This window comes from Podarcis bocagei, assembly GCF_964188305.1.
Source record: "Podarcis bocagei genome assembly, chromosome: 14".
In the NCBI taxonomy this organism is placed as follows: Eukaryota; Metazoa; Chordata; class Lepidosauria; order Squamata; family Lacertidae; genus Podarcis; species Podarcis bocagei.
This window is the reverse complement of record NC_138139.1, coordinates 12,875,003-13,389,867: the sequence shown is the minus strand read 5'-3', so window position 1 is coordinate 13,389,867 and position 514,865 is coordinate 12,875,003. Positions and strand designations below refer to the sequence as shown.

Here is a 514,865-nt window from a genome sequence, read left to right as displayed (position 1 = left end):
TATAAACAACATGTTAAAGGGTGGGTGGGTGAGAAATACAACACCAAATAATAAATAAAAATAATTCTATGAGGCTGGGAATGTTTGCATTGAAAAACTCTGAAGATGTTTTGGATTCTCAGTGCCTATTCAGTGATGACAGGGATGTGCTAATCCTAAAGTAGGAATTTATTCGCGGGTTTTCTAGTTTAAAGGCAGCACAGTTTGCTGTTCTTACCCACCTGTGCTTCACCTACGATGTGTTTTGTTGCATTATTCCAGTTTGGTGCTCCTTCCCCTAATATTTATTTCTCCTGCCACAACTGCTGAGGGCAGCGTTGTGAAGTCATCAGTTTTCAACTATTGTCAGGCTTGTGTGTGCCTGATAATCTTTTTTTCTTATGATTGTGTGTGGCTACTTGGCTCTGAAAATAACCCTCCAGAATTGCAAGGGTTATTTATCTTGGAACAAATAAGGAAAAGTTGACTGCCCTTTGGGACAGCCTCTTCTCCTCTTCCCCTCCTGAAAAGAAAACCCCCTCTAGTATTTTCAAAACCAGCCCTGCAGCCTGATGAGTGAGACCAAAAAATTGGCCTGGTTCCCGCTGCAGCTGCTCTTTAAAGATGAACAAGAGGCCAGGAAAAAAAGGATCTTAAAAGAACTGTTTTCTCCCCCTCTTAACAGCTGCTTTTCTCACAGACTTAACTATAACAATGCTATAGTTACGGCTGAAATGACACCGCTTTGCTCAGCTCCATATATCAAAATAACCATATTTTTAAATATACATTTATAGACACTCAACTTCCCACCTCAAGGGCCTAAACAGACTTGACACAGGGGATCTGTGATTGGATATCTTAACCTTTCTTTTTCCTTTTGGTTAAACTGTAAAGCAGCCATTTAAAGAAGAAATGTTTCCATTTTTTTATTGGAGCGGCAGTATTTGGGAAAGGGGTGTTTATTATTCATTCAGAGCTTTTAAATAATTTGTGATCTTAAAAATCAGGGCTCTTAATGTTTGACATGTAATTGGTTTTTCTTCTTCTTTTCTCTGTGGGTTAAACATATTCCCCTGTTGCTATTTATTTGTTTTGCTCTTGTATTTTAATATTGGATTGGATTCTTGTTATTTTTTTTGTACAAACGACCTAGTGCACATTTGTTTCAGGGCTAGAGTTGCTTACTCTGACTGACAGCTATCCTGCCAGGGCCACAGCTCAGAAGGAGTGCAGAAGGTCCCTGGGAAAGATGGACCCACAAATTTCAGTTCTCTCTGTTTATCATTTATCTTAAATTCAGTTTTCCACATTTTGTAGCAATTTCTGATTTTAAAAAAACCACCAATCAGCATTTTGGTGAAACTTTCTCCCAATAAACACATTTAATATGCTGTCTTTGATGAACATGTGCATTTTTTCAAAATGTATTTTCCATAATAGTTGCATTTCCCCCTAATTCAATGCATTTGTGTATGTAATCTTTGCCGATGTCGTTCAATCCACAATTTCCCGCAATATGTGCATTTCTGTAAACATTGGTTGGAGAACTGCATTGCAAAATTCAGATAAGCGCGGATTTCAAAGGGCAGCTGTGTTTCTGTTTTGTAAAATGTGAATTTGATAGATTCGGATTTAAATGTGTACTGAGTCAAATTTGTACCCCATCCCTTCATGTTGGGCTGTGGGAGGTTGTGGTCTGAAATCGGGGGGGGGGGGGGTGTCACTGCCAGTCAACATAGACAATATTTTAATTATATGCAGATGTGTGGGTTTTTTTGGCATTCTCTTTGCTTATACATTTTTATTAATTTTCATTGATTATACATAAATACAATCTAGATTACATAAGTTGCATATAACATAGCTGTTACAAGAGTCATATATATGTGTCAGGGAACTGCCATCGGAGCATCAGGTGGTGGAGGGGCTCAGGGAGGAAGAAAGAGACTCAACAGCTGAAGCAGGCACCAGCAGGGGGAGGAGTGATTCTCTGAGGGAATGTGAGCAGGAGGGAGGGCTCAGGGACGCTTCCAGCGAAAACAGTGGGGAGGTATCTGAGTCTCACATAGGGAGACCTACACCTCGCCGGAAACTGTCACGCCGTGAGTCCAGGAGACGCGTTTCCGTTAAGGAGCTCCTTTGCTGGAAACGCTTCCGCAGACAGCCACTGTCGGACTCTACTAGTGACTAGAGCAGACATGTCTGAGGAGCTCCGTCACACACTGAGGTTTGTGGGGTCGCACAAACTCTGAGGGAGCACGATTTTACGCACAAGCAGCTAATCAATCCCTAACAATATGGTACACAGTTATTTTAGGCTCCACCGAGCCTCAGACTTCCCTTCACTTTATTGGTAAGTATCAGATAATTTCTAAAGTTACGTGTTTTATCTCCTTTACATATTTGCCGAACACTGTTAGAGTTAGTCTATCCCTGCCAGAGTCATCAAAGTTCTATACTTATCTCTTATATACGTCAGATATTTATTCCAATTTTCATGAAACTTCCGGTCATCCTGGTCTCTTAGTCTTACTGTTATTCTAGCTAGTTCAGCATAATTTATCATCTTGTTCTGCCAGTCGTCCATAGTAGGTACTAATTCTGATTTCCAGCTTTGGGCCAACATAGTTCTAGCTGCCGTTGTGGCATATAGAAACAGTTTTTTGTCCTCTTTTTTAATTTCCTTGCCAACTATTCCTAGCAGGAAAGCTTCAGGCTTTTTGGGGAAAGTATATTTAAAAATCCTTTTAAGCTCATTGTAGATCAGTTCCCAAAAGCCTTTTACTTTCCTGCATGTCCACCACATATGATAGATGTGTTTTTTTACATCAGAGCAGTGTAGACAACATTGAGCTTGGATGAAGGACCAGTGGTTTCCTCTAATCTTACATACCTGCAAAATACAAAGCAGCTCCTCTGCCACGAAGCTTTGAGACAGGGTTGCGCACGCACATCCCTCTGATATTTATCATTACTGTATCATTATTTATCAAATTTGTATACTGCTCTTCCTCCGAAGATCCTGGACCAGTTCACAACAGAAAAATACCAAATGGGAATACAAAATACAAAACCAAACCAAACTAATAACACCCCCATCCCACAAGCACCTTTAAAAAGCCATAGAATGTTAATCTGTCTAAAGATATGTAAGGAAGGTGCCAGGAAGGCCTCCCTGGAGAGAGCATTTCACAAATGGGGAGACACCACAGAAAAGGCCCGTTCTCGTGTTGCCGCCCTCCAGACCTCTTGTGGAGGAGTCTCAGGAAGAAGGGCTTAAGACTACTTCTGCCAAGTGAGCAGATGAGAGAGAGGCTCTCAGATGATTATCTCAGGGTCTGGGTCGGTTCATATTTAACCTCTAGAGGTACAGGAGAAAGCGTCAAAGTTTTACAATTTGCCATACCTGTGTGTCCACACTAGGGATCCTCTGGGCAGTATTGCTGTGAATCATATTAGTGTGAAACTCCTACCCCCAAGATTCAAACCGGAGGCTAGCTGATGACCCTGAGATTTAAATCTGCTGCCCCAAACCCTTTGTCTCAGGGTCAGATCTGGAGACTGGGGAAACACCATAATCCTTGTTGTTGTTTAGTCGTGTCCGACTCTTCGTGACCCCATGGACCAGAGCACGCCAGGCACTCCTGTCTTCCACTGCCTCCTGCAGGTTGGTCAAACTCATGCTGGTAGCTTCGAGAACACTGTCCAACCATCTCGTCCTCTGTCGTCCCCTTCTCCTTGTGCCCTCCATCTTTCCCAACATCAGGGTCTTTTCCAGGGAGTCTTCTCTTCTCATGAGGTGGCCAAAGTATTGGACCCTCAGCTTCAGGATCTGTCCTTCCAGTGAGCACTCAGGGCTGATTTCCTTAAGAATGGATAGGTTTGATCTTCTTGCAATCCATGAGACTCTCAAGAGTCTCCTCCAGCACCATCATTCAAAAGCATCAATTCTTTGGCGATCAGCCTTCTTTATGGTCCAGCTCTCACTTCCATTCATACCCTTCATGGATCACTGCCTTGCCATGGCAAAGGGGCTTGAATAACTCAGAGAAGCTATGAACAATGCCATGCAGGGCACCCAAGATGGACAGGTCATAGTGGAGAGTTTTGACCAAATGTGATCCACCTGGAGCAGGAACCGGCAAGCCACTCCAGTATCCCTGCCAAGAAAACTCCATGGACAAAAACACCATAATCCTTAGTGAGAGGGAAAAAATGCACAGAATTGTATCTTCTATTATTATTATTATTATTATTATTATTATTATTATTATTATTATTATTATTATTAATTTTAAATGGGTCTTAACAAGCAAGCCACAGTATCCATAAAGTGTGGCAGTTAACATTTCTTACTAGGCTATATGATTTTTGATGGATGAATCTATGATGGTGTAGAAATGAAAATGTGCATCTATCTTCCAAATGAAAATGAATTAAAGCCTAGACTGTAAAACCTGTAGATTTCTAAGAGTTTCTGTTCCCTAAGCTTATCCTACATTAGTTAGGAATGAACATAATTTCATGCAAATCAGACTTCATGTCTTGGTGTTTTTATTTCCCCAGTTAAAAAAGAAGAAGTGAAATAACAGATGATGAATAAGAACAAAGATTTTTTCCCCCCTGTCACTCCATGTGTGGTGCATTCATTTTTAGAAGTGGGAAGAAGAGAGTGAACATGATTCTGGGCAATAGCATCACCAATGAACCAAAAATATTTCTTGAGGTGACCAGAACTATTTCCTTGAATATAAATGAGCCTCAAAAAGAAATTTTCTATTAAGAGCAAATGCACTCACGACGAAAAAGAATGATACTGCCAAAATGGAAAATGTTCATGGGGATTAAAGCTTCGTGAATGGTACATAGGGTTAAGTGAACAGAGAAAAATATAATCTTGCATTCACGTAGGCGAAGAGTCTTTCTTCCGTCTCCATTCTAGGGGAAAAGAACTCATTTATAAGGATTTCTAAGTGAATTTCTGTATCTCAGATAATGTTACCATTTCAAAGAAGAATAACTTGTTTGCAAACTACGCACGGATTGTTGTTCATTAATTTGGAGAGCTAGCGCCATGTGGCAGCTAGGGATTGAGCTGGGGAATGTGAGTGGTTCAGATCCAACCTCAAGTAGTCCTTCCATGTGCTCAAGGACGTAAATATAATAATAATAATAATAATAATAATAATAATAATAATAATAATAATAATAATAATAATAATAATAATAATTTATTATTTATACCCCGCCCATCTGGCTGAGTTTCCCCAGCCACTCTGGGTGTCTTCCAATCAAGTGTTAAAAACAGTACAACATTAAATATTAAAAACTTCCCCAAACAGGGCTGCCTTCAGATGTCTTTTAAAGAAAAGGATAGCTGCTTATTTCCTTCACATCTGAAGGGAGGGTGTTCCACAGGGTGGGCACCACTACTGAGAAGGCCCTCTGTCTGGTTCCCTGTAACCTCACTTCTCGCAATGAGGGAACCGCCAGAAGGCCCTCGGCGCTGGATCTCAGTTTCCGGGCTGAGCGATTGGGGTGGAGACGCTCCTTCAGGTATACTGGACCGAGGCCATTTAGGGCTTTAAAGGTCAGCACCAACACTTTGATCTCTCAGGAGTGGTGTTATGTGGTCCCAGAGGCCACTCCCAGTCACCAGTCTAGCTACCGCATTCTGGATTAATTGCAGTTTCCGAGTCACCTTCAAAGGTAACCCCACGTAGAGCGCATTGCAGTAGTCCAAGCGGGAGATAACTAGAGCATGCACCACTCTGGCGAGACAGTCTGCAGGCAGGTAGGGTCTTAGCCTGCGTAACAGGTGGAGCTGGTAGACAGCTGCCCTGGACACAGAATTAACCTGCACCTCCATGGACAGCTGTGAGTCCAAAATGACTCCCAGGCTGCACACCTGGTCCTTCAGGGGCACAGTTACCCCATTCAGGACCAGGGGGCCACACCCACCTGCCCCCTGTCACCCAAAAACAGTACTTCTCAGTTAGCCACCATCCATCCTCCAACCGCCTCCAGGCACTCACACAGGACCTTCACCGCCTTCACTGGTTCTGATTTAAAGGAGAGGTAGATCTAGGTGTCATCTGCATACTGATGAACACCCAGCCCAAACCCCCTGGTGATCTCTCCCGGCGGCTTCATATAGATATTAAAAAGCATGGGGGAGAGGACAGGCACCCCAGGATATAATGCAGGAATGGGCAACCTCTTTATTTGGCCCTCAAAACTCTCTACATGCTACATGCCATCCCTAGACCAAATCTCTCACCAGTTCTACTTTGATTGTTTTTGCCTGGCTGGAATGTGGTCTTGAATTTTGATAATCCCCATTCCTCAAATTCCCCCCTTTGTGGCCCAGCCGGGTGGTTGTGTGTGTGGAGAACAGCCAGTATTTCTGAGGGTGGCAGCCCCCATGCTTTGTGAGGAGGTGAGGAATACTCTCAAATTCTCAGGAGCCAGTTGGCAATAGAGAAGGGCTCTTGAGAGGAGTGGATCTGGGGTAGTAGTAGTAATAATAATAATAATAATAATAATAATAATAATAATAATAATAATAATAATAATATATTATTTATGCCCCACCCATCTGGCTGAGCTTCCCCAGCCACTCTGGGTGGCTTCCAACAAAATATTAAAAATACAGTAAAACATCAAATATTAATAACTTCCCTAAACAGGGCTGCCTTCAGCTATCTTCTAAAAGTCAGATAGTTGTTTATTTCCTTGACATCTGATGGGAGGGCGTTCCACAGGGCGGGCGCCACCACCGAGAAGGCCCTCTGTCTGGTTCCCTGTAACCTCACTTCTTGTAGTGAGGGAACTGCCAGAAGGCCCTCAGAGGAGGACCTCAGTGTCCAGGCTGAATGATGAGGGTGGAGATGCTTCTTCAGGTATACTGGGCCAAGGCCGTTTAGAGCTTTAACAACTTTGAATTGTGCTCAGAAACATACTGGGAGCCAATGTAGGTCTTTCAGGACTGGTGTGATATGGTCTGGGTGGCCACTCCCAGACACCAGCCAAGCTGCCACATTCTGGATTAGTTGAAGTTTTCAGGTCACCTTCAAAGGTAGCCCCACGTAGTGCACATGGCAGTAGTCCAAGTGGGAGATAACCAGAGCATGCACCACTGTGGTAAGACAGTCTGTGGGTAGGTAGGGTCTCAGACTGCGTACCAGATGGAGCTGGTAGACAGCTGCCCTGGACACAGAATTGACCTGCACCTCCATGGACAGCTGTGAGTGCAGAATGACTCCCAGGTTGTGCACCTGGTCATTCAGGGGCACAGTTACCCCATTCAGGACCAGGGACTCCCCCATATAAATGAAACCTGGCATGCAGAAGGTACAGTGCAATCCCTGGTATGCCCAATTCAAAGGATCTCTGGTTGCATACCTGCAGAACTACGTCTAGCCCAGAGTGGACAGTACTGAGCCCAGTATAAGGGAGTTCCATTATGTTCAAAGCGTTCATGCACATACAGTGGTAGCTCGGGTTCCAAACTTATTTCGTACTGAAGGTCTTAACCATTCTTAACCTGAGCTACCACTTTAGCTAATGGGGCTTCCTGCTGCCCCTGTGCTGTCGGCGCATTATTTTTGTTCTCATCCTGAGGTAAAGTTCCTAACCCGAGGTACCACTTCTGGGTTAGCGGAGTCTGTAACCTGAAATGTTTCTAAGCCGAGGTACCACTGTTCTTAACCTGAGATAGCACTTTAGCTAATGGGGCCTACCGCTGCTGCCGAGCAGCCGCCGCACGATTTTTGTTCTCATCCTGAAGCAAAGTTCTTAACCTGAGGTACTATTTCTGGTCTGTAACCTGAAGCGTCTGTTACCCAAGGTAAAGGGAAAGGGACCCCTGACCATTAGGCCCAGTCGTGGCCAACTCTGGGGTTGCGGTGCTCATCTCGCTTTATTGGCCGAGGGAGCCGGCATACAGCTTCCAGGTCATGTGGCCAGCATGACTAAGCTGCTTCTGGCGAACCAGAGCAGCACACGGAAACACCGTTTACTTTCCCGCCGGAGCGGTACCTATTTATCTACTTGCACTTTGACGTGCTTTCGAACTGCTAGGTTGGCAGGAGCAGGGACCAAGCAATGAGAGCTCACCCCATCATGGGGATCCGACCTTCTGATCGGCAAGTCCTAGGCTCTGTGGTTTAACCCACAGCGCCACCCACGTCCCGGTTACCCGAGGTACTTATTAGATGAGATCCTATCGCTTAATGCTAGAACATATGTTTTGCATGCAATCATCCCAGACATCTCCAGCCCAAAAGGGAAAGGTGGCAGGATGAGAGGAACTGCTGCCTGTGTCCTCCAGCCCGGCTGCCAAAAAAAGCTTCTGTCTGTCACAGCAGACAACACTTGGGCAAGATGAACCAGCTGCTTATGTTCACGATTTATCTGCTCGTGGCAGATGGCTGATGGTAACTGCTTCTGGATTGGGGCTCTTACCGAGAGACGTGCTTTGCATTTAGTCTCTGCCACCTGATCCTGTGAGCTCATATGCCTGCATGGTATCTCATAGGATTTCGCCATCCAGTTTTAAGGTTTTGTAGCTGTTGTTTGGTACAGCAAGTAGCCACACATCATCATTATAATCATCATCAGTGCTATTTTTCTAGAAAAAGAGGTGCCGAAATCCACTATGAATGCCTCCCTTATCATGGCAATGGCGCCCACTTGAGAGAAGAAGAGTTTGGATTTGATATCCCGCTTTATCACTACCCGAAGGAGTCTCAAAGTGGCTAACATTCTCCTTTCCCTTCCTCCCCCACAACAAACACTCTGTGAGGTGAGCGGGGCTGAGAGACTTCGAAGAAGTATGACTAGCCCAAGGTCACCCAGCAGCTGCATGTGGAGGAGCGGGGAAGCGAACCCGGTTCCCCAGATTACGAGACTACCGCTCTTAACCACTACACTACACCGGCTCTCCAGAGGTACCAGAATTGAGTTTCAGTGATTTCTGCCTGAAAAAAAAATATATCATCATAATCTAATATGTTACCCATTGCATTAATGTCAATGCATAAGGAAATAATGTTCAATGCTGGGTCTAAGCACAAAGGGACGCGGGTGGCGCTGTGGTCTAAACCACTGAGCCTCTTGGGCTTGCCGATCGGAAGGTTGGCGGTTCAAATCCCTGCAACAGGGTGAGCTCCTGTTGTTCGGTCCCAGCTCCTGCCCACGTAGCAGTTCAAAAGAACATCAAGTGCAAGTAGACAAATAGGTACCGCTCCGGCAGAAAGGTAAACAGCGTTTCCGTGCACTGCTCTGGCTCGCCAGAAGTGGCTTTGTCATGCTGGCCACATGACCCAGAAAAACTGTCTCCCTCGGCCTATAGAGCGAGATGAGCGTGAAACCCCAGAGTCGTCTGTGACGGGACCTAACGGTCAGGTGAACCTTTACCTTTAAGCACAAAGACTTAGAAGAAACCTTTTTTATGAGTAGCTGCTCAGCTTTGCCCTGACCTTAACATTTTTTATATAGAGCATCCCCAATAAGTTGGTATCACTAAAACATTCCTTCAGATGAAGATCCGGTTGCCAGTAAATTTGACCTTGGGCTGCTTTTTCTCCATTCTGGGAGTATCTCTGTGTTTTTGGACAGTTACACGTAGGAGGAGAGAAAGAGAAAGGGGGAAGTAATGCGTCACTCTTCCAACTTTGATACGCTCAGCTGTAATATGGTAGAAAGTGGCCAAGAAAACCTACCTCTCTGATTTGCCTCCTACCAGCAAATAAAGACTTCTGATCCTCTGCAGGTGCCTGGCTCCAACCAATCATGGACCCTTGTTCCCCTCCTATTGCTTGTTACAAAAAAAGGAAAGCAATAAAAATTGCGTAGCTGGATCTGACCGAAGTGCATGTAACCCCACGTTCTGTTTCTGACAGCAGCCAGCCAAATGCCTCTTTTTTTTAATTAGCAATCAACAATAACAATCAACAATAACTAACCCAACCATTCACTACAGTCAACCGTCCTTAGCAATACATAACGTTACAAAACGTCGCAACAACTAAATCAGCATTCCATAGTCCTTTATCCGTATCTGCTTTACACCACAAAAAGGGGGGGGGGAGGAAAAGAGAAAGAAAAGAAAAGAAAAAAGGGAAAGAAAAGAAAATGAAAAAGAAAAGAAACAAAAAAGAGAAGAAAAAATCGAGAGAGAAATAAATTTGACTTCCGATTAGACTCATTGTACTGTTGTTCCTATTATTGTTTTACACAATTAGCATTTTGTTCTTATCAAAGAAAGAGAGTGAGAGAGTTGATATCTATACTCTTTATTTTACAAGAATCATTCAAGTTCTGCCAGGAGATTTTTGTTGTTACAATAATTTTTCAAATACTCTTTAAAAAATTTCCATTCTTTCTGTACCTTCTGTACTGGATACCCTCTAACTCTCCCTGTCATCATAGCCAGCTGCAGATATTCTATCATTTGGACCTGCCACTCGTTTACCTGCCTCTGAAAGCACACAATTGTAAAAAATAAAAATAAAATGTAATGTAATGTCCTTGGGGCAGGACTACAATTTGCTTATGCTACAATACACACCTAAGGTGCAAATGAACTGTGCATGCATGTCATCATATATGTAACATACTTGCCTTGCTGGAGCTCGGTAAATTTGGGTCTGGCCGCTTCCTGGAGAGCAGACCCCATGATGGTGGGGGGAAAGACATATTTTAAATGTACCAAAGTGAGGGGAAACAAAATTCTCTAGACTCAAAGCAGAGCTTGATGTGAGTAGATTTAATTGCACTCATAATTCCCAATTTGCAACCACTCTGAATAGGTTTGTCCCACTCAACACCTTTATCCTAATTCTGTCCACTCGGTCTTCAATCCTATTGAATTCAGTGGGGTTTGCTCCCAGGGAACTGTGGTCAGGAATGCAGCCTTTGCCGCTAAACTGTGTGCAGCAAGGTTAAAAGAAAATACAATGAGATAAAACTAAGCATGAAATCAGAAAACTTCAAATACCTGCTGAAATCTAAAGGTCTTAAGGTATGTTCCCACGCACGGTAGTTTAACTAATACACTGTCGTGTTGGAAAGATAAGCTCTGGTTGAATTTAACTACAGTGAAACATGAACTGTGCTCCCTGCCGCCTGCCTCCCAACGTTCTCCCTTTGCTCTTTTAATCCATGTCAGAAAATAAGAAGGTACTGCCTTTGCCCAGTGAGAAAGTGATTCCCCACTATTTCCTGCAGATATTTCTGCTGAGGTGGGCTGGCAAGAAAGACATCCTAATTCCTTTATGTTGTATAACCATGCTATTTTCTTTGGAACGTTTAGCTCATGCGGCCTAGAAAATAGCTTCTTTCTTCCCAGTATGTGCTCTCCTATTGGAGAAGTAAGCTAAACCTGTCTCTTGAGTCTCAGATGCTGCAAAGCTGAGGAATAAGCCTCCTTGAACTCAGCAGGACTTACTTCTGAGTAGAAGCAGAGTAGTAGAGGGCCTGGTATGCAGGGACCGGCAAATCTGTCCATTTCAGTTTCTCATTTTTCCTGTTTTCATTTCTCTGCCTCTTTCTACATCAGCTGGCAGTCCTCATAAAAATCCATCGTCATCTGAGTGTGAACCTCTCCTAATATACACACGTTTGTATGCAATTTTGCCCAATACAGTGGTACCTCGGGTTACATACGCTTCAGGTTACATATGCTTCAGGTTACAGACTCCGCTAACCCAGAAATAGTACCTCGGGTTAAGAACTTTGCTTCAGGATGAGAACAGAAATTGTGTTCCGGCGGCGCGGCGGCAGCAGGAGGCCCCATTAGCTAAAGCGGTGCTTCAGGTTAAGAACAGTTTCAGGTTAAGAATGGACCTCCGGAACGCATTAAGTACTTAACCCGAGGTACCACTGTATACTTTTTTTTGCAAAGCAATTTCCCACGATATATTGCATTTTTAATGTTATTTTGCATAATATATGCATTTTTTTGTTAACATTGCTTGGGCGGAGAACTGCATTGAGGGATGCATGGATTTTGAAGAATAAGTGTCTTCTGGTTTTCATATTGTTTTGGGAAGTGCAAATTACATAGATTTGCATTTAAGCGCAAACTGAATTAAGATTCTCCCTCATCCTTCTGTGTATGCCATCTAGCCCAATCCAGAGATAGAGCATTCCTATAAGATGACTGACAGGTGCACTTCCTATTGGGACCAGGGCGTAGCGTGGGTAGGGCCAGGGGGGTGCCAATAGCCCCAGGTGCATGTTTTTGAGGGGGCTCCTGGCTCATGCCCCCCACAGAGATCCCCACCCTGCCTGCTGGCAGGGGTCTCTGGGCCCCAGAAGATGGCCTTGCCTTGCCGCTGTGCCCCCAGTCCCCTTGCTAAATGGCTGCCCAGCCAGGGTTGGGAGCATGTGCCCAACAAGAGCCATGTCAGCTGGCCAGGTTCCCCCCTGCATGGGCAGGTGGTATGTCATAGAACAACATGGCTGCATGAATTATCTGTGCCCTGTGCCCACCTGTCAGTGGCGAGGGTTAGGCTGGCACTGTGAGTTCTGTTCACCCTCTGTGCCCAGCCCCTGGTCCTGTGTGGTGCCCTGGTGCCAGGGAAGGACACGGTGCTGCTAACTGGGACCAAACTGTTACTGAGCTGAATTGTGGTTGCACATTTGCATTCGTGGTGAAGGTGATCCCTGCAGGTGCTTCTGGCATGGAAGAGAAGGAAAAGTTGGGTCATGATTAAAGTAGACCTGAATGTCTGTCCTGAGAGCAGAAATATTCCCCCCACCCCACCCCAGCCTGGAGCGTGAGAAGCAGAAATGCTGTCAAAGCCTTAGTCGAGCTAAGACAATAACCAATCTGAAGAAGATATAAGAACTGTTACTCTGTGTTGCTAGTAGGGCTGGGAGACCTTCATGCATCTGTATCCTGATAAGACTTGAGATGATGCCAACTCCCCAAACAATGAAAAGTTATTTCTTGCAAGTGTTTTGTCCTGTGCTTTGTCATTTACCAATACAGAACTGAATTTGGTGGGAAACGGGGTGGTGGGGTGAGATAGATCAGATCAAAAAAGTGGGGTGAGACAAATCAGAATGGTGATGATTTGGGATCAAAAAGAGTCTGCACTCTTCCTTGTTTGGCTTTATTTTTGCATAGTTCCAAGTGTTCCTAATAGATTGTTGCTTCTTCAAAGGCGCTTGGGACCCAGTTTGCCTTCATGCCTTCATGCTCCTTCTTCAGTTTTTGAAGCCGCACTTGACTACTTTCTCTGAGTCAGCCCTTTTGGGGCCTGGATATTTGGCTCATGAACAGTTTTGAATAAATGCAGTTTGTACAGATATTTTTAATTTTACTTTACTCCCTTGTGAGGCTCAGACTTCACCATTCTAGTTTTAAATATTTCACTCATGTTTTTACCTGAACTTATTTCCCATTGGAGCAATTCTAGACCTTATACAATATACCGTATCCCATGTTCAAGTTTCTCAATTTCCCCCCTAAGTCCACAGAAGCCTGTCCCTTGGGTCGCTGCTTGGATTGGCAGCTGTAACTTCCTGCCTATGAATCTTTAGGTGAAACTGCTATAATTCCGCAAGCCTTTAACTAGTTGATCTCATGAAATACTTTCTCTCAAGTCTTCATCCCATTATGCTCCAAAAGGTTTCAGTGGATCAGAGTAAAGAGCAGAGGTCTGAGTAAAGCAGGGATGGAGGGAATCTTGAGAAGGGAAAAGTGATAATTTTAAACCATAGCAGAAGTTTTAAAAGAGTGAGCAGGAGTGACACTGAGGGAACAAAAGTGGCAGTTTAAAACAATGTTTTGAGTACAGTGAGAAGGAACTTAGGTTAGGATCTGTTGAGTTAGCATCTTAGTTTTAGCTTCTGTGTTGTATGCATCTCTGTTATTTATCCTTGATAGAATTGGTTCAAAAAACAACAACCCAACAAACTCTCAACGTCCCTCCATCCCTTCTTTACTTCAACCTCTGTCATTGTACACAACTACAATTTCTGTCTCAGTTTTCTTCCACCACAATGTACTCAAATGTCTGCCATTGTTTGAATACAGCAAGAATGGAGGAAGACGGAAAGGAAAACAGGGGTTGCTTTAAGGAGGTATGGGAATACAGTGGTACCTAGGGTTACAGAGGCTTCAGGTTAGAGATGCTTCAGGTTACAGACTCCGATTACCCAGAAATAGTACCTCGGGTTAAGAACTTTCCTTAAGGATGACAACAGAAATTGGATGGTGGCGGCGCAACGGCAGCAGGAGGCCCCATTAGCTAAAGTGGTGCTTCAAGAACAGTTTCAGGTTAAGAACGGAACAAATTAAGTTCTTAACCCGAGGTACCACTGTAGAGAACAAAGTAAGGGCATGCAAGGGAGGGGATGGTGGCTTCATAATTGGGTGAGAAGGGTGTTTAGCAGCTGCAATGTGTGGCAGGGGAAGGATGCAGCAGGTTACCATGGGGGTGGCCTGCAAAAAAGGGTGGTTGTAAAAAATGAGGAAGGAGGAGGCATAGCTGGGTGTGTGTGTGAAAGTGAAAACAGGGAGGCCAAAGTAGGGCTGTAGAAACAGGTTTGGGAAGGTGAAAAGGGAGCTTAGAAATTGCATGAGGTGGGAAGGGTAGGCATTTGGGGTTAATGTAGGGGGAATTGCAGGGGGGTTGTGAGCAGAGGAAACCGGGGTGCATCCACCAGTTTGCATACTGTTATCAGCTGGGGAGGGGTAAGCTGTCTGCTGAGACCCTTCTCATGCCTGGGCTCCCTTCTAATTCCTGGAATAGGCAGCCTAGCTTCCTGGGGAGGTGATAGTCTATTCCATTAAAGGAAAAAAGGAGGTGAAGTTTTATCTTGAGACCCTGTGTGCAGCTACAGAGACTGTTTTGGGACTGGAGTGTGACTTTGGAGCCTCTGATCTGCAACCAGAGGGGAGGCCAAAGAGAAATCAATGGGCCCCACAAAGACTGAACCTGCCACTTGTCCTGAATTAGCTGTTGATCTACTAGAATTAAGAACTTTGGGAAACCACAGGACAAAGAGCCATGCTGGCAACTGAGTAAGGACAGAAGCACTCTCCTAGGAGATGAGGTCCCTTTGGCCCCACAATGAAATATTTGAGGGGACCAAGGCCCCCAAAGTTGATGGGCATTGCCATTCAAATGGTGTGCACATGCCGTGTCTTGTGATTGATTATGTGAGGGTGAGGCTTACCTGGGCCCCCCAATATTTTATTCAGATTGGCACCCTTGAACCCCTGGAACCTTGCACCACTTGGTGATTGGAGTGTTGCGCAACAATACTTCTTGTTTTCATTGAGCTGCACCACAGAAGTGTGAATTTCAAAGGAGAGCTGTGTTGCTGTTTGTGTGTCATTTTGGGAAGTGAGAATTAGGCAGGTTCATATCTAAATGCATACCAAGCTACATTTCTCCCCCACCCCTGTGTTGGGGGCATTAAAACAACAAAATGCCCACCTGTCTATGATGAAGGCATGCAAATGTTTTCAATTAATAAAACAACAGAACCAAAATGGCGGTCTTGTTGTTGTTATTACTTGAAGAACTATTTTTTCCTTGGAGAGGCAATTCCTCACCTCAGGCCCATTCCTGTCATACTTTAATTCTCTCATTCTCTGCACAATTGTGGCTGTTTGGGCTGCCACTCATTGCACTGGGAGCCTTTTTCGAGCTGAAGGCTTATTCAGAAAGGCTTCCAATTTATCCACACGTATAAAAGGCTAATCGACCATTTAACTACCTTCACGATGCTCTTGCAACAGGAACCACACATGTATATATATATTCATCCTGTTTGGTCATTAAGAGCTGTGAAGTTTTCTGACAGTATTTTTAAATTTTCGGTCCTTCAACTTCTAAGTAGCACAGGGGACAGCAGTGCAGGGAAATGAATGGAATGTTTGGTATGGGAGCTCTTGAGAGAGGCGGAGAGATGTTTATTATCAGCATGGTGCTATTTTTTTAAAAAAAGGAAAGAAAACTCCAGGATACTTCTGAATTTCCAACTCCTTTCTGAAGATCACTTGCTTAAACTGAGCACCTTTGAACTCCGCATGATCCAGATTCTTCTTGGTGTATAACTAGCCGCCTTGGGTTCCTTTCTGATGAGCCTCCCTTATGGATCCAGCGGAATAAAGAGCAAGCACATCTTCAAAGTGTTTCCAGAGAAACGCAGCCATTCGCTGCCCCCTTGGCTTTAATGCAAGCCCTGAGGTTAATTCTCCATGTGGCAAATGTAACCTTCAATATCCGATGGAGGGATTTAGAGACTGGACTAAGGCCATGTTGAATGTGTCGTTTGATGTTGCATTTCTCACTGTTTAGAAACACAAACAACAGTCCTGTAGACAGCAGCTTCTGGGGAGCTTGATTAGAATCAGGACACAGGGAGAGGGGAAGAGATTTAGCTCAGTGATATATTAGAGGTTACCATCCACACACCTTCACTGCGCAGATACTGGTAAAACCTCTTTTAAACTGTTTTAGCAAAGCTTAGCTTCTTTCTCTCTCGTGTGCGGAAGTGGTGAACAATGACAAAGTTGTTTTAAAGATGACTCACCAAACTGTAAAGTCTCGGTCAAGAGATTTTATTCCCAGACCGGGTACAAGCATTACAGTTGCAAAAGAAATCTTTAAATTGTTAACATAAACAGCAGTTAACGGTACAGTATCAAACAAAAGTCTCATCTCCAGCATGTTGCAAATCACAGCAACAGTCCTTCAACAGAATTCACAGGCAACACTCTTCGGACAGACTTTTGCTATCAGGCATCTGCAAAAACGAAGCCAAGTGGTCTTCCTCTTATTGGCCCTTCCAGCTGGTGCCAATTAAGCTCAGAGTGCCACTCCCAAATTTAAAGGGAAAACTCTGGAACCTTCTAGAAACTTTCTACTTGTTTCTTTGCAGAATGGTTCCCTAACATGATACAGCATCTGCTCAGCATGCAGAAGGTGGCAGGTTCAATCCTGGACATCTCCAGGTAAGGACAGTTGCTGCCAGTAAGTGTGGACAATACAGTGGTACCTCGGGTTAAGAACTTAATTCATTCCGGAGGTCTGTACTTAACCTGAAACTGTTCTTAACCTGAAGCACCACTTTAGCTAATGGGGCCTCCTGCTGCTGCCGCGCCGCCGGAGCACGATTCCCGTTCTCATCCTGAAGCAAAGTTATTAACCTGAAGCACTATTTCTGGGTTAGCGGAGTCTGTAACCTGAAGTGTATGTAACCCAAGTTACCACTGTACTGAGCTAGATGACACCAGTAGTCCTGTTGTGCTCCCCTGTGCTGCTGCTGTTCCACCACACCACTGTGCAGGACTTATTACTCCATCCTGGTTGGTAGCTCTTCTCTGCAACATCCCACAACGATGCCTTTCACAGACCTGCCAGCTTTAACTGGAAAGGCCCAGGGCTGAGCATTTCCATATGCGAAGAACGTGTTGCTGGACTCCCAACTCCCGTCAGCCCCAGCCAGCACAGCCAGTGGTTAGGAATGAAAGGATCCGTAGTCCAACAACATCTGGAGGGCACCAGGTTTGGCAAGCCTAGTCTAGAGCATCTTCCACGGAGGTCCTGCTTGGCAGGATCAGAGGATGAGCTTGTTAGATCAATGCTCCACCTGCACCATGCCACTCTGTCTCCCTGTGGCAGAGGATTGTATCCAACTAGGTTTCACTCACAGTAGACCTAATGAAATTAATGGGCATAAGTTAGACATGTCCACTGATATCAGTGGGTCTGCTTTGACTAACACTGGAACTGTGGAGACTGGACTGGATCCAATCTGTTTCTGAAACAAGGGCTGTCCAGCTCTTCCTCTCATTTTTGAGCCCTTCCCACCTCCCATTAATAATACAGTCGAACCTCAGAAGTCAAACAGGATCCATTCCAGAAGTCTGTTTGACTTTGAAAGCGCAGCTTCTGATTGGCTGCAGGAAGCTCCTGCAACCAGTTGCAAGTCACGGGAGCCCCGTAGGATATTGGCTTCCAAAATAACGTTTGAAAACCAGAACACTCACTTCTGGTTTTCGATCGTTTGGGAGCCGAAACATTCGACTCCCAAGGCATTCGGGAGCTGAGGGACGACTGTACAGTGGTACCTCGGGTTACATACGCTTCAGGTTACAGACTCCGCTAACCCAGAAATAGTACCTCGGGTTAAGAACTTTGCTTCAGGATGAGAACAGAAATCGTGCTCCGGAGGCACGGCGGCAGCAGGAGGCCCCATTAGCTAAAGTGGTGCTTCAGGTTAAGAACAGTTTCAGGTTAAGAACGGACCCTCGGAACGAATTAAGTACTTAACCCGAGGTACCACTGTACTTGAAACCATTGAGAGATACTCCAAGTGAATATCAGATCCTCATTTCCCTTATCTCCCTTTTCTAAATGGTAAGAATTAGAAAGATGTGGGTTTAGTTTCCACAGGGTGCATGAGTTCCCTGTGGGGAGAGACTGTGGCTTTGTGGTAAGCACCTAAAGGTTCAGTTCTGTGTATCTAAGATACCTGGGCTAGGACTACAGAGCTTCTGCCAGTCAGAGTAGACTGCATTGGAATAGACAGCCTAATAGTCTGACTCGGTCAGAAACACCTTCATGGGTTCATTTGGATGAGACTGTGACTTCTGAATACAGCAAAACTTTGCGGCACTCTCCAGATATTTGAGAGAGAATATTTCAAACACATATTTTTTCCCCCTGTCGTGCAAAAGTCTCTCTTGTTTTCACCTGAGACACCATAGCAACTAGTTTACAGGCATCGTAATGTCTTGCTATATTAGGAATGCATAGCCCACAAGTTGTCTCTTTGAAAAGTAGATTGATGGGGGGGGGGGCATTGTTTTCTCCAAAGAGAACTTCTGTCAGTTTCTGCTAACAAAATCTGAAACATAAAAGCATTCAGGGGAGGTGTAGAACTGGTAGCAGATAACAGTTGTGAATGTACAGTTGGTTTTCTGGACTGGCTGCTGCTATAGTGGTAGTTCTGCCTCCATTGCTGGAGACCGTATGTTTCTGAATACCAGTTGATGCAAACTACAGATGTGGAGTCTTGCTTGTGGGCTTCCCATAGACATCTGGCTACTCACTATGAGACTATATGCACCACTGGCTAGGCTTTTCTTAGGGAAAATACTTAAGGATAGAACCGAAAAAGAATGAAGTTCTCAAGAGTCATGGGCCAGGAGTCAGCTTTGCCTGCTGAACAGCAGCCTGAAGGGGGAGAAAGCCGCTTCCGACCTCGGGAGGAGGTGGTGGTGTGGGCTTCACGCCCCCAACACGTGTGCGGAGGCTAGCTCCAAGTCTCCGTGCGATCTGGGGAATCCGCGGGCCACGCCATCCCCTGGCCAGCCAATCGGCAGGCTCAGGGGGTGTGGTTTGCCCCATTTAAGGCAAGGGCGGCCAGGGATCTCCCTCTTTGGTCGCTCGCTGCTTCGGTTTCCCAACCGCCTGCCCTTCAAGGTTCCCCTTCTGACCTTGCTATGGACCTCGGTTGGTCGCCATTAAGGGGCCTGGTAGGATTTTTTTCCACTTGGCAAATTGGCACCGGCCATTTGGTTTTTCGCAACTGTCACAACTTTCTCGGTTTTGGGAGTTAGTCATTGGTATGGGTATAGTTATGTAGATGTGTGTGTGTGTGGGGGGGGGGAGGAGCGCCATCACCTCCCCCAAATATTGAAGGGTAGTCTGATAAAGGATTCCGGGGAGTGTGGCCTCGTCCCAAGCCTATGGAGGTCAGGGCCTAAAGTCCACCCCCGAGCGGTGACCCCAGGGGAGTTCCTAGTTGATGTGCATCAGCAGGGCTCCCCCTGCTGGTGTTAACCCTTCCCGGTCTTCAAGCAAACAGGCTGAAGCCAGATAGTTGGATAGGACCAATGCCTAAGCCAATACTGCTCATCACCTGTAACCAATAAAGTTGTGGCCAATTTTAGCCCATTAACCTAAAATAACGGTGTCATGTGTCTTTATTCCTACTGGTAAGAGCTGTTCGACAGTGGAATTTGCTGCCAAGGAGTGTGGTGGAGATCAGACGAGATCGGGCGTGTTCAGGGTAGTATGGCCGTAGTATTGGAAGTATTGGAAGACACAAGATTTACCCACTCTGGAAGAATGGCAGATGAAAGTGATGGACTATATGACATTGGCCGAGATGACAGGCAGAATCCATGACCAAGGAAAAGAGACGGTGGAAGAAGAATGGAGAAAATTCAAAAGTTATCTTAAGGACTATTATAAACTTAATGAATGTTAAAGTGTTGTGGTTCTCAGAAACAAAGGGATACAGTGATATAAGGTCAGAATATAGAGATGACTAAGATGACAGAGGTTGGAAAGTAACAATTGGGAGTTGCTATAAAATTATGGACATTGGGATGCAGAAAGGGGGGGTATGGGGAAGTCCTAGAAAAGAGGTTTATGAAAATATGCTATGAAATTATACATGTATGTTTGTCTTTTTAAGTGTTTGTTTGTTTTCTAAAATTTTGTAAAACCAATAAAAATTTTATTAAAAAAAAAGGAGTGTGGTGGAGTCTCCTCCTTTGGAGGTCTTTAAGCAGAGGCTTGACAGCCATATGTCAGGAGTGCTCTGATGGTGTTTCCTGCTTGGCAGGGGGTTGGACTCGATGGCCCTTGTGGTCTCTTCCAACTCTATGATTCTATGATTCTATGGTGGGAGGTGGGAACTCACCACGCAAGTGATTCCACCTGCAGCTGATCAGCCTTCAAGGGCACAGAGGAGAAGGTGATGATGAGAACCAGCTGGCTTCAGCCTTCTTAAGCAGAGCTTCCAGCAGCAGTCAGATGCTGCTAACAACACTTGCTGCTTCCTGCTTGTCTTGATTGTTGCCCTCATGATCACCAGATTCCCTGATCCCTGGACTGTCTGACCATGTAGATTGCTGTTCACCTGACCCTGGGACTGGACCTGACTTTGGATGCTGACTCTGTACCCAGGCAAGTACACCTCAGAGACGCTTCTAGTTGTCTGGTCTCCCGCTCTACGGAGCTCTGCACGTTGTTGCTCAGCAATGGGACCATGACATCAGGTGTGCTTTAAATGCTTGGAAGGGTACACAAAAGCAAGGCCAAAGCCGCTGGTTAGGCAACTCATTTCAAGCAAAATAAAAAAATTCCTTCCAGTAGCACCTTAAAGACCAACTAAGTTAGTTCTTGGTATGAGCTTTCGTGTGCATGCACACTTCTTCAGATACACTGAAACAGAAGTTGCCAGATCCTTCTATATAGTGAGAAGGTGGGGAGGGGTATTACTCAGAAGGGTGGTGGGAATGGGAGATTGGCAGATAGCTGAGATGAGCCTGTTGACGACTCTTAACGACTGTAATAGGTCTTACAGGAAAAGGCAAGGGGTGAAAAGGTGAGAAATGGCTTAGTCATGTATAATGGGATAAGAATCCAATGTCTTTGTTCAAACCAGGTCTCTCCATGGTTTTAAGTTTGGTAATGAGTTGCAATTCAGCAGCTTCTCTTTCCAGTCTATTTCTGAAATTCCTTTGTAGTAAAACAGCTACTTTGAGATGTTGTATAGAATGTCCTGGGAGACTGAAGTGTTCTCCTACTGGTTTCTCTGTTTTGTGATTCTTGTGTCAGATTTATGTCCATTTATTCTTTGGCGTAAGGTTTGGCCTGTTTGTCCAATATAGAGAGCTGAAGGACACTGTTGGCATTTGATGGCATACACAATGTTAGACGATGAGCAATTGAATAGTTCATTTCAAGCAAGTCTGCGTCGTGCCTGGTGGGCTTCCTGTAAGCATCTGGTCGCCCACTTTGAGAAGACAATGCCATACTGGATGGCCCATAGGCCTGATCCAGAAGGTGCTTCTTATACTTTTAATGTTCATGGAAGAGGAGAGACAACAGTCCCTTCCTTCCACCATGCACATTAGTTGGGGGTCTCCCTCTGCTCCCCCCTCTCAGTCCGCCCCCCACACCCAGGGGGTCCCCTCAGCCCTCCTTCTTGGGGGTCTCCCTCCGCTCCCCTCTCAGTCCACCCCCCACACATACTTTTAATGTTCATGGAAGAGGAGAGACAACACTCCCTTCCTTCCACCATGCACATTAGGTTATATGTGAAGTGATATGTTTATCACACAACCCTGTCTGTGATGACCTACCGTAGTTGCATGACTCTAGTTTTTAAAAAAGAGGGGGGGGGTTGTTATTTCCCCCGGTTTGCATACCACTTCCACCACAATAACTGGAGCTGTGGCCCAATGGGTATGTAAACCAGGTGGTCTAAGGCCTACAGCAGGCATAGGCAAACTTGGCCCTCCAGATGTTTTGGGATTATAACTCCCATGATCCCTAGCTAACAGGACCAGTGGTCAGGGAAGGCCTACAGCATCCCAGGGCCTCTCCAGGAGAATATAGTGCTTAATGATAATGCATTTCAGTAGTCTAACCAATTGGTTACCAGGCCATAGGAACACATGCAATATAACAAGTGGTAGAATGGACACTGAAGCTGCCATTTTGAACACACTCCTATTTTTCTTTAACCCTCCCCCTATTTCAAGTTTAAAAACAAAACTCAATCACATCAGAGTGTGACACCCTAGTTTTCTACTTATAGGCAAGCCACATACCCAGAGCAGCATTCAAAAATAGCATCCCTCAGCCGATACAGTCTGTTCTACCACACCACAAAATTCTGCCCAGTGGCGTAGCGTGGGGGGTGCAGGGGGGGCCGGCCGCACCGGCCGCAACATCTGGGGGGTAGGGTTAGGGGGTGCAAATCCACAGGTTAGGGGGGGCAAATTACTTGCCTTGCCCCGGGTGCTGACAACCCACGCTACGCCACTGATTCTGCCACCTCATTGCTACATGTGTAGATCAATCTCTGGAGGAAGGGGGTCTCACAGCTTTGGAACAACTTCTGAGAATGTGTCTAACTGTGCCATTTGAAGCGGTGACAGTGCAGTTGCTTCTCTTAGCTGTATTGTATTTGCTGGGTAAAAGTGCACCATTCCCACTCTACAAATGAGGACTTGAGCATGAATGAATGGCAGCACCTGTGCAAGACTGTTTAGCTAGGTCAGTGATGGCCAAACTTGGCCCTCTAGCTGTTTTGGGACTACAATTCTCATCATCCCTAGGTTAGCTAGGGATGGTGGGTGTTGTAGTCCCAAAACAGCTGAAGGGCCAAGTTTGGCCATCACTGGGCTAGGCCATGGCTTGCATTTTCCTTCAGAACTAGACTGCTCCATGTTTGGCTGCCCCCCTTGATTTGAGTGACCAGAGCAGTTGTCCCACTCCTGGTGCTGTTTAAGCACTTAATGATCATCTATCCAGATTACCAGAAGCCCATGGGTCTAAATCACTTGTTAAGGGTTTAAGCTGTCATTTAGTAAGTATGTTAATTGATATTGCAAGGGATATCTCCAGGTATCTTCCTAAATGCCAATTATCTGGTTCAACATTCTGGCAATTTGAGTTTGTTAGTAAGAATCTAATTACACTAGTTTACTGCTGATGGAATTACACAAGAAGATTTCTCTCTTACATACTTATTAGGGCACCATAAGTGATCCTTAGCAGTCTGTTGCTATTCAATTAACAAGTAATAACTTTCTTAATGAACCTAATTGAAATGCTTATATGAGTCAGGCACCTTACAAATAAATAAATAAATAAATAAATAAATCCCCCCCCCCCCTTGGAGTGCTTTTCAGATACACTATTCCTGTTTACTTGAGCAAGAACCAGTAAGAGCTATGGTTAGTTGGGTGCTTCCTGCTTGATCTGTCACCATTTAAATTAGGTTGCTGTGTTGTGTTTCAGCACAATCAATGTCCATAGGTCCCACATGTCCTAAATCAAGTCTATGCTAATCTCCTCCCTCCCTGCAAACTTGTCTATAAGGGCTGAGCCACACCACCACTATTCCCTCACCAATTATTCCCAACTGAAAAAGGAGCGTTGAAGCCAGCCTTAGGTTGTGATACCTATAAACTTATTCATTTATTTATTCACGATCTGTTTACCTACTTACTTCAACAATGCATATGCTGTTTCCAAGCAGTGCCCACAACAGGTTTGCAACAGGATGAAAATCAGTTGAAATTAGCCATAAAACCAGAAACAATTACTTAAAATGTTCCCTGAAATTTTAAAAAGGTCTTCGCCAAGCACTTTATATAATAAAAATCCCCAAGTGCTTTGCACAAGAACAACAAACTAGAAACAGTAATATTAAATAAAATCTCCTTAAAACAGAAGAAAACAATTTATCATAGCTTTGAGCAGTGTATAGAGAATAAAACTATGGCTGCCATACGTTCGGACTTTCCTGGACACAACAGAGATGCAGGCGGATTTTTGCTGAATTAGCAAAATGCGCAGGAAAACCCAGACGTGTGGCAAGGGGGGTAATTTTTTAAAAACCAAATCCATAAAAATTACAAAAAAGCCCCAGAACTATTTTTCTTTTGGGAAAAAAGTTCAACAACTTGGGGAGGGGGGAGGTTCACTTTTGGGAATATGGCAAACCTAATAAAACGAGTTAAGAGTTCAGGAAAGCTTGGGTTTTTAAGAGGCGTTTAGAGGTGGTTGTTGTTGTTGTCTCCCAAGTTACCTGGAGTAGGGTATTCTGAAAAGCAGCTGTGATCACTGAGAAGGCCCACTTCTGAATTGTCAACAAATTATAATCCACTGCTTTTGGAGAACCCTTAAGGGTTTCCTTACAATATATTTAAGCTCAGTTTGGTTTGTACTCAAGGAGGTGGTCTGCTAGGTACCCGTTTTTTCTCTCCACTCTATAAGATGCACCCGACCATAAGACGCACCTAGTTTTTGGAGGAGGAAAACAAGAAAAAAAATATTATATTCTGAATCTGAGAAGCCAGAACAACAAGAGGGATCACTGCGCAGCGAAAGCAGTGATCCCTCTTGCTGTTCTGGCTTCTGGGATAGCTGCGCAGCCTGCATTCGCCCCATAACACACACACACATTTCCCCTTACTTTTTAGGAGGGAAAAGGTGAGTCTTATAGAGCAAAAAATACGGTATGTTGGCCCTAAGTAGTTTAGGGCTTTAAATCTCAGCAACAAAACCTTGAACTCGGCTTAGTAGCTAATAAGCGCCCAACACAGATCTTTCGGCATTGAAATACAAAATTTGGAGAGAAATTATCTCTTTGCTACCTGTGGACTTTATCTGTTCTCCTCAGTTAAAGTTGAACCCTCTTCATCAAAGTGGGGAGGAGGAACCATCTGGATTTGATTGCTCTTTTTAAAAAATTATCCATCCATTCCCTAAATCAGATGTGGGGAATCTTTGTCCCTCCAGATGTTGCTAAACTACAGTTTGCATCATCCCTGGCCACTGGCCTTGCCTGCTAGAGCTGATGGGAATTCTAGTTAACATATGAAGGGCTAAAGGTTTCCCACTCCTTCTATAAATCTTTAGTGGTCTTGCTCCAACCAATCCAGACCAATCCAAATTGCTTTCCTCCCCCTCTTTTTTGTTGACTTGTTGTTGTTTAGTCACTTAGTCGTGTTGTTGTTTAGTCATTTAGTCATGTCCGACTCTTCGTGACCCCATGGACCAGAGCACGCCACGCACTCCTGTCTTCCACTGCCTCCCGCAGCTTGGTCAAACTCATGCTGGTAGCTTCGAGAACACTATCCAACCATCTCGTCTGTCTCCTTGTGCCCTCCATCTTTTCCAACATCAGGGTCTTTTCCAGGGAGTCTTCTCTTCTCATGAGGTGGCCAAAGTATTGGAGCCTCAGCTTCAGGATCTGTCCTTCCGGTGAGCACTCAGGACTGATTTCCTTCAGAATGGATGGGTTTGATCTTATTGTAGTCCATGGGACTCTCAAAAGTCTCCTCCAGCACCATAATTGAAAAGCATCAATTCTTCGGCGATCAGCCTTCTTGATGGTCCAGCTCTCACTTCCATACATCACTACTGGGGAAAACCATGGCTTTTACTATATGGACCTTTGTTGGCAAGGTGATGTCTCTGCTTTTTAAGATGCTGTCTAAGATGCTCCACTTCCAGACCAATCCAAATTGCTTTCCTCCCCCTCTTTTTTGTTGACTTAGTATGCCATTTAACTTGCCTCCCCTTTCTTTTTTGCTGGAGACAGCCTATACACACTTAATCGCCTTTGTACTGTGACTTTAAAAACCAATAGAACACTTAATTCATTGTTGTTCTTTGTCACATGTCAAGAATATATTGGTGCAAAAAGGGATTTCAAACTATCAAACACAAAGCCATTGGACAGCATTATGTCTGACATTGTCTGATGACTATTTTAAGTTCCAGTATTGGCTTTATTCTGTGGGTGGTAGTGGATCATACATGCATTTGGCAACGGATGCCGCAGTTCTGCATCAAGACTTCACGAAGCTCGGGTGAACCGGTGCAAAATTTCAATGTCACCTGGGAGTCGCTTCTCAAACAGTAGTTTTCGGACCAGACAGTTGGTTGAAATATTGCAAAGCACATACATATCTGTTGGATTAGCCCAGGGGTCAGCAAACTTTTTCAGCAGGGGGCCAGTCCACTGTCCCTCTGACCTTGTGGGGGGGGGGAATGAGACTATATTGGGGGGGAATGAACGAATTCCTATGCCCCACAAATAACCCAGAGGTGCATTTTAAATAAAAGCACACATTCTACTCATGTAAAAACACCAGGCAGGCCCCACAAATAACCCAGAGGTGCATTTTAAATAAAAGGACACATTCTTCTCATGTAAAAAGCGCTGATTCCTGGACCGTCCGCGGACTGGATTTAGAAGGCTTTTGGGCCGAATCCGGCCCCCGGGCCTTAGTTTGCCTGCCCATAGATTAGCCCTCTGATACTTTTGTGTTGTACAAAATACAAACTAAATATAGTGAATGGTTCAGGAGGTAAGGAGGCAGTGGTGGTTGTGAGATATATATGGAACAGTTTGTTTTTAAACTGGCATTAAACAGGCAGTTGATCGTGGTGGACTGATGCCAGCTGCCATTGGTGCCAAACACCCATTTTATTCCTTTTGGAAGAGTTACTGTGTGGGCTGCAACCTTTGCTTAAATTTTCCAGTTACCTGGATTTAGTGTCACAATAACAGGATAGAGAGTAATAGCTTTTGCCGTCTATCATGTCGTTTGCCTGTATATTAATGAGTCCCTTAGTACTCATTGAGTTGAAAGGCCTTAATGGCCCCTTCACAGCCAGCCAGCAGTAGTTATAGGGTCAAATATACATATGTATACTCTGGCTGAAACAGAGTGAGTAATTGTGCATTAAAATATATTTCACCTCTTACAAATGTCTGTGAACAATTTAACCGAAGCAGTGCGAAATTGCTACTAATGGCCTAGCGGAAACATTACAAATAAGAGAAATGGCGGAGGTCAGGCTGTCAGTTCTCATGCTGGTTACAAAAACAATGCTAGCATGGGACGAGAACACTATATAATCAGTAAGCAAGACCTGTCCTCCTTTTAGCTAAATAAAGCAAAACTAAATGAAACTAAGCCCATTACAATTATAGGGTCAAGGACACGTAGTGGTTTTAGGCAACAATTGCTTGATTTGCATGCGGGTTCCGTCCGGTCCCCCCCCCCCACTTTTCCTTTATAAGAATAGTAAATAAATAAACTACAAGCATTATTTTGTTATTATCTTCAGTTAGAACAATAAAAGTGCAGTAAAGAGGGCTAAATGTTCTAAACAATGAAAACCATTAGCAGCTGGAAAAATGAGAAAATGTCTTCGCTTGGCACAAAGAATGATTTAAAAAGTAGTGCCAGGTAAACTTGCATGGGGACAAAAGTGCATGGATGGGGTGCCACAACTGAGAGCGCCTTCTTGCCAGCTGCCATCCACCTCACTGCAGAAGCTGGCACACATATAGAAGAGCCTCTGCTAATGATCCTTCTCCACAGGAGTTTTTGGAGGCATCAAAACATTATTTTATTGATTCTGACACTGTTCACACTGTTATTCCCCCTCCACCCATCTCTGTGCTTCAGTCGTCAGCCTTGCCTTGCCTGCTTTTAAATACTTGCAGCTAAGACTTGCATCCTAGAATCATAGAACTGTAGAGCTGGAAGGAACCGCTGGGATCGTCCAATCCAACCCCCTACACAAGGCAGGAATCTTTCGCCCAATGTGGGGCTTGAACCCACAGGCCTGAGATTAAGAGTCTCATGCTCTAGTAGCTGAGATGTTCCCATGGCCTGCCCCAGATTTAGAAATAATTACAGTGGTACCTCAGGTTACATACACTTCAGGTTACATAGGCTTCAGGTTACAGACTCCGTAACCCAGAAATAGTACCTCAGGTTAAGAACTTTGCTTTAGGATGAGAACAGAAATCGTGCTCTGGCGGCGCGGCAGCAGCGGGAGGCCCCGTTAGCTAAAGTGGTGCTTCGGGTGAAGAACAGTTTCAGGTTAAGAACGGACCTCCGGAACGAATTAAGAACGTAACCAGAGGTACCACTGTACTCCTTTAGCGGAGAAGATTGGGACCAGCCAATGTGTGTCCCTTCTCAGTCCACTGTGCAACTGCTAACTGCTGGTGCCTGCGCCCCCTTCTTACAATTATTTCTTACTGAATGGCCCTTCATCATCATAATTTATTTATACCCCGTCCATCTGGCTGGGTTTCCCTAGCCACTCCAGATGGCTTCCAACAGAATATTAAAAACAATATGGCATCAGACATAAAAAGCTTCCCTAAACAGGGCCGCCTTCAGTTGTCTTTTAAAAGTAAAATAGTTGTTTATTGCCTTGACATCTGCCAGGAGGGCATTCCACAGGGCGGGTGCCACTACCGATAAGGCCCTCTGCCTGGTCCCTGTAACTTCACTTCTCACAGAGAGGGAACTGCCAGAAGGCCCTCGGCGCTGGACCTCAGTGTCCAGGATGGATGATGGGGGTGGAGACGCTCCTTCAGGTATACAGGACCTTCAAACACAGGACTCCTTCAAATGGAGGACTGTCAGCCCTTCAAAAAGAGAACTGTCTATACTAGTGCTTGTGGTCACCCTGCACCCATTACCATGACAATAGGTGTTTCAGATTCCAATTCTAGATGTAATTACATACTCACTGCTGCTGAATTCAGGCCTCATGTGCACTGTGCATCTGAAGTAGTAGCATACCACTTTGAACCGCCATGGCTTCCCTCAAAGAATCCTGGAATCTGTAGTTTGTTAAGGGTGCTGAGAGTTGTTAGGGGACCCCCTGCCGTTCCCTGGGAAGAAGGATTGACTGTTAAACTACTCCTAGAACCGTAGCTCTGTGAGGGGAATTCTAGGAGGAAAGAACAGAGTATGCATGCAATCAATAAATTTCCTGAAATGTCCCCTCTAATATTTGTCTTGCTTGGAGTACGTTATGCCTCTATCAGACAAGATGATGAAGGCCTTCACATATCAGGGACGGGAGGCTCTCAAAATTGCCAGACGAGCTGAAGCAAGCGCTGAAAAGAAGCAAAACTCAAGGCTCTGTTTCCCGTCTCTGACATTGGGCAAGGTCGGAATCTGACAAAAAGCATCGCTAGGGCCCTATTATCACCCTGACCTTAAGCTGCAGGATCTTTATGTAATCATCTCAGTGGAGAGCAAGACTGCGAGTATCGGGCTTAGTGGGGTATTCTGTGATCCAATGTTTCCAATCAGGATGCATATTGCACACTTGGTTAGATCCCAGAAGGAATTTGAGCCTCTTTCTCCCCTTCAGATATTTACTCTCCCAGGGTTGTTGTGAGAGGAGAAGTGGAATAAGCCCATGCCCCTTGGTTTTTTTGAGGGAGAGGACCAAATGTGATGGATAAGGACCCCCTCGCCACACATGAACGAACCCAGACACTGTGCTCTAAACTACACCAAATCTGGAACTTATTCCTTACCATTAACCCAAATGGGGCTGGTGGTGGAAGGAAGTACCATAAATAAGCTGGCAGGGCTTTGATTCTGGTGGTTGCTCTGCCATTGAATTTCCCCCTCTGTCTGCTGCTCTGTTAGTCTTTGGGTTGAGACCCTAAAGGTCAAATAACTTACCTTTTTTAAAAGTGTGTTTCTGTGCAGATTTTCTCTGGTCCGAAATTAATTTTGCAAGAGTAGCAGAGTTTGGTTTCTGGAACAGGGACTAAAATCACAAGGACAGGACTAAGCGCCAAATCAGATGATGCATGTAGTGAAATCCCATGTTGCTGCTGCTTGAGATTAAATTTGCTAGTGGCAGTGGAGAATCAGAATGAGTTTTGAGTGGAATAATTAAGTTTGACCCTGATGTTGGTGAGAAACTGGCAATGCTTATGTGCTCCCTTCTGCATCTTCGTATCATGCTTCTTTGATACAGACGTGGGTGGCACTATGTTCTAAACCACTGAGTCTCTTGGGCTTGCCGGTTGGAAGGTCGGCAGTTCGAATCCCCGTGACGGGGTGAGCTCCCATTGCTCTGTCCCAGCTCCTGCCAACCTAGTTGGAGAGCCAGTGTGGTGTAGTGGTTAAGAGCGGTAGTCTCCTAATCTGGGGAACCGGGTTCGCGTCTCCGCTCCTCCACATGCAGCTGCTGGGTGATCTTGGGCCAGTCACACTTCTTTGAAGTCTCTCAGCCCCACTCACCTCACAGAGTGTTTGTTGTGGGGGAGGAAGGGAAAGGAGAATGTTAGCCGCTTTGAGACTCCTTAAAGGGAGTGAAAGGCGGGATATCAAATCCAAACTCCTCCTCCTCCTCTTCTTCTTCTTCTTCTTCTTCTTCTTCTTCTTCTTCTTCTTCTTCTTCTTGCAGTTCGAAAGCACGTCAGTGCAAGTAGATAAATAGGTACCACTGTGGCGGGAAGGTGAACGGCATTTCCATGCGCTCTGGCTTCCATCATGGTGTTCCGTTGTGCCAGAAGCTGTTTAGTCATGCTGGCCACATGATCTAGAAAGCTGTCTGTGGACAAACGTTGGCTCCCTCAGCCTGAAAGTGAGATGAGCACTGCAAACCCATAGACACCTTTGACTGGACTTAACTGTCAGGGTTGTTGTTTTTACTTCTTTGAGATCAACCATCTGTAAATACACTACATGCTACCAACTTTTGGGGGTCGGGGCACATATGTAAATTTGAGAAAGTGTGTGGGCACAAAAATGGGGGTGTGGCATAACACAAAATGGCTGCCACATCTAAACAAGGCAGAACTACAAAATGGTGTAGACATTGTTCACCATACTCACAGAAAGCAGCTCTTTGTACAACTCTGTCTCAGATGGGTGGGTGGGCAGGTACCCAATCTGTACATTTACTGAAATATGGACATGTTTGATAAGCCATGCTTAATGTAGAAGAGCAAACAAGGTCTCATGCTTTGTGGATTTTTTTCAAGCATATTTGCTTTGGGGGTACGATGTTGGTGACTTCTGAAATAAACAGATCAGTGGAAAGACACCGTAAATACTCAGCTGTCTATTCTGTAAAGGAAACTGACGTTTTAACAGCAGTTCTTAGTACCCTGCTGCTCAGATGGTGTATGTATGAACAGAACAGTATTATGAACTTAATTTTAAGCACGTGCACATCTCTTGGCCCGTAAAAAGTTGTAGGTTAAGCTTCCATGTATTTACATTTCATACTCAGCCCACCTCCTCAGGTTAGCATCTCTTCTTCTTTCTTCTCCCCCCATGAAAGTATGCAGTGCTTGTTGTCAAAGGAGCCAGGAAATTTGATCCCTTTGGTAGATTTACCTTTGCTTCTTTCTCTAGAAGAATACAGTAAAATTCAGCACCACTGAAGAAACTGGATGAAATGGGTGGCACAGCAGTTGTCAAAAGCTGGCCAAGAGAGCCCTAGGAGGTGGTAGTGGGAATTTGTGTTCACTGCTTGTACAAATTATGTGCCTCCCACAACAAATGTGGGTGCCCGTGGGATCAAATGCATGCTTGATCTACAAGTCATTGAGATTGTGGCAGCTCAGCGTACATTAATAAAATCAGGACTCTCCACAAATTTTATTTAAGGCTCAGTATAGACATTCCACTCACACAGTCAGGATTTGTTAGCATTTCAGATTCAGGGAACACTGTGCAACTGGTGCTACAAAACCCCTTTTTAAGCCTTAAGCAGCAGAACGAGGCCAGGAGAATTCAGAGGTGGGAGAATAGACTGTGCCACTTCACACCGCATGCAGATGGCAGAACACATTTATGAATGCTCCCTTATGTGAGCAACTCAATGCAAACAGAAAGTTAGCACAGCAGGGGACAGACTGGGCTGCAGAACCTTGTTCCCCAATGGGCTAATTCTTTCATTTATTTATTTTTTAAAAAAAACTTTCATAAAGGTTTTTGTGTATGTGTGTGGGTGAGTGTTCAAAAAGAATTATTTTCCATACATAGATAGATAATCTGGAGTGGGGGAATGGATCCACAGACAAATGGATTGGATGATGCAGGAAAAGGTAAAGGTAAAGGGACCCCTGACCATTAAGTCCAGTCGCAGATGACTCTGGGTTGCGGCGCTCATCTCACTTTACTGGCCAAGGGAGCTGGTATTTGTCTGCAGACAGCTTCTGGGTCATGTGGCCAGCATGACTAAGCCGCTGCTGGTGAATCAGAGCAGCACATGGAAACGCCGTTTACCTTCCCGTCAGAGTGGTACCTATTTATCTACTTGCACTTTGACGTGTTTTCGAACTGCTAGGTTGGCAGAAGCTGGGATTCAGCAACAGGAGCTCATCTCATCGCGGGGATTCAAACTGCTGACCTTCTGATCGGCAAGCCCAAGGCTCAGTGGTTTAGACCACAGCGCCACAGATAGAGGGTGGCTAATCTCTGAATGACTCCAACTGATTACTGTGGACAGGACTGGTTCCATGTTTGAAGGAGACTTCGATGGGTGCTCTCCTGTGTAGATGGATTACCTGTAGCATAGCAGAGTGGTAGGCTGTTTTCTTTAACTGTAAGAAGATGCCAGCTGTCATTCATCATTCCCATGACGATCCAGACAGCATGTTTATTTTGGGGCATCAAGGGGAAAACAAAATGGCAGCTGGGACTCGATATTGGTGGTGACAATGAGGACTGGCACACACACTGTCAGGGTGATGTGGCTCCAGCAGCTGGCCAAGGATGCCATGGGCCAAATATGGATCAACGCCTGTAATCTGGAGGACCATTGGGTCGGGGTGTCATAATATGCCCAGTATCCCTGCCTATTCTATGCATCAGGTATGAACAGTGAAAAGACACAGAGGTAAATGCAGTTGCCCATCTTGAAACTTCAGAAACAGGGTTAAAAGACTAGCATGTGTAGGTTGTATGTGCAAGTCCTAGGAAAATAACAGCAAGCTGCATTAAAAGACGTAATGCCACCAATTCAGTGGGTTCTTGGAGATGGCAGGTGCTATGTTGCATGAAATGAACTCCTCCTCCCAGCATGGATGGCTTTACTTGCTTCAATAGATGGGTCCTGACCAGAGGGCATTGGCAATGGGCTGCAGCTACCTATGTGCAGTTTCCCATTCATTCCCAAAAGCTTAGCATAGGGATTGGGTTATGCTCACTGCTTTTAAACGTATAATCAAGTGAGATGCTTGCTACTTTTGAATAGTTTATTTTGACTTTACATGCGGTGTTAAAAACCCAAAAGGACGTATTATTTACACATCCACAATACAAGTTTACAAGATATCTATACATGTTAAAGTACTCTATAGACCATATAGAGCAGCTTTCATTTTTTTTAGGGTTACTTTTATAAGCTGTACCATTAAAAAAGATACAATCTGCATTTACCTTTGCACAAATGGATAAAGCATGTTTTTTATTTATTTTTTAATTAAAAAAAAAACAAACCCCAACCCAAAGCCCAACAAAAATTATAAATTAACAGAATAAAGACTATGTTGAATGTTAAAAAGATTTCAACATAAATACTGAGCGAACTCACATTACCATCTAACAAGGCAGCACAATGTTACAGAAAGTTATTTGGGTTCACATAACATTTATGTTTCCGTTTCACACAAGTATGTATTATTCATTACTATTTGTAAAGTGAAGTCAATTCTTTTTTTTGTCATTTGATTCTCATTTTAAAATTATTAGTTGCAAGAGTGAAAATATTTTTAGGTGGGGGGAAAACGATCCTAAGTATTTTTGGAGGGGGAAGTAAAGGTCTTCAATGGTCAACATACAAAATGGAAAAGGGAGAATAATTCTATATATTAAGGAACAAGGATCCCTTTTATTTGAGACAGAGAGAGACAGAGATATTTTCTTTCCCCCCTTAACATGAAATAGAAGCCAGTGTTTTGGATGGAAGGTACTTGTCCTATCAGCTCACGACTATCCCCCTGTGTGGGCTATACGCTGATGGCAACGTTCAGCAAACAAGTACTAGGGCATCATTTGCAAGCTAAGATCACCATCTGTGATGAACATCAGCTGCAAACACGTACCATAGCAGCCCAGTAAGAAGCGTGCTCAGCTTTAGCAGGTGTTCCATTACCCCAGAAACCTCATATGATTTCACATTATAACTGTTTGGTCCTTAAGCTAGTTAGGGGTGGGATGTTTAGCGCAAAAAAGGTTGATTTAATGCTGCTGTCTCCTCAGCTTAGAGGCTGCCTTTTCATTGTTAATTAATTGTTCTTGTGGGGATATTCCCCCCCCCCTTTCTTTCATCTTTTCGGATACTGTTGAGAGAACTTAGAGCTGGCATGTGGGGAATTGTGATGTGCTGTTACCGAGAACACTTGACAGGGGTTTAGTAGGGTTTTCTTTTAAAAAAAGGAAAGAAAATCATTTTCATGAATAAGGCACAAAATGCACAGATCCAGGTAAACACACAGAATATTTACAGAATATTGTCATTACCGGCATGACTATGGAGAAACCACAAGCTAAACAAATTGATTGCACTACTGTCAAATTTTTCTTGGGCGGATCCTGCCAAGCCTTACTGATGTATCTTCATTTCTGTTGGAAAGGGCTAGAAAATAATATTAATAATGTGAACATCTTATTCCACATTTCTCTTCTGTCTTTTCTTTTGTAGAAAAGGGACATGGCTCATATATGCCTCACACGTAAACATCTCAGAGTGAGGAGGGCCACGCTATGATGGTGTAAACCAGCCTTCCTCCACCTGCTGCTCTCCAGATGTTCTGGTCTGCAAGTCCCATCAGCCCCAGCCAGCACGGCTGTGTTGTCCTCCAAAACATCCAGAGGACACCAGCGTAGGAGAGGCTGGTGTAAGCACTTGCCATGGATGCAGGGAGCAGTAGTTCCTCTTATCCCACATTGGGCTAAGCAAATATACAAGCCATAGGTTTGCTCCTCAATTCCTTGTTCGCTAAATACAGGTGGGTACATGAACAGCCCTGGCTTGTTGGGAGCCAATGAAGCAATTCTTTGCATCTGGAAAATGTTTCCTTTTTTCTCTTAGGGTCTTTTCTACTTGGGAATGTCGCGTTTCCCCCTTTCGTTGCCCTTCTCATTCCCCCTGCCTTTCTTTATTTTGTCTCGGTTTGGGGGAAGGCGGTGTGTAAAAACAAACAAATGAACTGCTTTTTGAACCAGGGAGTCTGACCCTAATGGAAACTTTGTTCTGGATGAAGAACAGTTAGAAGTTCTAAAGTTTGCATTCAGGTTGGGAAGTCAGGTGGACTGAAAGACCAGCTGAACACTGGAGATGGGGGAGAAATCAATTTGGTTCACATTTTCATGTTAACCTACCTTAATTTGTGCTTCCCAAAGCACCATGCAAGCCCTTTGGAATTTGCATTTCTCTGAAGTAAAAATTTCCAAACTGCTGCAGAAATTGGGCAAACTGAATATCAGGAAAACGAGAAACCAAAATGGACTGATCTAACCATCCCTACTGCTGTGGACCTCTATTAATGCTACACTTGGAATTTAGACATCTGACTCTATAGCAGCATAATTTAGAATGAGCACATTTGCACCATTTCACATAGTAACCAGTTCTGCCCAGGGCAGAAATCTGACAGCACAAAGCTTCCCACATGAGATCCGCTGTACACCTCATGCAATCCAAAATAATCTGAACCAGAGCCATCTGTCTGTTTAGTCAAACTCAAATGTAAACGTTTCTGTAACTTAAAAGATGCAATGAGATTGAATACCTCCTAGCTTTGTGCGCACACTCACACCCTCACACACAAACACCTTTATTCTCATCATAAACAAAAATGCCATCCTTTGGAGGAAAAGAAAAATGCTACAGTTGGACGAGAGACCAAAGTTCAGCAAGTTGCTTATTAACCAACATACTTGTTGAGACATTATCATTTGCTGACATTTGTGCAAGAGGCAAGGCAAATGCATACATATTAAAATGTTCACATTTCATGGGAAGACTACACATTATGGCAGTCTAAAAATGAACCCCATTTTATTGTTATTGTTATTATTATTATTATCTTCAAGTATTTTTGCTCGCAGATCTTTTCCCCCTCCCCCTTTCCTCCCCAAGTACTTTCGCTCAGGTAGTTCCCCCTCCCATTGTGCTACATTTCTCCTCTGCTCCAAACAAAAGAAATGTGAAGGGCCAGCACCTTCCTTTGTTATAATCTGTTGAGCAAGATGAGCCTTGCTTTAAGCCAGGTGTGTGGCAAAAGCCCAGATGTTGCTGGAGTAAGAACAGGTTCTTTGGCGGCTTGTTCATTCTCTCTCTCTCCGTGTGTGTGTGTGTTTCTCATGACAAGCGAGTCAATGTCTTATTGTCTGTCCTGCAACATCATCCCACACCTCTTGACAGAATACGCAAGTCTCAGTAGCTGTATTTGTTCAGTGGTCTGACTGAAGGCGTCTGGGGAGCGAACGAGGGTTTGGGCGGCACGTCTGGTTTGAGGGAGGGCGTCCTCTTTATCCCTGTCCGAGGGAGCGTTCCATTGCTCGTGTAACTGCTTTGCCTAGACAAGGAAGGCTGTAGATGGACACTCACTGGTGCCCCTTGCATGTAGTCCATCTTTGAGCCTCCGGGAGGTATGTATCCCCCGCGGTTAATACTAGGCTGCCGCGACAGCAGCACGCCATTGGGCGAGTTTAAGTTTTTAGGGAGGGCTGATATAGAATGCCGCTGCGATGAATTTTTGTGGTAGCCCCTCTGTCTTTCCAAAGAGGTCATGGGTACCGCCGGCGTGGTAGGGACGTCCACCCGTTTCGTCGGACTGTTTCGCGGAAGGGTGGATGGAGGAGAATACAAAGAGGCTTCCCTGTTGGGAACTTTAGGCGGGATCTCAGTCATGTTTCCCATGGGATCCAGCATTAAAGTTTGGTGAGCCACCTGGAGGTCTCCCATAATGGCTTTGGGGTTGCTAGGCATTTCGTTCAAATGTTTCAGGAAATCGTTCAAGGTGTTCCTGGAATCCACAGACCTCCTGTGGTCTCTCTTGCCCGATGACTTTGTGTGCGGGTGGTCAATGTTCTGCATCTTCTTGTCTGCTTTGTGTGCGTTGGAATTTGAGAAGGACATGTTGTAGTCGTGGGTGGCATTTGGAAGAACAATAGCGCTGGGGATGTGTCCGTGACTTAGAGGAGAATGAGGTGGAGGACTGGACGGGAAAAACTGAGGGCTCTTCAGAGGAGTTTCTTTTCTAGAAGCACTGAGGTTGTTCTGCGCTTTGTCCATCTGACTTTTCATAGACTGCAAAGTCTTTTGCTGCAGCACTGGCGTGGATTCTGGTGTTGGAAGAGCTGCCAGTTCTGGCGGTTGGCCTCTGTGGTCCACCATCATCATGGACTTTGTGTCGGCCGTTGGCGGCATCTCTTTTCTGCTTGTTAACAAGTTTGAATACAGCTTGGGAGAATCGATATTCTGTTGATACTCCTTGACTGGGCTATCGAAGAGGCCGTTCAGCTTGGCGAAACTCCCGCTCGAGTCCGTACAGGACTGGGCTGACTCTGCGTCTTTGTGAATCTTCCTGGACTTTCTCACAAACATATCCCGGTAACAGTAAACAGCCACGCCTGCAATAAAGGCTCCCAGCAGAAAGGCGGCAAAGACGCATGTAATCAGGACATTCATGTGCACCATTTGGTTAGAATCTCCTGACTGGACTTCCCACCTGACACCTACAACAAACACATGTGGTATGGAGAGATTAGAGCGTGTTTTATTCTGCATGACCGTAAAACAAAGCTTGCTTATCTTAAGCTGCAGTACTAACCAGACATAACAGAAACCTAGCACCACTGCACTTGAGAGAGATTTGCACAGTAGGGGTAGGAATCACAAGTCTTCTGACATGGATATCCTCCTCAGGGAGTCATTAGTGGTGTATATATACATATACCAACAGATGTTTTTAAGTGCTAAGTGGTTTCTGATGTATCTAATTCAGGTGACTAAAAACATAGTGGACACAATCCAGCACAATTTCTATTTATTTTAATGGGAGAAAGTTGAAGCACATTCATAACTCTCACATTAACATTAACCCTAACCTTAACCCCTAATCCTAACCTGAAACTGCTTGAAGTTGGCAATGATTGCACCCCATGTACGAAACAGTCCTCACTGAAATCTGAACATGTTTAGAGTTGGTCTCCACCATAATTTATCCTACATTTGATGTGTTATATTTTCCCCAATTTACACCACCAGCATCATGAATATACATTAATATGCAACATCTCTGTGATAATATGGATGTCTAATCCATTTGTCCATCATTTCAATCCAATGAAAGCGCTCCAGTTGTCCAGTTTGGTGGAGTTAGTTTGGTGGAGCAACCTCACAACACTGATACAGCCCCCCCCTCCAATTTTGGAGATTTCCCCCTTCATTCTTAATGCAGGTTTTGCCCCGTGTGCCAAGATAAATATTTCTGCTGGCTCAGGAGGCTGCCGTGCCATTATGCTGGGCTGTCAGGTCAGAAGGATGTGAAATGATGGCATGGGCTTGCTGTAGCACTGTGCTGCAGTTTGGTCTTTCCACTCATCCTTTCTGGGCCCCTTGCTCTTAGCTAACTTATCAAAGCTGACCACAGGCATCAAGCAGGGCATGGCTGTTGGAGGAACCCTGCTGACCAGTTCACGTTGCCCTCTTAATAGGGGTATTGTTCTACAGTTGCACTCCTCCCTGACGCCCGCTTGGCTCTTGGGATCAGGGGCCCTCTAGATGTTGTTGGACTCCCAACTATCATCAGCCCCAGCCAGCATGGCCAACAAACTGGAATGATGGGAGTTGTAGTCCAACATCTGGAGGGCTACATGGTCTCCACCTCTGCTCTGGATCTTACAGCTATTACAGGCACCTGCAGAGACCTGGTCAAGCTCTTACTTAGGTCTATCTATACTTCTAATAGGAGAGAGTGCATTGATGTTGCCTACTCGTCCTTATAGCAGTGCCATGCTTTTCCTTGCTCAAGAAACCAAGGAAACTACAATATCAGCAGATGTTTGCCTTCCTTGTTCTGTCTGGCAGCTGGTTTTTATTTTATTTATGAAAGCATTCACGATCTGCCCTCTATCAAATTGATCTCAGGGCATAGTATAAGAAGATATTTTAAACCACCGTTCAGTTAATAAGACAAAACAATGAACAATAAGCTTTAAAAAAAAACCTCACAGGATGGCTTATTGCTACACAGCAGAGTTAACAATTTCTAAATGACTGAGAAAATAGCCAACCTCTCTGCTACGCTGCCTTCCCAACTGCAGGCAAGAAGAGCCACCACAAGAGAGAAAAAGGAATGTTACCAGTTTGGAGAGGTCATTTTCTTTTGCAAATGGAAGCAAATCATAGTTATGGGGGTGAGCAGACAGCAGAACTACCTCTCTGCAGGCCAGGAAGGCTTTTTCCATGGCTGCCTTTAATGGCTGTCCGTTCTAGATGCCATCACAAGCATAAGGAGGCTTCCCTTGACAGGCTGGCAATCTCTGACCTGCACCTCTGTGTCTATTAATCTGGAGAACTGGACTATATGAGTAGCATTACTACACTCTGCCAATCCAAATGCACACACTCTGTCCTGAAATATCCTTTTAAGACTCACAAATAGTAGCTGGTGTGGTATTAACATTAACGATTTCTGCTAGAAAATTGAGGTTAGAAGGTGCTACACTGCCAAGCTGCAATTAATAACTCGTGGAAGGATTTCTCTTTCAATTTCCTGCCCGACTCATGAATCAGAATCAAAAGTGAGATAGGATTATGCAAATATTGTGCAAAACTCTATAATGTGCAGATTTGCATTGTTAGAACTATGCTAATATTTTTACCCCCCTCCAAAAGGAATGCTTTCTCACTTTGCTATTTTGCAAGTGGTATTCTCTGCAGCTTAAAAAAAGAAGTCAAGATTACCCACGCATTTTAAGGCCTAGACTTCAGTGAGTAATGAACTTTTGGAACAGAGCATCATTTAAAAACCATCCGGCTAATGAGAGGTATTAGTAGTTTTCATAATATAGAATGCATTAAATTTTGTACTAGAAGATCAAACAATAGTATTAAAAAAGGAAAAGAAAATCAAATTTGCACGTTAATATCAGAGCTTGCAGGTTTTTGTTTTTATTTAAAGCAACCACAGACATTGCACCATTAAGAAGATGTTAGTTTGGCAGAATGCACCTAATTGTGTTATTCGGCACAGTAGGAAAGTTAAAACAAAGAAGAGTGTTATGTGTGGTTTGTGTGTGTGTTAAGAGGCAAGGCCTTTGAAGAGAGTTGAAAGGTTCAGGGTTATTGGTTTTAATGGCATTGTGCAGAAGAGGGAAAAGGAGGGGAAAGGCTGAGAAAGGCTTACTACAGAAAACGCCACCGAGCGTGACTGAGAGAGCGCGTGAGCAAATCCTGGCAAAAGCAGACTCGTTTTAAAGGACAACCAAGCGATAAGAAACACCTGAAGCAAATTACGAATGCGCTGCCACAATGGCCAAAAGGAAACCTGATACGTTTCGCTGAATACTTGAATGTGAAAGGTTTGCTTGAGAACTTATGACTTATTTTTTCTTTTTTTGAGAAAAGAAAGGATCATGCAGATATGTGCCATTTACTATGAGGTGTCCAGTTTGGGTATCCAGATAACAGAGGACGAGCCAGTTTGGATGAGAAGATGAGGGGCCTGTTCAGATGTGAAGCTCACTGGTGACCCAGGGCCCCACACACTCTCTTTTATTTTTCAGTTGTGAGGATGAAATGGGCTATTCCATTTTTATCTTCACAGCAATCCTATGTGCTGGATTAGGCAGAGAGAGAGCGAGTGCGAACATCACTCAAAGGATTCAATAGTACAGCGTCCTTTTAATGGAGGCCTCTCCAATCTGTGTCCAACTGACACCTCATAATGCAGAAGCTGCTATTTGCAGGGATTTTCCCCTCCCCAACTTCCTCATGGATACACAGATCAAACAGTCACAGTATATGAACCGCTGCCTGATCTATGTACCTACGGTCAACCATGCAGTACCACACTGCCCTTTATGGAGTACATGATTCTTCTTACATGGCGATTAACCCACTGTTTGTGATGATGTTAACATGTGGAGTTGTTCTTAGCAGGAGAGATTTAGGAAACTCAAACTCCCACAGTTTTGAGGTGTATCTCACAGAAAGACACCTTAGCGCTGATAAAGGATGCAGCAATTGGGAGGAAGCTGGTGCTGCAAGAGTTTTTGAGAGTCTTTTGTTAAAAGCCAGAATGATCTCGTTTCTGCTGTGGTGGATTAATGCGGTTACTCCGTGCAAAGGCTTTTTGCAAAGCTATGCTGTGGCGAGCCTTATGCGAGAGAGTAAAACTTCGACATTGTGGGCCAGCCAGAAGGAATATCGCAGACCCATAACAAAGTACGCCAAAGGCAGTGTGGTGCAGGAGGACGCTTTTCCGGGAGTAAGCCCCATTGAACTCAATGGGATTTGATGCTCGGCTGACATGCGCTGTTGAGCATGCAATAAATGCGTATGCAAAACAAAATGCGTATGCCAACAAAATTTGGCTGGGGGTGAGAATAACAGGATGAGCAGGAGTTTTCAAGAAAGTGTTCAACACAGTGATGCAAACTCTGTTTTGCTACTCATCTTGTCTCCCAAATCCCCCCCCTCCTCCCTGCTCTGTTGGCCAAAATTACACCTTTTTATTACATACAAAGGATGATATTGCATGCACATTTTGATAAGAACAAGTGTTTGAATTTGAAACTGCTGAAGCTATCAGGTTTCCTTTCAACCGTAATAAAACCCCTGATTAGGCCTTACCCTTCGGGACCCCTGATAATGAATCAGAGTAATCAGAGGTGTTTGGGTCATCTTGGGCTACAAATTTCCGGGAGCCAGTCACTTTAGGTTTCCAGGAACCAATCACTTTGGGTGAGAAAACTGGGATACTTTCCACTGTGGTAACAGAAGTTGAGGGTAACGCCATGTCTGTGGTGGCAAACAGATTTTGTTTTTATTAATGTGCATTGCAGTCAGGTTCCTGCCTCCCACTCTATGGTGTGTGTGTCTTTTTTTATATGAAACCTTCAACAGTTAGTGACTTTGCACGATGACTGCTAAATTGTATTTGGAGAATAGGCTTAATAGGAGTTGCGTGAGGAACAACGGCATTATACTGTGACTTGCTCTTTAAAATCAGATTTAAAGTCAGGGACAGGAAATGTATTGCGAATTATTGCCATTATTCAATGACTGTGGTGCTTAAATAAAATCAATAAGGAAGATGGAAAATGGAGGGGGGGGAGCAGAATTTAGGAATGGAGGAAGCTGCCTTATTCTGTGTCAGGCTGGGTTTCTGATTTCCCCCCCTGTCAATTTATTATTATTACATTTATATACTGCCTTTCATCCGAAGATCACAGGGCAGGTTACAGTATAAAAACACGTAACATAATAAAAAATAAAATCATAACCTCCCACTGCCCCCCCCAAGTTTAAAAGGTCATTGATTGTTTCATTAGCCAAATGCCTGGGCAAAAAGGAATTTTTTTTTATCTTCATTACATATCTTTAGGCACCAGACAAGCCTCCCTGGGGAGAGCATTCCACATTTGGGGAGCCACCACAGAAAAGGCATTTGAAGAGCTAATCCCCATTACCTAACACATTTATGATGGGGGGGGGATTCATTCTAAACTGAGTGTCTTGCTTTGCATCCAGCTACTGGAATCAATTTGGCAAAACAAAGCTCTGCATAGATTTATATACTATGCACACAATCCTCTGGGTGCAGAATTGAGACGAGACAGTACGGAATGCTTGTAATACATTTATTGCGACTTTATTTCCCATACTTCTCTCTGTGTGTGTTTAAGACATTTTGACTAGAAGCAATATATGTATAGAGACGTAAGGAGCTCACAGACTTAAGAGTCCTGCGGACTGAGCAAAGGTCTCACTGAGATCTCCTCCCAGACCTTCTAGCGTGTGTAACATTTAGTGCTATGGCATCAATGAGGTCCAGCCTCTTGCAGTGCCAACAGGGCCTCTTCTAATGGGCCTTGGGAAGAATATGGCAGGTGTGGATGTTCTGGATATCTCACTTTCACTTGCAAAAAGGAAAAGGGAAAAAGGATTGTGCCTTGAGCTACAGCAATACCAGCTACTGTATAGCTACGGTGGATTCATAGGATTGGGTATGAGCCTTTATCAGAAATAGCAAAGAAGCTTTTAGGCAATTGGTCTATAATCATGAGGGCCAGGAGCTTGATATAACTGGACAAAAGCAAAACTTGGTATTCGTAGCATTCTATAGCTCATATGCCACAATTCATGTTGACATCAGGGGTGGTGTCAATTTCTAAACCTCCTGTGCATATCTGCAGTGGAAAGCTTTGGGTGAACATGACTACAAATCCCTATTAATCGACAGTGTGGGAATCAAGTGCATCATGTCAACATTTAAAAGTAAACCTGATTTGTTTCTTCATCCATTCATGCACAGGCAGAAAGGGCACATTTTTCACACAGGGAACTGCGACTTTCCTTCCTCCCCACCAGAATTAGTTTTTGGACAAACAAAATCCATCAAACACCATTCTTGTTTCATTACAGAAGTGCAAATAGCATCAAAGAATTGTCTGCTGTCAAACTTCCAGAAGCATTAAAAAGCATGTGGGAAAAAATTGTAATTGGCAGATAGAATTAAGGAAACATCAGAGGAGCGTACTCTGTACTGGATTGTGCTCTCATTGAAGTCCAACATGGAATTTTGCCTTTTGAAATAAAGAAAAAAGCAGCAGTCTAACCATTTAGGAGGAATTTGGGATGGAAATGCTAAAAAAAACCCCGCCACCAGAAGGGAACTGATGCCCCTGTTACAAACAGGGCTTCAAAGCTTCTATTGGGAGATTCGACACAGATAAAAGAAAGTACAGTGGTACCTCGGGTTACATACGCTTCAGTTTACAGACTCCGCTAACCCAGAAATAGTACCTCGGGTTAAGAACTTTGCTTCAGGATGAGAACAGAAATCATGTTCCGGCACTACGGCAGCAGCGGGAGGCCCCATTAGCTAAAGTGGTGCCTAAGGTTAAGAACAGTTTCAGCTTAAGAACGGACCTCCAGAACGAATTAAGTACTTAACCCGAGGTACCACTGTACTGCTTCACACAGCACAAAGTTGAACTGTGGAACTCCCTCCCACAGGAGGTAGAGATTGCCTCCATCTTGGATGGCTTTAAAAGAGGATTAAACGAGTTCACGATTAGGTTATCAATGGCTATGCTTGACTTCACAGCTGGATGCAGTAATACTTCCGATTATCAGTTGCTGGAAACTTCAGGAGGGGAAAGTCTGCTTGGGCTCTGCTTGCAGGTTTGCCACAAAGACCTTGTTGGCCACTGGTCTGATGCAGCAGACCCTTCTTAGGTTCATGTTCTGACACCTGCCTCCTTGATCATTTCCCTCCTGTGCTGCTCAGGAATTCTGGGAAACCAAAGCACTGGGAGGCTCTGAAAGGTTCAGTCTGCCATCTTGATTCAAAATGGTGTCCCATTGTATCCAAACATGGACAAGACCCCTGCTCCCAGGAACCTTTCGAATCACAGAATTGTAGAGTTGGAAGGGGACTCTGGTGATCATCTGGTTCCAACCCCCTACAAGGCTTGCCCTGCAGACCAACCCCTTGAAATAGCCTGCCTTATTTTAAATTATCAAATTATCCAAAGCAAGTTGCATAAATTGGTTACAAGGTCTTAAGTCCAAATGCATAGTGAACAGACATGCCAACAACCCTTCAAACCTATATAGCCCACCAATTGTAAGGGCCGGTCTTGCTTGAGAATTCTCAGAAACAAATTATTATTATTATTATTATTATTATTATTATTATTATTATTATTATTACAGTGGTATCTCAGGTTAAGTACTTAATTCGTTCCGGAGGTCCGTTCTTAACCTGATACTGTTCTTAACCTGAAGCACCACTTTAGCTAATGGGGCCTCCTGCTGCCACCTCGCCGCCAGAGCCCGATTTCTGTTCTTATCCTGAAGCAAAGTTCTTAACCTGAAGCACTATTTCTGGGTTAGCGGAGTGTGTAACCTGAAGCGTATGTAACCCGAGGTACCACTGTATTATGAATAATACTGAGATTATAAATGGGTAATGCACTCTGTCAGTTTCTAGGGCTGTGTGTGCCATTCCCTGCCCCAACCCAGGCAACGATAAACCAGAATCTGGCCTTGGGAGTTGTGCTAATTAGGGCTTTTAAAGTCCAACATAGTTGGGAGCAGCAAGGCAAGGCTTCTCCTTCTGGGAAGAAGAAGACACAGTCCAAACACAGGGCAGGGCTGTTTGAAAGCTCTTTTACAAACAGTCCTGAAACTGCTCTTTGCATCTCAGGCACCATCATGCAAAATCTGGTGACCTTATCTTAAGAGGCGTCCAAAATGTTGCAGTCCAGGATCTTGATGTAAAGCGGTGTCACAACCGTAGCCAAACATAGATGGGAAACCAGCTCCTCTCTCTTGGGAATCATTGTGTTAAGTTTGGCAGCGATATCTCAAGAGGTGTCTGAATGCATAGCGAGTGGACAGACAGACAGGTGGACAGACAAACCACAACTCAGCTATGTCAGGTATAAGAGCTAATGGTGATGATAATAATACATAATACCTCCACATACAGAGACAGTGGGCAGCTAGCTAACCTTGGTGGGAAACTGAATGCTGGACTAAAAAGTAAGAGTCCCTCCTGGATCAGACCAAACACTGTTCCCATAGTGGCCAGCCAGATGTCTATGAGAAGCCAAAGTAGGGAAAGTGCTGTTCCTCTACCACTTCTGTCTTCCAACAACTTCTATTCAGAGATGTATTGCCTCTAAGCCATACGATATAGCCATTATGATTAGTAGCCATTAATCCTTTCAGCTTTCATGGATTTGTTTAATTTGCTTTTAGAGCCGCCCAAGATGGCAACTACAGTGGTCGCTCGCAAGGCGAAAAGAATCCGTTCTGTGATTCTCTTCGTCTAGCGGTTTTTTCGTCTTGCGAAGCAAGCCCATTGACGGATTAGCGAATTAGCGCTATTAGCGGCTTATCTGCTGATCGGATCAGCTGATAAGCGGATTAGCGGCTTAGAAAAAGGTGGGGGAAAGGAAAAAAACCAGCAGGAACTCGCAAGACATTGTCGTCTTGTGAAGCAAGCCCATAGGAAATTCGTTTTGCGAAGCACCTCCAAAACGGAAAACTCTTTCGTCTAGCGAGTTTTCCGTCTTGCGAGGCATTCGTCTTGCGGGGCACCACTGTATGCAGAGTGAAGAAATGTTCTGAGTATTCTACCACACCATTGGATGGTATTGAGTTCTAGTATTTATTTGTCATAGTTCTACATATATCGCTCTATGTATACCTCAAAGTGGTCTCCATTAAAATATTGACTTTATTATTAATGTATAACACATATATTATAATATTTTGAGAGCGGAAGAAAAACTTCCCCTTCTACATCTTCTCCATAGTCTGGTCATATTACCCCTCTCACTCAGTGTAAGCTGCAACCTTTCTTTCCACCCCCAAATGATAATCTGGACTGCACCTTTCCCAGCTTTACAATATCCTTCCTGAGGTGTGGCAACTAGAACTGAACCAAAACATTTAAAGCCCTAAACGGCCTCGGTCCAATATACCTGAAGGAGCGTCTCCACCTCCATCGTTCTGCCTGGATACTGAGGTCCAGTGCTGAGGGCCTTCTGGCAGTTCCCTCGCTACGAAAAGCCAAGTTACAAGGAACCAGGCAGAGGGCCTTCTCGATAGTGGCACCCGCCCGGTGGAACGCCCTCCCACCAAATGTCAAAGAGAAAAATAACTACCAAACATCTGAAGGCAGCCCTGTTTAGGGAAGCTTTCAATGTTTAATAGGTTAATGTATTTTAGTGTTCTGTTGGAAGCCACCCAGAGTAGCTGGGGAAATGCAGCCAGATGGGTGGGGTATTTATTATTATTATTATTATTATTATTATTATTATTATTATTATTATTATTATTATTATTTATTATTAAATTGTGGCCACACCATAGTAAATTACAATGTGTAAAAGGCATTGTAATATTAGCAGTTTTATCTTTGATCCCTTTCCTAATGATCCAGGCAAGGAAATTATTTTTGTATTCAGTTTTTAATTCTAAGTTTACATATCTAACTGTGCGGTATATTACAACCACTTTCCTTACTGTTGTTACTTTCCCTACTCAGGTAAGATGCTGAGATTTCAGTAACAACACACAAAATCCCAGACCACCGATTTTTGGAACTGAACTCTATGTTTCAGTACCTAAACCAAGACACCTCTTGGAAAGCTATTGTGTAATTTCTCTTGCCGCATGAGAGCTGAGGGATCAGAGTTTAGGAGGGGGAAAATCCATATGTAGGCAATTGAAATGGTATTGCAGACATGAAAAGCCTATTGTAAGTTTGCCTGTTGTTTGGAGAATGGTTGGGTTTCCTCCGTAAAGGAAGCACAAAGACAAGTCCTGTGATGCAAGCGAGTGGGAGGGGGAAAAAAACCCCCATCCTTCTCACTCTTACCAACAGCTTATTAAAGGCAAAGCCGTCCCCTCATTTGCTCTGTAATTTTTCTGGAAGAAGCACATAAAACGTGAAGCGATCTGATGCTAAATGCCACCTATTAGTGGATATGATGCTATTAACACAAATGCATTTCTGAAAACCTTTGAAGATATCAACACATTTCCAACATTTCAGAAATACACATTTCAGGGGGGAAATGTGCAGTTGCTTTTTATAAATAGCCGGGACGACACAGGAGGAGGAGGAAAGGGAGGAGATGAAGTGGACTAGGCATCCTAGGGTAGCATTCATGAAGACATGGTTGAGTGGAGGGGGAAAGAGTAGAAGCTTAGTGGAAATTTCGTGCAGTGAGAATGTCATCTATGTTAATCAGGTTCTTTCACTTAATAAAAGATGTGTCTCAATTAACAATGAGCTCTTAAGCATGCAGATACACAAGGTGGAAAGTGCTAAGTGAGAGAAAGACTTGGCTGTTCCTTGACCATCAGAAGAGAGATGAGTAAAAGCAGAAAAGCAAAAAATATGGAGGTCTTGCCAACTGCACCAAAGGAAAGAAAAAGGGAGGAGGAAAAGAAAAGTAAAAAAGAAAAGGGGGACGAGGCTGTCTGAAAATGCTGAACTGAAGGAAAGAAAAGTTCCATTAACTGGGGGGAGGAGAAAAAAATGATTGAAAAAAACTAACCAGATGTTGGATCGCCAAATATTTTGTAATCTGGTGTAGTTGTAGTAGGCAAAATTTCTAAAAGAATTAAAGGAACACGTAATCAGTGAAAAGTAACCGAAAGGAAAAGCAAAATAGATTTCCAAAGCTGAAAATCAGAAAACAAAACACAATAGGTTCACCCAAAAGGAAGGAAAAAAAAGGAAAAGGGGAGGGGAATACCTGTTTTAATAAGTTGACATCTAGACCTTCATGAACAATACATGAAGGCTGGGAGAAAAATGGCCAAGGGAGGGGGGGGGGGTTCCACCACCCAAGATCAAGTGGCTTAGGTTTGTGCTAAATGGTTTACAAGGGGGCGGGGTGCTCCGTGCCATTTTTTTGTGACATCCACACCGACAAGAGTGTGGCCCGCAAACCAAACCATGCCACATTTTCAAGCTGGCCCTGGGACTTGTGCTTACCGTGGCAATCCCCGAGTTGTGCGGTGTTGCCATATTCCACATCTTGCTCATATCCTCCAACGCTGTGGTTGTATGAAACAAACAAAGATAACCTGCAATTAACAGCATTAGTTGGGGAAGAAACCAATGGCAACCGTCATTCTCAAAAGAAACACAAAAGCCGCAAAACATGTTCATTCAGCATTTGCTAAGCAGCAGTTCTCAACCTGTGGGTCCCCAGATGTTGTTGGACTACAACTCCCATCATCCCTGAGCTCTGGCCTTGCTAGCTAGCGGTGATGGGAGTTGTAGTCCAACAACATCTGGGAACCCACAGGTTGAGAAAGGCTGCTGCTAAGGGGAGCTGGGCGCTGGATATACAATGAAGGGAAGAGATTTCATCTTCAGCGACCTCTACTTGGAATCTCAACCATTTAATGGCTATGCCTTCTTCACAATAATCCTTGCAACTTCAAGCGGGTTAAATAGCCACGGCCAAATAATACCCAACCCACAGGGAAGATTTCCTACACAGGCCCCAGTGAAATGAACGGGAAGCAGAGATTACTACGACCACGTGGTGCTGTATCTGCTTACAACAGGCATAGGCAAACTCGGCCCTCCAGATGTATGGGACTACAATTCCCATCATCCCTGACCACTGGTCCTGTTAGCTAGGGGTGATGGGAGTTGTAGTCCCAAAACATCCGGAGGGCCGAGTTTGCCTACTTCTATTCATCCAAAAGGGTCTTGCTCAGGAGAACTTAACACTATGCCTCCCAAATTACCGTATTTTTCGCTCCATAGGATGCACTTTTCCCCCTTCAAAAATGAAGGGGAAATGTGTGTGCATCCTATGGAGCGAAAACGCCATAGCCCTGCGACCCTCTCCCGGCTGGAGAGGTGACGCGCGGCTATGGCAGGAGCCTCTACAGCCCCGCGTCACCTCTCCAGCCGGGAGAGCGCGTGCGGGGCTAAAGAAGCCATAGCCTCGCGACCCTCTCCCGGCTCGAGAGGTGACGCGCGGCTATGGCAGGAGCCTCTCCGCTGCTCCCTGACCTGCTCGTTGGGGCTGGTGGTGGGCTTCCCCCCGCCAGCCCCAAAGAGCAGGTCGAAAGGAACCTGAAGCCTGGAGAGCGAGAGGGGTCAGTGCACACCGACCCCTCTTGCTCTCCAGGCTTCCAAGGTAGCCGCCTGAACACACCTTGAACGGCACCTTGTTTTAGAGCGGGAAAACAAGAGGGGGAAAGTTCTCCCCCTCTCTGTGCAGTGCCTCCTGCCACTTCACTGAAGGGGCGCTGGGCGGAGAGGGGGAGAATTTTTTTTTTCTTGTTCTACCCCCTCTAAAACAAAGTGCGTCCTATTGTCCGGTGCGTCCTATGGTGCGAAAAATATGATATCTAACGACAGAGCTGTCCAACACAATCTGACCCATAGTTCCCTGCCCTGTTTTCCCTGGCAACAAGGCACCATAAAACCTTTTATACTTTTACTAGCTCCTCTGATCACTGTATTGGGGAGTGGAAATGTAGGCCACGTTGGACAAATATCATGTCCAGATTCAGAGGCAGTATGGCTATGAATTATCAGTTGCTGGGTTATTGCAATGTGAGGTCTATTGCCACCACCCTTCCACTCATGTCCTGCTTCCGGAGACATTAGGTTGGCTTCTATGTCAAATGGGATGCTGGTAACCCTTTGGTCTCATCTAGCAGGGCTCTCCTAATGTTCCTACGCTCACACAACCCTGATCCCATGCTGGGACTTCCCCAGGGAGAAATGTCCACAACTGTGCTGTCATCACTGAGATGGTCTTGTATCTCGTACCAACCGATCAGATATTAGTTAATGATGGGCCACAGAGCAAAGTTAAATTTTATTTGTCCAGCTGGTTCATATGGGTGAAAATGGCCCTTCAGACAACCTGGTTCCAGATGGTTTAAAGCTTCACAAGATTATTAACCCCTCTATAAATTGAGCCCTGAAACGACCATATTTTTCGCTCTATAAGACGCACCAGACCACAAGATGCACCTAGTTTTTGATGGAGGAAAACAAGAAAAAAAATATTCTGAATCTCAGAAGCCAGAACAGCAAGAGGGATCACTGCGCAGTGAAAGCAGCAATCCCTCTTGCTGTTCTGGCTCCTGGGATAGCTGCTCAGCCTGCATTCGCTCCATAAGATGCACACACATTTCCCCTTACTTTTTAGGAGGGAAAAAGTGAGTCTCATAGAGCAAAAAAAAAGTAGTTGGTAGTTAAGATGATTTTATGAGGTCCATTCTGCACATCTCAACCAATGACTTTCTGTTTCAAGAACACCTGACCCATGCTGCATATTAAAACCTATTTAAAGGTGCTGGCGTTGACTAACACAATGCCGTTTATTTATTAAAAATCCTGCTACTTACAACATGCTTGATTTCACTTTTCCGCAGGTCCCATGGTTCAGCCAGCCACAGTAAGGATCTCGAGACGCAATGCAAGACCTGCGGCGAGAGGAAATTAACCTTTTTTACTGCCTCCTAACCTTGGTGCACTCCATTGTATAGACATGTTTGGACAGAGAAGGCTTACTTTTTGCATGACCCGTGACGCTCACAACGGCTGAGTGGAATTCTAATGACACAGCTGGAGAATGCAACAAATAAGGCATGGTGCTCTTTGTCCAGTTGCAGGGAGATGACCTTCTTGTCCTCTTCACCATCCCCATTACACCTGTTCAATTACACAATTACACGCTGTTATTTCTTTTGACCCCCTTTATATTATTATTATTATTATTATTATTATTATTATTATTATTATTATTATTATTATTATTATTTATTTATTTATACCCCGCCCATCTGGCTGGGTTTCCCCAGCCACTTTGGGCGGCTTCCAACAAAACACTAAAATACAATAACTTATTAAACATTAAAAGCTTCCCTAAACAGGACTGCCTTTAGATGTCTTCTAAAAGTTTGGTAGTTATTTTTCTCTTTGACATCTGGTGGGAGGGCGTTCTACAGGGCGGGTGCCACTACTGAGAAGGCCCTCTGCCTGGTTCCCTGTAACTTGGCTAAACTTTAATCCAGTTTATCACTTCTGAATTTACTATGAGGTGGGTTGCATCCATCTATGAAAAAGCTGCATGCCAGGAATAAGAAAAGCCCAATTTCCTCAGAGCTTTTACGAAGACATATGGGTTGATCTCGATAGAATTAAGGGTGGGAGAGAAAATATGGCAAACTGCTGATTTATGAAGCTAGAACAGATTCCTAAATTAATAGAGGGTGGAGGGAGCCCGTGGCAAGGTGGTGCCTGGTGGGTCCTTTGCCACTATAAAGGCAAAGGGTAAAGGGACCCCTGACCATTAGGTCCAGTCGCGGACGACTCTGGGGTTGCAGCGCTCATTTCGCTTTACTGGCTGAGGGAGCCAGTACAGAAGTACAGCTTCGGGGTCATGTGGCCAGAATGACTAAGCCACTTCTGGCGAACCAGAGCAGCACACGGAAACGCCGTTTACCTTCCCGCCGGAGCGGTACCTATTTATCTACTTGCACTTTGATGTGCTTTCAAACTGCTAGGTGGGCAGGAGCAGGGGCCGAACAATGGGAGCTCACCCCGTCGCGGGGATTCAAACCGCCAACCTTCTGATCGGCAAGCCCTAGGCTCTGTGGTTTAACCCACAGCACCACCTGCGTCCCTTTGCCACTATATAGATTACTTATTTTGTATTGCATACATACATTATTATCATCAGTACCATGTTTATATCCCACCCCTCCTCCATAAGAAGCCCAGTAAAAAAGGCTTTAATCCGCATAAAAATCTTTGCTCTGATATTCCTTGTTATCCCTTGGAATGATTACCAACTGCAATTTGGACAAACGCTACAATTTCCACAGGGAAACTGTCCCTCAATTGTTTTCTGATTGAATGTTCTGATGGGTCCCGTACTCTTTCTTTCATTCTAGTACGTATCAACCAATGTGTTTTGGGTGTGTTCGTCAGCAAACAAGGGACTGCTCCTACACCGGGGAATAGGGCAGTTTTTTCTGTCTTCAGAGTGGCATGCACAGGGAATTAGAATTCAAGGCGAGCTCACAAATATTTTCAGATGTTGCTCAAATAAACATTCCCCTAAGCGCTGGGAAAGCATCAGACAAGGAGGTGAGGTGGGAAACACATTTAAATCAGGTGGCAAAGCAGCAAGTGACTCAAACAAGACAGACGCTGTACAATGTCACCGAGCAGTTCTTGTAAAAGTATACCTACTTTGCATGATTGTATGCATCAATCTCTTCCAGTAACACGCTGTCATTCAAAGAAGAAGGTTTGGTCTTTGCCAAGATTTTAAGTACCATTCCAGCTTCAGAGCCAACAAAGATGACTGTGTAGTTTTGATACGGGCCGGCAGAGTGGTCCACTGCGATCGCTGTCAACCGATACCTGTCAAGACCAAGATCTCCTGTATAATAATTCCTCTACATTAGAGACCCCAAAAACTTGTTCCTCCTAGGTGCTGAATATGGAAGTATCACTGCTTTTGCCTGGTTTCGGGAGGCAGCAGCTAACAACACCAAATTATACACTCATCTCTATGCTGTTTTCAATCAACACTTTGGGGGATGCTTTTAGCTCCCAGTGGCTGGGAATGTAGGGAGTTGCAGTCCTGAGACATCTGGAGGGGCAAAAGCCCCTTGCACTAAGGAATGAGAGGGAAGGAATGCTATGTTTAACAAGCCAAGCGTTGTGAACAGTTGAGTAACAACCGGAATAGTCACTGTCTGGAAACACAGCTGAGTGACAGTCAAAGACTCGGACTCATCCTCCCAAGTGGTTTTGGAGAACCATTTATGGTTTTGGCAACTGTAATCAAATCCCACTCATGCTAGCTCATGCTTCCATAGACATCCCCCACAGCTTGGTGGCCAATTTGCTAGTGTGTCAATGACAAGAAACCTGATACCCGTTCAAGGGGGACTAGAATAAGTGCTCTGCTGATGTGGCAATCCTTGAACTCAGTGGAACTTGCCTCTGAGTAGGCATATCGAGGGTTGCGCTGTGTTTTCTTTCTCCACCAAAGCCAGTGGGTTGTGGTTGGAATGATTCACTCAGAAACTCTGCAGGACAATTTGAGCCAGTGTGGTGCTAGTGGTTCAAGGGTTCAAGCCCCTACTCAGCCACGAAGCTCACTAGGAGACCTTGGTCCAGTCCCTGTCAATCAACCTAACTTCCATCATAGGGTTGTGAGGATGATATGAAGAGGGGGAGAACCTCATAGCTATGTTGCTGTTTATAGCATGTTGTACCATCCTAGAGGGAGGTGGGTGAAGAGCCGAGTGTAAATCACGCTTAATGCTGCCAGGCATTTTTTTCTAGACCAGATGTTTGCTTTGCAACAAATATTTGGCTGGGGATTGGCTGTGTTATCTGCATGGTTCCTGGGAATGCTTAAGAGTGAGGTTTGCATGTGGAACATTTTCAAGAATGTACTTGAGAGAGGTTACTGGAGTGGAGGGGCAGAGCTGCCTCTTATTTTGTTCAGTTGCTAACGATGCTCTCTGATGGAATCTTATGGCATTTTTGTATAGAAAATCTAACAAAGCCAATTCTGTAACAATGCTTATTTTGTTTTCCTGTTAATCATGCCATCTTAAATGTCTATTCTCCATTATTTGACCTTCATTTGTAAGGGTGGGTTTTTTTTGTTTTTTGTTTTGGTATTTTGCAATGTTATGTCAGATGCTTGGAGCTGGGTTGCAAAACACATTGAGATTTTTATTTGTTTGGAAATACAAAGCCGTATAGAAGAAACGGTAAATAAGATAAAGATCCCACGTCTGACAACACTGCATTTTGCATCTCCCTGCCCTCCCACCGCAACCCTGGGCTTCACATCATTGGCCACAGGGGCAGGAAAGCAGAGCGCAACATTATGCCAGACATGTACACTCTGCCCTGCGCATGGCCAGCCATGGGTTGCTATCACACATAGTCCTGCTCTTTGTGACACCTGCGAGAACCAGCTCTCCCATACTGCACAACCTCTGGTTAGATCCAAAGAAGTGTGTAGTTATTTGCTTGTTTAAATCAGAGGAGAAGAGGCAGGCGGCACATACCAGTGGTGGGGACAGAGGCAAAAATGGCTGGAACATGATGTAGGGTTGCCATATTTTGAAGAGCAAAAAAGAGGACACATTTGAAGACTTCTACTTTTAACTGTAAGGGCCGCAGGTGGTGCTGTGGGTTAAACCACGGAGCCTAGGACTTGCCGATCAGAAGGTTGGCGGTTCGAATCCCCGTGATGGGGTGAGCTTCCATTGCTCGGTCCCAGCTCCTGCCAACCTAGCAGTTCGAAAGCACGTCAAAGTGCAAGTAGATAAATAGGTACCGCTCCGTCGGGAAGGTAAACGGTGTTTCCGTGTGCTGCTCTGGTTGGCCAAAAGCAGCTTAGTCATGCTGGCCACATGACCCGGAAGCTGTACACCGGCTCCCTTGGCCAATAAAGCGAGATGAGCGCCGCAACCCCAGAGTCGGTCACAACTGGACCTAATGGTCAGGGGTCCCTTTACCTTACTTTTAACTATGGATCACTGTGACGATTCTACCCATGAAAAAGAGGACATGTACTGGAGAAGAAAGAGGGCACATGGAAACCCTCAACAACAGATCTACGAATTGCAGAGTTCCCTGGGAAGGGGGACTGACTGTTAAACCACTGTGAAAACAGCAGCTCTGTAGGGGGACAGGGGGTATCCTAACAACTGTCAGCAGCCTTAACAAACTACAGTTCCCAGTATTCTTTGAGGAAGCCGTGACTGTGGCATAGCACTGCTTTAAATGTATAGCGCAGATGAGGCCTTAATCAGTCCCGTGTAGGAAAACCTGATCTCCCCAAAGTCCTGCCCGGTGTGGCTGGCATAGTATTACGTTTCAGATGTGCAGCGGCTGAGCCTCGTGTCGCAACAAGGCCTCCTTCCTTACCTGACCCTTGTCTTTGTAAACCAAGGCTCCTCAATGACGGAGGGAACGGCGGAATCCATCAAAGGGTGGGATTTGATGAAAGAGAGGGTTTCATCTGGGAAATCAATGGAGGTTTTGTAAGCCTCTGCTAGGCCGTGTTTTGCACAGCACCCAGGTCTGAAAGGAAAGCAACATTTTTTTCCCATTTTTTTTTTTTTAAGTGAAGGGAAGGGGCAGAATTCTGAAGGAGCAGTGCGAACAGCCAAGGCAAAATGAATTTGGAGTCCAAACGAAAACTGCTACTTTGGGACCATTTGAGACAATCGCTCAGCGCAAGGCTGGCCAATTGCTTTGTTATTTCAGGTTCATGATGAGGGAGTCATCTGAATTTCTGTCTAGATTTTGGGGTTTTGCACATTTTTAGGAAGGTTTACTTGCAGCATGCTGAGGTGCCAAGCCTTTGATTCCCCACTCCTGGCTCATTCTCAACATCTGGACAGGTGGGGTAAATGTTCTTCCATTAAAAATCAGACAGGTGCAATCTCTATTATCTTCTCATTGCCTACTGAAGAACTTCCTACTCCAACAATTCTTTCAAAAATCTCTGTATTTGTACTTTACTTAGTGCATGTATCACTTTCCACATGCGTCTCACTGCTTGCCTTTTATATATATTGAGCCATTTTCTGCTTTCTAAGCATGGGTTTGAGCTGTTTTGCCTTTGCCCCCAGAAAACCTGCTCTTTTGCACTAAATCAGAATAAATGGCAATCTGCTATCAGAAAACCTGGTAGCTGTTTGCTCTGATTCAGCAATAAACTGCAGGTTTTCCAGGGAAAAAATGGCGGGCAAACAAATTATTTAGTTGAGCCATTTGTCATTGGAACATAAGAACACAAGAAGCTGTCTTACCCCAAGTCAGACCATTGGGTCATCTATCTCAGCACTGTCCACCCTAACTGGCTGCTGTTTCCCAAGGTTTCCAGCCCTAACTGGAGATTTCAGTGATTGAACCTAGGTACTTCTGCATGCAAGACAGAGGCCTTGCTCCCTTGCCATGTGCAAGGTGCAGTTTGAAATTAAACATAAACACTGATTTGATCTGTTATTTGTATGCTGCTTTTCCATCAACCAATTTGAGCTCAAAGCAGCTCACAATTCCCATCCAGAGGCTCATGGATGGACCAACGTGTTCTTCACTGATTCCAAAGCAGCTGTACAGATGGGGCCATGACAACAACATCCTGATAACAGATTATCATCCATTTATTTCCTTTACCTCGGCCTTGGTACTTTGTCTTCAGGTACAGCTGTCCAAACAGAATCTGGAGTCTTTTGTTCCTTAAATCTTCCTTTGAAGACTTTCTCAATGTCCTCCATGCTAAAGGCACACACTGCGGAACCGGGGATGCTGTAAAAAGACACACGGGAGAAGACGTTGCAGGGAAGCCAGGCAACAAAGCGGTGACGGATTAAGCGTCGGCAGTGAACCGGAGAACTTCCCTCTCTCTTTTTGACGCCAGGTCGCTCATCTCTTACCTGTTAAGCTGCGTAGTGAATACGCCAACAACAGTAGGGGCTCCGTTGATTTCTATTATGTCTGTGATCGACTGGAGCACATCAAAGTAGAAAAACGAATCCCCAGGGACGGAACAGTTGAGACGCGCTTTCAGGAATGACGTCCAGTGCTTCTCCAGCACCCTCTGAGAGCCACCCATGTCGTTTTTGCATATGCGAGCTACACGGGAGTACACAGCCTTGCGTGGGGGACAATAGGAAGGGAGAAAAGTCAGGCTGGCAACTAATCCATCTGGAAAACCACCACTGTTATAACAGCAACTTTGGTAAAAGGAAAGCAACTTCTTGTAGGTTCCCTATGCCATCTCCATTGGCAGGGGTGGGGAACCTTTCTCAATGTATTTATTATTTATCCATTATTTTTGTTAGTCGCTTTTCTCGCCAAGTGACCCAAAGCAACTTATATTAAAATGAATCAAGATTAAAATGTTGACAATAGGACCCATAGAGGGGATTGGGAGGGGGGAGTCCCGGGATTCAGAGTGATCTCTTTACATGGATGTCTATTTGGTATAGTTATAAATTCATATTTGTAAATAAAAATAACAGGGTGGGGGGAATCAAGAACATCCATGTAAGGACACACAATTATACAAATAAAAGGCAGGACTTAGGCAATGGACCACAATGCCACCCATCAAATTAAGGTCCAAAAGCCCAGCTAAAGAGAAAAGTATTTGCTTGGCATCTAAAAATGGATAAAGATGGCACTAGAAGTTTATCCCTGAGGGGGCATTACAGAAGGGGGGGGGGGAGGAAGAGGCAACCACTGAAAAAGCTTGATCTCATGTCCCCCCCCCTCCCGAACCTCCTATGGAAGGGACACATGAAGAAGGGCCTCAGATGATGATTGCAAAGCCCAGGTCAGTTCATGTGGGGAGAGGTGGACATTGAAGTACTGGAGTCTTGAACTGGACAAGGCTTTGTTGGTCAAAACCTGGGAAAAAATTGATAGGCGGTTGTGCCAGAGCTGGCATTGTATGTTCAGACTGCCCTGCTCTGGTCAGCAATTTGGCTGTTGAATTCTGCACCAGCTGCGGTTTCCAAATGGTCTCTAAAGGCAGCCCAATTCATAATGCATGCCTGCTGTCCAACCTGGAGGTTTACTTTCAATATTTATATAATACTTGTCATGCAAGCTTCTCCAGACTTTCCAGCTTTTCTTAACCATTGTACAATGGGCTAGTTTCTACACACATTTTCTATCCTCCATCCTGGCAAACAAGAGGAATTATCAGAGTTCAAGGTTACATTCCAGCGAGGTGAAAACACTCATGGAAGGGGTGAAGCAGTCTCGCTAAAGGGTGCCGTGTGGGTTAGGAGTGGGCTTCGGAGTCTTGAGGGCCAGAGACAGATGCCACCGGAGCTAAGATTTCTCATTCCCGCCACAGAAAAAGGAAGTCATGTTTTGATTAGGGCTCAGCAACTATGAAAACCTTGGGTCAAACCTAGCCCCATACTACCTATCTCTCCAATTGCCCAGCTCAGAAATGGGGTGTAGATGAGCCCCAGGTCTTTTTGAGGGAAGGGAGTCAAATTAGTCCTCCAGCAAATCTAGTTGCCGACCAGTTTATAGAGACAACCAATTATAAATCCTGGTCTTGTCTACATCTGTGTTGCAGCACTAAAATAAGAGCAGGGGGTTCATTTGATTCACAGGTGAATTTTCCAAGCGATTGTGTTCCAAGTGTTTGGGTAGGGAGGAGGCCAATTTGGATTTTCACTGACAGGGTGAACCTCTTTACAGATGAAGTCCAGCTCTAGAGAACAAAGCTGTGAGACTGGGTGTTGGGTTGGGTTGGGTTGGGTTGGGGGGACACAAATTCCACCACCTCCTTCAGCAATTAGAAGTATGAGAAGTGCCAGCTTATTATTTTCAAAACCAGTCATTGAACAGAAACGACTGCGTGCCACTCCATAGCAAGCATATTTTCAGCCCGCTACAAATCACCCAGAGACTTTGTAGCTTATCATAACAAACAGCTGTATTTACTCTTACCTTGCCTAAGTTATTATGCTCCACGGCAATCTCTCGAAAGAAGAAATACACAAAGTTCCCGTATTCAATGGCATGAAGGAAATGGGGCTCTGCAAGATTCAAGGAAGAGGAGATCTATGTTGGGAGGATTTTGCTTGGTTAAAAAAGGAGGCACCTTGCTACATCTGGGTTAACAGCCCAATATGGCATGAGAAAGAGGCAGGGGGTTGCAGCCAACCAAGTATTACTCAGAGTAGACCCAATGGCATGACTATCTTAGGTCCATTCATTTCAATGAGTCCACTCTGAGTGAAAGTTGGTTGGAAACTTTGTAATGGCCACTATGCTAGCACAGGGGTGAGCAACCTAAGGCCCATGGGCCAGAAGTGGCCCGTGGAGGTTGTTTGACTGGCCCATGAGCCGCCCCTGGACCGAGCTGCCTGTTCGAGCGCTGCGCTAAACCGCGGCGCCGAAAATTGTGTTTGCACACACACAGACACTGGAAATCGCGGGCATGCACATGCGATCCAGCCCACAGAGGGATCTCCGTGGGACCGATCTGGCCCAGGCAAGATAAACCTTGCCGACCCCTGTCTAGCACAACATCACAACAGTGAATTTTAGGCAAACGATGAAGCATTACTGACACTGTGCAGGTGCGGCTCGGGAAAGCATTAGAAAACCCCAGGTAAGAATAAGAGACCATCATTTTTTTAAAAGGAAGCTCTTCCAAGAGCTGCTGGCACATCACAGAAGTTCAGAGTTATTCTGTCAGAAACACCACCATAGGATCTCAATGGAAGAGGAATGCATAAAGTTGTCTCATACCATGTTTAAGGGGAAGGACTGGAGCTCAGCAGTACTGGAACACATACTTTGCATGTAAAAGGTCACAGGGTCAATCCCAGGCACCTCCACGGAGGACTGGAAATGAGCCTTCTCTGTGCACCAGGAAAGTTGCTGGCAATGCAGTTCAGGAGTAGCAAACATTGTGCCTTCCAGATGTTGTTGGACTCCAAATCCCATCAGCCCCAGCCAACATGGGATGATATTAGCTGTAGTCCAAAAATATTTGTAAGGCACCACACTAGCTATGCCTGGTGTAGACAACTCTGAATTAGATGGACCAATGGTCTGAATTGGAGTAGTTTTCTATGTTGGAGTTAGACCATTGGTTCATCTAGCCCAGTGATGGCCAGCTGTAACTGGCACCAACTCTCCAGAATTCCCAGGCAGGGACTTCTTCCAAAACTTGGTACCCAAAGTCCTTTTTAATTGGAGGTGCCTAAGAATGAAAGGCAGTATTACAGAGATGAGGAACCCATGACTTCTCTATATGATTTCAATCACCCAATTCCCATCAGCTCCAGCCAACATGGCCCAGTGGTCAGGGATGATGGGAACTGCGGTCCAGGAACATCAGGAATACCAATGTCCCCCATCCCTGCAGTATTGGCTCTGCCAACATTTATGCTACTGCAGAGGAAGGAAAACAGCATTCAAATAAACTTGGCACATACTAGATCAGCTACTACTTCCTTTTTGCAATGAAGGGGGATGGGGGTGCATTTCCTTCAGAGTAAAGAATGTCTGCATACACCCAAAAGAGGGACAAACCTATCAGATTGAGTGTATGATACTGTGGTTAGAGTCTTGGACCAAGAATTGGGCAGCCCATAGTCAAGTCCCAGCTCAGCCATGAAGCACACACAGTGGTATGATTTCAGTTAATTTATCAATTGCCTTCTCAACCACTATCTCAAGGGGATTTGCACATCAAACACATTTAAAAGATGTTCAAAACAGTTAAAATCTGTGATCCTGGGCCAGTCACTACCTTTTGGCTTAATTGCCTGGGGAACCCTAGAGTTCCTTGGAGGAAAGGTAGGGTATATACCATATTTTTCACTCTATAGGACGCATCCAAGCATAGGACGCACCTAGTTTTTATAGGAGGAAAACAAGTAAAAAATAGTCTGAATCAAATCATTGCAGCTGCCTTGCCTCATGGAACCAGCGCAAAAGGAGGAAATACCGGGAATTACCGGCACAATAAGCTGGGGGAGGGGCGGAAGGGGCAGTCCCCATCCTTCTGGCACATTGTAAATCTAGCAGAATAAGAGCTGCTTACACGCGGCTGAGCTTGTCAGGGCTTTATGGGGTTCCCCCAGCCAGCCTGGCCAGTGTCAGGGCTGAAGGAGGAAGACGGGCGTTTATCTAGCCACCCCGGCCCGTGTCGGGGCTGAAGGGGGAAGCCCGGGGTTTCCCCATAAAGCCCCGGCATCACCAAGCTGTGCAGCACTCCGTCTCGCTGTTCTGGCTTCGGGGATAGCCGTTCAAGGGGTCAGTGCGCACCGACCCCTCTCACTCTCCAGGCTTCAGCGAAAGCAATGTGTAGCCTCTGGAGCGCGGAAGGAGTGCTCCCTCTGTGCTTTGGAGGCTTCGCGTTGCTTTCGCTGAAGCCAAGGAGCCTGCATTCACTCCATAGGATGCACAAACATTTCCCCTTCATTTTTGGAGAGGAAAAAGTGCGTCCTATAGAGCGAAATATACGGTAATGGGAGGAATCAATGGGTCCAGCCTGTTCCATGTGCCTCTCACGGGATGCTCTCTTGCAGCAGCTTACTAGAAAGCTCTCTTAAGGTTACAGGCATTACAGTCTTCATTAGTGTTACAAACAGGCTGCTGTTGCAGCTGCTATGCAGATCTGGTGTGTACGGATGCCAAAGTGTATCCTGTAGTTACAAAGTGAAATCCACTATTCAAGGCACTTTAGGACATCCAAGTACAGATGGAGTTGAGCTTCAATGAATGTGCAGACTTTAATGTCGGCTAATGGACTGTAAAAAGGCCTCCGAGGAATTGTATTGCAGCTCCGGCCTTTTGTTACTACAGCTTCATTCATTAACTTATTGCGGATTGGGGGGTGGGTGGTGGGTGGGAAAGGGTTTCATTCCTGGGCCAGATCTTTTGCTGGATGAAGACAAAAAGAAGAAGTGGGCTTTGGGTTGTGCTCCACTGAAAGGAGAATATATGCTCACAGCCATGGAGTTTGCCCCGATTCTTTTTCACACACCCACAAACTGCAGCTGGTTACATATAATATCAGAATCTTCATGCCACGTATCGGGACGTGGGTGGTTGTAGCTCTTTCATTTAAAAGAACTTACAGAGGAAAAAGATGCAATTTTAATTTTATGGGCAACTGTATATAGAACTATATCAAATTTTGATATAACTAATGCAGAGCAATCTTATACATGGCTACTCAGAAGTAAGGCCCACTGAAATCAATGGTACTTTCCCCTAGGATTGGAGTCTTAAGGGGCTAAATAAGTCATTCCCAGACTGCGTACTGGGACATAGATTAGAGAATTTACCACTATGCCTATTTTAGATTCACTTCAGTTAAACGCTATGTTTGAACCTGCACAAACTGTGTTTAGTTTTAGCTATGGTTTGTTTGAAGCAAGACAACTTCAAACCATAGTTTACAAAGCAAAGTCTGTGCTTCAACCCATTGAAGTTTTCATTAACCATGGTATAGGTGGTTCGGATGCAGTGCGGAACTGTGGGTGATTGAAATCTGCAGTGAAAGCTGTGTCAGAAGAGGGAGGGAACGAGGAGCAAGCTCCCAAGGCTTGTGCACGTAACCATAAACAATGGTTAGGTTCGAACAAATCAGTGAAAAAAATCAAACAAGTATACTCTTACAAGTGTACCTCCAATTTTTATTTTTAAATGTGCCTCAGTCCTCAAAGAGTGAGCTAAAGATTTGAACACTGAGAAAGTCTAGTCATCAGCAAAAAGAGTGATTGCTTTGTAATTATTGGGTTAAACAAAATGGAGAATATCAGCACTCCACAATGCACACAATCTCCAGCTAGGGGCCTACAAAGACATTACAAGCTGCAATTATTAGTATTTCACTATAAGTACCTTTAATCCACTTGGAGTCGTATTTTATTGTTCTCAATGCTGACCCGTCCCCCATGCTTCGGTAAATTACCGCATCACTTGCCAGAAAATCTGCAACCGTTGCAGAATAGAGTTTGCCATCTGAAACAATAGAACAAATGAGGCATTTAGTATCCGTTTTAATTCTGAGTAACCTCTTATCATTTTTGTATTCTTTGGGCCACGGGGGTTATGCAGACACCAGAGGCTGGAACAATCCAGCTCCCTCTTGGGTGGTCAGGCTCTGAAAGTTGGCATCCCTTCGTTGCAACGGTTTCACAGACATGGAACCCATCTGTTAGGACTGCATGATGCAGCCTCCCCCAAACTGGTGCCCACCATATGTTTTGGCTTATGTAAGAGTGCACAAACGAGTCCCAAAATATGAAAACAGTACTGTATTGAACTCTAATGTATATATTTTTTTAAAATGCTACACTGAAACAACAGGGGATGAAAAATATATTAGAAGACAAAGCACTGGTTGAAAGTCTGTTTCAACTAATTAGTCCTTTTCCATCCTGTCCGTTTAAATCTGGTATCCTCGGGATCACAGTTCGCTCTATAGGACGCATCAGAGCATAAGACACACCTAGTTTTTGGAGGAGGAAAAGAAGAAGAAAATAATTTTGAATCACAGAAGCCAGAACAGCAAGAGGGATCTGGCTTCTGGGATAGCCTCTTGCTGTTCTGGCTTCTGGGACAGCTGAGCGAAGCCTCTTCAGGGCAGTGGGATGAAGGCTCCCCTTGCTCTCAAGATGCTTCCTGCAGCGAAGCCAGGACAGCAAGAGGGATCGCTGCACAGTGATCCCTTTTGCTGTCCTGGCTTATGGGATAGCTGCGTGCAGCCTCTCCCGGGCAGCGGGATGAAGGCTCCCCCTTCTGAAGGCAGCCCTTTTCCCTTCTCAGGGAAAAGCCCCCAAGAGCCGCACACACGCTCCATGTGGCTCTTTAAAGGGAGCGCTGAGCAGAGCCTCCCGCCTGCATTCGCTCCATACGACGCACACACATTTCCTCTTACTTTTTAGGAGGGGAAAAGTGTGTCTTATAGAGTGAAAAATACGGTAGCCGTCGTTTTGGTCCATTATCATACAGGCTCCCTCATTGTTTGAACATTATCCTTGGTTTACAGAAGAAGAGCCCTTCTGGATCAGGCCAATGGCTCATGAGTCCAGCATCCTGGTAAACTAGGTAATTGTGGGAAGCAGTGCTGTGCGGTCAGTGGTCTAGGGGGACAAGGCTAGGGGAACGTCCCCTACACGTTCCTGGAAAATCAGAGTATTAAAGTATTAAAGCCTGATGCTCCCAGCTTAGGGAGAGAGGCTCAATGCTCACACATGTGACATTGCCCTCACAAACAGGTGCCTCTGGCCCTAACCGTTCCCCTGCAAAAAATTTCAGCACATGCCACTGATTCGGAGGCATACTAACTCCAACACTGTGGGTAGAATGAAGCCATTGCAGCTAGTATCGATCAGTTCCAGCCAGCCTAGCTGATGGTCCGGGGTAATGGGAGCTGTAGTCCAATGGTATCTGGAGGGCACAAGGTTCAGGCCATTGGTCAGAGGGCAACATCTGGTGGGACTTCTCTGGGTCAAATTAGTCAAATGAAACCTTACGTTCAATCTTATGATAATTTTATTGAGAAACAGTGCATTTAAAATGTACTGGTGTCATAAAGTACAGGGAAATGTAAATTCACACATTTTATTAGGTATGTTATAATGGATCCTTGTATAATTATACAGAGACTTTATGCAGATCAAGAAAGTAATACATATTAGAAGCTTCCATTAACATACTTTTCATTACTTCACTTTTGTTCTCTTGGATTAATATTGCCTATTGTATATATGTGACATAATACACAACATCTCATGACCAATGAAGAAAGGTGCCTTCGATTAAAATAGGTTTCTCTCTCTCTTTCTCCATGGACAGACAGACAAACAGACAGAATGCAGCAACACAGAAAAAAGATACAGAGGGCAACCACCATCTTAGAAGAAGCATTCTCTCCTGTACTAAAAAGGTATGCATCTTTTAAGATAATGCCTACTGTCTCATTTAGCCAAACCTAGGGACACAGGTGGTGCTGTGGGCTAAACCACAGAGCCTAGGACTTGCCTAGGACAGGAGGTCGGTGGTTCGAATCTCCACGGCGGGGTGAGGTCCCATTGCTCGGTCCCTGCTCCTGCCAACCTAGCAGTTCGAAAGCACGTCAAAGTGCAAGTAGATAAATAGGTACCGCTCTGGCGGGAAGGTAAACATCATTTCCGTGCGCTGCTCTGGTTTTGCCAGAAGCGGTTTAGTCCTGCTGGCCACATGACCCGGAAAAACTGTCTGCAGACAAATGCCGGCTCCCTCGACCAGTAAAGCAAGATGAGCGCCGCAACCCCAGAGTCATCCACGACTGGACCTAACGGTCAGGGATCCCTTTACCTTTAAGCATACAAAGCTGTAGCATCCTCACAACGTAACAATGACTGATAGATAGATAGATAGATGATAGATAGATAGATAGATAGATAGATAGATAGATAGATGATAGATAGATAGATAGATAGATAGATGATAGATAGATGATAGATAGATGATAGATAGATGTATATGTGCCTCATCTAAAAACAAAGGGTTGTCTCCAATTTAGCACCAAGTCAAGGTCACTTAGTGGCATACTTGTGCTGGCGAAATGTTTGTTATTGTGCAATAAAACATCTAAGCAGATTTGCTGGCAACTTTGTTGCACAATAGACCGCACAGTGAGTTTTTGCTAGTGCAATTTTCCCAAAACGAAAACTCGCCTGTCTGCCCGCTCAAGATCCCTTGCGCTAGTGGATGGAGAATGTTGGATGCAACCCAAGGAATCAGAGCCACCCAGTCCACCAGCCCTTGGGAATTCCAGAGCTATAACATACAGTGGTACCTCGGGTTAAGAACTTAATTTATTCCGGAGGTCCGTTCTTAGCCTGAAACTGTTCTTAACCTGAAGCACCACTTTTGCTAATGGGGCCTTCTGCTGCCGCCTCACCGCTGCCGCATGATTTCTGTTCTCATCCTGAAGCAAAGTTCTTAACCCGAGGTACTATTTCTGGGTTAGCGGAGTCTGTAACCTGAAGTGTCTGTAACCTGAGGTACCACTGTGCTCAACAGATGACTGCCCAGCCTCTGCTTGAAGACACACACTAAGGAGAACCTCTACCACTCCTTTTCTAATTAGAAATGATACCCCCCCCCCCCGCAAGTGTGCAAATCTGTGCAGAGTCAATTGATTCATGAATCAATTAACAGTGCAGTACTACTCAGACGTATGCCCCATTTAAGCTATAGGATTGCAGTGTAAGATTTCTTCAGTCTGTTGAAAGACCTACTTACAAATGGAAGTGCGAACAGGATTCTCTCCTCCGCCCCAGTCATAACTTAATTAAAAGTTGATGGAACCACCAGGGCTACAGAAAAAGAAACTACTTTGGGGCCCAGAATGTTCCAGGACAGGGGTGTGTGTCATTTAGTCATCTCAACCTAAACCAGTTGACAATGTGATTACTAATTTCCCAAAAAGATGCATTAGACTTTAAAGAAAAAAACCCTCTGCAGAGGCACATTGATGTGATACAATTTCTTTAAGCTTTCCCTGTATCATTTTTCACCAGGATTCATGAGAGAAAATGTTCCTACCAGCAAAGAGGGCGACGTTGGTTTGCCTGGCGTCGAACGGGCACCTGGCTAAGCCGCTGAATTCTTCTCCATCGTACTCCAAGGTATTCAGCTGTGGAAGAAAAATAAATTGTTTGGCGGTGTCACATCAAGCTCTGCAGGAAGCGTGATTTTTTTGGGGGGGGGGACAATGCTGCTTTGCATACACCATCATTCACTCTGTCAGACTTGATCTAATCTTCCACTTAATGCTTAAGAACTGGTTCTCAAGGAGCTGTGCAAAGGACGATAGCTTTTACATCCACAAGGCTATGCGTCATGGTGTCTATATGTGACCTCCAGGTTCAGGGAGGCAGAATGCCACTAAATTATCAGTGCTGGGGAACAGCAGCGGGAGAAAATTTCATTCAGTCCACATTTTTAAGCAAACTAACCTAATTCACATTTCCCCCTCCAAATATCTGGGACTGGAACGTAATAATCCTTGGGATTTTGCATCCCTCCAAATTTTGCGGTACAGGGTTGTTTCCGATGCTACTCAGAGCGGACCCATTGAAATTAATGAACCTAAATTAGTATGACCATTAACTTCAATGGGTCTACTCTGAGGAGGACTAGCAGTGGATCAACCCCCAGTTCTCAGCTCGACACCAAATGAAGACCACGTTTTTATTGCTACAGTCAATGACCAGCACTAAGGAAACAAAAGACGAAGCACGTAACACACATTAACTGAATGTATAACAGAGTAAAAGAGAATAACATTAGCTAAGGCAGACAAAAAACAACACAGAGTAAAATAAAATGGGCATCATAATCCTCTAATCAACTGCAAGTGTCTGGGATCAGTTCCTGGCTGTCTGCCGCAACACAGCCCTTGGTCAAACTGGGATGCAAGTTGATTCGAAAGGACATAAAATGCATATGATCATCCTGGAAAATTTGATGAAGATTTTTACACTAGTCACTGTAAAAGGAGCAGTACAGGAGATCGGAGGGTTTAGATTCCATCTTTCAAGCAAATGATTCTCAAATGCAGACCACAACTGGCTGCAATAACACAAAATGTAAATCCTCACCTCAGGAGCCTTCAGTCCTCAGACCTGGTGCCAGAGGTCAGAACAGCTTTCTCGTCATTGGTTCTGCAACCAGCTTGGAACAGAGCTTTCTGCAGTGATGAGCCACTAGGTAAAGGGACCCCTGACCATTAGGTACAGTCGTGGCCGACTCTGGGGTTGTGGCGCTCATCTCGCTTTATTGGCCGAGGGAGCCGGCATACAGCTTCTGGGTCATGTGGCCAGTATGACTAAGCTGCTTCTGGCGAACCAGAGCAGCTCACGGAAACGCTGTTTACCTTCCCACCGGAGCGGTACCTATTTATCTACTAGCACTTTGATGTGCTTTCAAACTGCTAGGTTGGCAGGAGCAGGGACCGAGCAACGGGAGCTCACCCCATTACGGGGATTCGAACCGCCGACCTTCTAATCGGCAAGTCCTAGGCTCTGTGGTTTACCCCACAGTGCCACCCGCGCCCCTTGATGAGCCACTAGTCATGGCTAAAAAACAACTGCCAGCCCTGCTTGCTGATGTGCTCCCTGGTTCACATCACGTCCAGCCAGATCAGCAGGGCTTTGGCTGAGGATTGCTCATAAAAGTGAACCAGTGTGGCTAGAATGCAACCTTGGGACACCAAGGTTGAATTCCCCACTTAGGCTATCTCTGTTCACTGGGTGAACAGAGATAGCCTAACAGATGCTGATGGACTCCAACTCTCATCAACCCCAGCTGGTTTCGGACTACCACTCCCATCATCCCTGGTTATGGACCATGCTAGCTGGGGTTGATGAGGTACACTGGCTAAATCTGGGCTGGTTCCTATCAAGTCAGCCTCATATATCTCACAAGAGGGAAGAGAACAATGAACACCACCCTCATCTCCTTGGAGGCGATGATGAGGAAGATACCCACAAGAGCAACATGTAGAGAAGCTTCTGTCTTAGTGCACTGAGGTCCTTACCCTAAGGTAGCGGCACATGGGGTTAAAAGCATTGGTTCCACAGACGAACACCATCTCATCATTCCTGGGGACAAAGACTTTAATAAAATTATGGCATTCGTCCTGGAAAAGAAGAAGAGAGACTGGTTTATGTTACCATTTACTCACAAATATGGTTTGTTTATTAGAGAAGTGGAATGTCGAGATGACAAATTTTGAATGACACAAGAACAAAACTAAAAGAGATAAAAACTCAAAAGATCCTGGCATTTATATTGCAACATCCCTGTTTCTGTGTGTGATTTATTATGAATACACACACACACACACATTTTATATACCACTTAATCAGAAGAACCTGTAAGCCGCTTACATAAAAATATAAAGCGGTTGTCGCTTTGACAACAAGTACAACATAATAAAAGTGAGTGAATATTGATAAAATCAACAGTTTTAAAACAAATATGCACAATAAAATTACATGTCTAGGTAGGTTTGCATAAGCAAAAGAGATTTTAGGAGATGTCATAAACAGTACAGTGAAGGAGCCTACCTGATATCAATCGGCAGGGAGTTCCAAAGTGAAAGCACTGCCATACTAAAAGATTTGATTTCTTGCATGTTGGCTGACACTTGTAAAAATGCCAGTTCTATATATGAAGGGGTTGAGTGAGCACATAGGGGATAAGGCCTTCAAGAAAACTGAGCCAAAACTGTTAAGGGGTTCATATACTAACAGTAACACCTTGAATTGTAACCTGTTAGAACTTGGACTTCTAACAGATTCAGCAGGATGTGTGCAGATCTTTGAGCACAGCACTGGAAAATCTCACTCCTGCCAGGAATCGTGCTGCAATAACTGCAGTTTCTATACTGAGCGTAAGAGAAGGTGCACATGGTGTGTATTGCAGTAACCTAGTCTTGGGAGTTGGTTATGCCTAGAGTAATGAGGAAAAAGCTACCAAGGGCCAGGAGCAGACACAGTTATCATATCAGCTGAAGCAGACAACAGATGCTCCTATATACTGAGGCCACCTGAGCATTTAGGGGCAGTTGCATAAAATGCAAATTCTTGTGTCTGTAAGTAGAATCCAAGTCCCATCTCCACGATACATTTAAAGCAGTATCATATCACTTGAAACGGGCAAAAAATCCTAGGAACTGTATGTATGTATTTTTTTATTCACTAATACGGCTTGATTGTAAGGGAAAAAACCCCAGTGCAGTTGTTTGTTATGGGTGCAAAGAGTTGTTAGGAAACCTCTATTCTCCTCACAGAGCAGAGGTTCCCAGAGTGGTTTAACACATTCAATCCCTCTTTCCGGGGGTCTCTAGGAATTGTAGTTCTGTGAGGGGAATAAGCACCGTTCATAAACTACAGTTCCCAGGATTCTTTGGGGGCAGCAATGACAGTTTAAAAATGACATGATACTGCTTTAAACGTACTGTTCAGATGGGGCCTCATTCATTATCAGTTGTACATTGGCTTCAAGCCCAACTTTTAAAAACATAAACAAGGATTTAAATATTTTTCTGCTTAAAAAAAAGGTGTATGGGGGAGGGGGACGACAAAACGTACTTTGTGTTTTCCCTTCATGGCGCAGTTCTCTCTGTCCTGTTGCCTTGACCGCCATGTTAATTTCTGTTCCAATAAAATGAAGAAATGAAAATAAGAACATTCTAATGTTTAATGTAGAATTATTATTATTGTTTCTTTTTTAAAACAACAACCACCACCCCCAAATTAAGCTGTTATTCCAATACCTTGCTTGGAGCAACTTCTCCCTTTGGAATGTCGTTCAAGTTCACAGTGTAAACTTGATCCCTGTAAGAGCAGAGGAAAAATAGGAATAAGACACTATCAAATCCCCTCAACTCACTGAGAATGAACATTCAAATAGGAAACGAACATTAACTCTCAACACACCAGGTCTGAGAGCGTTTATGAAGGACTACACACATGAAATGGACTTTATATTGATGTAAATTACAGAGGTCAGCTGTGAGAATGGACTAACATCAAGAGAAGGATGAAGAGGAGATTAAAAAAGAATGAAGTAATTCTTCATCAGGAAGTAGAGAACATATGTTTGCAACAGGAGTGGGAAACCTATTTTTTTAAAAGAAATTGTATTAAATTTAAATAATTTGGACCGATTTGTATTAATTTGGAAAACCAATAAATAATAATATTTATATAAAAGAGAATGAATATCCAAATAGCACCCGCCTAGTTCTGTTAAATGGGGATACTGTGCCACTGGGATTATGAAGGAGGACTTCGTAATAGCACCAAAGCTCACTTACTGGGGTGACTATCTTGCAGAAGGACCCTCTCTGCTATGCCACAGAGAAGGCCCATAGTGAAGAATAAGTGCAGAACAACAGTCACACATTTATTTTAAAGCCAAATAGTTTTCTCAAAGTTACAAAGAATCAAGTTATATACTAGTTAAATTTTAAAAAATCCAGTTATCCCAGGGCACCAACTGGGCAGAATAGCAGAAGGCAAGTCTGCATTTACTACTGATGAAGCAATTGCGTAAACTACTGTCAACTGGGTAAAATAATGTCTGTATGAGCTTGCTTACTTTTCCATAAGTTAATGGGACAGAGAACAAAAATGGGGGAAAACGAAAACAAACAATTCAGATAGCGGCCAGGAATACCCCTCAAAGGAGTTTGACCACACAACTCCCTCTCCCTGCAGCTACAGTTCTGGAACGGATCCATAAAACCTCCACACCATATAGCTGGATCCATAAAACCTCCACACCATATAGCTGGATCATACTACACTGGGAGGAGAAGCATTTGGGTATCAACTAGGGATGGAAGAATATGTCAATCTGGCTTCTGTCAGTTTCTCATTTCATTACAGTTCTCCACATTTGTGCCGTGATTCATGCAGCGATTTGCCACTTTTCAAAAAATACATTTTTTGAAAAATTGTCAGCATTTTAGTGCTAATTTCCCCGAATAAACACAATTTCTGACCATTTTTCACATTTTCTCAAGCCATTAAATAATGCAGTTTAGCATGTTATTTTCAGCCAATACATACGTTTTGATGCATGCTTTACCATAATCTAAGGGGTTTGGGGGCACATTACTTGCATCTTTATAAATTTGAAAAAGTGCACATTTTGGAGGCATTCCGGTTCGTTTATTGTTTCAGAAAGTGAGAATTAGGCAAGTTCCCCTTTAATTGCCAACTTAATTGCATTTCTCCTTCTTCCCTAGTACCAAGGACACCTACTCAAGGGAGGCAGTTGGCAGTGCTGCCAGAAACCAGGGACTGATAGACTCGCACATACCTGGTTTCCAGTCTAGAAATGTGTGTCTCATACATGCATTACCATTTAACCCTACCAGGCTTCTTGGGGGTATCTGTATAAGCCCTGTTCGAAAGAGGTGGCTGGATTAGATGGTCTGATCTAGCAGGGCTTCTCTTCTGTAATATATTGTGTCCCTCTCCCTCTGTGCATTCATTTTTCCCCTTCCAATTCTATTTCCCGATCCCATTCTCTACAGATTACTTTTAAACAAGGTGCACAGATTAAATGCAAAACCAACCAGGGCAGGGGTGGGTAGGAGGGAGGGAGAGAGAATTTTAATTTAATCAACTGACTGCGGGAAAATTACCTGCCAGCAATATAAAGTGTGTCTCGAATTTTCAACATCAGTTGAAAGTCCAGCCTATGTTGGGATTCATTGCCTGAAGGGCGTCCTTTAAATACTGGATATTGCCTTGAATCTGCAAGTAAAAATGGGTTACGCCATCACTCAGGATTATAGAGCTAAAGAATCAATAGACAACATTGATTAGCTGTATATACTGGGAGCAGAAGGCTTAAACTAAATTCCTTGCATAATGCACTGAATATAAATGAATAAATGGCAGGAACTCTGCAAACACGCTTTAAAACAAACAAACTTGAACTTACTGCACACTTTTGAATGCTATTATTATTATTATTATTATTATTAATGATAGAATTGCCTAATAAGTGAAAAGCCAAGTCAATCTCAGAAGGAACAACTGCTTTCCCTCAACAACAACAAAAAATAAATGGCAAGTTTGTTCCCGCCGGTTACTCACAGTGGTAGTCGACAACATTAATAGGGTCGTCGTCTTCTGGGAAGCTGACGGCAGCACTTCGGGAGGCGGTCAATAGCATCACGCAAGCAGAAAGCAGCAAGAGCCTCATGACTGGTGTGTACGGAGGGTGTAGAATGAGCCACTTGGTAATACTATTTACCTGCAGGGTTTAAAAAAACAAAAAAACCCTCTCAAAATAACAATAAAACACACAGAGGGAGGTTGATTCTACTTCAATGCCCCAAGCCAATGAGCGACTCCTTAATTCACACTTTATGCTAGTGAAGATTGTGTAAATTATGTTGCATGAAAGGTCTCTTTGTGTTTGTCGACAGAAAAACTGCTATGTGACAGCCCTGATTAAAACTTTTCTGCGACATATTGACATTTGCTAATTTTTGAGCTAAATTTACAAGTGGGTTTCTTTTCTGGAGGGAGCTGACGAATGTCACCCCGGCTGAATCACAAGGATTGCAAACAGAACATGCAGCCTTGCTGACTTGGCAGGAAGATTGTTAACGTTGGGATTAGAATATTAATTAAACTGCAATCTCTTTCCCTTCTCCAACTAATTGCCACATGGTACCCAATAAAGCCTTTGCCTGTAAGTTAACCAAAGCTCCTTTACAAAATTCAAGGCACATCCAATCCATGTAAACTCCAAGCCAAGTTTTTATTTTTACCTGGGGGGTGGTGGTGATTCTCTGTAAGAGTATTTTCTTGTTCCAAATTATCATTTGAATACTTAATATCCCAGGTTGGCTTACAAAACTGAGATAGATGACCAAACTTGTGCGTTTCACAAATCAACCACCTCAGTTTATGCTAAAGCTGCAACAATTGTTGTTTTGCCCCACAAAACATAAGGACTATAGGAAGTCGCCATAAAACAGGTCAGATTATGCAACTTGCTAGACCAATACTGTCTACTCTGACCAGCAGAGGCTGTCCAGGCTCTGAGGCTGAAATCTTTCCCATTATCTGCTTCCAGATCCTTTTATGGTGCATCATTTTCAGAAGACATTTGGAGGAGAAGAGGCCTGTTGCTATTAGTAACTGGCAGCAATTGATGCTACTGTGCATTTTTAATGATTGCATTTTTATGGATTTTATGGATTCTTATCTACCTGTTGTGACTTTGGCCTGTGCACAGGGCAGTATATAAATCATCTAGATAAATAACTAGAAAGGGCATGGATTGAACCTGGAACATTATGAACACAGAAAGCTGCCCTGTACAGAGCTGGACAATTGGTCCATGTAATAATAATGAAGATGATAAATTATTATATGCCGCCGAACTGACTGGGCTGCTCCAGCCACTCTGGGTTGCTTCCAACAAACTAAAACATCAAACCCAGTAAAAGATTTAAAATTTCCCTACAGGGGGCCTTCAGATGTCTTCTAAAATAGTTATTTATTTCCTTGATATCTGATGGGAGGGCGTTCCACAAGGCGGGTGCCACTACCAAGAAGGCTCTCTGCTTGGTCCCTATAGCTTTACTTCTCACAGTGAGAAAACCTCCAGAAAGCCCTTGCAGATGGATCTCAGTGTCAGGTCTGAACGATGGGGAAGGAAATGGCTTTGGCCCAGGTATCCTGAGCCAAAGCTGCTTAGGTCTTTAAAGGTCAGCACCAACATTTTGAATTGTGCTCGGAAATGTACTGGGAACCAACGCAGATCAATGTTACATGGTCCCGGCAGCTGTTCCCAGTCACCAGTCTTGCAGCCACATTCTGGATTAGTTGTACTTTCTGGGTCACCTTCAAAGGTAAGGTAAAGGTAAAGGTACCCCTGCCCGAACGGGTCAGTCTTGACAGACTCTGGGGTTTGTGTGCCCATCTCACATCTATTGGCCGGGGGCCAGCGCTGTCCGGAGACACTTCCGGGTCACGTGGCCAGCGTGACAAAGCTGCATCTGGCGAGCCAGCGCAGCACACGGAACGCCGTTTACCTTCCCGCTGGTAAGCGGTACCTATTTATCTACTTGCACCCGGGGGTGCTTTCGAACTGCTAGGTTGGCAGGCGCTGGGACCGAGCAGCGGGAGCGCACCCCGCCACGGGGATTCGAACCGCCGACCTTTCGCTCGGCAAGCCCTAGGCGCTGAGGCTTTAGCCCATAGCCCCACACAAAACAGGGCTAGTTCAGTATTGACTGGCAGTGGCTTTCCAGGGTATGATCCACAAGGCCTCCTTGAAAGGTCTGAGAATTTTACCAAGGGTATAATGGGGAAAATGTTCTGCTAGGCAACCTGGTCTCAAGCTGTTTAGAGCTTTTATGTGATAAAACCTTGATTGCAGCTCAGTACCTAACAGGCAGGCAAGTGCAGATCTTTCACCATGGGTGTAATACGTGTACAGCCTTGAGCATGCTAGCTGCTGCATTCTGCACTGGCTACAGATTATTAAACAAGTGCAGCCCTATACACAGTATATTACAGTAGCGTTACCATGGGGCTACCAATGCATGAACCAAAGTAGCCTGATTATTCCTATCCAGGAATGGGCATCAAAACCCCAAACTGGTAGTGGGTGCTCCATGCCACCAAGGCCACTTGGGCATCCAGTGACAGAGCTGACTCCAGGCACTGTGTACCTGCTCCATCACAGGGTGTGCAACCCCATCCAAAACAGGCAATACCTGGATCCAGAGATCCTCCACCCTCAGGGTCTCTGTCTTGTTAGGATTATCTCAGTTTATTACCCCTCATTCAGCCAGTCGTCAGAGATGATGCGATTGGAGTTGAGCAACACCTGGAAAGGTGCTGATTCCCTACTCCTGTGTTGGTCATTTGTGCCTTCAAACCCAGTGTCTAAGCTACTGTGGGGTTAGGCAAGGTACACAGCCTTTAATGAAATTCTTAAGCCCGACTCCTAGATCCCCTGCCCAGTTTTAGCTGAATCACAAACCTCTTATAGTCTTCTAAAAATGGTAGCTAAGGAGAGATGGTCTGTGATCTGAGCAGCGTGTAAAAATGCAGAGGGGAAAAGGGGTCAGCATTTGCAAAGCGTACAATTGGAAAACTTTCGTAATCCCCCCTTTTTTTTTTGCCCCAGATGAGCACTGGTTTACAAGAGTATTCACGGGAATGCAGGATGTGATTCTAGACCTGGCTACCATTGCAAGCTTGAGCTCATCCCAGTCCTTAATTGATTTCTGGGCCGGCTTGCTTGAATGAGGTCATTTTGGAATCAGCCCGGATGGGGGTACTACTTGGCAAAGCAAATTGCGAGGGAGTTCTTAGCCATTAAGAGCTGACCCGAAAAAGATGCATTTCTAACTGTTAATGATGTTTCTGCATCACAGGTCCACCAGTCCAGAACTGATGGGCTGCCCTCTTTGCCAAGATTGATGAGCAGCGGTGGCTAACAGACACTAATGATTCCTGGCATTTTCCCTCTGCTCTTCCCCGTCCCGACAGCCTCCCATGATGAAGCATCTAACATTAAATTGCTAATGAATAAACGTAAACAAACCAGAAGGACTAAGCTGGAAGGAGAAAGAAACAGCACAACCCAAATGCAACCAAACACAAGGTATTTTGTAACACAACCGTTTCAGAGTGGGAGGCAATAAAGCATGTAAGAAGGACTCTGCTGTCCTTCTCTGGGGTGGAGAGACATTTTTGGTCCAAGGGTCACATTTTCTTCCAGGGGCCACAAGCCAGTGATGGATGCGGCCAGAGTCAAAAGTGGGCAGAGCAATTGATGTGGTCTTAGCTTTGCACATGCAAAATTACAGTAATGCAAAAACCACACACACACACACACTTTTCTATCCTCCATGAGGAATGAGGAATAATCACAGTTCAAAGACACATGTTAGACATGTCAGCAAAACACTCAAGAAGGGTGTGGAGGGGACCAAGTGTGGTATGTAGCTAGCCTGGGGAGAAAGAATGGTCCACTAAGAGTGCTGGGGGTTGGACAGATAGGCCTGGAGAGCTTTTCTGTGCATCAGCTGAGCAGCCTCAACAAGCCTCTGGCTTGCGAGGAGACCCTCCTCAGAGCCTGAAGAGGATGTCCTCTTTGGACTCCGAGGAGGGTCTCTGCATGAGCTGGAGGGGTGACAGGACTTCGTCAGCTGACATGCAGGGCAGTGGCTGTTGCTACTGCTGCGCCACCCCACATGCCAGCTGTTGGGCGGGGAGGCTGAGCACCCTCAGCAAAGCCCCACTGGCCCACCAGCTCATGAGGAGACCCTCTGCAGAGCCCTAAGAGGTCCTTTTTGGGCTCCAGGGTGGGTCTCCGCAGGAGCCAGGAGGGTTCTCTTGGGTCCACCCCATTTTACGGAACTTTGCGCATGGGCACAGGGGTTTGGAACATGACCCCCGGAATAAATAGAGACTAATCTGTACAGGAAATCTAAAAAGGCAACTGCCTACCTGATGAAACTTTGAAGAGCTTTGCTCTGTGGCTAAAACAACAACAACAACAACAACAACCACAACAACCACAATAACAACACTATAAAATTTATATACCACTTGATTTTAAAAAAAACAAATCTTGGTGATTGAAAACCCTCTCAAATAACAACCACCACCTGCCCTTCAGCAGAAGGTCCTAGGATGGGTTGCAGCCTTATAGAATACAGTATTAAAAAGTTAAAATAAAAAAATTCCTTCCAGTAGCACCTTAAAGACCAACTAAGTTAGTTCTTGGTATGAGCTTTCAGATACCAGTGTATCTGAAGAAGTGTGCATGCACACGAAAGCTCATACCAAGAACTAACTTAGTTGGTCTTTAAGGTGCTACTGGAAGGAATTTTTTTATTTTTTTATTTTTTTTATTTTATTTTGACTATGGCAGACCAACACGGCTACCTATCTGTAACTAGTATTAAAAAGTTGAAAGCAAATCACAATCTCAACTAGAGTCGGTTCTAATATTGTGTCTGTGTATTGATAATAATCAGCTAAATAGTTTGAGGATCTATACAATTTTGTAACATGCAGAAAACAGCATTCGCAGAGAAATCAAAGACTGGAACTGAGGGAAGCCGGGGGGGGGGTGGGGTTTTGTGTAGGAGGGTGGGGGGAGGGAGGAAAAAATGGGGAAAAAATAAGGATGATATGTTTTTGGATAACATGTTTTGTTTTAATTTTGAATTTAAAAAGTTTTTAAAAATAATAATAATATTGTGTGTGTGTGTGTGTGTGTGTGTATGTGTGTGTGTGCGTGCGTGCATTTAGTGCCAACGGGGAAATTACTTCCCCCATTTTGCGGGAAACGGACGAAATATTCCACACTCCATTTCACAGCCGCAGCCCTGGATAGTAATATTGATAGACCTCAAAGAGTTGTTCTGAGATTTACTGAGAATAATGTATCACTTGGAAGGACAGCATAAATATCATCCTGGTTGCCTGAAGAGAACAACAAGGCCTTGTGAAATTCTCATCGAGGCAGTTACCTGCATCAGGACAAAACCCGCAGGTCAGTTTCTCTTTGCAAGTGCGCTCAGGGGACAACCGAAGTGCAATCCATACTGAAGGCAGGGGTGTAGGCTGTGCAATGAATCAGGGAGTGGTATTTGTGCAGGCCTGGGCTGTCACCCACCAAACTGCTCTTGATTCACGAGGCACACTATGTACTCTAACACCAGCTATGACGAATGGACTGTCTAGACATGAATTTGCAACCAAATCTAGGAGGTCGCTTAGTATAAGGAGTTAAAAAAATACAACAACCACAACCCCACCTCAATCACCACAGCCCAGGCACCTGAAGTATGGGAGTAATAATAGGACTGCCCTACCTGGCAAGGCTATTGTAAAGGTTACTTGCACAGTTTGCACAAAGCGCCTACATGAAACTTTATATTACCATTGTCGAACCTTTTATTTTGACTTCCCAGTACTGGGGGGGGGGGCACGCTATGGTCTTGACACTGTTCTGCTTATTAAATGTACTGATGCATTTGAATTTGCATTTATCACTTTTATTGGCTTTAAATTTTGTTCTTCTACATGTATTTTAACAAATCTGTTTTTATATTGTTTTAATTCTACTTTAATTAAAAAGGTAAAGGGACCCCTGACCATTAGGTCCAGTCGTGGCCAACTCTGGGGTTGCAGTGCTCATCTCGCTTTATTGGCCGAGGGAGCTGGCGTACAGCTTCCGGGTCATGTGGCCAGCATGACTAAGCCGCTTCTGGCAAACCAGAGCAGCGCACGGAAACACCGTTTACCTTCCCACCTATTTATCTACTTGCACTTTGACGTGTTTTTGAACTGCTAGGTGGGCAGGAGCTACTTTAATTACTTTACAGCTATTATCTTTGATATATTTTTTTAGCATTTTGTGTTTCATTTACATTTGTTTTAATATTTGTGAGGCGTCTTCTCGGAGAAAGGCGGAATGTAAATGAGTAACACCACCACCAACAAGAACAATTTAAATTATGTTTGTTGACTTGTCTTCTAAGGGTTGTAAATTGCCTCAGGATTGATATGGAATGTGGTCTATACATTTTTTTAAGAATAAAAATAATAAATTAACAATAAAAGAGGGTACATAAAGGCAGCATGATTTAGGAAAAAAGAAGGAGCCACACATGGGACATGAATGAAACCCCATTCCTATTGACTCAGAGTTTTTCCCATACCATCTGCCTAGCTATTTACACTTATGCTTTCAAGGGGTCCGGATAGTTTCCACTACATTATGTGCCTTCAGAATACTCTTTGTGCTAGATACAGAACTTAAGGCATAACTACCTTGTCTCATTGATTTCAATGCATCCTAAGTTCAACTGGCCTAGCCTGGATTCAACCCAATGTGTCCTTGCTACTGTCTTTGTCTGAAGCCAATTAGCCACTTAGGAAAGCTGTAGTAGTTAGAGTAGTTAGAGTAGAGCTTTCCAAACTATTCATGTTGGTGACACACTTTTTAGACATGCATCATTTCGCGACACAGTCATTCAGTTTTGCATCATTTCGCGACACAGCAATTGAGTTTTGTGTCATTTCGCGACACAGTCATTCAGATTTACTAGCAAACCAAAGGTTAAACGAACCCTTTTCCAGCCCTGGGAGGAGCACGGAGAGCATTTGCGCAACACACCTACACATTGCAGCCAATGCACAGTTTGGAAAGCTCTGAGTTAGAGAGTTTGACTAGGGCCTGGTTTCAAATACCCACTTGGCCATGAAGCTCACTGGGTGATTGATGGTTGATTATTTAATTTCTATACCGCTTACTGGTAATATTTTTAAAAATCTCTAAGCAGTGTATAGAAAACTGAAACAACAACAGACCACTTAAACAAAATATTGCAAAAATACACACTTAAAAATGCTACATTAATACAAAGATTAATATAAAGGCAATGACTGATTTACGTGCATCCAACAGACATGTGACCCGGAAGTGCATCATGGCGACCTGGAAGTGGTTGGAAAAGGGGGCGGGGGCATAATGGGACATGGCAGGCTTATGCCACTCCACCATCATGTGTGATGACTTGGAACACAACCCCCATGCAAATTGGGGGTTGCCGGTATATATAAATTGATGTCAATTCTTTTTCCTACTGACACACCTTCCCTCTCAGCCTCCAGGTTCAAACCCAAACAATCCCTCAGCTCACCCACAAAAAAATCTAACACTGAGAAAAGTTCCTGGAAAAAGCGGGCATTGCCTTAGTCTTTCTCACTAGACTTGCTTTTTATGGGGAGGCCCAAGATGGGTGGTACTTCTTCTGGCTGCCCAATGCTGTTTCCCATTCAACTGCACTCTCCACACTCAGTTCCGGGTACAGCAAGTTTGTTGAGTTTGTTGGTCCTACAGATTCCCATCCCTCCACTCACAGCTCTTTCTTTTTTAAATAATAATTTTTATTGGTTTTTACAAATATTTTCAAACATAATAACATTTTCACATAACAATATAATAAAATTTTGGCTATATAAGCCTGAGACTTCCCTCCTCCCCGGCTGATGGTTTTCAAACTTATTCTCTATTATTGCATTTTCTTATATTTTTATTACTATTAAATCATGATCTTATATAAATGATTTCTAAGTTGTACTTAATAATAAATGGCAATTTTAACCTCACAAAGCTTCTTGTAGCCCTACTAGCGATGCCAGTTTACAGTTGTCTTTCAAATATAACATAAATTTATTCCAGTCTTTCAGGAATGTCTGGTCCTGTTGGTTCCAAATTTTCCCTGTCAATTTCGCCAATTCGGCATAGTCCAGTAATTTCATCTGCCACTCTTCTTTCATTAGTAATCACAGCTCTTTCTTCATCCTCTCCTCCTCCTCCAGCTGCTGTCCAAGGTTTATCTTGTTCCTCTAGTAGCCTCATTTGAGGAGTTAATTTTTCAGCCACAGCTATCTTCCATGGTGTTATTATGACCTTGAGAAGGCCACTGCCTCTCTGCCTAACCAACCACACAGAGCTGTTGTGTGGATAAAATGCAGATGTAAAGAACCAGGTATTCCACTTTGGGGTTTCTTGGGGGAAAGACAGGATATCAACAACAACTACAACAACAACTGATGGGTTGTGATTTTCCCAGGAATATCTGGGTAATAGGCAGCGTGCTAGACTAAATGGACTTCTCATTTGATCCCTCCTGGAAGATCTTTTTGAGGTTCAAATCCTTGAACAACCATCGAGGTCATTAGATGGTTATGATCAAACTGCTGTACCACTGACAAACCTACCAATAAGGTAATTTGGATAAGAATTCCAAACCGCCATCCAAAAGAGTAACCTTTCAAGTTAAGTCCTGGAGTCATTTGTTTCGAATAAACAGAAAATCAGCAGACATCAGAGAAGACCCAATTGATCTTCTCTGAGTTAACCACACTTATGGATTGCGAGTTGCTCTTCTTGCCCTTGGAGAGCTGTATAAATTGGTTGACTGACATTGGAACAGTTGGTGGGCCGCACTTCTGTACACTGCGGCCAGAGAGTCAGATGGTAAAGTTACACGGAATGATTTCATGCCTGCATGTGCCAGGTTCTTACAGGAAGGTTTACAGGAAAATAAAAACTGGGATTTGAGGGGAAATATGGTGTACTGTATATTACATGAATGTCCCCTTTCCTATGAGTAGAGGTAAAGGTAAAGGGACCCCTGACCATTAGGTCCAGTCGTGACCGACTCTGGGGTTGCGGTGCTCATTTCACTTTATTGGCTGAGGGAGCCGGCGTACAGCTTCTGGGTCATGTGGCCAGCATGACTAAGCCGCTTCTGGTGAACCAGAGCAGCACCCGGAAACACCGTTTACCTTCCCGCTGGAGTGGTACCTATTTATCTACTTGCACTTTGACGTGCTTTCAAACTGCTAGGTTGGCAGGAGCAGGGACCGAGCAACGGGAGCTCACCCCGTCGCGGGGATTTGAACCGCCAACCTTCTGATTGGCAAGCCCTAGGCTCTGTGGTTTAACCCACAGCGCCACCAGAGCAGTGGTAGATGTATGCAATACCAGGAGCACAGTCAAGTTGCCATTGCATGAACTGACCATTGATCCCAATGAAATCTTCAAGACATGTATAGGATTGCATCCTAAGTGCATACAAGTTGTAGGTAGGAAAAGCACTGATGCCCTTGGGCTCTGCTTGTGGGCTTCACCTAGGCATCTGATTAGCTGCTGTAAGAACAAGGTGTGGAACATGATGGGATTATGGCCTGATTCTGTGGGGCGTTTCTTATGTTCTGTCAGCTTGAATGAAAAGAGATGCAGAGGCTCAGACTTTGGCAAGTCTCTGGGAAAGAAAACTAAGAATGCAGCCCACTGAGAATCTCTCTCTCTCTCTCTCTCTCTCTCTCTCTCTCTCTCTCTCTCTGCTGTTGCAATTCTGACTTGGTGAATAGATGGAATACTTCACAATTCTGCTGAGCAAAACATTGAGTTGCCCAGAGTCCCTTCTTGAGGACCAGCAGCTCCTTGAACCCCTTTTAGATAAAATAAAAAAATTCCTTCCAGTAGCACCTTAAAGACCAACTAAGTTAGTTCTTGGTATGAGCTTTCGTGTGCATGCACACTTCTTCAGATACACAGTGTATCTGAAGAAGTGTGCATGCACACGAAAGCTCATACCAAGAACTAACTTAGTTGGTCTTTAAGGTGCTACTGGAAGGAATTTTTTTATTTTGACTATGGCAGACCAACACGGCTACCTATCTGTAACTGGAACCCTTTTAGATACTATTTTCATTGCAAGAATACTTTCAATTTCCCAGAATCATGTGGCCCTCTTTGAAAAGCGATGCAGCCTTAAGTTGTTAAATCCCTAAGAGAATTGCTCGGAGAACATGTTTGTCTCTGAGCTCACTACTGGCGAGGACCTGACCTCGGAGAACACATCCTGGCACACTCTCATTAAAGACCTCCTGAGTGGAAGAAAAACCTGCAACAAAGGCAAAAAATTTCATGGGAACATGAAGGTGAGATCTTTTTATTCCTGGTAATCCCTTTTAAATAACTCTCACCTTTTGCTCTCTCATTCTGTCAAGGAAAGTGCCTATAACTGCAGAGAAGAAAGATCTTGCCCAGTGCAGGAGATGAAAAAGTCTGATCTGAGCCAGATTAAGTCTGCAAACCCTGTCCTGTAATTTATGTTAGCTTTTTTTGGTTGGGGGGCGGCGGGATAAGGCACGAAAATGAACAGGAATAAATCTGCTCAGAGTCTATCCAGATTAGCCTAGTTGATCTGTTAAGTAACAAGCTTGTCCACCCTCGAATTGGAGCAAATTGTTGCTGAGGCACTAGAGAAGAGGGCCACCATGCTTTTTGGGTCTGTGTGCACATTTACAAAGGGGAGAAACTGTTGTAGACACCCCACTTTCTACATTGGTTGCAGAAGAATGCTTCTTTCAAGCCTAATTTCAGTAGGGGGGGAGGAGTGGGGCAGATACCCTGCAGGCATGAAAGAACATCTCTGCAGGCCCAAGTGTGCCCACAGGCATGGCACTGCCAACCCCTGCACTAGAGAGTGTAGGTTACATTTTTTGGAAGTGCAACAGCACGGATCATTCCGTTTGTAGCTTAAGGGTTAATTATGTAATTTTTGAAGTAAACTAGCCAGGAATGGGATGGGGGAGGTGTGGCTTAGCAATAAGAAACTGCCAATAAAACAAAACTTTAAAATTAATTAGACATTAAAACATGTATCAAATATAGACAGACAGAATAAAATTGACAAATGTACATCATAAAGTTTGTCTGGGTATGGTTGCCTAAACAAAATAAGTTTTAGCATGCATTGAAAACAGTACAGCAAAGGTGCCTGATTAATAATAGTAATAACCACGATTATAATATAATATTTCTGCCCTGGATATCTGATGGAAACCTTCGCTAGTATGTTTCCACTGGCAATTGAAGACTTTTAAAAAATTATACAAGCATTTCCAGACTATTGATCACCAACTTGCTCATCTGTATCTTTCTTTAGCTTATTTGCAATATGGTTGAGCAGTCTGTTTCAATCGTTTCATAGAAGTAATGCTTAAGACAAGGATGAAGAACTTCAGACCTGGGGGTGGGTCACATGCAACAGCTACCTGTCCCTTTAAGATCCCCTGAGGCCACACCTCCTTTGCTAGGCCACACCCCTCAATGGACCTGCTTCTTACCCTGAGCATTTTTGCCTGGAGGGAATGAGTCCTTGAACTCCAATTATGCCTCTTGCTTGCCTGGATGAAGGATATAGAGACATGTTTATGTGCACAGTGGTGTACTGTGCTAATGTAAAATTTACATTCTGTGCTCTCCTCTAAGTCATGACTTCAAAGAACTAGGAAAACTTGCTAAAGCAACCGAGGCATTGGAGTCTCTTCCCTCCCTTCTCAAATGTCAAGGTTGACAGGGTCTATTTTGTTCTACCTAGTCTTTTATCAAGCCCATCATTTTTGTCCGTCTGTCTCTGAAGTAGGTCGTCTGGGCTGTAACTTACTATTCCTGTGTAGTTCTGTGTGGCTTCAGAGCACCTCTACCAATGTGAACCTACGAGGACCCTTCAATTTTCATCTGAGGCTCTTTCCAGGGTGCCCCCTCTGAGGTTCAGAGGGTGGTGGAAATGAAGAGAGCTTTTCAGTGGTGAATCCTCGCTTGTGGCAGGCTCTCTCCAGTGAGGTCCACCTGGTGCCATCATTAATATCCTTTCAGTTCTAGCTAAAAACTTATCTCTTCTCTCAGACATCTGATGGATTATGAAGATTTTGCTGTCTACTGATGATTAGTTTTGCTGTTTAAGTTTCAACTGCTTTTATTGTAATACATTTTTCTTTTTCTGATTTCAGGGCATGCTTCAAATTATTTTGCAAATAATATGTGCAAATAATATTTATGTGAAACAGTAGTACAGTGGTACCTTGGTTTACAAACTTAATCCATTCCGGAAGTCCGTTCTTAAACCAAAGTGTTCATAAACTAAGGCGTGCTTTCCCATAGCAGCGGGGGACTCAATTTACAAATGGAACACACTCAACAGGAAGCGGAACATGTTCTTAATCCAAGGCAAAGTTCACAAACCAAGAGACCTACTTCTGGGTTTGCAGCTTTCTTAATCCAAGTTGCTTATAAACTAAGCTGTTCTTAAACCAAGGTACCACTGTAGTAGTATTAATAATGAATTGCAACTCCATCATTTTCAAGACTGATTCCAATATACTTGTGGCCATTCCAATATTATCGTATTTCAATTAATTTGTTTATGTAACACTTATATGAATCAACATTAGATATTGCCACAATTCTGCCTTTTCCTATTTTGCAATTATTGCACATCTGCAAAAGTATTTTTCTTTTCTTTTCTTTCTTTTGCACAAATCCACCAAAGTTTTTGTGGAATATTGGTCACATTGAAAACCAGCTTCTTTACACAAAAAGCTATGAAGAATACTGGGTCAACCAACCTGGAAACTTATATCATAGTCTTAAACAGAAATTGTACTGTGACACCAACGATGGTTCTCATCTATGGGTGAAACACCCATGAGGCCAGGGGAACTCATGCTATTGAAGGAACAGCAACAACTTTTGCCTAAGACTGCAAAACCAATGTTGCAATGCAACACTGAACGAAATACACATATGATCAGGACCTTTCACTGAAGCAAACAACTCACATTATTGAAGGAACTGCAACAAGTCCTATTTAATGCTACAAAACCACCAATGATGCAACCCAACTATGAGTAAAACAGATGTACAACAGGGACTTTCAGCTGAAGCAAGCAGCTAGTGATTTTGAAGGAATGACAATCTCACGGATCTGGCCAAAATTTGAACAAGCAGATGTTTGGGGCTAGGACAATGGAACAGGATTTCACACATACAGTACTGAGCTCCATGAATCATATCACTGGAGTTGAGTGAACCCTAACTAATGGTAGGTTGTAAGACATAATCTACTTATATCAGATCATTCCCATTAATTTTAGTAGGACTATTCTGAAGAACATGTTTTTAATCACTGCCACTAGGTCTGTTACATCCAAATTAACTAAACACTTTTATATCCCACCTTTTGTCCAAGAAGATCATGGTGGTGCAACATGACTCCCCCCCCCCCCTTTCCCCATTTTATCCTCACAACAAAGCAGGTTGGGCTGAGAGACTGTGACTGCCCCAAATGTCACCCAGCTTTGTGGCCAAGTGAGGATTCAAACCTTGGTCTCCTACTCTAACCACAACACCACTCTGTAAATGGTCTGGACATCAACAAAAATGCATAACTTACAACAGTGAGGAAGGTCCATACTTGTCATACAGAAACGAAGTGGACTCTTCATTCAAACTAGCTATTATTCACAACAGGGTACAGATCCCCTGGGTCAACTGGTTGGGGAAATCTATAAACAAGACAATGACTCACACCATTAGCTGCAGGGCTATTGCGATTACCGTCGATCAATCTTGGATTACAGCACAACATTAGTTGGGCAGAGGCTACAGAATACCATCCTTCATTCTTCATTAGGCAGCCTATGGACCAAATCTAACCTGCCAGACTTCTCAGATTGACCCTTAGAGATGATATCTTTTCTTCCCCTCAGCTCCCTGCTACTAGAGCTGGGAGTCCAAAAACATTTGGAAGGCCACAGATTCCTCATTCCTAACCTGGTAAATGCTAAATCCTCAAGGGCCCTCAGGAAGAGGAACTGATCCACAAATATCGCCTAGCTCTTAAGTTTTTGTTTGTTAATAGATCCTGGCACGGTCGGAGTGAAACAGGAATAGCGACGTTCCCAAAAAGGGGAGTCAGGAGTGAGGGGAAAGAGAGGGAGGAAAATAAAGCACATGGGCCTTTGTTTAATTTGCAGTGCCTTTCAAATTAGTTATGAAGTATGAAATAGCTGAGTAGTGGTTTGAGGAGTAGCAGCAACACTCACAAGTTTAGTGAATAAATTCAACTTCTAGACAGCTATGGAAAATGATCCTGTGTATGTAGCAAGAAGTTATATGCACAAAAGAAATATCCTGTATGTTCCGGTTTGGGGGGGGGAGGCAATATAAAAAGCCCAGAACACCCCCCTCCACATTTGGCTCCCCCCAAAATTGCTAGGAATTCTTCACAGGGATAAAGGTAAAGGGACCCCTGACCATTAGGTCCAGTCATGACCGACTCTGGGGTTGCAGCACTCATCTTGCTTTATTGGCCGAGGGAGCCGGGTTACAGCTTCCGGGTCATGCGGCCAGCATGACTAAGCCGCTTCTGGGGAACCAGAGCAGCGCACGGAAATGCCGTTTACCTTCCCGCTGGAGCGGTACCTATTTATCTACTTGCACTTTGACGTGCTTTCGAACTGCTAGGTTGGCAGGAGCTGGGACCGAGCAATGGGAGCTCATCCTGTCACGGGGATTCAAACCGCCGACCTTCTGATCGGCAAGTCCTAGGCTCTGTGGTTTAACCCACAGCACCGCCTGCGTCCCTAATCTTCACAGGGATACCACCTATGTATTTGGAGCTGGCTCAAATGTGGGTGGAAGTGGCTATTGTTGCTTAGGAATCACAGTCTTCTTCCCTCTCCTATTGCAAAAGGTTGTAGTCAAAAGCAGTGGTTTCCACAGAGCATCTTGGAGAACGCTGAGATCATGTGAACATGTTGTGATCGTGTTCAAGCCTCCCTGAAAGATCACTTGCCCACCACTACCGAGAATTCCCAACGACGTGCAGAATGGAATTGAGCACTGGGTGTTTTCCAAGGCTCACAGTCTGTGCACGACTACTGTGAGGACCAATGGCAAGAGGGGTGCTTCCTGCCTTGGCAGATATAGACCTGGCCCGAGTGGCCATCCATGCCCTTTGCACGTTAAGAAGAAGAAGAAGAAGAGTTTGGATTTGATATCCCGCCTTTCACTCCCCTTCAGGAGTCTCAAAGCGGCCAACAATCTTCTTTCCCTTCCTCCCCCACAACAAACACCCTGTGAGGTGAGTGGGGCTGAGAGACTTCAGAGAAGTGAGACTGGCCCAAGGACACCCAGCAGCTGCATGTGGAGGAGCGGAGACGCGAACCCGGTTCACCAGATTACGTGACTACCGCTCTTAACCACTACACCACACAATGGCAAAAGCTTCACAACAAATATTCGGGAGCTCCTTTTCCTGCAAGTGGAAATGGAAAGTTCCCCCTGGAGGCTTGCAACTCACCACACCTTCCGATTTCTTTCTTTCTTTTTTTGCCAAGGCAGAGGTGGCAACTCTGTAAGGTCCGATAAATTATTGTACCGCCTTAAGTTGGCCTCCCTACTAACAAATGTACATTTTGCATGTAAATGAAAGCTTTTAATCCACTAGCTCCTAAATTACTCAGAACATGGTTTGTTGTTGTTTTTTAACACCGACAATTCCGTGGGGAGGAAGGGGGAACTCTGCGCATGATAAGGAGCAAATAAGCAATCTGTTGCTTTAAGATACTGCAAAAGCTTTAAAGAATAACAAAAAAGAGCTATGTATTAACACCTCTTGATCTGTTTCAAAGTTGTTGTGGTTTCATTTATTTTATTTTATTTTTTAAAAGGTTTATAATGAAACTACTACTGAATATCACAGCTTTGATCTTAATTGGCTTCAGTTATTTGCAAGCTTTTAACTTTTCTGGGAGAGCACCACATCGCTCTCTCTCCCCCCCCCCAATCCCTCCTACAAGCTGACAGAACGCTTGGAAGCGGATAGGGTGACTTTTAATGATGCAAATACTCACTGCTTGATTAGACACACTTTGAGGACAAGAAGTCTCTTGTGGTAAAATAAATAAATAAAAATACTCCGCTCCAGCTGGAAAGGAAACCAAGGCACCATCCTAAACCATAAGTGATGGCTTCAATTAAATTGATTTAAAATTCATTTTTTGACAGGTCCATTTTGCTCCGTTTTCCCATCCCGTCCCTACCACCGCCACCCCCCTCCTTCTTTCGCCGGGGCGAAGTGAAAAATCTTCCAGCCGAAAGCAGCCTTTTGTTTCCACGGATAAATCTACTGTCAAAAGTCCTCTCTGTTTTATATCACTCCTGCGGGACAAAGCTGCACTTGACAGTTTGCCAGGGTCTCCGCTCTCGCTGGGTTTCTAGGACAAAGTGCAAGGTACCGTTGTTTATGCAGGCTTCTGATTAACTATCCTGACAGGTCTATATACTGTTAATTTAAACTGACTGCCTCACACTGCGCCCCTCAGATCATTATGCCATTTTATTTTATTTTTTGCATCAGAGGCACCCCATGAGCTCCAGATGAACACAATGGAAGTTCAAGCCTATGTATGCTGCGTTTTCACAAGCCTCGCCCCTCACTCCACTCCAGAAGACATAATGACAACTCCTGGGGGGTCTGGGGGGCCTTGCATTTAATCACACAACGGGTGCTGCCCAGATAACAGTGGGTGACATGTCTACATGAGCCCTGAAACTGAACTGGATCAGAGCAACAATGGAAGGTAGCAAGGCTCAAGGGGCAGCGCCCATGGGTTTGCATGCAGAAGTTCCTGTGTTCAGTCCCTGGCTCCTCCTGTTAGAAGAAGAAGAGGAAGAGGAAGAGGAAGAGGAAGAGGAAGAAGAAGAAGAAGAAGAAGAAGAAGAAGAAGAAGAAGAAGAAGAAGAAGAAGCAGTAGCAGCAGCGTTTGGATTTGATATCCCGCTTTATCACTACCCGAAGGAGTCTCAAAGCGGCTAACATTCTCCTTTCCCTTCCTCCCCCACAACAAACACTCTGTGAGGTGAGTGGGGCTGAGAGACTTCAGAGAAGTGTGACTGGCCCAAGGTCACCCAGCAGCTGCATGTGAAGGAGCGGAGACGTGAACCCGGTTCACCAGATTACGAGTCTACCACTCTTAACCACTACACCACACTGGCTCTTAGAAGGCTCAGGAAACAGATGGTAAGAAGGACCGACTTGTAAGACCCTGGAGAGCTTCTGCTCAGGAGACAATGCTTGGAACAGGAATAAGACCATGCTGTGGGTTAAACCACAGAGCCTAGGGCTTGCCGATCAGAAGGTCGACGGTTCAAATCCCTGTGACGGGGTAAGCTCCCATTTCTCGGTCCCTGCTCCTGCCAACCTAGCAGTTCGAAAGCACGTCAAGTGCAAGTAGATAAATAGGTACCGCTCTGGTGGGAAGCTAAACGGCGCTTCCGTGCGCTGCTCTGGTTCACCAGAAGCGGCTTAGTCATGCTGGCCACATGACGCGGAAGCTGTACGCCGGCTCCCTCAGCCAGTAAAGGGAGATGAGCGCCACAACCCCAGGGTCGTCCACAACTGGACCTAACGGTCAGGGGTCCCTTTACCTTTAGCCGCAGTAAACAACTAGGGGGAGGACCCTCGGCACCAGTTGTCCCATTACTTCCAGGGATTAGAACAGGAATGGGGAGCCTGTAGCCCTCCAGATCCTGCTGGACTCCAACTCCCATCAGTCCCAGCCAGTATGGCCAATGGTCAAGGGGCGATGGGAGTAGCAGTCTAGGAAGCATCTGAAGCGCCAGTGGTTCTGAGGCCTAGATTAGAAGGAACTTTGATCTCAACCAAACTTTTCCAGGAGATGTGTTTATTCAGGTGTGGGGAACCTAAAGCATGGGGTGGAGTGCCGATGAATGTGGTTTTCAGGCTTCTCTGTCTAACTGTTGTGAATCTCTTGAGGCTATAAAATGGATCGGACAAATGTACGGAGAATAGCAGTGCAATCCTGTATGTGCAGACATTAGAGAGAACTTCCTGGTGGTACAAGTTGTTTGAGAGGCTGCCTCAGAAGGTATTCATGATTAAGCAAAGGGTGGGTGCACATCTATCAAGTAGGGCTGGGTGGTATCTGGTTTTCAACATCATGATATATCACCAGCTAAATATTGAAATATACTAATATATCACAATGTCTGAAATGTTTCTTGGCTGCTTTTTCCTCTCCACCTTATTTCCTTCTCCCTCCTTAAGGATAAAATAAGGTAGGGAACCAGACAGAGGGTCTTCTCGGAAGTGGCGCCCGCGCCATGGAACGCCCTCCCATCAGATGTCAAAGAAATAAACAACCGTCTGACTTCTAGAAGACACCTGAGGGGAACCATGTATTGGGAAATTTTTAATGTTTAATGTTTTACAATTTTTTATGTGCTGTAAGCTGCCCAGAGTGGCTGGGGGAACCCAGCCAGATGGGTGGGGCATAAATAACAAAATTATTATTATTATTATTATTATTATTATTATTATTATTATTATTATTATTATTGAAGAAACAGCCGATATATGTTACCCATCCCCACAGCTGAGCAAGCCCACTTGCCACACTGGCTTGCAGAACACTCCTGGCGCTGGAGGGAGTTTCAGACGCAATATATTACCTGCTCAGAAATTCTGAAACTGTTATCACGCTCTGAACTTCAAACCAGTTTCAGGCGATACATTGACATACCGCCCAGCCCTGCTATCAAGGATACCACAGTAGTGGGCTTCTTGCATCATCAATCTAAGGGCCACATTCCTTTTGGGGCAATCTTCCAGGGGGCACATGTTAGTGTCGGGAGAGAGCGACATAAGTGGGCGGAGCAACAAATGCAAAAATTATCTGTGTGCCAGTTTTTAAACACATCCCTCCCCATCCAGGCCAGGAAGCAGAAATATCAGGCTGCAATGATACATGCTAGCCAGGCAGTGCCAATGAGGCCTGGGGAGAGGAATGTGGTCTAAGGAGAGTCCAGTGGACCAGATGAGGTCTTGAGGTCCTGTGGTTCTCCACCCTTGGAACTTTGGGGCTTTCTTCAGCTTTAGGATCCCAATATTTTCAGTGTTGGTGCTCAACTTTAAAGCCCTAAGCAGCCTTGTTCCAGTATACCTGAAGGAGCCTCTCCACCCCCATTGTTCTTCCCGGACACTGAGGTCCAGCACCGAGGGCCTTCTGGCGGTTCCCTCCCTGCGAGAAGCCAAGTTACAGGGAACCAGAAAGAGGGCCTTCTCGGTAGTGGCACCCGCCCTGTGGAACGCCCTCCCACCAGATGTCAAAGAGAAAAACAACTACAGTGGTACCTCTGGTTATGTACTTAATTTGTTCCGGAGGTCCATTTAACCTGAAACTGTTCTTAACCTGAAGCACCACTTTAGCTAATGGGGCCTCCTGCTGCCGCCGCGCCGCTGCCGCGTGATTTCTCTTCTCATCCTGAAGCAAAGTTCTTAACCTGAAGCACTATTTCTGGCTTAGCGGTGTCTGTAACCTGAAGCGTATGTTATCTGAAGCATATGTAACCCGAGGTACCACTGTACCAGACTTTTAGAAGACATCTCAAGGCAGCCCTGTTTAGAGAAGCTTTTAATGTTTAATAGACTATTGTATTTTAATATTCTGTTGGAAGCCGCCCAGAGTGGCTGGGGAAACCCAGCCAGATGAGCGGGGTATAAAAAATTATTATTATTATTATTATTGTTATTATTATTATTATTATTCAGCTTACTGCCAGGTAAGAGCAAATATGGCAAGACCCTATCAGTAGCTATTAAATGTGACAATGAAAAAGTGGAATGCCAGTATACCTCTGTAAATCAGACGATGGGGATGAGGAATATTTTCACCATTGCGCTCTGACTTCCAGTAAAATCTGGCTGGTTGCTAAATGGGAACCAGCCACCTTCTCAAATTTAATTGACAATAGCTGTGACGAGTTATTTTGGTTCTCTGGTTGAGAAAGCACCCTCTCCCACAATATATTGATTGGTGTAGAATACACATGCTCTCAGCCGCTACAACATTAACTCCATTTAATCCCGAGAGCCAGTACAGAAACCAAAACCTGGAAGGACTCTGAGCCATAAATCTCATGGGGTAATGCTGGGCAAGTCTGTTTTATCTCTTAGCCCAGGAATGTATAACCTGTGGCCCTCGGGACGTTGTCAGACTCTGACCATTAGTCATGCTGGCTGGAGCTGATAGGAGTTGAGAAGCTACCTCGCAGCGTTGTTGTGGGGATAAAATATTCTGGGAGCAAGAAAGAAGCACTTCCATCCTGGCCAAGGACCATTCTTCTATTACATGATTTTGCTAACAATTCCATCTAGTTTCCATATTAAAGGTAAAGGGACCCCTGACCATTAGGTCCAGTCGTGGACAACTCTGGGGTTGCGGCGCTCATCTCGCTTTATTGGCCAAGGAAGCCGGCGTACAGCTTCCGGGTCATGTGGCCAGCATGACTAAGCCGCTTCTGGCGAACCAGAGCAGCACACAGAAATGCCATTTACCTTCCCGCTGGAGTGGTACCTATTTATCTACTTGCACTTTGTGCTTTCGAACTGCTAAGTTGGCAGGAGCTGGGACCGAGCAACGGGAGCTCACCCTGTCGAGGGAATTTGAGCCACCGACCTTCTGATTGGCAAGCCCTAGGCTCTGTGGTTTAACCCACAGCACCACCCGTGTCCCATATAGTTTCCATATTAATCTCTATCAATATGTAGATATGTGTTTTGAAATGTTTAAACTACTGAGAACAGAATCACAACATTCGAATCAGCGTGAAATCCAATGGAGAGACTTTCCTGAGAAGAAGGACTGGTTGTTAAAACTACTCTGGGAACTGAAGCTCTCTGAGGAGAATAGGGGTCTCCTAAGAACTCTCAGCACCTTTAAAGGTAAAGGTAAAGATAAAGGGACCCCTGACCATTAGGTCCAGTCATGTCCGACTCTGGGGTTGTGGCGCTCATCTCGCTTTATTGGCCAAGGGAGCCAGTGTACAGCTTCCGGGTCATGTGGCCAGCATGACCAAGCCGCTTATGGCGTACCAGAGCAGCACACGGAAACACCGTTTACCTTCCCACTGGAGTGGTACCTATTTATCTATTTGCACTTTTGACGTGCTTTTGAACTCCTAGGTTGGCAGGAGCTGGGACCGAGCAACGGGAGCTGACCCCGTCGCGGGGATCCGAACCGCCCACCTTCTGATCAGCAAGTCCTAGGCTTTGTGGTTTAACCCACAGCGCCACCCGCGTCCCCTTCAGCACCTTTAGCAAACTTCAGTTTCCAGGTTTCTTTGAGTGAAGCCATGTCCATTTAAAGTGGTTCAATACTGTTTTAATTGTATGGTAGGGATGTGACCAGAATTATATCTGAATCAACAACATTGTGGCATAAGCTGGTCTCATGGGGTCAGGGTACCAGATTCAAATTTAACACACTGTATTGCTTTTAATTGTGAAACAATTAGCTAATGTGCTGCAATAACGGATCTGTAAATGCTTCTTTCGTGTTGGAAAACAGCTTCTGCTGCGAGCGTTTCATGGTCTCTCCTTGCTCAAAGAAGATTAAAACTTTAGAAGCATTTGTTTGCACCGTCACTCTTATTTACTGTTTTACATCAAAAGGCATTAATCTGCCATGTGGACATCTCATATTTCTCATCTGAGACAAAGTGCAATAAAAACATGGAAGTCAGGGAAAGGCAAAACCAATTTTACAACACAGACTGAGCAATTGTTTTGCAGCATAGCCCTCAAATGTAAAGACTCTTACATTTTCTTTTTTTAAAAAATTGCCTAATCAAATGCAGACGCTGTTCCAGTCACGCTAAATTTTCACATAATGGCAGGAGAACATTTCTTTCTAGCCGAGCGCCGGGCATTTGGATCACATTATTACATTTGCTACTGTGTGGTTTTTGTTTTTTCTTTAACTTTGGAAATGTGCATTTGCAAACGCATTTTGTACTGGTGTGAATGCCTTGCTCACACAATTGCTACAGCGGGAAATGTTTGCTCTGCTCTGTTATTAATAATAATAATAATAATAATAATAATAATAATAATAAGTCTGCAAAGGTGGGTTTGCTACAATGCATCCACACCATACATTTAAAGCATTATTATACCATTTTAACCAGTCATGGCTTTTCCTGAAAGAATCCTGGGAACTTTAGTTCAAGAGTGCGGAGACTTGTTAGCTGAGAGCTACAATTCCCTGAGTTCCCTGGAAAGAGTGATTGACTGTTAAACCTCTCGTGGTTTGACAAAACAGAACGTTGCTGGCCTGCTTTCTTTCCATCCCGGATGAATTCACAAGCCCTGTTGTCTGAGGTTATAAGGTCATTATGATATCTGCATCCTATTAACTTTTCCATTATTTTGCTTTGGATTTAATCCCAAGGTCTTCCCCTCCGCAAGTCATTTCCCCCTGGTCTCTGGTTCCCCGTTTCTGTCTCTCCAGTTACATCATAAAAGCACTCCAGCATCATAGGAACATGTCCCATGATGCAACAGTCTTATTATTTTAACGAGGGGAAATGCTAGGAATAAACCCTTCCTCCTTGTTTGCAACCTTCAAGGTCATTTTGCGCCACCAGTAGGATCAAATGGTAAAGGTTTTTCCTGGATTGCTTCTGGGTTGTTGTAGAAAACGGTGTGTTAATTAGGCTGAAACCAACTCGCTAACATGCCAGTTTTCTATGTACAGAGGGGTGGCGATGTGCCCTACTTTACAGAGGAGGGTAGTCTTCTATTTTAGGGGTGGGGAGCCTTGAGCCCGTTGACCAAATGCGGCCCTCTGAGCCAGAAGCTCCATGCAGACAAAACCCTCCCTTCAGAGTTTTTGCCTGGCTGCAATGTGTGAAGAACTGTGAGTGGAGAGACTTTGTGCTGGCCACCAGGCAATGGCTTTCCCTACCTGCTTTGCCCCACCCTCCAGACTGAGGAGTCTTTTCCCTGACCATGCCTTTAAGAATAGCAAAAGCAGTTGGGAAGAGAGAAGAGGTGTTCATAAAACAGTTGTTGTGAGTCTTTGTTTCTCAATTTTGATCCTTTTACATGGTCTTGTATGTAATTATGCTTTGAGACTTGCTGTTTTTTTAACTGTTCATAGTTTGTTTGTTTATTTATTATATTATTATTTATTGCCATTGTTAAGTATAAACTGCTTCCTTATTATTTGATGACATTTAATTTTACTGTTTACCATTATATTCTAATGGCTTATTGAATATTGCTTTATCTGATATGTTTGTTTCAAAGTTTTGTTTATATTACAACTTTTTGTACTGGGTCAGATTGTTATGAATTGTGTGATATCTGCTGTTTTTTATTATTATTTTGGGGGGTTTCTTCAGCTTGTAAACCGCCTTGCGTATTGTAATATGGAAAGGCAGTATGAATACAAATTAAAAGTGAACTGAACTGAACTGAACTCTTGCCTAGCTGGAAGCTGATGGGGTTTATTTAGATACTAGCCTACTGTACATAGGCTAACAACTAAAATGTATAGTTGTTGCCTCACTCACTTTTGTCTGTGGCCCCATCCTCAATGGCATGTGGCCCCCCAGCAGCTTGCAAAGAAGGGAATGCGTCCCTCTGGCTGAAAAAGGTTCCCTACACTTGCTCTGTTGAAGACATCTGTTTGTAGAGCACCCAGTGTAAATCTGCTTTAAAGCTGAATAATTGTAACAAGGGAGGTGAGAGGCCTCAAGGTGTCTATCAGTAGTTAGCACCTGAACAGCAGCAATGTATAGGTAGCAGCCTTGTATAGGACAGGTAGGGCCCAAGAAAGGTTTCTTCTTATTCTCTGATCTGGTCTTTATTCTGGGTAAGTTCTCATTCACTCTGATGCAATGCAAAAAAACAAGACAAAGAACTTTCTAAAAAGCAGCACAGGCTTTAAAAGGTCTAGACTTGACAATGGAAGCAGACGAAGCAGGCTTAGAATGGTTTGCTCAACCCCTGTAAAAGCAGCTCATAAAAGACGCATTAGAAACAAGCTCTGCTCCGTCTGTTACTAAAAATATATATATATATATATATATCCATAAACTAAGAGGTGATGCAATCGGGTCGTTCAGGGCCACGACTGCAAGATTTTGTGCTTCTGGATGGGGAAAATGAAACACTTTTCAGCGACACATCTTTGAAATCTCCCATCTTTAAAAAAGAAGGGAAAAAAGCAAGCATCAAAACCTTTCAGCTCGACCCCTGCTGGAAATATAATTAAGCTGCAAAATGTGTCATTTGATCAGCGTTGTCCAAGATTACCCAAAGTCATGTGGTTAAAATATCTGCAAGTCACCTCCTATTATTAAGCCACGTTCTACACATGTGGAGCCTGGATAGCTCAGTTGGTTAGAGCGTGGTGCTGATGATGCCAAGGTTGCCGGTTTGATCCCCTTATGGGACAGCTGAATATTCCTGCGTTGCAGGGGGTTAGACTAGATGCTCCATGGGGTCCCTTGCAACTCTACAATTCCATGATTCTGTGTAGCAAAATGAGGTGGTGTAATGGACTGTACCACTTCTGGCTTCAGTTGGACACTTCTAATTGCTACATTATTCTTGTTTACCCTCCCCACCAAACACCCTTAAAGAAATAATAATCTAGTACGTACATCAAGGAGAAAGGTCTGCCTAGTCTGTGACCTGCGTGCTCATTTTCCACTTGCAAGGAGCTGATTTTTTAAACAAACAAACACAAAAGCAATTTTTTAAAAACCCCATGAAACGGGAACAGCTCGTTCTGCCGCATGTGTGCACCAGCCCGCCATTAACAAAGAATTAAGAAATGTCTCATTTTTCATTTCTGATATGCACACATATCGGAGCCAAGAAATTACCGCCCAGCAGCTGATCTCTCTGCAACCTGAAGAAAACCATTAGAGTCTGAGAGGCAGAAGATTTTTTATTGTTCCTTTTATGGACCACCTGAAACTGGGCTCTTTTTTTCCCTTGACAGATTTTTCCACTGTTTTCACACACTCCCACCTCCTCCTCCCACAGATCTCTTTCTTCAGGTGGAAAAATAACAGAGACCAGCTACCTCTGCGTCCCGTGCCAAAGCTGGCAGTCAACCAGCAGTGGAAAGCGAGCCTCTGCTGGCTTGCTGATTATCCAGTCCTAGGGAGTGAATGTGCCACTTAAGAACAATGCCAAGCCTGTTCTCTCTTGGGTCTCTGTGTGTCCAAGCTGTTATTATTTCAGTGCTGTTATAAATGTGAAGGCAGGTACAGTAAATTATATTCTTGCCTTAATTTTTAACCCAGCTTTAACTCTTAATGAACAGAGGGGAAACAAGGTATTTTATTGGGTCCCTAACACTATTAACTGTCTTCATTATAGGATTCTCTTTTAAGATGTGCAATTTTTCAGAGTCTAGCATTTTCCCTCGCCTCCTAATGATCCACTGCTCTTAAACCTCCTCTTGTTCCCCAACTGAATCTCTGGTTTCACTGCAATCTCTAAACCCTTCCCTTGCCTTAGGGTCATAAAGCATGGGTTGGACTCCAAATCCCATCAGTCCCCAGCCAGTATAATCAATGGTCTGGGACAGGCATCCCCAACCTGCGGCCTTCCAGATGTTTTGGCCTACAACTCCCATGGTCCCTAGCTAACAGGACCAGTGGTCAGGGATGATGGGAATCCAAAACATCTGGAGGGCTGAAGGTTGGGGATGCCTGGTCTGGGATGTTGTGAGCAGTAATGTGAAACATCTGGAGGCCCCCAGGTTGGGAACAGCTGACCTACATACTTTTGCTAAAGTCCAGATGAGCGATGAGCAGGTGGACCTCTCACCTCCTTCAAACATTGACACTGTTTAACCCATAGTTATGGTCATTTCAGCACCAATCATATGCCCCCTTGAATGCAGTAGGGTTTTACTTCTGAGTAAAAATGCAGATGATTGCACTAATACAATTGTACTAAGATGATTGCACTAATGCTAATGTATACACACACACACACACACACACACACACATTTGTAACGAGCATTTGTTGTTGCTCTAATAATTTTACTCAACATTTTTGAAACCACACTGTGTGCTTCTTGCAACAGAAAAACTGCTTATAAAATAATAAATGGCTATTCTTGCTAGGGAACCATGAAGAACTTGACTTCCACAAGCCTTAACGTTAAGAGTTTAGCGGGTGCAGAAGGGAAGGTGATCGTACAACAAGCTCACAACCCTTAGTTGTCGAGGGAGGAACTCGGAAGCACCGCAACAGCCCATTCAAGGCAGAAGGCCTCCTCGCGATATTCAGAACCCACCCGTTCTAAAACTTGGCTTCATCCCAATGAATTCAGGGAATAATCTTGAGGTTTAAAACTCTTGGGAACCTCACTGCCAACCCAAGCTCTACATGAGACAGTTTGGCTCAAAATGGGTGAGCGGTCACTTATGCATGACCCCACCGCACAAAAGAGGAAATACATTACAAAAGAAGACAACAAAGTGGCAAGACATAAAATTTGCACGTGCTAACTTCTATGCATGAATGCAAACTTGAGAATTAATTACTAGAATTCAAACAGAAATGCAAGACATCTCACCATAGTGGGAAGTCTGTTGGCCAGCTGACTGGTGTGCCTGCCTAGTCCTGTGTTCAGGAGTTAAACTGTTGATGGGCAACTTCCAAGGCACCTCTTGCTTCCCTTCTTAGGGCATCTTTCAACTAGACCAGGGGTCTGCAACCCGCGGCTCCAGAGCCGCATGTGGCTCTTTTACATCTTTGCTGCAGCTCCGGGGCGGATACTAGCGAGGGGAGGAGGCGCATTGTGCGCCCCGACACTCCTCACTGTGGTGGGCACTGTACTGGCTGTGACGTCGCATGGGGGCGGTGCGTGCGTTAGTCACGCACCGTCCCGACGTCACCTTCCCGCTCGCTGTCAGATCGTGGCTCCGGAGATATATTTGTTTTAAATGTCGCAATGGTTTTGCGGCTCCCAGTTGTTGTTTTTTCTTCAGAAACGGGTCCAAGTGGCTGTTTTTGTCTTAAAGGTTGCAGACCCCTGAACTAGACTGTCATCCAGCAGAGGGCCGGCATCTCTGAAGTAGGTTGTTTGGCCACATAAGGGTCTGCTGGATCAGGTTGATGGCTCATCCATTCCAGTATCCTCACAGTGGCCAATCACGTGCCTGCGGTAAAGCTACAAGCAGGGCCTAAGAACAAGAGCCCTTGTCCCTCCTGCAGCTTTCAGCAGCTGGTATGCAGAAACATTAATGCCTCTGACTGCTCCATCTGTATCCCCAAGCGTAACTGTCAGAGCTGCTTCCAGATCCTAGCTCACAGAGGATCACGCTAGCCAGCGGTCATTAAGTAAAAGTCTTTATTGAGTTACAGTTTCCATTCCCAAGCTGCTGCGTGCAACTCTACGTCTAATGGCTAGATCGGCGAAGCTCCGTCTGAGTCTCCGCCCCTTGTGCACCAACTTAATATCCTAGCCCTGCTCCACCTTTTCCGCCTGACTGCTCTCCTCTGGGTCCCTCTGCCCCCGGGGTCTCTTCCTTCCGGGATTCTTCTGACGCCGACCCCCCGGAACTCCCTGTCTCCTTGCGCCGGGCTTTAGGACCTGGCTCCCTTTCCTGGCTGCCTACTGCGTCACTTTCCTGTGCATTTGAACTTGGCGCACGCGCCCAACCTTCCACTTTCCGTCTGACCGTTTCTTCGCTCCCCGATGGAGGTGTGGCCACTCCTGACTCGTGCCCTCCCCCCTGTTGCGAGCTGCCAGCGCTTGATCTCTGGCGCTCTTCCTCTTCCCTGCTCTCTGGCTGTGACGCTGGTCCCGATTTCCAACTGCTCTCCTCTGAGTCCCCTCTGGCTCTATCTTCCTGGGGTGTCCCCCTAGGCTCCCCCCTTGCCCTGACCACTGGTGCTCCTTTCTGTGAATCTTCTGATTCACTGGAAAGACTCGGAGATCTCGGGTCGTCGTCATCACTCATCTTTTCTTCTGCCTCCTCCAACTCGCTCTCTGTTTCCTCCCTTGCCCTTGCCTCTGCTCCTGAACCCCTGACAGTAACTATTTATCCAGGCCAGGTCATGGCATAAATGATGCTGATGTGTTCTCTGCCCTGTGGTAATACAGTAGTATTTCTGGTTGCGAACGGGATCCATTCTGGAGCTCCGTTCACAACCTGAAAGGAATGCAACCCGCATCTGCACACGCGTGGGTCGCGATTCGCTGCTTCTGTGCATGCGCATGACATTTTGCGCGTCTGTGAGTGTGTGAAACCCGGAAGTAACCCTTTCCAGTAGTTCCGGGTCGCCGCGGGACACAACCTGAAAAGACGTAACCTGAACCGAACGTAACAAGAGGTATGACTGTACAATGGTAGCTCGGGCTACATACACTTCAGGTTACAGACTCCACTAACCCAGAAATAGTACCTCGGGTTAAGAACTTTGCTTCAGGATGAGAACAGAAATTGTGCTCCGGCGGTGTGGCGGCAGCAGGAGGCCCCATTAGCTAAAGTGGTGCTTCAGGTTAAGAACAGTTTCAGGTTAAGAACAGACTTCCAGAATGAATTAAGTACTTAACCCGAGCTACCACTGTACTGAAGTTCATACATTCCCTAAAGGTTGGGAATTTGTGGACATGGCCTAACGGCCACACTGGGTTGTTGGAATAGAGCACTGTTTCCCAAACTTGGGTCTCCATCTGTTTTTGGACTACAACTCCCATCAGCCCTAGCTAGCAGGAGCAGTGGTCAGGGACAATGGGAGTTGTAGTCCAAAAAAAACACCAGCTGGAGACCCAAATTTGGGAAACACTGACCTGCATATTGTGAGCAATATTGCAGCTGTTAAGTCTGCATTCTTCACGTTGTTCATTGGTTCCACTTTACTGAAAAGAGAGGAGAGGTGGATTTTGCTAGTTTCCCCTCAGGGATAGGGTGGAAAGGGTCTGCTGCGGATCTTTCAAGTGCCAAGGTGACAGAAAGGAGTGCCTGATATCGCCCATGTGCAGAGGTCCTTTTGGCAAATGTGTTAAGGATCATTTGCTTCACAGGCTTACCAGACAGAGGACCTGGAATCTGTTCCAGGACATTATTGCTTGGGGAAACGCAGCAGGACTGGCTGACAAAATTATTCCTTTCGAAGAAAAGAAATGAGTGGCATGACTTCGACATTTTTTTAAAAAAGAAAAACAAATGGAGAGAGAAAAGGCAGCCTACTGCAGTGTGGTCTATTATTTGCATTAAAGCTGATTTAGTTCCACGGCTTTTGAGCCGGCTTCATTCTAAGTACCTACTGCTTAACTGGACTGTGGATCTGATTGATAATAATAAAAATAATGCAAACAGCGGGAGAGAGGGAAGAGCTCATCCTTCAGCCACTAGCCACTGACCAAGGGGGGTTTTATGCAGGCAAATATGATGCATTAATATTGTCAAGGTCAAAAAGTCCGAGGGTAATTGTGCTGTGTTAAATGTATTAATCAAAGCTTCCGAGGGGCCAATTTAATCTGTAAACATTTGGGCACAATCCAAATGTCACCTGCCTGTTTGGGTCGTTTCCAGTGTCATTAATTTGGATTTTTGCATTGTTCTTATGGATAATAATCCTTCGCTCCCATGGCAACATGACAAGAACAATATAATGAATTGTTTTGATTGTTAAAAAAGAAATACATATTTATTTTTTGTTTTATTTTTAAGTTGCCCAGCCTCTCAACAAGTTGACTGCAGGAATGGAGGGAACTATTCACACACTACAGCCATAACTCAGTGGTTGAGTCTATACTTTGCATCCAAAAGGTCCCAGGTTCAATCTCAGGTGTTTCTGGGTGGAGCTGGAAAAGACCTCTGCTTAGAGAGACACTACTGGTCAAGGATACGTAATACTGAGCTAGATGGACTAATGCTCTGACTTGATATAAGGCAGCTTCTAGGGCTGGGCGATATCTAGGCTGGATCTACATTGACCGGTTAAACGTTATTAAACATACAATTATATAACGTTCAATGCATTTTCTCATTGATGCTGGCTAGCTGCTCTGCAGCGCCTTCTGGTGTCTCATGTTAATAACACCTATTTAACGTTAAAAACCACGATTGCAACAACAACAATAATAATAATATTATAATAATTTATTATTTATACCCCACCCATCTGGCTGGGCTTCCCCAGCCACTCTGGGTGGCTTCCAACAAAATATTACATCTTCCTTCAGATGTCTTCTAAAAGTCTGGTAGTTGTTGTTCTATTTGACATCTGGTGGGAGGGCGTTCCACAGGGCGGGCGCCACTACCGAGAAGGCCCTCTGCCTGGTTCCCTGTAACTTGGCTTCTCGCAGTGAGGGAACTGCCAGAAGGCCCTGGGAGCTGGACCTCAGTGTCAACCCCTTGTTTTCAGCATTTTGATAAATCACCAGCTAAACATCACGATATGCTAATATATAACAATGTCTGAAATAAGGATGGAGCAATGTAGAGGCATTGGCTGGCTGGAGGTCCCAGGCCTCAAGGAGGTTAAACTGGCCTCAACCACGGCCAAGGCCTTTTCGGCTTTGGCCCCAGCCTGGTGGAATGCTCTATTGCAGGAGACCAGGGCCCTGCGGGACTTGACATCCTTCTGCAGGGCCTGCAAGACTATGGTTGTAATTCGTGGGCAGTCATTTAATTTTATCCTGATTCTAATTTTTAAGCTATATTTTAATCAATTGTTTGATTGTGTTTTAATGTATTTGATATTTGATGTTAGCCGCCCTGAGCCCGGTCTTGGCCGGGGAGGGCGGGGTATAAATAAAAATTTACTTACTTACTTACTTACTTACTTATCCCACATTGTGTTTTTTGTGTAGCGCACACACATACACACACACACACATCATGATTCACAATAAATTGCCAGGTCAAAAATGATGAAAACGATTATTACAATAATCTTGGCTTATAAAAGCTAGCCGGGAAGGACTGGGCAATGGGCTTCGTGGGGTGGTGAATGCTTCCCTCCGTGAGGGAGCCTTCCCAGACCCGCTGAAAGAGGCGGTTATTAAACCGCTTCTTAAAAAACCATCTTTAGATGCGGCCACGATGGCCAACTATCGCCCAGTCTCAAATCTTCCATTCCTGGGCAAGGTGATTGAGCGAGTGGTTGCCGAACAACTCCAGGCACGCCTGGAAGAAGCGGACCATTTGGATCCCTTCCAGTCGGGATTCAGGCCTCATCATGGGACTGACACTGCCTTGGTCGCACTGGTTGATGATCTCCGGCGGGCTAGGGACAAAGGTGAGAGCTGTTTCCTAGTTCTGCTGGATCTCTCAGCGGCATCCTTCTGGACCGTCTTGAGGGGCTGGGAGCTGGGGGCACTGTTATACAGTGGTTCCGCTCCTTCCTCCTGGGCCGTGTTCAGAAAGTGGTGGTGGGGGATGAGTGTTCAGACCCCTGGGCTCTCACTTGTGGGGTGCCTCAGGGTTCTGTCCTCTCCCCCATGCTTTTCAACATTTACATGCGGCCGCTGGGAGAGATCATCAGGAGGTTTGGGCTGGGTGTTCATCAGTATGCGGATGATACCCAGCTCTACCTCTCTTTTAAATCAGAACCAGTGAAGGCGGTGAAGGTCCTGTGTGAGTGTCTGGAGGCGGTTGGAGGATGGATGGCGGCTAACAGATTGAGGTTGAATCCTGACAAGACAGAAGTACTGTTTTTGGGGGACAGGAGGCGGGCTGGTGTGGAGGATTCCCTGGTCCTGAATGGGGTAACTGTGCCCCTGAAGGACCAGGTGCGCAGCCTGGGAGTCATTTTGGACTCACAGCTGTCCATGGAGGCACAGGTCAAATCTGTGTCCAGGGCAGCTGTTTACCAGCTCCATCTGGTACGTAGGCTGAGACCCTATCTGCCTGCGGACTGTCTCGCCAGAGTGGTGCATGCTCTGGTTATCTCCCGCTTGGACTACTGCAATGCACTCTACGTGGGGCTACCTTTGAAGGTGACTCGGAAACTACAACTAATCCAGAATGCGGCAGCTAGATTGGTGACTGGGAGCGGCCGCCGAGACCATATAACACCGGTCTTGAAAGACCTGCATTGGCTCCCAGTACGTTTCCGAGCACAATTCAAAGTGTTGGTGCTGACCTTTAAAGCCCTAAACGGCCTCGGTCCAGTATACCTGAAGGAGCGTCTCCACCCCCATCATTCTGCCCGGACGCTGAGGTCCAGCGCCGAGGGCCTTCTGGCGGTTCCCTCATTGCGAGAAGCAAAGCTACAGGGAACCAGGCAGAGGGCTTTCTTGGTAGTGGCGCCCGCCCTGTGGAACGCCCTTCCAGCAGATGTCAAAGCGATAAACAACTACCTGACATTCAGGAGACATCTTAAGGCAGCCCTGTTCAGGGAAGTTTTTAACGTGTGATATTTTATTGTATTTTTGGTTTTTATGGAAGCCGTCCAGAGTGGCTGGGGAGGCCCAGCCAGATGGGCGGGGTATAAATAATAAATTATTATTAATATAAGGACTTCAGACCGGTTCTGGACAATACAGTCAGACCTCGAGTTGAATGTGCTTCTGGTTGAGCGCGTTTGAGTCGTGCTCCGTGGCAACCCGGAAGTAACGGAGCGCGTTACTTCCAGGTTTCGCCACTTGCGCATGCGCAGATGCTCAAAATGATGTCACGTGCATGTGCGGAAGCGGCGAAATGCGACACGCAGACACGCTGTCGCGTCTTGCATTCCGTTTGGGATGCGAACGAGGCTCCGGAATGGATCCCGTTCGGATCCTGAGGTACCACTGTATATTGATATATCGCCCAGCCCTAGAAACTTCCCTTGTTCTTAACTCAAGGAACTAGATTAGGACCAGAGGTAAGGAACCTGCGGCATTTCAGATATTGTCAGATATATAGCTCCCATCACTTCCAGCCAGCATGACCAGTGGTCAGGGGTAATGGAAGTTGTAGTCTAACATCATCTGGAGAATCAAAGGTTTTCTCATCCCTAACTGCCTTAGAGCCAAAGCAAGCGCCTCTTAGGAGGTCTGTAAATCTCTCTAGTTCAGTACTGGCAGTAGCTCTGCAGGGTCTGAGGCAGGGTCCTCACCTGCCAACAAGACCCTTTAGAGCAGAGATGGGGCACTTGTGGTCCTCCAGACGTTCCTGGATTTCAGCTCAGCATCCTTGACCCATAGCCAGGTTGGCAAGAGGAGTTGGAGTCTAGCAACATCTGGAGGGTGAAACAACAACACTTGGAGTGCCAGAGACTGGAACTGGGACTTTTCTGCTCTGCAACCCAACTACCTTCCTTCCAAAAATAAATGCATATGCAATACAGTGAATTGGCCACATAGGAACTGCAACACATCACAGCTTCTCAGAGCTTACACAGGTGGTGTTTGTTGGGGGAATGCAATCATCTGAGGTTCTGTAGGACCTACATTAAATCTTGACCTGGAAACTCATGAAGCAGCTCTTAGAATTGCGATCCAGTGGCAGCAGTTTGTTCATTTCCAATTCAGTTAAATAAACCAGTTAAGGCCTCACGTCTTGGTTGTAAACGGATCGATTCATTTTAAAGATTTATTTCCTGACCTGTTTACTTTCATTTCCCCAAACTTCTTTCCTTGTTCCCTTTGTCTAACAAAGGTTTCAAGCCCCTCTGAACAGGGAAGTTTCCAGAATTTGTAGAGCACTTGGGATACTGTCGGTGCAAAATAAATGTTGGGTAACATGAAGGAGCCACTTCATGGCTGAGTAGGGTTTTTTTGAATTTGGGGCTTCTACCTCTAAGCACAAACACCAGATCCATTGCAGCATACCAGTTATTTGTTTGGTTAAGTTTATGGCTTAATTCAATGGGCCTACACTAGTTTAGACCCAATTTTACAATGGATCGGGCTTATGAATGGTATATGGAAAAACTAAATGCAGTAATTAACTTTTTTACTTTTTTCATATAGGACACTCAACGTCCTAAATCCAGAAACAGTAAAACCAATGTTCTCAGGTTTAATTTGGTTTCTTCCAACATACACCTTAATTCCAAGTACTAATTTTCCTAAAGTGCTTTACAACTTGTGTTGTTAAAAGGGGAAGCCAAAGCAGACTGTGGGGAACCCAAAGCAGACTGATTCAGATCAGTTCACTTCCAACTAACTCAGAGAAATTAATTCACTGGTTCAAATATCTCTGGATTACACCTGAAAGTATAATTTTCTATAATTTCTGAATGAACTGAACATGAATTAAGTTCCTTTTCAGTGGAACTTTGGCTGATTTCTAATTCAATTCAATAATTTATAAATTGAGAGTCTTCATCATGCTTAACTCTGTGTCTGATTATGACCATTGCATTTACAATTTTTACCAACCTGACAAGTAATGCTGATGATTAAGCTTAAATATTGTAATATGGGGGGGGGGATATAAAACGGTTGCTCACATTACACCATGGGTGTGTGTTTTGGTGCCTCCTTAATCTTCTGAAGTGTAGCAGAGCAGCTTGAAAAATTCAAAGAGCTGAAAAAATTGCTGAGGACCACATTAATGAGTTGGGAATCAAATTGAACTGGAATAAAATTAGTTCCCTTTTGGAGGGCAGGACAGGGACTTGAACTGGAACAAATATCTTTTTGAAGAGGATAAACTGGAACTGAAGCTAATTCTTTTTTTACATGAACTCCCCAAGGACTGAATCAGACAGAAAGCTAAACTGAAGTTCAGTAATACATGAAGAAGCCTTTGGGAACATCCTCAAGGAGACTGAAAGCATCTGCTTCTGGTTTCAACTAACCACAGTTTGTGGTTGTGTCTGAAGCAGAATGAAACAACTTATCCAAACAGGCCAACTTTAAAATGCTGGTTATGATCTCGGCTTGTTTGGATAAACCGGAATTAAAACTATTGGTCTGGGTTTAGACAAAACAACCAACTGTGGTTAGTTTAAAATGGATGCTGATGCTTATCAGCTCTTCATGGCCTTACCAAAGGAGAGGGGAGCAGGGATCGGACTCATGCACTGCTAAACTATGGCTTGGTAATACATACATCCCCAGAGTGCCTCACTGGAATGGGGCAGGGATGCTATGCTAGCTTCCTAGCAGGTGGATCACTGCTGGTTACTGTAAGGGTTAGGAGTAAATTGGCAGGGAGATTAATGTGGTGCAAATGCAACAGATTGGCTTTGCTGGCGAGTTTGCACTGAGCCAATCTCCACACCCTACTGGTAAGTAAAAGCGAGCCGCCTACTGGAAGTCATAGGTGCCAACTCCTTGGGGCCCTGGGTGACTGAGCACCCACAAAATTCCCCACGAAGGGGCCGGGCACCCACAAATTTTGGTGCCAGGGCCATGCACGCTGCATGGCACCAATGTGCCAGGAACCCACAGTTGCAGGGCTAAGCTGGCTCTCCTGCTGGAAGTTCAGCATATTGACTCTGTTACACCCAAATCAGAAAAAGAATATCTGACTTGCAGCAGGGAGAGATGATATCAGGGACTCCTAGATTTGTGTGCAGCTGCCCTATGTGTTGAAATACTGAACTGCAGCTGAACACCCAATGCTATACCAGCTGCACTGGCTCCCGGTGGAGTACAGGATCAGGTTTAAGGTGCTGGTTTTAACCTTTAAATCCCTATACGGCCTAGGACCCTCGTACCTACGGGACCGCCTCTCCTGGTATGCCCCACAGAGGACCTTACGGTCTTCAAACAAAAACATTTTGGAGGTCCCGGGCCACAGGGAGGTTAGGCTAGCCTCAACCAGAGCCAGGGCTTTTTCGGCCATGGCTCCAATCTGGTGGAACGCTCTGTCACAAGAGACTAGGGCCCTGCGGGACTTGACATCTTTCCGCAGGGCCTGCAAGACAGAGCTGTTCCACCAGGCCTTTGGCCAAGGCACAGCCTGACCCCCTCCTTTGGGTCACAGAACTCTAGCCCAATGGTTGACATTAATTTGATTTGAACTGATTTTATAATGAATTGATTTTAGAATGCTGTATTATTTTACTGTTGTTAGCCGCTCTGAGCCCGGCTTCAGCTGGGGAGGGCAGGATATAAATAAACTTTTATTATTATTATTTATTATTGCAGCTTTCCCGGTGAAGAACTTTCCTGACTCCACCCACCCACTGGATTTTCCTGGGCAGGAAGAAGCAAATAAGCCTTCCTGTTGTGCCTGATCCTGCCTCCTCAATTAGCCTTCAGTTCTGCTTCCTGCTGCATCTTGGCTTGCACCTCAGGCCTGCCCCCAATTTGCCCTCGACTTTTTCTTTGGTCCCAACCAATAACATGCCCTGCTGCTTCAGTAGCTCAGTTGGTTAGAGCATGTTGCTGATAATGCCAAGATTGCAGGTTCAATCCCCGTATGGGACAGCTACATATTCCTGTATCGCAGGATGTTGGACTACATCTTCTTCAGGGTCCCTTCCAACTCTATAATTCTATGATTCTGCTTCTTGGCTTGCCTTAGGCTTGCCTTCACCAAGGGGAACACCCTGAGAAATCCCTGCTTGGCCATAAACCTGAATTCGAGTCAGTGACCTCACTCACAAGGCTGTACTGAGGAGAAAATGAGGGCTACATCACCCCCAGGCTCATTTGAGAGAGTAGGGATCCAAATACATCAAAAGAAAGCATGTAATGTTTCATAAATCATCATAAATGATTCTGAATCCAATACAGTGGTACCTCAGGTTACATACGCTTCAGGTTACAGACTCCGCTAACCCAGAAATAGTGCTTCAGGTTAAGAACTTTGCTTCAGGATGAGAACACAAATCGTGCTCTGGTGGTGCGGCGGCAGCAGGAGGCCCCATTAGCTAAAGTGGAACTTCAGGTTAAGAACAGTTTCAGGTTAAGTACGGACCTCCGGAACGAATTAAGTACTTAACCTGAGGTTAAGTACTTAATACCTGAGGTATTCCCAGAACTGGGAGCAAGACACTAAGAAATGTTGCCTCTTGTTGGGTGTTCTACTCTGGTCTAAAATGGTGGACCTAACAATGTAACCCTATACATGGCTACTCAGAGGTGAGCCCAAATGAATTTAATGGGACTTACCGTATTCCCAGATTAAGCATGCACCCAACTGCAGTCTAAGGAGAAAGGGGTTACCTGGGAGTACGTCCCATTAAATTCAATGGGATTTATCCAACTGGCTAGGCCCATTGGAATGAACGATCTTAGGCTAGTTGTGTTCATTAATTTGCATGGGTCTACTTGAAGTAAGACTAACGTTGACTACAACCCAACAGCATTTACCTTTGAGAGGACATCGTTTGGGCTAGGGTTAGCAGCCTAAATCAAGTTGTGCCTCTTTTATACATTCCAAAATAAGGCCCTCGACTTCCAAATTTAATCCTAAATAGGTATGGGGAACTGACTTCAAATAGTTTGATTTAGAAAATACCACATCACCAACAGAATTGATGCTTACTCCCTGAGAGTTTCATCGTGCCTTATATTTTCTAGTAATCATTTTGTAACTGTGGTCGCATCTACGCCATCCATTGAAAGCGCTCTCATGCCACTTTCACCAGTCATGGATAATCATGGGAACGGTAGTTTTTTAAAGGGTGCTGAGAACTGTAGCTTTGTGAGACCAGCACCCTTGACCAACTACAGTTCCCCAGACGCTTTGGGGAAAGCCACAACTGTTGAAGTGGTTACAAGGGTGCTTTAAATGGATGGTGTGGGTGTGGTCTTCCTCTTTCCCCCTTCCGCTTGGCAGGTGTGCCTGCTAAGCTGCGTTGAGGCAGGCCTAGAAGTACCCAGCACAAAAGAAACTGCCCGTTATGGATGTTAACTTTAGTTACCATAGCCAGACAATGCTGCCAGTGGTGTGGAAGAAAAAATGGCTGTTGCCAGCTGTGTTGTTCACAGTCGGATGGTTTCTTCAAATGCTTATAGAGCCAGTAGCCTGGTGTGGCCAAAGACAGGATGATGGATGAGCAACACAGAGTGTCCAAGTCAAAAGAATGGCAGAAGTTCACTTCAGGGTTGTTAAAATGCAAATCTAGTTTAGTTAACCAAAGCGTGACGGGCATAGAAAAAAATTAAGGAAAGAAGCACACCTCAATATCTTATTATGCACACGCAAATATTTATATATGCAAGTTTAAGTGGAGTTAATATTAGCCCCAGTGAATGTGAATAGCTGGAGAATGTGCAGAATAACCAATATGCGTGCATATTAACATGATATGCTAGAGAGTATGCCTACACTGGGTGACAATCCTACATGCACCTACTTCTGAGTAGGCATGAATAGAATTGAATAGAATTGTGCTGTTAATAGCACAAATAGCAATTTCCTCCATTGTGGGAGAAATGAAACACATTTTTTGGATAATGCACACGTTCACTGATGCATAGAACTCCACACAACAACTATATTCCTGATAGAATTTGTTTTAATTTTATCTTTGTCTTAAACTGCAGTTAACTGCAATTAATTATGTGTCTAAATTTATGCACATTTCCCAAATCCTCCTGGTTAATGTGCAACAATTACCAGATACTGTGTGTGTTCTCTGGCTTTCCCAATTAATGTTCTTAAATTTACTGTAACAAATCCACACTGAACCCTCAGATTTAATCTTTGTTGTTATATAAACACTGACATTTGGAACAGAAGCATCGTCTCCTCTCTTTTAATATTTTTTTCACAATAAATGAGCCAACAGCTGCTTTAAGGCATGACCAGGAAAAGAAAACAGACATCTCTCTCTCTCTCTCTCTCTCTCTCTCTCACACACACACACACACACACACACACACACCCCTATTGAAAAACAGTTTGATAAAGCTAGTAATGTGATTTTTCACTGAACTGTTCTTCCATGTGACATGGGAACAAATCTGAACATACTTTCTTTTCAGCCTGAAGTTGGCAGCTATTCACTGAGCAGAGTAACAACTTAATAAAACAGCTTAGATGGATTTTAATGGCAACTGCTGCAGCTTATCGAAGGCATAAAGAGAGATCATCTGTCCTCCCAGTAGTTTTGATGAAAGCAACATTTGGGCTGTTTTAATTAGATTCAGGATTTTTCAGACTGAAATTAACACCACACTCCACCACAGTAAACATTCTCCTGTCCTCTTTCTCCTTAGCTGCTCTTGGGGTAAATTATTAATTTCTGTAGCCATGAGATGTGTGTTGACTTTCTGGACTAGAATTATAGGTATGTTTAATAAGTAAATATGCAGCCGCCTTCTCGTTTTCTCTTTACCTTGCCAAAAAGAAAAGTACTTTACAACCCAACAAAGCTGAAAATGTCAGTTAAGAAAGAATGCAAGAAATAGACAGACTACAATGTAAATGTTTCCCATATTTTATGGGACAAGTGCTAGGCTGGAAGCCTTCTCTTGCTGAGTACGGGAAGGAATGGAATGAGAATTCCCAAAGCTCTTGTCTTAAATCTAAGAATCCTAAGGGAGAAGGGAAGTGACTGAACTGGGGTGTTTTTTCATCTTAATGTTGGCTTTTCTGTAAAATCTACAACAGAACAGAAACATTGTTTTCTCCCTTCCAGGATAATTGGGCTTACCCAGCAAAGTTTATGATTGGTGACAGAGACAGGAGTACAAACAAAAAGAAGCAACGTGTCACAACCAGCTTATGGAACTCACAGCCACAAGGTTGTGGTTGCGGCCAGTACCACAGATAGCTTATATAGTGGTTCTCAACCTGTGGGTCCCCAGATGTTGTTGGACTACAACTCCCATCATCCCTAAGTTCTGGCCTTGCTAGGGGTGATGGGAGTTGTAGTCCAACAACATCTGGGAACCCACAGGTTGAGAAAGACCGGCTTAGAACATGGGTAGGCAAACTAAGGCCTGGGGGCTGGATCTGGCCCAATCGCCTTCTAAATCCGGTCTGCGGATGGTCTGGGAATCAGTGTGTTTTTACATGAGTAGAATGTGTCCTTTTATTTAAAATACATCTATGGGTTATTTGTGGGGCATAGGGATTGGTTCATTAGATAGATAGATGATAGATAGATAGATAGATAGATAGATAGATAGATAGATAGATAGATGATAGATAGATAGATAGATAAATAGAGTCTGGCCCCCCACAAGTTCTGAGGGACAGTGGACTGGCCCCCTGCTGAAAAGTTTGCTGACCCCTGGCTTAGAATCAGGGAATCATAGAGTTGGAAGGGACCCTGAGTATTATCTGGTCCAGCCCCTTGCAATTGCAGGAATACGCAGCTGTCCCATACAGGGATTGAACCTGCAACCTTAGCATTATCAGCACTGTGCTCTAATCAACAGAGCTATCCAGACTCTTTTTTAAAAAAGATAGGATTGGGCAGGTTCATGCAGGAGAGGTCAATTAATGGCTATCATTGACAGCATCAGCTAAATTGTGGAATAGCAGATGTTGGAGACCATCGATGCAGGTGAGCAGTGGCCTTCCCATCCAAATTGTGAGCTTTCCACAAGCATCTGGCTGGCTGGCTGCCTACTTATGGAAGCAATTTTTAAAAGCATCCCACCTTGGAAACCAAGGCATTAAATTGTGATTCATTACAGAATAAATCCAGATGTTCTAAGCCATGGGTTGGGTTGACTGTAACCAACACAGGTATGGCGACATTGATTTTTTTTAAAAAAAAAAATTAAAAAGCTAGACGAGGTGTTGTCCGCCCCACCCCACCACTACTCTTTTGCTGCATTGTATTCCTTTTAACCAAATACAGTAACTCAGTTTTGCACAAATGGATGGGACGTGTTCAGACTGGCTGTTTTCAGGAAAATGCAAGAATGCAGCACACGGGACCCGCTGCTGTAACAAACTGCTGAGATCAAGCTGCCAAACAAACAAGCAAAGGCTGGTTACATGCTGTACCTTTAAGGACCCCCCCCCAAAAAAGGAATATTGGAAACTGTAGTTTAAGGGTGCCAAAATTGCAGCCCTATGGAGGGTAAACTACAATTCCCAGGATTATTGGGAGGGGGTGCGTAGGTTGAATGTACTTTAAATATTTGGTGTTTGAGCAGCCTAAACTGAACTAAAAATGTTCAGATGGACCACTATAAAGCGCTCTGGTGTTTTGGAAAAACCCCGATGCATTCAGATAGCTGGCTAGCACAACAGAGGCTGTCGCTGGATTCCTGGCAGAGATGGCTGCATCACACAAAGCAGGTTTTGAAGATGATGTTGTCCTGGCCTGAAGAGCACAGGTAGTGACAGACTGCAGAGTTAAGAGGAGAAGTGTTTGATGTAACTAAGGATGCCAGTGAAATCAAGCAGATGCTTAAACAACCTCTGGCTTATACTTTTGGCTCTCCTTTTGAACATAAATTTAAAATTTCTACATGTTAATGGATTTCAAATGGAACAGCTTTTTTTTTTTTAAGCAGCTGAGTTTTCGATTAGATACTACAAAACGCATTTAAGGTTTACGACAGAAAATGGGGGGGGGGGGGATTACAGAACTCATCTGGAAATTTCTGCTTTTTTGAGCCAGAGTAAATGTTTATGAGATATCTGCCAACCAAACAGAATATGCCTGTCATTCACCCCCATTATACATGGTTATGCACAGCTTCATTTACTGAGTCAGATATGCAATGCTACAGGGTGCTGAGGTTTTCAAAACTCCCCCTAGCAGAACTTAAAAACAGCTAACCCTCTTTCACAACAAAAGTAATATTGCAGCAGTTTGGTGAAGAGACCTTTCTTCCATATAGCAAATGTTCTCTGAAAGAGCTTTGCCGAAGAAAAGTGTTTTCAGAAGATTATTTTTTTAATCATTTCATTGGTATGGGAGCAATCCCACACAACAGCAATGTAATTTTTAAAATAAAAACATGAACATCATCAACAACAACCTTCTTTTCTAGCACCAAAGCTTCAGTCCTATGCACCTTTATCTGGGAGTAAGCCCAATTGGGCTTGCATCTGAGTAGACATGCGTAGGGTTGCTTGGTAAGAACTTTCAGTGCGGATCTCAAGTCAGCAAAGCATCTCAAAATCTGTTAAAGACAATGTTTATAGCCGTTCACAGTGTGAGTCATTTCAGTAAGTGAGCATTTGCTGTGGCTGCTCTTAGTATAAAGGATGCATCTATTTAAACCAGCAGTCCTAATTGCACAGTACACAGAAACTACAGTCTTAATTGCATACTATATCTATATCTATATATCACATTCAGCCAGTGACCAGTCAGTCACATTACTGCTGATGTATGCAAAAATGAATAAAAACGCCTATCCCAGTCTATTCCTGCTACAGCTCTCGCCCCTATATCTCCTAACAGAGATGGGTTTTTGTGTGTGTTTGTGTGCATAAGAAGAGGAACACTATTAATATATGTTCAACAGAAATCATAGTATGGCAAATGCAGCTTTATCAACCGTATCAGGCAATTCGGAGACCAGGAAACTTGTGCTATTCTGGAACTGCACTGTTAATGGGACTAAGCAGGAGAGCAGCTACAAACTGCAGCATAGTGATTCAGTAGCATCCTCTGCCTGCAAGCTACCCCCAACCAAAGCCTGCTCACTTGCAAGCGAGTACCTCCAGTTTCAGGGTAGCATTTCCAGGGGGCAACCCATTCAGCTGCTTTGTTCCAAACATATTCATCTTTGTTCTGAATTATCTGCAGTTTTCTTGCAACCACCCAAATCAAATAGACTGAGAAAGGAGCTCCCTTTAAGGACGATGAAACATTTTCCACTTCAGAGGAGCTGGTGGAGTCAGAATTTCTATGCAAGATTTACAAATTACGAAATGGGGGGTGGACTGTGAAGGAGTAGGGGGAAAGCTTTTTGAACCCTTTTTCTAATTACTCTGTTAAGGCAGCTAGATCAGAGGTGGCTGTTCTAGAAATATATAAAGCAAATAGGTGTTGGGGGGTGGAAATGAAAGGAGAAGTTTCACTTCTTTCCATTTCAACAGGAGACTGAGATGGAAGGGAGGAGGAAAGGCAGTCCTTGCCACTACGCGGGGCTAATTCAGAACTGACTCCCTTATTTGTTTCTATCCATAATTGATGGGTAGCTTGTAATAGAGCTCCCTCTATCTCCCAGAGCTTGGCTACTAAGGAGCACGGGAAGCAGCAGACTGCTTCCACCAAGGCTAGCCACTAAATCATTCAGAGTTTGGTTTGCACTTAGCAGGTGGGCTGGAGAGAGTAGGGGAGGCACACATACATACAGAGAAACAGGGGTCCAAGCCTGTGTTTTCCTGCATGCAAACTAATCCAAGCAACTTATGCACAGCTCCAAAACAGAGGAGAGGAGAGCTGTACCAGCAGCATCCCTGGCAATGTCATTTACAATGATGCTCATGGAGGCGGTGTATGTGATGCTCTCAGACAAATACAGCTGTTCCCAAGTGACCCAGGTAGTTGCTAGTGTCATGGGGACAGACCTTTTCATTTTATTTATTCGTGTGTGTGTGTGTCTGCCTCTCCAGTCGACAAAGTTCCCAGATACAAAGATCTACAGAAGAGGAGAGCCACAGAGGACGGTGATCCAGTGACCTCCAGGATCCCTGCAACCAATTTGCAAAGCGATGCCTACATGGGAGTTTTACAAACCACCCCCTTTCCCCTATGTCCCAAATACTCACACTCACACAACCATCTCACGGCAGTGTGGGTCAGCACCTTTTTCCGCCCAGATTGCCAGCCCCTCCAGGAGGATAAGAAGACCCTGGGCTGAGCAGAAACTGACAGGTGGGCACATCACCCCTCTGAAGGTTTGCCAGGTCTGCACCACCGGAACCTATTTGCAATGCCAACGCTAAAGCCTTGGAGTGCTAAGCAGTTTCTGAGCGTTTGCAAAGCCTCAATGCTCCCGTGCCCCTAAAAACCCCCAGCAGCCAGATGCATCACAGCCTTGTGACTCACCCATCCTGGGGTGGAGAGGACCTGCTTCCTAGAGGAAGGGTTGCAGCTCAGTGGTGAAGAAGGTACCTGGTTCAATCCCCAAGTAGGGCTGGAGAGACCCCTTTCTGAATGGAACTCTGGAGAGCTGCTACCAGCCAGTGTGGACAGTACTGAGCGTGATGGGCCAAAGGTCTGAGTTCCTGTGCTCCTAGCAATCGCAAGCCTGAGTTTTCAGGAATCCCGAACCAACCTGGCCAGCCAATGCTCTGCGGACCTCCGATGTTTTACCTGCTGCTGCTGCTGCTGCTCAGATCTGACACACCAGCACAAAACCAGGTGCCAGTTGCTGCTCTCCGTTCCCTACCGGTCCATGAACGATTCCCAGCCCTTCTCCTCCTCTAATCCTCTGTACCGCCAGAGGGGTAAAAGCAAGCACTCCCAACCCTACCCCTGGTGCAAAACCGTCTTGCGACCAAAGCCCCCCAGCTGTCCGCAGGGCTCTTGGCTCCTTCATCCTCCTCCTGTTCCTTCTCTCCTGCTCGGCTGGCCCTTCAAGAGAGCAGCATCTCTCTCCGTCTCCTTGTCGCCCAGCACCCCTCCCTCCGCAGCCGCCGCTTTCTTCCCAAAGCTCAGCCAGCCCTTGCGAAGGGAACCGCTCCGAATCCAAACTTGGCTGGTTCGCTCTCCCAGCCCTAAACCCCGCACGTTTGCTTTCTCGCCCGCAGCCGAGAACGCGATCTTCTCGGTCCGATTCCTCCAAACCGAATAACTCACAACGAAATAAGCGTAAAGAAAGAAAGAAAAAAACACCTACGCACAGAAAAACGGGGAAGGCAAGAAAAGAAAAGAAAAGCGCAAGAGCGCATCCGACACTGGCAGACCTTGCAACTTTTCAAACGACCATCTAACACGCAGGTCGTCGCCTCCGAAACGCTTTTCGGCAGCCCTCACCTCCCCACAAGCTGCAGCGCCTGCAAGCAACGAGTCAAAAAGAAAATAACCCAGGGACGGGGGGGGGGCGCGGATATCCACACGTCTCTGCTCATAAGCCCCATTGACTCCAATGCGAATGACTCCCGGGAAAGTATTGTTGCAGGATTGCGCCTTAACCAACACCCGGTTTCGTCTCAGGACTCTTCCCGTCCTGCCTCCCCGTGCACGCACAGACCTAGATATAAACACCCAACACCATTTTCCTCCCCCAGCGAAGCTCCGCCGCGACACGCGTTGCAAACCGATCAGCTGTCCTGCGTGTGCACGCCATTCAGACAATAACTAGCCAGCCGTGAGATGCTGAGACGCGCTGTCGTAGCTCGGCTTCTGCCAAGCAAACCGGGGGAGGAGGAAGCGGGGGGGGGGAATGGCTTTTGCAATCGGCTTGTGTGTGTTTGTGGAAACGTAGCTCTCCTTACCTCATCCACGGGCTTGGTGGAGGGGAGATGGAGAAGGAAGCCGCCGCGGGAATACCAAGAGCGAAGGGTGGAGAAAGAATGGTAGTAGTAATAATAATAATAATAATAATATCTGCGATCAAAATATCAGAATCGAATCAAGAGTCGAGCTCCAGCTCGGCGCTTCCCCGCGAGCGTCGCGTCTGGCCGTCTTCATCCTCGCAAACCTCCTCCTGCAAAAACTCGCGGCGGCAGCAGCAGCAGCGCCGGGACGCGCCGGCAGCAAAACAAACCCGAGCGAGGCAAATGGTGTAATACGATCCATCTCCAGTCACTCCGGCAAAAGGAGCCCAGAGGGGGGAGGCAGCTGCCGCCGCTGCCGCCGCCGCCGCTTCCCTCCCAACCATCAGGCGGCTGGAGAGCTCAGGGTCCCACCCCCAACAGGCTGGGATAAGGCGAGCAGATTTGGGCAGCTCGCCCTCACTGGCTGCGGCGAGGCCCCCATCTCTCCCTCCGCCCCTCCATCGCTCCCTCCTTCGCTGTCTCTTTCCCTCTGACCCTTCAGTGGCCTCCCCACCACCACCCCCGCTTCCAAGGAGCTGCTACAACTCCAAACACCTCCGTTACACTGGCAAAGCTCGCGCAGTGGTCATGAAGGAGCCGTCTTTCTCTCTCTCGTTTTCCCCTCCCTCTCCTCTCCTCTCCTCTTTTATTATTCAAGCCTTATTTCAGACATCCTGAGGACAAACAATAGCTGCCAACAGGCTCTGAATGAACACAGCCCTCCAGGAAAGTTAAGAAAGTTAAGACCCAATTCTTTTTTCCCCTTCTCAAATCATTCGCTTTGTCTTTGTCCCCAATCTTCCCTGCAATCCCTTCCTTCCTTCTCTTTTTCTCTGCGCAACACCTCTTCAATGGTACTTACAATGCTGTTGCTAATAATACGTTGGTTACCTGCCCTCCTCCTGAGGTTCCAGGACAGGTTACAACAATTTAAACACAATGTTAAAAACACAACGTGAAATCACAGAAACAAGGTAGGCTCTAAAAACTAACTAACTTTCTTTCTTTCTTTCTTTTTCTTTCTTTCTTTCTTTCTTTGCTTCCTTCCTCCCTCTCTTTCTGTCTCCAAGCTTCTCCCCTCAACACGGTTTTTTTCTCGTCCTTCACCAGCGAGCCCACAACTATTCTCCAATCACACAACTTTATAAACATGTATAAGTTATCAGAAGTCAGACAGGTGGGGGAAAGAACTCCCATCAAATCACACACACACACAGGAACACGTTTCCTTTTTCTCAAAGATTGCTTGCTCAAAATTTCTCATTCCTACTTTAAATGACAGTCCTTCAGTACACTGTAATTTGGCAGGATAATGAGAGTCCATTTTCACAGACAAGGTAAAAAAAAAGGGAAAGGAGGGGTGTGGGAGATCTGAAATGTCTTCAATAAAATAGGGGAGTAATATATAGGGGTTTTTTTTGTTTTTTTAAGTACCATGGGTTCAATCTTGGAAATAAATGCCAAGAATTGACGATGATTTATTAATTTTTCTGCTGAAACATGAATCATTGAAGGCATAGAACGGTAGGGAAAAAATGCACCACTTGGAAAATTGGGGAGGGGGATGTTTCTCTGAGCTTTATTATTTGAGCTTGGAGGGAAAGCAGAATTTCATTTCAAAAAACATATTGCAGCAAAAACTGATTTTCTCTATCAAGTCCAAGGCTGAAAACCTGCTAAGTAAAATCACCGGGAGTTTGGCCACAGGAGCAGCAAGGCACCCCAAGGCTTCAATATATTACTCCCCGTGGTTATTCACTAACTCTGCAAAGTTGTTAAATTGCACTTGTAACTTTGCCTTAAAAGGCGCTTGGTTCCTCCTTTCACAGACCTGGTCAAGATCTCATATTTACTTGCAAGAAATATTTGTGGCACAATTCTCCCCATGCAAAAAGCAGAAGCTGACAAAAACTCCTTTTATTTCGATGGGAGTTTTGCTTAGAGAGTTAACAACTGATGTGATTGTGGGGTAGAGGAAGAGAGAGAGGTTTAAAGGTTTGGCCCACAGTACATTCTCTTCAGTGACTGCCAACAAAGTTTCCCAGCCATGGGAATGGGCCATTTTTGGCAGGCAAACCTTTGGATATTTCACTCTGATGTTTTCGGGTGGTGACAGACTGAAGACTACATCACTGCGGCCTTCTGTACAGCTGACATTCAACAGACCCATTTTCTGACACCAGAAGCTTTTGCCTCTTTAGAAGCAGAAGGGTATTCTTCACGTCTCTCTTTCCAAGGGAGTAACCCAAATGATGCGGGTGTCAAAATCTGCACGCTCAGTGTAGAAACTAGGGTGGTAACCGCATATGTCATCTAAGAATCAAACTGCAAACCAGAAGGATATATATATATATATATATATATATATATATATATATATATATATATATATATATATGGAGATGCAATGTGTGGGTATCAAGGGGAAAGTCTGTGAGAGGCTTGAAATGTTTTGAGGCAGATCCAAGATGGCATGAGCATTGCAAAACCCTGACAGCCACAAAGCCATGCCCACAAATACACCCCACTGGTTTTCCTAAAGCAGTGTCGCCTAGAAAGTAATGAGGAGGAGATAATTTAGCGGCAGTACGATAGCCACCATGAAATATTGGAAGGGCTGTCCCATAAATGATGGAACAAATCTGTTTCTTGTTGCTGCAGAGGGCAGGATCCAAACCAATATGTTCAAATGACAAGAAAAGTGGATTTGGACAAAACATTAGGAAGAGCTGACAGTATAAATGGTTTGACAGTGTGACAGAGCGTCTCAGACGGTGGGGTCCTCTACGTTTAAACTGGCATCGTGCCACTTTCAACAATCTCCCAAAGAACCCTGGGAAGTGTAGTTTATTAAGAGTGCTGAGTGTTGCTAGGAGACCCCTTGATCCCTTGCGGAGCTACATTTCCCAGTTTCCTGGGAAGATGGGTTCATTGTTAAAGCACTCAGAGAATTGTGGCTTTGAAGCTTCAAAGCAGCCGATGCAAGGGGACAGCAGCCCTTGCAGAGAGCTCTCAGCACTAAGCAGGATTGCTCTCCCCCATTGGCAGAGGGCAAGATCCTTCTTAGTGCTGGGCTTACAAGAGTGATCAGGGACGTGGATGGCACTGTGGGTTAAACCACAGAGCCTAGGACTTGCCGATCAGAAGGTCGGCGGTTCGAATCCTCACGACGGGGTGAGCTCCCGTTGCTCAGTCCCAGCTCCTGCCAACCTAGCAGTTAGAAAGCACGTCAAAGTGCAAGTAGATAAATAGGTACCAATCCGGCGGGAAGGTAAACAGCGTTTCCGTGCGCTGCTCTGGTTTGCCAGAAGCGGCTTAGTCATGCTGGCCACATGACCTGGAAGCTGTACGCTGGCTCCCTTGGCCAATAAAGCGAGATGAGCGCTGCAACCCCAGAGTCGGCCATGACTGGACCTAATGGTCGGGGGTCCCTTTACCTTTACAAGAGTGATCAGGCATCCCAACTCTTGGGTGTGCCCAAACTCAGTACTCGAAAGGAAGTATGGAGAAGTCTCTTCCCTTCTCTTTTAAGCCTGATCTAGCTGTAATCTTAAAGATGGCGATGGAAACTCCCAATCGCTTCTCCCCCCCTTCCCTGAAGCTACCAAATCCTCTTTTAAATCTAAATCTAGGAAGCTGCCTTATACTCAGACCATTCGTCCCCCTTGCTCCCTATTGTCCAAATGGACTGAAAAAGCAGGGGGGTGGGTTGAACTTGGTACCTTCTGCAGGCAAAGCAGATGCTCGACCACTGAACGATAACTGAACTGAACAATAATTCCACTGAACGATAATTCCTTATGAGGAACGGCTAAGGGAGCTGGGCATGTTTAGCCTGGAGAAGAGGAGGTTAAGGGGTGATATGATAGCCATGTTCAAATATATAAAAGGATGTCACATAGAGGAGGGAGAAAGGTTGTTTTCTGCTGCTCCAGAGAAACAGACACGGAGCAATGGATCCAAACTACAAGAAAGAAGATTCCACCTAAACATTAGCAAGAACTTCCTGAGCTGTTCGACAGTGGAATTTGCTGCCAAGGAGTGTGGTGGAGTCTCCTTCTTTGGAGGTCTTTAAGCAGAGGCTTGACAACCATATGTCAGGAGTGCTCTGATGGTGTTTCCTGCTTGGCAGGGGGTTGGACTCGATAGCCCTTGTGGTCTCTTCCAACTCTATGATTCTATGATTCTATGAACTAACCATCAACACTTCTTCCTATACACATAAGAATGTACCATGTCACGCTCTGCAGTTTGCCTGGCTGCCAGAGACATCATGAGGAATGGCAGGCCAACTGTTTAATGTGGGGGACAAAGCTTTGTGCGGGGCCACTATTATTATTTTTACATTTAGGTTTTAAAGTACTTATCACAGTTGTATTTCATAGAATTGTAGAGTTGGAAGGGACCCTATAGTCCAGCCCTCTGCAGTGCAGGAATATGCAGCTGTCCCATTCAGGGATCGAATCAACACCATTATCAACACCATGTTCCACCCTTCTGAACTATCAACTTCATTTCCCTCTGATCTCACTACTAACATTTTCCCCCTCTCTCTACACACACCTGACACATTTTAATATTTATATTTTTCATTTTTTTTGTTTTTATTTACAGTGGTACCTTGGTTTACGAACTTAATCCGTTCCTGAAGTCCGTTCTTAAACCCAAACCATTCTTAAACCGAGGTGCGCTTTCCCTAATGAGGCCTCCTGCCGCCGGTGCCCTTCCACCGTTCGGATTCCATTCTTAGACCAAGGTAAAGTTCTCAAACCAAGACACTATTTCTGGTTTTGCAGAGTTTTTAAACCAAATCATTCTTAAACTGGACTGTTCTTAAACCGAGGTACCACTGTATATGCATATATACCATTTAGCTGTCCCACAATCTGATAATAATTGGCTCGTGGTGACATGGACTTTTTACTGGTGGCACCCATGTTATGGAACGTGCTCCCTGGTGAGACAGGAGAGGCCCTCATCTGAATTGAATTCTGCTGACTTCTGAAGCTGTACCTGCTTACACAGACACCCCTGTGACTTCTCAGCCCGAGTCTCCTGTTTTAATTACTGTGTTATTCTAATGGGATTGTTTTATTGGATCTTTTAATTATGAATGTTTATATTTAAATGTTTTAATGGGATTGTTTTACCATGTATTTTAACTGTGTACTTTAATTATGGATGCTTATACTTTAATGCTCCTGTAATTGGTTTTTCTACTTGTAAACCACTTAAAAGCCCCCCTCCCCTTTTTGGATAAATAAACAAACAACGCCATGTGTCTGATGAAGTTGACTCTGGACCACTAAAGCTCATGCCATAATCGATGCGGCAGTCTTTAAGACTCTGCAAAGACTCTTTGCTATTTTGGCTGCAATGGTAGGTGTCTCCAGAAGAAAGTCTCACTGGGTTTTAGTCCTACAGAAGTGTGACTAAGATTACAGCCTAAATTGGCTGCCCCTTTGGAAAGGAAGACAATCTAGTTTGCATTTGGAGACTTGAGCAAAATTTTGTATTGTTTGAGTTGAGATGCCGTCAACATACCCTTTGAGGGTGGAGCAGAGGGGAGGAACAGGAGAGCAGACCTTTTCAGTGGTGGCTCCCCTCATATGGGAGGCAATCCTTAGGGAGGCACACATGACACATCACTTTCTAGTTTAAGACACCAGGGGGAAATGTTTCTTTGTAACCAGGATTTCGGCCCTGGAGGGTTGTAGATGTTTGTGGCCTCTCTTAGTGGGATAGGCCTTTTCTCTCTCTCTATATATATATATTATTAATTGTATTTATTAGTCACTTCTTCACCAAAGCAACCCAAAGCGACTTATAAAAATGGTACAAACATTAAAACCAATAATAAAAAATGAAGCAGAATGTGAGCTTCATAATCTTGAAAACATTGAAAAAGGCCTCTCCCCCCCCCCTCTCTCTGTGTGTAGGCACAAATTCTGCACAACAATTGCTTGTAAATTCAGGCCTCTATTGACATGATAAACCATCAGCTACATGGGGAGGAAAGCTCCTTAAATCCTGCAGACATAATATGCCAGCATTGTGTCAATAGCAAGCAGATTAAAGAGCACATTGTGAAGCTATTTAGCCTTATCTTTGAATTATCCTGGAAGTTGTTCCTCACTGCAACTCTTAACCCGACCCCCATTCTGACAACTTTTGGGAAGGAATGTTTTAAGAAAATTAGAAGCAGAGGGCTATTGAATGCTTGTTTATCTTGGAATAGCTTCTTTTAAAAAAGGCACACAATTCAACACATTTGTGATGCAGGTGGGGGGGTGGGCCTGTCTCTTTTAATTTGACAGCTTGGACCGAGTAAGAGTGGAAGTGGATGCTAGCTAAGTAAATAAACACACCTTGCAAACCAGGATGTGGACAGGAGAAGAGCCCTGCTGGATTAAGCTGCAGGGTCATCCAGTCCAGCACTCACTATGACCAAGCAGATACATATGGGAAGCCAACAAGAGCGCTCTCCCAACTTGTGATTCCCAGCCACTGGTATACAGAGACTCACATCCTTCAAATATATAAAAGGATGTCATATAGAGGAGGGAGAAAGGTTGTTTTCTGCTGCTCCAGAGAAGCGGACACGGAGCAATGGATCCAAACTACAAGAAAGAAGATTCCACCTAAACATTAGGAAGAACTTGCTGACAGTAAGAGCTGTTGGACAGTGGAATTTGCTGCCAAGGAGTGTGGTGGAGTCTCCTTCTTTGGAGGTCTTTAAGCAGAGGCTTGACAACCATATGTCAGGAGTGCTCTGATGGTGTTTCCTGCTTGGCAGGGGGTTGGACTCGATGGCCCTTGTGGTCTCTTCCAACTCTATGATTCTGTGACAGTGGTGGGAGAACATGGCCATTGTGCTTGGGAGCTGCTTATAGTGTCATCCTCCATGACTTTGTCTATACCTCTTTTACAGCCACCCAGGTTGGTGCCCATCACTACCTTTTATAGTAGCAAATTCCATCATTTTAAGTACAGTGGTACCTCGGGTTACAGACGCTTCAGGTTACAAATGCTTCAGGTTACAGACTCTGCTAACCCAGAAATAGTACCTCAGGTTAAGTACTTTGCATCAGGATGAGAACAGAAATCGTGCTCCAGTGGCATGGTGGCAGCAGGAGGCCCCATTAGCTAAAGTGGTACCTCAGGTTAAGAACAGTTTCAGGTTAAGAATAGACCTCCAGAACAAATTAAGTTCTTAACCCAAGGTACCACTGTACCTGCAGTGTGAAAAAGAACTTTTCCTGCCTGCCCTGAATCTTCTCATATTCACTTTCATTGGATGGCATTATGCGATTGATAGTTGTACTTTCAGTCCCTCCCTAATGATCCCTGATACAGAATTTGCCTTTCTTACAGCTACCACACACTGGATTCACATCTTCACCAAGCTGCCCATTACAACCTCAAGGCCTTGTTGCTGGTCATTTGCGGCCAGTTCACATGCCATTAGGCAGAAACGTTCCTTTCTAACCAGGCCTTTGGTTGGTTTGATTGACATCCTATGCCCTTTTAAAATGTGGTTCTTTTTTGTAGTGGGGGTGTTATTGGGTTGTTGTTTTTGTTTCGATTGTATATGCCAAGCGTCAGCAACCTTTTTCAGCCATGGGCCAGTCCACTGTCCCTCAGACCATGTGGTGGGGCAGACTATATTTTTTGGGGGGGGAAATGAACAAATTCTTTTGCCCCACAAATAACCCAGAGATGCATTTCAAATAAAAGCATACATTCTACTAGTGTAAAAACACCAAGCAGGCCCCACAAATAACCCAGAGATGCATTTTAAATAAAAGGACACATTCTACTAATGTAAAAACACGCTGATTCCCAGACCGTCTGCGGGACGGATTGAGAAGGCGATTGGGCCGGATCCGGCCCCTGGGCCTTACGTTGCCTACCCCTGATATATGCTGTGGTTTTGTATTCTGATTTTGTTCTGTGAACTGCCCTGAGACCTCTGGGTGTAGGGCGGTGTATAAATTCAATAAATAAATAAATGAAGTCCCAGTGTCTCGCCAGCATTATGATGGTGAGATGGTGACAAAATCTCCGCAATACGATGATGTGGTTGGAAATCCTGGGTCTGCTGATTCACTGAGCAGCAGCATGTCCCTGTCTGTCAGCACTGACTCAGCATCTCAGAAATGCTGACAGACATCTCCTAAGCCTTGGCGGTGAGTCATGTCCTGATCACTGGTGAGGCAAAGTAGGCTGAGGCTGAGGAGAGCAGCAGCTGCTGGAAAGGGTGCTTAGTGCAACCACCCAACAGGTGCTGGTGGCTCTAGCTGTAGAATCAGAGAATCACAGATTTGTGGAGTTGGAAGGGACCCCAAGGGGGGTGTAGTAGTTAAGAGCAGTAGACCCGTAATCTGGAGAACTGGCTTCTTGTCTCCGCTCCTCCACATGCAGCTGCTGGGTGACCTTGGGCTAGTCACACTTCTGTGAAGTCTCTCAGCCCCACTCACCTCACAGAGTGTTTGTTGTGGGGGAGGAAGGGAAAGGAGAATGTTAGCCGCTTTGAGACTCCTTCGGGTAGGGATAAAGCGGGATATCAAATCCAAACTACTCTTCTTCCTCCTCTTCTTCTTCTTATTCCCAACTGAAGTTATCCTTGGTAATGGAGAGCTGCTCTACCTCCATGTATCTCTATGTGGCCCTCTGCTTATTGGCAGCCCGCACACCTGGTGGCATCCAGTTGGTGACCAGCCAAGAGCAATGGGGTCCCATTGATAGATAGCCCTAGTCCCCCTTCCTCCCATTTTAAGATCTTAGTAGTCTAAATTATCAGAATGAGCAGTTGGGAATAATGTGGTCTGTATAATATTCCGTGCTGATAAAATTACATTGACCCATTTAGAGTGGTCTTCAATGGTAGCCCTACTCAGATTTGACCCACTGAAGTCAACGAGCATTGCTAGTTTTGCTTCATTAATTTCAGCAGGTATACTCTGAGTAGGACTTAATTGGCTACAAACCTTAGATGAGGAATGGGCAACATGATTGGCAACAACTGTCCAGTTTTTTGGACCGGGTTCTATCCTAGCCCTTCCTGGAGATGCTGGTTGGACCTGGAACTCACGGAGTTATGGCCAATTCCCACCAACTTCATCTAGCCCAGCCAACGGTCTGGGATATTATGAATTGTAATTCAACAATATCTAGAGGGCCACAGGTTCCCCAACCCTGATCTGGATATAATCAAGGATGGATACAAAGCACCACACACAGTATGGATCTTCCGAGCAATTGAGGTGATAGCAGACCTTGGCTCATCATCATTCACCGAGATACGAGAGCAGCCTTAACATCACAGAGCTGTATATTTCATTGCACACTTGTAATCCTTCAGCACAAGGATAAAATAACTTAACCGCATCTACATACTGCAAAGAAACAGGGCAGGTTTTACGGATCCACTGATACCATTTGATACCTGATGTCCATTTGGTATAAGAACAATACTGTCCATCTTGGTTACTCTGCAAAAGTACTCAGCATTTTCACATGTCAGTTTCATTCTGCTCAGCGCTGTTCATACGTACAAGGTTTGTGTGGCATCGGATCATAAAAATCAAATAAAATCCAGGCCATATTGCTTTCCCATTTAATCCAGATTTATCGTTTCTGCAGAGAATCCAATAAACAAATAAATAAAAGCCCTGCATAAATGTTAAGTCCGGATTAAACAGGAGGCAAACGATGAATTGGCATTTTGATGAGGATACAGTGGTACCTTGGGCTACAAACACCTCCGGTTACAAACACTTCGGGTTACAGACTCTGCTAACCCGGAAGTAGTACCTCAGGTTGAGAACTTTACCTTAGGATGAGAACAGAAATCGCGTGGCAGTAGCGGGAGGCCCCATCAGCTAAAGGGGTACCTCAGGTTAAGAACGGTTTCAGGTTAAGAACAGACCTCCGGAACGAATTAAGTTTGTAACCAGAGGTACCACTGTACTGTAGTGTGGATGCTGCCAAACTTCTATTCGTGAGCAGCCCTGAGTTCAGAATAAACTGCCACGTGGAACTGCCCTTTTATATAGCTGCCAATTGGTTGCCTTTATGGAAAGAAAGTGGCCCTGTTTCTCCCTTATTTTTGTTCCCATAAAGCACTGCTTCTGCCCCAGTGCATTTTGGTGCTGTTGGAAATCTTTTCACGCTATTTTCTCCCCAAGTATACACAATTCAAATGTAAATTGGTATGTAACTAATTACTGTGTAGCTTTAATACTTGTTTATCACAGTAATGGCTTTGGAGTCACACTTGCAAAACGGCGCACGAAGAGTCTTGCCATGAACTATGGTAATTATAACAATGAAATAGGATGTAATTATTAAGGCTGCATATAATTAGGGCTAAAAATTAGCATTCAAACTGGTATTTAGAGACTAATTTGCAATCCACAAGCGGAGTTACTGGTAAATATCAACCCTTAACTGATAATATTAGTTTAGTGTGGACTGCTAACCTTCAATCAGGATAATCATAGAGAGCTTGGTTTCCTTGGCCCCTGGTGGGTCTGATGTGGTGAAGAAATGCTGAGAGGTGGAACAGAGAGTTAGTGAGTATGGAGCGGGGGAATATTTATTGGGAGATGTCCCTTTATCTTCGTTGATTTATTAAACAAACAAACAAACCGGTTCTACTCTCTTCTACTTAAGAAAGTGGAATCCTAACAAAGAGAAGCTCAGACAAGACCAGGGGTCCTCAAACTTTTTCAGCAGGGGGCTGGTCCACTGTCCCTCAGACCTTGTGGAGGGCCAGACTATATTTTGTGGGGGGAAATGGATGATGAGCGGCACACGAAAGAGCTCCAGAGAGCGGCTGGCACCAACAAAGCCCAGCCCCTTTCCTCCTCTAGGCAGGGCAGGGAGAAGCCAGGAGGAGGGAGGGAGGCGCCGCCGCCGCCGCTGCCGTGTGAGGGAGGGGGAGGGAGAGGGAAAAAACGTATGCACTGGTGATCCACATGGCAATTCCTGGACTGTCCACGGGCCGGATTTAGAAGGCTATTGGGCCTGATCTGGCCCACGGACCTTAGATTGCCGACCCATGGACAAGACCCCATGAAGGGATCTTGTGTTAAACAGGTAATCTAGACCAGGGTTTCCCAAATTTGGGTCTCCAGCTATTTTTGGACTACAGTTCCCATCACCCCTGACCACTGGTCCTGCTAGCTAGGGATGATGGGAGTTGTAGTCCAAAAACAGCTGGAGACCTAAGTTTGATAAACTCTGATCTGGACTATTGTGTGAAAAACACAACACATTGTCAACTGTCCCAATTTTCCCAGGACATGCCGGAATTACAGAAGCTTCTGATTGGATCCTGGAATGTCCCACTTCCCTGCTCCAGCACTGCTGCTACTGAACTTGGGAAGGAGGATAAGCCGGCGCTTGCAGCTGGCGCTTGCAGTGGTGCTGCGCTCTCTGGCACCAGAAGATGTGTCCCTTTTGGTGCCGCACTCTCACACGAGTCAGCTGGCTTGCACAGGCGCGCGACACCGAAATACCTGCATCCTAATTTTTGCCATTTAGCAATGACAAACATAGACAGCATCTTAAAAAGCAGAGACATCACCTTGCCAACAAAGGTCCATATAGTTAAAGCTATGGTTTTCCCAGTAGTGATGTATGGAAGTGAGAGCTGGACCATAAAGAAGGCTGATTGCCGAAGAATGGATGCTTTTGAATTATGGTGCTGGAGGAGACTCTTGAGAGTCCCATGGGCTGCAAGAAGATCCAACCTATCCATTCTGAAGGAAATCAGCCCTGAGTCCTCACTGGAAGGACAGATCGTGAAGCTGAGGCTCCAATACTTTGGCCACCTCATGAGAAGAGAAGACTCCCTGGAAAAGACCCTGATGTTGGGAAAGATTAAGGGCACAAGGAGAAGGGGATGACAGAGGACAAGATGGTTGGACAGTGTCCTCAAAGCTACCAGCATGAGTTTGACCAAATTGCGGGAGGCAGTGGAAGACAGGAGTGCCTGGCGTGCTCTGGTCCATGGGGTCATGAAGAGTCGGACACGACTAAACAACAAAAACTTTTGCCAGGGGAATGTTGGAGAGCATGGGATGGGTCCAGGGGTATGACCTGATGAGGCTGGTGGATGAAGTTCAGCAGGTCTAAGTTTGGTCAGTGCCTAGATGGAGGGGCTACCTGGGAAATACATGCAATGCTGCCTTGGACTCCATGATAGAAGAAAGATGGGATAGCGATGTAAGAACATAATAATAATAAACCTATACTGTGGAACTTGTTTCCTCCAGGATCACATCCACACCTGGCATTTTAGGCACTGTTATGCCACCTTAACAAGTCACGGAGGATCCTGGAAACTGTAGTTTGTTAAAGGTGCTGACCTTGCAGAGCTGCAATTAGCAGCACCCATAACAGACTACAGTTCCCAGGATTCTCCATGACTTGTTAAGGTGGCATCAAAGTGCTTTGGTGCTATGGCGTGGATGTGACCCAGTTGTCATTCTAAAACCTTTCCCCTCTGCTTTTCACCACGCTTCCTTTGCCTACTTTTTGAGCTTGCAATCCTGAGACCAGGGCTTCATGGTCTCATTAACTGATGTGAGCTGTTTTGCGCGACAACACTTATCTGAAAAGCTTTTTAAAAAATATTTTAATCTGCTGTTAGATTGGTTAATGCTGCTGACTGCCACTGTGAGATGTGGAGGGTCGGTGTCCTTTTTTTTTTTTTTTTTTAGTTACTGCATTGTAATTTGTCGTCTTCTGATTGCTTTACTTATAATTGTGAGCCACCCTGGCGTCGTAATTGAACTGAAGGGCGGGATACGATATTGTAATAAACAAACCAACCAACCAACCATCAGACCCATGCAATTATTTGTTTGGCTTTCTCTTCAGGGAAGCAGGAGCTTTGATACTCCTGTGGAAAAGGACTTTGGGTGTGGTGGGATGTCATGGTGGGAAAGATTCTTGGGCTGTGTACGCACTGCACATTTTAAACACATGGCTTCCCCATATAGAAAGGTTTATTGTTTTGTGTACATTCAAATGTAAGATAAAATATATGCAAAGGGACTTGACAGGAAGTCAAAGTTGAAGAAAAGATTTTGGAAGATAACAGGGGGGAAAATATTTACTTTCATTATTACCATTTTGTGTGCAGGTGTGGGTGTCTGCACATATGTGTGTTGTTGTATGCAATGTTTTGGAGGAAATAAGACGGTAAATAACAAATAACAAACTAAATATCGATGTATGTAATTTTTATTTCTTAATTATATTTAGTGGTAGTATGGCTGTATTGTTTTTTGTAACACAAAATCATTCAATAAAAATTATTTTTTTAAAAAATTAAACACATGGCTTCCCCCAATGAATCCTGGGAACTGCTGTCGACCCTGCACAGAACTGCAATTCCCAGCACCCTTAACAAGGGACAACTGCTAATACAGTGGTACCTCGGGTTAAGAACTTAATTCGTCCTGGAGGTCCGTTCTTAACCTGAAACTGTTCTTACCCTGAGGTACCACTTTAGCTAATGGGGCCTCCCACTGCCGCCACGTGATTTCTATTCTCATTCTGAAGCAAAGTTCTTAACCTGAGGTACTACTTCTGGGTTAGCGCAGTCTGTAACTTGAAGCGTCTGTAACCTGAGGTACCACTGTATATACCTTGGGGGGAATTATGTGCTCTTTAGATGGCAAGACCAAAGTCCTTTTCGGGGGCCTAATCTGGCCCCTGTGGCATTTTATTTCCTGGGGTAAAATCTTGAAAAAACCTTTTTTTAAGGATTGAAGTTGTTGAGGTTAACAACTTTGGTCGGCCCTCACGGCCCTTCACTTGATAAAATCTGGCCCTCCTTGGAAAAAAGTTTGGACACCACTGAATGGTGTATATGCAGACTAAAATACCGTATTGGCCTGAATATAAGCCTCACCTTCCCCCAAATTCCTACCTTGAAAAGTTAAAGTGCGGCTTATATTCGCGACTTTACAGTATGCAGCCAGGAGCGCAGGGCAAACAGCGCCAGGAGCGTGGCAAAGCGGCGCCTGTCCCAAGCGTAGTCCCCCGTCCTCTCCCCCAAGGCCAGGAAGGGGAAAGGCCGCCGGTAATACAATGTGGCTCCCCCCCCCGCCAGTATGCAGCCAGGAGCAGCGAGGAATGGAGCGGCTTATATTCGGGCATTCCCCCTCCCCCATTTTAAAGGTGTAGCTTATATTTGGGTGCAGCTTATATTCGGGCCAATACAGTAAGATCAAATGCAGGAGTTGAAACCCATGTCCCAATGGTGCAGCTGCCCACTTTCTCTACTGACGTCACAGCCTGTTTATTGGCAATTATGTCAAATTCCCCTTGGAAGCAATAAGCCTGATCTTTAATCTGCCATAAGGGACTTGATCCAAGCTTCCTGTTCATTGTTCCTAATCCCTGCCACCTGGGAGAATGGGAAAGTGAGGCAGGGGGGCTGTGTCTGTTGCTGAATTATGGGCAGGCCATTGCAACCAAGGTAGCCACCCGAGCCCCGTATTCACAAAAGCATGTAATCCCCACACCAGACATCCCACTTTGTACTTGAAGACATCCCTGAAAGCAGGCACAGGACTAAGGATCATCAGGGTAAATAGCCAGTATCTCATGTAAACACTCTGCTAAATCCAGTAGAACAATCTCTTTAGTGTTGTTGTTTTTTCAGTGGAGAAAAATGCTTGAAAGAATGCTTAGGGGACGGAAACTCATGGGCCCTTTTCTGGCATCTGGCTGTGCATCTCATCCATGACCTCTTGGGTTTCTCTCCATATTGGCCCATCTACATTCAGACTTTATGCTACTCCAGCCTTCCCTGACCTGGTATGCTCCAGATGTTGCTAGCTGGACTCCCAACTTCTACCAACTCTACCTAGCATAGCCAATGGCCACGGTTTATGGGAAGGGTGGTCCATCTGGAGTGTACAGTGGATGCTCAGGTTGCGAACGTGATCCGTGCGGGATGCATATTCGCAACCCGCAGCATTCGCAATCCACGTCTGTGCACACGTGGGTTACGATTCAGTGCTTCTGCGCATGCGCAAAGCACAATTTAGCACTTCTGCACATGCACAACCACCAAAACCTGGAAGTAACCCGTTCCGGTACTTCTGGGTTTTGGCTGTCCATAACTCGAAAAAACGCAACCTGAAGCGGCTGTAACCCGAGGTATGAGTGTACCAGGTTGAAGGAGGCTTCTCTACTCTATCTGTCCCAAGGGTCCAGCTACTCAAGCGAGCTCTACAGGGATCAATCTGAATGGTTTGCTGCAAGGTGGAGGTCCAAACTTAGGGAGAGTGGAAAACTGAATCCAGTAGTAATTCTGACTATTAACTGGTATATAAAATATACGGAATTCAACTCCTGGGGCTAGAACTTCTGCTAGACTGATATAAATAGGATTAGCAGAGGAAGGAATGTAAAGGGCACATTTGTTAGCACTTGGTACCCACTTACCATGCATGCAATGACTCAGAACGGGGCAATGAAGCTTATGGGTTCTCTAAAAGCATCCTGGTATCCTCTTCTGCTAAAGCTGTTGTGGTCAAAGTGGCGCGGTGGGTTAAACCACAGAGCCTAGGGCTTGCCGATCGGAAGGTCGGCGGTTCGAATCCCCGTGACGGGGTGAGCGCCCGTTGCTCGGTCCCTGCTCCTGCCAACCTAGCAGTTCGAAAGCATGTCAAGTGCAAGTAGATAAATAGGTACCACTCCGGTGGGAAGGTAAATGGTGTTTCCGTGCGCTGCTCTGGTTTGCCAGAAGCGACTTAGTCATGCTGGCCACATGACCCGGAAGCTGTACGGCGGTTCCTTCGGCCAGTAAAGTGAAACGAGCGCCACAACCCCAGAGACATCTGCGACTGGACCTAATGGTAAGGGACCATTACCTTTATCCTCTTCTGGACCTTTACCTTTATCCTCTTCTGCTAAAGCTGTTGTGGTCAAAGTGCCCTGTGGTATCTGCCCACAACAGTTCCCCAAACAGTTCCCCCCCTTTTACTGTGTAGCCCCTGTACTGTTATAATTTTGGTGTGCATTGTGTTCTGTAGCTTGACCTGTATTTTGGAAAAACTATTCTATTTTAAAATGTATTTATTAATTAAAAATGGGTCGTTTGGAGACCAGACTAATCTGAAAGAAGGGCATTAATGCCATATTTGAAAACAATTAAAACATCTACTCTCACAGCCAATAAAATCAGGGACAGGTATTTCAGCCATTAGAGGTAGCCAAGATGAATCCTACTCAGAGTATGCCCCAGTGAATGCAGGAGGGCTCATTTCAAAGTAGACATATATAAGATTCTACTGATTAAACACTTTGGGTATTACCTGGGTTTATTTACCAAGGCATATGGCATGCATAGGTGGAGGGGTGCAAGCTTGATGTTCCTGCCAGCAGAAAATCCACTGGCTCACATTAGATGGCCAGAGATGCAGCCCAGGCAGCCCGCCAGCTACCTGCCAGAGCTCAATGCTCCCTCCCTTCACTCTGTCTCAGTTTCAAAATGATTTCACACATTGCATCATCCTTAGCTGAGCAGGGAGCAGGGAGGTGTCTCCAGCTATTTCAATTTCTGGGGGCATTTCCTTGCAATTTCTTTGACAACAGAAGTGGTAGGCATGCCTGGTCACTGACTATCAAGGAGCTTTCTAGTGCAATCCTGTACAGGTGTGCTCAGAGGTCAGGCTGAAATCTAAACAACCTTCCTGCTTTGATGGAGCTGGGATTGGATTGAGCAGAGGTGTATCTCCACCCAGCCTCAGCCCACAGAGCAAGGCAAGCATCACTTCACCAGCGGACAACTCCCTGTTCCACCTGCTGAATGGGTGAGCGCAGGTGGAATACTAGTGGCAGGATCCCTGCTGCTGGCAACCCGCCGAAAGCTTCAAAGCTGGGCACTGCAGGAGTGGGAAGGGGCTGAAGAAGCCTGGAATCTATTGGCCCCACTGCTGGCAGAACCGCTCTTACTTACAGGAATGGACAAATCTGTCAACTTCAATTCTCCAGGTTTCTTGTTCTTCCAATCGCATATTCAGTTCTCCCCATTTCTGTAAGAAGCTGTGATTTTTATTATAATTTTTATAAAGCCCTCATGAAAATTCATCAGCATTTTAGCGCAACCTTCTACTAAACATATTTTTTGGATTGTCTATGGTGTGCATCTTTGCCAAACAATTTATTCTACTATAATGCATTGCTGTTCAATATTGCCACCAACATATGCATTTTGATGCATCACTTTCCCCTAGTAAAAGCATTTTGTACACCTTACTTGGCTAGAGAACTTCATTGCAAAATTCAGAGAACTGTGAATTTTCGAAGGCTGTCCGTGTTTCACTTCACATACTGTTGTGAAATGTGCAAAGCTGGTAGGTTTGCTTTTAAATGTGAACTGAATTGAATGGCTCTCCCATCCTTCATTACATCAGGCCTGGTCTGGACATAACCACCAGCTTCAAGGTAGATGGAAGGGTGATTTGCTTGACCCTGCCTTCTGCCCTAAATGGCCTGAGCAATGGGTTTGTGGTTGTGGTGGTGACTCCCCCAACCATTCACACCCTGCCTCTGTGTGCCTGAGGTCTGGAGCTCATTCTGTCCCCTGCTAGCCATCTCTTATCTGTACCCAGACTCTCTCACAGCAATCAGACCACAATCCTATAACTATACACATTGGGTGTTCTTCAGCATTTGAGTTTGATTTGTTGTTCCTTGGCTAAGTACAGCAATGGACTGAATGCCATGCTATCAAAACATACATATCAACAGCAAAGATTTTCCAGAGTACACTCGATGCCAGTTTACTGCTGCCAAACCAGAGTGACAGCACAAGTGTCACAGGTGTCGGCAGAAACCTACTGCCGTATCACTGAGACGGCAGACGCGTCACTTGCACTTTCTGCAAATCTAAAGATGGGAGAATGGCTGGGAAAACAAGAAACAGGGAGAGGTGTTGTTTTCCAAATGATGGCTTGACAGTTTGAAGCACTAAAAAAGCCAACAACACAACAACACCTAAGAATTGACAGCGCAGCAGAAGAAAACGATGAAGAAATTTTTAACAATGTTGCAGGACTACTCATCAGAGGAAGGTGCTTTATACTGAGTCAGACTGTTGATTGATCTAGCTCAGAATTGTCTGTATCAGGGTAGGGAACTTGTGGCCCCCTTAAGGTTGCTGGACGGCAGCTCCCATCAGCATGGCCAATGATCAGGAGCTATGGGAGTTGTCGTTTAGCAGCAACTGAAAAGCCATCAAAGTTTCCCCATCCTTGATCCACATTGGCCGGCACTGGCACTCCAGAGGTTTGCCCCAGAGACGATCCTAGCCCTACTTGGAGATGTGGGACTTTCTGCACACAAAGAATGGAACTTTCTAGTGATGGCTGGAGACTGATAGAGCAGAAGATAGTGAGCCAAACAGTATATAGAGGCAGAGCTAATGACAGGCATAAGGTAAAGGGACCCCTGACCATTAGGTCCAGTCGTGACCGACTCTGGGGTTGCGGTGCTCATCTTGCTTTATCGGCCGAGGAAGCCGGCGTACAGCTTCCAGTTCATGTGGCCAGCATGACTAAGCTCATGGAAACGCCATTTACCTTTCCACCAGAGCGGTACCTATTGATCTACTTGCACTTTGATGTGCTTTTGAACTGCTAGGTTGGCAGGAGCAGGGACCGAGCAATGGGAGCTCACCCCGTCGCAGGGATTTGAACTGCGACCTTCTGATCAGTAAGTCCTAGGCCCTGTGGTTTAACCCACAGCGCCACCTGCGTCCCTTACATGACAGGCAGAACCATCTAATTTTGTCTTTATTGTCCTCCCTGATGACTTCTAAAGGGCCACACTGAGATGAAGAAGGAGGAAGCAGATAGCCAGGCCACCCTCTGGACTGGTTAGGTGTAAGAAACAAGGTGGGCCTGGAGGAATCACAACTGAGGTTGGTGGGGCTGCTCGAATGGGCCAGCCTCCAGCAGCTCTAACACTGAGCAATGACCCTTCCTCTACTTTTGTGGTTCTCCGAGCAGTGAAAATAATGCTTTAGACAAGTTTCCCCAGGTATTTATAAAGACACACACACAAAACAAAGACTCTGGGGGAATGCATCTTATCACCCTTTGGAGCACCGTGCCCGTTTGTGTTTTCCCTGTTTTAGAACGCAAACCTTTTTGGCTCAGCATGAACACCCCAGCCACAGGGCCATGAAGAATGTGATGGCGATAAACATTATGTAACCCACCCCCAACATCAGTAAACAGAGCTGCTGTATAAAGGGACGAGTGTGAGGGGATGTATAGTGTCTGGCAGAGAAAGGGCCCCCTCGTTCTGAGAGGGAAGGGCGCCAGCTGCATGGTTTCAGTAGGAGGACTGTCCACGACACACTGGAACAAACAGAGGCCGCAGCCCAGCTGTGGTGAATTAACTCATTCTCTCGGGACTTGATCCTGAAATGGTTTAAATCAGCAGGAAAAGCCTCCGTTAATTTCAGAACTCATTGTATCCAATAAACAAGGGTGGTCAACCTCTACAGCCAAGGCAGGAATCCTTAAATCCATCAAGATGAGAGAGAGAGAGAGAACTCACACTTGTTTTATAATAAGTGAACAAAGGGTTTACAGTAAGGAGAAAGCTATTTCCTTGAGTTCTCCTGGTGATGTGCCTGGTTAATTTTTTAAAATTATTATTTTTATACACTGCCATAAAAAACCCCCACACATACACAAAACTTTCAGACCAACAGTTTATATAGAGGAAACTGTACACTGGTTGATTCTTATTCCCTTGTTTTACGAAATTTGCCAAATGAATCCCCAAATCTGATAGCACTCTGGCAGAATTCAATTCCCAGGCACTGCTTTGTCAAGATCTTTATGGGAGTCTCACCAAGAAAATTCCTTTCCTGCTCTTGGAATTTGGTGTGCACCAAGAAGGCGTTCTGCTATGGCCTTGAAAGGCTGTAACAGGGAGCATATCCTCAGATCAGATTACCTTTGCACAGTAGGCCATTTCCTTTACACTTGCACAATCCTCTCTACCTTCACTGGCGATGGCTGTGGCTTGGGAGAGGGTGTGGCCAGGGTCAGATCGAGAGGCCTGGAGGACCACATTTGGCCCTTGGGACTGCGGTTCTGCATTCCTGATATGTAACTAACAAGCTGCTGTTTTGAAAATTTGCAGCACGGCCCCAGCTTCCTGTTGTGAGAGAGGGCAGAAATTATCCTTCTCATGTAGTTCATGGAACATGATTTATAAGAGTATGTGCTCTGTCCAAACTGTCCATCATTATAACAAGCAGAGGTGGTTGAAGGGGTCCTTTTTCATTCTACAGCATAATGCCGTCTCGTACCCAGCACACATGAACACACAAATATTCTCCATTCAGAATATCAGCTTAAACTTGGATAATGTTTCTCTCTTGCCTGGATGGAGGATCTGGAGGGGTGCGTGACAAAGTGAGTAGAAACTGATGGCTATGTTCTCCTTCCACGGTCAGAGGCAATATGCTTCTGAATACCAGTAGCTGCAAGCTGCAAGAGGGTAGAGGGTTGCTGTTGTGTTCAGGTACTGCTTGGGGTTTTCCCATGGGTTTCTGGTTGGCCACGGTGGGAACACAATGCTGGAATAGATGGGCCATCCAGCAGGTGCTTCCCATGTAATAATAATTATTATTATTTTATTTTTTATACCTCACCCATCTGGCTGGGTTTCCCCAGCCACTCTGGGCAGCTCTTATGTTGTTGTCACATTCTAATATTGTTTATTATGTTGTTGTTATGTTCCATTACTATTTGTTAAAATGTATACTGTGCTCTCCATAGGTTGTAGAGTTGGAATGGGCCGTGGGATCATCTGATCCAACCATCTGCAATGCAGGAAAGATGCAGCTGCCCCATAAGTAAAGGTCCAATCGCGGATTACTCTGGGGTTGCATGCTCATCTCACTCGATAGGCCAAAGGAGCCGGCGTTTGTCTGCAGACAGCTTCTGGGTCATGTGGCCAGCATGACTAAGCCACTTCTGGCGAACCAGAGCAGTGCATGGAAACGCCGTTTACCTTCCCGACAGAGTGGTACCTATTTATCTACTTGCACTTTGACGTGCTTTCGAACTGCTAGGTGGGCAGGAGCTGGGACTGAACAACGGGAGCTCACCCCGTCGAGGGGATTCGAACCACTGACCTTCTGATCGGCAAGCCCTACGCTCAGTCGTTTAGACCACAGTGCCACCCACGTCCCTCAGCTATCCCATACAGGGATCCAATTATCAGCACCATGCTCTAACCATCTGAGCTATCCACGTCCTCCAGAAAGAACTCAGGGTTTGAAACTACAAACAATAAAATGGATAAAACAATAACAACAACTTAAAAACAATTCCAATATAGGTGCAGACTGGGAAAGCTCCCCTCTTAAAATACTTGTTGAAAGAGGAAGGTGTTCAGTTGGTGCTGGAAAGACAACAGAGACAATGTCTGTCCAATATTCAAGGGGAGGGAATTCGCCAGGACACTTAAGGCCTGATTCCTACCTTGTGCAGAATGGAGCTCCTGATATGATGGTACCTGCAGGAGTCCTCAGAACATGGTGATCAACTGGGTATATAAGGAGTATGGAGCGTAGCAGGCAGGCTAGGTGCTTCCTCACACACATAGTACGCCATCCCTGACTCTACAACCTTGCCTGTACATGCAGGAATGGATATGTGCAAGTAAATTGCCTATGCATGTTGAATTGTAGACACACAGGAAACATTAAGAAACAATAGGGTTTTCCCCTTGAAGAAGTCAGTGGCACAGCTGTCAGAAACAGCAGGAAACAGCTCCAACAATGAGTAGGAAACCCAGCATTTTTCTGCAACCATCTCACACTCAAACCTGTGGTTTGTAGGACAGGCGATTACTCACTGCATATAAATACCACAAGATACATTTATCTGTAGATTAGCATCACATTACTCTGCTTACATTACACAATTCAACATGAATAATCTTGGTTGGAAAGCTCGGATTTCAAGCGTTGCACAAAAGCCACAAAAGGGATAACAAGCGATGTCTCAGGTCTCCCTCCATTCTTTTCTATCTTTCAGCAAACTTTTAAAAAGAATACACTCCACTCCCCCACCCAACAGATTAGGCACTTAGGCTGTGGTTTCATTTTTCAAACTGAACCATAGTCTAAAACATTTACAATAGGGAGGAGCACCATTTTGGCTGCCCCCTCCAAGGAAAGGTAATACAGAGTCAAGGTATTTAAAACTAGTTTAAAAAGAATGAAAAGACATCGTATCTAGAACCAACAATTAAAATACATTTTGCCCTGACACCTGCCCAGTGATCAGCATCATCTGCACCTTGGTTTCCAAAAGCCTCTCTCAACAGGAAGGTCTTATCCTGCCAGCAGAAAGACAACAAAGACAGAACCAATCTAATCTCTTTGGGGAGGAAATTCTATAATATGGGAGCAGTCACAGAAAAGGCTCTGTCTTGCGTCACTACCAACTGCGCTTCTGATATTGATGGGACCATGAGGAGGTGCTCACCTGAGGATCTTAGCACCTGGGCATCTATGGGGAGATATAATGTTTCAGGTAGCCTGGGCCCAATACAGAAAGCAAAATATATCTACCACCAATTCACTCTGTGTCAATAGCATACCCACAATAAAACATTAGTCTGGATGGGCCCAAGTATTGTGTGCATGTTTGTGAGGAAGGGGGAAATGTAGATGTTCGGAAAAGTGAAGATAGAGTGTTTCTCTCACCCTTCTATATTATTATTATTATTATTATTAGCCTTTTAGCTGTCTCAAAGACTTATAAACATACAATAAAAACAGCCTAAGACAGTTTTCAAAACAGTAGAAACAACAGCTGAAGATAGGTTTAAAAAACAATTCAAAATGAACACCTAAGGCAGATAGACCTTTTCAATCATCTGGAAATGTTTGCCATAATGAAAATGTCTTCGATTGTTTCCAGAAGGTACACACAGTGAGCACCTGCCATTTCTCAACAGACAGGAACAGCTACACTGAAATTCCTGTTCCGACTCTTACTGTGGGGTGGGCTTCTGGGATTTTAGGAACTTCAAGGAGAAACATGAATGCAGGGACCTACCAGTTATATAAGGGGGGGGAAAGGGTCTCTAAAGAAACCTGGCCCTGAGCTGTATGCTGAGAACTTGGAATCACCCAGTGGGATAAACACAGAAGTTATGAAAGAATAATTCTGTCACACCAAGCCCAGTTAACGCCTAGCACAAAGGATGGTGCCGTCTGGTGGTGCCAAACGCTGGCAGGCAATTGGAAGGAAGTGCAGAATGAGCAGGCAGACCCACCAAATGAAGAGGAGAGGGGGTTACTGCATTCGTTAGTTGCTTCCATATAAAGAGTCCCACAAAGAACATCATTAGAACCAAGGGAGGTCTTCATAAACCTCTGGACAAGGTTACCTAAAAGAGAGTCTTCTCCACTGCCCGGTAAGGGCATTAAGATCAGCAGATGGAATCCAGCTTGTTTTGGCATGGGCTGATGGTGATCAGCTTGTAGTAACATACAGATGAGCTTTTTCAGTGGTAGCACCTGTGATGTGGAATGCTCTCCCAAACCTACTGTATTTTTTGCTCTATAAGACTCACTTTTTCCCTCCTAAAAAGTAAGGAGAAATGTGTGTGCATCTTATAGAGCGAATGCAGGCCGTGCAGCTATCCCAGAAGCCAGAACAGCAATCCCTCTTGCTGTTCTGGCTTCTGAGATTCAGAATATTTTTTTTCTTGTTTTCCTCCTCTAAAAACGAGGTGCGTCTTGTGGTCTGGTGCATCTTATAGAGCGAAAAATACAGTATTTGACTGAACTGAGCTTTGTCCAGACCACAGCATCTTCATAACGGATTGAGTATCATTGGAACTGGAGGGGGAGAGTAAAGGAGGTATCTCAAAGAAGATGGACAAACTGGAGTTTGTGTGTCATGTGTAATGTGACCACATCCATGCCATATCTGCAAAGCACCTTTATACCACATAAATCCGTCATGAAATCCCAAGAATTCTGAGAACTGTAGCTTCCAAGTGGTCTCCCAACAGCTCTCAGCACCCTTAATAAGCTACAATCCCCACGATTCTTCCAGGGGATGCTATGATTGGGAAAGTGGTGTAAGATTGCTTTAAAAGTATGGTGAGGCGGATTGGGGTGGATTGAACCTTAATGAGTCCATTCATCCCTCTCTCATGCATGAATGGTGCTGTTTTGGCTACCATAGGTAAAGGTAAAGGGACCCCTGACCATTAGGTTCAGTTGTGGCTGACTCTGGGGTTGCGGCGCTCATCTCGGTTTATTGGCCAAGGGAGCCAGCGTACAGCTTCTGGGTCATGTGGCCAGCTTGACTAAGCCGCTTCTGGCAAACCAGAGCAGCGCACGGAAATGCCGTTTACCTTCCCACTGGAGCGGTCCCTATTTATCTACTTGCACTTTGACGTGCTTTCAAACTGCTAGGTTGGCAGGAGCAGGGACCGAGCAACGGGAGCTCACCCCGTCGCGGGGATTCAAACTGCCGACCTTCTGATTGGCAAGTCCTAGGCTCTGTGGTTTAACCCACAGCACCACCCGCATCCCACCATAAGGATCCAAGAATTAGTTTACTACTGGTATGTAGTAGGAATGGAGAACTGGCCATCTGGATGTTGTTGGGCTACACCTCCCATCATCTTGGACTGATGGCCTTGCCAGATGTGGTTGATAGGAGCTGGAATCCAACAACATCTGGAACGCCCTGAGATCCCCACTTGGTATGCGTGACATACAAAGATATGCTAAGATACATACAGTGACTTCTGCAACCTCCCTGGCAAATAAACATTGAGCCCTGGGAACATAGAAAGCTGACTTATACCCAGGCATATTTTGGGCTCATCTAGTTCAGTCTTGTCTGCCCAGACAAGAGGTTCTCCAGGACTTCAAATAGGGTTCTCTCCCAGCCATACCTGAAGATGGTAGAGACTGGACCTTTTGCATACAGAGTAGACGCTCCATTACTGAGCTATGGCCCTTCCCCTTTCAGGGTTCAAGAGGAGAAGTGTGCATTTGAGTTTCACATGCCTAGAAAGTTTGGTATTTTGAAGGAAACCATTGAGGGACTTTTCCCGAGGCAAATGGTTGGCAGGCAGATGAGACGGGCGAGGCATTTGGATAAGACCCTGAACGTTCTGGGACAGCGTTTTTGGGAAATCATTCCACAGCTGAACTGAAAGAAGGGCTTTGAAGGTTTCTATTTGGGAGATATAGTATGTTTTGTGTTCTGTCTGTCACATTTTTCATGATTTTGTGATTGGGTTTTAGTTCTTTCTGTTACTAACTCCCCCCAGCCCCAGACTGGATTTCTTCACAACGATGAAAGGACCCTTCTTCTCTCACTGAAAGAATTTATTATAGAATGAAGCTGAGAGAAAGACTGGACTATAAAGGAGGAGATGATTGCCTCCAGCATATATGCACTAATTTAATTATTTTGCATTTGCTTTACAGTCAAATGCATTATTGACTTGCCAATAAATGGTGTCCAGCTTTTATAATGAACATATCTCTATGCTATGTGGAGCATCCTCTATTCTAATACCAAAGTCCTTCTCCAAGTGTGGCCCCTTACACAGCAAATAGCACAATCCATTCACAAAGGGATTCACAGCCACAAGGAAAGCCCATATTTTGCAAAAGATAACAACAACAACAACAACAACAACAATTACAGATAGGTAGCCGTGTTGGTCTGCCATAGTCAAAATAAAAAAAAAATCCTTCCAGTAGCACCTTAAAGACCAACTAAGTTAGTTCTTGGTATGAGCTTTCGTGTGCATGCACACTTCTTCAGATACTTCTTCTTCAGATACTTCTTCAGTGTGTATCTGAAGAAGTGTGCATGCACACGAAAGCTCATACCAAGAACTAACTTAGTTGGTCTTTATTTTTTTATTTTAACAACAACAACAACATCTTTAGAGAGAGAAAAAATTCCCTTCAAAATGGCCCAGTGAGAATTGAGCATACTTAGAAGATGCAGAATGATGACCGAGGGCCTTTCTGCACTTACCATTTAGATTTGGCACACTGGATTTTCGATAAGGCATTTTTAAGAGTGAAATTGCAGCTGACTGTCTACAGCTTTGGCCACGTGTCACTGTTATGATCGAGTGAGTGTGGCAGATTTTCCTTCCCCCCACGCTAATGACGGGCTATGCCTGAACTGAAAAAAGTTCTGTGGCTTTACACCCCTTCCTGTTCCTCCTGCCAATAAATGTCAGGCTTATATGCATGCACATGGGGGCAGCTGTTTCATGGCTTTTGTTTGTTTATCTTATGCCTAGGATTTCAGAATTCTTTTTTTTAAAAAAATATTTTTTATTGATTTTTCCATGTACAGTGGACGCTCGGGTTGCGAACGTGATCCGTGTGGGATGCATGTTCACAACCCGCACCAGCGCGTCTGCGCACGCGTGGGTTGTGCTTTGGCCTTCTGCGCATGCACAAAGCGCAATTTAGCACTTCTGTGCACGTGCGACCGCCGAAACCCGGAAGTAACCCAATCCGGTACTTCCGGGTTTCGGCGGGTCCGTAACCCGAAAAAACACAACCTGAAGTGTCTGCAGCCTGAGCTATGACTGTATACTTCTTCTAACAACATATCTTTAACAATTTTTCATATTTCCACCCTCCTCCCCTGGACTTCCCTCATACTCCCATTTTTTTTATTTCCATATTGTTCACCCTGTGTATTGTTTCCCCAACATTTCCCCAATACGTATAATCCTATTTTTTGTTGTATACAGGTGTGATTGTTTACTCAAACCCCGCCAATGAGTCCATTTCTTTATGTTGCCTCTTCATATATGTTGTAAATGGTTCCCATTCTCTTTTAAAGTCTTTGTTGTCCTTTTCATGTATTTTTTTCCTGTTAGTTTTGCCAGTTCTGCATATTCCATAAGTTTTCCTTGCCATTGTTCTTTCGTTGGTATTTCTTCTGCCTTCCAAGTTTGTGCTAATATGATTCTTGCAGCTGTTGTTGCATACATAAATAATTTCCAATCTTCTTTTTTTTACACCTTGGTCTAAAATTCCTAGGAGGAATGCTTCCGGTTTCTTAACAGAAGTTTCAGAATTCTAATCTTGTGGGGGCATGAGTGATGAGAAGAGGAGTTACATGTCTGCCTGAGTTACGGCGAACCTGGTTATTGTGGCGAGACTTTGTCAACAGCTGAAGACTGCTGGGCAGCCCTTTGACTCAGTACCATTGCCTCTTATCTACCACCTATCTCTTCTGAACTGAGCTCAGAAACTGACAGCTCACACTGGTTAGAGGGCAGTGGCACAAAACAGGTGCCTCCTGAAACATGGCCAAGCACACAAAAACTGGGGCAATGCTTGGACACATGCCGCACAAATGAAAATATTGAGGATTCATTTCGCACAAAGTGGGATCTGTGCACTAAGGTGGAATGCCTGGGGATGAACAAAGCTGGCGAAAGTTCCTCTTTGGGAATGTGCACATTTGAACAGTCCCAGTAAGTAATAATTTGGCTTGCCATGACATAGGGCAAATCTGTCAGTTTCAGTTTCCCCGTTTTTCATTTCCACAATCTTCAATTCTCTACATTTCCATATTATTGTTAACAAGTATTAAAAGCATGATTTAGGGGAGCTAGTCTCAAACGTTTGTTGGGGGAGACCTAGGGTTTTTTTGTGGGGGAAGTTATTTGTCCTGTCTTCAAGCTTTTTATGATGGAGGACCTCTGTAGCCACCCCCAACAACACGATCTCAAGATGGAAGGGGAGGGAACAGCTGCAGTCGCCTGCGATTCCTGCGCAATGTTTGCCATCTTGCCAAAGGTTGCAGGCAGCTTTACCTGCAGCAATTGCATGTTGATTGCCCTTTTAAAAGACAAAGTCCAGCAACTGGAGGAACGTGTAGCTACGCTCCAAAGAATTAGAGAGCTGGAGCTCTTCTTGGAAGCAACAGAGCACACCGTCCCCACCAAGGAGGAGACAGGGGACTCCCCTGAGAAGGAGGATAGTTCACCAACACAGGAGCCAGATATATGGAGAAACGTGACTCAAAGAAGTAGGAGGCCAGGGTTCACTCTGATTGTTTAGAAATACACAATCGCTTTGAGGTCCTCTCCCCTAGCATGGAGGACGAAGAGCAGACTCCATTTGAGGATCTCTCCCTCATTACAGTCGATCAGGTATATGAAGACGAGCAGCAAAGTCAGTCCTCAGGGAATGTGCAGGCGACCTTGGAACGGACAGCTCATGGAAGAACCCCGACCAAACCCAAGAGGAGGCGTGTAGTGGTGATAGGGGATTCCCTACTGAGGGGAACAGAAGCAGTGATCTGTGGGCCTGACAAGATGTCTCGGGAAGTGTGCTGTCTCCCCGGGGCTAAGATCCAAGATGTAACTGAACGACTGCAAGGAATCATAAAACCCACTGACAAATACCCCTTCCTCTTGGTTCATGTGGGAACCAATGACACTGCAAGCAATAGCCTCCAGAAGATCAAAAGAGACTACGAGGCTCTCAGCAGGAAATTGAAGCAACTAAATGCACAAATTGTCATCTCGTCTGTCCTCCCAGTTGAACGACGTGGCCCAGGGAGAGAGGGGAAAATAGTGGAAGTGAACAGCTGGCTTCGCAAATGGTGTAAACAGGAACGGTTTGGATTCTTAGATCACGGACTGCAGTTTCTTGAAGATGGACTTCTGGCAAGTGATGGGCTGCACCTCACAACGGTTGGGAGAAATGTTTTTGCCAAAAATCTCAGAAACCTCATCAGGAGGGCTTTAAACTGACTAATGTGGGGGAGGGAGACAGTGCTCCTGAAGGTAGGAGTCTATCAATTAATGAAGATAATCATCCAAATGTCATAGACCAAATGGAGCAAACAGCACACGGACCTAGTGGTGGGAGGAAAAAATCCTTAAATAAGAGACACGGGGGAATGATTAATGGACTTCAATGTCTGTACACTAATGCGCAAAGCATGGGAAATAAACAAGATGAGCTTGAGCTCTTGGTACAGCAAAAATATGACATAATAGGGATCACTGAAACCTGGTGGGATAAGTCCCACGATTGGAATGTAATAATGGGGGGATACAATCTATTTCAGAGAAACAGACCAGACAAGAAAGGAGGAGGAGTGGCGTTATATGTCAGGGATGTGTATACCTGTGAAGAGATCCAAGATTTAGAACCTCAAAGCCAAAGTGAGAGCATTTGGGTCAAAATTAAGGGAGAGAAGAATAACAGAGACCTCATTGTGGGAGTTTACTATAGATCCCCAAGCCAAACGGAGGACATAGATGATGCCTTCCTGGAACAGATGGCCAAGCATGCAAAAGGAAGGGAGATAGTAGTAATGGGGGACTTCAATTACCCGGATATTTGTTGGACGTCAAACTCAGCCAAGAGCATAAGGTCAAACAGATTCCTCACTGGCCTTGCAGACAACTTCATTGTCCAGAAAGTGGGAGAAGCAACAAGAGGAACAGCCATTTTAGATCTGGTCCTAACCAATGTTGATGACCTGGTTAGTGGGGTAGATGTGGAAGGATCATTAGGCGCGAGTGATCATGCTCTTCTGAAGTTTACTATACAGCGGAAAGGAGCAGCCAAGCATACTAGGACTCAATTTCTTGACTTTAAGAAAGCCGACTTCATAAAACTTAGGGAAGTGCTGGGTGAGATCCCATGGACAGCAATACTAAAAGGAAAGGGAGTTCATGATGGCTGGGAGTTTGTTAAGAGGGAGATAGTAAAAGCACAACGTCAGGCAATACCAATGAGACGGAAACATGGAAGGTGCCTAAAGAAGCCAGGGTGGCTATCTAAAGAACTTTTAACTGAATTAAGATTAAAAAAGGATGTGTACAAAAAATGGAAAAGGGGGGAAACCACCAAAGAGGAATTCAAACAAATAGCCAGCACGTGTAGACACAAAGTCAGAAAAGCTAAAGCACAGAATGAACTCAGGCTTGCTAGAGAGGTTAAAAGCAACAAAAAAGGCTTTTATGGGTATGTTCGTAGCAAAAGGAAGAACAAAGAAACAGTGGGGTCACTCAGAGGAGAAGATGGTGAAATGCAAACAGGGGACACAGAAAGGGCTGAACTCCTCAATGCCTTCTTTGCCCCAGTCTTCTCCGATAAAGAAAACAATGCCCGACCTGAAGAATTTGGAGCAAATGATTCAGCAAAGGAAACACAGCCCAGAATAACTAAGGAGATAGTACAAGAATATTTGGCTAGTTTAGATGTATTCAAGTCTCCAGGGCCAGATGAACTGCATCCAAGAGTATTAAAAGAACTGGCAGATGTGATCTCAGAACCACTGGCAGTCATCTTTGAGAATTCCTGGAGAACAGGCGAAGTCCCAGCAGACTGGAGGAGGGCAAATGTTGTCCCTATTTTCAAAACGGGGAAAAGAGAGGACCCAAATAATTACCGCCCAGTCAGTCTGACATCAATAGCAGGGAAGATTCTGGAGCAGATCATTAAGCAAACAGTCTGTGAGCACCTAGAAAGGAATGCTGTGATCACCAATAGTCAGCATGGATTTCTGAAAAATAAGTCATGTCAGACTAACCTGATCTCGTTTTTTGACAGAATTACAAGCCTGGTAGATGAAGGGAACGCAGTGGATGTCGCCTACCTTGATTTCAGCAAGGCATTTGACAAGGTGCCCCATGATATTCTTGTAAAGAAGCTGGTAAAATGCGGTCTTGACTATGCTACCACTCAGTGGATTTGTAACTGGCTGACTGACCGAACCCAAAGGGTGCTCATCAATGGTTCCTCTTCATCCTGGAGAAGAGTGACTAGTGGGGTGCCACAGGGTTCTGTCTTGGGCCCGGTCTTATTCAACATCTTTATCAACGACTTGGATGATGGACTCAAGGGCATCCTGATCAAATTTGCAGATGACACCAAACTGGGAGGGGTGGCTAACACCCCAGAGGACAGGATCACACTTCAAAACGACCTTGACAGATTAGAGAACTGGGCCAAAACAAACAAGATGAATTTTAACAGGGAGAAATGTAAAGTATTGCACTTGGGCAAAAAAAATGAGAGGCACAAATACAAGATGGGTGACACCTGGCTTGAGAGCAGTACATGTGAAAAGGATCTAGGAGTCTTGGTTGACCACAAACTTGACATGAGCCAACAGTGTGACGCGGCAGCTAAAAAAGCCAATGCAATTCTGGGCTGCATCAATAGGAGTATAGCATCTAGATCAAGGGAAGTAATAGTGCCACTGTATTCTGCTCTGGTCAGACCACACCTGGAGTACTGTGTCCAGTTCTGGGCACCACAATTCAAGAAGGACACTGACAAACTGGAACGTGTCCAGAGGAGGGCAACCAAAATGGTCAAAGGCCTGGAAACGATGCCTTATGAGGAACGGCTAAGGGAGCTGGGCATGTTTAGCCTGAAGAAGAGGAGGTTAAGGGGTGATATGATAGCCATGTTCAAATATATAAAAGGATGCCACATAGAGGAGGGAGAAAGGTTGTTTTCTGCTGCTCCAGAGAAGCGGACACGGAGCAATGGATCCAAACTACAAGAAAGAAGATTCCACCTAAACATTAGGAAGAACTTCCTGACAGTAAGAGCTGTTCGACAGTGGAATTTGCTGCCAAGGAGTGTGGTGGAGTCTCCTACTTTGGAGGTCTTTAAGCAGAGGCTTGACAACCATATGTCAGGAGTGCTCTGATGGTGTTTCCTGCTTGGCAGGGGGTTGGATTCGATGGCCCTTGTGGTCTCTTCCAACTCTATGATTCTATGATTCTATGATTCTATGATATGGTTGTCTTCCTTTTAAAAAGTTCCTTGTTAAAATCCAACAGGATTTTAGGGCAGATTTCTCCCAATACATGCATTTTGGGTAGAGTTTTGGAATTTAATTTTGAGGGAAAGGATAAATATTACTAAAGAAACTACTGGTTGTTGTCCGAAATTAATGCTACTGAATAGTTTTGATGATACAAATGTAAATGTAATGTTCAAAAGAATTGGTATTCTATATGATCTTGGGAGCAGGAACAGTATTTTTTGAAATAAATTTTATTTGATTTTAAAAGTATAAAATTATAACAATACAACCATACACACCCGCAATTCAACTCAATGGAAAACAGCCCCAAATCTTACACTTGCCACTTGGTACTGCTCACTCTGGAATATCGCTATAATGGAGAATATCATACAAAAATTGGGATTTTGACAAGGACTTGAACCTCTGGACACTTTTTATATGATTTGGCTTTCCTTTATAACATATACAACGGAACCATCAATTTCAAGACAATCCTTGTCACAAGCCTGGTAAATTTGAAACTATGCTCAATGAACTGATAAAGCTGATAGTTTTTACTTGGACTTTGTTCAGGGGAGCGGGTGGAGCTGTGGTCTAAACCACTGAGCCTCTTGGGCTTGCCAATGAGAAGGTTGGCGGTTCGAATCCCCACGACGGGGTGAGCTCCCGTTGCTCTGTCCCAGCTCCTGCCAACCCAGCAGTTCAAAAGCATACCAGTGCAAGTAGATAAATAGGTACCACTGTGGCGGGAAGGTAAACGGTGTTTCCATGCGCTCTGGTTTCTGTCATGGTGTTCTGTTGCACCAGAAGTGGTTTAGTCCTGCTGACCACATGACCCGGAAAGCTGTCTGTGGACAAACACCAGCTCCCTTGGCTTCAAAGTTAGATGAGGCCCACAATCCCATAGTCTCCTTTGACTGGACTTAACCGTCCAAGGGTCCTTTTCCTTTGTTTTATGTTTACTTGGACTTATTTTTACTCATGTGCATCTCTCATTCTTTGTGTCTATACTTTTGGTTTTTTATCTTTTAATCTTTGTCTGTTGTTATAATTGTTCTCTCTGTTTTATACACATTATAAAATGGGATAATGATGCATTTTGAAATGTTACTTTCCCTGATACATGCGTCAACATGCAGATTTTACTCAAGCATGTGTACTTTTGTACACGTTACTTGGCTGGAGAATTGCGTTGCAGAATTTGGAAGTGCAAATTTCAAAGGACTGCTGGGTTTCAGTTTGTGTGCTGTTTCATTAAGTGCCCATAAGGTAAGTTCGACTCTAAATAGGAATTCAATCCAATTTCACCCCCAATTTCTGCCATGACGTGTGAAGGAGGGCCAATGACTGCATGGTTGAAGAGGGTGGCTGAACAAGCTGCAAGAGGAAAGACAGGGTCAGCAGCGAAGCCTCTGCTTTAGCATGAACACTGGCACATTCCCAACAATGCTGACTCCTGGCGCCTGCCTTGGAAGGAAGGATGGCTCCCCAGGATATATTTGCCAAGGCCACAGGGGCTGTGTGCAAAAGTACCCTAAATCCCTATTAAGCAGACTTCGGTTGCAGAGAGAATCTCAGTGTGGCTGAAATTCAGAGACGCCTGCATCCTCCCGAGCCTCATTTATTGCCATTTGATTTTCATAAGCAAAGACAGGGCAAGCTGTTTGGGCTTTTTGTTTAAGTTACCAAAACATATTTCAGAGACAAGAAGTTGTTGTTTTTAACTGCTCCTGACCTCAGTTACAGCAAAGTATGATGTTGATGAATAGGAAGGTGGGATTTTAATTTCAATTTTAATGCCGTTGAGCTGCAGAGGATTTCAAAGATAAAACATAATGAAACACATCCCATGTGGAAGTCAACGTACATGTTATGTTTTGGGAGAAATGGTTGCTTAAGATCAAGGACAAGAGAAAAATGAAACACCTGGTAGCTTCTATATTAAGAAAGAGAATTTTGCCTGGGCTTTCTCATGGCAGTCTTAACCAAGCAAATGCGAACATTTGTCTAAACTCCTTCAATCAAATGCAGATAAATGAGATGAAATGGATTTCCTTAAACTCCTGCAATGCATAATACAGCCCACAGTACGTGCGTAATCTGTGATGACATATAGGTTTTCGCCCTTGGCGATGCGCAGTGGATTGTCCACATAGAACGATGCCTACTTTGGTGTCAATAGGAAAGTTTTACCCTCCAGAGTCTGATTCTGTGGGACACTGGTAGCTCCCTCTAATTAGCTGTCAACAGTGCTAACCTTATCAGAAATGACAGTTTGTTTGGAAAATTATTCTTGGTTGTTTTGGGTTTTCGTTTTTTGGTAGGGAAATAATATTTTGCTTCCCGTTCTATATTTTACCACTGCCCCAAAGAAACAATTCCATAGTATAGTCACATAAAAAAAATCTATAGGTAGCATGATTATTTTTCAGTTGCCAAGAGCTAATGTGCAGAGCCATTCTATGAGCAAACATGCATTCAGCCTTCATTCCATCCTAACGAAAGGATAGGCTGTAGGGTTGTCACCATGAAAAATTGAGATTCAGCCAACCATCACTCAACCTGTCTTAGGAATGTCACCACCTGTATAAGTGGGATCCAGGTTGGGGGCAGGAGAAAGGCAGGCACGGCGTCTCGTTGTGAGCATGACAATACCTCTTCCAATGTACAATTTTCAAGAGCATAGGCACTACTTAAGTTACTGCAGAGAGCCGGAGATATAATAATAATAATAATAATAATAATAATAATAATAATAATAATAATAATAATAATAATAATTTATTATTTATACCCTGACCATCTGGCTGAGTTTCCCCAACCACTCTGGGTGGCTTCCAATCAAGTGTTTAAAACAATGCAGCATTAAATATTAAAAACTTCCCCGAACAGGGCTGCCTTCAGATGTCTTTTAAAGAGAAGATAGCTGCTTATTTCCTTCACATCTGAAGGGAGGGCGTTCCACAGGGTGGGCACCACTACCAGGAAGGCCCTCTGCCTGGTTCCCTGTAACCTCACTTCTCGCAATGAGGGAACCGCCAGAAGGCCCTCAGTGCTGGATCTCAATGTCCAGGCTGAACGATGGGGGTGGAGACGCTCCTTCAGGTATACAGGACCGAGGCCGTTTAGGGCTTTAAAGGTCAGCACCAACACTTTGAATTGTACTCAGAAACGTACTGGAAGCCAATGTTATGAGGTCCCAGCGGCCACTCCCAGTCACCAGTCTAGCTGCTGCATTCTGGATTAATTGCAGTTTCCGGGTCACCTTCAAAGGTAACCCCACGTAGAGCGCATTGCAGTAGTCCAAGTGGGAGATAACTAGAGCATGCACCACTCTGGCAAGACAGTCCGCAGGCAGGTAGAGTCTCAGCCTGTGTACCAGGTGGAGCTGGTAGACAGCCACCCTGGACACAGAATTAACCTGCGCCTCCATGGACAACTGTGAGTCCAAAATGACTCCCAGGCTGCGCACCTGGTCCTTCAGGGGCACAGTTACCCCATTCAGGACCAGGGAGTCCCCCACACCCACCCGCCCCGTCCCCCCAAAACAGTACTTCTGTCTTGTCAGGATTCAACCTCAATCTGTTAGCCGCCATCCATCACAAGTGCATCTTATCTTCCAGGTTATGCCACTTTGCCCATACAACAACCAGTGGAGCACTTAGGCTGCATCCACCCCATACATATGAAGCACATTTAGAACACTTCCCAAAGTATGTTGTAGCCTACCCCTCACAAAGTTTCAACTCTGAGAACCTTTAACAAACAACTGGGTAATTTAAAGCCTTTGACTTAATGTTCTGGTGTGTACTCCTTTACATAGCTCAAAATGGAATATAGAAAGCTTCCTTCTACTGAGTCAGATTTTAAACCCTTGAGGCAGAGGTTATGGGATATTGCATACAGCCATCTTCACTCTTGATCATATGTAACCTGAGGACTGTTCGTGTCCGGAATTCAGTTTGGGCATGATTTTCAATTACCTTCGTATCTTACGAATTTGTCAGTGCCCAATTATCGCCGACTGTTTACCAAAGCCAGATTAAATGTATTTCCATCTGAAGTTCTAAACTATAGACTGACTGGTATGCCTTATCAGAACAGACACTGCTTATGTTCTCAGGCTGTCGATTGTATGAAGCATAGAAACATAGACTCCATTACAGTATTAGGAGAAATTGCTTGAAAAAAAAATGTGTGCATCAGGCAAAATTGCATTAAAAATATGAATATTAAGAGTAGTCTGCATATAAGCAATTTTCATGTGGACTTCTTCAAATTGCCCAGCTCATGCAGAAGTGCAGAGAACTGAACATAAGACTTGGAAAAGGAGAAACAGGGAGAAACTAAAACTGAATGGTTCAAACCAAACTTTGAAATGCATCACCAGACTTGTTTCAATGGCTGTGGCTGATCTCTCACCATTTTGGACCAACCACTATGCAACACAGCTTGCCTCTAGATAAATTACCAGACTGCTCTGGTTTATCCCCAGTCCTTACAAAAGCACTAGCATCAGGGCACTCCAAACAGTTTTGTGGTTCTGTTGCTCACATTTGCTTACTGATCTTTTCTTTTTTTCTTTCCAAAAAGCGAAGCCCCTAGGGATGTCAGGGTGTGCTATGAGAAGAACATGACAGCACTTCAAGAAAGTGGGAATGCACACATGCTGCTGGGTGTGATCTGGTTTTGGGAAAAGCCAAAGGAAATCAAGAGGTTGGCAGTTCATGTTGGCAGCACATCGCCAAGGGCATCCGGCCTTAACTTAGAAAATCTGCTCACATTCGCAGAATGCGCTGGGATTATTAGCATAGCAAATTGTACAATAAGCAACTGAACCATGCTGAAGTTATTACAAAGTCTGCCAAACAGTGTTTAGTTGGGGGAGAAAGGTCAAGGTAATAGACCTAATATCTAATGTGATGGAGAGAGAAAGAGAGAGAGAAATAGGGAGGGAGGGAAGGAGGGAGGGAGAAAGAAAGAAAGAAAGAAAGAAAGAAAGAGAGAGAGAGAGAGAGAGAGAGAGAGAGAGAGAGAGAAAGAAAGGGGGGGGGAGAGAGAGGCAAAATCAGGCCGAACAGCTCTGTATTTGGCAAAGGATACAGAACTCTCTCTCTTTGTATTTCCCCCCTCATGGGAAGTGCAATCTCAAGGCTACATCACACTTCAAACATGCATCCAAGATATTGACCAACATATCCACAGGGTAAACAGTTTAAGAGCCAGGGGTACCAACTCTAAGATGCCTAGATCCCTTGGGGGGGGAGGTGCCCCCACAAACTGATGGACAATAAATAATAATAAATAAATAAAGACATGCAGAACACACCCAATGGCTCCACAGCTGTATAAATGCAATATATAAAATAAATAAGATAAATGTCCCTAGGATGCACTGCACTGTACTGTTTCTGAGCACAATTCAAAGTGTTGGTGCTGACCTTTAAAGTCCTAAACGGCCTCAGTCCTGTATACCTGAAGGAGCATCTCCACCCCCATCGTTCTACCTGGACACTGAGGTCCAGCGCCGAGGGCCTTCTGGCGGTTCCCTCATTGTGAGAAGTGAGGTTACATGGAACCAGGCAGAGGGCCTTCTCAGTAGTGGCACCCACCCTGTGGAATGCCCTCCCACCAGATGTCAAAGAAAACAACAATTACCAGACTTTTAGAAGACATCTGAAGGCAGCCCTGTTTAGGGAAGCTTTTAATATTTGATGCATTACTATATTTTAATATTTTGTTAGAAGCCGCCCAGAGTGGATGGGCGGGGTATAAATATATTATTATTATTATTATTATTATTATTATTATTATTATTATTATTATTATTATTATCCTTCTGGTGGTTCCCTTGCTGCGAGAAACCAAGTTATAGGGAACCAGGCAGAGGGCCTTCTCAGTAGTGGTGCCCGCCCTGTGGAACGCCCTCCCATCAGATGTCAAAGAGATAAACAATTACCTGACATTCAGAAGACATCTTAAGGCAGCCCTGTTCAGGGAAGTTTTTAATGTGTGACAGTGTATTTTTGGTCTTTGTGGAAGCCGCCCAGAGTGGCTGGGGAAGCCCAGCCAGATGGGCGGGGTATAAATTATTATTATTATTATTATTATTGCGTGGACTGGCGGAGTCCCCAGATCCTGCACGGTCCCCCCGTCATGTGGAATAATGACTCAAGACAACGTGCTATGGGATTAAATTGGCCACAACTTTATTAAATTTCAAATGTGGGTAGACCTTGGCTCAGGCATTGGGCGTTCTCCCTCCCGGGTCCCCAGCCGGGGACCTAGGGAGCATCAGGCTTATCCAGTGTGTGTGGGGGGGATGGGCCGGCTCTGGAGAACATATGTTCAAGCAGAGATGGCCGCCCCCGTAACGCCGCCGCCGCAGGAGAGAGCAATGACGACCTTTCGGTGTACGGCGAAAGCCTCCCTTCAGAAAACCCCTTTAACGGGGAACCCTGGTATCGCCGCCGCAAGAGGAAGATGGACAAAAGGATTCCGCCCAAGGCCTGATACCGCCAAAGTTGTGATGTTTTGTTACGGGAAAGGCGAAACCTGCCAATGCAGGAAAATTCCTTTCCGGCCCTTTAACAGCGACCTTAACGTAGCAGCGCCCGCATACCTGTGAAGAAAAGTTAACCTGCAAAACCTGTGAAGAAAAGTTAACCTGCAAAATAAGACATTAACTGAGGGTGGGTAGGGTGGGAGAAGCTCTGGAGCCAAGTGAGGATTCCTAGGTAAGATCCTCCCTCTATTGTGTGGGCAGGTAATCCCTCCCCTACCTGGCCTGGTCTCCTTGGCAACGCTTCCCCCAGGTGGGATTGGACAACTGACTGAGGTAGGCGGAGACCTCCAGGTATCCCACCTGAGGGAAGGCAAACCAAGCCTATGCTGTTGGGGCCGCTCCAGGTCTAGGGGCTGCACGCGTCCACGCAAAGGGCGCCCCCCGTTTTAAGCAGGGAGCGGTCATTATTATTATTATTATTATTACAATTACAAAGGTGAAATTTGTATTCATTGCTCTGCAGTGGCGGCTAGTGCCCACTGACACTGTAGGGCAGAAGGCAAGGAGGCCAACAGAAAGGATAGCCAGAGTCAACAACAGGTAGAATCAACTAATTCTAGCGCTCTTCTCACTCTCCTCCTCCCTCTTGAGTTCTACAAAGAGAGCACTAAGACTAAGGAAGAGGAAACTGCCACAGGCAACGCTACTCTTGGGCTGCTTGTAAGTCAGATGGCAACCAGGTGGGATTTTGCTGAGGGCAGATTGATGACTGGTAGGGCAGTGCCCAATTCTCCTGAACAGGGCAGCCTCCACTGTTGCTTTGCCCAATTTGCCTCTGGCTCTGCCCACCATGGACATGTGGCCCTCAGAAGGTTGTGCAGAAGAGAATGTGGCCCTCGGGATAAAAAAAGAGGTTGCACTGTCCCTAAGAAGCTCAATGAACAAGCAACAAAAGAAAGAGGAAACCAAAACAACGTTGCCAATCCAGACAGAGAGTGCAAAACAAGTGCGGATGCTGATTTGTGTTCATTTGCATTTGTTACTTCATTTAAATACATGCACATTGAAAACGTCCCCATGTCTAGATATCCCAACAGATGGGTTGCTTGAGAATGGCTCACGCAGCAACCTTACAAACAAAGGGATGAATGATACTAATTGTGGGGCTTATTTGGGTACCGTTCTGCTTGCCAGGGACTATCAGGTTTCCAGCTATTAGGTGCCAACCCTAAAGTCACCCAGCTTGCCTAAGGAAATGCCCCCTGCCCAACAAGTATGACTGATATATCCAAATACAGGCATAGTTGGCTCTGTTTGACTCAGCCAATAATTCTCCCCCCATCAGAACAGAGATCCCCCTGTCCTGGGACTTTCGCAGTCAACTTTCTCACTGTGCTACTGGCGTTGTGCACTGGCAAGCGTGACGGCCGCTATCCAAAAGGCAACCTACTAAAGGAAGACGAGACGAGCTTCCTGAATTCATTGCTAAGGAGCATCCCTTTCCAAATCAAAACAGGCATGTCACCACAGTGGGCAAAACGCCACTCTGACAGATGGACAGGCAGAGAGAGCCATGCCAAAGACCCAGTCGGTACATCAACCCTGAGTAATAGGGAGCTGGAGCCCGGGCCAAGAATGTCAAAATGTCTGGTGGCAAAATTGCTGCCATGGCCAACGGCTTAGCAGGTGAGGCAGTGCTGTTGCCGCTCCAAGCGGCTCTCGGAGCTGGGGAAAGCGAAGCCTCTCATCCCTGCTCTGCGAGAGGAGGGGCAGAATATCATGCAGACCCCTCTACCTTCTCCACATCTAGTAGGAATGGCCCCAGATCATTTGATGAAAGGCTGCCTTTGCAAGGCAATATTTGTGACACAGAAAAGGCGGAAGAATAGGCCAGTTTCGCTTTCTCTCTGTTTTCTGTTTCTCCAATTCTTAAGCATGGTTCTCCACATTTCCACAGCAGTTTGCATTCATTGTTATTTTTCAAAACCCTCATGAAAATTTGCCAGCATTTTACTGTGAATCTCTCCTAATAAGCACAGACTTTTATATGCAGTTTTGACTAATGCACACGTTTCTCCATGCAATGTACTTTATTTTCACTAATATGTGGAATGTCGTCCTTAGTGAAGTGTACCTGTCTCCATCATTACTAACCTTCAGGAGGAATCTGAAAGCATTCCTGTTTACCCAGGCCTTTGGTGGCTGGAGAATACTGTTCCTGGCAACCTTGAGATCACTGGATAGAAGCATGTTTGTAATTGCAATTGCTTTTCGACTGTTTTAAATTGTAACAGCTTTTAGATGTTTTTCATTGTATTTGTTGTTAGAATGTTTTAATCTCTTTTAGAATGCCTTTGCTTTGTTTTCCTTTGTAAACTGTATATCTGTTTGCTACCCAGGGCCCCTTTATAAATTATAAATTCAGCAAACAAACAAACAAACAAACAAACCTCCCCCAATATGCAAACATAGGTCACACCTACAACATACATTTAAAGCACATTTAACACACATAGATTCCTCCAGTGAACACTGGGAGCTGTAGTTTACCTCTCACAGGGCCACAGCGCCCAGCACCCTTAACAAACTACAGTTCCCATGATTCTTTTGGGGAAAGCCATATTCTTTAAACATGTGTTAAATGTACGGTGTGACCACAATTTAGAAGGAGAATTGCAATATGTAGCACGTGGTTCGGTTAACATCTCAGCAATCTATCATTCCCTCTATTTCTGATGTTCAGGACTTGTGTGCTGCTGCTTATGTACCCCAAAAGACACCACCCATTGCACGAGAAGGAGGTATCAGCAGGTCTGTGGGAACCCCAAGGTTTACAGAACCCCCAATGAACCATGAAATGAGAACTGAGCATCCTCAATGGCCACCTAATACTGGCCGGCTGTTGGAGGGGAAAGGAAGGCTATGGCGAGGGGAAATACAACAGAGCATGGTCCATGTGGGCAAATGGGGCACCAATCTCAGCCAGTCTGCACCTGCCTGACTTCTGACTTATAACCAGTCCAGAGGGAGGCCCTGGCTGTCTGAATCCTCCTCCTTAGTCTCAGTGGTGCTCTTGTAGAACTCAGGGGGAGTGAGAGCAAGGGGACAAAAGTAGAGTGAGTTGCCTCTGCCTGTTGTCGGCTCTGGCGCCACCTACTGAGGGCCTCCCCATCTTCCGCCCCACCAGCCCCATTGGACACTAGCCACCACTGGGGAAATGGAAGAGTGTGCCATGGAAGGCAGCATGGCTGGCTAGCTGGCAGAGTGAATAGGGGCACTCCATGCCACGGCATTTTGTAGATGTTGTGGAAGTCCCATTGGTTTTAATAAATTGGCTAACGGGTTCTCAGAGTAATGCCCCCCCCCCCACAGGCCTGTCACCTTCTGTATCGTTCTATAGCACCTGGTTCCACCACCACCGCCAGGAATTAACATTTAAAAAGGGCCCCTAAATGCATAGTGCTAGGAGGAAACAACATTAGTTACACATTACCAGAACAAAAACTAAATTAAGCAGCAGCTCATTTCCTTTGTGCCATCAATATTTTACTCAACCGTAGCTGGGATGCTTACAGTCACCAACAAGAATTAATCATTCATGTGCTAATGTACATCCATTTTTATTTTTTTTTAAATCATCACTTAAGTAATCATTTTCTGCCTATGCTGAGATGTGTGATGCTGGCTTATAAAAGTGCAGGGAAAAAAAATATCAATACAAATTAAATAAAATTTAAAGGTTGATATCTGTGAAACAGATGCAAGGGGAAAAGTCATCTGTGCAATAAAATGGCAATTATCTTCAAACACAATCTCCTCCTCGCCCCACCAGTCTTAGTGAAAAATAATCTGCAACAGCCTCTGAGGTTTAATTTTGCTGCTGCGGTTCATACCCCAAATAATTCCATGTATCGCACTGTGGCCCATCAAGATCCTTCAAAGCGGCCGTCTACTGCCCTTCTCTGAAGAAAGCACACAGACACAACTGTTTTAACTGCTACTTATATTGTTTGGCTTCCCCACAGAGATTATTTACAGAGAGATGCACTGCTCTTATAATGGTATCATCCCACATTTATACAACCCCTTTCATTTCCCAAACTAAACATTAAATGCCTTACTGTAATGCTACAGCATCTAGAGATAAATCCACACTGGCTGGGCCCGATGCGCAGCACAAGAGAGTTGGGGTGAGGGAGGGAGAACATTTTTTGTTCCTACACCAGCCTTTCTCAACCTGGTGCCCACGGGATGTTTCCGACCACAGCTGGCAGCATGACAGCAGTGGCTGATGGGAACTGTGGTCCAAAACAGCTGGAGGTCACAAAATTGGGGAAGGCTGATCTATGGAGCAGGAGCAAGAGAGCCAAAATAGATAAAGGTAAAGGGACCCCTGACCATTAGGTCCAGTCGTGACCGACTCTGGGGTTGCGGTGCTCATCTCGCTTTATTGGCCGAGGGAGCCGGTGTACAGCTTCCGGGTCATGTACCAGCATGACTAAGCCGCTTCTGGCGAACCAGAGCAGTGCATGGAAAGGCTGTTTACCTTCCCGCTGGAGCAGTACCTATTTATCTACTTGCACTCTGACATTCTTTCGAAATGCTAGGTTGGCAGGAGCAGGGACCGAGCAACGGGAGCTCACCCCGTCGTGGGGATTCAAACCGCGACCTTCTGATCGGCAAGACCTAGGCTCTGTGGTTTAACCCACAGCACCACCCGCCAAAATATAAGGACATGATTTGCCCCTGTGCGCCTGGTTTTTGTTTATTTCTGCATTTCGTATCATCTGCAGCGAGACCGTTGTGAAAGCAATTAATTGTAGACTCTGGATTTCATGCTCTTATAGGGCCCCCGCCTCCAGCAGCCTGCTTTCCACCTGAGCCAAAGAACTGCAGTGACTCTTCCTCCTCCATCCACACTCCGATCACGACTTGTGCAAAGGGTGGTATATAAAACATTTAAATCAGGGTGGGAAACTCTGGGAGGTAAAGATAACCCTGTGGTCCTCTCTGATCAACCCTCAGGGCTGTCCTCAGGCCAGATCCAGCTCCTCAGGCCATATCTCTCCCACAAGAACTACTTCCCTGAGACTTTTTCAAGTGCATTTGTCCAGCTAGACTGTTTTCTTGAAGTTTGAGAAGGCCCTTTACTTGTCTGGATGGAGGATGGAGAGAGAAGCATGTATAACTGTGGGTGTAGAAAATCCTGGTTTGTTTTCTTGGTGGTTGGAAAAATGACCTATTGTGCAAAGATAAAAGTTGTGGCTATTGTTCCTCCCGCTGTTTGACCTATGGCTGTGCCCAGTCTTGCTTCTGGCCTTCCTCACGACCAGGATGTGGTCACTGAAAGATTCCCTAGGATGGAATGTGACCCCTGGACTGAAAAAGATTCCCCATCCCTGATTCAAATGAATATAGAAATCTGCAGACTTTTGGGCTTCACCACCATAAAAAACTCCCCTCCCTTCCCCGGAAAACCCGACAGCTTGCCCACTAAAGGTAAATGTAAAGGGACCCCTGACCATTAGGTCCAGTCATGGCCGACTCTGGGGTTGCGGCGCTCATCTTGCTTTACTGGCCGAGGGAGCCGGCATACAGCTTCCGGGTCATGTGGCCAGCATGACTAAGCCGCTTCTGGTGAATCAGAGCAGCACACGGAAACATTGTTTACCTTCCCGCCGGAGCGGTACCTATTTATCTAGTTGCACTGCGTGCTTTCGAACTGCTAGGTTGGCAGGAGCAGGGACTGAGCAACAGGAGCTCACCCCGTCACGGGGATTCGAACTGTCAACCTTCTGATCGGCAAGCCCTAGGCTCTGTGGTTTAACCCACAGCGCGCCCGTGTTTTGGGATATTTTAATCCGTCCCACTAAAGCCACTGCACTTCTGTGATTTTCTCTTCCTCTTTTTTGCACCTGATGGTCTAGCATGGCTACCCAAGATCTTTGAATCCTGTTGAGCCTTTCCTCTCATGCAAATAAATTGAAACAATCTAAGCAAGCACATCTTTGGGAGAAGCCACAACCTCATCTGGTAGTCTGGACACAACCATCAGAATGTAACTTTATGTAGGACAACTTCTGCCAAATAGCTACTAAAATCCAGCATGCCACTGCCGATTCTGAAACTCTTGTCACATCCCAGCACTCGCTCAGAGAACTCTACTTTATTTCAGCATCATTAAATGATAATGTAAGGTCACCAGTAGCATGTGAAGCAATAAATGGCTGCTAGATGACGTGTCCACCAGACCTGAAAACCATTAATGATGAAAACTGCACTTATGATCATACATTAGGCAGAAAAATAATTACACATGAGCACAGACTTTTAAAAAGGGCATCTTAACTACCCTCTTGATGTATTGTTAGTAACAGAGAATCAGCCAGACATAATGGCAGGAGAACCTGTTGATCAGGTTGGCTGCTGCACAAAGGTAAGACTTCTACCTACCTGCCAACTCTACATAGATGTACAGATGTGTGTGTGTATCTGTTTCTTGGGAGCAGAGCATGTCTCCTCTTCAGGGTGCGACATCTGCCATTGCATATCACGAAAGGGCAACAAATTACTAGATATTTAATTTATTGTTATTGAAGTTTTACTGCCAGGGAGGGGGAAGAAGAGCTGGTGCAATTTTCTGCTTCAGGTTCTGTCAGGGAACTGACATCGGAGCCAGAGGCGGAGGGAAGGCTCTCAAGTGATGCTGGAGAGGGACCCAGCAGGGAGAGAGGCAGCTCAGCTGGGGAAGGAAATCAGCGCAACACCAGGGATAGAGGGGGGCAGATGGGGGAATCGGCGAGAGGGCTCCAGGACTCTTCGCTGGACACCAGCGGGGAGAGCACGGGTCCTCCGCTACCCACATCCTCCCTGCGCAGAAGACTTCCGTGCAGGGAGAGTAGGAGGAGACTTGGCGTCAAACAACTTTTATGCTGGAAAAGGTTTAAGAAACGCCCACTGACGGATTCTGCTAGCGACTGAGGCAGCCACGAAGTGAAAGGCTGTCCAGGCAGGAAAGGTTTAACAAGCCAACTTAGCCAGGAGTGGCGGTAACTTACGCACGAGCAACCCATATTCATTACAGGTTCCCTATGATCCTATCGTGGAGGGCGCTGTTCCACACACATCTCACTGTCATCTCTGGTGCAGAGCTTTTCCAGGGGTTCTGCAGTGCTTCAAAAATCTACAAAAAACTTGTTTGACACACAACAAGGCCCCAATAGATATGGCAGCTTCAGGCTCTCAAGGCCGGAATGCTCTGCACCGTACTTCATCATTAGCCGTAATGTTTACTACACCGAAGGATGCATTACTTTTTATAGAGCACCTAAGAAAAGATTTGATGGATTTAATATCGCATGACAGTCCATTGTCTTGCTGAGAGTTTATAACCTGCTACTGCAGCTTTAACCCCAGCAACAAACACCCAGCTTTTACTCATCGCAAAAACAAGCGGTGATCTCCCTGCCCCCCACTGCCAGTGGTCTATGCCTAATGTAAAAAGAAAAAAGAAAAAGACAGGGAAAGAGATGATGTGCTGGATGATGGGACATCTGAAGGACATCAGGTTGGCTAATGCTATCAAACAGGTTCATGACCAGAACTAGTTGTAGAGGTCAGAGTCAGGAAGATTTCCAAAGCTGGAGACTAATGAACAAAACAGGGAACTGTGAACCCATCAAAGAGCAGTTGGAGACACTTATGGTGTCTTCACATTACCACCTTAGAGTGCAGTGAAGTTTTGTATTTTTCTGGTGTTTCACAGGTCTTTCCCTGCTAGCTGTTCGCATCAGGTTTGTTTCTGTGTGTCTACACACAAGAGGGTGTTGACGTGTAGGAATGTCTTTACCCTATGCAATGATGTTCACACCACAGTTAGAGGCAATCTAGGAATGGCTTAGCGACTCCAGCTGGTGCGATGCTGATTTGAGAAGCAATGCATCAAACGGTGGCAACAAATTAGAGGATACGTGTGCATTTTGGGAAATGTCATGTCAACACAGATTGAAGACCCAGCACTGGAAACACTGTAGTAAATGGGAGTGTGAACACAGCCTTCTAGAGTCAGATCCTCCTCTACCTGGTCATCTGCCGAAACACTGCTTGCAGTTGGATCTTCTTCCTTCGAAGTAGATCCCTCCTTCCAACCAGAGTAGACCCCTGGTGTGAGTGACTCTGGGCTTCCTGTTGCCATCTTCCACCTTAAGGACCAGAGGATGATGAGGGAGAATCATGCTGTGATGGCCTGGGAATCGGATTCTGATGCTGAACCTGAGAATCCCAGCCTGCACAGGATCCCCCGCCTCCAGAACCAGCTGAGCTGGGGCTGGGGCCTGAGCCTGAAGGGTCCTCACCTGTGCTGGATCCTCAGGTGCAGGCAAGAGCTGAGTCTGCTCTGGCTCCTGAGGGAATGGAGGACCCATTGCCTGCAGGTGCTCCACTCTCAGCCCCATCAGGGGAAGCTGAGGTTGCATCTGGGTCGGGTAACCCTCTAGCCTCTCCTGAGCTGCAGAGGCTCAGGGCAGAGAGGCGGAGGGAACTAAGTTCCCGCAGGAGGAGTGCTTGCCTCCAGGCCAGGAGAGGCGAATCACCTGAGGATCGGGGCCGCCCTATGCGTCAGGGGAGATAAAAGCCAGCCAGCCCCAGTCCCAAGTTGCGGGAGCAACATTGTTGGTTGTCAATTCCAGCCTGATCCCTGTCCTGCTTCCCTGCCAGAGCTCCTGACCTCACCTGATGCCCTGCCTTGCACCCAGCTTCAACTTCTGTGGACTGCCTTCATTTTGCACCATCGACCTTGGACTGGACTCGGACCTTGCCTCTCGGTTAGCCCCCGGGACCAGCACACATGCTATGTAACCCCACATAATTATACGACAGACTTTCTTGCTGTACAGGTGGTCATTGCATTGGAAGGGAGGGAGATATTTGCTCTGACTTGGCAGAAAACAACCTTTGCTTTGTCGTATTCAGCAGGGTCATCTCCTAGCCCAATGTAAAGAATGGGAAAAGGTTGTGGCTCAGCAGCAGAGCATCTGCTTTGCATGCAGAAGGTCCCAGGTTCAATCCCCAGGTAGGGCTGGGAGTGATGGCTGTCTGCAATTCTGAGGAGCTTCTATCAGCCAGTGCAAACTATATTAAGCAAGGTGGGTCTGCGTCAGCACAAGGAAGTTTCCTATGTTCCTAATGCTAATCAGACACATTTGGACCATATCAGCAAACACTAACTCTTCAAGCCAATGGCATCAATCCATGCATTTGACACATTTGTAAGAAAGCTATCAGTTAATATCCCTGCCCTGGCACAAGGACATGGGAGTCATGAAATCTTTAAGTAGCTGTTAGGAGTTGAACTGCAGGCTGAGGCAGAGTTTGTGCATCCCTTAATAAAAGCAGGACAACTTATCTTGGGTCTGCCACCACCTCCCTTTAACGCCAACGAAAACTTCTCAGCGAGTGTGGGACCATCTCTGCTATTCTTCTGCTTACTTCCAGGAAATCATTTGACCTTGTAAAATTGCAAGTATGTTTTTCGTTTTTTAAAAAGGCGTTATCGGTAATGTTGTCAGCTACCGTGGAAGGAAAAGCACATTTTGTTATTGCAAGATGAAGGCCATTTTCAAGTGTAAGGAAACAAAAGAGATTCTGCTGTAATGAAGTTGCTGGAACAAGAGCACACGGTTGGAAGCTGGTGACTTGATGAAATAATGATTTATGGATTCTTTGTTTCTGATGAGCAGTTGTAATATTTTAATACATTTCCCCACCAAAGTGTTTTTCCTGCCCCTCTCTTGTATTTGTATATGGAGATCCTCTGCTGAGATAGCTCCACCGGAGACAGCTTGAAAGAAGATTCTCCGAGGAGAAAAAGCACATCTGGCCGAGTTCTCGCCAACTTCTGTTTCTGGGGTTGCAACCCTGAGCAAACACCTCCTTGGATTGCAGCTTTGGCTCTGCAGTCATTTCTCGGCTCCAGATGTACACTTCTGCTATCAAAGTTTGGCTGACTTGCTGCAACAGTGCCTTTGTTGTGTTGTGGAGCAAAGGAAGTTATTGGGAAAAGAGAATGTAATTGAAACAAGCAACTCTATGCTCAAAAAGGGCAATCCTAGCCATACACATTCCACCTGCTGTAACTTTTATCCCTTGCCAATGTATTGCACTGATTTGACCACTGAAGCTTTGGCAAAAACCAAAACCCAAGATTGAACTCTTCATCCAGCAAGAGCCAGGACATGGGCCAAGGTCTACAATTAAATCCAGACCCTCCAAGTGTCCCTGTTTTCCAGGGACAGTCTTGGATTCACAGAAGCCATCCCAGTTTCTGAGTTGATACCAGAATGTCCAGCTTTTTCTTTGGATATATCTATTTTCATCAGAGAAATGTTAGAAATGTTGGAAGGTATGGTAGGATGTCCCTATTTTCATTGGAGGATAAAGAGTCATGTGACTCCTGAGTCAAGGGGATAAGTTAACTATACAACCTTTGGAAGACATCTGAAGGCAGCGCTGCATAGGAATTTTTAAAAAATATTTAATGTTTCTATATATGTTGGAAGCTGCCCAGAACAGCTGGGGCAGCCCAGTCAGATGGGCAGGGTACAAATAATAAAATTATTATTGTTACGGAATAGGACATCCCTGTTTTCATTGAAGAAATGTTGGTGAGTATGAAAAGGGCTTGCAACCATGTCATTTTCTTGGCCTACTCAGAGTAGACTCATTGAATCTAATGAGCACAACTTAGGCCCATTAATTTCAGTGGGCCCACTCTGAGTGAGACTTAGCCAGATGCAGTCCTTCTACATTTTCTGCTATTTGTGAGATTCGGCAGGGTCACCTCCTGATCCAGGATAAAGAATTGGCCATAGCTCAATTCCCTGCATCTCCAGGGAGGGACCCCTGTCTGAAATCCTGGAGACTTGCTATCAGCCGGTACAGAAAATACTGAGCTAGATGGACTTCAAGCAAATGTTGTATGTGCACAATGGGGCTACTCACATCTTCTGCCAGGCTGGTGGATGAACAAGGCTCAGTCGGTGTGGCCAAAGCACAATCCTTCTCCCACTCTACCTGTTCAGCACATGGCCCATTTAAAGGTAAAGGTAAAGAACCCCTGACAATTAAGTCCAGTCATGGACGACTCTGGGGTTATGGTGCTCATCTCGCTTTACTGGCCGAGGGAGCCAGCATACAGCTTCCGGGTCATGTGGCCAGCATGACCAAGCCGCTTATGGCGTACCAGAGCAGCGCACAGAAACACCATTTACCTTCCCGCCAGAGCGGTACCTATTGATCTATTCGCACTTTGATGTGCTTTTGAACTGCTAGGTTGGCAGGAGCAGGGACCAAGCAGGGACCGAGCAGGGACCGAGCAATGGGAGCTCACCCCATCACGGGGATTCCCCATCACGGGGATTCGAACCGCCGACCTTCTGATCAGCAAGCCCGGAGGCTCAGTGGTTTACACCACAACGCCGCCTGTGTTAGAAGGTGCAAAAAAAGACAAAGCTAACATAAAACTCCAGGGCCATTAGATCTTCAACACAGACAGGCACATGAGCAAACTTTTTGGGAGATGATACATAATGAAATGAAAAAAATGTTTAAAAGAACCTTTGTTAAGAAGCCAAAAGCATTTTTATTAGGAATTACAGATACTGACATTCCAAAGGAGCAGAAAAGACTTTTCATGTATGGAACAACAGCTGCCGAGATGTTACTAGCCCAGAGATGGAAAGAAGACAGGGTCTCTACCAGAGAGGAATGGCAAACCAAGCTGATGGATTATGCCGAAATGGCAAAACTGACGGGAAAACTCAGAAACCAAGAGGATAAAAACTTTATAAAGAATGGGGGGGGGAATTTAAGTTGTTTAGGAGACCACTGTAAGCAGATGGAAACATGGGCAGGATTTTTATCTCACTTGTACTGTAACAATTGGCATGGATAATATGGATTGATATAAAAGTTAGGAGTATGGAAGAATGCAGTTTTAATGTTCAAAATAAGACCCCCATAGAAGACCGTTAGAGATTGGGAGGAATCTCTGTATATGGATATATATTTGTAAAACCAAATAAAAATGATTTAAAAAAGGGGGGGGAATAAAGACTCATCACAAGGAAAAAAAGAGAGACCCTGGCCTCTAGATCGCTTTCTTCCAGATGCCAAATCCAGCCAAGTGGAACCGAGTTCAAGCGAACAAAATTAGCACATTGAGAAAGTGGGTCGGCTAGAGCTGTGCAGAGTTCAGTATCTGGAGAAAGAATATAAGAGCCTAAGAACAGCCCGGCTAGATTGGGCAAAAGGCTCATCTACTCCAGCAATCTGTTCTCACGGCAGGGAGCACCACGCTGAAGACCTGAATGCAGGAAGACTCTCCTCACTTGAGATCTTCGGCAAATGGGTATTCAGAGGCAGATTGCCTCCAGCAGTGGAGGTAGGATACAAACACCACGGCTAGTAGCTATTGATAGCCTTATCCTTCATGAATTTGTCCACCAGCTCAATTCAGTTCTCCACCCTCTCATTTATGTAAGCCTGAGTTCTTATATTTCATTCCTTAAAGCTCTGTGAGCAAAACTTTATTTTGCGCATCTTTTAACTTACAGCGGATACTTAGAAAGCCAGCACCAAATACCGTAACTGCACCCATTATATTTTCTAGAACAGGGGTGGGATCCTTTATCTCTCCAGATATTCCTGGCCTAAAGGTAAAGGGACCCCTGACCGTTAGGTCCAGTTGTGGCCGACTCTGGGGTTGCGGCGCTCATCTCGCTTTATTGGCCGAGGGAGCTGGCGTACAGCTTCCGGGTCATGTGGCCAGCATGACCAAGCCGCTTCTGGCGAACCAGAGCAGTGCACGGAAACACCGTTTACCTTCCCACCAGAGTGGTACCTATTTATCTACTTGCACTTTGATGTGCTTTCAAACTGCTAGGTTGGCAGGAGCCGGGACTGAGCAACGGGAGCTCACCGTTGGAGATTCAAACCGCCAACCTTCTGATAGGCAAGTCCTAGGCTCTGTGGTTCAACCCACAGCACCACCCGCATCCCTACAACTCCTACAACTCCCATAATCTTTGATCATTGGCTATGCTGTCTGGAGCTGATGGGAACCAAAATTCCACAGTATTTGAAGGACCAGAGGTTCCCCATCATCTTCAGGTGAGGCGGGGAATGTCCCTCCTTCTCTGGAGAGCTGATGCCAGTCGGTGTAGACAATGTCTAGATGAGCTAGATGGGCCAACAGTCTGACTGAATATTAGGCAGCTTCCCATGTTCCCCATCCCTGCTCTAGATGGAAACGTATCTGGCCTCTATTCTGGTTCATTATAAGTAATTTGTCTTGTCTGACAACCATCTTTGCTTTCCAGAGTCTGAATAGCAGTGAGTTGTTGAGAAAGCCATTCCATCACCTGACTGCTATTACTATTATTATTATTTTACCACAGGGCATATTGAGGCAGAATTCAGCATGCCCTTTTGTCACACTTTTATTTCTTCTAAATTAGCTCTGAGTAATACATGATTAATTTAGCAACAGCTCTGGCGCTCTGTGGAGACCTCCTCGCCATTTGCCCTCATTACCTTTCGGGCCAACAAATAGGGAGACCACATGAAATGGCAGCCCCACTGAGCTCACCAATTCACAGTGTTCAGCAGGTACCCATCCCCACAGTTCTTCCTGTTTGCACACCTTGCTTTTTAAACTTACTATGAACAAACCAAGCAGAATCCGCCAGCTGTCCATAACTGGCCATCATAAATATATCTATTGATCATCTTGTGGAAAAGGCTTTCTCTAAATCATGTAAGTTTGTAATTAAAACTCAGACTTCCAAAAACTTTCCCGCTCCTAACACGTGAACCTTTCCCCCCCACTTTCTTTCACAAAAATTTGCTCTCTGGTTTTTAATTTTTAAGTCACCACAGCCATATTTCCATTTTTTTATATGAACTCAGAGCTATCTGAGCTTGTTCAAAACAACTACCAGACTTTTAGAAGACATCTGAAGGCACCTCTGTTTAGGGAAGCTTTTAATGTTTGATGCATTACTGTATTTTAATATTTTGTTGGAAGCCACCCAGAGTGGCTGGGGAAACTCAGCCAGATGGGTGGGGTATAAATAATAAATTATTATTATTATATGCACCACCAGTGCTCTTTTTCTAGAAAAAGATGTGCTGGAATTCACCACTTGTTCTCTTAGAATGGCAATGACACCCACCTGAGAGGTGCTGGAACTCAGTTCCAGCTGAAACCCTCCCCATACACCATGTTTAAAACAGCCATATCTATTCTTCTTTGTAAATGTATTCCATTATTTCAAACAGCAAATACAGACAGAACTCAACGGTCCAATGCAAGCAAATCATAGAAAGCCACAATTTTCACAAATAGACAGAAATAAATTTGTGCCTCAAATTACTACTAATACTCTTGTCTTCCTTAACAGAGAACCTTTGCAACCCTGTAATTTTGACAGCATGTATCAGCAGCTCCCACCATTGAGGTCACATCCACACCATACACTTAAAAGGGACATGGGTGGCACTGTGGTCTAAACCACTGAGCCTCTTGGGTTTGTGGATCAGAAGGTCAGCAGTTCGAATCCCTGCAACGGGATGAGCTCCCGTTGCTTCTGCCAACCTAGCAGTTCGAAAGCATGCCAGTGCAAGTAAATAAATAGGTACCGCTTTGGTGGGAAGGTAAACAGCATTTCCGTGAACTCTGGTTTCCGTCACGATGTCCCGTTGCACCAGAAGTGGTTTAGTCCTGGTGGCCGCATGACCCGGAAAGCTGTCTGTAGACAAACACTGGATCCCTCAGCCTGAAAAGTGAGATGAGCACCACACCCCATAGTCACCTTTGGCTGGACTTAACTGTCCAGGAGTTCTTTACCTTTTACCTTTATACATTTAAAACGTATGGTTTCCCCTTAAGAATCACGGGAACAGTTGTTTTTTAAGGATGTTGAGAACTGTAGTGTGTGTGTGTGTGTGTGGTAAACTACAGTTCCCAGGCTTTTTTGAGGAAGTTGTGTGCTTTAAATGTATGGCATGGATATGACCTACGGCACATAAGATGCCGGAAGAGTAATGGTCTGCAAATTCCTGTTCATGAAAGACACAAATGGGAGCCACACTTTTTCAAAGTGATCGTCATTTACCATGCTCCTTAGTACCTTGCTGTGTCAAATGACCCTCAAAATAACACACAGCAGCAGGCAGCAATATGAGAGGAAGCAAATAGATGCTATGGCAGCTGAGGCAGCTACCAACTATTTCAATTTCAAAACATTCTGAACCCAGGGCAAGAGTGGCAGTGGTCTCAGCATATCAGGCACCATCTTCAGGGTCTCATGGGATGAATAAGAGCAATGAAGGGTGGGCTGAGGGATCTTGGGCCACCCTCTCACTGCTCTGGCACTCTCATTAAAGGGGGACCCTATAAAACTATTAAATCCAAAAGTCTACCATTGAGTACCTTCACACCTTTGCAGATGATAGGAAACCTGGAGATAATCTAAGTTGGAGAAGGTAGTAGGTTCAGTGTGGAGAACCTGATCAATGCACAGAAAATCAGCTCACTAGATGTGATCCTGTTCCCTTCTTTACATTTTGAATATCCCTGGACTTCATGTGTTGCAGGTGCAACCAATGGCTTGGACACAGTTAAGTTTCTTGATAGAAAGCACTATTGAAAGACTTGCCAGGGGCTTAAAGAGTTGAGCCGTGTGGCCTGAGATGATGATGATGATTTATTGAATTTATATACCACCTTATACCCGGGGGTCTCAGGGCGGTTCACAGAGTAAAATCAAGATATAAAACCACAAAACAAAAACAAAAACAATCCTATTAGCCCCCCAATTATGCTGATTATCAAGCTACAATGTCTTCTTGAGTACTTCAAACAAGTTGTGTGGTTCTTTAGCTCCTTAAGACATACAGTAGTACTTCGGGTTACTGTACATACGCTTCAGGTTACATACGCTTCAGGTTACACACTCCGCTAACCCAGAAATAATGCTTCAGGTTAAGAACTTTGCTTCAGGATGAGAACAGAAATTGTGCTCTGGCGGTGCGGCAGCAGCAGGAGGCCCCATTAGCTAAAGTGGTGCTTCAGGTTAAGAACAGTTTCAGGTTAATAACAGACCTCCGGAACGAATTAAGTACAGTGGTGCCTTGCAAGACGAAATTAATCCGTTCCGCAAGTCTCTTCGTCTAGCGGTTTTTTCGTCTTGCGAAGCAACCCTATTAGTGGCTTAGCGGATTAGCACTATTAGCGGTTTAGCGGCTATTAAAGGCTTAGCGGCTATTAAAGGCTTAGCGGATTAGCGGCTAAAAGGCTATTAGCGGCTATTAAAGGCTTAGCGGATTAGCGGCTAAAAGGCTATTAGCGGCTTAGCGGCTTAGAAAAAGGGGGGAAAGCGAAAAAAAATCGGAACACTTGCAAGACGTTTTCGTCTTGCAAAGCAAGCCCATAGGGAAAATCGTCTTGCAAAGCAGCTCAAAAATGGAAAACCCTTTCGTCTAGCGGGTTTTCCGTCTTGCGAGGCATTCGTCTTGTGGGGCACCACTGTACTTAACCTGAGGTACCACTGTACAGAGTATAAGGCACTAACATTATTTTGGGATGATTCCTTTATGTGCTCAATGAATTGCATATAATTTCACAGGTGTAATTGTGTATGTGTGTTTAAAAAAAATACCCCTGTGAAATTCTACAATATCTGTTGAGCACATCCGCAAATGATGTGGATGCGATTCTTTTGCTCTGCGTTCTGACCCTATTCTATTCCAGGTCTCTTTTGCCTGTTGTTTGGTTGTCTTAACTGTATCTTGTTTTGAAACTGTTTTGTGGGTCTATGGACTGCAATATATATATATATATATATATGTAGGTTTTGGTGTCTTCGGGTGTCTTCCCGTGTAAGAGTTGGGGTGTCTAGGCGACGTTTCGACGAGGTCTCACTCGTCATCTTCAGGCTGGTGCTTTCGGCTTCTTGTTACTAGAACAGAGCTCTGTTCTAGTAACAAGAAGCCGAAAGCACCAGCCTGAAGATGACGAGTGAGACCTCGTCGAAACGTCGCCTAGACACCCCAACTCTTACACGGGAAGACACCCGAAGACACCAAAACCTACATTCCTGTACCTGTGAAAATCTACGAAAGCATATATATATATATATATATATATATATATATATATATATATATATATATATAGACAAAGCACTCAAAGCAAACGAGTTGTTGACCAAGGATTTAAAAGTTCTCCTGATGGAGAGAGAGAGAGAATACCTAAGCAATACTCCACTCTTGCAAAGCACTTGTGCACATTCCAAAAATTATCAGGCGGCAGCTTGCTCTTTAAAAATGACCCAGTCATACTGCATGAGGATTTCCCCAACCAGTGTCTCTCCCCCCCCCATCTCCTGCAATTAGATCAACTTCTAACACACAAGAAATACACCTTGCTTGTTTTGCTGGGTGCACAGGCATGTTTTCTTGCATCAGAATGTACAGACATAACTGCTGGCAAACGATGAGAGACCTGAAGAAGTTTTATTATGCCTCTAAACACCAGGTGCTTGCTGTGTGGCTGCTGGGGTCCAGAGTGCCTGGAATATTGCTTCTGCACTCCCCTAAATTTAATTTTATTACCTCTAACCTGGTGGACGGGTGTAAGTTTCAGCAAGGATATAATAATTATTAATGTAGCTCTTCAATGAGGCAAGGCAATTTGCACAGATTATTTCTTGCATTTTCAAGAAGGTAAGATTACGTACTTTGATCCTGCACAGGAGAGCACTGAAAATCACTTTGCATTGTCTGGGATGGCATTAAACTATGCTGGCTGTCTTCTCAGTACCTTGCAAGACAATGGATCACCTCTGCTAAGGGATGCAGTGAATGCTGTCCCAGAAGAAACCTTTCTGAGTCCTTTCTTGGGAACCTAGGGTCAAGGTTAGAAAGTGACCCCATTTTGAAGAGCTGAGATGGCTCTTATAATAAATTTACCACTCCTTCCTGTGAACACTAAGGAAGAGCATGCCAGTATCCTCAGTCATCGTTCCACTCTGTCTTGTGGTGGTCAATCTGCATTTTAGTATTCAGTTCAGAGGAGGAATGGGCAAATTTGTCAATTTCAGTTTTCTCTGTTTCTCATTTTTTTTAATCTTAAAGCTAAGATTTTTGCTGCAATTTCCAATTCCCTCCTGAAAAAACCCCATGAAAACTTCTCAGCATTTTTGTATGGATTTCTCCCAATAAACAGCTTTGTATGCACTTATGACTAATAATTTTGTATTATGGTGCTGGAGGAGACTCTTGAGAGTCCCATGGACTGCAAGAAGATCAAACCTATCCATTCTGAAGGAAATCAGCCCTGGGTTCTCACTGGAAGGACAGATCCTGAAGCTGAGGCTCCAATACTTTGGCTACCTCATGAGAATAGAAGACTCCCTGGAAAAGACCCTGATGTTGGGAAAGATGGAGGGCACAAGGAGAAGGGGACGACAAAGGATGAGATGGTAGGACAGTGTTCTCGAAGCTACCAGCATGAGTTTGACCAAACTGCTGGTGGCAGTGGAAGACAGGAGTGCCTGGCGTGCTCTGGTCCATGGGGTCACGAAGAGTCGGACATGTCTAAACAACTGAAAAACAAATGACTAATAAACAGATTTTTCAATCAAACCCCACCCCCCAATATTATGAGAGCCAGGGTGGTGTAGTGGTTAAGAGTGGTAGACTCGTAATCTGGTGAACCGGGTTTGCTTCCCCGCTCCTCCACATGCAGCTGCTGGGTGACCTTGGGCTAGTCGCATTTCTTTGAAGTCTCTCAGCCCCACTCACCTCACAGAGTGTTTGTTGTGGGGGAGGAAGGGAAAGGAGAATGTTAGCCACTTTGAGACTCCTTTGGGTAGTGATAAAGCGGGATATCAAATCCAAACTCCTCCTCCTCTTCTTCTCTTCTTATGCTCTTTTCCATGCCATTTTCACTAATATACGCATTTTGAGTAGAGAACAGAATCATAAAATTTGGAGAAATGCAAATTTCAAAGGATGGCTGAGTTTTGGTTCACATATTAATTTATTACGTCTATTACATACAGTTTTGGAAAGTGCAAAACAGGTTGTTTCTTATTAAAATGCAAACAAAATAGAATTTCCTCTCCCACTCCTCGCTCTGGACACCACTACCTAAGCAGGATGTTGACAAATGAGAGATGACAGCAGAGTAGGGTGGTGTCAGAGACCAAGCTGAGGAGTACAACTCTGATGAGGAATGGTGGGAGCCTCTGCCAACATGGCCACGATCCTCAAACTCCACAGGAGCAGTGTTGATTTGGAACAATGGCTCTCTGAGGGGCACAGTTCGGAAGGCAATAGCTGGACAGATCTGGGAGTTGAACAGCAAGAGGAAGAATGGGAAGAGAATGAGCTAGCCAACTCTCAGTCCTAAGGCTAGAAGATTAGATAAGGTGGCTGCACAAAAGACTCAATAGTTGAGAGATCAGGTGGCTAGGAGACAAGAGGATGGAAGTGACTAGAGCGAAGTGGGAGGAAGCTTAACTGGGGAGCACCTGCACTCCGAGAATGGTTGCTTGTTATTTTGCTGGGTTTATTAAACATTTCTGGTACTGGTAGTAAGAGACTGCTTTCTCTTTGTACTGCTTATCTACGGACAAGGGGGGAGGAAGCTGAGCCCCCAAAGCCTGACAGTTGACTAGGACAGTGAGGAACCTGGAAACAAAGTCCTATGGATGAACTGTGAAAATAGCTGGGCATGTTAAGACTGAAGAAGAGAAGATGAATCAGAAACATCATAGAGGTATTCAAAAATTCCGAAGGCCTGGCATGCTGAAGATGGATCACTGCATAAACGATGGAACTTGCTCCCAAAGCAGACAGTGATGGCTGCCAACTTAGATAAGCTTTAAAAGAAGATTAGGCAAATTCATGGAGGATTGGGCTACGAAAGGCTATTATTCTACTTCCACAGTGAATGCCAATTGGTGGGAATCACTAGTGTGATGCCGAAGTCCCACTAAGCTTCCCATGGGCATCTGTTTGGCACAGGATGCTGGCCTGATCCAAAAGGGCTCTTCTCATGTTCCTATTCCTAATACGCTCTATACAGCTGACTGTTCCCCCAAATACCCCAGTAATAAGATCATTAAGTTTGCAGTTGATACAACGGTGGTTGGTTTAATCACGGCTGGAGAGGGGGAGGCGGCCTATAGTAAGGACGTTGAGCAGTTGGGGGAGTGGTGCAGGAAAAACAACTTACTCCTTTACTTAAAGAAAACAAAAGAGATTGTTGTGGACTTTAGGAAATGTAAATTGAATATTCAGCCACTCATTGTTGAGGGGAAGTGTGTGGAACAGGTCTCGGTGTTTCGATTTCTGGGAATGGAGTTGAGAGGTGACCTAACCTGGGGAAAAAACAGTAAAGACCTGATAAAGAGAGCACAGCAGAGATTATATTTTCTGAGAATCCTCTGGAAAAATTATCTCTCAAAGGACCTGTTGATGGCATTTTACCATTGTACTGTTGAGAGTGTATTAACTTATGTGTTGTTTGGGAGCTGCACGGCCAGGGAAAAAACAATGCTGTCCAGGGTTGTAAAGACTGCGGAGAGAATAATTGGGTGCACTCTTCCCACCTTGGATCAAATCTATGCTTCCAGGTGTCATAAGAAAGCTGCAGAGATAGTGCAGGATAGTGTGCACCCCAGAAATGATCTCTTTCAGCTTCTGCCTTCTGGAAGAAGGTACAGGGTTATAAAGACTAGGACTAGCTGCCTGAGAAACAGTTTTTATCCAAATGCAATTTTGGTTTTAAACGCAGTGTAAGGTAGTCTCTGTGGGAGTATATCGTATTTAATTATGGGGTATCAGAGTTTTTAGGGGGTTAACCAGGCTGGGATAGCTGGGATAGCAGGCTTGTTGGTTTTTGAATGTCTGATGTAGATTTTTTCAATTTCGTTGTTCTGTATGGGACAATGACAATAAAGATTATCGTAAAAAAAAAAAAAATATCGTAATCACTGACTACTGCATGTAGCTGATGGGAGATGGAGTCCAACAAACTCTAGAGAGCCAGGTGTTCCTTAATCTTAATTTAGAGCAAGACTGACCAGGTGCCAAGGGAAACAGGCCTCCTAGCTGTTTAAGCTGCAACACATCTTTGACTGAGCAGCTGACTATACACATACAATTAACCAACAGAAACAGCAAACATACACACCCATTTGCCTATGAGTAAAGTCACTGAGGTAAATAGGGCTATGTAAAAAAATTAAACCTTTTTGGGATGATGTCTATTTAGAACTTTAAAAATTGTTAGGAGCCTCTTTAACAAAAAACCAAAACCAAAACCCAGAGGCCTTCTTACTGGGAATCACAAGATTGGATACTCCTCCGAAGGTGAAATATATCTTTCTACACGGTACCATTGCCATGAGAATTTTAATTGCGAGTAACTGGAAAAGTGATAAAACCCCTTCGAGGTCAGAATGGCTACAGAAATTAGTTGGATATGCAGAGTTAGCCAAATTAACTGAACAAATGAAAGATAAGTCCAAACAAGTATTTATTACAAAATGGGAACCTCTTAAAAGATATCTTAAAAACAACTGTGGAAGTCTGAACTCGGTTGCTGCTTTTGAATAACCTCTGTGGTTGTACCAAGTAAGAAATAAGGATACAGGAGAAGTAATATTTTACTGTAAAATGAATAGATAGGTTTATGCAAAAAGTTAGTAAATTAGAAATGAAGTATGGAGAAGACGGGAAGTCAATGAACTACAAGGAGATTTATTGTCAATTATAGAAATTTATCCTTTTTGGTGAATGGTGTAATTTGTAACAAGTGACGTAAACACTTTCTTTTTTTGCATTTTGTTGGTGCGTAAGCAAAAATAAATAAATAAATAAATAAATAGTAGTAGTAGTAAATGGGGCTTGCTGTAAAGTATACCTGTATAGGATTGCACTGTTAGCTGTGTACAAGCGTGCTAGCTTGCCACTGCAATTGAGTGCTGATGTGACTCGCGCATGCTGCACAACATGACGTGTGGCATGCATGCTGCGTGGGTTGGGCGTGTGACATCAGCATGACGTGTGGCATGCACAATGGATGTGCACATGGTTGCCACAGAATATTGAGGGGTCCTGGCCCCCTCCTTGAGAATTTTGGGGAGGGGACTTGGCCCCCCAGCCCCCCTAGATGATGCCCCTGGTTGTGTAGAAAGGGAACTTTCTGCAAGGCGTGTTCTCATTAATAGAGAGCACGTGCTGCAGTTGGGGCCAGGCAAGACACCCCGCTGTTGCCGGGCAGTTTGGTTAAATGGGCCTGGCAAGGATTGGTTGCCCGAGTTGCTGAGGTAAAGTTGATGTTGCCAATTTGGGGGTGGGAACATAGTTTATTTAAGCCATGCTCACAGCGATCTGCTTTCTCTTTCGCTGTGGGCACCGGATCACCCGCCCGCCTTCCCTTCTTTGGGCTTGCACTTGACCTTGCTATGCCTGTCATGGGGTCGTCCGCCTTGGTGCGGGGGCCTGGTAGGAATTTTGTCCATATGGCTGATTGGCTGGTACCATTTAGTTTTTGCCTACTGCGTAGCAAATCGTCACAACTTGTAAGGTTGGCAGTTAGGCATTGGTTAAAATTGGTTGGTGGAGGGGTAAGGAATTGGCTGGGCCTGCCCCTCCAATGCTGCTGCTGCAAGGGAATTCCATTAAAGGAATTCAGGGGCTTATCATCCCTTCGTCCAAACCCCTGGAATCGGGTTTGGGCCGCGTAAGCCCCTGGGAGCATGAGGGGAAGAGGTGAGGGCCTGTGTCGCAGCTCCAGTTCTCCCCAATATTGTTTTCCCTCACTGACTTTCGCTGGAATCCGGGAGTCAGTTCTGTTCCCAAGGCGGAGGAACAGACAGTCACAACCAATGCCTAAGCAACCACTCACATCTATGTATGTTAATAAAGTTGTGGCCAAAATCATGCCAAAAACCTTAAACAAAATTTCCATGTGATGTGTGAGTTATTGGGGTTGGGGTGTTTTGGGGGACCTCAGTACGCAAGTACAGCGCTTTCACGCTACGCTGAAAAGCTATACCTACCAACATGCCATCTCCTGTGCAGCAACAAAAAGTACAGGAGTCGACGCTCTCCATTTTGTCTGGTTACACTCAGAGGAAGGTAGATAAGAGCAGGAAGTTGGCTGGGAATATTCAGAGCAAGAAAAAAAAAAGGGGGGGGGAGTCCAGTGCTGCCGATTGTATTGAGAAGCAGTCCCTGAGTCTGAAAGGGCCGAGAACGATTGCTTTTAATTAATGGCAAGTAATAAATTCATTTGGAAAACTGCGACGGACTCCCAGATCTTCAGGGAAGAAGGAAAGCATGACCAGCTTGGTTGGATGAATTATTTATTGTGTATTATTCTTTTGGCTCCACTTGTCTTGCCCACCTCCGTGAATGGGGACACCCATTAGCTCAGCCTCCACACTACATGGAGGGGAGGGGATGTCAAATACTGCCGGTGCCAAACCGGCCACAGAGCCGCCTCATTCCTTCCATTCACCGAATGTCACTCAGTCAGTCTCTCTTTAACCTGCGGGCGGCCTTTGGGAGAATTAAGATGGAAGCAACTCACAGTCCTAGTCATGTAATCCTGTTAGCACAAAGCAATTCTCAATAGCTCTCGATGGTGCGTAGCAGAATTGGCTCGATGAATTAAAAACAAAACAATCCTGTTTTTTTATGTACAAATCAGCGCTTGTTGACATGCTATTAAATTGTTTTAATAGCCTGCACTTATGGAAGCATATATCTTTGTAGTTAAAATCCAATACCTTGTAAAGTGCCCTCTATACACAAAATATTAGGAGAGCTATAATCACAGAGTTTAGCTGTGTACTAATATAGGAAGAATAAATGGCGTGTCAGGTAGAAAGTGCTCCACAGATCTCTTTCGCCAGGCTGAATGGAATGTCGCCCAGTGGAGGTTATAGATAATGATAGCGCCCTCTAACCGCTGCCTGGTCCTTGCATAAGAGGTGCTTGAAGCACTACAGGGATCTAATTTTAGTTCATTAGCTGTACAAATTCACTGATAAAAAAATTGCATTCACAACCAACATTTCCGCACTCATTTCTGTGTCACCATTTGCATCATTGCCTAGAGACAGGCATGTCTGTCAATTTCAGTTTCTCTCATTCTCTCTCTCCCCACCCCTCTGCCCCAATTTTGTTCAATTCTTCACAGTTCCACACCAGTTTGTGATTTTTTTAAAGAAAGTCCTTATGAAAATTCACCAGCATTTAAGTACGAATTTCACTTAATATACACAGTTCTGTATGCAAGTTTGCCCATTGTACACATTTTTGAAAGGCCACCTTCCCTAATACATGCTAATTTTATGCAAACTTCCACCCTGTCTGCATGTTACTTGGTTGGAGAACTGCAAAATTTGGATAAGTGCAAATTTCCAAGGATGCTTGGGTTTTGGTTCATCTAGCATCTTGGAAAATACAAATTAGGTTGGTTTGCCTTAATTGCAACCTGAATTACATTTCTTCCCCATCCCTAATTCTGCTCCCCCCACCATGATCTCAAGGTAGTATACATAAAAGTTGTTTCAATTTTTATTCTCTGTGTGACTGGATTTGGAGTTAGGTACCCCTGCCCGTACGGGCCAGTCGTGTCCGACTCTAGGGTTGTGCGCCCATCTCACTTAAGAGGCCGGGGGCCAGCGCTGTCCGGAGACACTTCCGGGTCACGTGGCCAGCGTGACAAAGCTGCTCTGGCAAGCCAGCACCAGCGCAGCACACGGAAACGCCATTTACCTTCCCGCTATAAAGCGGTACCTATTTATCTACTTGCACTTAAGAGTGCTTTCGAACTGCTAGGTGGGCAGGAGCTGGGACCAAAAGATGGGAGCTCACCCCGCCGCGGGGATTCGAACCGCCGACCATACGATCGGCAAGTCCTATGGATTTGGAGTTAGCCTGGTCCAGTTACACCACTATATCAAGCTGGCTTGCTCCTTATAGCTGAAGGCCATTTTACATTTGGACTCAGGTATACCCAAGGACAAAATACATAGTCCTCTTGTTGAAATATGAAGAGAGCACTCTTGTAAAAATTTGGGACTTGTCTAAAATGGCCCACTTGGCAAACATGAACCCAGAATCAGGTTGGAGAACTTGATCCAGTTGGGGGGCTGAATCCAGAACTAGCCCACCCTTTGCAGGCCATTTTTGATATTTGGGCAGAACCAACCACCTGTCAAGTCAGTGCAGGCTTACCTGTGATCTTAGTCATGTAGTCCCACAGCACTAAGACTAGAGATAAGCATTTGCCTGCTTTTAGAGACTGGGTACGTGCTAATCTCACAGTGCTAAGACTGGATGCTGCCCTAGCATTCCATCCTCCCAAAGAAAACGTTCCTACTTGTATCAGCCCTCAAGCTACATGGAAGGTAGCTTGTGGGGGCTTGTGGGGTTCATTAAAAGAGTTGCACAGAGCTAAGGATCTAAGCAGCTTCAATTGGGACCTTAGGTAGCCTGGTCACCCAGACCCAGTTACAACTAGTAACCCCAACCTTTGAGGTTCCCTGTTTCTGAGAGGCTCTTTCCTGCCTAGGAGCCTGGTTCTTCTGGACCTTGTCATAGTCTCATTACTGAGCAGCAACATGCAGAGCTCAGTGGAGTGGGAGACCAGATAACCAGAAGAGTTTCTGAGGTGTACTTGCCTGGGGATAGAGCCAGCATCCAAAGTCAGGTCCAGTCCTAGGGTCAGGCGAACAACAATCCACATGGTCAGACAGTCCAGGGGTCAGGGAATCTGATGGTCATGGGGTCAAGGGTCAAGACGAGCAGGAAGCAGCAAGGTAAGAGTAGGAACTAGAAGCATTGTTACCAGCATCTGACTCCTCCTGGAAGCTCTGCCTCAGAAGGCTGAAGCCAGCTGGTTCTCATCAGCACCTTCTCCTCTGTGCCCTTGAAGGCTGATCAGCTGCAGGTGGAATCACTCTGCCTTCTCTCCCTTCAGCAGGTGAAGCTGACTCCTGGCCCATGGCAGACCTTGATATGCAGGCTTCATGAACAGGTCGCTGCCTGCACCTACACTTAATGATGCCAACATCCTTAGGGTTGGTATGAGTTCAACCTTCTGTTTCTGTAAGGAAGGCAGGAGCATTGTCCACAAGTCCTTCTGGGTCCTTTGCTGCAGAGGGGCTTGGCATTGCTTCTTCTGAGGTGCTGGAAGTGTCTGGGATAGAGCTGGAGGCAGGAGGCCCCATACATTCACGACATGTAGGTCTTCATCTGATGGGGATGCATCTGAGAAAGCCACTTCCGAACTCGAGAGGAGGTGGAGTTGAAGGCTTCACGCCGTCTCCACACATGCGGAGGCCCGGCCACATCATCCCCTAGCCAGCCAATCGGGGCGTGGTTTGCCCTATATTACACTGGCACAACCTTGCTATGGACCTCGGTTGGTCGTCGTTAAGGGGCCTGGTAGGAATTTTTTCCACTTGGCAAATTGGCACCAGCCACTTGGTTTTTCGCCTACCTCGTAGCAAACCGTCACAACTTCCTCGGCATTGGTGGTTAGGCATTGGTAGGGGTATTGTTATGTAGACGAAGGGGGGAGGAAGCGCCATAGCCTCCCCTGCATATTGAAGGGTAGTCTGGTAAAGGATTCGGGGGGGGCGTGGCCCTGTCTGAAGCCTATGGAGGTGAGGGCCTAAGGCACGCCCCCGAGCGGTGACCCTGGGGGAATTCCTAGTTGATGTGCATCAGCAGGACTCCCCCTACTGGTGGTTAACCCTTCCCGGACTTCAAGCGAACAGGCTGAAGCCGGATAGTCGGTTAGGACCAATGCCTAAGCCAATACCACTCATCACCTGTAACCAATAAAGGTGTGGCCATTTTTAGCCCATTAACCTTAAATAACCGTGTCCTGTGTCTTTAATTCCAATGGGGGGAGGCGGGAACTCGCCACGCAACAGGACTAGCTCGGCCATTACAAGACCTGGCTCAACACTGGGCATCCTTGGGCCATTGTCAGAGCCCCACGACTTGACGGGACCTTCTGTCGACAACTGCACTATGCCCTGCTTAACCATTTCCTTCCTGGACCAGAGCCCCAACCAGCACCAGGCAACTGGGTTTGGCCGCCATTTTGATTTCCCACAATGCCCTCAGAGAACATTGCGCTGCAGCATTATGGGAAATGAAAATAACAGCAAGATGCAGTTATTGGGGGTTATTTAGAGCACTGACATTGCCTGCCACTGCAGAAGGACCTATCGATAGAGCAGGGGGCACACCTGGGTCCTCCTCAAAGCTGGCTCAGTCCCGCACTGCCTTTTAATTTTTTAAAAAACCCTCTTCCAGTGTCTGTTAGCCTTGAGAGACAAAACATTTCCTGCCCAGAGCAAAGCTGTCAAAATGGTTCATTGCTGTTCATTGTCAAATGGAGATCTTTCTCAAAAGTCAAATGTTCCAAAGGGTCACTGTGCCATTGTGGGTCTGAGTAGCCCTCAGATGGCCACCACGAGCCTCGGGATGGTTTTCCAGAAGGTCAGAGAATGGCTTCTATTTGCATCTAAAAAGAGGCGGCCTGGCTTTCTTAGTTGCTTTGCTGCTTTCTCCAAACAGAGCCCCATATGTAGAATTTCCCCTGCAGATGGCATGACAGAGCATGCATGGGAATGTCTCCAAAAAGCTGCAGCCCCTTTCGTTTGTTCCGCGCACAACAGATTATCCCTGGTGTCCTATAATTCTCTTGTTAAGTGTCACCGAATGTCTTAAATGTAGCAAAGACATCTGGTTCGCCAGCCAAAGGCTTTCAGGAAATCCAACTTCCAAGCCGTAAAGCCAGTTTTATTGAGACGTCGGTTTCTGGATGCATATTGTAGGTCTGCGTAAACTAGTGTTTACATTCAAAGAAATTCATGCTTCCACTGGGAGCAGTTCTGGCCTCTAAGAGGAGTCTTCTTTTGGCAAGGAAGAAAGCATGTCCAATCAATAGACCTGCTAGAGGACAGGCGGATATGCGGAGACAGACGGCTGTCGACAGAGAAGACGGTCACTAGCGGAGAATCGGATGTCCAGTCCGCTGACTTGGAGTCCAGTCAAATGTTGGACCCATCTGCTGATGTGACTTTTGAGTTGCTTTGGCAGGACTGCATTCATTTGTGAAATTTCAAGAGAGACAAAGGAAGCTGCACGGGGTGTGTGGGGGGGGAGCAGTGAGGGGAGGAGAGATGTGCAAAACAACTTCCACAGCCTGACATGTTCCACCCTAAATTAGAAGCTAAAGAAAGCAGGCTGTATTTAAGGCATTTTAATATAAATTAAGTCAATGGTGACATCTTTAAAATAGCGCACTCAGAATGAGTCTGTAATAACAGACTAACAGATGTTGGCACTTTTATTATTAATTATACATTTCATTATCATGTGATTATTGTCAAACATTGTTTGATAGCAAAAGCCGCATCCATGAATCACAGCATTTGCTATCAAAGCCGCTGCCCGTGCCTGCATTTTTAATGCGCCGACTTTAAGAAATTAATGCAGTGTGGTTAAAAAAAGAAAGGAAAGAAAAGAAGATATTGGCAGCCTCCAATCAAGCGTATTCAAATGACTGCATAACGCGAGAGCATGCCATCTAAATAAATAAGGGGAGCTTTTGTTATTCTGCTGCCCCCTCCCCTCCACCAGCCAAAGAAACAGTGGCTGACACTTTCAAAGGGAAGGTCCATTGCTCATTGGCAGAGTCGCGCTTTGCCAATAGTCTCAGGCTCAATTACCAGCATTTCTAGTTAAAGGACCTCAAACAGAAGGAACTCTGCAAGTCAGTGCAAACCATGACGGCTAGGCAGAACAATGGACCGACCTAGTACAGTCATACCTCATGTTACATCCGCTTCATGTTACATTCTTTCAGGATATCGCCCGCAGCAACCTGGAAGTACCGGAAAGGGTTACTTCCAGGTTTCGCCGCTCGTGCATGCGCAGACGCACAAAATGATGTCATGCGCATGCGCAGAAGCTGTGAATCGCAACCCACACGTGCGCAGACATGCAGACGCTGGTTGCGTTCCTTTCATGTTGCGAACAGGCCTCCGGAATGGATCCCGTTCACAACCAGAGGTACCACTGTATCCTTGAAAATTTGCACTTCTCCAAATTTTGCAGTTCTCCAACCAAAAATGTGAGCGCAAAGGAACACCAAGAAGAGCCGGCAGGGGGTTGGAGTAGATTACCCTCAATTCTATGATCCCATGATCAGGCCAGTGGGCCATCTGGTCCAACATTCTGTCCTCACAGCAGCCCATGGGAAGCCCCCAAGAAGGATCTGAGTGCAACAACCCTCTCCTGCTGATCCTGCAACTAGTACTGAGGCATATTGCCTCCGACAGTGGAGCAAGAAAACAGCAATCATTGCTGGCAGCCATTGGTAGCCTTGTCCTCCAACTTGCTCTATATTAGGAGAAGGTGTGCATAAAAATGTACATATCCATGGAGCAAAATGCCAAAAAATGCATTATATCAGGCAAATTTGCATGCTATTAGGATACATGCGTACAGTCCTACCTCGGGTTACAGACGCTTCAGGTTGCGTTTTTTCGGGTTACGAGCTGCCGAAACCTGGAAGTACCGGAATGGATTACTTCCGGGTTTCGGCGGTCATGCATCCACAGAAGTGCTAAATCGCGCTTTGCGCATGCTCAGAAGCGTTGAATCGCAACCTGCGCGGATCATGTTCGCAACCCGAGCGTCCACTGTACTAAAATACTGATGAGTTTTGGTGGTGATTTTTTGGAGAAATTTGGAGAATGGAAGCGTTGCCAGATTTGCCCATTTGGGCAGAAGGCTAAATACCAATATCTATATTTCACAAGAAACATCATAATTCAAATGGTGATGGGACAAGTGAACAGGTACTTGATTCTACCACTGCATCAAAAATAACATTCAAGGGTACAATATAATAATAATAATAATAATAATAATAATAATAATAATAATAATAATAAAAATAAAATTAATTTATTTATCTGGTAGAGTTTCCCCAGCCACTCTAAGCAGCTTCCAATCAAGTGTTAAAAACAATACAGCATTAAATATTTAAAATTTCCCTAAACAGGGCTGCCTTCAGATGTCTTTTAAAGAGAAGATAGCTGCTTATTTCCTTCACATCTGAAGGGAGGGCGTTCCACAGGGCGGGCGCCACTACCAAGAAGGCCCTCTGTCTGGTTCCCTGTAACCTCACTTCTCGCAATGAGGGAACTGCCAGAAGGCCCCCGGCGCTGGATCTCAGTTTCCGGGCTGAACGATGGGGGTGGAGACACTCCTTCAGGTCTACTGAGCAGAGGCCGTTTAGGGCTTTAAAGGTCAGTACCAACACTTTGAATTGTGCTCAGAAACGTATTGTGAAATATATCTAGAGGGTGACTAAATTCCATATATGTTTGCCTCTCCCTCTGCCTTACGTCCATTTAAAGAACCATCCTGAAGCGTTGAGTCTCTGTAAGTGTCTTCGAATCACATTACATGTAGCCTTAAAACTGCAGCATCAGCAATTACTACTGTAAATAGAATAAATATCTCCAAAAGAACACTTTGGAGGCAGGACTCAATTTACCCGGTGTGCCACATTGAGTAGATCAGGGCTCTCCTGATCAGTAGAAAGACCTCACATCTGAGACTGGGCGGGTGGGCAAGTTTGCTTCATATCTGCAAGGCCAGCAAAAACCACCATCATTCAATAAATGGTAAAATGCCACAAAACAAGTTAGTTCCAAACATCTTCTCATTTAAAAATAGTCAAGCGGCACAAGACCAAAGTGAATTTATTGTGAACTTTTTTTTTAATAAAAAAGAATGGATTGCAAGAGAGGGTTAAAGAGTATTTGCTAAAACAAGCCATAACCATCCTTGTCAAACTCCATCACCCCGCAATGCATGACTGACACACTTTTTCGCTTCTGCAGGGCAGGAAAGAACTCAAGGACGTGAATGGTAATAACCGTGCTACTTTCCTGTTCCTCACATGCTTGATCTCAGGATCATGCCCTTTCCCCAACGAGGCCCTTGCTTCATTTTCACTGCCGGCACCCAACCGTTACAGTTTCTCTGCAGCCATCGCTCACAAGAAAGCCATTTTAATGCCATTTTTTTCCTGGGCTTATGTTCTTTAAAGTGCTTATAATCTATGACTGGAAAATATCCATTACCCAAGAGCTGTGATTGTAACAGCAGATTACTCTTGGCTGACTCACAGAAAATTGTATAGTTCAAAAGGGTGTGTGTGAAAAAAAGATGCAGGGTTTTAGACAATAACTATTTTTTTTAAAAAAAAAACTCAACACAGGAGAAACACTGATTATCCAAATATCGGTTTCCCATAAGGATAGTAAAATTAAGATTAAAAGAAGTTTTGCTGGGTGCTCCCATGCTACTGTAGCCCTATTGTTGAACACTAAAGATTCATTTATTTTAGTTGTTTGTGAGCCAGTTACTTTAAATAATCTCCAACGCTCCAAACCTAACCTCATTTTCAACCTCACTGAGGGTTTCCTCCCTCAGCCATCCAATGAAACAGACAGGAAGTTTAGTGCAGACAACAGGAAGTACATCACACAGTATGTAATGCATTTATGGAATCAGGTGTCAGAAGACATTGTGGTGGCAGCATGAACAGTGGTCAGGGGTGATGGGAAGTGTAGTCCAATGATACCTGGAGGTCACCACATTGGCCACATTATGGGATTAGACAAATTCAAGTAGAAAGGTCCATCAATGGCTACAAACAGTGACAGAAGAAGGCAGCGAGTTCTGTTCCTATTTGTCTTTGTAGCAATCAGCGCTGTTTCCATTCTGCTGCGGTTCGGTTTCTGCCAAATACTATTCATCTTGCTAGTGTCATTTATGTTAATTATTTATGTGAGTTAAGAATTCAACATAATCAATTTTGTAATTATTTCTACGTCATTATTTTCAGTGCTAGGACATTTAAGTGAAAAACAAAACACCATCAATTACCCATCAATTGGGGACTCTCCCTCAACCAGCAAATAGTGATTGGTGCTTTCTGAACTGATTTCCATTCTGAACATGGAACAAATAGGTGAAAGCCGGCAACTTCCACTTCTGTTTCTGTTGGAAATCTCCAACATCCCTAGCTGCAAGTCATAATGGCTTGTCTCAGAGGGAGAATGCTTCACAGTACCATTTGTTAAGGGAAAACAAGGGGCTCATCTCACCTATGTGGTTGTGGGAGATGGGATAGGATGTTGGATTATTATTGTATTTATTTGTTTGATTTTTATCCCACCTTTTGCTCCAAGGAGTGCAAGGTGGTGTACATGTCTCTGCCCCCCTCCTTTAATCCCCACAACAAGCCTGTGAGGTATGTTAGGCTGAGAGGCAGTGATTGGCACAAGGTCAACCACTGAGCTTCATGGCTGAGTGGGGTTTGAACCCTGGTCTCCTAGACTGACACTCTAACCACTACACCACACTGGCTTTCCAGATAGGCCTTTGGTCTAGTCCAGGAGGACTCCTCTTAGGTTCAGTCCAAACCACCAACACAGCTGATATTTTGAGAGGCAAAAAAAGAGGTTTATTTGCCGAAATTATACCTCCACTAATTGTGAATAATGAATGAATCAAAACAAGTAATAAACTCCTTGCAAATAAATGGAGAGGAAAGGAAACCACATTAGTAGAGTCAATAAGTTTTGCTGATAGTTTGGTGCCTGATGTTGAATTACACAAGAGAATTGGACTGAGGCCAAGAATTGGTGGACGGAGTCTAGTCATCCAAGATCTGTTATCTCAGGTGTTTCTCCGAGTTCATGATGGAAATTCACCTGGAAGGAAAGTGGGCCATGCCTTATCTGCCAGCAGTTCAAATACTGCATGTAAGCAATTTAGGTCAAAATGGCAAATCACTCAAATCTATGCTAGTGGCAGGCAAAGCCTGAGGCAAACGTTGGGAGAGTAACAAATGAGAATTTCACCTTCTTACAATGGGTTACTTTTTACATGGTCAGGGTTCAAGCACACATTTTGGCCAGGTAAAAAACTCTCAAGGAGGGTGCAGAGAAGGGCTGGTGAGGGTTATGGTGAGGGGAGATTCCCAAAGGTCAGGCAAAGACACTTGGAGGGCAGCATTTGACCTCTGGCCTTGAGCTTCTCTATCCCTGTCCTAGACCCTACAGTACTACTGCCAATCAGAGTAAACAATACTAGCAGAGGTAGATCAGCAGACTGACTCAGTGTAAGGTGATGTCATGTGTTAATTCATACAGTGGCACCTCGGGTTAAGAACTTAATTCATTCCGGAGGTCCGTTCTTAACCTGAAACTGTTCTTAACCTAAGCTACCACTTTAGCTAATGGGGCCTCCCACTGCTGCCGCGCCGCTGCCGCACGATTTCTGTTCTCATCCTGAAGCAAAGTTCTTAACCCGAGGTACTATTTCTGGGTTAGCAGAGTCTGTAACCTGAAGCGTCTGTAACCCGAGGTACCACTGTATATATCATGCATACCACCAACATGACAGTTGTATCTCAGGGCCATAGCAAATGGGAATAGTTTCCGTACTTTTCCATGTATAAGACTATGTTTTTATTCTTGAGAAATCATTCCCAAAAATGGGGGTTGTCTTATACATGGGTAGTGGATAGGTTGGACGTTTGATTGGTTGCTGCTGTGGCTGCTAGCGGCTATTGTTCGTGTTATTGTTTGCTACGTCAATGGGTGTTGTTGACTGGCTGATGCTGTGGCAATTTGGCGGGCGATCGCCAGCTTCTGCCAGCAAGGGGACAGAGGTGGATTTATCGATGCGTGTGGTTGAGCAATTTTCGGCAATCCCCCTCAAGAAAAGCTCAACAACTCTGGGGAACCCTCCCCCCAATTTTCTAAAATTTGAGTCTCCCAAAATAGTCTTATACATGGGGGCATCTTATAGACAGAAAAGTATGGTACCTTTTGGACTTTCTTTCTTGGTTAAAATGTCAACTGAATGTGTGAGTGTTTTGGGTAAAAATGCTTGCTCTTTGGCTTCTGGCTCCTGAACCTGAGAATTTACTCCTTCCCTTGGGAACCCCAAAACTCTTAAAATCCCAGGGATCTGAGTAATAGACAACCTTAAAGTCAAGTCAAAATGCTGAAGGGGGCAGAGCAGGTCCACAGTGAGGGTTGTGGTCTGGGAAAGGTGGGTGAGGTGAGGGAGAGGGTGTGGCCTGGTGAGAGTCCTGAGGGACAGGCAGAGGGGCTTGGAAGGGTCATAACAAAACCAGGATGCATGTCTTTTTGTCTGTGCTCCCATGAGAGTCACATGACCCACGCAAGATCATGGAGCCCAACAGATGTGTATTTTGGGGGGCCGTGCTCTCACGGCACCCAAAACCAGGTGTTTTGGAGCACCATGCAAGATTGCAGCCCCGAAAAAGCGCTTTTTCAGGGTGAACTCTCAGTTTCAATTCTATGAAATCATAAAATGTCCACAGTACTCTCACAGGAAACACAGGGTGTCCCTGTTTTTCCAGGACACTTGCAGGGTATGTATTATGGGCCCCAGGCTTAATGTCTCCTGACCAGACCATATTCTGTATCCTACTTCAAAGGAAAATTAAGGTGCAGTGAGTTGACACACTGGGAGATCAGCGATTGTATCTCAAAAATGAAGTAGAGTTGTTTTAAAAAAAACCTGCAGAGAAGAGGAAATTGGACTGGGCCTATGGTTCTGAGGGCGGGGGAACTCCACAAAACAGGAGCAGCAACCATAAGATCATAAGTCTACCCACTCTGGAAGAATGGCAGATGAAGGTGATGGACTACATGACACTGGCTGAAATGACTGGCAGAATCCGTGATCAGGGGAAAGAGACGGCGGAAGAAGAATGGAGAAAATTTAAAAGCTATCTTAAGGACTATTATAAACTTGATGAATGCTAGAATGTTTAGGTTTTTAGAAAAAAAAAAGGGATACAGAGATATAAGACCAGATTATAGAAAAGATTAAGATGACAGAGGTTGGAAAGGAATATTTAGAAGTTGCTAAAAAACTATGGACATTGGGATGCAGAAAGGGGGGGTATGGGGGAGTCCCGGAAAAGAGGTTTATGAAAAAATGTTATGAAATTATACGTGTTTGTATGTCTTTTTAGGTGTTTGTTTGTCTTTAAAAAATTTGTAAAACCAATAAAAATTTTTTAAAAAAACAAAAAAACCATAAGATCATAAGAAGGGTCCTGCTGGAATGGACCAAAGGCCCTACCTAGGCATTCTGTTCCTTGTGGCCAACCAGGTGCATATAGGAAGCCCATTTGCAGGATATGAGTGCAATAACCTGCTCCCTCAACAAAGCCTTTCCCTACTCTAAATAAAATTTCTGGAGCAGAGGTTCCCTTAAAGATCTTGACTGAAGGATGCTCCAAGAGGAGATGACAGAAGTGTTCCATCAGATAATCCAGACTGCAGCCATTTTGGGCTCTAAAGATGGGGAGCTCAGGTTCCCTGAGTCACTTGCTTGCAATGCTTCTGAGCTGTGGCCCTGCAGCAGCTGTTGGACTCCACCTCCCATCACTCCTGACCATTGGCTATGCTGGCTGGGGTTGATGGCATTTGGAGGGCCACAAGTATTTCCCACGTATTGAGAATTTTCAGAATCAGTTCTCTTGACCAGAGTTGGGCATATAGACATGGTTGAGTTGGGAAAGAGAGTAATTGACGTTTATCTATCACACATAAATTGCGAAAGAACTGCTGTGACCTGAGCATGACCCAGGGCTTCTGCAGACCAAGTATGCTGATGACTGTCTTCAAGAATCTTCACCTGGGTGGGCCTTCTGGGAGTTCCTGCAATGCTTCCCTTGAGCACAAGCCGCTGAAGACATCATTTAAGAATGCAAAAGGTCTTGATGGTCCCTTTGATATGAGTATTACTGTAACATGCATTGGGACAGGCTCCTTCTTGAAGAAGGTGGGTTTTTCATACCTCCTCCACATGTGCCTATTTTCCCCCATATAGTGATGTGTTCCATACAGCAGATTACCTACCAATTGTATTTGTTAAAGGTAAAGGTACCCCTGACCGTTAGGTCCGGTCACAGACGACTCTGGGGTTGCGGCGCTCATCTTGCTTTACTGGCCGAGGGAGCCAGCGTTTGTCCATAGACAGCTTCTGGGTCATGTGGCCAGCATGACTAAGTCACTTCTGGCGAACCAGAGCAGTGAACGGAAATGCCATTTACCTTCCCGCTGGAGAAGTACCCATTTATCTACTTGCACTTGACATGCTTTTGAACTGCTAGGTGGTCAGGAGCAGAGACCGAACACCCTGTCGCGGGGATTTGAACTGCCGACCTTCTGATTGGCAAGCCCTAGGCTCAGTGGTTTAGACCACAGCGCCACCCACATCCCTTACAATTGTACAGTGGTGCCTCGCAAGACGAAATTAATCCGTTCCGCGAGTCTCTTCGTCTTGCGTTTTTTTCGTCTTGCGAAGCACGGCTATTAGCGGCTTAGCGGCTTAGCGGCTTTAAGAAAAAGGAAACAAACTCGCAAGAACTCGCAAGACGTTTCGTCTTGCGAAGCAAGCCCATAGGGAAATTCGTCTTGCGGAATGACTCAAAAAACCGAAAACTCTTTCGTCTTGCTCGTTTTTCGTCTTGCGAGGCATTCGTCTTGCGAGGTACCACTGTATTTGTTAGGGGTATGCAAAAGATGCAGATGAATCCCAAATCAGGAACCGAAGTGGGGCTGCTTTGGACAGATATGGAACCTTGCAAACTTGAAGTAGAATCTCTCTAGTTGGGAACTCTGAAGGATTTGGGGGTGCCTCAGATATTCAGATGCTAAAAAAATACAAACAGTGCTGCAGACCCTATTGGCTGCTCCTCACTCCTGCGTTGAAAAACAAGGGAGTAAGGAGTAGGGCCACAGTGAGCACAATGACATTGTGAACATCTCCTCTCAAGTTTGTGCATATGGTGTGAATGTCTGTAATAAAGGGCCTCTGTTGCCTATACAGGCAACTCCCCATTTATGTGACCCAGCAGGGCTCTTCTTCTGTCTTCTGTCTTCTGTCTTCTGTCTTACAGTGTTTTTATCATTAAGCCAGACTTGGACCAGTCAGTCCTTCTAACAGGGAGAACATGTCCCTCCAGATGTTGCATCATCCCTGACAACTGACATGGTCAGACCACACCTGGAATACCATGTCCAATCCTGGGCACCACAGTTTAAGATACAGGACCGTCTGTATACCTGAAGGAGCGTCTCCACCCCCATAGTTCAGCCCAGACACTCAGGTCCAGCGCCAAGGGCCTTCTGGCGGTTCCCTTGCTGCGAGAAGTGAGGTTATCTACTTGCACTTGGCAGGGAACCAGGCAGATTGCTTTCTCGGTAGTGGCGCCTGCCTTGTGGAACGCCCTCCCACCAGATGTCAAGGCAATAAACAACTATTTTACTTTTAAAAGACAACTGAAGGTGGCCCTGTTTAAGGAAGTTTTTAATGTCTGATGCTGTATTGTTTTTAATATTCAGTTGGAAGCTGCCCCAGAGTGGCTGGGGAAACCCAGCCAGGTTGGGAGGGTATAAATAATATATTATTATTATTATTATTATTATTATTATTATTATTATTATTATTTAACCAAGCCTTATGAAGAAAGGTTGAAGGAACTGGCTATGTTTATCCTGGAAAAGAAGAGAGTGAGAGGAGATATGATAGCCATCTTCAAATACCTCAAGGGCTGTCACATGGAAGAGGGAACAAGCTTGTTTTCTCCTGCTCTGGAGGGTAGGATTCGAACCAATGACTTCAAGTTACAAGAAAGGAGATTCAGACTAAACACCAGGAAGAACCTTCTGACATTGAAAGCTGTTCAACAGTGGAACGGACTCCCACAAAAGGTGGTGGTCTCTCCTTCTTTGGAGGTTTTTAAGCAGAGGTTGGATTGCCATCTGTCATGGATGCTTTAGTTGAGATTCCTGCATTGCGTGGGTTGGACTAAATGACCCCTGGGTTCCCTTCCAACTCTACAGTTCTATGATTCTATGACTTTGCTGGCTATGGTTGATGGGAGTTGGAGTCCAAAAGCATTTAGAAGGCTGCAGGTTCCCCATCCCTGATATAGAGGATTCATTAAAACAGAGGACTTTCCCCTGTAAAGTTGGCCACTTTAGGGCAATGGGCTCCCCCAAGAATCTAATGTTATGCACCAGGTTTTGGAATCCTTGGATGATTTGTCTTTCAGCAGTTAGTGAGAGTATGTGCAGCAATAAAACATCACAGAGAGCCTTGTGGCACCTTAAAGACTAGCAGATTTATTGTGGCAGAAGCTTTCGTGGCCTAGACCTCACTTCATCAGATGAATGAACTGTTAAGAAATACAGCCTGTGGCATTTCTCTGCAAAGCAGGGGCGAGACATTCTCTCCACTCTGTTCCTTCGTTTTTTCTCTGAGATCATCCTGCTCTAAATTTCATCTTTCCTTTTATTTCCAACGTTCAGGCTGTGAACGCCGTTGCTCATGTTGTGGCTAGTAGCCACTGGGACTGGACAGAGCCAATCACAGGCAGAACCAATCAATTCCACTTTTGTCCCCATCCTGCTCTCTGCTGAGTTCTACAAAGGCACTCATAGTTAAACTTGCTTGCAGAGGAGGCAGTGATGCCCACCATATTGTGCGGATGTACAGAGGAACTGGACAACTTCATGGCTGCTAGCTCTGATGGCTATACTCTGCCCCATGGTCAAAGGCAGCAGAGCTTCTGAATACCCATTGCTGAAGTCAGGATAGCTCCATTGGTTAGAGCGTGGTGATGATAACATCAAGGTTGCAGATTTGATATCCATATGAGACAGCTGCATATTCCTGCATTGCAGGGTATTGGACTAGATGATCCTTAGGGTCTCTTCCAACTCTATTATTCTATCGGCCTCATCCTGCAGCCTCTTCTTATGCTCTTCACAGGTACAGGCACTATTTTTCTCAAATTTTGTGTGTGAAAAATTAGCCTGCTTCCCCCTCCCTTCAGTATACCTGAAGGAGCGTCTCTACCCCCATCGTTCAGCCCAGACACTGAGGTCCAGCACAGAGGGCCTTCTGGTGGTTCCCTCCCTGCGAGAAGCAAAGTTACAGGGAACCAGGCAGAGGGCCTTCTTGGTGGTGGCATCAGCCCTATGGAACGCCCTCCCATCAGATGTCAAGGAAATAAACAACTAACTGACTTTTAGAAGACATCTGAAGGCAGCCCTGCTTAGGGAAGTTTTTAATGTGTGATGTTTTATTATGTTTTTAATATTCTGTTGGGACCTGCCCAGAGTGGCTGGGGAGACCCGGACAGATGGGAGGGGTATAAGTAAATAATAATAATAATAATAATAATAATAATAATAATAATAATAATAATAATAATAATAATAATAATCTTGCTCCCCTGAATAATTAACGCAGATCCCCACGGTCCACACATTACATTCAACAAGTGTGCAATCTGTGTACGCACTCATGCTGTTATTCATGAACAGCATTCAATGAACACACAGTCTGGGTACCTGTGTACACATACCATCAAGCGTGCATTCTTCCGCACAAACACTTACACATATGTAGACACAGCTTGCACCTTTGTCTGGTGCAGCATGTGAGCAATGCTTCACTCTCCTTGTTTGCTGATGGGCTCTTTGTCCCGGTCTGATGTTATGCAGGCGCATTTGGAGCTATGCCCTGCTGATCTCAGGGGGATTTTCAGATTACCCGTCAGTGTGCACAGAACTGCAGCCTTAGTGTGTCTTATTTCCCTTTGCCAAATGTTTAGAGGGTCTGTGTTTAGGGCTGATCCACCTCCGAGGCAAAGCTTCAGCTGGTGAGTTTTGTAACTCAAGAAGCTTCCCCAGACCAAGTCATATTAAAAGACCATCCCAATTAACAAAGCAGCTGTGGGAAGGATTACTGAATCAACCCCAGATTTCGAGTGAGCTTGTCTAGCTATAAACCGGCCATTAGCCATGCAAGGGTTTTCACCTCCAGTCACACCATGTCCTCCTAGACTACTTAGGGTGAACACGGTTTAGTTTTATGAAGTTCAGCTAAATTAGTCTGTGACCTTTTCAAGATTAGCACATGTGGTGAATTTTCTTCATCGCCTCTCCCCGCCCCCAGATCTCCAGCAGGAGTGCTTATGGACTGCATTTCACAGAACCGAAGAAATGAAAAATATATAGAGAGGAAGGGTCTTTATTCACATTATGCAAGGCTGTGCATTATTTGCACAACAGAATATGAGAACAGCAAAGGAACACACCAGTGAATGATAAAGAACTAAAAGTGGTCATAGTGCTTTTCCATCCAGGTCCTATGGCTAAAATTAAGGGGGTGGAGGGAGGAAGAAAAATAATAATAGAATTTCCACTAGATCTGATTCTCCACTTTTTGATAAGGACACCACTTTCCACTTTGTGGAAAGAGGGGGGCAGATAGAGGGAAACTGCAAGGTGGAGAGGCTAATAGTCACTTAGTTTGGGGCCTGCTTCCAGCCTCACTATCAGATAGATGCCCTGCCTTCTTTAGAGATAGAGAATGGCTTTTTCTGGAGAGCTGGTGCAGTGTGCTGGCTAACAGATCGTGCTATCAAAATGCAAGTGCCAAAGACACATGAAGACAGAGGCAGCACACAAGTGTTTATACGCCAAGGCTAGAAGGCTCCAAGCATAGATGGGTGAAATGGAGTGTTCGGTTTTGTAGGATGGCATTGATATAGTGGGCATAACAGAAAGCTGGCAGAATGGAGAGAACCAGGAGGGAAGGATTTACCAGAGGTGGCATTGATCTGTACATCAAAGACAGCAATGAGCCCAGCAAGTTAGAAATCTCAAAAGGGAACATACAATTTGAAGACTGGGAAAAACTGTGAAAAACAGACTTAAAATTCACAGATTGCTCTCTTCTGAAAGAAAATTACATGAAAATGATGTATAGATGGTATGTAACACCAGTACAGATTGCAAAAATGTATAAAACTGGGTCAAACACATGTTGGAAATGTAAAGAAAAGGAAGGGACCTTTTACCATATGTGGTGGGAATGCAGAGAAATTAAAAAATTCTGGGAAATGATATATAATGAGCTGAAGAAGATGTTCAAAATAACATGTATTAAAAAAGGAGGCTTTTCTGTTAGGGATTGTAGGACAAGACCTGCCAAGGAAAAGGAAAAATTTATTTATGTATGCAACAACAGCGGCAAGAGTCTTGAATGCACAAGGATGGAAGAATGAGGAAACCCCGACAAAAGAACAGTGGCAAGAGAAATTAATGAACTATGCAGAACTGGTGAAATTGACATGCAAACTATGAAACAAGGACAACTGTGACTTTAAAGAAGAATGGGGACCTTTTATAAATTATTTAAAAAGACAACAAAATGAATTGGACTCCTTGGCAGGTTTTGAATAAACATACACAAATTTATTGAGGGTTAATATAGTAGACAGATAATATAAGGATGTATACAATTTTATAATATGCAGAAGATAAACTTGGTTGAGAAATCAGAGAGAGGAGCTGAGGGAAGTCGTAGAGGGGAGGGAGGGGGGATTGTTGGGGAGGTGGAAGAAAAAAATGGAGGGGGAATAATGAAGGTGATTTGTTTGAATAATTTGTTACGTGAAAATTGTTAATAAAAAACTTTTTTTAAAAAAGAAATCTCACAAGGGACAGACTGCTCCACAGAATCACTGTGGGTGGTGGTGGTGGTGACAATTTTATTATTTACATGCCATCCATCTGACTGGGTTGCCCTGGATCCGCCCCCCCCAGGCCTTATTTTGCCTACCCATGTGTTAGATGGTGAGATACTGGTGGCATTTTGCCTTTTCCAATATACTAGTGCCATGTGGTTTCTGCCTTATGCAGATATGATGTTTCAATTAAACCGTCTTGCATATGCTTTTAACATTAGAGTTGAACACTGCCATCCTTTTTTTTTTTTTTACCTGCCTCTTTGCCCGCAAGTGGCTTTCTGTGTTGTTAAAGTAGAAAAAGCAAGCAGTTAATTTATATCTACATTAATAAAGAGAGAAAGAAATCACAGAGTGGTACTTGGCTTGTACAATTGTGCAAGCTGCAGTTATTCAAAATGTGATCACAGTCATCACGTAACACTGCTTAGAGCTTTTGTTTCACAGTGATTCTCTAACTATGTTTCCCTCCCATCAAGCTTTACCTATCAATAGGAGGAAAGTTTACACGCCATCAGATTGTTGCCATGGGAATGGGTTAACTACGGTAGTTGTGAGAATTAGGGGAGGGAGAAGTTTGTGTCTCTATCATATCTGTCCTTGACTCTCTTTGGGCATCCTGTTTCACACCTAAAGAACTATGGATCTCAAAAGTTTAATACTGCTGTTTGTTGCAAGGGAGTTAAAAGGGTTTGGGGTTTTTTTGTAAATAAAATTGCAAAATTATTCCAGCCTCTCTTGAGCTACTTGCGTACTAAGGCTCTTATTTTGGAGGGGAAAATCCACATATTTCTGTTTGTCACAACTATATAAGGCTGCGTAGACCAGGGGTCAGCAAACCTTCTCAGCAGGGGGCCAGTCCGCTGTCCTTCAGACCTTGTGGGGGGCCGGACTATTTTTTTTTGGGGGGGGGGGGGAATGAACGCATTCCTATGCCCCACAAATAACCCAGAGATGCATTTTAAATAAAAACACATATTCTACTCATGTAAAAACATGCTGATTCCAAGACCGTCTGCGGGCTGGATTTAGAAGGCGATTGGGCTGGATCTGGCCCCCGGGCCTTTGTTTGCCTACCCATGGCATGGACACTCATGTTTCTTCACTCCAACTGATTTGGGAAGCAGTGTAGACACAATGTAAGCCATATCTGTTCTGTCATTTCTTAGGAACGAGTGTGCATTGATACGTTTCTCCCCCCCAAACCAGCATCAGTCCAAATTGAGGAAAAGACAAGCCTAGATGCCTTGTTCGTTACCGATCAGTCAATGGTCTGTAATTTCTTCTTATACACCCCACTCCCCTTGATTTTACGGTGAGCCTAGAGTACCATCACGCTACAGATGGGAATATTTTTGTATCAGGCATGATAGTACATATGGCTCCATCGTGATGACGTCCAAAGGTCTTCCACCTTCATTGGCACTATAAACACTACCGTGAGGAAACATAGTACATAAAGTAACTCAATCCCTCTGGTAAGGCGTGAAGGATGCCAAGGATATGGGTTGTTTGGACTCATTCAATTTACAGTCTTGTGAATAAAGGAGCTCATATTCCAAAATGGGCCATGTGTTTGTCTGTCTTTGGATAGGTAAATTTATCCACTATCAAAGCTTCCCATATGGTTCCTTTGTGGGCCATCTGGTGTCTGAAGGGGGAAGGGGAGGAGGTAGAGAATCTTTGCCACTTTGCGGAGATGATGGTTGGGGCTGCTAACAGGCGGGGTTTTCAACAAGGACAGCTGCATCCTTGCTGGACGTCCTCCCCCCCCACCTGACCAAAACACTCTTTCCTGAGCTCATTCATTCTTTATGTGAACAAAATCACTCCCCAGCCATTTAGCAGGTGTAAAAAAAAGCAGGTCACTTTGCAAGGCCTTCCACGTACAAAGGGAAAAAAAGACGGGTGACAAATTTATCTATTACCAATTTGGAACATTTTTAAAAATAAAAAACCAAGGTGGACAGGTGGTCAGCCGGTGATTGATCCTGAACCATAAACATTCAGGGGTGCTTGTAAGTGAAACCTACACCTTTGTGTAAGAGAGCCAATATGATATACTGTGGTACCTCGGGTTACATACGCTTCAGGTTACAGACTCCACTAATCCAGAAATAGTACCTCGGGTTAAGAACTTTGCTTCAGGGTGAGAACAGAAATCATGCTTCGGCGGTGCAGCGGCAGCAGGAGGCCCCATTAGCTAAAGTAGTGCTTCAGGTTAAGAACAGTTTCAGGTTAAGAACGGACCTCTGGAATGAATTAAGTACTTAATCCAAGGTACCACTGTACTGGTTAAGAGCACGAGACTAGGACATGGAACACCAGTGTTGAAATCTCCACTCAGCTAGGAAGCTCACTGGCATAGGGGCCGACTCCTGGGGGGCCAAAGCAGTTTCGGTCCCCCCATTTTTTTTAATGAGGGGGTCGGGCCCTGCCAATATTCAAAGGCATTGAGTGCATCAGCCCAACCGATCCTCTGAAGAAGCTGGCACCTCTGATTACTGGGTGACCTTGGACCGGTTTCTTAGTTCAACCCACCTCACAGGGTTGTTGTGTGGACTAACTGAGGAGTGGGAGACCCAAGTACATCACCACGAGCTCCTTTTTTTACTTTTCATTATGTATTTTGTGTTTGTATTTTGTGATTTTATGTTGTAACCGCCCTGAGACTTGCGGGTATAGGGCAGTATACAAATTTAATTAAATTATTATTATTATTATTATTATTATTATTATTATTATTATTATTATTATTATATTATTATTTAGCGAAAAAGTGGGATATAAATGCAACAAACGGATAAAATAAATAAGTAAGCAAAGGTCATTTGGGCATCTAGAGATTCCATTGCTATAAAGTTCATTATGTTTTGTTTATTTCATTTACTGTAGAAGATTTATATTCTGCTTTTTGACTAGAAGCAACAACAAAGTGGCTAACAGCACATATGAACTGAAAGATACATCAAGAAGCACTCAAAACACCCAAAACAGAACAACGAGCCCCACAAAGTCAGGAGCTGACACCACAGTTCCTTCCTAAAGGGCAGCTGCTATAACTTAGGAGCATAGGAATATAGGAAGCTGTCTTACAACAAATCAGAGCATTGGTCCACCTAGCTCAGTCTTATCTACACAGACTGGCAGTGACGCTCCAGGGTTCTGGGCTGGGTTTTCTCCCAGCCCTATTTGGAGGTGCTGAGGATTGAACCTGGGACCTTCCGAAATTCAGGGGGAGGGGCACGATATATCCTGTGGTGCTGTTGGTTAGAGTGTGGTGCTGATAACGCCAAGGTTGCAGGTTCGATCCCCATTTGGGACAGCTGCATATTCCTGCATCTAAAGGGGTTGGACTTAATGATCCTCAGGGTCCCTTCCAACTTTATGATTCTACTATTCTATGACGATGATCATCAGCAACCTGTATTTTATGCTGTGTTTGGGATTTGAAATGCTTCAATCATTCTGTATTTTAATTTTGTGCACATCACTTTAAGACATATTGAAAAAGTGATGAATACACACACACATACACACACACACACAGAGAGAGAGAGAGAGAGAGAGAGAGAGAGAGAGAGAGTAATACCTCCGCGAATGTCTGCCTTGCCTAGAGTCCATTCCGGTGAATGTCTGCGGCAAACCCGGAAGTACCAGAATGGGTTACTTCCGGGTTTGCCGCTCGTGCATGCGCAGAAGCGCAAACTGCTCCGCGCACGTGCGCAGATGTGGTGCTTTGTCCTTTTTGGCTAGTGGCTGGGGCTCCGGAACAGATCCCGGCTGCAAAACGAGGTACGACTGTATACACACACACAGATATATGCATGGTTCCCACCATCACATACAAGGTGGTGGTACCAGCAGGTTGGGGAGAAAACCCTGAGCCTGCCAGTCTCTTCTCTTTAAAGAAGGGGGGGACCCCTCTAAAACCATCCAATGATAACTGAAAATACTCAGCGCTTACAGAATGTTGAGCATCTCCAGATAGGACTTGGACAGATATTTTGTGGCGATCACGCACAAAATCACCACTGTGATTGCTTCTGCGCTGCCACCAACCCATTTCTCTCGGGTACACACGGAGTCCAGACAGTTGTCAACATTAAATCAAATAAGCAAGTTTATTTTATAAGCATTAACAAGGTTATGGTTTCAGATAATTTTTCTTGTCAGTTTCTTAATCTTAGTTTCTTTACCGACCTATACCTTCCTAATAACTTCTAACTGATTATCCCAACTGTCTATCTGACTCCTCCTAACAGTTCCTCTCACTCTCTCACATCAAAACTCGACAAACCCACTGCCTATTCCTCCCTCTTCCTTCTCCAACTCCCAACTGACTTCCCAACAACTCCAACCCTAACTCTAACTCCTCCCCTTGGGTTCCCACTGGCCAATCACTTTGCACTCATTTAACCCTTTCCTTATGACCCACCTAGGAGGCAAACGCCACACTGTCTCAAAAGCTTGAGAGGTGCTACCAGCCAGTGTAAACGATATCAAGCTAGAAGAAGCAATGGCTCTGAAGCTTCCTATTTGGGAAGGGGATGTAGCTCAGTGTCAAAGCATGTCAGGGGATGGAATGAGGAGGAATGGTTGGGACCGCCCCCCCCGAATCTTCCCGAGAACGGGAGGACAGTATAGATTTGCAACAGTGATTTGAAACAGTAGTTCAGAGGCTGCAAAGGGGAGAAGCTTGGAAATATTAGGAGAGGAGCAGCAGGAAGAAGAAGAACCAGGGGGGAGACAGCTGACAGACTCAGTGTCTTTGGAAAGCATTCCTGACACACACACCCTCTCAGGACCCGGCGTGCATTGAGAGTAGGAGAACAGAAAGCTCAGAGGCAGAAAGCTCAGATCAACCGACACAGGGATGACGTAGAATAGGAGAGAGGGGTCGGGACTTTATTTGGAGCAATGCCATTTTCTAAGACATTGCTTTGTCTCTCACTGTGAATATTGAATAAAGTACTTGGTAAGAATTTATCTGCTTCTTGGCTGCCACCACGAGAGGGACAGGATTCCCTGAAGCCTCACAAAGCATTTGCTTTGTTTGCCATTACAGTGGTACCTCGGGTTACATGCGCTTCAGGTTACAGACTCTGCTAACCCAGAAATTGTACCTCAGGTTAAGAACTTTGCTTCAGGATGAGAACAGAAATCGTGCAGCAGCAGTGGGAGGCCCCATTAGCTAAAGTGGTGCTTTAGGTTAAGAACAGTTTCAGGTTAAGAACGGACCTCTGGAATGAATTAAGTACATAACCAGAGGTATCACTGTACATGTAGCACAACATCATCATACCGACTCCGCTATATTTTCTGTGGCAGCCATGCAAACAGAAGTAGAGGCAGAAACCTGACAAGGGGGCATTATAAACCTGCCATACAGCTAAGACAGGCATGGCTTAGACTCAGCCGGGAGAGCTAGAGTACAGTGATGCTGAGGCTGAAGGAAAGGAACAAACAAAAAAACAATTTAGTAGCAATATTTCCCCCCTGTAAAGTCTCGAAATGATTGGAACCATTTTTATAGGGGATTTGCTGTAATAAATTTCGCTACCAATGAGGTCAATAAGAGAGCAGAGTGACTCCAGGGTTTTTATCTACTGTGCACGGGTTATATTGCCGAAGGAACTAAAGAAAAAAGAGCTGGTATGAGGCCTTGCATTTTCAAGCCTCGGTTGCTGTAGTTTCCCTTATTTATAGCTATATCAACACAGAGGAGGGAATGCTGAAAGATACGTATGGTGCTGCACTTCATAAAGGCATAGCAAAGTAACAAAAGATGAAAGGACAACTTGCCCCAACTATTTGAGGAAGTGTCAAAACTTTTGTGGCAGAACACCCATTCTTTAATAGAGCATTTTTCTTGGACTCCCAGAAGGGCAATGTTTCCTTTGGGTCTGGGGCCCTGAGCTGGAGGATACTTGTTGCAAAACGCACACCAATGCGCCAAGACATATGCTGCAATGTTAGTGTTTTCATGATGACAAGGATTCTGAGGGTGCCCCCTATTGGTTGCTCCCCCAAAGTGAGGCCTTTGTGAAACTTGTGCATTTATCTTACAGCGTGCACCGTGAGCTTTCAAATTCGACATTAACATAGAATCATGGAATCATAGAATCATAGAGTTGGAAGAGACCACAAGGGCCATCGAGTCCAACCCCCTGCCAAACAAAGCAGTCTACCTGTGTGGACGCTCGTGTACCCTCAACAGGTCTTCTTTTCATTCCTTGTCCCACAAAGAACACGTGCGTCGACACAAATGGCATCCATCACATGCCCTGCTACAAATAGCTTTTAAAGTCCCTTCTAGTTTTAAAAAGCAGATTGGGTGGGAGGTTGCTTGCTCTTGGTGGGGTTATGCTTCTTCTGAAGGATAGGTTCATAGCTTGGGGCTTCTCCTGGATCTTTTGTTGTAGCTTGAGACCCAGGTGGCTTCAGTGCCCTGGAGTGCCTTCCATCAGCTTTGGCTGGTGTTCCAGCTATGCTCCTCTCTGGACAGGAATAGCCTAACTACTGTTGTCTATGCTCTGGTAACCTCAAGGTTAGATTACTGCAATGCGATATATGTACTGCTGCCTCTGAAGACAGTTTGGAAACATCAACTAGTGCAGAATTCAGCGGTCAGGTTGCCCACCAGAGCAAGACGGTTTGAGCACATTACACCAATCCTGGTCCAACTGCAGTGGCTCCCAATTAGTTTCCGGGCCCAACTCAAAGTGCTGGTTTTGACCTATAAAGCCTTAAATAGCTCAGGACCACCAAACCTCAAGGACCGCCTCTTTCCATAGGAACCTACCCCAGACCCTGATATCATCTTCTGAGAACCTCCTTCGTGTGCCTCCTCCTCGAAAGGTCCAGAGGGTGGCAACACAAGAACGGGGCCTTCTCTGCAGCGGCTCCCCGTCTGTGATATGCTCTCCCCAGGGAAGTTTGCTTGGCACTTTCATTACACACCTTTAGGCGCCAGGCAAAAACGTTACTTTTTAACCAGGCCCTTGGTTGATTTGACTGACATCCTATGCCCTTTTAAAGTGTGTGTGGGGTGTGTGTGTGTGTTATTGGATTTTTTAAAAGTTTTGATTATGTATTTTGTTGTTTTATATTCTGATTTTATCTTGTGAACCGCCCTGAGACCTGTGGGTATGGGGCAGTATATAAATACTAATACTAATGCTAATACAGTGGTACTTAATTCGTTCCAGAGGTCCGTTCTTAACCTGAAACTGTTCTTAACCTGAAGCACCACTTTAGCTAATGGGGCCTCCTGCTGCCGCTGTGCCGCCGGAGCACTATTTCTGTTCTCACCCTGAAGCAAAGTTCTTAACCCGAGGTAATATTTCTGGGTTAGCGGAGTCTGTAACCTGAAGCGTATGTAACCTGAGGTACCACTGTACTAATAATGAAGGAAGTTGGCAGGCAATGCTTTTGAACTCCTTGAATTGGTTGTAAGTTAGAAGATCGGCGGGTAGGGATTGGCTGAGGGCAAACAGGGGTTGGTAGGGTACTGTCACATATGCCATAACTGACCAGCCTCCACTGACCTGTGGGGAGCATTGGGGGGGCAACCTGGGGGAGAGGGTAGCATTAGCAGAATGAGTCTCTGGGGTTCCACTCTCCTTCCTAGAACAATTAATGCGGCCTTTTTTGAATTCCCATGCAGGGCTAGCGAGTTGATGCAAAAGGGGTTGCAGTTCTTTCCAGCTTGGTATATACCATATTTTCCGCTCTATAAGACGCACCAGACCACAATACGCACCTAGTTTTTGGAGGAGGAAAACAAGAAAAACAATATTCTGAATCTCAGAAGCCAGAAGAGCAAGAGGGATCGCTGCGCAGTGAAAGCAGCAATCTTGCTGTTCTGGCTTCTGGGATAGCTGCGCAGCCTGCATTTGCTCCATAAGACACACACACATTTCCCATTACTTTTTAGGAGGGAAAAAGTGAGTCTTATAGAGCAAAAAATACAGTAAACAATAGTGCTTGTGTGGGGTGTGCAATGATGTACACAGTAGGCCTAGACAGTTTCCCCCCCTCCCCGATGTCATTATGGCACACTCTATTTAAAATGAACGTAGCTAAAAATATAACAGGAAATCGATGAGTAGCAGATGGAGACGGGTCGGGGAAAGGAGGGGGATGGGAAAGCCTGTCAACTGGGCCAGCTTTGTCATTGCCTTGGGTAAACATGGAAGATTGCAGGACAGCAGATTAGACCCGACTGAAAGCAAGATGAAGGCTTCTCCTTCAAATGAAATGGGCTAGCTTTTGGAATGTTTTCTGAAGGATGCAAACAAATGAACGATTTCTGGCAAGACAGATCCATCATCCGTGGGACGTGGCCATGGATTGCATTTGACAAGTTGTGTGGCCGACAGGTGAATTAATTATCTTTACATGTCTGCTGTCAGGACCTGGTTCCCAACACTCCTCTGACAACCATGTACTCAGAGTAGACCCATAGAAATTAAATGACCGGAGTTAGTTGTGTCCATTAATTAAACGCAGCTGCTGAAAGAACAGAAAGGGGCGAGCATGGGCTGCCCCGACCTTAAATGCCCCTTACAAGTCCTGCCCCCGCCGCCAGCCGATTGGCTGGCGCGGTGAATGATGAATCTTAATGACCCTGGGATTCCCCAGGTCCCGCGGGGCTGCAGCCAGCCCCGCGAGGGTGTGAATGGGGTGTGAGCCTGCAACCCACCCCTCCGGATGTCGGGAGTGGCTTTGGAAAAGATCCACTCTGAGTGGGAGTAATATTTGATATTGTATGGACAATGCTTCTATGACTTAATTTAAAACTCCTCATGGACTGTGTAATTTGAATTCTAAGATCTCACTTCCCTGGCCCAAGGCTGCCTAGACTCTCTGTGATGTCAGAGAAGATCAACCAATGGCAACTAGAGAGGAGGGCTAGTCAGAGAGACAGAATGAGAAGACCCAAAAAAGGCCCATCATTGTGGAGCCAGGGGGCGGGATGTGATTTCTCTTCAAAAACTTCCATTATCCTCTCACTTTAAACTATTTTGGGAAACTGAAAAATCTCGATGAATACCCTCCCTCTACAACAAAACCCCTTACAAAGCAATCTGGATTTAGCAGCAAAGCTTTGATAACTACAGTCCATTGAGTTAGTTATCCTGGTTAATTGGATTGATGGTGACAACTGTAATTACCAGAGATGAGACCGCTTCTCTTGTAATTACTTGTCAATCTTCGGAGTGAGTTTGACTTTAAGGATATGTACAGTAGATTCTCCCAATTACAAGCAGGTTAAGGAGAGCATGATATATTGGAACTAATCATGTTTGTTATTGTGTAGAAGAAGTAAAGAAATGGCAGCAGCAGCCAAGAGAATGTCTAATCAGAAGCAACTTTCCAGATTCAAAGGCATTAATCCACAAAGCTTTACCGCTACGTGGCTTAGCAAGATAAACACACTACTGAGGAATTGAAAGGGTGTTTTTTTTAACCTAAAGAATTACAAATTACTCAAGAGCATTGCAATGCCAGCAGTCACATTTTTTGTTATTACGTTGTTTAAAGAAGAAATGACTTTTTATTTCCAAAATACACATTAAAGATGGGAATAGTTTGAAATACTGTAATGAGCTTTTGCGTGTAGGTATAGGTCCCAACATTTAAATATTTGCTACCCGTACAAAACCTCTGCAGAACAGAAACTCATGCCTTACCAATAACTGTGATTCAGAATTTGCTTAATGCTCACAAGTCAATTGTTATTTTAATTGAAAGGACACAGGAGGGCAATAAGGGAATTCGGATTATACTCATCTGTACCTGGAATGTGTTTATACCAGAATTGCTTCAACTTTTACAGACTGTAGTCCAAATCCAGAGGTGTGCAGGGATAGATCAGCTCCATCAACATTATAACCCTGGTCTAGGGCTGAGCGATATCAGCTTTTCAACATTGCGGTATATTACCAGCCAAACATCGCGGTCTGGAGATATACAGTCATACCTTGGGTCGAAGTAGATTTGGGATGAGTATTTTCGGGTTGTGCTCCACGGCAACCCGGAAGTAACGAAGCGCGTTACTTCCGGGTTTCGCCGCTCGCACATGTGCAGACGGTCAAAATGACGTCAAGCACATGCGCAGTAGCGGTGAATCGCGACCCGTGCAGACGCGGGTTGCGTTCGCTTCAGGATGCGAACGGGGCTCCAGAACAAATCCCATTCGCATCCAGAGGTACCACTGTACTGCAATGTAGAAAAAACAAACTGCGTTGGCCTCAGCCTGCGAGGCGCCAGGTGAAATTGCCACAGCTTTCACTGTGGGAGCTGAGGCAATTTCACCCCAGAGCTTAGAGGGCTGGGACAAGGCAGTGGCATAGCGTGGGTTGTCAGCACCCGGGGCAAGGCAAGTAATTTGCGCCCCCTAACCCGTGGATTTGCGCCCCCTAACCCTAACCCCCAGATGTTGCGCCCGGTGCGGCCGGCCCCCCCTGCACCCCCCATGCTACGCCACTGGGACAAGGCAGCTTGTTTGCATGGCTCAGCTGGGGAGCAGGAGAAGAAGAAGAAGAAGAGGAGGAGGAGGAGGAGTTTGGATTTGATATCCCGCTTTATCACTACCAGAAGGAGTCTCAAAGCGGCTAAAATTCTCCTTTCCCTTCCTCCCCCACAACAAACTGTGAGGTGAGTGGGGCTGAGAGACTTCAGAGAAGTGAGACTGGCCCAAGGTCACCCAGCAGCTGCATGTGGAGGAGCGGGGAAGCGAACCTGGTTCACCAGATTACGAGACTACCGCTCTTAACCACTACACCACCCTGGCTCATCCCTAGTGCCCCCCCTGCTTGTGTGGGAGCCAGTGCTGGGCTGGGGGAATCCTTTAACCGCTCGGCTGAGGGGAGCGGCCACCGCGCACTCCTCAGCCGAGTAGTTTAAAGATGCAGAGGGAGGAACAAGCTGTACTGGTGCCTCACCAATGCAGCCTTTTTCTCCCTCTTCACAGTATGAGGGCAGGGGTGTGTGTGGCAGTTTCACACAGTGATATATCGCTGTTTAAACCGCCACCGCTCTGCTAACAACACTCGCTGGAGGAAGTCGCTAGCAGAGGGACTCGGGAGCAGCGGTGGTTTTACCAACGATATATCGCTGAGCAGGGTGCATTTGATTTAAATTGATTTAAATCACGATTTAAATCACTAGTCAGTAAGATTTGATTTAAATCATTTTTTTTAACAGAAAGACTCATTCTTGCCGGTATAATCTTAATATTTACAACCAGATGAAGGTTTCATTTTTAGAACAATCAATTTCCAAAGTCGTTTTTACAGTTATATCAAAAATTACTGATTTGGTTATACTATTAGAAATAGACAGATAATATTAGAAATAGACAGATAATTAGGGAATTATTGGGAGGTTTAATAAGTTAACTGTTTATATTTGGACAACTTTTCTGCTGTACTTTATTGGAAGGAGAAAAATAATCATTTCCTTCATAACAATGTAAACAATTTATTTAACTAAACCAGTAACATTATAGCATATGTTTCCATGCTTGTTAACTGATGTGGTTAAATGGTTTGGTGTTTTGTTTTGTTTTTAAACTTAGACTGAGTTTTAGCACACATGAAAAACACAAAACAAATCCTTATTTCCTGATGAATAGCCTCTGGACTATAATGTAACTTAAATAGAAATCTCTTTAGAAGATTTTTCCTCCAGAAGCATTTCATAGAATCATAGAATCATAGAGTTGGAAGAGACCACAAGGGCCATCGAGTCCAACCCCCTGCCAAGCAGGAAACACCATCAGAGCACTCCTGACATATGGTTGTCAAGCCTCTGCTTAAAGACCTCCAAAAGAGGAGACTCCACCACACTCCTTGGCAACAAATTCCACTGTCGAACAGCTCTTACTGTCAGGAAGTTCTTCCTAATGTTTAGGTGGAATCTTCTTTCTTGTAGTTTGGATCCATTGCTCCGTGTCCGCTTCTCTGGAGCAGCAGAAAACAACCTTTCTCCCTCCTCTATGTGACATCCTTTGATATATTTGAACATTTTAGTTTAAAAATCCAATTTAAATAAAAAGAATCTGATTTAAATAAAAAATGTTTTAAATAAAAAAACTGATGATGATGATGATTAATTATTTAAAAAATCATTGATTTTTATCCACCCTGTCACTGAGTGAAATCGACATCACGGTCTGCCCCTCCTACTGGTCCTTTTTTAAAAAAAAAAGATTTTTATTGGTTTTACAAAAATTTTTTTAAAACAATACAAACATATAAAAAGACATACAAACATGTATAGTTTCGTACCCTTTTTTTTTCATAAACCTTGTTTCTCGGACTCCCCCATACCTCCCCTTTCTGTATCCCAATGTCCAAAGTTTTTCAGCAACTTCTAAATAGTTCTGTCCCCTCCTACTGGTCCTGGGTGATATGTTGATATATCACCCAGGCCTATCCCCTGGTCACCTGCTTGACATGCTCTGATAAAAAAATAAATAGCCAACTGATGTGGAAATGACAAGACTGGGAAAACAATAAGTTGAGAGGAAGCAAAACTGAAAGATTCATTCATACCTAGATACAAGTAGTATTTTATGGGATATGTTAATTATAACTGCTGGTACACAAATATGAATAGGCTTGTGATTTTATTTCTAGCATTTTAAAAAAACCAAATAAATACTAAGAGTGGTACATTTAAATATATTACAATTTATTTGATATTCACAATATAAATTATCCCTCCATTTCATTACATGAACAATATATACCCAACTCATATTTGAGCGATGACCACAACCTGGGATTGGGCATGCAAAATTAGTTTTGAAATGTCTTGGAGGCCCAGGGCTGTCCAGTTCACTTCAGCCTTCAGCACAAATTTTTGGAAGAGTCTTAAAAAGGAATAGGATATTTTTTATGCTTTTTAAAAAGGCACAATGCCTAAACTCTTTCCAGAGCAGGCACATCATCCTGACGTCACCTGAGATTTTAATAACACAAGTGGTGCCCATTATATATGACCTCTTAAGTTGAGTAACAATGGAGCAAAATGTCCTTCTTTTATGCTCTAATCTCCGAAAATGAGATCCAGACATTTCCAGCAATCCTTTGATTGATACTATTTGAAAGCTGAACAACTTGGTTAATTAGCAGTCCTGTAGGGGCACTCTCTGAAGTGCACTGAAAACTATAATTAAAATATTACATTACAGCAGTATGAGAAGGCAATCTACTTTTCTTTTCTCTCTCTCTCTCTCTCCTTCTTTTTTTAAAAATTCTAAGCCTAAAAACATTCTTTCCCAAAGGTGCTCTGCTATTCTCGTATAGACCTCTACAAAGGACCCATCCTTTGTGATCTAGCTTCAGAGGTTAGGTGCTTGTCCTTTTGTTATAAGAAAGAAAGATAAAACACCTCTCTTGTTAAGGATCTAAGCTCCAGCCGGTCACTTCCTGCTTGATCTCTGGATCTTTTAAATCCCAAACACAACCAAGGAATTGTGACTGTTCCAGTTTATAGAACCAATGCCACTGACAAAATATACTTAACTTAAAGATATATATATATATATATATATATATATATATATATATGGGGGAGGGATCAACAGGAACAATACATGATTGACTACATTTCACCCTTTTCACTGTGTATATATGTTTCTTTTCTGATAACAGAGCACCAGTGATAATTATAATATTTTTTTTAATAGTTATCTCTTTATTGTAATAAAATCTCTATGTAGTTTAACTTGTTTCCTGCCCTTCCTCCCAAAGGAGCCAATGATCACTACTGAAAACATTTTTAAAAGCTGGTCTACGAAAGGCTGTAGCTGACGAATCAGGCTAAGTTGGGCATAGGCTCTCCTAGCCACAAAACCACAGAGTACTGGGAAAACCTGGCCAGATGGGCAGGGTATAATTTATTATTATTATTATTATTATTATTATTATTATTATTATTATTATTATTATTATTATTATTACTCCCAGCCTATGAACCTGTTCCTTCAGAAGGAATGCAACCCTTCCCAGAAAAGATTGTACACAATCCACAGTACTTCTATCTTATCAGCATTCAGACTCAGTTCCATAGCCCCTATTCAATCCATCACTGCTTCCACACCTGTCCAGCACCTTAACAGCATCTCCCGATTCCGATGGAATGGGTGTCACCAGCATGCAGCATTTATGATGCATCGCTAACGTTGACACTTCCTGGGAGTGTTCACAGAACCAAGCATTACAGAGGTCATTCGTGGGAGTTCTTTGCACACCAGGGGAAAGTACAAAATAAACAACACGAAAATGAGTCTTGTAAAATGTCAATAAAAGCAACCCACTGTCTTTTGCTTTTTTATAAAAACCCAATATCAATATATTTACAAGTCAGTTTATTGATCTTTATTTTGCCTTTCTAAGTTAGGATGTCACCTACAATGGAAGGTCATTAGAGATGGGGTTAGTTGGGCCTCCCTGGACAAGGAGTTTCAGAGCCCGAGAGCAGTCACCAAGAAGGCTGCATCCATGCGAGGTTTCAGACAGATTAGGGGTGGGGAACTGTATTACTGGACATTCTACAGGTGTGTCCTCTATTACTATATAGCACACACACTCCCTCAGATGTGGGGAACCTGTGGCCCGCCAGATGTTGCTGGGTTCTATTCAGCATGGATGAGTGATGCCAGTGGCAGTGCCTGAAAGAGTTACTGCTAGTCAGAATAGATGATAAAAGGTAAAGGTAAAGGGACCCCTGACCATTAGGTCCAGTCGTGACCGACTCTGGGGTTGCAGCGCTCATCTCGCCTTATTGGCTGTGGGAGCCGGCGTACAGCTTCTGGGTCATGTGGCCAGGATGACTAAGCCGCTTCTGGTGAACCAGAGCAGCGCACGGAAACGCCGTTTACCTTCCCGCCGGAGCAGTACCTATTTATCTACTTGCACTTTGATGTGCTTTCGAACTACTGGGTGGGCAGGAGCAGGGACCGAGCAATGGGAGCTCACCCCATCACGGGGATTCGAACCACCAGCTTTTGATTGGCAAGTCCTAGGCTCTGTGGTTTAACCCACAGCGCCACCTGCGTCCCAGAATAGATGATACTGGGCTGCAAAGGGATGTCAGACTTGGCACAGGCACTCAGCACAGGCAGCTTTGCATGCACCTTGCCAGACGGAGTTTCTCTTGATTTAACATCTCTGGCCAATGTAGAAGAAGTACCACTTATATGCCATTTATTTAGGTAATACTGATCACAGAGCATTAGCACATCGCCACAGTGGAAACCTTTTCATTAGGCTGACTTTGAGAAACACATACATGCATGCTTAAAATGCTGGAAACAGTGGCGCATCCATCATTAAAGATGGACAGTACTTACCTCCTTCAGATGTTAAATGTTGAAACTAGAATGGAAAGAGAGAGAGAGGGAAGAAATGAAGCAATTCATACAATCTCATTCATGTGCTGTTATGATTTGTTCTACGCAGTTGCAGTTGCACCTACAACTAGAACTGAACTGACATAAAACTGACATAAACATAATCTGATTTATACAGTCTGCTTTATACAAATCAATGGGATTTCAGTTTTTGTTAGGATAACTTCCCCATTTAAATGAAATTGGAATGTTAACTAAAACACAGAAAGGCTGGTTTAGGATGCAATGCTAAGCTGAGCATGGATGCATGAGTGTGCAGATACCCACAGGAAAAAAATTCATCTGTTCTGCCTCTTCCCTGTTCTTCTGGCTGCCATGCTATCAAACCATAGTTTGCCTTAGTAGTATGTTGAACCCTGGCTCATGGTTTGTTTTGCTCTAGACAAACCCACATGCCCTAGCCCAGATTTGTCCTTGGATTGTTGCTTGTGGTTGGTCTGGTGGAGATGCTCCAATATATTGGTTCACATCAATGTCCTAAGTCTTTACTGATGCAAGTGAGTTCAGCAAAGGATGGACCATTTGGGCTGATGGGGGCACTGATCTCAACCAGCCCCCACCTGCCTGCCTTCTTATTTATAACAGTTCCAGGGGGGTAGCCCTGGCTGCCAGCTTCCCCCTCAGCATCAGTACAGTGGTACCTTGGGTTAAGAACTTAATTCATTCTGGAGGTCCGTTCTTAACTTTAAACTGTTCTTAACCTTGAAGACCACTTTAGCTAATGGGGCCTCCCACTGCTGCCGCCACCGCAGCGTGATTTCTGTTCTCATCCTGAAGCACAGTTCTTAATCCAGTGTACTATTTCTGGGTTAGCGGAATTTGTTACCTGAAGCGTCTGTAACCTGAAGCGTCTGTAACCCGAGGTACCACTGTAATGTCCTTGTAGAACTCAGGTGGGAGCAGGATGGGGATAAAATTAGAATTAGTTGATTCTGCCTGTCATTTTTTCTAGCACCACCTACTGTTGGCCTCCCAGTGAGAAGGGTCCAGTATGTAGGTGTGTGCATGCTTCTGACATTAATTTAAGAGCCCCAAGGACAGAGTCTCCAAAATGTTTGAGGACTGGCTCTCAAAAATCCACAGGTGTTATGCAGTGGCATTTCAACTGTTGACATCTCTCTCTCAAAAGTGGTCACAGAATCATCGAGTTGGAAGCGACCCTGAGAATCATTAAGTCCAGCTCCCTGCATTGCAGGAATATGCAGCTGTCCCATATGGGAATTGAACCTGCAACCTTGGGGTTATCAGCACCATGTTCTAACTAACTGAGCTATCCAGGCTGACAAATCGCAACAGCTTCAGAGGTAATGATGGGCACCATGAAAACAGCAGCATTTCTTGCAGGAGCCAGTCTCGGATGAAGTAACTTGTGCTTTGGGTAAGTTTTGCTCCGTAACTTTTATGCAAAGACAAATCTCCAAGACCAGCTGTTGGGAAAGCCCTTCCCTTGCAGATCTTATTCATCCCTGAATTTCAACGCATTTTGCAACAAAGCCTGCAGATGTATCAACTCCTTTGGCGCAATCAACTACACAGACCCAGATATATAAATACATATCCTTTTTATACTTTGTGACTAGATATAGAATCCTTTCATTTTAAATAGTTCAGGGATAATGAAGTATTTCAACCTTTTCTTAAAAAAATTGCTGCAAGAATATACAAGCTGTTAAGTTTAGTTTAAAGCTCAGGGTCCTCTTTAGATTTAGTTTCCCTCTCCAAACCCTTAAAAGAAACAAATTATATTTCAACATGTAACAATGCCGACTAAATGTGATGATATCAATTAGCACACTTTTGTTTAGAGCATAATGTATCCAAGTACATGAATAATCCAAGAAGATTAACATCTTGCCATGGAACAAGTTTTAGGTGCCTGCTCACACCCAGGGGAGAGCTCCAAAGGTGTATTAAACTGATTTACTGATTTTTGTTGTGTTTTATACTTGTTTTATGAAAGAAACATTTTTGTTGATTTTATGCTGTGCACTGCTATGATATCCCACCCCCAAAGTTGGTGCTATAGGTTTTGATTCAGTGTAAATTAATGAATGAATGCGAAGAGGTTGTAGTCTTCTTCGGACATTATCACCCTAAGATGGAAGACAAGTAGAGTGGCACTGTGGAGACATGCCCCAGGCACTGCAACTGTGTGATGAAACGAAACTTCTGCAGCAGGGAGAAGATGTAGTGTTTCAAATTCAGTAGGTGGTCTGAGCAGATTCCGATTACCGTAATTTTCGCTCCATAACACACAGTTTTTTCCTCCTAGAAAGTAAGGGGAAATGTCTGTGTGTGTTATGGAGCGAATGCCTACGGATGGCAGGGGAATCTGCTGCAGTTGTGAGCAGTCCGTGGCTCACTTTGAAACAGCAAAGCGGGTGTAAGCGGCTCCTGTCAGCGAGCCCAGCCGGGGAGGAGGGAGAGAAGCAGAGTGGGGTTGGCTGCTTTAAAACAACCCCGTGCTCTCTGTCCCTGCCTGCAGTTTTTTGCTGTCCGATTTTGGATTAGCCACTGTGTGTCTGTGTGCTTGAGCTATCGTTCTCCTCCTCCTGCTTCCCGTTCACTCTCCCAGCGCCCCTGCGCTCTCCTGCGACTTTAGGATTGATACTGTGTGTGTGTGTGTGTGTGTGTGTGTGTGTGTGGCATCATTCTCCTTCTCTTGCTTCCTGTTCACTCCCCCAGCGCCCCTGCGACTTTAGGATTGATACTCTGTGTGTCTGTGAGAGGCATTGTTCTCCTTCTCTTGCTTCCCGTTCACTCCCCCAGCGCCCCTGCAGCTTCCAGCGCCCCTGCGACTTTAGGGCGACTTTAGCATGGATCCACATGGATCCTCAGGATTTTTGCATTGGGCTACCCCAAACTCACCGTCAGATCACATGTCTGTCGCCACAGCATGAACCACAAAAATCATACATCCACTGTTTCGTTTAGAATATTTTTTTCTTGTTTTCCTCCTCTAAAAACTATGTGCGTGTTATGGTCTGGTGCGTGTTATAGAGCGAAAAATACGGTAGCCTAAATAGATACCAGACAGCCTTGAAGTTGTATAAATAAAGAAATCAACTCATCACATAAAGTAAAAGTATTGTCTGTAAATAAATCTTCAATTTTTCCTAGTTTTCCATTCTTTCTCTTATGATAAACCCTTATTTGTCAAAATGTATTAGTTGCAAGTAATGACATTCTATGATATTGTAATGGGATGATTAGCTGCTTGTGCGTAAAATCGTGCTCCCTCAGAGTTTGTGCGACTCCACAAACCTCTGTGTGTGACAGAGCTCCACAAATATGTCTGCTCTTAGTCACTCGTAGAGTCTGACAGTGGCTGTCTGCGGAAGCGTTTCCAGCAAAGAAGCTCCTTAACGGAAACGCGTCTCCTGGACTCACGGCGTGACAGTTTCCGGCGAGGTGTGGGTCTCCCTATGGGAGACTCAGATACCTCCCCACTGTTCTCGCTGGAAGCGTCTCTGAGCCCTCCCTCCTGCTCGCATTCCCTCAGAGATCCACTCCTCCCCCTGCTGGTTCCTGCCTCAGCTGTTGAGTCTCTTTCTTCCTCCCTGAGACCCTCCACCGCCTGATGCTCCGATGGCAGTTCCCTGACATCCACCTCCCCTCCAGGGCCCCCCTCACCCCCTCCCATTTCCTCTTCCCTGGGAGGTGAAGGGTTAAAACCCCGAAAAGAATCTTCTTCATCTTCAGACGTCTCGAACAACTCCCTCCATCGATCGCCGTCCTGGCTCGCTGAATCCTCCTCCTCTTCGGAATCTGTGAACCCCTCCAACTTCTCTTCCTCGTCGGTGGTGGCAAAGTATTTCCTTCGGAACCTCGCTACAGGCTGAGGTTTGCGTGGGAACCTCTGATGAAAAGTTTCTATTAAAAATTCGTCATTGACATCCTCTGCCCTAACCCAGGTGTTTTCCGACTCCGGTTCCCCTTCCCACATTACCAAATACTCAACTTGATCTCCCTTCCACCTGGAATCGAGGATCTCCGCTACATGGTAGCTGTGTTCCTTCTCCTCCATTGCTGGTCCCCTAGTGACCCTCCCTTCACTGTCCCCTTTATACGGTGACAGCAATGACCTGTGGAAAACTGGGTGCAGCTTCATGTGGTTCGGTAACCGGAGTCTGAAAGCCACTGGGTTGACCTGCTGCATGACTTCAAATGGTCCCAGCCTTTTGGGTCTTAACTTCTTACAACCCCCTTTGAATGGCAACCCTTGGGTTGACAGCCACACCTGGTCCCCCACCCTGATGCTTTCACCTTCCCTTCTGTTTTTGTCTGCCTGCCTCTTATATTCCTCCTTAGCCCTGTTTAAGTTGAGTTGGAGCTGGCGATGGATCGCTTCCATTTCTTCAACGAACTGTTCTGCAGCTGGAACGCTCCAGTTCTCCCCTTCCCCCCCTGGGAAGGCTCTGGGATGGCACCCGTGATTAGCCAAAAAGGGGCTCATCCCCGTGGACACGTTCTCTGCATTGTTGTAGGCAAATTCTGCCAACGCCAGCTTCTCCACCCAATCATTCTCTCTGTCATTCACATAACACCTCAAATATTGCTGGAGAACACCATTAGCTCTTTCCGCTTGCCCGTTGGTTTCTGGATGACGGGCCGTTGAGAAATTAACCTCAACATGCAGTAAGCTCATGAGCTTCCTCCAGAACCTGGAAGTAAATTGTTTCCCTCGGTCTGAAACCACCCTCAAGGGGGCGCCATGCAACCTAAACACATTTTCTACAAACAATTTGGCTGTTTCTTCTGCTGTGACCGCATGTGAGCAGGCTATAAAGTGGGCCATTTTAGTTAACAGGTCTACCACAACCATGATGGCTGTTTTCCCTCTAGACCTTGGCAGATCAGTCATAAAATCTATGGCCACTGCTTCCCACGGTCTTTCAGGTGTGGGTAGTGGTTCTAATAAACCTGCCGGTGCCCGCCTCTCCCCCTTGGCTCGTTGGCATTGTTCACACCCTCTCACATACTCCCGCACATCTTCCCTGACCTTGGGCCACCAAAATTCCCTGGTTTTGTGTTGCCCAAAATGCCCTGCTGTGGGGCTATCGTGCAGTTGCTTGAGTACCTTCTCCCTCAATTCCCCTTCGGGTATATGTAACGCTCCCTTGTAGTACAATGCCCCGTTTCTCTCCTCAAAACCCCCGGGTTTGTCTCCCTCCCTCCTGAGACCCCTGAGTTTGTCCTGGGCGTATTCATCATGCACCGTACCCTCTACCAACTCCCTTTGCCCCACCAATGCCGCCCCACACACCCAGCGGTCCTCTGGAATGACATGGGTCTCTTCGGGTGCTCCCTCCCCCTCCAAATATTCAGGTTTGCGTGAGAGAGCGTCCGCCCTAACGTTCTCTGGGCCTGGCACGTAACAAATCTCAAAGTTAAATTTGGAGAACTCCTGGGCCCATCTCAACTGCCGTTGGTTGAGCACTCGCGCAGTTCTCCAATACTCTAGATTCTTATGGTCCGTGCACACTTGCACCTTATGTTGTGCACCAATTAGCAGGTGCCTCCATTTCCGGAAAGCCTCATGAATAGCAAGAAGTTCCCGGTCGTACACCGTGTAGTTCCTCTCGGATTTGTTCAGCTTTCGCGAAAAGAAGGCACACGGTCGCCACTCTGGCTCCTCCTTCCCCGACTGCAGAAGAAGCACCGCCCCTATGGCTCTGTCAGATGCGTCTGTTTCGACCCTCAGCTTCTTTTGTAAGTCCACATGCAGAAGTTGTTCTTCCGAGGCGAAGGCCCTCTTCAGTTCCTCAAACGCTCGCTCCGCCTCCGCCGTCCATACAAACTTCTTTTTACTGCTGAGACAGTCCGTAATGGGCGCCGTCAGGTGGGCGAAGTTTCGGATGAACTTACGATAAAAGTTTCCAAACCCTAGGAACCTCTGCACATCCTTCTTGGTTTTGGGTGTTTTCCAGTCCAGCACTGCCTGCACCTTACCGGGATCCATGGCCAATCCCTTGTCTGACAGGCGGTACCCCAGGAATTCCACCTCCTTGGTATGAAACTGACACTTCTCCAGTTTCACCCACAGCCTGTTGGCTTGCAGCCTGCTCAACACTTCTCTGACGTCTCTCACATGTTGCTCCTCATTCTCCGAATACACCAACACATCATCTAGGAAGGCAACGCAATTCTTGTAGAGCAAAGGACCCAGTACGTGGTTCATAAAAGATTGAAAGCACGCTGAGCCTGCTTGTAATCCAAAAGGCATAACGAGATATTCAAATGCCCCCAAAGGGGTAAACATGGTGGTTTTCCATTCATCCCCTTTCCTTATACGTATCAGGTTGTACGCCCCCCTTAGATCCAGCTTTGTAAAAATCTTTCCCTTCCTCACCCTGGTCAAAATATCATCAATCCTGGGCATAGGGAAAGTCACTGGTTCAGTCACTGCATTTAACCTCCTAAAATCACATACAAGTCTCGGCTTGTCCGTGTGCTTTTTATCCACAAAAAACACTGGGCTACCCCCCGCTGCTTTGGACTCTCTGATGAAGCCCCTCTTCAGGTTCTTGTCAATAAATTCTCGCAACTCCTGCATTTCTCTGTCTGACATGGCATACAACTTGCCCACAGGAAGCTGTGCTCCAGGGAGTAGATTGATCTGGCAATCAAAGGGCCTATGAGGGGGTAGTTGGTCAGCTTCCTTCTCGCTGAACACGTCGCTGAGATCTGCATACTGTGGTGGTACCTTCACCTTCTCCATTACTTCTGTCCCTGCTAGGGTGGCTTGGGCCCCTGCTGAGCCCTTTTCCCCTTTGCAGTGTTCTAAGCAATGTGCTGAACCAAAGGAAACCACTCTTTGATGCCAGCCCACCAGCGGATCATGTAGCGCTAGCCAGCTCATTCCCAAAATAATGGGAGCGCCTCCCAAGGTGGCCACATTAAACGCTATCAGTTCTGTGTGCCTTGCCACCCTCATTATCATTGGGACGGTCTGCAAGCTGACTCCTCCTCCCAACAACTCCCTGCCATCGATCGTGGTCACCTGCAGGGGGTTGCTTAAAGGGATCGTCTGTATCTGGTGTTCAGCAGCAAACTCCTTGCTCATAAAATTGCAGGAGCTGCCTGAGTCCAACAGCGCCTTTATTTTTAGGGGGTGTCCATTTTGCAGCTCTAGCGACACATCAATAACTAGAGCAGGTTGAGGAGCTTCTGGCACGGGCACTTTCACTGCTCTTTGGCCTGGCTGCAGTGCCCCGACTGTGGCAACCAGGCGTTGGCTTTTACCTGCTCCGTTTCTCCCTGCTCTCCTCCCTCAACAGCTCCCACCATCCCTTGCCATTCCTTCCTCTGGGGGCAGACTCTGGCAAAGTGGCCTGGCTGTTGGCAGAGATAGCATTTCCGGGCGCCTTTTCCCTCCTTCTTAACCCCCTCACTGGGTTTTGAAAATGCGCGCGCGCGCGCTGTTCCGATTTCCATCGGCTCTGCCGGCGGGAAAGCTGGCTCAGGAATGTCTGGAATGCGGAACTCCTTCCAACGTTCCCCTCTCCCTTCCCGCCTCTCCAAGGCTCTTGCCTCCTGACGCGCTCCTATGGTCAGCGCAGATTTGGTCAGCTGATCCATAGACACCGCCCTGGGGCTCCGGGACAGCTCGTCTTTCACAGCCGAAGAAAGACCTTCTTCAAATAGCATCTGAATAGGTGCCGCCGATAAATCCCAACCCAGTCTGTGAATCAGCATGGTAAACTCAGTCCAGTACTCACGGACAGATCGGCTTCCCTGCTTGCAAGCCATTAGCTGTCTGCGCACCACCCCTTCCTCAATATCGCTGGAAAACATGATATCCATTGCTCTAAAGAACTTCATCGTGTCCTTTAGGACGTCATTGTGCGTTGCCATTAGGGGTCGAACCCAGTCCCGCGCCCCTTTCTCAAGATGCCCAATTACGAAAGCAACTCGCGATTCCTCATCAGGGAACTCATCGAACTGCACATTAATGGCATATTGCATCTCTGTCCTAAAGGCATGGTAATCCTTGGGGTCCCCCCCAAACTTCTGCACCAATCCTGGTACCTTTCTGGGGAACTGAGTGGCTCTCCCCTTCTTGTCTGCATCCTGAGCCCTTCTCTCCTCAAGCCTCGCCGTCTGCAGCGCAAGTTGGACTTCCAACGCTCGGTACCTTTCTTCCAAGCTTGGACCAGCGCCAACTCCTGCTCCTCCGGTTCCGGCTGGTTCGCTCATGATGCTTTCTCCTGCACAGGCAGCGTACAGAGACTGTCAGACTGCTGTAATGGGATGATTAGCTGCTTGTGCGTAAAATCGTGCTCCCTCAGAGTTTGTGCGACTCCACAAACCTCTGTGTGTGACAGAGCTCCACAAACATGTCTGCTCTTAGTCACTCGTAGAGTCTGACAGTGGCTGTCTGCGGAAGCGTTTCCAGCAAAGAAGCTCCTTAACGGAAACGCGTCTCCTGGACTCACGGCGTGACAGTTTCCGGCGAGGTGTGGGTCTCCCTATGGGAGACTCAGATACCTCCCCACTGTTCTCGCTGGAAGCGTCTCTGAGCCCTCCCTCCTGCTCGCATTCCCTCAGAGATCCACTCCTCCCCCTGCTGGTTCCTGCCTCAGCTGTTGAGTCTCTTTCTTCCTCCCTGAGACCCTCCACCGCCTGATGCTCCGATGGCAGTTCCCTGACAGATATATTTCTAGAACCAATTCCCCCCTGAGTTTGTTCTAAATTTTATTAATTGCATCTCTGATTGATCATGTTCTAGACCAGGGGTGGCAAACCTGGGACCCAGCCAGTTTGGCCAAGGGCCAGGGATGATGGGCGCTGAAGTCCAACAAGATCTGGTAATTCAAGAGTTCACCATTCCTGATCTAGACTCTTGGACTTGCTCCTAGATCCATTCATTTAGCAGTAATGAATGAATTAAAAACTTTAGAGGGTACTTTTACAGGGAAACAGTATACAGTATTTGCTAGATAGAATGAATATCCTTGCTCACTTACACAATGAATTTTAATACCATCAATCCATTGTAGCATGGGCATTCCATAGTGGCAAATCTAACATCCGTAAGCTTCTTTGCATAATATTTTGTGTTTTAGATAATCCTATTTAGATCTAATTAAAATTAAAACATTGCTTTGTTAACTGTACTGATCTTCCCTGCAAAAATTATTAAGAAGTATGCCAGAGGTGGTTTAAATGCTTTCTTTTTATTGTGCTTTAAAAGATGTGAGCAACAAGACAGTTTTGCTGCCTCAAGAATTTATCTGAAACTTTGGTAACTGTTTTCTCTAAAAGTAGGACTAAAAACAGAGTCCATCTGTGGCAATATACATAGCTAATGTTCCATGGAAGATAACCCTGTCTGATATCCTGGAAAGCTACTTCCAGTCAGTGCAGACAATACTGTTTTCTATGTTCCCAGAAAGCCTGGGGATTAAGGCCTTCTGGGAGATGATTTATAATGAAATGAAAAGGGTATTTAAATATACCTTTCTGAAGAAACCAGAGGCCTTTCTCCTGGGCATGGTTGGCCAATTGGTGCTAAAGAAGGATAGAACTTTCTTTATGTATGCTACAACAGCAGCAAGAATACTTATTGCAAAGTATTGGAAGACACAAGATTTACCCACTCTGGAAGAATGGCAGATGAAGGTGATGGACTATATGGAACTGGCGGAAATGACTGGCAGAATCCGAGACCAGGGAGAAGAGTCGGTGGAAGAAGATTGGAAGAAATTTAAAGACTATTTACAGAAATACTGCAAAATGAATGAATGTTAGAATGATGTTGGATTGAAGTTAAGTGGTTTTTAGCAGCAATTTTAAAAGGAATATGTAAAAATGGATTGTTAACAGGTGATAATTTAAAGTTCTTATATTTTAAGATAAGAGATTAAGATAAAATCAAAGAGGGAAAGGATCTGCTGAACTAACTAATTTGAACTGGAATACAAAAAGGGAGGTGTGAGGAGGTCGGGGAAACAAGCAAATGAAAGATAAGACATGGAAAGACTAATCTGTTTTTTAATTGTTTCTATCTTGTATTTTCATTTTTTATTTTTTTTCTTTATTTCTTCTTTCTTTTTTTTGCTTATTTTTGTAATATGTTGAAACTTTAATAAATATCTTTAAAAATAAAATAAAATACTGTTTTTTATGTTCCTATGCAGCTCAGAGCATCTCCCACTGATTTTAATGGAACTTCCCATTGGATCGAACCCCTTTTGAATATAGGAATCTTGAGGCATGATGATTAACTAGGGATGCCCTTTGCTAATGCTCCAGCGGTTGTTGAAATCTGGGAAAAGAAATATATTTTCTTTTTCATTTAAAACTGAGCTTTAAAATGTATCTTCTCTCAAATTTTCAGGGACGAGATTTTGAAATTAACCTTCCCTTAACAGTATGAATGAGGAACGTTCCCTCTGGCATGATATACAATGAGACTGAAATATCTTTAAAGTTTTGCTCTTTATGCACCGGAGAAGGAATGTGCTAGCCAATTCCTTTGATACCTTTAGTCGGAACATTTCAAAAGTTACTTTAGAAACAATCAAAACAAAAGAAATCCCAAATCTTTGGTTTACAGAATTACTAGATTGCATTTCTTTCTTCCTTTCTTTTTGGCCTGTGCGGAACAAAAGATTTGATGTAATTGGAATCAAGCCTGAACAGAAATGAGGGTATCCAGACTGCTTAGTTTAGCTCTTGGGTAGGTTAGTTAGAAGGACACTACAACCTTCGTGTGTTCTGGAAGGTTTGTAATCCATATTTTATTCATTGCATGGATGAGTTTGGGGAGATTAATGCTCATCACACCAACTTGTCACTAAATTGTCTAGACAAAATTTATTGCTACCTTGCTGCTGTTCCATTCAATCACAAAAACAAACATGGCAAATGACACATCATAGGGAGGCAGTCAATAAAAATGTATATGTGAAAAATCTAGGCACTGTATAATAAATAGAATACGCAGTGGGACACTCCCATATAGCAGTAAGCTAAGGCTAATTCAATTCATCACAAAGAAGGGAATCGTAAGGACTCACACAAGGCCTGTCAACATCACCAAAACCATTAATGTTACTTAAGTGTAAAATGGTTAAGGCCAGGACAAGGCTGTGAGTAGCCATCCTTGAATGGAGACCTGGAGGCCATGGGTGCTATCCAGCTACACAGTTGTGACAACACAATGACTTTTAGCTATGCAATGTGACTTCCCCACCCTTTCCCCTCTCCCCTCTAAATCTGAGGGAGTTAGGAAGAAATCCCACAGCAGATTTGGGGAGGGGCGAGAAGGAAAATTGCATGGCACAGCTAAGAGTTACTGTACTATCCTAACTTTTTATTGCTCCGTATTCCTAAACCCAGAGTCCCTAGGGCCCAGTGGCTGTGGTGGAGGAGGAAACTGAAATGCTGCGGTCAAACTTGTCTGAGGAAGTCTACACGCCTGGTATTTTTGCAAGCAGGAAATTTCCTGTATTGGCATATGCAGGAGTAGATGACTTTTGAGTCACTTCCAACTCTGTGATTCTATATGGTATGTCAATGCTCCATTCTTTTGTGTGTGTGTGTGTGGGTGTGGGTGTCTGGACAGAGTTCTGACACCTGAGTGTACAGCCCAAAGACCACAATCTGATTCGAATCCCAGAATCCAGTGAAAAAAATAGTTGTCAGAAATCCTCGAGTCAGTCATTTTAGACCAGGGCTCAGCAAACCTTTTCAGCAGGGGGCCAGTCCACTGTCCCTCAGACCTTGTGGGGGGCCAGACTATATTTTTTTGGGGGGGGGGAATGAACAAATTCCTATGTCCCACAAATAACCCAGAGATGCATTTTAAATAAAAGGACACATTATACTCATGTAAAAACACACTGATTCCCAAACCGTCTGCAGGCCGGATTTAGAAGGCGATTGGCTGGATTTGGCCCCCGGGCCTTAGTTTGCCTACCCATGTTGTAGACCAGTGTTTTTCAACCTTTTTGGGGCAAAGGCACACTTGTTTCATGAAAAAAATCACAAGGCACACCACCACTGTGTGCGGAGAGGGAGATATCAGAGCCCCGCTGCTCTCTATGGGGAATTGGATGAGAGCAGACCGCCTGTCCGCTCTCATCCGATCCCATCCGATCTGATCCCCACCCAGGACGGATGGGAAATAGGGTGGACACAGTCCGGCGCCCGCCTAGTGGGCGAAAATTTGACTTTTTTTTTTTAAACCTTAGGCTTATTTTTACTCATGACAATATTTGTTAAAAATATTACATCTGCCTTTGAGAAGAGAGAGTATCATATTTTTATAATGTGGAAAAATAAACTCTACAGACATCCCAAATTGGCACACAGGTGCTTTAAAATAACATCCTCTCACAGGATAATTCCAAAGGGGTGCTTTGCTCCCACCCTGTTTACCCAATTATTCTTTAAACACACTGGACTGCATGAATGGGTATAAGACGAGAATACCTAAAAACAGTAAAATGTTTATTTTCTTAGAAAAAAAAGAGGGATTCAAACTGATTGTGGTCACAACGTCCATCTGTTTAACCTTGAAGTCCCCCCCCCGCGCGCTCTCCTTCCTCGGTGCCTCTCGCTCCCCGGAGAGGCCGCCCAGCGCGGGGCTCTCGCCGTCTGCCTGCCTGGCTGCCTGCGAGCTCGGCGGGCAGCGCCTCCGTCCGCAGCGCCCGCCTCACTGCTCTTGAGTGGCGCTCGCCCGGGAGGACACGCTGGAGCCCGGGAGCTTCTTCCTCCGCCCCCCGGAGCCGGAGCGCCGCTTGGAGCGCCGAGGAAGGAGAGCGCGCCGGGGGGGGGGGACTTCAAGGTTAAACAGATGAGAGCCGCGAGGTGGAGGTGCTGCCCGCCAAGCTCGCAGGCAGCCAGGCAGGCAGACGGCGAGAGCCCCGCGCTGGGCGGCCTCTCCTCGCCGCCGCCGCGGCACACCAGGCAACATCTCGCGGCACACTAGTGTGCCGCGGAACAGTGGTTGAAAAACACTGTTGTAGACAATAGTGAGCTTCAGGGACCAACAATCTGACTTGGAATAAGTTGCAACTTGGTATCTAAATTGTTCTTTGTGTGCAGGCTTGTTTGTTTTTAAACCATCTCCTTATACATTGAGGATACGAAAATAAAGGCTATCTACAACAATGTGCTTAGCTAGAATATTTGGTGGCGCGAAGCCCAGGCACCCTACTCTCTCCCTGCAGCAAATCTGCACTTGTGCCTTCAAAAAGGGGCATGCTTAAAAGAATTAATGTGGTAACAGGTTCATTTTCAGGAAGCCAGAGATGTTATTTAGATAATTACCACCCAATTAAATCTAAGGGCACAGATGTCTTCCATTAACAGAGACAGGGAAACACACAGTTATGAAACATTAAAATTAATAGCTGAAACTACCGAAAGACCTAAGAGAAGGGAAGTTATCAAGAGTAAATTAAGAGCCTTTCCAGATACTTAGCGCTATCCTTGCACTATTCATTGACAGCAATACAAGACCTTGTGCTCAAATTGTTTAGGATATTTATATCCTGGTTTGTAGAACCAAGAGCTAATTTCTCTAACCTGGTGCTGTCCACAGTGGCGTAGCGTGGGTTGTCAGCACCCGGGGCAAGGCAAGTAATTTGCGCCCCCTAACCCGTGGATTTGCGCCCCCTAACCCTAAACCCCAGATGTTGTGCCCGGTGCGGCCGGCCCCGCCCTGCACCCCCCACACTACGCCACTGGCTGTCCAGGCTTTTTGGAATCTAATATCCATGAACCCAACTGGTGTTGACAATGGTCATGGGTCATGGAAACTGAAGTCCAAAACATCTCAAGGGTTTACCCACTTGGAGAAGGCAGCTCAATGTGTTCTCAATGCTGCTTACAATGAATGATCAAAATACACGCAGATAAGCACATCCTTTTGTTTGTAAACCAGCTTTCCATAGTTAAGCCCATGCTCAGGGCGGCTTACAACATGAAAAAAACTACATACTTGCAAACACAACAAAAGCAGTCACAGACAATAAATAAGACATCAGAAAGCACACAACCAAATTGAAACCATTTCCACATAAATCATAATAAGATCTCAAACAAAGATACAAAAAATTAATATCAAGGATAGCAACAGTTGCCCTGTCCAAATCTAGCACAAGGAAGAGAAATCATTTGGTGCCATAGTTTGTCATCTGTTTGCTTTTTAGTTCATGGAAAAAATAGGAACAGGATTCGCCTTGCTCTTGGGTGGGGACGAGGGTAGAGGTTCAGACAACACAGCCCTTTAAAACATGGAATAAAACTTCTTTTTAATTAACAGAGACAAATGTGGGTGGAACAATGAATCTAAAATGTTACATTTGTACAGTAGGCTGTGTTTTACACATAGTCACACATCCCTCTGTAATTTAGGGAGGCAAGAGGCATTGTCAAAGTTCAAGGACTCCTTCCAGTTGGGCAAAAGTCCTGAAGAAAGACTGGTTATGGGCATGGATGAGGAGTTCTGGCCTGGGGAACGTCCTAAAGGCCAGGTAGAGAGATTTGGAGGGGTGCACCTGGCCCCTGGGCTTGAGGTCTCCCACCATTATTTAGGGATTTAGAGCACCATCAGGATGCAGAAGTCACTGAGTTGCATTTCTCATATTCATCAGGCTCCCTGCCCTGCCTCTTTGGCCTTGAGTGCCTTTTAAAAAAATATTGTAAGCCTGCAGGTAGGGACTGTCCTGTTCTGACTGTTTGTAAGTTGCTCTGGGATCCTTTCTGGCTGAAGATTGGGCTACAAATGCTCTAAATAAATACATAAATAAGCTCAGCAAGGCCATGCGGCCTCCAAACATAGCAGGCTTCCTGGCTTCACCTTTTCAAAGAGCCATTTTCTGTCCAATTAGAACATTGGCCTTTCTAATCTTGAACTGGAGACACGGTTCACACCCAGGACATCAAAAAAGAGCTATTTTGCAACCTCGTGGTTCCCTAGCTAGAGACACTAGGGACTCAACATGATGGCCGTGCTTTGCCTACATGGTTGGAGGCAGTATGCTTTGGAATACCAGTTGCTACATATTGTAAGAGGTGAGAGCACTCTTTTGCTTGGCTCTTGCTAGTGGGATTCCCATTGCTGGATTACATGGGCCATTGGCCTCATCCAGCAGGGCTCTTCTTATATTCTGTGCAAAGCCCCTTCCCCTGTGCTGTTGCAACTTCTTTGTGGCATTCCAAATCCAAAATCCAAAGGAGAGCCAACAAAGAAGGAAGCTGGGCCGAAATCCCCAATCCCCATTCTTGGGTGGATAAAATGGATGATTTATTGGCATCAGAAGTGCAACCGCAACCCAGAAGAAAGTGCACATGATGAGCCCATAGCCCAGTACTCTTCTGGGCAAAGGATAGCACATTTCCATCCTCTGTCTCAGAAGTCCCTGAACAATCAGTGCCTTCCTCACTCCATCTGGTTAGCAGACTGCTGGAACAGGTTGGGCACCTATAATCGAATACAGTGATGCCTCACAAGACGAAAAGAATCCGTTCTGTGATTCTCTTCGTCTAGCGGTTTTTTCGTCTTGCGAAGCAAGCCCATTGACGGATTAGCGGATTAGCGCTATTAGCGGCTTTTAGCAGCTTATCTGCTGATCGGATCAGCTGATAAACGGCTTAGCGGCTTAGAAAAAGGGGGGGAGGAAAAAAAACCAGCAGGAACTCGCAAGACATTGTCGTCTTGCGAAGCAAGCCCATAGGAAATTCGTTTTGCGAAGCACCTCCAAAACGGAAAACTCTTTCGTCTAGCGAGTTTTCCGTCTTGCGAGGCATTCGTCTTGCGGGGCACCACTGTAAGCACTTTTCGGTAATGATGGGGCTAATAACAGAGATGGAGCGGCTACTCCTATCTCTATAAAGTACAGTTTGATTGTTGGCGAAGCATTATCAGAGCTTTGCTCTCCTATAGCTCAGCACTTGCAATAGAGCAGATTTCTGTGGGGGCAAATGTGGGGTGGCAGTTGGGTGATCTTATTTTTACAAGGGTGCTGGGGGATCTCCCAATTTTAAAAGCCTTGTTGCAGATTGCAGATTCTCAAGGCACATTTCTTAGGTAAGAACGCCCATGGGAATGAAACTATGCTGTGTCATTCCCATAGGCCTTCTCATGGGAGAAACATGCCAGAAAGTTTTCCAAAGAGACACCTCAACACTGCTACCTAGGGATGGATGAATCTGTCAATTTTGGTTGCCCTTGGTTTCTCAATTTTATGTCCAGGGTTCCATATTTCCAAATCTGATTGGGCCTTAAAAAAAAAGTCTGCATGAATGCCCATCAACAAATTAATATGAATTTCTCCTGATATGCAAATTGTTTTATGCACCTTTGCCAAAATCTACACATTATCCCCAAAACATTTTTGTATGCTATTTCCATTAATATATGTTCAACACTTTACCCCAGTATATGCAGTTTTGTACCCGTTACCAGACTGGAGAGCTGAATTCAGAGAAGTGAAAATTTCAAATGACGGCTGTGTTTCTGTTTACTTATTGTTCCGGAAAGTTTGAAACCTATAGGTTCACTTTTAAATACACACTGAAATGAACTTGCCCCCCATCCCATAAGGCAAGCCAGAACCCCTTGAATATTTACATATTCCGCTGTTCCACATTTTGAGGGGCATTTCACTCCCCCACCCAAAACGCAAAGCAAAGAACTTGGATGAAAACTTCGACTCAGCGCTACTGAAGAAATGTCGGCAGGCCTTGGAAGAACAAAGCATAGAATCCTGAGGCATCCAGTAGCAGAGTGCATGGGGAGGACATGACCTGATTTATAGCTTCCACATTTATTACTAAGCATTTTTAAAGAAACCGCTGCGGCCATGTGCAGTTTCGATTTTAAGGTTAACCTGATCAAGAAGATTGACGTCTAGTTGGAAACGTCTGCATCTTCCTCAATGGAAAAAAAAGAATGTCTCTCAAGAAAATCCAATGCTAGATACCAAGCATTTTATTTACTACGGTCACTTCCAAGTTTCATAACAACTGCTACTCTGGAAAAATCCTTAGTTCTGTGATACAGATAAATTCTGTCTCTCCCTCTGGTCCTCCTCCAAAGTTAGACTCTGCAAATTTCTAATCTCCATTGCACTTTGCAGCAAGGCCCGACCCCAAATTCCTATGTTTTATGTGGGCCAAAGTTTTGTTATTGGCAATGAACTAGACTTGGACACCAATTAGTATCTGGGAAGATTATTAATTTCTTTTTGGAAAATTTCCCCCCCCCTTAGTGATTGGATCATTTCAGCTATTAATATACACAACAGAATCTTCTCTTTGGTGACACTCGGTGTAAGGGATGCATGAATCTGTCAATTTTTGTTATCACTCTCTTTTTCCCTATTTTAAGTTCTGTGATTAAGACATGCAACAGGATCTTTTATCAGTTTCTTGTTTTTCCAAGCTTAAGTCTGGTATGTTACATTTCTGCACCCATTTCTGCTTTTTTAAAAAAGTCTTCACAAAAATTCACCAGCATTTTAGCGAATGTTTCTCCTTCGTTAACCTGAAAGGAGATTCTGACTAAACATCAGGAAGAACTTTCTGACAGTAAGAGATGTTTGACAGTGGAGAGGGTTTTTAAGCAGAGGTTGTCATGTATGATACTTGTCATGTATGATCTGGTTGAGATTCCTGCATTGCAGGGGCCTGGCCTGGATGACGCTTGGGTCCCTTCCAACTCTACAATTCTATGATACCATAAAGGCATCCATTTGGGGGAAAGTATACATTTTAAAAAATTGGGACGCGGGTGGCGCTGTGGGTAAAACCTCAGCGCCTAGGACTTGCCGATCGCATGGTCGGCGATTCGAATCCCCGCGGCGGGGTGAGCTCCCGTCTTTCGGTCCCAGCTCCTGCCCACCTAGCAGTTCGAAAGCACTCTTAAGTGCAAGTAGATAAATAGGGACCGCTTACTAGCGGGAAGGTAAACGGCGTTTCCGTGTGCGGCTCTCTCTGGCTCACCAGAGCAGCTTCGTCATGCTGGCCACGTGACCCGGAAGTGCCTCCGGACAGCGCTGGCCCTCGGCCTCTAGAGTGAGATGAGCGCACAACCCTAGAGTCTGTCAAGACTGGTCCGTACGGGCAGGGGTACCTTTACCTTTACCTTTATACATAAAAATGCAAACAGTGGAGGTAACACTCAAAACATGTATTACAGAAAATCACTTGCCAAAATGAGGCATATTAATATGACTTTATGAGGAGAAACATGTGAGATTAAAAGATTGTCCCAGAGGAAGCCATGGGCAGCTGGTGGCAAGGGGACAAGACTGTCCTTTCTGTTGTACTGAATGAACACGTACAATACTTCCATCTACTGTTGACATCTCTGTCTTCTTCCCTATCAGTCCTAATGCGCACCAGTCACCACTGGTATGTGTACAACCTAGATCAGAGCTATGGTGCCAGAGCAAGAGCCATATCTTGCCATTTTCTCAATATCATTCCCCAGACGTTGTAACTAGTCTTGTGGATTAAGCACATCAACATATTTTTCTTTGTAGGACCAGTAAAGGCTTGGGAGAGGGTTGTTGATGACGTGATTTAATATTAGAGGACAAGCTGTCTTTTGAGGAGGTTTGTTCACTATCAGTGATTTGTTCACTGAGGAACCCCTGATGAACCCCCCCAAAGGACTCCTGCCCCCTCAGAGCACACTTTGAAAGCAACCTCAGTGCTTCATAATGATAGTACAGAGTTTGAAGATGCTCTTCTCATCTCTGTTTCAGTAGCCTTCTGTTATTAAACTTCCCATTGCTCAGGGAATAAGGAAGGAAAGCCAAAACTCTGTTTTGGTGCTTGAGGCTAAAAAATTTATTAATGGGAAGCAGCAGTCTCTCCTCAGACTTGTCTGCAGAATTTTTGGTCTATGGCCATTCAATGGGAGCTAAGATTTTCATAAAAGCCAACATTCATTCCCCTGAATTTGACGGTTTCTGGAATTCTGTTGGGCACGCGAGCCTTCTTCATCAAAGTGTACCAGGTTGAAGAAACCTGATTTATGGAACAAACATGACAACATTGTGAGCTTTTATCAAAAGTATAAATCTTCAAGGGGAAATGTGCCAGCAAGGGGGGGGAATTGTTCCCCACAGCTGTGAACTGCAGCAAAACAATGGCTTAAAAGTGCAATCAATAACCTCCCATCATAACACATTCAAGTACAGCAGGGTCCCTTTCAAGGTGGTGTTGGAAGGCGACAACTCCACCTTTTATTTAGACCACAAAATGCACTCAAAGGATCACACTAGACACAGAAAAGTATGTGTCATAAAGCTCATGGCACCAAATTGCAGGGCTTTGATCTTGCTTTACTGTGGATTCTGTCCTCCTTCCCTTCATTCATTGGAGGAAACATTTCTGAATTATGTTGTGGGCTGGCCTTACTGAGAGCTGAGCTGAGAGGATGGAAGGGCAATTCTGTCAGTTTCTGGATAACACATCACTAGATTCAACCTGCAGTTCTGTACAGTGCCATCTACTTGGGCCAGCTAGCTAAGCGTCTTGGACTGGCCAAGGCATGGTCTACACCAGGGTTTCCCAAACTTTGGTCTCCATCTGTTTTTGGACTACAGTTCTCCTCATCCTGGTCCTGCTAGCTAAGGATGATGGGAGCTGTAGTCCAACAACAGCTGGAGACCTAAGTTTGGGAAAAACTGATTTACACAGAGCCATGAGCATCCAGTTCTAGTCCCAGAATAGCATCACTTGGGTGGTCCATCTGGCCTGGACAAAGATAACACCCAACCCCCTAGAATTACCCAAATCTGATGCTGCTGCAGCTTGTCAGCAACCCTTCCTTATGGGGAACTGTTTCTCCTAGTATTGCTTCAGGCTATGGAAGATTAGGAGCAGGGGCACCAGAGAGCTGGGGTGAGGAATGTACGCTAACATGTTCAGGGCACTGCCAGTGCATGATGGAGTCAATCATAGAATCATAGAGTTGGAATAGACCACAAGGGCCATCGAGTCCAACCCCCTGCCAAGCAGGAAACACCATCAGAGCACTCCTGACATATGGTTGTCAAGCCTCTGCTTAAAGACCTCCAAAGAAGGAGACTCCATCACACTCCTTGGCAGCAAATTCCACTGTCGAACAGCTCTTACTGTCAGGAAGTTCTTCCTAATGTTTAGGTGGAATCTTCTTTCTTGTAGTTTGGATCCATTGCTCCGTGCCCGCTTCTCCGGAGCAGCAGAAAACAACCTTTCTCCCTCCTCTATGTGACATCCTTTGTGCTCCTACAGGTACTCTTATGCTGTCTGACCTGCTGTCCCACTTCTGAACAATCTCAGTACATGGCAGCGCTGTCAGGGCCAGGAAGCCAGGTCTTCAGTGGTGCCCCTTCCTGCTGACACCTACTGACAGTCCCAAACCTGATTCTCCCTCCCATAACTGCTTCTTAGATTAGGAAGCAAATCAGATGTGCTAAATGCGCATCTCTGACCTGCTGACCTCCAGAGGTTATTGGACACCCAACTCTCAACAGTCCCAGCCAGCATGGACAATAGTCAGGGATAGAACAACAACATCCGAAGTTGGAAAAGATTGTTTTGGATGAAGGACAAAAGAACTGAACAACTTTTAATTCCTTTTAATAATGGGGAAAATTTGTAACTTATCTTAAAAACCATTGTAAACAGTTAAAATCGTTAGTAGGATTGAAATATCACTTGTAGCTTAATGGTGAATTTTGGACACAATGGAGTTAACAGCTTTAGCAAAATACACATATATCTTATGGGGCAATAGGACAACTTTAAAAAATAAAATAAACCCAAACAATTACTGTATTTTTCCATGTATAAGATGGGGGGGGGGACTCAAAATTAAGAAAATGGGGGGAGATTGCCCCTGTGTATAAGACTACCCCCCTTTTAACATTATTTTTAGTAAAAAAAAAACCCTAGTCTTATACACGGAAAAGTATGGTAATTTCAAAGTGTGACAGTGTGTGAATATAATTACCAGCCTCATAATGGAATTTTTAAATGATCCCTCATCAACCAATTTATGCTGATGAAGCCCCACACTGGATACCTATTTATTCAGCCTCTCTCGTGCTCATCCCAAGGTCTTTTGCCTCCCACTCCCATCCGCTGCCCCTGTGGCATAAAACATTAACTTCAGACACTGAAGGGAAGTAAAACTACAGCAACAGATAAATACCAAATCCCCCAAAGGTATGGTTTCTGGAGAAAATGGATATATTAATTCAGTCACTTTGGCTTGTTGTGTTTCTGCTTAATTTGCAGTTCCTTCCCACAAGAGGGGCAGACAGTGCCGGGTTGGGGGGAACTGGGCATAGATTACGGCTGACCGAAGACACAAACCTTCGTACTGTTTGGCAGCCAGTCTATTGTTACTCCTGGGAGCGTTCCAGGTCTCTCACAGCATGTGGGAGCACAACATGGGCTCAGGACGCTTTCTCTAGGCTTTGTGATTTTTATCCCTGGAGACTGAGGCAGTGCAAACACCAGCAGAATGTGATGCGTGTACATGAAAAATGGAGCTGCCTTGAATTGGAATTGAACAGGCCACTGGTCTGTCTAGCACCGCTTAGCATGGTCTATTCTGAGTGGCAGGCTAGGCCTCAAGTCTTTCTAAGACCCAAATACTCTTTTTTTAAACAATAATATTTATTAATTTTCAATAGACATAACAAAAAAGAGAATATGCAACAACACAACAACACCACAAAAACACAATAAATAAAAAATAAAAAAGAATAACAGACTTAACATACCTAAACAGAAAAAAGAAACTCAATTAATTAATTAAGATCCATTTCCATAAACATTTTAGTTGACTTCCTCTAATCTCCTCCATCTGAATTTCCTCTTAATTTGAATGTAGCAGTTTCCAATATCATTATTTCATAAAACAAATATTTTTTTTGTTTCAAATACTTTTTTTTTTATTCATTAAATTTGAGGTGGAAAGGACTGAACCTGATGCTCCATCATGCAAAGCAGGAGGAAACAGGAATAAAATATGCTCTTTTTCTCACAGACCTTCAGTGCCCCATATAGTCAGCGGAGGTTTGTGCCCACTGGGCAGAAGATGGGGAAGCCAACAACAAGTGCTGCGCACACCAAGGGCCGACTGAGCTAACTAAATCTGGCTTTGTCCCCATCCTCCTCCTCCTTCCCTCTGCTGAGTTCTACAAGGACAACACTGAGTTCTAAGGAGGAGGAGGAAGCTGAGAGGTAATGCCAGCCCCTAGACTGGTTGTAGGTAAGGAGATAAGCAGGTGAGAGCTGCCCGAGGCCAGACTGAGCTTGGTGGGGCAGTGCTTAAAGTACTAGCATCCACCTGTGGACAAGTGCGTCACTTTGGGTTTTTTTCTGTGCACATTTATTTGCAGGGCTGCATGTGATACTTCACCATTGGTCACCCCACAGATTATCCCATTGGCCGTGGTGTCAGCCATTGTGATTTTAAGCGTTTTAACTAGTGACTGTGTATAATCCGCTTTTGTCTTTTTACACTGCCCGGATATGTTTTACATGATAAGTGGCAAGGAAATACTTTTAGGTGTATAAAATAATTAAATTAATGGGATTCCTGCAACTAACAATGCACTAGGATCCTCTTGTTACAGGTCTGGGACTCCTGCAAATAACAAGGCAATAGCACCCTCTCTTACAGGTCTTCTTTACATTCAAGCAATAGAGAAATAATAATAATATAATAATAATTTATTATTTATACCCCGCCCATCTGGCTGGGCCTCCCCAGCCACTCTGGGCGGCTTCCATAAAAACCAAAAATACAATAAAATATCACACATTAAAAACTTCCCTAAAGAGGGCTGCCTTCAGTTGTCCTTTAAAAGTAAAATAGTTGTTTATTGCTTTGACATCTGATGGGAGGGCGTTCCACAGGGCGGGCGCCACTACCGAGAAGGCCCTCTGCCTGGTTCCCTGTAGCTTTGCTTCTCGCAATGAGGGAACCGCCAGAAGGCCCTCGGCGCTGGACCTCAGTGTCCGGGCAGAATGATGGGGGTGGAGACACTCCTTCAGGTATATTGGACCGAGGCCGTTTAGGGCTTTAAAGGTCAGCACCAACACTTTGAATTGTGCTCGGAAACGTACTGGGAGCCAATGCAGGTCTTTCAAGACCGGTGTTATATGGTCTCGGCGGCCGCTCCCAGTCACCAGTCTAGCTGCCGCATTCTGGATTAGTTGTAGTTTCCGAGTCACCTTCAAAGGTAGCCCCACGTAGAGCGCATTGCAGTAGAAAAAGAATGTTGGACAACCAGACTCAAATTCTACTCAGCCATGAGGTCTGTTGAAAGTCCTTGAGTACATTTCCTATGGCCAAGGGCTCATCCACACTTTGTCTTGTCCTGTCGCTCCCCACCAGGAAAACCCACTCTTTGCCGCTCAATCGGAGCAAACGTCAATCGGGTTTTCAGCAGATTGAAGTTTGCTCTGATTCAGCAGTAAAGAGCAGGTTTTCCCAGGGCAATTGGAAGGGGAAACAGAAAACTGCTCAGACGCGTGCTTTCTAGGTCCAGGACAAGTGATCAAAGCATGTGATCAGTGTTTGGGAAGCTGCCAGTGACATGCATTCTGCATATTTGTCAAGAGGGCAGGGGAAAGAAGAGAGGTTTTATATATCTCAGGCAACTTGACCTTAGGAAAGATCCATTTTTTGGTTTCTCAAAGTGTTACTTCCTTTGTTTTGCTCGTCCATGGAGGACGAGCAACTAAAAATGGCAGTACTGTATTCCAGATACAGGTTAGGAAGTCAGCTGCCCTGGGAAGCAAACTCCTGACCTTTTCAAGTGAAAGGTAAAAGACAAGCTAGGAGGGGCTTGTGTACAGCCCTCTGCCAAGACAGAGCTGAGCAACATGCTCAGGAGAGCAGTAAAGCACACAGCCAGGCTAACAGCCCAGGCTAATGCAAACATAATGTGCCATGCAAAAAGATATCCATCAAAGCTTTAAGATGACAAATCTAGCTGTGCGGCAACATAACACCACTGCAAAAATAAAAATATCGGACTGGTGTCAGATTTCGGATCTGGCCTCAATATAACCCCATACATATTCATTTCCTTTTCCATTTGATGCCCTTAAAAATAAACCTGTGGTCTTGGTTCACATGCAATGCCAACCTGAGCTGTGCCCCTAAATAGAATGGTTGGAGGGTGGAGCAGCCTTTCCACTGTTCTGCCTCCAGAACCGCAGGATAATAGTGTGCAGAGCTCATGAGGGAAATATATTTCAAGTTCAGCCCACCTTGGATTTCCTTCTCAGAACCAAACACGGCACCCCACAGTGACCTCCTGAGACCTCTGTGAAGTCATTCTACATGCTAGGCAGAACAAAGCAGTCACATTTTGGGCTGAGCCACTTCAGACTCTCCTCCCCTCCCATTTCTGAACTCTTCCCCACACAGAAACCCCTTGGCATGTAGTAAACACTGCCATGTTCAGAGACTGGGCTACACTAATCCTCCCTGATTGCGCCACTTTTCTAAATGCAAAAAGGTTTCTGTGTACAGTGGTACCTCGGGTTAAGGACTTAATTCGTTCTGGAGCTCTGTTCTTAACCTGAGGTACCACTTTAGCTAATGGGGCCTCCCGCTGCCGCCATGCCACCGGAGCACGATTTTTGTTCTCACCCTGAAGCAAAGTTCTTAACCCGAGGTAATATTTCTGGGTTAGCCAAGTCTGTAACCTGAAGCGTCTGTAACCTGAAGTGTCTGTAACCCAAGGTACCACTGTATAAATGCAGGGAGAACATTCAGAAATATGAACACCCTCTCCGCTGCCCTCGACTGCAGCCAAAATGAGTACAGGGCAGCATTCTGCCGCCCAGTTCTGTGTCAGATGTTGAAGGGATGAGGAGAGAAGCCATTCATGCATGTATACCAGTGGGTGCTTCTATATTGTAAACTGCCCTGTGATCCTCAGATGAAAAGTGATATAGAAATTTGATAAATAGTTCTGTTCTATGCTACCTAAAATGTAAACAAACTTATTCATGTATGCGACTACAGCAGCAAGAATGTTACTTGCTCAAAACGGAAAGAAGAAAAAGTCCCAGCAAAGGGAGAACGGATACAAAAACTTATGAAATCTGCAGGAATGGCGAACCTTACCGGAAAAATAGGAAATCAAGATAGCAAACTTTCTATAAAAGAACGGAAATGGTCTTTTGAATATTTACAGATAAATTGTAAACAGATAAAAACATTGGCAGGATTATTGTAATAACCTGCAGTTTCATAAGAGCATATATTTAAAGAAGATGAATAAATGAACAAATTAAGTTTATTTGGATATGCAGAAGCTATTAAAAATAAATTTAAGGAACAGCAGAAAGTGAGGGAAGGAAGTCAAGTTTTGAAATGTCAAAATGATTGTAAAATCAGTGAAATGTTTAAATCTGAAAAGTATAAATATTTTTTAAAAGAAATTTGATAAATAAAACAAATAAGCATACAAAACCCTCAGGCCTGGGCTAATTGGGCTTTGATAATTTCTTCAGACAGCATCCCTTCTTTAGGTTCATCCCTCCTCAAGTGCTTCTGCCTGGCTGAGATGTGGTCTTGAACTATAGTGGGAGAGGCATGTATAGAAACCGCTGGCTTTTGGGATGTATCCTATTGCATGAAGGTAAGATTCCGACCTGTTACTCTACCCACTTTGCCTCCTGGAAGGCAACCCATAAGGCAAAGTGGCCTCAGGCTGAAAAGGTTTCCCTACTGCCCCAATTTGCATTTTATGTTTAGTTTGCTCCTTTCTATTAATTTTGGAAACGATTCAATCATTCCCTACAAACTTAGATGGCAGTTTGAGGCAGAGTGTGTTAAGAGAGAAGGTGGGGGAAGTAGGAGCATGTTTCACTTTGTACACTGGAAACCTTATTATTATTATTATTATTATTATTATTATTATTATTAGGATACTACGGGTGTTTTATGTGGATTATGGTTACAGAAACAGACGGATACAGATACTGATTGGAGCAAAACCCTTTACAACCGACAATTATCTCGCAAATTATATGCATTGTCTTGGTTTTCCCTTTTGCTGTGATGGTTTGGTATTTAAAATTCAATACAATTTAACATTTTAGAACTTCAATAAGCAGGTTGTCTACTTAGCAATTATCAAAGGAGTACAAGCAAAGTCACAGCACACCAAGAAACTACAATGAATCCTACAATATACCCAGGTAGATGTGTGTGTGTGTGTGTGTGCACGCGCGTGTGTCCCCGCAAAATAAAATCATATCACTGTTACTTCTGAAGCAGCTTTTAACAAGCGGCTGGTTAAACAAATTAATTGGCAGTCGGCAGCAGAGAGATGATACATTAAAGCAAATATTTGCATTCTCGGAAGCATAAATGAAAGCCAGAAAGTACTATCATAGCTGTGATGGAAACTTAATAGTCTTACTTACTACATCTGAATCTGAAGTATTTTCCACCTTCACATATTGCCTGACCTTCCTCCCCATCCACTTAACAACTTTTGATAAGGCTTGGGAAAGTGCATTGATGACTCTTCACCTCACATGCTCTTTCAGCGCATGACGAGTGGTTGTCTGAGCCCCTCAACCGAAAATATATACAGTGGTGCATCGCAAGACGAAAAGAATCCATTCCGCGAGTCTCTTCATCTTGCGGTTTTTTCGTCTTGCGAAGCAAGCCCATTAGCGGCTTAGCGGCTTAGCGCTATTAGCGGCTTAGCGGGCTTAGCGGATCAGCTGCTAAGCGGTTTAGCGGTTTAGCGGATCAGCTGATAAGCGGCTTAGCAGATCAGCTGTTAAGCGGCTTAGCGGCTTAGGATCAGCTGATAAGCGGCTTAGCGGCTTGGGAAAAAGGGGGGGAAGGGGGGGAAAACCGTAGGAACTCGCAAGACATTTTCGTCTTGCGAAGCAAGCCCATAGGAAATTCGTTTTGCGAAGCACCTCCAAAACGGAAAACCCTTTCCAATCTAGCGGGTTTTCCGTCTTGCGAGGCATTCGTCTTGCGGGGCACCACTGTAAAAAAATGTGGGATGATTAGAGGTGTTAAGAAGGCATCAATTTCCTTTCGGAATTATAGAAATCGCATGCAGCAATGTTTTCATTCCGCTGCATTTCAGTTTCTGAGAAAACTACATTTTTGTCCTGGTTCCTACAAGATGATGTACTCAAGATCAAGAGGATAGCTTCGCCCCCAAAGCTTTACTGCTCAAGTCAGTGCAAGACTATGCAAAACTCTAGAGCCAGTGTGGTGTAGTGGTTAAGAGTGTTAGTCTTGCAATCTGGGGAACTGGGTTCGCGTCTCCGCTCCTCCACATGCAGCTGCTGGGTGACCTTGGTCCAGTCACACTTCTCTGAAGTCTCTCAGCCCCACTCACCTCACAGAGTGTTTGTTGTGGGGGGGGGAGGAAAAGGAGAATGTTAGCCGCTTTGAGACTCCTTCGGGTAGTGATAAAGCGGGATATCAAATCCAAACTCTTCTTCTTCTTCTGCTATTCAAAGGCACAGCACCTAGCTACTCACAAGGCGCAGATACACAAAGGCACATCAGGTGATCTGGCTACTTAAGCAAAGGCACTGATCCAACAACACGTCCCTGCAATCCCCTTATAAAGGAATGGGACAGCCACAACTTAGCACGGCAAATGGCTCTGTTCCTTAGCAAGCAATCTAGCACTTCGCCTGGAGGAGGGCAGAACCTGTTCCAGCTTTTTGTGCCTCCATTAGCGTCACTGGGACCTAGGTGATGGGGGAGATGCCCCTGCTTTCTGAGAGGTGGGTGGGGCACCCCACGCCACAGTAGCAGGGCTAAACAATTCCTTAGGTAGAGTGGGTGGCATAACAGGCACAGAGGAAGCATCAGAGATGGCCTCTGACAGCCGCAGAGAGGGCAACAGGACTTGTGGCTCTTGTCACGGTAACTGGAGGGGTGTGAGAGCAGGTTGAAGGAAATCACACACACACACAAACACACACACACTTGGGTCCTCCCCAGGATCCACAGCATCGGGCTCCCCTGAATCAGGCATTCACCACCTCTTTGCATCATCCTGACTTGGCCAGTCCTCGCTCTCTCATTCTGGGCCTGTGACTATTTAACCAATTAATAGTCTAGTCGTCTGGGCTAACAACTATTTGTCTTGCTGCCTGCTATGACAAAACGTTGTGTAATTTATTATGTTATTCCATATCAATCATTTCAACATTAAGAAAAGCCCCCAACTCAGACTGTTTCCAGACTGCTGACAACCACAACAGAAAATACTGATCACATTTGCAGAATATAAGCAAACATCAGCAATTCCAATTCCCATTCCCACTAGAATTCTCTGATGATACAATTGCTGATACCTATGTCATCCACAACCATCTTGCTGCTTCTTTTTGAACAGCTCTTGGAATTCACCCTACTCTACCGCTGTGGTTTGTGTGCATCCGGTGAGCATGCCTAATTCATGCAAACACCTCTGGAAACGCCCCAGTCCTCTATGTTCTTGCCGTAGGAGGGAATCAGTGCACGGTTAATTCACTATGCTCAAATACTACTGACTTCTATTGGAGTGCGTATGGCTTGCAGAACTGCGCCTTTTACAGTCTTTTAACTCACCTCCCTCCCTGCCCCTGCCCCATTCTGGAGGTGTTGCAAAACTGGATTTTGAACTCCTATTATTAAGGAAGATCCCAGGTCCTGACTTGTCAACGTGCCAACAAAGACTATTATGCTTGCCTGAACTGGTCTTTATTTCTGACTGAAGCACGAAGGTCCTTTCAGAAAGACTGAAAGTATATGTGTGTGTTTGTGTGTGTATGTAATACAGTTATGCCAAAGAGCTTCCAACATCAACAATTCCTATCCCGCTAGATTTCTGCAGTCCAAATCACTGGCGGCACTCAAATTTGGATATTACATGCACATTAGAAGTTGCTGTGAATATACGCAGAGAGCAAATTTATTTACAGTTAGCAAATCTTTTCCAGAACGATCTGTGCATTAATACAGTGCTCAAGAAAGGAGGCAGAAACATGATGGCAAGCTGTATTTTCTAGGGGAACACACATTTGAAACTGCATGGGAGAAACAGGGAAATGGGGAAGCGGCAATTTTGAGCGAAAAACTGACTTGTGGCTAAGTAAAGAGTTAAGTACCCCTTTCCACCCTCAATGGGGCTGCTTCACACCCTCCTTGAGTAATTTTATCTTAATGGAATAAATAAATAACTAACTGATAATGCATGTACAGTGGTACCTCGGATTACATATGCTTCAGGTTACATATGCTTCAGGTTACAAACTCCGCTAACCCAGAAATAGTACCTCGGGTTAAGAACTTTGCTTCAGGATGAGAACAGAAATCGTGCTCCGGCGGCGCAGCAGCAGCAGGAGACCCCATTAGCTAAAGTGGTGCTTCAGGTTAAGCACAGTTTCAGGTTAAGAACGGACGTCCGGAATGAATTAAGTACTTAACCCGAGGTACCACTGTACATAGAGATTAGCTATAGTACGAAAGGAACATTTGCGTTTGTCGCTCTGTCCATTTTTGCTTCTGGCCCCACCCATCACCAGCATGTGACTCCAGAATTTTGCCCAGAAATGCATGAAACCTTCAGGCTGAAAAAGGTTCCTCACTTCTGAAACAACTAGATCCAAAAGGCTTATGGGAGGGCATACATCCCCTCAAGGGAGGGAACGCCAATATTAAGTTACCTACGGACTACCTAGCTATGAATATGTTAAAAAGGCAAATCAATATCTATCCACATTATTCACAGTGTGATGGATAACGTAGCAAGACTGACTTGATTTACCTTAATTTGCAAATCAATTGGCTTCACACTTATGAAAAACTGCTAATCAATTTTAGATCAAAATTAATTGAAACACAGCGAGAGCAGCAAGCATAGTCAAAAATGATCTTTCATAACCCGGACAGCATGGGTGAGTTATTTCATTTTCTTTTTTCTTTCGGAAGGTGTTTGTGGTCAGGACTTATTAAGCAGTATTTGAAGGAGAAAGTGTTTGCCCATTGTTCTGTGTACCTGTGTATGTGTTTTAAACTATCTGTGGTCTGGCCTTATTAAGCAAAAACTGAGGGTGACTCCAGGTGTCAACAATCCTGGGAGAACCTGACAAAACAAAAACAAAAACAAACTCCGACCCATAACAGTTATACCACAATAAATCAGTGCCTCCTAGTTATCTGCTGTTTTTAGAAGAGTCTTGAGTATTAAAAACTAGAAGCTTGTGTGAGTACTAGTTGCTCCAGCAGCATCCTCTAGCATTTATACCACACTTTACAGGGCAATCTTATACCATATTGGCCTGAATAGAAGTCTCACTTTTTCCCAAATTCCGACTGTGGAAAGTTAAAGTGTGGCTTATATTTGCGACCTTACGATATGCAGCCTGGGGCGCGGGGCAAACAGCGACAGGAGACAACAAAGTCCCCTGTCCTCTCCCCCAAGGCCAGGAAGGGAGAGAGCGAGGAAGGGGAAAGGCCGTCGGCAACGCAGTGTGCCCCCCCCCCAAGTATGCAGCCAGGAGCAGCAAGGAATGGAGCGGCTTATATCCAAGTATTTCTCTGTCTCTCTCTCTCTCTCCCCCTCCAATTTTAAAGGTGCGGCTTATATTCGAGTGCGGCTTATATTCGGACCAATACAGTACATGCATAGCTGTCAACTTACAGATTTGAAAATAAGGGACCAGCAGCCAAAATAAGGGATTTTTGAACACAGGTATGTTCCACTTCTGAGCCCCTCCGAGCCAAAGGCAGAAAGCCCAGCCAGCAGCCAAACGAAGCCTCAGGCGGTGGTTCCCACAGTGCAGCAACCCGGCAAAGGGTATGCAGCAAGGAAAACCACTGTCACCTCTCTGCTGGGAAGCTCTGAGCAAAGGCGAGTCCCCAGGGAACGCGGCCGATTTGATCGGCACAAGGCATGCAAGCTCCACCCCCCAGTCGTTCTTTGACTCCTTATTGGGTGAGCAATGCAGCCAAGCAACACAGTTGGAGCCTCCCTCCTCCCTGGCCAGCAGGGAGGGAGGGAGGGAGAGAAGCTGCTTCCTTTGAAACCCGGGAAATTTAAGGGACATCATCAATAAGGGACAGCAGCGGGACGCGGCACTGGATAAGGGAGTTTCCTGCCAAATAAGGGACAGTTGACAGCTATGGGTACATGTCTTCTCAGAAGTAGAACAGCACAACTGGGAGGATTCTCATAAGTCCTCTTGTCCAACCTCCTGCTGATGTGGTTAGTAGGCTGCTACAGCATTCCTGATTGGTGGCCATCCAACCTGGGCTTCAGGGGTGGGGTGCTGGATGTATTTGGCAGCCAAAGGGCCATATCCAGAACGAACCCACCCTCTGCTGACCATTTCGACTGGTTGGTGGCATACAAAGTGTTTGACAGTTCAAGATGTGGCTGCAAAAGAAGAATCTTCTTTTTTTATCCTGGTCTCTTCCTTTGTATCCCTAGCTTGAGTTTCAAGGTTCTTCTGGCCATCTCCCATCCAGGTGGTGGCAGGCAAATGGGGCTCTGCCCCTCCAATCTCAGTCTGCCCTCAGCCAGCCCCTACCTGCCGTCTTCCTTACTTGTAACCAGTCCAGCTCTCTCCACCTCCTGTGTCTCAGGTTCTCTTTGTAGAATTCAGCAGGGAGGAGGTCAAAACCATAATTAGTTGACTCCAACCAATCTTTGGCTTGGGCTCTTACCTTTCCTACAAGGAGCCCAAGGTTAGCCTCCCCACATTATCCTCACAAGAACCATGTGAGGTAGTGGCTGGCCAGTATCACCCAGTGAGCTTCATGGCAGAGTGGGGATTTGAACTCTGGTCTCCCAGGTCCTAGTCCAACACACTCACCGCTATGCTACACTGGCTCCTTGCCTTCTGTCCTGTCAGTCCCAATAGTCACCAGACTCGCTCTGCTCCCATCCTGATAAAACTTCAGAAATACGTCTGTATTGCGTGCATCCAGGCTGTTGACTGGACTCCCATAGAAGATAATTCTTTTTCATTTTATCCTCACCTCTCAGAGGGTTAATAACAGTGCACAGCTGTAAAGGAGAAGAACAGTTCTGGCTTGAATAATAATACTGTTGAATTATAGGATCACAGATGCAAGATTTACCAATTTTAAGGCAGGAGAAGGCTCACCCCCCACCACCACTATTGCAATGACAGGCAGTGCTTCTGCCAATAACCAGTGACTGGAATTGCCTGACTCCCACTGCATCCACTGCAGTTATGTCTTTTGTTTTAGCTAAGCATTATATCTCCTTTTGTTCTCCCTGCCTTTTCTCTACCTGATGCTTGGCTCCCAGCTCCTGGTGTCTATAGTAGTATCCTTTGCTAGACTGTACCGTTCCTGTGATGAAGTCCCGCCAGCAGAGGCAACAGAATAGGTGATGGATGGTGCAGATGATTCAAGGTCATCCGACTGGTCCCCTTCCCAAGCTTCAGATGTCTTTACAGTACAACACTTGCCTGGTCTCATGGCAATGCTAACCTTCAGGTCATTATCTTGGTGTTCTTCTTGTTGTTGTTTTTTAAAAAAAGATTGATCCAAGATACCAATCCGAAGCCAGTGAAAGGAAACCAGGCAAAGAAAGTTCATAATGGTGAGTTTAGTCACAGAGAATCTGGATTTCCTTCTACTGCTTTCATTTAGCACTTCCCAAGCAACCACGAAATTAAAAGACGCCTGCTTCTTGGGAGAAAAGCAATGACAAACCTAGACAACATCTTAAAAAGCAGAGACATCACTTTGCCAACAAAGGTCCTTACAGTTAAAGCTGTGGTTTTCCCAGTAGTGATGTATGGAAGTGAGAGCTGGACCATAAAGAAGGCTGATTGCCGAAGAATTGATGCTTTTGAATTATGGTGCTGGAGGAGACTCTTGATAGTCCCATGGACTGCAAGAAGATCAAACCTCTCCATTCTTCAGGAAATCAGCCCTGAGTACTCACTGGAAGGACAGATCGTGAGGCTGAGGCTCCAGTACTTTGGCCACCTCATGAGAAGAGAAGACTCTCTGGAAAAGACCCTGGTGTTGGGAAAGACTGAGGGCACAAGGAGAAGGGGACGACAGAGGACGAGATGGTTGGACAGTGTTCTCGAAGCTACCAGCATGAGTTTGACCAAACTGCGGGAGGCAGTGGAAGACAGGAGTGCCTGGTCCATGGGGTCACGAAGAGTCGGACACGACTAAACGACTAAACAACAACAACAAAGCAATCATGATTTGAAACTTTTTTTTAAAAAAGGAAGTGACTGTGTACATCAGGGGTCAGCCATGGGCCAGTCCACCGTCCCTCAGACTATGTGGTGGGCCGGACTATATTTTTTTTGGGGGGGGGGGAAATGAATGAATTCCTGTGCCCCACAAATAACCCAGAGATGCATTTTAAATAAAAGGACACATTCTACTCATGTAAAAACATGCTGATTCCTGGGCCGTCCATGGGCCAAATTTAGAAGGCGATTGGGCCACATCCGGCCCCCAAGCCTTAGGTTGCCTACCCATGGTGTACATCCTTCTCCAGCCAACATGACCCCCAGATGTAAGTCAATGGTATTGTACAGTTTAATTCATTGCTGTTTATCTGATACAGGTGAGGACCAGTTTCAAAACTGACCCCGCCTCCATCGCAAAGGATGCTGTGCTGGTTGCGCCAGCTTGAGCAGACCCAGCCTACTTGTAGAATTGCTTGCCTGCCCAGACTTGTGGCTCCGCACTGCACAAATGACAGTGCCCACCCTCCTCTCGCGAAGGCGAGCTAAGGAGGTGTGCCAAGTGTTGGGATGACGTCTTAGCTTACACCTAGCCATGAACTCCTGAGCTCTGTTTTAACCACTGATCCACACACCTCGCAATGTGATGTTTGGGCATTGTAGTGAATTCTAGAATAAAGCATTTGGAAACAACTTGCACCAAGCATCTCTCTATCACGTCCATGAATGGTAGTTAGGACAGGAGAATTGTGGGGGTCAGTGGTGTAGTGTGGGTTGCCAGTGCCCGGAGCCACATGGCAGGGAGGGAAATGGACGGAGTATGCATGCACATTCAACTGCCTAATGGCGACTGCGTCACCCAGGAAATCACAGCCGAAGAGATAAGAAAAGAAAGGAAAGTTATTCTGTCGTCTGGAAAGTTCACATCCTGGTTTGCATGGAGAAGTGGTTTTCAATGGAGCCCAATGATGGAAGTGGGTGTTGAAATTTTGCACCCCCTAACAATTTTGTGCCCAGGGCATCTGCCTCTGTGGCCCCCCATGCTACGCCACTGCTGGGGGATTATCCCAAGGTCAGGAGGGCGACATTTGAGCCCCAGTCCTGAGGTTCCCCACTCCTGACCTACACCATATCTGAAGGTATGTGCAGAACATTTCCGCAGCTCTGTGTGTCCTTTTCTTATACATTACTCTCTAATCTACATTATGCTGAAACAGCAATATCTGTCTGACTTTTTCACTGGGGCAGCTAATCAACTATCAATATCAAAATTAATTATGGCATGTCATTATGTTAAACCTTTTTTGTGTGAAGTAGTTGTAGATACATATCACATAATAACAGCCAGCTGCATTAAGGTAATTATTTTAAGGAGCCTTAACTATCTGATCATAAAAGAGCCTAATTTTGATCCTTTAATTAGCTGATTTAGCATTCATGATGGAAACATATGAATACATTTGCTCGTGTCCCTTTGGACCTCCTTAAAAACTGAAACAGTAATGCCTTCAAGAGGTTATTCCAGCAGGGACATATTTAAGAAATAAATAAAATTAAAGTAATTATTCTTTAGTCAAGGAGTCAGCAAACTTGGTTTGAATATGAACATGGGACATAGCACCCTACCAGTATCAATGATTAAAAGTGCTTTTAAGGGCTCCTCCAGACAGCCAGGTTATTGAACATTTATCCTGATTTGCTTGCACATTGTTTACTTGGAGATTAGACTACGTCAAGCCTTTATTGAGCATTTGTTCTGATCTGTTTGTGGGGAGTTTATACGACAATGTGGACAGGTTATACAACATCCTGATCTGCTTGTGTGGTGCTTTCCATGCCTTCCTGTTAAATTATCCCTGTATCAATTACTGAAGAAGCAGTTTATCTGCTGAATATGTTGTGCCAGTTTGGGTGTAAGAAGAGTGCATATAAAAGGGAAAATGAAAAGGAAGACATGGCAAAGGTCAGGTCTAGTCAAGTGGGAAGGGGAGAGTTATCTGGAGAAAAGATGCAAAATTAGAAAGCGCGAGAAGAGAACTGAGCAGCAATGAAAAAACAAACAAACCCAGAAACAATATGAAGTTCAGTGAAAGGTGGAGAGAGAGAGAGAGATTGAGAGAGAAAGGTAAACAACTTGTCTTCACATTCTTTGGGGATTGCCTAGCTGATCTCTCATACAATACTTCTATTGAAGCAGCTGGTTCATTAAAAAAAATGAAATTATAAAGAAGAGAAAGGAATGTTTCTAGACGGCGGAAATGAGAAGAAGGATGATGCCTCAAAGCAGCCTTCCCCCAAGCTGGTGCCCTTCAGATGTTTTAGTCTACAACTCCTACCAGCCTGAAGCAGCATGGCCAATAGTCAGGGCTGGAGGGAGCTGGCGTTCAGCAGCACCTGGAGGGCACCAGGTTGGAGAAGGATGCCTGGCCACATAAGAGGGGCCATAGCTCAGTGCTTACCCTGTTTTAACTTCAATTTTCTAAGTTCCCTAGCTAGGCATTTTTTGCTATTCTGACATTCCTTATCAAACCAAGTCTGTCTTCTAAACTTTTTGTTTTTTATCACACTGGTTGTGGTCATCAGTGGGCGCATTCGGTTGATTATGTTCTCATAAAGTCCGATTATGTTTCCTGTTTCTAACAACATTTCCCCCTTTAATAAAGCTAATTCATGGGAATCCAGGATCTGAATCATTTTTTCTTGGACCTGTGCATTCCATTTTAACCTTCTATTTCCAAGTACCAGATATTCCGTTTCATCCAATAATTTAGGAAAGGCAGGAGAAACGAATGATGTCAGAGATAACTCAAGTGGAAAGTGGGAATTATCCTGAAGGTATCTCAATTAATTGGCACATCATTAGATGTTAGGATATAATCTATGATGCTAGTAAATCCTCTGGGGGAGATAAAAGTAAAATAATCCACTTGATCCCCTTGACCGTGCCCATTGCATAACAAAAGGTGGTACTTCCAGGTTCAGTGGTACTTCCAGATTCCAGGTTCAATCCCTGGCACCTGCAGGTAGGGCTGGGGTTGGACCCCGTCTGAATCCCCAGAGAGCCAGTGCCAGTAAGCGTAGACAATATTAGATGGACCCAGCAGCAGAGCGTTTCCTGCTGGCGCTCAGGGCACGTGCCAGAGCAACCCACTCCCAGTGGAGCCAAGCGGGGCTATGCTATACGACACAGTGGGGAGCCCGGCCATTGGAAGGTCGCACTCATGGCTCCCTGTGAGCCCAGTGCTGCTTTGTGAGACTCACAAAAGTGGCACGAGCCTGGCAGAGCGCATGCCTGTTGCGTCCTTCTCATGAGAAGGACTCAACAGCTCGCCACATCCTGCCAGCTGTGAGGAATAAGGTAAAGGTAAAGGGACCCCTGACCATTAGGTCCAGTTGTGACCGACTCTGGGGTTGCGGTGCTCATCTCACTTTACTGGCCGAGGAAGCCGGCATACAGCTTCCGGATCATGTGGCCAGCATGACTAAGCCGCTTCTGGCGAACCAGAGCAGCGCATGGAAACGCCGGAGTGGTACCTATTTATCTACTTGCACTTTGACGTGCTTTTGAACTGCTAGGTTGGCAGGAGCAGGGACCGAGCAATGGGAGCTCACCCCGTCACAGGGATTCGAACCGCCGACCTTCTGATCGGCAAGTCCTAGGCTCTGTGGTTTAACCCACAGCGCCACCCATGTCCCTAGCTGTGAGGAATACTCCGCCCCCCAAAAAACTGTGCCCGGGATGACGGGCCCCCCAGCCCCTCCCCACGCTATGCCTCTGGATGGACCAATGGTCCGGCTTTATATAAGTCATCTTCTTATGTCCCTAAGCAGGAATCATGGTCTCTTATTGAATTGTTCAGAAAAGTAGTACTCGGCTGACAACTCGCCTGTGGAGAGCAGGAGCCATTCCTCAGTCACTTAAAGAACCACTATTGGTCCCGTTTCTGAGCCCTCTCCAACAGTTTCTCCTGATGGGTTCCAGATTAGTTGCTCTGCTTATTATTTCCAACTTTTTAAGATCGCTTCCTACAAAATACTTCAAAGTAGGTAAGGAATCCATTGAAAATGGACTATAAAGCAGATTTCCCTCCCGTCAATTCAAAGCCCCCATCATGGCAAAGATTCTTGCTATGAATGGCTTTGCTTTCATTCTCCACAATGAAAGTTTTTAAAACACACACACACACACTATACATAAATAGTAACACAAATTGCTTTGCAATATACATTATTTACATATTCATTGATGTGTAATTGCCGCTGTTCTGACAGGTGCCTCATTGCTTCCCCTTTTTCTCAAGTGCTGCTTGTTGATTATCCATGCATATCAATTGCTAGAGGTAGCCTATATGCACAAAAGCCAGAACCAAGTAGAAAATCTAAAGCACAAAGCCAGCGTCAGTTGCACAAACCTCCCCTTAGTTTTCACGCTTACTCCTTTCACTTCTGCCTTAAGGCAGGGTGTCTGTTTTCCCTAGTTCAATGCTTCAGAGAATCATAGAACTGTAGAGTTGGAAGGGACCACAAGGGTCATCTGGTCCAATCCCTTTCAATGCAAGAATCTTGTGCCCAACATGGGGCTCAAACCCACAGCCCCGAGATTAAGCGTCTCGTGCTCCACCAAAGCCACTTCCGCCTTAAGGAGGAGATGGGGGTTGCTGGCTTCACAGCCCCTCCACATGCCCAGGGGGTGGGAGAAGAAGAATTTGGATTTGATATCCCGCTTTATCCCTACCCGAAGGAGTCTCAAAGCGGCTAACATCCTCCTTTCCCTTCCTCCCCCACAACAAACACTCTGTGAGGTGAGTGGGGCTGAGAGACTTCAGAGAAGTGTGACTGGCCCAAGGTCACCCAGCAGCTGCATGTGGAGGAGCGGAGACGCGAACCCGGTTCCCCAGATTAGGAGTCTACCGCTCTTAACCACTACACCACACTGGCAGGCCAGCCCCTGCATGATTGGGGGATTCCCGGCTGCGTCACCCCTTGGCCAGCCAATCGGGTTGCTCTGGGGGTGTGGCCTGCCCCTTAAAGGCAGGACGCAGCCGGGGATCTCCCTCTTTGCCCGCCCTCCAGCTGCTCCGGTTTTCCAACTCTCCCACCCTTTAAGGTTTGCTCTCTTTGACCTTGCTATGGATCTTGGTTGGTTGCCGTTGAGGGGCCTGGTAGGAATTTTTCCACTTGGTAAATTGGCACCAGCCACTTGGTTTTCACCAACCTCATAGCAAATCGTCACAACTTTCTGGGTATTGGCGGTTAGGCATTAGAATAGGCCTGTAGATGGAAAGAGGGGAGGAAGCGCCATCACCTGCTCCGCATATTGAAGGGTAGTCCATTAAAGGATTCCGGGGGGCATGGCCCTGTCCAAAGCCTGGGGAGGTGAGGGCCTAAGGCATGTCCCCTTTTGGTGACCCCGGGGGAGCTCCTAGTTGATGTGCATCAGCAGGACTCCCCCTACTGGTGGTTAATCCTTCCTGGACTTCAAGCAGACGGGCTGGAGTCAGATATAGTCGGTTAGGTCCAATGCCTAAGCCAATACTGCTCATCACCTATAACCAATAAAGTTGTGACCTTTTTTAGCCCATTAACCTTAATAATTGTGTCATGTGTCATTATTCTACCTGGGGAGGTCGGGAACTCGCCACACAACTGAGCTAACCCACAGGCATATGGAGCCCAAACATCAAGATAAGCATAAACATGCTTCAGAAGGCGACCAGTCTGTAGTTCTTAGGTTTCAGTTTGTGATGGCCTGGGAATCTGATTCAGAGGCTGAACCGGAGGAATCCCAGCCTGCACAGGAGTCCCCGCCTCCAGGGCCGGCTGAGCCGGGGCAGGGCCTTGAATCTGAAGCGCCTGCACCTGTGCCGGATCCTCAGGAGCAGACACCAGATGAATCCACTCTGGCTCCGGAGGTGATTGAGGACCCATTGCCTACAGGTGTGCCTCTCCCAGCCCTGTCAGGTGAAGGTGAGCCTCCCCCTGGGTCCAGTAACCCTCCAGCCTCTCCTGAGCTGCAGAGGCTCAGGGCAGAGGCGGAGGGAACTGGGTTCTCTCAGGAGGAGTGCTTGCCTTAAGGCCAGGAGAGGCGGGTCACCTGTGGGCCGGGACTGCCCCTGGCCTCAGAGAAGATAAAGGCCAGTCAGCCCGGTCCCAGGTTGCGGGAGCAACATCGTTGGAAACCTGTTTCTGCCAGACCCAGACCTGTTCTTCCAGAGTTCCTGACCTTGCCCGGCTCCTCGCTTTGGACCCCGCTTCACCCTTGGTGGACAGTCTCCAGACCCTCGACCCAGGACTGGACTCTGACCACGCCTCACGGTAACCTCCCCCCAGGACCAGTACACAGTTCCAGCAGCAAAACTAGCTTTCTTATCACTACAAAAAGTTGGCCTGCACGTGGGCAATGAGTTACTGCAGCTAAGGAAGACATGACATCAGGCAGCCTTTGCCAAAAGCGGGCGCGCACTCCATCGTACCACTCACCCCTCACAGTCCTGAACTGGGTGCCAGGATTATGTCACTTCAGTAAGTTCAATCTATAGAATGAATCCCAGGCACACAAATACTAGAAGGCATCTCCATGGCAGAAAACCAACATCTTCTTTCCGGTCTGAAACTGTATTTCCTTTGGGAAGCTGCAGGAGCAGTTCCTCATTTCGATGGGGGAATAATTCTTCCACCCTCCCTCCTTCTCTCTCTTTTCTTTTTGGTGCAAAAACAGGAAGAAGTCAAGCTTTCAAAGGCAACAAGAAAAACATTGCATTAGTGCGCCGACATGCAATATCTTTCTAAGATCTGGAGGGAGTTCTCTTACCTGCTGAGATTGATGTAGTGCCAAAAAAACACTTGTGTCTTTGCACCAATCCTCATCAAATGTTGGGCATGTTTTGTTGGAAGGACAACGTCTTCCCAGACTCTGAGCTGGGATTTCTTCAGATTGATTTTCCACATGCAGCGAGAGAGCTGAAATGTTGGGATGCCTTCACCTGCTTTATTTCTATTCCCTTTAGGACTTTGGCATGGTGGCAGAAAGTATAGACAGCTTTGTAAAGTTCAAAAAATGGTCACATCGTAATTTAAAACGACTCGATTGCAACATGATGGGATGCCACGGGGGGGAAAAACACAGAAAAATACAATCCACTGTGGACATCTGCTCAAAGCCCATTGAGAAGAATCGAAGCTTTGGAAGAATGCTCTTTTAATTTCCATGGAATCTGGAGCGGACAGGAATTGTGGCACCCCTCCCTTTATTTTCACGGAACTCTTCCTACATGCAGCAGACTTTTTTGCAAAGTAATCTATATGTGCTTAAGAAGCTTCTGTAACACCTTCTAGGTTGCACTTACAGTTCAGGTGGAACACTGAGCAGTTCCATTGAATCCCAGGGTGGTTTGGGCAACCTGGTCAGATGGGCAGGGTACAAACAATAATGAAATATAATAATCTCCCACCAATTGTCAGTGGATGACCAAGAGTTCTACCCACTCTGGAAGAATGGCAGATGAAGGTGATAGACTACATGGGACTGGCTGAAATGACTGGCAGAATCCGAGACCAGGGGGAAGGGGCGGCGGAAGAAGATTGGAAGAAATTTAAAATTTATCTTAAGAAATATTGTAAAATTAAAGAGTGTTAAAATGTTGTGGTTATAGAAAGCAAGGGATTACAGCTGTAAAGATTAAGTTAAAAGAAAAGAAAAGAATACAACTAGATAAAATTAAGGGTGAGGATTTGCTGAATTAAATTTGAAATTGGAATGCAGAAAGGGGAGGTATGAGGAGGTCGGTGAAGTAAGTTTTAAGAAAATAAGGTTTTGAAATTATACTTGTTTGTTTTTGTGTTTGTTTGTTTGTAGTGAGTATGTTTATATACTTTGTGAAAATTCAATAAATATTATTATTTTTAAAAAAGAGTTCTGCTTAGGGATGGGCAAATCTGCTTAGTTCAATCTCTCTTGGTTTCTCATATTTTATCTACCCAAAACAGCATTTCCGTGCGCTGCCCTGGTTTCGCCAGAAGCGGCTTAGTCATGCTGGCCACATGATCCGGAAAAACTGTCTGTGGACAAATGTCGGCTCCCTTGGCCAGTAAAGCGAGATGAGCGCCACAACCCCAGAGTCTTTCACGACTGGACTTAACTGTCAGGGGTCCTTCACCTTTACCTTTTAAACTCAGCTCTTCACATTTCCACAACAGTTTGCTTTTCTTTTTAAGTCATTTTTTTTAATCAGCATTTTAGCTATGACCCCCCTTTTTTTTTTGCAAATTCTGTTTGTTATTTTCACAAATATACACATTTTAAAGCACACTTTACCCCAGTATATTCATTTTTGCTCACATTATGTGGTTGGAAGAACTGCATTGCACAGCTCAGATTTCAAATGATGGCTGTGTTTCAGCTTTGGAAAGCGCAAAACAAGCCGATTCACCTTCAGATGAGAACTGACTTGAATCCCACCACTAACCTCACTTCTAGTTCTGCTATTATCAGAAAGGGTGAACATCTTCTATGTACTTTCTCTACGCTGTACATCATTTTGTAAAGCCTGTTCCCTCCTTAGTTGGCTTCCCCCCTGTCAGGGAACTGCCATCAGAGGCAAGAGGAGAGGTAAGACGCTCCAATTATGCAGGGGAGGGAACTAGCAAGGAGAGAGAGAGAGCTTCTGCTGGGGAAGGAAATCCCGGGGACACCAGGGAGAAAGGGGAGGCTGAGAGTACTGCAGAGGGGAGGCTCCGAGACTCATCCAGTGAGATCAGCAGAGAGAGCACAGGACCTCCGCTTGGCATGCCCACGCTGCGCAGAAAGCTTCCACGCAGAGAATCTAGGAGGAGACTTGGAGTCAAGGAATTTTTATGTTGGAGGAAGTTTAGGAAACGCCCACTGACGGATTCTGCCAGTGACTGAGACAGTCGCGTTGTAAGGGCTGTCAAACCAGGGAAAGGTTTAGCTATACAACCAGCTTGGAGCAGTTTGCAGTTTACGCACAAGCAACCCCAATTCCCATTACACCCCCACTTGCACAAAAGCCCCAAAACATTGTACCCTTTCCTCTTGAGAAAGATGCACCTGCTCTTGTGCTCTTTGAGTTGCCCTATTCTGCACATTTTCCAGCTTAACAATATCATTTGTGAGATATTCCCATTGGATGCAATGGAGTAATGTAATATTGATTTATAATTTGATTTGTTAAACTTGTTCAATAAAAAATATTTTAAAAAAATCAAAACAAACAAACATCCAAGCCTGCTTTGCTTGTTTTGAAGTTGCCATTCCTACTCATAAACCTTCCAAATGCAAGATTTTTCATCTCCTTTTTTCAGGGTTTCTACTCTAGAGTAGCCTCATACCTCCCTCCTGCAAATAAACCTGCTATTAGAAAATCCCAAATTAGCTCCCTTCAGGCCCATTTTGTTGCCTGACTCCTGAAGGTTCTGGTACAAGCTCTTGGTTTTTTTGTTGTTCTTAGCATCAAAAGGTTTTATACTCCTCTACGAATCTAAAGACACTGAAGAGAAGCAGAGATCGAAGATAAAAAGAACTAACAACTGAAGAAATAATAAAACAGTTCAAATAAGCAAAGCAGGGGCACAATGTCTGCGACCACTATAAGTGGCGTAGGCAAAGTTTATGAACAATCACATTTCCCCAGCAACAATGCTCACTCTTGAAAGGCCTTTTTCTAAAGGCCAAGAGATCATTTAGAAAAAGGAATTAAACTGATTTGCTGAAAACAGCTGCACCCTATTTGCAGGCAACAAGGGATGAACAAAAAGCCTTCCGCTCATAAATAACTTGGGTTTCTAAACTTGCAAGACGTTTCTCAATATTAGCACACTGAACACATGGGTATTCACAGTGCTAAATTTAAAAATAGCCATATTTTACAATGGAAGCCATGTGGCAGTCATAAAAATGGTAAAATAATAAGAATAATAATATACTTATTTATGCAGTGCTTTTCCTGAGTGCTCAAAAGTACATTGCTTAAGTCAATCTTACATCATCCGTGATATACTGGTAGGACAGTATTAGCACATACCTTCAAACATTTCTCCAATGAAAATAGGAACACCCTATTTATTCTTATTATAAATAATAACAATAACAGCAATAACAGCAATTTTATTATTTACACCTTGCCCATCTGACTTGGTTGCCCAGTCCACACTGAGCAGCTTCCAAAATATATATAAAAGCATAATAAAACATTGAACTTCCCTCTACAGGGCTGCCTTCAGATGTCTTCTAAGGGTTGTATAGTTACTTATCTCCTTGGCTTGGGGGCGGGGAAGTGTCGCATAACTCTGTACCCTCCAACATTTCTCTGATGAAAATAGGGATGTTCTGAGGAAAAGTAGGACATTCCAGGATCAAATCAGAAAACCAAGATGGCTTCTGTAAATCTGGGATGTCCCTGGAAAATAGGGACACTCCCTGTTCCATGTAGTATAAGTATGTTGAATAGAAAGGAGAGGGTGCCCAGTCAGTCCATATCAGTACAGTGGTAGCTCGGGTTAAGAACTTAATTCATTCTGGAGGCCCATTCTTAACCTGAAACTGTTCTTAACCCGAGGTACCACTTTAGCTAATGGAGCCTCCCACTGCTGCTGCGCCGCCGGAGCACGTTTTCTGTTCTCATCCTGAGGTAAAGTTCTTAACCCGAGGTACTATTTCTGGGTTAGCGGAGTCTGTAACCTGAAGCGTATGTAACCTGAAGTGTCTGTAACATGAGGTACCACTATTATCATTTATCACCATCATCATTAGTGTATTTGGAGGGGGTATAAAAAATGAGGTGCCAGTACTCATATATTGATAAAAGTGCTGTGGGTGTCAACACAAAATGGCTACCATGGGCAGTAAAATAAATTAAAAAGTGCCAGTACTCTGGACTGGTCAGTAAAGTCACAAAAAATACCCCGATCATCTTCATATTTTTAGCACCTGGGGATGCTGTTCAGATTTTGGCCTCTGGCACCAAAACTCCTTAGAACATCTCTACGTGTAACAATGCTTCAATCGTATTATCACCAATTCTTGGTTGGTGCAGGGAGAAAAACAATTCGGATCTGCTTGGGTTTTTTTTTATTAGGAACGTAAGAATGTAAGATGAGCCCGCTGGATCAGGCCAATGGCCCATCTAACCTCATCCTGGTCTCAGAATGGTCCCCTGGGAAACTTGAAAGCTGGGTTTGAGTGCAAGAGCACTCCCCCAGCAACTAGTCTTCAGAGGCACACTGCCTCCGACTGTGCAAGTGGAACACAGCCATATAGCACTTTTTCCTAGAAGCTGAATGTAGGTTGAAATGTTAGGCTCTTTTAGCATCTCTTTTGACAGCTCGTTCCAGAACACAGAGAGCAAACTCTTCTTACCAGCAATGTGGTTCTCCAGCCCATAAGAGAATATAAGGTATATGTTATAACTGTAAAATGACTCCCTAGACAAATTTGGGAAGCACCAACATAAGCCTCATTTTGGCACCAGGTCAAGACTATTTTATTTATCAAAATCTTTCACAGTTAAACTGTGATTTCCTGTTTTACGACTCTGCCATCTTAATGTTTACTGGATGATTCATCCTTGCTGTGTCACGCTTATGGTACGGATCACTGCTTCATTAAAAATATTTTCTTCTTATTGCTCTCTTTGCTTTGCTTTTTATTCTGTTTATTGTTCTATCATTATGCTTTAAGGATCATTTTGTGGCTTAAATGTTTTAATGTACTTTTTATTGGCTTATCTGTTGTGAGCTGGTTTACAGTCCACGAAAGATGAAAGCAACTGGTAGGATAAAGGTAAAGGTAAAGGGACTCCTGACCATTAGGTCCAGTCGTGAACAACTCTGGGGTTGCGGCACTCATCTTGCTTTATTGGCCGAGGGAGCCGGCGTACAGCTTCCGGGTCATGTGGCCAGCATGACTAAGCCGCTTCTGGCGAACCAGAGCAGCGCATGGAAACACCGTTTACCTTCCCGCTGGAGCGGTACCTATTTATCTACTTGCACTTTGATGTGCTTTCGAACTGCTGGGTTGGCAGGAGCAGGGACCAAGCAACGGGAGCTCACCCCGTCGCGGGGATTCGAACCGCCGACCTTTTGATCAGCAAGCCCTAGGCTTTTTTCCTTTATTTTTTCTTTTTCTTTAAATTATTCTTTATGTATGGCTTGTTATTGATGTATTTAGGCATTACAATAGCTCATGAGTTTGGAATAGTAACTAACAACCCCTTTGCTGTTTCTCCTCAGTTTCTCCTTGGCGTTGGGTAAGTTTCTTTTTCTTTTCTTTTTTAACCTACAGAAACCTTATTAATTTGGATATTTGATGACATGGCTTCAGTTATTACAACACCAATACTAGTCAAGAAGGGGACATTTCTATATATATAAAATTCAGGCAATGAAGAACCAAATGAGCCACTTGCAATAACAGAATTGTGTTCATTTTCCATCTCCCGAGGAATAAGGCATTAAGTTTAATATTTTAATTCAGTGTGGAATGGATCGGCTTCAAGCCCTGAAAGTAATTCCATACCCCTTTCTAAGATTGGCTGCATATTCTTGTGAGAATTCTTGTCATTTGCAAGAGGTAACAAAAAAACAAAAAAGCTATATATTGAAATTACGCAGCGACCCCAATTGCTTCCCCCTTTGCAACGATGGTGGGCAAACTATTTCTTTGCATTCCTGATAAATCCAACAGAAACCTTATTTGCATTCAGACTGCCTAAGATTTAATAACACACTGATGGACAAAAGAGAGATTAGGAGGCATGCATGTCCATCTTGCAGAAATGCGTGTGGTAATGAACCACTGGTGTTTCCTACGTAGGTTTAAGGGGGTTACAGAGGAAGGCGGGATTCAAAGTAGCCTATTAGAGATTAATTACAAGGCAAGTGCATTCAGTTATATGTCAAACCAGATTTGGATGGCCATCCCATGAAATTACGCACAAATGCCTCTTTGTACCCTTTCTAAATCTCTGCCTAGGTAATTTGTGAACAAATCATCTAATTTTATTCTGCATGTCCTGCTTTTTTTTTTTGGTCATGGCTTTTTTTTATTTAAGAATGCACATGCAGGAACAAGTTAGAGGGCTCCTGTACTTTGAATGAAGCTAACGACTGCACATCAGTCCTGTTGCAACAGTCCAAAAGGCAGAGTCACAGGTTTGTGGTTGTGATGCGACTGCAGCTCAGTGTCAGAACAGATGCTTTGAATTCAGAAGGGCCCACATTAAATCCCTGGCATCTCCCAAAAAGGATCAGGAAGCACAGGGTGGGGAAGAACTCCCTCTGTCTAAAACCACAAGAAAGTATCACCATCACCATCATCATCATCATCATCATCATCAACAACAACAACGTAATGCAGTATTAAAACCAGTTGAAACAATTTACAATCCAAATAATACACTGGGTCTTAGAAATACAGTGGTACCTCGGGTTAAGTACTTAATTCATTCCAGAGCTCCGTTCTTAACCTGAAACTGTTCATAACCTGAAGCACCACTTTAGCTAATGGGGCCTCCTGCTGCCGCCGTGCCGCCGGAGCACGATTTCTGTTCTCATCCTGAAGCAAAGTTCTTAACCTGAAGCACTATTTCTGGGTTAGCAGAGTCTGTAACCTGAAGCGTCTTTAATCTGAAGCGTCTGTAACCTGAGGTACCACTGTAAGTATCTAAGGTGTCAAAGGCCAGGGTAAAGAGATGTGTCTTCAGCATATGGCAGCTATACAATGAAGGTATCAGGTTCAGGAAGGGAAATCTACAACTTAGGGGCTGCCACAGAGAAGGCCCTCTGTTGAGCTACCACCCCTTGAACTTCCAGGTGGCAGAACTACCAAGGTACCTCTTTTGCCAATCGTAACACACAGGGCTTTTTGACAACCAGAACTTGCTGGGGCTCAGTTCCAGCACCTCTCAGGTAGGTGCCATTGCCATTATAAGAGAACAAGGGAGGCGTTCATGGTGAATTCTGGCACCTCTTTTCCAAGAAAAATAGCACTGGTAACATACAAGGAGGATTATAGCAGGCATCCCCAAAGTCAGCCCTCCAGATGTTTTGGGACTACAGCTCCCATTATCCCTGACCACTGGTCCTGTTAGCTAGGGATGATGGGAGTTCTAGTCCCAAACATCTGGAGGGCTGACTTTGGGGATGCCTGGATTATAGGGAAGGAAGAACCATTTTCAAGATATTTTTTAGCAGTCATTTAAACAGAGCAGACGGAGTCCAAAGTGAAAATTATGGTAACACTTTAATAACTTTGACTGAACAAACTTGAGTCGAAGCAGACAGAGTCCAGGGAGAAAATCAGACTCAACAGAACAGTATATAACTCGGCACACCTTCTATAAATACAGGAAGCGGACTTAATTATGGTTAATTGAGGGGGGATCCCCCCCCTTGTATCTCTATGATGGTTGACATTACGTAACGTAGTCCAGAGACTGGTGGCCAATCAACTCCAGTCACTCTTGAATGAAACTGTTTTTTCTAGATCCATTTCTGTTGGGCCTCAGACACAGCTTTGTGGCCGAAACAGTCTTGGATGCTGTTATATACTAACCTTGGATCCTAGAACAATAGGCAAGTAGGATCCTAGAATGCAACAAATGGTTGGCTTGCAGGAGAAGACCAATCAAGCTCCAGGAAGAAGTTGATCAGTCTATTAGGCTGGTAGGATCGTAGAATGCAACAACTGATTGGCCTGCAGGAAAAGACCAATCAGGCTCCAGGAGGGAAGCAGAATCAGCCAATCAGACAGGACTCATTGTGTAAATAATGTATATAAAAGCCTGAGGTTTGGGGGGGCAATTCAGGCACTGTTTTACAAGCTGCAATAAAGAGCATGAAATCACTACAGGACTCAGAGTATATTTCAGATGCCCTTTGCTGAGAGACAGACAGGGAGAAAGTGGTTCTACTGATTCTTTTGGACCTCTCAGTGGCTTTTGATCCTTTCTGGATGGATCCAGATGGAGAAGAGTATGGTTCTGCTCCTACTTAGTGGAGGGCATCCCAGAAGCTGGTCCTGGAAGACTGCTGCTTGGCAGGTATGCTTGGGGTTCCACGGGGTTCTATCCTTTCTCCCATGGTGCCTAGCATCTAATGTAGAACCATTTTTCACCCCCAAGGGCAGGGGTCAGCAAACCTTTCTTTGGTGTCAAAGAAAGACAGGACTTTTTTATGTATGCTACTACAGCAGCAAGAATTCTCATCGCAAAGTATTGGAAGACACAGGATCTACCCACTTTGGAAGAATGGCAGATGAAGGTGATAGACTATATGGGACTGGCTGAAATCACTGGCAGAATCCGAGACCAGGGGAAAGAGATGGCGGAAGAAGATTGGAAGAAATTCAAAATTTATCTTAAGAAATATTGTAAAATTAATGAGTGCTAAAATGTTGAGGTTATAGAAAAAAGGGGACTACAGCTGTAAAAGATTAAGTAAAAGAAAAGAACAAGGGAAAATTAGATAAAATCAAGGGGGAGGATTTGCTGAAACAAATTTGGGAATTGGGATGCAGAAAGGGGAGGTACGGGGAAGTCAGCGAAGTAAGGTTTAAGAAAAAAGGATTCGAAATTATACATGTTTGTTTATGTGTTTGTATGTTTGTATTGTGTATTGTTTGTGTTTATACAAATTGTGAAAAACCAATAATTTTTTTTAAAAAAAAATACATGCAAGGCAGAGGCTCTACATCTCGGACACAGCCTTTCCATTCCCCTCTGCAGTTCCCCACACCACTTCCTACACTGTTTCAAAGGACAGACCAACATCCTGGAGCATATGACAGGGCAAGAAGACTGCAGAGAAAAAAGGGGAATCAGTGAGAATAGCCTTCCATGCGTGGAAACTCATGGAAGCCTGTGCTGGATCAAATAGCCTCCCATTAGTGGAGAGCCTCTGTTCGATACAACTCCTTAAATGCATGCACTTGCAGCATTGTTCTGTTCTGAAATGCCTGCTACCTCCCGTCTGTCCCGAGGGAGAGTGCAATTTAGGAATGTAAACAAATAAATTAAAAGTTACAGACAAAGCCTAGAATTATAATCATGCTTACTCATAAGGAAGACATACTGACCTAATCATGAATAAGTGGATTTAAGATTAACCCGGCTATAATCTTGCAAAGCTGCTCGGAGAGAGATTATTCACCTAGAAATATAGCAGTCATATTGGAGCAAAACACAACAGCCCAAAAGTCTGCAGCAAGTGGGGAGGCATACAAAATTAAGTCGCTTGCAGAAGTTCTGCAAGGACCGCAGCTCAGTGGTACAGCCTCAGATTGTTATAAGAATTCTAAGGTCTCAAATATAAATGTTCATAAATGCACAAGGCAAACACATAGGTGATAAGTATCACGTGTCTGAAATTGTACAGGAGAACAATCCTGAAGCCATTTTGACTCTCCCAAATCGACCTCACACATTTCTCTGCAAGGAGGAAGGAAATGGGAAAGCTTCCCCATTGTCTTTTTGCTTACAAATCCTGTCTTAAGGGTGTATTTGTGTATGAATAGGGTGAGCCTGTGACCTGGATTCAGGAGCTGAAGTATTATCCATCACAAAAGAATGGCCAGGCTGCCCAGGTAATGCAATCAGTGACCATTGTCAGGTATTCTGGCAAACAGGATATCTGCTGTGGACCGCCTCCTTCTGTGATGTATGTATGATGTTTTAGGGGGGTGGTCTTGGGCTACAGGGTGGGCAATTTCAAAAGTCTATATAAGGGCTTGCACACCATTGTTCAGGGTTCTCCTCCCTCCTGCGTGTGGTGAGTGGGGTCCCTGTTTCAACAGTTTAATAAAGATCAGGCTTACTAGCCACTTTGCTTCTCAATATACTCTGGTTGGCCTCTGTTATTTTCTCCTATCGACAGGGAACCCACTTAAGGACATCTTCTTTGGCAATCACTCGTAGCCGAGTAAGATTGTCTTCCATAAACACAATTTTAACATAAGGTTACCAGATGTCCCCATTTCCTGGGGACAGTCCCAAGATTTACAAATCAGTCCCCATACAAATTCCATTGAAGTTGAAAAGTGTCCCTGGATTCATTGAAAAAAATCTGGTAACCTTATTTTAACAATGAGTCCGTAAGTGACTGTGGAGGCCAATTCTGAATACACACCCTTCCACAGTGGGGACACAGGTTTCCGGGCGGGAGTTGATCGCGGTGAGGGTTTGCCAAGCGTGCCTTCCTCCTAGCACGTTTCTCCCTTGCATCCTGAGTTCGAATGTCTTCAAAGCCCATGACAGCTTTGGTAAAGGCTGTTCTCCAATTAGAGCGCTCACAGGCAAGTGTTTCCCAATTGTTGGTGTTTATACTACATTTAATACAGTTTAATAAAGATCAGGCTTACTAGCCGCTTTGCTTCTCAATATACACTGGTTGGCCTCTGTTATTTTCTCCTACCAACAGGGAACCCACTTAAGGACTCTATATGGGCTCTTGGATACGCCATAAGGGAAAAGGAGCAGTTTTCCCCCTCATAATAAATTCATTTCCTGGCACCTCCAGGTATGCCTGGGAAAGATACCTTCCCAAATCTTTTCCCTGGAAAGCTGCTGCCTATCAGTGCTGACAATACAGTGGTACCTCAGGTTACATACGCTTCAGGTTACAGACTCTGCTAACCCATAAATAGTACCTCGGGTTAAGAACTTTGCTTCATGAGGAGAACAGAAATCACACTCCGGCGGTGTGGCAGCAGCAGGAGGCCCCATTAGCTAAAGTGGTACCTCAGGTTAAGAACAGTTTCAGGTTAAGAACGGACCTACAGAATGAATTAAGTACTTAACCCGAGGTACCACTGTACTGAGGTAAATGGGGGAGAGGTAATGGTCTTGCTTCAAATGTTCCCCTGTAATTTAATGAATCACATTTGGCTCTGGACATCCATCAATCAATGCCTGGATGTGCTTGTGTGCACAGTGGTACCTCGGGTTAAGAACTTAATTCGTTCTGGAGGTCCGTTCTTAACCTGAAACTGTTCTTAACCTGAGGTACCACTTTAGCTAATGCGGCCTCCCGCTGCCGCTGTGCTGCTGCCGCACGATTTCTGTTCTCATTCTGAAGCCAAGTTCTTAACCTGAGGTACTATTTCTGGGTTAGCGGAGTCTGTAACCTGAAGCGTCTGTAACCTGAAGCGTCAGTAACCCGAGGTACCACTGTAATGTTAATCTATAGGGAAATCAAGGAGATGTGAACTGGGCTACACCCTCTGTCTTCACATTTATTGTACATCTCTTCTTCAGCGAGAGCTGGCCCCCGGATTAGGCAGCATTGGGGAAGAACAAAACCGTCCCTTCTGTCTCCTGCCACAACTGCCTAGGAAGTAATTCTTTCTATAATGGCAGAATTTACTGGTAAAGTATAATATAAAAGCCAAATTAGGGCCAGCTTCTCTTCTCCTTCATTCTGTAAATGAGCAGTGAAAAAGAGAGAGAGAAACGTTCAGGTTTGCCTCACAGTACAGCAGCTAAGGAAATCTGAAAGCCCACCACAAATGCATCCTGGCAGTTAAAACCAAATCATAGACTAAGTTAATTCAAATGCCAAAGCCTGCTTTTATGACCTTGTTTTTGTTGCTCTCTGCAAAGCAGTTTTACTCTCAATCCATCCTGGAAATGTCTCAGACTAATAAGGCTACACAGAAGCTAATAATGTTTTGTTTCTTTAAATGCTACTCTGGAAATCTCTAAGTCTGCTCAATAAAGATACACCAATTCTCATATTTGCTTCTAAGCTTTATTCCTATTTCTGATTTGACATGTGTGTGTGTGTGTGTGTGTGTGTGTGTGTGTTTTCCTTATGGGGGATTTGTGTTAGAAATCTCACCCCCAGCTCCTTAGACCAAAGTTTTCAAGTGAAGATATTATGGGCTGCTGAGAAGAGGAATATCACACTTTCCAATCTCTTACCAATATTCCTGAATCCTCAATGGAAGAAGACCAATTAGTCCTCTCTAGAATGTGTATCTCCTTTCAGAGTAATCAAAGCAGCCAAAGAACACCACTTAAAGCCTCATTTTCCAGTTAATAAAGCTGATTGGCTCTACTCTATCATGTGTTTATGTGCAAAGTTTAAACTCAAAACAAACCAAACCCCAGAACCAAACACAACTTTGTCTGCACCAAACTGTCTACAGTCCTAAAACAGGAGTAACTAATATGGTGCCCCTCAGAAGTTGTCGGACTACAACTCCCATCATCCCTTCCTATATAAACTTGTTTTTAACTTTTGCTTCTGTCAACAAGTTTAATGCATACTTTATGCTCTTTTGTAAAGGACTTGGGTTTTATTTACCAACTAAACAGCATACAACTTCTGTTAAATAAATAAAATAAATAGCCTATTTTCACCAGACACCTAAAATGGCTTAAGAAATAAATTCCCTTAAGTAAGCTTGAGACAGACCTGAAGTCATTTAAATGTCTAATTCTGAGTGTACTTATGCCTATGGTAATGTTTACCATCTGCCTGACTCAGCCTGTTGAGGTAATTGCAGCCCTATAAATAGGCTCACATATGCTACACATATTTGGACCTGAACTACAACAGGCCTGTGAAACAACTGGAAATAATATGCGATATGACTTCAGTGAGGACTGAGGACAGCTGGAGAGAGTTCTTGGGGGTTCTTTGCTTATTGCCCAACTTTGTTCTAAATCCTGCAGGCACACAGAGAGAAGAGGGCAATGGTTTTGTTGACAGACACAATATTACTGGGTTCTTCCTGAATGTGTGCACTACCTACTAGATGAGACTTAGGCCCATGCAGTGAGTTTTAATAGTTCTCTGAGCTACAGGCTAGCACTATGTTGCCTTAGAGGGAACTTTGTAAAAACGAAGAGATGTGTAGTATTTTTAGGTCAATGGGGTTGATATATAAATACTCTCCCTGCATCCTGTCCAAATATTCTGGTCTCTCCAGTGTGTGTGTCTGGGGGTGTGTGGTTGAAGTTTGTAGCAGAACTAGTCTGAGGCTGATTGACCACTGTTCATGTGTTAGAAGTAACCTGATGCTGATTGGCTAGTGCTCATATGACAGAAGCAGCCTGACACTGATTGGCTAGTTCCATGATGTCACCGAGAAATCCCCATAGCAGTCACGCACTTAAAAAAAAATCTTAATTTTTTTTTAAGGTGAAGAAACTCTACATAATTGTATAAAGTTATATGTGCCTGCCTCTCTTTCTTTCTCTCTCTCTCTCAGAAGGAGGTAGGGATGGGGGAGAAGTCTAGCCTGGTTTGCATTTTAATGTGAACACCTCAGCGCCTAGGACTTGCCGATCGTCAGGTCGGCAGTTCGAATCCCCGCGGCGGGCTGCGCTCCCGCTGCTCGGTCCCAGTGCCTGCCAACCTAGCAGTTCGAAAGCACCCCCGGGTGCAAGTAGATAAATAGGGACCACTTACTAGCGGGAAGGTAAACGGCGTTTCCGTGTGCTGCGCTGGCTCGCCAGATGCAGCTTGTCACGCTGGCCACGTGACCCGGAAGTGTCTTCGGACAGCGCTGGCTCCCGGCCTCTTAAGCGAGATGGGCGCGCAACCCCAGAGTCGGACACGACTGGCCCGTACGGGCAGGGGTACCTTTACCTTTACCTAATTTGTGCTGATCAAAACAAATGCAATGTACTCAAATGCAGCTAGGCTTCAAAATTCGCAGAACTCTAAATTCTGCAGTACACTTCAATCAAGTAATGTGTACAAAAATTCATGTACTAGAGTGTGCATACAAATAATGAAAATAACATAAAATGAATTATCTTAGGGGAAATAGCTTGCACAAACGTGCATATTAGGAGAAATGCAAACTAAAGACACAGGTTTGCAGTTGAGTGCATTTGCACAGTTAGAGCTTTTGTGCCGGCTACACTGTTTCCTAGAGATGTCTGATTTGGTGACAGTAACACACACTTTGGACACACTATGGCCGATGGAGTCACAAAGAGTTCTGGAATGCCTTCCCATCAGATATCAAGGAGATAAAGAACTACACAGCTTTCAGAAGACATCTGAAGGCCGACCTGTATCAAGAAGTTTTTAATGTTTGACGTCTTATTATGTTTTTATATGTGCTGGAAGCAGCCCAGAGTGGCTGGGGAAACCCACCAGGTGGGTGGAGTATAAATAATAAAGTTGTTGTTATTGTTGTTACGTTACATCTGTATTAATTTGAAGTTATTTCTTGGAATCCATACCCACAGCTGAGGTTACCAGTTACACATTATTATTATTATTACTATAATTATTATTATTATAAGAATTTACACACCATTTCCTACCCCCACCCTGATAGTTCAGAGCAGCTTTCAAGATACAAAATGGAACAACCATTATATATATATAACAACTAAAATTATCTGAGAAAAGCTTAGCAAGCAGGCCACAAATAACGATAATAACAATCTTGGAAGACAGCTGACGGAAGCTGTCAAACAGTTGTCAAAGGGGGGGGAGAGAGAATTTGGCTAACTTTTGTTTATATTATCTGGAGAGACTCAGGGCCTATCTGTACTATACATATAAAGCAATATCATATCATTTTAAACAGTTAGGGCTTGCCCCTTACAATCCCGGCAATTGTTAAGGGCGCTGAGAGTTGTTAGGAGACTCCCATTTCCCACACAGAGCTACAATTTTCAGAGTGGTTTAGCCATCAATCCCAGGATTCTTAGGGGGAAGGCACGACTATCTAACGTGACATGATACTGTTTTAAATGTATAGTGCAGATTGGTCCACAAGCACGCTATCTGGGTGATGCTCTCAAATGTAGGTAAGTATGTGATCTTGGGCTTTCCTCGTTGGGAAGTTGCTCTAGCCCACTGGTCATTTCGATGGCTTTTTTTCCTGCACCTCCATGTCATTTCCAGTTTGAAACCAATGGTAAACCAACCGTCTCTGCAGGTTGTAGCAAATGCAAGTACCTGCCACGTTGGGACAGCACTTGGTAGGTCAGGTGAGTGTGTGTGTCCTTTTTGGACCAGTTCAAAAGTGCAATGTGGTAAAAGAAAAGAAACAGTAAAATAAACAGCTGGCTGATAGACTAAATGATCCTGTTGCAGACATTTATAGGGATGATGGAAGACAGGGAGCTTTTTAATAGCTTGGGAATTTGCTCATTTCCTTTACAGAAGATGGTATGAGTTGCTGATAAACGAGCCCTCTTGGACTTACCGTACCTGGCTCCTTTCTGATCAAATTTTAAAGTAAACCAGTAACTTTCGCCGTGTGAGGACAGGATGGCGCTTTGGGCAATGCATGATAGTCAAATGAGGGGGTTACTTTTTCCAAGAAAGGAAATACAGAGGAACTGGAGTGCTATCAAAGTGAGGAAGACTTCCTGTTCTATAAGCTGGAGTTACATGTGCTGGAAATATGGGAGGGGTGAGGAACTCTGGTGATAAACACTAATCACCATTAAGAACATCTGGAAAGTTAAAATGACCAATCATAATTTCACATTTGCTATGGAGGCATTCCTAGGGTCGACTGTTCCACCCAATTTTATCACATTGATTGACATTTTGTTTTGAATTTCTGGTACTGCTGAAAGTGATGTCCTTGTTTTACATGCAAAAGATTTTATTTGTTTATTTGTTAAGAATACTTATGATCCACTTCAGAGCCTTGGAAGCTTTGTAAAGCAGCTTACGGAAGAATCTCACACTCAAGTCTTTAGCCAGGAAGAGAAATAACATGGTTTTCTTATGGTGCCAGAATTATTCAGGTGGCATTTCTTGCCCTTATCATTGGGCTTCCCTAGTGTTAACATCAGAAGACCCCCTGCTGAATCTAACACAGATTTCTGTTCTCACAGTGGCCTACCAGTTCCCACCAGGAAGCCAATAAACAGAATGTGAGTGCAGAAGCACTCCCTACACTTGTGACTCTCTGCAGCCATCAGGGCTGGGCCACCCATGAGACAAGATGAGGCAACTGCCTCGGGTGGCAGGATCTACAGGGGCAGCAGATTCTGAGGTAGATCATCATCCTTTCCTTGTTCCTGATGTAGAACTTCATGTTCTACATGAGCACACACACAGATAGATAGATCGGATGCTTTTCCTTCAAGATGTCATGGTCCGGTTCACGGGTGATCGAAGTTCCGGCAGGGGACATTAGGACCGGGGGCAAGATGGCAGGGTGGGAGCAGGAATGGGGGTCCAGAAGCCAGGAGTCAGGAAGCCAAGAGTCCAAGGGCCAGGAAGCAAGCAGTCAACGAAGTCAGGGGTCTGAGGATCAAGAAGCAAGGAGTCAAGAAGTCAAGGGTCCGAGGATCAAGAAGCAGGGAGTCAAGATGTCAAGGTTCAAGGATCAGGAAGCAAGAAGCCCAAGGCAGGAAGCGTGTTGCTGTGGCAAAGAGCTGAAGGGAAATGCTGACCTTATATCCCTTCCCGGCTCTTGCCACCAGGTGCTGTGAGTTACCAATCGGCCTCACCTGTGAGGCCACACCTTGCCTCTTCAGAACAAACTTAGGAGGGCCCCAGTCCTGCAAAGTCTTATTGGTCACAGGGCCTGGCTCCTGCACGCACACCTGACACAAGAGCTGAGTGAGTTTCAGCTAGTCAGCCTCAACTCCTTTACCTCGGAGGTCATAGCTGGTGCTTAAGGCAGAGGCTAAAGGTCAATGAGAGAGCTGAATAAAATTATGCATGGCATGCATACGTCCTTCCACAGTGGGGGTATTGGTTTCCGGGCGGGAGTTGATCACAGTGTGGATTTGCCATGTGTGCCTTCCTCTTAGCACGTTTCTCCCTTCCGTCCTGAGTTTGAGTGTCTTCAAAGCTCATGACACCTTTGGTAAAGGCTGTTCTCCAATTGGAGCGCTCACAGGCCAGTGTTTCCCAATTGTTGGTGTTTATACTACATTTTTTAGGATTTGCCTTGAGAGAGTCTTTAAACCTCTTTTGTTAACCACCAGCATTACACTTTCCATTTTTAAGTTGGGAATAGAGTAGTTGCTTTGGAAGACGATAATCAGGCATCCGCAGAACATGACCAGTCCAAAGAAGTTGATGTTGAAGAATCATTGCTTCAACACTGGTGATATTTGCTTCTTCCAGTTCAGTGGTACCTCGGGTTACATACGCTTCAGGTTACATATGCTTCAGGTTACAGACTCCGCTAACCCAGAAATAGTGCTTCAGGATAAGAACAGAAATCGTGCGGTGGCAGCATGGCGGCAGCAGGAGGCCCCATTAACTAAAGTGGTGCTTCAGGTTAAGAACAGTTTCAGGTTAAGAACGGACCTCCAGAATGAATTAAGTACTTAACCCAAGGTACCACTGTACACTGGTATTAGGTCGCCTGTCTTCCCAAGCGATGTGTAAGATTTTTCGGAGACACTGTTGATGGAATCTTTCGAGGAGTTGGAGATGGCTTTTATAAATGGTCCATGTTTCACAAGCATACAGTAAGGTTGGTAGTACTAAAGCATTTTGGTTTCCCTGCAAATGTCATATCTCTTCACACGTTATTTGGCTGGGTAACTGCTTAGCAAAATCCAGAGACGTGGATTTCAAAGGGTGGCTGCGTTTCAGTTAGTATATTGTTTCAGAGAGTATGAATTAGGCAAGTTCACCTTTATATGCAAACTGAATTGATTATCTTTCCCCATCCTTAGCAGTGGGACACGAGTGGGCATTTGTCCTGGTGCCATTCAATCCTGGTACCCGCCCTGCTGGATTTCCAAAGCACCATGTAGGGGTCAGAAATGCTTGTGGAATGGTGTTTCATCCAATTCCAGGTTGTGCCTGACATCCGAACAGCCAACCTGATTGCCAAAACTCAAATGTTGCATTGTGACCCACACAGATGTCAATTACAGAGCAGAGCAAATGTAGCCAAGAAAGGAAGTTTTGCTGCTGACTTCAGTTGGCGTCAGTGTGAGATTTGTGTTGACTCAATTGTGTGCGGACGTGAAATATTAGTATGTAAGCTGGAAAGCCAGCAGGGGCATATAATGGAAAATTGCTGGTTGTTCCCTGGCCATTTGATTACTTTTTTCCTTCACACTTGATCCTTACATTGGTGGTCCTCAGAGACTCAGTTTATTTCAGGCCAAATACAAAGTGTGCCTATAAAATATATATTGATTACTTTAACAAGCTCATTAAATTTGATTGTCCTCCGTTAAGACCTGTTGCTGGTTCTCTCTCACCACCCTCTGGAGCTGAAAGACACCTTTTATGCTAAACGAAAGGCACCTTGCAACCACCTCTCAGTTTCATTATGTAAATGTATGATGGAACGTGGGTTTTGGGTTTCAGAATTCAAAACACAGCCACTAGCTACAAGCCTCTTTTTGTGTTCGCGCTGCGGGGAGGCGTATACACAGCCTGACACTTTCTTACACAGCCATAAACTTGTTTTACTGCTCATAAAGAAATTCAGATGTGAAACACAGGCCATAGAGAGGGCTTAATGCCTCTAGAAGTCAGTAATGGATTTGCACTGCCAACCGCTACAAGCCCAGTAGTTGGGAAAATGAAAACGGCCACATTTTACCAGGGATGGTGGTCAATGGTTTGCAAGCAAAATTGCCGAAAACGCAAGATGGAGATTCTATACTGCTTGGATCAGGGATGGGGGACCATCCCTGATCCAAAATCCCAGATGTTGCTGGGATTTCAATTGGCATCAGGCCTGGCCACCATTGCCAATGCTCAAGATAAAGGCAGCTGCATTCAAACAAAATCTGGTCTAGATCATCCCTGGCCTAGAACATGAAGCCTACCAATGTCCTTTATCAATCTATTATCCATTTGTGAGACCTTTTTTACCATGGCAGTCAGGTTAGAGATATAGTGGTACCTCGGTTTCGAACGTCTCCGTTGACTAATGTTTCAGAACTCAAACACCATAAACCCGGAAGGAAATGCTTCGGTTTTTGAACATGCCTCGGAAGTCGAAGAGAAAACGCAGCTTCCGGAGAGTGCAAGACCCTGAAGCCTAGCTGTCGGCTATTGAGTTTTGGTTTTTAAACGTTTCGGAACTCGAACAGTCTTTGGGAATGGATTACCTTCAAAAAACGAGGTACCACTGTAGTTATTTCAGTAAGGCTTTTGACAAAGTCTCCCATGATATCCTTGTAGCAAAGCTGGTAAATGTGGGCTGGACCAAACCCAAACAGCACTCATTAATGTTTCCTCATCACCCTGGAAAAAACAGACAAGTGGGATGCTGCAGGGTTCTGTCCCGGGTCTGCTGTTGTTCAACAGTTTTTATAAACGACTTGGAGGAAGGAATTAAGGGCAGGGGTGTCCAAAAAATCTTTCAAAGAGGGCCAGATTTGATGAAGTGAACATGCATGAGGGCAGACCAAAGTTGTTGGCCTTTTTTAGAACCATGAGAAGGAACTGCCTGTGGGGGCCGGATTAAACTGACAGGTGTGCCGGATTAGGCCCCCAAGACGGACTTTGGACATGCCTGAATTAAGGGGATGCTCCTCAAATTTCCAGACAACACAAAACGGCACAAATATAGGATGGGGAACACTTGGCTTACTAGCAGAACTTTTGGAAAGGATCTAGGGTTCTTAGTAGATCCCAAGCTTAACATGAGTCAACAGTGTGATGCAGCAGCAAAAAAGGCTAATGCTATTCTAGGCTGCATCAACCGAAGTATAGTGTGAAGATCAAGGGAAGTAATAGTACTGCTCCATTCTACTTTGGTCAGACAACACCTGTACAAAACTAATATTTTCATTTATTGCTCTGCCCACTTTTGCCTCCAGACCTGCCCTCCACTGGCACATGACTCCTGGAAGGTCACCCAGAAGGGGATGTGGCCCCTGGGCTGTAAAGATTCTGCACCCCTACATTAAAGCACTTAGCCTCCTGAGGGCAGTTTGAAAGCTGCAGCAGGTGCAGAATACTGCCAAAGTGTTTAATTTTACCCACAATCCTCTCCATGTGGCCCTGTGGTCTGCATCACTGAAGACGCAAATTCAGACATTGGTCATCAAAACTACACAACTATTTCAGCTGAGAAAAAGTCACTGAGTAACTCATAAGTAGGGACGCGGGTAGTGCTGTGGTCTAAACCACTGAGCTTTGGGCTTGCTGATCAGAAGGTTGGCGGTTTGAATCCCCACGACGGCGTGAGCTCCCATTGCTCAGTCCCTGCTTCTGCCAACCCAGCAGTTCAAAAGCACATCAAAGTGCAAGTAGATAAATAGGTACTGCTCCGGCGGGAAGGTAAATGGCATTTCCGTGCGCTGCTCTGGTTCGCCAGAAGTGGCTTGGTCATGCTGGCCACATGACCTGGAAGCTGTACGCTGGCTCCCTCGGCCAATAAAGCGAGATGAGTGCCGCAACCCCAGAGTCAGTCACGACTGGTAATGGTCAGGGATCCCTTTACCTTTAACTCGTAAGTACAGCATCTTATGGTATTTTAGGACAAGAGGAAAAGAAGAAGAATAAATACAGTTGCAATAGAAGTATGCTGAATGATACAGAAGGCAACCATTGTTGGTGAAAGCCAACAGCAGATGTTTGTTGTGAAAAGAAGTTGCATTAACTGCTCTGCAGCCAAATGGTCTATTACTAAATTACAGAAATGATCCACACAGCTAATATTAAACAAAACAAACAAACTTCAAAAGGAACGCTCTGAGCGCCTGTCAGGCTTGCTGTCTGCAAATTTAATGTTGCTCAGGATTTCTTCCAGGACATTTGCAAACTCCTTTTGCAACCCCTCGTCCAGTTGTTTCCCAGTCAGCAAAGACAGTCTGCTGCAGACGTTTTCACTTCCTTGGCTACTGCTGAGTTTCACACACTCCATCCAACTTGAGTGGAAAGGCCAAAGTTACATTACTAGACTACTGAAGCCGCTGAAGCAAACTCATCGCTCTTCGTGGTACTCAATTCACCAGCGTGGTGTAGTGGTTAAGAGCGGTAGACTCGTAATCTGGTGAACCGGGTTTGCTTCCCCGCTCCTCCACATGCAGCTGCTGGGTGACCTTGGGCCAGTCACACTTCTTTGAAGTCTCTCAGCCTCACTCACCTCACAGAATGTTTGTTGTGGGGGAGGAAGGGAAAGGAGAATGTTAGCTGCTTTGAGACTCCTTAGGGTAGTGATAAAGCAGGATATCAAATCCAAACTACTCCTCCTCCTCCTCCTCCTCCTCCTCCTCCTCCTCTTCTTCTTCTTTTTGCAGCCATTTCTTACTGGAATGAAGATACTGCTGCAGTCATCACCAAGCCAACCTAATAGCCAAAAGTGCATGGGGACTGCAGGTTGTTAGAATCAAACTCCTAAGCGCCACCCAGTTCCCAAATATCTGGTATCATCCACTGACTTGCTTCAATATTCAATAGGCTTCAACTATTCCAAAGGCGGGAGGGGGGCTGGATCTGGCTGGGCTGGCGGATGGATCCTGATGTCTCAAAGGTGGGACTGCCTACTTGTCGACCACCTGATGTCAGGTGACCCATTTTTAACAACTTGGAACCTTGGACATATATTGGACAAGGTGATCCTCATAGGTAAAGTGGCCCCAACGAGGACATATTGTGGATGACCAAGCAGCCCACTGATGGGATCAAGCATTCAGGGTTGAGATGTTTTCCCTTCCCCTTAAACCTTCCCTCATATCTTGCTTCTCTAATACTCCAGCCTTCAAACTCTGATCTTTTATTGGCACGCAGGCTGCTCAAGATGCTATAGTTAAAGGTTGTGTCAGCACTTTTACTATAAAACCCATTTATGAGAGGTTTATAATGCGAGCTATAAAAGCGCACTCTGAGATGAAAGGTGCTGCACAGAAAGTCTCAGGCTGGTTTTTCTCTCTCCCCCATCCCCTTTTGGCTTTCCAGGAAAGAAAAAAACAACCAACCACACAAAAACCTTCCACATAAATTGGTTTTGCTATTTTAAGATTATATGAGCAATTTTTTTTATTTAAAAAAAAGCCAAGCTCACTTATTTAATGCACTTTTGTTTGAATAGATCAGAACCAGCAAGTTCAGAAATCAGATGGCTTTTATTTATTTTTATTTATTTTTTTAAAAAGTGAATGAAATAAGACCCACAGTCCTGGCTTGAGATCTGTAATCGGATTAGCGGTGATGCTTAGAAACTTTCATCAGCTGAAGAGGGCCAGGGGGAACTTGCGGAAAGCAAAAAATAGCAACAAGCAGAAGATGGCAACTACTTGTTTTCCTGGAGGGTCATTTTGAGACTGTCTGACAGAGTGTCAGGTCATGTATCCACAGCAATGACTAGAGGAGGAATGACTGCTGGGAAGAGCACAGAGACAAGAAACACCATAATGCGTCTACAGCAGCACAACCAGTCGCCTTCATCTGCCCTAGCTGTAACAAAACATGCCTCTCCCATATCGGTCTTTGCAGCCACAAGCAGGTGCTGTAACCCTCCAACAGTTTGACTTCACCACCAAAGGCCTACCCCACCATTGCCTCCTGAGATGGATGGATGCCAACATTTTGAGAACCAAGTGAGGGTTGGCAAGCTGGCACCTCCTCTACACAAGACCTGAAGTGACCTGAACTTTGGTTTCCACAAACCAGCTTTCTAGTCTTTGGTGTCTTCCAGAAACTTTGGACTATTACTATTTCTGACCACTAGCTGTGTAGTCTGGGTCTGATGAGAGTTGTAATCAGACAAACACCTGGAGGGGAACAGCCTGGCAAAAGTTGCTGTAAGCTGTTTCACATTGCTTAGAAATCATTGTACAGTCATACCTCTTGTAACGTTCGGTTCAGTTACGTTCTTTCAGGATACGTCCTGCGGTGACCCGGAAGTAACAGAATGGGTTGCTTCCGGGTTTCGCCGCTTGCACATGTGCAGATGCTCAAAATGATGTCATGCGCATGCGCAGAAGTGGTGAAATACGATGCACAGACACGGGTTGTGTTCTGCTCAGGTTGCGAACGGGGCTCTGGAACGGATCCTGTTCACAACCAGAGGTACCACTGTAGTTAAGTGTCATATAAATTGTTAAAATAAATAAACACACCCTCTTGATGAAGTCAAAATAGTCCCATCACAGATCAAATACTGCGGCCAGAATTTTCATTCTTCTCAAAGCAGTGCACCTTTCCCGATTGAAGATATTTTGCTGGCTGGGGGTAAATGACAATTTGCCTTCACATTCCACATTGAATCTTACTTCAGACATTAATGACAGGACAATAACAGTGGTCCTCCATCACCTGCGAGGGCTGGCTTAATCTAAAGAACTGACTAAACACTGTAGCCCTACTTAAAAGACATGATCTTTCTCTTTGCTAATATTCCCAGCTAATGATGGGAAATAAATACTTTGGCCGCCACCCACCAGAGAGATGGGCACACTTGAACTCTCTGAAATCACTCTGGGCTGGACGGTGGCAATCATCTCTGGCACATAAAATACCAACTTGCTGAGAATATCATGGATCATGCATTTTAAGAAAACAAAACGAAGGCGTGTAAAATAAAACAAGTGTGTGCATTTGTGTCTCCACTCTATATTTTTCAGTTCTCAGTTTCACAAAGTTTGCCTTAGTTCAAAAGTTTGGGCCAGCCCAAGCTTATAGCTGGATTGAACTGAAACTCAGCGTGAAGCCTGGAGGCTGCACAAGTTGTTTTCTAAATGATGTTTATTCGGCCTTATAGCAGTGCCTGTTTATCTTCATTCATGCTCTGGTTGCATATTTGCAAATAAAAGCAAATACTACAAAGACAGCAAAAGCCTCTCATCTAAACGAAACCGAACTTGGAACTTCCCAGTGGAACTCCACACCAGTCATGGAATTGGGATGCATAGCAAAGTATAACTGCAGTCTTCCCCGACGTGGTGCCCTCTGGATATTTTGGACTACAACTCTTATTGCGTGTGGAGGTTCCCAAGCCACCCCTCAAATAATTCACAAATCACACGTAATTTTAGTTTAAGGTTTTTGGCACTACTTTGGCCACAACTTTTTAAAATACAAATTCTGTGAGTGGCTGCTTAGGCATTGGTTATGACTATCTGTCCTCCCGCCTGGGACAGAACTGACTATCCGAACTCCCTCGGAAGCCAGTGAAGGGGAAGCAATATTGGGGATCAGTTGAGCTGAGTGACAGTCCCTCACCACTCATCCAACCAGCTCTCCAAGGCTTGCCGGCCCTGGTCCCATTTCAGGGATTGGACGAAATCGTGGCAAGCCCCAGGATTCCTTTAACGGAATTCCCTTCCAGCACCATTGGAGGGCCTTCACCACCAATTTTTATAACCAATGCCTAACCGCAACCTTACAAGTTGTGACGAATTGCTAAGTAGTAGGCAAAAAACCAAGTGGCACCAGCCAATCAGCCAAATGGATAAAATTCCTACTAGGCCCCTGCCCCAACGGCAGACGACCCCATGACAGGCATAGCAAGGTCAACCGGATCACAGGGCGGGTGATCCGAAGCACTCTGCGAAAGAGAAAGCAAAAGCAGTGTGCCCCCAATATTTATAGCCTTTGGTCCCACCCACCCAATTTGAAACGTTCAATTTGCCCCAGCAACCCGGTCAGCCAATCATTGCTTCAGACAATAACCATTAACCTGCCTGGCAACAGAGGGTTGGCCTGGCAGCCCCCACCGCAACACGTGCTCTCATTTAGGGGGAACACGCTTTGGCCTCACCGAACATGCACAATGATGAGGGATTACGGGAGTTGCGGTTCTCCAATGGGTTGGGGAAAACAGTCGTTTTGTTTAGAAGAAGTCAATGTATGTTGCATTTGAAGAAGGAGAGGGTTTATAGCAGGGGTAGGACTCCTTTCTCAGCCTGAGGGCCGCCTTTCCTTTCTGGAGACCCTACTGAGGGCCACAAGCCATAGCTAGATGGCACCAGAGGTAAAACCTTCTCAGGAATGGAGTCTGAGGAACTCCTGTAAAACTTCCATAGTTTAAATATGTGCTCTTTGGCCTTATTCAGATGTAATTCCCTTTGGGACAATACCCTTCTTATGGGTTTTATACAATATTAGACCTGCTTAAAGGTAAAGGGACCCCTGACCATTTGGTCCAGTCGTGACTGACTCTGGGGTCGTGGCGCTCATCTTGTTTTACTGGCCAAAGGAGCCGGCGTACAGCTTCCGGGTCATGTGGCCACATAACTAAGCTGCTTCTGGCGAACCAGAGCAGCACACAGAAATGCCGTCTACCTTCCCGCCGGAGGGGTACCTATTTATCTACTTGCACTTTGACGTGCTTTTGAACTGCTAGGTTGGCAGGAGCAGGGACCGAGCAACGGGAGCTCACCCCATCACAGGGATTCGAACCGCCGACCTTCTGATCGGCAAGTCCTAAGCTCTGTGGTTTAACCCACAGTACTAACCGCATCCCTTTTATTAGACCTACTTACAATAGATCTATTGTAATGAATGGATCTACATTAGCTGTGTCCATTAATATCAATGGTGCTACTCTGAGCAAAACTGAGTTGGCAACAACCCTATGTACTTCTTTTTTTCTGTGATATTTTACAGAAACTTTTTTTTAAAGGCCTGCTTGCTATACATCTCTTTTTAAACAAAGTTCTGTTAGATTCAATTTCTTCTTGAAGAGGACTTTGCCTTCCTACTCGAGAAAAAAAGAAAAAGAAACAAAATAAAAATAAAGGAAATGTGTCAAATTCTTTGAATGTCTTTCAATAGCTGAATGCTATTTCTATGAGAAATCATTCCTAATTACTACTCTCTCTAAAAGCCTGTAACAGACAAGTCACAATCAGGACAACAGTTTCTTTATTTATATATCTATATATATTAAAAATTCTCTTGCAATGCAAATAAGTGTGGTGTTCTAACTTATTTTACTCGTTAAAGAAAAAGTCATTATTGCTTTAAGCTGTAAAGCTTCAAAATATAAGAATTAAAAGAAAGAAAATCGATCTTGTCCTTTACTAACGTTCTTAGCTACTGGGGAAAAATAAAATGTGTATACATGCACACATACACAAACACAAACACAAACACAAACACACACACACTCATCATGCCTTCCATCCTTCTGAGTTACATTTAAAATTCTATTAGTGTGCTGTTGGAAGAATGTCATACATTTCTAGAAGCAGAAACTGAATTAATTTTTATAGATCTTATTGTTCCCCCCTCCATTCTGCTTTGTCCCCTTTTCCCCTCCCAATGTTTGTAATGCTGTCCTAGAAACTTGGAAATATAATTTTCTTCCTCCTGATATTGTCTTTTTCCATTAGGCAAACATTGATTGTTTTCTCCCCTGTGTTTTGAATGGAGATAGAATTAACACACCAACAAAACCCTTTTTTCACACAAGTTTACGTAATGAGTTCCTAAGAAAAGTTATAATCAACTTCAAAACATTTGCGTTGGTTTAGTTGTTCTGAAAGGCCACAATTTGACCTGCAAAGGACTGACTGTGGCAAAGCTACTGCAGGAGAGGCAAACCAACGATTGAAATGTGATTATTAGACTATGCACAGAGACTTACAATTGTGAAGCAGAAGACAATACACAGAGTCTTCCATGTTTTACTCAAATTTAACCTTTTTTCTCCCAAACTGTTTTGTTATGCATTATGCCTGTGCAATGGTTAAAAGGAGACTTAACTATGGATGTCCACACAGGCAAGCCATTGTTGGTGAACAGCCCGCAAGTTGGAATCAAAAATCTTCATCTGATGCATGTTTGCAAACCAAGGTTTATGACAGCTATACTTTGATGTGTTGTCTGAATGAATGAACCATAGTTACAGCCAATACGCCACAACAGACATGAGAGAGATCTTATTGAACTCAGTCCTGAGAGGATGGAAATTGAAGCAGACACTCAATTTTAAACCATGGCTTGCCCTGCTGCATGCTTGAAGCTCAAGCCTCTTGGGTTCAAAAGGGTTTCAGTCCTAAACCGTGGTTAATGCCAACTATGGTTTCACATGATGTCAGAACAAAGCCATTGGCATTTTTAATTTCTACTGCTAGGGTCCAGAGCTTTAAAAAATCCCAAAGCTTGAGAAATAAAAATACACATGTCCTCAGTAGTCTCTTGCTTGCCTGAAAAGTATGGAGTTATATTACCATTAGAAGATTGTCTACATTCCCTGGTTGCTGTTTGTATTTCAGACAATCGCCATATGCAGATAAGACAATGTTGGCAGTTTCTGCATTTGGGACATTTTATGGTGACACTGCATATACAACTAACATATGACTGTGTGCTTATATGTGTACAGTATTTAGGGTTTTTGTGTGTGTAAACAATACCATTGAATGATATATGAGAATAAAAAAATGTGATTCGTTTGTATTAACACACACTCTACATCTATAATACTCTCTTACAGATTTTTCTTCTTCTTAGTGGAACTTATCTCCAAGTAAACATGCATAGGATCGGGGCAAAGCATGACAAGAGAATGATTTGCAGCAATGCAAAACAAACAAACACAGCACACAAACAAACCTGGTCAGATCAGCATTGGGCTTTTGCTACCTATACGCACTTAAAACTCAAGAGCCACTAGATCATTCCCAAAAGTCATTAAGGGCAGCTTCCACAGAGTGCATTGACTAGCACTGAAATTAAAAACTGAGCAGAGAGGATTATTTTAAATGTGCCCTCCTTTGTTCCCTCCAGCCATCCAGATACTTTGAGAACAGAGAGCTAGATATTGAAGAAATTGATGCACGCCTCTGCAAGCCCACAGAATAGGGTGTGCTGTAAAGAGAGCACACAAAGAACTGTGTCTGATCATGTTATGCGTGCAGGCATCATGCACAAGAGACACCTATCCTAGGAAGAGACAAATCCAGCAATTTCAGCCTGTTTTCACCCATAATCCAATTCTGTTCCTTTTCCTGTGGTTTCCTGTGGTTCCTTTTCCTGTGGTTGTTTAATAAAAACAAACCTCTCAAAAATATGCATTTAAAGTGTGTTTGCTCTCAAAAACAGGTACAGCGGACGCTTGGGTTGCGAACATGATCCGTGCGGGATGCATGTTCACAATCCGCAGTGTTTGCAACCTGCAGCGGTGTGTCTGCACACACGTGGGTTGTGCTTCTGCGCATGCACAAAGTGCAATTTAGTGCTTCTGTGCCGAAACCCATTCTGGTACTTCCGGGTTTTGGCGGTCCGTAACCTGAAAAAACACAACCTGAAGCATCTGTAACCCGAGATATGACTGTACATCAATTTGTACTTTGATTCACTTAAATTGCTGAGGATTGCACTAACACATTCAGAGAAAGAAGGCTGCCAATGGATAAGTGTGTGTGTGTGTGTGTGTGTGCGCGTGCGTGTATTCCACCCTAAGACCTCATGGTGAAGGCTGGATAAGAACGTCATCATCATAGTTACTTCAGATCAGAATTTGCAATGATTAAATTGCTTGGCCATCCATATTTTATGCTCACTCTAAGTTTTCATTAAGAACTATGCCTCCATGAGAAAGATGGTAAGCAGCATACACCTACGAAACTGTACTATGTACATTTAGTTTTGTCCTAAGTGTCTTTGTACTTTGTATTCCCCAAGGTGTGTTATAATAGCCATATGCTTTGGAGCAGACCAGCAAGGAGAAGGTGCAACAGTACATCTGTACAGAGCAAATCCATTGCTGAGATATTAGCCTTTGGTTCATGCTTTATGGTGGCTGTCATTCAACACATTTACATGGTGTGTTCTAGGTGTGCTGCCTGTGTGCAAGTTGTGAAGGAGGGATGGCTCTCTCGTGATTTCTATTTTCATATCAATTGCTCCCAAAACAATAGGGGAAATTAACTGAACAATTCCGTTTTAAGCATCCCAGAACTATAACGGCTGCCCTTGCAGAAAAATTGCTGCAGTTATCCCTCTGAAATTTGGCAGGATTCATCTCCTCAAAAGCAGCTATTATGCTTGTAAATTTCATCTTTTGCTGCTAAAACAGAGTTGCAGATGCTTCTTTTTTGTGGGGTGGTAAAATTTGAAGGTGGCCAGTAAACTCCCTTATGTCTGAAATTTGGGACACTTTATTCACTTCGGACAGGATAGCTATGCCTGAAAATCTAATGTACTTTTGTCAAAAGGAAAGAAGTTACAGTGGTACCTCAGGTTACATACGCTTCAGGTTCCAGATGCTTCAGGTTACAGACTCCGCTAACCCAGAAATAGTGCTTCAGGTTAAGAACTTTGCTTCAGGATGAGAACAGAAATTGTGCTCCGGCGGCGCGGTGGCAGCAGGAGGCCCCATTAGCTAAAGTGGTGCTTCAGGTTAAGAACAGTTTCAGGTTAAGAACGGACCTCCGGAACGAATTAAGTACTTAACCTGAGGTACCACTGTATAGCAGTTTACCTCCAATAGCATATAGAGACACAAAGCTTTCATTTGTGTTTCCCCTGAATTGTGATACAGACAATTGGACAAACTGTGCAACCTCCCAGGTGCTTCAGACTGAATCTTGTTCTTTTTCAGAGTGCTGAGGTGGGATTTGAGCCAAATCTCGTTGGTGCATAGTTCCATTACTCAGCCAGATTCCCATGAACGCAGTCCAAGTCATTGTTTTACAAAACAAAGTAGTAATAGACACACATGCACAAGAGGGCAAACTCACCCATGGTATTTTTAAGAGTACCATTCCTTGCAGGTCTGAAAAACAACAACACAGTTTCTCAAACATAAAGTGCTGTCTTCAGGGTCTATATAGACAGCAGCTCAGCTATAGCCAGCCACTACAATTAAGTTGCAGAACTGAAGCGTTTTTCTTGCTGAATCAAGTTCCATAAATTGATCCTAATCCTTTAAACCTCTCCCTCCTGAAAAAACAGAACTGCTCATTTGTTATTGAACCAGCCTCCCCCCTGCCCTCCACTCGTTTGACAAAATCATATTAAAAGAAATTGATTTCTGCAGCTCATACTCCTACTGAAAGAGGCAGCATTGTATCTCATTTGCTCGCTGGAATTTTGCTAAGCAAAATGAATTTATGTATTATGTATCTATATCTATTGAATTACATATAGTCATGCATATTACATATATTTTGAAATAGTATTTGTGTGTGTGCATGCATCCACGTACGGGTTATATTTTGTGCGTGTGTGTATACATATTACAGCCTACAATTTGTCTGTGTTCCTGGCTTTAAAATAATCTAATTTTTCTAGGCAACCCTTACTGTGCTTGAGATTCCCCTAGGACGTAAACAAAATAAGCAAACATATTCTTTCAGGACTATTCTCGTGGTGCAGCCAAGGGAAGCAATATGCTATATTACATTTTTAGCACCTCTTTTTCCGACTCTTGTGCATCTTTGCCAGCTGTACGGATGTCAAATGCAATTGCTCATTTTTTTTATTTTTCTTATTTTAGAGGGCAATTAAGATATTTATATATGTATATATATATATATATATATATATATTTGCTTTCGTAGATTTTCACGGGTACAGGAATGCAGGTTTTGGTGTCTTCGGGTGTCTTCCCGTGTAAGAGTTGGGGTGTCTAGGCGACGTTTCGACGAGGTCTCACTCGTCATCTTCAAAGATGACGAGTGAGACCTCGTCGAAACGTCGCCTAGACACCCCAACTCTTACACGGGAAGACACCCGAAGACACCAAAACCTGCATTCCTGTACCCGTGAAAATCTACGAAAGCAAATATCTCACCTCTACGGGGAGGAAACCTTCCATGAAGATGACGAGTGAGACCTCGTCGAAACGTCGCCTAGACACCCCAACTCTTACACGGGAAGACACCCGAAGACACCAAAACCTGCATATATATATATATATATATATATATATATATATATAATCACTGGTCTATTGCCAACACACACAATATGTAAACCATAGGGAGAAGATTTGAGGATCTATTGCTCCTGCTAAAAACAACATCAATGATCGAACAACTGTTTTGCCTCCCTTAACATCGAAATGCCACTGTAAACAGAAGGTTGATGGACTTAGCCGTTAGGAGCTGTCGTTCCCAAACCTTTTGTGGCTGTGCTCCCTTGGTTCCACAAATTTAACTCCAGAGTTCCCTACCCTATCCTACAAAAATCATTCAGAATACCTGTTTGCATGACCCAATGAGGAAGATAATAATGCAATAAAATTCAACACAGTGACAATTAATTGCGCATGTATTAAAAACCCAATCAAAACTATTTAGTTTAATTAATTCAACAAAATCAATGAACTTAATCCAGTGAGACCAGCTTTTCAAAGTCTGATAGTCATTTATACCTCCAGTGCCCCCCACTGGCTTACCTCTGAGTACCCCCAGGGGTAGCGGCCCTGGAACCCATTGGGTTAGAAGTTTCTCCAGAGTAGGACTATGGGGATTCCTGCATCATATAAATAATATATGTACCGTATTTTTTGCACCATAACACTCACTTTTTTCCTCCTAGAAAATAAGGGGAAATGTCTGTGCGTGTTATGGAGCGAATGCCTGCGGGTGGCGGGGGGATCTGCTGCAGTCGTGAGCAGAGGATCCATGGTTCCCCTTCCTCCTCCGTGGTTACAAAGCATGGATCCACATGGATCCTCAGGATTTTTGCATTGGGCTACTCCAAACTCACTGTCAGATCACATGTCTGTGGCCACAGCATGAACCACAAAAATCATATATCCACTATTTCATTTAGAATATTTTTTTCCATGTTTTCCTACTCTAAAAACTACGTGCGTGTTATGGTCTGGTGCGTGTTATAGAGCGAAAAATACGGTAATTAAAACAGGGGGCCATCACTGAATAGGCCACGTGAAAGGCTACCTACAGTTGTTTAAAAGGCATGCCCCCCCCCCTGCTCCGGACAAAAATGTATTTATTGCCATAATGATAGCAAAGAAGGCTCCAGGTGAACCAGTCTTAGATATGTGTGTGTGTGCTGTTATTCAATGCACTACAAAACATGTACATTACTACTGAACCATGCAGCCTTTTGTCTACCTCTTCCCTGCTGATCCACGTGACCTACCATAGCTCAGCCTCTGTACGTGTAACTGAAACAATCACACGTTCTTTCCCTGTTTACTCCTTCCTTCTATTTCCTTTCCTTATTTCTCAGTTGTCTCTTCTTTCTGATTTCTGAGATCGGAAGCCTCTCAGGACAAGGGTCATGGAATCACAGAATCACAGAACTGAAGAGTTGGAAGGGACCACGAGGGTCATCGAGTTCAACTCCCTGCAAAGCAGGAATCTTTTGCCCAACGTGGGGCTTAAACCCACAACCCTGAGATTTAAGAATCTCATGCTCTACCAACTGCGCTATCCCAGTCTTGTACATCCATACCATACACCCAAAGAGCTCTTGTGCCACTCTAACAGTCATGGCTTCCTCCAAAGAATCCTGGGAACTGGAGTTTGTTGTGGATGCTGAGAGCTGTTAGGAATTATGATTCCCAGCATCCTTAATAAACTGCAGTTCCCAGGATTCCCTGGGTGAAGCCATGTGTGTTCAAGTGGCACAAGAGTGCTTTAAATGCACGCTCTTCATGTGACCCAAGTCAACTCTCTATCCATTGCATCACACTACAGCACATAGACTACCGAAATCAGGTTTGGCACCAACACCTGGCAACCTCGGGCAAATGCCCAGGCCGATTCCAAGCACTCACACCTTCCCTAGCTTCTCAAGCTCTAAGCCACCATGTGAATTTCCTTGCCTAACATTCTCTCTCAAGGCATTGTGGGAAACATAAATGGCTCTCCTTTGGTCCCAGTGCCAGGCAAGCTCACCAATGCAGGAAGAGCCCATTCAAATCTAGAGCTGGTCCTACAAAGGTTGATTAAAGCAGAGCTCATCTGACCAACTTGGATTGTGCAGGTGTGATACATTCTCTGCTGAAGGATGGCAATGAGTTAACTAATCAACATAACTTTTTCTTCCTTCTCTCTCTCTCTCTTTAACTCTGCAGAATAATCAGTTTGGAAAGTTAAGTCCTGCAAGGTGAAAGAGAGAAATCGTGCCATCCTATTTTTCGCCTTCTTCTTCTGAGGCATCCCTATTTTCCCTTCACAAATATTAATTTGAAACTGTGAAAAAATAATGCTAGGTGGCAGAACCCAAGGAGGAAATTATCTGTCGCTCCTATTCAGAGCTATACATTTCATGCCAAATTGAAACCCGAGGTTCATTTGAGCTGTTTTTGACGCTTCTCTGTGGCAGAAATGAAAAGAACCGGCCTCGCTGGAGGGTGGGTCTGTGACACTTAAGCGTGTCTCACAGCTACTGCGCTCGTCCCAGATGTTCACATTGTCACAGCTGCTACCCATAGTGAGGTGGAGGGGAGGGGAACCACACACTTCTAGGCAAATAACACAAAAGACATCTCACTTTCCTCCATGCTCAGATGGGATTGCTTGTGACTCTTATTGAGCGGAAGCTACGCAGAGAAGTGTTAGCAGACTTGTGTTATCTTACATTTCTCCTACAATATGATCCTTAAATTATAGAATTGCTGGCTTCCCATCCGTTTCTGGGGCCAATTCAAAGTGCTGGTATTTACCATGAAAGTAGGGATTAGCAATTAAGGAACGCGGGTGGTGCTGTGGGTTAAACCACAGAGCCTAGGACTTGCCGATCAGAAGGTTGGCGGTTCGAATCCCCATGACGGGGTGAGCTCCCGTTGCTTGGTCCCTGCTCCTGCCAACCTAGCAGTTCGAAAGCACGTCAAACTGCAAGTAGATAAATAGGTACCACTCCAGTGGGAAGGTAAACGGCGTTTCTGTGTGCTGCTCCGGTTCGCCAAAAGCGGCTTAGTCATGCTGGCCACATGACCCGGAAGCTGTACGCCGGCTCCCTCGGCCAATAAAGCGAGATGAGCGCCGCAACCCCAGAGTCGGTCACGACTGGACCTAATGGTCAGGGGTCCCTTTACCCTTTACCTTTAGGGATTAGCAAACTCAGGTCCAGGGGCCAAATGTGCCCCCCTCCACCTCTATCTCCGGCCCCTTGGTTGCCAGGTTGGGGAGTGGGTAATTCTGGGTCAGTTTGCATTTTTAGTGCAGAAAGCATTGGTGTGGTGTGCAGAGATCTTTCCTATTCTAATTAATTCAAGGGGGTTCTGGAAGCTTCTCTGTGGGAAAGAAACAAGCAGAAGGTCCATGATGTGTGGATTATTCCTTCAGAGCAGCTGGGTGAAACTGGTTCTGTTATCTCTTCTGTCAAGTCTTGCTGACTATAATAATAAGGCCAGAAGGAGCCTAGGTTTCTCTTTATATCTCATTTCCTTCTGGTATGGTGTTCTGTATACAGTGGTACCTTGGGTTACAAACTTAATTCGTTCCTGAGCTCCGTTCTTAACCCAAAATCGTTCTTAACATGAGGTGCGCTTTCGCTAATGGGGCCTCCTGCTGCCACCGGCATGCAATTTCTGTTCTAATCCTGAGGCAAATTTCTCAACCTGAGGTACCACTTCCGGGTTAGCAGAGTCTGTAACCTGAAGCGTTTGTAACCCAAATTACCACTGTATAGTGTTAAGGTTTAGTCATATTATAAGTTATTGTAAGTTTAACTTAAGTTTGCTGCAACTGGATTTCTTATGGACAGTGCCAATCCTGAATACATCGGATTTGAGACCGTTATGCTCATTTGCCTTCAGCAGCAGTAAAGCTCTGCTGGATGAAATACAATTGCCTCTGGTCTATTTGGGAGGTGGGAATCCTGCAATGTGTTTAAGTTTTTACTCTGCTAACTATACATTGGGATCTGCTCTGGATCAGCATGGAGTAGACTTCCATGACATTCTGACGGGATCATGCATCACTGGTCTTGAAAGTGCTGCACTGGCTAGCATAAAAAGGTAAAGGACCCTTGACCATTAGGTCCAGTCGTGACCGACTCTGGGGTTGCAGCGCTCATCTCGCTTTATTGGCCAAAGGAGCCAGCGTACAGCTTCTGGGTTATGTGGCCAGCATGACTAAGCCGCTTCTGGCGAAGCAGAGCAGCACACGGAAACACCGTTTACTTTCCCGCCAAAGTGGTACCTATTTATCTACTTGCACTTTGTGTTTTCAAACTGCTAGGTTGGCAGGAGCAGGGACCGAGCAACGGGAGCTCACCCCGTTGCGGGGATTCGAACCACCGACCTTCTGATCGGCAAGTCCTAGGCTCTGCGGTTTAACCCACAGCACTACCCGCGTCCCACCGGCTAGCACAGAAAGCCCTAAAAATCACATTTCCAAGTCTCAAGCATCCTGGGGCTTACAATTGCCAGGGGGAACCCTGCTGCTGCTGCCACTGCGTGTCGCCTGGCTGATGCTGACCCATAGCAGGGTCTTCTTCATAATGGTCCTCCACTTACGGAACACCCTGTCTACTGTGCTGCATCTGTTCCCTTCATTATCAATGTTCAGGTGAAATTTTAAAGCATTCCCATTCATCCAAGCATTTGGCAGCTTGACGGCAGTGAACTTTGAAATTAATGGATGTGAGGATATTATGTGGTTTGTTTAAAAGTTTCATTTTTGTTTTTTTATAAATATTTTTTATTAAATTTCCATTATAACAATCCAATCAAATCACATTAAGTATTCCAAATTATACAAATACATATCATATAGTCCAAATATTCTGCCAAATTATAAATTTTTGTTGGGGCTTCCCATACCTCAAGTTTAGTGGGGTTCTAATCATCTTATGTTTCTACTGCCTTGAGTTTCCAATAGTTCCGTCTTTAAATCTTCCTGTTGTTATCCTTCCTTCTTTCGTGGCCTCTGAGTTATCTCCACACGCGAGTTGAAATAAACAATAATGTGCTTCTGTGTGAAATTTGTAAGACTCTCCTTTTTTTGCAGCTGGTAAGTCTGTTGTTTGCAGAATAGTTTCGTGTTGTTGTTGTTTTTTAAAAAAATCTATTATTTGGGTTGTTTGCCACTATGGGCTCCATTGGGAAGCCATTATTATTATTATTATTATTATTATTATTATTATTATTATTATTATTATTATTATTCCCATTTGCCTGAGAAAATGCTCAATTGAATTCAATGAGATTTCCTTCTACGCAGACACGTATGGGACTGCCTTGTAAAAGTAAACATTTACGTCAAGTGGAAACAATATAAAGTACATTTTTCAAATGAGATGGTCTTGTTTATGAGTTAAGTTCAAGAAGCACCTTCTTGAAGAACACAGAAACAAACTCAGTTCCACTAAAGTAAATGAGAGCTGGCCTTTGGGGAGCTTTCAGCCTGCTGCACGAAGGATGCTATTCCTGGATCCCAATCTCTCTCCCTCCCTCCCTCCCTCCTAATGCAATTGCTTTCTTCAGCACAGGTGTGCTTTAGTTGCAACACAGGAAGCAGCGCTGGTGGTTGTCTAGTGTATCAAACATCTGTGTGGAGCCTCTCCACCCCCACCTACTTTCCTGGGGTGTATCCAAAGTGCTTTGAAATGGATCAGGAATCACATTATCTCAGATATAGTTGCCAGGTAATTTTGCCACTTTCCCAAATTATCCTCAGTTGTCGTGTAACTTTCAGCATTCCAGCTCTGTGGGACATCTCGTTCCCTTCAACATCTGACAGAAGAAAATAGGCCCATTTACTTGGCTTTAAGTAAAGTAGTCATGATGGATGAGTGTTCCTCGGCTCATATTGCAATTAATGTCACCTGCCCCGTGCAAAGCTTTCTTCCATATATTGGGAGATGGGGGAAGCAGAGGTCTTTCTGAAAAAGTGCTGAAGAGGGAAAGGCTATAGCCAAGTAACTTCTACTCAAAGTAGACCCATTGCATTTAATGGACCCAGACTGGGAAAATGAGAAACACTAAGGCTGGGTAGACACTATACCTTTAAAGTACAACAGAAGCACATTCTTTTCCTTAAAAAAATCCTGAGCATGGGAGTTCAGAGTTCACAGAGTTACAAATCCCAGCAACTCTTAAACAAGCTGCAGTACCCAGAATTCTTTGAGCAGGGAAATAACTGCAACAACAACAACAACAACAACAATTTATTAATTATACCCTGCCCATCTGGCTGAGCTTCCCCAGCCATTTACCTACCCTCCACAGCAATACCTATTTATTTACTTGCACTGGTATGCTTTCCAACTGCTAGGTTGGCAGGAGCTGGGACCGAACAATGGGAGCTCACCCCGTCACGGGGATTAGAACTGCCGACCTTCCGATCAGCAAGCCCAAGAGGCTCAGTGGTTTAGACCACAGTGCCACCTGCTGACCCACAGAGATGGTATGGGGGGTATGTACCTTGTCTTCAGAGGCTCCTGTTTACCTGGAAGCCTTGTGGCAGGACTCAGCCATCCCCAAGACCTATGCAAAAGCATCCGACCCCTGAGATCCCAGCTGCACTTTGAAGGAAGCCGCGATTCCATTTCGCGCACACAGAGATCAGGTTTGTGTTTAAGCTTCTAAATGCCGCCATAATATATATCTCACCCACTTTATCTTAATCATGGTATTTTGTGGAACAAAGGGGGAAAATGAATAAGTGGCACCATTTTCCCCATGCATCTTGAATTATCCCTTGTCAAAGGAAGTCTGCTTTCCCAGCCAGAGCTAATTTAAATCAATCTGTCATTAGACATGATAAATAATACTTACTGGGGGTGGGGTGGGGACTACAATGGTGGCTTAGAGAATTCTGCTTTATTTCTTAAAAGTTCTCAAACAAGTACTCTGATGTAATTGCTGAAAGCCAACTTCAAACGGCTCCATTTTAATGCAGCTGCTGGCAAAATGTATAGCTCTCACCATCTTAATTATCTGCTCCCCCCGCCCCGCTCCAATCTGTACTACAAGGCTTATATATGAATAGAGATAGCATTGTGAGGCAGATTTTGCGCCTTAACTATAATAACTTAGAAGCAGGGCAATCATTACAGAAAAGGTTGAAGTCTGCTCAGCGGTGGGTTTAAGTCAAGTAGAACTGCAGGTGTTTCTGTTTTCCAAGTTTGGCGATTAACTTTGCTTAAAACCCAAGCCCTCCGTGTGTGTTGATGGGGAGGGTTACCCCTGGGGGCACAAATTACTTAATAGCAACACTTGGCATGTTCACTTCAGGCAAGAATCAAACACAACTGGGGTGGAGGATAACTGAGCACTGTTGAGAAGCTGCCTCTCTTGCCCACGGTAATATTTCACATTCATCTTTGTGCCGTGATGATTTCATGCCACTAAAGAATTAAGCTCCCATCACTTAGAGATAGGAGGTAAATCTGTTGATTTCAGATGCCTCTCAATTTATCCAGTTCTCCACATTTCCACACCAGTATGCCATTTTTGGGATGGGGGTGGCGCTGTGGGTTAAACCACAGAGCCTAGGGCTTGCCAATCAGAAGGTTGGCAGTTTGAATCCCCGTGATGGGGTGAGCTCCCGTTGCTCGGTCCCTGCTCCTGCCAACCTAGCAGTTTGAAAACACCTCAAAGTGCAAGTAGACAAATAGGTACCACTCTGGCGGGAAGGTAAACGGCATTTCCATGTGCTGCTTTGGTTCGCCAGAAGAGGCTTAGTCATGCTGGCCACATGACCCGGAAGCTGTACGCCGGCTCCCTCGGCCTGTAAAGCGATATGAGTGCCACAACCCCAGAGTCGGCCACGACTGGACCTAATGGTCAGGGGTCCCCTTACCTTTACCTTCATGCCATTTTTAAAATCCTCTTGAACATCCACCAGTGTTTTAGTGCAAATTTCGCCTTGTATACGTATTTGCTTTGTGATCTTGCCTAATATACACATTTTTGCAGAGAGATTTCCCCTAATAAAACACCCCTTTACATGTTGTTTTCCCCAACAGATGCATTTTTATCCACACTTTACTCCAGCACGAGCATTTTTTTGTGACATATTACTTGGCTAGAGAACTGTACTGCACGATTGTGAGAACTACAGTTTTCTAAGGATGTCTGCGTTTGGTTCCAATCCTGTTCCAGGAAGCTCATATTAAGTGGGTTCACCTTTAAATGAGATCTGAATCAAATTTCTTCCCCTCCCCATCCCTACTATTAAGGTTATAGTTATAATCCCCTTGGCGCTATGCAGACTCCATTCAAGTCAATGACACAGACGCTGGTGATTTCATACACTTTGGGAATGATATCTCTAGAAATTAGACACCCCTAGGGATGGAAAATGTGGCCTTCATTTTGTAAGGAAAACCATCCAAATTATCATCACCTGGACTAATGCATGGATTGGAATGCAACAATCCTTTGGGTTTCATATTGTTCTGGATAGGTAAAGGGGCCCCTGACCGTTAGGTCCAGTCGTGGCCGACTCTGGGGTTGCGGCGCTCATCTCACTTTATTGGCCGAGGGAGCCGGTGTACAGCTTCCGGGTCATGTGGCCAGCATGACCAAGCCGCTTCTGGCAAACCAGAGCAGCGCATGGAAACACCGTTTACCTTCCTGCCAGAGTGGTACCTATTTATCTACTTACATTTTGACGTGCTTTCGAACTGCTAGGTGGGCAGGAGCAGGGACCGAGCAACGGGAGCTCACCCCGTTGCAGGGATTCGAATCGCTGACCTTCTGATCAGCAAGCCCTAGGCTCCGTGGTTTAGACCACAGCACTGCCCGCATCCCTACTGTTCTGGATACTGTGGTATAAATTTCAGCCCCAAAATTCTAACAGAATGTGTAAAGAACTGCACCATAAATTGAAAGCTCTTTGATACCACTTGGACAGGTGTGGCTTCTCTAAAAGAACCATGAGAACCATAGTTTGTTAAGGGTGGTGGGAGAAATGTTAGGACGCTATATTCTCCTCACAAAGTTATACTGTTCAGAAAGTGGTTTGGCAGTCCATCTCTCTTCTTACAGAACAACTGCAGTTCTGTGAAGGTTGTAAGGCAGGCATCCCCAAACTCAGCCCTCCAGATGTTTTGAGACTACAACTCCCATCATCCTAGCTAACAGGACCAGTGGTCAGGGATGATGGGAGTTGTAGTCCCAAAACATCTGGAGGGCCAAGTTTGGGGGTGCCTGCTGTAAGGGGTCTCCCAACAGCTCCAGCCACCTTTAACAAACCACAGTTCCCAGGATTCTTTGAGGGAAGTCATGACTGTTTAAAATGGCATGCGATGGGGCCATTAATTCAAAAACAGAACTGACTTATGATTCACGTCAAATTGACAGTCTGGAAATGGACTGATCCATGCATCCCTACATAATACTTTATTTTTTCCCCAGCAGTGCCAAAAAAACCCAACCCATTTTTTGAATGATATTTTGGGAGCTCTTCAAACAACCACAACACTTATCTATTTAAATAATTCTCAATTTCAGTTTCTCTTCCTGATATGATGCAACCCTGTCTGTCTACATGAAGTCATGATATCATTACATTCACTTTGTGATCCTTAATTGGGTGGAATAAGCCACATGACTGATTCAGGGAAAATCAGCCCTGAGTGCTCACTGGAAGGATAGATCCTGAAGCTGAGGCTCCAATACTTTGGCCACCTCATGAGAAGAGAAGACTCCCTGGAAAAGACCCTGATGTTGGGAAAGATGGAGGGCACAAGGAGAAGGGGACGACAGAGAACGAGATGGTTGGACAGTGTTCTCGAAGCTACCAGCATGAGTTTGACCAAACTGCGGGAGGCAGTGGAAGACAGGAGTGCCTGGTGTGCTCTGGTCCATGGGGCCACGAAGAGTCGGACACGACTAAATGACTAAACAACAACAAACCCATATTTAAAAAGGGGGGGAAAGGAGAGTGCTGCAGATGTATCAGGTTGGGGAGGCAATGGCACTGAATTGGACTGACAGGGAGGTGCACAGTTGGCTGGGTTTTTTAACCTTAGAATAGGAAGCAAAGGAAAGTGTAATTGAAAGTGACATACAATTTCCCCTACTTCCTATTTTCAGGTTTAAAAACCCAGCCAACGAAGTTCTGGTTGGCTCCCAACATATTTTTTGTTAATGGATTAGAATTCTTGGTACTTTCACTTAGAATTACCATAGAATGATCTGGCATTTTCAAAATCTTAAAGCAGAATGCTAAATTTGGAACCCACTCTTTAAAAATGGCAGAAAGCAACTTTGCCATGTCTGCTAATTAGCAGTATTGCACTTTCTGTTATCTCCAGCCCAGTCAAATACGTTATTTTATTCTTCTGTGCAGCCCAGAACTTCATTTTAGACAGAGATCAGGACACTGTGCCCTTTTGCGTGACCTGATTCTAATCATACACAATGAATTAATAATAAAAAAGAGATTTATATTACCCAAGGAAGCCCAATTTTCCCCAGAACATGACCACAGCCTAATTATACCACTCTTCCTCATTTCTCTCTGGTCATCTTGAAAAAAGCCTTTTTCTTCAAACCCGCCCCCCCACCCCACTACTTTAGTCCTCCTACTATTAAAAGATTTTCGTTTCGAGATATGAATGATATTTTAAAGCAAGGTAAGGCTATCATTTTTAAAGTTAGGATTAAATGTGTGGACACCAAAGTGTTTCTGAAAGTTTGACATGCATATGGGATGGGGGGCAGAATATACGAAGAGGGAAAGAACAAATTTTTTTCATTTGGAACGAGGACAATGAGCTCAAAGGTATCAGCAATCCAGGCAGTTGTCTGTGGAGTGTAGGGGTGAGGGACAAAATCAGGTCAGGTTGCACTTGAAGACAAGCATATGTAGTTTTCCCTTCCCAAAACAAAAATGCACCCATCCTTTCTATTATTATTATTATTATTATTATTATTATTATTATTATTATTATTATTACTACAGTGGTAACTCGGGTTACAGACGCTTCAGGTTACAGACTCCGCTAACCGAGAAATAGTACTTTGGGTTAAGAACTTTACCTCAGGATGAGAACAGAAATCGTGCTCCGGCGGCGCAGCAGCGGCAGGAGGCCCCATTAGCTAAAGTGGTGCTTCAGGTTAAGAACAGTTTCAGGTTAAGAACAGTTTCAGGTTAAGAACAGACCTCCGGAACGAATTAAGTACTTAACCCGAGGTATCACTGTATTATACCGCCCTATACCTGGAGGCCTCAGGGCAGTTCACAGAAAAGATCACAATATATAAAATAAAAATAAAAACAATAACCCAATACCCCCCCCCAAAAGAGCCACCCTTTAAAAGGGTATAGGATGTCAATCAGGTCAACCAAAGGCCTGGTTAAAAAGGAATAATAATAATAATAATAATAATAATAATAATAATAATAATAATAATTTATTTATACCCCGCCCATCTGGCTGGGCTTCCCTGGCCACTCTGGGCGGCTTCCAAAAGAAAATTAAAATATTATAATACATCAAACATTAAAAGCTTCCCGAACGTTTTTGCCTGGTGCCTAAAGTGTGTAATGAAAGCGTCAGGCAAACTTCCCCAGGGAGAGCATTTCACAGAGGGGGAGCCGCTGCAGAGAAGGCCCTGTTCTCGTATTGCCACCCTCCAGACCTCTTGAGAAGGAGGCCCATGAAGATGGGCCTCAGAAGGTGATCGCAGGGTCCGGGTAGGTTCATATGGAAAGAGGTGGTCCTTGAGGTATTGCGGTCCTGAGCCGTTTAAGGCTTTATAAGTCAAAACCAGCACTTTGAATTGGGCCCGGAAACTAATTAGTACCCAGTGCGGTCGGACCAGGATCGGTGTAATATGCTCAAATCCCGAAGAGCTCATCTTAGGCATTTAAGTGAATGTGCTTAAAGGAGGAGAGACAAGGTTGTGCACCAGTAGGCTCCCTCTCTGATCTATGAACATTCAGAGGAATACGTGAACCGGCCCTTCATGCATAGAAAATGGCATGCGTGGGTTGTCTACATAATTGCAGATCCTGCTCTCTTTAAAATTTCGGGTTGCAAAACAGTTTGCACTTGCCCAGGGCCTACTCACAGTCTACTGAATGTGCAGAATTATGGGACACGGCCAACAGCTGCAATCTATCTCCCCTCCCCAGATCACTCACGGTACATTGGTTGTCTGAAAGGGGATAATGATCTCTTTGGCGCACACCAACACAGTTCTGTTCTGCTGTGCAAAAGACAAGTTCAGACTTCAACTGCCATCAGCGGAGTTAAAATGGGATCATATAGGTTTAATGGGCTTTTCGAGATAGGCCAGAGGTACGGCTAATGCAACTCAATATTATCTCTGCAAATATTAATTTAGCCCTCCTCTTTAAGTCATGGGAAAATCATGTACACATGCGGCACCCATCAATCTGATCCCACTATCGGGAAACTCTCCCCCTCCCCAAGACTCCCTCCTCAACAAAAATAATTTCTATGGAAAAATAAATACGCCCAAGTTTGCTCTGTTTATGTGTTTAGTGAATTCATTGCTTTTTTCCCTGCTCCAGTTTTATCAGCGTAAATAATCCATACAGTTTGCCTGGCTCAATTGCTTGACTGCATGCTGAGTTTCTAATAGCAAAAACCTTTCTCCCACTTGAAGGAAATCTAAGCGTCAATCATTCAGGGATTCCGGCGGCAATCCTATACCCACTCACCTGGGAGTGAACCCTGTTAAACTCAATGGGATTTACTTTGTGCTATGGATGTGCTCAGTCGGTAAGAGCACGAGACTCTTAATCTCAGGGTGTTGGGTTTTAGCTCTGCGTTGTGCAAAAGATTCCTGCATTTCAGGGACTTGACTAGATCAGTGTTTCCCAAACGTTTTTGGGCAACGGCACACCTGTTTACCCGAAAAAAAATCTCGCGGCACACCACCATTAAAGCCCCGCCCCGTGACGTCAGCGCGCAGCGTCACGCCGGGAGGGACGCACAAGAGTGGAAGTTTTTTCCCCTCCCCCTTGCCGGGGTGGGAGGAGGCAGCAGAGTGAGGGACTGAGGGACGGCGGCAGCTGAGGCGGCGGCGGCGGCTGCTGTGGTGGTGGCGGCGATAGCGGGCGGAGGAGGGGGCGGCGGCGGGGCTTGAGGAGCCGTCGCCGGGAGTTGCTGCTGCTGCTGCCCGGACATGCCGGCCTCCTCCTCCTCCGCTGTCTCGCGCTCCTCCCTTTTGCGCGCGCTGCCCCGCCGCTCGGCACCACCACCGCGGAGCCGCCCCCGGCTCGACGCGGATCCTCGCCGCCGCCGCCTCTCGCCGCCCGACTCGCCCGCCTCCCTCCCACGGCACACCAGCCGATGTCTCACGGCACAGAAGTGTGCCGCGGAACACCGGTTGGGAAACACTGGACTAGATGACCAACTCTCACAGAGCCAGTGTGGTGTAGTGGTTAAGAGTGGTAGATTTGTAATCTGGGGAACTGGGTTCGCGTCCCCGCTCCTCCACATGCAGCTGCTGGGTGACCTTGGACCAGTCACACTTCTCTGAAGTCTCTCAGCCCCACTCACCTCACAGAGTGTTTGTTGTGGGGGAGGAAGGGAAATGAGAATGTTGGCTGCTTTGAGACTCCTTCGGGTAGGGATAAAGCGGGATATCAAATCCAAACTCTTCTTCTTCTCTTCATAGGACTCTATGAGGAACCTCTGGCCCATGGACCTAATTAGGTCCAGCAGTGGGGTCCTGTTTGGACCTGAGGCAATTTCCCTGACACCACACCCATCTGCATCATCAGCTGTAGGTCAGGCAAGAACATGGCTGCAAAGTAACAGGGGCCTAAAGTGCACTTCCAATTACTCCTCAGCAAGCAAACGCTTGCTGACAGCTCTGATTGGCTGTGCTAGGGAGCTCCCCATTGGTTACAGCGTGGAGATTGTTATGTACTGAAGTTCTCACCCTGGGCCAGCAGGGGGATACTGTAGATAGTTTTCACTCAGGTCCACATATGCAAATAAGGGATTGAAAGTGATGTTCAGTGATTGGATAGTTACATAAAATGGTTACTGTTGTATTCTAGTGGAGCTCTATTTAAGCAGGCTGGCTGAACCCTTCAGTTCAGTTCTGTTCTGCCCTGTGAATAAACAAGAGCTGTTTGAAGAATCGCTGTGTCGTCTGATATGTTCACCCACAACTTAACAGAGATTGAACCACTTTGAAGTTTCCGCCTTATGTCACAATGGCGCTAGGTGGTTGGCAGGTGGGTATCCTTATCCACCTGTCAAAGTTGGCCCCATATTCAGTGTTTTCAGAGAGCGAACAGCCTGTGTACCCTACATTCTTCCTCCTGGAAGAGGGCAATTCGTACAGATGTTGAGACTAGCCTGTTCTGCTTGCTTTAAAATGCCCATGGAGAAAGCAGAGTCCATCTGAACAGCAACTGGAACACGCAGAGAGGAATGGACAGGGAAACCCATACCTGTTGTTACCTGTTGCGCTTCCCCAGGAGAAGTTGCTCCCAGTCACACACTGATCTCTTGTCGATCATACTGCTTTAAATGTGTAGCACAGAAGGGCCCAAGGATTCCCCATAAATGTTTCACATAATGTTTCTGCAGAACCCCAGCTTTTACAGTATGTAAAAAATAAGCTTTGCTATTATCTAACAAATACGAATTCAAACAATTCTTCCGAGCAGAATCCTGCTTGCCATGTCAACAATTTCCATTTTTGTGTGTTGTCGTAGCGTAACTTGCTTCTTACGCAGCTGTTCGACAATTTCCATTCACTCCCTGGCTCTGTAAAACTGCATTAACAAAAAGTTGAAGTATTCATTTAAGGGGAGAGCAAGCTTTCCCCCAATTAAGCTGTGTTCTGATTATTTTTCTTCCTTAAATTCTTGCCACGAGCTAGCATATCAATTGCTTTGCTGATTATATTGTACCACAAAATGGAATTTAATAACATATTTCTGTTCTTTCCTTCCAAAACCAGATCTGGTTTTATAAACTGCAAAATAATTCTCTTTGGAAGTATCCAAGTGCTAAGGATCTGTTTGCAGTAAATTTAATATCACTGTATAATTTGTATTAACTGGGTGGAAGAGGTAATGGCATAATCATTTTTAGAGTGTTTAAATAGCACTGGATATTGATTCTAGTTGGGCCAAACTTCTAAGCTTTAATGGCAAAGCACATAAGCGCATGAAGTCATACCTATGAAACCTGGTTCAATTATTATTGTACTATATTTACTTAAAATATTTATATCTATACACTGCCTCTTTTCCTAAGAATGAATCTCTAAAATGGCTGGCGGTAGGAGAAAATTGAGACATATATAAAACAGGATTTTTTAAAAATAAAATAAAATAAATGCTGTGATGACTTATGAAGGCACTGGACATTGACGGGGACTGGTGGGTAGGGGGTGAGTGGAGTCAATCTGGGTGGGGAGACACTTTGTCCAGATCCCTCTCAAACCTGGTGGTGCCTCTGATAGCAATATCCCATGGAGCTGCTTTGAGCTCTATGGAGGATAGAGGGAGGGTATAAATTAAAAACACTGGACAGGGGAGACCCAGGTTCAAGTCTGCACTCAGACATGATGCTCACAATGTGGCCCTAGCTAGCCTATTTGCGTGTTCAAACCCAGAAACCTCCCCCCTAAATAAATTCACACAAGACTCAAATTTTGGTTCTGGTTTTTGGCAGAATTTAGGCCACAACTTTATTGATTACAGAAAGTGACTGGTTGCATAGGCTCGGGTTCGACTAGCTCCCTGCCATGCAGCTAGCGCTGACCCAGGTTCCAGCATAGGTCAGCCAAGGGTGAACACCTGGATAAGCGGAAAGCCGGGAACAGGCTATCTCTGCCACCCAAATGTCCCCCTGGACTCAGGCACGGGCACAACCCCCTCTCAGGGGTTGACCAAACCATCGAGTCCCTGGATTCCTTTAACGGAATACTCTTCACATAGGGATGGCGAGAGTGTTCTCCCATCCCTATCACCTGAACCAGAGCCTATCCGCAACCTTACAATTTGTGACGATTTGCTACGCGGCAGGCGAAACCCAATTGGCAACAGCCAATCAGCCAAGTGGGGAAAATTCCTGCTGTGCCCCTGTCCCAACGACAGACGACACATGACAGCATAGCAAGGTCAAGCGCACAGGCCTAAATATAGGGAGAGGTGGGCGGGTGTTCCGAATGCACAAGCCGAAAGAGGAAGCTCTGGGTCACGTGCATGGGCATAAATAGGTCCCTCAAACCATTTGGGCTGCGTCCCATTGGCCAGATTGTACCCAGTTTTGAGGGACCTACCAATCGGGTATTGCGGCTTACCAATTGAACCCACCCACAACACAGGATGTCAGTTGTCCAGGTCTCACCGCAATACATGCCGTCTTTAAGGGAGGACCCAATTTCACAGGGTTGTTGTGAAGATATGGCAGCCGAAGGGCAGAGGAACAACTGTGCATGCCACCTTGAAAGGGTTATAAATATGAATAACCAATAGTGATTTATCATTGATATTATTTTGTAAATATTGCTTTATACTTCCTTACAAGTCAGAGTTCAGCCTTAAGCCTCAGTGTCGAAGACTGCACTGATCAGTCAGCCGAATCTACATTTTATGCCCCAGGACTTCACTGGGAGCCTTAATGACAACAGGCTGATGTTATATTTGGGGTACATTATTCATTGCATCATTTGCAGATTAAACACTTGGTATCAGCTCCACTCTCAAGAAGAAAAGACATAAAGCTAACGTATTACACAAAGCAATAATCCTCTATTGAGACATCGTACAATAGCGCTGGTAACATTAGTAGGCAATATTTATTATAAACAAAAGGCGCTATTGCGGATTTCAGCTCATTAGAGGGAGGTCTGGGCAGATGACTGCATTATGGGAAATCTAAAGGGTTGTGAAAGGAAAGATTTGTTTATCCACAAATGCATCCTCATAGATAAATTTGGAAGATCATTAGGCATTTTTTAAAAAGGAGCTGAGATATATATTTGTATTCTTTATTGGTGATGCTGGATTTTTAGCAGGGGAACAGGCAATAAACACTGAAAAACAAGAAATAGTTTTTAGCTTGATGACACTGTGTAAACCACCAATTTCCAAACTGTTTCTGAGGTTTCCTGGGCAGCTTTAAAGGCAGCAGAGGAGAATCTGGAGCCCACTAGATGTTGTTGGGCTCCAACTCTCATTCACCCCAGTTTGCATGGCCAAGGATGATGGGACCAAGGACAGGAGAATCTGTCAAGTCCAGTCTCTATTTTCCCCATCCTAAATTCAGGTCTAATATGCATTTTGCTTGAAATGCACATTTTTTTGCAAAGCAATATTTGCTAGTATGATGCATTTTTTTGTACGTTGCATTTTGACTAGAGAACTGCATTGCAAAATTTGGGGAAATGAGGATGACTGTTTCAGTTTTCCAGTTGTTTTGGAAAGTGTGAATTAGGTAAAGGTAAAGGGACCCCTGACCATTAGGTCCAATCGTGGCCGACTCTGGGGCTGCGGTGCTCATCTCGCTTTATTGGCCGAAGGAGCCGGCCTACAGCCAGCATGACTAAGCCGCTTCTGGCGAATGAGCGCAGTGCACGGAAACACCGTTTACCTTCCCGCTGGAGTGGTACCTATTTATCTACTTGCACTTTGACATGCTTTCAAACTGTTAGATTGACAGGAACAGGGACCGAGCAATGGTAGCTCACCCCATCGCAGGGATTCGAACCGCCAACCTTCTGATCAGCAAGTCCTAGGCTCTGTGATTTAACCCACAGCGCCACCCGCGTCCCTGTGAATTAGGTAGGTTTGCCTTTAATTGCAAACTGAATCAAATTCCTCCTCCATCTCTAAGTAGTCAAGAAACAACTGTTAGAGGGCCGCAGACCGACCGCTCCATTCACAAGTCTCACTGTTTGTGATCTATGAATGGGGCCAAGAAATGGTGGATTTCCTGTGATGCACTGCTGCAGAGAAATGTTGACTATGTTGACTATGGGGTTCACCCAAGTGGCCCTATAGGGGCTAGCTAACATGGTGTTTGAATTGGCTGCCCACCCTCAAAAAGACTTCAGAAGTGTTAAGCAAATCTATTATTTCTGCCTTTCAAGTCACGCTCGGCAAATTCATTTCCCAGGAGGTGGAGGATTAACTAGTAGACTGGGTTTTTCTCCATCTTCCTTTCAACACTGACTGCACTGGAAGACACGTAATGAACTAATTATATAAATCAAGATTTTGGGGGCAGCCTACTTATTTTGTGTCTGGTTTACAGATACAGGAAATCTGGTGATGGAATGGCTTTGCCGCTTCAAATACAGCTGGGGCTATGGGATACACTTTGAACGTCTCTCTCTGTGAAAAAAACTCTCCCAAAAAGATAAAAGTAGCCCAACAAGGAATGAGCCCAATATGCCTTTAAAAAACAAACGAACAAAAATGTTTACATTGTAAAATGTTCAAAATGGGGACAAAACGACAGGACGAGTATGACAGCCTCAGGATTCTGACCACCTCATTCTGCCACAGGTGGAGGAGACTAGGCATGCATTCAGACATGGGGACTGTAGCGTTAGTTTTCCTATTTATAACCCCAATGCTTCTTTCCCAGATCTCAATGTTCCCTTTTCACTTTATTTATGTGTTGTACTGTGTTGACTGTGGCTCTTTGATCAATATACCACCATGTTACGCTAAAGTTCCAATGGTGGGAGGAAACTGCATGCCGGAATACAACCCCCGATTTTGTCGTCGTATGAAATTACAATGCAAAACCTTTATGATTTTCCAGGTTTAACGTGTTTGCAAATTGATTTTATTTTTTTTAATGAAAGCAAACAATACGGAAATGAGCAGTAAATGTCCTTTACATTCTGCTAGGTTTCCAGTAGCAGCATTTACATTGTGTGAAAGATGACACAAAATGTGGAAATTGTCAGGCAAGGAAACATCAGGAAAACAGAATGAAGTGTTGTCTGAAAGCTGCCTACGCCTTGACCCTCAAGAGCAGGAATGTACCATATCAGCAAGTACTAGCTCCAACATAGGTTTTACCGATCGGATAGGACAAGGTTTCGCATTTCAAAGGCACACAATAGCCTTCTTTAGTCATTCAACTTCCAAGGAATGAGTGGGAGAGCAGGATTGAGCCCAATGGCCTTCCCCATTCCGTCAGTCTCCATGTGTATGCAAACGTGTGTTGGTGTGCATGCTGAACAGAGTCTTTGACCCGGGTGAAAGAAAGCCTAGTTTTGCTCCTGCCTGGGGGCCAGATGGAAAGGCTTAGAGGGCCACATTTGACCCCTGGGACCTGATGTTCTCCAACCTTGGCATGGCTACAGTTAAGAAGAACCATCTCTTATTGGGAAGGCTGGTCAACTAAACTCATCACAAGTGTACCTAAATTCTAGTTTCTAACCAACTGTTAACTTCCAGAAAGTTCTAAAACCACTCATTAATTTCAAACAACAAAACCCAGCACTGAAGCAGCAGACCAAACCCACCATATTCTAAAAGAATCCAGGATCCATCCTCCTCCAACCTCCATTAATGACAGAATAACCCACTACTGATTTGGCTTGGGACTGGAGCTCCAGTTGTTAACTTTTGCAAGTGGGCAAATATTAGAAAAGTTAAGATAAGAAAGTAGGGCTTGGAAGCCTATTTTCTTCTCATTTCTGCATTGCATGTGGCATAAAAATAGATTCCTTTTGTTTCCGTAATGGATTTTACAAAGCAATCGCAGTGGGCTGGCAGCTCTGCAATCTGACAAAACAAATATTTCTTTTTACGGAAAAGTACATATGAGTTCCCACCACCCCCATCACCCAAAAAATCTCGTGAAGCTTTTCAGAACCCAGCACACGTCCTTTCCTTTTCGCAACTCATTTTCCCCTCTTTTTGTGACAACCGAGGCAATAATTCACAGCTCACTGGGTCTCCTAAATAACCCCCTTTATATTTACATGGTAGGCACCCCCCATTACCCAGCAGGAATCAGCTGTACTGGCAGCCAGTCATTACACATTCTTAAGATGCTGGAAGTTTAACATACCCCTTCCCTAGTTAGCATCTTTCTTTTCTTTTCTTTTCATTCATTCTTTCTAATAATAATAATAAATTCCCCTCACGTGGTTACTATCTTAAAACCAAACAACAACATAACTGTGCCATTTTGCAATTTTCAAGTGCTTCCTTCTCTGGGCCTCATCCAGACTCCCACATTAAAGCTCAGATGTGTTTCATCATGCCAAAGACTGCTACTTCCCTTCCCTCCCCCTCCCTCTATAGGAGATTAAATGAGGCACTTGAGTTTCTTTGCGAAACTTTTCTAAGTGTCGACTCGCTCAGCCTTACGCACTGCAGTTAATTTAATCCAGAGGCATTCAGGAGTCTGGGAAAGAACAACACTTTCACCCGTCGCTAAATAACGAGAGCTTTCTTGAGAGGCCAAAAATGAACTTGAAAAGGAAAGGGGGGGGGGGATATCTATCTGTATATACAGTACATGAAAGATACATTGTTTGGTTCCAGAAAAGAGTTCTTTAAAAACCAATTTAGCAGTTGGTATGGAGGATTAACTACTAAGATTCCTGGGTTCAGACAGATTTCTTATCAACCCTAATTTTGTCCTGGATTTTTAAAAGGACCTTAATTTAAACTGTATCTTGGTGTCTCCATATGTCTGCCAGAGTCAACTACGTGCCTCTGCATCTCCTACATCTGGTATCAGCCGCACCAGGTGACTAGAGCCATGCAATCCTCAGATCTTGGGGTGCAGCTCCACCTACTGAACCTGCATCCATTCCAGTGTTCATAAAAAGCCACAGGGAGAAAGCATATTCTTTACTCCTCCCCCCACATCCTCCAATCAACTTAAGTGACTCCTATGAACCCATCTGTCTGTAAGTTTTGTACCTAAGCACCCCTTTCTCAGGCCTGCTATATCCATACCCACAAAACACAAGGGGAGTGTAGAGTGATTTTTATTTGAATACACCCTTAAAAAACAACAACCTATAATTGCTGTTGGGGGAAGAACAAATGCAGCTATCATTCTGTAAAATTTCATTCTGAAATTTGCTTCAATGCAAGGACAACCATGCCTGAAAATTTTATCCAATTCTGCCAGAAAATTAAAAATGTTAAAGACACCCAGCTGAAGAGCTCCTAGATGGATTTTCCTGTAATATGATAAGCTTAATCTACTATAGAGAGGCTACCATGCCTGCAAATTTCATCCATTTCTGTCCAAAGGGAAAAAAGAGACCTATTTTATTAGTGAACAAGGTGGGAACTAGAGTTTGTTTTTCTTGAAGCGGAATTGACCCTGAGTCAAATTGAGCAGAATACAAAGCACCTGGGGAAGAGGCGAGCTGCTTCCCAAAGTGCAGATTCTAGGTCTGAAATGCATATTGAGGTTGGTGTACAGTCACTCTTATTGAACAGTCCTCTGAGATACTAATTGCTTGAGTTACTAGTCATCCATGAAGCATATGCCGAGCACATTCAAAATGGTTCAGAATTATCTCCCTAAGTCATAAATCTTTCATAGGTACAATTATGAGTGAACAGTGGTAGAAAAAGCACATGCAACAGTTGAAGTCAGGTTGGTTTACTGAAATAAAATTGCAAAATTAAATTTAGATGAACTTAATTAAAAGGGGAGAATTAATTTAATATGGACATTCATCACATGCCCATTGAAGCCCTTTCTTGTGTCAAGAAAATATATTGAAGCGTGAATTCAAAAGCCACATAAATGCTGAAGTGAAGTGTGAAGGGATGGACAAATAATGTAGTCTTGCTACGAGCACATGATGTGGGTGCCACAACCCCCAGTCAAGTTACTGAAGAAATAATGCCCTTTTAAGAGACTGTTGACTCAATGTGTGGTGGCTGGTGCCCATTGAGGGTGCCGTGGCAGAAGGCAGGGAAACCAAACAGTAGGTGAAGCCAGAGCCATTGCGAGGCAGAACCAACTCATTCTAGTTTTGTCCCCATCTTCCTCCCTGCTGAATACTGCAAAGGCAACACTGAGACTAAGGAAAAGGAAGCTGACAACCCCCCAGGACTGATGGTAAGTAGGAAGGCAGACAGGTGGGGGCTGGTTGATTGCAGAGTGAGATCTTTGAAACAGCCTCCATTGATCTCAATGGAAGTGTTGCTAGGGAACATGGTGAAAGGCTAATTTAAAATGGTACAGTCCTTCCAAAATGGTACCATGCCAGTTTTCACTTGAAAAGTTTTCATTGTTTGGAATGCCCATCCCGTGTTAATATCTGCCGACTAAGAGAGAAGGGTCCCCCCACGACCACCTTTCTTCAAGTTGCTAAGGTTTAACCTGGGTAGGAGAGGCCAGCATGGAGCGATGGTGCAGCAGATCAGCAGCGGAAATGGGGCAGAACAGCAGTGGCATTGGGGCTGCACAGATGCACCAGGGGAAGCAATGGATTGGCTCAGCTGGTGCCCCTGTACGGTCCTGACCTCACTGCTTCCCTACTGCCTGACTCTTACACCATCCTGGTAAGTGGGAGTAATGCCAGAGTCGGAAGGGCAGCTCTGTAGAATCAAACCATGACACTAGCTGCTCCTAAACATGGGTCATGATTCTCATAAGAGAGTGAACAATCCACTCCATTCCCCCCCCCTTTATTCCAGCAGAGGTGTGTGTCTGTGTGTGAAGGGGAGGGGGTTGTTGCCTCTTAAACAACTGGAAATGAGGTTGTTTCCCCCCTTAAATCTACTTAAGGTGACCACTTTCACACTTAGGGGTGGACACATGGGGAAAAGGGGAATGCATCACCAAAACAAAAAGGCAGTGCAGAATATGTTTTTGATTAGCATCCACGTTGCACATGCCAATTTACAGGTATATATGCAGGCGCAGAACTACTGCTATAATTTAAATAGAAACAAAAGGCCCCTCACCCTAGAGGGGAAGACTGGGACCAGGCGAGCTGCTCAACCTGCTGACCTGGTGCTAACCAGCAGTTAAGACAACTTCAAGGCCCCTCCAGCAATCCCATCTTGGAGTTCCTTATCTCCAAACCAGAGAGCCCTTCAAACAGAGAATGCTCTCTGCACAGCAGGACACGTGGTCCGCATGGAAATACTGCAACTCATCCAGAAACCTGGCAGCAGATCCTGATCTATCTTCTTGCCTCCAACTCAAGGTATATCCTGATAGATTTGGATCTCTTTTCTAAGTAAGGAAACGGGCAACTGAACTTCAATATTTTTACACTGTAAACCAACCTGTGATCTTTGGATGAGTGGCGGTATATACATTGAATAAATAATAAGACTATTGGTGGCCCAGACCTTAAAGAATTAGCAGATCAGCGCTGCTATGAAGGCATGCCATCTCCATCTGTTAAGGGGAAAAGTTGAATTTTCCATGTGTCTTTATTCCCCCACAAGCACCAGGGATATGTCTCTAGCTCTTACCACTGATTCTTAAGCGGTTGGCGTTGATGCTCCCATACGGGCTGACCTCGGCTCAGATGCAGGCAAACCTGTTGAAGAGAGAGGAGAGAAGGATATTAATGAAATAGATGCTTGTTTTCAAACTTCAGGCACACATGGGAAGTGTGGCTTGTCAATGGCTGGAAGGACGTTTAATGATGAAACCAGGGTGTCTTGCTGGCTTAGTCACCCCCGAACTTGCACTGCAGAGCCACCCGCAGCAGAAGAGCCTGCCATGGCGCTCCGAAGAGCCCGCCATGGCGCTCCATGGCGCTCCGACTGACGGGCGGGATCTTCCCCGGACTCAACTCTCGGGCCCGGACTCTCAGCCTGGCACCCCTAAGAGCTCGGCGCCCGGGTGCCCTGCACCCCTAGTGCCTATGGGTAAGATGACCCTGGATGAAACCACTAAAAGAGGGAAATGAACACCCACAACAAGCACACGGCAGCTACAGAACCCGGCTACTGATTTCCCAGAGAGTATTTTGATTAGAGGCATTGTGCCCTGATGCATGCAGTCGCCACCACTCAACCAGGAAGGAATAACAGAGCACGGCATGGTTAGTTTTAATAAAGAGCATTAAAAGATACATACAAAAAAATTAAAGGTCAGCACAGAGAGGGACAATAAAGTACCAGTTATTTCATTAAAATCCCCAAGATGCCTCCAAGTTCAGAGAAATTTCATTCCTCTCAGTTCTCCTTCGGGAATCTTTCTTCAAATATCAGAAAACAAGGATAAAGATCTGGCATTTTGCATCTTTAAAAATAAAAGCAAGGAGCACGCACTAAGGATGTTTTGACATAAATAATTATGATCGTATTATGTGGGGCCTACACACAGGCTGAGGGATGTTGCTGCTCATCCAACCAAGGTCATCCCCGCACCACTTTTAAAGCCCTCTTACACCACTTTAATATTCCTGGTTCCCTCCCGAGAGAACCTTGGGAACTGCACTTGGTTAAGGGTGTTGAGAGCTGTTGGGAAAGCCCTCACAGAGCTCCAGTTTCCAGCACCTTTAATGAACAAAGGTTCCCAGCATTCTTTGGGGGAAGAGCATTCTGTGGATGTGAGGTGGGTTCTCTGGGTATTTCACATAAACAATAGAGCACAACTCACAATAAAAGCGAGCATGAAATAAACCACAAAAGCAAAACCCCCAGCAACTTGCCCACCCTCCCCAGCTAAAATCAGCATAAATCCCTGCAGCTAAAAGGGTAAAACCAGCATGAAGCTGAGCAAGGGGACAACAGTGCAAAAAAACCAACACAACCAGTGGATTCTAATAAAAAGAGCAGTGGTTCTCTTTACCTGCTGCCTAAACAGGGTGCCAACACTCAAAAGGCCTTCTCCTTAGGTGCAGTCCACTTCACTTTATTAGGTGGGGGAACCTTAGACAGGCCTCCAAAGAAGATATCAAGATTCAGGCATGTTTGTATGGGGCAAAGTGAGCCTTCATGAAAGACAATTATCCTTCAACATTCTCTGAATTTTGCCATGCCATTATCCAACCAAACAACCCATACAAAAATGCATCTATTGAGGGGAAATGGGCACAAATATGCATAAATTAGTGAAAATAGCCTCATCCGCACGATAAATCGAAAGCTATTGCACAACATTGTGGGAGGCAGTGGAAGACAGGAGTGCCAGGTGTGCTCTGGACCAAGGGGTCACGAAGAGTCGGACACGACTAAACGACTAAACAGCAACATAGCACAACAACTTTAAATAGTCAGGACTTCCCCAAAAGAATCCTGGGATCAAAAGTTTGTTAAGGGTGCTGAGCTTTTATTCCCCCACCCCCAAATTAGAAAAAGGTTACTCTTAGAAAAGCTTCTACTGAGAGAATACAGTTGTTTACTGTTATTCAGAGCGCGAGTCTTAGAAGCACAAACCTGCCTTTGGGTATGAGGGAGAGTGAATACATCACTGGCTTATTTCTACTTCAATTCCAAGGCTACCTGAGTTGTTATCTGGTCAGCTGTGCTTTGTTTTACAAAATGATTGGTTAGGATTTTGGAAGTGTTACTCATTCAATAGTATAACGACATTTTTAAAAAGATTGGCTTTTAATTTCAATGTTTGCTCTGTATTTGATTTTTTATTCTGTATAGAGTTCTGAAAATATTAATTTTGTTGTCTTTCAGTTCAGTTTAGTATGTTGCTAGACCTGTTTTGTATTGTATTTGACCTGTGCTTTGTAGGTTGATCCCTTTGTACTGTGTTTTATTTTTATATTGTATATTAGTTTGAGTTTTTGTTTGTTTGATAATCAATCTTTGTATTGTATGTAGTTTTGATATTCTTTCGTACGGTACTTGGCCTCTGCTTTGTGAAATGTTCTGAAACTCTGTTATACTGTATTTAATTTTGATTTTCTGTAGATCGCTTTGAGAGTCTTTTGAATATAAAGCAGTTAAGATATTTTCTAAATTTTACACACACACACACACACACACACACACACACACACACACACACACCTTTTTACCTTCCTTGGTTTCCAAATAATGCCTTCAGCCACTCTGGAAGGAAAGTATAAAGAGATTCCTTATGCCAAGTGTCCATGTGTTTGTGGAGGTGGAAAATGTAGTACATTAGAGCTCATTTTTTTGGGAAGACCATTTGAGAACAAGTGCTTGCTGGACCCTGACTGATATTTGTGATCTGTTAACAAACCACAATAAAATATTTACAAACAAGGTGGCTCCTTTTACAGCAGCGGCTCAAGAAATTTGCCATGATTTTCCAAAGATGTCTGCCATGGACTGCAACAAGGACCATCTGCAATAGTATTTTGATGCTGGTTTGCACTGATAATTATTAGGGTTGCATGTTATTAGTGTTATTATTAGTGCTATGTTTTGTCCCTGCTTTCCTGTTGCTTGTCCTGCTAGGAGTTTAGATTTGCTACTGATTTGTGATTGCCGGTACCTGCGCTATCCCCATGTTTTGTGATGGCCACTGTGCCACAGACAAATAAAACTGCTCAGCATCCCTGCCTTCATGTCATCATAGCTTTTGAAAAAAAATCACCTGCAAAAATGGGGGCAACCTTATGTATGCTACAACAGCGGCAAGAGTCTGGTTAGCACAAGGATGGAAGAATGAGGAAATCCCAACGAAAGAACAGTGGCAAGAAAAATTGATGAGCTATGCGGAATTGGCCAAATTGACATACAAACTGCGTGATAAGGACAATCGTGACTTCAAGGAAGAATGGGAACTTTTAACAAATTACTTAAAAAGACAACAAAATGATCTGGACCCCTTGGCAGGTTTTGAATAAACATGGTGTTATGTACTGAGTTGAATAGGATCCCAAATGCAGCAGTCTGATTGGCCCTAGAACAATAGGATTCAGAATGCAGCAGTCTGATTGGTACACAGGAGCCACCCAATCCAGCTCCAGCTGGAAGTGAATCCGCAACCTAATTGGCCTACAGGAGAATCCCTGAATTAGCCAATCACGTGGGACCCATTGTGTAAATAATGTATATAAAACAGGCATTCTGGGGGAACTTCCATTCCTCCTCACCACTATGAGCTGAACAAAGAGCATGAAATCCACTCTCGACTCCGAGTATATTTTATATCCACAAATTTATTAGTTGAACACATGATAGATAAGGCAAGGATATGTGTAATTTTATAGCATGCAGAAAATAATATCTGCAAAGAAATCAGAGAGGGGAGCTGAGGGAAGTCCTGGGAGGGGGGGAGAGGGAGGGATGGGGGAGAAGGGGGGAAATAATGTAGTTGATTATTTGGATTGATAATTTGTTATGTTGAAATTGTTTAATAAAAATATTTTTTTAAAAAAACAAAACTAAAATGGGGGGCAACCATAACAGCTCAGTGGTAGAGCACCTGCCTTGCATGCAGAAGTTTGCAGGTTCATTTTCTGGTATCTCCAGGCTTGGAACCCTAGAGATCCACTGACTCATGCTCACGCAGACACAGAAATAAATTAATACCTTTTTAAAAAAAATATGAAAGCAATATTATATGTGTGCTCTCAAAATCTGATATGACAAGAGCATAGAGGAGCTGCGCAGTCACAGTAAGAGAACTCTGCAATTTAAAACTTTTATGTGTCAGGGTGGTCGGGGAGTGAACTATGTTTAACATTGGATTGCTTTTAATGCTGTAATATACATAGCAGCTTCGAGGGCTTTGCTATCAAGAAGACATACCTACAAGTGTAGAGGGTCATGTAAATCTCTGCAGGATCTGGTACGACGACGAGAGCTCTCCAACGAACAGCAATTTAAGCAAATGAACAAGGAGCTGTGGTCTGGTTTCATCAGCAGAGTGGTATATCTTGCCAGGGAACGGCATAGGAAGAGGAGGCAGCCGCCAGGGAACATTTTTGTGGACGAGTTCATCTTCATGCTCAAAATACAGCAGTATGGCCCACCAGTACAATTAGTGTTCCAGTGATCCGAATCAGCTTCTGCATCTCTGGAGATAACAGTTGACTCATCCCAGGCAAAATGTGGGGCAAGTGAATTCACTTGCTTTACTTTGTCGTTGTAAGACATATGTTGAAATAGATTCAACGCCAGTCCTGCTCAGAGGAGACTCATTGAAGTGAATGGATATGACTAGGAAAGGATAAAATTTACAGCCTGTAATGCTTTGAAAGAGAATATGATGAAAATGATGTATAGATGGTATATTACACCAGTGAAATTAGCTAAAATGTATAAGACAAATAATAAATGTTGGAAATGTAAAGAAAAAGAAGGAACGTTTTATCATATGTGGTGGGAATGTAAAAAAGTAAAGAAGTTCTGGGAAATGATATATAATGAGATGAAAAAGATGTTGAAATACACATTCTTAAAAAAACCAGAAGCATTTTTATTTGGTATTATAGGACAGGACATTAATAGGCAAGATGTTAAATTGTTTTTATATGCAACAACTGCGGCAAGAGTATTGTTAGCCCAGAAATGGAAACAAGAAGAAATTCCGACGAAAGAAGAATGGCAGACAAAATTAATGGACTATGCAGAATTGGACAAAATGACAGGAAGGATTCGAAACCTGTGGGACCAGTGATTTACAGAAGATTGGAAGAAGTATATGAATTATTTGAAGAGCAACTGTAATCAACAAATTACGCTAGTAGGACTACAATAAGTTTTGTAAGGAGAAATATACGAAGTGTTACAAAGTATAAAAAGTTAGAGATATTGGTTATGAGTTTGAAATGTAATAGGGATGATAAGAAATGCATACTGAGAGATTAGACTGGAAAATTTTCAGACAGGATTGATGGAAGTCAAAAATTTGAATAAGATGTAAAAGTATGTTTAATTACTGTTGGAAATGGTATGTTAAAAAAACTAATAAAAATTATATTTAAAAAAATGAAGTGAATGGATATGACAAGCTTAGGATATGACAAGCTTAGGTTCATTACGTGTATAGGTCGGTCTACTCTATTCTGGGTAGGATTTAGCTGGGGGAAAAACCCATTGTCCCTTCCTTTAGGAGATTCTTTTCAACTCTGAATATGTAGCTAGACTAGAGTAGATGTTGGCCTCCAGTTGTCTGCAGAGTCTTACTCTCATCAGCCCCAATCAGCATGGCCTATGGTCACTAGGACAGCTGTAGTCCAACAACACTGGAGGGGTACAGGTTGGCCACCACAATCTACATTGCATTACTAAGGGTTTTTATTGTTGCGTGGCGAGTTCCCGCTTCCCCCCATCGGAAATAAAAACACATGACACCAATATTTTAGGTTAATGGGAGAAAAATGGCCACAACTTTATTGGTTACAGGTAATGAGCGGTATTGTCTTAGGCATTGGTCCTACCGACTATCCAGCTTCAGCCTGATTGCTTGAAGTCCAGGAAGGGTTAACCACCAGTAGGGGGAGTCCTGCTGATGCACATCAACTAGGAGTTCCCCCGGGGCCACCGCTCGGGGGCGTGCCTTAGGCCCACACCTCCATAGGCTTCGGACAGGGCCACGCCCCCTGGAATTCTTTACCGGACTACCCTTTGCTATGGGGGGGGGAGGTGATGGCGCTTCTTCCCCCCCTCTCATCTACATAACAATACCCTTATCAATGCCTAACGGCCAATGCCAAGGAAGTTGTGACAATTTGCTACGAGGTAGGCGAAAAAACAAATGGCTGGAGCCAATTTGTCAAGTGGAAAAAATTCCTACCAGGCCCCTTAATGGCGACCAACCAAGGTCCGCAGCAAGGTCAGAGAGCCAAACCTAAAGGGCGGGAGGCATGCAGACACGCCTCCCGCCCCCGCCCCCCCCAATTAGAGGGAATAAAGACACCTACTTCAGCCACTGCCAAGCTCAGTCACAGAGAGAAACCGGTCTTCAGAAAGGAAAGGTGAATGGGTGGTCACTTTTGTCTTCCAATGAAATTGGGTATGTTTAAGGGAGCATGTTCAATGCAAGAGACACAGCTAATACAAACAAGAAGAGTGCAGAAAGAGCAAACAGTCTCTAATGCATTGTGGATTTCTGAATCGATATTTACTGAGATCTTTCACAAGTGTCAGAGGTAAACTGGTGGTTGTTCTCCTGGGCAGAACAGTGCCAGCCCCTGAAGGGTAAATAAATCGCATTCAGACCCAGCTATTTCCTCCTCATTTGATCTCAGAGCTGCTTAGCATGTTTTTCTAAACCTGTAAAAAGTTTTCATGGTCAGGGGTGGAGGTTTTCCCCACTGAGCTGAAGATTTGATTAACCTAAGTAAGATTTTATGTGGTATTAAATTAAAATCCTAGTGAGTTTTTAAAACCCAATCTAGAAATTCTCTCTAGAGAGGGTTGAAGAATCTGATTACGTTACACATAAAAGGAGTTTATCACCCTGCTAGTGAAATCATATTATGTTATTCTATCATTAGGGTGCAAATGAAGTGTCCTGTGCAAGTGGACACAAGGTCAGGATGATTTAAGAACCTAAACCTTGCTGTGTGTTTGACAGCAGAAGGCGAATGAGTGGAGAAGCTGAACTTAAGCAAGGGCCAATTGAAGGAAGCAAATTCTACGTAGAATCGTTGGGGCGATGGGGTAGAGAAGACGTATTAATGCAGTAGGAAAACAGGACACATCATGTGATAGGCTGGGGGAAGAGAACATAACTTGGTCAACTTCGTGATAAATAAGGGAGGAGTTAAAAATCAGAGGATACGGCCCCCCAAAAATATTTTTTATGTGTAGGGGGACAGAAAGGGAGGTGGAAAGCAGTAGGGATGGGGAGAAATTCAACTGGGACACATTTAAAGGTAAAGGTAAAGGGACCCCTGACCATTAGGTCCAGTCATGGCCAACTCTGGGGTTGCGGCGCTCATCTCGCTTTACTGGCCGAGGGAGCTGGCGTACAGCTTCCGGGTCATGTGGCCAGCATGACTAAGCTGCTTCTGGCGAACCAGAGCAGCACACGGAAACGCTGTTTACCTTCCTGCCAGAGCGGTACCTATTTATCTACTTGCACTTTGACATGCTTTCAAATTGCTAGGTTAGCAGGAGCAGGGACTGAGCAATGGGAGCTCACCCTATCGCGGGGATTTGAACCGCCGACCTTCTGATCGGCAAGTCCTAGGCTCTGTGGTTTAACCCACAGTGCCACCCGCATCCCCATTTAAAGGTGAACCTACCTAATTCACACTTTCCAAAAGAATGCATTAACCACAAGACAGTCATCCCTTAAAATTTGTACTTCTCCAAATTTTGCAGCCCCAAAATGCACATGCAGTCATGCCTCGGAAGTCGAACGGAATCCATTCCGGAAGTCCATGTGACTTCCAAAATGTTCAGGAACCAAGGCGTGGCTTCCAATCGGAATCCATGGTGGACGTTCAGGTTCCAAAGAACATTCACAAACTGGAACAATCACTTCCAGGTTTGCAGCATTTGGGAGTCAAAACATTCATCTCGCAAGGCGTTCGACTTCTGAGGTATGACTGTACTAGGTACAGGGTGCAGACAAAATGTGCATATTAGTAAAAAAAAAAAAAAGCATACAGAAATGCATTATCTTAGGAACACAGCAAGGTGCCTTATGCATACCAAGTCAGAGCATTGGTCCATCTAGCTCAGTACTGTATTCACTGACTGGCAGCAGCAGTGCAGGATTTCAGGCAGGACTCTCTCCCGACTCTACCTGGCGATGTTGGATCTTGAACATGGGACCTTCTACATGCAAAGCAGATGCTCCAGCACTGAGCTATGGCCCTTCCCCTTTCCTCCTTTAGGGAAAACCACTTTTCAGAAATGTGTATACTAGGATAAATATGCACTGAAACGATTTGTTGTTGTTTAGTCGTTTAGTCATGTCCAACACTTTGTGACCCCATGGACCAGAGCACACCAGGCACCCCTGTCTTCCACTGCCTCCCGCAGTTTGGTCAAACTCATGCTGGTAGCTTTGAGAACACTATCCAACCATCTCGTCCTCTGTTGTCCCCTTCTCCTTGTGCCCTCCATCTTTCCCAACATCAGGGTCTTTTCAAAGGAGTCTTCTCTTCTCATGAGGTGGCCAAAGTATTGGAGCCTCAGCTTCAGGATCTGTCCTTTCAGTGAGCACTCAGGGCTGATTTCCTTCAGAATGGATTGGTTTGATCTTCTTGCAGTTCATGGGATTCTCCAGAGTCTCCTCCAGCACCATAATTCAAAAGCATCAATTCTTCGACGATATGAGGACTTAAAAAAAGAATTTGCAATCATGTGTTTGCAATGTGGAGAGCAGGACTTAAGATGGGGAAAACGAGAAACCTGGAGAAACTGAAATGGACAGATTTGCTCATCCCTAAGCAAGAGTTGTAAGCTCAAGAAGAAAGCTGAAAATGTAGCTTCATTGGCCCCAATCCCTGCCTATGGATTTAAGACAATTTCTTAAAAGCCAAAAAAAACCTCCCACTTCTTAAGAAAGCTATGATTGCGTATCATGAAATATAAACTGCTTTTGTGGACTATGGGAGAGAAGGGAACTTGGTATTTTGAGAACAATTTCAGGCCCTTGAAGCCCAGCCTTGAGGGTTCTTAGAGAGGCAATTTCAATTTAATATGCTGCTCTTGTCAAAGGTGCCCCTCAAAGCTAGCTGTGAGTTGTCTTTGAACCAGGCACACGATAATTCTTCAACAGTTGCAATCCTCCAAATTTTCTGATGCAATTTTACTATTGAACAACATGTAGAAAAATGTACATGTTAATGGGGAAATGTGAATAAATATTGCTGGCCCGGGGGGGGGGACACCCATATGCTTTGTGCCCACAGACTTTACCCACAAATGCTACACGTGCAATCTGGGACTTCTGCATTTCCCCCCAGGTCCCAGATCATGCAGGAAGAGTCTACAATTTCAGTGCATTCAGGCTCTATGCACAAGGACTCACCAGGCATGAAATTCAAGAATGGGTACTTCTGCTGTAATTCCACTCCCCTCATTTGTTTATTTACACTTCCATCCTGCCTTTCCAAGGATCTCCAGGTGGTTTGCATGATTCTTTCCTTCCCATTTCATCCGTTCAGCAGCCCAATGAGGCAGGTTAAGTTGAACAGTGGTGACTTTCCCAAGATTATAATGGATGAGTGTGGATTTGAGCTTTAATCTCCCCAGTCTTTGTCTGACACTCTGACCACTGCACCACACTGCTTTCATGTCCAGCCCCGTTTTATCAGTGTATTCTGTTTCCAGTTGTTGGAACAGGGTTTGTTAGAACACGCTACCTGAAACCCACAGATGATGTTTTATCAAACCCACTTGAAAGCAATGACACATGACACAGAATAATAGAATCACAGAACTGTAGAATTGGATGGGATCTCGAGGGTCATCTAGCCTTGCAGGAATATCAACACATGGTCCCCAATCCAATTTGAAACCATACCAGACCCTGCTTCACTTTGCAAATATGCTAGCAGAAAAGCATACAATGACTAACTATCCACAAACTGCTCAAAATTATTATGGGCATTGCACATTAATGGTGCGTTACTAATTTATGAAACCGTTATTGCTGTATGAGATTATACCCCATAAGTTATATTTTAATGCAATACTAAAATGGAACATCCTTCTTTTATCACTTCCATGTGAAAATGTACACACACACACACACACACACTCTTAAAAATGTATGGAGATATTATGCTCTCTTTTCTTTCTGCCAGATATGCAATGACAGAATATACACATAACGTCGAGACCACAGCTCAGAAGTAGACCAGGTGCTCTGCTATCGGAATGTCCATCCCTGGGAATTCCATGTAAGGCTGAGAAAGATGCTAAAGCCTTGGAGAAATGGTTGCTGGATAGTACATCCAATACTGGCCTGGGTGGATCAGTGGTCCAGCTCAGCGTGAGGCAGTTTCAAATGGAGAACTTATGCAGTTAAACACGAGCTATGTAATGTTTATGTATTTGCTTCCTTTATGCATGCATGCACCTCAATCCATGTGTGTACTCAGTCCAAGAGTACAAAAGGCTGGTAGGCAAACAGCACAAAATATTGGCTTAAGAACCAGATAAACATTTAATTTCCATTTGTCCCACTCACGTGTTAACACAAACACTGCACTAATCCTTCACTGCAAAACAACAACAACCCTTAAAAGTATATACAGTGGTACCTCTGGTTGCGAACGGGATCCGTTCCGGAGGCCCGTTCACAACATGAAAAGAGCGCAACCCGCAGTGGCGCGTCTGCGCACGTGCAGGTTGCAATTCACTGCTTCTGCGCATGCATGTGACGTCATTTTGTGCTTCTGCGCATGCGCGAGCGGCGAAACCCGGAAGTAACGCTTTCCAGTACTTCCGGGTCGCCATGGGAGTTGAAAGGTATGACGGTACAGTGGTACCTCGGATTACATACGCTTCAGGTTACATACGCTTCAGGTTACAGACTCTGCTAGCCCAGAAATAGTGCTTCAGGTTAAGAACTTTGCTTCAGGATAAGAACAGAAATCATGCTCCAGCGGCGTGGCGGCAGTGGGAGGCCCCATTAGCTAAAGTGGTGCTTCAGGTTAAGAACAGTTTCAGGTTAAGAACGGACCTCCGGAACGAATTAAGTACTTAACCCGAGATACCACTGTATGTTGCACCCAATTCTCAGAGTGGTTTAACCCTTCTCTTTTTAGGGAGTTCTGGGAATTGTAGCTCTCGGGGGAGGTGTTGCTAACAACTCTCAGCACCCTTAATATACTACAGTTCCCATGACTAGGGAAGATGTGACGGTTTAAAGCAGCACGTCCATTAGAGCTGCCACATTCTCTTTCTTCTCCACCAAAACATATTGCATGTATCTCCAAATTATAAAAAAAGCCCACAGCTTAATGGAGTTTAACAGCAGGATCTCACATAAAACATCCCACTGAAGTGTGTGTGTGTGTAGGGAGGAACGCTCATTCAGTGCTTGCCAGCTCTTTAATCGGGTAATGTTATTGTGGATGTTCTGTGTGATGAGCTGTGTGGGGGTTTCTAAACATGTCATGGACTTAAATCATTTTCTTCTCCTCATAAAAATCCAAACCAGCATGGAGCAAAAACCCTCGCTTTTGGCTTTTGGTGAGCAGGAGGTGATGCCAATCTGTAGAGATGGCCGCTGAAGAGGAGGTGTCGTTATCTTTCCGTCGGGCCCAGCTTGGCAGTCGTGCCAAATGCAGTTTGCTTTTGCTTTAGCCACAGCTGCCGACTTATCAAAAAGAGAAGCAGCAGTTGGGCACGTACCACAAAGGAGTCAGCCTGGAACAGGGTGGGGAAGGGGGCAAACCTGAACCAAAAACATTCTTTTAAAGGAAGAACTAAGAGTTATGAGTGCTCCTGAGACCTTCTTTGAGAATGTAAAAGGGCTGAAGATTATTTCCAGTGGAAATGCAGAAATGTATGAAAGCTAAGGGGGCTGTTCAACCCTTACCTTATTTATTTTAATTATTCCTTGCCTTCTCCCACTAAGCCCCCAAGTCAGTTGGCAGAAATAAAACTCCAATAGAGTGAGGGAAACAAGTGAAGAAAGGTCATAGCCCGGTGGTAGATCAGCTGTCTGGCATGCAGAACGCCCCAAGTTCAAACCCTGACATCTCCAAGTAGGGGAATCTGGGAAGCCACCGCCAATCAGTGCAAACAATACTGAACTAGATTTGCAGGGGTGCAATTAGTGCCAGAACCGTCCGTTAAGAGTTTGGGTGTAATCTTCGACACCTCCCTTTCCATGGGGGCGCAGATTGCAGCTATAACAAAGGCGGCATTTTTCCATCTCCGCCAAGCTAAGCAGTTGGCTCCTTACCTCTCTCGCCCTGACCTAGCCACTGTGATCCATGCGACGGTCACCTCCAGACTTGACTATTATAACTCGCTCTACGTGGGGCTGCCCTTGAGACTGACCCAGAAACTCCAGCGGGTGCAGAATGCCGCAGCGAGACTCCTTATGGGGTCTTCGCTGCGGGATCACATTCATCCGGTGCTATACCAGCTGCACTGGCTCCCGGTGGGGTACAGAATCAGGTTTAAGGTGCAGGTTTTAACCTTTAAAGCCCCATACGGCCTAGGACCCTCGTACCTACGGGACCGCCTCTCCTGGTATGTCCCACAGAGGAAATTACGGTCTTCAAACAAAAACATCTTGAAGGTCCCAGGCCACAGAGAGGTTAGGCTGGCCTCAACCAGAGCCAGGGCTTTTTCGGCTGTGGCTCCGATCTGGTGGAACGCTCTGTCACAAGAGACTAGGGCCCTGCGGGACTTGACATCTTTCCGCAGGGCCTGCAAGACAGAGCTGTTCCACCAGGCCTTTGGTCAGGGCGCAGCCTGACTCCCTCCTTTGGCAATCCTCATAGAACTCCAGCCCAATGGTTGTCATCAATTTGATTTGAATTAATTTTATAATGAAATGATTTTAGAATGTTGTATTATTTTATTGTTGTTAGCTGCCCTGAGCTCGGCTTCGGCTGGGGAGGGCGGGATATAAATAAAATTTATTATTATTATTATTATTATTATTATTATTATTATTATTATTAGATGGACCTATGTTCTGGTTCGGTATAAGGCAGCTTCCTGTGTTCTTATGGACCTAACTAGTTTGTATTTTATCAATTTATTTTGTCTCAGTCCCACAAATGTTAAGCCTAGTGCCAACGACACCTACACTTTGGAACTCCCTGCTACTTGACACCAGGCAGGCGTCCTTGCTGTACTCTTTCTGGTGTCCACTTAGAATGTTTTTGTTTGGGCAAGTCTATCCAGAAGTGTAAAAGTTATACATTTTAACTTTTTTCTAGCTTATTGTTGATTTTAATCTGTTTTAACTTTTTTAAATACTGGTATTTAAGTGTCTTTTATTGGGTATTTTTTTTTTTAAAAAAACAAACTACTTAGAGGTTTTATTACAATCAAGTGGTAGATCATTTTTGTGAAAGAAAGAAAAAAGCTTGATTCTCAGGTGCAAACTTTGTTGCTAATCTCTCTCTCTCTCTCTCTCTCTCTCTCTCTCTCTCTCTCCTGTCTAAGACATGGGCACATAAAGCAAAGCTGGCTTCATTCTTTCCTCCCTAAGTGTTGACATTCACAACCCCAAACTGCAAAGAAGCAGCCAACCCAATTCTACATACTTAGAAGATGAACGCGATCTCGACCGCTTCCCCAGTAAACGAAGAAATTGGCCTTCAGCTGTTGTCTTTCTTTCTTTTTTAACATCAAGGCGGCATTTAAGCTCACCAGCTCCCAAAATAAAACCCGAATTTCTGAAAATGTTGCCAGCTGTTTCCTTATGTTGGACTTGGCAACTGCTTCTAGAACACAGTTAAGTACAATTTCTGGGCAAGAAAGGCAAGTATGAATTAAAACACACGCGCTCTCTCCCTCTTGCTCCTTCCCCCAAGAAAAAAGGATGTGGCAGCACTGAAAATGGCCCCAGATGAGGCGATGAGACACGCAGGCACTGGTATGCTAAGTTAACACCATGCAGGAACACCAGCTAGCACAGAGGCAGAATCCCATAGGCCCCACACATGTATTTCACTGCAGAGGGTAGTTCTCTCTTTCAAGAGATGCCCAATCAAAGCCTGGTTTGATAAGGATAATGGAATGGTAGGGCAGTACCCAACGAGAGCCAGTTGTGGTATAGTGCCTGTTAAGTTGTGGGTGAACATATCAGACAACACAGCGATTCTTCAAACAGCTCTTGTTTATTCACAGGCCAGGACAGAACTGAACTGAAGGGTTCAGTCAGCCTGCTTATATAGAGCTCCAGTACAACGTTACTGTAACAACTTTCTAAAACTATCCAATCACTGAACGTCACTTATTTGCATAACTATCTACAGTATCCCCCTGCTGGCCCAGGGTGAGAACTTCAGTACATAACAGTGCCTAAGAGTATCGGATGAGACCTGGGAGACCAGGGCTCAACTCCCCACTCGGCCATGAAGCTCACTGGGTGTGACCCTGGGCCGGTCACTGCCTCTCAGACTGGCCTACCTCACAGGGTTATTGTGGGGGTTAAGAAGAAGAAGAGGACTTTATTTATACCCCAGCCACTCTGGGCGGCTCCAAGCAGAATATTAAAAACACGATAAAACATCAAACATTAAAAACTTCCTTAAACAGGACTGCCTTCAGATGTCTTCTAAAAGTCAGATAGTTGTTTATTTCCTTGACATCTGATGGGAGGGCATTCCACAGGGCAGGCACCATTACCAAAAAGGCCCTCTGCCTGGTTCACTGTAACCTCACTTCTCGCAGTGAGGGAACCGCCAGAAGTGCTCGATGGGTGTACTCTTGACCATGTCCAATGCTGGATAAAACCCAAGGTTTCTGAAAGAGGAGGTCATGACCAGCAGAGCCCATAAGAAAGCTAAGTGGTATGGGACAACCTCAGGCAAAAGAGTCCTTTCCGCACGTTGAGGTGACAATTGAGGGGGAACAAAAAGGAGAGAAGTGGGAGGAGGCCTGCTCATTGACATACTTCAGCCCTCGTGGAGGTGGTGGTGGGGAAAGCCCTCCCTGTACTATATAGGGATACATCCTGGAGGAGGTGGAGACATGCTGCAACATTTTCTTGCAGCTCCCCCCTTCCCAAAACACATACCTTGATAGACCCTACCTTGAAAAAACGGACTGGGGAAATTGCAGCTGCTTACCCAACAATATTAAGCTTGGAATTCTTTATCTCAAAGCCTGTTTTCTAATGCAAAATTACATTATTGATGATTTGAAAAATACTCATCGTGCCTTTAAAAAAAAAAAAAACTTTGAAAAATATTCAGACAGCTCCCTAAATGATTGTATAGGAGCCTGGACACTGACTCATGAGTTCTGCAGAGAAATATATTACCATCTGGTTCTATGAATGTAATTATGCTGTCGCTTAGACCTGACTGATCACCTTTCTGGCGCAAGAGAACCATGTGACCCGGCCTGCTATATAATCACTCTTAAAGCGTTTTTAAAATGCACGAAGGGAACGCGAGAGGCAAAAGAACAAATTATCTGACACGGAAGGCAGGAAACACACATTTAAAAATGAAAGTGGCTTTCTTAACAGATTGTTATTCAGAACTAGATAAACGGCGAAGGCAGCCACACTCTTTTATATGCTAGGGGTGTTCTAATTATGTTATGTTTCTCCCACCACCTGGGACTCGCGATGGTTTCTTTCGGCCTTGTGAAGTGTGCCCTAATTCAGCATTACAAGGGAGCAATGAATGAAGACAAGTCAGAGGCCTGTAGGAAAACAAACAAACAAATTCCCTAACGACATATTTTAATGATTTACTTTAGGGTCTTTCGGCAGGTATTAATACAACCTTTCAAAAGCCTCAGTGCATAGGAGAAGCATTGCACACCCACAGGTACAGGCCCTTTCCCAGGAGTCTGTACATTCCACCATGATTTATTTCAATGGGGCGAAGCCTTAGGCTCATGGGCTGAATTTGGCCCTCCTGGCCTCTCTATGTGGCCCCTGGGATCCTCCCCAGGCCAAACCCCTCATTGGCTCTACTTCCTGCCATCCTCTAATTTTTTTTTTCCTGGCTAGAATACCTCCTTGCTCTCTGATCATGCCTCTTGCTTGGCCAGATGGAGAACAGAGATGGGTGTTTGGCTGTGTGTAGAAACAAGCCTTCTACACACAGGTGAAATTTACATACGTTGCCCCACCCACTTTTGCCTCTAACCCTGCCTACTAAGATTATGTGACTCCCCCAGGAAGGTTAATGCAAATGGAATGTGTTCGTTTGGCTGGAAAAGTTTACTCGCTCCTGATTTATTACCTACTTATTACCTGATTTATAGACCACCTTTCTGGGCACAGAAGATTTCATAAATATACAGAGTAATAATCATTATGAAACTGAACAAAGTCACAATCCAATTAAAACTACATTACACCTCCCTTAAAACAGAGCAATTAATACCAACAGCAATTAATAAAGAGCAGCCTGGAATGAAAATATTTCAAAGGTTTCTTTCTTTCTTTAAAAGCTTCCAAAGACGGGGCCAATTGTACATCCTCACAAGCTTGATGAAAGCCCCATAGCTGGTAAATTTGTGGTTGATACCCAACACCTATCTCTGTTGGGTAACACCAACAAATGGCTCTCCAATACAGTGGATAAGTACAGTGGTACCTCAGGTTACAAATGCTTCAGGTTACAGACGCTTCAGGTTACAGACTCTGCTAACCCAGAAATAGTATCTCGAGTTAAGAACTTTGCTTCAGGATGAGAACACAAATCGTGCGGTGGCGGCATGGCGGAGGCGGGAGGCCCCATTAGCTAAAGTGGTACCTCAGGTTAAGAACAGTTTCAGGTTAAGAACGGACCTCTGGAACGAATTAAGTTCTTAACCAGAGGTACCACTGTACTAGGGCTGGACAATATATAAATACATCATCCAAAACCGGTTTGAAGTCCATATCATGATATTGGTTTCATTGACCTGGCAATATATTGCAAATCATGGTGTGTGTGTGTGTGTAACCACACACTATGCAAAAATCACAATACGGGAAAAACTGTGAAGTCAGCCAATGCCTCTACATAACTCCATCCATATATCATACATTGTAATATATCAGTATATTGCAATGTTTAGCTGGTGATATACAGTGGTACCTCGGATTACATACGCTTCAGGTTACATACGCTTCAGGTTACAGAAGACTCCGCTAACCCTGAAATAGTACCTCGGGTTAAGAACTTTGCTTCAGGATGAGAACAGAAATCACGCGGCAGTGGCACAGCGGCAGCAGGAGGCCCCATTAGCTAAAGTGGTACCTCAGGTTAAGAACAGTTTCAGGTTAAGAACAGAGCTCCAGAATGAATTAAGTACTTAACCCGAGGTACCACTGTATCACAAAGTTGGAAGCCAGGTATCACTCAGCCCTACTGTTTGCCTCTACATAGTTCCATCCTTATTTCAGACATTGTGATATATCGGTATATTCTGATGTTTAGCTGGTGATATATTGCGATGTTGAAAACCAGGTATCTCCCAGCCCTACTGTGTACACAGCAAGTTTAGCTGGGGTTGCTGTGCTGTGACATAGTGGTTAAAGTTGTGGACTAGGGCCTGCGGGAGCAGATTTCAACTACCTGCTCAGGCACAAAGCCCACTGGGTGACCATGGGCCAGTCACAGTCTCCCAACCTAACCTACATCAAAGGGTTGTTGTGAGGATAAAAAATGGAAAGGTGGAAAAACCATGTGTGACCAGCTCGATTTCGTTGGAGGAAAGGAAGGAGGGGTATAAATGTTATAATAAGTAATAAAGTAAGCTAAATGTATAAAAGGGATGCGGGTGGCGCTGTGGGTTGAACCACAGAGCCTAGGACTTGCTGATCAGAAGGTCGGCGGTTCGAATCCCGCAACGGGGTGAGCTCCCATTGCTCGGTCCCAGCTCCTGCCCACCTAGCAGTTCGAAAGCACGTCAAAGTGCAAGTAGATAAATAGGTACAGCTTCGGCGGTAAGGTAAACGGCATTTCCGTGTGCTGCTCTGGTTCACCAGAAGTGGCTTAGTCATGCTGGCCACATGACCCGGAAGCTGTAGGCCGGCTCCCTTGGCCAATAAAGCAAGATGACCAATGGGATCCCTTCCAACTCTACAATTCTATGATTTGATGATTATCAGCCACTCAGAATTCTGAAGATGGCCCTGGAAAGTTACCAGGAAACAATGAAGCTCTCTCAGTGCCAACATTAGATATCATCCATAACTGGATCTAGAAAGGCTGCCACGTTCTTACTCGATTTGCATTTTCCAAATTGTCTGCAAGGACTGTCCCATATTGAAGAGAGTAAAATAATCCCATCAGGACATTACCACCGCAGTTATGATTGTCACCAGAGCACATATGGAGCTCTGGATCAGGCTGATTTACTTCAGTGGAATTAATATACATTATTATGGGCACATTCTAGTGTTCAATCAGTGAGCGCTGTATGGCAACTTTATGCATTGTCGAGCCACTATTTACAACTTGCAACACACTTACGACAATATCAAGTGACTGCTCAAAATGCTTTCTGAACCATCTCGCTCAGTGTATAGCCGGGATGCTTTCGGCAGGCGGAAAACTTAGTATTTCAATGCAGTTGCAATTTATTTTGCTAAAATATTTAAATCTGTGCTTAGTAAAGCACGGGATGTGTGTGAACCAGAGAATCCAGGATTGTAATTTTAAATTTATACTCTGAATAGAATAAATTATTAAGGCCACTGTAAGCTATTCTGCATGACAAGGGGTTGGGGGTGAATAAGATGCACTAAAAGTAGATCTCTCTCCCCCCCCCCATTCTTGTAGGTCTTTCTATAAGCCATTTGACAATATAGATGGGTTGGGCATTCTACCCCCATGTAATGAGGATACATTTTTAATATCTGCAATACAGAAGTCTCATTCTCATGCTAAATCAAGGTTAAAGTGTAACTGAGAAAAATCTGCTTATCTAATTAACTCTCTTGTGCCTAGAAAGTTATTGCAAGACTGCAGCATTAAAAATTATCATAACGTTCTTTAAATCATGTATTAATTAAGCCTTGGATTATATATGACTAAGAAACAGGGGAAAGAAACCATGTATATAGTGGTTCTATTAACTTCCTATTTGCGTAAATGCCAAACTACTGCCTAATGACTCTTCTCTCCCTTCCGTTATACATCTGATTTCATTGCGTCACTTGAATTAATTTTCCAGGATTTGTAAATGAAATACGGTCCCTTTATTTTGCTTTTGTTTGTCCTAGATGAGGGATTAGGAACACGTGGCTCTCCAGATGTTCTCCAGTTGTGGAACTGGCACTTTTACAAGTTCCACATAACGTTCATTCCACACTTACAATGAATCAATCCTGCACCTAAACGTTAGAACTCCTTGTCCATTGACACCAGGCAGGTACCTGTGCTGTACTGTTTTCAGTGCCCATTAAAACGATTTTGTTTAAGCAAACCTACCCAGAGATGTACCTTTCACACATATTTTAATATGGAATTTCATTTCATAATGTATATGTTTAAAACTACTGGTTTTGTTTTGAAATTTTTTAGGCTAACGTGTTTTCAATATCTGATTTCATTAGTATTCTAATGGGTGAATTGTGTAAACCACTTTGAGGTTTTGATGATTAAGTTGTATATAAATTCTAATAAAAATAGATAAAAATGGGTCAAATACATGTTGGAAATGTAAAGGAAAAGAAGGTACTTTGTATCATATGTGGTGGGAATGTAGAGAAGTTAAAAAAAATGGGAGATGATATATAATGATTTGAAAAAAAAATATGTTTAAAATGACATTTGTAAAAAAAACACCCAGAAGCATTTCTGTTAGGGATTGTAGGAAAAGACCTGCCAAGGAAAATGAAAAATATACAGTGGTACCTCGCAAGACGAACGCCTCGCAAGACGGAAAACCCGCTAGACGAAAGGGTTTTCCGTTTTGGAGGCGCTTCGCAAGACGAATTTCCCTATGGGCTTGCTTCGCAAGACGACAGCCCATAGGGAAATATCAGGGACAGCGGGGAAGCGCAGCGCGTCTTCCCCACTGTCCTCGGACCTCCTCCGAAGCCGGGCAGTGGAGCGGGAAAGCCTCCTCCCGCCGCCGCTGGGCTTCGGAACGATGCTCCGAAGCCGGGCGGCGGGGCGGGAACACCTTCTGAAGGCGGGCGGGGGGCGAAAGTCTTTGCTCCCCCCTGCCTGCCTGTCCCGGAGGGCTTTTGAAGGCAGGTGGGGGGGAGCAAAGACTTTCGCCCCCCGCCCGCCTTCAGAAGAGGTCCAGGACCTCTTCTGAAGGCTGGCGGGGGGCAAAAGTCTTTGTCCCCCCTGCCTGCCTTCCCAGGGGCTTTTAAATCGCCCCGGTACAGCGGAGAAGTCCTCCGCTGTCCCGGGGCGATTTTAAAATGCCGCCCGCCAGCATTTTAAGATCGCCCGGACAGCGGAGAAGTCCTCCGCTGTCCCGGGGTTTTTTAAAATGCTGGGGGTGGGAAGAAAAGCCCTTGTCCCCCCCCCCCTCCAGCCTTCAGAAGAGGTCCGGGGACAGACTGTCCCCGGACCTGGTCTGAAGGCGGTTTCCCTAGGAACGCATTAATTGATTTTCAATGCATTCCTATGGGAAACCGTGCATCGCAAGACGAAAAACTCGCAAGACGAAGAGACTTGCGGAACGAATTAATTTCGTCTTGCGAGGCACCACTGTATTTATGTATGCAACAATGGCGGCAAGGGTCTTAATAGCACAAGGATGGAAGAATGAAGACACCCCAATGAAAGAATAGTGGCAAGAAAAATTGATGGACTATGTGGAACTGGCAAAATTGATGCATAAACTATGGGACAAGGACAACTGTTTCTTTAAAGAAGAATGGGAACCCTTTATAAAGTACTTAAAGAAACAACAAAATGAATTGGACTCCTTGGCAGGTTTTGAATAAACATACACAAACTTATTTGTTAACATAATAGATGGATATTTTAGAGATCTTTACATTTTTACAATATGCAGAGAACAATATGTGTTGATAAATCAGAGAGAGGAGCTGAGGGAAGTCGTAGGGGAGAGAGGGGGTTTGTGGTGCTGGGAGGGGGAAAATGGGGAAAAAACATGTTGAATGTTGAAATTGTTGAAATAATTTGTTATGTGAAAATAATCAATAAAAATTCTTTTAAAAATAGATAAAAATGTTTGTTGGACTACAACTCTATGTTGGAGAGGGTTGATGGGAGTTAGAGTCCAGTATTACCTGGAGTGCCCCGATTCACTATCCCTGTCCTAGATGGGTAGCACACCATCATTTTAGAAGCAAGACATGCCCAATAGCTAACACCATTTACCGTATTTTTTGCTCTATAAGACTCACTTTTCCCCCTCCTAAAAAGTAAGGGGAAATGTATGTGCATCTTATGGAGTGAATGAGGCTGTGCAGCTATCCCAGAAGCGAGAACAGCAAGAGGGATCGCTGCTTTCACTGTGCAGCGATCCCTCTTGTTGTTCTGGCTTCTGAGATTCAGAATATTTTTTTCTTGTTTTTCTCCTCCAAAAACTAGGTGCGTCTTATGGTCTGGTGCGTCTTATAGAGCAAAAAATACGGTAACTATAGCCTGATATAGAAGCGAATGTCTGCCTGCTTCAACTCTATCCTGCCCCTGCGTACATATGCTCAGAAGTGCATGGTTGAGTCATCACAAGCAAACCATGGTTTTGCTGCCGGGAATGTGTTGAAGACTCCTTTGTCCTTCATACACACTGATTCCCCACCCCCTGCTTCCATGTTTAACCCAAACTACAGTTTGCTTTGATCCAGTGGTTGCTGCTGCCCTTTGGAGCTGGCAGGGTGGAAGGCAGGGACCCCCAACAGTAGGCAGAGACAGAGCCAATGCTAGGCAGTGCTGATTAATTCCAGTTCTGTCACCATCCTCTCCCATGCTGAAATCAACTAGGGCAACACTGAGACACAGAGGAAGAAGGTGACAGGTGGCGTCTCTTCACATATTGAAATTGAAATACTTTATTGTCACTTGTACAACTTGTATACAGTGAGATTACACAAGCACCCCCCACTCAGCTCTCTTAGTCTTAATTCCCCTCATTTACTGATGCACACCCACCAAACCCGAAAGTCAGCTGCCCTGTTGTTATCTTTTCATTCAGCAGCCTAACAGCCCATGGATAGAAGCTGTTCTTTACCCTGTTGGTGCGACTAATCATGCTTCTATATCTTCTGCCTGAGGGCAGGAGATCAAGAAAGTGCTGGCCAGGGTGTGAATCATCCCTGAGAATTTTCCTCACTCTCCTGAGGCAACATTCTTCCACTATTTCATCCAGTGGATTCACGGGACAGCCCATAATATCTTGTGCTGTATTCTCCACCCTCTGTAGGCACTTCCTATCAGTTGATGTCAAACCAGCGTACCACACTGTGATGCAGTATGAAAGGACACTTTCTATTGTTGGCCGGTAGAAGGAGGTCATCAGATGACATATGACATCAGGGTTGGGGCAGGTAGATGGGATTTTGGAAAAACAGCCCAGTGGGAGGCCTGGTGAATCAAACTTGGCTCATGGCTTGAAGGCACGTTACCCCCTAGTGTAAGGGAAGTTGAACACACCCTACAGGTATATTTTTTTGACCTGCATGCATTTCCTCCTGTCCTGCATGAAATGGGCAGCTTTTGTATAGCCTAGGATAGTGGGTTTGATCCTTACCATTTCCAGTTAAAAGCTTCCTAGGCAGCAGGGCTGGAAACCATAATAATCAGAGCAGGCAAATGATGAGGCAAAAACTGTGGTCCGTCAGTATAAAGCGGATTCACATATTTCCTTAAGTTTACATTGACAAGGTTTTAGAGCAACACCTACTGGAAACTCCTCCTCCTCCCCCTATACAACCCAATAACTGTATATACTTGAGTACAAGCCAACTTTTTACTTTTTCAACACATTTTTTATGATGAAAAAGCCTCCTTCAGCTTATACTAGAGTGAGGGTCCTTTCATGCTGCTCCTTCTTCCTCCTCCGCTGCCGCTGCCACCAGGTTTGTGGTGTGGTGAACCGGCTTATACTCAAGTCAATAAGTTTTCCCAGTTTTTTGTGGTAAAATTAGGTCCCTTGGCTTATATTCGGTTCAGCTTATACTCGAGTATATACGGTATATATTTGAAATACATTTGATATTGTTTGTAATTTGTGAATGCTATTCCTAATTTGCAATGCCTTTCTGGGTCTGGACCAAATTAGCAAGATACTGCTGTGACTTCCCCTGTTAATTATATTCCCTAACATTTATAATTAAGGAAACAACAGCAGAAGCACCCTCATTCTTTGCACATCTTCAGCAAAAGGTACAATGCAGATTTATTCCCCCACTTCTTGCCCAAAGATTCAGCAAAATTCATTGCCTGTTTTGCATTACTGCAAGCCTCTGTTTTGCCTTACATAGGCAGGTTTGCTTGAGATAAGGCTTCACTATTTAGAGCTATAGATTCCTCTGCTTCTTGGCTTCAAAAAATAAGTCTTGCCTTTTTAGAACAAGCATCTCTAAACCATCACCAGAAAATAATTATATGCTGGCTGGGAGGTAAATTAAATCAGAATTAGCACATGCTAAATATAAAATTGGTTTCTTAGCCTGAATTCATTAATCTAGCATGGGAAAAAAGGACAAGAAAAAAAAATACATGAACACACATCTCTCCTGGGCAATGGAACTGCAATGGAAAGAGTAACTCATGAAATAAATGGAAAATGGAAGGTTTGTGGATTTCCTACACCTTTTTGGAGACACAGTTGCAATAATGCTGTTATGCAAATCTTTGGTGCAATCACACTTGGAATACTGTGTTCTGTCCGGCTCACCTAAAAAAGGATATCCTAGAGTTAGAGAAGAGTTTCAGAAAAGGGCAACCAAAAGGATGGGGAAAGATCGCAGCTTGTAGGACTTTTTAGTTTAGAGAAAAGATGAGTATGAGTTGACACGGCAGAAATTTATAAAATTATGCATGGCATGCAAAAAGTGAATGGAGATTTCTCCCCTCCTGCTCTCATAGCAGTAGAACTCACGGAATTCCTAGGAAGCTGAAATGTTGGGGGATTCAGGAAAGATAAAAAGGAAGCCTTTCTTCACACAACACATAGTTAAGCTATGGAATTTGATCCCTCAAGTGGGAGTGATGGCTACCAACTTGGGCGGCTTTAAAAAGAAGATTAGACAAATTCGTGGTTGATAAGGCTCTCAATAGCTACTAACCATGATGACTATATTCTACTTCCACTGTCAGAGGAAATACACTTCTGAATACCAGTTGCTGGGAAATCGCAAGAGGGGTGAGTGTTGTTGCAGGCGACCCACAGGTCTCTGGTTGGCCAATGTGAGAGCAGGATACTGAACCAGATGGGTTACGAGATTGATCTATGTTTAAAAACAGGGATGAGTGAAAAAAAGTCCAGATACCAGGTGGAAATCCTAGAAAGCAATACTAAACTTCTTTCCAAAATGTATAATCAATTGCTGGACTGGGAAACTAAAGATGAAAAGGTGAAGGGTGTCATGGTCAAATGGTCTAGAGACTTGGGGTATAACCTGGAACATGACAGATGGGTGAAACTTTGGAGGAGTGGTATGAAGTTCACGGCTTGTGCTACTCTCCAAGAAAACTTAGAAAAAATGATGTATCGTTGGTACATCACCCCGGCAAAACTGGGGAAGATGTACAAGACCGGGGATAGCGCATGCTGGAAATGTAAAACTATAGAAGGTAATTTTTTCCACATGTGGTGGACTTGTGATAAGGTGAAAAGATTTTGGGGACAAATTTATGATGAATTAAAGAAAATATTGAAATACACCTTCCCAAAAAAAACCTGAAGCGTTCCTCTTAGGTATGATCGGAGAGGAGATCAAAAGCAAAGATCAAACATTCTTCCAATACGCAACGGTGGCGGCTAGGATCCTGTTAGCGCAAAACTGGAAAACCCCTAATATCCCCACTGTTAGAGAATGGCGGACAAATTATTTGAGTATATAGAGTTAGCGAGATTGACACAGAGGATCAGGCATCAAAAAAATGTAAAACTAAAGAATGATTGGAATAAATTCTTAAGTTATATTGAAGGTAATTTGGGAATTAAAAAAATAACAGTGGACGGAATTTAAAACCTGCGATGTATAGAGTTATTATAATACAACTGCAGAATGGTTATAAGTTTATCTAACCTAAATCGAGATGGAAGGAAGCCAATGTGTAACGTCTGTAAATTTGTTTCTTTTATGTTAATATGTGTTAATCTGATATCTATTTTCTATTCTTTTTCTTTTCTATTTTTTTCTATTTCTTTATTTTTACCTTTTAAATGTCTGTATGTCTTGGCTGATGTAGTTTGCAAGAATTTAATAAAAAAATTATTTTTTAAAAAAGAAAAAGAGATTGATCTATGTTAGGTTCTTATGTTAATAATAATAATAATAATAAATTTTTATGTATATCCCACCCTTCCCGGTTAAAAAACCGGGCTCAGGGCGGCTAACAACAAATTTAAAACATTTAATTATAAAAGCAGCATAAAAACAGTATAAAAACATGAGTAACAATAAAAATCAAAAATCAAAAATCAATTAGATAATCCCCAGGGCGAGCTGGCTGAATTGGTCCTACTTGGGCCAGTGAGGAGGCCAGGGGAGAATTAGCTGTGGGGTCTCAGAGTGGGTGATATTTATAAAAGGGGAGGGGGAGGGAAGAGAAGGGAAGGGAAATAAAAGATCAGGCTGAATTCAAATTAAAGGCCAGGTGGAATAGCTCTGTCTTACAGGCCTGACAGAAGGAGATGAAATCCTGAAGAGCCCTAGTCTCATGGGACAGAGCATTCCACCAGGTCGGAGCCATCACTGAAAAGGCCCTGGCCCTGGTGGAGGATAGTCTGACTTCCTTAGGGCCCGGGATCTCTAAACTTGGTTATTCATGGACCTTAAGGCCCTCTGTGGGGCATACCAAGAGAGGCGGTCCCATAGATACGAGTGCCCTAAGCCACAAAGGGCTTTAAAGGTCAAGACCAGCACCTTGAACCTGACCCGATACTCCACCGGGAGCCAGTGCAACTGGTAAAGCACTGGGTGAATATGTTCCCATGCCAGGACCCCCTGTTAAGAACATGAGATTAAGCCAATGGTCCATCTACCCACCAGAAACGCATGTGAAACCCAGAAGCAAGACCTCAGCACCTGAGCATTCTCCCATCCTACAGTTTTTAGAAATGTTTATAATTGGGAAGGGATCAAAATTATTGGGAGAAAAGGCAAATATATGTAATGTATATTTCCTTTTTTTTTTTTTTTTGCAAATCTAAAAAAGCAGAGTATCAAACCCACAGTGCCACTAAGACCCAGACACAAAGACTTAAACATCACCCAGTAAACCTGAAAGTGTTGTGCCAGAGAACAAGCTATTGTTTACCAGAAGGCATTTCATTTCCTTCAATTGCCGGCAAAGAGCTGGGCTCCATTCAGCATGCTTAAGGTCCATGCTCAGAAATGAAGTATATTGGGAAGAAAAGCAGCTGAGAGCAACAGATAGGCTCTCTCTCTCTCTCTCTCTCTCTCTCTCTCACACACACACACACACCATGGGGCTGAGCATTATCAAGAATTGCCAGCTGTTCAGTGACTCATGAGCCTGATAGGGATTAACAACCAAGATCACTGTTTTGCAACTCTACCTTGTTGACTCCTGAAAAGCAAAACACAAAATTTCATCCTCCAGACGCCTGAAGCATTCAGGATTGCAGCAAAAAGTAGTCATCTTATTTGGATGAAAACAAACCTCCTGGTATGCCCTGCAAATGACTTTAAGCTCCACAAATGACAACATTTTGGAGGTCCCAGGTCGCAAGGTGGTTAGATTGGTCGCAACTAGGGCCAGGGCCTTTTCAGTACTGGCCCCGACTTGGTGGAATGCTCTGTCACAAGAGACTAGGGCCCTGTGGGACTTGACATCTTTCTGCAGGGCCTGCAAGACAGAGCTGTTCCACCTGGCCTTTGGTTTGGATTCAGTCTGACCCTTATGTTTCCCTCCACTTTTGGTTTTGATCTATGGGCTACTTTTAAAACGAGGCTGCATTTTAAATTGCATTCTAACCTGTATTTTAAATTGTGTTTTTTCCCCTATTATGTTTTTACTGTACAGTGGTACCTCGGGTTAAGTACTTGATTCGTTCCAGAAGTCCGTTCTCAACCTGAAATTGTACTTAACCTGAAGCACCACTTTAGTTAATGAGGCCTCCTGCTGCTGCCGCGCCGCCGGAGCACGATTTCTGTACTCATCCTGAAGCTAAGTTCTTAACCCGAGGTAATATTTCTGGGTTAGTGGAGTCTGTAACCTGAAGCACATGTAACCCGAGCTACCACTGTAATTTTATTGGTGTTAGCAACCCTGAGCCCGGCTCTGGCCAGGGAGGGCGGGGTATAAATAAAATTATTTATTATTATTATTATTATTATTATTATTATTATTAGTAGTAGTAGTAGTAGTTATGGATGGTGGGCGATTCCTCAAGACCACTGAATGAATGGCCACCACTAGAGCAATGCATTTAGAATGAATCAGTCATTCTATTGTGGACAGAAGTCTTCAGGTTACGAACTAAGAACTGGTCCATTGAATCTGATGTTTCAGAGGAGCGCCTGTCTTGTATGGTCTGCTTTGTAATCAGGGAAGAGGGGTGGAGAAAGCCACCAACCACATGCCCAGCAGTTCTGTAACCAAACCGCTGAAACTCTAATGATGGGGTAGGCAACCTGTGGCCTTCCTGATGTTGGGGCTAAAGCTCCTATCATCCCTGACCATTGGGCATGCTGGCTGGTGCTAATGGGAGCTAGGGACAAAGGTCATGGGGTCTTCACCCCTGTCCTAATGAAAACAAGTCTTCAGAGGAAGAGAGCTAAGTGGCGTTGCTGCCACCATCACTATGCAATCAGGGAAAATGTGTCTATATCTGATGCACAGTGTGTGTCTATGTTATAGGTGTGAGGCCTATCAGTGGTATCATATGGAGCCCCCCCATGAAATCTGGCACCATCCCTGGATCCAAGGTTTGGGGGTGAGGAAGAATAGATCAAAGCATTTAAAGGTAAAGGGACCCCTGACCATTAGGTCCAGTCATGACCAACTCTGGGGTTGCGGCGCTCATCTCACTTTATTGGCCGAGGGAGCCGGTGTACAGCTTCCGGGTCATGTGCCAGCATGACTAAGCCGCTTCTGGCGAACCAGAGCAGTGCACGGAAGTGCCGTTTACCTTCCTGCTGGAGCGGTACCTATTTATCTACTTGCACTTTGACGTGCTTTCGAACTGCTAGGTTGGCAGGAGCAGGGACCGAGCAATGGGAGCTCACCCCATGACGGGGATTCGAACCGCTGACCTTCTGATTGGCAAGTCCTAGGCTCTGTGGTTTAACCCACAGAGCCACCCGCATTTAGGTGCCTGTAAAATTGCCAAACAGTCCCAAAGCGCTTAATTCACAAGCACTGGCAATTTAACTTCTGCTCATTAGGAACTCAACAGGTGTTCTCTTTCCGTTCTGTTGGGGATGAATGACAGGATGCGAACAGCAAAGGCAATTACTGGACTGGGGAGGGCGAGGGGAGTCGGGAAAGGCTCTTTCTGTACTCTTTCTACATCTCCTGTCAAATCTCCACTCCACTCCCACCCAAGTTAAGGTGGCTGGCTGTGCACGCTTCTTTATGAGCCAAGAGAAAGGCAAAGGGTCTCCTCTGGTTTGCACACTGCGAGTCCGCAGAAAAGGAAGGAAGAAAACATGGCTATTCTCCACATTGCATGCTTCCATTGTACACCGGGGGCCAGAGGAAGACAAAGTCTGCAAACCAGTGGAGAATAACGTTTAATGAGTAACTGACATCATTACTGGAATCATTGCACGGTTTCGCCCTGAATAAGTAACTTCCTTAAAAAACAGAACAAGCAGAGAGAAGAGAGAGAAAGAAAATCCAGAGCTGGCACAGCTTTGCTCATTTTTATATTGTCTGCACACATTTGCTTACTGTCCCTTGACAAACTATCCATACAGAGGCATAATAGCCTCCGCTCGAGTCAAACGATGATTTGGGTTTTGCAGATTAACGTTTGTGTTTCCCTAAAAGCAGTAATTTTGCAAAGAACCAAGGACCAAGTTAGGAATTGGATAGGAATTAGCTGAGCACAAGCTAAAAACATGCATTCATATAAAGACTGGGTGGATGGTGTTTTCGGGCCAATGGCTGTCGCTGCCCATCCCTCTACTATGCAATTTTGTCAGGCTGTTTTCGTCAGAGGGCACGGCCCGAGTTTCTGTCAAAGGTACTGACAAACGGCTTGTTTCAGATCCAGCTGGATGTTTTGTTAAAATATAGGTCGCAAAACAACTCAGCATGACAAAATTAACACCTACCACGGGGGAAAGAGTGTCTCGGTTTTAATAGGAATTAATGAAAAATAGAATAAAGAACTATGATTAGATATAGAGAGAGGGAGGGAGATGGTGGGAAGCTTCTTTGGAATACAAACCTTCTCATCTCATAGGTATGGCCTGTGATCATCCATTAGCAGAAGAAAGGTACTGTGCAAATAAATAAATAAATAGTAGGAAATGAAGAAAAATGCTAAGGTAGCTAGGAAAACTGAGCTCTTAATGGGCTGACTTAGAACCCCGAGCATCAAGGATGTGAGGCAGGGCCTGTCTGGTGTGAGAGAGTTGGCCCCTCATTGCATGTAAGATATTCAGTGTGGACCCTGCCTGTCCAACCAGGGCAAGAAGCTATCCTAGACTAAGGAACTGTTCCAACCCAACTTTGCCCAAAGTCAAGACAAATGAAATTTGTAGTCCAAGGGCATCTAGAGGGCCAGAGGGTCCCCAGCCCCTTCAAAGGCAGTCCCTAGTCCTCTGACTATCAATGCATTTATTATAATAATAATAATAATAATAATAATAATAATAATAATAATAATAATAATTTATTTATACCCTGTCCGTCTGACTGGGTCTCTTCCAACAAAGTATTAAAATACAGTAGTCTACTAAACATTAAAAGCTTCCCTAAACAGGGCTGCCTTCAGATGTCTTCTAAAAGTCTGGTAGTTGTTGTTCTCTTTGACATCTGGTGGGAGGGCGCTCCACAGGGCGGGTGCCACTACCGAGAAGCCCCTCTGCCTGGTTCCCTGTAACTTGGCTTCCCTGACAATATGAAATGTTTGTATTAGCAGGGCTTTTTTTCAGATGGAACTCGCCAGAACTCAGTTCCAGCACCTCACAGGTGGGCACCATTGCCATTATTAAGAGATCACTGCACTGGGGGAAAGAAATTCCATTAACTTCCATGGGAGCTCCCCCCTCAAAATCAAGCAGAAGGTGGAATGAGACACAGAGGAGGGCAAAAGGTTAAAGCCTCTTTACCTCCCATGCGAGAATTTCTACCCAAACTGAGCCTGCCAGCCCTGTGACTGCTATTCGTAGAAGAAATACGCAGAAGTCCCAAATATTCTTCATCAAGTGTCCAAGGAATTGAGGTAACTGTACAGCTCTCATATGTCAGGAGCAGGGAAGTTCCTACTTCAGAAGGAAGATGGAATGGGAAGCTGTCCAACCCTACAGAAGAAAAAGCTAGACAGAGCCCCCTTGGGTGCTGTTGACATGCCAACTTCCAGACCAATATGGCTGTCCAAGTCACAGACCTGACATTTGTACCAATTTCCAACCCTGTTAAAAGATTCTCCCTCATGGAAAATGCCAGTTCTTATGCAGAAAATGGTTTGGACAAAGTTACAAGTAAAAGAGTGAGGGAATAAAAATAGTTGTGGTGTTGGGCTAGATGGAATCATGGCTCTGGAAAGTGTGAATTCTACCAATCACAATTTATCCTCACATGAATCTTTAGACATAGGCCATTTGTTATTCTATTTTACTGACAACAGGGGTTGTAACTGACTCTGAGAAATAATGAGTTGCCCAAAGCATATTGCCCTGACTCACCACCAATAGATTAAACCACTGTAACGATTCTTAAAATCATAGCAAACTGCACCAAAGTAGTGAAGAAGAAAAATACTATGCTAACAGAAAGGTTTTATTTTGAAAGAAACCGGGTGCCTTAATGGGTGCTATTGACTCAACCAATATATTAAATCACTGTAAAGATTTTTTTAAAACCATAAAAAGACAACAAAGTAGGAGAAAAATAGTATGCTAACAGAAGAATTTTACTTCCAAAGAAAATGGGTGTCTTTCCATCGCTGTTTTAAAATAGGAATACAGGGGTACTTCGGGTTACAGACGCTTCAGGTTACAGACTCCGCTAACCCAGAAATAGTACCTCGGGTTAAGAACTTTGCTTCAGGATGAGAACAGAAATCGCATGGTGGCGGCACGGTGGCAGCGTGAGGCCCCATTAGCTAGCGTGGTACCTCAGGTTAAGAACAGTTTCAGCTTAAGAACGGACCTCCAGAACAAATTAAGTTCTTAACCTGAGGTACCACTGTATAGGAAGCTGCGTTATACTGAGTCAGACCATTGGTCCATCTTGTTCAGTATTGTCTACGCCAGGGTTTTGCAAACTTCAGCTGTTTTTGGACTACATCTCCCATCATCCCTGACCACTGGTCCTGCTAGCTAGAGATGATGGGAGTTGTAGTCTTGGCCTATACTGACAGGAGTGTCTCCTAGTCCTTTCAGGAGATGCTGGGGACTGAACCTAGGAACTTCTGTCAACAAAGCTCTGCCACTGAGCTACAGCCTTACTGAACCCCACTGACACTTTGCTAAGCCTGGCCATAATACATCTATGAGATAACGCTGCAGAATGCCCCAGCAGGAATTAATTGCAGCGTTAAAGAGATGTCACTGTTGGTAGCTTAAAATACGGGGAAGGCATTATTATTTTCCTGAGATACAAGACATATTAACTACCACAGAAATTGTGACAGAGTTCTGGATTAGTGATTAGAGCTTTGTGATTTCATTCTAAAGAGATTTCCATTTTCACTTCATTTCAGAAAAGCATAATGTGAAAAATCAGAAAATCAGCTCTGGGAAGCTGTCAATATCAGGAGGGAAATGGTGTTGGTGAGTGTCTGGTGGTGGTAGAGAAAGTCTACTTAAGACCTTTCTCCTCCCTCTTAAAATTGCCCACAAGAGAGAAGATGGAGAGAGGGGCCTCTACTTCTTCTCCTGATGGAAAAGCAATTCAGGGAAAAAGCAATTTTGGCCAAATATCCAAGAGGGGGCAGGATCCATCAGCCTTCTTGCCTTGGGATTTATCTGCCTTTCTGCTCTCAAATACAGCCTTTGAGGCTGGTTTTCGGTTGAAAATGTATTTTTCTTTTTATTTTATTTTGCAGGGGACATTAGGGCTGTTGAAACATATCATTCCCATTTGATCTAGCTAAGACCCAAATCCATATCCAGTGTGATTGGTTGGTATGTTGTGATTTTGCTTGAAATTTTGCTGTACAGTGGATGCTCGGGTTGTGAATGTGATCCATGCAGGATGCACATTCGCAACCCGCAGTGTTTGCAACCTGCAGTGGTGTGTCTGCGCACGTGTGGGCTGCGATTCAGAGAGTCTGCACATGTGCAAAGCCCAATTTAGCGCTTCTGTACATGCGCGACTGCTGAAACCCGGAAGTAACCCGTTCCAGTACTTCTGGGTTTCGGCGGTCTGCAACCCGGAAAAACACAACCTGAAGCGTCTGTAACCCGAGGTATGACTGTATCTTCCTTTTGTATTAATAACATGTCCATTGGTTTGGGGCCCTTTAGGCCCAAAAGCAGTAATAATAATAATAATTTATTATTTGTACCCCGCCCATCTGGCTGGGTTTCCCCAGCCACTCTGGGCGGCTTCCACAGAGACCAAAATACACTAAAATGTCACACATTAAAAACTTCCCTGAACAGGGCTGCCTTCAGATGTCTTCTGAATGTCATGTAGTTGTTTATCGCTTTGACATCTGGTGGGAGGGCGTTCCACAGGGCGGGCGCCACTACCGAGAAGGCCCTCTGCCTGGTTCCCTGTAGCTTTGCTTCTCGCAATGAGGGAATCACCAGAAGGCCCTTGGCATTGGACCTCAGTGTCCGGGCAGAACGATGGGGGTGGAGACGCTCTTTCAGGTATACTGGGCCAAGGCCATTTAGGGCTTTAAAGGTCAACACCAACACTTTGAACTGTGCTCGGAAACGTACTGGGAGCCAATGTAGGTCTTTCAAGACCGGTGTTATGTGGTCTCGGCGGCTGCCCCCAGTCACCAGTCTAGCTGCCGCATTCTGAATTAGTTGTATGTAACTAAACCCTAGCTGTATGTAAACAAACCATAAGAGAATTCGTTGAATGCAAGAGGAACACATCCCTGCTACTGAAGCAGCACAGGGCTGTTGTTAAGAGTGTTCGGATGATGCATGTGGCCATTGTCAACACAACACCTGCCCAGTCTGGAGAGTCAACCAGAGACCTATTTCCCCCTCTAAGAAAGTGGGTAGATTTGTGACTATAAAGATGAACGAGACGCTATTAAAAAGAAAAAGTGGCAAAGAAACTTGCACTCTTCTTCTTGAGTCTTCATTGCCCCCAAGGTTGAAAGATGTCAGCCTTTGCTAATGCTAGTTAAGGCGGGGGAAATCTGCCGAAGTGCTAATGACATGAAGCTTGTTTTAATTCTCACCCAACTTTCTCCCCCTCCTCCCTTTCATTTCCTTTTCATCTCCTTGCTTTCCACCTTCTCGGTTGCTGCTGCTTGATGGATGCTGGGGAGATAAAGAAAGGATAATTTCTTGCCTGCAACGCTTTCCTTGTGCTCTTCTGTGGTTTTATTTTTATACTAAAGCGTGAAATATTCCTACTGTGCTGCCAGATGTTCCATAATCCTATTTTTATACAGCCCAAAGGGCACGAATCTCAGGTAATGTCTGTCCTGCAATGCCTTGAATGATAGGCATAGCTGGTGCTAAGACTCACAGGAGAGGAGGGCAGAGAGCATCCAGGTTTCTGCTAACAAAAAAAACAAACACCTCGCCTCATGTTGTGTTAATGCAAACAATATATTTCAACCACAAACACTGGGTTCAGATAGGCTTATGTCTGCCAAAAAAAGCTAAGCTGGCATGATAAAAGCACAATGATCCAGTATAGCAGACAATAGACTGTATCCAGCTAAATTATACTCGGAGTAGACTCATGGAAATGATGCGCTCTATATAGAGCTACCTTTGAAGGTGACTCGGAAACTACAACTAATCCAGAATGTGGCAGCTAGACTGGTGACTGGAAGTGGATGCCGGAACCACATAACACTGGTCCTAAAAGATCTACATTGGCTCCCAGTACGTTTCTGAGTACAATTCAAAGTGTTGGTGTTGACCTTTAAAGCCCTAAATGGCTTTGGCCCTGTATGCCTGAAGGAGCACCCCCCCCATCACTGAGGTCCAGCTCTGAGGACCTTCTGGTGGTTCCTCATTGTCAGAAGTGAGGCGACATGGAACCAGGCAGAGGGCCTTTTTAGCAGTGGTGCCCTCCCTGTGGAATGCCCTCCCATCAGATGTCAAAAAAATAAACAACTATATAACTTTTCATAGACATCTGAAAGCAGTTCTGTTTCAGGAAGCTTTTGATGTTTGTTTGTTTGTTTGTTTGTTTGTTTGTTTGTTTGTTTCCCTCTGTATTTTTGTTGGAAACTGCCGAGGGTGGCTGAGGTAACCCAGTCTGATGGGTGGGGTATAAGAAATTAACTACTACTACAATTTCGAATCCCCGCGACGGGGTGAGCTCCCGTTGCTCAGTCCCTGCTCCTGCCAATCTAGCACTTCGAAAGAACATCAAAGTGCAAGTAGATAAATAGGTACCACTCCGGTGGGAAGGTAAACAGCATTTCTGTGCGCTTCTTTGGTTCGCCAGAAGCGGCTTAGTCATGCTAGCCACATGACCCGGAAGCTGTACGCCGGCTCCCTTGGCCAATAATGTGAGATGAGCGCCGCAACCCCAGAGTCAGTCACGACTGGACCTAATGGTCAGGGGTCCCTTTACCTTTACCTTTACCTTTACAATTGGCCTATGGTCATCAATGATTCTACTTTGAGTAGGACTAGCATTGGTTACAACCCAATGTATTCATATCAATATTTTAAAAGTTTTTTTACTTTTTTACGGGGAGCACGCAGTGTTTTCCATGTCAAGTTCTGTCCTGCTTTTTAAATATTTGAGGTGGTGTATTTAAGAATGACTGTGAAGCTGCCGAATACATACAAAGCAACTCACCTGAAGATGCAAGTTTATTTCAGAAACGAAGTGCTAGGACAGAATGGCCAGTCTCATAACCAACGAAATACAGATCCTTCCCCAGATGACTACTGTCACCTTTCCACATGCCATGAGATTGGCTTTCAAATTTCCAGGAAATAAAATGTAAAATAAGAACACAGGAAGTTGGTTTCTAAGTGTCCAAAGACAGAAGCGTATATTATCCCAAAGATTAGAAAGTTAAATGGTGCAGAGAGAGTAGACAGAGAGGTTTTCTTTGTTTCTCGTAACACTAGACTAGACCGGACATCAACTGAAGCTGAATGTTGGAAGATGCAGGACAGAAAGCACTTTTGCACGAAGCACACAGTTAAACTATGGAATCTGCAGTGATGGGCACCAACTTGGGTATCTTTAAAAGAGTAGACAAATTAATAGAGGAAGCAATCGGTTTTTGCCCCAATTTGGATACAACTGGATATCATTGGGATTCAAGATGGTTGACTGAACCTTTCAGAACAACACTTATTTTAACCATGGATTTCAAAACTGCCCCCCTTTTTTTTGAGGGGGTGGTCTTGAAATTCCTGAGCAATGCTGTGTACAAGGCTGCTAATTAAATATGAAGTATGGTAATAAGATTTCTCAAGATAGTATGTAAAGTCTGAGCAGGTGTGAGCTCTTAGATGTACCTTAATGCCATTTTGGAGCAAGTGTAATGATGATGGCACTAAGCACCTTTAAAACTTCACTTCTGTTCCATGGCATGTCAAACAGCTGGAATCTGTCATTAAATATGGCATCTTAATAATACTTCATTTAATATATTTCAGACTACACTCATAATATTTTACGAAACATTCTGATTTCTTTACTAACATAATAGTAGCAACAACAACAACACAGAGATGTTGCAAGCGCCTAAAGGGAAGTGGAAGAATAGTTTGCTGGGTTTTTAAAAATGTATTTAGCGGCTTCTGTTTTACCTAAACATGGAGAAGATACCTCTTGACATTGTAAAACATAACATTTCCTTCCAATGGCATTGAAGGTGTACAGCTGTCACTTGTTTTAAGCAGTGTGACACCATCTCTTACTCTCCAACCCCAAATAAAAACCCCTACATTTCATACAAGCTGGGAAATCTGCGGTGTTCTTGTATCTTATAAGAGCTACCACACAACTCTGAAAAGTACAGCATGCATATTAAGCAGCAAACTGGGAGTACAGTTCAAAGGCCAAAGGATTTAGGCTGCAGAATTATGTTCACTTAACTGCGTTGTGGCACTGTAGAAGGGACACGGGTGGCGCTGTGGTCTAAACCACAGAGCCTAGGGCTTGCCGATCAGAAGGTCGGCGGTTCGAATCCCTGCAACAGGGTGAGCTCCCGTTCCTCGGTCCCAGCTCCTGCCAACCTAGCAGTTTGAAAGCACGTCAAAGTGCAAGTAGATAAATAGGTACCACTCTGGTGGGAAGGTAAATGGCGTTTCTGTGTGCTGCTCTGGTTTCGTCAGAAGCGGCTTAGTCATGCTGGCCACATGACCCGGAAAAACTGTCTGCGGACAAACGTCGGCTCCCTCGGCCAGTAAAGCAAGATGAGCGCCGCAACCCCTGAGTCGTTCGTGACTGGACTTAACTGTCAGGGGTCTGTTACCTTTATCTTTTAACTGCTCTATGGCGCAAACTGGGACTTATTTCTGAGTAAACAAGCACTGAATTACACTGTTATTCACTGCTCATACAGCGTACATTTTTATTTAATCAACCAAGAAGCTCTGAAGTAGCTTACTTCCTGTCCCAATTAAGTGAACACCTGGTTACAGGCAAGGCTGGTGCCCATTGGGGCTGGTAGGTTGGCCAACAGTAGATGAAACCACAGAGGAAAGCCAACAGTAGGAGGAGTCAGAGCAAATGGCTAGCAGAGCTAGAAGCAATGAGAGGCAGTGCCAACAAACTCTGCTTTTGTTCCCATCCTACTCCCTGTTGAGTTCTACAAAGGCAGCATCACAACTAAGGAGGAAGAGGAGGCAGACAGCTTGTCCCACTCCCTAGACTGGCTGTTAAGTAAGGACAGATGCAGGTGGTGACAGAATGAGTTTGGTGGGTCAGAGCTCCAGTTGCCCTTATGGACCAGCCTTCACTGACCACTTAGCTTCACTATACTATAAGCATGGAGTCCCAACTCCCATCAGCCCTAGTATGCCTTGCCAATGGTCAGGGAACATGGAAGTTGTAGTCTAATGACATAGCGAGGGCCATAAGCTCTTCATATCTCAACTGGGTGCTTCTGGACGATTATGCTATTAATGTACAAGGGAGTCTACTACATATGCATGGAAGAGATAAAATACAATTTTATCTCTTCCATATGCAGTGGTACCTCAGGTTAAGAACTTAATTCGTTCTGGAGGTCCGTTCTTAACCTGAAACTGTTCTTAACCTGAAGCACCACTTTAGCTAATGGGGCCTCCTGCTGCTGCCGCACCGCCGCTGCGCGATTTCTGTTCTCATCCTGAAGCAAAGTTCTTAATCCGAGGTACTATTTCTGGGTTAGCGGAGTCTGTAACCTGAAGCGTCTGTAACTTGAAGCATCTGTAACCTGAGGTACCACTGTATATATAAACTAGATCCCCTTGTGCATTAAAAAATAGGAAGAATTATGTTATTTTTTTAAAAAAACTGGCTTTGACTTCACTTCTGAACATAGGACGATTCACTGCTTAGTTGAGCAACACAGCCTCTGTTTTAAATTAATTGGTTTTTAATTATATTCTGCCTCTTCCATGGAAAACCCAAAGTGGCTTGAATGACTCTATCCATTGACCTTCCATGGTAAGTGAACACTGTTTCAGTAAAGTGACTCCAAGAAGAGCCCGAAAACGCAGGCAGCTCTGTTGATATATTATTATATACATGTGTATAAATATGTACATGCATGCACATATATAAAAGATCGTCAGTAGAGAACATTATATGAGGTTGCCCTTGGGCTTCTTTTGGAAGTTGCAGCTGATGCAGAATGTGTCGGCCAGACTGCTGATGGAGGCGCACAGCCAACAACATGTGACTCCATTGTTAAAACATTTGTACTGGCTGCCCATCTACTACTGAGCCAGATTCAAGGTCCTCGTATTAACATACAAAGCCCTGAACAACTTAGAGCCAAGTACCTTAGGAACTGGCGGATCACTTATATTCCAGCTTGATCACTGAGATCATCTGCAAAAGCAGCGCTGGTTGTTCCTTGAGTTGGTGAGGCTCACTTGACATCTGCATGAAACCGAGCCTTTAGTCTAATTGGCCCAGCCTTCTGGGATGCTCTTCCAAAAGAAATTCAGCAGGTGTCATTTTTATTAACATTTAAATGCTTTTCTTTGTTGTCAGGTTTATGTGGACCAGTATGAAAAGCTTTTTTTTCTAGTAGTAGTTAGCACCTACTCCATTTTAAATTTTTATGTGGATGAATTTGTTGTAAACCACTGTGATATTTCTGGTGGAATTGCAATATACAAATTATTATAATAAATAAATAATAAAACACAGCTTAACAGGCTCAAGATGAATGCAATCATATGCAGAGTTTCCTGGGAGTAAGCTTCACTTTACTCAGAGGTCTTGCTTCTGACAGCATAGGTTAAAACACCCTGGGCTTTAGCAAAAGACCTTCAGCCAGCTGAAATGTAGTCTTAAACCAGGCATAGACAAACTCGGCCCTCCAGATGTTTTGGGACTACAGTTCCCATCATCCCTGACCACTGGTCCTGTTAGCTAGGGATGATGGGAGTTGTAGTCCCAAAACATCTAGAGGGCTGAGTTTGCCTATGCCTGTCTTAAACTCTTGATGAGAAATGGAACACAATCTTGCATAGAAGCGTCATCATTTAAGCCAGAGCTTTCCAAACTTTTCACGTCGGTGACACACTTTTTAGATATGCATCATTTCACAGCACAGTAATTCAGTTTTACTAGCAAACCGCAGGTTAAACTAACACCTTTCCAGCCCCGGGATGAGCACAGGGAGCGTTCTTGTGACATACCTACACACAGCAGCTGACACACTAATGTGTCGTGACACACAGTTTTGAAAGCTCTGATTTAAGCTGATACAAAGGAAAAGAAAGTATCCAACTTCTGCTTGATCATTTCCCTCATTCTGACTTCTTCTGTGCTAAAGGTAGTGCTAAAGGTAAAGGTAAAGGGACCTCTGACCATTAGGTCCAGTCGTGGCCGACTCTGGGGTAGCGGCGCTCATCTCGCTCTATAGGCCGAGGGAGTCGGCATACAGCTTCCGGGTCATGTGGCTAGCATGAGTAAGCCACTTCTGGCGAACCAGAGCAGCACACAGAAATGCCGTTTATCTTCTCGCTGGAGCATTACCTATTTATCTACTTGCACTTTGACATGCTTTTGAACTGCTAGGTTGGCAGGATCAGGGACTGAGCAACGGGAGCTCACCCCGTCATGGGGATTCGAACCGCCGACCTTCTGATCAGCAAGTCCTAGGCTCTGTGGTTTAACCCACAGCACCACAAATAAACATGAAAGCTTCATTATCACTTGCCACAGGAGGAGGATCTGTCAATTGCCCAGCATTTTATCAGACAATGTAAACACTTCCATTCTGAAAAAGTCCTGGAGCAGCATTCCTTTGTGCCAGATCCTGCTACACCACTGACCAGGACCAGTGGAAGCCCCAAGAGGAACTCAATCCAGGAAGATGCCCCGACTCAAAGATCCTGGAGAAATGGGGTATCTATTGTGCCCTAACTGGATTCATTCAGCCCAACACGTTCCCAGGACATCAGCAGCAGAGGTAGCAAACAACTGCAGCTGTTGCGCAAACTAAAACACACATTTGGCAGCATAAAGGATCACATTTGAGAGCCCGACATTAAATACAGGGCTGGGCCTTGAGTTTCATTTATTTCATTTGTGACTCACTTCCGAAACATTTTAAAGCAATTTAAAAAAAACAACCCAAAAACCTACATTTGATATTTATCTACTTGATAGATAAAGCAATTAAAAAATTAAAAAAAACCTACATTTGATAGCAATTGCAACCTCAATAGAAAACGGATTTATTTATTTAATTAAGTTTGTGATCGGAGGATTCATTATTTTGCTTTTCGGTGCATATGCCTTTAAGAGATGAACGTGTCCTAAACCAGTAAGCCAAAGCTGCCCTACTGAAAGAAGGGTAGGATATACATATTTTTAAATAAACAGGTCAGTGGCATTTGTGAGATTCTTCATAATTAGTGTCTGCAAAGTCTTTTTGAAAGGAAAAGCAGAGAACACGAAACCCTGTTAGCATCTTGGACTATGATCTGGGACAGCTCATGGGAACACCAGAACCTTTGCCACCTCTAATCAAATACTCAAACTTTGCTTTCATGTCCCCCACTGGCCTACTAAACAGACCCTAAAGGATGTGCTCAAATATCTGACGATAAACTTATTTTGAAGAATCGAGAACCTTGTACCCTGGTTGTTGTTGTTGTTTAGCATTCCTGGGGATGGATAGTTGCACATGCAAATTTTAGACAGATTAGGCTGTTAAGTAGAATCCACTCTGTCAGTCTCTTCTATATGTCCCCTGCCAGCAAAAAGAAGGACAATGTGGATTTAAAGCCCTTTTGAAAGCCACACAAAATTTTCTTTTAAACAGGATGGCAAACCGCCATTTCTAACCATCGCAGCCGGCCTTTATCTTGAATGACAACCATGCAAGTCTTGTTCTGCCACCACAACACACAATATCAAGTGTTGATGGCTACGTGTTTTCAGCAAAAATGTCATGTTTAAAGGAAACATTTCTCCAGACTTGTTTTTGTTTTAAAGTGGAAATAGTTTTCCGAGTGGGAAATCATGAAAAGACTTTACAAGAATAATTGCATGTGCACATGCACAAAAGCACACAGGATTATTAAATCTAACAAAATGAGTCTAAATGGAAGTGGAATGGTATGTGAAAGTGTAAGGAGTGCTATGAGGTGGTCTGTTTACATACACATTTGCAAAATCCTTTTTTCACCCTGCTGTTCCGTTATTTTGCACAGTGAATGCAAGGGTTTGGACTAGCCTACTAAAGGTGAAACCCCCAAAGGGAATTGCTACAATAGGGTTTCGCTTTGGTTCTAGGAAATTCAGCTGCCCTGCAGCTCCAGCCTTGTCAGTTCTATTGACAATGTGCTCAGTGATGTCTTGTTTGAAGCAAAAGGACAAGGCATGAACAGCAAGTCTGACCACATGGAATCTTGGAGGTAAGAGAAAGGAATAGGGGCGCAAAGCAGTTTTCCTTCATTCCCTCTCCTTCCCACCCCCAAACAAACCACAAGATTGGATATCTGCAAACATTGGGCCACTGTGCAGACCTCCCAAATGTTATTTTTTGAACTGTGCCAAATCAGCCCATTGTAACTTTGCAGAATGTAGCGGATTATACTGATTAGCAAACACAGCAGTAAAGTGTTCTGGGGAAATAGGAAATACAGTCCAATACTTCAAATAGTTATAAAAAAGATAGGATTTTGTTGTTGTTGTTGTTGTTTTAAAGTTGAACCTGACAAGCAGAGGAATGGGTAAATCAGCCTATTACTGATTCATACCATTTTTGCCTGTGTTTACTCCTAAGTAGCAGTGGGGGAGATACCGTATTTTTCGCTCTATAACACGGACCCGACCATAACACGCACATAGTTTTTAGAGGAGGAAAATCCGTAGGCATGCCACCCGTAGGCATTCCCTCCATAACACGCACAGACATTTCCCCTTACTTTCTAGGAGGAAAAAAGTGAGTGTTATGGTGCAAAAAATACGGTAATTTGGGCCCATCTTTTAACGTGAACCTACCAAATTCAATGGGAATGAATCTACACATGAACCAAAATGGGAGTCCACCTTTGAAATTAATAATAATAATAATAATAATAATAATAATAATAATAATAATAATAAAATTTTATTTATACCCTGCCCTCCCTGGCCAGAGCCAGGCTCAGGGCAGCTAACACAAAATTACAGTAAAAACATAATAGGGGGGGGACCCAATTTAAAATACAGGTTAAAATGCAATTTAAAATGCAGCCTCATTTTAAAAGTAGCCCATAGATCAAAACCATAAGGGGAGGGAAACATAAGGGTCAGACTGAGTCCAAACCAAAGGCCAGGAAGAACAGCTCTGTCTTGCAGGCCCTGCAGAAAGATGTCAAGTCCCACAGGGCCCTAGTCTCTTGTGACAGAGCATTCCACCAAGTCGGGGCCAGTACTGAAAAGTACTGAAAAAATTCATAGTATAGTTCTGTACTTCTATGAGTTTTGTGATGCGTGTCTCTGACACCATAACATGTACAAAAGTACATGTACTGTTGCTACTATTATTATTAATATTATCCTGCCTTTTCCTCAGACTAGAACTCATAGAATCATAGAATCATAGAGTTGGAAGAGACCACAAGGGCCATCGAGTCCAACCCCCTGCCAAGCAGGAAACACCATCAGAGCACTCCTGACATATGGTTGTCAAGCCTCTGCTTAAAGACCTCCAAAGTAGGAGACTCCACCACACTCCTTGGCAGCAAATTCCACTGTCGAACAGCTCTTACTGTCAGGAAGTTCTTCCTAATGTTTAGGTGGAATCTTCTTTCTTGTAGTTTGGATCCATTGCTCCGTGTCCGCTTCTCTGGAGCAGCAGAAAACAACCTTTCTCCCTCCTCTATGTGACATCCTTTTATATATTTGAACATGGCTATCATATCACCCCTTAACCTCCTCTTCTCCAGGCTAAACATGCCCAGCTCCCTTAGCCGTTCCTCATAAGGCATCGTTTCCAGGCCTTTGACCATTTTGGTTGCCCTCCTCTGGCAGCTTAATAAAATACAGAAACCTCTGGCAGCTTAATAAAATACAGAAACACAGATAAAATACAGAAAGCTAAAAACATATTAAATATAATAGTGTAAATGTAATTAAACTGTAATAGAATTAAAACAATATAACAATGAAACTACTAAAATGCAGATAATAAAAACAGCACAACACTTTTATAAGCCATTTACTTTAAAAACAGCCACTTCCCAAAGCCTAAAACAGTCTTCACCTTCTAGTAGAAGGAAAACAAGGAGGGAGCCAGTCTAGCTTCTCTAGGGAGTTCCAAAGTCTGGGAGCAGCCACTGAGAAGGCCCTCTCCTGTGTCCTAATCAAGGATACCTATGTGGGTGGTGGGGCTGAGAGAAAGGCCTCCTTCAAAAATCTCAGAGCCTGGGCAGGTTTGTACGGGAGAATACAATCCTTCTCACAGCCTCGGTCTAAACTGTATCCTGAAAGTACACCGTATGCTGAAAGTATCCTGAAAAATGCATGCAATGGATTAGTCAGGGAAACATGCTTGCAAAAATGTGTATGTGAGAAAAATGTCATATAAAAGCATGCATATTAGGAAATGAAATCTACACTAAAATGCTGGTGAATTTTCACGAGAGCAACAGCAGCAGCAGCAAACTGGTTAAGAGATGGAGAGAACTGAAGACTGCTAAAAACTGAGCAGCTGAGAAAACCAGAAACTGACAGATTCACACATCCAAATGAACAAGCCTTGTTTCGTCCCATTTTTGCATTTATCTGTGAATCCACAGAAACCTTCACATTTAAATGCTATTTGTAAACATATTTTCTCTCAACACATACATGTTTCTGTACATATTTTTTACACCTTTTTGAGCCAAGAACTGTGTCAGAACATTTGGGAAGTTCAAAAGCCAATACACAATTCTGTTCTGATCCATGCATTCATGCAAGGAGCGCGGATCAAGTCAGTTCATATCAGAACTGACGAAGATCAGATTCCTCAGCCGTCGCTAAACAAGCAAGCTTTTATTAAGGCTGAAAGACCTGGTATCGTATGTAGGGAGATGCAAACATTTCAACGTTTGGAGGGTTCCCCCCACCGAAAGGAAGTTTCCTACAAAGAAGCTTGTTTTAAAACGAGATCACAAAGAGGGAGTGGAAGAGCTCTAGGAAGGCTAAAGCCGTCTTAGAAACCGTAAACAAAGAAGAGTTCTATCAGGAAGAAATACTTCAAGAATCCCATGGAAACAAGCCAATTGATAGTTTATGAATTGGCTCCTTTAACCTACATTCTGTAGGGCGGTCCAGCAAGCCTCTGCAATAACATGGTCTCGAGTTCTCCGATTCATAATAGTCAGCTTAACCTTTTCTCACTATGCTAATAGCCCAAATTAAGAGGAGCAAATTTGAATGCCTTTGTCTCAAGATGAACTCGCACAATGTCACACATGAGTTGCTCCGCTTTGGTTTCATGGGATTTAAAATTCATTTTACACTGGAATCCAATTTGCTTGCTCTTGCTCAGTTCTCAGAGGGAGCAGGATCTAAGCGGACCTAAGCTAAACCCCCCACCCCCTCCAATTTAGCCCATTCACCATTCAGAAACAGGAGCCTGTTACACTGGCTCAGAAAAAAACACCAGGGGAATGTTACGCCTCTAGGTAACAAACAGTGACAGTATGTTGATTATCATTGAGGATATAGTAACCACCTTGCTGAATCAGACCTGAATCAGACGTGTCACAAATGTGGCACGGTGGAAATAGCCCCAGCCTGACATTTGTCCCTCCCATGTGATGGCAGTAGCTGGTGGAGAGGGGCAGTGCAGTGTTTTGCATGCTGCTTTTGGCTCTGCTGATGCACCCACACAGCACTGGCACGCCTGCCACCTCTCCCATCTCCATCCTAGTAAATAGCACCAATTCTGCTGGTGGGAGGTCAGGTGCATAGCGGCTCCCCAACCTAGCAGCTGCTACCGTCTCATAGTCAGAGAATCTGAAGCTTCCATTTAGCATGAGACCAGCAAAGGCGGACTTAGGGCAGCACAACCGGTTCCCCTGCATGGGACGCTGAGCTGAAGGGGTGCCTTCCTGCCTGCTTCCTGAAGCCTTGTTAGCACATGCCTGGCTTTGGGAAGAAGATGGGAAGGGCTCTAGGACCCTACCAGAGCCCTCATGCCTCCTTTCCCATGCCAAACATCTCACTTACCTGACTTTGGGAAGGTGGCACAAGAGCTCGGTTGTCAAATTATGGTCTCACACAGAGCACCATATTGCCATGGTCTTTTCCTGAGACTAGTAGTGACTAATAGACCATGAATATGTATCACAGTAGTGATGTATGGAAGTGAGAGTTGGACCATAAAGAAGGCTGACCGCCAAAGAATTGATGCTTTTGAATTATGGTGCTGGAGGAGACTCTTGAGAGTCCCATGGACTGCAAGAAGATCAAACCTCTCCATTCTGAAGGAAATCAGCCCTGAGTGCTCACTGGAAGGACAGATCTGAAAGTTGAGGCTCCAATACTTTGGCCACCTCATGAGAAGAGAAGACTCCCTGGAAAAGACCCTGATGTTGGGAAAGATGGAGGGCACAAGGAGAAGGGGACGGCAGAGGATGAGATGGTTGGACAGTGTTCTCGAAGCTACCAGCATGAGTTTGACCAAACTGCAGGAGGCAGTGGAAGACAGGAGTGCCTGGTGTGCTCTGGTCCATGGGGTCACAAAGAGTTAGACACGACTAAACCACTAAACAACAACAACATGTATCACAAGTAGGGATGGGGGAGAAAAATTATTCAATTTGCATTTAAAGCCATGTTTATCAAATCCACACTTTCTGAAACAATCTGAGATCCGAAATGTAGCCATCCTGCAACACCTGCACTGATCCAAACACTGTGATGAAGTTCTCATACCAAGCAGTGTTGACAAAAATGCACAAATTGGGGGAGATTCCAGGGATTACACTTGAGACTTTCTGCGTGCAAAGCTGGTGCTCTATCCCTGAGCCTACATCCCTTCTCCCAGACTCATTATTTGACTGACAGTTCCTATTTAGCCAAAATGGCCCCACTGATGCACTAAGGGGACCTATACAGCAGATGTGGGGGTGACCCCAAAGGTTTGTAGAAGCTCACAAAATCTTTAGGAGGGAAGTATCCTAAGGGGGAAGGGGGAAGCCAGCAACAGTTCAATGAGATGTTCCTGTAAAGTTGGCTGAGTGTTGGAGGGGCAGGGAAAATGGAAAACTGGGAGGTATGTAGGGAGGGTGTAATGGAGTATTATGATAGAAGCCAAGACTGGTTGGTGGAAATCCTGAATAGGAGCATTCAAAACTGTTGCAAGGCCTACTTCTTCGGATCGATTTCTGAAGTTGTTGTGAAAATGAGCAGGGACTTGCATTATAACCAGGGCCTGATTTAGGTTTGATGAGGTGCTAAACTACTGAAGGTAACGGGGCCCTTTATATGTCCAGCTGTCCATTGTCAACAACAAATTGTTGCTGTTTGTGTTGAATATATGCTATATGGTAATTTATGGACCTAATAGGTATCTAAAGCCATTTGAACATGAAGAATGTAGGCAACCTATATATAGAAATGAGCAAACCAGTGATATTTTAGGGAGTAGGCTAGCAGGAGGGGCCCATTACTTACATCATAGGAGCCTACACAAAACAAACAAAACAAAACAAAACAAAACAAAACAAAACACTGTTGCTGTATGTAGGCTTTATTTTATTTTATTTTATTTTATTTTATTTTATTTTATTTTATTTTATTTTTATCTTATATTTTGGAAATGTACATCCAGGTTTTTTTCCTTTATATTTTTTGGGGGAGCCCAAGAAAGTGGGGCCCTAAGCTATAACTTGTTTAGTTTACATGTAAATCCAGCACTGTTTATACCTCCCTGTTCACTTTTTGTTGTGGCTCTTCAACCACAGATACATTTCCCCATGATATGTTTAGCTACAGTTGTCTTAGATATCTGACAAATGCTTCTTCTTTCCTTTCCTTTCCTTTTACATTTCTGCCATAGCAATTACACAATGATTTTATTGTGAATGCTCACAATTATTTATGATAATGTGAACAACCCTATTTACGTGGGTACACATTCAACGGCTACCGGGAGGATATCTAAAATACTTACATTTTTTAAATAATTGAATTAACAATCTGTCCCTTTCTTTATTCTCAGTCTGTAGGAGAAATCCCTTTAAAATCTTTTTCATTTCTTTGATGGGAAAAGCAAGTGTCTGCGTAAAAGAAATATTGAAGGAATGCTCAACCCACAGATGAAGCTCACTTACACTCAGCTAATCATCAGTTTTTTGGTCATACTTTTCTGTTGTGGGAGTCAAGCTGTAGTCTTGGTCCAGATTCCAAACAATTTCTAGGGATGCTTAACTCCCTCGCTATTGATGGCAGCCGTGATAATAAAAACAAAAAGGAGTCTTGTGGCATCTTGAAGGCTAATAGATTTACAAGTATGACCTACAACAAAAAGCTGCAAAGTTGATTGTTCCTCTTCAGGAGTCTGGGAAGACAGTGATGCCCTTTTGCAGAATACTGCACTCCATTCTCCCCCATTTTCTGTCTCCCCCACCCAACTGTCAAATGACATTCCATACCCACTGAACATGCTCAGTCCTCACCAAGTTGTTTTGCCACCCACACCCAATTTGGGCACCCCCCTGCTTTTCTTTTTGTACCTATGTAAACCTTGGGGTTCCCACAAGCCTGTTGATACCTCTGCCTTGTGCATTTTCTGTTCTATGTTTTGCTACAGGAAGATCAACACTTAGGAGAATGAGCTCACTATAGATATATAAGATTGTAGTGTAAGCATGCATAGAATGGAGCCTACTGAAAAATGGTGCATGGAGTATTACACAAGTTAGCAGGCAAATGCACTTAGATATGAGATTATTTCCCCCTTCTTCCTCTTTTGCATAGATTTCTTCTTCCATTCCAAGCTGCAGATCTAACCTCAAATAGGATTTCAACTGCAAAAATGGGATCGCTAATGTCCGCAACCTGTGGTTAGTGAAATGTCAGCATAAAGCTAACCTGGAATAACTCAGAAAATGGATATCATTCATATCCAAGAAAAGAGGAAGCTGACCAGCCCACAAGCCATTTCCTGTCTTTCAACCATGACAAAGACTGGAGTAATGCTGGAGCAAACTCCTCAGTCTGTGGAGCATGAGACTCTTAATCTCAAGGTTGTGGGTTCGAGCTCCATGTTGGGTAAAAGATTCTTGCATTGCAGGGGGTTGGATTAAATGATCCTAGTGGTCCTTTCCAACTCTAGACTTCTATCAGTCCACGATTCTTAGGAAAAGCTAGCTATTTCCCATACCACAAAAGAATAGGTCTGGTGATTCCAAAGCCAGTTTTCCACATCCTGCCACATCCTTGGTGTTGTCATGTGGAATGTGACAGGGTGCGTGGTCCTTCCCACAACCACACTGGTGAGCCTCGACCTCCCCTAGCCACCCACTGCCCTCCCTCCAAGCTTTCTTCCAATTCATCTTGCTTTCTGCTTCAGTGGAACGGAAAATGACCCCTCTCCCTGCTTCTCTAGCACCTGGCACACAGCTACAGATGCATGCCAGACACCAGGACCATAGGGATTAGTTTCCAAATCTATATTCTAAATCCACACTCTTGGTGCTTGGACCACAGCATGCCATGCACTGAAGAAGGGAGGGAAGAAGAGAGATCTCCCTGCGGTCAGCACATGGGCAAGATAGAGGGTGAAAGTTTTGCTCTGTCTTGCAGAAACATTTAAGCTGAAGAACTTTTGGGGCCATAATGTGTAATGAGAGCCAGTGTGGTGTAGTGGTTAAGAGCGGTAGTCTCATAATCTGGGGAACCGGGTTCGCGTCTCCGCTCCTCCACATGCAGCTGCTGGGTGACCTTGGGCCAGTCACACTTCTTTGAAGTCTCTCAGCCCCACTCACCTCACAGAGTGTTTGTTGTGGGGGAGGAAGGGAAAGGAGAATGTTAGCCGCTTTGAGACTCCTTAAAGGGAGTGAAAGGCAGGATATCAAATCCAAACTCTTCTTCTTCTTCTTCTTCTTCTTCCATAATGCTCACCTTGTCTTTGATATGAGAATTAAAAACCATTTCAATTCATTATCTCCAGGTCTGGGTATTTTAACCTGATCAGCCACTGGTAGCTAGACTGGGCTGCTTTACATCTGTGACAGTCTCTATGTCACCGCAACCTCTGTGAGCTCTTGCACATACTTGGTGTATCAGTGACACGAGGCTCTTTAGTTGCCATCTTACGTGCCACATAGCTTATGGGAACATGAGGCCCCTGAGACCTCCCGGCAACCCCAACATGGCACACAAATTTGCCCTTGCCCCTTCTGTGTTTCCATCAAATCCTCTGCTTCCTTGCAACTACACTGGCAGAGGATGTCCTGTAAATATGTTATCAAAACAAACGAACATCACATCCCATGCTGGTGTTTTTCCTGCATGTTCTCTGCATTTCCAGATGAATGGTTTTTCAGAGCACTGCCAAGGAAGACGCCACATTTTCCACCTGACCAACTCAATACAGACTTAATATCTCAATGGACTCCAGGCATACCTGTATATCATTTTAAGCTGAAATGTACTGTAACCCATCATGATCTTTACAACTCTCACCTCCACTTTTTTGCCTTTCATTTTTTTCCGGTGAATTCTTATAAAACAGATGTTGCCATGCATGCAATAACCTAGTGTTTCCCCACACAACCCTTTTCTCACCAATATATTCTGTTTTTTTTAAAATTAAAACATCTTACTTGTCAACTGTTCTTACTCACCAGAATGATATCTCATTTAGGATCCAACCCATCACTGTGATGTGGGGACTAACAGATGGGTAACAAAAGTGGATCCTACAAGCCCTTATGGTTGCAAAGGGATGTCTACTCCAAGGATGGAAGGAAAAAAACCTACCATCCATTGCTCAGTGGTCTGAACATCTTCCTGTCCTTCTCTACATTTGAACATATAGCTCATAATCAACAATCTCAATATCTATTGGAAGATATGGACTACTTAATATATATTCAATTTAGGATCAATGGATTATTGCTAATGTGAGCTGACATTGTTTCTATCTGTCTATCATCTATCTGTCTGTCTGTCTGTCATCTATCTATCTGTCTGTCTGTCATCTTTCTATCTGTCTGTTTGTCATCTATCTATCTGTCTGTCTATCATCTATCTATCTATCTATCTATCTATCTATCTATCTATCTATCATCTAATCTATCTGTATTATACACCTACATTAACACACACACCAATTTGGATTCAAACTAACTGCAAAAATTAAATCCTTTGGGTTTAATTGTCACCCACCAGCTCCTTATTAACTCATCCGCTATCTCCTTCACCCACTCTTTTCCATTTCCAGTTGTGCTCTCCAAAATTACTATTTTGTTAACATGCTGTTACATATCAGGCCACATAAGAAGCATTTTGCTCTTTCCTCTTTGCCATTCACGCTTCATTGCCAGTCATCATTCCTCTCAATACCATACTAAAAACACACACCCCCAACTCTGTAGGATACAGGATACAGTGTGTAAAAACAGGCCATTATGATTTATTGTAGCAATAACACACCTTTTAATAATACAATTAGAGACATATTTCCTTAATGCCTTGGGATAACAGGATTTAGCCTCTTTTTTTAGCGAAAAGTAGGATGTGCAATTCGGCACCTAATAGATTCATACGGCTTTTCAGTAGCACTCAGGTGGGAAATGCAAATTTCTAATAATATATATTACTAATAGTTTTCTAGGAAAAACAGGCCACCTAAAACCCCTAATCTTCCAACCCTGATTTTCAGGCTCAATTCTTCTCTTACAGCTCTTCAAAGCTACAGTTAAAATGTAAGTGGGGAAAAAATATCTTCAGCCCATTATAAACAACAATAAAAGGCCACAGCGAGAGTGAGTTGATAGCAGTATATCACTCTCGGGACTCTGCTTTTGAACATAAACAACTCAAAACATTCTCATTGTAGGCAGAGCCCCTAGAGGGACTTGGAATTTGCTATTTGCGGTGACTATCCATTTTCCTATGTATTTTAAAATGATGAAATTTACACCACACAGAGATCTCCCCCCCCCGTCCTTCCCCCCCTTTTTATTTCCAGAGGAGATGTTCAATGTCTTAGGGCAGCAACCACCATCGCTTTTAGTGGCATATATTGCTAAATCTTTTGGCTCCAACTTAGGAATTTACTGTCCTCTGTTTACTTGTGTGAAGCCACTGTTCCACCATGACATATCCAGATGCATGGCTCACGCTACTCTGTGCTTCCAGAAATAAGTGCAGTATAGTTGAGAAACACAGTGCAGTTCTACAGCACATCAAAGCACATTGCAGCCACGTGCTTACACCAGAAGAGAACCCACAGGTGTCCCCACTGTTGTTGTTTAGTCGTTTAGTCGTGTCCGACTCTTCATGACCCAATGGACCAGAGCACGCCAGGCACTCCTGTCTTCCACTGCCTCCCGCAGTTTAGTCAAACTCATGCTGGTAGCTTTGAGAACACTGTCGAACCATCTCGTCCTCTGCCGTCCCCTTCTCCTTGTGCCCTCCATCTTGCCCAACATCAGGGTCTTTTCCAGGGAGTCTTCTCTTCTCATGAGATGGCCAAAGTGGTGTACCCACCAGGCAGCAGCAACTAAAGATACTGTGTGTGCACCATGCAGCTCTAATAACGTAGCAAAACATTTGTTCCCTTGGCTGCATAGAACCAATACAGTGGTACCTCCAAAACCTTCAAAAACCTAGGCGCAAAGGGTGGTCCATTGAAAGAGCAATTTCAATGGGAAAATGGGGGTGAGGGGCACAGCAAAAGCCATTTCACTTCCAAGGCACATTCGAAAATGGAAGCATTTACTTCCAGGTTTTCGGCGTTCGAAAACCAAAACATTCAGCTTCTGAGACGCTTGAAAACATTTAAAGTACACCTCTCCCCCCAAAAAAATCATGGGAACTGTAGTCTGTTCTCGGAAGGGTGCTGGGAATTGTAGCTGTGTGGGTGAACTACAGTTCCCAAGATTCTTGGGAGTGGGGAATGAGCTTTAAATACACGATGTGTACACAATTCAACACTAAACGATGATTAGTTTAGCGGGCTGAGATTAGCTCATCTGAGAACAGAAATCCACCAAATGCAATTCAACTGCCTTACACAGAAACACATATATGAAACTGAGTTGTCACCAGACTTGTGTTTGTATGGTGAAGGGCAGTTTAAACACATACATAGTAAATGAACCTTTGCGCCAAGTCCCTAACAGGACTGCAACTGTAGTCGTCTCAGAAGTTTTTGAGGCAACAGTGACATTTCAGAAGTGACATTTGTATCCTTTCCAGCTCAAGCAAGAGTAATGCTGAGGAGCTTATAAGACTCTCTCTAAAGAATATGTCTTTGGAGCAAGGCTGGCTCACGATAGTGTACTGCCTGAAGCAGAAGAGCAAATGGCACCTCCCTGCAGTTAAGGCTGCATATCAGACTTGAACACAGGGAGAATGGGCTTCTGTCTATGGGAAGGACTGTAGCACAGTCCAGGAGTACTTCCATTGCATGCAGAAGGTCTCTGGTTAAATCCCTGGCATCTCCAGGTAGTTCTGGGAATGTCCCTTGCCTGAAACCCTGCACAGCTACTGCCAGTCAGAGTAGCTAATACTGAACTAGATGAATCAATGGCCTGGCTCAATATAAAGGAGGTTGCTATGTTTAAAGGAGCACGTTATCTAAGATCCATGCTATTATGCCATCTGCTTTTCTATACTAGCCCCTCTTCCCATAAGGCTACAGATCTGGGGCGGGGGAGGCAAACCCAAATAACTGAATGGGGAGATATATATCTATATATATATCTATATCTATCTATCTATCTATCTATATCTATATCTATATCTATCTATCTATCTATCTATCTATCTATCTATATGGATATAGATATATAGATATATATAGATATAGATATATAGATATATATAGATATAGATATAGATATATAAATACACACACACACACACACACACATATATGTATATATCTGTCTATATACTATGCATTTATATGCCCTTTGCACCCTCTACCTTTTTGCTAGGTCTACCCATTAACATTCTTGCTTGCTTGCTTGCTTGATCTTGCCCAGGGCAACCCAAAGTGACTTACAACCAAAGCTTATCTTACTTTATCCTGTGAGTGGGAGTGTTCAGGAGACATGGAGTGGGAATGCTGCTGCTGCCACCAATTGCTGCCTGAGGCAACTGAGTCGCTTTGCCTAATGATAGGGCCAGCCCTGCTAGAGGAGGGGAACTCTAAAGCAAGGATGCATAACCCTCTCTGTGTTCTCCATCTAGGTAAGCAAGAGGCATCATCAGAGTTCAAGGACACATTCCAGCCAGACAAAGCAGGACTAATGTTAATACATCACCTGGTGAAGGGGTGTGTTTTGTGGCCAGGGGAGTGACCTGAGGGCTAGAAACATAGGTCTGGAAGGCCACATTTGGCCTCCTGGTTGGAAGTTCCAACCATCACCCCTTTTAAGATCTCAGATGAGCCACTTAAGATCTTCCAAATGAGCTTATACACTCTCAATTCAACAATATAATAATAATAATAATAATAATAATAATAATAATAATAATAATAATAATAATAATTTATTATTTATACCCCGCCCATCTGGCTGAGTTTCCCCAGCCACTCTGGGTGGCTCCCAATCAAATGTTAAAAACAGTACAGAATTAAATATTGAAAACTTCCCTGAACAGGGCTGCCTTCAGATGTCTTTTAAAAATAGCTGCTTATTTCCTTCACATCTGAAGGGAGGCTGTTCCACAGGGTGGGCGCCACTACAGAGAAGGCCCTCTGTCTGGTTCCCTGTAACCTCACTTCTCGCAATGAGGGAACCGCCAGAAGGCCGTCGGTGCTGGATCTCAGTGTCTGGGCTGAATGATGGGGCTGGAGACGCTCCTTCAGGTATACAGGATAACAAAATATTCTCACCTTCCCACTTCTGTTTCTAAGGCTCAATTTGTGCTACAAATTTAAAGAAGCAGTGTGCCCACTTTAAACAGTCAAGAGTCTCCTCAAAGTTTGGGATGTGCAGTTTGTTAAAAGTGAGGAGAGCTGTTAACGGTAAAGGTAAAGTGACTCCTGACCATTAGGTCCAGTCGTGGCCGACTCTGGGGTTGCGGTGCTCATCTTGCTTTATTGGCCGAGGGAGCCGGCATACAGCTTCCAGGTCATGTGGCCAGCATGACTAAGCTGCTTCTGGCGAACCAGAGCAGCACACGGAAACGCTGTTTACCTTCCCGCCAGAGCGGTACCTATTTATCTATTTGCACTTTGATGGGCTTTCGAACTGCTAGGTTGGCAGGAGCAGGGACCGAGCAATGGGAGCTCACCCAGTTGCAGGGATTCAAACCACCAACCTTCTGATCAGCAAGCCCTAGGCTCTGTGGTTTAACACACAGCACCACCCACGTCCCGAGGAGAGCTGTTAGGAGACCCCAATTTTCCTCACAGAGCTGCCATTCCCTGAGTCATTTAACAATCAATTCCTCTTATCAGGGAACCCTGGGAACTGTAGCTCACAGAGGCGAATTAGGGGGTCTCCAAATTCTCTGCACCCATAATGAGCTACCCTTCCCATGATTCTTTGGTGGAAGGCATGACTGTTTAAAGTGGCAAGGCACTGCTTTCAATATATAGTGCAGATGGGGCCTATGTCTCAGAGGCCCGAAGAGGTAACAAGTGGCTGAACTGAATAAACAAAAAGGGTACAGACCGCAATAGGCAGCTGGACCACACATGGACTAACAGAGAAAGGGAGAAAGAGACAGACAGAGAGAGAAGTGAAAGCAAGAGTTCATGGACTCAATACTTCCCCCTCTGACCCATTCATTTTACAGATTCACCTATGCTTCAGAATAATGGATAAAAAGCGCCAACAATTCAGGCGGAGGGGGATAAAGTGCTTCAATATTAAAGAGCCTGACCTATACATAAAAGGACCCTGGGAATATGTCCAAAAAAAGTGGGGGCAGGAAGAAGAACAGCCATTTTAATAATTAACCAAAGTCAGTCGGTCTTCACAGATGAGTGGTTCTTTGCCTGCCAACTAAAACACTCACTCTCTGCTATAGAACTACATGGAACCTTGCCCAATGTAAAGCCACGGCATTTGGCCAAGTGAAAAACTAGGACAGTTTGTTAATGAGTGTAATAACATATCTGGAATGTACACATTGCTTGCACCACGTTAGCTACTTGTTGAAAAGGTTCCCAACTTCAGTGACTAGAGCCATCATTTTGCCTGGCAGTCTTCCCAAATTCAAATCCCACCTTGACACCATATCCCTCAAATAGTTCATAGTGTCATTGGAGACAGAGAGGGTGAAATGGTACAATATATGTACCACTTTCCTCTGAATGAGACCATAGCCACCTTGTTTTGCAGGGGAGAGGGCAATTTTGAGCAGTAATTCTGAGGCATGAAAGCTTTGAAAGAGATGTTGGGACTCCCAAACCTAGATCTCCCAGCGTCTCAGTACTGTATAGTACAGTCCCAAAAAATCAGCTGTAAGCACATTCAAAACAATTCTATTTGTTCTAATGACATATTATGAAACAGTTCCGCTCAGGTGTACGTAGCAGATTACATACTGGGTCTTTTTCATGAGATCAGATGAACAGCTGCACCAATTTGGATGCCTAATGCTCAGAGTAATTTAACACCAATGAAATAAAAAATTCCAGCATGTCCCAGTTCAATTAACCTAGCAGGAGGCAGGGCAGCAGCTGCAGGCCTCGGAGAGCATGGAAGTGGCTACGGAAGGTACAATAGGGTCCCTGCCACTTCCCAGAGTGCCGAGGATACGTCTCTGGTGGGTAGAGCAATCATGGTAGTGGTGATTTGATCATTAGGAACATAGATAGTTGGGTTTGCAAAGGGCACACAGACAACAAGCTGAATTGCCTGTCCGGTGCAAGGACTGCAGATGTTGCTCATCGCCTAGATACCCTGGTAGACAGTGAGAGGAATCAGTGGTTGTGGTGCATGTAAGTACCAATGACATGGGAAAATGTAGTCCAAAGGACCTGGAAGTCAAATTTAGGCTGCTAGATAGGATGCTGAAAACTGGGACCTCTAAGGTAGCTTTCTCTGATATGCTACTGGTTCCACATGCAGGGCCAGCCAGTCAGGTGCAGCTTTGTGCTCTCAATGGGTTTGGATTTGTTAGGCACTGGGAAACATTATGGTAAAGGTGAAGGATCCCTGGATGGTTAAGTCCAGTCAAAGGCGACTATGGGGTTGCGGCGCTCATCTCGCTTTCAGGCCAAGGGAGCCGGCGTTTGTCCACAGACTGCTTTCCGGGTCATGTGGCCAGTAGGACTAAATCACTTCTGGTGCAACAGGATGCTGGACTAGATGGGGCACTGGCCTGATCCTTCTTATGTTCTTACATCCTTCCTATGTTCTTAGGATCTGGCTAAAAATCAATAGGAGTTAGGCTTGTGGATTTAATTAAGGGCCTCCAACATCTATCCCCACCAATGAAGCAGTAATTATACTCCATGATGTGTCTGGGTACAATTATCACCTCAATATTACAGATGGGATCTCAAGAGAACATCATCCAGAAATCTTATAGCTGAGCTTTTCTACATAGCTGAACCTAGCTTATGCTTTTAACTGTTCCATTTGCACTAGTAGATAAAAGGAAAATACAAATGGGAAGCAAAAGCAAGCCGGGCGGGCGAGGGGGAAAGGAAATGTTGGATCCGGCACCATTTGTCATTGTCCAAGCTCATCAACAATATAGGATTATAGGACAGCACCGTTGGAAGAATAAAAGCTTTTGCGGAACATTTGTGAATCATATTAGAGTCGGATTTGTAGTAATACACTTAAAAGAAAATAAATCGTCTCCTCCACTTCCTGCCGCAGCACAGCTAGAGATTCAGCTGCCATTTAATATCACAGCCATCTGAAGAGCTTAAATGCCTCCCGCACAAAGTCATCGTCTTCAGGGAACATCCCTTTCACCCCGGAGTTGCACTCGCTTTCAATAGCCAACATAAATGTGAGACAGGGGCTGGGGGAGAGAATGGGAAAAGACATTTCTAAATGGTCTTTTAAAATACAGGATTTATAAATGCCAAAAATTGGTGCGTGTGGTTTTTAAAGTGTTTGGGTTTGAGCTTTTTAGTTTGTTGTTTGGGGTAGGTGGTAAGCAAGATGCATAGCTGTCAAGCGTCCCTTATTTGGCGGGACAGTCCCTTATCCCAGGGCCATGTCCCGCTGCTGTCCCTTATTGACGAGGCTTCGTTTGGCTGCTGGCTGGGCTTTCTGCCTTTGGCTCGGAGGGGCTCAGAAGTTGAACATACCTGGGCCCGGAAAATCCCTTATTTTGGCTGCTGATCCCTTATTTTTGAGGCTGCTGATCCCTTATTTTTGAGGCTGCTGGTCCCTTATTTTCAAATCTGTAAGTTGACAGCTATGGCAAGACGCAGCGTTTCCCTCTAATTCAGTGGAGGCAGGTCCATTTGGGGAAATGGTGCAATGACGAAGGGAGCCCCAGGGGAACCTTGAAGGAGGCAAAATAGTAACCCAAATAACCCAATGAGGATGCTCAGTGGTAGGGCTGGGTAGTGATGTGAGGTGAGAATATTGTCTGGGGAATATTTTCGAGAATGAGAATATTCTCAAGAATATTGTCTGCCAGAAAATTCTCCGGAGAATATTCTCCACAAACTGTAAATTCTAATGTAAAAACCATTTTTACAACCCACATTTTTAAAAATCTAGTAAATAAAAAGTCAAGCTGTGATATTGCCAGTGTAAGTAATAAATAATGATTTTTTTTTTTCTGATCCAGATACGTTACTGGGCATTGTGCCCATTCACCATTGGCAGTTCTGAAATGTGAGCGACAGAAAACTTTTTTCTTCTTTTAAAAATACTATTCATTTAATCTGATGAACAATTGAATTCGTATGTATTTCAAGTATATGTAATAGACTTTCCCCCCTATTTTGGTGTGACCTTATTCTTAGCAATTCTATACCCTTGGCCATACAGTGTGATTTTTTTTCTTCCAGAAAGTAGCTTTAATGCTTCAAAGAATATGAATTCACTGCATTGCCCCATTGAATAAAAGTACAGTTTTTGGTTGCCATCTGAACAAGTCTACCCATGAATATACATGTATATTAACTAATTATATCATTTTCAATGCATTAAAATGAATATTTTCCTACTTTAAATGAAAATTCTTTAATATTCTCATTAATTGAGAATATTCTCAAGAACATTCTCAAGAATATTCTCCAAAAGATTATTCTTGAGAATTTAACATCACAAGGGCTGGGCGATATACCAAGATATCGTCCAAAACTGATTTGAACTCCATATTGTGATAGCAGTTTCATATTTTTTTGACCTGGCAAAATATTACAAATCAAGATGTGTTTGTTTATGTGTGTGTGTGTGCGCATGCTATGCAAAAATCACAATTTGGGCGAAACCATTAAGCCAGCCAATGCCTCTAGTTAGCTCCATCCTTATTTCAGACATTGTTATATAGCAGTTTATCACAATGTTTAGCTGGTGATAAATCACGATGTTGAAAACCAGATAAAGCCCAGCCCTACGGAATGCTGGCAGACTTGGGGGTGGAGGCAGAGAAAATTGGACCAGAGAGGAAAGAGAATGGCATACCTTGGAAGGAAGCATGACAGAGTGATTGCAACAGTGAACACACCTTTTCTATATTAAAAGGTAAAGGACCCCTGACAGTTAAGTCCAGTTGCAGACAACTCTGGGATTGTGGTGCTCATCTGGCTTTACAGGCCAAGGGAACCGCCGTTTGTCTGCAGACCGTTTTTCAGGGTCATGTGGCCAGCATGACTAAGCCACTTCTGGCGCAACAGAACACCCAAACCAGAGCAGCGCATGGAAACGCCGTTTATCTTCCCGCCGGAGTGGTACCTATTTATCTACTTGCACTGGCGTGTTTTTGAACTGCTAGGTTGGCAGGAGCAGGGACTGAGCAACAGGAGCTCACCCCGTCGCGGGGATTTGAACCTTCTGATCGGCAAGTCCTAGGCTCTGTGGTTTAACCCACAGCGCCACCCACATCCCTTTTCTATATTAGGCAGACAAAAAATTAAATAAATATTCAAGCAGTATACAGACCTCAGGCCCTCACAAACACATATTAATGGAAAGTTTAGCTGCAATTGAAGTTAAAATTATGGGGGTCGTGCCAGCTGAGTTTTCAAAGGAAAGCTTAATGCTTCAGCATCACAAAGTTCTTTGTATTTCAGCACAAGACCCCCCCCCCTTTATTTCAACAAGAGAAATTCGCTTCCTTTGCCAATATATCCTCTGGGTTTAACACTAAAGATTCGAGCCCTGCAAGCCGTAGGAGTCCCAAGTTCATACTTTTCAAGCACTCAAGAGGATAAGGAGCTTGGAGGATATTTTCACAAACCCTACAGGAAATATTTAATCCCTCTGCATGATTTTTTTTTTAAAGAAAGCTTTCCCCAGAGATTCATTTTATCTTGTCTATTTATAGGAACTGCCTTGCTGGACCAGGGCAACCACACGTCTATTGCACATTTTGCCAACATGGTATCCTCAAAAGCCCATCTAGTCTAGCATCCTGTTCTTTCACTGGCCAACAAGAAGCCTGTGGGCAACCTGCAAGCAAGACTTGAGTACAAGAGCACTTTCCCCTCCGGCCATGTATCATGGCTAGAAGTCATCATCAGTGGCCTTCTCCTCCATTCATTGGTCTGTTGTTGTTTAGTCGTGTCCGACTCTTCGTGACCCCATGGACCAGAGCACGCCAGGCACTTCTGTCCTCCACTGCCTCCTGCAGTTTGGTCAAACTCATGCTGGTAGCTTCGAGAACACTGTCCAACCATCTCGTCCTCCATCGTCCCCTTCTCCTTGTGCCCTCCATCTTTCCCAACTCAGGGTCTTTTCCAGGGAGTCTTCTCTTCTCATGAGGTGGCCAAAGTATTGGAGCCTCAGCTTCAGGATCTGTCCTTCCAGTGAGCACTCAGGGCTGATTTCCTTCAGAATGGATGGGTTTGATCTTCTTGCAGTCCATGGGACTCGCAAGAGTCTCCTCCAGCACCATAATTCAAAAGCATCAATTCTTTGGCGATCAGCCTTCTTGGTGGTCCAGCTCTCACTTCCATACATCACTACTGCGAAAACCATAGCTTTTACTATACAGACCTTTGTTGGCAAGGTGATGTCTCTACTTTTCAATGTGCTGTCTAGGTTTGTCATTGCTTTTCTCCCAAGAAGCAGGTGTCTTTTAATTTTGTGGCTGCTGTCACCATCTGCAGTGATCATGGAGCCCAAGAAAGTAAAATCTCTCACTGCCTCCATTTCCTCCCCTTCTATTTGCCTGGAGGTCATTTGTCTAATCATCTTTTAAAGCCATCCAATCATTGCTTCCTATGGGAGTTCTGGCTTCTTCAACCTTTGCCCTCCAGATGTTTTTGGCCTACAAAGGCCATGATCCCTAGCTAGCAGGACCAGTGGTCAGGTATGATGGGAATTGTAGTCTCAAAACATCTGGAGGGCCGAGGTTGAGGAAGTCTGTTCTATCGTGTCAACGGTTACCCCTCTCTTTTCTTTAACCAAAAAGTCCCTTTCCTCCTAGCAGAATTGCTCCATTCCCAAGACAGTGGCATGTTTCTGAACCTATCTTGAAGACATTTGGACCACAACTTCCATCACCTCCAGCCTAGCGTAGTCAAAAACATCTAGAGGGCATCACATTGGTGAAGGGTGATCAATTTCATCCAGTTTTGTATATCTTGTATACAGTACATTAGGGGAAACCACTTTGTAAAACATGTCTATTAAGGAAAACTGCATGCAAACATGGATAAATTAAGAGAAAGTTGCACTAAAATGCTGATGAATGTTCATAAGGGCTTTTTCTTCTTCAAAAACAAAAAATGCAAACTGCTGTGGAAATGTGGAGGTGCAAATTTAAGATTGGAAACCTGGCGAATTTTGGAATAACATATATGACCAATTTAATAAATTATTTAAATTTACAGTCAAAAAAGGCCGGAGATCTTCCTGTTAGGAATATTGCCAATAGAAATTAAGCAAAACACAAGACCAATGTTTATCTATGCAATCACAGCTGCGAAAATACTGGTGGCCAGAAGTTGGAAATGTGAAACAACACCAACAATAACAGAATGGCAAACACTCATGATAGAGTACTTCCAATTAGCAAAGCTGACTGGAAAAGTCAGGGGAACCTTAAATCAAAAAGTATACGGAGAATGGAAAATATTTAAGGAATATAGAAGACTATATTGTAAAAATGATATCTTCCTATCAGAATTGAATGATACTTGTGTATAATAAATAAATGGAATAAACATCTTAGAGGAATATATGGAAAAAGATAGAAAAAGTATAATGAGAACGATTGGAAGTTTTCCACAGAAGACTATATTGGATAAGACATGATGTTGTATAAAAGACAAACCTAGACAGCGTCTTAAAGAGCAGAGACATCACCTTGCCAATAAAGGTCCGTATAGTTAAAGCCATGGTTTTCCCAGTAGTGATGTATGGAAGTGAGAGCTGGACCATAAAGAAGGCTGATCGCCAAAGAATTGATGCTTTTGAATTATGGTGCTGGAGGAGACTCTTGAGAGTCCCATGGACTGCAAGAAGATCAAACCTATCCATTCTGAAGGAAATCAGCCCAGACTGCTCACTGGAAGGACAGATCCTGAAGCTGAGGCTCCAATACTTTGGCCACCTCATGAGAAGAGAAGACTCCCTGGAAAAGACCCTGATGTTGGGAAAGATGGAGGGCACAAGGAGAAGGGGACGACAGAGGACGAGATGGTTGGACAGTGTTCTCGAAGCTACCAGCATGAGTTTGACCAAACTGTGGGAGGCAGTGGAAGACAGAAGTGCCTGGCGTGCTCTGGTCTATGGGGTCACGAAGAGTCGGACACGACTAAATGACTTAATAACAACAACTTTTAATTGTTACTTTCTTTTTCTTTTCTTGTTACTTTTAAATTTCTTTGTAAAGAAATTATTTGTACCAAATTGCTCATCATTCAGTTTCTTTTAATGGCCCCTGAGGTTCTACTACCATGAGATAGGGAGAAAAACCTCTTTGTGTCCACTTTCTTCACATCATCTATTTTTTAAATACTGTCTTCATATAAGTCAGCAGGGAGGAGGATGGGAACAACATCAGAATTAGTTGGCTCCATCTATCATTGTTTCTAGCTCTGCTGACCACCACCACCACCAACAAATCATTTATACCCCACCCATCTGGCTGGGTTTCCCCAGCCACTCTGGGTGGCTTCCAGCAGAATATTAAAATACAATGATTCATCAAATGTTAAAAGCTTCCCTAAACAGGGCTGCCTTCAGATGTCTTCTAAAAGTCAGATAGTTGTTTATTTCTTTGGCATCCGATGGGACGGCATTCCACAGGACGGGTGCCACTACCGAGAAGGCCCTCTGCCTGGTTCCATTGGCTCTGGCTCCACCTACTGTTGGCCTCCGCAACATCCACCCTACCAATCCCAATGGGCACCAGTCTTCACTGGTGTATGAGAACCAGAATGACGGTCTCCTCAGAAGCAATGGCCTGAAAGCACTTTGCTGAGGTTAAGCAGAGATTTTTGTAGTCAGTGCCTGAATGGGAGACCACTGCTATACCACCTGGTGCCATATTATTTACTTAATTATTTATTTCATAAAATTCATATGGCATTTGATTGTAAAAACCAGCCAGCCAACCAACCAACCTCAAAGAGCTTTATAAAACATAACCGTAAAACCAAGAAAAATCCACATGTTGTTGTCAGTTTGCATTTCTTAGTACAGAAAGTATCGCTCTGATGTGTAGAGATCTTTGCTGATCTGCTTAGCTCAAGAGGGTTCTGGAAGCTTCTCTGTGTGACAGAAAATTCATGATGCTTGGGTTATTGTTTGGGTTATACCTTCAGAGAATCTTAGTACAGCTGGTTTAAACTGGTTCTCTTACTTCTTTCTGTCAAGGTCATGCTGAATATAAAAGTAGGGCCAAAAGGAGCCTGGGTTTCACTTTTTCTTTCTATGTCTTTGTTCTAGTGTGGTGTTCTGTTCTGTAGGCTACAGTGCTATGGTATAGTTGTTAAGTTTTAAGTTAAGTCTGCTGCAACTGGATTTCTTATGGACTGTGCCAATCATGGATATATAGGATTTGTGACCATTATGCTCATTTGCCTTCAGTAGCAGTAAAGCTCTGTTGGATGAAGTACAATTGCCTCTGGTCTATTTTTGGGAACTCTGCAACGTGTTTAAGTTTTTTCCTGCTCTGGACGACAGTTTTATGATGTAAGAAAAGGCAGGGCAATAAGAGCTGTATTCCACTAAAGTATACTCGAGTAGATCCACTTAAATGACTGGTCACAAGTTATTCACGTCTATTAATGTCCATGGGTCTACTCTGAGTATAACTAATATTGGATACAACCCTGTGCGTACTGAACAAATAATAGGCTGAATAATATGTTTGCATAGCCAATATTGCAGCAAAACAATGTATTTCTAAGCAATTTAGTGAGATGTGGGTGAGGTGAAAAGTGGAAGTGACACACAGTGTTTCTTTTACACTTCTACCCATGATGCCCTGTACGCAGCAAAACATTGTGCTCAGTTAGCTGCAAAATTGCTTCCCAGCTTTCCTGAGTCCCTTCTGTTGCTTAATCAGCACTCCTAGAAGCAATATTTTCTGTCAATTGATTGACAAGAAGGCACTGCTTTCAGAAATGCTGAATCTACAATGCAGAGGGACTTGGTTAAGACTCGCTGTGACTATGACAAATATAAATGGCACAAAAGGGTTGCGCTGATGAGCTGCAGAGGCACACGGTTTTCAAAAGAATGGAATCAGGTAGGGAGGCTTCTCAAAATCTGTTGGTAGGAGAGCTGAACTAGATCAGAGTATGGCTATGGCAGAAAAACAAAAATTGTCCAAAGGTCAGATGGAATTCCCAGGTTGCATTTACACAAACCATTCAAATATGAAGTAAGATGGAATTTGTAGCGAGGCTTCACTCACAAATCTAGAGACAGGGGGCATTGTTCAAATGTTATTGCTGGGGTCAATGTGTAGTTTTGAAGAGCTATTATTTTTTCTGTCACTTGAATTATATTCTTGTACAGTCATACCTTGGGTTACAGGTTGTGTTTTTTCAGGTTATGAACTGCCAAAACCCGGAAGAACCGGAACGAGTTACATCCGGGTTTCGGCAGTCGTGCATGCGCAGAAGTGGTAAATCTCACTTTGCTCATGTGCAGAAGTGCTGAGTCGCAACTCACGCATGCGCAGACACCCAGCTGCGGGTTGTGAATGCTGCGGGTTGTGAACACGCATCACACACGGATCACGTTCGCACCCGAGCGTCCACTGTATTTTATTGTTGGACCTTATTTTGAATAATATGCATAATCGGTATATGAGACATGATTAGCGGGAAATATCTCATATTAATAAACACGCAATACAATTATTGTATATTACTAACTCAAGATGTTTTTGTTAGGCTGTTGCTTATTAGGATTGTGTTACATCTTGCAACTGCTAGCGAATTGTGTACATTTTTGATCTTGCAAGTAGCTTTGAGCATGGATTACTATGGAGAAGTGGCATACAAATAAATGGTGGTGAATTTAAATGACTGCATGAGTCCTCCAAGCAGTTACAGAAGGCTCTGCTTCAAATTTCATCAGATAGGAGCCCTACAAACCTTTAGCTGGAGATGATGGGGACTAAACCTGGGACCTTCTGCATGCAAAGCATATGGGCTACCTATGGTCCTTGACCTCAATGAGAAACATGGCATTTTCAGTGGCAGCCCCAATGCTTTAAAATACAGTGGTACCTCAGGTTAAGAACTTAATTCGTTCCGGAGGTCCGTTCTTAACCTGAAACTGTTCTTAACCTGAGGTACCACTTTAGCTAATGGGGCCTCCTGCTGCCACCACGCGATTTCTGTTCTCATCCTGAAGCAAAGTTCTTAACCCGAGGTACAATTTCTGTGTTAGTGGAGTCTGTAACCTGAAGCATCTGTAACCTGAAGCGTCTGTAACCCGAGGTACCACTGTATTCTCTCTCACAACATCTGTGGATTGAACTGCAACAACACCAGAGGATTCAAGGTTAGTGAAAGGTGCTGTAGTCCTTAGGGACCAAATGGAGAATCTGCTCCATAGTGAGACTGTGTAAACCCACCAAAACAATGTATTCTTTATGCTTCTGTGGAATATATTTCAGAGGTGTTTGGTGTATTGTGTAGTAGCTTAGCAAACGGAGAATATCCCATGGGCCTCAGGCTCCTCAACAAGCTTTCGTAAATCTAAGCGCCAGTAAGAAATGGAGCTCTCCAGACAAAACTTATTGAACTGGATTTGTATTAGAATGATTATGGGCTGAAAATATTGTCATCGTCTTGCAAACAACAATAAATAGGAAAACAACCCCATGCATTAAAAAAATAATCTACTCTCCATTTGGGAAAATGTTTTTGGACTTCAACTTCAATCACCCTCAACCTGCATAGTTGAGGGTCAAGAATGATCGGAGTTGGAGTCCAAAACACCTGGACAGCATTGGATTGGGGAAGGTTGCTCAAAACATTTTCTAGCCTAAATCAACCCCGAACCCCCATGCAAAAATATTATATATAGTGCTATATTCACTGCAGTGTTGAGTGGCTTGTTCTGCTGGCACGATACTTTCTCCTTGTACGTGGGAAAAATCTCTCCCTCTCTTTCCTTGACATTCCCCTTAATCTCTTATGGATTTCCTCCAATCCTCTGGAGCAGATTTAGGGATGGCATGGAACACACATGTGGAGAGGAGAGGGGAGAAATCCCATTGCACTAGCTAGCACAGCTACTTAGTTGAATACCACCCCACATCACTAAAAATACCATATTTTTCAGTGTATAACGCTCCCATGTATAAAACAACCCTATTTTTGTTGTTGTTGTTGTTTAGTCGTTTAGTCATGTCCGACTCTTTGTGACCCCATGGACCAGAGCACACCAGGCACTCCTGTCTTCCACTGCCTCCCGCAGTTTGGTCAAACTCATGCTGGTAGCTTCGAGAACACTATCCAACCATCTCGTCCTTTGTCGTCCCCTTCTCCTTGTGCCCTCCATCTTTCCCAACATCATGGTCTTTTCCAGGGAGTCTTCTCTTCTCATGAGGTGCCCAAGTCTTGGAGCCTCAGCTTCAGGATCTGTCCTTCCAGTGAGCACTCAGGGCTGATTTCCTTCAGAATGGATAGATTTGATATTCTTGCAGTCCATGGGACTCTCAAGAGTCTCCTCCAGCACCACGCCTATTTTTAGGAACCCCAAATTAAGGAAATGGGGGGAGATGGCCCTGAGTTGTTTAGCTTTTTTTGGGGGGGGTTGCTGACATTTGCTCACCCGCCTGACCGCCGCTGCCAATCACCCACCTAGCCGAAGACACCAATTTTCTGCCCGCTTGCCACCAGGAGCCGTCAATCGCCCGCCCAATTGTAACAGCAGCAGCCAATTGCCAACAGGCCTTGCCGCAGCCACCAATCACCCGCCCAATTGCGGCCGCTGCAGCCAATAGTCAGAAGGCCTTGTTGCAGCCACCAATCACCTGCCCAATCGCTGCTAACAATCTCCTGCTCGCGGCTGCCACCAATCGCCTGTCCCCCCCGTACTATTCATGTATAAGACAACCCCCAATTTTTAACATTTAAATAATAATAATAACAAATGACTTATACACAGAAAAATACTGTATGTCTTCTTCTACAGCAGTGGCTCTCAAAGGGTGTGGCACGCCACAGAGTTGTGACACATGTGGTGGAAAGATTCGAACCCAACCCAAGAAAGTTTTAAACATTTCAGTGTAGTACAGTATCATTTTTATTTTATTTTTGCGGAATATAGATAGGGGCATTTTCAAAACCAAACACTACTAGTTGTTGTTTCTTTTTGTTTTCCAATGTATTTCTTATCAATAATAATAATAATAAATTCAGTGCGGCACAAGCAAATTTTTATTCTGAAAAGTGTGGCCCAGAGAAAAAAGTTTGAGAACCACTGATCTACAGAGCTAATAGCAGGGAAGAAGGAAACCTTCACTGGCGAGTCCACTGAGTGATGCTCCTGTAGTATCTCCCTCTGTTTTAACGGGCCTTTGGTAAAAGCAGAGACTGCACCCCTAGGCAACAGAGCAAGATCTGAGAACGTAAGAACTGCCAGGCTGAAGAAATAGTCCATCTATCACCCAACATCTGATAATGACCAGTACCAGCTTTCTCAAAGGAATGAAGCAGGGTAGGGTGATCCCACTCTAGCCTGAAGGATAAAGTTTCTTTCTATAGACCTAGAGTGAGCAGCTGTCTTATGCCCTGAAGCTATAGAATATCCATATCCCAGAATTTATTTATTTTTTACTCTGCTCACTCTAAGTGTGGAAGTTGTCATTCTACAAAGAAATGCTTAATCCGCTTTGGAATCCTGCTAAGCCTTTTTATAGAGCTCAGTGATATCATATGTCATTGAATGCTACCCACAGTTTATTTCAATGCCTCCCTGTATTTAGCCAGGTAATGTAGCCTCATTTTATCAGTCTACCGGCAGGTAAGAGAGCACAGTGTTGGGTTCTATTCCTCTGCTCATGCTATATGCAGAAATGAAGATGAGCCTTTAATGGATTCCTTTACTATGTGGCGTGGGTAGAATTTGGTCTGGTCTGCATTATTAAGCAAATCAGCTAATTTGCAACTCCCAGGTGGGGAAAACACAAACTGGAATGTAATCATCCTTCGGATTCTGCACTTTTCCAAGTTTTGCAATACTTTTCATGTCTCAGAAAATATAGACCAAAATGCATATTTTATCCTAGAAGTGTGCACATTGAGATAAAATATGTAAAAAGGTGAAATATATATACATATATATGAGATTTTCATTTCTAATATTTCACTTCCTGCTGTTTATAGGATATATTTTGCTAACTTTTTAATGGCTTTTACTCTGTATTTTTGTAGCTGAGTTTTATGTTGTATTGTTTATTTTCATATTAAATGAAGATATTTTAACTAGTTATTAGTTGCATTTTATAAACCATGGAAATTCTTGGGAGGAGAGGGTTGTATTTCCTCTTTATTTAAGATTTTTCAAAACGTGTTGTAGAACACTTAAACAGTTTTGCTTCAATGTAACCAATGTAAAATTGTCCAAACAAACATTATTTTCTGATGAAATAGGTCATAGAATCATATTGCAGAGTTGGAAGGGACCCTGAGTGTCATCTAGTCCAACCCCCTGCAATGCAGAAATCTCAACTGAAGCATCCATGTCAGATGGTCACCCAACCTCTGCTTGAAAACTTCCAGTGAAGGAGAGTTCAGCACCATCTGAGGGAGTCCACTGCTGAACAGCTCTTCCCATCAGAAAGTTCTTCCTGATGTTTAGTCAGACTCTCCTTTCTTGTAACCAGAATCCATTGGTTTGGATTGGTCAGCCTCCAGAGCAAGAGGAAACAAGCTTGCTGCATATTCCATGTGACAGCCCTTTAGATATTTGAAGTTGGCGATCATTTTTCCTCCCAGTCTCCTCAGCCAGTTTGGTGTAGTGGTTAAGAGCGGTAGTCTTGTAATCTGGGGAACCGGGTTTGAGTCTCCGCTCCTCCACATGCAGCTGCTGGGTGACCTTGGGCTAGTCACACTTCTCTGAAGTCTCTCAGCCCCACTCACCTCACAGAGTGTTTGTTGTGGGGGAGGAAGGGAAAGGAGAATGTTAGCCGCTTTGAGACTCCTTAAAGGGAGTGAAAGGCGGGATATCAAATCCAAACTCTTCTTCTTCTCCTCTTCTTTTCCAGGCTATCATACCCAACTCCCTCAACTGTTCCTCATAAGACTTGGTTTCCAGACCTTTGATCATCATGGTCACCCTCCTCTGCAAGCATTCCACTAAATTATGGGGCCCAGAACTGGACACAGTACTCCAGGTGCGGCCGACTTGAAGGAATTGAGGGGATGACCACCAAATTTACCGATGACACTAAACTGGGAGGTGTAGCAAATGCCACAGAAGACAAAACTGGGATTCAATATGACCTTAACATATTGGAGAACTAGGCCAAAACTAACAAGATGAATTTCAATAGCGACTAATGTAAGGTTCTGCACTTAGGCAGGAAGAACCAGCTGCACTAATGGGGAACACCTGGCTTGCCAGTAGTACAGGTGAAAAGGATCCAAGCTTAAAATGAGTCAACAGTGTGATGCAGCTGCAAAAGAAGAGCTCATGCTATTCTACGTTGCATCAACAGAAGCATAGTTGCCAGATCAAGGGAAGTAATAAAGGTAAAGGTACCCCTGCCCGTACGGGCCAGTCGTGTCCGACTCTAGGGTTGTGCGCTCATCTCACTTAAGAGGCCGTGAGCCAGCGCCGTCCAAAGACACTTCCGGGTCACGTGGCCAGCGTGACAAAGCTGCAGCTGGCGAGCCAGCACCAGCGCAGCACATGGAAACGCCGTTTACCTTCCCGCTATAAAGCGGTCCCTATTTATCTACTTGCACTTAAGGGTGCTTTCGAACTGCTAGGTGGGCAGGAGCTGGGACCGAACAATGGGAGCTCACTCCACCGCGGGGATTCGAACCGCTGACCATACGATCGGCAAGTCCTAGGCGCTGAGGTTTTACCCACAGCGCCACCCGCGTCCCATAAGGGAAGTAATAGTACCACTCTATTCTGCCTTGGTGAAAAACAATTTTTCTATGGATTTTTTTAAACACACACACACACACACACACACACATACAGAGAGAGAGGGGGGGGTTAATGCAGAAACAGAATGCAACAAACTTATACATGAAAGTATCCAAACTAACACAGAACAGAAACAAACTAATCTATCCCATCCCTAATGAACACTGCTACGATTAAGGATTTTTCTTGAGTGCCTGTCAAGTCGTGTTAAAGATAATTTGGGGTGGGGATGGGGTATTTGGTTAGAATATGAATAACAGTGGACAAGCTTACCCAAAATGGAAGGCGTGGAGAGTATGTGTATTAATTTAGCAGCGCTTAGTTTATTTTTTTGCTTGCTATTCTTTGAATGTTATTAATACTGTTTTTATAGATTATAAATGCTGCCCTGACTTGTTAATCATATAACACAACTTTTGCTTTAATTGTGATGTTTAGCTTATTTTTTTAGTTTTCACTTTGTTCACAGTGTTTTATAGATGTCACTGATGGTTTGCTAATTATTCTGTATGATTTATGCTGTTGTTGTGATGTTCTATTATGTTCTGTCATGTTATTATGATTTATTGTTTGTTAGCCACTTTGGGGTCCATTTGAATGAAAAGTGGCATAGAAATATAATAAATCAAAAGACAACTTGGCTAGAATTTATCTTCTCATGCCATGCTCAGTCCCTAACAAGTGATGGGCAGTTTTCTATGTGACTCTCTTAGGTTGTGCCAGGCAACGATGGAGGCCTGGTTTCTACAGGATGCATGCCAGAGGGGAAAAAATATTTAATGCACAAACATTTGATACATGCTGGCCATGTTTAAATGCACTTACTGTACACTGGCCCAGTTGCACATTAATTTAGGAAAACAGGAAGCTGTCATATGCAGAGCCAGAAGACTGGTTCATCTAGTTTAGTATACAGTATATACTGCTGTCAGCAGAAAGTAGGGCATTTTGCTAAGCTATGGCCCCTAACCTAGAATTCCAACAGTTAATGGCCTGTGAGTGTGCAGTGATAGCATGCAAATGATGCACGGTGCAAGTGGCAAGCGCATCTTTAAACATGTCCACACATTGGTGACTTACACACATTAGGTCTAAGTCCAACAGGCTGGACAAATCAATAATTTCTTCCAAACCAAGTACCAGTACCTTAATCATTTGCAATGGTACAGAGATTCCTTGGCAGATGAATCAGTACAGAAAAGGTTCCTAGAATATTGGAAGCGTGAAACCCTACTTGGCCTAAAAAATAATAATACAGTGGTACCTTGGTTTATGAACTTAATCCGTTCTGGAAGTCTGTTCTTAAACTTAGGTGTTCTTAAACCAAGGTGTGCTTTCCCATAGCAGTGGGGGGCTCAGTTTACAAATGGAACACACTCAACAGGAAGCGAAACATGTTCTGCTTCCAAGGCAATGTTCACAAACCAAAACACCTACTTTGCAGCGTTCTTAATCCAAGTTGTTCATAAACTAAGCTGTTCTTAAACCAAGGTACCACTGTATTCAAAAAACATTTGCACATTTGTAACAGACAACCAGTCCAGTTCAAATCTCTGCAGACACAGGCTGTATTCAGAAGTGGGGTTTATTGCATTATTTTACTAGCTATAATGCTAGAGCACTTCATTCACAATTTCTAGCATTCCTTTCACATTGCAGTACTTGTTGCATTATGGAACTGTCATTTTTTAAAAAATCAATATGCAACTGTGTTGCCTTAATTTCACACCATTGCCATGACATAACAATGAGCATAGGACATGCTGACACTCTCCCACCCTCTGTGTGCACGCACACTTCTGTTCCATAGCTTTGGCCCAAATTCCACCCAAAATTTCATTACATAAGTGATTGGGGTGTTCTCCATGAAAACATACAAGACAAAATTCCTGTGATATTCTGAGTTTCCAGGGTTGCAATCCACCCCCACCCCCCGCTAAACAATTAACACACAAAAAAAATCACTAAACTTCTGTTACATTTCCAGAAGTGGGTTTTATGTTGTGGGAAAGATAACATAACATGTAAAAATTAACAGATAAGCAAACTTTCAGAAAGCAGAGCATTCCTCTGCTACATCACACCACTCTGACAACTACTAAAACGCTTCAGGCATTTACGATGAGTTGACTAAAAAATATAATCAGGCAGTTTTACAGGATGGGGTACAATTAATTGAGACGCCAACAGTGTTTGCCGAAAAACATCCCTTCTAATCCAATTAGTGTTATTTAATGCCAAAATGTCATCCATCACTTTGCCGATCCTTTTATTTTTTTATTTTTGTCAGTTGTCTTTGAAGTTCCTCGCAGTCTTCCCCAAGACATTCCTAAATTCCTCGTCATTTGCGAAGTTTCACTAGCTCATTGTCCACTCAAGCTTTCATTCAAAACATGAAAAATGTTTCGTCCCAATGTGCTGTGGTCAGAACTGCTAAAACCAAGAGGAATGATGGAGGAAACATCAAAATTGGGAGGGGTAGGGAGAATAAAGCCAGTAATGAATTTAAAATATAAAACTTGTTTTGTCCCCCCCCCAGCCAATTCCTCTGATCTGATTCAATGCAAAACCATTCTACAGAAGTGTTAATTAAATTGAGTGGGCAGGCATGCTTGCATGAGCTTGCACACCCATATTTCAGGCTACATATTACAATTAGAATGTGCAACAAAATCTGACAATGTTCCAGCCAGCCAAACCTTCTTTCAGGATAAAAAAGGTAAAGGACCCCTGACAGTTAAGTCCAGTCGCAGACGACTCTGGGGTTGCAGCACTCATCTCACTTTACAGGCAGAGGGAGCCGGTGTTTGTCCGCAGACAGTTTTTCCGGGTCATGTGGCCAGCATGACTAAGCCACTTCTGGCGAAACCAGAGCAGTGCACGGAAATGCCGTTTACCTTCCTGCTGGAGTGGTACCTATTTATCTACTTGCACTTTTTTGAGGGGCATGCTTTCAAACTGCTAGGTTGGCAGGAGCTGGGACTGAGCAATGGGAGCTCACCCCGTCGCAGGGATTCGAACCGCCGACCTTCTGATTGGTGAGCCCAACAGGCTCAGCGGTTTAGACCACAGCGCCACCCGTGTCCCCCTTTCAGGATATTCCACCCCATTTTCTTGTTCCCCCGGTTTTTCACCCCCACAGGGCAGCATTATGTGACCAGTGAGCACACTTAGTCCTTGTTATATGGCTTTGCTGCTTTCTTAAGTTTTTGTTTATAAATATATATATTTTCTACATCTGCAAACTTTGAGGGTGCACTTGATGATGAACTGTTTTCAAACATTGTGGTCATTACAACTTAACACTTAAGTTCACTACTTAGGCTACATGAGGTTATTCCTCAGGAGCACCTGTGTTCCTGGCCATCTCACTAGTTCTATACACTGTGACTATCATTCCAGTTAAATGAGTCAGTGTATTAGACATGTATGCCAAGATGGGCTCTCTTTGTATCATGAGCGAAGGTGGAGCATGGAGGAACTTAGGTGATTGGTTGTTTATCGGTTTCAGTGTATTACGGAAAGCTCAGCTGATGTTAACTGATACAGGGACACAACGGAACAATCTTAGGACACAGGTCCACTGCATTTAAAAGTGTACGCACAATATTTTCCACTCTGAATGTTGTTGGCATTCGTCTGTCTCAAGAGACAATGGAGTGCGCCTCCAGGGGTGAAGTCAAACTGCTGCATTAGCTGCACTGAAGTGACCTCCCAGGGGTGCTGTCAGAGACTGGGCAGATTTGGAGGAGTGGTGGCGACCACCACTCCAAGGGACTTAGAGAGGGTAGGAAGAGTATGGAACCAGGATCATGGTGGCTTGGGATGGGACACATCCCAGAAGAAGAAAGGAGCTAGGAAATAATGGGTGATGAAGAACAAGAGTGAGATAGCAGGTGCACCAGCCCTGGAGTCAGATGTATTAGAAACAGTACAGCAGCCACATAGTCTCTAGAGAGTATGCTAGAGCCCCCTTCTTCCCCTAGAACCAGGTGTGCCCTTCATGTCTCAGAGCAGAAAGCCAAACAGAGACAGAGGGATTTCCTTAAAAGACACCGTAGACAGCAGGAGGAGTCTGCGGGCTAGAAAGTAACTGCCAGGGGGTGAGGAGCGTCATTCTGAGCAATGTCAGTTCAAGCATTGAGGTGTACATTCCATCTCTCTCTGTGTATTCATTGACTGAATTAAAAGCATTGAAAGAAGCTCTCAGAGTCTCTGATTTTACCAGGAAGCTAGCCAGTGAGCTGTTGAAGGCACCCTCCTGAAGGTGCAAGCCTGGCCATTGTGTATAGAAGTCCTGGGCTTCCCAGACCACAAGACTTCCCCTCTTGGCCTTGCTGATGAGGTCCAAAGGAAAGAGGAATGTGTTTGGCACCAGCTTGGCTGCAGGAGTTGCTGGAAGGAGGCGTACAAGGCACCACCCAACTGTTTTAGAGTCTCTACTTCACTCCACTTGTATTGGGTTCATTCCTTAGCCTTTTCTTCTCCCAAAGATATCCCAAAAGGCAACAGAGGTTTAGGGTCAGAGTTTTCCTAGGTGGGCTACCTTCCCAGGTTGATGAGCCCCATCTTCCCCTCACTTCCCTCCACAGCATGTCAAGAAATCACCTTCTTGACTGTTGGACCCACTGTTGGTCTCATCCGCTCAATCCGCTAGAGCCTGACTTCCATTCAGGAGAATACCCTAACTCATCAAGGGTTTGAGAGCCATTAACTACCCTCACCTGGGGTGTGGCCACTGTCACATGATGACAACTTCTAGAAGTCACAGGTGAGAGCCAAGTTTCTCAACACTCCCTTTTCCCTCACTGTCCTTCCCCACATTTGCCCTGTTATTTCATCTGATTGGCAATTCATTTACTTGCCAACGATGTCACATTCTGATGGGATGATGTCATCTAGGCACAAAACCACCCCAGTGGATATGTTCAGATTAGACAGCCTCATGGGTCGAGTGATGGATGGACAGTGAGGTCAGAGAACAGCAGCAGCCGGGGCATCATGCAACACAGAAGCCATGCAAATATTTGACCAGCAGAGTATTTCAGGTAATTGGTTCAGCTGCATTGAATATACTAATTTGAAACAAATATCAGTATTAGTGAATATCTGGCAGTCATTCAGTCTTCAGTGCCAAGTTGGGCATCACATAACAGCTGCGACTCAGCTGGCAAAAGACTGAGCAGCGTCGTTACTACCTATGTGTTGATATTACATTTCTTTGCACAGATTTTATTTGGCATAGTTTCCAGGGGATCCTAAAATAATATGTACAGCATTTAACAAGCTGATTGAGGAACGGCACAGCATATTAATGATATTACTTCATTTATTGAGATTCCCCCCCTTCCCTGTGAGCTTACTTTATTCTCTTAAAAACTCTTGGAGGTAGGTATCAGGGCTGGTTCATATGCAGGTCAGCACTCAAGACCCAGAGCCAAGCATAAAAGTTAGCTCTTTATTCAAGAAAATATCATATCAGGCAGCAATGCCTACAAACAGGACTGGCCCCCATGAAACAGTGGGCAGGACTGACGGCCTTTGCCTTCTACATCCCACTAAGTCTTCTCTCCAGCCAGATGTCTCCCATGCAGCCTTAAACCACATCAGGGAGGGGCCACCTCTGCTCTTTGTTCTGCTACACACAAAGTGCTCCATGACCTTGGAGATAAGGCGGGGGAGAGGAGCTTACTACAGTAGGAAAGACAAGCTCCACGGATGCTTCTGCAGCCTCTGCCCCCTCCAGCTCTGCTTCACACCCCGAGTCTGAATTGCTTTCTGCATCTGGCTCTTCTCTCACACTCAAGCCTGTTGCTTCTTCAGCGACCATTCTGCACCCCTCCCTTCATCCTCTGACTTGTCCTCAGTGTCCCACCAACCAGGCTTCCCTAAGGGGTTCCCCGGTTGGTGCCCCTCTGACAGTAGATTAGTTTGCTCAAGGGACCATCAAAACACACACACACACACACATACACACACACACACACTCTTTTTGCTGCTTTTTGAAAAACAAAAAAATTGTTTCCATTTTTAAAAAAAGCTAAAGTGAAAATATTGTTGAATATGCTGGCTCTGCAGACAAAACTATCATGCTCTTCATATTCAGAGTCACATAATGCCTGTCTTTCAATCTTTAAACCTGACTCATCTTGTAGTTTATTTTTACTCTCATCATTCATTTTTTTTTAACCAGGAGTTCAGTTTTATCCTTATTAATTTTAAGACCTGCTACTTCTCCATTTTTTTTAAAAAAAATCCTTTCTAGTGCTTTTGGGATTGACTCTATTGGTTCTTCCACAGATATCAACACATTGTCTGCAAATGCTTTTAATTTATATTGCCTCTGTCCCACTGTTGTATCTTTAATTTCTTGATTACATCTTATTCTTTGTACCAAAACTTCTAAAACTAAACAACAAAGGTGACAATGGGCAGCCTTGTCTCGTTCCTTTAGTTATATTGCAATTCTCAATCAGAGAATTGTGGAACAATTGTGGAATAGGGATATAAAAACTACAGCATGTTATGGTTTAAGAGAAAAGTATATGAAAACGATACATAGATGGTATTTAACACCTAGTAGATTGGCAAAAATGTATAAATCAAAACATATGGCTGGCAAAGCCCCTCATCCCTGCCCAAGGGTCCAACTGTGAGCTGCTTGGGTACCACTCACAAAGGATTTTGATGAGTGTGATAGTATAATGACAGGCCACCTGTTAAACTGAGCTTCCTGCTGTATATTTTCCTCTAGGAGGTTTAGTTTGGTCAGAATCGAGTATACACTTCCAGAGCTAATGCTAATTACATTGTTGTTGTTGTTGTTTATTCATTTAGTCATGTCCGACTCTTCGTGACCCCATGGACCAGAGCACGCCAGGCACTCCTGTCTTCCACTGCCTCCCGCAGTTTGGTCAAACTCAAGCTGGTAGCTTTGAGAACACTATCCAACCATCTCGTCCTCTGTCGTCCTCTTCTCCTTGTGCCCTCCATCTTTCCCAACATCATGGTCTTTTCCTGGGAGTCTTCTCTTCTCAGGAGGTGGCCAAAGTATTGGAGCCTCAGCTTCAGGATCTGTCCTTCCAGTGAGAACTCAGGGCTGATTTCCTTAAGAATGGAGAGGTTTGATCTTCTTGCAGTCCATGGGACTCTCAAGAGTCTCCTCCAGCACCAGAATTCAAAAGCATCAATTCTTCGGCAATCAGCCTTCTTTATGGTCCAGCTCTCACTTCCATACATCACTACTGGGAAAACCCATGGCTTTAACTATACGGACCTTTGTTGGCAAGGTGATATCTCTGCTTTTTAAGATGTTGTCTAGGTTTGTCATTGCTTTTTTCCCAAGAAGCAGGCGTCTTTTAATTTTGTGGCTGCTGTCACCATCTGCAGTGATCGTGGAGCCAAAGAAAGGAAAATCTGTCACTGCCTCCATTTCCTCCCCTTCTATTTGCCAGGAGGTGATGGGACCAGTGGCCATGATCTTCGTTTTTTTGATGTTGAGCTTCAGACCATTACATTACTTCTGGTAAATGAGCCGCCAGGGCCACTAGAGGGCCATGAAAATCTGTGTTTGTTAGACTGTGCTTGTTAGACTCATCTACCCATGTACTATCTGAAACCAAAGGGGTTCACTTGTTGACAGCTCTCCTACCTGACTACAGTAGGTCAGGGACGACAGAGTTTCCTGGAGGATTAAAAATCAGCCTTTGGAACTTTTGCACAGCCCTGCAATTCATGTTCAGACCCTGTGTGGGGCAAGGGAACAGATGAAATTTTTGAAGGGCGACTGAAAAAATGCATATGCTACTTAAAACGTTACTTCTTGTGTTACCTAAAATGTGTATTTATTACAGTGTTTAGTTTTTCATTTAGAAAACATTTGGGTAAGAGAGAACATGATAGAGGGATACAAATTTACGTACAGAGCCAAGAAAGTGGAAAGGGGGAGAAGTTTATTCTCCTCTTACAACACAACTAGGGGACATCTAATGATGAAGAACAGAGCTTTACAAACTTGCAGGTGTCGCGCAGATGCCCCCTGTGCTCTTCCCGGGGCTGGAAAGGGGTTAGTTTAAACTTTGGTTTGCTAGTAAAATTGAATTCAGTGTTACGAAATGATGTGTGTCTAAAAAGTGTGTCATGAACATGAAAAGTTTGTATGTAAAGCTCTGATGTAGAATGTTGGAAGATTCAGGACAGACAAAAGGAAGTGTGTCTTTAAACTCTAGAATTTGCTCCCATAAGTGGTATGTAATAATAATAATAATAATAATAATAATAATAATAATAATAATAATAATTTATTTATATCCCACCCATCTGGCTAGGCTTCCCCAGCCACTCTGGGTGGCTTCCAACAAAATATTAAAATACCTTAATGCATCAAATATTAAAAGCTGCCCTAAACATACATAGTATACATAGCCATCAATTTAAAAGAAGATTCAACAAATTCATGGAGGATAAGGCGCCGTGGGTTAAACCACAGAGCCTAGGACTTGCCGATCAGAAGGTCGGCGGTTTAAATCCCCACGATGGGGTGAGCTCCCGTTGCTCGGTCCCTGCTCCTGCCAACCTAGCAGTTCAAAAGCACGTCAAACAAAGTGCAAGTAGATAAATAGGTACTGCTCCGGCGGGAAGGTAAACGGCGTTTCCGTGCACTGCTCTGGTTTGCCAGAAGCGGCTTAGTCATGCTGGCCACATGACCCGGAAGCTGTACGCCGGCTCCCTTGGTCAGTAAAGCGAGATGAGTGCCGCAACCCCAGAGTCGGTCATGACTGGACCTAATGGTCAGGGGTCCCTTTAACTTTAAGGCTATGGCCACTAGCTATGATGGCTCAATTCTACATCTGTTGCTGAAGGCAATATGCCCCCGAGAACAGAATGCTGGACTATTGCCCTGAGCCAGCAGCCAGCCTCCTCTTATAAGTAGTATGAGAAGTAGTGGTAGTAGTATTGTTCAGTACTGAATGTAGATTTGCAGTGGGGGAGGGAAGGAGGATATGCAAAGCTCTTGGAGATTTCTGTTGAAACGTAGAGGGATATACAAGTCAACAAACAAACAGCAAAATTAAAGAGCATTTTTTAAACAAACAAAGCCAACTGTGCCAGCTTTGCGAGCTGGGAGAGAAAACAGAAGCGTCTTTTCCAAACACTTGCTGAGAATGGGTGAGCCAATTCTGAACGGAGCTGATGGGGATTTGCTCATCGCTGATACCAGCAGCTCCCACATGTGTAGGCTTGTGTACAGATAGACACATGAAACAATTAACGCATGAAACATCTTGCACGGGTGAGAACAGAACCCCAACACTTTCCTTAATCATTTCATTGCTATGACCCTAATTTGCCTGTAGGGAGACATCAATACAGATGCATATTTTAAAAGCTTTCCAGCATTCCATTTTTTTTTCTGGCATGGAAATGCCACGATGATCTCACAAACAGTAGCACAGCAGTGTGATCATCACATAAAGATCTATTTGTCCTCCCAGAAGTGCTCTGGAAAAGGGGGCACCGGGAGGGGCAAAGAGAGAGAGGGACCAGTGTTGTCTTTAATATATCTTTGGGCGCATGAGTCGCGTAGAAACTCATTAGAGCATCTCTCCTTATCATAAGAATTCCGATTAAGCTGAAAAACACGAAGTGCTTCAGGCCAAACAAGCAAGTGTGTCATCATGTATAGATCTCTTTTATGTAATTCTTGTAAATCATCTCCAGGAAGATGATTTTAAGTGGTGAAGTGTAATTAGGATAATTGCTGCTTTGCCGAAGTAGCAATAAGTTATACCCAGTAGGGACAGACAAAGGGAGCAGGGAATGCAGAAGGTGGTGCTTAAACCAATTCTGAATTATTTCAACTTGAGCTTTGTTGGAATCAAAAAGTTAGAGGGCATCCCTGAGGGTCATCTAGTACAACCCACTGCAAAGCAGGAATCTCAACTAAGCATCCATGACATAGAGATGGATGGATTTTAAAATGCACAAGGTTTGCTGTACACCACTACTTGCTATACACCACAAAGACCATCCATCATCTATCTATCTGTATGTATGTATGTATGTATGTATGTATGTATGTATGTATGTATGTCTCCACTTTCTTCCAAGAACCTCAAAGCAGTGTATAATGATTTCCCACCTACATTTTATCTTCACAGGATGAGAGATACAGTGGTACCTCTAGTTACGTACTTAATCCGTTCCGGAGGTCCGTTCTTAACCTGAAACTGTTCTTAACCTGAAGCACCACTTTAGCTAATGGGGCCTCCTGCTGCTGCCGCGCTGCCGCCACGCAATTTCTGTTCTCATCCTAAAGCAAAGTTCTTAACCTGAGGTACTATTTCTGGGTTAGCGGAGTCTGTAACCTGAAGCGTATGTAACCCGAGGTACCACTGTAATGACAACATTCAGAAGTCCCCTGCGAGGTCAGACCAAAGGTCTATCTCAAAGGTCAGCAAACTTTTTCAGCAGGGGGCCGGTCCACTGTCCTTCAAACCTTGTGGGAGGCTGGACTATATTTTGAAAAAAAATAATAATGAACGAATTCCCATGCCCCACAAATAACCCAGAGGTGCATTTTAAATAAAAGCACACATTCTACTCATGTAAAAACACACTGATTCCCAGACCGTCCGTGGGCCAGATTAAGAAGGCGATTGGGCCGGATCCGACCCCCGGGCCTTACTTTGTCTACCCCATGGTCTATCTAATCCCACATCCTGTTTCCTACAGTGGACAAGCAGATGCATCTGGGAAGCTCCTAATCAGGGCCTCCAACTCCTTGGGGCTGAGCTCTTTTGAGCCCCCCCAATATTTAGGGATGGGGGCCAAGCCACCCATGTCAAAAAAGTATGGAGCTGATTTTGGCATTGCTCAGGACACCGTTGAAATTTGAGACGCTAAGGTCCACCATGGATAGGAAGGATAAAATATAAATCTCTTAATTTAATTGGGAAAAAAATGATAAAATTTGAGGGTTCTTGGGGGCCACATGTGACTTATAGGTTGGCTACCCCTGCTTTAAAACACAACGGTCCTTGATTACCCTATGACATGTTTGGACTAAATTCCACCAACAAAGAACTGTAGGATACAGAAACCACAGAGGCCTTTACAGCTGCAGCTCCTCTCTTCAGCAACATGGGGCCTTTTTGTGAAGTTTTGATAATGGGGGGATTTGATAATGCACAAATACGGCAGCCTAAAGATTCTGGTCTTGCCACTGAATACCAAGAAGCTGCTTATTCCACCACTGCCTTCTGCAGTTCTTTAATACTCCTCCGTTCCAATTTCCTGCTTCTCTCATACTCCCGACCATTACAACCTGAGGAGATTGGTTAGCTACCATTACTAATCACTGCTAAATACAGAACTAATGGGAAAATATCTCTGATCAGTTTCAGCGCTGATGAATCACCCCCCTCCCAGCATATCTGCACATAATAGAAGAGCATCGGAGCCAGCGCCGTGGTAGTTCATTTTGCGCATCGTTGCTTATCTTAAATAATACGTCAGAAAATAATATTATTATTCAAAGGAAGGGAAATGTTTGCATGTGGTTTGAGCATCCCAGGAGAGCGGCATTTTTAATTATCCTTGATTCACTGTAGTCTCACTAAATATCACTTCACCTACTCTCGGCTTCCCAGATTAACCCCTGTCTCCCTAGATGTAGCTTTAATCATTTATCCACACCAAAGCACTCCTGAAAGTACAACAGGAACAACTGTTGCTTCATTGCTGGGCTGATCAGCTGCAGTCTTAATGCCAAAGTTAAATATCCCAGAGCAATCTAAAAATTACCCAGCATGGAAATCTGGATGTGCATCATTTGGTCTTTAATTCGGGTAAATGTCCCCCCCCCCCCATTTGCTTATCTGTCAGCAGTAGCCAGCAATAAGCTACTTTATGTTTTCCACTCCATCAGTATATTGTTGCATCTTCCTCAATAAGGAGATGAGCTTTCTTTCATTTCTCTCTCCCTACCTAATAAGACATCTAGTTCAGGAGGTTTCTTTGAAGTTCCACAGATGGCTAGAAGATGCTTGCTCAGATGAGCACTTGTAGCTACCTGCTTTGGTGAAACAGTAGATGGTGAAGAGGGGGAACCTGTGGCTTTTGAGATGTTGGTGGGCTAGAACCCCCCATTGTCCCTGACCACTAGCCATGCTGGCTGGGGCAGATGAGAGCTGATATCCAACAACATCTGGAGCACCACTGGCTAGCCACACCTGCCCTAGAGGAAAAAAATCAATTGGCCAATACTGTATAATCTGCCAAGGAAACAGAAGCCTTAGTTCTGCATGTGCAATGGCCAGAAGGATACCTGAGGCATTCCAGGAACACACTGTTTGCCTTTGGGAGCATAAATGGTGCTCCAAAGACTAGGATTGTGTCCCAGCTGACTGTCTGCTCCCCTACGCTCAGTTACAAATTCCTGAATAGTAGTGATCAGAATTTGGAAGCCAACAAACCCATTCATAAACATTTTTTAAGTCCCATCTGCCCTATAAATTTAAAGCACTATTATGGCACTTTAAGGAGATAGGGTTTGCACCAAAGCATCCAGTTTGTGCTGGGAGTTGTTAAGTGACCACTTTCCCCCTCACAGAGCTATGGCTCTCCAGAGTTCCCTAGGAAAAGGGATTGACTGTTAAATTACCATGGGAACTGTAGCTCTGTGAGAGGAAAAAGGGTCTCTTAGCAACCCTCACCATCTTGAACAAACTACATTTCCCAGAATTCTTTAGGGAAAGCCACAACTGTTAAAGGAGGTATGATACTGCTATAAATGCATAGTGCAGATGGGGCATAAATCTTTAGTACTTACTTGTTCCAAAGAGAGTCACTACAAACTTTTCCACCATTTAAGGAAGTGGGGGAGTATGACGCCTTATTTGTCCTTTCTTGTGGTCATACACAACATTCCTACTTCAAAGTACCGTACTTTTCTGTGTATAAGTCTAGGGTTTTGTTTTTACTTTAAAATAAGGTTAAAAGTCTGGGGGTGTCTTATACACAGATAGTGCATATGCCCATTTTCTAAATTTGGGGTCCCCAAAAGTAGGGGGCATCTTATACATGGAAGCGTATTATACACTGAAAAATACGGTAAATGGGAAGAATGTCCCCCCCCCACTGGATCAGATCCCAAGGATAGCCAGAGAATGGCTTTAACCATTTCCCACTGCTGCATTCCCAATACAGACAGAGCTGCGCACACCAGCTCTTTGCATTTTGCATTTGGGGTGGGGGGCGGGGGACAAATGGAAGCTTTTCTTTCAGAGCAATCAGCAGGGTTTACCATCCATAGCAGTGAAAGCATTTCAATAACATATTCACATAGGAAACAGTCTTATCCTGAATCAGGTCACTCTAGCTTAGTATCGTCCAACATGGACTGGAGCAGAGCAAAGTGTGAAATCGCCAAACACGCATCCAAGAATTGGGTAATGGTAATAATAACAATAACAACATGCCAACTGTCTGATGGGGTTTCCCCAGCCACTCTGGGCAGCTCCCAACAAAATACTAAAACACAATAAAACATTAACCAAAAACCTCCCTGAACAGGGCTGCCTTCAGATGTCTTCTAAAAGTCAAATAGTTGTTTATCTGTTTGACATCTGATGGGAGGGAGTTGCAGAGGGAGGGCACCACTACCAAGAAGGCCCTCTGTTTTTAGGACCAGTGTTATATGGTCCCAGTGGCTGCTCCCAATCACCAGCATAGCTGCTGCATTCTGGATTATTTGCGGTTTCCGAGTCACCTTCAAAGGTAGCCTCATGTGAAAACATATTCAATGAACTAAAGAAGATCTTCAGGTATACGTTTTTGAAAAAAACAGAGTCATTCTTGTTGGGAATGGTGGGAGAGGATATTGATAAGAATGACCAGAAACTGTTCCTATATGCAACAACAGCGGCGAGGTTATTGCTGGCCCAGATGTGGAAACAGCAACAATTGCCAACAGTAGAAGAGTGGCAGTACAAGGTTATGGAATATGCAGAAATAGCCAAATTAACAGAGAAAATTCGACAACAGGACAACGAATCATTTCAAAAAGAATGGGAAAAATTTATGTCACATATAGGAAAGATAAGGTGAAATAGTGAAACCAGTAGAATCGAAATAAACCTCATAATGGGAATATACAAAAAAAGTTACTGGACAATAATAACGTTAAGAAGTAAAAATGTATAATGTGACCAATGCAACTAACAGTATTTGTAAATGAATATAGACAGACAATAAGAATTGTATATATAGAAAGATTTATTTGTTTACAGACACTTTATGGACAAATGTGGAAGAAGAACAACTATATACAAAATGGATAAAGACAATGCAGAAAATTTAGAGACGATATAAAAAAGCCAGAAGAAGGAAGGAGGGAAGTCAGCTCTTAGGAGCAAGTATAAATGTAAAATGTATTGTAATATGTGTATGTATAGTATGTAACTAAAAAACTAATAAAGATTATCTTGGAAAAACAAAAACAAAGGTAGCCTCATGTGGAGCTCATTGCATTCATCCAAGCAGGAGATAACCAGAGTATGGACCACTCTGGTAAGACAGTGCGCAGGCAGGTAGGGTTTCAGTCTATGCCTGCTTTCACTTTATAAAAGCTGTTCGCATCATAGCTCATTATGTGACTAGTGACTCTACCAGTTTGGCCCTTAGAGGCTAGGCCAGCCTAGCTTCCATGACTTACTAATAAAAAACCATTTCATGCTAGAAGTAAATGCGGCTAAGTGCAATTAAAACAAGACACAGATCTGAAGTATCCAGCTCCTTGTAACTTACTTTTCCCAGCTGAGATGGAATGGGGGTATTATGAGGGGAGGTTGGTGTGGGCGAGAAAACAGGTGTTTCAAAAAGAGGAGGAAGATCTTTTGCAATACGTTTAAAAATTGCACCTGGTTCTCTGTGAGGATATTTACAGCACAATTTGTTCATTTATTAAGCAAAAGGAAGCCTCCCTTGCCACTAAAGTCCAGAGTCATGATGATGAAATTCAGCCAGTGCAATATTTTATTTCTTTCTTAAAGAAACAGGCTTGTTGAAAAACTGCACACCGGTCTGCAGCTTTTACACTGTTAAAACCCATAAATCCCATTTCCAATTAACATCTCTCCATTTATTTTGTTTCAGCTACAGAAAGCATCAATATATATTTGCATAAGGGGTTGGCTGATATCAGGCTGTTAACCCTGCTGTAGTCAGATTCACAAAGGTTGTGGGAATCTGTCCCAAGAGAGGTTATTAGACTGGCTCCCTCTCTGTTATCCTTCCAACAGCAGGCAAAGACCTACTTATTCAGACAGGCTTTGAAAACTAAGGTGCAGGTACCACTGGGCACTGGGCTGCTGTCAGAGTAAACTATACTTTAAGGCTGGTTTTAAATATGTTTTAATATATTGCACCTATTGTTTTTAAAGGTCCATATAGTAAACGCTATGGCTTTCCCAGTAGTGATGTATGGAAGTGAGAGCTGGACCATAAAGAAGGCTGATCGCTGAAGAATTGATGCTTTTGAATTATGGTGCTGGAGGAGACTCTTGAGAGTCCCATGGACTGCAAGAAGATCAAACCTATCCATTCTGAAGGAAATCAGCCCTGAGTGCTCACTGGAAGGACAGATCCTGAAGCGGAGGCTCCAATACTTTGGCCACCTCATGAGAAGAGAAGACTCCTTGGAAAAGACCCTGATGTTGGGAAAGTTGGAGGGCACAAGGAGAAGGGGACGGCAGAGGACGAGATGGTTGGATAGTGTTCTCAAAGCTACCAGCATGAGTTTGACCAAACTGCAGGAGGCAGTGGAAGACAGGAGTGCCTGGCGTGTTCTGGTCCATGGGGTCACGAAGAGTCGGACACGACTAAACGACTAAACAACAACAACAATAATTGTTTTTAACTAGTCTGTTTCTATTACTGTGCATTTTATAATGGTGCTTTTAAATGCTGTAAGTGGCCTTGAATCCCCAGTTGGAAGAAAGGAGGGGATATGAATACATTAAATAAATAGCACCCTTCGTTTTGCCAAGCCAGAATCTGTCTTTGTACTTTGATAATGCCCCTTGCTTGAGTTGATGGAGGAGAAAGATGAGTAAATGCTCCACGCACTTTTGATCCTGGCCCCGCCCACCACTGTCATATGGCCATAAGGAAGTGGGCTGGAAATTAATATGGCCCTCAGGCAAGTTCCTCATCATGAGGAATTTTCGCCCTGTAAAGCAAAACTAAGCAAATGTCATGGACTCTCTGGACACAGGAATGGTGGGAGGACCAGCTGGGGAACTTGCCTGAGGGCCATAGGGAAGGGAAGAAGCCAAGGGAAGAAGGCTTAAAGCCCAGGAAGAGGTGATAAGTGTTCAGAGGGAGAAGACCGGGAGGAGTAGGTGTCAGAAACTGAAGGAGTAACAGGGCTTAGTGAGCTGGGAGAATCTGTGGCAGAAAGAAGCCCAGAATCAGAGGCAGAAGCAGAAGAGTAGGATGAGGGTGTCGCGATCCAGTTCATGGGCGATCAAAGTCCCGGCTGGGGACGTCGGGACCAGGGGCAGGATGGTGGGGTGGGAGCAGGAACAGGAGTCCAGAAGCAGGGAGTCAGGAAGCCTAGAGTCCGAGGGTGAGAGAGCTGGGAGTCAAGTATTGGAAGTTACAAGAACTACCCACCTTGGAAGAATGGCAGATGAAGGTGATAGACTATATGGGACTGGCAGAGATGACCGGCAGAATCCGAGACCAGGGAAGAGAGACAGCGGAAGAAGACTGGAAGAAATTTAAGGACTATCTTAGGAAACATTGTAAAATTATTGAATGTTAGAATGACGTGGGTTTAGAAATTATGTGGTTTCTAGCTGTAATGATTAAGTAAAAAGAAAAGAAAGTCTAAAAATTTAAATGGATAACAAGGGAGAGGATTTGCTGAATTAATAATTGGAAATTAGAATACAGAAAGGGGAGGTATGAGGAAGTCGGGGAAGTAAGTTACAAGAAAATAAGGGATTGAAATTATACTTGTTTTTGTTTTGTTTGTTTGTATTATTTTCTTGTTTGTTATTATATAATTTGTGAAACTTCAATAAAAATCTTTTTTTTTTTTAAAAAAAAGAGAAAGCTGGGAGTCAAGAAGCCAAGGGTCCGAGAATCATGAAGCAAGGAGTCATAAAGTCAAGGGTCCAAGAATCAATAAGCAAGGAGTCAAGGAACCAAATGCAGCAAGGCAGGGAACGTGTTGCTGTGGCAAAGAGCCGAAGGGAAAATGCTGACCTTATATCCCTTCCCGGCTCTTGCCACCAGGTGCTGTGAGTTACCAATCAGCCTCACCTGTGCAGCTGCGCCTTGCCTCTTCAAAACAAACTTAGAAAGGCCCCAGTCCTGCAAAGTCCTACTGGCTCTTGCACACACTCCTGAAAGAGGGAGGCCAAAAGGCTGAGATGAGTCGGACTGGTGAAGAGTCACTGGTGTCTCCTCTTGCTGCTGTGAAAAGCTCCCCTCCCTCCTGATCTCCCAGAAGCAGAAGAGGAATGAAAAGGGCAGGTGAGAGATTGGCTGCACCCAGGTGCCATCTCCAGTTGCTTGGGGAAAGCCCTGGCTAGAAGGTGAGGACTGTCACATCACAACAAAACTCTGCTCTCAAACTCCTGCTTTTTCCTACTACCTGAGAGCTGGCACTATTCCCTTTCCCTCTCTTAATGCACCATCACTTTTCGTTTGTTCTTCTTAATGGCCCATCACCCAGGTTGGCTTGGCTATTCCATCAATTGAATCCCGTGCTGGATCCAGGAGTTAGAAAGGGGCACATGCATTCAGCCTACCTTTCCCAATAACAATATATTTTTTAAATAAACATAAATTCAAGTAAGGCCAGAGAACAAAACAGCATGGCACCTGCCATTAAAAATCAGGAATGGTGGTGAGGGAACTGCATTTACCATCTTTATTTTCAATCACGCCGGCTTAAAATAGAAAACAGGAGAGCTGCCAAAGTTTCCTTAAAGAAAGAAAGAAAGAACGAAACCTTGCGTGCAACTTATTTCATTTGCTGTACCTTAACTTGGCAGCTGTAAGGCAAAGTTTAATAAGCCTGTGTTTTATGAAGAACCATGAAATGTTGGAAAGGCAATTCTTTTATATGGCCAATAGGTGTTAAACCAACATGCCGCCACTGTAATTGACATTTACGTGGTCTGCGTCTGCTCTGATGGGACAATAACTTTACACTTCACTACGCTTCCCCTTTTTTTAAAGAAAGAAAAAGAAATATAATTAGCTACTTATTATGGGAGCTAGATGTCTGTACAGCATCAGAAAAATCCCTAAAATGTTTTCATGATCGGAAGCTTTTTCAAAAAATTATTCATACCGATAGAAAAATTACAGGCGTAAATCCACATACAAAAACATAAAATCTCTAAATTGATTTAACAAATAGAGAAAGGAGAACAAAAGAGCAAGAGCTCAATAAAAACATAATTATCATCATGTTGTTTCAGTGTTCCCAATAGAATCTGGGGTTCAGCATTGTCCTGTATTTTATTACACGTCGCCATAAAATGACTCCACTCCTTGACAAAAGCACCGTCCATCTACCTGCCTACACTTACTCTTACAAGACTTGTTAATTTTACCAAATGGACATTACCTCATGCTTTTACAATCCCTTTGTCTAATGTGGGGGCATTTACATTTCTCCAATAATTGGAAAGAGAGTTGAGCTGCTGTTTAAAAACAGCACATTATCAACACAAAAATACAAAACAAAAGCACAAAATGCATAACAAAAACAAACCAATACCCTCCCCAAACACATTTGAAATGCCATAGATAGAACAAGCAAGTGGTAGGTCCTCTGCGTGGAGAAGATAGAGAAATACTATTAGGTGACAGAGAGGAAGAACAGCTCAGCACTTACTTTGCCTCTGTATTCACCAAAAAAGAAAGCAGTGAAAAAGTAAACCTGGTGATAACAGAATAAACAATGTGAGGAGGGGTCTGCAGCTCAAGATAGGAAAGGAGGTGGTAAGGAAACACCTTGCTACTTTAAATGAATTCAAATCTCATGACTGGCAGAATTCGAGACCAGGGAGAAGAGCAAGTGGAAGAAGATTGGGGGAAATTTAAAATCTATTTGCAGAAACATTGTAAAATTTTTGAATGTTGAGGACATTGAAATGAATTGTGGGGGTTCTAGCAACAAGATAAAATTTAAGATTAAATTAACAATAGATAAACTAAGGGCTATGAATTTGCTGAACCAACTTTTAAAAGGGATACAAGAACGGGGGATGTGAGGAAGTCAGGAAAATATGTGAATTTAAGATATAAAATCAAGAAAGAGGGAATTTTTGTGTTTTTTCTATATGTGTTTTTTCTTTTTTATTATTAGTTTTTTAATGTATGCATTTTTGTAATTTTGTGTTTAATGTTTGTGTTGTTGTATTTTGTAGTATGTATGTGGTGTTTTTATATTTTTCTTGTCTTTGTTTTTGTATTTTTCCTTTTATATTGTGCATTGTTAAAACTTAATAAAAAAATTCATAAATAAATAAATAAATGAATTCAAATCTCCAGGGCCTAATGCAGGGGTCTGCAACCTTTAAGACAAAAAGAGCCACTTGGACCCGTTTCTGAAGGAAAAAAACTGGGAGCCACAAAACCATTGTGACATTTAAAACAAATATATCTCCGGAGCCGCGATCTGACAGCGGGCGGGAAGGTGACGTCGGGATGGTGCGTAACTAATGCATGCACTGCCCCCATGCGACGTCACAGCCAGTACAGTGCCCACCACAGTGGGGAGTGTCGGGGCGCACAATGCGCCTCCTCCCCTCGCTAGTATCTGCCCCGGAGCCATGGCAAAGGTGTAAAAGAGCCACATGCGGCTCCGGAGCCGGGGGTTGCAGACCCCTGGCCTAATGAGTTGCACCCGAGGGTACTAAAGGAGCTTGCGGGTGTAATCTCAGAGCCTCTGGCTATAATTCTTTGAGAATTCTTGCAGAACAGGTGAAGTCCCTGCAGACTGTGGTCCCCATCTTCAAGGGAGCGGGTGGAGGAAGAGACCCACGTAACTACCAACCCGTTAGCTATCACAAACTTCTGAGAAGTGTGTGTTTCAAAACTAAGCTGCATTTCGGTTTGTGTTTTTTGGGGGGGAAAGCACAAAGTATGTAGGTCAGGCTTCCTCAAACTCGGCCATCCAGATGTTTTGAGACTACAATTCCCTTCATCCCTGACCACTGGTCCTGTTAGTTAGGGATCATGGGAGTTGTAGGCCAAAAACATCTGGAGGGCGGAGGTTGAGGAAGCCTGATGTAGGTCAACATGAACATGGGAAGTGACCTGAATTTGTCTCCCACCCCTACTTAAAGTGTTGATGTGGGAAGGAGGTGACCATTCAGGTAACCTAGTCTCAATACTGAGCAGAGGTGCCTGCACTTACTTCTGGTTTTAAAGTCTTTTTACACACATTTATTAGAAAAGGGGCAGCCAAGATGCAAAACGATGGATAACCTTCATCTGCAGAGATCTAGTGGCTGATATCCTTTGACATCCAGTCAGTTTAATTTCATTCCCTCCCTCCCTGAACAAACAAACAAAACAAAGACAAACACCAGCTACAGAGGCTAAGCAAAGCAGTCTGCAAGATTAGACAGCGAGCCATCATTATAGTAATTGAAATGTCCAAGTTTTAACAATGTTCAAATGCCCAGTGGTTCGTGGCCCTGTTATAAGCCTCCAGTTTTACATAAACCCACTGCATCAAGTCAATCAGATCACAGCCAGATAAACCAAGTGAACTGGAAGGACTTTAAAATTAGTTGCTGCAGACTCTAAACATAGTATCAGATGGTATTTAATTGACATGGGTGTTTTTTTGAAATGATTTCCTAAAGCAGCCACGGACAGTATCCCATAGCTCTCCAACCACAGCTCTTCAAAAGCCATACTTTACATTGGTCCTGACAGCTAAGAAGGGAACGATCACTATTTTAAGGCAGGCATATAAATGCCCATCTGCAGCTAGAATGAACTGCATCTATGTGAGACCAGGCAAACTTTGTTCCCAGGAGGCAAACGCTCCCTGCTTTGATTGCTGGGAGATTGGATGGTTTGGGTTCTTTAGTGAGCATTCATTCCGATTTGCTTGTGGGTGAGGGGAGAGGATGTTGCATCAAAGCACCTATTATCTGTCATGGCACTGTCAGTCAAGGAACATCCAGAGAAAGGAATTAACTCATTATTATCAAAAGTACCCTTACAAGTTGTTGTTGTTGTTTAGTCGAACTTTGCTTCAGGTTAAGAGGTTTGATTTTCTAGCATACAAAGCTCTAAACAGCTTGGGAACCAAGAGAGGATCTGCCCCAATATCAGCCATCCGAAGCCCTGTGATTGGTAGGGTTGGGTCTGATGTTTGGCAGCTCTTCTGGAATCACCCCTCTGGTAAGCTGAATCTTCTGTCTCCCTCATTATTGACTTTCAGGAGGGATTCAAAAACATTCCTGTTCACCCAGGCATTTGATGGCTGAAAGATACTGTTTCCAGCAATTCAGAAATAATTAGCTGCAAGAAATAATTAGCTGGTTTTAAATGTTTTTAGATGTCCTTAATGCCTTAAGTTGTTGTTGTTGTTGCTTTGCTGCTTTCGAGTTTGCTGCCCTGGACTCCTTTGTAAGGATGGATGCGACAGATATTTAATAAAATAAAGAAATCCTTCCATTAGGACATTTGAAACTGACAGATCTGGGCTCTTCCATTTTGCCCAACACATATTCTCCTTCTACCCACCTACATCTGTGTGTTTTTGGTGGTTTTTCTGTTTTTTGTTTTGGCTTAAGTATTCCAGTGGACCCAAAAGCGTGCTCATTAATTTGTGAGATTTTAGTAGAAGGTAAAGGGACCCCTGACCATTAGGTCCAGTCATGACCGACTCTGGGGTTGCGGCACTCATCTCATTTTATTGGCAGAGGGAGCCGGCGTACAGCTTCCGGGTCATGTGGCCAGCATGACTAAGCCGCTTCTGGCGAACCAGAGCAGTGCACGGAAATGCCGTTTACCTTCCCGCCAGAGCGGTACCTATTTATCTACTTGCACTTTGACGTGCTTTCGAACTGCTAGGTTGGCAGAAGCAGGGACCGAGCAACAGGAGCTCACCCCATCGCGGGGATTCGAACCGCTTATCTTCTGATCGGCAAGTCCTAGGCTCTGTGGTTTAACCCACAGCGCCACCATTTTAGTTGGTTCTAAAACAGTTACTGCTTTTGAGTTCTGTTTGCAATTGAGCTATCTTGGCTACATGCAGTTTTCAGCATCAAGCTGCTTGTCTTCTTCTGGATGAGAACTAGGCCATCTTCATACCATACATTTCAAGCACCGTGATACCACCTTGAACAGTCAAGGAATTATGGGAGTTGTAGTTTAAGAGTGCTGAGGGTTGTTAGGAGACCCGTAGTCCATCCCCAAAGCTGTGAAGAAGAGTTGATTGTGAAACCACTCTGAGAAATATAGCTCTGTGAAGGAACTAGGGATCTCTTAACAACTCTCAGCACCCTTAACAAATGACAGCTCCCAGAATTCTTTGCAGGAAGCCATGATTATTTAAAGTGGTATCATGTATGGAATGTATGGAAGCATTCAAAGAGCAACCCCTTCTGTGCAATGTACCACCCAGGGCCTACAGGGAGGTTCTCCTGAGGATGGGCTGGGGAATATATCAACATACATTCTTCTCCAATGCCTCCTGTAGGCTGAAGTGGCACAGTCTAGGAAGCTTAGGGGGCTTTCAGACTGCTGCTATTTTAGGGTGGGATTCAGCCACATACTGGCAACTTCATGTTGCACAGTCATCAATGGTTGGACAGCTTTGGTCAGCAAATCCACTTCCCCTAAAGACTGGACTTAAGAAAAATAAGAAAAATGACACTGGAAAATGCACTGGAAAAATGCACTGGAAAGTGTAGGATAATGTCAGGAAGTGGCTGGACACTGAGGAGTGGTGGCTGAATACTGATGATGGGGGACCGGGGGAAGAGGGGTTGGAGATTGACTTGGAAGAAGGGATCAGGGATCTGGGGGAGCCTGCAACACCAGAAGACGAGAGGCAGAAGCTGCAGGATTGGAGAGCGAAGAAGACATGCAGGAGGATGGAGAGAGAGGTCAGGCCAGTCAAGGGCTTCCACAGCTCCTCTTCCTGCTCCACTGTCTCCCAGGACCAGAAGAGGATTGAAGTGGAAGGAGCAGTAGGCAGGTCACACACAGGTAGAGTCTTCACCTGCTTGCACGCAGCTCAGGTGGGTGAGATACATAAACTGAGGTCGAGGTGGGGCCTCTCTGTTGCTGCAATTGCCTCAGTGTGTGCACACTGAGGAGTACTGAGAGATGTAGGACTGGTGGACATGCCTTTTCCTAACTTGTAAGGAGAAAGCAGAGACATCACCTTGCCGACAAAGATCCGTATAGTTAAAGCTATGGTTTTCCCAGTAGTGATGTATGGAAGTGAGAGCTGGACCATAAAGAAGGCTGATCACCGAAGAATTGATGCTTTTGAATTATGGTGCTGGAGGAGACTCTTGAGAGTCCCATGGACTGCAAGAAGATCAGACCTATCCATTCTGAGGCTCCAATACTTTGGCCACCTCATGAGAAGAGAAGACTCCCTGGAAAAGATCCTGATGTTGGGAAAGATGGAGGGCACAAGGAGAAGGGGACGACAGAGGACGAGATGGTTGGACAGTGTTCTCAAAGCTACCAGCATGAGTTTGACCAAACTGCAGGAGGCAGTGGAAGACAGGAGTGCCTGGCGTGCTCTGGTCCATGGGGTCACGAAGAGTCAGACACGACTAAACAACAACAACATGCTAGTACTAACCCCTTGAACTGAGAACAATGCAGCACTTTCCAGGACCAGTGACAGGATGAAATTTACAGTCAAGCAATGAAACCCTATGCATGCCTTCTCAGATGTTAAGTTGAGTGGGACTTACTCCCAGGTAAGTGCATACAGAACTGTAGCCTTGTAGCAATCTGATGATGATGATGATGATGATGATAGTAATACATTTTTATTTATACCCCACCCTCTCTAGCCAAGACTGGGCTCAGGGCGGCTAACAACCAATAATAATAAAAAGTTGATGAAAATACAATTTATTTATTTATTTTTAAATAATTTTTATTTGTTTTTCACCTTTTATGAATACATAACACACACAGAAAAGACAAAAGACGAAAACATGTATAATTTCAGAAAATCCTACTTTCTTAACCTTGTTCCTTAACTTCCCCCCACCCCCCTTCATGCATCCCAATTCCCATAATTATGTCAGCAAATTGGTATTTCTCCTCTTAACCATCTTAATATTACCTCTTTTATTAAAGAAAAAAAGTTTTTCTAAGTTGGACTCAAATTCCCTTCCATCGATTTCCCATTTTGTCTTAGGTAAAAGTCAAATTAACTACACCCAAAAGTCCTGAGTGTTTTTAACGTTCTATTCTTCCCTCCCTCCCATCCCCGGTTTTCGTCCCTTCCCCAATACATGTCCAAAATAACAGTTCTTAGCCTGGATTCCTCACGTCCGAGGCTTTCAAGTCTCTTTCAGTCCCTCTCCGCCGGTCTTGTTGGTAGTCCTTTATATTGGTCGTCGAATCTCGAAGGAATTCTGTCCCCATCAAACCAGGTTCTCTTCCCACAAGGACATTTGAAAACAACTGCTGCAAAAGTTCCTCAGGCCATGCATCTTCAGAGTCAGAGTGAAGGCCCCAATCATATTTCTTCTTTATTTTGAGTCCCTGTATTCCATATACTCCCGGGGCCTCCTCCTTCGTCTTTTGCATCTTTCGCAGATTTGTAGTCAATGTAATCCAAAAGTCTCCTTGCTTATATTCCACTGGTGTAAGCTTCTGGTTGGTACTTTCCATCTTTGCTTTCTCTTCTCCTTGTTTAGTCTCCTCTGCTTCTTGAGTTATCATTTCCGATTCAGCTGCAGATTCTTTCTAATTCAGGTCCTCAATACATTCAGCAGAGCTGCTTGTTCCAGAAGTCAAGGTCATGAGTTGTTTATTCATAGCCAGACTCTGCTCTTGTAAGATTCCCACCAAATGAAACATTCTTTCAATTTCCACTAGTAACTTTCCATCCACAGCCATTGTAATGTCACAGAGTTCCCCCTAGAGGGAATCTGGTTACTTAATAATCTTTCTCCAATAATCCTCTGACTTATTATTGTTACTTTGTTTCCAACAATTTTAGTTCAATTTTAACTGATTTTAATCCAGAGGGATCTTAGATGACAATTTTTCAACTTTAAACTGTCCGTTTGACAGCTTTGACAGCTGTCAAACTCCGCATTCCTCTTCCACAAGCTCAAATACAGGACGCTCCCGGGCCCAGGAGGGGGGGTTGTATACAACAGAAAAAAGGCTTCTAAAATTCCACTCTTTCACTCCAACTCAAAATTTCTTTTTGCCAAATCTTGGAAGTTAATGTCTTTTTTAACTCACCCCACAAAGGGTAGGCTCTCCAGCTTAGTTCTTCTATTGTTGCTTTAGATCGTCTGCAAGAGGGGGGGTGTGGACTTCCTTTTAGCACACCCCCCGGTCGTCTCAAATTCACAGGAAAATATTCTTAAAGTCCAATTTCATCTTACTCACGGGTTATTCTTTTTCAGTCCGAATTTCAAGGAAGGAAGTCAGCGCTCTCCAGTCATGGCTCGCGGCTCCGCTCAACTGAGGTAGCGATCGACTCTCAGCGCCACGCCACCCTCCGTACCCTCTCCGCAGCCTTTAAAAAGGCTCTTCGTGGGTCGGGGGGGCGCTTAAGGCGCCCACCGAGTCTTCTAGTCCGCAGGCTTCAGCGCCTGTAGTTTCTAAGGGTCCCCGCGTCGCCAGCGCGGCAAGACCCGTCCTCAGTTGAGCTGATTCCCTCCGCAGCTCGGAGGGAATCCGCCATTTCCAGATCGCGCCAACCCGGAAGTGAAAATACAATTTAAAAGATTAAGATACAACATTAAAACAATTAGGGAGCAATCGCATTATAGGAGGAGAAAGGTAAAAGAAAAAGGGGGAGGGAACCAAACTGATTCTGAGCCAAAGGCCAGGTGGAACAACTCTGTCTTACAGGATGCATGTTTACTCAGAAATAAACTCCACTGTGATTAGTAGGACTTACTCCTAGGTAACAGTGTAATCCTAGATATGTCTACGCAGTGGTAAGACCAGTTGAGTTCAATGGGATTTCCCCCTTGCTAAGTGTGTATAGGACTGCAGCTTCAGTGTGCTTAAAATTTCAACTTTACTCAGAGTAGACCATGCATAGTGCGAATCAGTTTTCAGCTGAAGTATGGCACGCTAGAATGAAGCAGTAATTGAAGCTTTTTTTCTGAAAATATAAAAGCTATGGGTATTTCAGGTGTAGTTTGCAGCAATTGTGATGTTGCTGAAGGTACACAATGGGCCTAATCCTTTCCAAGAAAATATTCCTGATACGTTTGAAGCAAACAACACAACAACAAAAAGAATTCAAATCTGTGACGCATAAAAATATTATAGGCGAACCACAACAGTGGCCATCTTCCAGCTTACACAAGAAATCTCCTCTGCTGGTGAATGGATAACTCCTTTTGACAACAGCACGGAAAGGTCAATATGCTCTCCTCCTTTCAAATGATCTTTCTGATTAACTTGAAACAATGAGACACAAGCCAAGAATCAATCGCAGAACAATGCCAACCACCTGCTGTCATTGTTTCAGCTGAATTTTTCAGGTCACACTAAACAGAGCAATCGAACATCTTGAAGCACTTGCTGCTCTGGATATCATCAAGTGAAAGTGAAGTGATTTTTACTGACATCATCGATCAGGAAGATGCTCTTATTAAACTTCAAGCTAGACTTGGATGCTTTGCAGAGAAAGAAAAATGAAACTTGCTCAGAAGTATTTGACTATACATTGCTCATAGTGGTTCCACACACCCGATTCCCTCAAAATGAGGTAATCTTACCACTACAGTTTGCTTCGCTTGGAACCAACTTTCCACAACAATAATTATTTAGTATTTACATGCCGCCCATCAGATTGGGTTGGCCCGGCCACTCTGGTCAGCTTCCAACAAATGATAAAACCACAGTAAAACATCAGACATTAAAAGTAGCACATATCCAACACATAATCACCTCAACTTTTTGACATGACTGAATCTAATCACAACACTGAAATGATGCTACTGCTTACAGTTCATGTATCAACACAGCTGCTACGGATGGTCAGATCTATCAATTTCAGCTTCTGTTGTTACCAATGCTAAATTGGGTTCTCCACATTTCCATATCAGTTTATTTTTTATTTTTATTTTTATTTTTAAAAAGTCCTCATGAAAATTAATCAGCATTTAGGTGCAAATTTCACCTCATACAGGTAACTCTCATCTTACACTTAATATACTTATATGATTGCAGCTTTGTACAGGTGGGAGAAAAATAAATTTCAAATTGGAGAGAGGCAGAAGCCCACTTGCCATTTATTTATTTCCCCAGCCCACCTGTGCAGAGCTGAGATCATGAGCTTATCTGGCTCTGGTTGGAGGTGTGAGGCTCTGCCAGAGCCTGCACGCCACCTTCTCAAAGCCAGGTGAGCAGTCCTCCACCTTGTAGGGTGCGGGTGCTGGGGTTCCTGGCTTTATGCATTTTTGTGTTTAAGCATGGACCCCTGGAACCGAACGCTTGTGTAAGATGCAAGTTACCTGTATACATATTTTTTTTTGCACATTTAATACAGTGGTTACAGACGCTACAGGTTACAGACGCTTCAGGTTACAGACTCCGCTAACCCAGAAATAGTATCTCAGGTTAAGAACTTTGCTTCACAGAAACCAGAGGCCTTCCTCTTGGGCATAGATGGCCAATTGGTGCCAAAGAAGGACAGAACTTTTTTTATGTATGCAACAACAGCAGCAAGAATATTGATTGCAAAGTATTGGAAGACACAAGATTTACCCACACTGGAAGAATGGCAGATGATGGTGATGGACTACATGGAACTGGCAGAAATGACTGGCAGAATCCGAGATCAGGGAGAAGAGGTGGTGGAAGAAGACTGGAAGAAATGTAAAGACTACTTGCAGAAATACTGTAAAATTAATGAATGCTAAAGGGATGTTGGATTGAAAATAAGCGGTATTGGTAAAAAGATTAACAAGAATATGTAAATATGGATTGACAATGGTTTAAAATATATAGTTATAATAGGTTAAGATATTGAGTAAAGATAAATGATAGAGGGTAAGGATTTGCTGAATTAACTATGTGAACTGGACTACAAAAAAGGGGGTGTGAGGAGGTCAGGAAACAAGTAAATGAAATATAAGACATGAAAATATTGATTTCTTTTTAATTTTTCTTACTTTTTATGTGTTTTGTCTTTGTATTTTTGTATCTCTTTTTCTTTTATTATTGTTATTCTTTTTTATTTCTTACTTTTAATCTTGTAACCTTTTATTGTCTGTAAAACTTCAATAAATATCATTTAAAAAAAAAGAACTTTGCTTCAGGATGAGAACAGAAATCACGCGGCGGCAGCACAGCAGCAGTGGGAGGCCCCATTAGGTAAAGTGGTGCTTCAGGTTAAGAACAGTTTCAGGTTAAGAACGTACCTCTGGAACGAATTAAGTTCTTAACCCGAGGTACCACTGTACATCACTGTATGTTATTTTTACTAACATATGCAGTTATATGCACAGTTTACCCCAACATATGCATTCCTGCACACAGAAGTTGGCTGGAGAACTGTATTGCAAAAGTTAGAGGGGCGCAAATTTCGAAGAACAGCTGTGTTTTGGTTTGTGTACTGTTTTGGTTAAGTATAAATTGGGTCAGCTCATCTTTAAATGCAAACAAAACCTAATTTCTCCCCTAACTGCAGCACCCCCACATTCTAAGGCTTAAGCTGCAACCATTTCTTTCTTTGCTCTTCTTTTTTCCAAGGCACCATTCCCCTTACTTTAAATTCCGTTAATGACACACAGAGTAATCATTCGTCAATCAGTGCAGTGTTTCTGAGTTAATGGTAATGCTGGCTACCATCCATTTCATTCACTCAGTAGCTGTGGGTGGGGAAGGAGATATATATATATATATACCATCAGGAATACATAATTCATATTTATTTAACCTCTCCATTGCCTGCAAAGCATGCCTTGTGACTCAAAATGGCTCGCAGTCTCCATATGAGAAATGATGGTTATCATTTATTTAATACGCATTGCCACAGCCTGAGGAGGGAAAGTTTAAGAAGTAATGTCAACAGACAAAGGATCATAGTCAGAGCCATCTACCTAAGCTCGTGTTTCTCCCCGAGGCAAAAGCCTATGCGAATTCATTCAGGGCCCTTCTATTATTCATGCAAGAAAGTGCCGATCATAACTGCAATATGAAAACTGGGTGGTTCTGAACATGTGGTTTGAAATATCATGAAATTAAAACCACGGGTTATTAGCTGAGATTTCTGGGATTCTCATTTAAAAGCACCTGCAGCAAAAAAAAAAGTCTAAAAGAAAGGGGAAGGGGAGGGGAACGCGATAAAGGAAGTAATTGATGCCACAAGTTTGGAAAGCAAACCTTACTTCAGCAAGAGAGAGAAATAAACTATGCCAGTCTGATAATACAGTGGTACCTCTGGATGCGAATGGGATCCGTTCCGGAGCAAACACAACCCGCGTCTGCGCGTACGCGGGTCGCAATTCGCTGCTTCCGCGCATGCGCGTGACGTCATTTTGAGCATCTGTGCATGCGTGAAAGGCAAAACCTGGATGTAACGCATTCCATTACTTCCGGGTTGCAGTGGAGCGCAACCCGAAAACGCTCAACCCGAAGCTACTTCAACCTGACTGTATGGGGAATGATGGGAGATCAAAGCAGAACCAACAACACAATGGCAAGGAAGAGCATCCCCATGAAGACACATTCCACATGAGCTCACAGTTGACTAGTCTTAAAGAAATAGTCCACAGTCATACACTGCAATAGATTAAATAGCAGGGATGGGAAACCTGTAGCCACTGGAAGATGGCCACCTTGGGTGACTGGGCCACCACCAGTTCAGGAGCAGAGGAACGAAGGGAGGGAGGGAGGGAGTCTGATGTGATCAAGTATGTCATTCTTGTTTTGAAATTTTTGAAGACTGCTGAGTCCTCATGACTCATTTATATAGGAGAAGGTGATCTCAGTGTTGTGTTGTTGTTTTTAAACTTAAGCTTTAGTGGAGATTGATGAAGAGAGTGAGTTTTCTGAAGATCCAAGTATTTATTACCTCGCAGCTCTCAGAGCCAAGCTACCTGTTATGTTCTTCTCATTCCTGGCCCAGGTCTTCCAACATTACACAGTGCCAAAACTGCAGGCCAAAGCTCGTGTGCCAAAAGCAGCTGAAGAGAAACACTGAATATAAGTGTTTATACGGTTATGTTAGACGCTTCTGAGAGTCAAGATGGACCAGACGGACAAGGTAGGAAGTTTGGTCTTAGAAGACAGCACTGATAATGGAAAACCTGGTGGGATGGAGAGAACCATGTCAGGGCAAAAAATATTAATCTTAATTTCACATTTTCACTCAAGGAGGCTGAACTCATGATGACCAACTAGCAATGAGACCTTGAGGTCATAGAGGAAAGCTTGATGAGGAATGTTGGTCTAGCAGTTGTGGAAAAGACAAATTCCATGCTCAGGATCATTAGGAAAGGAATCCAAAATAAAACTGTGACTATCACAATGCCACGATCAGCCTTCTTTATGGTCCAGCTCTCACTTCCATACATCACTACTGGGAAGACCATAGCTTTTACTATACGGACCTTTGTTGGCAAGGTGATGTCTCTACTTTTTAAGATGCTGTCTAGGTTTGTCATTGCTTTTCTCCCAAAGAAAAAGCTAAGGGACAAAGCAAAGGGCAGCCAAAAATTAACAAGCGGATGGAACAACACCCCTAAAAGGAATGGTTGTAGCAGCGTTTGAGGCTTTTTAATTTAGAGAAAAGGCAAGCTCGAGGAGAAATGATAGAAGTGTATTAAATTATGCATGGTATGAAGAAAGTGTATAGAGGAAAGGTTTTCTCCCTCTCTCATAACATGGACATTCAATGAAGCTGAATGCGAGGCGATTCAGGATGGAGAAAATAAAGTACTTCTTCAAAAAGCACATGGATGAATTAAGAAAAAGCAGGAAAAGGAGCCGCCAGTTTGCTGCTAAAAATGGCCCTGTCCTGTCTTTTGGGGGCAGGGGTGGGATTTTCAGCAGGAAACTGGCATGGGCTGAATCATAGAGTTGGAAGGGACCCAAGGGTCATCTAGTCCAACCCCCAGCAATGCAGGAATCTCAACTAAAGCATCCATGACAGATGGCCATCCAATCTCTTACTAAAAACCTCTAAGGAAGGAGAGTCTACCATTTCTCGCGGGAGTCTGTTCCACTGCTGAACAGCTCTTACTATCAGAAAGTTTTTCTGAATTTTTAGTCGGAATCTCCTTTCTTGCAACTCGAAGTCACTGGTTCAAGTCCTACCCTCCAGAGCAGGAGAAAACAGGCATGCTCCCTCTTCCACGGGACAGCCCTTAAGATATTTGAAGATGGCTATTGTATCTCCTCTCAGTCTCCTCTTTTCCAGGCTAAACATACCCAGCTCTTTCAAGAACTCCTTGTTAGGCTTAGTTTCCAGACCTTTGATGATCTTGGCTGCCCTCCTCTGCTCACATTCCAGCTTGTCAACATCCTTCTTAAATTGTGGTGCCCATAACTGGATACCGTATTCCCGGTGTTGTCTGGCCAAGGCAGAATACAGTGGTACTGTTACTTCCCCTGATCTGGACACTATACTTCTGTTGAAGATGGGGCCTGTTCTGGATCAGGCCTCCATAGCTTTTAAAAAGCACGAACAACGTAACATGAAGGGTGCTAAGTAAGATCTCCAGACATCTCCCTGTTAGAATTCCTGATCTATGATTGCAGTCATGGGATTTTTGTCTATCACATGACGGTGTATGTTTTGACCCCACAGAGTGGGAAGTGACGAAGACAGGATGTTTGTGTTACTGTGTTCTGTGAAGTGGGACTATTGTCCTTTGTCCTTTTTCTCTTTGTGTCTGATGCTAGAGAGAGGGGGAGCCATGTTGCAGTGTGTGTTTATATGTAAATAAAGTAGATTAGCCAAAATGTTGAGTTGCTGAGGTCTGTCACGTGCATGATGCGCAAACTCTGTGGATATCTAAGTGTGCTGGTGTCTGTAAGCATTGGTCGCTGTGATGTTCGGGCTGAAGAAAGCTTATGAAGCTCCCGAACGATCGACCAGGAGGGAGAGAACATGCCAGTCGGGCATGTGTCTCTACCAGGATCCTACTCAAGTGTAGGCTGAACTCCTAACACTCTCTTCAATCCCCTGAAAGCAGCATTTCAATTCATACACACACACAGACAAAATCACCTTCTGTTTATCAGTGAGTCACAGGATTCACCAATCTTCCCTCTCAAGCCTGGTTCAAGATCAAATTTTCAAGAAAAATAAAAAATAAAACATGCAGGACATCTCACATCAGACCCCTTCCTTCCTCCACCCAAGAAAGCTTGGCTCTTCTCTCTCCAGCAGAGATGTGGAAGTTATGGCCTTCAAGGTTTTGGTAGACCCAAACTCCCATCAGCCCCAGCCAGCATAGTCAGGGATGATGGGAGTTGGAGTCCAACAGCATCATTTGCAACATTTCCCCCTCCCTGTTCTAAAATATGGAGTTGTAAAAATTTTAATGGCCAAGACAGAAGGCGGCAGAGAAGATGATGTCAGAGGGCACAGACCCTGCTAATTACTTTTTTTAGAAATCTGTCCCGGGATTGCAGCAGTACTTGTCTTTCCTCCAACAGATGCATACCTCTTTAAAATCTTTACATTTAGGCCTTTCCTGCTTTATTAAAAGTAATGTGTATAATTAAGAACCCTTCTGGTCCGCTGGATAAATGTGGTACTTAATTATATGGAGTACTTAAATGACTAATTTTCTCAGCATACTACGAGTGCATCTATTATGCATGTGCCTATGTGCAAACCATTAAAAAAAAAGTTGGAGGAGCAACTGGGAGGGCGGGTAGGGAATATATAAATAGGAACATGAGGCTCTTTCTTTAGGTTATCACCAACTCCTTCTTAATTGTACTTAGATGCAATCTCACCCCCCCCTCCCAATGTTCAATTGCCTATGCCAACTCTGCAATTCCAGCAGCATGTGTGGGTCTATCAACTCACATCAGCTTCATACAAAAAAGTTCCCACTCCTCCCCAACCTTCTTCTTTCCCACACAACGCAGGAGGAAACCGGAACCCCATCTTCCGGGGCTGCACTGCCATGTGACTCACGTGACACATGTGAAATTGCAGCCTGGGGGGGGGAGCACATTTTTCGGGGTGAGAACATGTCCCAAAATCATGCAAGGACGTGACTCCCAAAATGGTGGCCATGCTCTCATGGGGGACGATGATGATGGGATGTCCCATTTTTTCCAGGACACTTGCAAGATATTATATATCCAAAAGAAGCAGGGACAATGAAGGAGGTCAGAAATGATATTAGACATCTATGGCTGCCACCCTATTTAACAGGGGTGGGGAACCTGCCGCCCTCCAGATGTTGTTTGCCCCCATCATTCCTAACCATTGTGCTTTGCTGGCTGGGGCTGATGGGAGCTGGATCCAACAATATCCAGAGGTCCACAAGGTCCCCATCAATGATACAGGCAAGCTTCCCTGGGAGTAACTCTGACTGAACTCAGTGGGGCTTACTTCAGAGTAGACTCAGCAGCAGGATCACACCAAATAAGGTGTTATGTCCTGAAGTTCTCACCCTGGGCCAGCAGGGGGATACTGTAGATAGTTTTCACTCACGTCCACATATGCAAATAAGGGATTGAAAGTGACGTTCAGTGATTGGATAGTTACAGAAAGTGGTTACTGTTGCGTTCTAGTGGAGCTCTATATAAGCAGGCTGGCTGAACCCTTCAGTTCAGTTCTGTTGTGGGTCTGTGAATAAACAAGAGCTGTTTGAAGAATTGCTGTGTCGTCTGATCTGTTCACCCGCAACTTAGCATAAGGCATTTTTTATGATGCAACTCTATGCCTATCCAATCAGAGGCTCAACTGTACAGCGGGGATGGGAAACCTGTAGCCCTCCAGATATTGTTGGCACCCAGCTCCTATCATCCCTGGCCACTGGCCAAGCCCCCTGGAGGTGATGAGAGTTGGGTGCCCACAATATCCAGAGGCCCACAGGTTTCCCACTTAAGGCAGTCCTATCCATAATGACAAAGGTGTTTCATTTCATTTTGAGACCCCTTTGCACAGAGCAAAATGCAGGAAATTAAAGTGAACGTTCAATCAAGGCTCACTAAAATAACTGTTTTCTCCCACACAATAGTGCTGCGAATTATCTGCCATTACTACTATGGCTCCTGATAGCAGCTGTGATTAGGAAAAAAGTACTTGCACTAATTTGCACTTGACTAATATGCAGAGGGCTTTGATAAATGTTTTGATAATATTATATGGCTCCATTTCCCCTCCTCCCCCCTCATAATTATTCCTGCTTCACCAGGAGAAGACCTGGGTATGGTAACAAGCAGGCAGGCAAGCGTGGTAAAAGGGGTTGCATCTTTCATGAAATCATACAAAGCCCAGACAAGCAAACCAGACGTTTAGTTTATTTGTGAAGGTGTTCAAATCCACTCCTAATAAATATATAGCTGAACTAGACCACATCAACAATCCAGAATAAAATAGCAGTCCCCTAATAGAAAGCAAGATGTATATCAAGAAGAGTTATTCCTGAACATGCATGATAAATCATATTGGGTCACAAGAGACAGAGCTTCAGCTGGGCTGCTGAATGGGTATAATAGCCTTTTTGCTACTGGTTAGGATTTCCTTCCATTTCGAAGAAACAACCGTGATTTGTGGTTTGCGAGCAATATTTCAAGCAAATGTGGCTAACTGCCTGACTCAAGCTGAATTCTTTCAAGTAGCATTAGGCAGTATAACCATCGGAAATATTATTGCAACCTCCCAACGTATAAGTTCACTGCCTGCATAAAAAAAAGGTTCCGTAAGTGGGAGAATATACTGGCTTCAGCGTTAACCAACTGAAAGCAGCTGTGATTGAAGCAGTTGCATATTGAACAGAACTGAACAGCTTAGGCAGACCATAAGTGGCATAGTTAGTTAATGAGTTGGGCTTGGAGACTGCAGAGCCAGGTTCAGTTTTCACACCATATTCCCTCTAATAGCAAATGTGGCTGGTCAACTCAACTTCCTTGACTTCTAATTTGATGAGAAAGGGAAGAAACCTTTATCTAGGAACAGCTGAATGGGGCGGTCATCTGAATTACCCACAATGCCCCTAGAGCAAGGCAATTTATGGGGTATGGTGAGTGCTTAGAATGGCAAGTGGCTCTCTGTCCTCTGCTTTTGACAACAGGCAAGCCTGCTGGAAATGGGTGGAGGTAATAATAATAATAATATAGAATTTATAATATAATAAAATTTTATTTATATTCCACCCTCCCCAGCCGAAGCCGGGCTCAGAGCGACTAGCAATAGTAAAAGTAATACAGCATTCTAAAATCAATTCATTCTAAAATCATTTCAAAATCAAATTAATGGCAACCATTGGGCTAGAGTTCTGTGAGGATTACCAAAGGCTGTGCCTTGGCCAAAGGCCTGGTGGAACAGCTCTGTCTTGCAGGCCCTGCGGAAAGATGTCAAGTCCCGCAGGGCCCTTGTCACTTGTTAATAATAAAATTTTATTTTATTAATGTCAAGAGAAGTCCACTAGAGATGACTTAAGTTGCCAAATGTTTCGGAAGCCGAACACTGAAAACTCGGAAGTGAATGCTTCAGTTTTCAAACACGCCTTGGAAGTCGAATGGCTTCCAAGGTGCGTTTTTCTTTTTTCCCCCATTGAACTTGCTGACAGCCCTTTGATCCAGAGTTTTCGAACCTTTTGGAAGTCAAACGGACTTCCGGAACAGATTATGATCAAAAACAGAGGTTCCATTGTAAAGGGGTAGCAGACTGAGGGGGAACTCAGGGCATAGCCTGCCCCAGTGTGATAAGGTATGCTGTATTTCTATTTAAATTACAGTGAATATTTCTAAAATTTGCTTCCCTACATTACACACACACACACACACCCTACAAACCTATCTTCTCTTTTGTTCTCTTTTTTGGTGATGCATTTTTTTTCTTTTGACAATGAATAAGTGGCTGCCCTACATGGAAGTCAAATTATATGTGATGTGTGTGTGTGTGTGTGTCCGCACACACACTATTGACGACATTTGGGATGCTACAAGTGAGAACAAAATGAATGATGTTTCTTATACTATAATTAGACCACAGCTGAATCTTCTCAGCTAGGTTAATTAACACCCAACACATTTCACTATTCAAATAAGTTGAATCTGAATATAAAATCTGCTTTAATTCTGTAAGACCTGAGAGAGCTGTGGCATTTACCAAACAATCTCTCTTTGTGCGTGCGCACAAAATACTTGGTGCGCCCAAATATGTGCCATCAGCAGAAATTTCTTAAGGATAGAAACTGTTTCTATTTCAGGCCTGCCTTTCAGCTGGAACCTATTGGCTGTGATTTTTATCTTTGAAGGATATATTTCTAACTTGTTATATTTAGTGGGGGGAAGGTGCTTCTATGAGCAGTGGAAGTATATTGCATTTCTGGCATATCAGTAAAATATGTCCTCCCTTGGGAAATAAGAAGGTGAAATCTGTTTTATTCCAATGGTCAAAGATACTGGGCCATAGCCCATGCTAGCCCTACTCAGTTGATTCACAGAAATTAATAAATTTAATGAACTCCATTAATTTCACTAGGCCTACTCTGAGTAGGACTTAGCTGAAATACAGCCTACTGATTATCAGACCTTTGCAAAATCTGACCAAAAGATTTGTTCACCATTACATTTTTAGGATATATTATGGACCCACAAGGAAGCTGGGATAGGTCCCTGCAGTCATCAATTGTTTCAAAATCTAGGGAAGCATTTTCAATAACAACAGACATTAAAACAAAGAAACAAACTCAGGACCCAGATTCTGCCACATTCTCTCCAACAGGAACTGGACATGAAGCAGTGTTCTAACAGGGTTTACAAACTATTCAATAATCAAAAATCGACCAGAAGTTTACATAAAATTCACATTAAAGTTACAGATAAAATAATTTGTCAAAAACAACTTAACTGAAAAATTTCCAAAATATAAAAAATAGCAGTTTAAAATATATGTACCATATATTTTGGAAAGCTGTTTGTTCACAATGCATTTGAACCCCTCTTAAGATATCCAAAGTTTTTGTCTAAGTTAGGATACAATTGGACACTGCATGGAATCAAGATGGCGGGCTGAAGCTTTCAAAACTGCACTGATTTTTGTCTCTGATTTCCATGGGTGCACTGCTGTGGTTGTGACTTAGAATTCCAGAGCAAGGCCAAGTACAAAGCTGCTAGTACATTATAAAACAAAATTACATATTAAAGTACATGTCAAATTTACATGCCTGGTCAGGCTTGCCTTACACATGAATGCTTTCAGCAAGTGCTGACAATAGTACAGCCAAGTGTGGGCGCTGCCCTATATCATTACATTATTGGATAGCGTATCACTGGATATCGTATTATACAAGGAGCTGTGGGCTTGTGAGCTCGGAGGGACTGAGATAGTTAAACACTGCCTTTATTGCAGCATAATATACCATATGCCAAGAGTTTCCAAGCAGTGGTCAATGGACCACCAGGGGTCCATGAGCTTCAATGAGGCTGTCCGTGGCATGTCAGTGGGTTTGTGGTTGAAGATGGGAGGATGGCAAATTCCTTGCATTAAATATTCATCTTGATTTTTAATGGTACTTTCATTGCTACTTTTATTTCACCGTGTTGCCATTTGATTTCTATAGCATTCAAATGGCAACACGGTGGAAAGCATCGTATACTGCAATTGCTACAAGAAGTAGAAAAATCATTAAGCAGTCCAGCAAGAACCTGAAGCGGTCCATGGGGGGAGGGGAGTTGGGAAATTACTGTCATTATGTATTACAGTGGTACCTCGGGTTAAGAACTTAATTCGTTCTGGAGGTCCGTTCTTAACCTGAAGCACCACTTTAGCTAATGGGGCCTCCCGCTGCTGCCACGCCTCCAGAGCACAATTTCTGTTCTCATCCTGAAGCAAAGTTCTTAACCTGAGGTACTATTTCTGGGTTAGCGGAGTCTGTAACCTGAAGCATATGTAACCTGAAGCGCCTGTAACCCGAGGTACGACTGTAACTGTGTGTGTGTGTGTGTGTACACACATATACAAACACACAAATACAGTGGTACCTCGGGTTACAGACGCTTCAGGTTACAGACTCCGCTAACCCAGAAATAGTACCTCGGGTTAAGAACTTTACCTCAGGATGAGAACAGAAATCACGCGGTGGCAGCGAGAGGCCCCATTAGCTAAAGTGGTAATTCAGATTAAGAACAGTTTCAAGTTAAGAACGGACCTTCAAGTTAAGAATTAAGTTCTTAACCTGAGGTACCACATACCTATAAACTGGAATCAAATCCCACTTTTAAAACTTGCACACTGCATCAGGTCCTGTAAAAGATTTTAGCTCTGAAGCCATACATTTGGCACGTGTCCCTAAACACAGGTATGAAAAGGATTTCCAGGGCAGTATAGAGCCATTAGAAAAGCTACTTCCAGATAATGCTCTTTGAGAACCTTGTCCGTGTATTCACTTCACACTTAAAGAAAACGCCGCCGCCGCCACATGCCGCTGTGACAATCCTCCTTGGAGGGCAGCTTTTGCCACAACCTGCCCTAATCCCCAGGGATTACGTCCCCCTTCTTCTTTTCCCAATTCTGCTCCACCCAACAAAAAAGCCCTCTTAACGCCTCATGCACTTAGCAGCATGCGAGTCCCTCCTAAGCTACACGGAGGAGGGATGCCGCCATTTGTTCTGTAAATGAATTAGAAGAAGTAGCTGAGGCAAAGCAGAGAACCAGCATGATGCGCCGCACCTAATTATGCTCTGTCCATTACAAGCTCTTAACCATTTCTTCACTCCCCAAGAGGCGACGTAATTCAGAAATGACGGAGCAATTCTTATGGGCCTCGGGCAAACCGCTAAGCATCAAACATTGCATATTTAAATGCACAACCCTGTGCATGCTTCCTGAGAAGCAAGTCTGTGCTTAGCAGGGGTGGGGAGAGAAGGCAGGTTACAGAACATATATTTATAAATTCAAATAGGGGAAAAAATCAACCACAGGCTACCTGGCATACAGCTGGCTCCCTCTTCTAACATCAGCAAAAAGAAAAATGCTGGAGGTAAGCAACAGGGGTGACTCCTCTTCTCCAGCCTTCTTCAAACCCTAACTGCTAATCCAGGTTTTATAGTACACCTTGCCTGGCCTTGCTACCCAAGCCAAAATTCTCTGCCTTACCTGCTTGGGGATATAGGAAACTGCCTCATACAGATTGCTGGTCTATGCAGCTAAGTAAGTTTGATATTGATTGGAACTGGCTCTCCAGATTTTTATCAACCGTACCTGGAGAGTCTGGGGATTAAAATTGGTAGTGGCGGGGTGAACCACTTTGGGCTACTTGGAGGAAAGGTGGAATATAATTGCAGTAATAAATAAATGAATAAAATACTTGCCATGGGGCAATGCCACCCTGGCGAAGTGTGGAAACAGAAAGGAAGTCTTGCTCTTCTTTGTCATTTAACCTTGACTTACAGGAGCAGACTTTTTTGTCTGATCAACCCCGGGGGCAGTCATTCTTGGGCGGGTAGGTCTCTAGCCTCCTCTGTCCCCCCCAAATGCTACCACTTCTGACTTGCAATCATGCAAACAACTGTTAGTTTCTGTTTCTCACTGAGCAGCTGCTGGGAGTCACAGGACTCTGTTTACATTCCAGAGACCTTGCAGTCTCACGGGAAAGGGAGACGGGATGTGACGTTAGTGGTTTCCTGTTTCCTTTGTTCCTTTGTTCCTTTGCTCTCTGCTTTCATAGAGAGAGGATGTCTTTTCTGTTCTGCGTAGTTTAGACATAAAACTCTTTACAATGTAGCCAAACCTCTCGTCTCTTCCCCGTGCTGGGAACCCTGCTGGATAGAATGTGCTTGAGGCCTTATCAAGGGCTCAGGTCATTAAACATGTTGGAGGCAATTTCAAAGGCTTAGCTCGGAGGAAGATGATGACCTATCGGCTTGGCCGAGTGGAGTTCCGACAACCTATTGCTTTGTTTTGCCCATTATGTTAGCTGGCTGTATCTGAAATTGGTCACATTTTTAATCAGAAAAATGCCATGTGAAATATACTTGTTATTTGAACCAGTCACGTGAACTCATCAGATTTTAATCTGTACAGAAAGACTGACACTCGTCATACTTGCCAGCATGGTGTAGCATTTAGTGTGTTGGATTAGGAACTGGGAGACCAGAGTCCAAATAAAAACTTAGCCATGAAGCTCACCAGGGTGATTTGGGTCAATCACTGTCTCTCAGTCTAAACTACCTCATAGGGTGGTTATGATGGTAATACGGGCAAGAAGAGAACTATGAATGTTACCTTGAAATCAGAATAATACCTGAATCACGAGAGTGTTCACGCTTTTCTCAAAATATCCTCAGTTTGTTTGTTTTACAAATAGCACTGAAATGTTCTCTTAAGAAAGTACCAGAAGTGTTTCACCCTCTCTAATCTTCAAGGGCAAAGGAGTGAAAGAACTCGTATTATGAACCTATTATATACACTTTGAATTTAAAAAGGAGCACACAAGCATGACTACAATTTAAAGAAAAACCACTTTGCTCAGCAAAACTCCTACGTAGTTAATACTAATTTGCCACGGATATGATGGTTTATATCAATAAAAAAAAGTATGGAGGGGCTATTCATTCTTTACTTTTGTGCTGCAAACAAACTGCAGGGTGCCCAAATTGTTACATCTCCAGGTATAACTACTGAACACACATAATTTAAGCAATACCAAGGCATTGAAGCTATGCAGAGGTAGAGAACGCTGTGGCAATCTGGCAGGTTGACTTGCCACTGCAGATATTGGAAAGAAGTTATTCAGCGAAGGGTCACAGTGCAGCAGCAAAGCATCTGCTTTGCATGCAGAACATCCCAGAGTCTGTCCCTGGCATCTCCAGGTAGGGCTGGGGAAAAATCCTATCTGAAGCCCCAGAGAGCCACTGCGGTCACTGATGACAGTGCTGAGTTAGATGGATGAGTGGTCTGATTCAATATAAAAGCAGCTTCCTGTGTCCCTGTATTGCAGTCCCAATGGTGTACGGAAGTATCCCAGATCCTCCTTTCATTCAGTTCTAGTCAATTTACTTTTCAAGTTCGATCTTTGGCATCTCCAGTTTTAAAAGGATATGGTGGTAGGTGATAGGAAAATCCTTTCTCCACCCAAGACTCCGCCATTGCATGTTGCCAGGGACCAGCAAAGGTTTTGGATGTACTACTAGTAAGCCAAGTGCCGTCCCCGTCCCCCCCCCCCACATATGACATTTGAGCAGCTGGTTCTTCCTGCCTAAGTGGAGAACCTTAGATTTGTCCCTAGTGAAATTCATTTTGCTAGTTTGGGCTCAGTTCTCCAATCTGTTAAGGTCATTTTGGACCCTTATTCTGTCTTGCACCCCTCCCAGTTTGGTGTTACCTGCAAATTTGATGATCATCCCCTCAATTCCTTCATCCAAGACATTTTTGTTTTGACCTTTAAAGCCCTTCACGGCCTAGGACTCTCGTACCTATGGGACCGCCTCTCCCGGTATGCCCCACGGAGGACCTTAAGGTCCATATATAGCAACACCCTAGAGGTCCCGGGCCCTAAGGTAGTTAGATTAGCCTCAACCAGAGCCAGGGCCTTTTCAACACTGGCTCCGGCCTGGTGGAACGCTCTGTCTCATGAGACCAGGGCCCAGTGGGATCTGATCTCTTTCCGCAGGGCCTGTGAGACAGAGTTGTTCCACCTGGCCTTTGGCTTAGAATCAGTTTGATTGTTTCCTCCTCTTTCTTTTTCCTTTCTCCTCCTATGAAGAGTTGCACACTAATGTTTTAATGCTGTACCTTAATCTTTTAAAATGTATTTTAATCTACTTGTTTTTATTATTGGTTGTTAGCTGCCCTGTCTTGGCTGGGAAGGGCGGGGTATAAATAAATTATTATTATTATTTATTTATTAAGACATTGAACAACAACTGGCACAGGGCAGAACCCTGCAGCACCCCACCTGTAACATTTTCCTGGGATGACTAGGAACCATTAAGGTGTATTATGTGGGTTTGGTCAGTCAACCAGCTACAAATCCACCTAACAGTTACCTTGTCCAGCCCACAGTTTACCAGCTTCCTCAAGGAAATATCATGGTGACTTTGTCAAAAGCCTTGCTGAAATCAAGATACACTATGTCCTCAGCATCCCCCTGATCCACCAAGCTTTATGTGGTTACACTCCCTCTGAAGGAGTGGGCATGTAGTTTGGGGTTACTTCTGGATCCTTTGCTGTCACCTGAGGCTCAGGTGGCCCTAGTAGCATGGACTGCCTTCCATCAGCTATTTGGACAGTAATAGCATAACTTCTATTGTCTATTCTCTGGTAACCTCTAGGCTAGTTTACTGTAAGACATTACACATAATGCTGCCTCTGAAGACAGTTTGGAAACTTCAGCTGGTGCAAATTCAGCAGCCAGGTTATTCACTGGGGCAAGACGGTCTGAGACTCCAATATTGGCCCAACTGCAGTGGTTGCCAGTTACCGTATTTTATGCCCTATAGGACGCACTTTTTCCCCTCCAAAAATGAAGGGGAAATCTGGGTGCGTCCTATGGGGCGAATGCTGAAGCTTGGAGAGTGAGAGGGGTCGGTGCGCACCGACCCCTCTCGCTCTCCAGGCGTCAGGAAGACATCCGCAGCCTAGGCAGCCCTGCGGGAGTTCCCGCAGGGCTGTCTAGGCTGCGGATAGCAGCCTGCTTCCCGGAGCATCAGGCGCCCTGAAAGCAGAGCGCCTGGCGCTTCAGGAAGAAATCCACAGCCTAGGCAGCCCTGCGGGAGTTCCCCGCAGGGCTTCCCACGCTGCGGATAGCAGCCTGCTTCCTGGAGTGTCGGGCGCCCTGAAAGCAGAGCGCCCAGCGCTTCGGGAACACATCCGCAGCCTAGGCAACCCTGCGGGAGGTCTCCACAGGGCTTCCCACACTGTGGATAGCAGCCTGCCACCCGGCATGCGGGGCACCCTGAAGCAGAGCGCCCCGCGCGCCGGACAGACACCCGCATCGTGGGAGCCCTGCAGGAGTTCCCCGCAGGGCTCCCCATGCTGCGGATAGCAGCCTGCCGCTCGGTGGGCGGGGCGCCCTGAAGCAGGGCGCCCCTCGCGCTGGGCAGACATCGGCCAGCCCCACAAGCTCGGGGGACAGCAGGGAGGCGCAGCGCCGCCATCCCGCTGTTCCTCGACCTGGTTCGGTTTCCCCGACCTGCTTTTTGGGGGGAAATAAAGGGGGGGGAAATTTCCTTTATTCCCCCCCCAAAAAAACAACTAGGTGCACCCTATGGGATGGAGAGTCCTATGGGACGAAAAATACGGTAGTTTCCAGGCCCAGTGCAGGGCCAAGAGGACAAACAATCTAACCTGATGCAAGACAATTCCCAGGTTTGGCCTGGTATAAAGGAATTTCTTAAGTTCCTAGATACCCAAGCCTGTGTCCCATAAATGCAAGAGCAAATGTGTCTCTTGTCATTATTATGAAGCTATATTAGATGCACGTGACGTGGGTGGTGCTGTGAGTTAAACCACAGAGCCTAGGACTTGCCAATCAGAAGGTCGGTGGTTCAAATCCCCGCGACGGGGTGAACTCCCGTTGCTCGGTCCCTGCTCCTGCCAACCTAGCAGTTCAAAAGCACGTCAAAGTGCAAGAAGATAAATAGGTACCGCTCCGGCGGGAAGGTAAACGGCGTTTCCGTGCACTGCTCTGGTTCACCAGAAGTGGCTTGGTCATGCTGGCCACATGACCTGGAAGCTGTACGCCGGCTCCCTCGGCCAATAAAGCGAGATGAGCGCTGCAACCCCAGAGTCGGTCACGACTGGACCTAATGGTCAGTGGTCCCTTTACCTTTACCTTTATTAGATGCACATGTCGAAGCTACAGATTCCTTTGTTTTATAAAGCATTTGTATGAATAAGAGAGAGTTTGGCAAAAGACCATGTCTTGTAGTTTGTGTGAGACATAGAAGAGAAGGTAACAGCTAATGCTTTTAGCACATGCTGCTTTTCTTGCCCTTTGTTTGCAATTTAAAGATTCAAAAGAGGGCCTCTCCTCCGGACTTTGTGCATCCCACGCCACTCCATCCCCCAAATGAAACTAAATAACAAAAAAAGGCTTTATATTCTGCAGCAAAAACACAGGGAGGCTATTTTTAGCACTTACTGTAGTTGTCACATTTCTGTCAAAGCCTACAATAAATAGAAGAAAGGTGGTTGTTTCGTGATATGTATTTTGAAAAAAAGAGAGACCCCATTACATCTCTTAAGAGCAATAAGGCACCCCATGTAATGCCTCTGAGGACAGATTATCCTTCTTTTCTGGTAGAGTTGTTCAACCCAACATTACCGATAATATACCTGAGGCAGATCTTAATCCACCTGAAATAGACTTCATAGTGTGTGTCGCTACTTAAAGATGTACAGCGACTGAAGATATACAAATACCCCCTCAGACATTGCATGTACAGTCAGCTATTACTTCTGAAACCACCATTATTTAACTTTTACAAACCTCTACAATTTCGCAGCACCTAAATTTCCTTTAGAAAGGGTGGCGTATCAGTGACAGAGAGGATGTTTAAGAAGAATTAACTTCAGCAATAATCCTCTTAAACAGAGTTGTGCTACTATAAAAAAGGATAAAATAAGTGGTTACAGGGCAAGGTGGGAGAGAACAAGTGATTTATTGCCTGGGGATTTGAATACTGTAATTCCTTATAACTAATGTGGAATCCTAATATCAGACGACAATAAGCCTGCCGCCTGCCTGTTGCCAACGCACAATGGAAGAAGACGGGAGAGAAAGAGTAATGCCGGAAAGGTTATCTTTATTTAAATATAACTGCAGAATAACCAAAATTATTTAAGCACAGGCAAGTGGGATTGAATTGACATATATGACAGAAGCACTCTTTGGGGCATGTAAGTAGCTGCATTTCATGGCTCCTCAGAGACAGCATTTGGGGAAAATTTATCCCTCCCTTCTACGGGAGCCTTGGGTATGTGAACTCAACATGCAAACAAGGCCATTATGTCCGCCAAGGTGAACATACCAGGTCTTAAGGGCAGCCTCGCTCACGGTGTCATATTTCCATAGTCCACCCCTGTTGCAGTCTAAGGCACCAGGCTGGGATATCATTTTTTATGCCAAAGTCAAGCCTATGAAGATAGGCCAAGTGTGAAAGAGACATGAACTAAGGCCACCCAGGAAGCTTCGTGGTGAAACAAGGTCCATCAGTTCCTAGGACGATCAACAAGAAGAACAGGCTCCATTTGAGGATCTCTCCCTCATTACAGTCGATCAGGTATATGAAGACGAGCAGCAAAGTCAGTCCTCAGGGAATGTGCAGGCGACCTTGGAACGGACAGCTCACGGAAGAACCCCGACCAAACCTAAGAGGAGGCGTGTAGTGGTGATAGGGGATTCCCTACTGAGGGGAACAGAAGCAGTGATCTGTGGGCCTGACATGATGTCTCGGGAAGTGTGCTGTCTCCCCGGGGCTAAGATCCAAGATGTAACTGAACGACTGCAAGGAATCATAAAACCCACTGACAAATACCCCTTCCTCTTGGTTCATGTGGGAACCAATGACACTGCAAGCAGTAGCCTCCAGAAGATCAAAAGAGACTACGAGGCTCTGGGCAGGAAATTGAAGCAATTAAATGCACAAATTGTCATCTCATCTGTCCTCCCAGTTGAACGACGTGGCCCAGGGAGAGAGGGGAAAATAGTGGAAGTGAACAGCTGGCTTCTTACATCAGGAGTATGTCCTGGATCAGGGCCAGATGGGGGCATTGCTGCCTTTTCTCCAAAATGAAAGTTAGTCTTGGATATCACACATAATTTGGCTCACCGTAATCCACAAAGTGCATTCAAAAACCAAGGTCAGAGTGAACTCTTGCAAATGCTGCAGACTGGTTTGGCCATCAGTCTGGTGGAGAGAGAAGCACTTCTCTGCCCCACCCCCACCCCACCCCCGGCCCCAATCTCTCACACACAAAGCCTTGCAAATATCATCCTTTCCCCTGGAAAAAATTAGTCTACAGGACAATACGAAGCATCTTTTGTTACAGCTTGTACACTCCAGGCGTAGGAGAGATATTGATATTAATACACGTCTCTCACCCTCACTATTTATTCCTATGAAATTTCCTGTGTAATATGTACTGCTCTTAAAAAAAATAAAATACCTTAAGTATCGTTCCAAAGCCGACAGAGACGCTTAAACGTTGTTTGGATATAAATCATAAAGGAATGGCAAACAGTATGCACTTCCTACAAAACAGATGGACCAGATAAGGGAAGATGGAGAATCTTCTTGCCGTAAAGAGTCATTGTCTTGAGGACAGGCTGCGTACCAGCAGGCACCATTTCCACCCGCTAGTCACTCAGACCTGTCTCATTGCAACAATGATTTAAGCAGCTGCTTAAAATGGCTGTAGTGCAAAGATATATGCTGCAATTCAAGACCTAAATGGCCCAGGTGACTCCGGTGTCAAGCATTACTTTGGAGTTGTGCTTCTTGATCAGCAGCACCCCACTTCCCTGATGCTATACATGATTGCACAAACTGTAAAAGTGTCACACACAGAGGCACCAGGTCACAGAATTAACATCTCCACACCACACCAGAGAGCTTAAATGAATAGCCCGTATGTGTTCCCCTAAAGGTCAGTGTCTGCATGAACTGGCTTTATGCAGGCTGTTTGTGGAGGTCCAATTCTGTCTGCTATCCTTAAAGATCTGTTTAGTTCAGGAGAGGAAGTGCTATTAGGACTTAGCACTTGGTCCTCAAAGACAACAGCATCCACAAAGTGTGGTTCCTTGACTCCTACCCAGTTGGCTCCATCCACATACCCTCCAACATTTCTCTGATGAAAATAGGTAAAGGTAAAGGGACCCCTGACCATTAGGTCCAGTCGTGACCGACTCTGGGATTGCGGCGCTCATCTCGCTTTATTGGCCGAGGGAGCTGGCGTATAGCTTCCGGGTCATGTGGCCAGCATGACTAAACCGCTTCTGGCGAACCAGAGCAGCACACAGAAACGCTGTTTACCTTCCTGCTGGAGCGGTACCTATTTATCTACTTGCACGTTGAGGTGCTTTCGAACTGCTAGGTTGGCAGGAGCAGGGACCGAGCAATGCGAGCTCACCCCATTGCGGGGATTCGAACCACCGACCTTCTGATCGGCAAGTCCTAGGCTCTGTGGTTTAACCCACAGCACCACCTGTGTTCCTTCCTGATGAAAATAGGGACGTCCTATTCCAGGGATGTCCAACCAAAAGATTCCGATCTACTGGTAGATCCCCAGCTCATCCTGGTAGATCATGGGATCTTTATCGTGTACAAAAAGCTAAAAAAAACCTCTGTGCAATCCTCCCCCCAACTTTGGGCATCCACCCACCCCACCGCACGCTCCTCCTCCCTCCAATGACAATGGGTAGATCACTGCTAGGTTTTCTATACTGGGAATAGATCACATTCTCTTGGGAGTTGGATATGCCTGTCCTATTCCGTCAACGTCATCAACATCACAATTTTACTATTCACCATATTTCCCCATGTATAACACGCCCCCCCCCCTGTATAAGACGCCCTTATTTTTTTGAACCCAAAATTAAGAAAACAGTATTTTAAACTAGGGTTGCCAAAACCATGCTGGCTGGCTGATTTAGTCTCATTTACATACATTCATTCGAAATAAGATGGGTTTATGAAGCAATTCTATATCCTCCCACAACACTGACAAAACGGTAGTCAATATCCTGGAATCACTGTTCAGCGTTGGACATCATGTTTGCTGAATACACAAAGCTTCACAGCTTGTCTTTCATCATACAAAGTTTGGTACCTCACTTCATTTAAAGATTTCCAGAGACTTTGAGACTAAAGATTTCATTTTGAACTTGTTATGGTTTGAAGGAATTCTATAAAGATTGTCTATGACGTATGTATATGGTCATCGTGTTGCCTAGACATTGTTGACATTCTCTTTGCAACACAGGGGTCTGTTTGGATACTTATGGCAGCAGCGCTTGGGTTGGCAAAGGATTTTGCTCCTCGCCTTCCTCCTCCTGCTGCTGCCTGGGGTTTGAATGGGGGAGCTGAGCATCTCGCTGCTGCCATGGTGGTAGCTGTCAAACAGTGACAGCTACGGGTAAAGTGCCGTCTTCAGGGGCGATCAGCAGCAGCCGCAGAAAGTTCTTCAACTTTTTTTTTGGGGGGGGGAAATTGCCCTCAAAGTTGTTAAGCTTTTTTAGTCCGAGTGGGCAAACCACAACCCTTAATTCTCCCACCAAATGTAGGCTCCAGCCCGCCAAAAACCTGTGTATAAGACAACCATCTGTTTACAAGATGACCCCTATTCCCCCCCCTCCTTTTAAAGCAAAAACCATAATCTGACACATAGAAAGATACGGTATACCCCACCCATCTGACTGGGTTGCCCCAGCCACTCTGGGTGGCTTCTAACATATAAAAACATAATAAAACACAAAACATTACAAGACTTCTCTATACAGGGCTGCCTTCAGATGGCTCGGTGATCAGGTAACTCCATACCCACCAACATTTCTCTGATGAAAATAGGGACCTCCTAAGGAAACGTGGGACATTCTTGGGTCAAATGAGAAACTGGGATGGCTTCTGTAAATCCAGAACTGTCCCTGGAAAATATGGAAACTTGGAGGGTCTGCTCTCCATAGAACTGGGAAGGGGAATCTGTGGCCCTCCAAACATTGCTGAACTACAACTCCCATCATCCCTGGCTATTGACTATGTTGGCTTGACTGATGGGTGTTTGAGATCAACATCGTCTGGAGGGCCATAAAGACAAGAACTTCCCTACCATAGAAAAACAAAAGCTGCATTTACAAAATGAATTTAAAGCACACGGTTTCCCCCATGAATCCTGGGAACTGTAGTTTGGCACGGGTGCTAGGAACTATAGCTCTCTCTGTGTGAAACCACCATTCCCAGAATTCTTTGGGAGAAGCGATGTGCTATCAATGTATGGCATGTATGCTGCTATAAGTTGCATCCAGGTGACCGTGGAGGATGACCACCACTCACCTAAAGAAGTAGAAAACTGTTTCATTGCACTAAGTGATTGCGTTGCCTTGAAACAAAGCAGTGCAGCGAGACCTTTTGATGGCGTGCAAAGTGTGCCACGAAGTGTCAGCTGAATCAAGTTTTAAGAGCAAAGTGGTTGCCGTGCTACACTCGCATGCAGGCATATGCCCCCAGCTTGTAAGCCAGCAAAGGGTGAAGGGCCAAGTAGATCCACAGAGAGCACAGGAATGATACAGACGCACATCAAGCTTATGCACTCCTATGCTCCCAGAGACTGTCAGTTTGAATCTATTTACATTTCCCCTTCTGGTGTTTTGAGGATTAATCCAAAGCTTCAAGCACTGTTCATAGATCCTTCTTTTTCTTTTTAAGGGCATCTGGGAAACCTAAAACAAAAAATGACCAAAGGTCAGCTGAGTGAAGGGGTCATTATTTCCCCTCCCCCTACACTTCAGCCATGGGGGCGAGCGGTGTAGCTTAAGAGCTTCCAATCTGTTCTATCTTTACTAAAAAGACTATCATAGCTCTGCTGGTCCAGAGACACCACTGTAGGACTACAGCTAAGCCAGAGCTAAAACCCAAGCCAACCTAGCCAAACAAAAAGTTTCATGGGATGGAGTATGAATGAACGGGCGGATGGATTTATTATGGTCACAGACCAGAAATCATGGAATAGAGAGGGTGTGATACAGGGATGAGAAACCTGTGGCCCTCTAGATGTTGCTGGACTACAACTCCCATCATCCCTGACCGTTGGTCATGCTGGCTGAGGCTTGGGAGAGTGGAGTCCCCCCTTCCCTGAGGCAATGGTTCTTAGCCATAGGGCACGTCTGTCAGGATCCCCACCCTTCCTACAAGTGTACAAGTGGCACTCAGGAACAACCAAGAACACCTGATGAAGTATTTCCTTCCTGGAGTTTACTACAGCCCACTGAGACAGCCTGAGACTGTGGTTAGCCCCTTCACTTGGAGCAGGAATTTGAACACAGGTTTCTTACAAGGCAGGCCGTGCTGTGTCAGACCAAAGGCCCTTGTAGTTCAGACAGAAGGGCAGCAATCCTCATCTGTTTTGCCTCCTGTTTCTGGTATCCAGAGGTATACTGCCTTCGAGTTTGGAAGTTCTATTCAACCACCATTGCTGAAAGTTGCTGATAGGTCTGTCTTCCCTGGATTTCTCCAATACTTTCCTCATCTCAGGAACTGCTGGACCCATGTGCACCTCCCCATGTGGAGAACCACTGAACTGCAGGTGACATTGTCTCAATAAAAGCACCTTCAGGCCCTGGCCCGATTCTACACACCCTGGCTGCCCACTGGATTCTCCTGGGCGGGAAGAAAAATAAAAGAGCTTCCTGTTTCAGTTGACCCTTGTCTAAGCAAAAAAGAGAGAGAAAGGGAAAGGAAAGGTCTTCTTGCACTTTGGTGTGTAGCTGTATCATGATTGTTCTTCATATGCTCAAACTGTCTCATGCCAGTGGGAAACCTGGCTGCTGATTTCTGCACCAGCTGAAGTTTCCAAACCATCTTCAGAGGCAGCCCCATGTATAACGTGTTGCTGTAAACTAACCTAGAGCTTACCAGAGCATAGATGACAGAAGTCCCTATCTGGACCTCCTGGTCCAGATAGGGGTGAAGCTGGGCCCTGAGCCAAAGCTGATGGAAGGTATTCCATGCCACTGAGGCCACCTGAGCCTTAAGTGACAGCAAAGGATCCAGAACTTCATCCTAGCTATGTGTGTAGCTTGGCTGGGGAGTGTAGCCCCATCAAGAGGAGTCAACTTTCCAACCATCTAGTCAAGGGCGTCTCAGTCTTATCTGGATTGAACTTCAGCTTGTTGGTTCTCATCCAGTCCATTACTGAGGAAAGATGTAGGATGATGAACTACATGGACCACTGGCCTGACCCAACAGGGCTCTTTATACATATCTGTCTGATATGAGTGATTTATACAAGCGTAGAACAAACACAAAAGCTTAATAAGAAAGCTTTGCAAATACCACAACAAATTCATGCTTTCCACTGGTTACACTCAGAACTGGATATGAAGCTTACAATCCATAACATTAGATCTATAATAGTTATAACTCCTTATGATCCTACCTAGTATAATTGATTTATATATGACTATTGACTTAACTGTAATAAGATTTGCTAAAATTGCAGAAAAGCCATCCAACATTACATGCAACAGCAAGGTCTGTTGATTAAAAATAAAGGAACTAGAAACATTTACGAATAACGATGTACCAAGATAAACATTTGCAGAATATTTAGAGACCAACGGCAGAAAATCCAGTAGACACCACTATTAAAAAAAGATGCCCCACTGAATGACTTTCGGCAGGTCAAGAAGAAAAGCAGTATTAAAGCAGAGAAATATACTATGTTATAAACCAAAGAGCCAAAATAGAAAGTGAAATCATTCCAGATTTCACACTTCTTTTATTAGGTATTTTTCATTTCACAAAGAACATAAAAACTTCCATCAGATATTGTAAAGCTATATAAATAGACAGCCTTCTGAAAGACATTTTGTTGTTGTCGATGCCACTGCAAAGAGAGCAGCTTTTATATTTTATGAATCCTAACAGTGACAGAAAGGATGTTAGGCGGGCATTAGCAGTGTCGCAAACACCACCAAGGACTGAATCGGAGACACTCCCTTGCTCCAGACTCGCTATAATTCCTGGCAAGACAGTGGCCCTGTTTGCACAGAATGCAAAGTCAAAAATCCTGCCTTGTGGCAGACGATGCATGAGAGCTCTGCATTAGCACTCAAACACTCTGTTCCTCCCTATGAGCAACTGATCAAGAGCTGAATCCTAAGCAATTATTATAATATATTTATGCCCTACGTTTTTTCCTGACTGGGACTTGAGGCAGCTTACAAATAACATAAGAGCAGCTAAAAACATAGGGGGGGGGTCATTTAAAAACAATTAAACATAAACAGAATTTAAAATGATCTGTTAAAAACATACAGACACTCACAACACAAACAGCAGGGCTAGCCTCCTCATCAAAAGCAGTCAGTTTCCAAAAGCATCTTGGAACAAGAAGATCTTCACCTGTCAGCAGAAGGGCAAGGAGGCAGCAGCCACCAAGAAAGCCCTCTCCCATGTCCCTACCAAGAATGCCTGTGAGGATGGCAGGACCGAGAGAAGAGCCTCTCCCCAAAATCTCAGGACCCAGACAACTACTTCTTCTTTGGCGATCACTCGTAGCCAAGTAAGATGGTCTTCCATAAACACGGTTTTAACAATGAGTCCGTAAGTGACTGTGGAGGCCAATTCTGGATCCACACATCCTTCCACAGTGGGGACATTGGTTCTTAAATTGTAGTTAATGGCTTCCAAACAAGCCAGTATATGGACCATTGCTTCCTTGTTCACATGCACATGGGGAAACTTCAGTTAAATGTGCAATCCTGGCTTTTTAAGCCAAGGTTTGAAGGGGCTTCCAGACCATGGTTTGCAGAAGCAGCTTTCCAGATGCAGTGGAACAGCTACACTGCTTTCTTAGAAGGTGGGTCACTGTTACATACCAGGAGGGTAGGTCATGCACTGCGCAAACCTCCCCACCACCTCACCTCTCACAGGAAGCATCAAGGACCCACCAGCCAGGAACCTAGCGTAGCAGCAGTGCCCCACCCTGAAAGCCACTCCTGTGGGCTTGTGTTACTCATTGTTGAGCTTTTTCTGTGGGAGCTGGGCAGTCTGATCGAATCACACCATTCCTGCATCAGTTCCATTGTTGATCCACCCATGTACAGGTTCAAATACAAGTGATAATCTTTGAAGCCTGAGCAGTGTGGAAACAGCTTATTTGAAGGACCATCGACACTGCTATGCATATGCCCAGGTCCGAAAACCAGGCTCTGCTCTTAACCTCACCACTAAGGTTGGTAAGGGACAAGGTCGTTACAGTGGCAGTCCCACAACTTTGTAATCCCCTTCCCCAAGAACTTCACATGGCCACCTCTCTTGTGGTCTTTAAGCACTCCCTAATAATGTTTTCATTTTTGGGGGGAAGATGTGACAACATCACAACCACCAGGCAAGCCATCAGAGACTCTTTCGTTGCAAGGTCTGGTAAGTGGTCGCTCGCTCACCTGGCCTAATGGAGTCAATACAGCCCTTTGTTCTCTATTCCCACCGGAGCCAGCATGCTCTCACACCACTGCAATGGAAGTTCCCCCTAGGATGTACTGGAATACTGAACGAACTTCAAAAGAGTTTTAGCAACGCATGTCCAAATAATGACTCTCTGCAACACATCACAATCCACTTTTCAGCATGGTGCTTTTGAAGCTTTTGCAAGTCGGATGTGTTAGCAGAGTCCCTTGAATAATGCAGAGTCCGCAGATAAAAGGAGTCCTAATAACGACTTTGTGGAGGAAATCTGAACAAAAACAGCATATAATTTGAGGAGAAAGGAACAAAGAGGTTTTGTCTGCCTAACTTAAAGCCTTATACATAGCAGGAAAACACCCTCAGAACTACACAGCCAATCAGGGCACATGTTACCTCAGCAAACATCATGCTGCTCTAATTCTTGCTAAGCACCAGCTCCACCAACCCCCTTGGTTAGCTGACTTACTGACAACTTAATTAACCCTTAAGTTAAAAGCTGAATGATCCCTTCTGTAGCACTTCCAGCAGAAACTGAAGTTTGTTGTCACTCTGGTTCCCCTCTTAAGCAAGCATGTTTGGGCCCATTCTCCAGACATGTGCATCCAACTGACACTACTCTGCTTGCAATAGTTCATCACCTTTGGTTGTGCTAAAAATGCCACCACAAATACAGATTTCTTAGCGTGGAGCTAGAGATTACACTGGACACAAGAAAGATGCCAAAAAAGGTGCAACAATGTTGCATTCTCTCTAGGTATGCAAGGACGAAAGAAACAAAATTGAGGCATGCTTCAAAACAGAAAATTATAGGGAACTCCCTCCCTGCTTGACCACACCTATTGCAGCAGGGATTTTAAGTTAATAGTACTCTACTTGTTTATTTGCTGAATATGTTTCTGCCGGCAGCTCCTGTTTGTTTTAAACCTGGTTTTATTTTGATTGTTCTATTATTTTATTTCTTATGTTTGCAACACTCAATAACATAAACCCTCCCTCTCTCTCAATGTGTTTCAGGGGGAAATCTTCCACAGGGTACTCAAAGAACAAATAATAAATCAAATTTTCAAATCTCATAAAATTCTCATCACATACTGTATATAATAAGCAAATAGTGAGTTTGTATATTACATACATTTTGCATTATGATATATTTTTTAAAAAAATGCCGTTTTCAATGTGTACAAGGAAGGTTTCAGTACCATTTTGAGGCTTGTCCTGGGTGTTTCTCTCCCACTCTCTCTCTCTCAATGCATACACCCCATACATTTAAAGCACATTGCTTCCCCCAAAGGAATTCTGGAAACTGCAGTTTGTTGAGGGTGCTAGGAACTGTACCTCTTCATGGGGGTTAACTACAGTTTCCAATATTCTTGGGAAGGAAGCCATGTCCATTAAATGTATGGTTTGCATGCAGCCTCTCTTTGTATTTGATATTCTCCTCTCTTTCTTCTTTATCTGTTCTTTCTGTGTAATGTTCAGGCATAACTACACTCAAATGTTTCGTGCGTCACCACCTTGTGAGTTTTGGTACATCCCATTCTACACGACTGCCTGCTCTTTAGGGGGGCAGAGAGAAGACAATTACAGTGGTACCTCTGTATAAGAACAGCCCTGTTTATGAACTATTTGGTTTACGAACTCCGCAAAACCGGAAGTAGTGTCCCGGTTTGCGAACGTTACCTCGGTCTAAGAATGGAATCCGAATGGTGGAAGGGCAGCAGGAGGACTCGTTAGGGAAAGTGCACCTCTGTTTAAGAACGGTTTTGGTTTAAGAACGGACTTCCGGAACGATTAAGTTCGTAAACCGAGGTACCACTATACAGCAAATGGGGGGAGATAATTGAACATAAGGCTATTTTTCTCAGTGTCAGTCACATGCTTGTGTTAGTATCTTGTTCTGCCCAAATCGCAACAGAGAGCCTACACAAAGAGGCATGTTTATTAGAAATGTATCTCATGATCACCACCATTTCAGCTGATTATGTAAGCGGGATCTCATTCTTTCTGCTATCACATACTTTTAAAAAACTACTTGTGTGTGTATTTCAGGATGGAGCGGAGGTGACATTTGCTGAACCACCAGAACAGCAAATGATAGAAAATACAGGTCTGATGACAGCATGAGCTATTTTGTCTCTCGAGTTCCTACTGAACTGCAGTGACACCTCCTGGTAAGAGACAAGAGGCTTAAGAATGTTTTCATTACCTCCTTGTGAACTTTCTTGTCCATTTTGTGTGTGTTCCCCACCCACCCAAAGCAGGCGAGGGACCTTCTTCAGCCTTCTGGTGGAGACCAAAAAAGGGTTTTCTGCTGACTTTTTTAAAAACAACAACAATTCACAATTTGTGTAGGAACTTGGGAATGTTCCAAAGCAAATAATCAACAGTAATAAAAAGAACCCTAAACAAAATTAAAGCAGCAGTATCAATAAACTTAACTTTTATGAAAGGCACAATTTATAACACACGGCATCAGGAAATCCATGACGAACACTCCCACATTTTTAAAAAATAATACAGATTACAGAACAAAAAAATTACAGCCATGACCCATCAAACAAATTGATCCAATGTCTTTACAAAGAGTTGCATTTACCTTTCACACACACACACAAAAGTGTGACTAGTTTGATAGAACTTCATGCCTAAAAATGTAACAGAAAGTCTTCAATAGCAACTTGATAACAAGAAGAATTAAGGATATTTATATAGGTGGGGTCTGCTCCTACAACAAACTGATTTGACCTTCTCCATCCATCCATACACGACAGCCCTAGGGATAGGTCAATCTGTCAATTTTGGTTTCTCTCTGTTTTTCATTTTTCGAATCTTAACTTCTGTTCTCCATATTTCTGCATCACTTTCTGATTTTTTTTTTAAGCCCTCATGAAAATGCATAAGCATCTTAGTACAAATTTATCCTACCACACACAAACACATTTCTCTATGTATTTTGGGCTATGTATACAACTTTGCAAAGCAATTTTCTCTAATATAATGCATATGTGTATATGTCATTTTCACTAAATAATGCATTTATTTGCACACTTTAGTACAGTGGTTTGCAAAGTGGGCGGTAAATGATTGCCAGACTTGGAAAAGCCAGTATCACTGGATCAAGTTAATCCATTTTGCTGAATTAATTAAACTAAATAGTTTTAATTGGATTTTGAATAAATGTGCAATTAATCGTCACTGTTTTGAATTATCTTCCTTGGTAGGTCATGCAAACTGCTATTCTGAGTAATCCTCTTTACAGGGTTGGGGGCACTGGGGACGAGTTTATGGTACCAAGTGGGCAGTGACCTGAAAAAGTTTGGTAACCACTGCCCTGGTCTATGCTTCTTTGTACATATGACTTGGCCAGAGAACTGACCTTCAAAACTCAGAGGAGTGCACATTTCAAAGGATCGTTGTGCTTTGGTTTGTGTATGGTTTGGGAGAGGATAGATTGGCCAAGGTAAAGGTAAAGGGACCCCTGACCATTAGGTCCAGTCGTGGCCAACTCTGGGGTTGCGGCACTCATCTCACTTTATTGGCCGAGGGAGCCGGCGTACAGCTTCCGGGTCATGTGGCCAGCACGACTAAGCCGCTTCTGGTGAACCAGAGCAGCACACGGAAACGCCGTTTACCTTCCCACCGGAGCGGTACCTATTTATCTACTTGCACTTTGACTTTCGAACTGCTAGGTGGGCAGGAGCAGGGACCGAGCAACGGGAGCTCACCCCGTTGCAGGGTGCTCACCCCGTCGCACGACCTTCTGATCGGCAAGTCCTAGGCTCTGTGGTTTAACCCACAGCGCCACCCGCATCCCATGATTAGCCAAGTTTGCCTTTAAATGCACACTAAATTGAATCTCTCCCCTGCATCCCTGGAAAGAACTGAAGCAAAGCCATAACTCAAGGACCTAAGCCCGTGGCACTTTCCTATTGCTGATGAGGAATTTCTGTAAATCATCGGAATGATTGCAAAATCTCCCAGTTATGGAAAGGGGGAAAGCACTGGTTAGAGTTTTATAGACATGACCCTGGCTCCAGGGCAAGGGTAACATAGCAAATTTATTTATTTGCTTTATACCCCACCCCTCTAGCACCAAAGCGCAACTCATGGAGGCTTGCAACATTCAAAAATTACAGCTTCACAAAACACTACTGTAAAACAATAAGTGAACAAGACAGACAAGCTGTAAAAACTGTCTACCTGACAAAGAAGCCTGCCATGATAAAAAGGGCTTTAGCAAACAGCAAGAAAAAAGAAGAAAAAGAGTCCGATAGTGTCAGGTCAATTCCAATACCTAAGCCAATACCGATCACATTCTGTAACCAATAAAGTTGTGGCCAAATTTTGCCCAGTAACTTTAGCCTAATATCCATGTCCTTGTGTCTCACTCTTCGATGAGGGGGTGTTTTCGGGGTCTCAACATGCAAACATTCACTGCTCTATGCAGTGTCTGCTGTTTCTTTTCTTTTTTTAATGAAATTTTTTATTAAATTTTAACAATGCACATTATAAGAGGAAAAATACAAAGACAACGACAAGAAAAATATAGAAACACCACATACATACTACAAAATACAACAACACAAACATTAATCACAAAGTTACAAAAATGCATACATTAAAAAACTAATAATAGAAAAGAAAAAGCACATATAGAAAAAAAGCCACAAAAATTCCCTCTTTCTTGATTTTATATCTTAAATTCACATATTTTCCTGACTTCCTCACATCCCCCGTTCTTGTATCCCTTTTAAAAGTTGGTTCAGCAAATTCATAGCCCTTAGTTTATCTATTGTTAGTTGTTAGTTTAATCTTAAATTTTATCTTGTTACTAGAACCCCCACCGTTCATTTCAATGTCCTCAACATTCAAAAATTTTACAATGTTTCTGCAAACAGTGTCTGCTGTTTCAGTTCCACCACCACCCCTGTCCCAGGTGCTGATCCTTTCTGGATTAGCGCCCCGGCTGATCCTCCCTTTTCAAGCATCCGAGTAAATGGGATTTCATAATGCTCCAGAGTCAAATCTGATTTGGCTAGATGGCAATGCCACTGAGGGACATCCGTAGCGAGTCCAGTCCGAACAAGCAAGTCAACATTTCCGCATGAATTAAAAATAAAGGAAGGTGCTTTTCAGAACTGCCAAAAAGTCTGTTGGCCATCTTACCCTGAAGTTGAAAATGACCTTTTCTTATGCATATTCATAAACTGCAGACTGCTGGGATTAAAACTACTGCTCGGCATTTTCTAAGTTTTGTTTGTTGCTAGGGCTGCAGTCTTTAATCAGCTAGGTCCATCAATCAAAAGGAGTTTTAATAAACTAAAAAAAGAATCCCAGATTAAGAGGGTGCTAACACTTAGTTTTTAAAATGTTGATTTTTTTAAATGTTAGTACATATAAACCAGGATTTCCTAAACTTTTGCATTCATTGTCCTCTTGATGAGCTTATAATGTGGTTGTTGACCCCACACCCAAATTCTTAGCAATGTAAATGAAATTAACTCGAGAAATATCAATATATAATCAACATATATAATTACCTTAAAAAGTGAAACTCTGCACTGTATACATTTGTTTAACAATAAAGCAGCATGGCCTGAGAATTGTATTGTGGATTTTGTCTTATTAAATACATTGTGTCCTGGTTCTAAGGGAAAGATGGAAAATAAATGAAAATTAAAAATACATTGGTTCATCACAGGCAAAGGAGGTGCACTCTGTACATGTCCATGCTCTTCAGTTCTGAGGCCCATTTCATGAACCTCTTTACCACCACAGGGCTCTTTTTGACCCCCGTCTTTATCCCCCCCTTTTCACGGTCTTTATCCCCCCCTTTTCACGGTCTTTATCCCCCCCTTTTCACGGTCCCATCAACCCCAGGGGGTCATCACCAACCACTCTGTGAAACCCTGGATTAAATAAACATGCAGATGGTGACAGCAGTCATGAAATTAAAATATGCCCGCTTCTTGGGAGAAAAGTGATGACAAACCTAGACAGCATCTTAAAAAGCAGAGACATCACCTTGCCAACAAAGGTCCACATAGTTAAAGCTATGGTTTCCCCAGTAGTGATGTATGGAAGTGAGAGCTGGACCATGAACGCCGAAGAATTGATGCTTTTGAATTATGGTGCTGGAAGGAGACTCTTGAGAGTCCCATGGACTGCAAGAAGATCAAACCTATCCATTCTGAAGGAAATCAGCCCTGAGTGCTCACTGGAAGCACAGATCCTGAAGCTGAGACTCCAATACTTTGGCCACCTCATGAGAAGAAAAGACTCCCTGGAAAAGACCTTGATGTTGGGAAAGATGGAGGGCACAAGGAGAAGGGGACAACAGAGGAGGAGATGGTTGGACAGTGTTCTCAAAGTTACTAACATGAGTTTGACCAAACTGCGGGAGGCAGTGGAAGACAGGAGTACCTGGCGTGCTCTGGTCCATGGGGTTATGAAGAGTCGGACACCACTAAACGACTAAACAACAACAAATCAGATAAATTATAAATCTGGTTGATAGCCTTACTTATTAGAGGATTTCATTTCTGCAAACATGCCAGCTGACTTTAGATTGTTTCTCTTCTACCCAAATGAAAATGAGGAGGGAGATTATTGGCTTTTCTCCTCCTCTTCTTTAGAGAGGTAATTATGACATTTTAAAAACTACTTTGCACATCCGGCAAAGCAATCAAGAAAATTCATTTGACAGCCACTGTTTTTTCCCAGTGTCGAACTGTCTGCCAGAGTGTAAAAACTGTGACAACGCGTTCAGCAGAGCTCCGAGTGCAGGCACATCTGTTGAGCGACATGCTGCAGCACATTAAACGCAATGCAAGAGGAGCAAGGGAGGTGCACCATTTCACTTAAGAAGCAAGCAGAACGCCAAACGAGCCGCGTTCCTCCTTCTGCTGCACGCAAAAATTAAAGAGTCTACTTAGAAAGCAATCTCTGCAAGTTTTAAGCACAGAGAAAATGCGGGAGAAAGAACAACCACCACCCCAATTTGGGCATAAATGGAAGCAAGTAAAGTTTCAGAGGCAGCAAATAATGAGATGAGTGAATCAAAGCTGGGGGGAGGAGAGAGAGCAAACTGATTACATGCATAAGAACACAAAATGCTATTCTCTCAGATAAATAGGTTTGGGGAGATTTAGATGTTTTGGATTCTTACTCCATCTCACTTTCAAGTAGCAAATAATATGTTACCAAACCATTTCCCTACCGGATGCATCCCATGACATAGGAGAGGAAATCTCAATTTTAGAAAAAAGAAGATTTTAAATGCAGAAAGATTTGAATTTTAAAAGTAATTGGAAAAAAACTTGTGTTGCTCTTTATCAATGTTACTTTTAGATTGTATTTCTAAAAATTGTTTTTTAATGTTGCGTTTTAAATTGTTGCAATCCACCCTGCAACCTTAGGGTCAAGGGCAGGCAATAAATTAAAATAATAAATAATTTAGAAAAAAACCACATTTCAACTAGAATTGTTGTTGTTGTTTAGTTGTTTAGTCATGTCCGACTCTTTGTGACCCCATGGACCAGAGCACACCAGGCACTCCTGTCTTCCACTGCCTCCTACAGTTTGGTCAAACTCATGCTGGTAGCTTGGAGAACACTGTCCAACCATCTTGCCCTCTGTCGTCCCCTTCTCCTTGTGCCCTCCATCTTTTCTTTTCCAGGGAGTCTTCTCTTCTCATGAAGTGGCCAAAGTACTGGAGCCTCAGCTTCACGATCTGTCCTTCCAGTGAGCACTCAGGGCTGATTTCCTTAAGAATGGATAGGTTTGTTCTTCTTGCAGTCCATGGGAATCTCATACAAACTGCCAAATCCTTGGCTGTTGATGTCACACACCTCAACCTCTTCCCCAAATGCACATGGATTTGGTGAGTCTTGCTCAAATCACCCAGAACGTTCCCAAGTGCTTAATTCAGCCTTCCCCAACTTGGCGCTCTCTGGATGTTTAAGACTACAACTCCCATCAGCCTCAGCCAGCACAGCAGAGAGCAGGAAGTTAGTTGGAGGTTGGGAGCAGGGAGGGGAAAATCCCTCTTGAAACTAGAGCCGAGCCAAAATTTGAAAATTGTGGAAGTGGGTGGAGATTTCAGGTATTTGGGTATGTGGGCTGTGCAGGGTGCTAAAAATATATTTAGGGAGGTTTACTGGGGTAAACACAGTAAGGTAGGGATACAGGTGGCACTGTGGGTTAAACCACAGTGCCTAGGACTTGCCGATCAGAAGGTCAGCGGTTCGAATCCCTGTGATGGGGTGAGCTCCTGTTGCTCAGTCCCAGCTCCTGCCAACCTAGCAGTTCGAAAGCATGTCAAAGTGCAAGTAGATAAATAGGAACCGCTCTGGCGGGAAGGTAAACAGCGTTTCCGTGCACTGCTCTGGTTCACCAGAAGCGGCTTAGTCATGCTGGCCACATGACCCGGAAGCTGTCTGCGGACAAACGCCGGCTCCCTCGGCCCATAGAGCGAGATGAGCGCCGCAACCCCAGAGTCGGTCATGACTGGACCTAATGGTCAGGGGTCCCTTTACCTTTACCTTTACCTTTACTGGGGTAAACAACGACAGCAGCTCTTCTTTCCTTTTTTTAGAAGAAAGATCTTTCGCTATCTTGAAAAGAAAAAGAGGGGATTCTGTAGAGTTGGAAAAGGTTCAGAAAAGGGCAACCAGAATGATCAAGGGTATAGAACAGCTCCCCGTGAGGAAATCTTACAGCATTTGGGACTTTTTAGTTCAGAGAAAAGGTGAGTAAAATGAGACGCGATAGAAGTGCATAAATTTTTTCATGGTGTATAGGAAGTGGATAGACTAAAGCTTGCGGGCATAACAAGGAAGCCAAGTGTCGAAAGACGCTGAAAGAAAAGCAAGTTAAAACTATGGAATTTGCTGACAGAAGAGGTAGTCATGGCAACCAACTTGGATGGCTTTGAAGGACGATTCGATAAATTTGCAGTTGCTAAGGCTATCAATGGCTACTAACCCGGCGGATACATTCTACCTCTCCAGTTGGAGGTGGCATGCACCTGAATACTTGGTAGCTCAGCTAGCAGAGCATGAGACTCTTGATCTCAGGGTCATGGGTTTGACCCACATGTTAGGCAAAAGATTCCTGAATTGCAAGGGTTGGACTAGATGACCCTTGTGGTCCCTTCCAACTCTAGAATTCTGTGATTCTGGAAATTGCAAGAGAGTGCTGTTTTACTCAAGTCTTGTTTGAAGGCATCTCACAGGCATCTGGCCGGTCAATGTAAGAACAAGATGTTGCAGTAGGTGAGCCCCTGGCCTGATCCAACAGGATCTTATTATCTTCACAACAAGTAGCAGCCTGGAAGCAGTCATACCCCAATATCACTTCCTAGGTGGGACACTATGAACCCCTCCAGATTGGTGGGGAGTTTCGCAGGTGGATTCTGTACATGCCACAATAGTGAGGGACTGATACTGGAATGTCCACACATCACTCAGCTTTAGTTGTTCTGCAATGCTTCCCAGTATTGGCACATTATTACCATCCGGATGGGAACTGTTGCACTAGAGTGCAACAAAAGCAGGACAAAAACCCAACAACAAATTGGTTGTATGAGAAGCCAAAGGATTTCAGCAGGAACCTACAGGACACGCGTAAGTTAGAAACCAAGCAGTATGTCCACCCGAAAACTTTTGCAAGTGCAAACAGTATTGAAAAGAGGGATTGCCGTGATGGGCACAAATAATCATGATTGCACAATAAAAGGAACATCTGCAGGGACCTTATGTCTTCTTGCAACACTGCTCCCAGGGTGAGTTATGGGGACATGAAGACCCACAATTACTTGCAACTGGATACAATTTTTTGTTTATTTTTTTTAGGGTGGAATTACTACACCTGCTTATTTCTTGAAGAAAATTGGGAGCTTTCTCCCTCCCTCATCAATTTATTTACCCTCCCTTTCACCTGACCCCTTCCAAAACCTTTTCCAGAGAAAACCACTGGTGAGGCCACGTTACTTGAGATACTAAACCTATTTGTTCCAGTGTTCACAATAGCTTGCCTATTGCACCATCAGTTTGATGCTTATGTGTGCCTTAAGTTTATAGTCACAAAATCCCACCTCCCAATATCTTAATGCTGGGCTTTCCAAGAAACCAGTAATTAGGAACAGTCCCATCCAAAAGAAATGTGGAAGACGGCATCCTTGCAACACCAACAGGACATTGCAAAAGCGTTTTTGGGGAAATTCAACAGCTGAAAATGCTGAGGATTAGGATGTTTATTCCTATACCTGGCAGGAACAGGATGGAACACCAGGATCCTTTCCGGCTGGTTGCCCACATCCGTCACTGCCAGATGTTCATCTTTCTATGAGTTTGGGGCTGGAAGACAGATCAATTTCCCTGGAGCTTTTCCACCACTTAAAAACTAAACATGCAGCCGGCAGGAGAAGCCACAATATGGGAAGCAGCCTCAGGATGACTGCCAATTTTTAAATGACAAAAAAAAGAAAACAACCCCTAATGATGGAGACAACTGATAACTTTTTTAGAGAGAGATGAAAGTACAGTAACATGACAGAGGCATCATTGGTCAAGGGGTGCGTGTGTGTGTGTGTGTCTGTGTGTGTGTGTGTGTGCATGCGTGCGCATGCCCCCCCCAAACACACCAGTTGCTCAACCTGAAAAAGAAATAACGTACCTCAATGGCATAACACACAAACTGCATACAGAAAGTCCTAGATTCAGTTCCTGGCATCTCCTTCCAAAAGGACAATGACTGGTTGATTTAATTACATGCTTGTTCTGCCCCTTCTTCCAAGGATCTCAGTGCAGGTGGGTGTGTTTGTGTGTTTTAACCCTCACATTTTATCCCAATGACAGATGTGTTAAATCAGATATAAAGGGTGTGGGCATGTACGCCAACCACACCACCACCTTCTCATTTTAGAAATGTATGCAAGTAGCAGGCTCACCCTTTCCCACTCACTGCCTATGTGTACATTTTAAAGGGGGAAAGCCAGTGATTTTAAGGATCCTTATGACATTCTCCCCCTCCCCAATTCCCTGAAAACTTCCGTGGGTTTATATATATATTAAAAAAATTACCTGATCTCGTTTCCAGAGTGACACCAGCCCTTTAGCTATCCGCCATTCTTCTGTTCTCAAGTGCTGAACTTGGTTCAGACTGTTCTGTGCACGCAGTTTTCAGCGATCACATCAAGGTGCCTTTTTTTGTGCTGTTTTGTTCAATGTCTGTTAGGTGCACACGGATGCATCAGTAGCCTGTGAGGAGAAAGGGGGAGGGAATGAAAGATGAAAACTGCAGGTAAATTGTGCATACGCCCATCAGTGTTGAAATTATGTTAAGTTCTCCAAGTTAAACAAGAAGGCGAGCGAAGCAGAATGCAGGGACCATAGGTCAATGGTAGAGCATCTGCCTTGCAAGCAGAAGACCTCTGGTTCAATCCTGGCATCTTCAGGTAGTACTGAGTCTCCTGCCCCAAACCCTGGAAAGCCACTGTCCATCAGATGACACTGAGCTAGATAAACCAATAATCTGGCTCATATTAAAACAGCTTCCTGTGTTCCTTTACTCCTATACAGTGGTACCTCGGGTTACAGACACTTCAGGTTACAGATGCTTCAGGTTACAGACTCCGCTAACCCAGAAACAGTACCTCGGGTTAAGAACTCTGCTTCAGGATGAGAACAGAAATCGCGCAGCGGTGGCACGGTGGCAGTGGGAGGCCCCATTAGCTAAAGTGGTGCCTCAGGTTAAGAACAGTTTCAGCTTAAGAACAGACCTCCAGAACGAATTAAGTTCTTAACCCGAGGTACCACTGTACTCATGTAACAATAATGGGACAGAGAACGGACACTCAACCCTATATGATTTAAGTATGTGTCCTTTTTATCTGGCACAAGAATCATCTCAGCTTTCATCTTTTTCAATTCTGCTTGTATTTTTCAGGGCACTGACGTGACATTTTAGCAAAGCACGGCTTGAATTATGTGACAAGATCCATAGAGGCACGAAATGGCATCGTTTTACTGCAGGGGCGGCCTAACTTCAAGCTTGCAATATCTACTTTGTACAGAATGAAACTCCATGCTCCTTATTCACTACAATGAGGAATATAACGGGTGAGGAATTCACTACAATGAAGAAAAGAAAGGCTGTAACCTTTTCTAAACTTTTGGCCAAAGCAGATGGAATTTAGAGACACGGGAGTTCCTCTAGATGGATTACATATGCTGTGTTTCAGATAGAGGAGCTACAGGGCAGAATGCACCAGTGAGAGTGATACTAACTCAGGAAGCAGCATTATTCCCAGAGATATTATTGTGGGGACAGATTGGTGCCCATTGGCCAATGAAGGCAACCATCTCCCTCCTCCCCCGCCAAGAATACCCCAGGGAAGCCAGAGCTGCTGAGAGCAGCCAAGTTAGGGCTTGAAGTGATAAGGTGCTTTTCTGATAAAAGAGAGGGGGAAAGAGGGAGAGAGAGGGAGAGAACCTTAGTCACCCACCTTTAAAAGTAACCCAATGTTCCTTCTTCACTAGCACAAGGGCTCTTGCACTAATGGACAGGTGAGCTATAATATTGTACAATGGGTGGATGTAATGCACCAGCAAGCAGAAATTCACTGTGCAACTGAATGTGCAATTTCTTGTGCAATGAAGTTGCCAGAAACCTGCTTAACCAACAACATTTCACTAGCATGAAATGTTTTGCCGTCGGTATACTGCTAAGTGACTTCATCTTAGCACTACTTTGGATACATCCATTAGAACTTCTCCTAAGATCAATCCAATCTTTGGGGTATCCCGCCCCCATCCTTTGCCTTTTTTTAGTGAAAGTCACTGAGACTAAACACTTCTGCTCAGCACTAGAAGCAACATAAACAAGACAGGCCAGTACTAACACCAACAGAAAAGACGTTTTGACACAATATGAAAGCCAGGGATTTCCCGATACACACATTATTCACTTAGCTAAATCAGCTCTTATTATTTATTACTATTACCACTATACTACCAATGGGAGGGAGGCTGAGTGCAAGCGCAAAGACAAGATTCAATGAAGGGATTTCCCAATGCATTGATCTATCTTAGCCATTATGCCAAATCAGCAATTATTACTGCTTATTATTAGCATCGTGCTACAAATGGGAGGGAGTCCAAGAGAATGCACAGAGAGAAGACTCAAACCAGGGATTTTCTGACACATAATTTTAGTCTTAGCAATTGTACTAAATCAGCTAATAGCAATATCAGCCACTGGCAGTTTACTGCCATTTCATGTTTATCTCACACTAAGTAGCATTAGGACCGGTGCTGCCTGGCTGGTGGGATATTAGGATGACATTTCTGCCATCTCACCTCTACTCCTTGCCAAGCTTGGGAGCCCTGCCATGCCCAGGACCCCAGCCAGCCATTGCTACAGAGAAGCTCAGTTCAGCTGGAATTCTGCACATCCCCTGGATCCATGTGATGTTTTTTGGCTTTGTTCTGAGCAATAAGCATGGCACTAATAAGCAAAGCTCAAGCCTTGAAGGCATCATGTCTTTGGAGGAAGCACTATTGGTTTGTACCAGATATCCTCTCCATAGTAGCTGCTGCACAGATAAATTTCCCTGCGACAACATATATGCATAGTGGATCACCTCAGTGCAAAATGAATTAGTCATTCCCTTGAACCTCTGCCATATTGAACACAAGAAGATGGCTTTACTTAACATTCGTTAACGCTGGGCAGTAGCAATAAGGCACCCTTCAAAAAGCACTTCTCCCAGTGATTGGACTAAGTCTCAATTTACATTTTTGGGGAAATGCCTCCACTATTCTTTGTGAAACACCCTTCAGTCACCTGGCTGTGAGTTCTTATTGGCCAGATAGCCTTCATGACTACTCTGCCACTACGCAGCATGAAGGATGTATTGGTATGACTATAAAAACTCAGTAAAAGGGTAAAGGTAAAGGTACCCCTGCCTGTACGGGCCAGTCGTGTCCGACTCTAGGGTTGTGCACCCATCTCACTTAAGAGGCCGGGGACCAGCGCCGTCCGGAGACACTTCCGGGTCACATGGCCAGCGTGACGAAGCTGCAGCTGGCGAGCCAGCACCAGCGCAGCGCACGGAAACACTGTTTACCTTCCCGCTATAAAGCGGTACCTATTTATCTACTTGCACTTAAGGGTGCTTTCGAACTGCTAGGTGGGCAGGAGCCGGGACTGGAAGACAGGAGCTCAGTACTTTGGTTAAATTACCATGAAATGTCCCTGTCACCTTCAGGAGATTGCCTTCTGTGTTAGAGCTAATACCCACCAGGAAGCCTCTTTCCTATAAATCAGGCATGGTCAAACTTGGCCCTCCAGCTGGTTTGGGACTACAACTCCCATCATCCATAGCTAACAGGACCAGTGGTCAGGGACGATGGGAAATGTAGTCCCAAAACAGTTGGAGGGCCAAGTTTGGCCATGCCTGCTATAAATGGAGATCTCTCAGTACCTGGGAGGAGGTTTTGCTTTTGTTTGTTACTATGTTACTATGTTATGTATTTTTGTGTTTTTATATGGTAAACCACTCTGTGATCATTGGATGAAGGGTGGTATGGAAATAGCTCAATCTTTTCCACTCAAGCTGTTCCACAGCCCATCCTTCTTTCCAGAAGACAGCTCTGCGTGATTCTTTTCCAAGCTAGCTCCAACCTTGTGGACAGAAAACATTTCTTCCTTCTGCCTAGCTAATCCCCCTTATTTAATTTCCACATCTCCTTGCTTCTCAGACATGTTTTTTTAATAGGCAGTATCCTTGCAAGGAACCGCAAGCCAGAATCACCTGAAAGGAATCTTCCCACCTCAAGGAACCCAAGATGGAACCAAGTACAGTGGTACCTCGGGTGACAGATGCTTCAGGTTACAGACACTTCAGGTTACAGACTCCACTAACACAGAAATAGTACCTCGGGTTAAGAACTTTGCTTCAGGATGAGAACAGAAATCCTGCTCTGGCAGCACGGCGGCAGTGGGAGGTCCCGTTAGCTAAAGTGGTACCTCAGGTTAAGAACAGTTTCAGGTTAAGAACGGACCTCCAGAACGAATTAAGTTCTTAACCCAAGGTACCACTATATAGGTAGGATAACTCTGGGCCTTTCTGGCAAAGGAAGTCTGAAGGCCAGCTGGATCTGCATGGCAGGAAGCAGAAACAGATTCTTCCTAACTTTCAGAGATTCCACCACTCAAAACCATCACAGGGTCTTGGACCAGGCTTTGCCCATGTTGTCATAGATCAGAGGGACAAATCAAGGAACTGCTTCCTTTTGCTCCTCCTCCATCAAGAGAGGTAACTATTGCATGCCAGACCTCTTGCTCACCTACAGTTCTAACCAGGCCCAAACTATTTGCATGTGATACCTCCTCCGTTCCTGGTGTGCTGCAGTTTCCCTACAGATCTCCCAAGGGTCAACCTATATACAATATCTATCTGTATCTCTATTGGGAACTGTTTAAGCTTACAGTCAAGACAATGTGGTTTACATGGCCTATGTAATTTCTAAAAACACACCATTTTATTCCCCTGCATTTCTGTAACTCACACTTATTTCACACCATTTTATGTACCACAGTATTTTTCATCATAATAGTATACTGTGCTGTTCTCGCTAATCCCCCAAAGCGAGCAAGATAGTATCAGCATTAATTAGTTTCCACCCATTTCCTCAAATGAAGCAAAGTCATATTGTTGTTTATAAAGCAACTGTGCCTGTTGCAATAATGTCTGTTCTGGTTTATCGTTTCTAGTAAAGATACATACAAGGCATGCCCAAGGTAACATGGCATTATGGGATATTATCTGCTGACACAGGGGTGTGGAACCTCTGGTTTTAGGGCCGCCTGGCCCTCGCGATTCTCCCCTGAGCATATCCCTCACAAGCCCTGCTCCATCGCCTCTTTAAGCGCTTTAGCCTGTCTGGAATATGTCACAGAACTGTGATGCTGCTTCTTGCTTGACCAGATAGAGGGAGATGTCTTTCCGACTGCACAGCAGGCTTCATTCCAGCCATGCAAAGGGAAGTTTTGCATTAGTTCTTCACTCACTTTTGCCTCTGCCCACACTGACATGCAGACCCCACAAGGATGTCCATAAGGGAATGTGGCCAATCAATCATAAAATAAGCACCAGATGTTGAAAAAAAACTATGAAGCTGTCCAAAGCATCAATGCGACTCAAGTCACCATCACACCATGGCACCCTTTGTTCAGTCCCATCACGCCATTAACTTGTCCTTAATTGTGCACGGTGGGAAAGTCGCAGTGAGGAATGGTTGGCTATATTGGATATGGTTCCTATGTAATTAATGTTGTTCAAGGACTGGAAGGATGACCCAAGGCATGATTGATTGAGCAACAGAAGAAAGAATTGATCAAGTTAGCTATGGGAACCTGGGAGCAAATGGAACATTGGATTTGGAATTGATTAGATTGAAAATGAAATAACGATCAGTAGGAATAATATATTCAGAACGTCCAAGAATTGGCGTGATGCACCAAGGAGGAATCATAATGTAGGGCACACTAGAAGATGGCATTAAAAGGGAGAGTAAATAAAGAGGAGAGAGAATAAAATATTATGATCTCTGAGATATTAAGAGAAAATGGGGAGGGGGATAGAGAGGAGGATATTAAGAGCAAATGGGAGATACAAGCATTGCACAACAACCCCAATGCTTTTATAAAATGTTTAAGGACTATTTACAAAAATATTATAAGCTATATGAATGTTGAGAATTTGCTAAATGTTCTGGAAAAACATGCTTCAGTATTGAATTTGGTAAACGTTGAAAATTAAGTTAAGATCTTGAAATGTATAAAATATGGACCATATAACTAAATGAAAACACAAAAACATATGAAATAAGGTATTAATTTGCTGTTTATTTTTTTTGTAAAGAAAACAGGGGATGGGGGACGTGGGGAAGTCTGATCGATCATGAAAATGGATGTGAAAAAGTGAATCTTTTCCTTTTCTTCTTTTATAACTTCTTTTCTTTTCTGTAAAACTGCTTTTGATGTGCTATGGATGACATACCTTTCTTTTACCCTGGAAAAAAGCAATAAAAATTTTTTATTAAAAAAAAAAAAATGCTTTTATAAAATGTATTTCCAAGTTGGAATTAATAGCAGTATTTATTTATCTAATGTCCAGCTGACCTCTCAATCCTGAAGAATCATCCAACACAGCTTAGATAAAAATAATAATGCAACACAGAGGCTCCTTTGATGCCCCCCATGAGATAACAAATTCTCCCTTCCACACCCAAGACTGCAGGTCCTTTTAAGCATCCCAAAGCTGAGAGAGAGATGCAAGCTGTAACAGCTTGATGCCAGGAGGTGGGTGTTTGGGTCTTCTACTGCCACCTCTGACTCTCTGTCTCTCCTCTTGGACACTAAAAAGACCCACATCCCTGGGGCATAGGGAGTAAGGTGCACAGAGCCAGGAAACAGAAAAGCCGGGCAATAAGATTAATCAGCAAAGCGAGGTAGTGTAGCACTGATAGAGGAAGGATCATAGCTCAGTGGTAGCACCAGTCAGTGTTGACAACACTGAGCACAACTGACCAATAGTTTGGCTCTGTAGAAGAAAGCTCCCCGTGTTTCTGTGTTCTCATTGGTTCAGAAAATAAGCTGGAAGTAAAGGAGTCCCTAGTTGAGATCTCACTCAGCCATTGGTAATCTTAAGCATCCTACCACCTTAGCCCAGGTGGCCACTACAATTTCATTTGTAACAATGGTATAAGCTTTGCTCCTTGACAGGGGATTTGGTTTGATATTGTAACCTGCACTAAGCCTTTCTGATCAGACAGAAAAAAAGACCCAGTATGTAATCCTGAATAGGTGCATATCACTGGTTCTACGTGGACTAAAGACGAGCATTCTATCTTTAATGGTCACTGGGAATCTGGGCCTGAACATGGTGCAAATGGACACCGGAAGGTAAAACCCGACAATATAGCAACCCTGTGTTTATTTGCTATTCGTTTGTTTGTTTGTTTGATTGATTGATTTTGCATTTCATTGCAAGGTCCCACGAAGTTACAACATCGTAAGATACAATTTAAAAAACCAAACCAGATAAAACTGTGACAGTTATAAAACCAGCAAAATGGTTGCAAGTGGAACCAAACCATTAGCTGTCTTGCCTTGCTCTATCATTGCATTGTATGTTATCTGTGGCTATGGCATAAGCAAGTAACAAATTCCATCAAGAGCATATTGCAAATGGGAGGGAAGCTCTTTTGCTGCAAATGCATAATTGAACTGTTATTTCAAAAGGCTGAATATACTTTAACTATAAGTGACAGGGATTAAGCTCAGTTGGTAAAGCATAAGACTCTTGATCTCAGGGTTGTGGGTTCAAGCCTCACGTTGGGCAAAAGATTCATACATTGCAAGGGGTTGGACTAGATGGCCCTCACAGTCCCTTCCAACTCTCCAATTCTAGGATTCTATCATATAAATCCCCCTTTATGGATCACTGCCTTGCCATGGTGAAGGGGCTTGAATAACTCAGAGAAGCTATGAGCTATGTTGTGCAGGGCCACCCAAGATGGACAGGTCATAGTGGAGAGTTTTGACCAAACGTGATCCACCTGGAGCAGGAACCGGCAAGCCACTCCAGTATCCCTGCCAAGAAAACTCCATGGACAAAGACAACAGGTATATAAAAGTTATGACGCTGGAAGATGAGCCCCTCAGGTCGGAAGGCGCCCAACATGCTACTGAGGAAGAGCGGAGGGCAAGTACAAGTAGATTTAGAACTGATGAAGCGGCTGGGCCAAACCCAAAAGGTCACTCAGTTGTGGATATGCCTGGAAGCGAAAGGAAAGTCCAATGCTGTAAAGAAGCTACCAGCATGAGTTTGACCAAACTGCGGGAGGCAGTGGAAGACAGGAGTGCCTGGCGTGCTCTGGTCCATGGGGTCACGAAGAGTCGGACACATCTAAACGACTAAACAACAACAATCATATAAATAATGCAGTCTACTACTGAGCTAGGACCCAAGGTGCATGCTCTAAGAATGTTTTAAGGAAACATCTGAAAAGATTGTATATGACAGCCTTTTTTAACCTGGTGTTTCCCCGATGGTGTTGGGGCTCCAGTTCCTATCCTCATTGACCTCTGGTCACCACCTTTAGAAGTTCAGGACATGGCAGCCCAAGAGAGGACATTCTTTGTGGCAGCCCCTTCACCACAGAAGGCACCTTCACTGTGCAGTTTCTGCCCTAAGATGAAGACACAGCTCTTTACCCAATCCTGTAAAAACTATATATTAGAGCCCACCATACTCACTGGACAGTAATTGATTTTGGGTTGGGGTTAGGATTAGTTTTCCATCATGATGACAGGTGGGAAAGAAATCTAAATAATCAACAATAACAACAAAATATCCCATTTACTTACTACATGGGAATTTAAAGATTATTATCTTGCCCACAAGAACAGGCTGAAAACAACAAGCTGTTGCACTTGTGGAGAAGCTATTCTACCAGGGAACCAGGCAGAGGGCCTTCTCGGTAGTGGCGCCCTCCCTGTGGAATGCCCTCCCACCAGATGTCAAAGCGAACAACAACTACCAGACTTTTAGAAGACGTCTGAAGGCAGCCCTGTTTAGGGAAGCTTTTAATGTTTGATGTATCATAGTATTTTAATATTCTTTTGGAAGCCGCCCAGAGTGGCTGGGGAAACCCAGCCAGATGGGCAGGGTATAAATAATAAATTATTATTATTATTATTATTATTATTATTATTATTATTATTATTACCCTGGGGACAGAAGTATCTGTCAATTTTGGTTCTATTTTTTTCAATTTTAAATTCAGTTTTCCACATTTTGCAGCAATTTGCATTAAAAAGTCCTCGTGAAAATTCACCAGCATTTCAGTGCGAATTGCTCTTAATAGTCATGTTTTGTAGACAGCTTTGACTGATGCACATGCTTTTGCAAATGATGTTCCATAACATAATGGACTTTTGTGTGTCCTTTTCACCAATATATTCATTTTTATGGACGACTACCCTTAAGTTGGGGACGCAGGTGGCGCTGTGGGTTAAACCACAGAGCCTAGGACTTGCTGATCAGAAGGTCAGTGGTTCGAATCCCCGTGACGGGGTGAGCTCCTGTTGCTCGGTCCCTGCTCCTGCCAACCTAGCAGTTCGAAAGCACGTCAAGGTGCAAGTAGATAAATAGGTACCGCTCCAGTGGGAAGGTAAACGGCGTTTCTGTGTGCTACTCTGGTTTGCCAGAAGCGGCTTAGTCATGCTGGCCACATGACCCGGAAGCTGTACGCCAGCTCCCTCGGCCAATAAAGCGAGATGAGCGCCACAACCCCAGAGTCGGCCACGGCTGGACCTAATGGCCAGGGGTCCCTTTACCCTTTACCCTTAAGTTATGCACCTCTGTAAACAGTGATTGGAGAACTGCATCGCAAAATTCAGATAAAGTGCAAATTTTGAAGGACAGCTGTGCTTCTGTTTCACATATTGTTTTGGGAAGTATGAATTTGACAGATTTGGCTTTTTATGTGTACTGAATCAAATTTCTCCATCAATCCTCCTATTGCCAGGCATGCAGATATTGTTCGCACTGTATAGTGCTACCCAGCGGGACCTTTAGATCAGAAGGATTATGTTTTACACAAATAAAAGCAGATGATGATGATTATTTTAAGAATACCTGCAAGTTAAAACGAAGCATTAAATAAATTGCTTTAACAATCTATTTCATAAAGAATTCTACCACCTTTGCAATCCTGGCAACCGGCTCACTTAAATTTTTCTCAGATGCCCTTGAAAATCAGCACCTCGCTGGATTTTGCAAGGTCAAAAGAAACAGTCAGCTTTCTCATTTAGTTAATCCCGACCTCTCTTTGTGTATGTGACATGCCCTCTGCTCTTAAGCAGATTTAATCGGCACCAGAGCTCTTCCTCCACGCCCTGGTGCAACAGTCTCGGCATGCTCAACAGAAAGCTTCCAGACCCGAACTGCCTGGAAATGAATGCAAGGTTTGCTCACATTCATTTTCTTATTACTCTGACCTCTGATTCAAGGTTGCTAGTGTCTGGGGAGGAGAGAGGAGGAGAGATTTTGTGTTTGGTTTGCTTATATTAACCAGTACCATGGGTTGCATCCAATACTAGTCCTACTCAAGAGTAGACCCACTGAACTTAATACGCATGAATAACACAGACCCATTAATTTCAACTTAACCCTGTATTTATATAAATAAGAATGGAGACCAGGTCTAGCTTTGGCTGATTGGCATCCCATGCCCTTTTAAATGTGTTGTGGGAGGGTGAAGGATTATTGATTTTGTACTTATTTTTATTATGTATTTTGTGTGTGTTTTTAATATTGTAATATTATATTGCAAACCACCCTAAGATCTACAGATGAAGGGTAGTATTTCAATTTAAATAAATAAATTGCTTTGCCCATAGGCTGAAAGGGAGGGTGTGTCAGAAGGAAAATGAATTTATATTGATTTATATATCCTAGCAATTTTGTCTCAATGAAACATTTTTTTAGGCAACTGTGTATTTTTGAAGTTTTTTGAAGTTGCCTGCTGCTGCTGCTTCAGTTTTTTGTACCCCACTCAGAGATATTTTTTTTAATATACTAAGCAGTAAAGAAATTAAATAATCAATGAATCATCCTCAGTCACCCAAAAGTCTCTTGCCCAGTGTGTTTCAGCTGCTTCCCAAAACACCTGTGGGACATTACATCTCTTACTTCCCTCATACCCCTTCTCAAAACCCAACATTTCTATGAAAAGTTAGCACCAGCCCTTAGTTCAGCCTTTCTCAACCTGTGGGTTCCCAGATGTTGTTGAACTACAACTCCCATCACTCCTAGCTAGCAAGGCCAGAACTCGGGGATGATGGGAGTTGTAGTCCAACAACATCTGGGAACCCACAGGTTGAGAACCGCTGCCTTAGTTCCTTCAATCTACTATAGGCTCGGATCACCTCCACAAACAGTAATATAACATCGTCTAACATTGTCATCGTCTAACATTGTGTATGCCATCAAATGCCAACAGTGTCCTTCAGCTCTCTATATTGGACAAACAGGCCAAACCTTACGCCAAAGAATAAACGGACATAAATCTGACATCAAGAATCACAAAACAGAGAAACCAGTAGGAGAACACTTCAATCCCCCAGGACATTCTATACAAGATCTCAAAGTAGCTGTTTTACTACAAAGGAATTTCAGAAATAGACTGGAAAGAGAAGCTGCTGAATTGCAACTCATTACCAAACTTAAAACCATGGAGAGACCTGGTATGAACAAAGACATTGGATTCTTATCTCATTATACATGACTAAGCCATTTCTCACCTTCTCAACCCTTGCCTTTTCCTGTAAGACCTATTGCAGTCGTTAAGAGTCGTCAACAGGCTCATCTCAGCTATCTGCCAATCTCCTATTCCCACCACCCTTCTGAGTAATACCCCTCCCCACCTTCTCACTATATAGAAGGATCTGGCAACTTCTGTTTCAGTGTATCTGAAGAAGTGTGCATGCACACGAAAGCTCATACCAAGAACTAACTTAGTTGGTCTTTAAGGTGCTACTGGAAGGAATTTTTTTATTTTGACTATGGCAGACCAACACGGCTACCTATCTGTAACAGTAATATAACAGTCATGGTTTCTCTCCCAAGAATCCTGGTAACTAGTTTGTCAAGGGCGCAGGCAACTGTAGCTGTGTGAGGGGTCTCCCAAAAACTCTCAGCTCCCTTAACCAATTATAGTTCCCGGGACACTTCTGACAAAACCATAAGCATTAAAAGTGATACAACAGTGCTTTAAATGTATGGTGCAGATGAGGCCAAAGTCACTGGGTGAGTCCATCAGTCCAGGCAGGAACAGAAACAAGCATATATTGCTTCTCTATCTAATCCCTCCCAATATTTCCTTTGTGCTGAATTTCAGGTTGTAAACTCTTTAGGGCAAGGACTCTGCAAAGCACTACACACAGTGGCAGAGGTGGTTTGTTCGTTTGTTTTTGTTTTTTGCAAAAAAAAAAAATCACCCCAGAAATCTGCCTCCAGTGATCTGTGTAAGGTCGTGAGTTTAGACAAGAGCTGGGAGCTGAGCGGTGGGAGAAATGGCAAGGTGGTATGAAGGCAGACTGCTGGAGACTATGGAGTGTGTGACGTACATGGGTGCATCACCGAGCTGCCACCGTCGCGGCAAGATCAAACACAAGAAAAGATTCCCGTCCCTTTTGCACATTTGTGACATTTGTGCATTTCGCACAATTTGTGCATTTTTTTTCACCCTTCCTCCCTGCCTCACCCTTACTCTGGATGCTTCCGAATACTTACTGTAGGTCATGTAAAATGTATTAGTTTCCAATGTGGCTACTGTGGTAAAATGATTTTTTGGGGGGGCAGGGTTGGGGCAGAGATACAGTTCATGCCAAGGGCTGCCAAGGACACAGCAGTCTCTCCAGTTATGGCTCTGATACCATACAAGTATGCAAGCTGACCAGCTTACATTGGGCCAGTCACAGTCCTTCATACTAATCTCCCTTACAGGGTTGCTGTGAGGATAAAATGGCAATGGGGAGAAGCATCCTTGAACTTCTTGGAGCAAAAGTGGGACATAAAGAATAATAAGTAAACAGCCTCAATGGGGTTTACATCCAAGTAAAGTTTGACCAGGGATTCCAGCCTCTGCTATTAAGATATAAGAGACAGAATTGGCTTTATTTTTAGTTCCAGGTATGAGAACCAGGCTATTCATCAAGAAAGAAGAAGCTTAGGAAATTCTCACGGACTGTAGTGGTTCAAGTGTTGGATTGGAGCCAACAAGCTCTACTGAGAATTGAAATGCAGCGCAGCTGCCATCCTATTTACCTGGGAGTAAGCCTCAATGGCCACCTCACAAGAAGAGAAGGCTCCCTGGAAAAGACCCTGATGTTGAGAAAGATGGAGGGCACAAGGAGAAGGGGATGACAGAGGACGAGATGGTTGGACGGTGTTCTCGAAGCTACAAACATGAGTCTGACCAAACTGCGGGAGGCAGTGGAAGACAGGAGTGCCTGGCGTGCTCTGGTCCATGGGGTCACGAAGAGTCAGACACGACTAAACGACTAAATAACAACAACAAAGCCTCAATGGACCCAATGGCTTACTTCAAAATAGACATATATAGGTCTACACTGTGAAGCATTTTGAACCCTGATGCACTTTCTTAGCCTTGCCCACCTTGCAGGTTGATGCAAGGATAAAATGGTTGGGTGGGGGAACAAGGAGTGGTTTTATTATTATTATTACAATAAAATGTAACAATAAAGAAATATAGTGAGGTACTTATGGAGGCATACATTGTTCTCCACTTTCCATCCTCACAAGAACCCAACAAATTAGGTTAGGCTGTGAGACTATGAATGCCTCATGATTTCCCAGTGAGCTTCATGGCTGAGCAGGGTTTGAATCACACGGCCTCCCAGATCCCAATCCAACAGACTAACTACTATATCACATTGGCCCAGGGTGAAATCGACAACTTCCTTGCTATCCACAAAAGCAGGCTGTGTTTCATAATATGTCCCAGGGAAAGCAGGAAGAAGAGATTATTCACAGGCTTACCTGCTTGAATTGTGCAATGGTTTGTTTGTTTTTAAGTGTCAATTGACCATATGAATAGCAGAACATGTGATTGCCTGGGATCTGCTAATTATCTCAGTGATTTCAATTGGGAGCAGACAACATAATGGCCAAAAAAATGAACACTTTTGCGTATATAATTTAATAAGTAATAAAACTATCTCCTGCCCAAATCCTTTATGGATTGGCAATTTGTAACCTGTCAATCTCGCCATGGCTGCTAGATAATGAAAGTCAACAATGGTTCCTTTCTTCAAACAGAAGCACAAATCCAGTAACTGTTTCAGCAAAGGCACTTTTCCTGCTCTCAACATGAGAACACTGTCAGAGTTAAGGCAGAAATCCTAAACACACGTTCTAGACACAGAGCAGCTTATTTCTGAGGAAACATGCATAGGATATCATGGTAAGATCTGGGAGCCGAGTTCAAATCTCTCTTCAGCCACGAAATCACTAGGTGGCCCTCATGCCAGTCACTATTCTCTCAGGTTCAGACACTGTCCCCCATCCTGATATCTGAAGGGAACAACATTGGCTGAAATTGCAGGGCAAAAACGATAACAAAAGTGCTTCAGAACCCTGAAGTGCACAGCTATAGATGGTGTGAGAACATTCAATTCTGCAATGCTTCTAAAGCAAAGCAGGTATTATATATATATCCAACAAGTGCCTTGATAGAACATGAAAGTAGAGACCTACTGGATCAGACCAGCATATTGTATTCCAGAGTGGCTAGCTAGATACCTTCAGGGACCCCACAAACAGAGCCCTTAAGGCAAAATCTCTTTCACATCCCTCTCTTTCACCCCTCGGAGCACACAACTGGCATACCATACAGGGGCACAATGCATATGTGCAAGTGCCAGGGGCCTCAGACCTAGTTGTCAAGCATAGCCCTTCATCAGGGGCATAGGAGTTGGCCAGGTTGACTTCCGCCAACAATGCAGACCAGCGGGGGGGGGGGGGGGAATTGTGCTTCTCCACCTTGGCTTGGAGTGTCTAGGAGCCCGCCTGCTCACTCCCTTGGCTGCTGCTCCAATTCTTTGGGTGGCTGGTTGAAAGGATGTGGGGAGAGGCACTGAAAATATTGTTTGCTGTTTTGCTGCAGCAGACTAACAGAAGTCGAGCACACTGTGACTCTGACCTCATCTGCACTTTCCATTTCAAGTCTTATACCACTTATATACCACCTGACAAAAAATTCTGGGAACTGTAGGTTGTTAACGGTGCCAAGAGTTATTCGGAGAACCCCATTCCCCTCACAGAGTTACAGTTCCCAAAGTATTTTAACAACCAATCCTTCTTTTTAAGGATCAAGGAGATGTCCTTGCAAAGGTTGCAAGGGACATGGGGACACCAATTCAGCTCCTTCCCAAATGCTCTGTCCTTCATGCCTCTTTATCTGGCCTTAGAAACTCTCTCCAGGACACATTCCGCCCCCAGCCAAATCCTCCTTCCAGAGGCCATGCCCCTCACCCGCCTTGATTCATGTGCTTGTGAAATGGTTGGGGGGTGGGTTTGCCAAGTTAGAAAGTATCCTTGAATTCTGATCACAACTCTTGCTTGCCTGGATGGCAGATGGAGCAGGACATGTGAGGATGCTTAGAAACAATTCTACGGTATGAACACAATGTTTATATTTATCACTCCACCTCCTTTGGCCTCTGGCTCTGCTCTCTACTGGGAAGTGGCTACAAAAGCTTGCCCAGGAAAGAGTGCAGCCACTGGACTCGGAAAGGTTCTGGAACAGAGGTTCCAGATAGCCTCTGAAGAACCTTGATAAAGTTGATAAAGATGTGATCCTGTGCAATTAAAGCTGCTTCTGTACTATACACTTAAAAGCAGCACCATGCCAGTTCAAACATTCCTGGCTTTCCCCAAAGAATCCTGGGAGCTGTCATTATTTAAGGTGCTGAGAGTTGTTAAAAGGACCCCTGACCATCGTGACCGACTCTGGGGTTGTGCGCTCATCTTGCTCTATAGGCCGAGGGAGCCGGTGTTTGTCCGCAGACAGCTTCCGAGTCATGTGGCCAGCATGACTAAGCCGCTTCTGGAGAACCAGAGCAGCACACGGAAACGCCATTTACCTTCCCGCCGGAGTGGTACCTATTTATCTACTTGCACTTTGAGGTGCTTTCGAACTGCTGGGTTGGCAGGAGCAGGGACCGAGCAATGGGAGCTCACCCCGTCATGGGGATTCGAACCGCCGACCTTCTGATCAGCAAGTCCTAGGCTCTGTGGTTTAACCCACAGCACCACCTGCATCCCTGAGAGTTGTTGGGATACCCCTATTAGCTTCACAGAGCTACTATTCCTGGAGCTCCTTAAAAAGAAGGATTGGTTGTTAAAACACTTTGGGAACTGTAACTCTGCCAGGGGAATGGGGGTCTCCAAATAACTCTTGGCACCGCTAACAACCTACAGTTCCCAGAATTCTTTGTCAGGTGTCAAGGAGGAGCCATGGCTGTTTAAAGTGGTATAAGATTGCTTGAAATGGAAAGGGCAGATGAGGTTAGAGTCACAGTGTGCTCGACTTTTGTTAGTCTGCTGCTGCGCAACAGCAAACTATATTTTCATTTCATTTCACTTTTAATTTGTATCCCGCCTTTCTATATTACTATACACAAGGCAGTTTACAAGCTGAAGAAACAACAAAAAAGACAGCAAAGATCACACACCTGATAACAATCTGATCCAATACAGTAAATCTTAATAAAAATTTAACTTTTAAATAAACAACTTGTATCAAAGAAAGCGATATTCAGCAATCCATTAGAATAGTAAACAGTAAAATAAAATATCAGCAAACTATAAACAGTATACAATTACAAAAAACAATTGCTAAACTATAATCAATAAAAATAGCAACCAGTCGCAATGCATAAAATACCACAAAGCATGGAAAACCATCTAAAAGGATCAAATTGAGAAACAGGGACACAAAATTTATAAAATCATTTTTTAAAAAATATCCCTGAACTCTGCTTCTCTTTTCACAACTGTTTCTGCTGTTCTCAGAGTCATGGTCTGGGAAAGACTCCTAGGGCTGGAGGGTGGGGCAAAACAGGTGGGAAAATCCACTGCCTGATGGCCAGCAAAGTCTCTCTCCTCTCACAGTTCTTCATCTGGAAACATCTCTCTTATGAAAACTCCTAGGGCCAAATTTCTTCCAGTTCAGTCTAACTGATGTACAGAATTTCTTCATTTTCACAAGACAAGTCGAAAGCATTCAACCTGGGTGTAAGTTTTCACAGACTATCCCAATGGAAGTTACTGCCACTGACCTGTCCAATGCATTCATTCAGTGGTGCTCACTCCCTAGCCTCTTTCATAAGTTGGGCCAACCACCTTTTACAGCTGCCTAAGCTAGCTGCCATCACATCATCTATAAACCCATTACAAATGACTTTCACCTGCCCAGATCTACTGCCAATCAATTTGGACAACCACTCAGCATTCTAGTATCAGGAGAGAGGGGCGGAATGTCTCTCTATCCACTTTTCCCAAGAAGAAGAAGAAGAAGAAGAAGAAGAAGAAGAAGAAGAAGAAGAGGAGTTTGGATTTGATATCCCGCCTTTCACTCCCCTTCAGGAGTCTCAAAGCGGCTAACATTCTCCTTTCCCTTCCTCCCCCACAACAAACACTCTGTGAGGTGAGTGGGGCTGAGAGACTTCAAGAAGTGTGACTGGTCCAAGGTCACCCAGCAGCTGCATGTGGAGGAGCGGAGACGCGAACCCGGTTCCCCAGATTACGAGACTACCGCTCTTAACCACTACACCACACTGGAGACGCATCATTTTATAAGCCTCTACATGTCTTTCTGTGCAATGCAATCCTAAACTCATCTACACAGAAGTACAACTCACTGAGTCCCGTTGTTATGATATCCTTATCAGTATGCACTGAGCTGCAGTTTTTGCAGTGGAATCAACTGGGGTGTGTGTGGAATAATATCTACTGAGTTCAATGGGAATTTCTCCAAGGGAAAAGGATTGTAGCAACCTAACATATACATAAATATGTCTGCAATGACTGGATTTAAGTAAAACAAATACTTTCTTTAAAATGTAGTTTATAACACAAGTACTAAGCACTGTTAGTTGACAAGTCTAAACATTTTGATCAGCTGCAGCTACACCACATTCTCGAAAGATGTACAGAATTTGCTGACTGAATTTTCCTATTTTAAAAAGAGAGAGAGAGACAACAAACAGAATTAAAAGCTAGAAAAGTCCATTTTGCATTTAAAGCTGGAAATTCGGAAATCAAAAGGTCATTCAGGCTGGATAGCCATATGCATTTATGTCCCAGTTTCTCTCCTAATCAAAATCCACTTGAAAAAGAATCCGTGTTATTGTTACATTCAAGCAGTACGAATGCAGGGCCCAGACAGACACCGAAAGAAGATCAATAGCAAGTCAACCAAACGCTGTGATTTTAAAGTAAGAATGGCAGTGAAAATGGAAACCACCCAAATGCATATGATTTCTAACCAGTTTTAAGCGGTACTCAGCTTGGACGGTTAAGAAATCAGAGGATTTAGATAACCAGTAAAGGGCGATAGTAGGGGAGGTGTTAGAGAACAGCCACCACAAAAGAATCAAAGTGTGCATACATGCAAGCTTTGAAAAAAATAAAATAAAAGAAGCTTTAACTCCTGTGAAATACTTCAAAAGGTATGGCGAACACCCAAAAGACTAAACACATTCATTATGGCATCAGCATTCATGGACTAGAATCTACTTCACCAACCCTACAGAAAGGCTTCTGCCAACATAAATCGCTTGGGTCTTTAAGGTGCTACAACAAAAATGAACAAAATCACCCCTCTGTGAATTGTAATGTATTTATTTCCCATGTTAAGGGCAACCTCCAGCGGTGTTATCCTCCCACCGCCATTCTCCGTATAAAGTTAACAGCTCACTTGCAGCCACACACACCCACAAGCTAAATTTCCCCTTTGAAATCAAGCTGGGACTTTCAACAGAGATGTTCTGATGTACTGCATCTCCCTAGGGAGAAAGGCTGGCTTAGGAACTCTCCGCCTCAGTAGACCAGAGAGCTTAGCAACTCCATCCACAACTGTCAAACTCAAAAAATATATATGTCCCAGAAGGGCCATTTGGTTGGATTGGAAGTCCTGTGGCAGTCACAGACACTGTCACTTTGTGCAGACATGCTGGGTTGCGTAATCATTTCTGCAATATTTTGGTCCAATACCATGTTCGGCTGAATACAAAAGCAAAGTAACAGGCAATAGAATTGTGGGTTAGCAGCAAGGGAACACTGTCCAATGGGTGTTCTCAGTCACACCCTATTTGGAATGGTTGAACATGTGATGCAAAGGCAGTATTGATTATGTCTGAACTATGAGCTTCTCTCCCTTTAAGCTTTGGGGGGATGGGGGCAGCCGGGGGGGGGGGAGGGAAGAGACCTTTAACAGCCCATCTCCAGGGTTCTTCGAAGGGATGGGGAATGTGAGAAGTGAAAACCACCAGAGGAGGTGGGGAAGGAGGGGGTGGCGTGCAGGAAGAAGAGAGAATAAGAATTCTTCAGCCTATCAACCATAGAGCTGCCGAGTACCCAGCTGGGAGAGTAATTGGAAAGTGGAAACATCCTTAAAAGAATTGCAAGAAAGGAGGAAGAAAGCACAGAAGATTTATTAGAAGGAACTGCCAGGCTGAAAACAGTGCACAGACATGGGAGGCAGCATTAAGGAGGGTGGAGGTTTTTGTAATTAGAGATGCTATAAAATGTGCAAAAACAAAAATAAAAACAAAAAACCCCACCTCGCCCCCCCACAAGCAGAGACACTTCGTTTTCTTCCCTCCCCACTTAAAAATAAGCCGGAAGTTTCCCCACTATGAGTCAATTACTAGCAGATATTATTATGGTATATACTATGCAACGTGTTCTATATGCAGCGTCCTATAGTTTCCAGATGCAGCGGAGAGGAAGGGAAGGTTGAGAAGCCACAGCGACCCCCCCCCTCCCTCCCTCTCCACGCAAGATGCACAAATCATGGCTGGTAAAGTCTGGAAAGGAGACAAAACGTCTCCCGACAGCTTCTTGGAAGGGCAAGAACAACACGGCTGCGAAAAGAGAGAGTGAAACAATCACAAAGGAGAAAAGAAATGGGGCGGGGGCGAGGGGGGGTCGCGCTGAGGAAAGAACCGAGGGATTTTTTGGGGGGAGGGGGGTTCATCTTATTAAAATCGCGCGTGGCTCGTTCAGTTTTGCGGCAAATGGGACCGAAGCTTACGCGGGAGCTAGTCCCATCGGACTTACTTCCGAGTAGACCCGGGCGAGCTCGTCTGGATATGGAGACGCCGCCCAGCCCGAGTCCGGCGTAAAAACACTTTGGCCCTCTTCGAAGAGGGCGGCTGCGTCGCGTTTAGAGAAGACGCCCCCCCCCCCCGCCGGCCCCTGTCCAAACGCTTCTAGCGAGCATTCCCACGTAAGAATAGACCCAGGTGCCAACCCGCCGCCGGCCACACCCACAGCGCTGCCTCACCGGCTGGCCAAGTCCGCCTGGAAGCCCCGACGGCAGCGAGGGAAGGGAAGCAGCGGCAGCCGCGACGGGGAGCCGGCCTCGCTCTCGCTCCGCTCCCCGCGTCTTTAGGTCGTTTTCCCCGACCGCCCGGCGAGGTCTGTCTCCGCTGGCGGCGAAGAGGCTCTCCGCCCGCGCCAAACTCCCCTCGCGGTTTCACTTCAGCCGAGCCCGCCTCCTCGGCCCTCCCACAGCCATTCGCGGCTGCCTGGCGGCTCCCGACGAGGAGGGAGGCAGGCAGGCGAGCGGGCGCGTGCGCGGGCAGGAGACCCCAACCTCTCATGCGCTTTCCCTCGCCTGCCCGCCCGCGCGCTCCTAAGGTTGCGCGAGTTAGGCGCGCGTCAAGCTCTGGACGCCGGTGGACTCGATTCGGATCCGGCTGCGAAACGTGCGCGAGAGAGACACCCACACACGAACATACGCAGTGAGGGGCGATTTAAGGTCCTCTTCCTACAGCTGTGGGGGACGCGTGGCCCTCCAGACATCGGAATGCTGCAATATGCTGAGCATTGGTCATAAAAGGTAACCCTAGAATTGTAAGGTTGGAAGGGATCTCGAGGACCACCAATCCAGTGGTCCCCAACCTTTTTTTGGCCATACTCCACCTAGTAAAGGTAAAGGGACCCCTGACCATTAGGTCCAGTCGTGGCCAACTCTGGGGTTGCGGCGCTCATCTTGCTTTACTGGCCGAGGGAGCCGGCCTACAGCTTCCGGGTCATGTGGCCAGTATGACAAAGCCGCCTCTGGCGAACCAGAGCAGTGCACGGAAACGCCGTTTACCTTCCCGCTGGAGCGGTACCTATTTATCTACTTGCACTTTGATGTGCTTTCGAACTGCTAGGTTGGCAGGAGCAGGGACTGAGCAACGGGAGCTCACCCTGTCACAAGGATTTGAACCGCCGACCTTCCGATCAGCAAGTCCTAGGCTCTGTGGTTTAACCCACAGCGCCACTATTATGCTCCACCTAAGCATCTCTAAAATCCTGATTTCCCACCCCTACCCCCATCTCATTCTTATTATTCAAAAAGTGAACTCCTATTCCTGTGAAGGAAGCCTAAAAGGCCAGTACAAGCTTCCAAATTGCTCCCTTTAAAAATCAAATCGCCTCCGTGGGGTGTGTGCCCCACATTCAGAACCACGGATCTAGTCCAACCCCCTGCAATGCGGGAATATGTAGCTGTCCCATATGGGGATCGAACCTGCAACCTTGGCATCATCAGCACCATGAGCTGTCCAGGGATCCATCTAGGCAGGAATCTCTCTCACCTGGGAGCTCCTGTGTGCAAAACAGAAGCTCTAACCCCGAGCCAAGTCCCTTCAAAGTGAACTGACTTAATTTGTGCCTCCCAGGCTGATGCTTGCGAGGTGGGTGTTTTGCCAGTGAGCCATGACTCGTTCCTATGTCTACTACCATTGTTGGCCATTGGCTATGTTGGCTGGGGCTGATGGGACCCAGCCATGGGCAAAGTTAGGGGTCCCTACAGGCAGAAAAGGAGAGGAGGACCAGCCCACCTATGAGGCAAGGTGAGACAACTGCTTCAGGCAGCAGGATCCACAGGGGCTTCACTGTGGGTCCCAATGTAGATATTTATTCCATCCTTGTTGCCAATTTTCACTCTTCAGATCTTCACCCTTGCGGGGAGCGGGGATGCCATTTTGTGGTTTGCCTCAGGTTGCTAAAATGTCTTGGGCCAGCCCTGAAGAAGAGACAATCAAGCCTTTGGAAATCCATGGGCTTACAATGCAATGCTGCTCATGCCTACTCAGAAGTAAGTCCCTTTGGTGTTTAAATGGCTCCCCCTCCAAAAATGGAAAAGAAAAGGTGTGTCTAGTAGATTGCCGTCTTAAAACCTGTGGACTTCAGAGAACTTGACTCATACAAAACAAAAGGATTTTTGCATGAACATCACAAGTATAAATCGAGCCTGATGAAAAATCCACGGGCTGCCCTCTTCTTTCAAGATCGTACTTCTGGGTTCTAGATGGGCCTTCCAGGCTGTTAAATCATCTTGTGTTTTGCCAACAAACAAGTATTCAGATTCTCGACAGAAATGGATGCGTCTGAGCTAAATGGAGCTCAATGCTGCCCGTTATTTCATTAAGAATTTTTACTTGCAAACATAACAAAGAGAAATGGATGGAGAGATAAAGGCATTGCTAGCTGGTTAGTTATAACAAGAAGATGCTATCATTCCTAATTTAAATGTCTAGATTAATAGATGCAGTCCATATGTCTAATGATGATGGTTATCAGAAGTCTTCAGACCACTGGAGATGCAGGGATTGAACCTGGGACCTTCTGCATCCAAGGCAGAAGCTCTGCCACTGAGCCACAGCCCTCCCCCAGAGAAGCCCACAGGTTCCTCTTCAGGAGCCTGCAAATTCAGCCTGCCTTGGCATGCCATAGTGTGGCTTACCTTGTCTTCATATCAGAGTGGCATCTATTTCCTATTGAACTGCGCTATCTTCCCCTTAGATCCGTGGGGAACCTTTATCTCCTTGTTCTCTCTTTACCTTTAATTTCTTTTCTAATCTTCTAGAAGCCTTTGTCCTCCAGATGTTCTTCTGAGAAGCACCACATGCCCTACGAAGGCTCCTTCCTCCTTCCTGTGCCCCCCCCAGAGTTTAATCTCACCTATTGTTTGCTTTCCTTGCCCTCCTCTCCTCATATACTAGGGTGTGTTGAGGGTTTTTTGTTTGCTTCTTCAAATCCTTGCGGTTCCCCTGAGCCTCCTCCCCTTTCTTTGTCTTTTCCAGTCCTCCTGTGTCTCTTTTGCCCTCCCTGTAATGCAATCCAATTCACTCTGCTTTTTTATTCATCTGAGGCTTAGGGACACCATCCATAATGAGGGTGCATTGACTTACTGCCTCCTCCCCATCTCTGGATATTCAACAGCCTCTTGACTCCAAGCAACTCTCCCTCCCCACCCCCTTTCCCCCAGTTCCCATCCCAGCTGACACTGCAAATGCTCTTCAGCAATCAATAAAGAAGTGGTTTGCCTTAGCTGTGGGGGAAAGGTATCAAGCAGAGATTTTCCTCTTTAAAAATGAATTGTTTTGCTCGCTTCGCTCTGTGCTGTGCTAAGCTTCCTGTTCAGTTCAAACTTGGGAGGCTTCCCTTTTCTCCCCACCCCCTTCCTTGTTCTCATGGGCAAATGTGGGGTGGGGAAGAATGACAGATTCCAGCTGGATCTGTGTTTCGGTGTGTAAAATGTATTACTCTATTGCAAAGTACAAAGGCAATTGGGACTCAAGGCTGCTGGGTTACAGCTGCTTTGTAGTATGCAGTGCCAGAAAATCCACATGTGGGTTCAGAAGCGGTGGATGATAAGATCTGGATTGAAAGCAGCGTTTGTGGACAGAGGAAGCAAGGGGGGGGAGGGGTGTTGTATTTTCCAGGTTTGTGGAGAGCACAAAAGTCCAAGGAGAGGGGTAAGATTCATAGCACAAAGTTCCAAAGTCTGTTTCTTAGACATGTTCAAAACTAACACGGCAAAGTAAGGTAAAGGTAAAGGGACCCCTGACCATTAGGTCCAGTCATGACCGACTCTGGGGTTGCAGCGATCATCTCGCTTTACTGGCCGAGGGAGCCGGCTTACAGCTTCCGGGTCATGTGGCCAGCATGACTAAGACACTTCTGGCAAACCAGAGCAGTGCACGGAAACGCCGTTTACCTTCCTGCCGGAGCTGTACCTATTTATCTACTTGCACTTCGACATGCTTTCGAACTGCTAGGTCGGCAGGAGAAGGGATTGAGCAATGGGAGCTCACCCCGTCGTGGGGATTCGAACTGCCGACCTTCTGATCGGCAAGTCCTAGGCTCTGTAGTTTAACCCACAGCGCCACCCGCATCCCAACACAGCAAAGTAGAGATGGTATTTCAAGAGCACTTGAAATTATTCTCTCCCACCCTGTCTTAATCACCAGAGGTGCAGTGGGTCCTGAGGAATAACTACAATTTTTATTTAGGAACACAAGGAATCAGCTTATACTGAATCAGACCATTGGTCCCTCTACCTCAGCACACTAACTGGCAGAGGCTCTCCAGGGTTCCAGGCAGGAGTCTATTCCAGCCCTGCCTGGAGATGTCAAGGATTGAACTTGGGGCCTTCTGCATCCAAGGCAGATGTCCTACCACTGAACCACAGCCCTTATTTATTTAGATGCCACTTGCTGCCAAAATACCCTTCTAAGCAGTTTACAAGTATAAAAACCAGTTACATAGTCATTCACATATAAACAACCACAATTAAAATGCATAATAAAAGAATACCAGTCTGAGATGTGGGAATATTGGGTGTGTGTGTGTGTGTGTGTGTGTGTGTGTGTGTGTGTGTGTGTGTGAGAGAGAGAGAGAGAGAGAGAGAGAGAGAGAGAGAGAGAGACAACAGTGGTGGAAAGCCACAGTTGTTGAATTTCTGAAAGGCTAGACTAGTTGTGACACTCTGGTGTTCTGTATCAGGCTATTACTGAGCTGGCCCCTATTCTAATCCCCCATTGGTCCTAAAGGTCATTGGGCCAGTCATGAACTCCCAGCCTAACCTTCCCCATCAGGTTGTTACAATGATAAAATATGGGTGGTAACTTATGTATGCTGCCTCGAGCTCCTTGGAAGAAAGGCAAGCAGTTAAAAACTCAGCAATTACTGTTGATTAGAACCCAGGTCATTAAAAATTCTCAACTTGGTACCTAAAGTGCTATAGTCAAACCTCGGTTCCCAAACACCATTTTGGAACATTTCGGCTTCCGAACACCAAAAACCCGGAAGTAAGTGTTCTGGTTTTCAAACGTTTTTCGGAACTTGAACGGCTTCCAAGTCGCATTTCTCCTTTCCCCCCCATTGAAATTGCAGGCAGCCCTTTGATTTTCGGTTTTCGAATATTTCAAAAGTTGAACGGTCTTCTGGAATGGATTACGTTCAAAAACCAAGGTTCCACTGTATATGGATTGTGCTCAGTAGTTGCCTTAGAAAAGTATTGGTTGCTACTTGATAGATACATCAGATAATGTGGTTGAGTGATACCCAGAGAAGGGCACCTGATGGGAGATCTCATGGTGTGGGCAGCTTTGCATGGGATGGCAGTCTTAATTGGAAGGGCCATCAGCATTGGTGGGGTGTGTTGTTAAATCAAAATGTTTTAGGACCAAGGCCACTGGGTGGTACATTTTCTGCCACGAGAAACTGCAAGTGCTGTTGTTTCACACATTTGCTTCGGCGGAGTCAAACGCATGACAAAATGCCTCCACTGATAAAGAAGTAAACACTGACAATTGTATTTTGGGTTGTTTAACAGCTGAGCAGCCCAGGGGCCTGATCTCCAAAACCATTCAAGCAGAGTGCTTGGATTTAAACCACCCTCAACCCAATCTTATCAGGCTTATTAGGCAGCAAGTCCCACAGTGCTCACTGGTGCTTACTCCCCAGTATGTGCGCACAGCAAGCTATATCCCGTTTAAGTCTGTTGGATTATGCTGGCTTAAATCCAAAATGGATTTGGGGAGATATATAGATATATAACATAATGTTCTATTCATTCTCGCAACAGCCATGTGGGTTTGGCTGTAATCATTCTGAATCCACAGATTGGGGTGGGGGTGGGGGAGACTAAGAACTGGTATCTCACTGAAAGTAAACTGAAGGAATTCACAACTGATCCAAGTCTCCAAACCCCTAGCCTTCCAGATGCCAGCCCAAAACTCTGGTCCAACGCCTGTCTCAATTGTAATTTCCATTTGTAGCAAAAAGACTCTGTTTCACTCCCCTAGCACCGACTGCCAAACTACACGTTAAATGTGTAATTGGGTATTGCATAGGCCTGTTTTCTCTTTTAAAAGGTGCCAGATGCAGGTGTGTGATCAGGATGAGTTCCACTGTGTGGTGGGGAGAGGGTTTTTAACTCTTTCCAGCCGTGCTGCAACCCCCCCCCCCATGAAAATGCGTCTGCTATTGGAAACATTTTTATATGCCTGTTGTCTTTGTCCATGGAGTTTTCTTGGTGGGGATACTGGAGTGGCTTGCTGGTTCCTGCTCCAGGTGGATCACGTTTGGTCAAAACTCTCCACTATGACCTGTCCATCTTGGGTGGCCCTGCATGGCATAGCTCATAGCTTCTCTGAGTTATTCAAGCCCCTTTGCCCTAGAAAAGACCCTGATGTTGGGAAAGATTGAGGACACAAGGAGAAGGGGGTGACAGAGGACGAGATGGTTGGACAGTGTTCTCGAAGCTACCAGCATGAGTTGGACCAAACTGTGGGAGGCAGTGGAAGACAGGAGTGCCTGGTGTGCTCTGGTCCATGGAGTCACGAAGAGTCAGACACGACTAAATGACTAAACAACAACAACAACATTGGAAACATGATATTGTCTGAGAATGGCCCTAGATTTGATCCACCAGGCCTCTTCTTAAGGTTATAAGAAGAGCCCTTCTGGATCAGGCAAATGTCCATCAATTTGGCTCTTCATCCTGTTCTCACAGTGGCAATATGGAAAGTCTGCAAGCAGGGCATGAGTGCAGCAGCCCTCTCTTCTCTTGTGATTCCCAGCAACTGGTGTTTAGAAGCATACTGCCTCTGTCAGTGGAGGTAGGCTATAGTTGTCTTATGGTTGTGTGTTCCCCAAAAGCCCTCTGTACACTATACATGCCATGTACCTTGGTCCTCAAAACTCTCCTCTGGGCAACTCTCACCAACTCTGCTCCACCTCCTCTTAGAGGGCTTTTGCTGGGCTGGAAATCAACCTTGGATTCTGGTAAATGTCTGTCTTGCAGAAGAAGCGGCTCCTACTGGGAGCTGTCTCTGGTCCTGCAGAACTCATCCCCTCTTTTTTCTTTGTAGCTCTCATTCCCAGGACCTTGCGATCCAGTGCTTGTACAATGCCAACTGTGGATCATACTTTGATTCAGAAAGGAGACCAATCCCAATAAATTGCCAAATGAAAAAAGATTATTTTAAGTAGCAGGCTTGGATAATCACAACCAGCTGAATTTGTTGTTGCCTAGCTAATGTTTAGCATGATGCAGCGTTGTCTCTCTGCAGGCAAGCAACATGGGGCTTGTGGGTATAGCTCTGCCTTGGAACCCCTTTTCAAAACTAGAGCTCATGTGAACTTAGTAACAAGAGGGGTCTGAAACAAAATGTTGCAGCATGGAGTACTCCTGTGCAGGATACAGTATTCCGCTCCCCCTTCGTCCCTCCTGGTTTTCCATTTGACCCTCCTATCCAGATTGCGTATGCTTAGTCAGTTTTGGGACTGTGTGTGAGCACGCGCTGGGGGTGTTATCAATTTATTTTGTACTTCTACAAACCCTGGTGTTTTCCTGAGCCTGGTGATACCTTTTCGTGCGTGGACAGTGCTGTTTTGCCTGCATTGCAGTGGCACTCACTTCTGAACATCGTAATAATAATAATAATAATTTATTATTTATACCCCGCCCATCTGGCTGGGCTTCCCCAGCCACTCTGGGCGGCTTCCAAAAAAATATTAAAATACTGCAATACATCAAACATTAAAAGCTTCCCTAAACAGTGAGTGAGAGATGTTGCAAGGAATGCACATATTACAAGGAACTGGTCCTTGCTTCCTCTCTGCAACACCTCCCTTCATTTCCTTAGGATACAAAGGCAGTTGAATGTTCTCCAGGCAGAAGCCTGGGGCCCAGAAGAGTCCTTTGGCACTTGAGCTGACGCCTCATAAGTAGGTGTTTGTACTAGCTTTTAAAGGCCTAAACTGCCTGGGACTGCAAGTACCTAAAAGAGCCCCTTCCTCAATATCAGCTCTATTGGACCCTGCCATTGACAGGTGAAACCTTGGTGGTGGTGGTGCTGCCAACACTGGGGTCTAGCTAAGTGCCATTGGTCCATGATGGGGCCTTCACAGTAGTGGTTCTCCATTTGTGAGATGCCCTCCCTGGAGAGGTGTCTTGCCTCCCTCTCATTATTGGCTTCCATGAGGAATCTAAAAAGCATTCCTGCTTACCCAGACATTTGATGGCTGAAAGAAACTGTTCCTAGCAACCCTGAAATTGCTGGTTGAGAGAATTTTTTTAAAAATAAAAAACCTGTTTTCAGAATGTTGTTATGTTATTGGTATTAGAGTGCTTGCTGCCCTGGATACCTTTGGGAGGAAGGGTGGGATATAAACTAAATACATACTACAGTTACCACCACTGCTATTAATAATATTAATAATAGTAAACAGGCTTGATATACAAGCCAGTGGCACTTACAGCAGTAACAGGCTTCACAGTTGGGGCAGCTATTCCAGATATCTTTCTCATATTCAGGTCCTTCCATTATTCCTTTTCAAATTTTCCTCCCTCCTTTCCTCTTCTTTCTTTTTCTGACTATCCTGTCACCCATTCTAGTATTCCTTTTTCAAAAATAGTCCTCCCAATTTCCTATCTTACAATGAAATTCGGAGGCTCTTTTTGAATACATAAAGGTAAAGGTAAAGGGACCCCTGACCATTAGGTCCAGTCATGGTCGACTGTGGGGTTGCGGCGCTCATCTCGCTTTATTGGCCGAGGGAGTCGGCATACAGCTTCCGGGTCATGTGGCCAGCATGACTAAGCTGCTTCTGGAGAACCAGAGCAGCACACGAAAATGCCGTTTACCTTCCTGCCAGAGTGGTACCTATTTATCTACTTGCACTTTGACGTGCTTTCGAACTGCTAGGTTGACAGGAGCTGGGACGGAGCAACGGGAGCTCACCCCATTGTGGGGATTCGAACCGCCAACCTTCTGATCAGCAAGTCCTAGGCTCTGTGGTTTAACCCATAGCGCCACCTGCGCATATATAGTGAGTCTGAAAGGAGATCAGGGGGACACTGCCTGCTTCAGGCCAACGATCCAGTGTTTATTTTGTTTTGTTTTCAAAGCATCTGTTTATCTGCTCAAACTCTACTTGCGGACATTACCTTGCATCATAGATTCATAGAGTTGGAAGAAAACCTAAGGGTCATCTAGTCCAACCTCTTGCAATGCAGGGATACACAGCTGTCCCTTATGGGGATCAAACCTACAACCTTGGCATCACACATATCCACACCACATTCTAACCAACCGACCATCTAGGCTCTTGCAGTGAACTTGAAAAGCCAAAGCTTCTGACCTGTGCATTAGATTTTGTGCTTGCTTGACCCCGCCAGGATTTCCTCTCTGACTTCCTTGCCAGTTCTTTTGCAAATGCAAGATGTAGAGTCCTGATCAGAAGAAATAAAATCTGGTCCATTTTTAGTGTCCAGCAAATCAGACGTGTGGCTGAGCATCACTGAAAGCCAGGCATCCTTCCATCCATTTGAGAAAAAAAGGATAATACTTTGTAATGCAATATCATCCTGAATATAATTTTGCACAGTACAGATAAGGAAAGTATACAGAAGAGTCAGGCAAAGCCTGTTTTCCTGCTCAAGATGTTAAATGCCATTGAAAGAGCAAGTAACCGCAAAATCCTGTTTTAAAATTCAGTAACCAATAATAAATTTCAGGTTGTAAATGCTGATATATACCACCTTTGCTCTCTCTCTCTCGCTCTGTCTCTCTCTCAAGCAACTGGCTGGATATGAAGTTAGTTTATATGAAGGCGTTTTCTGGAGATGACATAAAATTGCAAAGGCATGACAGGAGATTCCACCTATGTTTTATGAAGGCCAAGATGGCTGAAAGCAGACTAACATGCACCCGTTAAAAGTAGACAACCTGCTAGCTGGGAAACCAGATACCAAGACGAAATTCAATTTTCCCTTGCAGATAAAAAGTGAAAAATATTAGTGTGATAATATGGAAAAGCTGGGGATATGTTTATTAAGCAGAACAGCCTGTAGACTGGCTTAGCACCATGTCTGTAATTGAAAAGCCAAACCAAGTATGGCTATACATTGATCCTTGTGATTTAAATAAAGCCATAGAATGTGTCTTTGCGCACAGACACACACACACACACACACACACACACACACACACGATTTCAGGTGGAAATAAATTTCTTTTAAATCTAAAATATAGGAGAATCTGAGCAAATATACCGTATTTTTCTGTGTATAAGACTGCCCCCCTAAAAAATAATGTCAAGAATTAGGGGGCGCCTTATACATGGATCTCCCTGCATTTTCTTAAATCTGAGTCCCCCAAAATAGGGGGTGTCTTATACAAGGAGGCATCTTATAGACGGAAAAACACGGTATATAAGCAACTTAAGCTTCAGGTTCTTGATATTTGCACCTGTTGGGTGTCATACGTTATTTTTTTTTTATCCCCTATCCAAAGAGCTGCTAGGTATGTCTTCAAGTGGCAGTCAATTAAATGGCCTCCAGTGGAAGCCAACTATGAAATAAGCAGAGTGACTTGCTCAATATGCAGCAGTGGCCATCATAGAATACGTGTGATAAGTCAACAGGACTTCAACACATGGTACCTTTTTGCCGTAACTGCCATAAACAGCAGCTTAGCAAAGTCCCATTTAAAAAAAGAATCAGTATACTAAAAACATAAAAAAGCAATAAAATCAGAAAGCAATACCATTAGGAACACTGGAAACTGTCTTATATTGACTCTGACTATTGTTCTGTCTAGCTCAGTAAAGGATTTCCAGATTTCTGGCAGGGTTCTCTTCCAGTCCGACCAGGAACTGCTTGGGAACAGCCTTGGGCTGTCTACATGCAAAGCAGTTGCTCTAGCACTGAGCCACAGACCTTCCCCTGAACAGCTGCTACATAGCAGAGGCAAAAAGAGCAACCCAGAAAACCAGTTCAGGAAAAAATCCTCAGCTTCTGGGAAGGGTGGTTTGGAGGCCACTGGAGGATGTGGACCTCCCTGTCCGCAGTCACAAAGAGAGAGTTCTGCAGTCAGAAAGGTACAAGGTCTTCCTGGGACACTGATGGAAAGCCTTGCCACCATTGCCAATCTGCCCTTGGTGTTCTGAGGATAAACCATTTGGTCCAGTCGTGGCCGACTCTGGGGTTGCAGCGCTCATCTCGCTTTATTGGCCGAGGGAGCCGGTGTACAGCTTCTGGGTCATGTGGCCAGCATGACTAAACCGCTTCTGGCGAACCAGAGCAGCACACGGAAACACCATTTACCTTCCCACCGGAATGGTACCTATTTATCTACTTGCACTTTGACGTGCTTTCGAAGTGCTAGGTTGGCAGGAGCAGGGACGGAGCAATGGGAGCTCACCCCGTCGCGGGGATTCGAACCACTGACCTTCTGATCGGCAAATCCTAGGCTCTGTGGTTTAACCCACAGCGCCACCCGCATCCCTTGTTCTGAGGATAGTAAGTCCCCAAATTCCTCATTCAAGAACAAGGGACAAGCTATATTGGCTCTGAATCTGAGCATACAGTAGTTGTTTTTTGTTTTTTGTTTTTTGAAGAGCAACCAATGAGGAAAAAGAAGGAAAAACTGGTAACAAGCTCTTCTCTCACCTTCTGCCCTGGCTCATCACAGTCCAGCAGAGGTGCTTTTCTAAAGGATTATAGCAAACATGTTCATACATCTCTGTTGGGATGGAGTTCCTAAATAGAGGCACAGAAACATCGAATATATCTAAGAGCAGACCTCTGTTAACCTTACATGCTGACATCCATTCTAATGATCTCCCTCTTTCAATTCCATATCTTATTTATTTTGGGCTGTGTCCTATGTTCTCTTTCCACTGGCACAAGGGCTCTTGTGCTAGTGGACAGGTGAGTTTTAATGTTACCCAACAGAGGACTTCAGTGCAACAGTTGCACTAGTGGGAATCTATTGTGCAACAGATTGCACAATCTCTTGCAAAGCAAGTTATGAGCAACTTGCTTACGTATTCACTTGCGCAACCATCTTCTGCTGGTGCAAAAGATTCGCCAGCAGGACAAGTATACCACTAAGTGACTTGGGTACAACTGTGTTGGATAAAACTCTTTATTTTATTTATATTCTACTTTTCTTGCAGGGAACGCAAGGTGGTGTACATGGTTTCGCCTTCCTCATTTTATTCAACCAGTTAGTTTCATGACTGAGGGGGGATTCGAACCGCGGTTTCCCATGAAGTGCAAGTAGATAAATAGGTACCGCTCTGGAGGGAAGGTAAACGGTGTTTTTGTGCGCTGCTCTGGTTTGCCAGAAGCGGCACAGTCATGCTGGCCACATGACCCGGAAGCTGTATGCCGGCTCCCTCGGCCAATAAAGCGAGATGAGCGCCACAACCTCAGAGTCGGTCATGACTGGACCTAATGGTCAGGGGTCCCTTTTAGTCTAGCACGCTAACCATAGCTCCACAATGAAACTACAACACACAAGTTCCTAGGCACTGTTATCTGCATCAGATATCCTGCTGACTCCACGATGCTGTTGTGAAACAGTGAGTGCAGGACATCATAAATAAACCTAGAGCTGAGCTGAAGCAATCTTTTTAGTTTAGTTTGTGTCATTGTGGAAAAGTACCTCCATTTTTTTGCTGAGCTTTCAACTGCTCCTTGACATTACATCTGTTTAGACAGAGCTGTGCCTACAGACAGTTTGTTTTTATATAAGCCTGTGGCATACTCATTACCTTGCTGCAGGAGCAGGGAAGCTTTTTCAGTCTAAAAGCTAAATTCTCTTCTGGGCAACCTTCTGGAGGTCACATGCCAGAGTCATAGAATCATAGAATTGTAAGGCTGGAAGGAACCCCAAGGGTCATCTAGTCCAACCCCCTGCAACGCAGGAAACTCAGCTAAAGTATCCATGACAGAGGACCATCCAACCTCTGTGTGATGGCCTGGGAATCTGATTCAGAGGCTGAACTGGAGGAATCCCAGCCTGCACAGGAGTCCCCACCTCCAGGGCCGGCTGACCCGGGGCAGGGCCTTGAATCTGAAGCGCCTGCACCTGTGCCGGATCCTCAGGAGCAGACACCAGATGAATCCACTCTGGCTCCGTGGGTGATTGAGGACCCATTGCCTGCAGGTGCTCCTCTCCCAGCCCTGTCAGGGGAAGGTGAGGCGGCCTCTGGGTCCAGTAACCCTGCAGCCTCTCCTGAGCTGCAGAGGCTCAGGGCAGAGAGGTGGAGGGAACTAAGTTCCCGCAGGAGGAGTGATCTCCTCCAGGCCAGGAGAGGTGAGTCACCTGTGGGCTGGGACCGCCCTAGGCCCCAGAGGAGATAAAGGCCAGTCAGCCCAGTCCCAGGTTGCGGGAGCAACGTTGTTGGAAACCTGTTTCTGCCAGCACCCAGACCTGTTCTTCTGGAGTTCCCGACCATGCCTGGCTTCTTGCTTTGGTCTCCGCTTCGCCCTTGGTGGACAGTCTCCAGACCCTCAACCCAGGACCAGACTCTGACCACATCTCACGGTAACCCCCCCCCCCGGGACCAACACACTCTGCTTAAAACCCTCCAAGGAAGGAGAGTCCACAACCTCCCAAGGGAGACTGTTCCCCTGTCAAACAGCTCTTACTATCAGAAAGTTTTTCTGTATGTTTAGTCGGAGTCAAAAGTGTGCAGCACAATTTATTTCATGTTACATTTCTACAGTAGGCTAGTTTCTTCACACACATTCCCTCTCTGCCTTCCAACTAGGCTAGGGTTTCCCAAACTTGGGTCTCCAGCTCTTTTTGGACTACAGTTCCTATCATCCCTGACCACTGGTCCTGCTAGCTAGGGATGATGGGAGTTGTAGTCCCAAAACAGCTGGAGACCCAAGCTTTGGAAACCCTGATCTAGGCAATTCAGAGATGTTGGGCTTGTAGCAGAATGTGAACTCTGCTCCAGTGTTGTCCTGGAACCTTCCACCTTTAAAGGTTATTTTTTTATCCTAGCAACTTCAAACTTCCCAAGGATTTTAAAATTCCACATTTAAAGGGGAAGAGGTCTGGGACAACCCTTGGAAGGGAAGGATGCCATGTTGATGTCCCTGCGTTAATCAGGAGACAAGCCGGTGTGAATCCACATTTTGCTCCGGTGTCAGCAAACCCATTATCAGAGTTCAAGGACAGGTAGCAGTCAGGCTAAAACACTCAAGGAAGATGAGGAGCAAAGTCAGCGCTGGGTGTAGCTGGGACAGGTGTGTGGCCTGCGGAAGGATTCTTAGGATCAGACAGAAGGGCATGGAGGGCCATGGTCTGAGGTCCCCCACCACTGTCTGGTGGGTTGGTCTAGAAGATGAGCTGAGTAAAGGAGGTCTACACACATTTCATCCAGTCTCACAAGCAAGCTGGCTCTAGATGCATTGGTGGTTCTAGTCCTCCTAGTTTTGGTTTGTGGGATCAAGAAGGAGATTTGGGGTACTTGGAGTCTTCATGTTACTGTCAGAAAGCTTGTAATTATTCTCCCCCAATGGTGCGTGCATATGTGTGTGTGTGTAACACTTGTATACAAATAAATGGGGGGAAATGGAGCCAATTAAAAAAGGCTGTATTCCTGGAGTTCTTCCATCAGCAAGAAACAATTAGGCGCTTGCAAAATTACTCGCAATGGCAGCACGATAACAGGAAGGGACTATATTTCACCAGGGCTGACAGGTCTGCAATAACTACTTGGGTAAGTGCACTATAGCATTGGACTCCAGGGAGATTAGGGTCCCTCTATGGTTTATTAGAGGCTCTGCTTAGAGGATATGATTCTTCTGGTCCTTCCACTGGGCTGTTTTAAAGCTGCTTTGCATTTCCGTTAGGAACCTATTGGTTCTAATGCTTGTGAGATCTATGCATGGACCTAAATACTTAACTGTCAGATCGCAACCATGATGAATCATGGCATGCATCTGAGTTGTTTACAACCATCCCCTTTAAGTGCTCCACACTGTAAAGCACTTATTTATTTTTTTGTCAATTAAGCAGCATATAGATCTTGACAAATAAATCAGCACAAGGGTGGTAAACCTTTATCCCTCCAGATATGGCTTGACTACAGTTCCCATCATCTCTGGCCATTGATCATACTTGGGGCTGACGAGAGTTGGAGTTCAACAGCACCTGGAGTGGCTCCCCTTTATCACATACACAGCCCAACAAGACAACGACCAAAATCCACCAACAGCATACTAATAAATATGGCTAACCTGATCCAGACACCCACCCACCCACCCCACTCACACATGAAAACAAAGCTCACCACAGCCAATCACAAATGAACAACCACAAATGAACACCCTAGGCCAACCCCAGCCACTCTCTCAACCACCAAAGGAACACAAACGAATAGCAGACAACCTGCGCAAGCGACGCTGACACAAAACCCCACACATATATTAAGTAAAACAGAAACATTGCCACCTGACCCCAGCCCCACTCACCTTTCCCCCATCACCTCTTTCCTCCCCTTTTCTTCCTAATATAACACTAATGTCTCAACAAATGAAACTGATCTGTAAAAATGTTACTTGGAAAAAAAAGAGAGACATTGCTCATACTTTTTGTTGTTGTTGTTTAGTCGTTTAGTCATGTCCGACTCTTCGTGACCCCATGGACCAGAGCACGCCAGGTACTCCTGACTTCCACTGCCTCCTGCAGTTTGGTCAAACACATGTTAGTAGCTTCCAGAACACTGTCCAACCATGTTGTCCTCTGTCGTCCCCTTCTCCTTGTGCCCTCAATTTTTCCCAACATCAGGGTCTTTTCCAGGGAGTCTTCTCTTCTCATGAGGTGGCCAAAGTATTGGAGTCTCAGCTTCAGGATCTGTCCTTCCAGTGAGCACTCAGGGCTGATTTCCTTCAGAATGGAAAGGTTTGATCTTTCTGCAGTCCATGGGATTCTCAAGAGTCTCCTCCAGCACCATAATTCAAAAGCATCAATTCTTCGGCAATCAGCCTTCTTTATGGTCCAGCTTTTGTAAACCAATAATAATAATAATAGTAATAGTAATAATAATAATAATAATAATAATAATAATAATAATAATAATAATAATAATAATAATAATTAATAATAAACACCTGAAGTGCCATGGCTTTCCCACCCCTGCTTTAGCGTGCTCCATTTACAGACATCTTCAGTCACGTTGTAATTACTGTCTTACAATACCATTTCATGTTTTGTGGCACTTGGGTCTTCTCCAGATGGGTGTCCCCACCCCCACCCTCAGAAATTTTCTGCAACATGTCATTAAGGCTGCATTCACATGGCAGTTTATTCCATTTTCATGACTTCCCCTAACTGTTAAGTTCTGCATTACAGTATATTTGAGCTCTCACATGACATAAAAGCCACTTCTGTAACTGTAGTGGAATATCGTGCAAGTTTGGAGCTGATTTCTCTGTTAGCTTCCGGGGGTTTGTGTGTGTGGAATCACAGCTCACAAGGTGGTGATACATACCATAATATATCACAAGAAAACTTAAGTGTAATATGGAAATGAGCAGTTAGGGATATGTCGTGAAAATGGAATAAACTGCCATGTGACTGCATCCTGCCTCAATAATATTGCAATAAAGGTAAAGGGACCCCTGACGGTTAAGTCCAGTCGCGAATGACTCTGGGGTTGCAGCGCTCATCTTGCTTTACAGGTGAAGGGAGCCAGAGTTTGTCCACGGACAGTTTTTCTGGGTCATGTGGCCAGCATGACTAAGCCACTTCTGGTGCAATGGAACACCGACACCAGAGCAGCGCACGGAAACGCCATTTACCTTCCCACTGTAGTGGTACCTATTGATCTACTTGCACTTTTGGCGTGCTTTTGAACTACTAGGTTGGCAGGATCTGGGATCGAGCGACGGGAGCTCACCACATCGTGGGGATTCAAACTGCTGACCTTTTGATTGGCAAGCCCAAAGGCTCAGTGGTTTAGACCACAGTGCCACCCACGTCCCTAATAGTGCAATAGAGGTGGTATAATAATAATAATAATAATAATAATAATAATAATAATAATAATAATAATAATAATAATAATAAATATATACCCCACTCATCTGCCCACTCTGGGCAGTTCCCAATAGAATATTAAAAACACGATAAATACATCAAGCATAAAAAACTTCCCTAAACAGGGCTGCCTTCAGATGTTTTCTAAAAGTCAGGTAGTTGTTTATTTCCTTGACATCTGATGGGAGGGCATTCCACAGGGCGGGTGCCACCACCGAGAAGGCCCTCTGCCTGGTTCCCTGTGACTTGGCTTCTCGCAGTGAGGGAACCGCCAGAAGGCCCTCGGCGCTGGACCTCAGTGTCTGGATAGAACGATGGAGGTGGAGATGCTCCTTCAGATATACTGGAGTCCTTGCCATCTGCTTTTATTCAATATTCACAGAGATTCTGCATTATTGCCATCAGAAGGGACACTTTGGTGTGGGGAACACACACACATCCAAACCCAGAAACACTTGACATCTTTCCGCAGGGCCTGCAAGACAGAGCTGTTCCACCAGGCCTTTGGTCAGGGCACAGCCTGACTCCCTCCTTTGGCAATCTCCACAGAGCTTTAGTCTAATGGTTGCCATCAATTTGAGTTGAATTAATTGTATAATGAAATGATTTTAGAATGTTGTACTATTTTATTGTTGTTAGCCGCCCTGAGCCTGGCTTCGGCTGGGGAGGGCGGGATATAAATAATAATAATAATAATAATAATAATAATAATAATAATAATAATAATAATTATTATTATTATTATTATTATTATTATTATTATTATTATTATTTCAATACTTAGGGAAGTTTGCAATGATAAAATCCCAAACCCCATTATTAAACAATGCAAATAATCAGTACAGTGAGTGGCTGTTTCAGAAAAAAAAAAAATGTAAATGGATGCAAAGGCATGTTGGCATAAGAAAGTCTTCAAGAGACATCTGAAAATGAAAAGTGATCATGCCTGCACCATCTCTGCTGGAAGAGTGTTCCAACGCATGTGGGAACTGTCAACTAAATGCCTGGCAACAGGGGACACCTAACATGTCTTCTCCAGATTGTGGTATAAAAAGTTGCAGAATTTCTGCAGGAAGTTACGGGATGTGCACTAATTGGAAACAGCAGTATGAACCCCTCCACCAGAAAAAAAAGCCCTTTGCAAGAGCAAAGGATATTGAAAGTGTGATTGTGTTGTACAACTGGCCTGATACTGTCATGAGTGCCAATCATCATGAATACATGACAAAACAGATGTCTGAATGGCCTGTTAGAGGCAAAATTTAGAGGCTGAATCATCAAACTAGCGATCCTTTGCTTTCTCTAAGTTGGCAAGGTTAGTTCTCTTGCTGTTCTTTATAGCATGGCTTAGTCAAATATTAATCTGCTGTTCATAAATGGTTAAAGGTATTGAATAGCGGGGACTCAGCTTGCCTTTTCAGATTTCCTAATGCCTGCCAGACAAAGATTTATAGCAAATGTAACACTTAAAGCACATGCTTTTTGTGTGTGCTGCTTGCGTTTAAGAATTGATCCGCAAAAGAGCAATCAGGCCAAGAGATAGATGGTCTACAGTGCTTTCTGTCTATTCCCTGTGTTTGCCACCTCTAACCCTCCTCTAAGTAGACAATGGGGTTTTCACTTTGGTTACATGAATGATTATATGTAGTAATGGTTCTTCAGCATTTTAACCTTCACACTGAATTATTTAAAATGATGTGTGTGTGTGTGTGTGTGTGTGTGTGTGTGTGAGTGAGAGAGAGAGAGAGAGAGAGAGAGAGAGAGAGTATGAAAACTACTTCCGGAAGAGCTTTTTTTTCAGCCTTCCATTATGTAAATCATTGGTGAGTTTTCAGAAGGAGAAAGATGGCTCATTATGTCTCTCCCTCCACCTGCTAAAAAAACCCCCTGAAAACGGACAGACTTTAATAGCACCTCCATCAATGAAATGTTGTAAAGATCCAGAAAGATAATGATTGTGAACCACTTTGCACATTTTAAAGGGCAGTGTCAATTATCCTCATCATCCAGCTCAATTTATCTTGCTTAAAGTCTAGAGGATGGATCATAAGGGAGTTGATACTGGCTTATGTGCTGTGTGTGTATCTTTTGTTGACCAGACATCATATTTTTGGGGGGCGGGTATCTGGGGGAAAAAAGAACACTTTCATTTTTGTTTTGAAAAATCAAGTCTAGAAATGGAAAGGAGATAAAGTCCCAACCAGAGAGGAATGGCTGATGAAGATGATGGACTACGCCGAAATGGCGAAAATGACCATAGAATCATAGAGTTGGAAGAGACCACAAGGGCCATCGCGTCCAACCCCCTGCCAAGCAGGAAACACCATCAGAGCACTCCTGACATATGGTTGTCAAGCCTCTGCTTAAAGACCTCCAAAGAAGGAGACTCCGCCACACTCTTTGGCAGCAAATTCCACTGTCGAACAGCTCTTACTGTCAGGAAGTTCTTCCTAATGTTTAGGTGGAATCTTCTTTCTTGTAGTTTGGATCCATTGCTCCGTGTCCGCTTCTCTGGAGCAGCAGAAAACAACCTTTCTCCCTCCTCTATGTGACATCCTTTTATATATTTGAACATGGCTATCATATCACCCCTTAACCTCCTCTTCTCCAGGCTAAACATGCCCAGCTCCCTTAGCCGTTCGTCAGGAAAAACAAAGGAAAAACAAAGACCAGGAAGAGAGGAAATTTAATAAGGAATGAGAAAAAATTTATAACTTATTTAAGAGAACATTGTAAACAACTAAATTGTTTTGGCAGGATTTTGAGTAACGCATGCAATGTACTAAAAACTAACGTAAAAATGGATTATCTAAGAAAAATAGAGAAAATAGGTGATGCAGTCAAAAAAGATTGAAAATGGAAACCATGGAAGGGTGGAGGGGAGTCTAAGGATTCAGTGAATCCTAAATGAGGATGAGGATGTTTATTGTTTGAATTTAAACCTGTAGTGTAAAACTGAATAAAAAAGATTGCAAAGAAGAAAAAGAAAAATATTTCCCCCGGACTGGGGCTCAAGGTGGCTTACATTTAAACAACATGGATAAAACACAAAAATGGGGGGGGGGGGAGAGAGAGAAATAATATTAATAATAATAATAATTTATTATTTGTACCCCACCCATCTGGCTGGGTTTCCCCAGCCACTCTGGGTGGCTTCCAACAAAGATTAAAAATACATTAAAATGTCACACATTAAAATGTCACACATTAAAAAAGAGGGCTGCCTTCAGATGTCTTCTAAATGTCAGGTCATTGTTCATCTCCTAGACATCTGATGGGAGGGCGTTGCACAGGGCAGGTGTCACTACCGAGAAGGCCCTCTGCCTGGTTCCCTGTAGCTTTGCTTCTCATAGTGAGGGAACCACCAGAAGGCCCTTGGCGCTGGACTTCAGTGTCCGGGCAGAACGATGGGGGTGGAGATGCTCCTTCAGGTATACTGGGCTGAGGCTGTTTAGGGCTTTAAAGGTCAGCACCAACACTCTGAATTGTGCTCAGAAATGTACTGGGAGCCAATGTAGGCCTTTCAGGACCAGTGTCATATGGTCTCAGCGGCCACTCCCAGTCACCAGTCTGGCTGCCGCATTCTGGATTAGTTGTAGTTTCTGAGCCACCTTCAAAGGTAGCCCCACATAGAGTGCATTGCAGTGGCCCAAGCGGGAGATAACTAGAGCATGCACCACTCTAGTGAGACAGTTTGCGGGCAGATAGGGTCTCAGCCTGCGTACCAGATGGAGCTGGTAGACAGCTGCCCTGGATACATGATGATGATGATGATGATGAAGAACATCCCACCTTTCCCCAGACTGGGACTCAAGGTGGCTTATGTTTGAACAACATAGATAAAATACAAAAAAAGGGGGGAGATAATTATTAAAATGTAATAAAATTATAATAGAATTAAAGCAACATAAAAAAAATCAAATCTATTAAAATACAGATAATAAAAGCAATAAAAACAGCACAGCATCATTAAAAGCATTCTAAAAACAACAACAAGCAGTCAGTTCCCAGTGAATGGACAAAGAGCCAGTCTAGCATCTCTAGGAAGGGAGTTCCAAAATCTGGGAGCAGCCACAGAGATGGAAGAAGAAGGCGTTGAAAAACTAGAAATCAGGAGACATTGATATTTGCAGTTGGTGCCAGGTAACCAGGTTTCAGGAAGGAACGCTTTTGCCCACATCAACCAATCTACACACTTGCAGTCATCCTCTGAGATGTGTCTCCTTGCCCTGTTGCCTTCAGATGTTCAGTTGACAGAAGTCAAGAACAGGGTCCGCCGCCACCCCCAAGCTCTGAGGGACACTGGACCAGCCCCCTGCTAAAAAAGTTTGCTTACCTCTGACATAGAATGCATTAGTTTAGTCCAAGCAGAATAGGAGGTGCAAAATATGGCAAACAATGGAGACAAGCTTGTGTTGCTGTGAGTGATGTTTACTGCAGTGACGATTCCAACTCCATCGTCTGGAATAAAGGGGAAGTTGAAGACGGATGTAAGGATTGCATGAATTTGAAGAAAACTGCTAGACAAGCAATTAAGCAATGCATGCATGGTTAAGCAACATTGCTTTTAAATGGCACACCCCTCACTTCTTTCTAAAATAAGGCAACAGTTATGCTACAGCGTACACTGAAGCATTCATAAATGCAAATTTGACAAGAAGTTTTGATTTGAATTGAATTGTCCTTCTCTAGGTAGCATGGCAGAATGAATCAAAACTTGATTGCATCATTTACATTCCAAGTTTGGTCTTCAAGCCTCGCTGATTTGACTTAAATGAGCATCCCGTAGCTGTTCATTAATTAGGACCGATAGTTCCTTGAGTTCAGAATTGGTTCCTAAACAGGTGTTTTCTTTCTGTCTTTGAAAGGGAAAAACAAATCCACCCACAATCAGAACACCTAGGTATATTTGCAACATTTGGATACAGAATGTTCCTAAAGGTGTGAAACACACAAAAGAAATGAAGATATTTTAGCAGGCATGTATTTTAGTCTACCTGTCTACTCCTTTTATATTTTTATATCCCACTCTTCAACTCTGAGTGGTTCTGAGAGTGGCTAATCATTTAAAACTGATCCATTTGGGCTATGATCCTAAGCACAGTTACATGAAAGTCAGCCTTGTTGAACTCAGTGGGACGACTTCTACTCAGTGCAATAAGCCTTAAATCAGGGGTGTGAAACTTTTTGCAGCCCAAAAGCAATAATCCAGGGGCCACATACTAGAATAGAAAGGGCTAGATCCAAAAATGAATGAATTCCTATGCCCCACAAATAACCCAGAAATGCATTTTAAATAAAAGGACACATTCTACTCATGTAAAAACATGCTGATTCCCGGATCGTCCACAGGCCAGATTTAGAAGGCGATTAGGCCAGATCCAGCCCCCGGCCTTAGCTTGCCTACCCATGCTCTACGTGAAGCTACACTTCAAGATCCAAAAGAGATTCATTGCACTGTAGGCTACAATGGTAGCGACTGATGGACCAGTAGGATGTATAGCAGGGAGCCCAATGGGAGGTGGAGTCAGAGCAGATGACAAGTGCAAAACTAAGCCTAATGGGGAGGAAGCTGACAGCCAGTGACATCTCCTGGCCGGGGGTGGGCTAAGAGGTTGCATGAGGTTGGTGGGGCAGTGCCACATTTGCCCTTATGCCAGAAACATCTGCATCCTTAAAGGTAAAGGGACCCCTGACCAGTAAGTCCAGTCGTGGACAGCTCCGGGGTTGCGGTGCTCATCTAGCTTTACTGGATGAGGGGGCTGGCGTTTGTCCACAGACAGCTTCCGAGTCATGTGGCCAGGATGACTAAGCCGCTTCTGGCGAACCAGAGCAGCGCATGGAAACGCCGTTTACCTTCCCGCCGGAGCGGTAACTCTTTATCTACTTGCACTTTGACATGCTTTCGAACTGCTAGGTGGGCAGGAGCTGGGACAGAGCAATGGGAGCTCACCCCGTTGTGGGGATTCGAACCGCCGACCTTCCGATCGGCAAGTCCTAGGCTCTGTGGTTTAGAGCACAGCGCCACCCGCATCCCTATCCTGCATCCAAATGCAAACACGCCCTCCATCCTCTGTCTAGGCAAGCAAAAAGCATGATCACAGCCGAAGAACAAATTCTTGTCAGGCAAAAGCAGCTGTGGAGGTGGCAGAACAGGGTCAGCGAGGAGCATGTCCTCGAGGGAGGGGATGTGACATTGAGAGTGCAGTCATGGCCCGAGGAAAGTGCTGAGGGCTGCCTGGAGAGGCCTGGAGGGCTGCGTTTGGCCTGCAGGCCAGAGGTGCCTCACCTCTGGCTTAAACAGATGGAGATCCCATTACGCAGAGGAGCAGCGCCATAGCAAGAGGCTTCTTTGTTGAAATCAGTGTGTTCTGTTCCTCTTAGATTTGTTCCAGGCCTGGTTTGGAAAACAGGCAGTGGATCACACCCGTCAAAATGGATCCAGCTTCAAGTCACATTTGTCTTAGCTCCGGTGTTGCCGATTTTCACCTTTGCTCAGCAAAACGACAGCACCTAGCAGCCACTTACCATATTTGATTGTTCTCTGATGACTTTAAGCACAAGCAGCTTCCTTTTCCTCATCAGCGCAGGGACATTTTTTTACTTAAAAGCATCAGCGTCAGCTATAAGATCCAGTAAGAAAAGGAATGGTGGTGGTAGGTGGGCGGTGGTAGGTTTTTGGCACTAATAGCTTTTCCCTTGCATTTAATCTAACCCATCTCTTGGATGCTATGACAAAAGTGACACTGCTATTATACATCCTAAATACCCACTTTGCACGGCGGCAATGTCTGTTCTTCACAATGGGTTTGCATAATGCAATCTACCGCTCCTATTTATGACCAACTCCAGGGTGCTATTGAGGAAGGGGGAGAGAATATACCTTTAAATCTACATAGCTCTTTTTCTGGAAACACATAATTAACTGGTTATTCTGCTGGAGTCATTCAAAGGGGGGGTTGGGTTATTTCAGGATGTGACGGTCCTTCTAACAATCCTCGGATACAGCATTTCCATCAACTTATACGGTGCCTGCTTTAAAATGTTTCTTGTAATCAGTTGGAGAGTGTGTGTATATGTGAGAGAGCACGCTAATGGAAATTATCTGCACAACTTTTGGAAATTAGAACTTTGCCTCCTGGGTGAACTGTTAAACCACTTCCGCCTTAGGAGGAGGTGGGGTTGAAGGTACTCACGACCCCCTCACATGCACAGGAGTGTGGTCAGCCCTGCACGACTGGGGGGATTCCCGCCTGCATCACTGCCTGGGCAACCAAGAGAATTGCTCTGGGGGTGTGGCCTGCTTGATTTAAGCAGGATGTGGCGGGAATCTCACCTCTTTTCGCACTCTGTTTTTCCCACCCTCACACACTTTAGGTTATTTCATCTCTTGACCTTGCTATGGACTCTGGTTGGTTGCCATTGAGGGGCCTGGTAGAACTTTTTCCACTTGGCAAATTGGCTCTGCTACTTGGTTTTTGCCTACCTCGTAGCAAATCGCCACAACTTTGTAAGGTTTGGCAGTTAGGCATTGGAATAATGCTGGAGAAGAGAGGAGGGGAGGTAGCGCCATCACCTCCCCCGCACATTGAAGGGTATTCCGTTAATGGATTATGGGGGCGTGGCCTTTTCCGCATTTGCATTGGCAGTGTGGATTATCAGGGTGGATGGGGATGGAGGTTCAAGCAGCACATATTTAAGGGAATTTGATATTTTTTAAATAATATTTTATTAGGTTTTATCAATAGAAAAGTTTAGAAAAATACAAAAACGAAAAACATACAAAATTACAAAATACAAAAATACAGACATTGAACACAAAGAAAGAAAAAGAAGAAACACATATAAAAGAAAACAAAAATTCCCTCTTTCTTAATTTCTCACCTTTAGTTAACTTATTTTCCTGACTTCCTCACGTCTCCCATTTTTGTATCCCTTTTAAAAATTGGTTCAGCAAATTCATGTCCTATTAGTTTATCTATTATTAATCCAATCTTACATTTTACCTTGTTGCTAGAACCCCTGCAATTCATTTCAATGTCATCAGCATTCAAAAATTTTACAATATTTCTGCAAATAAGTTTTAAATTTCCTCCAATCTTCTTCCACCAACTCTTCTCCCTGGTCTCGGATTCTGCCAATATTTAAGGGAATTTGAGACCCGTAAAAGCTAGCCTCTCTTTCTAAGACACATTGTAGCTTGGCCCAATGGCTAAATAAAGTTCAGCGAACTCTTTGCCCAACCAAAAATTTACCAAGAGGCTAGTTCCACTTTCCTAATAATTCTGAATTATGTTTTAAAAGGCCTGTCCCACCCTGATATATACTTTTGCTAGTTTCCCACAAGTTCACACATGTTTTTAGCACAGGCATGGGAGTCTTGGTGCTTCCAAAGGTTGCTCCCATCAGCTCCAGCAAGCAGGGTCAATGGCCAGAGATAAAAGGAGTTGCAGTTCAGCAGGATCTGGTGAGCCAAAGGACCTCCACACACCTGATTTAGTGGAAATAGTTTGGCATAACTAATTTCAACCGAAATTGAGGGACAACCGTGCGACAGTCAAATCTGTAGTTTTCTAACCCATGCTACTTTCACCTTTTCTACCCTCCATAATTTTATGCAGGTACATTTCTTCATTAACGAATTTTAAAAAATCCTTTTGTACAATTTAGATCTGTATTTCCTCATAAAATACATATTAAATCCACATTTTGATATGATTACACCTCTGAGACCTCACCGCAGACAGAGAAGCACGGAAATCGGTTTGATAGCTAATTTTCAACCTACGTGTTCACCCAAGAGGTGAAGATCAGGCTATTATTTTATAGGAATTTTCAAAAGAACAAATTGCTGAAGCGCCTCTAGGAAAACCATTCTAAGTTCCTTTCCACTCCAATGTCACATGCAACAAGTAGAGGAACGTTTGAAAAAGGTACTGACTTTTACAACAGTTCTTCCTTTCTTTAACTCAGGTTAAAGAGTAAAGGCAATCTCTCACTGAAATGCAAATGACTCCACAGCAGAGACAGTCATTTAACATTCAACTGTTCAGAATGCTGCAAATTATGTTCATCTGAATTCATCAAAGTATAGAGAAGTGTTTAAAAACTCTTCAAGATAAATTCATGACTGTGCATTTTATTATCATACATGAAACACAAAAATTAACAGCAACCGTTAGCCAGCTCAGACAGAGCTGAGGAAATTAAGGAGGAGGAGATAGAGAGAGAGATAATTAGGATGCTTAGAAATTGCCATTACTACTAATTTGTTATTTATGGAATTGGAGATTTGAGCTTGCAAAGTACTAAACATTCTCAAGGAGCATTGGATTGAAGCAGCAAATGTTGACCTCCTTCTCGTTTATGCTCAACAAATCTGGAAAGTCACCCACAATTTCAGTGGAAATATTCTAAATAAGAATCCTCATATGGATCCTTGTTCTTTACCAGAAGATAGAAGTTGCACAACTGATAAATTATATCGTATGTTCAGCATGTTTCTATCAGTGCTATTTTTCTAGAAAAAAAGATGATGGAGCTCACCATGAACGTTTCCCTTGTTCTCTTATACAGTGGTACCTCTGGTTACATATGCTTCAGGTTACATACGCTTCAGGTTACACACTCTGCTAACCCAGAAATAGTACCTCAGGTTAAGAACTTTGCTTCAGGATGAGAACAGAAATCGTGCTCTGGCGGCGCGGCAGCAGCAACAGGAGGAGGCCCCATTGGCTAAAGTGGTGCTTCAGGTTAAGAACAGTTTCAGGTTAAGTACGGACCTCCGGAACGAATTAAGTACTTAACCCAAGGTACCACTGTAATGGCAATGGTATCCACCTGAGAGCTGCTAGAACTGAGTTCTGGTTCATTCAGCCCTGGTTTCTATCCTTCTGGAAACTGTGTTGAAAGTTATTTTCATGACAAATCAGAGATTACCCTATACTCCCAGTTCTTCTCTCTGCCCCCTTCCCTTCTCTCCCCCGCCTCTCTCTTTCTTCAATTCTTGTGTTTGAATACTTCATATGGGAACAGAGAAGCAAACAGAATATCAGTTTGTAATAGAGAAGAGACTGAACAAGGCTTATATCCATCACCGTATATAGGACCTCCTCACATTCCAGATGTTCAGACATATGGGAAGAAGAGAGTCAATGAATTGGAACCTCTTGATATAATCATTCTTATGACAAATTCTCTCGCTCTGCAGTTCATTGAATATTTTCCAGCCTTGTCAGACTAGTTACAGTTGTCGTTCACAGCTGTGGCCACACCTGCAGATTTCTCTCCAACATTCCTTTCATTATGGTAAGATGAGAATAATACATCTGAGATATGCAGCGTATACCAGATGTGATCTTTCCATTCTACATACAATGAAAAGTTATGTGGGTAACACCAGTGTCAGAAGTGTCAGGGTGCAACTCAGCTTGCGCTGTAAAAGGCAGATAAAGAGGAACCTCCAAGCTCCTTAGACTGCCCTTTATTTTTGTGCTGACGTATTGATCTTCCTTCAGAGTGATATTCTTTGAGTTTCTGACCTGACCTCTCCTCCTCCTCCATTTGGAAAGCTCTCTCCACCTCAAATGCAAAAGCAAGTATGGTTGCATCTCCACCTTAGTCAGACAGAACTAGGGATCGTTCCTATGAACAGTGTATTTCCTGTAATGAGGTTAGCTCTCTTAATTTCCAAACCCAGAGTCTCCATGTGTTTATATTCAGGATAAAGTGTGCTCCTTGAACAAAGTTTCTGTATTCAGTTCAACTTCTGTTGAGCAGGTCAAATCCATGTCCAGGGCAGCTGTTTATCAGCTCCATCTGGTACGCAGGCTGAGACCCTACCTGCCCGCAGACTGTCTTGCCAGAGTGGTGCATGCTCTGGTTATCTCCCGCTTGGACTACTGCAATGCGCTCTACGTGGGGCTACCTTTGAAGGTGACCTGGAAACTACAACTAATCCAGAACACGGCAGCCAGACTGGTGACTGGGAGTGGCCGCCGAGACCATATAACACCGGTCTTGAAAGACCTACATTGGCTCCCAGTACGTTTTCGAGCACAATCCAAAGTGTTGGTGCTGACTTTTAAAGCCCTAAACGGCCTCGGCCCAGTATACCTGAAGGAGCGTCTCCACCCCCATCCTTCTACCCGGACACTGAGGTCCAGCGCTGAGGGCCTTCTGGCGGTTCCCTCACTGCGAGAAGCCAAGTTACAGGGAACCAGGCAGAGGGCCTTCTTGGTACTGGCACCCTGCTTGTGGAACGCCCTCCCACCAGATCTCAAAGAGATCAACAACTACCAGACTTTTAGAAGACATCTTAAGGCAGCCCTGTTTAGGGAAGCTTTTAATGTTTGATGTATTACAGTATTTTTATATTTTTTTTGGAAGCCGCCCAGAGTGGCTGGGGAAGCCCAGCCAGATGGGCGGGGTATAAATAATAAATTATTATTATTATTATTATTATTATTATTATTATTATTATTATTATTATTATTATTATTATTTAACTCCAAATGCCATTAATCAATGGGCACTGTGTGATCTGTGCACTACAATCTAGATTTTTGATGGGGCCAGGCTAAAGTCGAACTATTCTGGGATCAGGGCAGATAGGAGCTTAGTGCTGGGTGTCTGTAGCCCTTCTGAACAAGAAATGCACCAAGGAGAGCCTAGACTGGTGTAGCCACTGTAGTGCCCTCCAGATGTTGTTGGACCACAACTCCCAGCCAGAATGACCAGTGGTCAAGGATGACGGGAGTTATAGCCTCTGGATGGCACCAGAGTAGCTATCCTTGGCATAGACAGTGTGGTCACACTCTGGACAGAATTTAGCAGCCAGGTTGCTCATTGCGGCTAACAGATTGAGGTTGAATCCTGACAAGACAGAAGTACAGTTTTGGGGGGACAAGAGGTGGGCGGGTGTGGAGGATTCCCTGGTCCTGAATGGGGTAACTGTGCCCCTGAAGGACCAGGTGCGCAGCCTGGGAGTCATTTTGGACTCACAGCTGTCCATGGAGGCACAGGTCAAATCTGTATCCAGGGCAGCTGTTTACCAGCTCCATCTGGAACGCAGGCTGAGACCCTGAGAAGCCAAGTTACAGGGAACCAGGCAGAGGGCCTTCTCGGTAGTGGCGCCTTCCCTGTGGAACACCCTCCCACCAGATGTCAAAGAGAACAACAACTACCAGGCTTTTAGAAGACATCTGAAGGCAGCCCTGTTTCGGGAAGCTTTTAATGTTTGATGTAATATAGTATTTTAATATTCTTTTGGAAGCCGCCAAAAGTGGCTGGGGAAGCCCAGCCAGATGGGCGGGGTATAAATAATAAATTATTATTATTATTATTATTATTATTATTATTATTATTATTATTATTGGGGCAAGATAGTTTGAGCACATTACACCAACCCTAGCCGGACTGCACTGGCTGCCAGTTAGTTTATGGGCCCGATTAAAAGTGCTAGTTTTGACTATAAAGCCTTAAATAGCTTAGGACCACAATACCTAAAGGACAATACTCTTCCCATATGAACGGACCTGGGCCCTGCAATCATCTGAGGTCCTTCTTCATGTGCTCCGTCCATTAGAGGTCTGGAGGATGGCGACATGAGAGTGGATCTTTTCTGTGGTGTTTCTCCACTTCTGGAATGCTCTCCCCAGGGAGGTTTGTCTGGCACCTTCATTACATAGCTTTTGGTGCCAGCTAAAAATGTTTCTCTATTATTATTATTATTATTATTATTATTATTATTATTATTATTATTATTATTATTATTATTAGAATTTATATACTACCATATAAATGGACTGCAGGAAGATCAAACCTATCCATTCTGAAGGAAATCAGCCCTGAGTGCTCACTGGAAGGACAGATCCTGAAGCTGAGGCTCCAATACTTTGGTGACCTCATGAGAAGAGAAGACTCCCTGGAAAAGACCCTGATGTTAGGAAAGAGAAGGGGACGACAGAGGACAAGTGTCCTCGAAGCTACCAGCATGAGTTTGACCAAACTGTGGGAGGCAGTGGAAGACAGAAGTGCCTGGCATGCTCTGGTCCATGGGGTCACGAAGAGTCGGTCATGACTAAACGACTAAACAACAACACCGCCCTATACCCAGGGGTCTCAGGGTGGTTCACTGAATAAAATCAAGATATAAAACCACAAAATACGTAATAAAACTAAAACCAACATTTTTAAAAAAAATTAAAAAGGGTGTAAATCACATCAACCAAAGGCCTGGCTAAAAATGAATGTGTTTGCCTGGTGCCTAAAGGTGTATAATGAAGGCGTCAGGCGAATTTCCCAGAGGAGAGCATTCCACAGATGGGGAGCCACTGCAGAGAAGGCCCATTCTCGTGTTGCCACCCTCCAGACCTCTCAAGGAGGAGATACATGAAGAAAGGCCTGAGAAGATGATCCCAGGGTCCGAGTAGGTTCATATGGAAGAGGCAGTCCTTGAGGTATTGCGGTCCTGAGCCATTTAAGGCTTCATAGGTCAAAACCAGCACTTTGAATTGGGACCGGAAATTAATTGGTAGCCAGTGCAGTCGGACCAGGATCAGTGTAATATGCTTAAACTGTCTTGCTCTGGTGAGCAACCTGGCCGCTGAATTCTGCACTAGCTGAAGTTTCCAAATCGTCTTCAGAGGCAGCCCTACGTATAACCAGCCTTTGCCTAATTAACATTCTATGACCTTTTAAATGTATTTGTGGGAGTGGGATTTTTGGTTTGCTTTATTATTTCATGGTCCCTTCCAACTCTACAATTCTATGATTCTATGAAGGCTACTTACTGGAAATCACAAGTAGGGAGAGTGGTTTTTTTTGCATTCAGGTCCTCTTTGTGGTCTTCATCTGGGCATCTGGCTGGCCACTGTGCGAACAGGATGAAGACTAGATGGACCACTGGTCTGATTCTGCAGCGCTCTTCCTATGTACTTCTGTAATCCTCTTTACACAAGCTGAGCCTCCCAATTCAGTGGTACCTCAGGTTACATACGCTTCAGGTTACATATGCTTCAGGTCATAGACTCCGTTAACCCAGAAATAGTGCTTCAGGTTAAGAACTTTGCTTCAGAATGAGAACAGAAATCATGCTCCGGCCGGGCGGCAGCAGCAGGAGACCCCATTAGCTAAAGTGGTGCTTCAGGTTAAGAACAGTTTCAGGTTAAGAATGGACCTCTGGAACGAATTAAGTATTTAACCCGAGGTACCACTGTACAATATCAGCAAAAACTATCCAGTTTGTAAGATGCACCTGTTTTCATGATGATTTGAACGTCAACCCTGCCTTAAACAAGCAAAGCCGATGAAATGGTCTGGAATTCCTCTGCAGAGCATTTCAAAAATTTAATTTCGTCCCACCGTCTTTACTGAATGCATCCCTGGCAAGCAAATGGATAGCACAGGTAAGTTTCTTTATTAACACACTCTCTCCCCCCCTCCCTCCTCTACCAGGTGGAAATATTGCTTTGACCCCATTTTGCCCAAAGTAAAATACTGCTGTAGATTGCGGGAAAGTTTCATCTGTATTTCCTCTCCCCTTGATTGCTTTTTGTTCCTCCTTATTAGTGAGGATTCCAGCTCCCACCCTTCAGCACTGTCATTAAGCGCCAAACGCATCAGGTACCGAAAATAGCTTTGCCGGATCAAATTCCTGCCATCGCATTACTGCACGCTGGAAAAAGAGCCTAATTGGCCTACGGTGATAATAGGTTTGACTCTAAAGTACTGATACCAATTTACAAAGCTTTACATGTCTTGGTTCTGTCTTCTGGAAAGACTTAATCGAGAGCCTTTGTTCAACTTCTAAATGGCCTTTATCTGTTCTCCTGTGTACCTAATAGATCATATCCATTTACTCCGCTAGCTATGAAATGTGATTCCTTTGTTTCACAACACAAAGTGCCATCTATTTTTAGGCCTGAAACCCACCCCCTCCTCTCTCTCACTCCTTCCCCCATCCATTTGCCTTATTTAGCTTTTTAAATATTTATTTTGCCACATTTTGCATTCTTTGTACTTTTCCCTCGGGGCATTGGTACAAAAATGCACCATTGAAACATTGCAGGCGATTGATTTTATTTTATTTTTAAGGCAGCATGACAAGGTTGAGGTTTCACTTGCTCAAATAAGATTAGGAGCAGAACATGTGGGAAGAAAGAAAATGCCCACCGTTAGAGGGAAATCAAAGAAGGATCCTAATATAGATCCCTGGGAAGCTGCTGCCAGCCCGTGTAAACAATACTGAGGTAGATGGACCAGTGCTTTGACTTGGTAGCTCCTTATGTTAATAATAATAATAATAATTTATTATTTATACCCCGCCCATCTGGTTGGGTTTCCCCAGCCACTCTGGGCGGCTTCCAAAAGAATATTAAAATACTACGATACATCAAACATTAAAAGCTTCCCTAAACAGGGCTGCCTTCAGATGTCTTCTAAAAGTCTGGTAGTTGTTGTTCTCTTTGAGATCTGGTGGGAGGGCATTCCACAAGCAAGGTGCCAGTACCAAGAAGGCCCTCTGCCTGGTTCCCTGTACCTTGGCTTCTCGCAGTGAGGGAACCGTCAGAAGGCGTTCGGTGCTGGACCTCAGTGTCCGGGTAGAACGATGGAGGTGGAGACGCTCCTTCAGGTATACTGGACCGAGGCCGTTTAGGGCTTTAAAGGTCAGCACCAACACTTTGAATTGTGCTCGGAAACGTACTGTTCTGTCTTGTACTGTTTTCTTCAGGCCCATATAGGAAAATGCAATTTGTGGGTCATCAGCACATGAATTTTTCGGCAATTGTTACAGTCCCGTTTCCTGGTTTAGAGAAGGGACTGCGAATGAGTGGTAGAGCACGTGCTTTGCATATAGAGCAAAGCAGGTGGACCTGTATGTCTCTAGATGTTCTTGAATTCCAGTTACATCCCCTTCAGTCAACATGGCCTGTGGATTATGGCAGGGATTATGGCAGTACAACAACACTGGGTTGTATGAAGCAGTTGCTACAGGCAGCAGCTGCTAGGTGATGGGAAGTACCAGTGAGGCGATGAAGGGCAGAACACTGTGTGGCATATAGCCTGCCATTTTCACCCAGGCCTAACCCCCTACCCAATAATAATAATAATAATAATAATAATAATAATAATAATAATAATAATTTATTTATATCCCGCCCTCCCCATCCGAAACGGGGCTCAGGGCGGCTAACAACAGTAAAAATAACACAGTTTACATAAAGTCACAATCAATTAATTGAAATACATTCTAAAATCAATTCATTTTAAAATCAATTCAGAGTCAAATTAATGGCAACCATTTGGCTAGAGTTCTATGAGGATTACAGAAGGAGGGAGTCAGGCTGTGCCCTGGCCAAAGGCCTGGTGGAACAGCTCTGTCTTGCAGGCCCTGCGGAAATATGTCAAGTCCCGCAGGACCGTAGTCTCTTGTGACAGAGCGTTCCACCAGATTGGGGCCACGGCCAAAAAAGGCCTGGCTACCTTAAGGTGAGCTAGAGGATTCTGTCTTATCAACAGTGTTGAAGTAAGATACAGTGGTACCTCGGGTTAAGAACTTAATTCGTTCCAGAGGTCCGTTCTTAACCTGAAACTGTTCTTAACCTGAAGCACCACTTTAGCTAATGGGGCCACCTGCTGCTGCCGCGCCCCCGGAGCCCGATTTCTGTACTTATCATGAAGAAAAGTTCTTAACCTGAAGCACTATTTCTGGGTTAGCGGAGTGTGTAACCTGAAACGTATGTAACTTGAAGCGTATGTAACCCGAGGTACCACTGTACAACAGATGACTTATGGATGTGGAATGTGGAAGTAGCAAAATGTTGCAGGAGAACCCCAACATCTAGTTCAGTATTGTCTCCAACCAGGTTGGGGAACCTTTTTTCAGTTTGAGCACCACATTTGCTTGTAGGCATCCATCTGGATGCTGCATGACAATTGTGATTGGAGCCAGAGGCAAAAGTGGGTAGACTCTTATCTTTTTACAGGGGGGTACATTCCAGCCAAAGAGACGCGGGTGGCGCTGTGGGTTAAACCACTGAGCCTAGGACTTGCCGATCAGAAGGTCGGCAGTTCGAATCCCCGCGACGGGGTGAGCTCCCGTTGCTCAGTCCCAGCTCCTGCCAACCTAGCAGTTTGAAAGCACACCAGTGCAAGTAGATAAATAGGTACCGCTCCGGCGGGAAGGTAAACGGCGTTTCCGTGCGCTGCTCTGGTTCGCCAGAAGCAGCTTTGTCATGCTGGCCACATGACCTGGAAGCTGTACGCCAGCTCCCTCGGCCAATAAAGCGAGATGAGCACTGTAACCCCAGAGTCGGTCACGACTGGATCTAATGGTCAGGGGTCCCTTTACCTTTACCTTTACCTTTACATTCCAGCCAAGCAAAAACCAGAGGTTTCTACAATCTCCAGTCTACTTCATGTATCTCAGGCATAGGCAAACTCCGGCCCTCCAGATATTTGGGACTACAATCCCCATCATCCCTGACCACTGGTCCTGTTAGCTAGGGATGATGGGAATTGTAGTCCCAAACATCTGGAGGGCTAGAGTTTGCCTATGCCTGCTCTAAGCTTCACTGCTCCACAGCTTGATGATGGTCAGCTGACTTCACAAGCCAATAGGCATAAACAGGACCCTTGATCCATGATCACATCTTATTCACAGCTTATCCATGATCACATCTCCAGATCATCAGGCTCAGAACCTATCCCAGTCTGTTGCAAAGCTTAGTCAAAGGCTTGACACAAATGTGCTAATATAATGAAATAATGGGCATTTGGGGAGATTGTGGATGGATCCTGCTTTGGTCCAGTCACTGGATAGAAAGAAGGAAGCCAAGTGGCAAAGGATTTGTGGCTATATAGAGACAATCTCCAACAATTTTTGAGATTGTTGGCCACAGCAGATCTGTACTTATTCATTTTGGAAATTGTTGACCCAGCAGGTTTCCAGTTCTTAAGAAATAATAATTTTAAAAATCTAATTTTCTCTTTCTGAACCTCCAAGCTCCCTGCAATATCTCATTGCCTGCATGAATACATGTTCCCCAATGCTTCTATACTAAGCATGTCAGGTAAAACAAACAGGCTCATTGACTGTTTAATATTCATCTATTAATGTGAGCTTTATGTTCTTGTTATATTTCATTTATAAATGGCTTCCTATGATACAACTTGAAGTGATTTCACAGTACTGTCAAGACTGTATGCAGAACAATTGCATATATAAAAATGTGTTGTTTTGGTTTTTTTAAAAAAAAACTTTACATATCTAAAAGCAACTGTGCAGATAAAAACAATTTCAGGTAAGTTCAGAAACTGAATAGATAAAACTCTACTCCCAGAAGGCTTGTTGAAAGAGGGAAGTCTTCTATGGATGCCAAAAGGACAATAAATATGGCCAGTGTCTGATATATAATGTGCACAGACACGTACATGCACATCTATATTCAAGACTACATGAAGCTATGTGATCATGTGCTTGAGGACAGAGTACAGATCAAAATGGCTGTTTGCAACATTTCCTCACAAACTTGCTACTAAACTGAAATAAAGGGTGTCTGGGTAATTGACCAAACTAAACCAGTAACAATGCCCTCAGTACTATTTGCCTTTGTGCAAGTAATCTTCAGTGTTATGGATTGCAAACGTGATGTTGCTTTGTTGGTAAGTGATCTAAATGAAAAGCAAATGCTTTGCTGATTTTTAATTACAGACTGGATGAGTTCATATAAGTAAATCTCTGTTCTGATTAATCAGGGATTCCATCATCCCAGGAGGCAACAGCTCAGGTGAGAGAAAATGAGATAAAGCCATTAGCCAGGAAGAAGAGCAGGACAGGTTCAGGACCTCGGACAGGTCATGCTTCTTGGCATGAATTCAGGACCATGGCTAGCAACCTTGCAACTATGGTAAGGTTACTTCAGCACAAGTTTGAAGTGGTTTTGTAACCCTAACTAGGAGTGTACTTCAGGAAGTTCCAAACCCCCACCCACCCAGCTTACATTTGGCTATTTTAAAGGGCTTGTGTCTTGTTCTGCAGCTGCAACATATTGGGAAGGCCTGTAGCTCAGTAGTACTGTATCTGCTTTGCACGCAGAAAGTCCCAGGTTTGATCCTTGGTATCTCAAAGTAGTGCTGGGGGAGACCAGTGCCTGAAACCTGGAGAGCCACTGCCAGTCAATATAAAAGATTATTGATCTGGATCAGCAGTGGGGAACCATTGACCCTCCACATGTTGTTGAACTGCAACTGCCATCAATCTCAGCAAGTATGATCAATGGCCAGAGATGATGGGAGTTGTAGTTCAGCAAAATCTGGAGGGCCAAAGGTTCTCCATTCCTGATCTAGATGGATCAATGGTTGGACTCATTATAAAACAACTTCCTGTGTTCCTACATCTACTACAGTGATCAAGGCAAACTCATAGATTTAACTGTGCATTTTCATTCTTTCTAGGTTGTGGTGGTATTGTTGTTGTTTTGGTACGTAGGTAGATCCAAAGCGATATTTTACCATAATTGATTGGACTCAGAAAAAGAGAGTTCTGATTACCTGCATAATGTGATTGTTACCATAGTTTAACACTCACAAGTGATGTCTATTAGATAATAAGCCTTATATAAACTACAGTACAGGGGAAACAATATACAACAGGTAACTGGCAGTGTCAGTCATTTTATATCTAGATATATAGACAAGAATGGAGGCTAGAATGACTATAAACCCGGGTTTCCAATAGGAAGTTTACAGCACTAAAAACAAATATCTTGTCCAGCAGGCCTTTATAGCATAATTCCTCCTAGATAATGAATCTGACTGTCTAAAGGAAAAGTCAATATTTGATACTCAATGTGCTTGAGTTTATACAACATCCTCTGTTAAAATAATAAGAATTTAGAACAAATTATTTTAATGCAACCATAAAAAGGAAAAGAAAAGAAACAGAGTTTATGATGCTTGTCGAAAAACAGTGTTGGCAAAGCAATATCCCCAACAATAAGACCAGCAGACTTAAGTAAGCCCAATAAATCCAGCCCTTATAAGTTAGATAATTGGGTCCATTTTTCAAACAAGCACAACAATAAAAAGCCACCATTTTATGTCATAAAAAGCCTCCTGTTGGCTGGCAATCAGATGAAAGATTTTATGCTAATGGGAGAGTGGGTGAGGTTTCATGACAGCAGTTCTGTACTGGAGCCCAAAGCCCATTACATAAGGCAGGTAGGGTGATTTCATCCACCATTTTTGAAAATAAAACAAAATTTTATTTTTATTTTGTTTAATGGGGTGCATGTAATACTAAATCTGAAGGACTCTTGTCTGCTGTGATGTCATGGGCATCACACTGCTAGAAAGTTATGTTACCTTTTTCAGTGATGAACAGCGTTCAGACAGTTTTCAAAGCATTTTATATACATTAGCCTCCCAAGCTTTACATTTCCTAAAGTAGCAAGCTGCTCTTATATGAAGTGACCTGGTCTGCAGCTCCCAGATGAATGTGCAAATCAGACTGTAGTTTTCCTTTGGATTTTGTACTTCTCTGAATTTTGTGATGCAGTTCATGCATATAAAATCGTGCGCCTTAGGATGCAATACATAGAGAGCAGTGTACCTTGAGGGAACATACCTTTAGAAAAGCATATTTTTGTGTAAAAAATACACATTTAAATATGATATTTCATGCATGTTTTTTAAATTGCATTTTAATTTTTAGACTTATGAATGAACATGTGCAAAACAGATATGGACTGGGAATGGAATGATTTGTCCATCCCTTCTTGAAACTATGTTTAACTATGGACTTTGCTCTGATGGGCATCTGGCCTGATTCAGCTGCCTTTTCTTATGCTCTTATGTTCTTAAGATATCAATACTCCATTATGCCACATTGGTAAATTATTTGGGCTGAAAGGCAAGGGTGGTTGCATTTGACTGTAGCCAAAAATCCACACCACCACTGCCAGCTTTCGTCATTTTATGGCTCTAAAAGTGAGCAGGCTATTGTGGCCAGTTTTGGGTGGTGGTGCTATATTTTGATTTAATTTGGGAGACTTCCGGTTCAAATACAGAGTTACAGTGAGAGCCTTCTGGTGGTTCCCTCACTCCGAGAAGTGATGTTACAGGGAACCAGGCGGAGGGCCTTCTCGGTAGTGGTGCCCGCCCTATGGAACGCCCTCCCATCAGATGTCAAGGAGATGAGAAACTATGCAACCTTCAGAAGGCAGCCCTGTATTGGGAAGTTTTTAATATTTAATGTTTTCATATGTTTTTGTATTTGCCGGAAGCTGCCCAGAGTGACTGAGGCAACCCAGTCAGATGGACAAGGTACAAATAATAATTTTTTTTATCATTCTTGCATGGGCACTTTCCCTCTCTTTTCTTTTAGATTTTGCCTCCAGAGCTATAGCTCTTTACCAACAAGGGGAAGAAGCCTGCATCAATTTTAAATTGGGAAGATAAGGATCTGAGGCAAAGGTTTTGTAGTGAGGCACAGCAGGGCATTGGACCTGATGGAGAAGGGGTAGCCAGATATATGAGCACTGATGAAAGATGTAAAATATTAGGCATAAAAGTGAACAGTAAGAGCACACGTTCTCCTGAGCAATGCTTACTAATGTTTCTCATGCTGTTCTTCTGACTAATGTAAATCATTCCACACTTCAGCCATGGATGTAATTACCTGCCAGAGTACTAAAAAAAATGATTAGAATATAATGGCATTGGCTAGCCAAATACTAAAAGCATCTTAACACGTGGTTGCAGCTATGTAGCAATAGACAACAAGAGATTTTTGAGAGTATATCTGGAGCTTCTACTACTGAGCCAGGTTGTTATATTAATTTTCAAAGCCCTGAACAAGTTAGGTTCAGGGTACCTCAGAGAGCGCCTGAACCCTGACCTCCCATTGGTCATTGGTCATTCCTTGACTTGGTGACGCTTGTTTGACAGCGACAAGAAACAGAGCTGTAGTCTCCTTGCCCAGTCCTGTGGAATGTTCTGCTAGTAAAGTTCCAATAGGCATCCTCTCTGTGTCAACTTTTAAAGGCCAGCTGAAAACTTTTATATTCCCCCTAACCTAAGCAGACAATTAAGAATACATCATCCCACATGGTTACATATATATCCACCTACCAGGAAGTTTAGTGCCGTGGCTCTGCCCCACCCAGTGTTTGTGCATTCAGAAGTTTAGTTATTACTGGGTGAGAGGGACAAGGTGGCAGGAAGGTCTGTGCAGTGCAAACACATTGGTGGAGCCAGGCTGACTGCTCTGTTGGTTTGCTTGCACTGCACTGACCTATTTGATACTTTGTTTTTTTTGGGTAAAGAATGGGGAGAGGCACAGAGCCCTACCTTCCAGGAAGCTAGAGTAACAGCTCTCTGCCACCTAGTGAGCCACTTCTGGCAAGCACATTATAGGAAGCATAAGAATGGTGTGTGTGTGTCTTTTCCCACACTGATGCCAGCTGCTTACATGGGATTAGCAGTTAGTGCTATCGGACCACCATTAAATGGCAAACAATTTAGAAACAAGGTGTATGTGTTCATAATTCATATGCGCACCACAGCCCTGTTGGCCAACATTCACCCTGATGCACCTGACAGGCCCAAACACCACTCTGGCTCCAATATTAGTGGAGTGGGATTAAATAGCCTGGTCTCCAATTCTCCTGTATGGGGCAAATCACTCCAAGTGGTTGCCCACATTACCCCTGCGCAAGAGTCCATTTCTGCTGTTCTTTCAGGGGAGGAGAATGTAGCAAATGCATCCCTACCCCACATGGAGAAGGAACAGAACTGTTGGAAGTATCGACCTTCGGATAACTAAAGAGTTGGTCAAGTACAAGTGACTTGTTGCCATTATAGCTAACAGTCAAATACAGTGGTACCTCAGGTTATATACACTTCAGGTTACATACGCTTGAGGTTACATATGTTGGAGTTGGAACTTAACAGGTTAAGTTCTTCCCATGATGCCACACCATTCTGACGTCAATTTTAGAAGCTCGGGAGGAGCTTGGGCAAAGTTTGCCAGTACCACTTTGTGTTCTGTGGGGAACAGATGCAGTTTTGGCATGGCTGCAAATAGTCCTGGAAATTCCTGAGAAATATCGGAATAAAAGCTGTAAATAGACAAACCTGGACTCTCTGTGTGTTTGTCTGGAAGCTGAATCGAGCCACGTGACAGTTTACACCGCTGTGCGAAACTCTGCTGAGCCGTGAAGAAGAGCTGCGAGCGGAAGTGTGCCGGGCACCATAAAATCGCTAATCGAGGTTCGTAAATCAATTAGCGGGAGTCACGGCTGATAACAAAGTGCCATAGGTTATGGGCCCACTCCAGTGGAAAAACACTGCCTGGGGCTCCTCCCAGCTGGCCTCCTTCTCCTTCTTCTGGAAAAGCACTCCTTGCCAGATCCGCCCCCCTTGAACTGCCGCTTCATTCCAGCAGGTTCAGTGGAAAACTTTTCAAACTTGCCTTTGGAACTTTCTGCCCCCCCCGACTTGCTCACTAGCACTCCTTGAGGCTAAATCATCAGGAACGGGGGCTTCAGCCATCTCTAGGCTTCCAGCTTTCTGCACCTGGACTGACCAGTTCACAACATACTCTGCTAACCCAGAAATAGTACCTCGGGTTAAGAACTTTGCTTCAGAATGAGAACAGAAATCGTGCTCCGGTGGCATGGTGGCCGCAGGAGGCCCCATTAGCTAAAGTGGTGCTTCAGGTTAAGAACAGTTTCAGGTTAAAAACGGACCTCCAGAACGAATTAAGTACTTAACCCAAGGTACCACTGTATGTAGCTTGGCAGTAGTAACATACTACAGGTATGTTGCTGCAGTGATGTTTAACCTGCTGAGACACATGAACCTTATTTTTCTTTTTTTCTTTTTTTAAAAAAATGTATCTACAACCCCTCTTCCAGCCCTGTGATGCTGTAGCTGTAAAATCTGAGTTTGCAAAAGAGGAGGATTGCAAAGATTTTCAAGCCAGTTTCTTTCGTTAAATAAATAAGTCATCACATTTCATTTTGTTGGGAGACTGGGCCTTCTTTGCATAAGCAAAGAGTTGTCCAAGTAAAGCTGATAAGTTGTCACAGTAGCTAATGGTGAGAGATGTCATTTGACAGAACCAAAACCTATAAGTTATTTGCCATGAAAACTGACAGAACGCGTAAGATCAGGGGTGGGTAGCTCTGGGGTGGACCAGAACACTCTAAATATATGCATAAATGTCAATTTGGAGAATTTCTTCATCATCCCTTGCTAGGAGATTAGGCAGCACTAAGACCAAAGTGGGCAAATGTGATGTACTGTCTGCTTTGAGCTAATTCTGTGACCTAATCAGGCATTGAAAGTTATCTAGTGGGTCAGGGTGTAACGGCTAACCAGTGATTAAAACCACAGGACTAGGATTGTAACTGAAACTTATCTGTTTGTTTATTGATGTACACTGCTTCCTTCAAAGCATATCATTATCTCCATATGGAAAATGATATTCTGAACTTCAAATCAAAACATAGCAAGGTAAGATAACAAAACTGTAATTAGAAAATAATATAGATTAAAAGAAACCTGAATGAGAATATCATTGTAATTGCATTGACAAAGTAATCAGAGTCATTTGAATGAGAAGTTTAGGCTTTCTGTTTCCTACTCTGATAGTTGGCCCTTTTAACTTCCTTCATCAAGTGACTAAACAGCAAATGCATGGCAAAGTCCAAGATCATTCTGAGTAGAAGGCTGTATTGCCCACATCACTGATATTTCACGCAGAGAAAAACAACAGCAGCAGAGCCTAAAATAGTTAACAGAGATTTTGTTTTAAAAGCCGAACGCCACTGTTTCAACAGTGAATGATCAGCCTCAGAGGCAGAGTATCAGAAAGCCTTTGAATGGAAAGTCATGATTTCAATAGAAGCTTGATTATATTCTACCTGCTCATTTTAAGAGAAATTTGAAGATATCCAAGAATGAATATCACACAGGAAAATTATGCAAAAAGATCAACCACTTTATGCCATCTGTAGGGACCGGGAAAGTATATGGAAGTATTTTCTGCATACCAATGATGTTCCAAACAAGGAGAATGAATAATGTTACCCAAGGGAAGACGGTAAAATGCAAACGTTGGATGTGGGTGGGAGTGAGGGCTGCAGGCGGCATATTTGGAGTGTGTCAACTCTTTGCAACAACAATTCCACAAATAAATGGTGGGAGATAAACAGTACGAGAAAGCAGATAAACAAGACTAACAAAACTAGTATTAGCATCCCCAAAGAGCAGATAAGCCCAGGCAAGCAGTAGACCTGAGACAGCTACATTTAATTAACAGGAAAGAGAAGACATAACATACATACACGCCAATCTGTATCATGGTGGATAGCTACCTCGAGTCCTATGATAATGTTTTTAAGATGTCCACATCCACTAATTTAGTTCTTTGAATTTTCAGCTGTTGGCAGGTGCATTGCTCCTGTGAGTGGCTAATGTGTGATGGGCCCAATAACTCCTGCAGGCTTGAACCAGAAAAGATGGTAGCTAATCTCTGAACTACGAGGACGGCTTCTTAGGTTGAACAGGATGTGGAAATTTTTCTGGCTGGTAGGCCAGATCTGGACCTCCCCTACGGCAGGTGGGTGGAGCAGCCCACCTCTCAATCACCTAACATTATGATGATGCAGATGAGCTGCTTTGCAGGCATGCTTTCAGCGCCAGTCAGCTTTCAGAGAATGCTGCAACCCCTGCTTTGTCCAACTGTAGGTGCAGCAAGCTGTCTGCAGAATCCCATGCCTGCTGGCATATGGATAAGCCCTGAGCCCTTTTGAATGTGCACCATCAGTGGCAGTCAGGGTGTATGAGGTGTTAGGAAAGAGGTAGTACCTCGGGTGGAGGACATATTGTGCTCCTTCTGGGGTAGTTTGTCCACCTTTGTGTGATGGCCTGGGATTCGGACTCGGAGGCTGAACATGAGGGATCCCAGCCTGCACAGGATTCCCCGCCTCCAGAACCAGCTGAGCAGGGGCTGGGGCTTGAGCCTGAAGGGTCCTCACCTGTGCTGGATCCTCAGGTGCAGGCATCAGCTGAGTCTGGCTCCTGAGGTGATGGAGGACCCATTGCCTGCAGGTGCTCCACTCTCAGCCCCGTCAGGGGAAGCTGAGGTTGCCTCTGGGTCCGGTAACCCTCCAGCCTCTCCTGAGCTGCAGAGGCTCAGGGCAGAGAGGCTCAGGGAACTAAGTTGCCGCAGGAGGAGTGCTTGCCTCCAGGCCAGGAGAGGCAAGTCACCAGAGGATCGGGGCTGCCCTATGCCTCAGGGCAGATAAAAGCTGGCCAGCCCCAGTCCCAAGTTGCGGGAGCAACATTGTTGGTTGCTAGTTCCTGCCTGAGCTCCTGACCAACCATCGCTCCCTGCTTGCAAGCCTGTTCCTGACTTCACCCAACTCCCTGCCCTGCACCCAGCTTCAGCTACTATGGACTGCCTCCATGTTGCACCTTTGACCACAGACTGGACTTGGACTTTGCCTCTCGTGTAACCCACGGGACTAGCACACTTTGGTCCTCACCCTGCACTCAACTCTCACCTGTGGCTCCTAGAAGCTGTCAGCATGTGACATTGGCCACACACAGGGAATGGCTTCAACTGGCCAGCTAAACCAGGTGAGGTTAGCCAGTGGGTCTCAAACCTTCAGTGAGTTAGGGATTTACTCCGCATGCAAAGACAGAGTATGATTGAACAGACAAGACCAATAGTGGGTCCAATGGTCAAGAAGGTGGCTTCTGCACATGCTGTAGAGCAGGCATGCCCAAAGTCCATTTTGGGGGCCTAATCTGGCCCCTATGGCAGTTTATTTATTGGGGTAAAATTGTAAAAAAAAGCTTTGGTCGGCCCTCACGCAAGTTCAGTTCATCAAATCTGGCCCTCTTTGAAAAAAGTTTGGGCACCCCTGCTGTAAAGGGAAGTGTGGGGCAGATGGGGCTTGTCAAGCTGGGAAGGTAGCCTCTCTAGGAGAAGGAAAACTGTTCCTAAACCTTTTCTGCCTTGCAGGATATTTTGGGAGAAAAAAGACCTAAGGAGTAAACCCTGCACAAATTTGGAGTGGAGTCCCTAAGATGGTTGGATGATTCCTTGTAAACCTCCTTCCGGCAATTCCCGCAGCCACGCTGGTGCCATACATATTGCTTTGCATTCCTTTGGGCCATTTCAGTGAAGCCAAGAGTAGGGTATTGTCTTCTGGGCACCCCAGGGCCTCCACACACACTTGCACCCCAAGGAGATCACTTTTGTGCTGCTAACTCATAGTTTGACTTCACCCCCGGAGGCGCACTCCATTGTCTCTCAAGACAGATGATGCCAATGGCAACAGTAGCAGTCAGCTGATTGACACTGGGGTACACCTTCTATGGACTTGCTTTTATTGCCCACCAATCTGGGAGGGGAGTATGGCCCAAGCAAAGCCCTGGGAGCTAAATGGAACAGCCTGGAGACCCACATTTGCCTTTGGCCTGAGTTTCCACAGTCCTCCAACTTTTTTGTAGCATGTGAAAGTGATCCAGAAAGGGGCTTTGTATGGACATTTAATTCTAGAATCAACAGAGACCGAGTACATTTTTCCTATGCAGTCTACCCACAAATTAGACCAACTGTATATTTTTTTGTCCCTGCAAAGAGCTTCATGACAACTGGTTTCATTCTGAATAGAAAAGCTCATTGCAGATGGATTCTGACTTACTCCACAAAGTGTGTCCATTTGAAAATAGCTCTGGGCAGTCCCAGCAGTGGGTGGGGTGGGGAGTGCTGTATTAGGGACCAAAGGGGAAGATTTTCAAGTGGGTGGGTGTTAGGATCGTCCTACGTGTAGGACCCTGGCAGAGACACATGCCCAACTGGCATGTTGTCTCCCTCATGGTTGTTCGTTTGGGAGCTTCAAAGCTTTCTCCAGCCCAAACATCATAGCAACTGATACCAAGAGGCATTAGCACACTTAGGATCCTGCAGAGTATTTGCAGTTTGCGTAACAGAACTCAGCAGCACAGCATTTTGGCTAATCTACTTTATTTACATATAATACACTTGGAGCATTCTGACTTAGCTCCTTCCTCTTTCTCATCCAACAGCAGAGAGAAAGAAACAAAGGACAATAGTCCCACATCACGGAACACAGTAATACAAAACATCCTGTCTCCGTCACTTCCCACTATGTGGAATGAAAACATACACCGTCATGTGATAAAACAACAATCGCATGACTGCAAGCACGGAGCAAGAATCCTAACAGGGATTGCCTAAGAAGTAAGCAAGTGGCCGGTGGGGGGGGGGCACTGGAGGTGTGAGTGACAATCAGACTTTGAAAAGCTGGTATCACTGGATCAAGCTAATCAATTTTGTTGGATTAATTAACCTAAATATTTTTAATTTGATTTTTAATAAGTGCAATTAATTGTTACTGCTTTTAATTTTATTGTATTCTTCTATTCCTTAGCAGGCAAACCACTATTATGAATAATGCTTTTTATAGGGTAGGGGGCACTGAGGATGAATCTATGGAACTAAGACAGCGGTAGCTCAAAAAAGTTTGGGAACCACTGCGACAGAAAGCAGCATATTGAGGATCAACATGAATGATTCCATATTGAGAAAAAAATGCATTTTTGTGCAACAAATGTGTAAATTTGTACAGTGCCATCTTTTGCCAGTGAGCTCAGAAAACAAATAGTAGCATGAGAAGGAATAATGAGGAACACTGAAGAACTTGCCAGAAGAAGAGGTTATAAAATATATTGAAAAAATGCAAACACTCAGCTTGTAAGAGTATCAAGGCTTTGACATAATAAAAGGCTTCCTAAGAGGACTTTAATTGAAACTTTATATGTGTTGTTTGCATCTCTCTTAAATGTGACGTTCTTGCTCCAAATCATTTCCCCCCCAAATCTTCATTTTGGAGTTGAATATTGGGTACGTCGTCTGCCTTACTATGCTAAAGAAAGACAAAGTGAGCTATTAGCATGCGGAAGAGGCGACGAGATGTTATGATATAGATTGTCATTCATTTTTATGAGTCGCTGTCAGAGTCTGCTGCAATAAACTTACTATTCCACACCGACTGTGTGTGATGTTCCAGAATCTCTGCACAATCCTTATTAAAATTTCAATAATTGTATATCAAACAAATCAAGGCTGACTTTTATGAAATGGTTGCTTCTTCAAGTCATTGAGTACAGATCTTGTGGAGGAAAGCCAAACCTCCTTGTATAATTCCATATTATCATTATTTTACAGTAATTCTATCTTTTTTGGACTCCCCCTCCCCCAATCCTGGTTTTCATTTTGTGAGTAAACTGCGTAGCTTCCATTGTGGTTTGCTGTTGCTACTGGCAGAAAGTGTCCTGTACTGTTACAAGAAAGATTTCCAGGTATTCGTTTTGCTGAATGTTTTTATGTCTCTGTGGAATTGAAGAGACTACTACTATACCAGTCTTCCTCAACCTGGACCCTCCATGTGCTGGAGAGAAGAAGGAATGAGGTGGCAGAGAGTCCATTGTGGCGTACTGTGTCAACAGTGTACTAGTAACAGTGAACTAGCTGCCAGGAAGCTGCCTTGCAGCTTTGGCCCACCCAGCAAGCCACTTCTAGTTGGACTCCAACCCCTATCAGCTCCAGCCAGCATGGACAACTATCATGAATGATGGGACTTGTAGTCCAAAATGTCTGGAAGATACCAGATGAAGGAAAGCTGTCATAAGCCTAGGACTCTCGTACCTATGGGACTGCCTCTCCATAAATAGCAACACCCTAGTGGTTCCGGGCTCTAAGGAAGTCAAATTAGCCTCAACCAGAGCCAGGGCCTTTTCAACACTGGCTCCGGCCTGGTGGAACGCTCTGGTTCATGAGACCAGGGCCTTGAAGGATCTGATTTATTTCCGCAGGGCCTGTAAGACAGATTTGTTCTGCCTGGCCTTCGGCTTGGAATCAATTTGATTCCCTCCCCCTCTTCTTTTTTCCTTTCTCCTTCTGTGATGGAACTCCTATTTGGGGACTTCCCTGGCTTTTTTCTGGCCCATGTAGGACCAGTCTGGGTAGTTAGCCTGGTGAAGACTTGATGTTTTCATCCCCCAAAAAGTTTTTGATTTGAGTTTCCATTGAAATTAGGCTGTATTTTAATGTTTTAATGTTTAATGTTGTATTTTAATCTTGTTTTTAAGTTGTATTTCAATCAATTTGTTTTTATATTGGGTGTTAGCTGCCCTGAGCCCGGTATTGGCTAGGGAGGGCAGGGTATAAACAACAACAACAACAACAACAACATCCACTTTCAAACTGAAACCATTGTTAGATTTAACAAATCCTTAAATGAATCAATTGGATGTTTTATTCCTGTAAATAACAGATATTAGAATGAGATTGTTGTCATTGTTGCAAATGCAATAAATAAGATTGAAGCAATGCTGGTTAAACTTTAGAGGCACGCAGAAGGTCCCAGGTCAATCACTGGCATTTCCAGGAAGGACTGGGAGAAAACAAGGAGAAACCACTGCCAATCAGCATGGACAATACTGAGCTTAGATGGACCAATGGTCTGACTCAGTATAGGGCAACTTCCTGGACTGGAATTTTCAGTTTGCAACAAATACTCAAAATGAAAATCGAAATTTAAAAGCTCCTATTTTTATTGTTTAAACCTACATTCATAGGGGTCTTCCTACCAGGTTTCCCCTATTCCAAATAAAGGAAGAAAATCAGCATGCCGTTAGAACTTACTACTACATTACAAAATAACAACAAAATGATAATTAGAATAGAATAAAAACGTACAGAAAACCTGTGTTCGGCTGAAAACTGTTTCCAGGAGGGCATATTTGTAAACATGTTATTTCTGAATTCTTCAGAACCAGCTGTAAATATTTCAGAAAACCAAGAAACAGCTGAACCCAGCAGGATATCGGGATCTGCAGTCTCCATCTTGTTGCCCCAAACCTGCCCCTGCAGAGAAGACTCCAGCACACCTTAAGCTCAGTTAGTGGGGTGGCGTGGAGGTTGACGCTGCCTGAAGCAGTGAGGGAATCTTGTTTTAGAAAGCACAGTGGGGAGAAAAGAAGAGATTTGTTGGTTTCATGTACTAGTACTAGGTATCAGTCTCGGGCGTTACCAATGTGGCACTGGCAGGTGGCAGTGTGCCTGCGAGGGACTCCTATGGCGCTTGAGAAAGAATAAGCATCCCCATTCAAAAATCCACAATGCGCAAGAGATTGTTTGCTCTTCCTTCTGAGCCTCTGTCATACTGAATAGGCCCACATCGAACATGCTCACATTTCATTGGATCTCAGGACTGGACACCAGCCATGGCTGGTGCCGATTGGGTGGGGCAGAAGGCAGGGAGCCCAACAGCAGGTGGCGCCAGAGCCAATGGCAGGCAGAGCCAACTAGTTCTAATTTTGTCCCCATCTTCCTTCCTGTTGTGTCCGGTAAAGGCAACATTGAGCCTAAGGAGGAAGAAGCTGACGGCCTGAGCCTAGGCTAGATGCAAGCAAGTGTGATGGCCTGGGATTCGGACCCAGAGGCTGAGCCTGAATCCCAGCCTGCACATGGGTCCCCGCCTCCAGAACCAGCTGAGCCGTGGCTGGGGCATGAGCCTGAAGGGTCCTCACCAGTGCTGGATCCTCAGGTGCAGGCATCAGCTGAGTCTGCTCTGGTGCCTGAGGTGTTGGAGGACCCATTGCCTGCAGGTGCTCCACTCTCAGCCCCGTCAGGGGAAGAGGAGGTTGCCTCTGGGTCCAGTAACCCTCCAGCCTCTCCTGAGCTGCAGAGGCTCAGGGCAGAGTGGCAGAGGGAACTAAGTTCCCGCAGGAGGAGTGCTCACCTCCAGGCCAGGAGAGGCAAGTCACCTGTGGACCGGGGCTGCCCTATGCCTCAGGGCTGATAAAAGCCAGCCGGCCCAGTCCCAGTTTGCGGGAGCAACATTGTTGGTAGCCTATTCCTGCCTGCACCCTGTCCTGCTCTTCTGCCAGAGTTCCTGACCTCACCCAACTCCCTGCCTTGGACCCAGCTTCAGCTTTGACGGACTGCCTCCATACCGCAACCTTGACCTCAAACTGGACTCAGACCTCGCCGCACGGTTAACCCTCGGGACCAGCGCATCAAGAAAGTGGTGTCAGGAACTGGCAGGATACTGGAGACTGTGCATTAGGAGAAGATCGTCTGGAGTCTCTGACTCAGGAAAGGGGATCAATGATTTGTGGGGAACTTGTTAACGGAAAAATCCGAGGGCGCCCTTGGACAAAAACAAAGACACCAACCAGGATAACTTGGAGCAAGACAGCAGCCTGTAGGCTTGGCCTTTATTGAACTGTTGCAACAGGGTGCTCCCCTCACTTGCAGGAGAGAGGAAGGACACAGAAAAAATGATGTGCAAGGTCTTATAAAGACTTTTGAAATTCCCATCCTGTAGATCAAGCCCACCCCCAGAAACATCATTCATACATCACAGAAAGGAGGGGTTGAGGGAGGAGTTGTGGTGGTAACCTGAGTGTCCTGTCACCTGGCTGGTTCCCCCTTTCCCCCTCCCCATGAGTACTTTCCAGGTGACAGAGGGGAGTTTGGAGTTTCCTGCCCCCAGAGGGAAGAGCTGATTATTGTCCTTTGTTCCAGTCTGTGTTGAATCCACTCCCATATGCAAGTTCTTTGTGATCTTGATGGTCTTCTGTCTAGGACCATCAGGGTTGGCATAGCAACTGGGCAGGGCTCCTGTGGATGTGCTGGTATGCTGAAGGGATTATGGCTGCCCTGTATCAAACCTTCCCCTTTTTGTAGTCTTTCCTTCATGGAGTAAAATAAAAGTGGAACAGTGCAAATCCGATGTATGGTTGATTTTCTATGAATTTATAACTGAAGCACAGCGTGTGTAGTGTGTGAGTGTGTGTGAAGTTTGTACAAACTGAATGATTGGGGGCGGCGGTTTCCTGCTACAAACTGTAAAAAAAGGTAAAGGTAAAGGACCCCTGGACAGTTAAGTCCAGTCAAAGATGACTATGGGGTTGTGGCGCTCATCTCACTTTCAGGCTGAGGGAGCTGGTGTTTGTGCACAGACAGCTTTCTGGGCCATGTGGCCAGCAGGACTAAACCGCTTCTGGTGCACAACGAAACGCCGTGATGGAAACCAGAGTGCACAGAAACATTGCTTACCTTCCCGCCACAGCAGTACCTATTTATCTACTTGCACTGGCATGCTTTCCAACTGCTAGGTTGACAGGAGCTGGGGCAGAGCAACGGGAGCTCACCCGTCGTGGGGATTTGAACCACCAAACTTCTGACCGGCAAGCCCAAGAGGCTCAGTTGTTTAAACCACAGCGCCACCCGTACTGTACTGGCCAGGAGACTACAGTTAGAGGCAGGGGAAGTTTCAGAGCTGGAGGGGGGGGGCAAAAGATGGGTAGAAATAACAGAAGGAAGAGGCAGGTCAGGCAAGTGAATGGCTGGGTGTTGCCAGGAGGGGATTGTAAAGGGGAGTTGCCACACAGGCGCAGTCACCAGCTGCCAGTGTGCATCCCATTGGGGGAAGGTACATAAGCTGGTGGAGGGGGAGTGGTCCCTTGTTGCTGCAACTTATCCATAGAAACATGGGAATAGCTGCTGAGACACTAGATTGGTGCGTGTAGGTATCCAGAACTGCAAGTGTTATCTTTGACAACAAACAGTTAACTACCTGTCATGTGCATTCCTTTGGCTAGGGGGGACTGCCAGAGGGCAGAAGGACCACTGGTGAGGTGGTGCTCCAGCTGCCTTAATGAACCAGCCTCCACTGCGGGTCCCTTGCTTCCCTCCCATTCTGAACAGAGGAGAGGTGTGGCGAGCTCCTGTCTGTGAACATGTGTGGCAGTCGCAGATGGAAGAGCGGGGAGGGCTGCTGGAGAGGCAGGCCCTTATCATTTTGTGATCCTGCCTCTTTTTCTGCTCCTGAAGGAGCGTCTCCACCCCCATCATCCACTGAGGTCCAGTTCCAAGGGCCTTCTGGCGGTTCCCTCTCTGCGAGAAGTGAAGCTACAGGGAACCAGGCAGAGAGGGTCTTCTCGGTGGTGGCACCCGCCCTGTGGAATGCCCTCCTGGCAGATGTCAAAGAAATAAACAAGTATCTGACTTTTAGAAGACATCTGAAGGCAGCCCTGTTTAGGGATTTTTTAAAAATTATTTGATGTTTTATCGTGTTTTTAATATTCTGTTGGTGGGAAACCCAGCCAGGTGGACGGGGAATAAATAATATTTTATTTTATTTTATTTTATTTCATCATCATCATCCCTCCCATCTGGCTGGGTTGCCCCAGCCACTCTGAGCAACTTCCAACATATATAAAAACATAATAAAACATTGAACATAAAAAAAAATCCTTCCCTATACAGGGCTGGTTACTTATGCCCTTGACTCGGCGGTCACATGACTCAATTCCCTCCAAGATTCCACCAATGAAAATAGGGACGTGCTACTCCTTACCCTCCAACATTTCTCCATAGAAAATAGGGATGTCCGAAGGGAAAGCGAGACATTCCAGGATCAAATCAGAAACTGGGATGACTTCTGTAAATCTGGGACCGTCCCTAGAGTGTTGGAGGCTCTAGCAAACCACTGCTGGCCAGGGTAGGCTATACTGATCTACATGGCTCAGACCATAAGACAGCTTTCTATGTACC

At 44.4% G+C, this 514,865-nt stretch overlaps 1 protein-coding gene across 12 annotated transcripts; it reads right to left on the bottom strand.

Moving 5' to 3' along the window:
* Nucleotides 1-33,529: 33,529 nt before the first annotated feature.
* On the bottom strand, nucleotides 33,530-463,588 carry SEMA6D (semaphorin 6D). Of its 12 annotated transcripts, XM_081170001.1 has the most exons (22): nucleotides 463,345-463,588; nucleotides 443,257-443,433; nucleotides 308,608-308,675; nucleotides 214,199-214,223; nucleotides 73,251-73,410; nucleotides 72,794-72,905; nucleotides 70,913-70,973; nucleotides 70,728-70,790; nucleotides 69,170-69,271; nucleotides 67,174-67,264; nucleotides 63,478-63,597; nucleotides 59,560-59,648; nucleotides 57,522-57,739; nucleotides 57,262-57,393; nucleotides 56,005-56,160; nucleotides 53,293-53,466; nucleotides 51,607-51,747; nucleotides 51,441-51,518; nucleotides 49,051-49,142; nucleotides 48,608-48,664; nucleotides 42,156-42,323; nucleotides 33,530-38,032 (listed from the first exon to the last, which is right to left on the bottom strand). In XM_081170001.1, exons 5-22 carry the CDS (start codon nucleotides 73,357-73,359, stop codon nucleotides 36,729-36,731), a joined length of 3,267 nt encoding a protein of 1,088 aa, XP_081026127.1. In that variant the 5' UTR covers nucleotides 73,360-73,410; nucleotides 214,199-214,223; nucleotides 308,608-308,675; nucleotides 443,257-443,433; nucleotides 463,345-463,588; the 3' UTR covers nucleotides 33,530-36,728. The 12 variants fall into 12 exon arrangements, with proteins under 12 accessions (XP_081026127.1, XP_081026128.1, XP_081026123.1 ...); XM_081170002.1 differs by lacking the exons at nucleotides 214,199-214,223; nucleotides 308,608-308,675; nucleotides 443,257-443,433; nucleotides 463,345-463,588 and adding an exon at nucleotides 118,620-119,140; XM_081169997.1 differs by lacking the exons at nucleotides 214,199-214,223; nucleotides 308,608-308,675; nucleotides 443,257-443,433; nucleotides 463,345-463,588 and adding an exon at nucleotides 117,229-117,396.
* Nucleotides 463,589-514,865: the final 51,277 nt, after the last annotated feature.

What these genes read in the sequence shown, in the direction of transcription:
- SEMA6D (XM_081169994.1), bottom strand. Translation starts at nt 115,958, where the DNA reads ATGAATATGTTTGGAACAAAGCAGCTGAATGGGTTGCCCCCTGGAAAT. An exon ending in ATGCTACCCTGAAACTGGAG is followed by an intron (nt 73,411 to 115,892) that starts GTACTCGCTTGC and finishes TAAACCCTGCAG; the next exon opens with GTAAATAGTATTACCAAGTG. An exon ending in ACAACTCGGGGATTGCCACG is followed by an intron (nt 48,665 to 49,050) that starts GTAAGCACAAGT and finishes TAATTCTTTTAG; the next exon opens with AAATTTTGCCTACTACAACT.